Source organism: Sceloporus occidentalis, unplaced genomic scaffold (genome assembly GCF_023333645.1).
Source record: "Sceloporus occidentalis isolate IW3139 unplaced genomic scaffold, rSceOcc1.0.p SCAF_1, whole genome shotgun sequence".
In the NCBI taxonomy this organism is placed as follows: domain Eukaryota; kingdom Metazoa; phylum Chordata; class Lepidosauria; order Squamata; family Phrynosomatidae; genus Sceloporus; species Sceloporus occidentalis.
In genome coordinates this window covers 291,006,306-291,583,021 of record NW_028316981.1, presented here as the reverse complement: position 1 = coordinate 291,583,021, position 576,716 = coordinate 291,006,306, and the positions used below count along the sequence as shown (strand labels likewise).

Sequence of the window (576,716 nt, the reverse complement as noted above, 5' to 3'; positions counted from 1 at the left end):
TCAAAATGCTTAGTATCCATCTCTTGGCTATGCTCCCACCAGGGCAAAAAATTAGAAGGGAGCAAGAAAGAGTAAGCACTGAGAGAAGGAAGTTACTTGACTTAAATTTTTGCTTTTGTGCCAGAACAGCCACCCACTCCAGTTTTTAGATGCATGACTAGATTACAGTGCCATTGGAAAAGAGGATAAGAAACCAAGCAAGGGTAAGATTTCTTCTTCTTTTAGTTCACTTTTCTTTTTGAGAAATCAGCTATTTTTAGCTGCCCTGAAGTTTAAAATAACAGATGGCTTTCCCACCCCCACCCCTTGTAATAGAAAGAAAGGAGCTGGCAAGACATCAACATAGATTTCTCTGTCCTTACTCTTGGGGCTATCCTAGCAAGCAAGGTCTAACTCTATTGCAAACTGATGGGAAACTTCAGTAAACATGAATCTCCTATTTTGCTTTGCTGCAGTAATAGAATTAATCAGATCTTGAAGCCAACTAGTCTCATACCACAAGTTAACTTCTGATTATTTTATTTTTGCAACCACAAAGGCATGACCAATATATAATTCTAAGGCAACAAGAGATAACTTCACTTCTTTTGTAGCATCAATGTAAGATTTTTGTTGATGTCAGTTTTATGATTTTCACTTTAATATCCTCACCAGTTAAGTGTATTTTATATTACAGGTTGTCTGATTGTAGCATTCCAGTTTTTAAATAAATAAATAAATAAATAAATAAATTTTAAATAAATAAAATAAATATTAATCCATTGTGACTGAGTAGGTAAAGAGTTGTTGTTTTTTTAAATTGTAATTTATTATGTATCCTTTCAAATTGTAACTAATTGTTTTCAAATGTAATGTTCCAATCTCTGGCATTAATGGCTGAGTTCTTATTTGATGCTGGTGGATGCTGTATTTAATCGGGAGGTGGCTTCTCCTTTCCCCCTGGTTGTTCAGTGGCAGTTTGATCATGGCCAAGTGCACATTCACAGCCAATTAATGGTTGCTTGCACCTGGGGGCTGTTTGGCTGCCTTTATGCAGCTTAGAAAATGCACTGTGTACCTCACTGTACAATTCCCCTGTTGGTTGCTCTATCTGTTGCAATAGTTCTCAGTGTAAACAAGATAGGAAGAAAATTAATTCATTTGAGATGTGGTGGTGCTGGAGAAGAGTGCTGAGAATACCATGGACAGCCAAAATAAATGGGTCCTGGAGCAGATCATACCAGAAATCTCCCTGAAAGCCAAGATGATAAAGTTGAGGTTGTCATACTTTGGTCATGTAATGAGAAGGAATAACTCATTGGAAAAGACAATAATGCTAGGAAAGGTGGAGGGATGTAGAAAGAGAGGTAGACCTTGTGCTAGATTGACAGACTCTATTAAGGAGCTCACAGCCAGGAATTTACAGAAACTAAGCAGAGAAGTGGAATATAGGGAGTTTTGGAGCTGTAGGGTTGGAGAGTGGGCAGAGAAGGGCTCTGGTTTTCCTTTTCTGTTTCTGGAGACAGACTTTTATTTCCAGGGCCAAAGTAAGGAATGGCTTTGCAATGTTGGCTGGTAGCTGAATCCACTAGGCATTAGTCTATGAATTATCTAAGGAGGTGTCCCCTTTCCTGTCTGGAGGGTAGCATTTAGCCCTGTGGAAAGTTCCCTTACAGTTTGGAACCACTATGACTATGCCCTGCTTCTGAGTGGCCTGGAAAGGAAAACATAAGCCAGGAACCTCAGCTGCAGGGGAGGTGGGGGGGAATAAGTATGCCTCCTTCTGCCAGAACCTTTTCCTTTGGAAAATGTGTCATCTTTGTGTTGCTGTGGAGAAGTGGAAGCTGGATTTGGCAAGGTGACCTGGCAGGACAAGATGCAGCTCTGGTCTGAGTGAAATCTCATGGTGATGCTGACGCCTCTCATTAGCCTGCTTATTAATGTGGCTGCCATCTACTTGGTGTTATGTTTACTTGCTTACTGTTTCTAGACATGATAATGAAAAACAAATCGGGTGGGGGCAGAATAATAAGTCTGTGGTATAAATCACATGGAATTGTGAATTAGGGCTTTCTTTAGTGTGTTGAACAATTTTTAATTTTTAATCTAATTTAATGTGGTTTTTGAATTGAGATGTTTTGACTGGTTCTAATTCTGCAGACAATTTTAATGCCATTTAAAAACTTTTGGTATGTTTTTATCTACATCTGGATTTACCTCTATTTGTTTGTATCATGTAACCTACCGTCAGTCATAGTTTTAGGGGGAAAGGTAGGATATAAGTAAAGCAATATAACCCAGCACAACATGGAAGTTGCATGCTCTTGTTTTCTACTTAAGATATAGCCTGGCTTGCTGTTATCATGAGTCTGCTCTGCCTGCTATGGAGTTTCAGTGAGATCTCTTATGAAATCTAGGTGTCACAGGAGTACCTAATCTGCTCTAAGAAAAGAGGTAGTCATGATGCTGAACCCTAGTCTCAATTAAAGAGGAGGGATGGATAGAATATTTGAAAATATGTTGAAAATTGCTGAAAACATGTGTGTATGTGATGAGAGGCCCTGATGAGATGAATCCTTGACTGAAAAGAATCTTCACAGTTTGAGACTTAGGCTGTCATATTTCAGACACATCATGAAAAAACACGATTCATTGAAAAAAACAATAATGCTAGGAAAGGTGGAGCGAAGTAGAAAGAGAGGAAGGTCATATGCTAGATGGATGGATTCTATTAAGGAGGTCACAAGTATGAGTTTGCAGGAACTAAGCAGAGCAGTGGAGGATGGGGAGTCTTATCCATGTGGAGGATGGGGATGTCTCATCCATGGGTTCAAATTGACACAAGGGTGGTTAACAACAACAAAAACCCTTTAAAAAGAAGGCCATGACCATCCAGGTCTCCAGTGCCAAAAGTGAGCAAAAACATAGAAGATATCAATGATTAGCCAGTTACGTAATATTGTGAAATCTGAATGTTTAGTGGCCTAATTGCCTAACCAGCTTCCTTCATCTTCGCTTCCCTCCCTGCTGTCTGAAGAGGTGTATATTGATTCAAAAACAGTATGCAGGAAGTTAGATGCATCACAAGGGAGCACAGGGGTGCGGGTCACACTAGGTGACACTGTAAGAAGTGTGTGTGACACCACTATTCCCCAAGCATCTGCCTTTTGGTAGAAATGGGCTGTGGCATTTGCTTGTGTCCCTTTGTAGCACTGATGAGATTGTGTGAGTGGGATGAGTCTCAGTGAGAGGTGAAAGGAGAGGTCCTAGGTTTTTTTAATTAAAATTTAAAATTAAAAAACTCCCTAATCTTTAAAATCATTTAAACTTTTTCTTTAAAAACATCACATCTTACCAAATTTTCACTTTAACCAACTATGTACATGTAAATACACTTAGGCTATGTATATGATATTGTAATTTAAAGGTATAAGTACAATTTTGCTCGTTGTTTTATTGTTGTAAGCAGCCTTGATCTTATTGGAGAGGCGGGGTAGAAATAAATTGTTGTTGTTGTTGATTATGTCACAACAATTGCCATAACAGTCAGTGATATATGGAAATTACCATCTATGAGTAACATTAGCACAAAAAAAAAATCATTGCTAAGGTATGGTGTGGTATGGGAGATCAATGAGGATTTCTTTTTTACTACAGTTGATGCCACCAAACTAGTGACACTACTACAGACAGTTCCAAACAAGAGCACACAAGGTTTTCTGTTGTAAGAGCTCTTCTTTTATTTGGAGTAGTCAGGTTTCTCCCTAACATAATTCCATTTTTAAAAAGCCATAAATTTACAAGTTACTGGCTTCTGGTACAAAACACATTCTCTTTCCATTCATTTTCCTTTTGCTCCCAACATCTACAACAGTGTATAAAACAAAACAAAACAAAAACAGCACGAGACACAGGATGAACCAACAACTGCACCAGGTAGCAATGTTCCTCCTCTACTGTCTAATGAGGCCACACCCTACAACTATGAAAGTAGCTCACCAAGCTAAAGTTATACCACAAAGGAAGTGAAGTTGTCTCTGAATACCACAAAAAAGTAGCTGAATAAGTTAAAGTTATCCCACAAAGGGAATGGAGCTATCCTTCATGAAGTTATTGTTACAGTGGAATGTCATTATTCCAAAAGAAAAGAAAAGAAAAACAAAGGAGATAGAAAAAGAATGAGCTACAAGTAACTACCTCATTGTGAGTGATGAAAACAACAATAGTTAACACTACTTATTAATGAGCATTAGCTGAAATGAAACAGGCACAGAAGTACTTCAAATAATCTTTTATTGTTAACACAGCTGAGGGGCCACCAGATAATAAAACCAGACACAGAGTCTTGGTGAAAATGTACCAGTCAGTCTCTCAGAGAAAGGCAATAAATAAAGCAGTCCATGCTACATTCCCCTTGCATTTTGTAGAATCGTGGAATCCTAAAGTTGGAAGGGATTGCAAGGGTCATCTAGTTCAATCCTCTGCCAAGCAGGAATATTTAAGTAAAGTACTTCTATAAGTTGGACATCCAACCACTGTTTAAAGACCCTCAAATAAGGAGAGTCTATCACCCTCTAAGATAATATGTTCCACTATTGTTCTTACAGTAGCGATAGTAACAGCATTTACATTTCTATATCACTTCATAGTGACCTCAACACTCTCTAAGCAGTTTACAATCTGTAAGCCAATTGCCCTTAACAAGCTAGGTACTCATTTTACTGGCCTATGAAGGATGGAAGGCTGAGTTGATCTTGGAGCCTGTCAGGATCAAACTCAACATTGTGGCTTCAGTACAGACATTTAATCACTGTGCAACCAGTGCTCTGCAATATTTTGGTGGAATCTCTCTTCTACTAATTTGAATCCATTGTTTGGTGTGTTACAGTTGTTGCTTAAGGTGTTACTGTAATGTAGGGTGATTGGGAAAGAGTAAGAAAGAGGATGTGTCTCAACACAGGGCATAGGTTTTTGCCTTAACAGTGGCAAGAAAAAGCAACAGTGGCTTTCCAAACAGAGTCTTGGGGAAGCATCTACACTATAGAAAGAATGCAGTTTGGCACTACTTCAAGTGCTGTGCTCCAATCTATGGAAACCTGGAATCTGTAGTTTTACTAGGTCTTTAGCCTTCCAATAATATGGGCTTCCAGTATTGTTATTGTATTATTGTTTTTAGATTTTATTGTTTGTAATGTTAATTGTTAGAACTGTTTAATCCTTTTTTTGGGGGGGGGAGATTGCATATATTGCTGTATAATTTTAATGTTGTATGGCACTTTGATTGTTTTAACAAAAAGCAGGATATAAATAAAAGTTTTATTATTTATTATTTAAAGAGTTCTGGTGCCTTACAAAACAACAGATCTCAGGAATTTGTAGAATGGAGCCATGACAGCTAAAATAGTGTCAAACTGCATTACTTCTACAGTGTAGATGCACTTTTACTCTTTCCAAAACAGGAGACTGCAATGTCAAGCAAGCTACACAAGATTTATCATACTTTTTAATCATTTACAAATTGCTTCTCATCCATGTATATAATGTGCTGGTATAATTGGTTTGGGTTATTATATTCATGTGCTCATATGGTGGGATACAGTAATAAATGGAGGTTTTGGCACTGGGAAAGCATTTCTCTTTTTTTTCCAAGTTAATTAAGCAGTTTCTGGCTTCACTTCTAGCCTATTCCCTATAGATGCATTTGGAACACAATATTTATTGATGAGTCAATTAGTTAAAAAGCATCTCCAACTGTTAGCTAGCATAAAGGTTTTTCTCTTTTTGGATTTCAGAGCAATGTTAACAAGAACGTAGTCCTTTTTGGAAGTGGGGGAAAAAGATATATATTTAGTCTCAACCTTTTTTCTGACTCCAGCCACAGCTCTTCCTTGAAATTTAAAAACTGCCCTTTAATAGCCGTATCTAACCTGGTGTCATCCAAATGTTTTGGACTACATATCTGAAAATTCATATTATTGGCTGTGCTGATGGAAACTGAAACAAACAAACAAACAAAAACATCTGGAGGGGATCAGGTGAGAAAAGGCTTCCCTTGAAACTCATATTCTGATTTCTGGCTACATTGGATTCTTAGAAAAATAGAAGATTTGGTTTCTAGTGCAGGTAATTTCTTGTGATCTAAAAATACTACCCATCTAAAACAAAATACCTTTGTTGTTGAACTCAAACATTGAGTCCTAGGACTCATTCACACTACAAAATCATGGTGCTATGGTTCCAATTTAACTGCTATGATGCCATCCTATGGAACCCTAGAATAAGCAGTTTAGGGAGGGACATTTAGAACTGTCATCCAGAAAGCTCTTGTTTGGAGCAAAACAATTTGGGGGGGGGGGGAATTGACCTCAAGAGCCCTGAAGGCCACAAAAACAGACCTGGTGGGGTTAACATGAGGTTCATGGTTTGCCCTTTGCCCACTCCTGCTTTACATGAAGACTTTGAGGAGAAATGTATCCGTTTTTGGAGATTTCTCTGTATCCCTCTAAATCCAAATTTTGAACAAATTTTCATTGAGAGAAATTTTGCTTCAGATCAGAAATTTCCTGAGTCTATCCAAATCAGCCTGATTTGCTTCAGCATTTGGGATTTGTCTGAATCTGAACCATACCCCTAGTCGTACTCTGTCTTGAACTCAAACATCAGCCACCATTAATATTACCTCCTCTTAATAAGGGGAATGTATTCATAGACAAGGGTTGCAGAGTGGAGCTGTGGTGCCACAACAAACTACAATTCCCAGAATTCCATAGCATTGGGCGGTGGCAGTTAAAGGGAGGTCAAACTGGATTATTTCTGCAGTGCGGATGCAGCCTAGGACAGTGTTACTGATTATTTTTAACCAATGCACAATGTTTGTGTGAGCAACTGGATATGGTATTGGGGCCAAATTTCTTCCCCCACCAGAGGACAAACCAGTCTGTAAATCATCTATCACAAGGCTAAAATGAAACCAGCAGTAATTTCCAGTTTCTGTTTGTCGGTGTTTGCAAATTATGTTCAATGATCTGGAGAGTGTATAGTGGTGATTTGCCCTTTTTGGAGGGATAATTTTGGCTCCCCCTCCAGTTTTGGGCAAGGCAGTGCAGGTTTTGGAGGGATTTTGGTATACAAATTTAGGAACAACAAAAATGTCAATGGAAGACACATACAGTCCGGAAGCTGGATTTCCCCGTTGGGTGTGTATATATGCATGGGTATAATGAGATAAATTTCAGCAAAGACAAAAATTACAGACTCAGAAAAGTTTGGCCGCCAGTCACTATAAAAGAGGCTTCTGTGGTGGAAACATTTTCACAGACCACAAAAAAACCCCTCCCCATTAATGCTTTTTAAAGTTAGAAATCATGTTTTATAGCTTTCCCAAAAGAGCAAATAAATTCAAAATACAGTATTTTCTGATGCAAAATAGTTGTATAAATCAGATGAGGAGGGAGTAAATGCATACTGTGCAAGTCATTCTCCTATAATGATCTGAATTTCTCTGCAAATCTGCTGAAAAAAAACAGCCCACTTGAAATTCTGATGAAATAGCTTACTTTCAAAAGCCAAGATTACAAAATCTGCTTTTCTCTGATGAAGCACAGAATACCTGTACCGTGTCAGCACATGTGTCAAAGTTAAGAATGGATTTGCACACAAGCTGTAGATGCACCAAAGTTGAGTCCTGCAGCATTCAAAGTATATGTGCACAGAAAGGCTTTTAAAGAAGCTTGTGAAGTGCTTATGTTTGGGTTTTGCAGGATTCTACCATCTCTTTTTCTTTGGATTTTTATCTGCTCCACTGCAAACTAGAAGTCTGAGGACTGCGAAAGAGAAAAAAATCATTGGAAGGAATTCTTAACGGGGGGTGTGTGTGCCCTCATTTGTCCCCCCTTTTGTTACAACCTTGTAACAAATATGCTTTGTTTGTATTTTTCATTAGTTAATAATTCCAAATGCATTAATAGCAAATTACCAAAAAACGATGATAGAAAACCAGCTCATCTTTGCACCACTAAACTAATTTTTCACAATCCTTCCAAGGAAATGGTAAAAAGCAAGTGTGATTAGACATTGACTATCCGATTTGATAAAACCGAAATGTCTAAACAGGGTCACGCTCTGCCACCTTTGGTGTCTGCTCTTTCGACCTTGAAGCCATTGATCTGGTCTCTAAAGAAGATTAGCATTTTTTTAAAGCAGCAATTTGGCTCACTGTAAGGCAGCAAATGACGTTTGTAATTTTTATTAGGAATGTTTAAATAACCATCTTGTTGTGCTACCTTTCAAGTGAGGACAGCCTGAGAGTGCATAACAAAAGAGATGATGTAACCTTTTCTCCAATAACACCTAAATCAAGGGACTAGATTCAAGAAATTTGAGGAATTAAAAATGAAAAACACATTTTTTTTAACTTTACACAGTATCTCCCAATGCTTATTTTCAAACTGGCTATACAGATTCCCACCCTCCAATGTGATCCGCATATAGAAATGAGAGATAAAAACATTTGCTATCTTTATCAACCTTTTCTGTGTGAACTTACCTCAAGGCTAATGGTTAATATTCCTCCTAACTTTGCCTGCTTGCCATCATATTTATAGTACAAGGAAGCACTGTCACCAAGGTGGGCAATTGTCAATGGCTGAGTGGCACATTAAGCCCCCCCCCCATAGGACCCTGGAAGTCTGTACCATACATTCTTCCCTATACCCCTGAAAAAATAGTGAAGTAGGGCTGCATTTACACTGCAGAAATAAGGCAGTTTGACACAGTAGACTGAACAGTCTGGGCTAAGAAGAATGGGAAGGCTGAATGCACATAGAATAATAATAATAATAAAAACTTCAGTCTGCCCATTTCACATAATGTTCCACTGCACACCTTGCACAGGTGCAAGAACCCTATTGCCATTCCTATGTATGTGGTCTCTGTTCCTGCAGGGGATTGGATGCTATTCACCAAAGCAGAGCTTGAAAAAAATAGTTTTCCCAAAACCCCTCAGTCAATACTGCCATGCCATACCATGCCATGCTGCTTGGAATATTCTTAGTGCTCTGCCAGGCTGGATGGGAGACCACAGGGGATTCTTATGCAAGCTCTGGCATTATATTGTTGTTTCTTTAAAGTCTCAGGAAAATGTAGGTGCCTTTGGTGCCTAAGGCCAATATTCCCTTGAACAGATGAGCCACAGAAGTGAATGTGAAGATAAAATTTTATTCCAAGGCCCTGTTGATTCTATTCAGGATTGTACAGACTGTGACATGATGACAACAGTCCAGTATTAAAGGAATTAAGAGCCATGAAGACCTTAAACTGACCTCTTAAATCCAGATAAGAACAAAGGAACATCAAGGGCCTGCCCTTACAAAGCCACACAATGTGGGCAGATGAAGCGACAAATCATCTTGGAAACTGTATTGAAGCCTAAATATCTGAAATTTGTTTCAGCTGAGCTCCAGCAGATGCACCAATGCCTTAGGCTGGAGGGCTGTGTGTGCTTTTGTGCACTCATATGGCATTTAGGTCAAAACTACTGTTTTATTTGTTTGGTTTAAAAGCAGGCACCATGATTTTCCTACAGCTGTCTATGTTTTTCTAAACAATTACTTTGCATGAGAGCAGTCTGCATGATTATTTTTGTGTATGGCAGCCACAGGGGGAAAGGGCAACTTGGACTTCCTGCTCTTTTAGCCTGTGGTAAACTGATTTGTATTGAAATGGCATTCACTTGATTTTGCGTAAACTGCAGTTCATGTATGTGGCATGGGCTGAAAATAAATAATAAAAATAAAATTTTTATTTATATACCGCCCTTCCAACTGATCAGGGCGGTTTACATCAGGTTAAAAACAATACAAAAACAGTAAAACCATCCAACAATTCCATAAAACAAAGACAAAAAAAGCCCCGGGTTAGCCGATCCCTTTGCCAGTGCGGAGGAAGGAGGCCTAAGGACTTTAATCCATTCTTATGGCTGCCATGCTACAAGATAGTTGCCTCAAACATCCTACTGTATACACATGCTACCGATGGGAAATTCTTTTGCTGGACTTAACAATCCTGATGACAGTAGCATTTTTGCATCTACCCAAACTGGTTATGTTTTCAGTGCATTTCTGAGAAATAAAACACATTTTTAAATGTGTATGACTAAAATGTGCATACTTAGAAATACATACACATTGCAACATGCTTTACCAATGGGAAATCTGTGTAAATGAGACAAATAGCAGAAATAAACAGAAATTTAGGAAAAATGAATTTGTGCATTGATTACGTGAGAAAACAGCCCAGTGCAAAACAAGGATAGGAAGAAAATGCAGATTCAGAAAAAACTTCAATTAAATCTAGGCTGAAAGATTTTTGTATCTTTTCCAAGCACACATTAATCTTTGTGAATCTGAAGCTAGGGCACTGTTTGTATTCAGGATCAGCACTGGGAATAAACAATATTGGATCCAGTGATGACCAGCGATGATTTTTCTGGGTCTGTTGCATCCTACTGTCATTTGCTTCCATGTAGAGTTCCTTTGCTCAAAAGGAGAGTGTCAGTAAGCAAAAAAGGGTTTTTTTTATTTTCTTGATGTCTCCTTTTATCGATTTATTCCCCCTTCCCTTACAGCTTAGAATAGTTCCTTTTCAAGCATGGTCAAATTAGGAGTTTTTCTGATGCTGATTCCTAAATGTTTATAATGTTTTTTATATATTTGGTCTATACGTTTTACTTAAAAGTTGTTCCTTCAATGAAAACCTGACCTTCTGGCCTCTTGCAAAAGGAGCTGAAGACATTATTCCTATTTTCTAGTACTTCATTTTGGGATAGAAGTCATAGCTTCTATTACATTATTCTTAAAAGGAAGAAGTAGAATTTAGAATAACTAGACACAAGATTTCTGTACAGAACAGATGGTACAAGTGTTTGTCTTTTCATGCTCCTTTGAAAGGATAAATTGCAACCCAAGGAGATTTCAGTTCTAGGACACTGCAGAAAATAACTGACTCTGAATGTGAATATGTGTCTTTCCTGCTTTGGTCAGTTGTCCATAGTGCCTTTCCCCTGCTGTGACCATCTGGCAGTCTTAATGCCATCACAAATGCTGGCATCTCTTTCCTTTTCCTTTTAGTTTAAACTATATTTCACTGTTGACTTTGCAGTGGCCTTTCATTTTTTGTCCAGAATTACTTTTCCTTTAAAATAAAAAACCTAAAACCTAAAAAATCTAACTGAAATAAAAATGCCAGTAAAGAAATTTACAGATATTTCACCCTTATCTTGATAGGAGAATATTTGGTGTTCTGGAACAGACAATCGCGTTCCTATTGTTATTTCTACTGGATGCCATCTAATAGATTATTCTTTGCTTCTGCTTCACAGCATTCTGCCAATTTCCAGAACTTTTGAATGTTTCCTTGGAAGAGATGTGCAATGGAAGCATAGTTAACAATGACATCATTACATTCAACATAAAGGATGATCAGATATTATAGCACCAACATGCATTTATCATAGCAGCCTAAAAAAATATGAAAACCCATAAGCAGATTGAACTCATGGCCTTTCAGGTCCAGCATCCCAGTTTCATGGGGGCCAACCAGATGAATAACAACCAATATGGCCTAGGTCTAGGGTGATGGGTCCATGCCCAAGGATCAAACCGTGCAGACATGTTTTGCTAGGAGGGAAGCAGATTACTACCTCTCCCTGCTTACAGACAAGGATGAGTTTTATCTGGAGCCATTTTGGACAGTAATTTAAGACATGAAATCTTCATAGCATTCCATCATAATCATCCAGTATTTAGGAAAGTCTTGGACCACAACTCCCCAAATCCGTCAGCCAGCATGATCAGTGGCCATGAGTGTTGAGGGACTAACATAATTGTAGTCCAAAAGTAACTTCTCCAAGCTTTGTAATCAGCTTACACTTTTAATGGGAGCAGGCCTGCAAGTAGTATCTATGTGGTATTGGGTTTCTAAAATGGTAAAAGATCATTCCTTACAAGTCTGTCATTTACATAGGTAGTGAAGACATTATGTTCATGTATATATAATGTACACCAATTATTAGTTATGTTCCTCTGGTGTTTTCATTATCTGAAGTGAATTAACAGCCTTAGCTCATATTGCAGAGTTGATATATACAGACATGTAAATGATCTTGCAATTAATATGTATCACTACCTCCTGTACCCATTGGCCAGTTTGTAATTCATTTGAAATGGATATTTATTGGGCTGTCAATAAATGGGATAATTTTATTCCAGAGCTGGTGTCAGTCTAGTAATATAATTCATTCACTGGACTTGGGGAATGTAAGCAAAGATAAAATAGTGCCACATAAGGTCTCTTAAATCCCCTGGCTCTAATTAAGTATGATTCTGAAGCTTATTAGCTCCAGAAACTCTAAAAATAAGAGAAAGATATAATTTAGGATTTCAAATTACCTATTAGAATGATCATTATGCAGAAGGTTAACCCTGTGGGCCAATGCTTGGTGGTCAAGTCAGCTCTGGGTATTTGGTCCCTTAATTTGCTAGTAATATGGGGAATAGGTGAGAAATACATAATTTATATGTAATTATGAGTGAGATTTTCAGCCCAAACTTTTATCCTCAAGATATTTGGGGGGCAGACTGGTCTGTGTGTGTGTGAGGGCAAGCACTGGCTATGAATGATATTCTAGGGGTGCTTGAGAAATGTGATCTTTGCAAAATAACATGATTTCCTCATCCCAGACTTTGGAACACAGCAACCCACTCAGTGCCACCACTCTCTGGAAGCTGTGACACAGTTTGTACAGTGGTAAAATGTAACATCCACATTTAATATTTAATTAAATATTTATCAGACTAATGCTACTACTACTAGTAGTAGTAATAATATTTATTCCTTACCCACCTATCCCTACAGTTTGAGGCAGGGAACAAAAACATCAGTTACAAATATTTATCAATTTAAAAATATTAAAACAATCCATATTTAAAATTCAGCATTTAAAATTCACAATATAAAAATAATCTGGATAAGCCTGCTGGAAAAGACTAGTCTTTAATGCTTTTTTAAAATTCAGACAGCATAGTCAGCTGTCACATCTCTTCCAGCAGGTCATTCCACAGACTAGGGATGGCTGAAGAAAAAATACTCTGGCTGACAGTCCCACCCTAGACCTGGCTCAATGGAGTAAACATCCGCCAGAGGACCTGAGTGTACAGGGTGGATTATATGGGAGGGGGCGATCCTGTAGGTAACCTGGACCCAAACCATGCAGGTAACAGGTTAAAGGTAACAACAAACACTTTGTACCTTATCACTTTGTACTATATCATTAAAAATGTATTTTTAAGAGGTTTCCTTGAAATTGCAGAAACAGAATGGAATAGAATTATGGGCATCCTGAGAAAGTGAGTGAAAGTAGGAATGAAATGATCAGTTTGTGGCTCTTGTTGCCTATTGGATTGTACTGCTGTACTCCATTTTGCCTGTGAAAAAAGGTTCTAGGTGAACATATGCAAAACACATCAATCATTGGTGGTCTGGTGTATGGGCATTTGATTCTTTGTGTTCCCTACAGTAAACAATCAGTTCAGCATTTGGGGGGGAAACTGCCAATTGGTCAGTGGTCATGCTATATGGGGGATTCTGGGAGCTATATTTGCAAAAACAAATAAACAAATAAACAAAACAAAACAAAATTTACAAGTCCCATTCTTGCTGGCAATTCTTTGGGGCAGTGCAAGGCCATGGGATCATTCCATGCTACAGGCTACACACTCATAAGACTACACCCTTAGCAGATTTATATTGGACATAGTTATTTCACAAAGACACCCATACAGATTTTAATATGCAGTTCTGATACACAATACATACACTGAGGATTTCACAATTACTCTAGCAACCCACATTTTGGCTTTTTGAATAAATATCAGAAATGATGGGAAATGAAGTTTATTATGCTCTTCATTTTGGAGAGAATGTTAAAGATACAGTAAATTAAACCCAAATTTAACAAACACTTCATTGCAAACAGAGGATGACAAATTAATGAAAGAACAACAGCTGAACTCTTGTTAAAATGATTAATTGACATAGTTATTTCCCCATTCCTATCTTCAAATCACTATGTACTGGATGAACTGGACTCTTTTCAGCCAGCCCCCAAAAGGTGGTCATCATGGTGATGCACTCAGGACAGATTTGTTTTTCCACTGCTCACTTTGTAAATTATGTTTGTTTAACTTTTATTGTATTTCTTAATTTGATTGCATTCCACCCTGAGGGCTATGCCAGCCAAAATGCAGTGTCCCTGCCTTATATAAAATATTAAAATCAAGGTTGCTTTTTGGAAATTGTTTTTGTAATATTTCAAGCTGTGGATGATTGAAGCCATGGACACAGAGGGCCGATTGTACAGTCCTACTATCTCTGATCATTTATCATCAAATAGTGGAGAAGTAGGGGCCACCTTTCTTCCTCTTGCTTCCTCTTTGGAGTTTTGGCTCTCTCTCCTTGATTTCAGTGAGAAGCAAACTAACTATGGCAGCTCCTGGTCTGCCACAGTCACCCCTTCATTACAGGAATGATTTGTTGGAAGAAAAGGTCCTGGCATCCAGCAAGTGCAAAGTTTCCTTGGGGGCTCCTAGCACATTTCCATGACACCCCCCACCCCGTTTGTCCTTACTGTCACCAAAATACTGCAGGTAGGGCAGTACCAGCGGCAGAAACCTCCATTGCTTTCTGGGGAAGACCTCTACAAGCAGACCTCCCTCCCCTCCAGCACTAGATATGCTGCTCAGTAGTGTATGACCCCTGGAACAATCATAGGATTGCACCCAAATCTACTTGAGTGTGCAATGAAAAGGTAAAATAAATATTTATATATTTATTTTGAAACAAACTATGCATTGAAATATTATTAAAATTTTAAATGATTTTTCAAAACTATATGTAAACTTTAAAAAAACCTAGAATAGAATTATGGTTAGGTAGCATATTCATCTTCGATAAAACTTAGATTTTACAAAAGCTAGATTTGAGGATGTTGAATGCAAAATAATAAAAATGTTTAAATGGAAATGTAACCAAAATGGTGTTTTCCAGAAGGTGAAAAAACTTGTGATGGGTCTTGAAAAGGATAACTTCAAAGAGTCCTCAGAATCAATTAGGAGAAACTGTCATGTGAAATCAGCCTCTGTTCTCTTGTCCTCGACTTCAGGAACTCTGGAGAATACCATGTGTCACATTAGTGTCAACCAAGCTGACATCTGAAATAATATCAGTGATCTGTCCTCTGGAAAAGCACACCAAGAACACAAGAATAAGAGTTTTTAAAAAGTGACCTATAAAACGAATCATTAACTAATAAGAAGATAACAACACTTGGCATTTAAACATGCAACAAAGTATTCACAACACACTGTGACCTTACTTAACATAACATTCAGCTCTTGTATTTGGGAAGACTCTAGCAAGAAAGAAATATAGATTAAGTACAGAAATTGTTGTATCATGGGAAGGGACACTTTTGGCTTCTTGATGTTCAACTACAAATCCTATCACCTCTCACTCCTGGCTATGTTGATGGGAGCTATAGTCCAAGAACATATAGAGAGCCACAATTTGTCCATATTGCCCTGTTGTGGAAGTAGGAATCAAGCCAGATAGACTCTATCTGTATTCAGATGGCTAGAAGTGCTGAATACATGGAAGAATATTAGAAACTTCTTAACACCATGATGTGAACTCTCTCTAGCTCATTGTTGCCTACTTTGCCAAAAGGGTCGCAAGCAAAAGCTGTTTTCACATCATCTGCTAACTGATCCTTTTTTTTACTGGAGGTAGCAGGATCTGGGCCTTGAGACCTTCTCACATTTGTGAGGGAAACATGTGTTCTGCCCAAAAGTGATCTCTCCCAAGAAGAGATCCAAATGAGTGATTTTCTACCTGCTTTTGCTGCCACTGACATCTTCTATTCATAGACTGTGCACAGAGCCCATGAACATGTTGCAGCTGGAAGAAGGGATAGTGGATATAATTCCATTCCCACTTCATGACTTTTATTCACATAGTTTTTGATTAAATGAAATGAGCTTAAACTACAAGGATTTTGTAAAAATGTGTAAAAAATTGAGGGTTACAATAATAGCTGCACATTGGAGAGAAAACTTACATCAATTTCCTTCTCTTTCATTATTTTGGTATTTTGCAGAGGTAGGAATTAGCAAACACAATGTCATGACCCAGGAAATGTGCTAGTAGGTATGTAGGTTCATTAAGGGGCTGTACATTCTTGGAAAAAGAAGCTATATTAATATGACACCACCATCCCACAAAACACCATTATGCTAGTGTAAAGCTGCAAGTGCTTTACACTGGAATCATCTGAGCAGAGTCACAATACTAGATATGAAGGTCATAGAGATACTGCACTCCTCTTTTCATGTGTCAGTTCAACATGATTCACAGATGATTGAAAACAGCTTCTCATCTAAGATGAAGACTTATTAGGTAGTCTAAAAAGGTAGTCTATTCTCCCATATCCCCTGCATATTGCACCATGTTTTGCAACATAACAATAAACAATACTGGCCTGCCTCACTTGCCTTTTGTAAGTATAATATATGCTAAGACATCTGATGGCTCTGCTACTTATTTTCATTATTTCTTGATATAAATTGGAATATGTCCATGTCTGGATTATGCTTTGATTCCTTTCACAAATATCCTGTCACCAAGAACTAAATGTTAATACCTAAACATGATGCAAAAAGGATGTAGTAGGTTTAGTATTATCTCCAGCAACTCTGGTACAGAAAAGAAATGCACTCATGTTAAGAAGCATATGTGACTACTACTGGGAGCTACAGATTATTCTGTTCCTGGGAACAACATTAATTTGGAAGACTGCTGTGAAATAACCTATTAAACCTGCAAAGGTGCTCTGATTGAATAATATATTTAGTATATACTGAAAGAGAATTTTCCAAAGAAGCTTCTGTAAGGGCCTTTATGTTTCAGGTGTGAAATTAGATTAAAGCTAAAGAAACTATTTGGATAAGTATTCAGATCCATTATATTTATCTGACAGCAATGGCTTAATCCTTCCATTCTTAACTCTTACACTTTGTTGTTCTGTCTCAAATGGTGCTGAAAGCAACAAATAAGAAAAAATTGTTTTAAAATAAAATCATAATTGAAACATAACATAAAAAACAACAAATCAAAACCATTAAACCATGGCAATAAAAGAAACAGTACTCAACCAGCAGCAACAGGTAATCAAGTCTTTGACAATAGTGACTCAAAATGAATAAAAGAAGTTTAAAAAATTAAATGAATGAAATATGCACCACCTCTGAGAGGGCTTTCTACTGCTTCCCATTAAGGAAAGACAATCCCTAGGATATGCTTGTATGCTTAAATAGTCCACATGTTTGTAAAGATCCCAACCCTGAACCAAGGTTAAATGCAGCCTGCACAGCTGAAAAGGTTGTGCATGTTTGCTCTTTGATAAGCTTTAGCAGCATTGCTATTCTGTAACACCCCCCCCCCCCCGGAATTCTAAGTCTGCATAAGCATTGAAGAATTAATGAAGTCTGACACTGCTTTAACTGCTATGCTATGGAATTGTGGAATTTGTAGTTTTGTGAGGTATTTCACCTTTTCTGTCAGTGAGCTTTTGGGCTACAGCAAACTACAAATCCCAGAATGCCATAGGACAGAGCCATAATACTAAAAGTAGTGTCAAACTGTGTTAATTCTTCAGTGGGGCAGCAGCCTAGGTCTACTACTAATAGAAGTAAACAATGCTGATCCTAAGGATAGGGTGGGTGAATGGCATTTGTGATGGACAACAGACCTATCTAATCTGTGAAATCAATCAGCAGCAGTAAAAGGAACTGAGGGAGAAATAAAAAAAGAGATCTGACAGTTTAAATAACAGTTGAGATAGAGTGAGAACTGGAGTTGTGGCTGGTCATCTGAGAAGAGGAAGGAGCCAAGAATTCACCAAGTACTGAAGATTACTTGTTAGTCCAGACTAGATGATGATGATGATGTTGATGATGATATTTATTTCTATCCCACCTTTTCCCCAGTTTGGGACCCAAAGTGGTTTACAACAAATTAAAAAAAAACAAGATAGAAAAGTTAAAATGAAATTAAACAATCAAAAAATAAAAACTTAGACAGGTGGCCACTCGTTCACAACTACAATTAGTCGTGAATATTGGGCCACTATTCCATCACAGTGCAGCACATCCATTTAGAGTAATATGAACCTGTTACCCCCGTGTGATATAAAACACCTTCACTGTTTTCTCTTTAATATCAACTGTATCACCATATGGTTTAGCCAATTCCTGTAGATACAGTGAAAGTTCAAATTGGGCGGGGGGTGGGGGTGGGGGAGAGGAAGAACAACAACCAATTGTTTAAAACCTTGGAACACACATGACTGCCTGTTCCAACCATTTCCCCATTTGAATAAGCACATAATAGCAAAGTGCTAAAAAAAAAAAAAGGAAACAAAACAGCTGGTAAAAGTCAGCTATAAAGCAAATGAGGTTTGCAGAAACCCCCAGGACATGATCAGTTTGCAAAGGGTGATAAAGCCTGATGAAAACAGATTGAATCTCCCTGATAACTGAGGTTGCAGTGACAATAAAGTGGCAATGACTACAGTGAGAATTGAGCTAACAGTGAGAAATCAAAGTACAAGGGACAAATGTTCCATAAAAGTTTTATCTTTAAATGGCTACTTTGCTGGATTTGGGGATCCCCATTAAGATGGAAGAGCTATCCAAAATTAGCATCCTGGCTTAGGCAACAGGGACAATAGTTCCTGGAGAAGGAACAGAAATAGATATAAAAGTTAGGTATGGTTTGCATGTAGTGGAGGATTAATTGTGAGTTCCTGCATGACAGGAGGTTGGGCTGGATGGCCCTTGTGGTCTCTTCCAACTCTATGATCCTTATTCTATTATTTCTCCCCCCCCCCCCCCCCGGTTCTCTTCTTTTATTTATTTATATTTTACTGAATGGATTGTCATGATCATGCAATTGTACTAAAAATAAAAAGAAATCTAGACTGAAGGGCATGATGGGATGGGTATAGAGCAAGGAGGTGTGGCTATGGAGGCTTGTGTGTGGAAGAAAAAGGCTAGAATAGAAGAAGTAGAGTGGCAGTTTGGAAGAGCTGTTCAATAGTAACTGACCATGGTATGTTTGCATTTCCTACAGTAATGAGATGGCGGAACCTGACAGATTTGGTGTGATAAAATCCTAAATCTCCTCATATCTTACCCACCTATCATGCCCTCTCTTAGACTAATATTCTTAGGAATCACTCTGGCCCGTTACAAATGGGCCGTTTTGTGCATGTGGAGCGCGCACTAGGGTTAGAAAGGGGCGGTGCCTCCGCACCCCCTAACCCTAGTGCGCACTCCTCACGCACAAAATGGCGGCAGCCGTTCCACACGGCCGCCACCATGAGGACATCACGACCGCGCTGCCTCTATATGGGGCGGCGTGGAAGTGACGTCCTCCCTCCGCGCCAGGGAGCTTAGTGCGCCCTTAGCGCGGAGCAGGAAGGAGCTCCGTTTCAGAGCTCCTTCCTGGTTTGGTCCGCTGGGCGCAGCCTTCACACGGTTGCACCCAGCGGACCAAAGGAGAAAGGGGCCAAGCAGCCCCTTTCTCCTCCTCCCCACCGCCGCGGGGTGTCCTTGGGGCTTGAAGCCCCAGGGACACCCCTTTTCAGGCTGCGGGGAAGCAGCGCTTTGCCGCTTCCCCGCAGCCTGAAAAGCGGCGGATTGGGGTCTCAGCAGCTGCCGTTCTGGCCACTGAGGCCCCGATACACCGGGGAAAGGGGCGGGTACAGCCCGCCCCAAATGGGCGGTCTGTAACCCGCCATTGCCTCCTTTCTGCTCTTTTACTGCTCCAAAATTCAAAATAACACAGTCCTCTTCCTATTCTAACTTAGCTTATCTTTGGCGCGTTACACACCGCCATAAGGGACGTCCTTAGGACGTCCCATTTTGAAAAAGGGGTGTCTCTTCCAGGCGCCCCTTACCCTATTACGGACAGAGTTCGTAACAAATGGCGGCGGGCGGCCGTTCCACATGGCTGCTGCCATTTTGACATAGTGGACGCTCTGCGTCCACACGTCGCGGCCTGGAAGTGACGCTGCGAGTGCACATTTTGGCACTTGTGGCGTCTCTTCCAGGTTGCTGGAAGGAGCACGATTTTTGCGCTCCTTCTTTGCAGCGTGGAGGAGTCGTGCGGTTTGGCTGCTGCGACTCCTCCGCGCTGCAATCGGCAGCGGCCCGAGACCGCCCCTTTTGGGCGGTCTATAAGGGGCCTTAGTATAGCACCCTTAGAGACCTTTCCTGTCTGTAATGGAGTTCTTATAATAAAAGTTTATTTTATTTTCTAAAGCCACTGGTCAATGCTCTTTAATCACAGTAACTATCCATGGAACTCATGCACACTCTATCATCCTGTATTGTATGGAGGAGGAGGAGGAAGAGGTGGAGGAGGAGGAGGAGGAGGAGGAATGTTTTCTCTGAGTCTTTTTTGTCACTCTATGTGGAATGATGGGTTAATGTGGAGAGTGTCACAGATACAAACCATTGAAAGTGGTAGATTACAGTGGAGTTGGTGGAGATGCCCTGGAAAGATCTGTGCCACTGCGCTTTTGGTTTTGCTGCTGGGAAAGCTGCTGGATAGCTTTCAACAGAGATATTGTACAGGAGCTCAATATCTCTATTGAAAGCTCTCCAGTGTGACTCTTTGGTTTGGCTATTATAAAAGGGCTCAAGAAAGCCAGCATGGTGTAGTGATTTGAATGTTGACCTGGGACTCTAGGGATCAGGATTCCATGCTCAGCCATGGAAACTCACTAGGTGACCTTGGGCAAGTCGTATTCTCTCAGACTCAGGGAAAGGCAAAGGAGAAGGTTCAGTGTGGTGCTTTCTTTGAACCCTGTCTTCTCTGGTATGTACAGACCCTGTAGGATCCACAGACCCACAGAAACAGGCTTCTGTGACTGAAGCAGCATTTTTCTAGCTTATGTAAGAATCTTGTGTGTCAATTGTATCCAAAGACATTGTTCCCACGTGGAACACATTACAACATCAACGGCAAAAATCTACCATCTCTTTCCATACAAAGAAAAGAGACCATTCCTTTCCATCGATGCACACAAACTCCACTGTACCAAGGAAATCATAGTAAATATTAATTACAAATCTCTTGATGCTCCCACTTCAAAAGGACAAAGGATGAGCCAAATCCATGCTGAGCAGGCTGCATAAAAAGTAGAGGCCTGATGCAGACGTAGGAAAATGTCCACTTACTCATTGTTTAGTACTACTGTAGTAATATATGCCTTCCAGTCACCTATCAGCTTAGGGCAACCCCTGAAATTTCAGAAGGATTTTTTTAGGCAATGAATACTCAGATGTGATTTTCCATTGCTTTTGTATAAAATATAGCCTATAGCACCTGGTATTCTCTGGCAATCTCCATTCCAAGTACTGACCCTGCTTAGATTATGAGATCAGACAGAATTTGGTGCCTTCAGGGCATTTATTCAAGTAGAAATGTATTACCAGAAAAGAGAACAAAAGAGGGTGGAGATTTGGGAAATAGGAATTGCACACTGCACACATTGTAAAGAGGTACACTTAGGAATAGTTACTATAATTTAATTAGAAATGGTATATAATAAGCATAACAGGGGGAACTGACTACGTGAGCGGTGTGCCTGTTCAGTTAACTGCCCAGGTCAGTCTCAGCTGACCAACCCTCTCAGCAGGCAGAGTGAAACAACACTTCAGGCAGCAGACTTTGGGTGTCATGAGAGGGTAGCAAATTATTATTCACTGAATTTGCTACTATTGCATTTTTACAGGAACTAGAGAATGCTTCTCGAATTTTCTGTTTCAGGTGCTAAAATAACTTAGCATGATTTAGGTCAAGGATGGGGAAAGTGAAGCCCACAGCAAGCTTCTTGTCCTACTTGCCATTGTAGTTTGTCAGTTTGGCTAAGGCTTTACATGGACTTCAGTCTTGCTTCACTTATGTCTATTTTAACTAATTTTAATCTGTATTTTATAATAATAATAATAATAATAATAATAATAATAATTTGTTTTATTTATATACCGCTATTCCAAAGATCATAGCGGTGAACAGCAAGTAAGTTAATTAGCAAGTAAGCTAATTTGCCCCCAACAGTCTGAGTACTCATTTTAGCGACCTCAGAAGGATGCAAGCCTGAGTCAAGCTTGGGCCCTCTTGCTGGTCTTGAACTCGCAACCTTGTGGTTTTGAGTGAATGGCTGCAGTACAGGCATTTAACCACTGCGCCACCAGGGCTACTTTGTTGCTGTTTTTGTTTTAAGGTAGGGGGATAGGGGGTTATGTACGTAATGTTGGTTATGCATGTATTATGTATTTTATTGATGTATTTGTGCTATTGTAACCTGCCTCAATCCGTACAGAGAGGCAGGATATAAATTTATTTATTTATTTATTTATTAATCCAATGTGGAGATGAAAAATATATCCATGGCTGCATCTGCACTGCAGAAATGATGCAGATTGACACCACTTTACCTTGCCATTGCTCATATGCTATGGAATTTGGGGAATTGTAGTGTAGATGAAGCCCATGTTGCTTTTTCTGCAGACAATTATTCCTACTTTCAAATTTGGAAATTCATATATTTACCATCCCAAATATGAAGATATTTGTGAATTTTGGTAAAACAAACTGCAATTCATGGGCTGTTTTTCATGGGCCGAATTCAGTCAGTACCACTATTCCTTACATAAAGGTGATCACATTTTTGGATTGGTATTAAGAGGAGTAGGAATTATGGGATGGATGGATGGATGGATGGATGGATGGATGGATGGATGGATGGGGAGCCTCTTTGAAAGAAGAAAAAAGTAATGGGAAACCAAACCAAAACTAACATGGGTACATTGGTGCACAAAACCAAAGTTATGAGAGTTAAGCACGGAAATCCTGGATGGAAGAATCTTAGTCTTGCACTTTTTTTAGTTTTTGTTTTTAAAAAACTTTCAGCTTCTTTCCATTCTGATATGAAAACATTCGACAATTTGAGCAAATTATTTGGGATTTCAAAAAAGGTGAGAAAAAAGAGAACTGGCCTCTTTCTCTCTAGAATATTATCTCAAGTTGAAACACACACACACACACATATTTGGTGACAGATGGTTGCAAGAATATAGTGCAACCTTTCTTCTTTTTTTTCTTGTTCATTTTTGTGTCTCTTACTCATTTAAAATTCAAAATAAGCTAGCTCATTAACCGACAACACTGTTACCCTCTATAGGGCACCCAAAGTAGTAGCGTTGAAATCAAAAGACACTGTTTCAAAGATGATTTGCTTTTTCTTCCTCCTCCATATCTCCTGTAGGGGCACATGCTTTTTGAAGATCAGCTGTGGAAGTGGGCAGAATTCCACATATGTTACCGGCTGCACTCCATATCACAAGCAAACCTCCTCCTAGGTTTATGCAATGAACTTTTTCAAAATCTTTGTCCCCTGGATACTGATGCTTCCCAAAGTGACATTTGATATTTTCAAATTCCATATATCCTACTCTGTTATAGTTAGGACATATATTATTCAGAGTATATAAGGTCATTGAGCGACAAGCTCAAAGGCTGATTGATTTCTTTCGACCCCCTCCCCAATATTCTGTTCATTAATAGGATGTCAGGGGAATTGTTATTTTCATACATCCTAGGTTATTATTTACTTCAATAACATTTGCAGACAAGTACAGAAACAGGGAGCTACCAATTTAAACTTGGACACATGCACACCCCTATGCAACACACACACACACACATAATGGGAATTAAGGGAAATACTACTACTACTACTAATAATAATAATAATAATAAAATGGAAGCCAGTGTTCTGTAGTGGTTTGAGTGTTGTTCTATGACTCTGGAGAAGCGAGTTCAAATCATTGTCTGGCCATAAAATTCACTGGATGACCCTGGGTAAGTCATACTCTCTCAGCCTCATGGAAATGGCAAGAAACTTGCCAAGAAAACCCTGTGATAGTTTCACCTTAGGGTCTCTATAAGTCAGAAATTACTTTAAGGCACACAACAATATCTGCAGTAATGATGGCTATAATTCTGTATAATTGCACTGAGTTATATTTGCTTATCATAAGAGGTGCAGGATCCCTGTAAAAGTGGAAAAACCACAAATAAAAAACCACTTAAAAAAAACCTGAGAGAATATCTCTTTAGGGATTTCTAGGTCTTCCAGTGCACCTCTATGATCACAATCCACTGAAAGTTGATCACAGAATCATGCTGGAGGACCTACAAATGTCTGGAGAAGTGTTCTTTCTAGGAATTGCTATGTCCTCCATTTTTGCAGCAGAATCATGCTGGAACCTATAGATTCCTGAAGAGAACATATTATACAAATCTGTGAATAATCAAATCCTCAAAAGTCAAAGCTGGAAATATGGAGGGCTGACTGTACAATAAAACTGGGCTTGGGTTAATTCTTTGTGTTACTTCTTTGACCTCAGAGCAAAAGACATTTTCAAGGGAGCCCTTCACATGCACATACACACACTTCACATAGTTTAAACAGAGATGAACTGGAAACAAGTTGTACTGATGACAAGTTGAGTTTTCAGACTTGAGAATCCTTAGTCCAACTAACATAACAAATTCTTTGAGGGCATGTGGCTCAGAACCTTTGTTGTCTTGTGCTTCTAAAGTGATCTTTTGAATTGTGGTTGAATACATGTCAGGAAATAGAGGAAAAATAGGATTGAGCCACAATTCCACAAAATACATTTTTGATCAGAAAATTGCCTTGTGGATTTGTGCTCCCCCTCCTTCAGAGTCTCTGTTCTCTGCCTTAAACAATACAACAGATTCTACAGCAAATTTTGGTAGACTAGAGTTTACATGTTGAAGAAAATATTCAGTCCAACTTTGATTTTTAAACATTCTAGGTTTTACAGCCACTTTAAAACACACACCATTATTATATAACCATATACAAATGAGAATACATCTATAGACGGAAACATGGATATATAGATACATCCTTTTCATGTAATATATTTAAAACTATATTGTACAGTTTTCAGATAAAATATAATGAAAACAGCATTGCTTTTTATATAACTGAGCAATATAAAATCTTATCAAATATTTTTATCTGTTTCACAATTTATCTAAATAAATAAGTAAAGAGAATATATCTATATCTCCAGAAAGATAAAGCAAGATCCTTTTTATATAATATGCTGAAACATATATATTATATAGTTTCTAGGAATGAAATCCAGCATGCTTTTTGATATTATTGATCTAAAAATGTAATGTTTTTTCCCCTTTTCCTGTAAGAGTTAAAAATATGGTGGATATTTTAAAAATGATTGACATACTGGAAATCAAAGAATTGGGTTTTTTTTACATTTTATTTTCTTTCTGTGCCTTTTACTTTTAATCTTCTTCACACAATTCCATGCATCTCTGCCCCTTCTGCTAACCATAATTAAAGGATAAAAAATGTTTATGGAATACAGCTATTTTTAATCTCTACCTATATTTATGCAAGACTCTGGGGACACTGTTCTTCAGACTTGGATGTCCTTACCCTAGATTTTTTAAAAAAAAACACCTTTAGAATCAATCTACAAATTCCTGTTCATTTCTTTTCCAGTGCTAACTACTTTGCACATTCCAAACTGGCCTTTCAAAGACATGGCCATGTTTACCCATGCCAAAGGAATAGATTTTAGTAGGAACAGTCTATACATTTTAAAGTGAGATTAGAGGATGAGTGGAATTTATCTGAAGGAAATACAGATAACAAAATGGCAAAATCTTTTTGGAATGCATAAGGCACTAGGACTTTCCAGCCCAATGGTCTAGCTGTTCTATATGCACTTGACTAATCTCTTGGTATCACCGCAATCCTCTCCAATTAGTAACGCAGTTGCATAAGGTGTTTCCATAGTACATATCTCAGGTGCTACCTATGCCCAAGATTCTATTTTTAGTGCAGCATAAATATACATCCTTCCACAGTTGCTGAACCAAGTTTGGCTTATTCTTTCCACAATGCTCCATTAGCTCCTGTAGTGAGTTATCTTTTCAGCAGATTGATGAGAAGTATAGTTATCAGACTTTGAATCTATCATATGCTACAGTCAGCCCTCAATATCTATGGATCCTGCATTCATGGATTCAGCCATGGAAATATCCCCCCCCCCCCAAATTCCATAAAGCAAACCCTGAGTTTGCCATTTTTTTTATAAGGGACATTGGTTTACAGCACCATTGCACATAATGGAACTTGAGTGTCCACAGATTTCAGTATCCGTGGAGGAACGAAACCCCAGAAGACATCAAGGTCCCACTGTGGTGTTATGATGCATAAGTATGTGTGTGTATCTGCTTACTGTACACACACACATGCACACACACCCTTCAACTTGTTTTCAGGGAAAAGAATACCGGTATGTTGAAACTATTTGTTTGTTTCACCATGCTTAGAATATCTGTCTGGGTTCTCCTTCTGTCCCTCAAAATACACAGGTGAAGAATTAAACAACAACAACAACAGCCCCAAACAAACTCAAGATCTGATTGTATCTGAAATTCTAGCTGCCTCTTATGTCATGCAAGGCCAGAAACAAAAAAACCTTTCCTTGCAATGAATTGTTTATTTTCTGATGATAGTTACTGAATGGCACAAGCAAAGCCAGCAGCAATCCTAGACTGGTTTGGTATTTTATGACCTAATACCATATCTGAAAGATTCTATAATTAAAAGTACCCATGTGAGAGTCTCTTCTGTCTTCCCTTTATAGATTTAAAAGATGAATGAAAGAAAAGTTGATTGAATTCAAGAGAAATTCAATCTTTTCCCATTACAACTGCACTCCCATTTTACAAATAGGTTTTATCTGAGAGCAGTATGGCCTCTGAGAAATTCATGCTACTAATCTCTCTGTCATTGAAGACATTATCTCTCTCTCTCTCTCTCTCTCTCTCCTGCTAAAGGAGACACGAATTATACCATTATATTTATTTATTTCAGAAAAACTTATATTCCTCCCTTTTGAGATTTGACAGCAGTTAAAGCCAATCATAAAATACAGTACAATTACAACATGTAATGAAAACAGATAGATGATTCTCAGTATCCTACATCAGCTACTTATTTACATCAATATATATGCAAAAGACTGCAGCAACTGTAGGACCACACCATTAATTTCTCATACAAACAAAATCTTGCTCAAAATTCTGCAGCATAGACTCCAATCATATATATATAGAGAGAGAAATCCCAGAGATGCAAGCGGGGTTCAGAAAAGGAAGAGGCACTAGGGACCACATTGCAATCATACAATGTTTAATGGAACACACCAAGGAATTCCACAAGAAAATTTGCATTTATAGACAACAGCAAAGCATTTGAACGCATAGATCACAAAAAGCTATGAATTGTTTTCAAAGACATAGGAATGCCACTACATCTGATAGTCCTGATGAGAAATCTGCATTTAGGACAAGAAGCTACTATTAAAACAGAATATGGACAAACAGAATGATTCCTAATTGGCAAAGCGGTCAGGCAAGGGTACATAATATCACCCTATTTGTTCAGCTTCTATGAAGACAATGAAGATTTTCACATGACATCGTTATATTGTTCCTTTATCGTCCCAAAGTGTAGTGGAATCATCATAACAGATGGACGATTCCAAAAGATTTTCACATGAGGCTGTTAGTGTTCTTAAAACGTTGATATATCAGAATTTAGCAATAAATGATTACAAAACGATTTCAAAACAGTTGAATTGCTGAATTCTGATATATCAATGTTTTAAGAACACTAACAGCCTCATGTGAAAATCTTTGGAATCGTCTATCTGTTATGACGATTCCACTACACTTTGGGACGATAAAGGAATGATATAACGATGTCGTGTGAAAATCTTCAATATCATAAGACGAGCAAGTTTAGACTCAGAAGGAGGAGCGCAGATAAGAGATAGGAACATCAACAATCTAAGATATGCAGATATCACCATACTATCAGTAGAAAACACCACATATTGGGAACAAATCAGTCTCTACCCTTATCTCTACATTTCGGAAATGGAATGATAATCAATTTAAGGGCAGCCATCTAAACAAGTACAAAAAGGGATGGTAAGTTTTTAAAAAGGTGATAAAGTAATGGTTTGCTATATTGCCACTTTTCAAAGCTTGGGAAATTTATTCTTTTTAGATTCCAACGCTCAGAAAACCCAATCCAGATTAGCCAGTGATCATGCTGACTGTCTGCTCCAAGATTATTTTGTAGGTTTCATGTTCTACATACAGAAGTGCCTAGTTCAGTCTGTAAAATCTCCAGTGAAAGCAGCACTGAGCAATTTGTAGCTTTACAAATATTGTTGTTGTAAACTGCCTTCAATTTGACTTCAGTCTATGGCAGCCCTATGAATGAGAGGTCTCCAATTAACCCTCTCCTGAACTGTCCTGTTCAGGTCTTGCAGACTCAGATCTGTGGCTTCTTTGATTGAATCTATCCATCTGGTATGCAGTCTTCCTTTTTTCCTATTGCCCATAATTCATAATTGGCAATTGTGGTTAGGGTTTAGGTCAGTGGAAAATCAACATGTGCAACAGTAAGTTGGCTGCCCCTCTCAGAAAGAAACACTGTTTTACCAGTCACAATAGATCAGCTTTCCCAAACCTGCCACTCTCCACATGTGTTTGACTGCATTTCCTATCCCTTCCTTGCATTACTAGTTGGATTGAGAAAATTTGTAGTAGAAAACACTCAGCTAGACAGCTCATGATATCATTCAGCATTTTACTGTTTCTTTCTGATTTAAGATTTGGATTGCAATTAAGGGAAATGTAAACCCAATGAATAAAAATTATTTAAACACCAGTTATGAAAATGACTTCAATGACTACATCTGTGTAAGTGATCAATGGATCACATTGGTAGGACAGGTCTGCATGACAGAGGAATAAAACCATTAAGTTCCTCATCTGTAAAAATTCCCTGCCTTGTTCTCTTATATAACTAATAAGAGGATTATATACTTCAAAGCTGGATTTTATCATCTCACTACACTGACCTGGGCCTATTGGATAACTGCTAGAATTGATAAACAGGATTTAGATGTCAGAAATTGACCTCCTTCATAATAAAACTTAATTCAGGGGAAAATGTGTTATTTGGCAATGAAATCTCATAACATAATTGACTTCCCAATTCTATAAAAAGTGAGATATTATTCTGATATAATAAAAACAATCTGAATTCAGACTATAGAAATTTGCAAAGGCTCAATTTTCACTTTGTAAAAGAAATCTTACAAATGATACATGCAGTCTTTCCAGGCACTGTGTGAATTTACTGTGTGGCAGTTTACCAAACAATGATGAAACATCTAATTGGGTGTGGATGTGTGCTAAAATGATTCTCACAATATGAGAAAGCTCTACAGACCACTAGTTCCCACATGGTTGTGAATCTGATGTGACACAGTAAATTACTATTTGGCTTATAATTCCAATTGTCAGTTATTAATTCTTCTTAGTAATACAAATTGCCCCAACCTCCCCCCCTCCATTACCTAAGGCCCTCCATTTTGATGCCAGGCATGTCCTACTGTACCACATGCTGCAGTCCACACTGCAGTGGGTACTTGCTCTGAGGTCAGAATGAGATGTTCAGTGTTAATGGCAGGATCCCTTTTTCTGACTTCAGAGTGAGTGACTCTCACCAACAGTTGGCAACAGAGTGGGACAAATTTTAAATAGCCACCTGGTGTTGCAATGGCAAGCTCAGGATCTTCCAGGAAGATCTGGAGTAAATAGCTAGTTTTTAATTCTGTTTATTCTGTTTTAAGCAGTGGTGGGGAGGGGGACCCTTTTGGGGGTATTTGGGTTGGGTGCTAAATGGTCTAGATGTCATTTGGAATTTTACAGCAGAACCGGGGCTTGGGTCATACATCATCTGGACTCCCCACCAAGAGAATGGGTGGAGGACATTTTATTTGGGCCGTGCAGACAGAGCATATATAGGTTGCTTTGTGACATAGCATTCAGGAGTGAAAAATGCCAAGGCTCCTTGTGCATTCACATTTCTCCAAGGCATACAGTGCTAACAAGGGAAGGCAGGAAAACCCCAAAAGAAGTGCCCTGTTTTTCCATTGCATTACTTCCTCCATGGCTGCTGTGCTTTTTCCTTCCACTGCACCAGTGTGCATACACCATATTACAGCATAAGATGATGCCTAAGATGTATGAGGTAATATCTTGGGCTCATGCTTCATAAAAACAGATAATCTATAGAAAATAGAAATAGTCTTAAGAGTTATAAACTTGAGGAAAATGTAGGAGTCCGAATCCAGTTTGAAGGAGAAGCTCAGTACATTCTTCCCTGGCAACCACAGCCTCCTGGTTTTCTCTGGAAATGCCCCCCCCACACACACACACACTAGCAGGACCACAGCTTAGGATGTTGTTCAAAAAAGCAACATCTTACTAGTGGTTTTGGGGAGTGGGCAGGGACAAAGAGTAACATGTTACTCAATCATGTTATTCACAAGAAAAATTAAAACTGTACATTGTTAACACATTGCCTACAAATATATTTCTCTCTGTGTACATTAGTGTGTTTAACAAGAAAATCTAACAAATAATTTAGCAGAACTATTCAATTTCTTCCTTCTTTAGTTGCTAAAACACTATTGCCAACATTCTTAAGTGGATGATGATGTTATATATTATCCTCCCTGCTGAGACCATGCAGCATTAAGGTTTTAAGTTTGTGGACTCTTGGTCTTTAAGATAGATAGCATTTCAGACTGTGGTCTTCTCAGTTATATTATCTAGCCATTGGTTGCTCAAGCTTCATGCTTAGGATCACATTAATAGAAAATTAGGGTCATTATGGATAACTATCAACTTTGAAGCAACTTGATTAACATTAAAATTCTACTCTGTTTTGTCTGATAATACTTATGGCAATACAATGGGTTCCAAACTGAACCCAGATTTGGGTCAGTAACAGAATGGCTTGGGTCCAGGGGACTTGGAGGACCGCCTCTCCCCATATAGTCCGCCTCGCACACTCAGAACATCTGGGGCCAACCTATTGGAGGTCCCTAAGTCTCGTTTTGTAACGACCTCACAGAGGGCCTTTACTATCTTTGCCCCCACTTTGTGGAACAAGCTCCCTGTACAGCTTCGTTCCTCTGCATCGTTACTTTCTTTTAAAAAAGATTTAAAAACACACTTATTTCGGCTGGCATTCCCACTTCAGTAATCCTGTTATCTTTTGCCCCAACTACCTTAAAGTTGTTGTCTTATCTTTGCCCTGATATTTTGATTGTTTGCTTCCTGTCCCTACTCCTCTGATGATGTTTTAATTTTTATATGTAATATTTTAACTTGTATTTTATTGTCTTCTTACCTGTAAGCCGCCTTGATCACATTGTGGAAAGGCGGGGTAGAAATAAATATTATTATTATTATTATTATTATTAGAAGATGATTTATGGTTCTCATTATGTAAAGCCTCTGTACTAAAATCAATTTCAGATAAAATATGTGAACAATGTTTTAAAAAGATTTATCAGTGATATAGTACTACACTGAAACTCAGTTATTAAGCAAATATATGCCAACTATGTGTAATTCTATAGGTATTTTCTTTCCCATGTGGGTAGAATTCAGAGACATAGCTGTGTTGGTCTACTGTGTCTAGTCCCAAAGGCAGAAGTCCCTTCCTCCATTTTAAGTGCTACCATCCTGGTCTTTGAGGGAGAGAAGAAGAGGCAAGCACAGCTTCACCACAATGAGCCCCAAAAGCAGATGGGGGCCCTCTCCCCATTCCAACTGCCACTGCCCTTGGAGATTACCGCATATCGTTCTCAGAACGTTCTGCACGTAACGTGATGAGAACATTCCTGGAACGGATATTACCGCATTGAGTAAACTTGAACGTGATCAGAACGTGATTGGAATGCATTTTACCGCACAGCGCTTCCTTTTTCTTGAAACCATTCTCAGAACGGTTTGCTGTATTACGTTTTGTGGGCTGTGTACTGATGATGTCGCCACTCAGTGGTTGGATGGCTTGGGAGAGGCGCTGCTCCCAGGAAAGAGGAAAAAGGGAGGCTTGGGGCATGGAGCTCGCCTCTCCTGAGTCCCTCGGCTTACTGAAATCCCTCCCCTCCCTTTCCCATAGGAATCAATCCAAAAACGGAGTTTAAAAGGAGCAGAGAGCCCTATTGGTCTTCATCTGGGGAGGCAGAGGTTGCCTGGCTATGGGGATGTCCTGCCATCTCTCTCTCCCCTCTTTCCCCATAGGAATCAATCCAAAAACGGAGTTTAAAATCTCTCCCAGATGCAGACCCAAAGGGCTCTCTTCTGCTCCTTTTAAACTCAGTTTTTGGATTGATTTCTATGGGGAAGGGAGGTGGGGGATTTCAATAAGCCTAGGGACTCTGGCTGGGAGAGTGCTTCTCAGCCTCACTGAGAAGTCTTCCTTCCGAAGATTTCCTTGGGAGAGAAGGAAGGCAAGCGCCCCCCCCCCCCCAGCTTGTCTTCCCTCCGAAGGGAGTCCGAGGATTCTCTTGGGAGGGAAGGAAGGTAAGCCCCTATAAAATGTTGGGGCTTCATATGCTGGCATATGTTTGAAGAAAATAGGATAAAACCTATGTAATTTGATGGGCCAAGGGCAGAGTCCCCTCCTTGGCAGCCTGGGCTTTAAGGGAGCTCCATGGAGGTCCCTTCAAGCGGAGGGAAAGGGAGGGGACTGGACCAAGGGCAGAGCCCCGGCAGCCATTGCAGCTCTTTAAACCGGTTAGAAAAGAAGAGTCCTCTGCTGTCATCCCATTTCCTCCTGTGTGTGTGCATGTAATGTGTGCCTTCAGGTTGTGAGCTTCCCTCCCCGCTTTAACTCTTGTCTGGCTCTTTGCTATGGAATTCTGGGAGTTGTTTGCTTGCTTTTGTGTGGTGCTCCAAAAAGAGGAGCTTTTGTGGGTTCCCTCCTGGAGGGAAGGAGGAGAAGGTCCTGGGCATCCCTGCCTCCTGCATTGTGACAGCACAGGAGCCCCACTGGACATGACACTAGAGGCCCCCACAGAAGCAGCCAGACCCTCTCCCTCTTGCTCTCTGCTCTGGTCTCCTCTTTCTCTCTCTCTTTCTCTCTCTTTCCCTGCTTTCCTCTTCTCTTCCTTGTCCCACCTTTCCTCCCTTTTTCCTTCCTTCCCTCCCTCCTTCTTCCCCCCCCCCTCACACACACCCCCCTTCCCTCACTACAGTCGCTGGCCTGCCTGCTTCCCTGCCTGTCATTCTTTCAGCCAATCAGGAGATGGAGGAATGAGAGAACGGATTTGAGAACGGATAAGAATACCGCACAGACCTCTGTTGGAACGTTCTCATCACGTTACAGCTCTCTGGGAACACATTCAATCCGTACCCTCCTGGAACACATGTAAAACACATTTAGAACGTTCTCAGAACCCGATTGGAACACATACGTGCGGTATTCTTAAATGTGTTCCATTCTCATCACATTCTGAGAATGTTCTCAGAACGCAGTGCGGTAATCTCCCTTGTCTTGGAGAGAGAGAAGAATCGGCAGTATCTGATGGACTTGGTCTCTTTCCCCACTGCCATTCCTTTCTCTTCTTGTGTCATGTCTTTTTAGATTGTAAACATGAGGGCAGGTAACTGTCAAATTAGCAATTTGTAAACTGCTTTGAGAGCCTTTGATAGTAGGTATAATTACTCTAAATAAATAAACAAGTCTGGAATATCAGAATGCAAAGAGATCTTGTAGCACCTTTGAGACTAAATGAATGAAAGAAGTTGTAGCATAAGCTTTTGGATACTTGATCTACTTCCTCCGATACATGAAGTGAATTGGTGCCCACTTCATTTCACTCCATGCATCACTCTGTGCAAAGTAGGAAGTTGACCAAAGTCTTGTCTATACTGGGCAGGATACTCCACAAGCAATCCCAGCCTGCCCCCATTACCTGGCCCTTGGTTCCTGCACTACGGTGGCTGTTTGCATGGACATCCCACTGAGCCTCCCAGTGTGTCTGCCACTGCAAGTTGCTCATTTCTAAGGTCAAAAGGAGGCATCTAGCAAGGGTCACATGGCTGGGAACCTCATTTTGACCTCAGAGCAAGTGACTGACAGTGGCATACACAACAGTCAGCTCAGCAAGACCCCCATGCAGCTACCCCAGAGTGGAAACAGAGGGCTCCAGAACTTCCTAGAAGATGCTGATCATGAGGTATGTTTTAAAAATTCATTTTAAGTCTATTATACCTTGGTTTTGGTGCTGAACATGCCATATGTCCTCTGGACTGTTTGCACAAGAACCGAGTTTAGGCCATCCTTCATCTAAACAGGATGCCACCAGAATGGGGATGGATGGCGAGTAGAATGGGCCTTTTTGCTCATGTAGACAATGCCCTAGTCTGTAAAAGCTTATGCTACAAATTCTTTCACTCAGTCTCAAAGGTGCTACAAGATTCCATCACATTCTTTCACATGTGTTAGTGTTGTCCAAAAGTCCAAAGATTTTGGGTGGAAGTTTTCAATAAAATGGGAAAAATAATAAATAAAAAATTACACCTTCACCAGCACTGGCCTTATTATCCTTGTTTACAGAAGAAAACTAAAATCTTATTGGTAAAAATATTGTTTTTGTTTGTTTTTTTGTTTTCCAGTTTATTTGTTAATTGCTTAAAAACAGAAAGTCCAATTTAACTTTGGACTGTGAAGTTGAAGGCTTTCATGGCCGGCATCCATGGTTTTTTTGGGGGGGTTCAGGCTATGTGGCCATGTTAGAGAAAAAAAAATTCCTGACATTTCGCCAGCATCTGGGCTGGCATCTTCAGAGAATGCTTTGCCTGGAAAAAGCTGGGTGTATATATACTGTGTGAGCCTGGGAATGCAGGAGTGATTTGCATGTGTATTGTTCTGTGCTGATGGCAGGCCTCAGGCTGGGAGGCTAATGCAAAAGAGGATTAGTGTCTGCTAATTGGTGATAATTATCTGCTGGGAAAGCCCCTGACTCTGAATGGTTTCCCATTTGCATTAGCAATTATATATTTTGTTGTGGAATGATGTCAGTCTGTAAAAAAAAATTCTGTTGAATTTTGTTAAGTTATATTTTTATAACTTAACTTAATATAACTTAAAATATAATAATGTAAGTAAGTAATATAAGTAATTGTGGTGGTTTAGTGGTTAAGATGCCAATTCTGACAATTGTAAGATCGGAAGGTTGGCAGTTGGAGGCCTGAGTGTTGCATGATGGGGTGAGCTCCCATCACTAGTCCCAGCTTCTGCCAACAGTTTGAAAGCATGCAAATACAAGTAGATAAATAGGTACCACTTTGGTGGGAAGATAACAGTGTTCGGCGCAGTCATGCTGGCCACATGATCACTGGAGTCGTCTTCGGACAACACTGGCTCTTTGGCTTAATAACAGAGATGAGCACCGCTGCCTACAGTTAGTTATGACTAGACATTCATGTCAAGTGACTACATTTAACTTTAACCTTTACATTTTTTCCCACTAAATATACAACAACAACAAAATAACCAAAAACTGTCAAACCTCCATATCCTTCCAAATGGTTCTCTTTCACCTTCCTTGGAAAAGTTCACACAATTGCTGAAATAGTGGTTTTATAGGTGATTGGAGTATAAGATATGAAAACAACTGCGTTATAGTATCTCCATCTCAACAAAAGTAGAGGCTGAAATTCAGTGTTGGAGAGATGCTTGTGTGATAAAGGGGCTTTCCTCCTTCTTATAATCCACTTGCATCCCTCAGATCTTTGGCAGAGTGTCTTCCAACCCTCCAGTGTGTGTGTGTGTGTGGGGGGGGGTGCATATATGCAAATAAATGTCTTCTTTGTCAGTAATGTATAAATGACCACCACAATGATCTATCCTTTTTCTAGTTATGCCTTCTCTGTTCAAAGATAATTGAAGTTGCTAGTTTGGGAAAAGGAGTGTAACTCAAGTTGTGGGGATTCCCTCTAGTAAGCAGTCTGTCCCTGTAAATGGAATGTTCTTTAAATCCCCAAATTTATAGCACTATATTAAAGAGATTATTGCACGCCTTTTTTTACCCGATCCAGGCACAGGCTGGGCACTGGCTTAAATGGGTGAAAACAGATATTATTGCACACCTCCTTGCCCAACTCAGCCACATCATGTACCTGATCCAAAGTCCTGGCATACATTTCGAAGCATGTGATAAGATCCATTTTCACCTATTTAAGCCCGTGCCCAGATCGGGTGAAAAAAGGCATGCTATAATCTCCTGAGACACTGAAAATCGCTGCCACCTAGAAATCTGATATTTGCTGTGTTAACATTCCCTTGGTAATGTTGCCTGTTCCTTTTCTTTGGACATCTAAGCTGTATTTCTAATTGCTCCACTGATGTTTCATGTTCTTGAAATGCTAGATGTCTGAGAAATGAAGGAAAATTTCTCGTGGCAGTAGAATTCTTACCTGGATGCAATGCCCTTATCTGCCCCAAATCCAGCTAACTGAGACCAGTTTTACACTTTTCCCACTTTTGAGCTTGACTATGGGGGAAAGAAAGCCCTCAAGCTTTAAAGCATTTTCAAAGAGAGCTTGGAGAGAAACTCAAAACATTGCACCTGTCACCACGCACGCTAAAACCAACCACTAATTTTAAGTCTATTGTGTTCTCTTTAAATATCTATTTCCAACTGTCCTTGTTTATTAATATCAAAGTAAGAAGAAATACTTTCTCTCATTCAACTGTAATGCTATACATCCCTTCCTGAAAGTAAGAACCTTAGAAATCAGTGGGATTTACTTCTGAGTAGACCTGCAAAGTATTTCACTAGCACTCTTATGTCTTTCTCAGAGTTTTCAGTATACTGTGAGGACTCAGATCAGAATAGACAGATGTTCCCAGGAATCTGCAGTATCTATCTAGCTTTTCTCCCACCGGCATTACACAGATGACAAAACAGTTGATGAGCATGTAGTAATACAAGTTGGCATTGTAGTGGCCAAAAGCCATTAAGGTTGGTTGACACTTTCAGCTGTGTGTGCCTCTCTCTGTCCATGTCCATGTATTGCCCATACCAACATCTGGAATTCATGAATATCAGTGCCAGCTCAATCTGTTGTTCAGCTTCATTGTCCTCAGTTGGCTTAGAATGCCCTGTGTTGTGAATGTTGCACTGGTCTATATGTCTTCGAATTCAGTCTTCTCTGTTTGCCTTGTAGTGTGCAATTCATATGATTAGTGGTTATGCTGTGATTCTCTGCAGTGTTGCTGTTGTTGTTGTTGTTGCTGGAAAAGGAAAAGGAAAATTGAAGGTATGGTTTTGACATGCTTTGGAAAAAGAAATTAATCAGCAATTAAATCTACTTTGCTTATTTTTAAAAACTGATGACAAATGGCTGTCATTTTGACTTATTGCTGGCATGATTCAGTAGCCTCCATACCTGCATAAAAGCATGTCAAAGCTTTCCTGAACTCAGAGACCTTCAAATGGTGACTGTAGACTTATGGAAGCCCAACACATCTCGAGGTCACCAGGTTGGGGACAGTGGCCTTATCAAGTCACTCCCTGCTTAGCATGGGCTGCAGTAGGACCCTTGTGTGTATTCTTTTAATTAGTAAGAAGGATGAGCTATGGAAATCTAAATTCCTTTAACCCCCACTGGCTTCCACGTTTCCCCTATTTAATGACATGAATTAATCTTGAGTCTTGATCTTCAAGCTCTCAGAGGGGATGAAAGGGTGGGAGTTTGTTTTTTCTTTTGTTGAATATTAATTTGTGGGATTATTTCGCTATTAATTTGTGGTATTATTTGGGACATGGATGCTTCTCTAATGCCTCCCAATCCCTACTGGCCACTAAATAGCCATTGACAAGAGGCTGCAGCAGCTAAAAGCTGTGTCTTAGAGGAGGGAGGATTCTTACATGAGATCAGTAGAGAACTCCAACCTCCACAACAACCAGAAAAAGATTTAGGATGGCATAAGTGGGTCTATGCCATCATAAGTCACTAAAAGGATGCCAGCCAAGGTTGGTAAAGAGTTTGCTTCAGTTGACCATGTTGGCTGAGAGAGTTGACAAAGCTCTGCTCAGAATCATAGGACCTTTATAGGATGGGACACAATGGGGATACTATTGCTAGGGTCTATTGTTCTCTGGTTGAGATTTCTAAATATCCCTCCCTAAACTGTCAGTCCCAGGATTCCATAGACTGTTGTCCTGGCATTTAAAATAGAATCATAATGCTATAATTGTGTAATGTAAAAGGGCCCCTACTCTAAGGAGGCTATCACATGGAGAAAATCAAGGCATTTTCTTGGGAAAGTCATGCGATCACGGCAAAGATTTTCAGATGACCTCACAATCTAAAAGGACTTATTCCAGGAAGAACCAGAAATGCTCCAGCAACAAACCATTCAAAGAATTTCCCTGTGAATGATTTGTTGCTGGAGCATTTCTGGTTCTTCCCAGGATAAGTCATCTCAGATCGTGATGTATGTGAAAATCTATACCGCAATTGTGCAACTTTTCTGGGAAAATGCCTTTTTAATCCCCTGATTTTCCCCACATGATAGTCTCCTTAGAGCAGGGGCCCTTTCACATCATATCTTGTCACTGTATATATGAATTCAGAATTTCTTACTCCAATATGCATCATTTTACACTTCTTTTTACTGAATTGTCATTTACCATTTTATAACCACTTATCCAGTTTAGAGAGATTTTGGATTTCTCTTTTTATTCCCACCACTTTAAATGATGTTTTGTCAACAGTAAGCATGCACACCTCACTGTACAACTCCTAACTTCAGGTTTTGTATCAGGAGAGTCTCTATTCCTCAAGTTTTGAAAAGATGTATAGTTTACATTTTATTTTGACAGTATTATGTGTGTGATCTTGTATAATCTAACATAACTTCACACTTTTTACATTTAAAGCAAGGTGGATCCCCAGGATAAAAATAACTACCAGTCAGTATTTCTTCTTCCTTTTTTGTGCAAGATGATCAAGAGGGCAGTTGCAAACCAACTCCAAGAAGTCTTGGATGAAACTGATTATCTTGATCTATTTCAAACTGGCTTCAGGTCAGGATACGGAGTGGAGACTGCTCTGTCACCTTGGTCAATGATCTCCGTCTGTGCAGTGTGGCCCTGCTGGTGCTCTTGGACCTCTCAGTGGCCTTCGACACCATAGACCATGGTATCCTTCTGGAACGCTTGAGAGAGTAGGAATTGGAGGGTCTGCTTTGCGGTGGTTCCATTCCTACCTCTTGGGCAGATTCTAGATGGTGATGATAGGTGACAGCTGCTCTTCTAAAAGAGAGCTAACATCTGGCATCCCTCAGGGTGCCATTCTGTTCTCCATGCTGTTTAATATTTACATGAAGCCACAGGGTGAGATGAGACATGGGGCAGGGTGTTATCAGTATGTTGATGACATCCAAATTTTCTTCTCTGTGTCTTGGACTGCTTCAGTGATCAAGGAGGGCATCTCCCCTCTGAATGACTGCCTGAGGTCAGTAATGGATTGGACGATGGAAAATAGACTTAATATGAATCCAATCAAAATAGAGGTACTCATGATAAGAAACCCCAATCCAGGTATGAAGATAAGTTCACTTGTCCTGGATGGGGCCACACTTCCCCTAAAGACTGTGTTTGCAGCTTGAGGGTCCTCCTGGACTCATCACTTCATCTGTCAACTCAGATTGATGTGACAGCCAGGAGCATCAATTATCTGCTTTGGCTGATACGCCACCTGCGACCCTATCTGGACCTATCTGCCAATGATCTATGTGCCAACTTTCACCCCTCTCCACATGAGAAATAGTTTCACCACCTCTGGACATGACCAAGGACAAGGTCTTTTCATTTTGTCCATGCAGAAACTGGAATTCTGTTCATAGAAAGATTACTTCTGTCCCTGTCTGATGACTTTCTATTTGCATGCAAAGACTTCAGCCAAAATCCTGCATCAGCTACTTAGTTAAGTCTACTTAACTACGTTAACCAATTCTGTCCTGTCCCATTCAACAGAAATATCAGTCACTGGCAGAATAGATCTCCTTCTCCCCATGCAGATTTATGTCCAGTAAAGTAGCTTTAGGGAGTAACAATCATCACAATAGTACAGTGGCCCCTTCCCTTATGTGGGGATCTGTTCCATATTCCCTTGTGTAAGGGGAAATCTGCGTATGCTCACACCCCATTGCAAACAATGAGGGCATGTGCTCATAGCGTGAGGCAGCATGTGCACCATGGGTGTGCATTCCATTTCTTTAATTGTCACATGGTTTCAGCATAAGCTCAAAGCCATGTGTAGTGCACCCGCATATGGTTCAGGTATGCTGTATCACAATCATGAATAGGTAGCAGTTATAAATACAAAATATTTATCTAGATTTACTCATCCATAACTATTTTGTATTCACAATCTCTACTTAGGACTTTTTCACATGGAGAAAATGGGGGGGGGGGAATTGGGGGGTTAAACAGTGATTATCCCATGAAAATTGCACATTTGCGATTAAAATTTTCACACACATTGTGATTATCCCAGGAATAACCAGGGAAAAACAGATAATAAACAGCAACAAAGCATTCATGGGATTTCCCTGTGAATAATTTGTTGCTATTTATTGCCTAGTTATTCCTGGGATAATGGCTCTTTAATTGCAACATTGTGTCAAAATCTTAATTGTGATTACACAACTGTCACGGCATAATTACTGTTTAAACCCCTAATTTTCCCTGTGTGATAAAGTCCTTAGTCAAAATTTTGACATTATTGCTAAAATTGTAACTCCCCTCAGACCTACTTTACCAGTCATAAGCTCATGGGGAGAAAGAGATTCATTTTGCCAGTGATTTGATGGAAACATCAGCACAGTGTGTGTGTTTTAATGGAGAGTCAGGGTACAAATAAAAAGGGCTCTGCTTTTTCTATCTGGTGCAGATCAAGTGCAATTGAATGTGGTTTATTGTGTGGAAAAGACATTTATCTCACTAAACTTTTCATTGCCATTTCCCAACACTGCCAGGTCAGTTTAGAGGGCAGCTGTAGCTGTAACAAACTCCATGGCAGAAGTACAAAGAAGATTCTGCTTGGAAGCCTTGCATTTTGTAACAATCTATGTGGCCAGATAACACAGAATAAAGTAGCATTAATTGGAAAGTATTTATTTATCTGAGGTTATGTGCAAAAACCATACAGAATTAAAAACTAAACTGTAAATTGAAAGATTGTTTTCTTAAAAACAGTGCCTGGTGAATATATAACTGATCCTTATGCAGTAATACTTTACATACAAGACTACTATATAAAGCCTCTCCTGCTAACCCATTATAACGGTGAGTAGCCAGATCAGGTGAAGGAGATATGTTCAATTGCTGGTTGGGGTGCTTAAATAATGACCTTTCCACACACTCTTCCACCATTGAAAGAGGCTGTGATAATGAGAAGCAAGTCTTGTTGCAGCCTCTTTTGCTGGTGGAAGGGGGGTAGAAACATAATCCGCCTTGTGCACTGATCAGAAGCTGAAGGGACCTCCTTCCCCTGATCTGATGGCTGGCTGTTAAGATGAGCTGGGGGTAGCTGCATGAGGAGACATTACTTAGGGCCCGAACAAACAGGCCAAAATAAAGCTGCTTGGAGTAGGGTTGCCATGTCCCGCCCCCGGCAGGACAATCCCGCTTTTCAACCAGGTGGGTGCGCCTCGTCCCGGTTCATTCCTGGACCCAGGATTGCCCCGGGTCTGCTGCCGCCGCTGGCACCTACAGTGGCTGCACTGGCCGTTGCACCTTGCATGTGGCTGCTCCTTTGAGCTGTGCTGTGCTGCGCATAGCGCAGCACCGCCGCTGCCGAGGCCACCACCTCCACGGCCTTTGGTGCAGGTCGGCAGCTTCCTGTTGCCCTGCGCGCACCTTCAGGGCCACATGCAGGGCTAAATAGGAGGAGTTTCTCCTCCTGGGGCTGGCTGGCCAATGGTTGCTGGCAGGGGGTGGGCTGTTGGAGCTCCAGTCTGTCCCCATTGGCCAGCCAGCCTCAAGAGGAGGAGCTCTTCCTCTGGTCCCCAAGTGGGCCGGCCCAGGCCTGGCAAGGCAGCAGCGACCAGTGGAGGAGGAGGAGGAGGAGGTAGCAGGAGGAAGGAGGAGGAGGAGGAGGAGAAGGAGGAAGGAAGGAAGGAGGGAGGAGGAGGAAGGAGGAGGAGCAGGAGCAGGAGGAGGTAGCAGGAGGAGGAAGGAGGAAGAAGAAGAGTAGCAGGAGGGGGAAGAAGAAGAGTAGCAGGAGGATGAGGAGGAGGAGGAGGAGGAGGAGGAGGAGGAAGAAGAGTAGCAGTAGGAGGAAGATGAGGAAGAAGAAGAGTAGCAGGAGGAGGAAGAGGAGGAGGAGAAGGAAGAAGAAGAAGAAGAAGAAGAAGAAGAAGAAGAAGAAGAAGAAGAGTAGCAGGAGGAGGAAGAGGAAGAGGGAGGAAGAGTAGCAGGAGGAGGAAGAGGAGTAGGAAGAAGAAGAAGAGTAGCAGGAGGAGGAGGAAGAAGAAGAGTAGCAGGAGGTGGAGGAGGCGGAAGAAGAGTAGCAGGAGGAGGAGGAGGAAGAAGAAGAAGAGTAGCAGGAGGAGGAAGAGGAAGAGGGAGGAAGAGTAGCAGGAGGAGGAAGAGGGAGGAAGAGTAGCAGGAGGAGGAAGAGGAGGAGGAGGAGGAGGAAGAAGAAGAAGAGTAGCAGGAGGAGGAAGAGGAAGAGGGAGGAAGAATAGCAGGAGGAGGAATAGGAAGAGGGAGGAAGAGTAGCAGGAGGAGGAAGAGGAGGGGGAGGAGGAGGAAGATGATGAAGAAGAAGAGTAGCAGCAGCAGGAGGAGGAGGAGGAGGAGGAGGAGGAGGATCTCCATTCCATTTGTACAGGTCTGCTTTGTTTTAACAATGATAGTGGTGATGATGATGATGATGATATCAGTCAGTTTCTGAGGCATGCACTCACTTTTTCTGAAGGTGAGACAGTGTGACTTTCCAAAGAGCATTTCTGTGTATTTTCAGTGCTTTTAATGCTAAAAGGTCTGCTTTAACAATGATGATGATGATGGTGGTGGTGATATCAGCCAGCATCTGAGGCATGGCCAATGTAAGTTGCTCTGATTTTTACAAACTCATGCGCAGTGAAGAAAAACCAAAGTCCCTTGACCAAGTACACACTTCTGAGAAGTATAGTTGGTGCAAGATACCTGAAACCGAGGGCAAATCAACTTCTTGTTAAACCACCTTGACATGTTCAATATGCATAGCCATGTGAACCCATGTTCAGTGTGAAACCCAAAGAGTTTGGTTGTGCAATAAGCCTCTGAAATATGCAAGAGGCAATGTTAAAATAAAGCCATGTTCAATGCCCAAATGTGCTGTTTGCAATGGGGGGAGAGGTGGTTGGCCAGAAAGGGAAGTACTCTGTCATCTGTGTAGGAATAATGCCAAAATGTCCTCCATTTTGATCATACCTGAGAAACATGCATTTATATTAACATTTATTAAAAATCTTCATTTTTTCGGCGTGTCCTCCATTTTAAAAAACGTGTCCTACATTTGAAAATGTTGTCCTACATTTGTCCCGGTTTTGAGGTCCTGACTTATGGCAACCCTACTTTGGAGGTATGCTGTTTAAATGACACACATATCTTAAGATGCCAGAAGCTGATTCAAAGCTGTGTTCCACTCTTTAGGACTGGAGCATGGCTTTGGCGCAGCTTCCGGCCTCTCAGGACACATGCAGCATCTCCCCTGCAATCCTTTCACTGTTGATTGTGTTGTTCTGCTCATCTTGCAAAACAGCAGGACCTCTTCAGAAACAGTTAATTAATGCATCATAAAATTTTTTACTCCTCCTCCCCGCAAGTTAGGGAACATCCTTACTGTCTTACTTCTACAGCTATAAATAAAGGGAACGTCTGTCACTTGATAGGAAGCACAGTTCTGAAGCCAGATATAATTAGGTTCTTCTTTCTAGCTTTCATTGAAGAAAAATGTAAACGAAATACCCAGTAGTCAGTAGAAATGGCATGAAAGTACAGATTTCCATATCAAAGCTATTGCCATTTGCAGTGTTTTATCTGCTAGTTATTTTATCTGGCATATAGCACCACAAAGGGATGACATCTTCCAATACACAACTTGAAGCATGAGCTGGATTTTGTAACTTTTCCTCACATATCTCATTCTTCAAGAAACTCAGTGGAACTCTATCAAGATGATAGTTCAAGCAGTTATCATAATTCGGAACTCCTTTGCAATCCTAGGTGTGACCATATTTGACTCACTGTAAAACTCATGGATTCTGAACAAGATGCAAATAATAATATTAATATTATTAATAATAATAATATAGTGGGACACTGGTATCTGCTGGGATTTGGTTCTGGGATCCCCCGTGGATATCAATATCTGTGGATGCTTAAGTCCCATTAAATACAATGGCATAGTAAAATGGTGTCCTTTCTATAAAATAGTTAAATCAAGGTCTGCTTTTTGGAATTTATATTTTTGGCAATATTTTCCAAAAGAAAGCTCTGGATGCTTCAGTTCTAGGATAAAGAATCCATGGATAAGGAGGGCAGAGAGCACTTTTTAAAAAATTCTAATGAATATGAATTCCCTTTATTTGAAAACTGAATTAAAATTTTTTCAAAAGAGAGTAAAACGCATAATGTGTGTGTGGCTTTTTTTTTCAAAAGAGAGTATAACACATAATGTTCCATATTGCTCAGGTCCAGGCTATCTGAAGGACCATTTCTTCCCATATATTAGTCTATCTGAGCGCTAAGATCTTAAGGGGAAACATTTCTCTATCTTACCACACTCACAAGCAATTATTATGATTATGATTTTATTTATTTATTTTTTACCCGCTTCTCCCCATGGATCAAAGCGGGGAACAGCAACAACAAATAACAGACATGCCACATTAGTTAAAGCACATCAGGTAAAATATACGTCAGTTTAAGAAGACATATATATATACTTTAAAAAGGACAAGATATACACATATTAAAACAATCAATATTTAAAATTATCAGCTAAAATTCACAATTTAAAAATTGCCAGAAGCCTGCCAGAAGAAACCAGTCTTTATTACTCTTTTAAATTCTGACTCCATATTCAGCTGTCAAATCTCTTCCGGATGGTCATTCCACAGTCTAGGGGTGGTTGAAGAAAAGGTGGGAAAGCAGGAGAAAGTCTCTTTGACTGCTCCCAGATTCTGGAACTCACTCCTTGGGGAGGCTTGGATGGCTCCTTTTTTGCTGACTTTTGGTAGCAGGTGAAGACCTTTCTATTCTACCAAGCATTTTAATTCCGATTCTTAACAAAGGAAGGGCTTTTATGGTGCTATACTGTTCTGAATCTTTAGAATCCTGGGGTTTATGGTCTGGCAAGAGTAGAGCACTCTGGAGGAGAATTTTAAATATACTCAGCCTTCAATATCAGCAGGCTACCCATCCATGAAGCATTGAAGCATCCATGGATGGTCCCATCCCATTATTTTCAATGATAGTATGTACATATGGCTGGACCAATGCAATCATTGTGTGTCCATTGACAATAATGGGATTTGAGGTCATGCACTTTTTGCCTTTTGTAGGGGTTCCTGAACAGAACTCCCATGGATACAGAGAGGTGACTGTTGCTTGGGAAGCAATAACTTCTAAGATTCCAAAAGGTGGAACCATGGCACTTAAAGTGCTATGAAACTGGTATAAATGGGTAGTGTGAAAGAGACTTTACTTGCTTGATAAATTTGGGAGAAGGTGGATATTGACAGGAGAGAGGGTTGGATGATGGCTGAGGGGATCATCCACATTTAGTTTTCCTGCACTTTCCAGAACAGTGCATATTCTTTGTTGTACATGCTCATCTTTCAGTCCAGGAGATATATTACATTTGTTTTGTGGTGGCCCAGTTCTGTCAGGCTTAAAACGCTTGTGAGAAATGAACACTGATATCAAGAGAAAAAGCAAACTTGATGCAGGTGTCATAAATTATTCCCTGGGATTTTTCATCCTATGAGAGTTTTTTGGAAAGTGATTTTTAAAGAACGGATAACTCCAGTTTAAAGGCAGAGAAAAGTGGCAGTAAAGAAAGGCAGAGGAAAATGGGAGTTAGGGGAAAGTTGGCCTAATCATTGTATTTACTCAAAAAGTCTTAGGACTGGCCCAGGATATTTTGCTGGCCAACACAAAGAAGAATAAGATGGTGCTTTCAGTTTTATGTACAAAAGCCATTTGAACTAGTCTTTCTTCAGAAGTGGTAACGGGTACCTCCAATATCAGCAGAATAGTGACTACTCTAGGTTTGAGTCTGAACCTCAGTGTGCTGAAACCATGACCCAACCATGTTTTCAGCACATTAGATCACTCCTTTAAATTTCAGATTAGTATTAGAGCCATCAGGTGCCCATTAGTGAGCCACTATGGTGGGTCATAATGTCCTGGGATGCTCTGGGGGCAGCACAGACTGCCAACAATGCTAAAAAGTCCAAATGCCAACCTCTCTGGGAAATGGTCAGAATCTACTTTGGATTTTACATAATTTTTTTCTTTCAAAGATATTAAACAGAGCAATGTGGTAGAGGCTGCAACCTCTTTAAAAGTTGATCTGCAATGCTGGAGGCTTTGAGGAGAAGAAATTCACATTTTTGTGCCATCAAAAGGACAAGGAGGGCATACTTCACCTACTCTTCCCTAGATGAAAGAGGGTTCTGGTCATTTCTTCTTCAAATATTTATCCCCACATGATGAATATTCCACACCAATCCCTTGCATTTGGGACCTTCAATTTGTATAATATAACCTTGTCAGTTATCTTCAGGTATACTTGCAACATGACTGAGGATTATGGGAATAGTCATCTGACACCCTGAAGGACACCAGTTTGAGGAAGGCTGTCCTGCACCATGTTCACAAAGAAATTAAGGGAATAGTATTTTTGTGGTTGCTTATTTTTTTAAAAAAAGATTTATTACAGCAAAGTCATTTTCCGACAATGAAATTACACACCATGACCATGCTGTTTATCTCTGTTAATAAAATAAGGTTCCATTAGTACTGATTAAGCTGATGTTATTGACAAGTGTTGTCGTGACTGTAGGGCATTTTTTATTTTCATTTATGAGTTATTAGTTTCACTAGCAGGAGGGCATGCCAGAGTTAAGCAGAAAATGGGAACAGTTTCAGGACATCTTCAGTGAAAGAAGCAAGTGAGATATAGAGAGTGCTGGACAGAAGCCAAATGGATTCCCTCAGCTAAGCATCTGTCTTCATTAGGAGTTACTGCTTTCCCTCTAAATTTTTACTGGACTTGCTTAAATATATTAACTTGAAGCACTCCAGTAAAATTAAAGAGACACAGGGCATGAGATCATGAACTTCTAAATCATGCAAAAATCTGGAAGATGTCATTGAGGAAAAAAGGAGGTCAAGGATAAGCCATCCTAAAGCTCTTTATATGTATATAAAATATATATGAATGGGTCATTGAATGGGCTTGCTGGACTTTGCTGAATATTGCTATGTCTGTGCTTTATAAGGCCTCAGGCAACAACTCAAGAGAGTCCCTGCTGTATATTTTTCTGTTCTTCCTCTCCTTGAGGATATTTTGCAGAGCTTGGAAAAGTTATTTCTTGCCTTCATGGCAAGAGAATCCTGGGGAATGAGGATACAAAAAGTAACATTTCCAACCTCTGTTTCCTTTATATTTTAGGAGTGATTGTCATAGTCAAGGTTTTGAACCTTAATATTAACTGGATTTTCTTATGATAGTATTTATGACAGATGTGATTGAAGACTTTGGAATTGTCATTGCCTGGCCTTGCTTAATGTTGTTTCCCCAAACATTATTGATCTTCATACTAACCAAAACCACAGGGCACCTTTTCCAAGGAATTCTTCACTTGTCACTTTGTGCTAAGAAGAACTGACAAAGGAGGCTGCCACCTCAGCCCCTAGTTGGATATAAAATAACAGTCATGCTGACAAGAAATATTAGAAGTATTGATTTGTCCACTGCAATATTATTCCACTGCAGCATGAGACAGTTATTGTAGATGAGGATGTTGTTTTTGCTCAAGGGTGTTCCCCCCCTGGCTTTTGCTGAATTAAATGTTTGGGTCAATGCCGTGTGTGTGTGTGTGAGAGAGAGAGAGAGAGAGAAGGCAAGGTGTTGTGAGTAAGGGGCAGATTTCTGTAAGGCAGAGGTGGGCATGGCTGCTGATAGCAGCTTTGGGCCCTGTTCAAATTTATCTTCAGAGTTCCTGCCAAGCTGTTTGATGTGATGGTTGAGGCTGCCAGTGGGTGACTGTGGGCTTGCTGGATGGTTGTATAAGCACCTTAGCGGTGTGATGGTGGCTTTAGGCCAAATGGGAAAGAGGACTGAGTGAGTGAATTTCCTATGTTGCTTATGTTTATTTTGTTTTTGGCATCTTCTCTGAAGATGCCAGCCACAGATGCTGGTGAAATGTCAGGAAGAAACTCTTTCTAGAACATGGCCACATAGCCTGAAAAGCCCACAAAAAACCATCAATTTTGTTTGTTTCTGCATTATATAACTCTTAGAAACCCATCTTCCATTGGCCTCAGCTGGAGTGGTAGGGTACCCCAGCCCAGTGGTCAATATAGTCAGAGATGGAGAATTTGATGGCCAGCCATGGATAGTCTGGGTAGAATTAGCTTGGGGACCCAATCCTACCATTGGCTGTTAGACTAAATTGGGTGTCATTCTAGGCCTCCACAAGAGTTATTTTGATGGTGGACACCTGCTACTGCTGCAGCATAAGTTTTATTGGTGATAAATGATGCAGCAGATGGCACACAGCAAAGAAGCATTTGAGCCCTTTTGATGATGGATTCTGGCATGCCCACATAGGCCATATGTCCCCAAACAAATTGTACCCAGACTATCCCTCAGCCATTACTGTATATAAGGGGCACATGGGTTGGGGTGCACTTCTCTCCAGGCTGAGCCCAGTAGAAGATGGGCTCCCACAGCTTATATAGTGCAAAAACAAGCAAACGAAAAAGAAAGAAAAACCTAAACTATGCAACCATGACCCATCTTCCCCCAACAGCTTTTTTTTTTTTTTTTAAAAACAACTCACACACACATCCAGTTCATTCTCAGCCTTCATATCTTTTCACAGCTTCAAACTGCAAAGTGAATGCAAAACATATCCAACAAGGTCACTAATCCAAATGTATCTTTCTATGCCAGTGTACACCTGTTTGGCCATGATGTTATGAAGGACTCTAAAGCCCGTCTGACTAGTGGTAGAGGCCTAGCATAATACATAGGTGATGCTGGACTTCATCAACAAAAGGGCTAGAATGCTTTTCTGCTATAAACCAGTTGCTGTATCATTTACCACTAAGGGAGCATATCTTGTAGCAGAAATACATGTTAGCATTCAGCACTGAAAGAACTCTTGGGGAGACCAGGAACTATTCACAGATCCAGAACAAGATACTTCTACTTTTAGTGCAGTCCTGGGCATATGCATTCAGACCCCCCCCCCCCACACACACACACATGGTGTTCAAAGGAGAAAACATGTATAGATGCTCTTGTAGTCACAGGGATAAACAGTATGGACATACTTGACTATGTCAGCCCACTACCATTATTTCTGCTTGTTATTTTCCTTTCCCCATAATAACACCCTGTGAAAGCTAGGGAGAAAAGCAAGAACACTGGATTATCCAGAGGACCTCTGTCTGAAACCTTAAAACTGTTCTATCACTTGGATGTTCTGTTGTATTATGGAGATATCTCAAAGGAGCACCATTATTTTCCATAAATTCACAACTATGAGAAGAAACCATCACTCAGTTGGTCAAACACATGCTCTGCTTGCAGAAGGTCTCTTATGTCAAATAGGGACATGGACCAAATATCTGTCCTAACGTGCTGTATATCTCCATCTGTCAGCAAACATTCAGACATATGGAAATAAAAGCAGACCACATGGCTGAGCCCTGAGGCAATATGGATATGTTGCCAATGGGACTGATCATCTCTGTATGCTGTAGAAAGACTTTTATGTCATTGGAGGTTTCTTTTCTTTTAAAAGTTCAGCATCTGGTCTGATGATACAGGTATGTGGAGAGCTAGAAGTCTTGCTATTTAAAAAAGGCCATTCAGCCATTAGTAACACATAGAACTGTGATAGTAATCAGGACAAACTGCTGTGAAATAATCCTCCTTTGCACAATGTTCAAAACACTCCAGAGAATGGCTGTTCATGGCTATTGGCACAAATTTACAGAATCTCTACAAGAATGTAGAGACCTCAGTTGCCCTCCATTATCTTTCCCTGCTTCAAAATCCTTGATGAAGATGGAATTTAGAACTGCACATATGATAACATCTATCATCCTTGATGTGGTTCAAGTAGGGCTTTGTCTTAGAATTAAACAAAAATGATTGTTATCATTTATAAAACAACAGTTATTCTAATGTGCAGCTGGACATAGTTTGTGCAGGAGGAAAATAAGATGTGCAGTAGAAAATAAGATTCTGTGCAGTTGTCAATATGGGCTTTACAAGGTAATTTCTTAAAACAAATAGCTGAGCAAAAGAGAAAGATATAGAATGGTATAGAATACGGTAATATTCTATATCTATATCTCAGTAACATACTATAAATCTTTCTAGCAACTCCCTTCTTGGCTTTGGATTCTGGTTTGGACCACTTTTTGTCTTTGAACCATTGACTGTCTGGACCACACTTCTGCTTGTAACCCTGTGTAAGCTCTGGGACTGGCTTGGTTTCCCCCTTCCAGTTTCTTTCAACTGTAGCTGTATTTACCTGGATATCTGTCAGACTTATAGAGGGCATGACCTATCTAAAATATTCATGTTATTATTACTTGTAAAGAAAAAAAAGATAGAGAGAAAACCTAAAAAAATCATATTGAATTCTGCAAATAAATGCTTTCTGTTGGTAAACAACATTTACATAGCAGTACCAATGCAGAACAAAAAACTACATGATTGTACCATGTGTCATGCCAAAATTTACTTTATTTTAATTTGGTTGTGCATTGTGACAAAAAGTTTAGAATGAGCCCCATTATAAATTCCCTGTAATTGACAGAGTTCTATAGCCAACACCACAGAGATATAATCCAGAACAGTTAATCACAAATCTTTTATTATCATTTTAAATAATACAACAATTTGTCCTAGGGTCCACTTTCTATTTTGTCATACTCACAATGACATTTTGGAAGAAAAAAGAAAACCATCAGAGTATTAACGTAATGCCATTTCAATGGCAAGACGTACAATCTCAATCAACATCTGTTTTCCAATTTCCTGTTCCTGGCAGACCCGTATGACCTCAATAGAAATCACATTGTCGGGTGATAAAGAAACCAAAGATAAAGCCAGCAATCAAGCAAACAAGCAAGGAAGCAAACATTCTGCTATTGCTTCTTTTTGTCTGATTGTATTTCAGCTCCAGGAAATAATGCAGTGGTTTGCATGGTTTTTAAAAAATTGCACCTATGTTCAGTGGCAACTGGATATGCACATGTCAGAATTCATTCTGGGTTTTAGTCTCAGCTAAAGTTGAGGTTAAAGCCTACAGCAATTCATCAGCACACTGATATCAGAGCCACCAGCCACCAAAAGCTAAACAATGTCTGCAGATGCAATTATGTAATGAATGCCATGTATGACCTCAGACATCAACAGATACAGAGACTCCAGTAAGTGTAAAGCTTAGAGGTCACATCAGTCAGGAGGCCAGAGAAGACATCTACTGACTTTATCTGTGTAGGAAGGAACCACAGTGAGAAATTCAACTCCACTGATATACAGTTACTGTATATACTCATGCATAGTCTAGAAATTTTAGTCAAAAAATTGACCCCCAAAACCTGAGATGACTTATCCATGGGTCAATGTAAGTACTGTACTTTAACTCTCATTTAAAAAGGAACCATGCCCTGGTGAAAAGCAAGAGCATAATCTTTCCAGGAAGCATTGACTCCCTACTATTCTCTCATCCATTCAGCCTTTACAATGAGCACAAACAGTTGTACCTGCTGGCAAGTTGTTTGGCATTGTTTTTCTTGCCAAAGGATCCTTTAGATCCTTTCTTACATGTCCTTAAATCTAACCCTTGATTTATCCAGGGGTCATGTCAAAATTCATAATTTTGACCCCAAAACCTACCCTCAACCAATACATGGGGTCGACTTATAGTCGAGTATATACAGAAAGTTCAGAAACATCTAGTGACTATTATGCCATATAATGACACTATCCAATGTAATGATCACACAGCTGGGGAAAGTGATCTCAAATCACTGCAGTTGTATCCACACAAAATAGTTTTCTTGGTCTTGTCTATGTCAGAAATCAAGAGTAGTTATCAGTGTACAGTTATCAGAATGGAACAGTATAAACAAGGGCATTCTAGAGAGATATATTGGGTTACTAAAGAAAGCTCCAGAATTTTTTTTTCTCAGATGATTTGGAGATGGTAGTGAGGTGATCAACTGTCAGGACATTTTAAAAGACATTGGACTGGGTGTCCACTTTCCCATTCAAAAGGTATGTAAGTGAAAATTTCTGTACTACAAACCATATGGACATTCAGTTTGTATTCAAAGTGATTTCTTTCCTTTCTTTCTTTTTTAAACGATCAAGTCAATAAAAAGCTACAAATACCTTTCACCATTATCCTGCCCACTACCAGTAAATACATTACTTTAAAAAATCCCTTATCATAGCTTAGAAGAAATCATTAAAAACTTATCTAGGATTGAAAAAAATAGATTTGGGGATTATTTTTATTTTTGGCCACTGTGGGAGCAGAATGCTGGACTGGACAGATTCTGGTCTATTCAAAATGAAGAAAGATGAAAATACATTTGCAGAAGAAACTATCTGCTACTGCAGGGCAATAGAGAAAAGGCATGGTCTTAGGGAGTATCCCATCTTTTTATTGTCTCTTTTGTTGCTTCTTTACCTCTCAGTTTGATATTTTCAGACATGATTATAGTTCCCCTATGCCTCTTCTTTCCTCTAGCTTTCTTATTCTTGTAGCTAGATGTACGAGACATTATCCCTGTGTTTGTTTACTAAGTATGTCTTTCACTTTAATAAACTTTAAATTTGATAAAATACAGGCCTGTCACTAACACTGTCATATATATTTTTTCTCTTCAATGATTTTTAACACCTTTGCCTGATGAAGAAGAAGCCAGTGGAGCTTCAAAAGCTTACATCATGTATTTCATGCATTTTGGTTATCCCAATAAAGGTATCACTGTTTTATGGGTTTCAGGTGTTATTGTACTTTGCCATGTGGCCAACATGGCTACCCTTGAAAATGTTTCCTTAATTTTCACTGAATGTAGTCCTTACTAAATACTAAATACTAGTGTTTATCTTTGCTAGTATGACCTTTGTAGAATGATTTTTCTTTCATCCTCAAAATTACAGTATGAAACAGTTTTCTCATATCTAGTAATTTCATTTATGGCTGGTGTTTCACTGCTTGTCCCTTCCACTTTAAGTAACTTTGACAACTGCCTGCATGTAGCAATTAAGCCACTAAGGCTTTTCTCAGCATGAAGATAATGGCACGGTACAGACACACCAAATGCACTGTGCTAGCGGTGTGCTAAGGTTAAGGGACAGCACAGCAACCGCACAGTCCCTAACCCTAGTACAGCACACTGCCATTGTTACATGATGGATGCATAGCATCCACACATAGTGCTGAGCTTGTGACATCACAAGTGTGCCACTTGTGCACTTGGACGTCACAATGGCAGCGCAAAAAGAACCTGCTTTTTGTGGGTTCTTTTTCTGCTGGCAGGAAGCTGTGCAGTTTGGTGGTTGCGGCTTCCCTCTGGCAGAAAAAATGCCGCCACTGCTCTGCACATTAAGGAAGGTATGTACCAGGCCATAGTTAGGTTTGGGGACCACTGTGTTAAAGGATAAAATCTGGAACCTTATGCATGCAAAGCATGTGCTCTACTACACAGCTCTCTATAAGATTTTTTAAGACTATTGGAGTCCTTAACTTAAACTGGGCTGCAGCATCAAATATATAGTTTATTCCTGAGTTTCTCAGGCTGAAACTCATGGGGCTCACAGACATTTTGAGTTGAAATCTTGTCTGCCTACATAGGTTGGTCTTACATCAAAATGTTAAGATTCACAGTTCGAGATATGAGATGCCTATGGGAATGCCCTTGTGTTTTAATCTTGTAAAATGCAACTGGACTTAAGGTAATGGTCAAGACTTCTGGCACTTCAGTAATGCTCTTAAGTGACTTTACCCAGATTAACAAATAATCTTCCAGGAACTGAACAGAATTACATGTTGATCCTGTAGGGAAGTAGAATTAATGTAAAAGAACCCTAAACAAACAAAACAAAACAATACTCCATAGAATTCAATATTATTAATCTTTGAAGTATTATAAATGCATGAAGATCTAATGCAGTATATCTGTAACATGGTTCTATGCCATCTGTCCTTCAGTGTGAAGAAAAGTGGTTCATTTTCCAGAAAGCACCTTGGGAAAGGAATGACCTTGCATGGGAGAAAACAGCAAGCCTCATTCTTTTGCCCCTTTCCTTTGTCCTTCCTATATAGGTTTACCGCCTGAGCTTCTGAACTGAATAAGTGCACAAGGCATTTGGTTTTTCCTCTAAAAGTGTGCTAGAACCTGAATAATAAAAAATATGATGGACCACTGTAGATGTCCAGATGGAAAGACATTCTCTAAGAATGCAGAAGCAAACATTAGGCTCCCCTGGCTTTCTCCAATAATCATTTCAAAGGGTTAAAGTTTAGAAATATAGAAATCACAATAGTAAAAGAGCTCTCCAACATTTACAAAGAATTTTTTTATTAATGATGGAGCAAGGAGGGCAGTGTGATCAAACCCTTGCAGATCTGTCTGTTACAGATCTCCTGATGAAGGTCTGGCATGCCTTTCCTCTGATGCTTTACCCTAGAATTTGGAGCATCACTTTCTTTGCATGGCAAATGCAATGGATCGGTGGTTACTGCAACCCCTGGTGTCACCTTTCTGTAGGAACACCACCAAAGAAGAAAATAATACACTCTATACAAGCAGTATGGTCTGTTGAACTTTCTTTTGATTGTGGATTGTGGCAGTTTATCATTGAGCTGTCATACATCACCTTGTGCTGGGTTCTAAACTTGGCTTTATAAATGCAACCCCATACAGTGCCATCTTAAGCCACTTTTGTTGCTAGAGGTGAAAGATAGCATGCTTCCCACCCCACCCAAATCCATGGACAACAGCTGATCAGCTGTTAATGAAAATATATGTACATCTATGTTGGGGATAGTGCAGTGTTCTCTACTGTACTCTGGGTAACCACAAGATTGGAGGTATAATGTTTTTGAACCTCAACCATGCTGCCTGGAGGATTCTAGGAGCTGTAGTTTAAAAACTTTCTCAAGCTGTGAGATGAGACACCCAGACCTATCTTCTCCATGTCTAAAGCATCTGCTGCCTAGGGTGGTCATCCCCCTGAAAGAGGAAATGATTTTTAAGTCCATTCTCACACATGCCTATAGCCCTCAGTACTGCAGTGTAGACTTCTCTCATTCATATAAACAAGAAGAATTGTGAATTGACAAGATTAATTAAAAAAAAATCATAAACAGAGGTCGGTAGCAGCATGCAGCTCCAGGGCCTTTTGAAAACCTTTCAGCACTACTCAAATCCTCATGCCCCTCAATGTAGCCCTTGTGCTGAAAAAGTCCTGCCATGCCTTCTAGGAAGCATGAGGGGATGTTTCAGGCCAGTGAATATTCTGTTGCCGATTTCTCAGTCAGACTTTGGAACTTCCTCCCTAGAAAGGCCAAGATGGTCCCATCCTTACTCTCCTTCTGCTGCCAGGTGAAAACATTTTTGGACTCTCAGACTTTTACAAACTGAAAAGGGTTGGTTTTTAATTCTGTGCAATTTGTATATAGTCTTTTAACTATTTTAAAACTATTTTTAATTTTTAATGTTCTAACTTCATAAAATAATTTTAAAAAATCTTATATTTATACTTTCATTAATGGTTTTGTATTGGTTTTAAATTTGTATTGTTTTAAATTGATTTTGAGTCCCATCATTGGAAGAAAGGTGAGATATACATGAATAAATTAATAATTAATTGATTAATGACAACAACAACAAATTGATGATAATGATGATAAGGTTTATGATGAATAAATAAGCTATGTTAAATAGTTTAGCAGGATGATATGCTTAGCATTCTTGGGTCCCTTTCTAGGAGAAAGGAGGCATAAAAATAAATGAATGAATGAACCAACCAACCAACAAATAAAATGTATTACTTATTACCAAGCTTGTAAAAGGGCTGAATAGAGAAATAAAGGTTCAGTCCCTATGAAAGTCTTTATGAAAGTATAATATCTTGATGGGCATGCAGTATAAGAAAGCTATGTGCCCAGACATTGCCATGTTTGTGTTTCTTCCTAAGAAGAGAGAGAGAGAGAGAAAGAGAGAGAGAACATTTATAATAAGTAGCCTAGAAAGAGTGCCAAAGAACTTACTCATTTCCCATATAAATATTCTGGAATTCCAATACTTAGAAATTCTTAAATGAAGTGTTTATATAAATTTGGCCTGTCTGGTTTAACCACCATCATAAGCTGGGACCTCTGGTGACCAGAAGACGATCAAGGAGACCCCAGACAGAATCCAGAATTAACTGACATGTTGCAAGGACCCTCAGTCCCTCTGTCTGTTTGACACCTGTTTCAGGAGTCAGTTTCAAAAATGTGTTTTGCTCTCCCACCCCAAATTATGCAACTCCAACTTGCTGTCCACCTCTGGTTCTTAGCGACCACCACCTCAGGCCTTAGACAGCTCAGCAGCCCATAAAACATTGTAAATTTGCCCTCTAGATGATATAAGGGGCCTTCATTGAATAAAAGAAATTGGTTGTGCCAATTGGGTGAGTGCAGCACTCCAAAGTCTGGTGGTGTGTGTATGTGTCAAATGGATCTCTGGAGGCTGCCCACACCTGTTCTAGAAAAATGACAGTTACAGGAACCATTCCAGGTCATGTTGATTCATTTAAGTCAGGAATTTTTTGTTCATTCAGTTTCAGACATCACTTTGTGTCATATTTTAAAATAGAAAAGAAGAAAAGAAAATGACGAGTCTATTATCACACACAACAGGGAGCTGGATACATGATGAAACAAAACCCTCACTCACCCTCCTCAAACATTGCTCTTCCTGGGGTATTATAATGGATTTGTCATATGTCCCCTTTATGCTGTTGACACTTTTTTCATTCAAAAGTTTTGTTTTCCAACCAGGACTATATATTTATTAAGATACCTGTGACTAGGGGGAAAGTTGCATAATTTTCTCAGTCACTACAGATACTTGGAAACCAAGGAGGAGTTATAAGAAAAATAATATGATATTGTTGCTATAAATTAAGCTTTATTTGCAAATGTGAATGGATGCATGTACACACACACGCACACACACGCACACGCACACACACACAGATTATCCATTTGAAATATAAAATACCTGAAAAAGAGACCGCTATGTTGGAAACAGTAAAACCTAAGCAGGGACACCACATGAGGTATGTTTGTGATACACTTTCCCAGGGCCTGGAGGTCCTTATCCTCCAACTGTCATGATTTGGCAGGGACAGTCCCAACTAATAATCTGTCATGTCAGAATGTCCCAGTGTTTGCTTCAGTTTTTTTGCATGGACATGGACAGTTGCTTGGGAGTGGGGAGGCAATTTACTGCTAGCATTTGCAAATAGCAACAGATGGGGCAGAGCCAGTAAATCAAACTGAGTGTCTGCAAAGTAATCTTGCCTGGAAGAGTCTGGTTGCAAATGAGACATGCAAGAGAGAAGTCAAAACCAGTCTAAAATACTGAGAGCTGAACAGGGTTCTCAGCCAATCCAATAGACAGTGTTTCAGGTATCAGGAGCAAAATCACAGGAACATGGCACCAGGTCCAGAGACTGAATGGTTGTTCCTAACAGAGAACATGGATTGACCTGTCTTTTAAATTGGCTGCAGCAGTTGCCTTTAATAGAGGGGCTTATTGCATGAGAAAAGAGAGTAAATGTTCAGCTGGATGGTAGTGCCTTTCAGTGTGCCTTGCCACATGACAGTTCTCTTCCCATGAGAGAAAGTAATAAAAGTGAGTCTTTTGTAAAACAGATTTTTCCAACTAGAAAAAAAAGACTCACTTTTATGACCATCTCCAACAGGAAGAGAACTGAAGAAGTACAACATCATGTGATAAGGCTCATAGAAAGGTGCTACTATCTGGCTGAACTTCCACTTTCTTTCTATAGGAAGTTCCTGTGATAAGTTCCTGAGGCGGGTTACAAACCGCCATAAAGTACGCGCTCTGCGCATACTAGGATTAGGAAGGGCCGTATTAGGGTTAGGAAGGTTCTTACCTTCCTCACGGCCCTTCCTCCCAGTACGCGCGGAGCGAGTCGTAAATGGCGGCGCCCATCCACATGGGTGCTGACATTTTGACGTCTTGGACACTGTGCGTCCAGATGTGTCACAGCGGAAGTGACGCCGTGAGGGCACACTCTGCCCCTCGCGGCGCCACTTCCGCGTTTCGAAAAGGAGCACCATTTCGGTGCTCCTTTTTCGCTGCGCGGGGAAGCCTCGCGGTCTGGCCGCTGGGGCTTCCCTACGCAGGTGGTGGGAAAACGGCCCCTTGAGGGCCGTTTGTAACTCGCCTATGAGAGCTTTTTATTTTGCTTGGTGAGAAGCCTCATTGAACATCTTTGTTCTGCTGTCTTTTCTGTCCATTGAATCTGTTGTGTTGGGGCCCATGCCTCACCATTCAGTTGTTTCAGCCTTTCTGCTGGTGCCTGTGTTTGATCATTCTCAGGGGAGTTCCAGCTTGATGTGCCCTGAGGCTGCCATTCCATAGGTTGAGCTCATCCTCTGACTCTGAGTCCTGAGCCGTGACATCCAATTTCTGTCTCTTTGGTCCAAAACACCAAAACACACTGCAGAAATAATCCAGTTTGAGACTGCTTTAACTGCCCTGGCAATTGTAGTTTATTGCGGTACCAGAGAGGGCTAAATGTCTCACAAAACTACAATTTGCAGAATTCCCTAGCACTGAGCCAGGACCGTTAGAGCGGTCTCAGATTGGATTATTTCTGCATTGTGTTTTGGACCTTTTTCCTACTTTCCCTCTTTGCCTTCAGTTTACTTCAGTTGCTGTAAACTGAATTCAAAGTATGAAAATACTGTAGTTTGCATTTAATTAGCAGATGGGGGAAGGTGAGAAGAAGAGAGGAGAGGGCTGCATCTTGTCCTTACCAGTAGACCCAGGCAAAAGGAAACTGCCTCTCTGAGCATGTACTGTATGTTTTTTCTCATTAATAACTTTTGCCATCTTGACCATGTTGTTGGCTACACATGTCCCAGCTTTCACCTATGAAATATTGGAGGGTGTGGAGGTCCAGCATGGCACACCCAGGTAGCAAATCCCATGATTGTGAGGAGAAAAATGAGGATAAATTGTAGATATTTATAAAAACATATTTCCTTTACTTTTTAGGTCTATATATCTATTGCACAAATCTTGTGGATTTCCCGGAGAATTGTCTGAATGAATGGATCTGCTAGCATGGCACTGGGCTTCTCTCTGCAGATATGCTAACCAACATGTGTATAGTGGGGATGAACCTAGTGGGCACCACCCTGCTCCATCCTTCATGCAAATGTGAATTCATTAGGAATATCCACCTAACCCAAATAGACTACAGTGGTCCCTTACCTTACATGGGGAATCCATTCTGGACCCCGCCGCGTAAGACAAGTTCTGCCTATGCTCGAGTCCCATTGAGGATAATGGGGCTTGTGCAAGCAGCGGTGCGGTGGTGTGAGCGCTGTGGGCATGCGCGCCGTTCAGGAAATGGCATGGGGCTTCCAGCATAAGCTGTAAGCCGCGTAAAAGGCGCTTGCGTATGATGCAGGCACACTGTATTATAATAACTTATTTTCGGTGATATTTTTCTAAGGATAAAATTCTGGTAACTAGAAACAGAGACAGAAATCTTTACATTTTATGCAGCCTTATGTAGCAATATTATGATGCAGGATTTCTGATTAAAGTGTTCTTTGAGGAGCTTGGGACTCACAAGTGTTGAAATGGACAGATTTTACCTTTTATTGTTTCTTTTGCAAAAGAAGACTGATTCCTTTCAAAATACGTTTCTCCCTTTAGGATAAAAAGGAGTATGAAACATATTATTCAACAGATATATCAGTCTCTACCTTTGAGACACAGAATATGGGGAATTTTATTTTTGTTTCTGAATTAATGTAGAACTTTTTCTGTCAGTTTCCAAGAGTGACAGGAAACACATTTTTAAAAATGCATCAAACAAATCCCTGAGAAAAAAAGAGAGAAGCATCACAAAATAAATCTGTGAGCCATTAATGTGCATTCTTTTTCCTCTGTTTTAGATAACACATTTTTCAAGTTCTCGACTCAGTTAGGGAGGAAGGCACTTGTTGCCATGTGAGCTCAACAAAATAAGAGAAGGAAAACAAAAGAGATGCCATTGTTATATAATGCGTCCTTCAAATGTTTCTTGCTCCCTTTGGATGAGTTTCTTGTTGCTTCAGCAGACACACTGTTGAAGTTCTGAAATGGGGAAATGATCAGGGCAGTGAACAAACTGCTCTTCATGGAGCAGAGCCAAACAATTCCCCTGGCTTACTAGAGACTCGCTAGTGATAAACACATGGCATGATGTCTAGAGTACTGATGGATGAAAATTCAGAGCAAGTCTGATCAGACACAAAGAAGAACTCATAAGATGGCCTACACTTTGGTGGTGCTGAAAGCCATTTTTTCTGCCAGTACTGTGTTGGCTTAGAGTCTTCTGCAGAGCTAATTTGAGTGGTCAAGAGAGCTTGTAACACTCTGTCCCATGAAAGGTCATTTTGAACATTCTGCATAATACTTGCAGGAAAAAAAACTTGGAAATCTCTAACTTGAACAATGTAGTTGATGAAGTGCCTGTGGATGTTAGGAGAGGCAATTGTAAGAACATTGTTTTTTAAAAAAATCTTTGTGTCCTGCCATACTAGATAATTACTAGAAACTTATAATGATCCATTTTGATTTACAAGCATATGATAGCCCCTTGGCCTCTGGCTTCTGGAAGAGATGGATAATCTAGATTCATTTCTTTTTCATTTCAGGGGTGGTTATGGGATAGAGACAGCTTTGGTCACCTTGGTGGAACTGGATGGGCATGTACACCTGTTAGGGCTGCTGGACCTTTCAGCAGCTTTCATTACTATTAACCATGGTATCTACCTGGGTCACCTCTCTAGGAGAGGATTAGGGATGGGTCAACACTGGCTAGAATACTGCTGTTGCCCCAAAGCTACGTCAAATTCCTCCCCATCTGGAGTGACACTGGGCAGCTGTCTACATATGCATCCCATTGTGCTGCCTGGCTCCACCACTGCTATTATGACTCATTCCTTCTGTGGTCAAAATCAAGGTGCTAAGGCTAGGATGGCCCAGATTTGATGTGGAACTGGCCTCACATCATGAAGATAGTCTGTAGTTGACACAGAGCAATGAATTCGAACTACAAGAAAAGAGATTCCACTTAAAGGTTAGGAAGAACCTCCTGACAGTAAGAGTTGTTCAACAGTGGAATATGCTGCCTTGGAGTGTGGTGGAGTTTCCTTCTTTGGAAGTTTTTAAACAAAGGCTGGATGACTATATGTCAGGAGTGCTTTGATTGTGTCTTCCTGCATGACAAGGCCTCTTTCATCTCTATGATTCCATGATTTTGTCCAACGTTTCTTCACAGAATCAAACAAAATTCTCACTCATCCCTTGTTTTTCAGAGGACAATCACATTTTCTAATTTCCTTCTTCAAACAAACAAACAAACAAACAAACAAACAAAAAAAAAACCCTGGGCCATTTGTAATACAGAATTTGTTATATTGTTGTTTCCTTTTACATAGATTTCACCCCTAAAGCGTATAGTAGACATAGCTCTGGATACACCTAGGATTATGTATAATACATGTTTTTGGGAAAAAATTCCTCACATCCCAGTATGCATTGGCATGGGACACTGGACATGCCAGCTAAGATAATCCTTACAGCAAAAGAATTTCACATGCTGTCTCACATGTTCTTTCTACACAGATTATTACAGCAGATGGTCTTTGGACACAAGTAGAGTAGATCAAAAACTGTTAGTGGCACTTCAGCATTCAAACTGTGGAAACATTTTGGCTGAAGTTTTATTTCTGACATTCTGTTAACATGCATAATAAGTTGTCTTGGAATGCTTGTATCCCACTTCTATGTATTTATATTTATTTGAAAGTGAATTGCAATGCCAGTTGGAAAATCATACTGTATCCAATATTTCACAAGTGGAAACAGGGACAATTATATAATTATTATTATTATTAATAATAATAATAATAATAATAATAATAACTATTATTATTATTATTATTATTATTATTTATAGCCTGCCTCTCCCCAGAGGATCGGGGTGGGTTACAATTAAGAATAAAACATTTAAGGATACCTCAGGTCAGGCGAAGCCCCGTGGGCAGGAGGAGGAGGAAGCCAGCGGCCCCTGTTCCTCTCCTTGGGGCTTCGCCCGGCTGGAGGTGTCCTCCGAAGGACACCTCAGGTAGGGCGAAGCCCCGCGGGGAGGAGGAGCAGCAGGAGGCCGCCCGCCCTTTCTTCCTCGGCCCTATCCTCCGTGCAAAAGGGCTCCATGGAGCCCTTTCCCACAGAGGGAAGGGAAGCTGAGAAGGAGGAGGCTGGGCACACGTCCCAGCCCCCTTCTTTTCGGCCCTTCACTCTGAGTGAAAGGGCTCCATGGAGCCTTTCCCGCAGAGGGAAGGGAAGCCAAGGAGAAGGAGGCTGGACACGCATCCCAACCCCCTTCTCTTCGGCCTTTCGCTTTGAGCGAAAGGGCTCCATGGAGCCCTTTCACGCGGAGGGAAGGAAAGCCAGGAGGGAAGAGGGCTGGGCGGAGGAGCCAGATGCGCGCGCCTCTGTCTCCGCCCAGGCGCCATTTTCTGGCTTCCTGCTATCTCAGAGAGACAGCAGGAGGCCCGAAAATGGCAGGGAGGTGGCGGTACGGGCACGTTCGTACCCGTTCTGCCTTCTCCCTCGCCCTGTGCCTGGCGAAATGGTGTTGCATGCCACCCATGGCACACATGTCATAGGTTTGCCATAATGGGTATATAGTGACGATGTTTACCTGTTGTTTGTAGAATGTTATATATAATGGGTAAGTATGATTTATAACTGAGAGTTCCTTGGCCCATATAACCGTTCGGTTATGTGTGTCAATGAACCTATTAAAGGGGGGAGGTGTGTGACGAACTGACTTACAAACCAGCCAATCAGAAGCCAGAGACCCTAAGCCAATCAGGTGCTGACTGAGGAGTTTGAACATTCCACTTGGCAGTTGGGTTGAGTCAGTTAGTGTTTGCAATCCTGAGGGATGAAGCTGGAGTTCAGTGGGGGAGGTAGTTAGTATTAGAGACTGAGGGAACAGTATTTGGATAATAGACCAAGGAAGAGTCTGTTAGGTCCAGAGAGGGACAGTATTAGTTCTGGAGAGTCTAGAGTGGAGAGACCCGGTGTAGCCAGACTCTAAAAGAGGGGTTTGGGTTACATAATTTCTTGAGTGATAGTATAGCCTGTGTGGCAGAGTTATTATTAGAGAGATAAAACCTGACCTGTATATATGTAACCAAGGAAGACATAATAACAACTCAACGTCAAAGTTACCTTTGCCTATTCTGTGTTAAAATAAACTTTTATTCTTGCTTAACTATTCACTTGGCCTGTGATTTAAAATCCATCCACGTGACTGACCTTTAAAAACCCACAGAGGTGGTGGGTCACAAAGAAGGAAAGAATTGTGAGGTGGTGGTGAGACGTTACAATCCCATTCTGCATGAACAAGTTGTGGGGTGGGTTCAATGCCCCTCCTGCCCCATGTTCTGGGATCCATGGCTATGAATACCAAAGGATCAGACCTGGGACAGTGTTCTCCTTTTATTTTCATGTTCTTCATTTATCGGTCCAACTAGCTCAAAGTATTTCAACTTGACAGTTAAAAATGAATATAATCAGAGTGTGCAAGATACCTTTAGGTTCATAAGTTTGCAACTACACATGCACCACATGGGATACATCTGCCCCCCACTATCCCAATCTAGATATTTAGGAGGAGATTTATGCTGTGAAAATTTTAAAAAAGCAACTCACTGGCTACTCACTGTGACAACATTGTCATGCTCATATCCAAAGGCAAAATGAGGACAGTGGGCATAGACTGGGGAGCAGGGGGAGGGGAGATGGCTCTGAGAAATAGGGGCTATTGAGGAATATGACACATTTCATGACTGGCCTTTGTATGCTCAAACAACATAGACTATGTTCTACTAGAACAAGTGCTACCTCCAGCAGTGTCTTCCTAGGGAATCACTTAGGAAGAATGACAACAGTGACTTATCATTGACTGGAATGTGGAGCTTCCAATTTTCTACTCATGTTTTCCATGGTGCCATATCTCATTTGTCTTTCTCTAGAGTGAAGGAACAGACACAGCATTTCATTTCATGTAATTGACATGCCTTACATAAGGAGCACGCAAAGGCACTGCAGGAGTTTCATCAAGAGCAGAATTTCTCAATTCCCTCACAGTGTTTTCAGCAGTAGCAGCTGGAGAACTATGGACAGCATCATTGGGTGGGGAGAAGGGAGGAATCAAGCTTATTTTCACAAAAATATCTCTTCAACTCTGGCAGATGTAGCTTCCTTGTTTGTCTTTTCCACACAGTATTCATGGAAAGAATGGTGACTATTCTAAGTGCTGTTCAATACAATAAACCCCCAGTTGCCTCAATAGATTATCCACTTCAGGTGTGTGTGTGTGTGTGTGGGATGCTTAGTGTCCTATGTGTTAAAAATAGGAGCATGATGGATAGTTATATTGAGAATGAGATACTGTTGATTCTCAATGCAAAGAAGAATATAAAATGGTTTATCATATTTCAGTTGTTTTGAGGTCTTTCTGGACCACTGAGTAGTACAATAGGACAAGAATCCATATTTATCTACTTCTGAAATCCCCACTCTCACCTTCACAGTATACTGTAAAACAAAAGCGATCCTTATTCCCATAACCTACTATGGGATTATGGAATTTGTAGTTAAAAATATAACTTTTTCAAGCTATCTGTATTATTTCTAATAATGCAGGCTTGCAATGAAAGAACTATTTTCATATTTAGTTATTTTCAATATAATTTAGGATGCTGAATTTGAAAAATACAATTAAAATGTCATATCACATACAGTTCTTTCACAAAACTGATATTTTTATCACAGAATGATAGAATTGGAAGAGACCACAAGGGCCATCCAGTCCAACCCCTTGCCATGCTGAAACACTGAATCGAAGCAGCTCCAACAGAAGGCCATCCAGCCTCTGTTTAAAAACCTTCAAAGAAAGGGACTCTGCCACACTCTGAAGGAATGTGTTCTATTGTAAAACAGCTCAATTCACTTGTTATTTTATTCAACTTTGGTTAAGTGTGGATGCTGATATTCCAGTGCAATTTCTTTTAATGCTTTTGAACATATTTTGGTTGTATCAGTCAATTAAAGTATTTTGAAAGTCTATTAGAAGACTTTAACCCTTTTCTTACTCTTTGCAGGGGAATTTTTTGCAGGATTATTTCATTCAGTTACATACAACAACATCAAAACATCAAACATCAAAGCAACTTGTGAAAAAAATGTATGTGATGGAGCAACTCAGAGATCATTTTTTGATTTAGTATGCCAAATTCCTATAATACCAGCACAATTTTTTAAAAAAGTTTTTACATCCCTAAGTTTTACAGTCTTGTATAATAAGAACTAGCAGTCATAACTGAACTGAATATCCATAGTGGAACACAGCTGATTTTGTACAGCATAACCAAAGAAGACTCTGCCACTTATCCTATTCATGAACTTGGCAAGCCATATTCTCTCAGCTTTAGCACTCCATCTAAAATGTGTTGACAATGGTAATGATCTCCCTGTTTGGGACATGATAAGAACTGTGGAGATAAAGTTTACTGCACTGATTCCTACTGAACATTTATGAGGCCTTAAAGATTCCTACTGATCATGCACAAAGGGGCTCCTACATCACAGAATCAGCTTTAAAACACACACATATTTAAACAAAAAACAACCATCTTACAGTAGTTCTATTAGGATAAAGTTCCCATGAACTGAAACAGCAAACAGATTTGCAAAGGCTATGGAGAGAAAAACAAACAGGAACTGTCAAACTGCTGGAGATCACTCATCTGACTTTCAACTAGCTGTTTCTTATCCTTTTGACCTCACAGTCAGCATGAGCCATCTTCCAACCTACTTCCCTTATAGTGCAAACTTTCAAAATCAGTTAGCTGACACGTTTTCTGAATATCATACCTAAAATGCCTCCATCTTGATCTCTCATTATATTGGCAGAATATAGTTCAATCTAACTGGCCCTGAACAATCTCTACTGATATCTATATTTATATCTACAGTGGGTCCTTGGCGTCTACTGGGGTTTGGTTCCAGACCCCCAATGGATACCAAAATCTGTGGATGCTCAAGTGTCATTAAATACAGTGGCACAGTAAAATTGTGCCCTTTGTATAAAATGGCAAAATCAAGGTTTGCTTTTGGGAATTTATATTTTTTTTTAAAAAAAATAATATTTTCAAGCCATGAATGGTTGAATCCATGGATTAAAAAAATGGATAAGAAATCCATGGATATGAGGAGCCAACTGCATATCTATATCTGAATGATATAATATGTATGTGATGCATGTGTAAACTGGGAAGCCATTATTTGAACATGAATTCTTCTGACATAGCCATAATGGCTCCAGCCTGATACTAGCAGGCACATCAGAAACCAGTATTGGCATTCTTTTAAGAATCTATGTTCTGAAGAAATTTTCTTCCCCAAATGATAAAAAGAGAAATTGACTGGATACTAAGGGCTGGAATTGTTGCCCTATGGGGCTTGAATGAAGTTTTGGACTTTATCTCTTTGCTTTAGGATTCATTTATTTAATCCATAACCTACTACATTATTCTGCCACTTCTAAGCCAGTGTGGTCTTGATATATAAAAGAAAAAGAAAATCTGTAAGATCAAAAATGCTTTACCTTCTACTTTGAATGCTATCAGTTGTCATTTCAGTTTGGAAACATGTCTTTGTGAAATCCTTGGTGCTCTATTTATCAGTGGTTTAGTAAGTACATAGACCTTCCTGTGTTACAAGTATGTATTTGATTTGATTTGATGTATTAATTGATTCCATTTTATGTAGAAGTTAACAGAAGGCATATATGCAGATATATCTTTTGTACTTGTTCAGTTCATGTTTAAACTTTCTAAAGTATACTTTTTAAATATGCTCTCAAGAAAGCCATAAGAGATTAGGATAAAGCCTTCCTTCTTTTTTATGTCCTGCTTACTACTTTGGCCATGGATTTTCTGACTAATCCATGACGGCTGTTATTGATTTGTTTGTTCCATTAAGCACATGAATCTGCTTTTTATTAGTAGATCATTCTTGTCTATGTTTTCAGGAATGTTTAAGTGGTATGTCAGATTGGACATAATGTGAAAAGCTCTTTTGCCACCATGTTCCCTGTGTTTTTGGACAAATGAATATCTTTTACCTTAACCTACCTTGTGGGGTTGTTTTGAGGACAAAATAGGAGGGTTCTTTTTGCACTGCTGTGGCTCCCTTGAAGGAAGAAAAATAATGTCAAGTCAAATAAATAGATTTGTTTAAAGCAAAGGATGCACCTATCATAGGTGGGACCAAAAGCACATTTCACCCTGATAGTTCTGAAAAGAATTGTACTACATTACCACATTTCAGCCTGAAGGGAATTTTTCTGTAGTTCAAGTGTAATCTTCTGAAAAATAGGATAGATAATGAAACAGTACAATATAATAAATGGTATTGCCTTCTACATTTGTAGGTCTTCCCAAGGCGGCTTCTGTCTGAACAAATAAGCTTCTAATACTATGGAGAAAATTTGGACAGAGCGAGGAAAGAAAATATTATAGTGATGTGAAAACTTTCAATAGGATACCTCCAAATACCAACTAAGCTCATTCCAGGTATATTTTTAACAGTAAAATGTATGGCTACTCTCCATGTTTTAAGTATTATGTACATCGGATAAAATTCTCACACTTCCCTAAAATCTAAACTGGAATCTTCCATTAAGAAAAAGTAAACACCACATAATATTTCACTGCTTATATAAAAAAACCTTAAATGATACAAATGAATGAACTTATATGAATAGTACCTCAGTTACATATGTGAGGTATAAATTAATTAATTAATTAATTAATTAATTAATGGATTGCTTGTTTGGGTAAAATAGTTGATTTTAAAATTTAGAGGAATTCATCCCAAGATAAATTCTTCATGCAGAGAAGAGTGCTTTTGAAGGGATCACATCAGCTTTGCTGTGATATGACCACAAGACAAATAAACTATCCAGTTACCCAGAAATAAGCCTGATTCAGTTCAAAAATACTTACACTTAGGAATGTATGTAAAGGCTTACAACCTGGGAGATCACTTTTATGCAAAATGTGTTATGTAGAGGTTGAAAAAGCCTATTTTTAAAGACTTCAAGCCCTGTAACCCACCAGCCTTCATGATCAATGACCATGCTGGTTGAGGCATTGTGGGAGTTGTAACTGAAGAGTAATTCCTTCCAAGATCTGCTATTATTTTATTGAAAGGTTGTGTGCACATTAACTAAATGGTATGGGAGACTTTAGCCACTAATTCTCTCTGACCACATTCAGAAATGACAAAAAAGGAAAACATAATAGAGTAATAATGAGAAAGCTGATACCAATTTTTTTAAAAAAATACAGCATGAATTGGATGACAGCTTTAATAAAGTTCTTTGTTTCTTTTGACTCAATAGCAATTGAATTCAAAGTCACAATAATATTCTAGGATGCAGCTACACTGTAGAAATGCAGTTTGCCACCAGTTTAACTGCCACAGCTTCATCCTAGTGAATCCTGGGGTTTGTGGTTTTATGAGGCAACAGCACTCTTTGGCAGAGAAGGCTAAAGACATTGTAAAATGTACAAAACCTTACAATCTAAAAAAGACACTCAACACATGGAAAAGAGGATGGCAGTTAAGGCAGGACGGGGCGGGGGGGAGGTTGAGTTCAGCAAATTCTGACTGCAGTGCTCTTCTTGCCAAAGCAAATGCCAAAGCAATGGCAGTTGGTTATGGAGGGAGGCCCTTTCACAGCCAAAACCATTTACAGAACTTGGAAACTACTGTTTGGACTATAGCTCCTGGATTCCCTTAACCAGCAGGATCCTAGAAGTTGTAATTCAAAAATCAACCTTTTGAAGCTCTGAATTTTGGTTTGTCAGCCCATAAAACCTGTTTAAGGGAAATCCACAGGAACAAATTCATCTTTAGGGATCTTCTATGGGTATTCGTCAACAGGACATGATACACTTTAGCTGGTAATGAATTCAACAACAGTGGGGACAGAGCTGAAAAGACCTTTCCCCTTTTGTCCACTTGTTTAATTGCTCTCACTAGCAGACAGATAAATATATCTACAGCAAGTGATCATAGAATTTCAGCCAGTAGGAGTGAGTGAAGGCAGTTCTTCAAGTAAGTTGTTTAAAACTTTTAAAGTTAAAACTAACACTGATGCATTCATCAGCAAACAATAGAATTCTTGCAATATAGATATAACATGATCCAACCATATGCTGCACAAGCTGAACCATCTGAACCATAATCAGGACAGCCCTAAGATTGCATTAAAAGGAATCTATCGACTTTATCAGTACATCGATATCTCATGATAGGTTTGTCTTAGGATCACCATAAGTTAGAAAGGACTTGAAGGCACACAACTACAACAACAATGACAATGACAACTGAGGCACAAATTCTTGCAGAAAGCACCTTTCTTGATAGGGTTACAGTTGGCTTCACTGGTTAGTTACACAGTTGGATGCATTTCTGAGTACACACAGATAGATGGATTACATTTTGAGCAAGTTACAGATAAAATATGTAGCCAAAAATTAAAATGCTATTAATAGTAGCATTCGAACAATAACTAGACAAGTCAGGCATCAGGGAGTGCTAATCCTATTAACTCTAATCACCACTGCTTCCTTGTGTACAAAGGGTTCATAGAGTAATATGAATTAATATTCATATCTCCATGCATCTGAGGAAGTAGTCTACAAAAGCTTATGCTACAACTCATTTTGCACAGTTAGTCTCTAAGTTTCTATAAGATCCCTTTGCATAATGAATAAATAACATAACATTGTTACAGACATCTCGAGGATGTCTGTATAATTTGTGGGGCCAAATTATGTGTTAAGATATGCATCCATAAGCAAATCCATTCTGTTTGAAAAGATGTCATTGTGAACTAGAATGAAAGCAGGAATTGTCCTCCAAATCCATTTTTTCTGGAAATCGATTTACATCTTTTAGTTTATTACACTCAAGAAATTGATGTGGCCATGAAGAAATACAGTGACTGCTGTTTCCTTACTTTTGAGATAGGGGTGTAAATCTTAACAGATTTTCTCCTTGCTGCAAGAGAATCAATAAAAGCTCCCATGCAGATCTGGACTTATTCTGTCCTACCATGACACTGGTTTTCTGTGCTGCTGTGAGACTAGGCTGACAGTAACAGTGCTGATGGTAAGGTCTCCAATATCAGACAAGATTTTTCTGGGGCAGCGAACTAAACTGGGCATCAGCAATAATGTGTGGTGATACTTGTGGAGGATCTCTCAGAGACAACAGCAGTGGTGCCATAGTGAACACCTCTTGCTACTATGCTGAAGGAGGCAAGGTAAATCCCTTTTGAATGTCTTTTACCATCATCATCATCATCATCATCATCATCATCATCATCATCATCATCGTCGTTTATTTCTATAGCACTGTACATGTACACAGCGCTGTACATACAGATAATCAATCAATAAAAATATAAAACTTGCCAATGGCGTACAATCTACAAATAAAAACCCTATCAAACAATCCAGAATGCCAGAAGATGAAACTCCCATGTTGGATGGCACTCAATAAGCTACAAAAGAAGAAAACTACAAGAAGCACTCTGGCTACTGATGCAACAGGACTCAACCTGAAAGGATGTTCAGCAGTTTATATAAGAGATGAAAAGGAAGTCTAGAGTTGCATTGAAGTTTATGCTCCAACTTCAGAGACAGAAAAGGAAGAAATTAAAAGATTCTGTGTTGGAGTCCAAGAGGAAATTGGACAGACAATTGGAATGCAAAAGTAGGAAACAGAGCTGAACCAAAAATTGGAGGAGAATTTGGTCTAAGATCAAGAGAGGAAGCAGGAGGGTGACTGATTTTTTTTTTTAAATCAGGATCAAATCAGATCAGGACCAAATTTGTGTGAACCAAATTTAATTACTGATTCCTACTAAGGACTATATCACACCAGCCTGCTGTCCTGCCACAATCATGCTTGCTTAAGAATGGAAACATTCTGGTTTGACATCATTTCTTATCATACTTTTCCCCATGATAGCACTTTGGTGTTGCTTTTGAGATCCATGCTCTTGTGATCTTTTTTCTGCACTGCCAAACATCACATCCAGGAGGAAGGAGAGAAACCAATGCTCACCACTGAGCCAACTACTTCCTGAAGCCAACAGCTGTGTGAGTGTGCACACAACAGCTGGCTTTGGCAGGATGTTGGCAGCTGCAACTTCTACTTCTTTCTCCTCCTGAAGCTTGATTCTGCTGTGTACACAGCCACCCAATCTGAGGTGATGGCTCTCAATGGTTTTCTAGGCAGCCTGAGCTCGTGGGGAGAGGGGGAGCATGGGGGGGGGGGGCAATCCAGCAACCTTCTCCAGGCTGCAGGGGTGTGTGGCCTCTCCAGCTGGGTAAAAAAAGAAGGTGGGGGAAAAACAGGTTGCTGAAAAGAACGTTGAGCTCTCTCTGCTATAAAATACAATAAAAATAAAAAGGGAAACAGCCTGCTTAGAAATTGCAATGTGACTGCCTGTGAAGCAGAATTGCAGTAGAAGGGATCTGCCACACAAATACATTAATGGAATGGCAGCAGGACTGAGAGCCTATTGAAGTATTTTGCCTACCAATAAAAAGGTGCACAGCAGTAATGGATGGAATGCATGGCGGCAGCAGGATGGACACAATGTCATGTGATAAATACCAGCCAATGACACTTTTATCCTGTTAAATGTTCTGCTTTTCTAGCCTCTGTGAGAAACTCCTTAAATGTTTATAGGTGTTGACTGCTAAAATTTGGTGGCAACCAAAGAAAGCCCCACTTAACACAAGTGTTTGCTCCAGATGGCTTGGATTGGTTCATCTCTGAATTTTGCTGGCAACCCACCACAATATTTTTAAAGCAAGGGAAATGCATGCCTTAAATGACACTAAATTCTGGTGGCACGATTTCATGAAAATTTTGGTGGCAGTGGGAATTTTGTGGCCTGCAGTAGGTATGGGAGGGAACAAGATTGGCTTCTAGACTTTTTGGCATTGCCTATTCCTGTTATAGTTGTTATCTTCAAACAGAGGGCTACACTAGATCTTATACATGCAAAGGAAACCTCAGCACAGAGATATGCTTCTCTTTCCTATGCTGATTTAGGACCTGGTGTCACAAAACAGTTGAGAAGCCAATGTTCTGATCTGGAGGGACCAAAATGCCATGTTTCATTTCATTCATCTATTTTTAACATGCTGTTTTGTCTTCCCTCCATTGCAAGGCGAACCACAGATGAAATGCATTAAGGATGGAGACATTGCGGGAGTCACTTTTCAACCCCCTCTGCAAGGACAGTTAGGGATAGTGGCTGGGCCAAAAGGGGTGGAGGGAGGCATGCTTTTCACAGGATTAATCCTCCTTTTTTTTCTCCCCAGGAGAGCCTTTATGAATAAAATATATCTAAGCAGCTGAATCATCCACATTATTTTCTCCTTTCTGCATCAGACAGTTTAATAGCATCCACAGTCTATAAGGCCTTCTTTCAGAAATTTTAGTAAAACGTTCTACAACAGGTGACTTGAAGGCACGTTGACCCACATTTTTCTATAATTCAGGAGCCACATTCATTTGGGAAATAACTATTGGGGACTGCAAAAAGTTGCAAATGGGCCAATGTTACTGAAGGATAAGGCCAGTGAAAAATGGATAAGGGACACTATGATCTTTCCCCCCAAGTTTCTCCTACCTTCTTTCTATTTATCTTGACACCTCCCTCCCTCTGCCTTCTCTCATAGCAGAGTACTGGAAGAGGGACAAACTGTTCTTGCTGAATTTCTGAAGTGATCACTTGAAGAAAAAAGCATACAAAATCTGATCACATGCATGCTGCCCTATTAACACAGGTATGATCTACAAATCAAGACAGACAGGGAGCTAATGTTGAAATTAAAGGAGATTATGTTTTGAATGAAAATTAGAAGTAACTTCCTGACAATAAGAGTGGTTTAGCAATGGAACTAATTGCCTAGAGAGGTGGTGGAGTCTCCTTCTCTGGACATCTTCAGAAAGATGCTGGGCAGCTACCTGTTGGGGATACTTTAGCTGAAGATCATGTATTGAACAGAAGATTGGGGCAAGGCTGAGAGAGTGTGACTTGTCTTATGTCATCCAGGAGTTTTCATGGTTCAGAATATGGAGGAAAAATGATTTTTTTAAAAAGCAATATTTTGTGTATGTGTGTGTGCACGCGTGCTCACTATCTTTGGTGATCCCGTGAATTTCATAGGATTTTCTCAGACAAGGCATATTCAGTGGTAGTTTGCCATGTGGATCCTTTCTAACATAGCCTAAGCTGATCCTGCTTAGTTGCCAAAATCAGACCGGATTTGGTGTCTTCAGTGTAATTAGGCCTCTAGCAACATTATAGCTAAAGAAACTAAGGTGATAAAGATCCTGCTCAGGAGATACTGCAATGCAAATTAATATGACTGCACTCAGCCACAAAGACATAATAAAGGCCAATGGAGATCAGGGCTTAAGATCAGAATGTTCTCATTTCAGATGGTAAAGGAAGATAGATCCCGAAAAAAAAGCACTCATTATACAATTCAGTTTAGTCTTTCTGCTAAATGAAACAAGATAAATGTTTACCTTACATATGTTAATTTGATGGTATAATAAACTTTAAAGTTGCTATCCAAGGTGCTGAACTTACTTGAGGGTATGGTTTCATACTGGATTACTCGTTGATTTAAACCTATTCTGCCCTACTGACTTGAAGCCATCAACTATCACTGGAGGACATGCAGCTACATTGTACTGGATACATTTTATTTTTTTAGTTTTGCTTGTCGAAACACAGCCATTTGAATTATATTGTTATTCTCAATTACAGTAGATCCTCTGAATCAGTAGGATCTACCTATGTGTTGGTTTGCCCTTCAATAACTGAGCTAGTGGATCTATTCTAGCTGGGATTAAACTGAGTAAATCCACTGACTCAGTGGTTCAGACCAAAATTTGTAGGAAACAAGCTTTAACATCTCTGCAGTCTGGTCCTATGTTTCATTAAACATTTCTTTAAATGTAAATCCCATTGTGGCCAGAACTGTAGACATACTTGTAGAATCAGGATTTGATTTATACTTGTTAATTCATGTACATTACCTAAGTAGCAATCCCATAAGAGAATTACGTTTAAGCATGTTTCAGTCTTGGCTGGAAGGGTTTCCCTTCAAATATTTGTAGCAAAGATACATGAGTCAGCCATTCTCTGAAGGCACAGGAAATAGCAAACTTGCAGAAGAGAAGCAGATATGGTTTAGTCCTTGTTTCATATTGTATTGTGAGATGGGGTGGGGCAATGTTTTGCATGGGAGTTTGTATACAGTTTAATGGACTCTTCCTGATTTGCACATTTGTGTATGCATTTTACCATACTTATACATTCCTTCATTGACTTAAGTATGTTTCTGTGTATTTTGTTCAATTGTGCACATTTTAGTCAGACACAGTTTAAAATAGAGGTGTGGTTTTGTGTACACATTGTTTCCATGAGACATATTATAAGCATTACAAATCTGAGAAAGTTTGAGGTGAGATTTATTTCTTCTCAACCATGTATCTCCTACATATCTCTGTGAGAAAAAGCTACTTTCATCAAGACTGTTGGATCCAACGAAGGTATTTTTTGTCAGGGATGATGGGAGTTGTAGCTCTTCACCTCTGGCTCGAACTCACCACCTTGTTACGCACCGGCGCTGACCAGTTTTGGCCAGTGGTTAAAGCTTTGCTCTAAAGCAGCAGAGTTACAGAGAATAGGCTGAAGACCCTGACAAACTCTCCAAGCCTTCTCACTCTTGCTTCCACAGAAGTCTTCCCACTTCTTCAGGATCCAGCTGGCTCTTGTATCTTCACTCAAGACACCAGACAACTCAGTAGTCTTATATAAAAGATCTACTTTATTCTATTATATACAGCTCCAAAACTATCCAACACAACTCCAATACAACAATACTCCTCACTACTACTATCCACTGCTACTACCCACAAAATACATTAGGATTCATAGCCATTATTATAGTCCTTGGTTCATACCACCCACTCTTGTCAGTTTCCACCCAGTGGGCGTGTACATCCACTCTCATTGGTTCTCTTGTTTCTACCCAGAATTAATGATTTCATCATCTCAGCCTTGACCACTTAACAATTTTCAGGTGTGTCCAATTATCCACTTTACATTTCTGTCCTTGGCATTCAGGACTTGTTAATTACATTACCTTTTACACCTGTGTGGCTCTTAATTGCTTCTGCTGAGTCACCCTGACTCTCACATACATGTTTTATTTCATTCACTGTATATCCCATGTTGCTTTTTCCTTAACAATCCCCTCCGAAATAAAATATTGTATGTGGCTTACAATGTCATTCCAACCATTTGTGTCAACCTTTCATGTTTTTCTACTGTTAAAGCTTTTGTAAACAAATCTGCTATGTTATTTTGTGTTTCTATGTATCTCAACTCTATTTCTCCTTTTTGAACCATGTCTCTTACATTTTGGTATCTTACACCCACATATTTGGTTCTGTTCTTCAAACTTTCTGTTTCAGCCATTGTCTTCAAAACCTTGTGGCTGTTCCATAAAAATTTCTTCATCCAAATTTGCATTTAAATAAGCTGTTTCAAAATCAAAATGTTCTACAACTAGATTCCTCTTTGCTGCTACAGCTAATACCATTCTCAAACTTTCTGGCTTTGCTGTTGGAGAGTAAGTTTTATCAAAATTCTCATACTGCTGTTGTGCAAAACCCTTAGCTACTAATCTTGCTTTGTACTTAATGCTTCCATCAGGCATTTCCTTTCTCTTGTACACCCATTTACAACCAATCACTTTCTTATCTCTGGGTCTATCCACAATTTCAAAAACATTTTTGTTCACCAAGCAACTAAATTCACTATCCATTGCTTCACACCATCTTTCTTGTTCTTCCCTAGAAAAGGTTTCTAACTCTTCAAAACTCTCAGGCTCTTCTACAACTGTACAAGCTCTTGCCTGTGTCACAACAAATCTATCTGGTGACTTTCTAACTCTGTGACTTCGCCTGGGTATGAATTCTGTCGTTCTGCCTCTTTCCTCATCACTGTCTGCACTAGAAGATGTTGTCTTTCTGCTAAACCTTTTGTCTTCTGTCATTCTAGTGGTTACTGGTCTTGTTTGTGTCTCCCCATCAGAGGTACTACCACTACTGCTAGTAGAGGCTTCTGGCTTGACTGAAACCCCTCCGTTTCCTGAAGTTGGTTCAGTCTGGGCTTCTTGCTCACTTGAGCTTCCTAGCCTCAAGAACACTTCCTTGTTGGCATGCAGCTTGTCCCAGCCAGCATGTCTCTCAAAATTTGCAGACCTGGAGTACTGTACTTCTCTTCCTCCCAAATGAAATTTGTAGCTGTTCCCTGAATATCCCAAGAACATAAGCCTTTTGCTTTTTGGTTCTCCTTTTCTCCTAAAACAAGCAGGTATGTACACATGTGCATATTGTCCAAAAACTCTTAGATATTTAAAATTTGGCACTCTCCCATACAAGACCCTGTAGGGAATGTCTTCAATCTCTGAATGAAATAACCTGTTACTTATGTGTATGGCAGTCAGAGTTGCTTCACCCCAGAAGCTGTCTCCAACTCCGGCATCTGCCATCAAACAAGCAGAAATCCTTTTAATGTCTTGGATTTTCCTTTCTGCTAAACCATCCTCACTTGGACAAGCAGGATTGGTGGTTTCATGTCTTATCCCCACCTTCTGAAACCAATTGTACAGTTGGTTATTTAAAAATTTGCCACCTCTATCTGTAACAATAGTCCCAACTCTGCTATCAAATTGTCTTTCAACCATCCTTACCCATGCTTTCAAACTTTGCCCAGCATCAGACTTATTTTTCAATATTCTTACAAAAGCATACCTTGAATATCTGTCCACAATTACTAGGAAATATTTGCTTCCCCCTAATGACAAACAATTTGCTTGGGCTACATCTGCATGTACAAATTGAAATGGTCTTTGAGCAATTCTTTTGGATTTCTTAGCAACTGGAAAAGCTCTGACCTTCACTTGATTACAAACTGTACAGTCTAAATGATTTTTGCATTCTGCTACTTTTAGATCTGGACACATGCTTATTAAATTCTTTAAACACTTAAAACTTGCATGGCCAAATTTTCTATGGAGCTCATGTATGCAGTCTTTGTGCATTGGCACATTATCAATACTATTGGCATTCTCAACCTTGTAATTATCAACATTTTCTTCTAAGAAATAAAGCTTATCCCTTTTCAAGCCTATGCCACGCAGTTCCCCATTCAAGGTTATTTTACACAAGTTCTTTTCAAATGTGACTATGTAGTCTCTGTCTGTTAATCTGCTCACTGATAACAAGTTGTTTTCTAATTCTTTCACATGCAAAACATCATTAAAGTTTTCTTTTAGCCCTGGAATGTAAACTGTTCCCATTTGATTTACAGTACTAAGCTCATTCCCATCAGCCAAAACTACAGCATTTACATTGGCTGGCTTTCTTTCACTAATTAAGTTAATGTTGTTACACATGGAGGACGAAGCTCCTGAATCTACAAGCCATTTGGAGTTTGCATTTTGTTTTTCCTTGATCATGGTGGCAAACCCCTTATTATCATTTCTATTGTCCTTCAAAAATAGCAGCTTGGATTGCTTCTGCCTCTGATAGTGCCGTGGTTGCCATCTGCTCTCTTGCTTGCTTCTCTCAGCAGCCAAAAGATTATAGTGCTTCTGCAGATGTCCTATCTTTTTGCAGTAAAAACATCTCCGTTGCTCCCTCGAAGAAGCTGCCTGGTCCAGCCCACGCACATCAGGCTTGGCTTGCTCACTTGGCACAGTCTTAGAAGTTGCTGCGTCATTCCTCTCAGACTGTCTCCTCTGGTTTTCTTCCAGAATTCTGGCCACAATTAAGTCTCTAGTCAACTCTGCCTCCGGTAAGTTTTGCAAACTGTTGGTGATGTTCCCCCAAGAAGGGTCTAATGATTCAATTAATATGTAGCACTGCTGTTCTCTACTTATTTCAACTCCTCTTAGCTCAGCCTGCACAAACAAGTCTTGCATCGTTTTCAAATGCTCTACCACATACTGGCCTTTTGCCATTTTCTGCCTATAAATTCTCTTAGACCATAGCATTTTTGCAAAGGCAGTAGAAGGAGTGTGTAGTCTTTGCAGAGTGTCCCACACATCTTTGGCGGTTTCCTTATCTCTGACATCATTAATCAAGTCTTCTTCTAGCATTAGAAAAAGACAAGCCTTGGCTTTGTTATCTTTTTCTTTCGTGGCTGCATTTGCTGCGGCTGGCAGCCCGGCTTCAACAGTGGCCCACAAACTTTCTTTTACTAGTAGTGACTGGGCATAAATCTTCCAGGTGGAGTAGTTGCTTCTGTTCAATTTACTAAACTTCAAAATCTCCATCTTAATTTGTGCAGTGACTCAATTGACACAGTCCTTCTGAGTATGCACAGCTGACCCCTTTCGGGCTTAATCAAAACACAGGAGGAGTTACTCACGAAGCTTATCAGTGCAGCGCAAACAGCTTGCTCTGATCTGTCTTCCACTCTCTGGAACTTTCAGCTTCTGTGGATGCTGGGTGCTGCAGTAACTGGGCCCATAACCCTTGTCAGGGATGATGGGAGTTGTAGCTCTTCACCTCTGGCTCGAACTCACCACCTTGTTACGCACCGGCGCTGACCAGTTTTGGCCAGTGGTTAAAGCTTTGCTCTAAAGCAGCAGAGTTACAGAGAATAGGCTGAAGACCCTGACAAACTCTCCAAGCCTTCTCACTCTTGCTTCCACAGAAGTCTTCCCACTTCTTCAGGATCCAGCTGGCTCTTGTATCTTCACTCAAGACACCAGACAACTCAGTAGTCTTATATAAAAGATCTACTTTATTCTATTATATACAGCTCCAAAACTATCCAATACAACAATACTCCTCACTGCTACTACCCACAAAATACATTAGGATTCATAGCCATTATTATAGTCCTTGGTTCATACCACCCACTCTTGTCAGTATCCACCCAGTGGGCGTGTACATCCACTCTCATTGGTTCTCTTGTTTCTACCCAGAATTAATGATTTCATCATCTCAGCCTTGACCACTTAACAATTCTCAGGTGTTTTCAATTATCCACTTTACATTTCTGTCCTTGGCATTCAGGACTTGTTAATTACATTACCTTTTACACCTGTGTGGCTCTTAATTGCTTCTGCTGAGTCACCCTGACTCTCACATACATGTTTTATTTCATTCACTGTATATCCCATGTTGCTTTTTCCTTAACATTTTTCACTCCTAGTTTGTTGCAAGTGTGATCATGAAGGTCTGTCTGCTACAGACATTTTTTTGCTGAGTGTATGGATGGCAGCTGGAGGCTAGATAGCATACTCATGCTCCCTATGTGTATATTGACTGAACACATAAGCATTAATTCTGAACAGAGCTTTGATTGAACCAGGAACTTGATCTAAGAAAACAATTGATGTTTATGGAGCTTACTTCTGAGTAGACTAATTATAAATCAACGTACAGATTCAATTAAGGAAGTCATGGCTCTGAGTCTGCAAGACCTGAGCAAGGCTATTGAGGATAGGGTGACTTCAAGGTCTCTCATTCATAGGGTTGCCATAAGACAACGTCAACCTGATGGCAGTAACCAACAACAACAATGTCCAGAGTTTCTAGGAAATACTTCAGGATGACAAAAAATAAATAAATAAAATCATGTGGATCTCCAAAATAAAATCAGTTTGTACAGGAACAAAACCTGAAACTTCCAGACAGCTTTTTCCCATCTGGAGGGGCTCTTATATTCCGTTTTCTCCTGGCTCCGGACCTAAGGTGCTTACAACAAGATCACGACAAAGTACTGCTAAACATTAATTATGAAATAGTTTTATAAACCATGAAACAAGCAGTTATATTTTTAAAATGGATTAAACCATGTTTAAACCATTTTAAGCATCTTTTGCTAATCTGGAGGGGGTTTTCTCTCAGCATTGGACCCAAGGTGGTGACAACAAGATCACAACAAAGTAAAGTTAAAATTTAATTATAGAATAGTTTTATAAACCATGAAACATGCAGCTATACTTTAACAGCAGTTTAAATCCTATTTAAACTATATAAATGATAATAAAAGCACAGCATTAAAACACCACAGCCAAAGCCTCTCTAAATAAAAAAGGTGTTTATGGAGAAAAATAGGAGGGGGCCAACCCACCCTCCCGTAGGAGGGAATTCCATCTTCATATTCATTTCAGAGCAACAGATCAATTACCATGCAAAATGGCTTCCATGCTTTCTAGCTAGATATGCTTTTCCCAGGTGAATTACTCAGCTACAGTATCAGGAAACTATTTTTGATGTTATTCATGTGAAACTTTCACAACTTGCATCCTATTAGCATAAAGGAAAAAGATTGTGTGTGATTTTTTTTAAAAAAAATGCACACCACAAATCAGATTTAACTTCTAATATTTTAAAACAGTTCAACCTCCATGTTGAACAGTTTACATGGCAAGGGTCTTGCACAACTGGAAATTCTCCTTTTACAGGAACAAATGTTACCACTATGAATTTCAAAGATCATATTATGGTTCAACACAACACAATCAACAGGTTGGCATGGACAAAGTGGTATGAAACTGGGCGATTTTTTTAAAAAAATGCTGACTATATGTAGCATACAGTCTTGTATAAACAGTTGCCCAGGAAGAGTGAGACACACTGAATTCACTGGTCTTACTTCTGAGTAGATGCTTCTAACTATGGCCTCAGTTCAATATCTCCACGGTGCTGAACATAAAGATCAGTACGTGGATCTTATGCTATGCAGACCCATATGCCATTCTCTGTCTCTGCCCTAAGGGGCAGCACACCGCCACCCCTTTCCTAGTTGGATCAGGGCTGTGACAACCACATGCTGTGGCCCTGATATGGCCTTTCTAAGGTGCAAAAAGGAGCTTCAAAAAGCAGAAAGGGTGTCCTGGAAAGGGTGCCACAGCTTGGCGGTGCTCCTTTGGTGCTGCATCGTATGGATGCAGTGCTGGGGGAGTGCCATGACACTGCACACCATGAGTAGCAGAGTTGGGACATGTGTCATGTGGATGCAACATCTTGATTCTGCCCCCAGGCCAGTCTTAATGGCCTGTCTGAACAGGGCCTTACTTTACAGCCCTGAAGCCGCACCACCCAGACATTTTGTATTTCAATATGAGCAGGCAAGATCAGAGAAGGTCTGGCAGCTCCACCTCCACAGCCAGACACACTATAATGACATCAACACTGAGATCTTCAGAGGTCTTCCATATATATTCTCTCCAGTAGATCACCTCTTTGGTAATATGGTCCTCATGCTTGATGTATGCAGAAGCACCTCCAATCTGGGAAGGCATGTAAGGTGGTTGATACCCAGTGCTGTCCTACCATTAGTCAGGGTGAGGCACCAGATTTTTGGATGCTATGAAAAGGCAGTAAATTGATAGGCATTTATATATTATTATGTTATTTGTCCTCCCAGGGAAGTGCTTATGTGATTTTCTGAATTATGTGCCCAAATACATAACTAGGGTACTATTCACCTCGACATGGGTGAGCATGGCAGTATTTTCTGTTTTTCCCTAGGCAACAAATGTCTTGGGTCAGCCTTCTTCAGATAAGATTAACACTGCTGGAGAAAATGCTTGCTGTGAAATTGATAGCTTTTCTGTCTAAAGCAATGGATGATAAAACTTTGACTGAACCATGGCCAACAGTTTCCTAGAAGACACTTTCCCAATTTCACATACAGGTTTTGTGGAAAAGATTTAAAAACTGGTTGTGCATGTTATCTCACAAATATTTTGTTTTGCTGAGTAATGTGGTAGCATTTCAATTTTCCACTAAAACAGAACCAACAGCTGTTGTGTGGGATGTGATTAACTGATAACTGAACACACAGACAACTAGAAGAGTCAGATATGGTGTCTGTGTCAGAGCTTACTGTTTGGGGTGGAAGTACAAGAAGCAGGGAGAACAATCTACCCAACCACTACTAGTGCATAGCCACCTTGAACTTCAGTGGGTGTGTATTTCAGCAGAATGCCATGCATCTATGACCATTAAGTAATACAGTATTTGCAATGCTCATATCTTTTTAAGGTGTGGTCCTCAATCCAGGCAACCAGTTTCCTCAGATTTAACAGCAGAAGAAAAGATGTTTTCTTTGGAAAGCAAGCATTGTTGTTCCTTCTCGCAATAGCAACTTGCTCTTGAAAATGAAGATGTTTATTGTTTCCTTTGTAGAATGGATAGGATGTGATATTTAGAGGAATGATAAGATAATAGATATATTCAACTGCAATCTATATGATTTGGAAGCTCAATAATTTTATATTTATATAAACAGTATATAAACAGTAGAGCAGTAGCCATGCCAGACCCCAAATAACCCTCTGGGGGCCATGGCCATTTGATTCTCCTGCTGCACCCCTGCACTGGCTGGCCCATGTGCGCAATAACATGATGTTGAACCAAATTTGGTATAGTGTATGTGGTTGCCATCATGGACAGTCTATAGCCAGTCCAAAGCACACTACTCCAGACTAGTCCCAGATTAAGCAGTCAGTGCAGACATGCCCTTGAAGTCATATCTTACATTGACTATTACCTATTGTCTGTATCCTACCTGCTTGGGTGGGTACTGAGAATTTGGCATCTTCAGTGTTGTCAGCATGAGGAGCGATAAATATGGATCTTGGGCTATCATTCTATCAGATGCACTCCTGACAAAAGACAGGAAGAGTATCAGAAGTGGATATTCGCAGATTCATTTATTTTAACCTTGAACTGAAGCACTTCCAGCTTCAGTCCTGTGAAAAATGTCTTACTTGAGAAAGCCTGTCAGTGTAAACCATACTGGCCTATAGAGATTACCAGGGCAATTAGTCATATAGTAATTACTTTCATTGTTCCAACATGTAACTAGAATTGAATTGGAAACTTGTGCAATACGTAATGAAATGCAATAAATAAATCAAAATCAGTAGTCAATATTTATTTCTAAACAACTCTTCAGTCAATAAGAACTAGAATGGATAACAATAGCATACTACAATAGGCACAACCCTGGCAGGGGACCTAGGGACTAGAGCTGGTTTTTAAGTGCCAAAATTGCTGTGGACAAGTCCCATTGCACTAGTAGTGGACATCCACTAATGTAACAGTCAGTGTGGGCCAATATATTCAAAATAAATAGATATTATGTGTTTGTGTGCATATGTGCCTTCAAGTCACCTGTCAGCTTATAGTAATCCCATGAATTTCATAGGGACTTAATAGAAATATTCAGAGGTGATTTGCCATTGCCTTCCTGGAAGCCAACCACACCAGGTATTCCGTGGAGCTCTTCCATCCAAGTACTAGCCAGGGTTGCTCCTGCTTAGCTTCCATTATGAAATAGGATGTAGTACCTTCAAGTATAACACTATGGGTTAGATCCAGATTTAATAATTCCCAGACTGTACATATTTCAATGGGTCTGCTCTGAATATGGTTAAATCTGTAGCTAATACACCCAAGGACAGGATCAGAATTCACAATGACCTTAATAGATTAGAAAGCTGAGCCAGAACTAACAAAATGAATTTCAACAAGGAGAAATGTAAGAAATATGTACTTTATACTTAGGACTTTATCACACTAGCAAAATCCCATTCAGAAATATAATTTAAACTAGATTAAAATTTTAAAAAACCCTGCAAATACGGGAGGTTTTTCATATGACATGCCTGTCAAAGTGAAATAACGTGAAAATAGCTGAAGGTAAAATGGAGGGAAATGGAAGCTTTTTACTTTCGGGAAGTTCTGAAAGTAAAAAGCTGCCATTTTCCTCTGCTTTACCTTCGGTTTATTTTTGCGTTATTTCACTTTGACAGTAACGTTATGTGAAAAACTTCCCACATTTGTGGGTTTTTTTCTAATTTAATTCTAGTTTAAATCCCATTTCCATTCAGGATTCCCCTAGTGTGAAATAGTCATTAGGCAAAAATAAAATGAAATGAAATGAAATGAAATGAAATGAAATGCACAGATATAGGATGGGTGACACCTGGCTTGACAACAGTACATGTGAAAGGCATCTAGGAGACCTAGTAGGCCAAAAGTTGAAGATGAATCAGCAGTTTTGTGTTGCAGCTAAAAGACCCAATGTGATTTTTGGATGCATCAATAGATGTATAGTGTCTAAACTGATGAAAGTAATAGGACAATTCTGTTCTCCTTTGGTCAGCCACAGCTGGAATACTGTGCCCAGTTCTGAGCAGCATAATTCTAAAGGATTTGGACAAGTTGGAGCTTGTCCAGAGGAGGACAACCAAAATGGTGAAAGGCATGGAAACCAGGCCCTGTAAGGAGCAGCTTAGAAAGCTGGGTACATTTAACCTGGGGAAGAGAAGGTTAAGAGGTGATATGATAGTCTTGGTTAAATATTAGAAGGGATGTCATACTGAAGATGGAGCAAGTTTGGTTTCTACAGCTCCAGAGAATAGAACATGGAGCAATAGATCCAAACTTAAAAGTATGTATCTACTCAGACTACATACTGCACATCCTATTTCTCTGAAATGTCATGAAGTGTTAGGTATGTGAACCAGAATCCCTTCCTTACTTGGCAAGAAAAGGAACATAAGAATATCTTTAAGGGGGAAATGTAGTTATGTCCTACATTCAAAAGACACAGTGTCCTTTTTAAAGCACTGTGGCCAGCTTCTCTTGTATTTGGTTCAATAAAATCTATGCAAGTTTATAATGAAAACATCGCCAGCTTAAAATAGCCTAATGTTGTGTACATGATACCAGTAAGTTGCCTAGTAGCCATATCAATGTTTACAGTGGAGGGATGATACTACACAAGAGGAAATGGATGTCATGCAGCAGGCAGGGCAATCCTACCTGCCTATTTGGGACAGAATGACATCAGAGACTTTAAGATATCTTGATACTATTAATATGGGCCTGACACGGCACGAAAGGCTGAAGAAAAAGTGAGTGTGTGTGAGAGAGAGGGAGATTGTTCCCCACCCCATTTTGGGGGTCAATTTGGGAATGTAGGGTTTTGGATCTAATGGATCCAAAGCCTCTCCCATCACTCTTAGCTTCAGAGATGGAAGGGCTGCATAAGCTTCCACAGGGACTGGGAAGGGTTCTGTGATTAGATAGCTCCTCCTTTCACAAAGTGCAGTCTCTCTCTCTCTCTGTGTATTTCTCTCTCTCCATCTTTCCATCTTGGGGTGCAGTGGGAGAGTTACCATCCATGCTTTTGCCTCTATAAGAGTAATGAAGTGGAAATTTCCATTCTGACCACTGAGAAAGAAACTAAAATGGTGATGAAAATCCTGCTGCTGTTGTCCAAATCATCATCTTTCAGCCTTCTGAAGGTTGGGTGTATGGGAAATGGCTATTATAATGTCTAGCTAGGTGGCATGCTTTATCTCTATCTATGCCCAAGAAGTGACAGAGTTAAACTTCACATGTTTGGCAAGAATTGGTAGTTACTGGGACCAATGCACACACAAGCCTGAGAAATCGGGAGGAATTCTTGTCTTCTCAGGCTGCACCCAGGGAGCTGTCTAAGGACAGTTGATAAGAGTTGGGAATATCACCTTCAAAAACAAGTGTGATGGATGATGACCTGTCATAAGTTTTGGGCACACAGCTGCACTTATTAGGACAGAAGTGTAAAATCAAAATAGACCAAGGGGCTTTGCATGTATAAATCACTCAGCTATGCTCAGTGAGCTTCCACACAGTCCTTGGGCCACAGTGGTGCTGTATATTTGTGGGCCAGTGAGGGGATCTCTTGGCTGCTGTACAGGGGCTCTCAGCAGCTGAATGGAGAATGTGAGACTGTCCAACTTCCTTTTCTGTATCCTTGCCATATATCCTTTCCTGTTTAAGTTGTCAATAAAGCTTTAAACCTTTCCCACAGATGTAGTTATTGCTCTCAATCATAAAAGAATGTCTTGCCTTTGTCAAAACATTGGGTTTAACAGAAGGCCTACTTTCAATTTACTGATGCAATTGGATTTTTAAAAACTGAAACTCATTTCTCTTCCCAAAGGAACTTTGTTTTACAACTATTAAAATATATTTTGCATGTGAAAAAGTGGGACAAAAAGATAGTGTGCCCTATGCCAGTTTTACACACATGCTTAATAGGACAAGAACTCATTTGAACCTAAGGAAATTACCACACGGGGTTTATTCCATCCTTATCCCATTCCTGTCCTATCCTTCCCATGCGATCATGGGAAGGACTTCCAGATGACGTTGAGAATATCCCATCATTAACCTGTTCAAAAAGTGTGATTGACCACGATTGTGCAAAAGACTTTCAGATGACATCACACAGATCCCATCATTAACCCATCATTAACTAGTTATTAAAATGGCATTGGCCAGCATTTTGCATTAGCGGAAGTTTGTGTTATTGCAATGCAGCTTTAATAATCAGTTAATGGAAGGATCAGCACTACAGTTTTAAAGTCTTTTGAGCTATTGCTATCATGGACATATTAATAATGGGATATGGACAGGGGAGTGATCCCGTCCCTCTCCCGTCTGTGTGTGATAATCTCCTAAATCTCCTACAGAAATGATACTTCAAATTGTGTGGCTTTGGCTAATTTGTTCCACTCTGTAGACAAATAAAATATACTTATTTCATATACAGTAAATATCCATCAGTTCCCATACATGGAATCATAGTGCTTAAAACGTAGCAAGACATGAAATGAAAGCATACATTTCATTGTACAGGGACCCATTCTTATTTTTCTAACTGTAAAGTACACTGGTGTTTTGCTGTTGTTGTATGACATAAAGTAATTTCTGACTTTTCGTGACCCTAAAACAACCCTATCACAGAGTTTTCAAGATTTGTTCAGAGGGGGGTTGCCATTGCCTTCCTCTGAGGCTGACAGTCTGTGACATGCCCAAGGTCATCCAATACTCTATTAATAAAAACAGCAGCAGCAACAACAATTCTTCCTGAATGCTAGCAGAACAATGGCCCATTCACACTATACAACATAGCAGTTTGATAACATTTTGACATAGTTCCATTATATTGAATCTGGGATTTGCATTTTTTTCATGTACTTAATGTTCTCTGCCAGAGGGCTGTAGTTCAGTGGAACACACTAGAGTGTTCCATTTATCTCCCAAAACTTCAATCCCATATTCCATAGCATGTAGCCATTGACAGTTAATATGTTACAAATGTGGTATGCAGCATGAAAAGTGCCCTGAACACTGCTTTTCCTGGTCTATACCATTTCTAGCTGTACTTGAGAGGTTTCATGTGTGAATGGTCCACATAAGAATTCGCCCCTTTTCATTCGCTGCCCCTCACTCCTGGAACCTTCTTCCCCCGCGAACAAGAACCATCACTTCTTTAACCAGCTTCAAAACGGAGTTGAAGACCATCCTGTTCAGAGAAGCGTTCCCAGGCATTGCGTAACTGTCACTTGCTATTTGATGTTCTTTTGTTGCCTGTTTTATTGAATCATTTCTGGTATTGCTATGTATTTTATATGTATTATCCTACCAGAGAGGCAGGCTAACTCCAACAGGCCTCCCTGAAAGAAGATTAACCATCCATTAAGAAGCCAAGCCCTCCCTCCAGTCCATCTGCCTTGGTCCAGGCCTCGGAGGTAGAGAAGAACTGCTGGCCCTCATCCCCTTCCCCTCCACCACTCCCTTCTCCTTTTGTGTCGTGTCTTTTTAGATTGTAAGCCTGAGGGCCGGGAACTGCCTACTTAAATGATTGTATGTACAGCGCTGTGTAAATTTACAGCGCTTTATAAATAAAGGTTAATAATAATAATAATAATAATAATAATAAATTTTCATAGAAAAGAAAAAAAGAAAATAGTCAAATGTCCTCCTTGACCAGCTGTTACACTACATCGAGTACAGGATATTTATTTGATGGAAGATAGAGCCAGTGTGGCATAATAGTTTGAGTGTTGGACTATGCCTCTGGAGGCCAGGGTTAGATACCAGGCTTGGTCATGAAACCCACTGTGTGACCTTGGAAAATCACATGCTCTCAGCTTCAGGGACAGGCAATGGTAAACCTTCTCTGAACACATCTTGCCAAGAAAACACTATGATAGGATTTCCATAGGGTAGCTATGTGAGAAATGACTTGAAGGCATACAGCAACAACAAAAACAACAACAACAACAACACTTGAACATAAAAGCCCCAAAACTACATCCTAAAATGGCACATGTGATTCTGGTTTGTTGAATCAGAAACTGGTAATAAAAAGCTGCCCAGTGGTAGTTGGTGACTCTAATAGGGCAGTGAATTTACTCCAGGATTTAGCTTGAGGTAGCCCAGGTGCTGACACTGTTTAAGGGACAGTGTTCCAGACCCAGGATAGTTCCTTTTAAATTCATATTAAAACTCAAAATGGCTTCACAGCCCAAATGACATCAGAGCTACGAACCTTCATTGATTAGTCCTCTTGGATTCCATGCTATATTTCCACTTGTTTCAGACAAGAGTACATCATTCTTCTAGATGTTTGGAGTGTGGATAAAACAACTAGTATTTTCTGAAACTGTTCCATCCATCGATGTGTTGCTTCTAAGCTACTTCAAATGTGCATTATGCATGACTGTAAATTATATATGAGCAATTTTTTCAAGGTCTCCTGCATTTTTGCATTAGTAACGATTCCTCTAGGAATGTCCCTTGAATATTCCACTAGGGGAATTGCCATCACAATTGCTTAAAATGGCAACAAACTAGAATTGCATTGGAATGCTTTTTGTTTGTGGCTCTGGGTTATCCAAATGACCAACAACAAGAAGAAGGGAAAGTTGCATAAATCTTTTATTATCAGCTATTGGCCATGCCTTAAGTAGGATGTTTGGATTTCTCTGATAGGTCTCTTGACCTTTTAATAGTTATGATGTTGGTTGAAGAGAGGATTTTAGGAGACCAAGCTTGTCATTCCTTTTTCTGCAGAATTATGAAAGATGCATGAGTCTTGTTTTGGTTTGCTTTTGGCTACCCTAGCATTTAGTTACAGAGAGGTTGTTCCCATTGGCTTATACTCCGTGCTACAAATCGAATCCAAGGTACATTGTTCATATTGGAAACTGAATTAACTCTAGAACAGTTCTAGAGCAACCCACAATCGTTCCCACTAAAATTCGAATCGTCAATTGGATTTTAATTTAATCCATGTTAAAGGTGTATAACCCGTGTTAAAAAAATAGAAGAGTCGAAACTACATTTTTTCCTTGATTCGAGATAGGAATCAGGTTATTTAAATAGGAACGATCATCCTCAGAAATCGGGTTAGCTGGATGGGAGGAGCGGAGTGCAATGGGCTGGCTTGGGGGAGTCGCCCTTTCTGTCTTCATCCGTCGTGGCCGTTGCCATCTTTGCTTCCCTCACCCCTTTGTCTGCTGTGGTCTTTCAATAAGAGATAAGGTTTTTTTTTTTATTTTAATAGTTTACAGGCGCTTAATCTCTTCAGCGCTTTAAGCGCCTGAAGTCCCGGCCACTCAAGCACCTGCATCTGCCAAAGAACTCTTTAAAGGCTGCCCCGGTAGATTGCAACCTCCCCTCTGTGTGGGGAGAGCCCATCTGTAATGGAGGAGAGGGAGGATGCACAGCAATCTCTGGGGAAATAGAGCCTTTCCATCTCTCTTTCCCAATCTGGGGAGACACAGGAAACCCTGGATGTGTGTGTGTGTGTGTGTGTGTGTATCATTGAACACCATTTGTAACGGAAGAGAGGGAGGATGCACAGCAATCGGGGCTAGGGGGGGAATAGAGCCTTTCCATCTCTCTTTCCCAAACGGAATCTGCCTTCTCCTCCTTGATCCCATTTTCCAACCCAGGAAAGAGAATCTTTGGGGAAGAGTGCTCCCTCCCTGGACTGTCTGTAGAGCCATGAAGCGGGGATGATGTCCTGCAAAACCCATCCCATAGTTCCTCTGGAAACAGCTTGGGCTCCCCAAATTTGCTTTGCCTGCAGCCTCCCCCATTGATCTCTGGGCTCTCTGAAGGGATGCTCCCTGGCTGTCTTGGGAGCCATGAAGCGGGGATGATGTCCTGCAAAACCCATCCCATAGTTCCTCTGGAAACAGCTTGGGCTCCCCAAATTCGCTTTGCCTGCAGCCTCCCCCATTGATCTCTGGGCTCTCTGAAGGGATGCTCCCTGGCTGTCTTGGGAGCCATGAAGCGGGGATGATGTCCTGCAAAACCCTTCTCATAGTTCCTTTGGAAACAGTTTGGGCTCCCCAAATTCGCTTTGCCTGCAGCCTCCCCCATTGATCTCTGGGCTCTCTGAATTGATCCCTGGCTGTCTTGGGAGCCATGAAGCGGGGATGATGTCCTGCAAAACCCATCCCATAGTTCCTCTGGAAGCAGCTTTCCCTTGCTTTGCCTGCAGCCTCCCCCAGCCTGGGGTCTTTCTTACAAGGCAGCAGAAGTACTTTGGGGAGACAGTTTTCTCTCCCTCAACCATCCTTCCCCATGAAGAATTGCAGGACTCATAGGCACTTTAAGCGCCTCCTCATTGGCTCTTTTATAACAAACCGCAAAATTTAAAAGTGACATTATGATGACGTTGCTTTGATTGACAGCCCTAAAATGGTGAGTGGGAACGAAATAAGGCTAAAACTGGTTTATATATACACCGTTTTATTTGAATAGGAACGAAAGCAGATCACTTAAAGCGAATCAATTGGTAAATGAGAACGAAGAAAAAAAGTGATTCGGAACGCGGATAAGACCAGGGTTATTTTGAATCGATTTAACTGATACCGGTGTATTTTAAACCGTTGTAAATCGCAAGTGAGAACACCCCCTTAGTCGAGTCCATTGATGCTCCACTCACTGAGAAAACAAACATCACTGCCAGAATGGATTTCTCCTCCCTCTGAAAATATCCTCTGCAAGTTCTCAGCAGATATGGTAGGTATAGGGAAAGGATAAGAAGGCAAAGTAGAAATCCATTCATTTAGAAGTAGTGTTTAGAAGTAGAAGTCCATTCATGAAATATAATACTGTAGGAAAATACCAATTCTTCACATTTAGAAAATGGATTTATATTCAAATATGATATTTTGTCATCAACTGCTTTACACAGATATAACTACCAGGGGCACAGGACAAGATGCAATTAATTGTTACAGGAGAGAGTCAGCTATCTTTTCATAAGCTATCTATCATATTGTAAGTTAATACGATACATTGTTACCATTCTATGGACCATGTTTTTCTGTTGATCCCCTGTTTTAATTCTAATGTCAAATGGAATGTACTGTACTGAAAGTGATGACAGTAATAAGGAAGCTAAACATGTTCTTGCATGCAAACATGAACAATTTTGTATCTGCCCCAGGTTTTAATCCAAACTTTAAAGGAGCGATCTAAGAACCATATACCAAAAAGGTTGTTCCTTGACATTTCAGTCTGAAGTTCAGTTTTCCCAGCCTGATCTGAGTATGCCAGTTTCAGAGACTGAACCTGGGACCTTCTGATATGTAAAGTATGTGCTCTACTACACTGCTGTAACCTCCCCTGTGCAGTACCATCTCAGACTGTAGACCTTTCCAAGTGTTCACCTATATGTATGTAGGCTTACATTTAGGGCTGGGATATGGGCATATATGTACGCCCTATCTTCAAGTGTCACCACATGTTCAGTAACATCACAGACCTTCACACACTGAGGGATCTGTAGTCCTGTTTGATTGAACATAATTACAGACATTGCATGATCAGGAGTCAAACAAAATTGGGGCTTTCTAACTGTGTTCAACCAAGCATGGCTAGAGAGCTTTCTGCAGATCTTTTTGCTGCAAAATGTGAAAGTCAAGGATGATGCTGAGCGTACAGAGACATGGGGGGGGGGGGAATAGTATTTACATGTTATACATCTGTCCTGATCCCAGTTGGTGTCTCTGTCCAAGAAGGTGAACCTTTTCATAGAGTTTATTTGTCCATCTAATCTAGCATTATAATTGGAAGCAGTCTTCCATATCTCAAGTAGAGGTCATTTTCCTCACCTGCTACCTGAACCTTTTGAGTGAGGATTTTGGGGAATGAAACAGATACACTTCATGCAAACCATGTGGTCTACATTGAGCTGTTACACTAGATGAAATAGCAGAGTTTTGCCATCAGATTAGCAGCAGTAAAGGCAATGAGAATGTAGGAATGATCAAAGGATTCATATTATTATATGAACCAATGTGTTTTTCACCTCCTGAGGTACTTGAGATATATTTCAGATCCTGGAAGAGTGTTGTAATGATTTAAGTACTGGTTTAAATCAGTAGCGAGGGAGATTCTGTTCAATGATCATACCTTAGTAGTATTATTGTTTAATCATAGAATCATAGGGTTGGAAGAAACCACAAGGGCCATCCAGTCCAACCTCCTGCCATTCAAGAATTCATAATCAAAGCACCCCTGACGCATGGGCATCCAGCCTCTGTTTTAAAAGCCCCAAAGAAGGAGACTCCTCCACACTCTGAGGGAGCATGAAAATTAATATAATCTTAATTCATTTTCAGGAATGCAAGTTTCATTGGAAAGTAGGTAGAGGCTAAGCAATTCTTTGGAATAGTTTTCAGATTCATTTTCAATTCAGCTCATCAAAAATTGAGATTCCATTATATTTATACCAGACTTGTTCCTTAATCAGATCTACTGCATCTACCAAATTCTCTGTTTGTTGATCTGTTCTATCTTTGTACTTAGAGAGAATCAAGACTTGAGAGAGAAAAATGGAGGGAGCGACAAAGACAGAGAGAGGAGAGACAGCATGCCATTAACAAGCTCAATGTAGTTATAATTGTAGAAATAATTTTTTCACTTTTTTATCAGCAGAAGGAGAGCAAGGAGAGAGCCATCCTAGCCTCTTTCAGGAAGGAGTTGCAAAGCCTGGGAGCTACCACTGATAGGTTCCTCTCCCTTGGCCAGGCATGTATACGGAGATATGGTTTTTCAGATATTCTGGACCATAGCCATATAGGACTTTATGGATCATAACCAGAATTTTGAATTGTGCCTGGGAATAGACTTGCAACAAGAGAGTTTTATGCTCCCTATAGCCCGATCTTAGAGCTTGAGTAGGCATGTATAAGGATATATGATTAAAAATCATATTAAAGGCTAATACTGTATGTTAACATTTAAAGTTAAAATGTGGCTGAAATGGTATAGGCCAATGAAGTATCTGAAATTTTTTCAAAGGTAATCGGAATAGAAATAGCACTTACATTTCTATATTTCTTTATAGTGCTATGTACTCTCTTAGCAATTTACAATTTTGTGTTAACCAATTGCCCGCAACAAGCTGGGTACTGATTTTACCAACCTACAAAAGGATGAAAGACTGAGTCAACTTGGAGCCCTGCAGGAACGAACTTACAAAGTTTTGGCTGAGACCCAAGAGACTTCAGCAAGCAAAATCACACTCAAAATTCTGCAACATAAGCTTCAACCACACATAGAGAGAGAAATCCCCGAGGTCCAAACAGGGTTCAGGAAAGGAAGATGCAATAGGGACCATATTGCAAACATACGATGGCTAATGGAGCACACAAGGGAATCCCAAAAGAAAATCGGCATGTCCTTTATAGACTACAGCAAAGCCTTTGACTGAATAGATCTCAAAAGGCTGTGGAATGCCCTTAAAGACATAGGAGTGCCAAAACACCTTATAGTTCTGGTGAGGAATCTGTACTCAGGACAAGAGGACCCTGTCAGAACAAGGGGAAACAGAATGGTTCCCATTTGGCAAAGGGGTCTGATAATGTTAGGGATGATGGGAGTTGCAGCTCTTCTCCTGGCTTTCACTCTCACCCCCTTGGTCAGCGGAAGAACAACCAGTTTGACCAGTAGCTCTGAGAATTGGCTGAAGATGTCTTCCAATCTTCTCTGGAGTCTGCTGGCTCTTGTTCAGCTCTCAAGACACCAGTCAACACAGTAGTCTTCTTTAAAAAGATCTACTTTTATTCTACTATATACACTATGCACAAAACAATTCACTACTCACAAAACTCTCACTACTATACTCCTCAATACCCACACTACTATACTCCTCAATACCCACAAAAAGTATTGCCATACATTATTGTTTATATAGACATTTGTCTCTCTATTCATTATACAGTTGCCACCTCCTGGGCGTGTACATACATTATGATTGACATACCATACTTGGCTCAATCTAGACCTCACATTGCATCATACATTACTGTCCACTCAATGACTCTCAGGTGATATCAATTTGCACCTTTTCACTTTGTCATTGCCTCATATGTCCTTGGCTTTCAGGACCTTCTAATTACATTACTTGCAACACCTGTGTGACAATTCAATAACTTTTGCTGTGTCATGTTACTTTCAAATACATTCATATACATATTATATTTCTTGTGACTATATATCCCATGTGGCTTTTTTCCTGACAATCCCCTCCGAAATAGAATATTGTATGTGAATTATATTGTCATTCCAATCAACTGAGACAATCTCTCGTGTTTTTCAACTGTCAAAGCCTTTGTAAAAATGTCTGCTATGTTGTGTTGTGTCTCTATGTACTTTAACTCTATTTCTCCTTTCTGGACCATTTCTCTTACGTTCTGGTATCTTACACCTACGTACTTTGTTCTGTTTTTCAGACTTTCTGTTTCTGCCATTGCTATACAGGACTGCGAATCTTCATGAATTTCTACAGGAATTTTAAAGCTTTCATTCAAATCAATCAATAATTGTTCTATCCACTGTACCTCATTTGTGACTTCATTCAAAGCTGCGAACTCAGCCTCACTAGTGCTCAATGCTACGTTTGTCTGTTTTCTACTTCTCCACACAATGGGACTTTCGCTGTATCTTATAATCATTCCAGTCACTGACTTTTTGTCCCCTGATTCCGAAGCAAATGAACTATCTACATAACATTCCAAATCAGCATTGCTTTTTTTAATTATCAACCTCTTGTCTATGGTTCCTTTCAGATACCTAATCAAATGTTTCACTGCTGTCCAATCCTCAATTCTCGGGTCGTTTACTCTTCTGGCCAAAACATGAACCGCGTACGAGATGTCTGGTCTGGTATGGCTAGAAATAAACTGTAAAGATCCAACAACACTTCTAAACAATCTTTTATCCTCAAAAGCTCTTGTAACTTCCTCTGACACAAAACTTGTAGTCATCGGAGTTTTCACAACCTTTGCACTCTGTAAACCACATTTCTCAATTAACCTTTCAATTTTCTTGCTTTGACTCAGCAAACAATGCCCTTCTTCAGTCCATTCTACATTTATCCCTAAGTAAGACTTCAACATACCTAAATCTTTCAACACAAATTTCTTTGACAATTCATTTTTCACCAACTCAATTTCTTTCTTTGATTTGGCTGCAACGCACAAATCATCCACATAGATCAACAAAATTACATCTCCTTTTGTGTATACACAAGCATCTGCAACACTTCTCTTGTAACCTAACTTCTCCAATTCATCATTGATGCATATATTCCAAGCTCTTGCACTTTGCTTGAGACCGTACAATGCTTTCTTCAACCTGTATACATTCTGACTACCACCTACTTCAAAACCTTGAGGTTGCTCCATGAAAATTTCTTCTTCTAAATTGGCATTTAAATAAGCCGTCTCAAAATCAAAATGCTCTACAATCAGATCTCTCTTTCCTGCAACTGCTAATACCATTCTTAAACTCTCTGCTTTTGCGGTTGGAGAAAAAGTTTTGTCATAATTTTCAAACTGTTCCTGTGAAAAGCCTTTTGCTACCTACCTAGCCTTATATTTCACACTACCATCAGGCATGTCTTTCCTTTTATAAACCCACTTGCAACCAATGACTTTTTTATCCTTGGGTCTTCCTACTATTTCAAAAACATCTTTCCTTTCTAAGCAATCAAATTCACACTCCATTGCTTCACACCACTTCTCCTGTTCCTCTTTAGGAAAATTTTCTATTTCAGCAAAACTTTCTGGTTCTTCAAAAACCAAACAAGCTTTTGCATTGGTCACCACAAATCTGTCAGGAGATTTTCTAGTTCTTTGACTACGTCTAGGTACTAACTCTGTTGTTCTGCCTCTCTCTTCCTCATCTCTGTCTACACTGGAAGTTGTGGCTTTCTTACTGAATCTCTTGTCCTCTGTCATGCGTGTGGTTTTTGGTCTGGACATTTCACTATCTGAGGAGCTATCACTGCTACTCGTGGATGGTTCTTCTGGTTTTACTATAACCCCTCCATTTCCTGGAGATGCTTGGCTTTGGGTCTGAGTCTCTGCCTCACTTGAGTTGCCTAACTTCACAAACACTTCCTTATTTGCATGGAGTTTTTCCCAACCAGCATATCTTTCAAAATTGGCAGATCTCGAATGTCTCACTTCTTTTCCTCCTAAATAGAATTTGTAACTGTTTCCAGAATACCCCAAAAACATCATTCTTCTACTCTTGGGTTCACCTTTGTTTCTAAAGCATGCAGGTGTGTACACATATGCATATTGACCAAAGATTCTTAGGTATTTAAAATTAGGAATTCTACCATATAGAACTCTATAAGGAATATCATCTATTACTGAATGATAGAGTCTATTGGTTATGTGTACAGCTGTCAAAACAGCTTCACCCCAAAAATTATCACTTACACCTGCGTCAGCCATCATACAAGCAGTTAACTTTTTGATTTCTTGAATCTTTCTCTCTGCAAGCCCATCCTCACTAGGACATGCAGGATTTGTTGTGTGGTGTGTTATGCCAACCTTTTGAAACCAATAAAACAATTCATTAGATAAAAATTCCCCGCCTTTATCAGTTATAATTGTGTCTACTCTGAAATCAAATTTTCTTTCAACCATTCTTATCCAAGATTTTAAGCTTTGCCCAGCGTCTGACTTATTTTTCAGTATTCTGACAAATGTAAATCTAGTGTATCTGTCCACAATTACCAAATAATACTTGCAACCTCCTATAGATAAACAGTTTGCGTGGGCAACGTCAGCATGTACAAATTCAAAAGGTCTTCGTGCAATTCTTTTTGTCTTTTTTGCTACAGGATATGACTTAATTTTCACTTGACTACAAATGGTACAATCCAAATGATTTTTACAGTCTGCCACTCTCAGATCAGGGCACATACTGATTAGGTTCTTTAAGCATTTAAAGCTTGCATGACCAAATTTTCTATGTAACTCATGTATACAATCCTTGTGTAACGGAACATTATCAACATTGTTTACATTCTCTACTTTGTAATGATCAACATTTTCCTCTAGGAAATAAAGCTTATCTTTCTTTAGCCCTATTCCGCAAAGCTCACCATTTAACTTTATCTTGCAAAAATTCTTTTCAAAAATTACAGTGTAGTCCTGGTCTGTTAATCTACTGACTGATAATAAATTGTTTTCCAACTCTCTCACATGTAGCACATTATTAAATTCTTGTTTTAACCCCGGAATGTAAACAGATCCCATTTCTTTTACTGAACTTACTTCATTGCCATTAGCTAGAATTACTGCATTAATATTGGCAGATTTCCTATTTTCAATCAACTCAATGTCATTACACATATTACTAGTTGCACCAGAATCTATTAACCATTTAGAATCTTTTCTATGTTTCTCTTTTATCATTGTTGCACGTTCCTTCTTGTTGTAACTGCCCCTGAAAAATGTCGGCTTGTTCTGTCTCTGTTGCTGAAAGTTCCGCGTCTGCGGTCTGTTATCTCTCTGTCTGTACTGGTCAGCAGCCAATTGTTGACAGTTTCTTTGCAAATGTCCTGCCTTTCCACAGTGGTAACAACGTCGTTTTTCTCTCACGGGAGCTGCTGCTTGGTGTTCTCTTAACTCAGGAGCCTGGTGCAGTCTTGGTGCTGATTTATGTGAGTCTTCTTTTTCAGACAATCTTCTCTGATTTTCCTCCAAAATTCTTGCTACTATTAAGTCTCTGCTTAGTTCAGCCTCAGGCAGATTCTGAAGACTGTTAGTGATGGAGTCCCATGAACTGTCTAAAGACTCTATTAGGATGTAACATTGCTGTTCTTTGTTTATTTGGACACCTCTTAATTCTGCCTCCACAAACAGGTTTTGCATTTTCTTTAAATGTTCAATCACACACTGTCCCTTAGTCATCTTTTGTCTATAGATTCTTTTAGACCAAAGCATTTTGGCAAAAGCTGTAGTTGGAGTATGTAGCCTTTCAAGAGTCTCCCAAACTTCTTTTGCGGAGCCCTTATCTCTCACATCGTTTATCATGTCCTCCTCGAGCATCAAATACAAGCATGCTTTTGCCTTGCTATCTCTTTCTTTGGCGGCTGCACTTGCATCGGCTGTTAGCCCCGTCTCGACTGTGGCCCATAAACCTTCTTTAATCAGTAGTGACTGTGCATAAACTTTCCAGGTGGAGTAATTGTGGGAGTTCAACTTGCTAAACTTCAACACTTCCATCTTATCTTGTGCAGTGACTCAATTTGGCAAAGTCCTTCCTGAGTTTGCACAGCTGCCTCGTCTCGGGCTTTTCCAAAACACAAAACACTTCACTCACGAGCTTACCAGTGCAGCGTACACAGCTTGCTCTGATCGGTCGTCCACAAAACTTTCTTTCTCTTCCAGGAAAGTTCAGTTTCTGTGGATGCTGGGTGTTCCAGTAACTGGCTCTGGGCCCATAACCCTTGTTAGGGATGATGGGAGTTGCAGCTCTTCTCCTGGCTTTCACTCTCACCCCCTTGGTCAGCGGAAGAACAACCAGTTTGACCAGTAGCTCTGAGAATTGGCTGAAGATGTCTTCCAATCTTCTCTGGAGTCTGCTGGCTCTTGTTCAGCTCTCAAGACACCAGTCAACACAGTAGTCTTCTTTAAAAAGATCTACTTTTATTCTACTGTATACACTATGCACAAAACAATTCACTACTCACAAAACTCTCACTACTATACTCCTCAATACCCACACTACTATACTCCTCAATACCCACAAAAAGTATTGCCATACATTATTGTTTATATAGACATTTGTCTCTCTATTCATTATACAGTTGCCACCTCCTGGGCGTGTACATACATTATGATTGACATACCATACTTGGCTCAATCTAGACCTCACATTGCATCATACATTACTGTCCACTCAATGACTCTCAGGTGATATCAATTTGCACCTTTTCACTTTGTCATTGCCTCATATGTCCTTGGCTTTCAGGACCTTCTAATTACATTACTTGCAACACCTGTGTGACAATTCAATAACTTTTGCTGTGTCATGTTACTTTCAAATACATTCATATACATATTATATTTCTTGTGACTATATATCCCATGTGGCTTTTTTCCTGACAGATAAGGCTGCATTTTATCACCCTACCTGTTCAACCTATATGCAGAACATATTGTAGGAAAATCAGACTTGGATACAGAAGCAGAAGGAGTGAAAAATAGGAGGAAGGAATATCAACAATCTGAGATATGCAGTAAACTAACTTTCAGTTTTATAGCTCCTTTTGTTGTATAGGTGCTCCCCCGATGCTTAAACTCTGTTGGGAATAAGAGCATTTGAGCATTGGCAGAGGGAGGAGCTATTAATCAAGGCTGGACTTACCACCCGCATTGCATTGGGTCCACCAGCTGCCCCTGCTCTGTCATGAATGCTGAGGCAACAATAGGTGGATGAGACAAACACGACCACAGGCCAGTGGATTATAGCATTCACATGTCTTTTCTAAAAAGTAACCATAAAGTTACATTTCTAGTTACTTTTGAAGAATGGGGATGTAAAGAAATTTTTCAAAATAAGCATAATGGTAGCTCACTTCATTTGGGGGTTTTGTAGCTGAAACTATAACTAATTGCTTTTTTAAAAAAGCATTCAGGTGTGGCTTCTAACCATTGGCCATAAAGTTATACCAAGTTTGGCTTGATCATTTGACATGTAAAAGATATGTGGACTGATATAGGGAGAGATTATCCATCAAGTATATTAATCACAAGTTATGGAAGTAAAAGGATTAGATATGACGGCCAGAATCCTGTTGATATCTTAAGTACACATGTTTACCTGTGGAAGTGGTTAGATATTTTTGTCAGTTATTCAGTTCAAGAACACAGAGGTGTATTTGAAGATGCTATACTATTGTGCATGCATGTTCACAATGTGGACACACATTCAGCTGTTCATTCAGTTCATTCATTCAATGCTGCCATACAACACAAGGGCTGAATACTTCAATTACTGCATCTTCTACATCCTACATAATCCAAGTTTAGAATCTTGGCCAATGTAATTTTTAAATTATGTACAACTTGTAAAACATATATGCAGCAGAGAAAAGTCCAAATAGACAAATTAAGAGATGACTAAGGAATTGCCATTGAACTTAACCTCTATTCCCATGACCAGCTAATATGATTTCCTCTCAATTTATCTAAAACAAAATGGAATTAGGAGTCTGGTCCACATCAGGACTCCAGGTGCCAGTCAAGTAGGAGCTAATATATTATCTTGTTCCATTATTCCTGAGTACGAGAGCAAAAGTGTGATTAGTATGCTGTGTCTGGGCATACAGCCAACCTGCTCAAAGCACTTTCTGGGTCAAAATATGGGTTGACCTTAGTTCCTGAGCTTTGATGCAAAAGGTTTTTATCTTGTAATGGGAAAGTGAGACCAGGGGGTTGAGTTTCCTGCCTTCAGCTCCTGGGAAATGTTCCATGATCATTTAGTTCTCTGGGTTTCTATGACTTAGTTCTTAGTGATGCAAAGAAGAGTCACTTGTCCAACTAAATGATAAAGGTGTGCAAGTGTACCTTCTGAGGTTAACTACACATTGTTACTGGGCAAGAACCTTGACTGGCCTTTGATGTACAGCAGGGCTCCAGAAATTATATTTTTTGCAACTGTCCCCTAAACCATTTTAAAAATAACATGCCCTTAAATGGCTTAAAAATAAACAGATAAACACCCTAAACCAAAAGGTCAAATTGGTAAAACAAAAAAGTTTAGGGAAAAGTGGTGGTAGAACAAAGTATAGAAGACTTTATTTTGCCAATGTAATGGCAAAATAATAATGTAAGAGCTCAGTTTTGCCAATAGCCATAAAATGCTGGAAATTAGAAGTTCCAGGTGACATACAAATGTACAAATGCAAAAAGAGTCAGTAAGAGATCAGTTTTGCCAATAGGCATAAAATACTGGAAACTGGAGGTCCCAGGGTTTGTGCATTAGATTACAACTCTGAAGAGGAGAGTTTGAATCCCCATTTGTCCATGGAAAACCACTACGTAACCACGGGCAAATCATATTCTCTCAGTCTCAGGAGAAGGCAATGGCAAACCCTCACTAAACAAATCTTGCCAAGCAAACCCTGAGATAGGTTCACCTTAGGCTCACCATAAACTGGAAAATGATTTAAAGGCACACAACAACAAATAGATCCCCTTCATTCAGTTTCTTCAGGTTTCTTTTTCATGAATTACGATGATTGTCTTAAAGTAAACTGCAGATATATCATAGCAGTGGATAAGGATTAAGTCCAACTATACCAGAAAAGACTAAGGCTCTTTACCCTGTTCCACTCAAGGTCCAGCTGCCAGTTACTCATGCTCTCATATCTGCCAACATTTCACAGATGAAAACCAGGACATGTGTGGCCAAGGAACATCAAAATGGCAAAGGTTATTGATGAGAAAGAACATACAAATAGGAGAGGCTGCAGCAGTTTGTTTTTGGGTGAGCCTACTGAGAATGGCAAGATTCTGCCCTCTCCTCTCCCCCTTTCCCTAAGTAAATTGAATGCAAACTACTTTTGCATTTGAAATCAGTTTGCAGCAACTGATGAAGTTTCTTCTGTTTGGCAAATTTGCATATCATCTTGCTGTCCTTCTTGCTTCTACTGTTTGCAAGTATGGGGGGGGGCACCTCCATATTTAGTCAAGTACACCAAAGGAGGAGAGAGAAACAGGATTGTTTTAAAAACACCTGGAAAAGTGGGATGATCGAGGACTAGGTGGGACTGCCCATGCCAAATTGGGACAGTTGGAGAGTTTACAATCCTTCTAATGTTGTTGTTGTTGTTGTTTTAAAAACAAAACATTTACAACCAGTTGTTAATGGAGTGATTGGCATCTCATCTAGTTTGGTTCAGAGTAAAGTCTGATGTAGTCCATGGACTGATGAACTTATTTTGTGTGTGAATTAAGAATTTAAGATTTTTTTTAAAAAGACCCTGCTTAATTCAATTGCTTTTAGTAGATTCATTTCTCCTTTCGGGAGTAGAATCAGGGGTCAGTGCAGACCAGTTCATTATTACACAGGCTACATTAATGTTTAAATTTTGCACATATTTTAAATCTTTCTAATGAGAAGGCAAAAACATTCAGCTCCATTCAGTTTCATCACTATATTCCTCCAACATCTTTGTTTAGACTAATTATGGCCCTGAAGGCTTCTCTATAATTAATTCTCACACAAGAAATTTCCCTAATGTGATATTCTGTTCCTGCAGGAATGAGGTTTCTTCTGTCTGGAAAATCTGCATGTCATCCTGCTCTCCTTCTTGCTCCATGTAGTGGGGCGGGGGAACCCTATATATTTAGTCAGATGCACCAAAGTGTCCCTTGACCCCAATCCATCAGCAGTTAACAACTATAATTTAAATAAGTAATTTAGTTTACATACTGCACTAAAGGAGTCCACATCTATGATAGCCTTAATACCCTAAAGGCACCAGATCCCATCTCATCTTCGGAGCTAAGCAGGGTCAGCAAGGTTTTGTAGACTCCATTTCAGAGAAAGAAACTGGTGAAATCTTCTCTGAGTATTCCTTGACTAAGAAAACTGTATGAAAAGGTGGCCCAGTGATGCCCAACCAAAGCTTTATATTCACAAACCTACATTTCTGGGTCAGAACATTCTGGAAACTGGAAATTAAGAATGTGGAAACAGCATGGAAAATGGTTAAACATCCTTTCAGTGTACTCACAGCCTTCCTCTAAATGTCAACCACTGCCAAGGGGCCTACAAAGATTGCTTTTTGAGGCCACACATAGAAAAAACCTGAAGCATTTTGGGGGAGTAAACAGATGGAATCAGTCATTGACAGCAGAGCTGAAGCCAATGGTCTTGAAAGCATTGAATACAGTTTGTATAACACAAGTCATTTTAAAGCATTAGATACAGTATGTATAATGGAAGTCATTGCCAATAGCAATTGCAGCAGATCTTCATATAAAATCCATATGGTGTTGTAGTATGTGTGATTTTAATGCATTCAATTCATTTAGCATGACCTTGCAGTTTATTTATTTTTTAAATTAGAATTATTTTTAAAATCAGATTGTAGTAAATTGTGTTCAGTATCAGTACAGTACAGATTTCTCATGTTTCTAAGAACAATATAACCCTTAAAGTCTTCCTTTAATGGCGCTAAGGCAGTCTAAGTTTCCTTGGATTTTATGTTTGCAGTACAAAAATGCCAGTAATGGAGTGCAAGATGCATTCCACATACACTTATATTTGATCTTTTAGGACACAAATCTAAACCACAAATGCTAATAGACTTTTGTCATGGTAGTAGCTTGTGTTTTAGATACCATTGCAACAAGAGGTAGTTCCTTCTGTGATTTTTGTATGTTGTGTGTATGAATGTGGATGTTGCTGATCATGACTAATTACATCTTTGGCCTCATTCTAATTACTAGTTCTAAACAGTATATTGTCAAGGGCTGCTTTTGTAACTTACCTGCCATGATGTTGGAGTAAGCTAAGGTATGATAATGAAATATGCAGAGTAACAATTAAAGTAAGTGGATGGTTATCACACAGGTGATATGATAATAAAGTAGAGGAGGCAGGCATGGACTGAAACACCCAAGATCATTTGACTGGGAAGAAACTGGAAAGAACAAAGAGGGGGTAGTATGGAAAAAACAGAACCAGATTTGTATGTAACAAATGAAATGCCAGCCTGCCAGTATTTTGAAATATGTTTCATAGAATGATAGAGTTGGAAGAAACCTGAAGGGCCATGAGGTCCAACCCTCCGCCATCCAGGCATCAAGGCATCCCTGACAAATGGCTATCCAGCCTTTGTTTAAAAACCTTGAAAGAAAGACACTTCACCAAGTTCTGAGGCAGCGTGTTCCACTATTGAAGAGCTCCTACTGTCAGGAAGTAAGGAAACATTCTTCCTAATGTTTAGGTGGAATATCTTTTTCTGTAGTTTAAATCCATTGCTCAGTGTCCTAGTCTCTGGAGAAGCAGAAAAGAAGCTTGCTCCATCCTCAGTATCACATCCTTTCAAATATTCCAATATGGCTATCTTGTCACCTCTTAACCTTCTCCTCTCTGGGCTAAACATATCCAACTCCCAAAGCTGTTCCTCATGGGGCATGATTTCCAGGCCTTTCACTATTTTGGACATACTCCAGCTTGTCAATATCCCTCTTGAATTGTCATTCCCAAAACTGAATACAGTATTCCAGGTGAAGTCTGACTGAAGCAGAATAGAGTGGTACTATTACTTCTCTTGATCTAGACACTGCACTCCCATTGATGCAACCTAGCTATTGGACCTCAAAGTAACCACTATACTGGACAGGTGGATGTCTTTACTGTCAGGTTCAGTTTGACAGTATGTAACTGATTCACAGAATCAGAGACTCATAAAGATGGAATAAATTAAAAGGGCCATCCAGAATAGAGTGGCACTATTACTTCCCTTGATCTACACTGCATACTGATGTAGCGTAGAATTGCACTGACTTCTTAATCTACTGCAACAAAGTAGTCTCATGTTCAGCGTGTAGCCTACTAAGACTCCCAGATATGTGTTTTAATTAGACAATGTTAATGTTTATTGTTTAGTTCTGACACTGAACATCTCTAGTGTGGACATTTAGTTACTGAATAGAGGTTTATTGAGTTTTAACTACTGAAGACTGATTTTCTGAACTTGATTAACTGCTGGATTTGACATGTATTCATATCAAACCAATGGAATTTACATAAATGTTGACTAACCAAGATCCCACTAATTCAGTGGGTTTACTCTATTTGAGACTAACAATTGCATTCGGGCCTTTGAAAGCATGGCTGTTTGAAGGGTTATCAACATGTGCAGATACATCATCTGTGAATCATTGTTTGGTCCAGTGGGTGGACAAACTATAAAAGTCTGTATATAGTTCACCCTCCATATCCATAGACTTGCCACCCACAGATTCAACTATCTGTGGACGGCAAGCCCACATTGTCCCTAATGGCAGCACGTGCATGTGGCCGCACTGCCATTAGGGACAGCCCTCGTTGTCCCCAATGGTGGCATGTGCATGTGGCCATGCCACCATTAGAGACAACAAATCCTGTTGTCCCTAACAGTGGAATAGCTGCATGCATGCACCACTACTGGGTACAACAAGAGCTGTCCCTAATGGCAGTGCGGCCATGTGCATGTGCTGCCATTGAAGTTCTGTTGTCCTCAATGGAGGCATGGCCTCACTGTCATTGAGACAATGTGGACTCAAACAGCCAAGGATTTTGGTATCCAGGTGTGTGTGTGTGTGTGTCCAGAACAGATCCCCTGGTGGATACCAAGGGCTGACAGCTCTCACTAAGATCTCGAATGACCTTTTACAGGCCAAGGCTAATGGCCTTTACTCTGTTCTCATCCTTCTCGATTTGTCTGCAGCCTTCGACACTCTTGATCACTGTCTCCTAATTGACATACTCTCTGACCTTGGGTTCTCAGACTCTGTTCTCGACTGGTTTAGATCTTACTTGTCTGGCAGATCTTTTGCAGTAGTCACAGGTGGCCAGACTTCTTCTCCTGTTACCTTATCTGTTGGAGTTCCCCAAGGCTTTGTTCTGGGTCCCCTTCTGTTTTCTCTCTACACACTGTCCTTAGGAAAACTCATCAGCTCTTTTGGTTTTTCCTACAATCTGTATGCTGATGACACCCAGCTGTATCTTTCTGCCCCTGACCTTTCTCCAAGGCTTGAACAGCAAGTCTCGTCTTGCCTTACAGCTGTCTCACAGTGGATGTGCCATCGGCGTTTGAAGCTCAACATGTCCAAGACAGAGCTTCTTGTCTTTCCTCCTAAGCCCACCCTTCAACACTCCTTTTCTGTCTCTGTGGACAACATTTCTATTCAACCAGTCCAGCAAGCCCGCAGTCTTGGTTTTATCTTTGATTCTTCTCTGTCGTGTATCCCTCAGATCCAGACCTCAGCCAAGGCTTGTAGATTCTTTTTGTACAATTGTAGTGAAGCAGAGAGAGAGAGAGAGCTAGAGGGGCTAATGGGGACCAGGTGGAGCAGAGGGTGGAGGAGGAACCAGGGGAGGAGTCACAGGGTGAACGGGGAGGAGCCTCGGGGGGCTTAAGAGGAGAGGGGCAGAGCGGCACGGGAGGAGGAAGGAGACGCGGAAGAAGGGGTCGAGAAGCGGCGGTCGGGACAGGGATAGTGGCAGTGACCAGGAGCCCACGCCGGGACGGTGGTCCGGCGGCTCTCCAAAAGAGGTCGGGAGGACGAGGACCCCACGAAGAGGTACAGCTAAGAGACCCTCAGGTGGAAGGAAACTTAGCGTACCCTGACGCAGAGTTGTGGAGACAGCCAGAAAGAGGAAACTTGGAGGAGCAGTGGTGGGACCTTAAGGGAGATAGGTGGGAAGCCGGACCCATCCCCGGGAGAAGGGAAAAAGCCGAGGTAGAGCCCCTGGAGAAGCACTCGGGCGGCCGGTGGGGAAGCCAGGAAGACCAGGAAGAGCTGCAGCTTACGGACTCGAGCCCTGAAGAAGCTGGCCGGCGCAACCAGTAAAGGGTCAGGAGGTTGAAGTTTGTTTGGCGTTGGTTTATTGTTAATGTGAGGGAAGTTCCCATTAAAGTTTCGGTTTCTATTGCAGCCGGCTGTGTAAGTTTGTTGCTCACGTGGAACTGCTTAGTGTTTGGCACATGTGACTGGTCCATCATGCAGCCAGCCCCGCCCACAACAATATTGCCAAAATCTGACCTTATCTCTCCGCTTCTACTGCCAAGATCCTGGTCCATGCCCTAGTGATCTCACAACTGATTACTGTAACGTCCTCCTGGCTGGGCTTCCTCTTTCTCACCTCCGTCCTTTAATCTCTGTCCAGCATTCAGCTGCACGCATTATCACTTCCACCCACCGCTCTGACCACATCTCTCCTGTGTTGGCATCCCTTCACTGGCTCCCCCTCCCTTTCTGCATTCAGTATAAGCTCCTGCTGTCGACATTCAAAGCCCTCCATGGACTGGCCCCCTCCTTACTTATCAGACCTTCTTTCTCCTCACCTTCTCACTCGGGCCCTCCGTTCTGGTAGTCAAGGGTTCCTGTCTCAGCCCAGGATTTCCTCTGCCCCATCCCGGATTCGACCCTTTTCACTTGCTGCCCTTCACTCCTGGAACCTTCTTCCCCTACAAGCAAGAGCCATCACTTCTTTAACTAGCTTCAAAACAGAGTTGAAAACCATCCTGTTCAGAGAAGCCTTCCCAGGCATTGCATAATTGTCACTTACTATCTGATGTTCTTTTGTTGCCTGTTTATCGAACCATTTCCTGTATTGCTATGTATTGTATATGTATTATCCTACTTGAGAGTATGTATTTTCCCTGGATGAAGACTAACCTTCCATTTTGAAGCCAAACCCTCCCTCCAGTCCATCTGCCTTGGTCCAGGCCTTGGAGGTAGAGAGGAACTGCTGGACCTCTTACCCTTTCCCTCCACCACTCCCTTCTCCTTCTGTGTCATGTCTTTTTAGATTGTAAGCCCGAGGGCAGGGAACCGTCTAACTAAAAAGATTGCATGTACAGCGTTGTGTAAATTTACAGCGCTTCATAAATAAAGGTTAATAATAATAATAATAATAATTTGTATTATGCATTTCCATCTATTTTATATCTTATATTGTATATGATGTCCCACAGTTAAAGTGGTCTCAAACTAGATTATTTCTGCACTGTGTTTTAGACCTCAGTTCCTAGGGAGCATTCAGGCCTGATTTGCTCCAGGACCCATTTATTTATCTTTTTAGCAGTTCATGTACCACAGCACCACATCTCAAAAGAGTTGATCTTCTTCCTATCAGCTTTCTTCACTGTCTAGCTTTCACAGATATACATAGAAATGGGAAATACTAACTTTAGTATTTGGTAATTTTTTTTCACTTGAGGATCTTGTCTACTTCCTTCACAGCTGCCCTTCCAAGTCCTAGTTTTCTGATTTCTTGACTGAATTCTCTGCTCTGATTAATGACTGACCCAAGGCTTGGAAAATACTGAACTATTTAAATGTTTGTCAACTTTAAAGGAGAACTTACACATGCATAAAGCATGGACAATTTTATAGCCATAGTGATATTCATATATCTGGCTTGCTCCAGGTCTCAGGTACTGTATTGTTGCCTTTCCCTTGTTCGTGTATATATTACACAATCTTAATGTTAGTTGGAATCAGTTATTTTACTGATTCTGAATAGGATGCTTCTAATAAAGATGCTAATGAGAATCAAACAGTCTAATTTTTTCAAACTATTATTGTTGGTGAATGCATAATACTGAGCTGATTTTAATTATGATAATGGACTGAAAACTGGCATTCATTATTCCACGTGGTACTTTTGAATCATGTTAATTAACAGAAATGTTTTTAAGATGCTTAGTGGTATCATTCTCATTTCAGAGCCTTGATTTGGTTTAACAGTGTATAGAATGTTTGTAAATGTATAGAAAATGAGTTTTCAAATGCAGCAGAAGAAAACAGCTTGCTTTTTTTTAGAGTGGCAGTAGTACTGAATCTCATCTGACTTCTCATGAAAAATGTAATCAACATAACACTGTGTGTCTTACTGTAAGAGAATACTCCATTATATGAAAGCAACCTGTGTTTCAGAGGTGGAAAACATGTGGCTCTCTTTATTCAGTGGATTTACTTTACAAGAAAAAATAATCCATCTAAACATTAGGAAGAACTTGATGATAACAACTGTTCAACAGTCAAACAGACTGACTTGGAAGGCGATGGACTCTTTTGAGGTCTATAAATAGAAGCTGAATGTAAAGTTGAAGGCTTTCATGGCCGGTATTCATAGATTTTTGTGGGTTTTTCGGGCTATGTGGCCATGTTCTAGAAGTGTTTCTTTCTGACGTTTTGCCAGCATCTGTGGCTGGCATCTAGAAGAATCTAGATGTCAGCCACAGATGCTGGTGAAAAGTCAGGAAGAAACACTTCTAGGACATGGCTACATAGCTCGAAAAATCCACAAAAATCTATAGAATCTGAATGGCCATATTTTGTCAGTGCTTCACTTGTGTACTCCTGTATGTCAGGGGGTTGGAGTAGGTGGAGCTTGTGGTCTCTTCCAACTCTATGATTCTATATTGTTGGACTGTAAATGCCAGCATCCCTGCTCCACATAGCCAATGTTGAGGAGGACTGGGAATTACAGATCAGCAATATCTGGAAGGCTTCATGATTCCTCATGACTCTGCACCAAACCTACTAGGCAGCAGAAGTATCTTTGTGGTTAGATCCTAGTTTCAGAGGCCTCTAGACAAATTGATCCTAGTGGGCCCCTTGTCTTTCAGTTGGCTCAGGTGAGTTTGCCCGGCTGTGGTGGCACCATTCCAAGGAGCTCTGAGTCTCTAACCATCCCTTTAATTTCACACAAAGAACCAGAATAATACAAGGTCAGGGCAGAGCTTTGAAATGTTACTTTTTGGACTGTAACTCCTTAATTCATATGAAGTCATTTAAGAACTTTGGTAAGTTCTGGTCAAAAATGATCTGAAATGACAAGTTTTATCCATACCTATCTATCATTTTGAACATACTGTTTTTTGTACTTCATATATTTTAATTCACTACTGTGTTTCCAGTGGAAGTGGGCAAAGTATGGTCCATGCATTATAGATGGTACCCAGGGCTCCTACCCCTTCACCCCTGACACTACACTGACACCCTCCTCTTTTTTCTTCAAGGGCAAATCATGATATCTAGAGGGCATGAGTAATAACTATGCTCCATTTCCCCAAACTGTTTTTAGCATGGGTAGATCATTTTTCAAAACCAAAAAATTATCAGCCTAAATCAAGCTGTGATAATGGGGACAAAATGGCCCATATCATCTTACAGGGCAGGAATGTCTCAAGGACACAGAAAAAGGGAGATTAATGGATCCTCTCTCAACCTCTGGAAATATCCAATCTATGACTTATAGAAACCTATGTAGAGTAAACTTGTAGCACTTTTGGGACTAACTGAAAGGACAAAATGGCAGCATGAGTTTTCATAGTGGTGGAGTGGAAGCCAGACACAGACATATATATGCCATTGATATGTGAGGATGTCAATTCAAATTACAAATCCTTTGTATATGGGAATGAAGAATATGTGGGCAGAGTTGGCATCTTGGTTTGTGTCAAGGCTTAGTACCTGTGTTGTCATCTGTGTCGTGTGTTGTCCTGCAGGTGATTACCTGTTTGAGGTTTGGAGGCTGTTTGTAGTTGAGTAAAGGTCTGCCACCACATTTATCCAGGAAATTCATCACAAGACCTAAAGGTATCACCCATAATATCAGAGGGGCCTTCACGTGCTCCTCCTCCAATGTGATCTATGCTATACTGTGTCAGCAATGCCCTTCAGCACTCTACATTGGGCAAACAAGCCAGTCCCTGCACCAGAGGATAAATGGATACAGATCAGATATTAGGAATGGGAATACACAAAAACCAGTGGCAGAACATTTCAATTTCCCTGGCCATTCCATCTCAGACCTCAGAACAGCAGTCATTGAACAAAAGAACTACAAAGGTAGATTGGAAAGAGAAACAGGAATTCATCCACAAACTACATTCCCTCAGCAATGGATTGAACAAAGACAATGGTTTCCTGACACACTACACACACTTCAAAACTATCTGACCCCATCCTCATGGGGGTGCCCTACATTCATCTATTCTCCTCACCTCATGCTAATCCCATTGCAAAACAAGATCCGCCAATTCATCTCCATGCACAAAGACCAGTTTCCTATGTCTTTGTGCATTAATGACCATAGTTAAAACTAGACCAAAAACTTCATTTCCATACACAAAGGATTTGTCATTTGATTTGACAAACTCCCATACCAATGGCATATATATGTCTGGGCCTAGCTTCCATTCCACCAAATGCATCTGAGGAAGTAGACTGAAGTCTACAAAAGCGTATTCTGCCAACTTCTTTCTTTCAGTTAATCTCAAAGGTGCTACAAGATCTCTCTACGTACTGATTCTACAGACTAACATGGCTATATGGAAGCCCTGTACATTAGAGGAACATTTGGCATCCTATTAGTATCTTATTCATGTATAAGTTTGCCTATGGAAATACTTGGACATTTTTGTCCAGTGTGGAATGGCTAAATTGTGTTCAAGTTTGCAGAAGTGGAGTTGTGCATGTGATTCCATATTGCATGTAAATGTGCATGCATGTTTTGCATGGCAGTTCACCAAGGAAGTATCATTGCATAACTCCATGAGCATAATGTTATACTCCATCACCTTGAAACAGGATCTTGGCTAAATGTTTATTATCTACATAATCCTGAAAGAGCAAATTCATGGTACAGTAGATGACAATTCCTGGTTTGTAGGTCAGGTTCATTATAATAGTTTTTCTAGCTTAAGGCAATCTTAAAATTTGTAGAGGCATCAACCTGTGACACTATTACCCCTTTTTAATAAATGCCCAGATTCTGAAACTCCTTAACAATATGATCTCTGATTAAAAGAGATGATTCTTGCTCCCAATTAGTTCATTATGGCTTCCTGCCAACATTTTAATGTGTAAATTCATCTTTATCTTTCTGCTCCTGAGACCTGGCTAGGTAATGGTGGGACAATAATTATAATAAATGTGTTGAGCCAAAGTGGATGATGATCTCTTAAAATTACCCTTTAAATCTTTTATCTCCATTGTGCAATAATATAGTTCCATAGAGAAATTTGGCCCCAAAAAGAGGTGACTGTTTTTTATTCATTCCTGGCCTGTGTACAAGGATGTCATTCAGAAAAGAGGAAAAAGAAAAAGAAAAAAAAAGACAAAACGTTTGCCTTGCCAGTTGATGCTACAAATTTAAAAGCAGTGATTATCAAGTAATTATATCAATAAAAATAATAGCATTTATGCTTGGAAATTTGTGTTATATGGGAACTCAGAGTGTGAGCATGGTGGATGATGAATTAATTTAATTTCACTCAGCATTAGGAAACATTTAAGGGTAGAATATCTTACAATTGAGGAGACAGATAGCCAAAAGGGAACCAGACTGGAAACTCAAAGGAAAAGAGAAACCTGATTTGTCACTGAGGTTAGGACTATCTGCCAGGGGTGTCAGCAATGTTAATGGAATAGTAAGATGAAATAAAGTGGGAGTAAGAGCACTAGTGAAGCAACTGGTGGTAGGGAGACTCACTAAGGTTAAGACCGGGTTGGGGGGGGGGTCACATTATCATCAACTGCAGCCATCTGGACCAAATTTTCTATTTAGACCTCTTTTCTATTCAGACATTCTGGGAGTAACTCTCATTCACTTAAGTAAGATTTAATGCAGATGAGACAGGAGCAGGGTTGCTCTGCTGTTAAGGATGAATAGATTTCCCACATTCAGTTACTTCATAGAATCATAGAGTTGTTAGAGATCACAAGGGCCATCCAGTCCAACCTCCTGTGATGCAGAAACCCATAATCAAAGCACCCTTGACAGATGGCCATCCAGCTTCTGTTTTAAAACCTCCAAAGGAGGAGACTCCACAACATTCTGACAGAGTGTGTTCCACTGTCAAATAGCTCTTACTGTCAGGAAGTTCCTCCTGATGTTTAGGTGGAATTTTTTCCCCTGAAGTTTGCATTCATTGTTCCATGTCCTATTCTCTGGAGCAGCAGAAAAGAAACTTGCTCCATCCTCAATGAGACACCCCGTCAAATATTTAAACAAGTCTATTGTATCTTCTCTTAACCTCTCTTCTCCAGGCTAAACATACCCAACTCCCTAAGTCTCCCAGACCCTTTGTCTCAAGTTCGTTCCTTCAATTTATAAAAATATTTTTGAATTTTGGGAAGTCCTTATCTTATATGAAATTCTCAACCATATGCACTGACCAAATTCAATAGGTACAGTTCAGGAATGTTTTACCCACGTTAAGTGCCTCTGTGTGATAGGGTCCTAAGTTGAGGGAGCCAGTGTGGGCAAGGATGACTTCCATGGTCAGGTGGCCAGCATTTCTGAACGGAACGCTATTATCACCTAAGTGGTACCTATTTATCTACTTGCAATTTTACATACTTTTGAATTGCTAGGTTGGCATGGTGCTTGAGTCTCGAACTGCTGATCTGCTGGCCTTGAAGAGTATTCTTAACCACTGATCCGCAAGTGTTATGAAACATAAGTTCTACTACATAGCCTCCAACACATTACAAATGAAGACAGGGACACATGGGGCCAAGCAACATCAAAATGTACTCAGGATGGCAAAATTTATTAAAGTTATTAAAGAGAAAAAACACACAAGCAAGGAGAGAGTGCAACAGTTTGCTTTTGCCTGAGTCTACTAGGAAGGGTAAGATTCTTCCCCCTCTTCTTCTCCAGCTGAGAGAAAATTACTTTTGCACTTTGAGGTCCATTTGCAGCAACTGAAATAAGCTGAGGATAAAAGGGGGAAATTGGGAGTAAGGGAGAGATACTGGGACATTTTAAAAGCAGCTATAAAAATGGCTTCACAAGATTAATCAGGGCCATCCCTGAAAGAGTAGGATAGTTGAAGGGTATGTTACTATCATATTTTAGTTTCTTCTCTTGTGTCCCACAGTTTAAGTATAAAAGACAAATAGATTAGAGCTTGGGAAAACTCCCTCCCTCAACGTACAAATCCCTGAATCTCTTTGACTGATTGGCTTAAGGTTTTCAGGGGTTGTCAAAAAGGAAGTCATGTTTTTACATTAACAGTTAACAGGCTTTCCTAGAGTAGTCAACATGATATGTTTTATTCTTGGAATATTTCATTCAGCTTGAGAACATAACTTACTTGCCGGGCACATGGAAGTCTGGCTATGGTTAACTCAAAGCTATTTTCAGTAAGTATTATATTCCATCTGCAAACAAATGTTAGAAATATATTTAGAGGGTTATGCATATTGTCCTTTTTCTGTAATTGATGTGAAGATATGTTCAATCTGCCTTTCTCCCTATGGACATAAATGCTAATGTTAACAGGATATTAATTTTTCCTTCATAATGATTCTGACTAATTTGAAGAGTTTTCTAGGAGGCATAAGAAATTTTCTTTTAGCTAAATATTCAGTAGCTGACTGAGCATTTTTTTTAAAAAAAAGAGAGATAACTTAAGCAACAAAAATATGCATGATATGTTAACTTAAGATGTGGCCCAGTATCCTAACAATTAATCTACTCCTTATTCATTATTTTCTAGACTTAGGGTGCATTTACACTGTAGAAATAATGCAATTTGACACCACTTTAACTGTCATAACTCCATCTCACAGAATTATGGGATTTGTAGTTTTGAGGGGCACTAGCACTAGCCTTTGGCAAAGAAAGCTAAAGACCTTGTAAAACTACATAACCTAGGATTCCACAGGACCAAGCTACATCTTTTAAAGTGGTGTCAAACTGCATTAATTCTACAGTGTAGATGCACCAGTGTAGCAAGGCGGTAGTGAGTGAGAGGGATGAGGAGGCTAAGGAGGACCAGGTGGGAAAGGAAGACAGGGGGCAGGAGGAGAGTCAAGGGGTGGAGCCGGGAGGAGGGGCGGAGACAGCCCCTGGGAGAATAAAGGAGACTGGGACGCGGAAGAGCTGGACGCAAAGTGGCGGCCGAGGAAGGGAAAGGACAGGTGCGAAGGAGCCCAGGGCGAAGGGGAATCCCAGTCTCCTTGAGTTGTCGAGGAGCCCGACGCAGACAGGGGCCTCACGAGGAAGTACAGCTGCGAGACCCACGTGAGGAAGGAGATTTTCCTTTTCCGGACTCAGAAGTTTGGGCGGCCCGCAAGCTGCCGGACTTGGAGGACGAGTGGTGGGACCCAAGGGGAGAACGCTGGGAGGTGGGGCCTTTACCCCAAGTGAAAGAGAAGGCCGAAACGGAACCCCTCGAGAAGTATCGTAGAGGTCCGGCTTCCGTGGAGGAGGGCTCTTCTCCATAAGCCTGTTGATATTAAGGGGCGGGGACAAGAAGGAAAGGTCCTTAACTGTCCGTAGTGGTGTTTGTGTTGGACTGTTATCCGGAAGGGAAGAAAGTTGGAAAAAGTTGAGTTCTATTAAAGTTTTGGACGCATTGCAAACTAGTGTTTTCCTTTTCTGGTACACGTGTCTGAAGTTAGCGGAAAGACACGCCTCCACATGCAGCCGGGAGCCGCAGCCCCGCCCACAACCAGAAGAGCACATCATGTAAAAATAGACATTCTATCTATGATGGAAGCAGTTTAGTAAATTTATTTATGCTGGGAAAATACCATAAAATAAACTAAATTTGAATCCAAAACAAAACAATTGTTCTAAAATACTTTAGGAAAGATGGGGGCTTTTCCCACTTCAACTCCCACAATCCCTTACTATCAGCTATGGTTCTGATGGGAGTTACAGGCTAAAACATCTGAAGAGACAAAAGTTCATACTCTTTGCTTTAAGATTTTTCTCTTCACCCAAATTAACACTCTTAGGCGCGTTACAGACCACCCGTTTGGGGCGGCCTGTAACCAGCCCTTTCCCCACCGGACTGGGGCCTCAGCTGCCACAACGGCAGCCTCCGAGGCCCCAATCCGCCGCTTTCCAGGCCGCAGGGAAGCGGCAAAAGGGGTGTCCTCGGGGCTTCAAGCCCCGAGGACACCCAGTGGTGGTGGGGAGGAGGGGGAAGGGGCCACTCGGCCCCTTTCTCCCTTGCGTCGCGTCCGTTTTGGAGCTCCTTCTTGCGCCCTGGAAAGAGTGCTCTATGCACCCTCGTGCGGCACGACGACATCATGTCCACGCTGCCCCGTTTGGAGGCAGCGCGTTCATGACATCGTAATGGTGGCGCTGTGCACATAGGGCACCGCCGTTTTGTACGTCCTGGGGACGTACTAGGGTTAGGTGCGTGCGCAAGGCACACACTTTGCCTAACCCTAGTACGTCCCCAGGATGTACTTTACACCCGTGCGGAACGGGCCTTAGTATTTGAAACAAGGTTATGATCCTCTCAGAACTCCCCATTCCAGGATCTTCTGGTTTGTTGAGAAATAAGTTCCAATTTGGTAACATTGCCTCTGACTCCAGAAGTGATCGCCTTTGACTCTAGACCAAGGGATAAGGCGTATGGCAAATTATATGATTATGAAGAATGATAACCACTCCATTATTAGTAATGTGTCACATACCGGCTGATTGGCCAGCTTTAATATTGCCAAAAGGTAAGGTCGGGGGAAGGGGGGCTGTGACGACCACACTCCTTCTCTTTAATAGCAGTCCTATGAGGCTTTCTACTCTCACCCCACTGCCATCTAGTTCATGTAACGAATCCCCTTTCTTATGTGGCAGATTCACAGTAGTATGTAATATACTAGCATGGATAAAATATATATGCCAGACCAGCCTTTGGATAAAACAAAATAAGAACTTTATTTAACAAAAGGTTTGAACAGATATTTCTTGAATTAAATGATATTATACACTTGTTAGTTCAGGCTCATGTTACTTCTTACTGGTTACTATATTGCCACAGTTCAACTTGCTACAGAGTATTTCTATTACCAGCTGTTAAGGACACTGACACTGTCCCTATTGCCTACTTTCTTAAGCTTAAACCCCACAGTATCGCCTCTCATGCTTACTATAATCCTTCCTTCAATTAGAGTCTCTAACTGGTTAAAAGTCCCTCTCTCTAGACCATGCATCGGCAACCTACGGCCCATGGGCCAGATCCGGCCCGGGGAGGAGCCAGTTCCGTCCCCCGCCCGGTCTTGCCGCAGGCGCCGCCGCCGCCAAGGCCTTTGGGCCAGTTGGCAGCCTCCTCCGCCTCCTCCTCCTCTTCCTGCGCCTCTGTGCTTCTCCGGGCAGAGGCACCTCTTGCAAGCCCTTGTCGCGCGCGCTTAGGAGGCTTGCAAAGAGCAGCTCCTTCTCTTCAGGGAGCCTGGCAGGGGCTGGCCAATAGCAAAATGGCGGGGGCGGGGCTGTTTCTAGCCCCACTCTGCCATTGGCCAGCCTCAGTGAGGAAGAGAAACTTGGGAAGAGCAGGAGGATGCGGAGGAGGAGGACCTCTGGCCCAGAGGGAAGGGAAAGGAAGGGCCGTTGTTTCCTAAACCCCTTTGGCTCCGAAAATGAGCAACAAGAGGAGGAGGAGGAGGAAGGTACCATTTCCAATATGTATTTCCCCCTGGATTTAATAATATCCCCTGTCTCTTTCCCCCTGGATTTAATAATATTCCCCTGTCTCTTTCCCCCTGGATTTAATAATATCCCCATGTATATTTTCCCCCTGGATTTAATAATATTCAGATGTATATTTCCCCCCTGGATTTAATAATATTCCCCTGTCTCTTTCCCCCTGGATTTAATAATATTCCCATGTATATTTTCCCCCTGAATTTAATAATATTCCCATGTATATTTTCCCCCTGGATTTAATAATATTCCCATGTATATTTTCCCCCTGGATTTAATAATATTCCCATGTATATTTTCCCCCTGGATTTAATAATATTCCCCTGTCTCTTTCCCCCTGGATTTAATAATATTCCCATGTATATTTTCCCCCTGGATTTAATTATATTCCCATGTATATTTTCCCCCTGGATTTAATAATATTCAGATGTATATTTCCCCCCTGGATTTAATAATATTCCCCTGTCTCTTTCCCCCTGGATTTAATAATATTCCCATGTATATTTTCCCCCTGGATTTAATTATATTCCCATGTATATTTTCCCCCTGGATTTAATAATATTCAGATGTATATTTCCCCCCTGGATTTAATAATATTCCCCTGTCTCTTTCCCCCTGGATTTAATAATATTCCCATGTATATTTTCCCCCTGGATTTAATAATATTCCCATGTATATTTTCCCCCTGGATTTAATAATATTCCCCTGTCTCTTTCCCCCTGGATTTAATAATATTCCCATGTATATTTTCCCCCTGGATTTAATTATATTCCCATGTATATTTTCCCCCTGGATTTAATAATATTCAGATGTATATTTCCCCCCTGGATTTAATAATATTCCCCTGTCTCTTTCCCCCTGGATTTAATAATATTCCCATGTATATTTTCCCCCTGGATTTAATAATATTCCCATGTATATTTTCCCCCTGGATTTAATAATATTCCCATGTATATTTTCCCCCTGGATTTAATAATATTCCCATGTATATTTTCCCCCTGGATTTAATAATATTCCCATGTATATTTTCCCCCTGGATTTAATAATATCCCCACGTATATTTTCCCCCTGGATTTAATAATATTCCCCTGTCTCTTTCCCCCTGGATTTAATAATATTCCCATGTATATTTTCCCCCTGGATTTAATTATATTCCCATGTATATTTTCCTCCTGGATTTAATAATATTCCCCTGTCTCTTTCCCCCTGGATTTAATAATATTCCCCTGTCTCTTTCCCACTGGATTTAATAATATCCCCATGTATATTTCCCCCCTGGATTTAATAATATCCCCATGTATATTTTCCCCCTGGATTTAATAATATCCCCATGTATATTTTCCACCTGGATTTAATAATATTCCCATGTATATTTTCCCCCTGGATTTAATAATATTCCCCTGTCTCTTTCCCCCTGGATTTAACAATATTCCCCTGTCTCTTTCCCCCTGGATTTAATAATATTCCCCTGTCTCTTTCCCCCTGGATTTAATAATATTCCCATGTCTCTTTCCCCCTGGATTTAATAATATTCCCATGTATATTTTCCCCCTGGATTTAATAATATTCCCATGTAAATTTTGCCCCTGGATTTAATAATATTCCCCTGTCTCTTTCCCCCTGGATTTAATAATATTCCCATGTATATTTTCCCCCTGGATTTAATAATATTCCCATGTATATTTTCCCCCTGGATTTAATAATATTCCCATGTATATTTTCCCCCTGGATTTAATAATATTCCCCTGTCTCTTTCCCCCTGGATTTAATAATATCCCCATGTATATTTCCCCCTGGATTTAATTATATTCCCATGTCTCTTTCCCCCTGGATTTACTAATATTTCCATGTCTATTTCCTCCTGGATTTAATTATATTCCCATGTACATTTTCCCCTTATTTATATGTTTCCCCCTTATTTATTGATATCAGTCAGCTTTTGAGATATGGGCCCACTCTTTCTGAAGCCGAGAGAGTGTGACTTTCCAAATTGTCTTTCTGTGCATTTTTTGTCCTTATAATGCTGCCTTGTTGTGACAATGATGGTGGTGGTGATGATGGTGATATTGATATCAGCCAGCTTCTGAGGCACGGCCAATGCAAGTTGCTGTGATTTTTACAAACTCATGCGCAGTGAAGAAAAACTAAAGTCCCTTGACCAAGTACACACTTCTGAGAAGTATAGTTGGTGGAAGAAACATGAAACCGAGGGCAAATCACTTCTTGTTAAACCAGCTTTACATGTCAAATACGCATAGCCATGTGAACTCATGTTCAGTGTGAAACCCAAAGAGTTTGGTTATGCAGTAAGCCTCTGAAATATGCAAGAGGCCATGTTAAGTAAAGCCATGTTCAATGCCCAAATGTGCTGTTTGGAATGGGGGAGGGGGGTTGGCCAAAAGGAAAGTACATTTCTGTCATCTGTCTAGGAATAATGCCCAAATGTCCTCTATTTTGATCATGGCTAAGAAACATGCCTTTATATTAACATTTTTTAAAAAAGCATCATATTTTTTGCACGTCCTCCATTTAAAAAAAATGTGTCCTACATTTAAAAATGTTGTCCTATATTATTTATTTATTTATTTATTTATTTATTTATTGGCTTCAGCCCCCCAGTTGTCTGAGGAACAGCAAGCCGGGCCCCGGGTCAAAAAGGTTGCCTACCCCTGCTCTAGACTATAACCAAGTTCCCCTTTGGAACCGACTCTTCCCCTCACTGTCTCCTCAACTCAACTCCCCATTCAACCTTCAGGATTCTAAAAATCCAACTTCATCTCTCAACATTCTAAAACCCAACTGACTCAACCCAACTGCCCAATGGAACCTTCAAATTCCCAAGCCAGCACCTGATTGGCTTAGGGCCTCTGGCCTCTGATTGGCTGGTTTGTAGTCAACTCGTTACAGGGGCATATGATGAATTATAGCAATGGGAATTGATGAAATTGTCCCTTTTTAGGAGGGCTTCTGTATGGAGTCATTTACACAGTATTTTCTTTGTCCCAGATTGTTGAAATATGGTGATACTCAATATCTTAGAACACTGAATTCTCCCAATTAAAATATTCTTTCTAAATTTCACATTGTCTGTCTGGGCTTTTAGTCTCTAAACTTGTACAATGGGAGAGGGATGGTGAGAGTATTTCTTCATTCATCAGCTCAGGAAGGCTTTCTTTTATTCTTATCCCCCAAATTGTGATTTTGTTGCTTTATATCGTTCTTTTTATTGGTTGGCTGGTTGGTTGATTGCTCTGAATTATTTTATTCTATCTTCTTTTTTTGTTCAAATGTGACATTGGTTTAGATATGCTTCCTCTCCCCACTCCTATTCCTCTCATGTCAATGTTGCTAGCCTCTGGAGCAGTGTAATGCCAGTGTAAGAAGTAACCACGTCACTTGCCTTTCCATACACTTCTTCACATGCAACTAAAGAATTAACCCCACATCTGCTTTACACACACACACACGGTCTCTTAAGAAAAAAATCACTCACATACACAAACACAAGGGAGGGATTTAAATTGTAATTGTTCAGTGGCAAATCTGACTTTCTGTCCCCCTACCAAAAGAAGAAGGAGGAGGAGGAGGCCAATTGATTCATGGAAAAAGGATTTTGCACAATAGCGTTTTAAAAGTAACCCATATCTGATTTCATCCTAACCGCAGAAAACTAGCCAGTGAAAGAAAGTCTTGCAGTGTTTTGGAGGAATGATTAATTTGTGGCATAAACCAAACAGCTTATATCTAGAAACACTTGTTGTCTATGTCAGTACTTCACTGCCAAAGAGCTACTTGGAATCAGCTATGACAATCTGAATACTTTTTACAGGTCAGGAGCAGAATTAGCCTTCAGACATGTGATCCATGAGTGTTAGACTTGGCTGCATTAATCCTCGGTCTGTAAAATACTTATGGACTTGATCTAGCAGGAAACCTGTATGGACTGCCAAATTGGGCAGTTCTTGGTAGCTGGAAAGACAATACAGAAAATTTCCTATGACTTCTAAACTCTTCCCCTATGATGCTGGGGAAATTGAAATACTGACACAAATGCTGGTTTATTTTACATTTTAGCAAAGGAGTAGAGAAACAATCAATCTGCCTGATTTTGGCATCCCCTCCAGATCATTCTGTTGAGTTCCTACTATCAATATATATAGAAGGACCTAATATAATTGGCCAAATCACACAGAAAGTTGCCTTCTTTTTATAGTTTAAATGTAGTTTTGAAAATGATGACCAAAATGCTAGTAAATAGCTAACTGTATGAAATAGTGGGACAAACCCATATTAGTCTGGAATATCAGTATGCAAATGGATATTTGGAACTAACTGTGCAAACAAAGTTGTAGCATAGGCTTTTTTAGACTTTGTCCACTAGCCCAGATGTAGGCTTCCTCTCATGCATCTGAGGAAGTAGATCTAGTCAATGAAAGCTTATGCTACAACTTCTTTTGCACAATTAGTCTCAAAGGTGGTATAAAATCCCTTTGCATACTATATAAAATTGTCTTTCATTAACGTTAAGACTAGATATTTCTGTGTAGTTGTATAGTTTTCACATTGGGATATGATTTTGTAGCTCCTTTGTCTAGTTTCCTTTTTTTCCTCTGTAAATTGGTCTGTGGTTCAAACAACCTCAGTACTGCTGAACCGGGAAAGTGTAGTGCACACAACATTTATTTAGATATTGCATTCAAAGGAGTGATTCTCATGAACAAACCAGACTTTGTACACAGAGAGGATTGGATCAATTTTTTACATTTCTATGACAAAGTACAAAAGTTTATTAAAAATATTATTGTGAACTTCTTACAGAAGTAACATGAGCTGCTGGGTGTGATTCAGATATGAAAAGGGACTTTCATGAATGATTTGGCTTAGTTTTCTATTTGAGGAAGCATGATATTTGAGATGATCTGCCTTGTATCCCATCCTTTAGGTATAGAGACTTTGATTTGATGGGAGTTGAGAGTATCGAATCCCTGCTCAGACATGGAAACCCACTGGATGATCTTGGGCAAGTCACACTTTTTCAGTCTCGAAGGAAGGCAAATGGATTGGGGCAAAGCTCAGATGTGGCTAATGTAATGGAGTCTGGCTTATAATGCCAGGAGATAGACCAGTGGGGCTTTTGCTGGGCCTCCTACAGTCCTGCTCACCAGCCCATCTGGATGTGCTCAATTGGTCCATTTTCCCCATGCTTCCTGGAACCTGTGCAAACTGCATGGACTTCTGGGAATGGGGAAGCTCAACTGTAAGATGCCTCCTCTCACATTCTGTCTTTCCACAAATTGCAAATGATGCTTCCTATGAAGTTAGGGAACAGTATTCTTCACTGGGCTGACTGTGAACATAAGTTTGTTTGGCCACAACACTTATCTATCTGGGGCACTGGGAAACATCTATTTTTTATTTTTATTTAATCACCTTTAGTACATAATTACATTAAAAACATACATTAAACACATACATCTATTTACAAATTACATCCATCAATTGTATTCTTATTTTTATAACATTCATTCTATCAATTTATTTAAATTTAACAAAGACCCAAACTAAAAGAGAACTTCCTAATGTTTATATTTTCCCAGTTGCCTAGGAGGGGTGCCGTCACAAGAATCACATAAGCATGGATGGAGGTAAGGCCACAACTTTATTAACGGCAAAACTGCAAGCAGCAAACAGTGTAGAGTTGGCCCAAAGCATGAGGTCAGGATCTGGATAATCGAACCACACCCTGGTAGTTCAATGACCGCAACGGCTTGCTCTCAGCCGGACGTTGGGATGACCTAGAGGCTATGGTATGCCATCTAGCAACCATCCGATATACCCAAAGCCCCTAGTCACCGGGCAAAGCAAATAAACATTATGGCCCCCGCAATGGCCACAACGTATCTCCTCAGCGCACCCGGGTCCCCAAGGACTCCCGCTCCAGTGCTCCGCAGCCCTGGAGACCACTCCCCCCAGATCATGACCTATGCTGCCGCCCCTGGTTGTGACTATCAAAACACCAACCCTAGGGAGGGAGGGTGGGGAGCCGAGCTAAAATGGCCCCGAGCTCTGGGCCATGTGGCCTTAAATAGGCCAGTGATGGGAAGGGCCGGGAGAAGGTTGCTCCTCCCCCTCCAGGCAGCACCAATCAGCTGCCTTGAAGGACCGGAAGGAGCAACCATAGAGAGGTCCTCCCAGGCAAGAGAGGCCTCTCTGGGTGGAAGCTCTATTCCGGCCCCTCGGCCCAGCCACCACCATGCCTCAGCGGCCCCCGCAAAGCATGCTGGGGCACGCTGAGGCCCAAGCCTCGCACGCAGCAATGGTGTGGCCCTCCCGGCGGCAACGTGGCGCGTCAGGTAAGTCCGACTGCCGTTCTTTATCTTTGGAAATATTCAACTTATTCTGTACTTCACTTGCTTTATAGTTTAATAATGATATAAACAAAACATCTATTTTTTTCTGATTTATATTGTGACCACTCTCAATTACATGTCATCTTCTCCATTTTTATGTGCATATCAATAATTGGTAATATTTATTTTCATTAAGTTTATAAGTTTCCCCCTATAGTTCCTATTATTTTGATTTATGTATCTGCTTCAGATATTGGAAACTGCAAAACCACGATGTTATATGTGATATGATTAATTTAATTTCTTTTGTTCTCCTGCAATGTCCTGCTTTCTTAATATGTATTTGTCTTGGGAGGTTTGTGTGTAATATTAGCTGTAAGTTTCAACCATTTCAGTACCTTTTGCTCCTGCTCCAAATATTTCCCAGCTGCTTTGGACATCTACTGCCTCTCATGTCCATTTCTAATCTTGGCCCCTCTAGCAATTTGCCAAATAATAGGAAATTTAGAAATCAACTTTAGTGATAAACTGTCATTAGTAATGGGATGGAGTAACAGGAACAGGAAATTAGATGAATCATTCAGTAAGTGCAGGGAAACAACTTCTTGCTTATTTTCTCCTACAAGATAAAAGTGTAGCTCAGGATCAGATATGTCTCAAGTTTCTTTACCAGAATGAATGTAACAGTGTTTGCGTGCTAAAACTGAGCTTGTATGGCTGATGGGAAATTTCTGTAACACAGGTTACAGGAGAATGAAACTAATAAAGGTATGGGAAATACAATGTTGGAGTTTTCCATTTGTTTTTAACAGGTCTGAAATCAAGCATGATAACCTGTTATAGAGAGGTCACAAGCTGAAACTTTTTTATCCAACTGTGACAGGAAAACTATATAGCCAAGCCTTCATTAAATTGGGTATCACACATAAGACATCCTTTCAACTTGAATAAAGTTATGACCAGCAAACCTAACTTCATATACATGGGACAGAAAAGTTTCCTGTTTTTTCCAAAGCAATGCACCTGGTCCATTTGGCACTGTTGACCCAAGACATATTACTCCTAATATGAAGGAGAAAGTTATTCTGTCTTCACATCCCATGAATATAGGTAAACTAGTTCTTACTTCAACCAAGATGATGAGAATCGGTATGTAGAGAGATCTTGTAGTACCTTTGAGATGAACTGAAATAAAGGCCTGTTACAGACAGCCAAAATAAAGCTGCTTCGAGTCACTTTGATGGTATGGTATTTCAATGATGCATGAGTCCTAAGAGTCTGGAAGCTTCACCAAAGCTGCACTCCAGTCCTTAGGACTGGAGCGTGGCTTTGGTGCGGCCTTTGGCCTCTTAGGACGCATGTATCATTGAAATACCATACCTCCAAAGTGACTCGAAGCAGCTTTATTTTGGCTGTCTGTAACAGGCCAAAGAACTTGGCAGCATGAGCTTTCATAGACTTAAGTCTACTTCCTCAGATGCATTTGGTGGAGTGGAAAGCCAGGGACAGTCCTACATATGCCAAACGTGTGTAAGAATGTCAATTCAAATTCAAAATCCTTTGTGTATGGAAATAAAATGGCAAGTCCAGTTTTAATTATGGTCATTTGTGAACAAAGACAGAGGTAACTAGTCTTACGTGAAGAGAATAGATGAGTGTGGGAAATGGAAAGTGATGTGATGTACAGGTTAATGGCTTCCCCATGAGGATGGCAGTTAGATAGTGATGAAATGTGTATAGTGTGCCAGGAAACCATTATCTTCATTCAACCCATTGCTGATGGACTGTAGTCTGTGGATCCAATGGGGGTGTTTAAAATCATGGAAATAGTGTCACAATTGTGAATGCCTAGCATAACTGAATATGACATAGTTATATAACTCTAGGTTATGAATCTGTACCTGCAATATAGGATGCCAGCCACCACCAACATTTTGATGGAATGGAATTATGGTTGTTAAATGGAAACCACATGATCCTCATGGAGCTTCAAAATCTTTTTCAAGGCAATAAGGTCTGTGTCCATTCAGCAATGAGCCCATAGACTTAAATGGGATTTATGCTCAGGCACCAGATCCTATCTGATCTTCAAAGCAAAATGGAGATCAGCCCTGGTTAGTACTTGGATGCAAGACTGCCTATCAATACCAGGCAATGTAGGCTATATTTCAGAGGAAGGAACTGGCCAAACTACCTCTAAATATTCTTTGCTGAAGAAAACCCTATGAAATTCACAGAGTTACCTTAAGTTGATTGGCAATTTGAAGGGACATGTCTGGCTATGGAGACACAGCTAGATGCTTCCCCTGTCTGGTCTGATCCCCATGAAGCACTGAATGGCTGAGTGGGGTGGCATCAGCAGCTTTTCAGTAAGTTAGGGGGCTTTGGGTGCTATAGCAGGAAGATGGTCCCCAAAAGAACATCCACATATATAAGAGAAACCTGGACATGCAGATGTCTGTAACAAGATATTAACTGGATTATGTACAATTTTCAAATACCTTTGAGCAGGGTGAAAAGTAGTTAAATTATTTGTTCTGCCTTGTAGGTACAAAGAATATCCAGATGTATCAGTTCCTGAGCTTGATGGGGTTACCATGAATTTGATGGAAGCTTCTTTTGCTGCTGATGGTGACCAAAACCCTGCTTCAGCTCTGCCCAAATGGATTCTTTTGTGGATTACTTTTTGTGTGTGACTACATTTGGATTTGTGGTGTCAATCCATTCCTTTGTGCTATTTCCAAATACTTCCTCTGTGTCTTCTATGTTATGGCAACCTGCCAGTTACTTTCTGAGTGCCTGATAGAACATGCCAGCATCAAAACATCCCTGTCAGGAGGGCACTGCCTTTTCTTAATACTTTAAATAATTAAAATGTTCTTTGGTCTGTGCAATTTCCTTAGTGACGCATTTTTAAGCAAGGGGTATTTTGTCTTTTATCTGTCCATTTAGTTTAAGTTAATTAAACTTGGTGCTAATACTCTTCAGATTATTAATTGAAATCTTTCATTTTTTGACAGACACATGGAAAACACTTTACATCCTCCAGAAATTTTTTTATTGTTATTTTCAGCACCAGACTGCATAATACTATATATTCTTTTTTCAATGACTGATATATCACCTCTGTTCATCACCAGGTCATTCCCCAACTTCCCTCTCTCACAATGAAGACTCCGATAAGATTTACAGGGAGAAAGCTAATTTATTGCAAAAGAAAGTACATTTTGGTGGATTGTTATCCTCTGAGTCCTACCTTCAGTATAGTGACAAAGACCAATTGCTTTTCGGAAATGTAGACAACAGCTTAGTGAGCTCCCCTAACTAGCATGATAAGCTCATATGAATAAGTGCCCAGTGAGCAGAAAACCTGCCAATTTTGGGAGTACTTTGATCCCCAGAGATCATAAGCTATTTCTGTTTCTAGCTTTGCAAGTGTAGCTGTTTGAATGGCTCACAGCATATACGATACATAGATCATCTGGGTTGCAGAAACCCGAATATGTCTCATTTTATGTACTAAAATATATTTGCAGTATTGCAGTTTATACTGCTGAGTGGCCTTATAATGTTAAAAGCAGGCACATGAAAAATGGTGGTGAAAGTTATTGAACTATTGTACAATACAGCCCTAGCTTTAAGCAAGTATGGCTTAAATCCTTCTAATTCAAGCCAGAGTAGACCCATTAGATCATATTTATATGTATAATTACAGCGCTCTAGAAATAAAGTTTAATAATAATAATAATAATAATAATAATATACTTAAAAGAGAATCAAATGTAGGTAAATCTCAAATATTCAGTTGGTATATTCTAGTTAGGGCTTTAGGACAGTAGAGCCCCAGTAAGCAGGCCATTAATAAAAACCAATTGGGAGGGTCAAAGGGGAGCAGATTTGTGTTACTTGGGTGGTTTGGGAATTTGGAACTGTTCTGTAAATGTTATGCAGATCAAATCTACCCATCCTTGCAAGCATGTGTTGGAGCTAGAGGGTTTCTTCAAAGGAGAGGACATGACTGAGGCAAAAGTAAATACAGTCAGTCTTTCTTATCCATGGATTCTACACCCACAGATTCCACCACCCACGGCTTGAAAATATTTTTAAAAAACAAACCTCTCAAAAAGCAAAACTTGATTTTTAAAATAAGGGACATCATTTCACTATGTCATTTTATTATGCCATTGTATATAACGGGACTTGAGCACCCACAGATTTTGGTATTCATGGTGTGTGTGTGTGTGTGTGTGTGTGTGTGTGTCTTGGAACAAAACTCCAGTGAATACCAGGGGTCCATTGCACTTTAAAATGTTTGGATGGGATTCAGTATGGGACTTGGTCTACATACGTGGACTTAAGTCTGTAGGAAATAGGAATGTGCAGTTCCACAATGTCTGTATTCAGCAAGGGGCTGCCGTGAAATTATTACATGAGGAGTCAGTGAAGTGACTATTGTGTTCCCAATGCTCAGTGGCCACTGAAGCACTTTGGTAACTCCTGATGAGCATCCAAACAACAGCTAGGGGCTGCTGATGTGCATCGGTGGAGCCTGATGCATATTGAGACATCAGACAGGGAGTGCTAGTGCTCATTGGTAGATCCTGATTCACATCAGGATGCTCCGTCTGTGCCCTGATACATGTCTTTGCAATTCACTGGGAGGTTTTCATGTCATCTCTGCTATTTAGCTAGGTATACAATATATTGGCTGCAATATGGACTGCATAGACTGCAATATGGCATGGCAACCTTTTTTTCATTGTAATAGAAGAGAATTAACCACATTCCCCTGCTGAAATCAGAGGCATGGCATATAAGTTTAGGTAGATTCGTGGCTGTGCCTTTTAGAGAATCCATTTGGTAACTGGATGCATAAAATACTACATGGCAGATTTGTTTCCAGACACATGTTGAAGACGCACACAAAAACAGAAGCAGACTTCTTTCCACTGGATAAGAAGGGGCTCAGGAGTGTAAGACTGCTAGGAAAGATTAGCAATAAAAATATACAATCTTTATTATTCACCTACTACATTTGACTTTGTTACCCATTTTAGAAATAACCTACAGTTGAAAAGATTGAGTTCCCAAGTTTTTGTTCTTTTATCAATTTTTTTATCAGCTCAGAGCCTTTACTGTGCTTAATGTTTCTTCAATTTCTTACAAAGTATAAGTGTGAAATCAGAATATCCTTTTCTCATAAACTATGCAGTAGAAGCAAATTTATATTGAAGCCTTAACTTATTTTTCAGTTCCAATTCATAACTAAATTCCTACTCAGCCACTATTGCTCTCTATATTCTTCTGGATCTGAAATATTTTCTGTGTCCCTTGAACAACACTGGTCTCAATGCAACATTCCATCAGCATAGCGTAACCATCTGCATGCGGACGTATGCTCCCTTGAGCCATATACCCAGTCTCACAACTGTATAAATATGTTGTATGTCTGAGGCCTTAATGCCATTGAGTATTGCATGTAAAGCAGTGGGTTTATATCCATGAATACTAATATGAAAATAAAAACCAGTTTGTTTTAAAGTTGTTTCTCTTCCTTCCTCCTTTTTATGCTGCAAGAGACAAACATGGCTTTTTCTTTGGAAACGTTCAACATAGGAATTTACAACCAGAGGATGTTTCACCAAGGCCATTTTGGCTCTCTCAACTAGAAGACAGTGTGTGCCAGACGTCTGCAGTAATGTGACTTTCTCCAGTCACCATACTTCGCATGGTCCTTTACAATGGGCACCACATACTGTGTTTCTTTCTGTTCCTACCAATTTAAAAACACATCTCTCCCATCAGTTGCATTCAAATACAGTGCAGACCACTGTACTGTAGCAAATTTATTGGTCCCTAGCATACTCTGAGCAGTGGATTTTTTAAAAAAAAGATGCAGTTCATCAAGGATATTGAATATTCACATAAGGGAATTATTGGATATACAATCCATTAGCTTGTTTTGTTTGGAGAAGTTACTCCTATTGACAGCAAGGGCAAATTCTGGTATCAACATACAGTCATCCCTTCCTGGGGGATCTGTTCCGGACCCCACCCCCCCGCCCCCGCGTATGGGAAAAAAACATGGATGCTCAAGCCCCAGTCAAATGAATGGGGCTCGTGCCCAAGGTGGCATGGCGGCGGTGCATGGGACACACGCCACAGGAGCACGCACCATTGTTTTCTTCCAGCGTGTGGCTCCCTTCCTTCTGGTGCAGCTTCCAGCATATGCTGGAAGCTGCATAAAATGTGCCCGTGGGCACACTATCCTACAGTCAGCCGTCTATATCAGTGGACTAGCCATTTGTGGATTGGAGTATCCCCTGATAGCCCTGTATTGATGACTGTGCATGCTGGTGGATCACCACATGTTGGCATCCATTGATGATAATGGGACTTGAGGTCCCACGATTTTTGGTATCTGTGGGGGGATCTGGAACCAAATCCACGCTGATACAGATGGCAGACTTTATTTAGCAAGCCATTTAATATTTAAGATCCAATATGAGACTCAACTGGGTTAGCTTCAGAAAGAGAGCTTCCTAGTGAACAGCAATTTGGTATAACAGGATTTTTTAAAAGGCAGAATGATTGATGCATGAAATAACTATTCCAGCTGCTCAGAAAATCTTATTCTATTCTGCATTTCAGCTGTCAGTCACTGAATCATACACCAGAAAAGGCCATTTTTGTTATTGCTGATTACAGAATCATAGAATCATAGAATTGTAGAATTGGAAGAGACCGCAAGGGCCATCCAGTCCAACCCCTGCCATGCAGGAAATCACAATCAAAGCATCCCCGACAGATGGTCATCTAGCCTCTATTTAAAGACCTCTAAGGAAAGAGACTCCACTACACTCTGAGGGAGTGTGTTCCACTGTCGAACATCCCTTACTGTCAGGATGTTCCTCCTAATGCTGAGGTGGAATCTCTTTTCCTGGAGTTTGCATCCATTGCTCTGGGTCCTAGTCTCTGGAGCAGCAGAAAACAAGCTTACTCCCTCCTCAATATGACATCCCTTCACATATTTAAACAGGGCTATCATATCACTTCTTAACCTTATCTTCTCCAGGCTAAACATCCCCAGCTCTCTAAGTCGTCCCTCATAGGACATGGTTTGCAGACCCTTCACCATTTTAGTCGCCCTCCTTTGGACACACTTCTCAACATCCTTTTTGAATTGTGGTGCTCAGAACTGGACACAATATTCCAGGTGGGGCCTGACCAGAGCAGAATAGAGCGGGACTATTACTTCCCTTGATCTAGACACTATACTTTTATTGATGCATCCTAAAATTACATTAGCCTTGTTAGCTGCCGCATTACATTGTTGACTCATGTTCAACTTGTGGTCTACTTGGACTCCCAGATCCCTTTCACATGTAGTTTCATACATCCAGGTGTCCCCCATCCTATAACTGTGCATTTCATTTTTCCGCCCTAAGTGCAGTACCTTACATTTCTCTGTGTTGAATTCCTTTTTGTTAGCTTTGGTCCAGCTTTCTAGTCTCTTCAGGTCATTTTGAATTTTGAACCTGTCCTCTGGGGTGTTAGCTACTCCTCCTAATTTGGTGTCATCTGCAAATTTGATAAGTATGACCCCAATTCTGTCGTCCAAGTCATTGATAAAGATGTTGAATAGCACTGGGCCCAGGACAGAACCTTGTGGGACCCCACTGGTCACTTCCCTCCAGGGTGAGATTGCTTGACGTTCATTTCAAACATCTTAGGATGTGATCTTACTCATTAAAGATATATTACATGAAATCTCCCCCCCCCCCTTTAAAGAAAATTATTCTCCTTAACTATCATGTATAATATTCTATGGTTGCTGTATATATTAATAGCATGTACATTTCTATACTGCTTATGACTGAACTCAGCACTCTCTAAGCAGTTTACAGTCTTTAAGCCAATGGCCCCCAACAAGCTGGGTACTCATTTTACCAACCTATGAAAGGATGGAAGGCTGAGTTAACCTTGGAGCCCCATAGGCTCGGACTCACAATATTGTGGCTGCAGTACAGTCATTTAATCACTGTGCCATCAGGGCTCCGTCTCTGTAGCCTCTCCCCCCTAACCTCGTGCCATCCAAGATATGTTGAATTACTAAATGATTGGCTACACTGTTTGGGAACGATGTAGTTTGTACTATAACATGGCTACAAGGCAGAGGAAGACTGATGCAGATTGTAACTTTTAATGAAGCATTGGGGTCACTTTCATTATGTTCTGTACAGGTTCATTCAAAGTATATCTTTTTACTTAGGGATTTCATATTAGTGATGGATTGTGCTGTCCAATCTGTTAAAGTATGCTTTTAATTTTTTTAAAAAAAGTTTTAAATGAAAACAAAGTCAGTATTATATTATTGAGTTTTGGTATTTTAATCTATGCTTTAGATTTTGATCTGCATTTTAAACCCTGTCAGAATATTTTTGGATTTGGTACTGTAGACTATATTTCAGAGGAAGGAACTGGAAAAATTGCTCTGAGGGTGGTGATGGAGAAACAGATGCATCAATATTAAATTAAAACTAAATGCCTAAAAATAATTTTATGCCCCTCCCCAAAAATGGTGTGCTCATACTGAGTTTTTTAAATAGTACTAAATGAAAATACTCCCAACTTTGCCATTACTTCAGGTGACCACTTTGTAAAATGACAACATTGTACACCTAGTTCTGTTTCAGGAAAGCGGCAGCTCAGTGGTTAATATGACTGAAGGATTGGCAGGTCAGCAGTTCAAGACCAAGTACCATGTGACAGAGCAAGCTCCCATCACTAGTACCTAGCAGTTTGAAAGCATGTAAAAGTGCAAGTAGATAAATAGGTGCTACTTCACTGGGAAGGTAACATAATTTCATGCAGTCATGCTGGCCACATGATCAGACAATCTTGTCAAGAAAAAACCTTTACTTTTTCGTCATGTTTCGATTCTGCAACAAAACAGGAGACTGGGGAAACTATGCTCCTTTCTGATGCATGGGGTTACACTGTTACATGCCCAGAACAGTAAGAAGGATTGGAAAACGTATACATGTGTAAAATCACAGTGCAAGGCACAAGGAATGAGTTTTGTATTACAGTTGAGGAAGTAACATTTCACATTGAAATTCATTAATTTGAAATTATAAAGAATAGAATTTAGAGGGAAAGCTGAAAGAAAACTATGGTGTTTATCTATCATCATCATCCTTGAAAGGGGAGCAGAAAATTTTATTGCACTTCTTGCAATTCTGTGGAGAGTGAAATATTTCAACTTGGTCACCCCTCACAGACAAGTGAACCATTCTTGACAAAGTCCCAAAGAATGAGAGCTGTAATACACTCAGCTTTTTCCTCCTAACTCTTCTTGCAGTCAGTTGTGTGAAGCATAAAATACCAGTGTCTAACTAGGAAAGATGGTTTATGTTTATCTTTACAATGGAATTCCCTCTCCCTCTCCCCTCCTGTAGCCCAATGGAGTAATTCAAATTGTTTTGACTGAGGCTGCAGTGCAGAAATAATGCAGTTTGACACCACTTCAACTGCCATGGCTCAATGCTATAGAATTCTGGAATTTGTAGTTTTGTGAGATATTTAACCTTGTCTGTCAGAGACCTCTGGTGCTATAACAAACTACAGATCCCAGGATTCCATAGCATTGAGCCATGGCTCTTAAATTACTGTTAAACTGCATTATTTCAGCAGTGCATATGCAGCCAGAGACTAACACAATTAAAATTGGGACTATCATGTTATCTAGGTGATGGTTATGTAAAATGCCAAGTTCATGTGAAACACACATGTATAAATATACTTTTATGATTTTAAGGTATAATTGATCTTTTGGTGGTGGTTGAAGAGTGCCCTAAAATGCTCAGCTGTTTTTCCTTTCCACAGTGTCTAAGAAGGAAAGATGTGCTTATTTTTAGAATTGAATTCTTCCCTCTCCCTCTCTTCCTCCCCTGAATGGCTGAGGCATTGTTATTTTTATTACTTAAGCAATGAAATAAAAATAAAAATAAAATAACAATGGCCTGAACATCATATTTCTCTCTGAAGTGCCCGTTCTGTTGCTTCTTTTGGAATGAAGTATTTCACACCTCGATCAAACAGGTACCAATTTTCAGAGCTTGTAAATACTTGAGCTGAGCATCAAATAAAACAAAAAATAATCCCATATGTTTAATGAACAACAATGAGCTTGCGTCACACCCCTAAGCTTCATTTCTGGTTGTATCAAACGGAAGCCTGGTTTGCCTCAGGAAGAACCAGAATGTCTCCAAAGAGACCTAAGTCAAATTGGGATTCTGAATTCATCCAAATCCAATAAACATCCCAATCAAGAAATTATCTAGATTATGCAAATGCTGATCGAAGCTTTCTTGTTATGCAATTGAAGCCCACTGTTTTCAATCAGGACTGTTTAATGTTCCAACTGATAGCATTGTAATTTGCAGCAATAGATTCTTGTCTATGAAAGGTTTTGCTAGAGTAGAATTGTTAGACTTCAAGGTGAAAAACTCAGCTGTTTTTATTTTTTCAACTTTATGGACACACCATACATATTTTGTTGAATGCTAAATTACCACTGCATTACTAACATGACTTACAAGAACTGAAGGGATCTTGTAGAACTAACTGGAAGAAAGAAGCTGGTATTGAGCTTTCATAGACATGAGTCTACTTCCTCAAATGCATGAGGAAGTAGACCCAAGTATATGAAAGCTCATGCTACCATCTTCCTCCAAGTGTATCAGAGGATGTAGACTTAAATCTATGAAAGCTCATACTGCCAACTTCTTCCTTTTGTTAGTCTCAATGGTGCTACAAGATCTCTCTACATACTTAGGAGATTATCAGACAGGTGATGGGACGTCCTTGTACCATCCTTGTCCCATCCTGCCTGTACGACTGTGGCAAGGACTTTCAGATGATATTGTGCTGATCCAAACATTGTCCCATCTGGGAAGTGCAAATGAAAGTGATCACCTGGGAATTGCAAATGAAAGTGATCACGCAAAAGAATTTTATATGACATTGTGTTGATCCTGTCATTGTCCTGTCAGTGAGGTGGAACTGTTCCATCCTTGTCCTTCATTTTGCATTAATGGAAGAACCCGTTGATGCAATTCCACTCCACTGACAGATTTAAGACAGGATCAGAGTGTTAAGTGTGAATGTTTTTTGTGTGATCGCTGACACAGACGGAATAAGGACAGGCTTCGCTCCCGCCCCTGTCTGATAATCTCCATAGTTTCAAAGGTGCTAAAAGAACACTTCACATTCTGAATCAGTTATATTTGCCATTTTGGAACATCAAGCAATATGTTTTTCCATTCTTTGGGTGTCTGTGGGTCAGAGAAGCTCCCTTCCCCTCCATTTTTAGCATTCTATGATCCACAATGAATTTTATAAAATCTTGCTATACATTAGTCTAGCGCACCCATTCATAATGAGATAAAATACCATTCTTTGGTGGAAACAACACAGATCAATTAAAATATTCATTTTTATTGTTTTATAATTTTGTTCAATTTATTAATAATCTTTATATTTATATTTATTTATATATATATATATTTATGGCTTTGAGCAAAGACAAAAGAAAAAAAAGTCTAACTCATCCCTGATCACACAGTCATTGTAAGAATCAATTTGATGTCTTTCCCTTTCAGCAGCAACATCTTAAATACATATCATCCTATACAGATGTTAGTTTCCATATTTAAGGGCTTACTTATATTGAGAGAAAAATAGGTTGGTTTTCAAAATAGCAATGAATATTCTTTATATTACAGAAATGAAAGTCAATTTGTAACCTAAATATATATATATATATATATATATATATATATACACACACACATACACACATTCATACATACATATATGTATATAGTATTATACCCTGTACCTTTTTAAATTAACTTACAAACCATAGATTCTGTCCACTCTAGTACAAAGTCATTAAAAAGTTTCTTTTTTTAATGGTTTCACTGAAAGACCATGTATGTCAATGTTTCTTTATAGTACTTAAAATAAAATAAACATATGTATAAAAATAGTTCACTACCAACTCCATTATACTCCTATTAAATGTAAACCTTGAATAGTTTTAAGGACCAGAATATGATCATCATAAATTGGAAAAAAATTTATCATCAGTATTAAAATAAACTCAGGGTTCTATTGTACCAAAAATAAATGGTCTTGCAGCTTACCCATAATACATCAAACATTACATTCCGTATATGCGATTCATAACCACTCCCATTTAACCACTGGCATCATATTCATGGAATAAATGACTTCATTAAGTGAATTCAGTTGGGAAATGGGATTCACTAGTTTTTAAGTGTGGTTATTTTATGTAGGCATTCAAAATATCATTAGAGGACAAGGCATAACAGGCAGCATGACATCTGGGCAAAAATTCTCAAGCTACCTATTCTACAGTTGTCTCATTAGTGACAATGAGGCTCATGTTAAGAAAAGGCTTTACACACTTTGCAAATTTTGGACACACTCCATTGAGGGTAACTCCAAAATGAATCCCATTGAAATGGACCCAGTTTGGATCAGAAACATTCCTGGTGAAGTGTGTTTTTGGTTATAATTTGAAAAACAAACAAACAAACAAACAAACAAACAAACAAACCCTTAACTTTCAAGTGTTACTAGCAGAATAACAGCATGTAATTCTGCTTGTTTTCCCAGTGCTTCATAATGCCAGTTTAATGGGCAAAATTCTTTCAGCAAAGGTTATCTACTTTTGATTGAAAGGGTGGATGACATTGTTTACATCGCCATTCAGCATGCAGTTCTGTGATAACATGGACAGTGTAACTGTGACCCTTCCCAGGCACTGACATTTGCTAAGGGCTTTTTTTGGGATGAGGATAACACTGGTCTTACAAAAGTTCCTCCATGTCTGGTTTTGCACTGCAAGAGTAATTCAGAAGAAGGGAATGAGTGTTTCAAAGAAAGTGTAACAAACTATTTTGGGAGTCACATGCACTAGTTGCTGTGTTGGATTCCTCTACAGACACCGAATCTTGTAAATCTGTCTGCTTTGGCTTGTGGACAACTAACACACTGCAGCCTGTTTTGTTGTTGCTACCTACAGTTACTTGGTTGTTATGGTCTTCATACTGATAGCAAAGAGACAAGACCAGTTTGAAGCTACGCTAGAAAGGCCCAGGAATCTTTTGAAAAGCATGGAAAGAGAGATTGCCAGCCTTGTGCTGAAACATGAGTTTAAAAGGGGGGGGGGGGATTCTCATGGCAGCAAGTGAGGTGGTGACAAGCATGGAAAGAGAAAGAGAGAGAGAATTCAGAGCTAAGTAAGTGTGGTGATGGCAGCAGGTGGCTGGTAACTAATTCAAGGAAACAACAGTCAGGGCCAATAGCTTTACATTCACCTTTCCTCCCTCACCCCCTGACTCTCTTCACATCCACAAAGAAACCCCTTCCCTAGATATAACAACATAACAAGGCCAGAGTAGACACAGCACAACAACGGTGACTGTTGGGTCCCTGCCTAGTCCAGAAGCAATACTTGGGCAGCCCTAGAGTAACAGGGTTGATGCGGCTAAACATCAAAGAAACGTCAAAGGAATGATGGAGCTGCGGTGGAAGAAGATTTCAAAGAATATGGGAAAAGTGAGAAGCCATGTGACTAGAGAAAGGAGGAAAAAAGAGAAATAACAACATGGTACAAGGCAGAAGGATCCATAGAGAGGAGCAAGGAGAGCCTTGGACACAAAATGGTGGCACAAGACAAAACCTCCCAAAAAGTACTGGAAAAAAAGTATTGTCAGTGCAGGCTGTGGCTGATGTCAGAGGAGAGCAACATGAGAGTAATGGCAGTGGGAAGGCAGTAGAGGTGGCCTAGGGGCAGCTGCAGATGAACTGTCAGTGGCAAAAGAGAAGGTGGCAGAGGAAAGAGCAGCCTCCATCCCAGCCCCACCCCCACAACCTTCTCTGCCAGTACAGTCCCTGCTACCAGTGTGGCAAAGGAGACCATCATAGAGCACAGTTCCCTGCCTAGCCTGGAGGTGATTTTGGGGCAGCCTGGGAACAATTGGGTCAATACTTCTAAACTTTATGGGAATTGCAGAGCAGCCTTGGAAGAAAGTTTCAAGGAATATGGGAAAAACTGAGAAGTAATGAGACTCAGTAGAGAAGGGAGCAAGGGGAGGAAAAAAAAACAAACTACAGAGATGGAAGCAAAAGGATTCATAGTTTTTTGCTGCAACGTTATGTGCAAAGCTTGTCTCCTTGCCAGAATATATCACCAACTACACCTGCATCAAGTGCAAATTGTTGGCTCTTTTGGAAGGTCAGTGCATTACAGCTATGTGTTGAATCCTTTCAGTGTATCCGAGAACAGGAGGACTTCCTGGAAAGAACACAGAAGTAACAGGAACAATCTGCCAAGGAAAATGAAGAGGCTTGTAACAGTGAGGAAACAACCTGGAGGAAAGTCCCTGTGAGGAGCAGAATGTATAAAAGGGATTCAGAACCTCTCCTACTAAACACTTGCTTCCTACATCTTCAGGAAGTTAGCAGCAGTGAAGATATTCAAACAGAAAACCAGTAACAAGGGATATTGCATGTGAAGAAAGGAGTCAAGGCAGTCACCTATGACATAAAGAAAGGTGTTGATGACTATGGACTTATTGCTGAGGGACTGCCATCTATCAGCATGACAACATGAATTGGGAAGTCTGCTCTCTCCCTGGCACCTGCATTTGGGATGTCATGGACAACTTGCTGAAGCTCATCAAGAACATAGATAAATATCACTTTCTTCTCATTCATGTGGACACCAGGGACACTGTGAAGAACACCTCTGACTAGATCACCTTAGACTATGAAAACCCTGGAAAGAAGGGGAAGGGTTTAGGAGTGCAGTTGGTACTCTTTCCAGTTCTAACAGTTAATGATAGCGGGCCACAGATGGACTCTCTTAACCGCTTGCCAAGATTTTTTGAGAAATCAATACCTCTCTCTCTCTGTGTGTGTGTGTGTGTGTGTGTGTGTATGTGTGTGTGTGTGTGTGTGTGTTCTGGAACCAGATCCCAGTGGAAACCAAGGTCTCATTGTACTTTAATTAGCAAAGTGATTAAATGTGGAATAGGCAGGAACAGAGTTGGATCTATAACTGATTGGAAAATTGCTCAACTAGTCACTGAGAGATGCACTTCAAACTTGAAGGAGTTCTCAAGTGGAGTGTCTCAGAGTTCTATTCTGCAGCCATTTCTCTTCATCATAGATGATGGGATGGAGGGAAACTTTATCAAGTTTGCAAATGACACAAAACTGGGTATGGTGTGTGTAGCAGATTGGACGATTGGGTCAGTATTCAAAAAGACCTAGATAAACTAAAAAATTGGGCAGAAATTAAGAAAATGAAATTAAATGGAGACAAATGAAACATTCTATGTTTAGGCCACAAAAATCAAATGCACAGGTGTAGGATGGGGAATACATGGTTTGGCAATATTACATATGAAAAGGAAGGGCCTTGGGAATGTTGATCATATGTTGAATTTGAGCCAGCACTGTGATTCTACAGCAAAGAAGGTGATTACTAGAAACATAGTTTCCAAGTCAAGAGAAGTAATGCAGCCAACTGTCACTATTTGCGGACTTGCTATCCACGGATTCAAGCATCTGCGGATGGCAAGCCAGTGTTGTCCCCAATGGGAGCAAGTGCACGTGGCTACACTGACATTAGGGACAGCCTGTGTTGTCCCCTGTGGCGGCAAATGCACATGGCCATGCAACCATTAGGGACAGCTCCTGTTGCCCTAATGGCGGTGCAGCCATGTGTATGCATTGTCACTGGGAACAATAAGGGCTGACCCTAATGGCAGGATAGCTACGTGCACACACCACCATTGAAGTCCCATTGTTCCTAATGGTGGCACAGCCCCATGCATGCACCACCATAGGAGATAACGGAACCGTGGATTTTGGTACACATGGGGGGAAGGGTCCAGAACAGCTCCCCTGTGGATACTGAGGAACTAATGTGGTAGCACAATATTCTGGGATGGTCAGGCCTTATGTGGAGTATGGCATTCAGTTTTGGGCACCTCATTTTAAGGATACAGACATACTGGAGCAGGTTCAGAGAAGGGCAATGAGAAAGGTAAGAGGTATGGAGAATAAAACGTCTGTGGAAAGATTGAAGGATCTGCACATGTTCAGTGTGATGAAGAGCTGAAGACTTAAGAGGTGAAATAATTACACTTTTTAAATACTTCATAGGCTGTCACAGAGAAGAGAGGAAGGCCTAATCTCTGCTACCTCAGGGGGTAGGACCAGGTCTAATAGTTTGAAGTTAAAGAAGAGTAGATTTTGATTGAACATTAGACGAAACTTCCCGGCAGTAAGAGCAGTTTGGCAATGGAATCAATTGCCTAGAAAAGTGGTGGGGTCTCTTTCCCTGGATATCTTCAGAAAGAGGCTGGACAGCTACCCTCTGGGGATGGTTTAGCTGGAGATCCTATACTTAGCAGGGCATTGGAACTGATGGCCCATGAGGCCCCATCTAACTCTATGATACTATCACTCTATGGCTATCCTGAAACCACTAATGCTATGCTGTTTCCAACCACATGATGTGGGATCTGTGTGTGTAAAGTTATGTACCATGATGACAAAGTGCTCATTAATGTGTCAATGACTCGACATTAGGAGGAACATCCTGACAATAAGGGCTGTTCGACAGTAGAACACACTCCTCGAAGAGTGGTGGAATCTCCTTCCTTAGAGGTCTTTAATAGAGGCTGGATGGCCATCTGTCAGGGATGCTTTGATTGAGGGTTCCTGCATGGCAGGAGGTTGTACTGGATGGCCCTTTTGGTCTCATCCAACTCTACGATTCTATGATTCTATGACTGGCACCATAGTAGCCAATGTGTAAATGGGGCCTAAATCGGCACACTTAACTTGGAAAATTCTTCATCTGGAAGTATTGAAAGTCATACTTTAAGGTGAAAACTGGAGCAAATGAAACAATTTCTTTACCAGACTGTACACTTTAACCCTGTCTTCTCTTGTGATCTCCCTCTCCTTCATGCAGACATTAGAAGAAGAAGAAATAACATCATTTCTAGGTTTGACACTACATGCTGTAGTAGAATAAGTTGTCCAAATTATTATAGTATACACTGAGCAAGTTGTGCATTGCCAAACAAACAGGATGCTATAGTATACTTATTTCTTTTAAAAATATCACCACAGTCAACTAGAAAACTACAGAGAAGACAGAGTACACACCTGAAAGCTTAAAGAAAGCAATGATCAACAAAACAATCAGTTCAGTCAATTAAAATGAGATCATGTCTAGTCTTCAACTTCAGATTCAGTGCCAGCATTATAGGAAATGAAATGCAGAAAACATCAATTCACATTTAACAATTTCAAACTTAAGTAGATATATTTGGGATTACTTATAAAAATGCTGACGAACTCTATTAGTTTTACTGGATTGTGGGGTGCTCTTGTTCATCTTTTGATCTGTTTTATGCAAATATATTTTTTTAAAAAATTAAAACTAAAATACCCAAGCATGCATGGAACATTTTGAGATACTGTCCAGGGCAAAGAAGAAAAATCAGTGGTACTGGTGAAATACACACAGCAGGATCAAGCATACAAATTTGCATAAAAACACTGCATGTAAAAGTAGCATTGTAGGTCTCAAGCCATTGCATTATAGTTGTGTTGCATGTTATAGTTTGTAAAAATTTTAAATGTTACATTTTGGCATGAATAGCTGAAACTAAATTTCTAAACAAATACTTTGCAATGGTACACCACACAGGAGCAATTTTTGTTATTATTATTTGGGTCTAAAAAATTATTTACAGCAGTATTAATGAGTCTTCACTAATTCTCCCTCCCACAGGTGAAGATAAAAGTCCACCCAGCTTTCTGAAACAGAAGAGCAATTCTGTGGCAAATTTCACCAACAACAAGCAGAATAGCTAAACCACCTTCTGTTGACAGTGCAAATGTCATTGATCCTTCAAGCTAAATCTGAATATAAAAGCACAAAAAAAAAAAAAAAAAAGGAAAAAGAAAAGGGAGCCAGGAGCTTTAAAATGGGAAGTGTCTCAATTATTTTTAATTAAGACAATTTAAATCTAATTGTTCAACAGGTGCCAAATTCAAGATTACATATATTCTATGAAACTTGTTGTCAATATTTTATTATTGTTTTGTGGCTCCTGGAATTTATAATACGGTCATTATTTTGCCATAAAACTGGAACAAGAAATCTCTTCAAATTTTGAATCAGGTTGAAAAATAAATAACATTACAACCAATGTTTATAGACTCGTTTAACGATTTATGAACAAGGAAGACATGAGAGGCCATTTTGATTGCTTCCCCCCCCCCCCCCTTCTTCTTCTGACTGTCTTTCTGTATATTGTACATTCAATTTCAAGGGATAAGTTTGTCTAAAGTTTTTCTTTTCATAGTAGACAGCTCTGGTCTAATCAGTAATTAGTTAAAACAGTTTTCCAGGAGCAAGCTCAGTTTATGTCAATACCTCTGATTTTATTATATGGTCTGCATGAATCATAAGTTTGACGCAAACCGTGGTTTATCCCCCTCTAGTTCAGTATTTAAGACTGTGGAAGAATCCCTTTGCAGTGTGGCCGCTGACGGTGTGGTTCCTCGCGGAGGTGGAATTGCTCCTGAAGACATCTGGCGGAAGAGGGCAACTCTTTGGGGGACTGTGCCTTTGCTCGCAGCCTGGAGGCCTGTGCTTTGGAAACTGGATACTGGCTGAGGAATAGAGGCTAAGGATTCTCCCACTGTTGGATGAGGTCTCGCAATCATCGTGGAAACCTCGTGGGGCAAAGAAGGCTGTGAGGCCGAGAGAGGCCTCACCTCCCTTGTCAGACTAGCATTGTGAAGAGCTTGTGTACTCTTGTGGACATCACTTTTCTGTGATGCACTAGGCATCTGCTGCAGTGGTTGTTGTGACTGTTGCTGCTGCTGAAGCTGCTGCTGCGACTGTTGCTGCTGCAGCAGTGACAACTGTGAAGCAGTAGGGGTTGCATACTGAAAGGTTCGTCCAGCCGCTAGAGGGCTTTGTACTGGGGGGCTACAGACTGCAGAAGAGTAAGAGCAAGGCGAGAAAATGGCAGCTTGCTGAGGAGTCTGGGTGCTCGGTGTTGGAGAATTCAGGCTCCCATGAGAGAGGCTTGTCATGGAATACACAGGTGGAGACTGTGTCCTGACATGCATTACTGAGGCTGCCGTTGCAGGGCTTGAATTCAGAGCTGGCATTTGCTGCAAAGTTATTGGTCCAACAGTCTGCACCATCTCACGATCGTGTTTCACAATCTGTTTCAAAATTTCACTCTCCTGGTTATTGAAAACCCCAGTGTTGAGATCTTTTTGGAATTTCTGGAGCAGGAGAGAATTCTTCTTTCCTTTGGGGTGAAATGAATATAACATGTCATGTAAATTAGCAATTCTTTGCCATGCTAGCAGATTTTTTTTAAAAAAATATACTTTTTTTTCATCAAGGTTATCTAATCAAAGACAAATATTCACATCCAGTCTATACTTGACTTTCAGTGTTTGAAACTGCTGTTTTAACTGTTTCCAAACTGGGTCCTAGGATTGTTTTTCAACAGCTTATAGGAGTTTTTGATTAGTGTTTTAAGGTGCAGCTACACTGTAGAAATGATACAGTTTGACATACTTTAAATGCTGTAGCTCCATCCTATGGAATCCTGGAATTTGTAGTTTTTCAAGCTCTTTAGCCTTCTCTGCCAAAGAGAGCTGGTGCCTGACAAAACTACAAATACCAGGATCCTGTAAGATGGAGCCATGACAGTTAAAGTGGTGTCAAACTGCATTATTTCTACAGTGTAGATGCACACTTAATGTGTTTTTAAAATGTTTTTATCTTTGCATTACTGTAATTGTTTTTTGTTTGTTCATCGCTTTGGGAGCCCTTCTGAGCTGGGAGGCAATATAGAAATACTTTAAATGAATAAATGAATATACCCCCATTACTGCCCTCCCAGGAATACAAATGAGGATTGTTTTCACTGAAGACTGAGATTGGAAATGTTACTCTTTTTTGATTACAACGACTCTTTCACACTACACATTGTGATTCTACTTTAACTGACATGGCAACATTGTATGGAATCCTGAGGTTTGTAGTTTAGAGAGGCACTGGAGTGGTCTCCTGAAAATTCTGTCTGATAATTTATCCCCCTGTAAACTGCAAATACCAGGATTCCATGTTATGTTGTCATGGCAGTAAAAGTGGAATTGTAGCACTAAAACTGTTTAATGTAGCAAGGCCTCAAATATCAGGAATCCCACAGTCAGCCAATGCAGCCATGCTGGTGGGAGGATTCTGGACATTTGCAGTCCAAAAAAGTAACTTTTCCAAACCCTGACTGAGGTGAGAGATTAGAAATTGTTATCAAAAGCTATTGCAATAGCAATAGCAAGTACATTTCTATACCGCTTATCAGTGCACTTAAGCACTCCCTAAGCTGTTTACAATGTGTAAACCAATTGCCCCCAACAAGCTTGGTACTCATTTTAGTGACCTTGGACGGATGCAAGCCTGAGTCAAGCTTAAGCCCTTGGCTGGTATTGAATTCTCAATCTTGCAGTTTGTGAGTGAGTGGCTGCAGTACAGGCATTTAACCACTGTGCCACCAGGATAGGTGTTATGGAATAGATTGTGTCATTCTAGCAGTGTCCTTCAAAACATCTGTTTACTTTCATTCTGATAAAAACAAATATTTCCTATTAATTTTGATGAAGAAATTCCTGTAAACACACACAAAGAAAAACTTTGCTGGATCATATGAAATGCCCATCTGGTGCAGGGCTTTACTTCTCAAAATAGCTAATCAGATGTCTCCAGGAAACCCCAATTATGGCATTAAGTAAAAAACCCTCTCTTCCCTTTCCTTCTCACAAATTAGTACTCCATTGCAACTTAATGATTCCCATTACACATATGACTAACACCCTCTGACTAGCATCCTGCTAGTTGCAGCTACAGTAGACCCATTCAATCAATTGTTGAGTGATCAACATGTCATATTAACATGTAGGGTAGTCTCCACTGAGTCAATGAGCCTACTCTTGTCAGGGAGAACAACACAATTTAGGCTCTTGGCAGAATGTTTACCTCCCCTGAAGGAACAATGGGCATCATTATGGTTGTCAGGACATCAAAGCCACTTTATCTCAGATGACAAAGGTGTGTGTGTGTGTGTGTGTGTGTGTGTGTGTGTGTGTGTGTGCATGGACATTCATGCAGATATGCTTGTGAAATTGTCCAGCTGAATTAGCTGAAGAGGTCTTCTTTACCCCATACTTACCCGAGCAGCATACTTTCCCACAGCTCTCTACAAATAGGGTTAAGAAACCCAATTGAGTGGGACAATCAGGCAGCAATACTTTCCAGGAACAAAGAACTTCCATTCATGGAATGTACAGGGATCAATGCTTAGAGAAGCCAGTTTTGGACTACAGTTTCCAGAATCTCTTATCAAGTGTGTCCAATGGCCATAGCTGGCTGGCCATTCATGGAACTGCAGCCCAAAAAGTAACCTTTTCAAACTTTAGCATAGATACAGCTCTAGGGTACTTCATATTGCATCGGAGAACTAGAAGAAGAGCCAATATCCCACAATGCCAAATATACCATTCCCTATGTGCATTTTGCTAGTTATTCACAGAAAAGAATAATCTACTAATGCTTCATCATTTTGCTTTTATTATTGTATGCATTGCTCGATTCTTTATGAGCAAATATATTCTACAGTTTAAGAACAGGTTTCTGTGGCTTCTCTAAACCTTAGAAAGGAAAGGAAATGGAATAACTCAATTTTAAGTGTTAAAAGAGCCCATCTCTCTCCTTGCCAAGCTGTCCTAATTTCCCAAATGCTAAATATGTTATGTAAGTTATAAATACATGTGCCCATTTAACACATTTCCTGGAACTAATTATTAAACACTGGTAAGCAGTGACCACCAGATTGAGAGGAGTAATCTTTCAACATGTCTGTGAACTAATATGAACTCAGAGCATATTATGTAGTACCTAGTTGTGTAACAAGAGTCACTGCATATAAATCTTGCATGCTGTTACAGAACAGAGGATGCATGTAATCCACTGCTCCCAAACACACTTTTTTTAAAGCTACAGCTACAATCATAACAGTGGAGCATAATTTCACATATTCTAATAAATCTGTTGCAATACCATTGAGAGAATCATCTGAAGTTTGAATTAAAGTTCAAACTGAGTAGAATATGTCTACACCTTTCCTTTTTGGCAATGAGAGCTAACACAAAAGCTCTACTCAGACATTCAAAAAGGGACTGAATTAACATGGGAAGAAGGAAGCTTGCTAGGCTTGCATCCATTCTACTTTGTCCATGCTAAGACCAATAGTCCTGAAGACGAGAGCCATTTCTATGCAAGGAGGGTCTCTATGTGAGCCAGAACCTCAGATTCTCTAGGATTCTGCTCATGCAGAGACCCTCCATGTACAGAAGAGGCTCTTGTTTGGAATTTAGTACTTTTCTCCAGAGCAATGTAATGTGTTGCATGCTGCTTTAATTGCTTTTTGAACACTTGAATATGGCTAAAGGGTCTCATATAGAGACTTCTTAAGTGTGTGGGATGGTCTATGGTTCTTTTACCTGGGTGGAAATACTGCATCCATGCAAGGAGAACTTATCAATCTGGGCTGCACTATGTGGAGATCTATGAAAGCAGTATCTCTTTTCATCATCAGCTGCAAAACTGCAGCTGCCCATTACTTGGGCATCCTTCAACCCATGCCATGGGTTTGAGGGCATGTTCCCCACTGGGGTACTGCCTACCTTGTGATGGAGATGGGGAATAGTGAAGGAGATGATGAGTACATCCTTAAACCCTGCCTGTAAAGTGACATGTGCTGGTGTAACCATCTGTCACCATCAGGATTCTGATCCTAATTTTTAGTTTTCCAAAGCACTGGACATGCTTCAGGAGTATGGGGCCCCTCATGGATAAATGTTTAGCCTGGTTCCCAGAATACCTATGTGACGGAATAACACTGCATGTTCACATGGACATCCCCAGGAAGTACTGCCCTTGAAGAGGCTGCATGTGAAACAGGACTTTTCTGCAGTCCTTAAAACTTCAGAAATTTGTTGTTTAAACTTCATGTCCTCCTTCATTTCACAGATGAAAACTGGGACGGACATGTGTGGTCATGCAAAAGTAGAGTATGGTCAAGATGGGAAATGTTATTAATAAGGAAGAGCACACAAGCTGAGAGAGGCTGTAACAGTTTGCATTTGCCTGACCCTATTGGGACAGGAAAGATTCTGCTCCTATCCAGTTCTCTCCCCACTTCTGAGTTAACTGAGTGCAAACTACTTCTTCACTTCAAACTTGGTATGCAGCAACTGAAGTATGCTGAAGACAAAGGGTGAAAAGTGGGAGAAGGAGAGGGAAACTGGGTAATTTTAAAAACAGCTGAAAAAGTGACAGGAGATCAATCACGACCGTCCTTGCCAAATCAAGGTGTTGGGAGTGTATGCTATTTGCAGCAGCATTATGTGACTATTCATAGACAGGCTCGCACCCTGCCAGCACTTGCTGGTATTCCAAAGTGACAATGCAGGAAAAACAACAACAACACTTTTGTAGTGAAAGAAAGATCGACAAAAGAAGGAGGTAAAATTTAGCACAGCTATACTCTGCATCAGAGGTGAGAAAAGTTACTTCTTTGGACAATAATTCCCAGATTCCCTCAACTATCTCTGAGAGTTGTTGTCCCAAAAATAAGCTTTTCTGAAGGCTGGATTTGAATACACAATTTTCTATGCAATTGTACAGTCACAGAGTTATAGGTGCAGAGCTGGGAATATGGCTGTGAACCAAAACAATCACCTAAACAATTGAAGGGCCCTAAAATGAAGAAACTGACACTTCCAAAGGCTGAATTGGCTCACCATGCAGATTAGCAATGGTTTCTGCTGCTAGTTCTAGAAAAACTACAAAAGGAGCTGTGGTGGATTCAGAAAAATGCAATATATTTATGTGAGAGGTTTCTAGAAGTAAATATTGAGAGCGTCTCATATTAATTTTGAAGAAAAACTGAGCTTAGACAATATTCCTCTTGAAAATATTAAAAGCAGTATTACCTGAAGTAAAAGAAGGGTTGCTGTATTATCTGACTGCAAGAGCCAGAATATTAAACGCTAAATACTGGAGAAGTCTTCAATGGCCTAGATTAAGAGAATGATATGTCTGATTATGGGATACAGCTCCCCTAAGTAAACTGAAATGGGCTTTATGGTTAAAAAATGGGAAATGTAATGAAAATTGAGCTGAAAAGGAGTGGCATTACCTTATTTGGTACTAGAATACAAGGCAAGAAATAGTCATAGCAAATCTTTACCCACTTATGTTGATACTGTATATATATTATTGTGCATGAATAGCTTGGCTAGTAAGGTTCTATAAATATGTAACTTTTTAGGATAGATTTGAAAAACATAGTACAAACACACAATTATGAAGAAAGAAAACTGCAGAAACTTGATCAATTTGTGCAGGCAGTCTTGATGCAGTATAATGCACTCATTACCACCAAGATATAGGCAATGATGAACCTATTACATGCAATTTTAATTAGAATAATCTTCTCAGAATCCTCTTCCCCATATGCACACTGGCTGACATCCTGTTAGTGGCATACACACATGTAGGTTTGACTTCAGTATGACCTTTCAGGAGTGTTGCTGAGATTGGTATTCCTTCCTCTGCAGTGTCCAAAGCCCCTCTCCCTACAAGACTAACTGTACACCCTCTGAAAATCCTACCCCAAGACCAACACATGGGAAGCTGGTAGGATTGGAGAAGTGGTTGGCTATGCCTCTGTAGTCAGATGTAAAATGATTATAGCAGCAATGAGATCCACCAAGATCTTTCGGAGGTCTCAGCATAACTATAAATGCTTTGCATACAGGGACATAGATGCTTCTCCAATCCTGCATGCTTCTTACGAGGCACAGAGTAGCTATGCTGGAAGGGAGGCTACAGAGGTTGTATGATAAATCAAGGGGAGGGGATGGAATAAGACTTAGTTTAGCATTGGTCTGTATGTACAATTACTATGCTTTGCTGTCTTAGAATGAGTGCAACTACAGTCTATATAGCACTGGGCATTTTGGAAAACACTTCTGACAAACTCCATATGCGATTTATAAACAATAATATTCGTGCCATACAGTCTTAGATGTTCTCTTGGCATAAGAAAGTGTTCTTAAACTGGATTATTTAAACTTCACTTGCACTTTTCTTTTATAATAATACATGTCTTATTTATAAAGTGATAGTGCCACTTCATGAAATAGAATAGGGCTGTGGGTTTTATTTTTTATATTTTTTAAGTTTTACTATTTAATTTTGGGCCACTTGTCTATAGTATTTTAATGTTTGTTGAAAACATTTATAAGCTGTTTTTCTAATCAAGTATGCAAAACAGCTTATAAAAGAAACAAAAAGAAGCAAGGCATAAGGTTTAGGGGTAGGCAAAATTTAGCCTATGGGCCACATGTGGTCCCCAGGACCATGTTTATAGACCTCAATATATATATATATATATATATATATATATATATATATATTGCAATTTCCTCCCAATTTCAGTTTTGCTTCAAAATGCTGTCAAATGAGCTCTAGAGATGTAGAGGTAATTTCCAACACGTTTGGAATCCCCCTGTTCCCTCCCAGGGATCAAAACACATTTCTGCAAAAATTAAAAATAACAATAAAAACACCCTCTAGGGGTGTGAGGAGGCTTTCCCACCATGTTTCAATCCCCTGAACCAATTTAAGTCTAGGAGAGGCCTTTTTTGAAATAGAAATAATGCCAGAACCAAAACCTAGTTGAAACACTATAATTAAATTCAAGACAAGGATCCACAAAATGAAAAAGTTATGCTTTTGTTTTTTAAAGTTTAAAACATAAAAATTATTAGTGAACATTTGGGTTTCACCTTATTTCCCAAATGATAAAGGAATCCATGACTCTGTTACTCAGTAGAAAAGGACATTCCATTAATGGTGGTCCACCCCTAAAAGGGCCCTGAAAATGTGCACTCGAATGCTATGCACATGGTGGTGTTCATGTGGAAGAAGATGGTTCTTCAGTCACCATAGCTCAAGTTGTTCAAGGTTCTGAAGCACTTGAACTCAGAACAGAAATGCATGATAAATCAGCGCAAATACTTTGAGACAGGTGATACGGGACTGATATGACTCTCTGCCAGAGATCTGGCCATGCTGTTCTAAACCACAGAATGCTTGACATTCTGAATTTCTTTTCTTTTTCAACCTACTAGTCCTCATATGTTGCATTATTTGCGGGGGGAGAGGGGGAGGAAGGTGGTGCTGCAAAAGGCTCCAAGTTATGTCTTTCTGTTCATGAATGTCTTTTTTGTGCCAGAAGATACTCCTGTAAGTACCAGGGTGTGGAAGCCAAAGGACCAGGATTTGGACTGATCTGATACTGTAAATAGTCTTGCATAAAAGTCCTTCTCTTACCGAGTTTTTAAAGAAATGATTGTGTAATACAGTTAAACATTTAGTCATCATTTTAAATTAAAATATTTGTTATTACTTATTTTCCACCAATTTTAAGGGAGGAAAAGGCTTGGGGAACACCCCCCCACACTTGAAGAAATGGCTTTTCCCACAATTCCTTTCACTCAACCCCCTCCTCAAGCCTTCACATCTCTAACCCCACCTTTAAAAGCATCAGCATGGGATAAGGCAAAGTGTTACTTTTCTTGACCCAAAAGAAATAAATATTAATGTGTGGTTGAACAGAAAAGAAATGAGCATGAACATGGAAAGAGAAGCATACCTATCCTATCAAGCCTGTCAATGGCCACAGTTTCAAATGCTCTTCTCATCATGGGGTACTCCTCCAGAACCTCATTGAAGTTGTCCACAGACAGAGAATACAGCCGGCAGTATGTGTCAGCCCTTACGCTGGCAGTGCGTCGGCCTTTGGTCAAAAGGCAGATCTCTGGGGTGAAAGAAAGAAAGGGAACCAAGGGAAATGGTTAAAGAAGTAGCTGAAAAATGAACTGATTAAAAAAAAAGAATGATTCAAACCATTTTTTGTAGATTTGAAGGAGTCTTGTATCTTTCTAAGCAAGAGAAACATTGGATTCTTCATTTTAATACATATGTACACATAAACACTTCAAAAACTTGACCTTACAATTAGCAAACAAGAAATCATACAACTTTGATAAAGTAAAACATTTGGATTAAGTTATTCAGCAAGGCACTACTGTTGCTGGTGGTCCTCATTTTCCTCCTCCCCCTCCCTCCCATCCCCTCCTCCTCCTCTTGATGTCTATATTTTATTCCAGTACCTTCTTTGCCAGCTCTGATGACTACAGCGGCTTCCACACTGCTTTAATTGACATGGCTCCATCCTATGGAATCTTTGAATTTGTAGCTTTTTGTACCACCAGAGCTCTCTGACAGAGAAGGCTGAATATCTCACAAAACTAGAAGCCCCCAAATTCCATAGCATTGAGTCATGACAGTTAAAGCAGTGTCAAACTGCATTAATCCTGCAATGTAGATGCAGCCTATGATTTTAGCATACAAGCATTAAACAAATAAGCTAGAGTGAGTTGTATGATATTTTCTGACCACAATCAGAATTCCAGTACTTTGAGAATTAAGAACAAAATATACTGCACACTTCTTGTACAGTGGGCCCTTGTTGTCCACTGGGGTTTGGTTCCAAGATCTTCCGTGGATAACAAAACCCGTGGATGCTCAAGTCCCATTAAACATAATGGCATAGCAAAATGGTGTCCTTTATATCAAATGGCAAAATCAAGGTTTGCTTTTTTGGAATTTATACTTTTTTGGAATATTTTCAAGCCGTGGATGCTTGAATCTGTGGATAAAAAATCTGAATCTGTGGATAAAAAATCTGTGGATAAGGAGGGTCAACTGTAGTATGGATTATTTCCTGCCACCACCACCTTTACATCCATCCAAAGGAATAAATTTCAATTTCCCCCAAATGGAATTTTCATAAATCTACAGTGCAATAATAATAATAATAATAATAATAATGATGATGATGATGATGATGATGTATGAAGACCCTATGAATGAAAGATGTCAAAGTGACCCTGTCATTAGCTGCTTTGCTCAGGTCTTGCAAATTCAGGGTTGTGGCTTCCTCAGTTGAGTCTATCCACCTGGAGTGTGGTCTTCCTCATTTCCTACAGCCTTCCACCTTACCGAGCATTATTGTCTTTTCTAGTGAGGCATGTACAAAGTACACCAGTATTAGTTTGACCATTTTGGCTTCTAGTGAGATTTCAGGCTTGATGTGCTCTTTGACTTCAGTTATTTTTGGCAGTTCATGGTATCCCTTCCCTGAAAAGGCCCCAAACCACATCCAAACTCCTATCACAATTGTCCATTCACTTACCCTCTCTCCCCATGGACCAAAGCTACATAGCCATGTAGTAGAAGAGAGGAGAGTGATAATAGGCTGCTGTATTTTCTCGTTGCTGTTGTCTTATCACTTGCTTAGAGGGAGAAAATGATAGGTGGTGAAGGCAATGTAAAGAAAAGCAGGTCTTTGGGATGAGTCAAACTAGTATATCAAACAGGAGAAATTTCTCTTAAATTTGAATGAAAAGAAAGTGGGGCCAGAACGCATTCACTTAAAGTCGCAAGTTTCGCACAATTACGTGAATATGCATTGCATTCGAACTGGCTTCCCATTGCCCGAAAATAGCATGCCATTGCCCGAATTTGCATGTGGCAGTCTATCATGCAATAACATGAAACCATATGACTGCGTTCAGACTGACTTCCCATTGCCCGAATTTGTGTGTAGTGGGTTATCACGCAATAGCGTTAAACCCCATGATTGTGTTCAGATTGCCATCGGATTATACTTGCAATTCTCCTTGTCTGATAAACTCCAAAGTGACCCCTTTGCTGGGATTTGGCCTTGGCATGTGTTGAAGTATGCTGACTTCTAATACTGGTACTGGGTGGAATTGCTACATCACCATTTGTGAAGTGATCATAATGCTGTTGATTCTGCTGTTGGTTAAGCACAGGTTATGCCTGCATTAGCCTTAGTGTAATGACTGCCCAGTATATCAGGACTACAGGACTGGCTTATAAACTATGCAGAAACAAAGTCTGATATGCTTCATTTATAAATCCTAGTAGAAAATTCAGAAGTCATGCAGACGAGATTTAAATGAGGTGGAGTTATCATCAATCCTATTTGACATCTAAGTAAAAAGCAGCACATGGTTTATAAAACCAATTAGGTATGAATATGTATCTAACTCACACTATGGAACTCATCAGTGGAAATTGTTCCTTAGGAGAAAAGGAGGGAGGGGAGAGAAAGAGCTTCAATCCTTTTACAAAGAGCTGGATACTGCCCATGGCTGCTTCATTATATACAATGAATGTGAACTCTGGAGACATCAGGATTAAAATATGAAGCATAAAATTGCATTACATTTTAGAGGATTTATTTGCATGGAAGTCTGATGCTCATTTCTGCCAATTTTTTGGTCATACCAGTGTTTTAATGCTATTTGTGATCATGACATTGACAGTTTATTTAAAGCAATTCATCTTTTTTTTAAAGTTCTATATGAATAAATACTGTTTCTGTTCCATAATACAAACAACCTTTCAGCCACCTTCATTACAATTTGCCTTTATCATTATTGTGTTAGGATAGTTATACAATGCTTTTTTTTAAATGGCATATTAGGAGAACCCTCTGAACCAAATAAAGAATGGCTCTAGCGTTATATAAATATCCTCAGCCACATTTCATCCCTGCATTCAGCAAATGCCATCCATTCACAGATTACTTCTTTCTTTTCAGGAGAGGTATTTTGAGGACAGATATTTTAAAATTACCAACATTCTATAGAAACACATCTGACTTTTATTTGAGGATTAGAGTTAGGATTTAAGAATGACTAGATCAGTCATAGCGACAACTGCAACAGCTATGCCAGTAATAGGTTATTTTGGGGTCCTCTACCAATGCTTGGTTATATTATGCTACTATATTTAATACCATCCTTCCACTTTCTTTTTTTTTCAACCAGTTACTAAAGGATTAGCTGTGTAGCTGTCAGTGAAATTATAGCTGAACCATAATAGTCATCTTAGCTTATTTCCACTTCTGCTTCTGTAGGAAAGCACCTCCTATTTGGGCCAGCGCAAATTAATCTAAATATCATCCTAAAATCCTGTACGTTAGAAAGAAACAACACTGATCATACTAGCTGGAGGATTCTGTGAGCTGTAGTGCAAAACAGTAATGTTTCCAAGCTCTGGGCTGTCCTAAACTTTTTGGTATAGTGAAAGCTTTAGAACATGGGAACTGACCAATTACTGAAGGACGTTTCTCGACTAGACTGAGCTGAAAGTAAGCCAGAATATTCTATAGGTCCATGCCCAATATACACAACTAGTAAAGCCAATCTTATATTGCCACTCTTATATACAGCAAACAGAAACTAGAGTGGAATGAGGAGAAAGATCTGGAGAATTGTACATGTTCATGCAAGAATTTTGCATGAACAAGATTTGGAACTGTAATATAAAGAATATATTTTTGTTCATTTAGCTTAAGTTTTAGCTTACCTGCGGAGAAAAAAGAAGTTCATAAAGATTAGTTATACAAAATTCTGAGGTTGCACAGCCAAGAAACTTATGCACTCCTGTGAGTTGTGTTCTATGACCCATGCCACAAATGCACGTTCCTGAAATTTTAAGCAAGCAAGCAAGCAAACCAATAGCATTGACATAAGTTTAATATGCAATGATTTTGGTGTCCAGGACAAAGGCCAAATCATCCCCACTCCCAGCAAACAATTATGTAGTTTCAGAATTAGTTTGAATTGTTTGACTGGTCCTCCTGCATTGAACATGCAAAATTTGACAGCAGAATAGAAAGCCACATAAACAAAACCAATCAACCAACTAAGCAAATCCCCAGCTTACTTCCAATTACACTTAGCACCAATATCACTCATGTCTATCATTTCTTTTAATTACTCAAATTCTTTTCCCCCAAACAATTGCTCCCATGAACATTTAAAGGATGAAGGCTAATCATTTTTTCTAATGAAAGAGAGCAATCTGAAGGCACAAAGGCAATACTAAACCCCTCAGTTTATTTCTGCAAGCCAAATTTTGTACAATGCCGATTAGTGGTTCAGCAAAATGGGAATGTCTTGATTTTGGTTCTCCATAAAAGAGATGGAATCATATTTCTTCTAGACAAAATGAATGATAATGCAGATGCCTTCTTTGGAAAGTAGAACTAACATGTGCATTCATGACACTAAGTGAGCTGGCCAGGCTGGATCTGTAATCCAGAAAAGTAACTTTTCCAAACTTTGGGCAGGTGGACTACATTTCTATCCCATCTTCAACAATGTGAGTAGAAATTCTCTTAGTTGATGAAACTTTAAGAACACCAGGGTTGCTGAGAATGCTTTTGGGCCCTATTGATTCTGTTTTTAAAGCACCATCCCTAGTTGTTTGCCAGCAGCAGATCTGTAGAACAAGTGGAGGATGCCAGTGGGTGAATGAAGGCTGGCTGGCTGGGTAAGTACCTCTGGCATGCCATTGCTGGCTTTGTGCAAAGTGGGAAAGGGGCCCTGGCTGTGTATAAAGAAGAAGGATCCGAAGAGGGAACTTTCTTCCCATTCCCCTTCAGATGGTGAGGGAAGCAAGCTAACTTTTTGGTGTGGTGGGCAGGAGAAAATGGGAAAGAGTGTCTGCCACCTGGAGCAGCTTGGAGCTTGGCTCAGCTGGAGGCAGGAGGACTTCCCTCCTTTGTTCTCTCTCACATTTGGTCAGCTTTGCAGGAGTGACTCCAGAGGAAGCCAGCCTCCTTTTCTGGCCCACTTGGTAGTAGTTTTGAATCCTTGCCATCAGGCTGTAAATCTTTACACGCGTTTTCAAAGAATATTAAAAAAGAAAAGAAAAGAAAAATAATGATACTGCTGAGAAAGACAACAGCATCTATAACGTAGACACCTTGAGGCCTTGCCATTCAACATCAGAACAATACACAGATTAACAAGCAAATCACTTCCTCTCAACGAACAGTATATATGCCCCATAGTCTTTCATACCCGCATTCTCTGGAGAATTTCTGTTATGAAGAAATGGCTGCTCTGTGAGCCCTTTGCTGACAAGAGAAGCAAAAAGACACTTCCGTGATGCTTCAGAAGCATGACTGGCTATCACATCTTTGCATTTCTGAAGCATTTTGCCGATGTTTTAACCACAGTAAGCCTCCATGTGATAATTCCCCTAGTTTGGACCTGAGCTGTGACTCCCCCCCCCCCCCCCTTCACTGCTGGGCGCAAGTAAATTGTACCAACTGCTCTGAACTGTTGGCCGTAAAAAATCCATTCCAAATCCCAATACAGGTTAATTTTAATGAGATTCACTGGTGTCACTAGGGGCTCAGACCACACTGGGTGCCTACCCCCTTGCACTGGGTGACATCAACCCTAGCGTTGCCACTGATCACACATTTCCCCGGACTGCAAGCTAAAATCCTAGCAAGATGATGAAGTCCATCTATCTGTTTTTTTACCTCTCACCCCAGCTAGATATGCACACCAGCCTCCCTCCCCTGTACCAAAGAGCTTACAGTTTTCAAAGAAATAGTCTATACTATTTCTATGGTATAGTCAAGACCACTGAAGCTATGCATACTTTGTCTATGTTGTGCTGTGCTGAATTCTGAACTTGGAATTTCCAAGTTCTCAAACTGTGGCTGCCTAACGCACGGCACTTGCAGGAATGGAAACGGAATGGAACAGAACAGGGGGGAAATGGGTGTTATCACACAGGAGAACACCGCTGATGCCACCAGGAGTCCCCAAGTCATTCCCCAGCCATTCCATGGCAGCTGGCTTTGAAGATCGGTTCAAAATCATTCTTCCAAATTGGCTGCCAAGAACTGCTGGGGAATGGCTTGGGGACTCCCAGCAGCATGGCGCCATTCTCCCATGTAGTAACATCTGCTTTCCCCCCATTCTGTTCCCATGCCTGCAAGTGCCGTGCGATATCCTCTTTGGACTCCAGCCCCCAAAAGCCCCAGCCAGCTTGGCCAACAATCAGGAATTCTGGGAGCTGAAGTCCAAAATGTCTGGAAGACTAAGGACTGAGAAGGATGGGAAAAATAGAAGAAAACAATTGTTGCAGCACCTCTAAGAATAACTGGTTTTTATTTCTGTGTGAGCCTTCATTGGTATAAACCTACTTCTTCAGAGGCAGTACTGAGTAGTATTAAGGTCTCAGGCATAAAGCATATTTATACAATTTTGGAAGTGGTATAGAATGTAACAGGATCCAGAAAAATGCAAAGCATGACTTTTTCAAAGGTCTGCATAACACGATAGGTCTTTCAGACATTTACAGAGATAGTGGGGGAGTAACAAGTTATAAGTAAGGAAGTAATGTATAAGGTGGATAGAACAAAACTTTTTTTCTGACAGAACAGATGGGAAAAACATATATATATATATATATATATATTTTGCTCACCATAAGAAATATTTTACACTAGTTATAACAATCCTCATGGGAGATGTTGTTAACATAAGGTGTTGGGAGAGGGTCATTAAGTCTATCTTGAAAGAAGGATCCTCCGTTGCTCACAGCATTGTGAGACCCTGTCTCCAGCTGTGACATTGTTCAAAATATTCCCCCCCCCCCCCCCCCCCCAATTTATCAGTTCTCCCTTCTCTGCAGAGGGCAATGTCAGCCACCACTTGACAGGAAGTCCTTCTCCTGAAGTAAGTCTCAAGTTCCTTGCCAAGACAGAAGGACACTTTCCTCTCTGCGGGAACTTATTTGAAAGTGTTGAAGGAGGAGGCAGAGTCCTTTGTAGGAACGTAAAGAAGATTCTCTATTTTTTTCACCCTTTTTGAAACAGCTAGACATTTTGTTTAAAAACTGTCAGCAAAATGAGCACTCCCCAATCAATTTCTCTTAAATTTGTGCAAGAAACATTTGTGCAAAATTAGCCTATTTTCCTCTTCTGAAGCACAGCAAATCTATGCACAGATCAAGCACAGTTTAGGATTAGAAATCAAAAGGACACAAACAATCCATCAAATGCTTACACTTTTTTTTAAAAAAATATCTATACAACAAGGTAGCAGAATTCATATAATGTGTAAAAGATGTTTGCACAAAACATGTTTTGCAAATGAAAGCATTTCTCTGAAAATGCACAAAAAATTCTTTATGCTCTTAGCTTCAGGCTTGTGGTCTTCAATGTGTCAAGAGCTAGGGTGTCCTTGGAAACCTGATTTTCCACTTGGGACACATTTCTCAGAACCCAAGCACTTGGAGAGCTGGATTCAAAAAGTGAAAAGGTGGAGACCATGTGCTATGTGTAGGGCCTATAGAAAAAGTGAGGTTAATGTGAATTGTTATTCTGTTGCTTGTAAGTCCTCTGCCACTGTGAAATACAGCCATAGGTGACAGTAATTAGTCCAATAGCTATAACTGTTATAATTCAGACACACTTAATTCAGAATTAAGTGTGCACTTGGTGTATGACAATGTTGAGCTATGTGTACATGAATATTGAGAACGTTCTGAATCTGCAAATGAACCTATGGTAGATCCTAGATGTCGATCTGTCAAGTGATGCCACATTTCTGCCCTAGAGGAAACTATTTTAATACTGGTGCCACCCTGCCCAAATATGTTTAATGAAATGATGAGGAAGAAAGCTGCAAAGGTTTTTCTAGATCACTTCTGAGGAACATCTGAGCCCCTTCCTGCCTTTCCTGAGAGACTGCTGCTGCTCTTTAAAACTAAAACAGAAGAATGAAGTGGGCCAATGGAACACTCTTGTCTTCAGTGTTCCATTGGCCCACTTATTCCCAAATAATTCTCCAATAAAATTATCCCTCTGTGGGCGGGTCTTGTGCTCCAGCCTGCATACTGCTGGTCCTCCCCTGAGCATGTTTGGGCCCTTCACGACACATGAGACGCAGCTCAGATGCTAAAGAACTCTTTAATGTGATGAAACAACCAGCTCACTCCAAAGTAACCTAACAAACAACTGTTGTCCCCTTTCCCTTAGACCCCGCTGTAGTGGGCCCTTTTACTCCCCATCTTCCTTCAAAGCCTCCTCCTTTTGTTCATGTTGGCGGCTCTTCTCCGACAGCTCTCGGTCCGCTTTCTCCCATGCCGTGGGGGTGGGTGGATGCCTGCTCCCAACACTCCTCCTTTGGGTCCCACCACTCTCGTTCTAGTGACCCCTTCTCTTTCCGCCTCCACTCCCCCTCGCCGGGGTAGCCAAAGTTGCCCTCCACCCGTGGGTCAGGCAGACAGACTTCCACCCGGGGTCCTATCCGTAGCAGGCCATGTCGTCCTTGTAAAGCTACTGGTCACCCTGCCCTTCTAGGACTATGGGTTCCCTTGTCTTTCCCTCTTGCGTCCGCCTCGCCGTGTCCCAGTCTTCCGCGTCTCCCTCTACTCACGCACCACTCTCCCTCTCCTTTTATCACCCCTTGAGGCTCCCTTTCCTCCTCCCCTTGCTCCTCCCCCGGGTCCATTAGTTTCATTTCTTCCACCTGGCCCCTTTCTCTCCGATCAATCCTCACTTCCTCCTCCACTCCCTTACTACACCCTCCTTGTATAATTTCTTAGCTTTCAATGTTGTACCAATATTTCACTGAAAAGGGAAAACAAATGATCAACAAAGCCAACATGCAGTAAACTCATGGAAATCACCTGCCAAGAGTTCTGAGTCCATGGGATAATGACAGGTCCCAGGTATACTTCTGTCTGGCATCATTCTTCCAAAGTATTGAACACACTATAACTTTTCAAATAACTATCCAAGGGAGCTTCTTGCCAGCTAATTAGCAAGCTGGGGAGCCAACTAGATACAAATTTTTCACTACCTATTTTTTTTTTACAAAGGACATTTCCCCAAAGTCAGAGACAAACCCCATTTCAATTTCCACCCTAGAAAATTCATGTGACACCCCTAGTAGGCCTTAATTTCACATTGACTAGTACAATGTTACTTGTGGACATGTTACAGAAAATCTGAAAACGGACTAACAATAGCACAGCAAGTCCCACAAGGAATGTTAATGGGCAAAGGGATCTTGTGGTACTTTTGAGGCAAACTGTGTGAAAGAAGTTGCAGCATGTAGCATGCAAAAGGAAGGAGGAAATGGTAGGGCCACTGTGTAGCGATGATGGCAAAATGCTAATAGGGGACAGAGAAAAGGCAGAATTACTCAACACCTTCTTTGCTTCAGTCTTCTCAGAAAAGACAAAGGGTGCTCAACCTCAGGAAAATGGAGCAGAGGGAACAGGGGAAATTCAGCACAGAATAAGCAAGGAGATAGTACAGGAATACCTGGGTAATTTAAATGAATATAAGTCTCCAGGACCTGATGAACTACATCCAAGAGTATTAAAAGAACTGGCAGATATAATATCGGCATGATTGGCAATAATCTTTGAGAACTCCTGGAGAATAGGAGAAATCCCAGCAGACTGGAGGAGGGCAAACGTCCCCATGTTAAAAAGGGGAAAAAAGAGGATCCCAACAATTATTGTCCACTTATTCTGACATCAATACCAGGAAAGATTCTGGAGCAGATTATTAAACAGAGTGTCTGTGAACATCTAGAAGGCAATTCCATAATCATAAAAAGTCAACACGGGTTTCAGAGAAAGAAGTCATTCCAGAAAAAACTGATCTCTTTTTTTGATAAAATTACCAGCTTGATAGATGAAGGATATAGAAGGCTGTGGATATAGTATATCTTGATTTCAGTAAGGTCTTTGATAAGGTTCCCCATGACATTCTTGCAAACAAGCTTGTAAAATGTGGGCCAAACAACGTAACTGTTACATGTATTTGTAACTGGTTGACTGGCCGAACCCAAAGGGTGCTGAACAATGGCTCCTTTTCATCCTGGAGAGAAGTGACCAATGGGGTCCCACAGGCCTCTGTCCTGGGCCCAATACTATTCAACTTCTTTATTAATGACTTGGATGACAGAATTAGGGGCATAGTTATCAAATTTGCATTTGATACCAAATTAGGAGGAATAGCAAATACCCCAGAGGACAGGATCAAAATTCAAAATGACCTGAATAGACTAGAAAGCTGGGCCAAAGCTAACAAAATGTAATTCAACACAGAGAAATGTAAGGTAATGCACTTAGGGTGGAAAAATGAAAGACACAGATATAGGATGGGGGACACCTGGATGAATGAGACTACGAGTGAACGGGATCTAGGAGACCACAAGTTGAACATGAGTCAACAGTGTGATGCGGCCGCTAAAAAGGCCAATGCAATTTTAGGCTGCATCAATAAAAGTATAGTGTCTAGATCAAGAGAAGTAATAGTGCCACTATATTCTGTTTTGGTCAGGCCCTACCTGGAATATTGTGTCCAGTTCTGGGCACCACAATTCAAAAAGGATGTTGAGAAGCGTGTCCAAAGGAGGGCAACTAAAATGGTAAAGGGTCTGGAAACCATGCCCTATGAGAAACGACTTAGGGAGGTGGGAGAGAAGGCTAAAAGGTGATATGACAGCCCTGTTTAAATATTTGAAGGGATGTCATATTGAGGAGGGAAATAGCTTGTTTTCTGCTGCTCCAAAGAACAGGACCCAGAACAATGGATGCAAGCTACAGAAAAAGAGATTCCACCTCAACATTAGGAGGAACTTCCTGACAGTAAGGGCTGTTTGACAGTGGAACAAACTCCCTTGGAGTGTAGTTGAGTCTCCTTCCTTAGAGATCGCTAAACAGAGGCTGGATGGCCATCTGTTGGGGATGCTTTGATTGAGATTTCCTGCATGGCAGGGGGTTGGACTGGATGGCCCTTGTAGTCTCTTCCAACTCTATGATTCTATGAGATTTGTAAACTTGGTCTAATTGCTCAGATACATGGAGTGAACTGAAGGACCTTTACAGAATGTAGGAATGGCCATGGAAATATAAAATTTGTGGGTATGGTGATTAGGTGACAAGTTCAATTTTAACTATGGTTGTTGAACTAGAAAGATAGGAGTAAAGATGTTGGCTAAGGCCTGCATGGGTGGATGACCATATGAATGGTGAAGTGAATTTTGGAATGTGGTGTGTGCAGGTTGGAAACCAGAAGAGATATGTTAACTGACTAAGAGTATCCAACATTATAATATTTGTATTGTGCCAGGAAGCCATTGTCTTTGATTAACCCTCTGTTGATCGACTGGAGTTTGTGAATACAGTATGCCCTTGGTATCCAATAGGGTTTGGATGCTTAAGTCCCATTATATACAATGACCATTTTATTAGTGCCCCTTATATAAATGGCAAAACAAGGTTGACTTGTACACAAGAAAAGGCCTTCCTAGGCACCAGTTCATCCATACATCTTAGGAAGTAGATCAAATCTACAAAAGCGTATGCTACGACTTACTTCACATGGTTAATCACAAAGATGCTGCAAGATCCCTTTGCATACTGATATTCACAGTTTACTTAAGGTTATTTAATAAATGCTTCCACCCTCAAATCTGTCATCACAAACCATATGTTCTAGAAGACTCAAAGAGCTGGTACTGTTTCACGCTGGTCACTAACAGAGAGTATTTTTATGTGCCCCTTGTAATACAGGTGGGTTCAAACCTGTCTTAAGATTCATGAACAAATGTAAGAACTGAAGAACCAGTGTGGTTAGTGGTTTGAATGTTGGACTAGGACTCTGGAGACCAGAGTTCAAATCCCTGTTCAGCAAAGGAAACCTACTGGGTGACCTTGGGCAAGTCACACTCTCTCACCCTCTGAGGAAGGCAAAGGCAAACCCGTTCTGAATACATCTTGCCAAGAAATCCCCATGACAGCTTTGCCTTAGGGTCACAATAAGTCAGAAATAACCTGAAGGCTACAACAACAAGAGATATTTAAAGATGAAATTTTATTCCATTTCAAACAAACTGATGGACTCTTTGAATCCTTCAACATTTATATTTGGAGGAGAGAAAACATTTGGAATTGGAGAATCTGTCCAGTTGGGGTTCTTAAGAAGTCAGTATTTTTTTCCCCAATAATAAAATGGTTGGAAAAATGCTATTCATGAAGTTTAATATAACATCCCTAGGAGGTTTGTTTTTGTTTTGTTCAGACATGAACCTAACAGAGGGAAGGGAAGGCTTGACTATGAAAAATAGAGACCTGACTGAGTCCTTTTCTTCCCTTCCCTTGTGAAACCGACCATATGGCCTAGATAAACGGCTTGCCCATTGAGAAAGCAACATAATATGCCTAGAGCATGATGAAACACCCGCTCCCTGCTGAGAAATTAAATCTGAAGTCAGTTTTCCTCAACTGGAAGGATATAATTCATTACAGTCTATAATTTGAGCTTCTGTACCACGTGACGGAAAGGGCTTGGCACTGCTCATATAAAGCAGGATTATTAAAACGTACTTCCCCACACAAATGTGTAACACCCTGGCCAATTCATGTAGATTTCTTTTGGAAAATAAAGCACTTTTGGAAAAGAAAAGGCGTTTCTTCGTGTGTTTGTATAGGTGCAGCCTACAGCACAAGGTTCCACTATTGTATAGTGACAACAGAACAATAACAAACAAAATATGGACATAGGGAAGTCAGTTCTCTACCTTAAAGTCACACAATATGCCTTGATACTGAATTTCAGATGTCTAAAAGAAAATAATGTAAGGACCACAGACACTTAAAATTGTTTTCTGAAGTCCAAATATGCATTCTGAACATGATGCACATAAAGTTAAAACTGTAGGCCAATGCTTCCATTTGTAGTATTATGCCATGGTAGAGAAATATGTAATACTAGAACTACTGGTTTATCCTGTTAGTCCCTTACATCCAATGTTCTTGCTCTTTCCCTCTGCCTTGGGGACCTTGAACTCAGTTTGCAGGAAATGAAGTAGACTCAGAACAAAGCGGGGAAAATTGGGATATTATAAAAGCAGATGAACACATGGTATGACAGAAGATTAATCAAGACTGCCCTTGATAAATCTAGGCAGTCGATAGGTGTGTTCCATTTTTGGCAGCCTCTTGAACCATCACAGGCCCTGGAGAGATATCTTTTCAACATGAAGGGATTAGGATATAACAGTAACTTTAGCTGAGTTGGGAGACTGTGGTCTTCCCAGTATTACTGATGTTCAAATCCATTCTTCTGTAGCCATTGGTTCTTATGGCTGTAGCTGATGGGAGTTAGATTCCAAAAATATCTAGAGAGTTACAAATTTCACACTTCTGGATGGCAAACTTTGAGCCCTATTTTTCTTAAATAATATGTACACCACACTTATTGATTTAAGAACACTCATTCCAAAGTAACTGTCTTTGGAAAATGAACAAGCAGCAGGAGTTAAATAAATTACAAAACTATTAAGTGCAGATTAAAGTTTAATGAGCCAAAGTATCCATTCAGCCACCCACCCACAGCATGAATGCATGGGGAAGAAGCTCTACTCAAAAAGTAATGTTAAATCAGCTGTATGTAGAATAGTCAAAAGGAAGTATAGCATCAAATGCAAGGGAATGAGGGATTAAACAGCTTGTTCCTCAAAATAGCTGTAAGGACATGCTATGTTGTCTTAAATTCATACAGCAACCTTTTCAGTGACCCATCTATGTCTGAAGATATAATGTAAAAGGGGTTGTTTTAACAAAAATCCTCCATTATGGGGATGCTGACAAGCAAAGTATACATCATGCAGCCTTCTCAATGTTGTTGGACTGCAATTCCCAGCATTCCTTATTTGGGATGGAAATAATATTAATAAAAATTTGTCTCCTAGATTTCATATACATGCTGACCAACTCCCCACATTTTGGCTTTCTCTCTTTGATCACAGAACCTTAGAATCTTATAGTCAGAAGGAATAACAGGGCCATTTTATCCAGCTTCCTACCATGCGACTAAAGCACTCCTGAAAGATGCCCATTCAATCTTGATTTAAAGATCTCCAAAGAAATAACCCAACACTCCTCAAGCAGTTTCTTCTACCCCATAACAGCTTTTACAGTAAAATATTTCTCCCTAATGCTTAGGTGGAATCTTTAGTCTTGTAATATGAATGAAATGGATTATGTTCTAGTCTCTAAAGCAGCAAAAATCAAGTTTTTTTTTCCTTCTTCTACATAACATTCCTTCAGATATCTAAAGATAGCTCTCATGTTACCTCACAGTATTCTCTACTTCAAGCTAAAGATATCCAGCTCCCTGTGTCATCTTCATAATAGAGTGGACCCTTGCTATCCATGGAGGATCTGTTCTGGATCCCCCCACAGATAGTAAAAAACATGGGATCTCAAGTCCCATTCTTTTCAATGGGCATGTGCTTCCACATGCCCCAGTGTGCTCATGCACCCATTGCAAAAGTGGGGGCTTGCTGTCCGCAAAAGCTCAAATTCACAGATGGAAAGCCTGCGCTTGATGTGGGCACACTATACTGTATATGGTTTCCAATATGTGTAGTGTATACCTTGCACCTATGCCTGTAAAACAACTGCCAGAAGCACTGGAAAATGTAATTTTCCTGGGATTACTGAAATTGTTTTGAAGGGAGGGAATGGTGTTATCCAGGAAGCTGTGGTCCTGAATATCTTCCAGGCTGGTTATTCCCCCCCCCCCCCCGCAAAAAAATAATAATTTATTTTTCATTTCCCACATCAGTGTGGCTTGTTGCTTTAAACCTAACCATTTGCAAGGTAAAAATCTTCAGTGGAATTCTGCAGTGTTTCACGGGATTCAAGAAAACAAACTGATACTAAGCTAATTGTCAGACATGTCTGAAATTACAGCTAACAGAATTGCCAGGATATTGCATCCTGTAATAGGCTGTAACACAGTAACCACTGTGATAGATTAATACCCATTTTAAGCTAACCAGAAATTAGTCACTCTTGTCAGGATACTCAATACTGTACATGCAATCCTGTCTAGTGTGGTCAGCTGCAATTAGGCAATGCTTGTGCAGATGTACATTGTACTTTAGAGACTAGGTGATAATCCATTAGGAAATCAGGATAAGAGGAGGGTTATTTTTAACTAGGAAATGTTATACAGAAAATTTGTTTCCTCTCCTACAAACTTCCTTGAAGATGATTTGAAATTTGTTCCTATCACAGGATGGCCCAAGTTTAGCAAAAATATTATTGATTTATGTAAAGTTCATACAAGCCTAGTACTATAGCCAATATGACTATTGTTGCTAACTATTGTTAAGTCAGCTTTGATTTATGAATGGGAGATCCAGGTCTGGCAAATTAAAGGCTGTGGTTTCCTTGATTGTGTCTATCCAGATGCAGTGTGGCATTCTTCTTTTCTTATTGCCTTCAACTTTACCAAGCATTATCATCTTTCCTAATGAGTCATGTCCAAAATAAAAAAGCCTCAGTTTAGTAATTTTTGGGTTTCTTCTTTTCCTACTGACTTCAACTTAATCAAGTATTGCCTTTTCCAGTAAATTATATAATCTAATTATATGTCTTCAATGTCCTTAATAGCCTCAGTGTACACATCATGGCTTCTGGTCGAGTCCAGGTTTAATTTGCTCTTGGACCTATTTATTTCTCTTTTTGGTTGTTCATGGTGTCTGTAGAACTCTTCTCCCACAGGATATTTCAAATGAGTCAGTTAATTAATTAATTAATTAATTAATTAATTTATATGCTGCCTTTCTCCCCAGAGGGACCCAAGGTGGCTCACAGACAAAACATTTAAAATCTCAATAAAATTCAAAACAATTAAAAAGAGTAGTCACTTCAGATCTGTTTCTTCCTAATAATTGTGGCTGGCATCATGTTCAGTTTTTACCATGTTATGTGATATACTGTAAATATTGCAGTTCACTTTTACACTGGCATCACTGCAGTAATGGCAAATGCTGCATCTCCCCCCCCCCCAAAAAAAAAAAAAGCCACCTTAGAAGACATCAAATGAAGGAGTTATGAGGCACTGGAGAGTGGGGTGTTAAACAATTATTCATCTAGCCACATCCTACCAGTGAGGTAGGGTGCCAAAATCAGCTGTGACAGGACCCCCCTATGGTCCCTCTGCTACTTTCTCCAGCATCTAAGAACTCCTTTGGTCAGTGTGGCTGCCTGGCCTCTAAGGTGGGTTTAAGGTGTCTTATCATTAAAGTGTAGCAAAAACAATGTTTTGGCACTTTAGCTAAATCCCATGATACGGCATCTTAGCAATGGTGTTATTTGCATATCTTAAATTGATATTCTTTCCCTAAATTTTCATGTCTCCTAACACCAAGTCTAATCTTGCTTTCCATATGATATGTTCGGTGCATAAATTAGATAATCAGGTTGCTAAAATTCAACCCTGTCTGACTTTCTTGCCAACTGGAAACCATTCTGTTTCTCCATATTTTGTCTTGACAAGTAGCCTCTTGTTCTGAGTATAGTTTATGCATCAAGACAATCAAATGTTGTGGCACACTCATTTCTTTTAGGGCAATCCTTAATTTTTCATGATCTACATAATCAAATGCTCTGCTATAATCTGCAAAGCATGCACTCAGTTTCTTCTGAAATGAGCTCCATTAATCAACACATCCTTCGCAATGATTTGACTATTTACACATTCTGGACCCAGATTGGATATCTGACATTTCTCGCTTCATATATGTTAAAAGCCTTTCTTATAAAAAAGACCCAAGCAGTCTCTATGCAGTTTACACCTGTAAGGTAATTGCCCCAACAAGCTGGGTACTCATTTAGTGACCTTGGAAGGACGCAAGCCTGAATCAAGCTTTTGGCTGGTATTGAACTCGCAACCTTATGGTTTGTGAGTGGGTGGCTGCAGTACAGTAACCACTGTGCCACCAGGTTCTTAGTTCTTCAGTGTATTGTTTCAAGCATCTATTTATTTTATCTTGATTATATAGTGTGCTCCTCCATGGGTAACATAATATTCCAAGTGTTGATTTAACATTCATTTTTGTTGGATCTTGTGGAAGAAGTTGCTTGTTTTATGTTTTTTTTAATATCTTCTCATTCTTTCTATTGGTTATTATAATGGTTATAATGATTCTTTTTGTTCCTATGCAAAAGTTGTAGAATTTGACCATGTTTCTGTCACCATTTTGTTTTTGCTTTGTGCATTTCCTTAACCATTTGAACAATTTCAGCTGACATTCAGTGAAGTTTTGTTTTTTTGTTCTTGTTGGCTTCAGTTAGTGTCTTTTTGCATTTTTCCCTGACAATGTCCCTGGTTTCGGTCCAAGGTTGCTTTGGCTTTTAGTCACTTGGGCTTACTAGTACAAATCTGTCATTTTGGGCCTGTACAGTCCAGCACTTTGTGCCAGCCTGTTGGCTGAGTGAGTGCTCAACGTCCTGCTGACATTTGCCCTAATGACGCAATGCCAAAGGGCTGCCATAGAGCCATGCTGATGTGATTATGACACCCCTTGGAGGGTGCAAAAGGAGCCACTTTTTGCAGCTCCTTTTTGCCCTGCAGAGGCCGGATCAGGACTGTGGTATGAGGTTGCCGTGGCCCCAATCCGGCCAAGAAAGAGGCAGCCTCCCGCCGCCCCTTAGGAACAATCTAAGCCCCATAGTCTTTAAATTTGTCTCAGATTTCTTTAGATTGTATTTTGGTGCTGTCCTGCCTATAAACAAGTGCCTGGAGGGGGAGACTATAGTAGAGAAAAGCAGTTACAACTGAGTCAAGCCAGAGCATGTACTGTAATCAGGGCAGTTTACCAAGTTTGAAGGGAGGCACAGTAGTGAGGCCTCAGATGCTTCCAAGATCTGTCATGAAAACTCAGTAGTCACAATAACCAGAAACACAAAGGAAAGACAAAGAGCTATAAAACCTAAGTCAGTCCAGAGGTCAAGAATCCAATTATATTTATGAGCAGGCAGTGCACAAAAGCCAAGGAGAGTGAACAGTTGTGAATAACCAAAACTCCCTGAAGATGTTCTGGGATTTATAGCTGGCTGATCTTGAGATGCCAGTGTTTAATTTATCGTTGTTTCTTATTTAAAAGGCATTGGCTTCTTCACTACTGCTCCTTCTCCTCTTGACACACTTCAATCTTAGGCTATGCATTCACAGGTAAAAGTGACTGTATAGACTGTAGTTAGCAAATGCTGCAGTTATTTTACAATGTGCTTGAATTATTTTTAATTTTCTATAGCATTACTATTGTACACTACAGTTGTTGTTGTTGTTGAGTACCTTCAAGTCACTTCCAATTTATGGCAACCCTAAGGCAAATCTATCATGGGGTTTTCTTAGAATGGAGGAATTCAAAGATATAGCCATGTTAGTCTGTAGAATCAGTATGTAGAGAGATCCTGTAGTGCCTTTGAGACTAACTGAAAGAAAGAAGTTGACAGCATGAGCTATCATAGACTTAAGTCTACTTCCTCAGATGCATCTGGCTCATGCTGCCAATTTTCTTTCAGTTAGTCTCAAAGGTGTTTAGAGAAGGTTTGCCACTGCCTTCCCTTGAAGCCGAGAGCATGTGACTTGCCCAAGGCCACTCAGTGGGTTTTCACAGGCAAACTGGGATTTGAACCCTGGTCTCCAGAGTCATAGTGCAAACTCAAACCACTATGCTGTGCTAACTCAAACTATTACTTTAGCAAATACATTTTTATTTCAACTTCAAAACTACCAACTTCTCTGTACCCATAAAAAGTGCAGGCTTGGTTTAGATGTTACATGAAACTATGCGTAGGTTCTTTCTGCATGAATGGGCTCTTACATCAGGCTTGTATGCACCTTTCTCTTCATCCTCATATTCCCACTGCACACTGTGATTTAATGACTTATTACTAGGTTCTCGGAAAACCACAGTTGTCATTTTGTTAAAGGTACTGCTGGAACCAAATGCAATTTACATTTTGTGTGAAGTTGCTTACTGTATATATTTATGTATACGTCTAGAAATTTTAGTGAAAAAATTGATCCAAAAAAATCTGAGTTGACTTATCCACAAGTCAGTGTAAGTACTGTACCTTAACTCTCATAACAATAGAAAACATCCCCTGGTGAAAGGCAAGAGTGTAATCTGTCCTGGAAGGACTAACCTTCCTCTATTCTTTCATCCATCCATCCTTTCGTGTGAACAATAACAGTTATGCCTCCTGCAATTTTGTAAGTTCTTTGGCATTGTGAGTTTGAAGGCTTTCACAGCTGGCAGCCATAGGTTTTTTCTTTGCCTTTGTTTTCCTTTGCTTCATTCTTTAGATCCTTTGTTACATGCCCTTAGATTTTATCAACATATCCATGGGCCACAACAAAATCCATAAGTTTGGCCCCAAAATCTGCCTTCGACTTATACATGAGGTCGACTAATAGTCGAGCATATGCGGTATATCCATTCTGATTTGGACTCTGTACTGATTAATTCCAATTGAAGACAGGCACAATCTAGTCTTGTTTTATTGACTGCATTTCACTTTATTCAACTTGAGGACACAGAGAGGATCTTTAGAGTGTCAGGACTTAATCACATGTATTTTTGAATGCTGTCTATCTTATCTGATCAAAGCAGTAAGAAGTCTGACACGCTGGGTGTCAGACGTATTTAATCCATTACTGTGAGAATATGCTGTTTCTTTTGTTCTAAAACCAGCTGTAGTTGAAGTAGCTGTCCTGGGAACCTACTGATATAATCAATTGTTTACCACTCTCCCTTCCCATTCTTAGATACTAGATTGGTAGCTCGACAACTCCAGCACCTCTTGGCTGAAAATAATTATCTGATATCTTTTCAATCTAGTTTTAGTCTAGTTTTAGATTGAAGATGGCTTCAGATTCCCTGATGGACAATCTATGCCAGAAACCAGATAGAGAAACACACGCTTGTTCATGTTGCATTGCTTCTCAGTGATTTTTGACAATGTCAACCATGCTATCCTTCTTAGCCAGCTGGAAAAGGGAAAGATATGATGAATAGTGGTTCCCATAATGTCTGAAGGAAAGCTTTCAGAAAGTGTTAGTAAATCTGGTTGGCTCGGTGGCCTTTGAGATCCCAAATGGTTCCATCTTCTCTCCATTGTTATTTAATATCTATCAGAAGAGGTCACCTAAGTTTTTGTGTAACAGTGTCACTGGTATGTTGGTGATAGCCAATTCTATTCTTTTTTCCCATATGGATCCAAGGAAGTTGTAGAAATTTGAAATCAGTGCATGAAGTCAATGATATTCTGAATATGGGCAAATCACCTGAAGATTTAATATGGATGGTGTTGGAAGCTATTTTGGAGTGCTTCTGGACCTAGCTTTGTGCCCTGGAGTATGCCAGTAGCAGGTCTGGCCAGGAATGCCTTTGCCACCCAGAAATTGTTTGGCCAATGGTTTATTTGGTTTTTTATTGTTTTCTTTTGTTTGTTTGTTTGTTTTGGAGAAGGATGATTTTGAACATAAGCATACACTGATCACTTCAGAATTGGTTTGCATGGGGTGCACCTGAAAGGGTCTGGAAACATCATTTGGAGTACAATAAAGTGCATACATTGCTGATATAAACCCAACCTTTTGATCATGCAAAACAAATATTAAATCATCTGTGCTGCCTCACAGTCTACTAATAAGCCTAACATTTAAGCAGTTTGGGGGGCAGTAATGCCTATGTTCTCCCACATACTGCCTGCACAAAAGTGTTATGAAAACTGCATAACATGACAGCAGAGCTACTGCTGAATATTTAAGTGAAGGAATACGGGGGGGGGGGGGGGGTATTCTGCTTTTTCTATTTTTGCCCCTTCCTCCCACAAATTACATTCCACGAGGGGGAAAATATGTGTTTGTGTGTCTACATGTGCACACACAAGTGTGTGTGATTCTGAGCAGAGATGTATCTCACAGGAAACATTTAACTGTTCTCATACACTAAGTAGACATCATAAAACAAAAATAATGTGAATGATACACATAACTATGCCATGCTTTAGAAGAAATGAGGGGATATACCAAAAGTAGCAAATGACATGGAACAATTGCAATATTTATCTGAAAGCTCTCTGTGCTTGTAAAAATAGGGCTTATTACTGATTCTGCTAAATGATTACTGTTCTGCTAAATTCTAATTCAGCACTGTTGCAGTAACATGTCCTTCATTTATTAAATGTGACAGGATATACCCATGTATATACCCTTGGGCCTCTCAATCAACAGGAAGATAAAATGACTTAAAGACTAATAAATATGTAACTACCTAATTTTTGGTGGACTCAGGGCAAAACCAAGATGTTTTTCTCTTATGCAAAGGATAAAGTTCTCCCCCTCCAAGTGCCATAAAAGCTACCTAGAGCTGAATCTCATGTCAGATCCAACATAGGTCACAGGACCTCATCCTCCAGTTAACCTGAGGGCAGCAAAAAAGTTAATGGGCAAGAGGTAGGTTGCATGGAAGGAAGAGTTCAATTCTCCAACATATTGGCACCGATCTCTGTTCCCTTTGAGTTGGCTGCCCTGCACTAAATACAGTACCCTTAATCAAATGGATGTCAAACCCAGCAAATATAGGTTCATGTGTACACATATGGAGACACGCAATATACTACTGTGACTAAGAAGAAATATGTGTAATTCAAATGACTGCATGCACTTCCCAGGCTTACCACCAGCTTTTGTTTTTCTCTACTTTGTTGTTTCCTTTGTCCTTGTTTCAGATAGTTCAATTGGGTTTCTGTCCTCTTATACCTCTTCTTTGTAAAATGCAATGTGCATAGAGGATGGTGTAAAAACAATTAAAATATTTATATTCTGGATTTTTATATTCTATGAGCTGCTTTCCATATTCAGCCATGCTCTGTGCATGTCTGTTATGATTTCACCATATTGCACTAACTCTGACAAAAGCCTTATTTGTCATTTCCAAGACAAAAGTGTAAGTCTGTAATAAACTATAGCTGCTATCCAACTCTTGAATTTTTCTATTTAACTAATAAATTATTGATAGGCAAAGAAAGAGGTTAAAGTTAGAGTGAAAAGTGGAGATGGCTCCTATATCTTAAACTGTTGTGTAGAAGAGGAAATTCCAGCAGGTGTTGTTTTTTACCTGGTTGCATAGCATGCAACATTTGCTGCAATTCCTTCTTCTGCACAGCCATTACAGGGACAAGGGCTGTCTCCAGTTTTTGCTGTGGCAATCTTACTTGAGCAGGTATAGTATATATCATATCACTACTATTGATCAAAATGTGTCTGAAGTCGATTTTTCATGGGAAAAAATACAACCCCTTTATATTGCTGTGAGAACAAAGCATGTACAAGATGGCCCTTTTGACCTCATACAAAAATAAACTCCCAAAGGATATGGTACAAATAGAGAAAGGGCTGGCTAAGCCTAACCTCAGTAAAGTCTATGAGGAACCTCCCCCCTACCACCAGCAACAGGCTGCTGGAACTCACTCATTAAATGTTAAATCCTATACATAAGCCAATTCCTATCATTTCCTTTTCAAATTAGTATGAGCCATCCTCAAACCAACTTTGTCTATCCTGAAAAGTTTCACATCAGTCTACTGAGGTATCTTCTGAGTTTCCATTAATAAACACAGCCATGGGTCATAGTCCCGGCACATTGCTGTGTAAATTTTACAGCGCTATATAAATAAACTTTATTAATAATAATAGTAACTACAACAACAACAACATTGTCTACAGTCCAAAACACACTGATAAAATATCCCTCCTAATGCTATGTGAAAGGGTACTACAAAATCCATGCTGGGAGAAAGGTGGTATATAAATTAAAGGAACAAATAAATAATGATAAATAAATCACAGCTACACAACTAGTCATAGAAGTACGGTACAGGTTAATTTAGGGAGGGAATTTATACACCTCTCTAGAACTCCCAGCAGCCCTAATGATAATAGCCAGTGGTAAGGAATACTGGGAACTGTACCTCCACAATATCTGGAGGGCAACATGATTTGCACCCCTGGAGTTAACCCAATGTTCACTCACAGAGCATTGATATTTCAGGAGGAACCCTTATATCTGTGAGGAAATGTTGGCACTTAAGTAAATGCTTTGAAAGACTACAGCCTCATCTTTCTGCAGAGGTATACAAAGCACAGCCCTGGGATGGTTTTCATAGCCCCTGACCACTCCAGACCATTTTTTCTTGACCAAAAAAAAAAAAAAAAGTGAAGTCCAAAAATGGGCTCCAAAATCCTAGGTAGATGTATATATGGGTCAATGTGGTAATACTTCTCTCTGAGCCTTGGGAAAGCTGGGAAGAAGAGAGGGAGGGAAGAGAGGAGGGAAATCGGAGGTCCGTGTTCCCCTTTTTGCAAGCCATCAGCCTTGGGGAATGTTGTGGGGAAAGGAAGAAAATCGGAAGTCTGTGACTCCTTTTTTTTGCAAGCCAGCAGACTTGGGGAAGGTTGTGAGGAAGGAAGGGAAATTGGAGGTTTGTGTCTACATTTTGCATGCCCAGACTGTGACCCTTGGGAGAGGTTTTTCCCCCCATGTTACCCATCTCCATTTAGATCCTTTCTTACATGCCCCTGAGTTTTACTCTCGACTTATACACGGGTCATTGTAGTGAGGTGGATATAGGTGAAGAGAGAGCTAGAAGGGCTAATGAGGACCAGGTGGAAAAGGGAGAGGAAGGGAGAGGAGGGGCAAGAGGCGGAGCAAGGAGGAGGCCAGGAGGAGGAGCAAGGGGCAGCCTCAGGGGAGATAAGAGGAGAGGGGCAGAGAAGCGCGGGCAGAGGGCTGCGACGCGGAAGAGGAGACAGGGAAGTGGCGGCCGCGAGAGGGACAGAATTAGTAAGAAGGAGCCCCCAGCGGTGCGGGTCTGTAGCCACTCTGCAAAGGCGTTCGGGTGGTTGAGGACGGGGACCACATGAGGAGGTAGTATTAAGAAACCCCCAGGAAGAGGGAGACTTGACCGACCTGGATTCAGAAGGGCGGAAGCGAAACCCCAAGGGAAGCTTGGAAGGAGAATGGTGGGATTATAAGGGAGAAAAGTGGGAAGCAGGACCTGTCCCGAGGGAGCGTGAGAAAGCTGAGGTGGAACCCTTGGAGAAACACGCCGGGGGAAGGCGAGCCCGTTGTGGAGAAAGCCAACCCAAACCCCAAGAGGGACTCCAGCCCTGAAGAAGTCTATCTTACGATAGTCAAGGGTTTGGGGACTGTGACTGTTGTGGTTACAAATCTGTTTTGGTGAGGGGAAGTTTACATTAAAGTTGCTGTTATATTTGCAAGAGTGGTGTAAGTTTGTTGCACCTGAAGACCTCCGCGTGTTCAGGACACGTGTTTCTTCCAAACATGCAGCCAGCCCCGCCCACAGTGGTGGAGAATGTGGGCACCGGTCTAACCAAGAGCAACTATTCCTTTGGTTCGCGGACCAACAACAACTTCTGTTGCAGCATGTCTCCAACCAACAGGCTAGAGTATTGGAGCAAGTTTGCCAAGCACAGCAGCAGGCCCAAGAACACTTAGTTACAAGGCTAGCTGACCTATGGAAGAACCCTCAAGCAACGGGGGCGGGGGAACGGGACCGCGGCTTAACTTGGACAGTGGGATTAAATCCTCTCAAGTTAATGAAAATGGGGCCTCAAGATGACGTAGAGGCCTTTTTAAACACATTTGAGAGGGTTGTCGCCGTGGCCCAGTGGCCTCAAGAACAATGGGCCTTAATTTTGACCCCCTGCCTCACGGGCCCGGCTCAAGAAGCCGTGGACACTATGGCCGTGGAGGACGCCAGGGACTATGGAAAAGTCAAAGCTACCATCCTTCAAACGCTGAATATTTCGGAGGAGACTTACCGGATCCGCTTGAGGGAGTTGCGTTGGAAACTGGGCCACCATCCCCGAACTTTGGGGCAGAAAATAAGGGCTAGCGGGCTAAGGTGGCTAAAACCGGCAGAGCGGATGGCAGGGGAAGTAGCCGAGGTTGTTTTGGTAGAGCAGTTTATCAGCGCCTTGCCCCTACAGGCACGGAACTGGGTTAGATGCCACCGTCCCAAAGATCTCGAAGCCGCAGTAGGGCTGATGGAAGCCTTTACGTCCGCAGAGGAAAGTGAGATGGGACGGTTCCGGCGAGGGACAGAAGGCATCCCTCTACGAGGAGGGAAGGTCCCTATGGGAGTGGGGAGAGGTGTCAGTCGACCCAGCGGACCCGGGCCCAGAGTGCGGGAAGGAACGGGAGCCCCGAAGGCAGAGAGCGGTGTTACAAGGGGCCCTACGGAAGAAGGGGCCCGAGAAAACCCTCGCCGACCAATAGTTTGCTTCACCTGTGGAGTAGAAGGGCACATGAGGCGGGATTGCCCCGTAATGGAATGCTCCTGGGCTGATACCTGGGAAGCAGCTCAGGTAAGAGGGAGTCCAAATTCAGCAAGGGTGGTGCGAGTGAAGGTGGAAGGCCGGGAGGTGGAGGCGCTAGTGGATTCAGGGTGTAGCCAGACTTTAGTAAGGGAGGTCCCGGGGGCGGAGGGACCCCATTGGATAAATGTTCGCTGTATACATGGGGATCTGAAACCCTATAAGGCGGTGTGGGCTCAGATAGAGGTGCAGGGTAAAAACTGGAGGCTGCAAGTGGGGGTAGTCCCCTCATTAAAGAGGGAGGCCCTATTGGGGCACGATTGGCCCGAATGGCGACAATTGATAGCGGAAGCAGAGGGATTGGAGGGTGAAGCTGGGGGTCCTGTAGAATTGGATGTGACTGGAGTCCGGAGAGCTCAGATAGTGGCGTGGCAACAGGATGATCCCACTCTCATTGAAGCTTTGAGGCAAGCTCAAGTGCCAGGAGGGAATATGGCGCCCCGGTTTGAACTAAGAGGGGATCTGTTGTATTGAATTCCCCCCAGGAAAGGCCCAGAGGATTTGGAGGCGCAGTTGGTGGTACCAAGAGCTTTGCGAGGAGAGGTAATGAGGCTGGCACATGAGATTCCTATGGCAGGGCATTTAGGGGTGGAAAAAATGACTCAGAGGATAATCCAAAGGTTTTTCTGGCCAGGGGTGTTTGCAGAGGTGAAAGCCTTTTGCAATTCATGTCCACAGTGCCAGTTTTTTCAAGACAAGGGACCTCCTGGAGGGAAGTTGGTGCCTTTGCCTATCATAGAAGAGCCCTTTTCCAGAATTGCTATGGACATTGTGGGGCCTTTGGAACAAGCTGTAGGGGGATATCGCTACTTGTTAGTGATTGTGGATTGTGCCACTCGGTATCCTGAAGCCATCCCCTTGCAGTCCATACAAGCTCCACGGATAGCGCAGGAATTAGTAAAGCTTTTTTCCAGGGTGGGGTTCCCCAAAGAGATCCTGACGGATCAAGGCACTAATTTTATGAGTCAAACCCTAAAAAAATGTCGGAAATTTTAAGGGTGAAACCCTTTAAGACCTCAGTTTACCACCCTCAGGCCAATGGGATGGTGGAGAGATTTAATAGAACCTTGAAAGGCATGTTAAAAAAGTTTATAGAGAACCATCCCAAAAAGTGGCCACAGCTAGTAGAACCCCTCTTATTTGCTTTTAGGGAGGTGCCTCAATCATCATTAGGCTTCTCCCCTTTTGAGTTGGTTTATGGCCGTAGACCCCGGGGGGTGCTGGATATAATGAAGGAAGGTTGGGAAGAGGAAGCCCCAACCTCCCAGTCAGAATTGCAATTTGTTCTACAAATGCGCCAACAATTGAAAGAGATTGGGCAAATAGCCCGGGAGAATTTAGCCAAGGCCCAGGAAGAGCAAAAAAGCTACTTTGACCGTAAGGTCAAAGAGAGGGAACTTCAAGTGAGACAGAGAGTGCTAGTGTTGCTTCCAGCCCAAAAAGCTAAGTTATTTGCAAAGTGGCAGGGGCCCTACGAGGTGACCAGGAGGGTTGGACCAGTAGATTATGAGGTGCGCCTAGAAGGGGATCCTCCTAAAAAGAAAATATTTCATATTAATCTTCTAAAGGCTTGGAGGGTCCGAGAGGCTCTCTTCGGAGAGGTAGAGGAAGATCCCGAAGAAGAGGAGTGGATGATAGGGCCACAAGCCGAGGACTTTTTAGGGGAAGGAGAGGTGCCAGTGTTGTCACCCTTGAGTGAGGCTCAACTAAATCAGGTAAGAGGATTGCAAACAGAATTTCAGGATGTTTTCCAGGGCAAACCAGGGTGCACAGAGTTATGGCAACATGCTATCCATACGGAACCAAGGGCCATAGTAAGGATGCCCATTAGGCCGTGGCCTTGGAGAGTCCAGGAACTCATTAACAAAGAAGTGGACTCCATGTTAGAGCTAGGAGTAATTGAGCCGTCAACCAGCCCCTGGCGTAGCTTACCAGTTATGGTCCCCAAACCAGACGGGACAGTGAGGTTTTGCGTAGATTTCTGGCAAGTGAATAAAATCTCGAAATTTGATGCATACCCCATGCCAGGAGCCTTGAACTTGATTGAACGATTAGGACAGGCTCAATACTTGTCATCCATTGATTTAACGAAGGGTTACTGGCAAATCAAGCTGCGACCCCAGGATAAAGAAAAAACAGCATTTGCAACCCCACGAGGTTTGTTTCAGTTCACCCGGATGCCTTTTGGGTTGCACGGTGCCGCAGCCACCTTCCAACGCCTAATGGATATTGTATTGAGGGACCTGTCACATTGTGCTGCTGCCTATGTAGACGATATTATTGTTTTTAGTGACTCATGGGCCGAACATTTAGAACACCTTACATTAGTACTAAAGGCGTTAAGAACGGCAGGCCTTACAGCCAATCCCAAAAAGTGTGCGATTGCCTGCCAAGAAGTAAAATACTTGGGACATATGGTAGGAAGGGGTGGTATTAAACCCTTAAATGATAAAATAGTGAAGGTGCAAGATTGCGGAATTCCACAGACAAAGAAGCAGGTCCGACAATTTTTAGGCCTGGCAGGATATTATAGGCGGTTCATTCCCCACTTCGCACACCTAGCAGGGCCATTGACTGAGTTGACAAAGAAAGGGCAACCCCAACGGGTAAAATGGGGTAGAAGGGAACAAGAATCTTTTGAAAAATTGAAAGCACAGTTGTACAGTTTTCCGATTTTGAGAGCCCTGGACTTCGGAAAATCCTTTATCCTACAAACCGACGCCTCAGAATGGGGTCTAGGGGCCGTTCTGTCACAAATTTGGGAAGATGGTGAACATCCCATACTATACTTAAGTAGAAAACTGAAACCAGCAGAACAACGTTATGCGGCCATTGAGCGGGAAGCTTTAGCCATCAAATGGGCCATTACAACCTTAAAATATTATTTATGGGGAGCACCTTTTCAATTAATCACAGACCATGCCCCCTTGACCTGGTTGGCATCAATGAAGGATACTAATCCAAGGATCACTAGGTGGTACATGGCTTTGCAACCTTATGCTTTTACAGTCTGTCATAGACAAGGGTTATTACATGCTAATGCTGATTTTTTTTCTCGGCAGGCCACCTGGACCTCATCACGCCCATCGTCGCTCTTGGGGGGGGGGGTTGTGTAGTGAGGTGGATATAGGTGAAGAGAGAGCTAGAAGGGCTAATGAGGACCAGGTGGAAAAGGGAGAGGAAGGAAGAGGAGAGGAGGGGCAAGAGGCGGAGCAAGGAGGAGGCCAGGAGGAGGAGCAAGGGGCAGCCTCAGGGGAGATAAGAGGAGAGGGGCAGAGAAGCACGGGCAGAGGTCTGCGATGCGGAAGAGGAGACAGGGAAGTGGCGGCCGCGAGAGGGACAGAATTAGTAAGAAGGAGCCCCCAGCGGTGCGGGTCTGTAGCCACTCTGCAAAGGCGTTTGGGTGGTCGAGGACGGGGACCACATGAGGAGGTAGTATTAAGAAACCCCCAGGAAGAGGGAGACTTGACCGACCTGGATTCAGAAGGGCGGAAGCGAAACCCCAAGGGAAGCTTGGAAGGAGAATGGTGGGATTATAAGGGAGAAAAGTGGGAAGCAGGACCAGTCCCGAGGGAGCGTGAGAATGCTGAGGTGGAACCCTTGGAGAAACACGCCGGGGGAAGGCGAGCCCGTTGTGGAGAAAGCCAACCCAAACCCCAAGAGGGACTCCAGCCCTGAAGAAGTCTATCTTACGATAGTCAAGGGTTTGGGGACTGTGACTGTTGTGGTTACAAATCTGTTTTGGTGAGGGGAAGTTTACATTAAAATTGCTGTTATATTTGCAAGAGTGGTGTAAGTTTGTTGCACCTGAAGACCTCCGCGTGTTCAGGACACGTGTTTCTTCCAAACATGCAGCCAGCCCCGCCCACAGTCATATAAAAAAATCCATGATTTCGGCCCCAAAACCTACCCTCGACTTATACAAGAGGTCAACTTATACACAAGTCTATATGGTAACCAAGATGGCCATGGCTCCTAGGAATAACCTGCAAAAGGAATGTTTCCAAGCTCTGGATTTATCACCTTTTTTTAAAAAAGGTTATGCAATATAGCTAGTATATTCAAATTTTGTAAGAAGGCAAAGAGAAATTTATTTGACTTCTGTAATTATTCCAACATCAATGCTGGAAACTATCAGTTATTGCAATTACAGTTGGCCCTTCTTACACGTGGATTAGCCATCTGCGGATTTGAGCATCTGTGGATGGCAAACCTGGAAGTTGTTCCCAATGGTGGTGTGCATACATGCGCGCCGCCATTGGGAACAAAAGTCTCTGGCCTCCCTTCCTCTTCTCCCTTCCCTCCCTCTTACTTACCTTTCGGGCCGAGTGCCGGTGCTGGAAGCCTTGGAGGCCTCCGGTGGGGCTGCTTGGCCTCCTTGCCACCGCCGCGGGAAAAGCCGGGTGGTGGTGGCGGCGGCGGAGGCCAAGCCTCAGCCTCCTCTCCCCCGTGGAAGGGTCCGATGGTGGTGTTGGAGGCCAAGAGGCCCCCAGCACTAACACCCGGCACTTTCGCGGCAGCAGCGATGAGGCCAAGTGGCAGTGCGGGAGGCCTTGAAGGCCTCTGGCGCTGCTGCGCTCTGCCTCCTTGCCGCCGCCACAGGAAAGGCTCGGTGTTGGTGCTGTTGGGGGCCAAGAGGCTTCCAACACCACCATTGAGCCCTTCCATGGCGGTGGCGAGGAGGCCAAGGCTTGGCCTCTGCCACCGCCACCCAGCTTTTCCTACGGTGGCGAGGAGGTCAAGCAGCCATGCCAGAGGCCTCCAAAGCCTCCAGCACCAGCACTCGGCCCGAAAGGTAAGTAAGAAGGAGGGAATGGAGGAGGGAAGGGAGGAGAGGAAGGGACAAATGCGACTTGAGCATACACGGATTTTGGTATACGTGGGGCGGTCCGGAATGGAACCCCTGCGTATACCAAGGGCTCACTGTACTTATCAACTATTTGAAATCTAAAATGGAATTAATCTACATTGGGTAAAATCTATCCTTTACAGAGACCCCAGAGAATATATTTCTGTCCTAAACAGAACAGGTTGAATCACTAATGAAAACAGTGCCCTAAAAACAAAGAAATGAAGAAACTGGGAAGAGAAATGAATACAAATGAGCACATATGTCTTGTGCAGGAAATTGTATTCACATTATTATATTTGTCAACTAAGTCTAGTCAAGTACAAGTAAAAATTAAACACAAAGTTATCAGATTTATTATCAAAACTGTAATAAGGAAAGGGGAGAATATCACTTATATCATTTCATTCCTTTTGTTAGAAATTATTAAAATGCCTTCATACAAATAGCTAAGCAACTTGATAGGAAGTTCATTTTAAATAAAGATCAAAAAGCTATTTCTATACAAAATGATATTATGCTAATAGGTTCTTTGTGCACCCTGTATTTTCTAAGGTGTATAAAACATTTATTTATCCTTAGTCTTAGCTATGATCAAGCTAGAAGAGAATTTATTTCAAGACTTTGCTCCAAGAAAGAAAAGATAAGTAAGAAATATGGAGAAAGGAGACTCCCAGGTGGTGACTTTTGCTATGACTGCCATATCCAATGTCTTGGCTGCTGTGCTTCCTTAGGAGGCTTCATATGTGCTTGCATGTTCAATATTAAATAAGGACATGAAATATATACATGTTCAGATGTTCTAATGTAGGTTTCTTCACATTTCTTTACATAGGGTAGAAATTCCTACACTTTGGAGACCTATCATCAGTGTAGAAGATAATGCAGTATAGAGGCTGGGTCTGGAAATTAGTTCACACGTTCATGCTCCTTCATCAGTGACTGTAGCATCAAGTCATCAACAAATTAATGAGTCAACACAGACGGAACACCACAAACAATACTTTCATAGTAACTGATTTCACCTTAAAACAGAGTGGCTGGGTCCAGACATAAGTTTGTTTAGAGTGGACACATTGAAACCAGTGGGACTTGAATGACTCATTTGCATTTTTTTTCATGTATTTCAAGCCTGCTGAAGTTTGGATCTAACCCAGCACTTTTTAAAAAAGAATCATTTCATACATTTGGCTGTGAGTTGTTCTTTTCTTGAGAAATCAAGCATGATATAGGTTTGTATAAAGTGGATGTAGGGCAGTAACATAGACCAAAACCTACCACACCATGGGACAAGTGTAAGACTAGATAGCATAGACAGACATAGGTGTCACACATTATTAATGACTGATGTAGAAAAATCTGTGGTTAAGAAGTATTTAAGTTCCTGTAATGTATTTCCATAGACATCTGGAAAGAAAAAGAAAACACATCCAACAGATCCTTGTCCATCATGGCTGACCGCCCAGGGAGAGGATGCAATAAAAACATCATTACCACTTATAATAAATGCATCCTTCTGAGAGGGAATTTCCATCTAAATTAAAACAAGCGATAGTAAAACCGCTTTTGAAGAAACCCTTCCTAGATCCCCTGATGAGAAATAACTATAGACTGGTCTCCTTTTTACCATTCTTGGGCAAAGTGATCAAGAGGGCAGCCCTCCAGCTCTCTCTGTCTTGGATGAAGCAGATTATCTGGACCCATTTCAAACTGGCTTTAGAGAGGGATACGGAGTTGAGACGGCCATGGTCGCCTTGGTCAATGATCTCCATCTGGGCTTTGACAGGGGAAGTGTGACCTTGTTGGTGCTTTTGGACATCTCAGCGGCCTTCAATACCATAGACCATGGTATCCTTCTGGAACGCCTGAGGGAGTTAGGTATCGGGGGCACTTCCTCTTGGGCAGATTCCAGATGGTGTGGCTGGGGGATAGAGAGCTAACATCTGGCATCCCTCAGGGAGCCATTCTATCTCCCCCATGCTATTTAACATTTACATGAAGCTGCTGGGAGAGATCATCCGGAGACATGGGCCGCGGTGTTATCAGAACGCTGATGACACCCAGATTTATTTCTCTATTTCTCTGACTGCTGCTGTGACTAGGGATGGCATCTCTCCTCTGAATGCCTGCCTAAGGTCAGTAATGGGCTGGATGAGGGAAAACAAACTCAGGTTGAATCCAGAGAAAACAGAGGTACTAGCGATAGGTTCCCTAGGTTCTGGGAAGGAAATTAGCCAACCTGTCCTGGACAGGGTCACACTTTCCCTAAAGGACGAAGTTCACAGTTTGGGAGTACTCCTGGACTCATCACTACAATTGTCATCTCAAGTAGATGTGACAGCCAGGAGTGCTTGGTACCAACTTTGGTTGATACGCTAACTGCGTCCCTACCTGGACTGAAAGGACCTTGAAGCAGTGGTACTTGCACTGGTTTTCTCTCACCTTGATTTCTGTAATGCGCTCTACATGGGGCTACGCTTGTACCAAGTTCGGAAGCTTCAATTAGTACAAAATGCGGCAGCTAGATTGGTCACTGGTTCTTTGAAATTTGACCATATAACACCTACAGTATTTGAAAGATCTTCATTGGCTACCTATTAGCTTCCAGGCGCAATACAAGGTTGTTGGTTATCACCTATAAACCCTACATGGCTCGGGTCCGAGTTACTTAAAGGAACGCCTCTCCCTGTATAATCTGCCCCACACTCTCAGAACCTCTGGGAAAAATCTGTTGTAAGTACATCCAAACAGATTGGTCTTAACTTCCCAAAGAACCTTTATCTCAGTGGCTCCTAAACTATGGAACAACCTCCCAGAAGAGATCTGTCTAATTACCTCCTTGGAGGCTTTCAAGAGCGCAGTTAAGATGGATCTCTTCTGGCAAGCCTACCCACCCAGTCTCTTGTAAGAACTTTACCCCACTCTTCTATCCAGGATTAGAACATTTTATTTATAAATGTTGACTGCACTTTTTAAAAACTGTTTTAATGTTTGAAATTATATGTTTTATTCTTGCATTTTATTGTTACTATTGGGTTGTAATCCCGCCTCGATCAACCTGGGAGAGCGGGAAAATGCAAATTATTATTATTATCATTATTATTATTATTATTATTATTATTATTTACTGCACTTTCTTCATACCGTTCCCAGTTCCAGGCATGTGTATCTAATCTACAATAACTTTCTCGCATCATTATGCATTTCTTTTTTGTACTCACCTCCAAAATAGGAGCCATCTGTTAACTTCATTTCTTTACTGGATTTAGTGATAACTCCAGCAACACCATGCTGAATGAAGTACATCTTTTTCCCCACAGCTCCTTCTCGAATAATGTAATCTCCAGGCTGGAACACCTCAAATCGCAGTTTGCTGAGCATGGCAGTTACAAAATTTGGATCAGCATTTGCAAAAAGAGGCATGGTGGCAACTAGCTTCCGGCAGTTAAAGTTGACGATCTCCTATAATAATAAGAAGATAACCGTCACATGAAAGAAAACTAAATACAAAACTCAGGAGAAACTGAATGATAGAATGTATCTGAAAGACACTCTAGTTAAGCCACATAACAAAACAAAGGTACAACTCCATACTCCTATCTAGCTGAGCCACTCTCTCAATAAAACTTACTGTACATTTTAGTGCAGGGGTGGGCCTCCAGCCCTTCCCAATACCCCTAAAAATGGATGAAAATATTTTTGAATAAAATTTTCATTAAAAACACCCTTCCTAATCTAGGGGGTCTGTGGCTAACTTATCTTTTTCTTTTGAGCTGTTTTAAGTCTAGGAGTGGCTTTTTTTTTCAACCAAGAAGTAAGCCAGAAGGCCCCTTGGGGAAACATTTTTCAAGTAAAAATGTGGGGGAGTGGCTCAGCAGAGGGGTGTTAATATTTAGTTATTTAGATGGGATATGTTAATAAAATAAATTAATAAAATGGCTCCGATATTAGTTAATCAGTTAATAAAATAATTCTTAACCTTTACGGCTGAGGGCGGAGAATTTTCATATCAATGATTTGTAAGCCATGTAGGAACTTTTTCAGGTTAATGGGGGTATAAATACTTTAAAGAAATAATGATACATATAAATAAATGTAACATTAAACTGATACCATGTAACAGTTTCTCGAAGATGACTAACTAACCCACTGTCAAGACTAATCCTGGAGATCATGGTTTTTTCTCTCCTTTTAATTTCAAAAATACCATTCATACAAATGAGTGACATACCCTCTGACATTTCACAGATGAAAACTGGGATATGTTGCCAAGCAATATCAGAGTGTGGTCAAGATGGTAAACATTATTAATGAGGAGGGACACGCAAGCTAAAAGACATTGCAGCAGTTTGCTTTCACTTAAGCCTACTTGGAAGGGCAAGTTTTCACCCTTTCCTGATCTCTGTCCCCTGCTAAGTTAATTGAGTGCCAACTACTTTTGTGCTTTGATCGCACTTTGTTGCAGCTGAAATAACTGGAGGAAAAAGGGAGGAAGTGGGAGGAAGAGAGAGAAAATGATACATTTTAAAAGCAGCTGAGAAAATGGGACAACAGAGGATTAATTGGGACTGTCCCTGTTGAATTGGGATAGCTGGAGGATATGAATGATACACACAGTTTACCTAGTGGGAAACAGTGCTATTCATCTAAAGAAATTTAAAAATAGATACAGTACAGGGCCTACATACTGCACTCCTAAACTTGCTTACTGTAATGGTAACCCCACAGAGTTCAACACAGCCAAAATATCTGTGGATGAAAAAATTATGTATGTGAATATGTATATAACAAATAGTAAATCAAACTGTAGCAGGTACAAATGATTTTTTCAACAAGACAGTAACCATTAAGAGTTGCTCTACCTTCTTGTGACATATTTTGAAAATTGCTCCACCAAACCTTTGATGAAAAAAGATCACTCATGAAACCTCTTGCCCACAAACATCTATTTTGATTTCATTTCTATTTTGACTTTGATTCTAGCTACCAAATAGCTCTATACAACATCTACAATCTTAGTGGACAGAGTACTTCTAAAAAATGAGAAGGGAGAAGCAAACAAATTAAGCATCTCTACTAGAAGAAAGTCAACAAACCAGTGACTTTCAAATTTGTTACTGTTAAGAATCTTTCCTAGCACTGATTTTGTTCCTGCTCCCGTGCACTTGTCCTAGAAAAGAAGCCCGTAGCAAGCTGTAAAGTATTCTGAGGTATGTTCGGCACATAGTCAGCTCATGCTGAGTACTGATGTTGCCTTGGATGAACTGAGAATGAAACCTAGGATAGACTGCAGGAAGGTGATGTCTACACATTGTTGGGAATGATTGCTAATAGTGGCCATGGCTTACAAGAAATCTCTACATACTTCCAAACACATACTGAAAATGACTGATACATGGGGAAGGCACAGAAATGGAAACAATGGCAGGTTACAGACTGCCATTAAAGTACGAGCGGAGGGTGTACTAGGGTTAGGAAGGGGCGGTGCTTCCGCCCCCCCCCCAATGCTAGTATGCGCTCTGCGTGCACAAAATGGCAGCGGCCGTTCCACACGGCTGCCGCCATGATGGCGTCACGAACGCGCCGCCTCCAAATGAGGCAGCGCGGACATGACGTCATCGCTCCGCATGAGGGCGCTTAATGTACCCTTTCGGCGGAGCAGGAAGGAGCTCCGAAACGGAGCTCCTTCCTGGTTTGCGTCGCTGGTGCAGCCGTGTGAAGGGTGCACCAGTGACGCAAATCAGAAAGGGGCCGAGCGGCCCCTTCCTGGGAGTCCCCGCTGCCGTTGGGGTGTCCTTGGGGCTTGAAGCCCCAAGGACACCCCTTTCCAGGCTGCGGGGAAGTGGGCTTTTGCCGCTTCCCCGCAGCCTGCAAAGCGGCGGATCGGGGCCTCAGAGGCTGCCGGTCTGGCAGCTGAGGCCCTGATACAGCGGGGAAAGGGGCAGGTGCAGGCTGCCGCTTTTCGGCGGTCTGTAACCCGCCAATGAGAACAATTTATCACAAGGTTCTGATGTTCAGCTGAATGGAATGAAGGTGAGATATGCAAGAGTCAGGACCAGCTCTGCCATCAGGCAGAGTGAAAAAGCCACTTTAGGTATCAGATGCTGAGAAGTGGGGAACACAAATGAAGTTCTGGAAGACAACCCATTGTGGGTTGCCCTGCTTTTATACCCCCTTAACGTGCTGCCCTCATGTTTACTGAAGGACATAGTCTTGTAGGCAGTGTTGAAGTAAGACAAATGCCAACCCTGTTGGCTTCTATTTATGTTTGTATATGTCTGAATTTGTTCTTCTCTTCAGGCAGCAAAATGTTCTGAACCAACCCTGACAAGACCACAGATAAGACTTTTGTGTGCACCACCACTGCAAACAGCACTGCCTGATAGATCAAGTGTGTGTCTGTGTGTGCATACATATATATGCATTTGGAGCAAATACCTTCCCAGTTATAATCTTCTCATCCTTTTGCAAATAAACAAACACTTTCTTCCATTGCAAACTGATCTAAGCAATTACCATATCCAGAAACAGGCAGTAACATCGATGGGATTTCATATCTGCACCCAACCTGTCTTTTTAAAGCCATGAACAAACAGCAAATGTTATTTCAGTTATTTCTACACTTTGGATAGGCTGAGTCTGGGGAGTGATTAATTTATGATGATGGTTGCAGCCCACATGCTAGTTAAGTGAAAGCACTGGGACTTTAGTCAATTTAGTCCTTTTTACAGACAGATGGGAGTTACAGAGCTACAGAGGCACAGTGCTGTGAAAAGAGGTATGATGGTAATACATGGAGTTGAGGCGGTAACTACATGAGATTTGTTTAGCTGCTCATTCTGAGAAAATACAGCAAAGAAATTATGGAGCAAGTGAGTCACACCATCTTTATGTCATTTGGAGGACATGTTGAGCAGAATGTAATAAACAGATAAAGCAGAGGAATTCAAACAAATAGCGAGCACATGTAGGGGTAAAGTCAGAAAAGCTAAAGCACAGAATGAACACAGGCTTGCTAGAGAGTTTAAGAACAACATTAAGGGCTTTTTTGGATATGTCCGCAGCAAAAGGAACAAGAAGGAAATGGTAGGGCCGCTGCATGCAGAAGATGGCAAAATGCTAACAGGGGGCAGAGAGAAGGCAGAATTACTCAACACCTTCAGTCTTTTCAGAAAAGGAAAGGGTGCTCAACCTGAGGATAATGGAGCAGAAGACAGAATAGGGGAATTTCAGCACAGAATAAGTAAAGAGATAGTACAGGAATATCTGGTTAATCTAAATGAATATAAATCTCCAGGACCAGATGAACTACATCCAAGGGTACTAAAAGAATTGGCAAATGTAATATCGGAGCCATTGGAAATAATCTCTGCGAACTCCTGGAGAACAGGAGAAGTGCTAGCAGACTGGAGGAGGGCAAACATTGTCCCCATCTTCAAAAAGGGGAAAAAAGAGGATCCCAACAATTATTGTCCAGTTAGTCTGACATCAATACCAGGAAGGATTCTAGAGCAGATCATTATGACCAGGCAGGCCCAGCTCCATCAGGGCTAGGCTGGAAGAAGAGACTCCTCCCTCCATAACTGTCATCTTCCGGCCTATGAGGGAGTTGACCGGGCAGGACCAGCTCCACCAGGGCCAGCCTGAAGAAGAAGAGCCCTCCCTCCAGTCCATCTGCCTTGGTCCAGGCCTCAGAGGGAGAGAAGAATGCTGGACCTGATACCCCCCCCCCCACCATTCCCTTCTCCTTTTATGTCATGTCTTTTTAGATTGTAAGCCTGAGGGCAGGGAACCATCTATTATCCCCTCTGTTGTAAGCCACCTGGATTCCCAGTGATTGGGCGGCATATAAATAAATCCTATTATTATTATTATTATTATTATTATTATTATTATTCAGTGTTTGTGAACATCTAGAAAGCAATGCCATAATCACAAAAAGTTTCAGAAAAACGGGTTTCAGAGGAAAAAGTCATGCCAGACAAATCTAATCTCTTTTTTTTGGATAAAATTACCAGCTTGGTAGATGAAGGGAATGCTGTGGATATAGTGTATCTTGATTTCAGTAAGGCCTTTGACAGGGTTCCCCATGGCATTCTTGCAACCAAGCTAGTGAAATGTGGGCTAGACAAGGTAATTGTTACATGGATTTGTAACTAGTTGACCGGCTGAACCCAAAGGGTGCTCAACAATGGCTCCTTTTCATCCTGGAGAGAAGTGACCAGTGGGGTCCCCCAGGACTCTGTCCTGGGCCCAGTGCTATTCAACATCTTTATCAATTACCTGGATGACAGAATTGGGGGCACACTTATCAAATTTGCAGATGACACCAAATTAGGAGGAGTAGCTAACACCCCAGAGGACATGATCAAAATTCAAAATGGCTTGAATAGATTAGAAAGCTGGGCCAAAGCTAACAAAATGAATTTCAACACAGAGAAATGTAAGATACTGCACTTAGGGTGGGAAAATGAAATGAACAGATATAGCATGGGGGATATCTGGCTGAATGAGACTACATGTGAAAGGGATCTGGGAGTCCAAGTAGACCACAAGTTGAACATGAGTCAACAGCGCGATGCGGCAGCTAAAAAGGCCAATGCAATTTTAGGCTACATCAATAGAAGTATACTGTCTAGATCAAGGGAAGTAATAGTCCCACATTATTCTGCTTTGGTCAGGCCCCACCTGGAATATTGTGTCCAGTTCTGAGCACCACAATTCAAAAAGGACATTGAAAAACTGGAGCGTGTCCAAAGGAGGGCGACTAAAATGGTGAAAGGTCTGGAAACCATGCCCTACGAGGAACGCCTTAGGGAGCTGGGGATGTTTAGCCTGGAGAAGAAAAGATTAAGAGGTGATATGATAGCCCTGTTTAAATACTTGAAGGGAGGTCATATTGCGGAGGGAGCTAGCTTTTTTTCTGCTGCTCCAGAGACTAGGACCCGGAGCAATGGATGCAAGCTCCAGGAAAAGAGATCCCACCTCAACATTAGGAGGAATTTCCTGACAGTAAGGGCTGTTTGACAGTGGAACAAACTCCCCCGGAGTGTAGTGGAATCTTCTTCCTTAGAAGTTTTTAAACAGAGGCTGGATGGCCATCTGTCGGGGTTGCTTTGATTTAGATTTCCTGCATGGCAGGGGGGTTGGACTGGATGGCCCTTGTGGTCTCTTCCAACTCTATGATTCTATGATTCTTTAGAGTGGAGCTTTAATAACCACTTGCCCTTTTACCATGCCCTCCACCTGTGCTGATTTTGATGGGCCAGCCCCAATTAATCTTCTGTTATAACACTTTTTCATATCCTTTTAAAATGTCCCAGTTTCCCTCTCCTCCTCTTTTCCCCCTTTGTCTTCAGCTTACTTCCGTTGCTGCATATTGAATTTGATGTGCAAAAGCACTTGGCAGACAATTAACTCAAGCAGTGAGGAGAGAGCTGGATAGGGGCAGAATCCTTTCTTTCCCAGTAGGTTCAGTCAAAAGTAAACTACTGCAACCTCTCTTAGTTGACACACTCTGATATTGCTTGGTAACATGTTCCACTTTCCATCTGTGAAATGTTGAAAGCTATTCCTTTGATAGCAAAATAATGTTGGAGGATATGCCATTAGTAGCCACTAAACAAATCAATTGTATTTTTCCTATTTGCAATACAGAATTTTTGGTTATGATCTACAAAGTCCTATACAACTTGTATTTCAGCTATCTGAAGAGCCACCCATATTCTCTCAAGATCTTCAAAAGATGCCCTTCCTTCAGGGGTTCTGAAAAAAAGCTTTCTCAGTGGCCATTCCCAGACTGTGAGACTCTCTGTCAAGGCAGTCCAGTTATCCTCTTCTTTTTTCCCCTTCTGCTGGCAGTTCAAATATTATTTTCTTCAGATAGTACATTGGCATCTAAACTGGATTATAGTTGAAAGGAAGCAAAGGTTGTTTTTCCTCATTACTTTGCTTTTAATTTTGTTTTGAACCTTATTTTATGTTTTAGTAATTTCTATTTGAATTTTACTGTTCTTAACAACTATAAGTATCTTTTTTTCTGGGGAGGGAGTTAGGCTTTAAATAAAATAAAAATAATGAGTTATATTATAGAAGCACAGAAGAGGATGCAGGGATTTAAGGGAATTCCAAGGAATGAGTAGGCTGAAGCAAAAATCTAGAGAGGAAAAATGCTGCATCAAACACAATGACAGAAAGAGTAGAAGAGAAAAGTGTGTAACCCTGGACTCTTTGCATCAGATGTCAGGGTACAGGTGTTCTTGCCAAATGCTACTTGCTCAGTATGAAGAAGAGCCTTCCTTCTATCCACCATCCTGAGGGAGAGAAAGGCAAGGCAGCTCCAACAGGCCTCCGAGGGAGAGCAGATCTGCTGGACTTTTCCCCTTCCATATTGCCATTCCCTTCTCCTTTTGTGTCTTGTCTTTTTTAGATTGTAAGCCTGAGGGCAGGGAAATGTCTAATGTCTAATTAACAAATTGTAAGCCACTTTGATAGCCTTGGCTGAAAAGCAGGGTATAAATAAATAAGCATTATTGTTATTGTTATTATTATGGAATATTTTTCTTTCATTTTCAGCTTCATCCCCATTTTAAGAAAAGGGGGAGGAAGACTTCCTGAAGTAATTTATTTACATCTTCTTTCCTAGGACTAGAAGATGTTAGAGGATATGCCAGATACTCTCTTCATATGCAGGAAAGATCTATCAGGAAGAAAGCAGTTTTTAAAAAAGATACTAATGAGAAGGAATCCATCTTGACATGTAGGAAGATGCTACTCCCCGAAAAGTACAGAACATAACGTCCAGGAACTCTCAGCTAGACTGACAAGGGTTTTTTTTCCGGGGGAGGGAGGTGAGCTCTTGAACCTCACAGTTCATCACTTATGCTCCATTGTACATCTTTTATACTATTATGCTGTTCTGATAGAGTTTCTGTAAATCACTATTCAGCTAGTGGCCTATTATAAAATGAAATAACATGTAACCTTATATATAAACCTCATATTCAATTTAGACTCATCTAGTTGTCATTTTAGGGTCTTCCAATACATCAAGAATTCCTCCTAAAGGCTATCTTTTGGAATGACATCATTTTCCTCATCTAATCTGTAGAACACTTCATTTACAGAGATGATGTTTCGATGTATTCATATAAGAATTATAAATATTATTTTTCTAAAGTTTTGGTTTTTAAAAAATCATTATTATACTACTCTGATATGATGACAGGGCAAATAAACTAATCACGTGTCACTTGAAAATGCTCTAATAATTTAACTTTTATAAACTTTGTGTGTATCTGTGCTTGGAGGACCTGCACCTTGCATGCCAGGAAATAACTCAGAAATATTTTATTGTCTATTGTATTTTGATTCCCAAACTGGACAAGGCAGAAGTATATTTTATGATCAGACAGAGGAGTTGATGAGTCTGCCTCAAGACCTATTGAGTATCAGAGTGCTGATGAGCAAGGTATGAACAGTTACGCAGAGTGTCCAGCACATTCTAAGCTTCCCTAAATGAAGGTGAAACATCTTTGTGGACCCAGTAGCAATCAAGCTCCATATTAATAAGACAGGAAGTTAGTTGGAACAGACTTTCAGTCACAAATTTACAGCTGCTACTAGATTTAATGACTTTTATGGGTTTGAATCTGCCGATCAGTGAGCCAGATGACAGGGACCACCTGCCAAACAACCATCTGGGATGGCAGATATGCCATCTGGAGCTGGGCAAGGTGAACTGCCCCCCCGCCCTCGGATGTGATCCTTTTTGCCCATACTTCCAAGGTCCTATAACCCAAGCCTCAATTCTAGATGACAGGCATACAATCCATGTTTGTTTCTCCCTGGATCTTGATTCCATACCAAAACCACTCACCAAGGTTCTGACAAATTGCTACATCCTTCAGAAGACAAGGACCAAAAACTAATATAGCGAGGAAGCATAGGACAACAGTTTGAAGTCAACTGAGGCTGGAGCATCCAGGAGCCTGCTTTTATAACTCCCATCTGATGAGTTAAGGCTTCACCCTGGCCAATCTTTGTCCCACCCACCAGCCAATGGCCTAGAAATTCATTGCCTGTTTCTTTCCACTTCTCTTGAGTCTGTGAAAACCACACAGGTTTCTGGAAGGGTAAACCTAAGCCTGATGCTGGGGTCAGAAAATGGTGCCTCCCAGCCTGAGGCCTGCCATCAGCACAGAACAATACACATGCAAATCACTCCTGGATTCCCAGTCTCACACAGTATATATAGGCCCACTTTTTCCAGGCAAGCATTCTCTGAAGATGCCAGCCACAGATGCTGGCAAAACGTCAGGAAGAAAATCTTCTAGAACATGACCACATAGGCTGAAAAACCCACAAAAAAACCCGATTGTTTAATGTATTTAACTTTTGTATTATATATTATTTTGGCTATCTTTTGACTTAACTTATAACGTAGGGGACCAATATTTAGGGAAAAGTAGAATATAAATAGAATAGACTAAAAATAAAATGAAGAGAAATTGTACCATACAGTTGCAGGCTGTAGCCAACAGAATAATTTATTTAGCAGCTATACGTAACAATATGCAATGAAAACTAGAATGCCCCCTTCCTCAAGAAAGCAAAAGATCAAGTTAGGCACTGAACTAACTAGTAATGTGCTAATTTTTGTGTGAGGTTTGATTTTTATGGGAAAAGTTAAGGACCGTGACAATATTCACAAAACCCTCTGTTTACACATCTCCCATCAGTACTTCTTCACAGGCATTGCTCCCATGACGTACCATTGTTTTGGAGATAGGGGGAATCTCTTCCCCTTGTCCTACTGCACTGGTCATATTTTTACTCCAGAGTCCTGCTACTCTATTTCTTTAAGCATCTCATGTGGCCTGGAATCTTTAAAAAAGTATCTTCCAATTATGCAAAACTAAGATGCTAATTTAGAGGCCTACAGACTGACATGGTATTTAATGGTGAAGAGCATTTCAACTCTGATTATCTCACCTCACCTTATAAATTAATTATGAACTGAAGATGATTTCCATAAGAAATATAGGCCACCATCATAGCCAAAAAGTTTGAATTATTTCAACATGTCCCTTAATCACCACTTCCATGAATACATTCATGTCCTGTTGACTCTAATATACTTTAACAGTGAGAGCAGTACCCAAGGTATTATTTTATTTATTTATTTATTTATTTTTATTTAGGCATTTATATCCTGCCCTTCAGCCCTAATGGCTCTCAGGGCGGCTTACAATATTATTTTTAATCAGACAGTTCTCTGCCCTCAGGCTTACAATCTAAAAGACACGAAACAAAAGGAGAAGGGAATGATGGAGGGAAAGGGGACGAGGTCCAGTGGTTCTTCTCTCCCTCTAAGGCCTGGACCAAGGCAGATGGATTGGAGGGAGGGCTCTTCCTTCTTCCAGGCTAGTCCTGATGGAGCTGGACCTGCCTGGTGAACTCCCTCTCAGGCCAGCAGATGGCAGTTGTGGAGGGCGGAGTCTCCTTCCTTCAGGCTTAGTCCTGATGGAGCCGGACTTGCCTGGCGAATTCCCTCTCAGGCCGGCAGATGGCAGTTGTGGAGGGCGGAGTCTCCTTCCTTCAGGCTTAGTCCTGATGGAGCCGGACTCGCCTGGCGAACTCCCTCTCAGACCGGCAGATGGCAGTTAATTAATTAATTAATTAATGCAATTCTTAAGACCTTTATTAAGAGATGCTTGCAGTTTGACTTGAAAAAATCAGGTGTATATTTCATACAAATTAAAAATGAGGTTCTTAAAAATCCCAACTTGACCAGATATGCCTTTGTCTCTTTGCCATCTTGTGGTTTAGGGTTCTCTGGGCGTCTGCGTCGGTAATTGAAGTTGCGACGGTACCGACGTTGAGGTGGCTGCTGACCCTGGGCCTCATCCCCCTGGTTCTCTTTGTCTTCTTCGTTGCCCTCCTCCCTGGGCTGTCGTTGGCGAGGAGGACCCCTGTGATAGCGTGGTCTGTAACCCCGGTACATGTTCTGCCTGACAGGTCTGCCTTGTTCTCCTGCACCCTGGTTGTCAGCACCCTCCACTATCTCTCCTTGGACAGGAGCATTGGAATACTGTGGCCGCCGGCCATAGGGCCGACGCATGTAGTAGGGTGGGTACCGCCTCCTGCGGTAGGGGCGGTGCTGTTGGGACTGGCCTTCCGGCAAGCTCTCCAACCCCTCGTTCTTCTCCTCACTCTCACTGTTTTGGTAATTCTGCTGGTAGTTGCGTGGAGGACCTCTACGCCGTGGATATCGTCTGTACTGGTTACGGTCTGCTGCATATTTGCTGCCTTGCACTGGAACACCACCAGGACCTGTAACGTTGGCTGCCTCTGCTCCCTTTTCTCCTTCAACCACGTCAAACTCCACAGTCTCTCCATCTCCTACACTGCGGAGGTATTTCCTGGGGTTATTCTTCTTTATAGCAGTCTGGTGGACAAACACATCTTCCTTGGTGTCATTCCTGTTGATGAAGCCATAGCCATTCCTTACGTTGAACCATTTCACTGTCCCCAAAACCTTCGTTGCGATGACCTTCTTGTCCCCGCCGGTGGGGGGCGCTGCCGCCGAGCCGTTGTTGTTGGTTCCGTTGCCGTTCCCTCCGCCGCCGCCTCCTCCTCCGTTGTTGCTGCCGCCGTTGCTGGGCTTGGCGTCCGGGACGACGACGGTGGAGGCGGCGGGGGCTTGGGCCGCTGCTGATGTTATATTATCCCTTCAAAGCTAGTGCCTCAGATGAAGTATATCCATCAGGCTGATAAAATGCTATCATTCTATTGTGGAAGTTGAAAACTAATCCTAGTTTCTGTCAAAATCCATGTCAAAACTTGTGAACATACTGCTAAAAGAGTTGACGTAAGGATGTTGAAACTGTAAGAATGGAGTGAGCTTCAAATTATACTTCTGCGTAGAAAGCACACTGCATTTGAACAAAAGTTTTACAGAATTATTATGTTTAGAATTCTACACTCAGTTATGGACATACTTTGTTTTCCCAAGAGTTCAAATTTCTTCACAATTGAGGTGGAAGAAATACAATATACATACATACATACATACATACATACATACATAGTTTTAACATGTTTGACAAAGGAATCACAAAGGCTATAAAGTCAAACTGACTTTATAGTCAGTATAGTCTGACTTTGCATCATTTTGATTGCAAGATTGTCAAATTGGCAGTTTGAGGCCTGGGTGCCGCATGATGGGGTGAGCTCCCATCACTAGTCCCAGCTTCTGCCAACCTAGCAGTTTGAAAGCATGCAAATGCAAGTAGATAAATAGGTACCACTTCAGCAGGAAGGTAAACAGCGTTCTGTCCAATCATGCTGGCCACATGATCACAGAGCAGTCTCTCACAACGCTGGCTGTTCAGTTTAATAACAGAGATGAGCACTGCCCTCTATGGTTGGACACGACTTGACAACCTTGGCCCGTTCCGCACAGGCAAAAAGTATGTGCTCGGCACGTACTAGGTTTACGAAAGGGCGTCCCTTCCGGACACCCTAACCCTACTACGTGCCGAGCATGTACAAAATGGCAGCGCCCTATACACATGAGCGCCGCCATCTTGACGTGCCAGATGCTTAGCGTCCACACATCGCGGCTCACTTATGACGCCACAAGTGCGCCATTTGGCACCTTGCAGAGTCATAAGCGCGACGGAAAAAGAAGCCACTTTTTGTGGCTTTTTTTTCTGCTGCCAGGAACCCTCACCTTTTGGAGGCTGAGGCTTCCCAGCAGCGGAAACGGAGGCGCTGGCAGACCGCCCATTTTGGGAGGTCTGTAAAGTGCCCTTGTCAATGGGGAATACCTTTACCTTTTAACTAACCATATATACTCAACTATAAGGTGACCTCATGTGTTAGTGATGGGCAGGTTTTAGGGCCAAAATTATGGGTTATGATCTGACTTGTAGATAAGTTGAGAGTAAAACTTAGGAGCATATAACAAAAAATGTAAAGGACACAGCAAAGAAAAATGATGTTAAGGAACATACGCAATAGGCATAAATATTTGTTCTAATCATAAAATCTAGATGGATGAGGAGAGAACTTTGGTAAATTGTGGTTGTATGATGTGTGAGGAAGGCGACCAGACACAGGGAGGGCTTATAAAATTCACACATGTCAAAAAGGATGTAAAGGCAAAAAAATGGTACTATGTTAGCAGTGATTATAGCCTCTAGTCTTAATATGATCACTGATTTTAATGCAGAAAAGCTGACAAACATAAACAAATGTCTTATTCAAATAGTTCAAAGCCAATTCCTCTCAAGCGCTTCTTTTAGGGGAAGCACCCAAGAGCTGCCACCACCACCATTTTCCCATGCAGGTATTCAAAAAGGTCAGAAGCACCACTGTGCTGGTTAGAGTAGAGAAGGTTCGTGCTTCTTTTAGGTTCTCCTAAAGCTCTTGCCTGTCACCACTCTTGCTGAGCTACAGTACTTATAATGATGTGTGGATAAACCCAGATTTTTGGGTTTAGTCATTTTTTGACTAAAATTTCTAGACTTATATTTGAGTATATACAGTATTTTTTTACCTGAGATGTTTCTTACTTTTAATAGCCACATGAGCAGGTAGGTATCACATGGTGCTCTCCTTACTTGCCGCAATTGCACTGACTAGTGCAGGAAGGGGATAATTTGTTTTAATAATAATAATAATAATAATAATGTTTTATTTATGTTTTCCCACCTCTCCTGAAGTGGGTTTTCCATTTGTTTTTGAAGATTCACCCAATTTCACAAATGTTTTCATAATCAGGATAGAGAGAGCTTGAGGTTTAAAAGCATTCAATGTGGGAAAATGTAAAACTGAGAGATTTCTCTATCTCTGCTAGAAATCTATTCTAATAACCTTGGCATGCCTGTTTAAGGATCCTGTTGTGTTGTCATGATCTGCTGTTAGGTTGGCAATCCTATGCATGGGAGACCTCTATGAGTCCCTGTTATAAATAGTCTTCTATTAATAATCTTCTGATTTCTTGACTGTGGCCACCATTTTGACTAATCACTGAGTCAAGGTACAGAAAATCTTGGACACATTTGATGTCATCATTATGCACTTTAAAGTTATGTAAACTTCTGTTTACATTCTGTCAAGAAAGCCATAGCGCTGCATTTGCAAAACCTGAGTTGGGTTGGTGATAACAGGGTGCCTTGTAGGGTTTTTATACACAGGATCACCATAAGTCAAAGTCGGTTTGATGGCAATTGGCAACAAATGTCTCTAGTCATTATTCTTCTGTTCTTAATATACAGCTGCATATTAAGTTTTTGCACTTTCCTCTGTAACTTTCTTCAGTTAAAAAATATTTAGGGGTAGCTGTGTTGGTGAAATGCAGAGAAATGCAAAGAAATCCAAATTATGCAAGCAGCAATATTTTTATTGGGCCAGCTTGAAAACATACATTATGCAACCTAATGAAGCTCCACTGGCTACTTCATCAGGCAATGATGTTAAGAATCATACAAGAGAAAAATAATGACAATATTAGAGACACAGGCCAACATTCTGTCTGAACTGTTGTCACTTATGATGTTATTGTGGGATTTCAGTGCAGGCAGAGGCCCCTCACCTTACTGGCCATGTAAAGACTACATACAAAGAACAAAGGTTGATCCACATCTTTGATGTTTTCTGTGTCATCCGCATATCTTAAATTATTGCTTCTGCTTCTGTTAATTTTCACACCTCTTTCCTCTGAGTCTAATGTGCTTGTGTGCTATCGGACAATTCTGGCTAAAGAAGGAAGGTGCAGGGAGGCCAACAAGCTAGTATGAGTCAAATAAAAAAAAACTTAGGAAAGTAAGTTTTTTTAGGAACTACAACTCCCAAATCTTATCTGCTGTCCGTGGGATTCTGTGAGCTCTAGTTCTATAAAAGTAGTATTTCCATGCACTGCCCCGGTGATATATCATGTTTGCTGCAATAATGTTTGGATTAGTCTTTCTCACCTGTAAGCACAAGCAAGGTGATCTATACTTGCCAGTCACAAATGACACCCAACCCACAAATACGTGAAATCACAATTAATACAGAACACTTCTGTACCAGAAGTAGTATCATGAAGTTAAAGGCTATATTGTTACGGACTATGGTTTTCATTTGTCTACTGGATTTAATATATTCTACTGCTACAGAGGATGGTGAATATAAAGTTCATTTGCCAAAGGAATACCATAAGGAATGGAAACTGGGGATAGCTTGATTTCAGTTGTTTGCAAAATGGGCCAATGGAAGTGCATTGGTGTGCTCTGTGTTCTTAAGAATGGTCACATAACATGTCTGGTTTCGATAACAAATCTCTTTGCACAATGCACAAAAGGTTGAGAGCATGAGGTTATATCCCAAATACCAATTATGCTCTCTGAAAATGAAGTATCCCAATGTTCTATATTCTACAAGGAGACATGATCTGTATCTATTTTCAGCCAAGATCTTCTCACACTACTATCTAAAAATAGGCCAGCTCTGAACTTTAAATAACGGCTCATAAAGGGTATTAACCTCTTTCACAAAGCAAGGTTTGTTGTGCTACTGTAGCTCTCAGCTTTACAACCTGCATTGTAAAGCTGTTGCTGTATGCTGCCTCTGCACAGCAATTATTTTATAATTTTCATCTGGAATTGATCTGACTTGTGCAGCAACATTGAGCATGAATTAACATTCAATTGAAATAGAATGATGTCCTGTGCATTCGAATAGGGATATTTTGCTATATTCAGGTGGTGTCAAACTAAAGTGGGTTAAACTAGGACTGGGCAGATCTGGGTTCAAATCCCAACTGAGTGAAATGTCACTAGGTATCTTGGGTCAGCCACTATCTCTCAGTTTAAACCTCCTCATGATACAGAATCAACATGTTTAAATGTTTTAGCATTCCAATTTAAATGCAATTTTATTGGTGCATGGCTTGATGGAAAATCCAGTTAAATGAAAGCACCACATTTCTTTAATATTTAGCCTTCCTACAAGCATATAGTCAAAATATATCCCTCTGAACTCATTTGGCTGAATCCAAAGCTTTTAGTTCTTTAAAAGGTGTTGCTTCCATTCCCAGAAGATGTCTATTGTGCATAAAATCAATCTTTCTGTGAATGGAACCTTTTGTTCCATTGTGTCCAGTTCTGGGCACCACAATTCTAAAAGGATGTTGAAAAACTGGAACGTGTCCAAAGGAGGGCAAGTAAAATGGTGAAAGGTCTAGAAACCATGTCCTATGAGGAACAACTTAAGGAGCTGGGGATGTTTAGCATGGAGAAGAGAAGGTTAAGAGGTGATATGATAGCCCTGTTTAAATACTTGAAGGGATGCCATACTGAGGAGGGAGCTGATTTGTTTTCACTTGCTCCAGAGACTAGGACCCGGAGCAATGGATGAAAGCTACAAGAAAAGAGATTCCACCTCAACATTAGGAAGAACTTCCTGACAGTAAGAGCTGTCCAACAGTGGAACAAACTCCCTCGGAGTGTTGTGGAGTCTCCTTACTTGGAGGTCTTTAAACAGAGGCTAGATGGCCATCTGTCGGAGATGATTTGATTTGGATTCCAGCATGACAGGGGGTTGGACTGGATGGCCCTTGTGGTCTCTTCCAACTCTATTATTCTATGATTCTATGATTCCAACCCATTACATTTACTGGGATTTTATTCTTGTTGTGCGCCTTCAAGTCATTTCCAGGTTATGGTGATCCCAAGGTAAAAGACCTTATGAGGTTTTCTTGGCAAGATTTGTTCAGAGAGGGTTTGCCACTGACATTGACTTGCCTGAGGTCACCCAGTGGGTTCCATGGTTGAGCCAGGAATCAAACACTGGGCTCCACTATACCACAGTAACTCTAGACTATACATGTGTAAAAATAGTCCATCATAATTAGGCCTAAAATCCTGTAATTTAAGTATGTTGTGTAGTGGCTCAAGATATTTTTGACAAAACACATTTAGATAAAGTTTAATTCTAAACACATTTACCATATTCTATTAAGAACTTTCATTTGTAAAGCAAGCTGTGTAGCACTTTGTTGTATTTTTTCAACTGAAATTGTTTGGTACTGTTCAAAGGGGGGGGGGGTCCCATTAAAGAAGGTTGAAATACAAGATCAAAGGTTTACCCTCCATCCATTATTCTGGCTGATAGGGTGAGAAATTACTGAGAATGGAAAAAATCCCTCTTTGGCATTATAAAAACAATTTAGGAATGATGGAACCTAACCACCTTTATGGCCTCCACTTCACCTCCATGAAACAAACTAATGGAATCAATTACAACCTGGGTAACAGCCAGATAAAAACATTTTTCATTATATCCAGAGTACCAAGATACGTTTTGCAGGAACTCTTGGACATGAATTAATGAAAAGCAATAAAATAATAATAATAATAATAATAATAATAATAATGCCCCTCAGTTAAATGCCATTCAGCTGCCTTACTTGTTATTATCTGTAATAAATAGGGAATGGGATCCAAGAAGTCTTTGTAAACCAAGGTCAGTTAATGAAACTCTATTCTCTAGATGATTTAAGAATAAAGTACATATCTGGAGACAATTCTTAATGTGTGTTGGTGGTTTTTATTTTGCTAGTAATAAGCCTGGATACTTTATCATGCAGTAATTTGACTGAGCCATGTCTCAGTGTTGTTCCTCTAATATCTGTTTGTCATACCATGATCCTTCCTTCATCTCCAAATATAGCATTTAGTGTGCTTTGTTTTGGACTGGTCATTAGAAAATAAACACAAGATTACTTTGTAACCTTGCTCCAGCATACATCTCTGAAGAAACCACATGGCTGAGAAAAAATATTTTAATGGTTAGAAATACAGTTTCCCCATTGAATAAGGTTTGGGGAAACTAATTGTTGAAAGGAATCCAAGACACAGTGTACTCTGTAACAATCATCTCTAGCATGATCTACCACATGTATGAGGGGATTTGAACTTTAGTGTCATTACTGTGCAGATGAAACTCAACTCTGCTTCTCCATTCTGAGATAGCTACAAGGATCTGCACCCAGGGCAGGGTGAGTGGGTAATGGATTGGATGCGGCAAACAATTTTATAATTAATCCAGACACATGCTTCTGCTTATTAGCAGTGTCAGTGAAAGAATTCCCCTTGATAAGATAGCATTCTTCCCCTCCCCAAACAAGGAAGAAGACCTGAGGCATAGGCGGGTTAGATGCGCAACAGTATTATTAATTTAGCAGAATGAGCAAGGAGAAAAACAGTTTTAACTGCTAGTTAACCTCCTTTCACTGTGGTTCTCAGTACCACAAGTGGAAGCAAGGAGAGGAATCTTTTTATCCATCAGTTTGATATTAATCAGTCTGCCATTATTATTATTATTATTATTATTATTATTATTATTATTATTGCTCTTCTGTGGAGAGTGAGATCAAATTGCTTTGACTGAGACTCAGTCACTGTTATTTTTTTTTATTTCTTATGCTGACAAACAGACAAACAAAACTGCCTTGAACATCAAATTTCTCACTGAAGTGCCTGTCCCAATTCTTGTTTTGCAAATTAAGTGTTTGCAAATTCTCACAACTCAGTTTCAGAGCTCATAAATACGTGAGCCAAGCATGGAGAAAACCAAAAATCCCATATGTTTAATGAACAGCAATGAACTTCCCCACATCCCTGCTCCCAATGCACCTTCTCTTCACTAGCAGCTGTGAAAATGAATTGGGCATAGGGTTTGACAAATGGCTACTGACACTGGGAATACCAAAGTATTTCCAGTTTTGTACTGTCCTGGCCTGTACAGATGTCATATACAATTAGCCACATTAGCCTGAATAACCTCACTCATTTGGGGCAACAAGGTACACGTATGAGGCTAGACTTTCTGCCTGATCTCCAAAGTTTAACCTGCCATGATGATTTTAGAAGGGCTGGAATATGATTCTTCGGAAGCATAAATTGATTTCTGGTAATTACAGGCATATTAATTCAGAGACTGAGCATAAGCATCACCTCTTGCATATTTTAAGCCCTGTGGTTCATGGGGTTCATAATGTCCCTAATGCTGTGCAAGTAGAATATATATATAATATAGTACACACCGCAATAAAGCGGCATGTTCCCAGGGATACTAGGGTTAGGGAGCGTGCACCAACCGCTAGTACGTGTGAGGGGTGCCATCGTTATGCAGCGCTGTCCACACAGCGCACGTAACAATGATGTCACACACTCGCTATGTCCAAACGGCATGGCACACATGTGACGTGTCCACGCCGCCTCACAGTCTGGTGGCAGTGTGGAAAGCAGCTTCAAAACAGAGCTTCTTTTGGGCCACACCAATGATGCAGAGGAGAAAGGGGCAGCGGCGGCCACCCCTTTCTCCTTTTTAGTGCCAGGGTGTCGTTGACGCCTAAAGTACCTAAAGTGCAAGGGCACCCCTTTTCCCGGCCAAAGAGAAGCAGCATTTTGCCGCTTCTCTTTGGCCTGGAAAAACGGTGGATTAGGGCTTCAGGGCTGCCAGTGAGGCTGCCCTGGCCCCAATCCAGCACTAAAAGGGCCGGGTGCAGGCCGCCCCTTTGGGGCAGACTATACCACGCCACACACACACAATTACTGGCATGCCTGAGCTATTGGCTGCTACCACACTGCAAAATTAATGCAGCTTGACACTGATTTAATTCTGTAGTATAGATGCAGCTATAGCAGGGGTTCCCAACCTGGGGGTCGCGCAACCCTTTCATGGGGGTTGCCAGGTTGGGAATCCACCTGCCTCCCCCTCCCCTTTTCTCCACGGGTGCTGGTGCTAGAGCAGGCACCGCATGGGGAAAAGGGGAGGAGGCGGGGCTCCCTCCTCTTTCCCGTCTCCTTGTGAGTGCTGGCCCCGGCACAGACACTCACAAGGAGAAGGGGATGGGGTCGGGGCTGCCTCCACCTCCTTCCCTTCCTTCCCACGGCTGCCAAACAGCCACGGGGAGGAAGGAAAGGGGGCGGGGGTCCTCCTCCTCGCCTCCCTTCTCGCGGCTGCCAAACAGCCATGGGGAGGAAGGAAAGGGGAGTCCTCCTCCTCTTCGCCTCCCTTTCCGCGGCTGCCAGACAGCTGCGGGGAGGAAGGAAAGGGGGCAGGGGTCGTCCTTCCCTTCCTTCCTGCAGCTGTCAGACAGCCGTGGGGAGGAAGGAAAGGGGGCGGGGGTCTTTTACAAGACAATACAGTAAGCAAAAGTGGTTAAAGTCTAATCATTAGGGTGCCCAAAATTCATATTCAGTGGATTGAATGTATAATTATACACTCTGGAAACATCTGAGAGCAAAACTAGGATAATCCCTTCATTGATGGAAGATTCGGAGGCCACATTGTGGGGCTCAGGAGGCCAAAGTGGTTCCATAAGCCTAAGTCTTATCACCCCTGTTTTATTTCTCCATTCTTTTGATTTTTGCTAGTACAGAATAGGCTGCTTGAGTCCTCAGTGAATTATATAGGCAGTTCATACTACCTCCATCCTGTAGCAGCTGTATTTGTTGGCTATGTATTTCCAAACCTATTACAGAAGTGCTATTTTTGAAGTTCAAAGCCCTAAATATTTTGGGTCCAGGTTGTCTTCAAGGTCTGCCTACATCTACATGTACCAACCTATCTTAAAATCAACTTCAGGCAATATTTGGCTTCACACATTTGCCGATACTGTTCATCCACAGTCCTTGCAACTGCCTCCAATTTGTCAGCATTATCAAGCCAATTTGTTAGCATGATCAAAACAGTCTGGATGTTTGGAACATCCTTCTGTTTTGCTCCAACAAATTATGCCAAAATGTCCTCATTTTGGAGAAGAACCACCATTTTAGTCCCCCTCACCTGTTAAAATGGGTATTGAATTTTTAAAAAATAGAAATTATTTCATTAATTCTGGCTTGAATTTGTTGCTTATAGTAGATCATATTTTATGTTTGGTTTACCTTCTTTACCTTGTCCTCTTGGCTGGCAGTCTGATATTTTTCTTTATATCATAGAAATCATAGAGTTGGAAGAGACCACAAGGGCCATCCAGTCTAATCAATTATGAATTATTTACGCCAGTTCTAGTGGTTCATTTACAATAGAGGGTAGAATTTAAATGTTTTTAAAAGCATACAGATAAAAGTTCCTTGCTGGAAACATTTTGTGTTCAAATACCTGTAATTTCATAAATACTCAAGTCATTGAACTTGTCTATGCCTCAGCTCTCTTAAACCAAATGTAGTGGTTACTAGGATACTGGGTAGTATATTTTCCTATGCTTTTTGTCAAATGAACAGGTAAGATTGGGTGCCAGTTTAGATTTCATAAAGGTGACTGCAATAGGGAGCCAAGATTCAGTCAATGCTCACACGTGGGTGCATTCAAGGTTACATTGGAAAACAAGCATTTGTTGCATTTTTAAAAACTGTTCCTAAAAAACATGGCTGTGTTATCAGCATAGGACAGATTCTTTTCTTGAAACAAAGGATCTTTTGCTTTTGGCATACATACCTAACACCTACATAGCCTTCAACATTTCGCAGCTGAAAACTGGGACACGTATGGCCAAGCAACATTGTTAATAAGTTATTAATGATCTCCGTTTTTCGCCTCCTTGCTGCAGACCTCATGCTGCACCAGTTGAGATAATCAATAATCACTATAAAGCACACAAGCAAAAATATGAATCAGGTGCTTAAGCCAGACAAAGAGCTGGTGTGTTCCCAAACATCTGCAATCTAGAAATCTATTTCAGATGTACACATGCATTATGAACTGATGCACTAAATAAATCGGAAGGGAAAAGTGATTGGTTAAGGGTCATTTGAATGACCCCGTAGATCAATTTAAAATGCAGAAGGAGCAGCTGCCAGCAGTTTCTTGGCTTGCTAAATTTCACTGATAGCAGATTAGAGGAAATGTTGAACTAAGAGAAGCTGCTCACCCCACCTCAAAGTTGTGTGATTCAGAAAGTGAAACAACTGGGTCCCAGACCAAGTATTTTTAATCCCCATTCTTCCATGTGTGCCACATGCAGCCCACCAAGACTCTTCTGAAGCCTGTGACCTCTTGAAAGCCCTATCACCAATAAATGCCACTTGATGGACAATTAGGTCTTCAGATGGTGGAATTCTCCTGTTCCTCACATCTTTTAAATCTCAAACAGATTTTTTTAAAAAAACAGTCATACCTTCCACTCACTCACTGGTAAAAAGAGACAGGTGCATCCCATGGAGATCAGGGCTATGAACTTAGAATCTGGGCAAGCCTGGTTAGAATTCTGTGAAATGGGGCTTATGTGGCAAAGCATACAAAATTGAGATTGATAAAGAATCAGATAGGAACACAATGAAATAGTTAGTCCAGTAAAGACAGAATGAAGGCCAGTTAAGAAAAGAGGAACTGATGAGATCTGAATAGGGTTTAGGGAGCTGGAAATATGAAAAGACCTCAGGGAGTTCATGTTTAACCCTTTATGTAAAACATCTTTACTGGTTTGATTTTCTACAACTGTGCATGATAGTTTTCATTTAAAAAGTGAAAAGGAGAACTGTCCACCCTTTACCACATTGAACCTGCTTCTTCCATCAACTCAGCCACAGTCCAGAATAACAGTAACCTTGAGCAGTAACCAGATACAAGGAGGCATCCTGAGGGGAAAAGGGCAAGGTGAGTGACAAGAGTCCTAGTGTTAGAAATGTGGGGAAAACCCGGAAAGGGATTCCCTCACAAGGGGCAGTGGAAAATGGAGAAGATGCACCCTCTAGATCTTTCATGGTTGTTCACCCTGTTCTATTAGAGCAAGTGTGGGGAAACCTTTGATTCTCCAGATCCTTTGGACTACAATTCCCACATGCTTGTATCACTTCCATATCAGGTGAGATTGATGGGAATCCTAGGCCAAACCATCAAGAGGGCTAAAGGTTCTCCATCTCTAGAGTGTGATCCAGTTTTCAAGTAACTGTATTTATCCATCTGTTATCTATTTAATTAATTTATATCCCACTTTCTCCTTTCACAGAACATAAAGTGGCAATGTCCCCATTTACAACTGGTTCATCTAGCTGGCATTTCCATTTTTCTGCAGTAAAATAACATATGATCTCCCTAACAGTAAAAACCATACATGTCATGAGAGCTTGCTGCATCTCAGAATCAACGAGTTGTCTGATAAGATCCTCCACTTTAACAGGTATCACCAAATAAATTTTTTTGCTCAATTGAAAAGAACACCAATAACCTCCAATAAAAAAAAAAGTTGTATAGCAGTTTGCACTTTCTGCTTTTTGTGTAAAACACTTTATATTCATAGATTTTATTTTAAAATATCCACTACATTGAAACCTGAGTTTGAAAAGGTTAAATAATGTGACATTAAAATACTACCAGAAAATTCATCATTTGTCATTCTATCTTAGGACTTAAAATTAATGAGTATGACATTTCAATAATGCTAACAGAAAATGTATGCTTGTAAACAATGAAGGGATTTACTTTCCACCACTATTTTTTTAGAAGATACAGAAAAACTGAGTTTGTTCAAATTCCTGAACTTATGGGTGAATTCAGATGACTTAGGTCCAAAACACGGATTATTTCTGCAGTGTGTTTTGGACCTAAGTCATTCAGGAATTTGAACTCAGTTCAATTTGAGACTGCTTTAACTGCCCTGGCTCAATACTAGGGAATTCTGCGAACTGTAGTTTTGTAAGTCATTTAGCCTCTGTCAGAGATCTCTGGTGCCACAACAAAGTACTATTCCCAGAATTCCCTAGCACTGAACAGGGCAGTTAAAGTTATGTCATACTGGATTATTTCTGCAGTGTGTTTTGGATCTTAAATTTCCTATATTTAGTGCTTTCAGAATCTACTGGTGAGATGACTCTAAAACCTATTGGTAAGGAGAGACATTCCTCTGTAGAGGGTATGCTGTTTCTTCTTCAGCAACAATTGGCATTCTATATTAATAAGTCTATCTTTAATAATTCTTTCCATCAGGTTAACATAGATGAACAACTGAGCTGACAGGACTATAATTTCCCGAATCACTCTGATACTCCTTCTGAAAACAATCAGTTTACCAACTGCCTTCCAAGTCACTGCAAAGCAGTGTGGTTTCAATGATAATGGACCTTTAAAAAAACTTGTTTGAACTATAACATCCAGAATCCATCGACCATGGTATCCTTCTGGATCGCCTGGGAGAGTTGGGTATCGGGGGCACTGCTTTGCAGTGGTTCCGTTCCTACCTCTCGGGTAGATTCCAGATGGTGGAGCTGGGGGACTGTCGCTCCGATAAGAGGGCCCTCACATCTGGGGTCCCTCAGGGAGCGATTTTGTCCCCTACGCTATTTAACATCTACATGAAGCCGCTGGGAGAGATCATCCGGAGACACGGGGCGCGGTGTTATCAGTACGCTGATGACACCCAAATAGTCTTCTCTGTGTCTCCGACTGATGCAGTAACTAGGGATGGCATCTCTCCGCTCAATGCCTGTCTGGAGTCGGTAATGGGCTGGATGAGGGAAAACAGACTCAGCCTGAATCCAGAGAAAACAGAAGTGCTTGTGACAGGTTCTCCTGGTCTTGGGAAGGAGGTCTGTCCACCTGTCCTGAACGGGGTCACGCTCCCCGTAAAGGACTCAGTTCGCAGTTTGGGGGTGCTCCTTGACTCGTCGCTTCACCTGACTCCTCAGGTGGATGCGACAGTTAGGAGCACCTGTTATCAGCTTCGGCTGATACGCCAGCTGCGTCCCTTCCTCGACCGGGGGGACCTTGAAACAGTGGTGCATGCACTGGTAACCTCTCGACTTGATTTCTGCAATGCGCTCTACATGGGGCAACCCTTGTACCAATCTCGGAAGCTGCAGTTGGTTCAAAATATGGCTGCTAGGCTGGTCACTGGTAGCTCCAGGGCCAGCCACATAACACCGATACTGAAAGATCTTCACTGGCTGCCAATTCGCTTCCGGGCCCAATACAAGGTGTTGGTTGTGACCTATAAAGCCCTAAATGGCTTGGGCCCAGAGTACTTGGAGGACTGCGTCTCCCCATACAATCCACCCCGCACACTCAGGTCAGGGGGGAAAAATCTCTTGAGGGTCCCTAAGACTAAATATGTATCAACAGCGCAAAGGGCATTCTCTGTGGCAGCCCCGCAATCTTGGAACGCTCTCCCTGAGGAGCTCTGCTTAGCCCCCTCCCTGGAGTCGTTTAAGAAGAACCTGAAGACTCATTTATTCCGTCAAGCTTTCCCTCACATGTCCTGACTGTATTTCCCCTATGTACTGTGTGTTGTATTGTATGGATTTTTAGACTGATTAGAAATTTTGATTGATTCTATGTGGATTTTAATGATGTATAGTTATGCTGGTTTTAATTTTGGTGTTTTTATTGTGAAGTTTGTTTTTTAACTTGTATTGTACTGCATTTGTATTGCTTGTAAACCGCCGTGATCGTGGGAACGGCAGTATAGAAATAAAATTTCAATCAATCAATCAATCAATTCCAACATTTGTAATCCAAAAAAGTAACATTTCTACATATCGGTTGGCATCTTGTTGGCTAGTCCCAACTCAAGCAGATCCATTGAGTCAATACTTGAATGGTGAGTGAACACTTAAGTTATCCCAAATTATTCAAAGGGTCTACACTATTAAATACTAACAATATGATTTAGACCACAAAGTGATATCTTGGGCCTTGGCTGCATTGTCTTTAAGTACAGGGCCAGTCCAGAACATTATGCTCTGGTACTGGCCCCAGATTGGCCATGATCAACCCAGTGTGGCAATGCAGCATTATCTTCACCGGCAAGGCAAGCCAACACTGCAGTGGCATGGCTGGCCCATACCCCCTTTGAGCCACTTAGTCCATTACCTGCAGGAACTCCATGGACAGGCCTCCTGGTGTGCCACTGCTTCTCCAGAGGGAGGGCTTGCCCATGTGCCCAATGATAAGAGAGGGTAGAGAGACCGTCCGATCACATGGTAAGGGTCTCCAGAGGATGCCACCATGTGATTGGAGTGTCCCTGTGCCCTTTCTACCCACTGATTGCACTGTTGAGCTCATGCTCCGGAGAAGTGGCCACATACTTGGAAGTCTGTCCACAGAGTTGCTGCAGGTTAGGGATGTGACAACAGCAGCTCTGTGGAACATGCTATCCCTTTTCTCCGTGCTTCTTAGTGCAGGGAAGGGAGATGGCATGAGAACTGGTCTGTGATCATCTGACTAGCCCAAACTGGGCTTGATCCAGTTGTTCCCACACTATAAAATGTCACACTACTGCTTCTCATGACTTTGCTAACTCCAGGGCAAAATTGTGTTGATCAAGGAATCCTGAAATATTTCACTGGAAGTCATCATGCATCATGGAAACAAACAGCACTGATGAGGTGAGTTTGGCTTCTTCACCTGTGCAGACAAGTCCCTAGATACTTGCCCATCAATCATAAACGGGACTAAGAAGAAGTGGCGGGACAGATCTCTAACATCCCAGGTTTCCCAGCCTGCAACAACTTGGAAAAAAATGTAGGGAATAGTTTTCTTGGATCTCAGCCTGATCGAAATTTGTTTTTATCCATTTGCACTTCTGCTTATAACAACACAGATGTGGTGTGTGGGCAATTAGCTCTGACTTGATCTATCTAGCTCTGTATCCTATTAATCGAAACTCATTTCCACCTTGGAAATGGGGGTGTGGGGGTTGATTTAGATTATTTTTAACCTTTGTATGTTTTAAATTTTGTATTTTTTTTAAAAAATAACTTTTTATTGTTTTAATTAGGCTACTTTAAGTGTTTTAAAAAACATTGTTTTAATGTGTTTTTATATTGTGAGCCGCTTTGGGTCCCTTTTGGGAGAAAGGTGAGGTAAAAATAAAATAAATAAATTATAAATAAATTATAACACCCAGTTTGGAAGCCTGACACTTTCTGTGTCTATCATACAAGAACCTGGCCAGGTTATTCCAAAAAATAAAATAAAATTATTTGCCTCCAAATGCCCTCTGAGGGTGTGACATGCTTTTCCACCACATTATGTGCCTCCTTGAACCAATTTAGGCTCAGGGGAGGCATTTTCTTTTCACTGCCCTCAACCAACATGCCATCCTCATCCTAACCTTCTTTATATAGCAACACTGGGCCCAGAGTGGGTTATAGCCTTAGTAAATAATTCAAACAATTCCAAAACTGATCAAAAACTTGAATCAGAAAAGCACATCTGGGTGGTAAATGACAGCTGTCATGTCTGGTTACTTTTTTTGTATTTTGTCCATTCAATTTCAATAGATATACAGAGGAAATTCTCTTTAGCCAAGACTAGAAAATAACTTTGGAGACTCACTGAAGCCCATCTGAAGAGAGACAGACTTTATATGCTCCTGAATTTTTCTCCAGTATAGATTTAGGTGATTACCAAAAACCCTTATTAAAGCTAGAGAACAGCACATTTGGCAATACTTACTGAACAACACCATGTATGTTTTTTCACTTGTTTGCTATGAGAGGTTTTTAGAGCATCCCTTTACACTGATGGGGAAAAGCCATCAATAAGCTTGCAACTGTGCTGTTGCCCTGATAGTTTTCAGGTGCAAAGTGTTATTGCCATGGCAGTTCCAATATTGGTAGTCATCTGGTGTCAGTGTCTCTTCTTCTCCCCATACCCCTTTCCCCCTCATTATTTCCAAGCAGGCCATGTTCATTTATTTATTTATTCATTCTGTTTTTGTTTTCCTCCATCTTTTTAATTTGAATCATATTAGCATAACTCCAGTATTGTGCTAAAAATAAAAATAAAATAATAATAAAAAAACTGTCAAGCACTGTGGGTAGGGCATGGGGCAGGAAAGAAGGGTTAAGAGGGAATGTGGAAGAGACCATGAGGGATCATCGAAGATAGAATCAGCCCCAGTCATGCTGTTGAAGAGTTGTGTGATAATGAATGCTCCCAACCCCATATGTTTCTGTTTTCTTTCATTAATGCAACTGCAGTGAGAATGGGGCTCATATGATGATGTCTAAAGAAAGAAAGAAATGTATTTCCCAGACAGACCATCATTCCACAGGATTGACTTTCTTACCTCCCTAAGTGGGTCATTGAGCTCATTGAGAATACTATCCTCATCGAAGATCTTGCCTTGGTAGCGATGCTCATAATAATCATGGATCTTCTGTCGCATATCAGCAGGTAGTTTATGAAATGACATGTACTGTTCCACTTGTTTGTACTAGAAAAAGAGAAATATAAATATATCAGTTCAAGTATCTTAAAGAAATATGTTGATGAGCCAGACAGAATGAATTAGTAACACTGTAAAAGACGTAGAAGCTAATTTATTTTGAAAGACAGTGAAAGGATAATAGCATATTCCTCTGCATTGCTCAAGGTTCTAGGAGATAAGGTGAGAAGTACTGTTGTTACTACACTATTTTTAAACATTTTGTTGCTATATGCCCTGGTTTTCCTAGCAGTTTGGTTGGTTCTCATAATGGTATAGCCAGCTTAGCATCAGCTTTGACTGGTCTACAAGCTACATCATTTCCTGGCTGGAGATATCTTAGCTTTAGTTGTCTGTACATTGGTAATTTCCTGACTGGACTCCTGCAATACACACTATATTGGGTTGCCTTAGAAAACAGCATGATATCTTCAGCTAATGCTAAATTCAGAAGCTAGGCTGCTGCCCAGGACACTATACCAAAATCATATAACATCTATTTTAACAAAATTGCAAAAACTTTCCCCCAAATTTTCCAAAAAATAAAAATAAAATTATTTGCCTCCAAATGCCCTCTATGGGTGTGACATGCTTTTCCACCACATTATGTGCCTCTTTGAACCAATTTAGGCTCCGGGGAGGCCTTTTTAAAGAACAGAAAGTGAACAGGGAGTGAATTATGCTCACTTCCTTTTGCTGAAACAGACCTCTTTTGGACCTAAAATGGGCCAAGAAAGCCCAACATGCTAAAAATACCCCCATGCCCACCCTAGAGAGTTTTGGGGGCATTTGGTTAAAAAACTGTGTAACCTTTCCAAACTACGTGACAAATATCAAGTTCAGTTTGACCCTAACAGACCTATTCTCCTTGGATTTGGCTAATCCTTCTTTAAAACCACCTAAGCTAGTAGCCATATCAACATGCAGTCTGTGGCAGCAAATTCTGCAAATTAATTATGTGTTGTGTGAAGTGTTCTCTTTTGTTTGTCCTTAACATCCATCATGTTATTTCACAGAAGGAGATCCAGACTTTACTGTTATGGGAAAGGCTGAAAAAGGGGATTATTTTATCCACAACATCTTGATACATTTTTTTACCAACCTCTGCCTTATCCTCCTAATATAATTTTGTCACATTAGAAATGTTAGCTGCATTTCTACAAAAGGTGGGCTTGTTACATCATTATAACATCTGGGTCTTTTTAAAAGCCCCATAATACATTTAGGCAGGAGGGATGCATCATCATCATCATCATCATCATCATCATCATCATCATCATCATTTGTATCCCGCTCTTTTCCCAGAACTGGGACTCAGAGCAGCTACGTCCTTGCATTACCTCCTTGTCCTCTGCTCCAATTTATTGGACACCTTTATATATAAAAAAGGGGAGTTGATGATATTATTGTTTTTATTTTGGAAAAATCCAATTTCTCCATAACCCAGATTTTACTTTTCATTACATGCTGCAAATCAGCAAGTCTAAATTATCCCCTACTACCCTATGATAGGTTCGCCTTAGGGACGCCATATGTCAGAAACAATTTTAAGGCACACAACAATAATAATACTGGTTGAATCATCAGATGACAGAATTTCCAAGTAGCCATCTCCCTTTCCTTTCTATTAACAGCATGTTATGGTAGAAATTTATATCCTATTGACCAATTTTGGCACAATACTTCAGATTTCCTTTGTACGTAGATATATTTCCAAGAAACTCAAAACCTTGACTTAGGCCTGGTACATACGGGTGGGAAGCGCTGTCCAGGCGGGGATTCTAGGGTTTGGGAAACGCAGTGACCACATGCTCCCTAACCCTAGTCCGTACGGACGCCGCCATCATGGTGGCCTCCCACCATGATGATGCAAGCATGGTGAAGCATTTGCATGTTGCGGCACCATGCTTGTGTCATCGACATACGCTAGGGTGCCAATGGCACCTTCGCAGCACTGCCGAAAGGAGCCACATTTCACAGCTCCTTTTTGGGATGGATCGTTGTCGTGGCCATGCAGTTGCCACAGAAATGATCCAGGGCAGAAAGGGGCGGCATCTCACCGTCCTTTCCTACCTGTCTCTACCAGGCCTTAGTGTCTTATTGAAACAGTTGAACTGAAAGCAGTCCCATTTATTTAGAATAACTTTTTTGTCATTCATTGAAAGTCTCCCTTCTCCACTAAAAACAGAACTTCCCACAACTGTGAGGAGTTTGATGCTTAGGTTATTCAGAAGGAGACACCACGGCCAAGTGATAATGCAACATGTGAGCTGGTAGGAACAGTAAATACCATAATTAATGGTGCTGAAAAATGTAATGGGAAACTGCCAAACAGTGACATTCTCTTCTCATCCCTACATCCTCTGAACATTTGTGGTTTCTAATCTGGACACCAAAAACAATCTTGTGAAACTTCAGAGACCAACCTTCTCCCAGTGTGTTTTCTTAGAAAGCAACAACAACAACAAAAAAATCCTAGGCTTTCTTGATTATATTCTTCATAGATCATACTGCTGCTAACAGGATTAATAAAATAACCTGATATATTGAAAGAGCTAAAAACCAAATGTTTGCTTACTTCCTGGAGAATGCACACTGTAACACAGCACAGTACAGCCATTTGCTGACTCACCCATAATAAGATTTATTTTCATAAGGGATTAAACCCAAAGGTTGTTATGAAGAAGGTCACCGTTTTGTCCTCAACACCAGATGTTAATAAAAGCGGTGTATTTACTAATTACTGGTGATGCGTAGCTGGCTGCTTTTGTGCTCTCTCTCTCTCTCTCTCTCTGTGTGTGTGTGTGTGTGTGAGAGAGAGAGAGAGAGAGAGAGAGAGAGGGAGGGAGGGACGGACGGACGGAGAGTTATGTTTTGCACTGACATTCTGTTCTGGAGGGAGGTGTAATTAATTCACTAGATGCACTCAACCTTTCTGCAAGAATCATTATACATACTACCAATGTTATGTCAAGTGAAATAAAAGAAGGTATAAGACATCCAATCACCAGTCCTTAAGTCAAATTCCTTTTACTGAATGTTTTTATGTTATTTTTACACTGGAAATTATAATGCTAGGAGACGGTTCTCAAATCCACCCAAAACTATATGAGTTTTAGGGGCAGAGAAGAGCAGTTGCCTGCCATTTCCATTGAGACAAAAGGCCATACACCATATTATGTTTTGAAAGTTGGACCACAACATTAATGCTAATACCACAATCATAAATCATATACCTTCATGACAAACATTTCCCAGTATACAATGAATATGTGAAATAAGGTTGAGGGCCCAACAGTTCAGGTCCACCATATGCTGTAAGAGAGGATGTAAACTCTATAGATTAAACCTCTGGATTAGTCAATTGGTATGTCCTGTCCAAAATCTAGGCTGGTGAGAAAACCTGCATCTGCTCCATTTGAAGCGCCCCACTTTTTGTCCCTCTATCTATCCTTGAGGTCTTCACCCCTTCCCATTTAACTCATTCCCAAGGTTCCCTCTTCCCTCCCATAACCAATAGTTGTGACAAAGCAACAAGGTAATCAGAACATTAGATGCAGGAGTCACAAGGGCACCATCGGCATAGCAAACAATCAGAATGCTAAATGCATGGAAACGTAGTAATAATTACAAAGACAGAGGATGACAGCAAATACTAAATGCTGACCACAATGAACACAAAGTGTAGTATAAAAGCAAATACAGCCATGTAGCCCATAAGAAGTGTGGGAAAACACCACCAGGGAAGGCAAAAATTGTTTTTAAACCAAACTTTTTTTCTAAAACGTTTGGAATTTCAGATTAATGCTATGTATTTTTACTATAACTGATTATCTGTTTTATTCTGTATTTTTGTTTGTCCATGTAGCATTTTTGCATTGTAGCTTACTATTGTATTTTACTATTGCATTTTTGTGTTATATTTTAGTACTGTATTATATAGTATTGTGTTTTAGTATTTTTTAGTGAAATAGTAATGATTATTCTGTTGTAAAGTGGCATGTACATCAACTTTCTAAATAAAAAAAACAACAATAATAAGTCTATGCTCCAATAACATGGGAAAATTCTTGTCTGCCCCCACCCCCAGAAGTTGACTAACTAAGGACTGGAGGAGCCAAAAAGCAGGATGCATGGAGTGTGGATCATACTGAGGTCTGGTAAAAAATGCTTGGCTTGTGGGACAGCCCTTATATGCTAGTGAAATCTTGCTGAAAGACTTGTGAGACCTCGCAATGCTAATGTCATCACAAGACTTAGGACTTTATTGCACCTGCTTTTTTCAATGTTACAGGTACGAGAAGACGACGCTCTTCTGTCAGGCAAAAATGACGCCGTCAGCAGTGAACGGGGACGGATTGGCGCAATGGAATGGAATGGGGCCTTTTGGGGGACGCTTTGGTGTGCGGTAAAATCTGTTTTGGAGTGGTCACGCGCACACACACGAGCGTCCTCTTCCTATACCCGTAATGTTGAAAAAAGCAGGTGCAATAAAGTCCTTAATCTGGGTATAACAATAACCACTGCTGGCTGGCCTACGGGAGGTGCCACCAAAATGGAGCTTCTCTAAAGGTTTCAGGGCAAGACCTGTCTGAACAGAAGTAGGTTGCTAGCTATGAACTTGGACTTCCATGTGGTCCAAGGTTTTTTTTTATATAAAGAGACATTCCACTCAATGTTACATAAAGATCCATTTCCTCCTCCCTACCCATCCTATGAAACATCCATCCATCAAGCAATGTTTAAATGAAAGGTACTTATACAGTCCATTGTCAGCACTTAAACGGCCCCTGTCCATGCAAATATTCCACAAGCATTTTATTAACAACATGGACTTCATTATAACATAATTATGATCTCAGAGACATAGCTATGTTAGTCTGGAATATCAATATACAAAGGGATCTTATGATGCCTTTGAGACTATATAAGTTAAAGGAACACAAGAACAAACTTGACTGTGGGAGAGTCTGTCTACACACTAGGAATTGTGCCTATCTTTCAGTATACAGAAGGGAAGGAAATTTCCCAGACCAACCCAGTCAACTAGTTTTCTTCTTACAAGCCACATCTCTCTATTAATTGTTTTAATTAATCAAAAGTTGATGCAATAAAAGGTGGCACTCTGAAATATTCAGAAGTGTTTCATACACATTATACTACTGTATTAATCTTTACAAGATCATATTACAGTATATCCATATTATATTCATTGGTAGAAGGCTGAAATTATTATACCCGTTGGAAAAAGGTTGAAAATGAGGAACTTTGATTTCCATAAGAGCATCAAATGAGTCTGTTAAATGAAGTAACATTTGATCCAGGAAATTCTTAGTTCACAAATCATTTTCTTCCTTCTCTAGGCTACCATTTCTATTCTTCTGAGAAGGGAGGTTGTGGTATGTATTGCTATACTTTTGGTTGGTTGTTTTTTTAAAATATCCAAACAATCTTTCTTATGTCCTGGACAATTTGCTGGCAATACCCAACAATTGCTGCAGCATTTTTCCCCACTTTCAATTGGGTTATAGTGGTCCAATGCACCAGAGAAATGGCATTTTTAAAGAAACTTAAAAAAACAAAACAGGCAGGGGGGAAATTGCCCTTCAAACCACAGGACAACATCCTGAAAGCATGCATGAGCCAGTTTTTTTTTTTTTTTTAAAAGAAAACCATGAATAGCTCTAGGACAGATCCAAGAAATAGCTACCAAAACCCACAAAATGGAAGACATGGAAGTGACAACCAGTGAAACCCAATTTTAGACTAAACTGCAAAAGCTATTGGTGTTTATGATTGGGAAAAGTATTGCTCATGGCTTCATGTGCTCTGTCCCCTGATTTGATTTTTCAGTTAAAAGGAAATGCCCTCCAAATCATTCAAACCATCGCAGAAAAACACTGCAACCTAGCAGTTGGCTTTATTTGCCTCCTCTGTGTGTGTGTATGGGCTTTCAAGTCACCTGCCAATTTATGGAGCCTCCATGAATTTCATACAGTTTAGTTTTGCCAGTTCCTTCCTCTGAAATACCACAGCAGCTTGTATTCATTGGTGGTCTCCCATCTAAGTCATAACCAGGCCGACACTGCTTAGCTTTCAAGGTCAGATGGGATCTGGTGTCCATCCCTGAATTAGCATAGTTGTCTATACCTGCATTAGCACAAGGTTTGGATTTTCAGAATGAAGCTACTCAATTCATGATGGTAGAAATATTTCCACACATTAGATTGTCTCTACGTATGTTTGTGTGTGCTTTCCTATCGGTGTTGACACCTTCAGCATCATTGTTTCCTCTGGTTACTGTTGCTTTGGCCTTCCTGGCATAATCATATGGTGGTTCCCATCCAATGAGGGAAATGCACTGAATAATATCCCAATATTAGCCTGAAAATATTGGATATCTGAATGTTGAAAAATATCTGACAAAGGAAGAACTTTTGGGCAGTGTCAAAAATGATCCTGAAAAAGTAGTTTTGGTTCAACTTTGGAACACACTTCTACTTTTGTCAAATAAAAAGCCTTAACAATTTTTTGACTGGACTGCTTCACAGCTTCCCTGATCTAGCAGTGGTGACCCTCTCTCTCATTTTAAAGAAAAATCTCATGGAACAGGCCCAGGCCTTTTCCCATTCATCTCTAGCTTTGTAGCCATGCATATCTTCATCCTTGCTCCTACCCTCTGGTAAGGTTCTTTTTCATCCTGACCTTTTACAACCCCATCAGCTTGTCTCCTTATCTGTTGCCAGACTTGAAAAAAAAAATTGGGTACATAGCAATCTTATTCAAGATAGTGTTTCTCACAATAAAATGTGTGTGTGTGTGTTGAGGAGGTGGTGTTTTCATTTTTTTAAAAAAAAACACCAACAACCATGTTACATTCTCAAAATCTGTTGAAGATTGGCCTTACAAATTATTATAGAATGGTAGTTTCTTAGGGAGAGGGACACAATCCAACTTGTGGAAGGTCTACACTTTCCAAGTCATGCTGCCTTTCCAAAACATCTCACCATATAGGTTACAAAGGCATAGTGTGGCAATGGCAAATCCTTTCTTAGCTTATTTTGTAGAATCCAAGGAATTCCATGCATAGAAGTCAGGTATAGAAAGGCCTCTGGCTCCAGATAATGCCAACCTCTTTCCCTGAATCTGTGGAGCTGGTGGCAGAGGCAGATGATGATGAACTTTATCACGGTGGGTCACACCACCTGGAACTGATAGATACTGAGGAGATACCTCCAACATTTGTGGGATGTCAAGGGGCATTGGTGAAGGAGTCAACCCCTCTTAAATATTTTTTTTCAGGGGAAACAGGCCTTGTATAATGTGTTTCATTTTTGTTGCTTTTTAAGTGATGTCAAATGCTATGATGGTTTAATTGCTCTTTAACATTTGTGTGCTGTTATTTTTTAACTGTGCTTGTTTTAACTGTTGTAAACCACCTTGAGTCCCAAGGTGGGAAAAAGGCAGGATATTAATAAATGAAAGAGGAGGAGGAAGAAGAAGAAGAGGAGGAAGAGGAACAGGTGGAAGTGAAGGAGGAGAAGTTGTTATACTATATGTATATATGAAAATGTTACACTGAATCCATGAATTCTGCATCTCTGGATTCAATTATCCACAGCTTGGAAATATTTTTAAAAGTCCAAAAAGCAAACCTTGATTTTACCATTTCATATAAAAATATGATAGACTTGTTTAAATATTTGAAGGGATGTTATGTTGAGGATGGAGCAAGCTTGTTTTCTGCTGCTCCGGAGACTAGGACATGGAGCGATTGATGCAAACTACAGAAAAAGAGATTCCATTTCAACATTAGGAAGGACTTCCTGCCAGTAAGAGCCACTACTTTCAGAGTGTGGTAGAGTGTGATAGAGGAGATTATCGCACTGCGTTCTGAGAACGTTCCTATCATCACGTGATGAGAACGTTCCTGGAACAGATATTACTGCATTAGTAAACTAGAACGTGATCAGACCGTGATCAGAACTGCATTTTACCACACAGCGATTCCTGAAACCGTTCCGAGAACATATTCCACCAAGGCCGCCTCCGTCTCCTGATTGGCTGAAAGAATGACAGGCAGGGAGGCATTGAAGCAGGCAGGCGAGCGACTGCAGTGAGGGAAGGGGTGTGTGTGTGAGAGAGAGGGGGAAAAGGAGGAGGGAGGGAAGGGAGGGAAGAAGGAGGGATCGGGAGGAAGGCAGGGAGAAAGAGAAATGAGGAGAGATGAGCCTTGCAAGTTACATCCCAAACCTCCTTTGCAAGGCTGGGAAGAAGGAGGAGCTCCATGCAGGTCTCTTCAAGCCGAAGAACAGCAAGTTGCCAGGGAGGGGACTGGGCCAAGGGCAGAGCCCCGGCAGCCATAGCAGCTCTTTAAACCGGTTAGAAAAGAAGAGTCCTCTGCTGTCATCCCAATTCCCCATTTTGGCTGCTTGTCAGCCTTTTGCCTCCTGTGTGTGTGCGCATGTAATGTGTGCCTTCATAGAATCATAGAATCATAGAGTTGGAAGAGACCACAAGGGCCATCCAGTCCAACCCCATTCTGCCATGCAGGAAATCACAATCAAAGCATCCCCAACAGATGGCCATCCAGCCTCTGCTTAAAGACCTCCAAGGAAGGAGACTCCACTACACTCTGAGGAAAGAGTGTGTTCCACTGTCGAACAGCCCTTACTCTCAGGAAGTTCCTCCTAATATTGAAGTGGGATCTCTTTTCCTGGAGCTTGCATCCATTGCTCCGGGTCCTAGTCTCTGGAGCAGCAGAAACCAAGCTTGCTCCCTCATCAATGTGACATCCCTTCAAATATTTAAACAGGGCTATCATATCACCTCTTAATCTTCTCTTCTCCAGGCTAAACATCCCCAGCTCCCTAAGTCGTTCCTTGTAGGGCATGGTTTCCAGACCTTTCACCATTTTAGTCGCCCTCCTTTGGACACGCTCCTTTTTGAATTGTGGTGCCCAGAACTGGACACAATATTCCAGGTGGGGCCTGTGAGCTTCCCTCCCCGCTTTAATTCTTGTCTGGCTCTTTGCTATGGAATTCTGGGAGTTGTTTGCTTGCTTTTGTGTGTTGCTCCAAACAGAGGAGCTTTTGTGGGTTCCTTCCTGGAGGGAAGGAGGAGAAGGTCCTGGGCATCCCTGCCATCCTTGCCTCCTGCAGGCTGCCAGCACAGGAGCCCCGCTGGACATGACACTAGAGGCCCCCGCAGAAGCAGCCAGACCCTCTCCCTCTTGCTCTCTGCTCTGGCCCCCCTGTTTCCCTCTCTCTTTCTCTCTCTTTCCCTTCTTTCCTCTTCTCTCACTTGTCCCAACTTTCCTCCCTTCCCTCCCTCACACACACACACCTTCCCTCACTGCAGTCGCTCGCCTGCCTGCCTCCCTCCCTGCCTGTCATTCTTTCAGCCAATCAGGAGACGGAGGAATGCGAGAACGGATTTGAGAACACATAAGAATATCGCACACACTTCTGTTGGAACGTTCTCATCACGTTTCAGCTCTCTGGGAACACATTCATATCTGTACCCTCCTGGAACACATTTGGAACACATTTAAGCGTTCTGAGAACCCGATTGGAACACATACGTGCGGTATACTCAAATGCGTTCCGTTCTCATCACGTGATGAGAACGGTCTCAGAACGCAGTGCGATAATCTCCAGAGTCTCCTTCTGTGGAGGTTTTTAAACAGGCTGGATGGTCATCTGTTGGGGGTGATTTGATTGTGTATTCCTGCATGGCAGAGAATTGGACTTGATAGCCTTGAGTTCTCTTCCAACTCTATGATTCTATTATTCTAATGGGGACTTGAGCATCCATTGATTCTGGTAACCACAGAGAGTCCTGGAACCAAACCCCAGCTGATACCAAGGGCCCATAATATCTACTGTAAATATGCCAGAATATGAGGGTTGATGCCTTACAAGAAGATGTAAGAGGGCTGATGCCAAACAAGAGATGTTAATAAAGGGCTTGCTTAGATTATAAGAATTCCATGTTCCTTCCAAGAAATAAAATTTCATTAAAATATTTGCCCATTTTAAAACAGAAGCCTAAAAGGTTATTAAGCAACCTGCTCATTCCCCATGTTAAAGTATGTTGAAAATCCAATCCTAAAGAGTGTTTAAGTGAAGTCTTGATGCTAAATTTGTCTGTTTGGACTAAACTGTTGTTCACCAGTTGGAAAATCAGGTAACCAGAAACTGGCAGGATGGACCTCCAAGCAGATACAAATTAGCTGTCAAACACCAAACAACCCTCAACCCCTCAGTCTAAAGAGGTGGAGTATGGAACTATACTTGCTTCATATCACCTGCATCGGTGCAGAACACACTTCTACAACTTCCTCTGTTGGGCAGCAGATGGAGACTAAACTAGTCTCCAAACAAGTTTATCATCAGTTTCAGTTCACTCCAGTATTATTTACATAATAGGAAATTAAGTTATAACCATTGTGTTCTCTGGAAGTATTAATTCTTTGTTGCAATTTTTAAGTAAATAAAAGATTATTACTTGGAAAAAAGATGAAGCATGTGAATCTTCAGAAAATTCAATGAGAATTAATTTCTCAATTATCATAAATGAAAGGAACATTGTATGAAGATATGTGCGCCAGTTATTGAAATGTGACGTTTAATTACTGAGTGTTAAGTTAAATGATATTATAAAGCTTCCCAGAAAGTAATTAGCGTGGGTTGGGGGGAATGAGCAAACAGACGTGGAAAGTAGAAGATAGTTTACAAGCTTAAAAATAATTGTGTTTTTTGTTGTAACAGAGGTCAGGCCATCCAACCATTTGATGAACAACTACATATATTATTGACAATTTGAACTAAGTAGTTTTTCTGACAGAAAATATTTTAAGAAAGGTGAAACAAAATGGTGACAAGATGTTTAATGCAATTAGCTTATATAGCCAACAGATTAGCTTTTTTTTTTATCGGCATGCGGCACAAAACTCTCTACTGAAATTAGCAAATTCAAGCTGATTCTGCCTGAATTCAGCTCAAACATTTCACACAACAGCCTGCATCTTATTTGTGACATACACAATCATGGCCCACCTTATTCCTCTGCATGGTTGATATTCTTTCCCACCCATTTACAACGATCAAAGCCTCCCCCTCTCTAGCTAATAGTTGTGGTGCAATATGGATGGGCATGGCTGGTGGAGAGTGTAGGAGAACAGAGAAAACTGATGACATCAAATTGATGACATCATATGCCAAGACTGTAGCAAACCTCAGCTGGAGAGTTTGCTCACTTCACGCAAGTCACAAAATTATAGTTCAGGGCAACTACTAGAGCAAAACCATTAATCCTGGTGGTGATTAGCAGGAAGTCCTAATAGAATTGGAATGAGTCTGGAAAACATCCCAAGACAATCTGAGGCCTCATTCCCACTTACCTGGGAGTTGGTTTTTGAACCAAATCCATAATTCAATTCAGCAGCAGAACATGGTTTCCACTGCAGTATGCGCTGATTGGAGAGGCAAAGCTGGGACAGGAGAGGCAAGGCCGAGGCAGAAGGAGGCATGGCTGGGGCAGAGAGGTCGGGGAAGCCAGGCTACTGGGATGGATTCGAATTCACCTGGTTCCCACTTGGGCTGAATTGATTTATTTCATAATAAATCGATTCAGCCCAAAAAACCCTGAAAAAAAACAGCATCTTTTTGACAGGGGTTAAATGGGTCAAAACCATGCCCCCCCCCCTTTCTGAATCGCTTCAGCAATTCAGATTAAGTGGGAACCATGGTTGTTTAAACTGAATTAGTACCGAATCATCATCCAGTTTAAACCATAGTGGGAATGAGGCCTGAGGATCTTGGAAGATTTCCAGCCCTGCTCTCCTCACTCAAAACAATCTTTATCTAAAGCAATCCCCTTTGACCCAGGCCAAGAAAACACTTGTCTCACTAGGAAGGCAAGACTGGAAGTGACTATCATAGTAATCACAACCCTCCACTGGGGGGGAAAACTCCTTATACAATAGAATGTAATATACCAGTTGCTTCTTTTCTTGTCCCAACGATACAAAGTGTTAATGTGACTGCAATACCCTGTAGCCCAATATATAGTTAACCTACTTGCCTCACCTTTGGGGCAGGTATGGAAGTAAACAATTGGATTATGCTAGCACAGTGATGCTGAGATGTGGGTGTATATGATATGGTATGTTCTCATTAACTCAACCTACTTCTTGATATTCTAGAAAGTTTTCATGAGCTGGCTGTTAAATCATACCAGGCACAGCAGTTTTGGATCAGCTTCACTAATGTCTGATTTAAAGAAACCCCTCCCCCTCAAGCATCTGACAACAACAAATATTCAACAGCTTTATTATTTTCTTTTACTGTTTAACATGTAGCACAAACTAGAGAGCCGGCCAACTCTGACACAAGCCAAATAGCCATTTATAAGTCACGCTCAAGGAGAACATCCATTAAGGAGAGAATGAATTTTTTTTTAAAAAAAACAAAACATATTGCTATTTCTTGTTAAAGATCTGGCTTCATACAATGGAATAATTTAAATTACTTGCATTCTTTCCCTGACAGTGGCATGAAATGTAATTTCAGCCACTTCTTACATTTTATCACTACAAAGATTTTTGAGAAGAACTTACTGAAGTAGTACCAAATCAGCTAAAACACTGTCAATTATAAACTGAACCACATATACTTAAATGGGAGACAGGATATTCTTATGTAAAATTAAAACTTGTATTTTTTTTTAAATTAAAACTCTCCAAATCCACAAATCCACATTTCTTACTGGTCATCCTGGCTGGGGATTCTGCGAGCTGTAATCTAAAAAAGTTATTTTTCCAAGCTCTGTGAAAAATAATGATTGGGTATAAATTAATTTCATTGTTAATTTCTGTTGTGTTGCTTAACCGATTGAAAAGCTTATCTAGTGTGCATACATATGCATGAGTGTGCCACAACAGGCTCACAGATAAATATATTTTTTAACCAGTTGCTAGATAGGAGACCAAATCAGCAAAGTGTATAATCTGAAGTGGTAGGGAATTCACACAGAACTGACTGAAAGGTAAAGAAGAATGTAAAAAGAGCCATGGTAGATCAGACAAAATCCCCAATAATACAGCTTTCTGTTTACCACCCATTTGCTTAGGAGAAGCCCGCAAGCAGAATATAAAAACAACAGTACCTTCTTGCACATGTTTCTGTAATACAGGAAGTCAATACAAAGTCAATGCGACTCATAGTCATTGATAGTCTTATGCTCTCTAATTCTCTTTCAAACTTGTTCTAGTTGGTAGCGTTCACAACATCTTCTGGCAATAAATTTCTTATTTTAACCATGTAGCATAAAAAGGAGGAAAGGAGAGGGAGGAACCCACACAGTGTCTGAATTACTTTCTCCTTTTTTTCCTTCTCAATATCCACCCTCTCCCCCCGCACTCTGCTTCACAAAATGACTCTGGAGTTTAATCTTAAAAGAAAAGATGGAAAGCATCTGCCTATCCACTTCCTAAACAATAGACAGAAATTAATATATTTCTATCATACACCCCACTTACTGCTTTCTAAGTTAAAAATGTTTGAAACACAGAATAATATGCCTTCAGTTCATTTTCAAATTGGTCCTGAAACAGGATTCCATTGAAAAAACAGAAAAAGAGGAAGATGCTCAATAAGGCTTGTAAGTCCTGAACATCAACTCTAGCCAGCACTTACAAGCCTTATTGACTGCAGTGTTTCAGACTGAGGGAAATAATAGCATTCCTCGATTCTGCTTTGGTCAAACCTCACTTGGAATAGTGTGTCCAGTTCTGAGCATCACAATTCAAGAAGGATATTGACAAGATGGAATGTGTCCAGAGAAAGGCAACCAAGCTTATCGAACCTCTGGAAACCAAGCATTTGAGGAACAATTGAGGGAACTGAGTATGTTTAGCTTGAAGAAAAAAAGAAGATAGCCTTTAAACATTTGAAGGGATGCCATGTATAAGATACAGTAAGCATGTTTTCAGCTGCTTCAGATACCAGAATGCAAACCAATGGATTCAAATGACAACAAAAGAGATCCCACCTAAACATTAGGAATAACTGCTTTATTGTAACAGTTGTTTGACAGTGGAAGGGACTGCCTCAGAGGGTGGCAGACTCTCCATCTTTGGAAGTCTTTAAACAGAGGTTATATGGGTATCTTTAACGAGTGCTTTAGTCGTAAATTCCTGTATGGCAACAGGTTGGACTAGGTGACCCTGTGGTTCCTTCCAACTCTAAGATTCTATGATTCCATAGAATCTATGATCTGACAACATCTAGGCGGCCAACACATTTGCCATCCCTGCTTTAAACATCAATTCAAGGTTGCACATGTCTTTTAAGAAACTCTTTTCCCTCCAGGAATTATATGATAGCAGTCTATAATCACACATATATACCATTTTAGGTATGAACTGTTCCACCATAACTCATTTTGTCATTTTCTCCTACTTATTCATGAGGCACATTCCTTAAAGTAGGGCTTTTTGCATAAGGGAAACTGCTTGCAGTAATTTATCATACCCAGCTGACACAACAAAGTCATTTTTTTCACTTCCTCACTTTCATTTTTCTTGCTTTCTATGTAATTAGAAAGTATTCTGCAGTAGTTACTTCCCACTGACATTGTCACTCTGGTGCTACAGTCCATGGAAAGTGCCTTGGGACCAATGAAAGTAGGATTTAAATCTGTGGAAAAGTCTTATGCTTTATTCCAACTCTATGATTCTATGAGATAATGTTCACAATTTCTGTAGCACTGCTTAAAGTACTGTACCAAAGCATTTCGATCTAGCGGCCGCTGAGCAGCCTTTGGTGCTAGGGAAACACTGTACTGGCATGGTTATGGGATTTTTCTACATGATTACGTGCAAGTATTAGATTTGGTCAGTTCTCTGCCACTGTGTTTTCTATACAAATGTATAGTGGACAAAAAGACATTTGCATCCATTAACCTTTGGTTTTAATTTAATATTTGCATGCTCTGTTTGTTTTTCCTCTCTAAGCCTTCAGCAGATTTCTTTTGCTATTAAGGAATGTTGGTACAATAAAGCATTTTTCTTACAGTGTCAACGACACAGGGAAAAATGGGTTTTGTTTTGTAGGATAGAAGACCAATGAGAAGGAAATTTTTGTCAAGGAATGCTTCTCCCAGAAATATTAACACAGTGCTTTCAGCAACTGGCAAGAGTTGGCAAAGCACACTGAACATCAGCCTAATGTTCTGGAATAAGCAAGTACAAAAACTAATTAACACATCAGTGAACCCAGTGATGTGGATCATAGGGCTGCTTTACACATTCATCTACCACTAAAGAAAAAGTCAAAGGAAACAGGAATTTTGCCACCACTTTTTCAGAATACCAAACAACAACAAAATATTGTTTGGAAGAAAGAATCCACAAAGGACTGACTAACATGCTCATGTTTATCCCTTGGAACCTGCATTTTGTGATGATCTGCATGTCTAAATGAGACATCACAGATCTCACCACAAATGTTTTTCAGTTCTTTGTGGGTTTTTGGGCCATGTAGCCATGTTCTAGAAGAGTTTCTTCCTGACATTTCACCAGCATCTGTGGCTGGCATCTTCAGAGAATGTTTGCCTGGAAAGGACTTGGGTATATATATTGTGTGACCTGGAAAGGCAGGAGTGATTTGCATGTATATTGTTTTATTGCTAATGACAGGCCTCAGTGTGGGAGGGTCTGCAAAAGAGGAAGAAACTCTTCTAGAACATGGCCACATAGCCTGAAAAACCCACAAAAAACTATGGATGCCGGCCATGAAAGCCTTCGACTTCACACGTTTCAGTTCTGTTGTTTCACACATGCAATTGTGAAATTATGCAGTCATTAGGGAGACACAATTCACATGATATAAATGGGAATCAGATCAGTGCAAGGGTCAGGACAGGTTACAAGGCAAGCAAGTTATTATTCTACATCTCATTATTATTTTTTCTCAACATTTATATACTGCTTATTACAAAAAACAAAAAACAAAAAACACCTCACTTGGCAGCACATAAGAGTAAATGACAACACACAGCTTTTCCCAAATGTGTTTCAGACTTATGGCAATCCTAAGGCAACCCTACCACAGGGTTTCCTTTCCAGGATTTCTTTAGAGGAGTTTTTGTATTTGCCTTCCTCTGAGGCTGACGGAGTGTGACTTATCCAAGGTCACATTGTGCATTTCCATGGCCAAGCAGTTATCTGAACCCTTGCCTTCCAGAATACTAGTCCATCACTCAAATCACTACACTAGGCTGGCTCTCTCAATGTAATATATAAATTATAGACTTTCTAGGATTTATAATAACCCCAACAATGTGCATTGGAAATGTGGTAAAGAGACAGGAACCTTCTGCCACATGTGTTGGAGATGTAGGAAAGCATTTTTGTTTTTGTTTTTTGTTTTTTGCCTATTATAAGCTCAAGACTGCAGGGTATTCTGCAAATAAAAATTAATAGGATTCTAGATTTTTTCTGCTTGACCTGTTCAATTTTGAAAGGGGTGTTCAGAAGGAAATTGGTAGACTACGTTGGCATATGGCAATGGCACCAAGAATATTTGGGCTAAACACAGGAAAACATCTATATTTTCTACAGAAGAGGAATGGATAGAAAAACAGCTAATGTAGCAGAAACAGATAAAGCAGAAACTGACGAATTAACTTATTTACTAATAGCAAATTTATTACAGAGACTGCAATAAATGTCAGACTTAAAGCAAAAATATGATAACTTAATTAGTTCTGGATTTTCAGATTAACAACCTGGGCATTAGCTGTTCATGGGCAAAAACGTATATGGTAAATATATATTTCAAAAGTGATTGGAAAGGAAAAAATGATATAGTTTAATTAAAAATTCTCTCTTTATATTTTTGTTCAAGAAAGGTTTACTTAAAAGGAGAGAACTAAAACTGCCTCCCTGACATTTGGGGTATGTAACCTGTAGTAATGTGTTGGTATATTTTTGTAATCTGTTTACTTTTGTCTATTTGTATCATTTGTGTACAACATTTGTATTTTGTTTTGTGTTTTGTTTTGTGCTGTACACTAGAAGTGAAACATCACCAACAAAAATATTTGGGAAAATATAATATATAAATAATCCTCACAAACATCCCACAAGGTACGTGACTCTTATAATGTCCATATTGCGGATGGGAGGACTGAGCCAGAGCGGATGACTTCCAAAGGGCCATCTAATGAATACAGGAAAGGCAAAATTACAACTGGATATTCCTGGCTTGCAGTTTCCTCTCAGCTACATGTTCCATGAAATTCTATGCTAGAACATCCTCTGCAGTACTGTTAAATCCACGATTACAAAATTGGAATGAATATGGCTCAACCATGCCTTTGCCTAGTGAAGGCCATCGACCCCAACTCATTGAATGGCCAAGGAGAGAAATAACTAAAGACAACTCTGAAATTGCTGAAGACTTGTACAACTGAGATGGGATGACTATTACCCAGCTGGACTTTATGGAAGTGGTTTAAAAACAAATTCCCCATCCAATCTGGATGCAATGTGCCAAGAAGCATGGACCAAAAAATGCAGGGGATAGAAGCACAATCTTGACAGAGGGTGCATATATACTGTATGAATAATGCAATTTTCCACCACTTTAACTGTCATGGCTCCATTTTATAGAATCCTGGGATTTGTAGTTTTGTGAGACACCAGTATTCTTTTAGCAAAGAAGGTCAAAGACTTTGTAAAACCACAAAATCCAGGATTCCACAGGATGGTTCTACATCACTCAAAGTGGTGTCAAACTGTGGGATAATCACAGTTGTAATTGTTGCCAAAAGGAGGGAGGGTTCAATACTTTATTTATCCAATCAGTAAATTTGTATTAGTTTATTTAGCTTTTGTGCCACAAGAACAAAAAAATGCGGAAAGGTGAGAGGGAGTTTGAATGATACTGAATCATAAATTCTTATTAGTACCAATTGTAGCTCCTATCCAGAAGCAAATAATACTTTGATGGAACTGAAGGAGACACTTTCGTCATGATCGTGGCCCATGCAAAGAGTTATTTTTCCCCACATTTCTGAACTCCAAGCCTCCTGCCCAGTGAAGGTTTGAAAAAATGTGTCTCTTGAGTGTTGGGCAACCTTGGTGAGAAGCATCCTGGATTGAAGAGAATCTTTGCAGTTAATCCTGTACAGTAATTGCACACATTTGGTTCAAAACATGCTGGTTTTTCTGTGAATTTTTTGCAGAATAAACGTGAATTACAAACACACTTCAAAAACTATGCAGCTTCTCAGCCTCTTTTGAAGTGGGAAGATGGTTGCTAAATCTACTTATTGCTTCCTCGAAGAATAAAATTAGTGACAAATTACATCTCTAAACAAAGTTTGATACTTAAAAGCAATTATGAACTTAATGTAATTTGCAGTGTGGCCTATAGTCACTTACAGAGTTTCTTCCTAAGGTAGCAATGTAAGAAGAGCACTTGACTACAGGTGTATCCACACTGCAGAAATAAAGCAGTTTGATACTTTATCCATTATGACACAATGTTATTGAATTCTGGGATTTGTAGTTTATTGATATATTTAGCCTGTCCTGTCAGATCTCTCATGCCCCACCAAAATACAAATCCCAGAAATCTACAGCATTGATCCATGGAAGTTTAAGTGGTGTTAAACTACTTTATTTCTGCAGTGTGGCAGCAGCCTACATAGCAGATCAAGGTTTCATATCTGCTATTGGTATTAATCAGGGGAAAGAAATAAAAATACAATCATTTTGATAGCATTATGAATAAGAACACAAATTCTACCATAGAAAGTCTAACCAAATCCATAATAGCAAATCTAAAGATAATCCACGGATAGACAAATTATCATCTTTGAAGTAGAAAAAAGCAACCATTAATATATCCACATTCTTTCCTCAGCAGTGTTTTTTAAACTGAATTTCATCTAGCTAATGTGTTTAGTTCACACTTGCTGATCTATAACTTCTTAAAATGAAAACAAAGTCTGTAGTTCACTGTTTCAGAGACTGGAACTGTATCAGCCACAATAGTCAACAACAACAACAACAAACCAACCCCTGATCTGTTTAGTCCAAATACCAGAAACACTGTTCCTTGACATTTTGAAATCAAGTCGATTTCTAGAGAAGAAAAATGTGTCAAAGCATAAATTATGAGGCAAATGATTAGCATTTGTAGGATAAAAGCAAGCTTGCTTTTATTTTACAAATGCTAATCATTTGCCTCATGATTTTGCATCCTTCTTTGGTCCAATCACAGTTAACAAGGAAATAAACCTATTTTTAACATGCATAAAATGTGCTGACAGAATGGGCAGCAAAAGCTTGTCTTTGAAGCAACCATACATCCAATTTGCCTGCAAAAGAAAGCAATGCTTTTCAAAGGATTGCATGATACTCATTCAGAGGCTGCATTCCATTTTCAGGCCAATGAAGGACACAGGATGAAAGAAAAAGGGTAGCAAAAGAAAGAGATGATGGCATTAGTCTGTCACTTCACTTTTAATAGTCTTAGCCACAACACAAAACCAAAGAGTCCAGCTACAGATAAAACCAAATATAACTTTGTCAAACCATGAAGGTTTTTTTTTTTTAAAAAAAGTATATTGCATGAGTAGGCAATGCTTTATGTAATTCTGGATTTACCACAGTGATTTCAGTAAGCAAAAAATAATGTGATGGATAGTTTGGTTCCTAGCATCTTTGCATTTAAAAATCATAGGCTGACTATAATGGAATCATGCATATGTTGTTTCAAATGTTCAATCTGTATTTTAAAATAATAATAATAATAATCTTGGATCATATTACTCTTGCATTTCTTTTTTATGTTTATATAACAGCAACAACAATCATAATAATTTGTTTTTATAATTTTATAAATTATTTATTTCCTACCTGCCTCTCAACAGGACTTGAGGTGGGGTACAACAGAGATTTAAAGATAGTATATAACTGACTATTAAATACATACATAAATATAGGATTAAAACAACAATTACATATTATACCAATTTAAAATTCATAGTTTAAAGTAATTTGGGTAGGATTACCAGAAGAGATGTTTTTAACACTGTTTTACATTCAGAGAATATATATGGAATCTTTCCAGCAAATCCTCTATGTGATTTGGTGGCAGTCATATAACACAACATTTCAAGTCAAAATATAATTCTAAAAAAAGTTTAAGTATAGGGGTGGGCTAAAAATGTCACTTTTACTTTTATGTTTGCATTTTGCAAATGTTGGTGAATTCTGGTATTAAAAATGTGTTAATATAAAGTTGTCGCCCAAACCTAGAAGTTCTCGGTTTCACTTTCTGCTATCTCTGGATTTTGCTGAAACTGAAATGAGATTGTCACTAACCTCTGTCTAAGCAAAAAAAATAATAATAATTGCTGTTTAAAAAAAATATGAAACATTAAACAGTTTTTCAAACAAAATCCCTTCAAAAGTTGGTAGAGCTCAAAAAACTGGGGTGAGTCTAAAAACACTGAGTGGTTGAAAATAACAATTTCAGACAGAGATGGCACTGAGAATAGTAATTTGGTCAAAAACTGGATGCAGCAAACCCTAAGCACTGTTCCTCCATGCCAAAATAAATTCCAGCTTCTTAATTCTTTTGCCTAAATTTTAAAGGCAACTCTGCAAGGTGATTACAGCTGTAATCCCTTGAAAGCAGTGGTTAATATGTGAGGTGGTGATGGAATGGGGAAAAGGTTAAGCACACCTCCATTTTATGAATCCAGATTTTATTTTCCTTAAAATATTGAAATCAAGATTTTATTATATGAGGTCTATGTGTAATGTGTAGTTAGGGCCAAAAGTATCTCATGATTCTGTTCATCAAAAAACAACTGAAGCTGATGAGGGAGGGAACATAAATCAGATGGGTTTCACCTGCTTTCCTAAACTCCTGTTAGTATCTTTCAGGTAGCAACACTGGAAAGGGCTTCTGCTTAAAGTATGATCATCAATCTGAACAAAGCATAATATATTCTAAATGGTGTGGCTTTGAAGATTGATTTGTACATGAATATATATTATCTATCTATCTATCTATCTATCTATCTATCTATCTATCTATCTATCTATGGTACTAATTGCTGATATCATAGCATGCATAACTCATTTAAAAAGCATCATTTGAACAAAGCCCAAGATTAACTTTTCTTTAAAAAAAACTCGAATTACTGAATTTTTCAATTGTGCTACAGTATGGATTCAGAAGACAGACTTGCTATTCAGAAGAAATAAAAAGAGGAGATATCACATAGTTAAGTGTTTCCTTTTTTAATGGAAAGCATGCTCTGTGAATATAAAAATAATAGTTATGTAATGTAAGGTGAGGTTGAAGGCAGGGACATAAATTTACACACACACACACACACTCACCCACCATTAAAGGCTGTACTTAGCACAACCTATTCTAAGTGTATTATAAACATATCCATAAATGTATATTTTCTCTCATATTTTACTCTTGGAACTCTCAGATGAGCTGTCATTCAACATGTGCATATGTTATTTTAAACAACAGTGGATGACAATACATTTTAAGAATTACACTCCTAATAATACTATTCTAACAGCCAATGATTCATATGATTTTCTCAAAACATCTGGAATGTAATGATGTGTTTTGACAGAAATAGTTTGCATAACATCACAGGCACACAGTAGCACAGTGTACAGAGAACTAACTTTTACATGCTTAATTTTAAATGCTGATGCCTGCCATAATTATAATATGTGTGAGCCACAGCTGTTTAATACTTTAGGGTACACTTACATAATGTTAAGCAGATTTAAGACTGTAGTAAAGTTCTATAGTATAGCTGTACAGTCAGACACTGAAGCAAAAAACAACAACAACAACAACAAATGCAAATAAGAATATTTCTCATAAGTAGGCACAAAATGGCACCAAGTCCTGCAACAGTAAACACCAGCTTTTAACTAATTTCATGTCATCCTTTGACCAATTAAAAAAAATCTTTGTAGGTAGTACATTAAGACCTTTGGAAAGAGAAATATTATCTTCCCCCAACAAAGCAGTGGGTAGGAACAACTTGGCAAAGGGCAAGTAGACTGCAGAAAAAGAGACAGGGGAGAGAGAAGTGGCAAGAAAAGGTAAAGATATTGAAAAACAAGTGTTGAGCCTGTCTACTTTGACTTTGGTCTGGCCTCATCCACCACCTTCATGCAGTCTCAGTCCCTGAGCAGACAGGCCAGGAAAGTACAGGCTTGATGCTAACACAGATCAGTCCCAGGGCTGGTGCAGGGACCGGCATACCTGTGTCATGGATTTGGTACCACTGCATGCCCCTTACCTTACTCGCCTATTGCAGCTACTGAAAAGATCCCCATTACCACATCTAATGTGGAAATGGGTTCCTGGCTGCATTCATGTGGCCAGGTGCCCAGTTTCCATGTTGGATGTGGTGGCAGGGGTCTTTTAAGTAGTGGCAATGGGAGAGTACAGTAAGGGATGTATGGTGCTATGTAATATTCCAGGGTTTGCCACTGAGTTTCCAAGAAACTATGTGGCAAACCAGGGATCTATTTGACTCATGTTAAGCCCCATTTACCCCAGGGATCAGGCTGGAGCCACTGGATCTGCATCCAGTCTGTAGGATCTGGCCTGATCCTGGCCCCGGGACTTCGGCCTGTGTCATCCAAACAGGGCAACACAAGGCTGGGGATAACACGGGCCTTTTGGCCCATGAGGACAACTCCCCAGACAGATTAAACCCAAGGGAAGGTTTTAACACATTCCTCCTGCCAAGTATAAAGGTAGGATTGTGCTATAAGTGATTCTTTGCTAAGGATATACATCTTCACTTCTTTTGTTCCCTCATGCAAAACAAGTACACACCCCTGGGCACATGATGGGATAGTTTTCGCCTTCCCTGAGCCATTGGCCAAAGGCCATGCCAGGGTGTGCTGTGGCACTATCATTAGGTAGGGCTGTACTGCAGCTGCCTTGCTGGTAATTTTTGCCACCCTGCACCTGAGCAAATTCCTTACTACTTCCAGACAGGATGACTGAGGCAGAGAGATTTCCTTGCAGAATGTCCATTTTGCAGCAGCTGCAATGTCTATCATTTTGCTTAAGGTCTATTAAGTTCATGGGGTTGTCATAGACTGACAGATGACATGAAGTCTCTCTCTCTCACACACAAACACACACACACGACTGACCAGCATGATGAGGGACAGCTGATTAAATTCAGTAAAGATACCACCCCAGGTTCCAGTCGAGTTTATGCACTGCAGGAGTATTTGTGCACTAGATACAATGGTCACCTTTCTGCATAGGTGCTGACTCTTCCACTGCTGGGGATGGCCTGCCCATTCCTGACATTAAGCATATTGGAAGATGGTGTTCTGCCACATTTAAGCCCTATATAAAAGAATTACTATTGTTGCTTTCTTTCCCCCTTTTTCCTCTAGTTGAGGATGGATTTCCTGCCCATGCCCAGGTTGCTTTCCTGGAACAGTCCTTCATCTTCTGGCTACAGAAGCACACTTCAGCTTCTGGCTTTGGGTCTCACACAGTTTGGGTCCCTACAGTTCTGTTTCTTGGTTTTGGAATACAGGATGAGATAGATGGTCCGTGTTCTTCAGCATTTATCAGCTGAATCAGCCCCTACCACTTGTTGTTTCTGCATCTTGGTGAACATTATTTGGTCTGCATTTTAGATTTGATCTTTGTTCATACTGTTCAGTATGATCTACCATGCATGAAAGCTGCATTTCCAAAACCTGTGCCAGTTTCCTTAGAGATGCTGGAGTGATGGATATGGAAGGGGGCTGTCAAGCCCAGTTAGACAGTCAAAGCTTAGAAGTAGGTCAACAGGGACATTCATAAATGGATTATTCAGGCTGGCATGCCTCACAGGGCATTATACATACTCAAGAGAAAACATCCACTTCTTCTCCATATACTATGATCTCTATCCTGGGAAGCTGCAGTGTAGTCTCTGGCAGCTGCTGGTTCTGTGAGGTGGGGTATGTGAGGTTCTTCTGACTCACTTTGGTGATGGAGTATGGGCACCTGGTTTCAAATAGTTCTCTCTGAAGGCTTTTGGTGGCACTGCAAGGTGAAAGGATTCAACCATTTCCCTATCACCGCTGACTGCCTTGAGCAGAGACATGAGGTGGGTTTTTGTCTCAAGAATACTAACCAGTGTCATATGGAAGAATCCCTTGGAACCCTCTGATCCCTTAATGGGATTAGGCTAGGACAAATGACAAGGTCTATAGCCTCAGTTTCAAGCCCACAAATCTCTGGTTGGGAGACCCAACTTAACTAAATACAAATTTGTGTCCACATATGTCATTGGCTGAGGCATTGCAGACTCCTGAAATTAATACAGTTGTGGCCTTCATCAGCTCTTGCGTCTGGTATTGTTATTTGGGTGGGAGGGCAAATCATTTCCATGATTTTCTTCCTACTCTTTGTGAATAGGAAGGCTCCTGTTCAGTTTTTGAGTACTACTCATAATGAAGGACTTCATTTGGGAAAATTTGTTTAAGCAAAAGTACAGGTGTGTGGGTTTTTTTGTACAGAAAATGAGTTTTGGTGTAGAAAATCATTTTTATTTGTGTGGGAGAAAAGGAATACTTTTCTGCAGGAGACTGTGCATTTTCAGAAAAAAAATAGATTTGATTCTTTCACTAACCTTTTATGACTGATTTGATTTTCTTCCTATACTTCTCTAATTCTGGAGCCAGTTCTGCCTTTCCAATAACATGACTTTTACAATAGCTTGCTTGCACAGACTGAGTATACCTTATCCAAAATGCTTGGAACCAGAAGTATTCCATATTTTGGATTTTGAATACCTGCATTTGTATGTGCACAATTAAACATAACAGGAATGGAGAGAGACTGAGCATTTGTGAAATGGCAGGAATTCAAGCCTGCTTGGCACAAATCCATACCTCCCCCCATTTCACAGATCCTCGTGTCTCTCTCCAGCCACATCATTCTCTGGCCTTGTAAATACAGTACAGGTACATAGCTTAAAAAATAGATTTTGGAATCTTTGAGATTTTGACATTTCAGATAATAAATCCTCAACTTGTATTGGCTTGCATTTTAGCAAATATTTTTATTTGTGACTTTAGAAGTTTGTAATAATGTAAGTATAAATTGTTGCTTTTAGATATTTGCAACTTGCAGTTTTAACTGTGTTTTTCTGTGTTAGCTGTTTTGCAGTCTTCAGAAGAAGGGTAGTGTATAAACTGATAATCATGATAAAAGTAACAGGAAGAAGAGAAGGAAATATGAGAAGGAAATAAATAAGAGTATTAAGGAGTTTCCATATAATTAATCATGTATAATCCTGGTTTATCATTACTTTTATTAGCATTCATTTCATTAATGGCTGCTTGTTCAGAGAAGTATCAAAAGCCATGACAGGTAGCTGACAGGTAGCTCAACCCATGAGGCTGAGTTACATTAATAATTGAACTAGGAACAGCTGCTGGACACATTGTGGTGAAGGCATATGTATGTTCATATGTGGTGGCATTGCCTACCGATTATGGAAAATCTAGTCAGATATCTTTTATAAATGGAAGGGAAATTATAAATCATGTGTCTCTGGAACTAGGTTTATTCTCATTTTTTTTAAGGGAAACAAGCACCTAATGAATAAAAAATGATAGGTTTCTTCTGTCTGACAGCACAATTTGAGACAATTTGGGAACACATCAAGAAACTTCCTTCAGTCCAATGGTAAACTAGGCTCTGGATATTAGCCCTGATGGAGAAATTAATTTATTAGACAACACAACATGCAATGTCCAAGACTGGGTTTTATTAAAAAGTATCTGCCAGTCATTTATTAACTCTTCAAATCAAAACAACTCTAAATGTTTTCCACCATGATCTTATGGTCCGCTTTAGAATGATTTAGCAAGATAATTGGTGTATTTACTCCTAAAACATAAATTCTGGGATCAGACTTATGAAAGCTCTACTTGAATCCATACATTCTATCTTATGCAAAGTTTAGGCATGCTAGTTCCCATTCTTCATAACCTAAGAATCTGATTATTCAAATTTTTGCATAGTGAACATATGGAGATTATCCAGTAAAAACATATGGTGGGAGATTCAGAAGAGCAAACAGGAACAAGTTCTCTTACACAGCTCATAGTTAAACTAAGCTTTGAAAGAGGTTTAGGGAAATCCATGGGGAATAAGTCTGTTAACGGGTATTAGTTATGATGGCAATATATTTACTTCCAGAATCAGTGGCAGAATGTCTCTGAATAGCTAGAGCAACAACTGTAGATACCTAGTGATGAATTTTCTTTAATAATAAAGCACACCTACAAAAGAACTGCATTTATAATATAGAAAGTTTTCCCTTCATATACGTCTACAGCCAGCTATCACACATTTGGGATTAGAGGAAGAGTTTCTGGGTTTTTAATATAGAAAAGTGAAGGACCAGAAAAGAACTGGAAAACACTACCTGATAATTTTTCATTTTTTACAGTGGAAAAAATTGAAAACTTGGCAGAACATCCGGGGGGGGGGGGGGATTTCCAATGAAATAAGTTCTCTTTTTGAATTAGTGAAATATATTTAAAGGCAAGGGTTTACAAAATCAAAATGCCAGGAAATGGGTAACATAAAAATTTGTATGTAAATCAGTCTACACAATTAGAGAATGATAGTTCCCAGCCACAATGTAGGGATATCCAATACTCAGATCCAAGGTGCATTACTGCAGCTTCAGAGTGCTGGCATCCCCATCGGAGGAGCATGCTGTGAGGGGTGGCTTTCATTGCTCGTGAAGGTAATATACTGCTGAAATTTTCCATTATTTCAACACTGAGTTAAAGTTTATATCCAAATATACTGCTAGTTTGTGACAGTCTTACAATTGTGACAGTCTGCCTAAATGATTTTCTTTATTCTGTTTATTGCAAAACCTGTGGTTTCAATTTTAATTTCCCCCTGCTTCTCTGATGGCACAAACAAAGATTAGTTTAAATATTCTCTACTTAGATATCACAGGGTACAACAGTTTGCAGTTCTCTCTTTGGTTAAGGATATATTTATAGTTTTGTTTGAATAAAATTATAGATTCCATATTTTTAAAATTCCTAAATATACCAAATAGCATAATTCTACATGCTAAGTATGATATAACTAAAACACTAAGTATGATATAAGTAAAACACTAAGCAATAAACCAAATTTGGGTATGATATGAAAGTAAGTATTGTATATATTTCAGTTTTTCCAAGCAATTTCTCCCACCATCTGCCCTATCAAAACCCCTATTTTGCCCCCCATGACATCATGATTTCTAGAAATTTTACATTTCTAGTTTGGCTTTCAACATTGAAATGAGTTCCAGGACCTTCTCCCTTTTCTCAGAAATTCATCATAGATTGTTTTTCTCCTACCACCTTCTGATTGACAACTGCACATCAAGATCCCGACAAATACAAATAAAATGTATTAACTATTATTATTATTATTATTAACCTTTATTTATGAAGCGCTGTAAATTTACACAGCGCTATACATGCAATCTTTTTAGTTAGACGGTTCCCTGCCCTCAGGCTTACAATCTAAAAGGACATGACACAGAAGGAGAAGGGAGTGGTGACGGGAAAGGGTAAGAGGTCCAGCAGTTCCTCTCAACCTCCGAGGCCTGGACCAAGGCAGATGGACAGGAGGGAGGGCTTGGCTTCAAAATGGAAGGTTAATCATTATCCAGGGAAAATACATACTCACAAGTAGGATAATACATATACAGTACATAGCAATACAGGAAATGGATCGATAAACAGTCAACAACAGAACATCAGATAGTAAGCGACAATTATGCGATGCCTGGGAAGGCTTCTCTGAACAGGATGGTTTTCAACTCCGTTTTGAAGCTGGTTAAAGAAGTGATGACTAATGCACTTCAGGGCAGGCACTAAGGTCATATTTCATCCTTACTGATCTGCTCTAAATCAAAATGCCTACCGCTGTAGGCTCTTTTGTTACCTCCCCGTTTACTATTAGATCAAACAATCCTTTTGTCAACATAAAGTTTTATATTACCTTCCTGTTTTCAGCTCATTCCCTCATCAAATTTCATGTTACCTTGTTGATCTGACAGTATCTGTTGCCTCTTTTTATTTTTGCTTTAGCTTCTCCTTAGTCTCACTGTAATGGATGGTGCACTTTATCCTTTAAAGCTTCTGTTGAGACCACACTCATTCCCTATTTTAAAAAAAATAATTTCTACAGGATAACCAGAACTGCAGTGACAATAGACTGGACATATAATCTTTGGCCACTGTTCTAATCTCTACTTATTGCTCTGTTTTCATATGACCTTCTTAAAGAAGGAAATGACCTTTTCTTGATTATTTATCTATTATCCCCTAATCACAGACCAGCATATGACAGGACGTAGAATTAGTCAGTGAGTGAGTTTGAGGAAATATTTGCCTGTATAATTCAATAACTTCTTCTTTAAACACTGCAGGGTGGTTAGAAAAATACTAGGTTTTTAGACTCTATAATACCAAATAGTTGTTGCAAAGAGAATCTCACATGTTATTTCTTTCCCTGTCCCAGTTATTTACTATTATCTATTACTTTCCTTTCATTCTCTTCTCCACATTTTCATCACTCCATGTTTTTCCATTCCTTTTTAAAAATTAGTTTAAGTACTGTAAAATTAAATATAATTCTAAATAAATGACAACACAATATAAATAAAGGCAAACAGCAAAGGACTTAACAATATTATTCAAGTGTCCAATAACGAGCTAACACTTTGCCATTATCATTACAAATAATTACATTTTATTAATAATTGAATGGCCTACACTGAACTGGATCCTGATTTAGGCCTAAATTCAATGTACTAGTAGTAGAGGAAAAAAGTGTGCAAAGTGACGTCTCATTGGAGTTCTCAAGTGTGGTATAAGTAGGACATATATATGCCAATGCAATATAGTTGGCTACTGGACAAGACAGTATTACCAGTATTATTATTTATTTATAATAAAATGTAATTATACAACTGTCATTGTTCTTACCTGCAAGAGAATTCCAACCTGTTTATGAGTGCATATAGTCTCATTAGAAAGACAAAGGTTAGCATCTTGTTAATGTCTTATGCAGTCAGCATTAGTCATTTTGTTGTCATTGTGAAAGCTGGAATTCTATACTGACCTCACACTTCCCCTTTCTCATCTTTTTAGTGGCTGCAGCCCCTGAACATGGGAATTTGCTAACTGGAGGAGAGCAAGGGTGGTGGTAGAGAGCCTTCTAGCTATGTTCCTATAGCTGGACACATAGCAATGAGGCATCCTCTGGGACTTTCCAAGGGTCTTCCAGGGATTCCAGAGGACAAGATCATTGTTGTGGAGGTAAAAGGTGGCATTTGGTGGTGGACAAGAAGGGAGAGGTGGCATATTTCGATCTGGTGGAACTTTATGTTACCTTTCCATGATCTGGAATCTTGGACAAACACAAAGATATGACCTTAAGGTTGCAGAAGAGGAAACTAATTTGGATTCCACCCTTCAGCATTAATTAGAATTAGTCTACTGCTACTGCTGTTTTGATGCTGACAGTAGTCATTCTTGGAGCAGACCAAGCAAAATCATTCTGACTAATCTAAGGCAGATGGGCCCGATGCGGTGTGCTGGCGCCATGCTAGGGTTACAGGACTGCGCGGCAACTTCACAGTCCCTAACCCTAGCACGTACGGAGTGTGCGATAATGATAAAACTAACTCCATATAAGACAGTTCAAGAGGTCATGTTGGTGAAGTATCTAACTGTCTGCCTAAAACTACCACTTCAGTGTACCTAATTCAGGAAAACCTTCTTTCACTTTAAGCACAGCTTAGTAATAAGAAACGTTATTAAAAATGGAGTTATATTTCAAGCAAAGTAAATTACCTTTTCTTGATACTGACGCCGTGATGAATCCAAAGACTGGATTAGGGCAGTGGCATGACCGACAAACATGGCATAACAGGTGGCCCCCACAATCATACTCAGCATAGTTATCCAGAGATCTGACATGCTGACAGGGGCTCTGGCTCCATAACCAATACAAAGCATATGGCTCATGGCTTTGAAGAGTGCATATGAGTATTGCTTTCCCCAGGAATCATTCTGCAAGAAAGAGAAGGGGAAGGAGGGAAAAATTTTGAGTGAGCTTGAGTACAGGGGACATAAAGAGTCTCGACGTATGTAAAAGGAAGATAGCAGCTTACTTATCTTGAAGGCAACACATCCGTGTAATATATTCTTCATAAATGGAAAAGTGATATTCTCTATCAGTAAATTATCCCAATAAGCTCTTAGAGAGGCTGTCAGATGTCCTTATGATCAAATACAAAATTGGTTTGCATAATGGATTCCTCTCTTTTAAAATTTTAACAGAAGGAAGGAAGGAAGGAAGGAAGGAAGGAAGGAAGGAAGGAAGGAGAGAGAAGGAGAGAGAAAGAAAGAAAGAAAACAGGCAAGCAAGCAAGCAGGAAGACAGGCAGGCAAAAGTAGCCCTTTCCAACCCAGCAGCCTTAAGGTGTTATATTAAAACCCTCACCATCCCCAGACAGCCTGGGCATAGCCTTACTGTCTGGGGTTGATAGTGGTCGTAGTCACCATATTTGGCAATTGACCACTTAGGAAAGGCTTCTGTAAAGCACACTGTTATATCTATATCTAAAAAAATAACTGTACTATAACTGTTGTCCCTGAAAATTTATCCTGTAATAGCTTGTACCATTCATGGCACAACAAAATTCTATGTTTATAAACGAATATATTTCAAAGGTACATTTTTCCAATACACCTTTGACAGCGCTAATAACAGAATTGCGGAATGTGGATTAACTCCACCATCTACTGAGCCTTTCCCTCTCTAATCAGACAATCAGTCATCAAAGAGGAGAACACAGTATCCCTTTGGCAAAGCATACAGAGGCTTAATGATACAACTGGATATTGGCACAGAGGTTCCAGTTATTTGGTCAGGACAACAGTCCACACATTCCTGCCATGCATTAGGACAGGGATGGGAAACTTCTGATCTTCTCTAGTAATGAGATGTGATAACACCTGGAGGGTAAAACCTTGGATGTTCATATAGCATTCATTTGAAATAAAAAGAATCAAAGGGGGAGGGGGTTTGAGTAAGTTTGGAAAAAATTAGAAGGACCAAATTCCTTTTAAAAGAAATACATTTCAATTATGAGAACATTTGTGCTATGTTCACAAAGAGTCAGGGACCAAACAGGCTGTTATTAGGATGAATTGTGTGGGGAGGGAGTATGAGCAAGTTTCATCAATTGTCTCATCAGTTGTATCATCAAAACACAATAAGGCCTTGTACAAACGGACCCTTTAGCTGTGACGTCCTGGCGACGTTCTAGGATTGCCTCAGAGCGCCGTTTCCAGACACCCCACAACCCTAGGACATCACCGGGACGTACACGGTACAGTCACTGCTGCGTGCCGTCCAGATGGGCGCGTGCGGCAGCGACGTGCTCACGCCGCTGCAGGCAGTTTGTGGCAGCCCTAAAAGGAGCTGCTTTTCAGCGCTCCTTTTCTTTCCGCGTAGCCACGCTGCGCAATTTGGTTGCTGTGGCACAGTTAGGCGGAAAAAAGAGGTGGCTCCCGACCACCTCTTTCTGGCGGTCTGTATCCCGCCTAAGATTGGAAGTTCTGCCAACAATGGAGTTTGGTGCTTGGAGCATTTAATATAAATTTCTTTTAATACAAGAAGTAGCAGCCACCTTCCAACCAATCTGGATCATGATCATCGTTCGAAGAGAGAACATTACTCCATGTGGATAGCAACAGCCCTAAGTAAGAGCACAGAAGAAAAGAAGTAGTTTCCTGTTCCACCACTGTTGTCCCAGTCAAAATGTGTCAGAATTCAGCCTGATTCAGGTATTCAACCTGAGCTGGGTGTATGCCACATGTGGAAGTTAGCTAATGTGAAAGGGAAATAATAACAATTGAAAGAGGAGAGACAAACAGGTGAAGGCAATTCTTGGTTCAAGTTGTTTTTCTTTTTATCTTCTTCTTCTTTCTATTTTTTCCTGCTGCCATTTTGGGTCAATCTGTGTATCACTAAATTAATTCTGCGCAAGTAGCACTTAAAATACTGTAGCTTACAGCATAATTGATTTTTATTCTTGTAATATCTCTGTAATTATTTATAAAGATTTTTTCTATTTTTATAAATAATGAAGAGCTAAAATAAAGTAAACATAGATACATGTACACAGAAGTGGTTTATTCAGTCTCCAAATTGGGAGCTCTGCCCATAAAGTTTTGAAAGAAAGGAATAATGAATCAGGATAAGATAAGGACTGCCACACTAAAATAGTGCTAATGCTCAGCAAGGTGATACAAAAGCATTGATATAAAATAGGTTTTATTGGTAATCATCATATATACTCGTCTACAAATGGAGAAATGTATGTCCCAAAATTGAACCCCAAATCCCAGGTCAAATTATTTACAGGTCAGTATGGTAATGTGCTAGCAGCTCTTTCAGATTTCCCCATGTGAGAGCAGTTTATTTCTCTCCTGAGCCAAGCAGAAAGATCCTTGGTGATTGATTGCTTTTAAACAGAATCCCTCTCCCACCCGTGTGGCTGCTGTCTAGACAGTGAAGGATGAAACGAAAACTGAAATTCTGAAGCAAAAAGACTCAATTAGAGTCCCTCTTGCTGCATGTACACATACACACGCTGAAGGAGCCTCAAGTTTTACCCTCGACTTATCCAGGGGTCATGGCAAAATCCATAATTTTGGCCCCCAAACCTGCCCTCAACTTATAGATGAGGTCGACTTATAGTTGAGTATACATGGTAATGGATCCCACATCCATTAAAACTTGTAAGTACATCAGCTGATAGGGAAATGGAACCCCTTCAAAGGTAGTGGTGGTCTATATCACCAAGTACATCCTTTGGTACCCCTCTGACTGGCAAAGCTTCCCTAGGCTGGCAAACATCATCATACTGAAGAAAGGCGAAAGGTATTGTCACAAGAAAAAGCTTATATAGCAAATTGTCTATAAACAAAGAAATCACTACTGCACAGGAGCAAGCTTTTCCTCCTTCTAGAAGCTTTGAGAACAGGCAAGCCAAATGGCTATTTCCTCCATATCTAGGATGAAAGGTAGGGGCTTGTTTTCCCACAGACATGGTGGTGAATTGCTTATCTCATGAAATGCTCTGATAGTTTACATAGCAAGACCTAACTATCCTAAGTACAAAATATTAACCAAATTCATATCTAGCTGGACTGTATGATAACAGTTCTGTGCATTGCTGATAAGTTCTCTTGATAGCCTGGAGTCACTCTTGCCACAACAGGTTAATCAGGTAACTGTTACATCATTATTTAGAATTAGCATCAATCCATGATAAAGTCTCTCTGGAGGAAAATGCAAGGGAAACAGGACCTCTCTGCAAACTTCACCACAGCCATTCACCTAGGGATGTCATTTTCTTCTTGAAGGAACAACAAGTAATTTTAGCAATTTTCCTCTCAATATGAGAAAGTATTTGCAAACTGCACAGAAAATGCTGTTTCTTTTGAAGAAAATGCTGTTTTCTGAACAAAACAACCACATAGGATTTTGCATGTACTGTATATACTCATGTATAAGTCTAGAAATTTTAGTCCAAAAATTGACCCAAAAAACCCGAATCAACTTATCCATGGGTCAATGTAAATACTGTACTTTAACACTCATAAAAATAGAAACCATCTCCTGGTGAAATTCAAGAGTGTTATCTGTCCTGGAAGCACTGGACCCCACTCTGCTCTTTCATCCAACCATCATTCAGCGTGAACACAAACAGTTATACATCCTGCAATTCTGTAAGTTTTTTGGCATTGCTTTCCTTTGCTTCATCCTTCAGGTCCTGTTACATGACCCTAAATCTTACTCTCGACTTATCCATGGGTCATATCAAAAACCATTATTTTGGCCCAAAAACCTGCCCTCAACTTATACATGAGATCGACTTATAGTCAAGTATATACAGCAAGTCCTAAACAGAAATTATTAATGTCAGTCCAGGATTCTTCTCATCAGAGTTTAGAATCATAGAATCATAGAATTGGAAGATACCACAAGGGCCAACCTGTCCAACCCCCTGCCATGCTGGAAATCTCAATCAAAGCATACCCGACAGATGGCCATCTGGCCTCTGTTTAAAGACCTCCAAGGAGGGAGACTCAACCACACTCCAAGGGAGTTTGTTCCACTGTCAAACAGCCATTACTGTCAGGAAGTTCCTCCGAATCTTGAGGTGGAATCTCTTTTCCTGTAGCTTGCATCGATTGTTCCAGGTCCTAGTCTCTGCAACAGCAGAAAACAAGCTTGCTCCCTCCTCAATATGGCATCTCTTTAAATATTTAAACAGGGCTATCATATCACCTCTTAACCTTCTCTTCTCCAGGCTAAACATCTCCAGCTCCCTAAGTTGTTCCTCACAGGACATGGTTTCCAGACCCTTCACCATTTTAGTTGCCCTCCTTTGGACATGCTCCAGCTTCTCAACATCCTTTTTGAAATGTGGGGCCCGGAACTGGACACAGTATTCCAGGTGGGGCTTGACGAAAGCAGAATAGAGTGGCACTATTACTTCCCTTGATCTAGGCCAGGGGTCGGCAACCTTGGTACCGGCCCCAGCCCGGTCCTGCCGCCGATTGCCGCCCCCACAGCAGCTTCCGCGCCGCTCCGGGTGCCATTTTGAGTTTGGCCCTCCAGTTGTCTGAGGGACAGCAACCTGGCCCCCGGCTCAAAAAGGTTGCCTACCCCTGATCTAGACACTAAACTTGAGAAACAATTTCTTTAAATCATTTTTTAAATATAGTTTCATCCTAAGATCTGCCATTCTTGTCCAAAACATTCAGCTGACTGAGGCAAAGTAGAAGAGAGCACATCCTACTTTTCCACATACAAAACCTAACTGGAGTAGCAGTTGAATTTTTCTTCAACTGGCTCTGGGATCATGTCTGCTGCAGCTGAAGGGTATAGGCTTACAGACCATATGATATCCAGTTCTCTCCTCCCACAGCATACTGCCACCTTCCACCATCTGTTCTCTAGAATGATTGTGATGGTAGGAGCAGCTCTACCCACAGAGAACTAACAGATTTGCATTTTAACACCCATTCTCCAGGGATAACAAGATAATTGAGAAATCTTTTGTTAAAAGTAATCCCAAGGAGTGAAGACAGGAGAAAGGAATATCTGGCCCATTACAGACGGGCCTAAAAGTGCACGCTCCGCGCGTGCTAGGGTTAGAAAGGGGCGTCCTTTCCAGATGTCCCCAACCCTAGCGCGTGCAGAGCACGCACAAAATGGCGGCAGCCATTCCACACGGCTGCCGCCATTACGACGTCACGACTGCACTGCCTCTAAAAGGGGCAGCGCACTTGTAACGTAGTGGGGCTGCGCAAGGGCGCATAGAGCGCCCTTTCTGTGGCCCCGGAAGGAGCTCCGTTTCGGAGCTCCTTCCAGGTTTGCGTTGCTGAGCACAGCTTTTACATAGCTGCGCCCAGCGACGCAGAGGACCAAGCGGCCCCTTTCTCCTCCTCCCCGCCGCCATCAGGTGTCCTCGGGGCTTGAAGCCCCGAGGACACCCCTTTCCAGGCCGCGGGGAAGCGGCCTTTTGTTGCTTCCTCGCGGCCCAGAAAGCAGCGGATCGGGGCCTCGGAGGCTGCCGTTGTGGCAGCTGAGGCCCCAATACACCGGGGAAAGGAGTGCCTACAGGCCTCCCCAAAGGGGCAGTCTGTAATGCGTCTCAATAATCTGAAATATGCAGATGACATTACACTAGCAGAAAATATCACAGACCTGGGACAACTACTAAGAAACATCAAAGAAGACAGTGAAAAGCAGACTTACTGCTCAACATAAAGAAAACAGAAATAATGACTCCAGAAGATCTTCACAGATTCAACCTAGATAATGAGGAAATTGAAATAGTAAGAGTTCTGATACGTTGGGTAAACATATGGGGACTGCAACCAAGAAATAAGAAGTTAACATTGTTAACAAGAACCAAATTCCAATCTACAACATGATCTTCTTATAGAAGTGGAAGCAAGGAGAGCAAGGCCCATCCACAGAACCCATCTCCACCAAGCAGCCTTGAATAATGTTTTCTTGCAGTCAGAATGGATTCAAAATATTTTGCTGCCTCAGGGAAAGAACCAGAAAGAACCCAGTCCATGTGCAAAACTGTCATGATTGGCAATGTACTCCTTCTTCAACACAGCATTGTGTATGGAACCTCAAAACAGGAGGTGTTTTCGGTGACCAGACAGGCTGAATAGTAGATGATTCTCTCCTCCAACATCTTACTGAAACTGCTCCACATCTGCTGTCTCAGAGAACTGCCTCACCGCACTTAATGGTTTATCTGGCTAGAATCATAGGGTTGGAAGAGATCACAAGGGCCATCCAGTCCAACCCCCTGCCATGCAGGAACTCTCACTTAAGGCTACACCTACAGAGAACCAATAAGGGCTTCACTGTGCCATCCATTCTCCTATACACATCATCTACCAGGGCAACCAATCTTTTTTCCATCCAGTAACCAGGCCAGAAAACCAATTAGAATAGATTAAATAGTCAGTGCCACCCAGCATTGCCTAGAATGCTGGGAGCTTCAAAAACAGGTTCAAGAACACATGTAGCTTGGCCTTAATGTTGGAAGAAACTTGTTCCAGATCAGATTGAAAATCTTTTATTTCTCTGTTTATATTTTTTTAATCATGTAATGACATGGTTTTTGCTAATACTGTTACTCCCTAAGGACCCTTTAAAAAGCTGCAGTGGAGCAAGGAGAAAATCCTATTCTGCTTCTAGGAGAAGGGGGGGGATTTACCTTTTAAAAGAGGCATGTAATTTCCTTACCCACAAGTAATTTAGCACTGGTTTCAGATTAGTGGTAATCTGTTTTAACTGGTTTAAATAGACATTAACGTGAGGGAGGACATAAACTATTAAAGACAGTAATTGTGACAAATATCAAAGCTGTTTATCCAAGGACTGATTATATCATCAAGCTGGAGAACACTAGGAAATCTTCACATTTGTAGAATGCAGTGATCACTGATTATTTGCAATTACTCTACCGAGTCTAAACCCTAATTTAAAAGCCTTCCTCAGCAAACTGTATTTAAGTATAGTATATTTTCTCTTTGAAAGTCTGTTGTACTCTCCTTGGCCAAAGGAATGCTGTCATTTCCACAACAGCCATTCAAATAAACTTAATTGTACATAAGGGGATGGGCCTGTCTTTGCTAGTAGACCAAATGAAGAGCCATGACACCTGTGGAAATGAAGGCTGACAGAAGGTCACTGGTGGTAACCAGAGATCCCTCACTGTGTCTGTGGAATGTCCTGCTGGAACAGAAGTCCCAGTAATATTTTTCTTGTGTTGGAGAGGAGAAATGACTTTTCTCTAGGAATATTTTGAAGAGGGGCAGTAATATATCTGCATAATCCAAAATCCCCGCTTCCACTTGACACTCCCACAAAACTGGCTACAAACAATGACAGTCCTAGATCTCAGTGTTTTGACTAATAGTTGTTTAATTAGATTCAACTGACTGATAGGTGTTTACTTGGATTCAGATCAATGGATATGGAATACAGATCAATGCATAAGAGTCAGCAAGTAACAAATTTTCTAATTAGTTACTTTGGTGACTAGTTATATTTTACAGCAAGGCTGGAACTGAGCTCTCTCTCTCTTGTCCACAATAGCCACAACTATAATCCACTTCTTTTCAATAGAATGAGAATGAATTATCTGCATTTTATTATTAGGCACGTGATTGACTTAGTCAAGGCATGTGATTGACTTTGAGCAATGTGAGACAGAGGAAGAAGGATCAAATAGGTGACTGTCTCAGGCTACAACTAGAAGGAATTGTTTTGTAATATTTTTTTCCCCAGAATTTACAAGGTGCAGTATCTGAACTAACCACTTGGAGGAACCAAAGAGTCTTTCCTTACATTTCCCAGAGGCACAATTGTAAGACTAATGTTAATTTAGTAGTATAGTGTAACTCAATGAGTTAGCTTTCTGGATTGCAGTAACAAATAATAATCTATGGAGGTGATTAGACTAATGTGGCAAGTAACTAGATCTTTCCAGAAAGTAACATTCACAGATCTTGTCATTACTAACCTTAGGGAAATCATGCCCAGTAGCACTTTCATATCTTTTTGCAAGCATTACCAAATGTCTTGTAGAGTCAGGCCTTCATATCCGTGGATCCTTCATCCACTGATTCTGCCATCCATGGCTTGAAAATATTTTTTTTACAAAAAATATGAAAAGCAAAACTTGATTTTGCTATTTTATATAGAAAACACAATTTTACTACACCATTATACATAGCAGGACTTGTACATCCACAGATTTTGATATTTATGGGTGGTTCTGAAACCAAACCCCAACACATACCAAGGGACCATTTTTATACAGTAAATAGAATTCCAATCCCTAGAACACAACCCACCAATAAGGCCTTTTGTGGACTATAGCATAGAAATCTTATATGGGAAAAGTTGGCATGTCACTAGGACAAACTGAAACCATATCAATTGGCAGGATCATTTTCTAATTTCAAGGAAAAGTACACCTCTTTCTGACTCTGGTGCCAATGGAAGGTTTTGTGTTTTCTTTGGTGGAGAAAATTTTAAAATTATAAAGATAGAGGAGAAGTTTTAAAGCTCCCACTCCTGCAAATACCTTTCTAAATTGGGGCTGTGCATATTTACTCTTGACTAGGACGAAAAAACCGACTAAGCTGCACGCTACACATTTGACAAAGCATATACTGTAGTTTAACTCTCAGTGGGGAAATAGCCAAATGCAGCTACAATTACAGCAAAAAAGAAGCCCTGTTGACATAGTGTTTAAATGCCTCTACTGCTAGCCACAAGGTTGTGAGTTCGATCCGAGCCAGGGCTCCAAACTCCATTCAGCATTGCATCCATCGTTATGAAGCCAAGCCCTCCCTCCAGTCCATCTGCCTTGGTCCAGGCCTTGGAGGTAGAGAGGAACTGCTGGACCTCTTACCCTTTCCCTCCACCACTCCCTTCTCCTTCTGTGTCATGTCTTTTTAGATTGTAAGCCCGAGGGCAGGGATCCATCTAACTAAAAAGATTGCATGTACAGTGCTGTGTAAATTTACAGCGCTTCATAAATAAAGGTTAATAATAATAATAATCTGTAGGTTGGTAAAATGAGTGCCCATCTTGTTGGAGGCAATTAACTAACACATTGTAAACAGCTTAGGAAGTGCTTAGTTCACTCATAAGTGGTATAGAAATGTACTTGCTATTGCTATAAAATCTGTTCTTCTGACCATTTCCAGCTGCCCACAAAACCCGGGAAATGACAAAATTAAAAAGATAATTTTAAACTCCTGAATTATTCTTGTAAATCTACTGAGATAGATACAAATACTGTACTTTAATTCTACCATATTTTAAAACTTAAATCAGGGGTAGGCAACCTTTTTGAGCCGGGGGCCGGGTTGCTGTCCCTCAGACAACTGGGGGGCCGAAGTGGGGGGGAGCTTCCACCCTCCGGGGGCGGGGCCGCATGCCAGGGGTGGAGCTTCCATCCTCTGGGGGTGGGGCCACATGCCGGGGGAGGAGCTTCCACCCTCTGGGGCGGGGCCACATGCCAGGTGGAGCTTCCATCCTCTGGGGCGGGGCTTTCTCTGCTCCCTTTCCCGACCTCCAGCTGTCTGAGAGACAGCTAGAAGTAGGGGGGGGGATTGGGAGAGGGGGTGACAGGTGCGCGCCTGCTCCTTCTGCCCTTCCTTGGCCCCCAGCTGCCTCCCAGAGAACCAGTAAGGGCCTGTGAGGGGCAAGAACAACAGGCGCGCGGCCCCTGCTCCTGTCCTCGGGACTCTGCCAGGCCTCAGGTGTCCTCTGAAGGACACCTCAGGGCTGCCAAAGCCCCGCGGGGAGGAGGAGGCGTGTGCCTGCCCTCTCCTCCTCGGCCCCTTCCTTCGGCTGAACGGGCTCCAAGGGGCCCGTTGTAAAAGCAGACCTTTTAGCACTGAAAGCACAGAAAATACACAGAAATGCACTTTGGAAAGTCACACTGTCTCAGCTTCAGAAAGACTGCATGTCTCCGAAACTGACATATCATCATCATCATCACTACCACTCTCATTGTAAAAGCAGATCTTTTAGTACTGAAAGCACAGAAAATACACAGAAATGCACTTTGGAAAGTCACACTGTCTCAGCTTCCGAAAGACTGCATGTCTCCAAAACTGACATATCATCATCATCATCATCACTACCACTCTCATTGTAAAAGCAGATCTTTTAGTACTGAAAGCACAGAAAATACACAGAAATGCACTTTGGAAAGTCACACTGTCTCATCTTCAGAAAGACTGTATGTCTCCGAAACTGACATATCATCATCATCATCACTACCACTCTCATTGTAAAAGCAGATCTTTTAGCACTGAAAGCACAGAAAATACACAGAAATGCACTTTGGAAAGTCACACTGTCTCAGCTTCAGAAAGACTGCATGTCTTCTTCCAACTCCTCCTCCTGCTCCTTCCTTCCTCCTCCCTCCCTCCCTCCTCCTGCTCTTTCCTTCCTGCTTCTTCCTCTTCTTCTTCCTCCTTCCTCCCTCCCTCCTCCTCCTGCTTCTTCCTCCTTCCTTCCCTCTTCCTCGTGCTCCTTCCTTCCTCCCTCCTCCTCTTCCCCTGCGGACCACCGCCTCCCTCTCCCCAGGCCTGCGGCCCCACGGCCTCTCCCTGCCCTCTGGGAGGGCCAAGGCTTCCCCACAGGGCGGGGGAAAGGCGAGCACCGGCGTCCCCAGCACTTTCCCCACCCCTCAGGGAAGGCAGAGGCCGGCTCTGAGGGGCGGGGGGAAGGCGAGCGCCGGCGGCCCCAGCGCTTTCCCCGCCCCTCAGGGAAGGCAGAGGCCGGCTCTGAGGGGCGGGGAAAGGTGAGCACCGGCGTCCCCAGTGCTTTCCCCGCCCCTCAGGGAAGGCAGAGGCCGGCTCTGAGGGGCGGGGAAAGGCGAGCGCCGGAGTCCCCAGCGCTTTCCCCACCCCTCAGGGAAGGCAGAGGCCGGCTCTGAGGGGTGGGGAAAGGCGAGCGCCGGCGTCCCCAGCGCTTTCCCCGCCCCTCAGGGAAGGCAGAGGCCGGCCCAGAGGGCCGGGGAAGGAGCGTGCCGGCGGCGGCAATCGGCGGCAGGGTCGGCCTGGGGCCGCTCCTACAGTGCCCGTGGGCCGGATCCGGCCCGCAGGCCGTAGGTTGCCAACCCCTGACTTAAATGTTAGAGACAAAAAGAGAAAAGAAAGGGAGACAAGCAAGACAAGAGAAAGAACAAGGAGCAAATGACAGAATATTTTTTTCTTTCAGGATTTATCATACATGGGCATTGCTCAGTCTCTTCCTAATTAGCCATTCCACACTAAACTGGTGAACTGAAGCAAATACCCCCTCTCATTCTACAGGATAAAACACAGTAAAAGACAACAGAGGAGAAAATATGGGTTGGCAAGTGCTAAGAACTGCTACACCAAGTCTCTTCAGTCACATCTACTTTCACATATACCATTTTACATGTACATGTAGGCCATTTAACATGTACCCTACTTATCCTCACCCTCTAGTGCATTTGACCAGGACAGATGGCACCACTTGTACTCTTGAGGACAGATGATTAATGCATCATCACAGGTGGAAATATTCATTCGCCATCCTCCAGCTTAATTCTCAAAACTCAAAGGCAGCCACCAAATCAGGTAACCATCTGTTCTTTAATGGTGTTTTCAGCTTACTTGAGTTTGATGAGGTTATTCCTAGGAGATGCTTGCCTTGTCAAGCAAATCGGCTCTATTGCCACATAGCAGTTTTGTCCCTTAGGCAAGGCAGATCATCACTCATCCATACCCCCACATTCAGATACAAATTGATTTCGAAAATGTGAAGCTTGAAGGTTAATGCCTAGATAGGGCTTTCCTTTTCCTCCTTCAGTTCTCTTATTATGGCAGGCTGGTTCCAGCTGTCTGGTGGTGCGGGTGTGTAGAATTATGACTGCCCCAAAGCAGATGCCTCTCTACTTCCAGGGAAAAGGAAATAAATTAAAAGCTGCTTCCAGCAGTGTTTTGAGCACAAATACGTTGAATGCTGTTATTATTATATATTGGAGGCTTTCACTTTCCTCACTGATCAATCTGCAGGATTTGTGAACAAAGCACCCTTTTAAAAGGGTCATCTGAAGAAAATTGGAAAATGAATACAGCAGGATGGAAAAGACTATTTTGTGGCTGCACTGTTGTAGAATGCCTCATTTTTACTGAAGAACAAGCTAGAAAATAGCTGTCTTACCACTTGTTCAAATGCATTTCTCAAAGGAAGGAGTTAAACAGCTATGGGGAAAAGTGGTAATTATGGCTTTTTCTATCGCAATTTAATTACATTAAATAAGATAAATAAAAAGAAGATGCCATCTCAATTCAAGATTTTCACAAGTAAATCTAACAGACATATAGCAAAAATAAAAGTGGCCTAAACCTGGAAGTACCAAAGAGACAGATGGGAATAAAATGAAGGTCAAGTCAGTCAAACTATGATGAGCATCCTTCAGTTTTCTCATATAATTGCATCACCAAAATAAATAAATAAATAAATAAATAAATATATATCACAGTAGGGATCACAGGTTTTCCAAATCTCTTTGTACATCTACTCACATTGTCTACTTACATTTCAAACTAAGAAAGACTATCAAGAGAAAACCTTAGCATAACCCAAAGGACTCCTCCAAAGAACAAAATGTAATTTAGTTCTACTACAATAGAATGAGAGGAGCAAATAATTTGCCATGCTTAGAAGTCAACAGAACTTATGTTTGGCGGGTTACATACTGGCGAGAAGCGGCACTCTCCCGCCACCGCTGCTTGCAGCATCCGGGAGCTGCAGCTGCCACACCGTGCGTCTCCCAGACGCTCCGAGGAAGGAGCGCGGAAATCGCGCTCCTTCCGGGACCGGAGAAAAGGTGCACTATGCGTCGTGGCGTGGCCTCAATATGTCACAACCGCGCCGCCTTGTGTGGAGGCGGCGCGGTCGTGACGTAATCATGGCGGCAGCCATGTGGAATGGCCACCGCCATTTTGTGTGCGTGGAGCGCGTACTAGGGTTAGGGGGTGCGGAAGCACCGCCCCTTCCTAACCCTAGTACACGCTCGTCGCATACTTTCTGGCGGTCTGTAACCTGCCTTAATTTCTGTTCTCTTTGTCCTCTGACCCTTTGAAGTCAACAGTTCTTATGTTTGTCTGTCCTCTTTGCAGTTTCACTTGCCTTGGGCAAAAGCGAAGGGTTCAATTGTCACTGTGTTTTTGCTCTGCCTATATGGTGTCAGTGAAGGCTCTTCTGAATCTTTGCATGTGAACATTTTGGCAAGAAAGCAGTGCTTTGATAGGAATGACTGTAACACTAATAAAAATTTAACATTTTTAGTAACCAAGCCACTGTGGCACAGACATTGCTGAAGGCTCAGGGTTAAAGCAAAATTTGAATTGCTAATTGTGGTGACCTGATAACAAAATAAATTTTGATATCCAAGTTTTATATAGTAACAGGTTTTGGAGGTCAACAATTGAACAAGTTCAGTGATATAAAACTGACTGGTCACTCCACCACATGGTCTCTCTTTCTCTTTTGTAACATGTACAAATGAAACCTCCAAGACAATAAACTTTTTTAAAATAACCAGTATCTCCTAAGGGCCTAAATACCCTAAAGGTAACATCTGATCTAGGAAGCAAAGCAGGGTCAAACCTGGTTAGCATTTCAATGGGAGACCACCGATGAATAGCTGGTGCTATAGGCCATATTTCAGAGGAAAGAACTAGTAAAAGCACCTCTGAGTACTCTTTGCCTATGCAAAGAATGAAGTTCATGGGGTCGCCATAAGTGCACAGGAAACCTGAGGGCAGAAACACACACACACACACACACACACACAATCACCTAGCTGATTGATGCTTTTTAGAGTCAACAGTACATTTTGCAGACAGTCAAGCATATGTTATAGAAATTTTTAGATGATCATGTATCCTCCTGTGTAGACATAATCTTAACAGAAATGTATTTCTATTCTCGGAATTCACAGTAATAAGCTGCTGAATATAGATGCCTAAGCTTGTATCAATGGATTCAATAAGTATATTGATATTTTTAAACTCCTGAATTATTCTTGTAAATCTGAGATTGATACAAGTTAAGCGTGTACTTAACCACGTAACAAATACTTTAATTCTACCATATTTTAAAACTTAAATGTTAGAGACAGAAAGAGAAAAGAAAGGGAGACACGCAAGACAAGAGAAAGAACAGAGACCCTTTATGGATGTCAAGTAAAGGCTGTCTAGGCCAACATCTTGCCAAACATATTTCTATGGGAAGCCCATGGATAGGACTGCAGTCCTCTTCCACTGTTGTCACAACTGGGATCTAGAGGCGAGTGACCTCTCCTCCTAGAGGTTGTGTGTACCCATCATGGCTAGTAGCCATTGATAGCTTTCCCCTCGGCTAATCTGTATAATCTTCTTTTAAAGCCATTTAAGCTTGTGACTTTCATCACACCTTGTGGGAAGCAGATCCCACAGTTGAGCTGTGCACTGTGTGAAGAACTACCTTCTCCTAACTTGTCTTGAATCTCTGCCGATTTGGGTTGACTGGGTGACCCTGGCTTCTAATATCGTTAGAGGCAAAGAAAAACTTTTCTTTGCTCATCTTCTGCCTTCTTTACATAGCAGTATTAGTGCCCTTGACCTGCAGGGAAGCCAGGAACTGACAGTATTGTCCCTTTGTGACTGTATCACACTGAAATCACAGTGTGGGGAAATTCTAGCATTGTTGTGCATGCTGTGATCAGAACTGAGAAATATTACTGAATCAGCCCCAGATCCAGCCTGCTGACTTGGGCTCTGAAATAAACTAGGGCCTCACTGTACAGCCACAATTTATATTAATATTTCTATATGAGAGGCATAAACCTTATATACATAAAAATTGTCTTAATTGCTTCACTGACTTAGCAGAATCTAATCTTAGTCACATCATTTTTTTGGCACACACAATTTTTGCATAAATCATCACAACTGCCTTTACTATATTGCTTTCAGGAACCACATTTTCTTTATATTTAAAATGGCACTGTTGCAGGCCTTGCCAGAATTGCTAAGTCTGCATTTTATGTGCATCCCTCTGGCTCACAGTTTAAAGACCAATTCATCATGGTGCAGCTTCTGTAGAGTCTACATTCATTTCAAGGAGACTTGCACAAGAACAGTTTTGTAGACTCTCAGTTCCTATATTTCAGTCTCAAATGATGTATAACAAGCCACAGCTGTTTCAAAAGGAACATATTTAAATTTTGATGCTTAATGCATTTCTTCACAGGCAGTTATTTAGTAAATACTAAAATAAAAAAGTGTGTATAAAAAAACAAAGAAGTAACACACAATGCTAACTTTTTCTCTGACTTATAACCATTCCATTTCTTTCTCCCCAATATATATGAGGGGACTGTATGTCACTCATTGACTTACTTCAGAGTAGATATATGAAGATTTGTTTTCTCAAAGCAGGGAGGAATCATGTGGTCCTGCACATGTCATATTCTCCAACTGTCCTGGCTTGGGACAGACCATTCTGATTAATCCTCTGTTATTCCACTTTTCCAGCTGCTTTTACAATGTCCCAGTTTCCTTTTCCTCCTCTTACTTTCCCCCTTTGTCCTCGGTTTACTCAATTAACTCAGCAGGGGGAAGGGGAGAGGAGGAGGGGTTGGAAACTTGTCCTTCCCAGTAGATTCAGGCAACAGCAAACTGTTGCAGCTTCTCCTAGCTTGCCAGTTCTTCTTCATTAACAACTTTTGCCATCTTGACCACACTTTGATGTTGGTTGTCCATGTTTCTGAGTTTTCATCTGTGAAATGTAGAAGAGTATGAGATATTACTAAAACTTACAGCAGCCCTAACTATCATAGGGCCCAAAAAGACAGGCCAAAATAAAGCTGCTTCGGGTCAATTTGGAGGTATGCTGCTTAAGTGATGCATGCGCCCTAAGAGGCCAGAAGCCATGCCAAAGCCATGCCTCAGTCCTAAGGACTACAGCACAGCTTTGGTGCAGCTTCCAGCCTCTTAGGGCACATGCATCACTTAAGCAGCACCCCTCCAAAGTGACCCGAAGCAGCTTTATTTTAGCCTGTCTGTTCAGGCCCATAGTTAATCATGAGGGATAGTGGGCATCACAGGCCAACAATTGAAATTCCACAGAGTCCACACTCTTGTTTAAAAGGGATTTTACTGTAGCTGTCAAAATGTTTGCAAAAGAAATCCTGAATGTGGTTGATATTGTGCCAACCTCTTACCAAGGCAGATATACCTTGAGCATCTTTTGGCATGGCAAAATTAGACCAGCCCATTCCTCTCATCACTTTTTGTTCGGCTGTACAGGCAACAGACATGTTATTGGGGTTTGGGTCATTGGATCCTGTCATACTTCTGCCATGGAGGTGAAGCCATACCTCAGGTAAAAGTAGCTAGTGCACTCAGTTGGGTAGCATCCCCAAATGAAGATTAACATCTGTGGAAGAGGACATGGTCATTTCAGTATCTGGCCTCTGGATACAGTGAGATGGCTCTGAAGCATGCTGCTCTGGCTAGTACACTGTTCCAGGATCCAGCCTCCAGAACCAGTAAATTGGTGCAGGATCGTTCCCCTACTGCTGGTAAGATTACCCTGGCTTCAGACCCTGATTTAAGTAAACCATCTCCAACTAAGTCCCCTCTGACTGGTAAGGAATTTCAGAATGTGGGGCCAGCCCCTTCAGGTATGTAAAGGAACTGGTATTGTTCTTGCAGCTGGACCAGATAGAACTGGGTTGAGCCTTGTGGGTTGCCTCTGAGACTAGGCTTTTAAACTAGGTACAGGTATGGTACTGGGTTCAGACCTGACACTTGCCCTAGTATAGCTGACCTGCTATCGAGGGTAGCCAGCAATGTTTCTCTTTGGGGGCACTGACTAGTCTGCATTTCCTCTGTTAAGTTCCTCCTCAAGCTTCTGGCCAACTGCCTCTTTGGTCTCACCTCTGGTATAGGTAGAGGATCTGGGGAGCTGGGGATTTGGCCTGGCTGGTGGTTTCCCTGGAATTCCAATCCTTTCCAATCACTGCCTGCAGTTTTAGCTGCAGAGAAAGATGCCTCTAGGCCTGGAAAAGAGTCTTCTACAACTCCTTCACTGAGCTTCCTCCTTTGTCCTGATTTTTTTTAAATCCTGTGTCCTGTTGATTTTTTTAATTCTTATTTTTTTAATCTGTCCCTGCCCTCCTCCCCTTTGCAGCCTCACCTGAGGTACTGCTGTGCTGATAGGCAAGTTACCTAATAGCCCCATTGTACAACTCTCTGCAGCTCAAAGTGGCTTGAGCAGCTGGAGTGATGTGCAGCACCTTGCTACACACAAAGGCCAAAGGCCAATGTGAGACTACCTCAGATCAAAGAACTTCCTTCCCTTCTGAACACCCTGAAAACAGGCTCAATAGGATTTCTTGAGCCTTTGGGTGGTCTACAGGGGGCGCAGGTCAATCATACTAGAGGTTTAGAATTGGATACAGTTTTGAATTTTAAAAATGAGGCACTGTTCTGTTTCTAACTCAAAATCTGAAGTTTTGAGTTTGGTTCATAACCATATTCACCAAAGCACTGTAAATAATAATAATAATAATAATTATTATTATTATTATTTATATCCCGCCTTTCCCTTTTGAGGATCTATGACGGTAACGGGGAGAGAGTCCCCAACCACACACACACACACACACACACACACACACTACACAACACAAATGAGCCACTCCTATTCCTGACCTTGCCACTCAAGGCATTGAGACATAAATCAGTGATCACTTTCTCCAGTGATTGACAGTACTTCTGTAAACTCAACTGCTGAATTTTTTTACTATAGCTCTCATAATGCCATCCTGGCTAGAACTTCTGGGACTTGAAATCCAAAATATTTGGTGGACCAAGTGTTACTGACCCTGGTTGTGGTTGTTGTTGTTTTTAATGTTCTTGTTGTTAAAAAATGTTACCACCTACAATGAGCAGTCCTAAAGTTGCAGCAGAAGATATAGCTGTTAACAAGAATTTGAAATTAAAAGCTGGCCCCCAAGACATGGTCTGCAATTAGGCATACTTTTATAATTTAATTTGAACTAAAACTCAGAAATGTATTAGAAACAGTGCTTCTAAAATTCTCCTGTTCTCATTTGCATCTGCATTTTGGAGAGCCAAATTAGCCGGTCTTTATTTTTTAAATGGAAATTATGCATTTGGAATGCAATATCGTTTTTATTTTAATGTAAAATTTTAGAGGAATGCATGTGTGAGTTTGCCACAAGCTTTCCTTTAATTCATGTTTTTCTTTCCCTTTCATGATGTGGACAAGATCCTTAGAAGCGTTCGGAAGACAACCTGCTCCCTCGATCCCTGTCCCTCATGGCTAGCGGCTCAGGGGGGACTGGTGGTAACTTCATTGTTACACCGGATTATAAATACATCTCTGAGGGATGGGCAATTTCCATCCAGCTTAAAATTGGCCATTGTAAAACCGCTGTTAAAAAAGCCCTCCCTCGACCCCCTGATGCATAATAATTATCGGCCAGTTTCGCTATTGCCATTTTTGGGGAAGGTGATCGAGAGGGCGGTTGCAATCCAGCTTCAATCGATCTTGGAAGAAATGGATTATCTGGACCCATTTCAAACCGGCTTTCAAGCGGGTTACGGGGTTGAGACGGCCATGGTTGCCTTGGTCGATGATCTCCGTCTGGGTATCGACAGGGGAAGCGTGTCCCTGTTGGTGCTCTTGGACATCTCAGCGGCTTTCGATACCATAGACCATGGTATCCTTCTGGAGCGCCTGGCAGAGGTGGGAATCGGGGGCACTGCGCTCCAGTGGTTCCGGTCCTGTCCGGGATTGCTGCCAGCAATCTCTGACTTGTGCTGATAACCAAGCCTTCAACCAACATGTGCAAGCAAAACAAACCTTGTGGAGAAACAGTCTAAGAGCAGGCCGAGGAAGCAAGCCGATGTCAGGGTTCCAGAAAGTCAAGCGTACCGAAAGACGAGCCGAAGTCAGGAAGCCAGAAAGCAGCGTGGTCAAAACAGTCCAAGGTCACAATAGCCAAGAGATAACAGAGGTCCGGTCCGAGGTCAAGATAACAAGGTAGCAAGGTAACAAGATGTCAGGAGCTAGAGCGACAGCAATCACACCAAGGGCTCATGCAATAAACTCTAGCAACAAACTCAAGCCTCTCTCCCACTTAAATCAGGGAAGCTCTCCCTCGAGCCACCTGAGGCTGGTTTGCCGATTGTCTTTCTGCAATCCTCCTGGATCTGCGCCTGCAAGCACTCAGCCCTTCTCTCTTGATAAGAAGGCACTTGCAGGCACGCCTTGTCTCCCGAATCACTACTAGGCTGTGGCACCATAGAAGGCCTTTCCTCAGCACTAGGACCTGGTTGGACCTCCTGCTCTGGGGAAGCACAGCTGGGACCTGGCAGAACAGAACTAACACCTGGCGTAGCCTCAATCAGCCCTTGCTCTGGAGGAGGCTCATCCTCCTCCTCCTCCTCCGAGAGCTCATCTTGGCTGGCCATGACAGGTCCTACCTCTCTGGGAGGTTCCAGATGGTGCAGCTGGGAGACGTGTGCTCCGATAAGAGGGCCCTTATATCTGGGGTCCCTCAAGGAGCCATTTTGTCTCCCATGCTTTTCAACATTTACATGAAACCGCTGGGAGAGATCATCCGGAGACATGGGGCGTGGGGTTATCAGTACGCTGATGACACCCAAATAGTCTTCTCTATGTCTCCGACTGAAGCAGTGACTGAGGATGGCGTCTCTCCTCTCGTGGCCTGTCTGGAGTCGGTAATGGGCTGGATGAGGGAAAACCAACTCAGTCTGAATCCAGAGAAAACGGAGGTACTTGTGATAGGTTCTCCTGGCCCGGGGATGGCGGTGGTTCCACCTGTCCTGAACGGGATCACGCTTCCTGTGAAGGACTCGGTACGCAGTCTGGGGGTGCTCCTTGACTCGTCGCTCCACCTTACATCTCAGGTGGATGCGACGGTCAGGAGCACCTGTTATCAGCTTCGGCTGATTCGCCAGCTGCGTCCCTACCTGGGCCAGAGGGACCTTGAAACGGTAGTACATGCTCTGGTAACCTCTCGATTGGACTTCTGCAACGCGCTCTACATGGGGCAACCCTTGTACCAAACCCGGAAGCTACAACTGGTGCAGAATATGGCAGCCAGACTGGTCACTGGCATACCCAGGGCTAGTCATATAACACCAGTGCTTAAAGATCTGCACTGGCTGCCTATTCATTTCCGGGCACAATACAAGGTGTTGGTTATAACCTATAAAGCCCTAAATGGCTTGGGCCCAGGATACCTAGAGGACCGCCTCTCCCCATATAATCCGCCCCGCACACTCAGAACATCCGGGCAGCAGCTATTGAGGGTCCCAGGGGCAAGACTGGCCTCCACATCTAGGAGGACCTTCACCACCTCGGCCCCGACCCTCTGGAATTGGCTGCCCGGAGAGCTCCGTTCAGCCACCTCCCTGGCCCAGTTCAAGAAGGAATTAAAGACCTTGTTCAAAATAGCATTCCCGGACACAGGCTCCAGTTAGTCTTCCCCCCTCTGACAGCAGTGGCAAGCTGGCCAGAATTGGTTTTTAATGTGATTTTAATTGTAAATGTTTATATGGTGTGTGCTTTGTATTATGTTTTTTATGGTGTTGTACACCGCCCTGATTGTAAGAAGGGCGGTATAAAAATAAAACTATTATTATTATTATTATTACCAATGTGCATGTGTGCATTAATAAAATACTTCAAAAAATCAAGCTGAATGTGAGCATGATTGCATAAAAATTCTATTCTGTTATCATGGAATAATTTAATGATGCTGATGCACATGTACCTTGATAAACATGCCACTGTGAAGCAAAAGTTCAACTTCAATGTCTCTTCTCTCAACAGAACTTTAGTGTCTCTTTATTAATAAGAACTCATCTCAACTAAAAATAATGATTGTGAAGGAGGTGGGCAACATGGCTCCTTTCAAGTAATTGTGATAATGCTTGGTAGACACAAGGTAATAAGAGGCAATCAGCAACATGTAACAGAGGCATGCAGTTGACATAAAACAACTGCTTTGTGAAAGAATATACACACCATCAGAAGAGATGTTATTAAGATTTCCAGTGTACACACACACAGTTACTTGTTGTGACCATCAGCTGTACAAATATATAATAAAATATATATTAAAAACAAGAAAGAGCAAAGGGTGTGTGGAAGGATGGCGTCAGACTTAGCTATGTATCAGTGCAGTGTCAATTTGCATACTTTCTGCAACAGAGAAGTACAAAATGCAGAAAAATACAGGTTATTCCCATGCAAGTTTGTACAGAGTTGCAAAGTATGGTTAGAATGCTGGTTTTTCCCATTGAGTTTCAAATGTCACTATACTGTGACAGCTTTTGCTTTCTCTTCTGCAGCTCCTGACAGAACACAATACAAAATGTGCTCCTTTCATGCTGGCTAGCTGATTTGGCAGTGCTTTTGTTCCTTTGGTTTAACATTTGGTTCCCTCAGCAGTTGAATGGGAAATATGCACTTTTAAAAGTTTCTCGTTATATGTAGGGAAGAAGCCATAAAGCAGACTTCCAACTGCACAGAGATTGCCAAGACATGCCAGTCAGCAATTGGGTGACCTACTTTTTATTCGAGTAATTACACTTTTGAGAATATGTCACTATTTTGTCAGGCAAGCTGCACTTGTGAGGTGTCAGCAAACATGTCACTTATCATTAAAGTGGTTTTTGGAAGTCTCGTTACTAGGATGTTGCAAGATTGGCAGCATCATTCAATTCATTTTTGGGGGGCTTTGGTAACTATAATAAAGGTTAACATAAATCCCAAATTCATGCAAGGCTGTTTTTGTTTAAAGCAGAACACTTCTTTCAAATAAAAATTATTCAGACTAGATAAGAACAGTTATCAGAGTTGTTATGTGGCAATTTAAGCAAAACAGTAACATACTACCAGCACTTAGAGCCTTATCACACAATTGTTTGTTTGTTTGTTTATTGGATTTATATGCCACCTTTCTCCCCAGGGATTCATGGCAGCCTCTTGTTGGGCTACATCTCCCATGTGTGTTTAAAAGCATTGCTTACAGAGATGTTAAAACTAGAGCTGGTAAAAGATCCCTCCCACTCCATTCTATATAGAGATTGGAAAATTTAATGATCAAGCACTGGGGGAAAATATCTTGTTACACTTGGTATTTTTATTTGAATTACACACTCTCACCAACTATGGTTGATGCTAAATGACATCTCTAGGCCCCTATGCCATCATCAGGGGCTACCCCTTCTTACATCACTAGGACATGGTCCCTGTGATATCACCAGGAGGTTGATCCTAGTTTTGCCTAGTTTTAACATCAGGGCCTGGGAAATTAGTGAGGTGCCAACCTTTCTGGCAGCTGAGTCTGACAACATTGCTCATGGAACAAAATCTTTCATATGAACTGTGAGAAGGCCTTTGTAGTGGCTACTCCAAGACTTCGGAATACTCCCAGAGGTGGCTTTGTTTGTCCTCTCACTGTTCTCCTTCTGCCAATGGTCAGATACAGGTTTTTCACTTTTAACTGGCTGATGCAAAACATTTTTTTTTGTAACAAGTGCTATACTTTTATTCTCATAGTTATGTCTTAAATGCTTTTAAATGATTTGTAGTAGTACTGTTTTTCAAAATCATTATCATTGTGTGCCTTCAGGTCATTTATGACTTATGGCAACCCTGAGGCCAACCTCTCATGGGACTGAGAATATGCAACTCACCTAAGGTCACCAAATGGATTCTCCATTTTCAGGGTTTTGAACCCTTGTCTCCAGAGACATAGTCCAATGCTCAAATCAATACACCATATTGGCTGTCTTCTTTTTAAGAGGAGAGTTTATTTAATTGTTTTAGATTATAATAATATTGCTTTTTATTTTTATTTTGTTTTTGCATGTTTTGTGAGCCAGACAGCATATAAATAAAACAGATAAATCAATATATTATTGCTACTGTTACAGGCTTATATGGCTAATGCCTGAAAATATAGTTATCAGGTGAGACATGTTTCTATTTCCTGCTCTCACATTTAGAATAAATAGAAACTTACAAATATGCTATTCTATAGTACATAAGTAATAATATATACTCCAGCTAACTAACAGGATCATGATGATAATGATCCACAAAATCAAAATAGTTAGTTTTGATCACACTTTATTATTATCATTACTGTGGCATGTGCCAAGATGGAAAAAAAAGCTATCATGGTTAGTACATTTTTGTAAGCAAACATTTTACAGGTCTACATTTTTTAAGGAATCCTGCAACACTTTTGAGACTGAGAAAAAGACATAAGCTTTTATTGAGTCCAGTCTACCTCACCAATGAATGGAGTGGAGTCCACAAAACCTTGCAATAGTCATCTCTTTTTCCTCAGTTAGTCTTAAAGATGCTACAAAATTCCTTTATATCTTTTTATGATGAAACAGACTAATATGGCTATATCTTTACATTTTGCAGAACTATAAAATAATAATAGTTTTGCATACAAATTGCATTGACAGCATCCAGTCAGATGCATTTTTAAAGACTGCAGGTTCATGGTTTCTATGGTTTAGTGTAGGATAGTAAGCTGTTCACCGCTATAAAATATGGATAACCAGGTGAGTTTCAGAGATTTCTCTTTTCTGAAACCACTTATGCATCAGTGACCATTATTAAAGAGGCAAAAGAAATAATACATTGAAGACGTTCTATCTACCTCGAAAAACTTTTATCTGTACTGGCTGTCATTTAACAGTGCTCAACCTCTTCCAAAGCCAATTTAAAACAGAATTGACTGTGTTATAATGTGAATTAACCTGTATTAAGTTTGGACACTGAAGCATAACTGATGATTAAAAATTCAACTTGGAGAGCAGCCAAGGTTTTTTTTTTTTACAGGATTTTTTCACTGGAAACATGTATTTTATTATTTAGTGAAAATAAAATAAGTTGTCAGAAGCACATAAGGAAAATATTTGAGATACATTTTGGAAACTTGTGTTATGATTAGTTCCCTCCCACTCCCTGCTCTCCCCTTTAGCAGCCAAATTTTACACTAATGCTATGTAACAACCCCATGATAGTATCACATAGACTGCTTTCTACACTGCAAAATTAATGCAGTTTGACACCACTTTAGCTGCCATATCCTAGTGCTATGGAATTCTGGGATTTGTTCTTTTGTTACACATTTTGCTTTTCCTGCTAGAGAGTTCTGGTGTCACAAGAAAGAACAAATCCCAGAATTCTACAGCAGTTAAAGTGTTGTCAAACTGCATTATTTCTACAGTGCAGATGCAGCCAGATTGTGTGCAAGACAGACAAACAGACAGAGAGACAGAGAAACATGGTTGTGTCTTTGAAAACTGCTTCTATAGGAAGCATTAGATTTAGCCAGATAAAGTAGAAATCTCAAGAAGACTCTTGTTCCGGTATAGACTGACATCATTTTCTTGAACAAATGCAAACAGCTATAAGGATGCTTTTTGAAGAAGTTGGTTGTAGTCCATAAAAGCCTATGCTAAAATAAACTGATTAGTCTTACAGATGCCATTAACCCCTTTTTTGCTTTTTAGATTGAACTATGTAACATTTGCAAGTTCATATACTTTATTCATGTAATTAAAAATTCTCCTTACTCTGTCTAGTAACATCCCTCACCCCAAGATGAAATCTAAACATTACCCAATATTGGGACTTGGAGAGATGGCAGAGGGACAAATCTGAGGCCAGTCGTGAATGAAATATATTTAATTCTTTGTATAAGGAGGGAATCCACACTGTTTTTGTTACATGTTGGCCTTTGGCCTTTGTTAATTTACTTTGAACTTTCCAATCAGCAGCGAAACCAAATCTCAAGGTACTTATAAGTATCAACTTGTTCTAATCTTTATCTATCCAATCGAGGAATACTTAACCTTCCTTTCTGAAAATGCCATGATCTTTGCTTTTGTGCTGTTAAAATTTAAAAGTTCATTCCTGCAATATAGTCATCCAAAATTCAGAAAGTTACCATCTATGTCCAAACCAGCTTTACGAAATTAGGACAGTGTCATCTGTGCATAAAAAGATGGAAAGACTTGGTAGCATTTATTTTAGCAAGGTGACAAGAAGATTTGTATAACCATCTATAAAGGAATAATAGCCAGGTATGCATTAAATAATTTTTAGCATCTTATTTTTTTTACTGATTGCAACATAAACATGTACAAAGAGTACAGTTTCCACTAGTAATAGCTAAGCACAAACACTGCATAACAATTTAAAAAATAAAATAAAAATCGTGGCGCATTGACACATGCTTGCCTCACTTCTCATCCTTCCATGTACCATTTCCTCTTCCTCTCTCTCTTAATTATGTAGCCAGTGATATCAGATCTGAGAACTTGGATGAAACCTTAGAGTAGCAGAAGGTAGTGGAATATAGGTATATATAGGTATACATATAGGTAGTGGGGTGGCTATGTCCTTTGGAGTACAAGCCCTTCTGGTCAAGCCCAGATATGGACTTCAGAAAAGCTGTCCTTTCCCCCCCAAAATACAAATAGAGCACTCCACTGCAAACAATGTATTTGAAGATCATTGTGCACATGAACATAAGAACATATGGGCAGCCCTTCTGAAGCTGATTTCTGTGTGATCCCTATCCCAAAGGACACACCTTCCCCACCTCTATTTAATTCTGGAGGTCTGGGAAAGACACCCTGGAAAATGTCACTCAGTATACAATAGGGGTGTGCATCTGCAGAATGTCTGGGTCCATTTTTGTGCCCCTGAACTCCCTCTTGGGAGGTGGAGGGCTGCATGGACTACCCAAAAAATGAAACAAAAAGCCGTAGTTGTGGGTTGAGCCCAGTTGCGGCCCAGCATGGGCCCAAGTGGCCTCAACTGACAAAATATGGCTTTTTATGTTACATAGTACAGGGAGATATTGAAACTTATTTAAAAGGTAAATGGTTGCACCAATATGATTCCTGGAACAGCCAATGGGGACCAAAATGCTCTTGGGGGCCATATGCAGCCCCACTTTGCCTACTTCTGGTATACAACTTCTTGAAGCAGAGTTAACAAAAGACACTTTGTTTCCACAGACAGAGTACCTTCTCTTCCTAGTGTTCAGAAAACTCAGGCGGGTTATAAACTGCCGCTTTGAGGTGGTCTGCCGCCGCCGCCGTTTGCTCCGTGCGGGAGCTGCAGCAGCCACACCGCGCGGCTCCCGCACGGACCGAAAAAGAAGCTCCAAAATGGAGCTTCTTTAAGCGGCGCCTCTATGACGTCGCGAGGCGCCAGGGGTGGACTCACAACGTCATAGACGCCGCGACACGTGCAGACGCACAGCATCCGATACGTAAACATGGCGGCCCCCATGTGGAAGGGGCGCCGCCATGTTGTATGTATGGAATACGTACTAGGGTTAGGGGGGTGCGGAAGCACCGCCCCTTCCTAACCCTAATACATATTCCATACGTATTTTTTGGCGGTTTGTAACCCGCCTCAGTTGGCCCAAAGAGCTGCTGCCAGATTATTAATTTGGCCTGGTTATAGGAGACATAACACTCCCATGTTGTAACAGCTCCAGTGCCTGCTGGTCCATTTCTGGGCACTGTTCAAATTGCTGGCTATGGCCTAGAAAGATCTAAGCAGCTTGATTCCAGACTATATGAAAATCCGTATCTCCCTATATAAGCTTGCTCAGCATCTAAAATCGATGTCAGAAACCCTTTTTTTCATTCACCTTCCCATATACATTTGGTGAGAACACAAGAGAGGGCTTTCTTGGTGGCTGCTCCCATGCTTTAGAATTCCTGAAGAGGCTAGGATGGCTCCCTCTCCTTGCTTTCCTTCTAGCAGCAATTTCCCCCCCCCTGCTCCAAAATTACGGCACAGTACAGACCGCCGAGAAAAGGAAAAACCAGGTTCTTTTTGCGCCACTGGAGTGATGTCGTGAGTGTGCCAATGGTGCACTCGTGACGAAACTGGTGCGGCGTGATGTGTGGATGCTATGTGTCCATGATGTCATAATGGTGCCGCCTGTGTACATGGGACGCCGCCATTATTGTGCCACCGGCACGTTTTAGGGTTAGGAACCGTGCGGCTCTCACGTGGTCCCTAACCCTAAAATCTTTTGCACGGTCTGTACTGCACCTATATTAAAAAGTGACTGCCAGGACTTTTACTGGTGTGCTGTCTTAATGGCTGGGTTGCTGATTTTCATCTTTTGTCTTTTAGTGGAAAATTTTAAAGTGCTTTAATTCTATGGACTGTTTAACTGTATTTTAATAACATTTTAAATATACTTTAACTTATTTTCTGTATTTAAGTCCTACTATGGGTGACCTTGGGCAAATCACATGCTCTCAGCCTCAGGGAAAGACAATGGCAAACCTCCTCTGAACAAAATCTTGCAAGAAAACCCATGATAGGATTGCCTTAGGATTGCCATAAATCAGAAATGACTTGAAGGCAAACAACACATGCATGTACACATGGGTGAAAGGGCAGATATAAATGAACAACAACAACAACTGAATGAGTGTGCAAAAGGAACTTGTATCACCTTTGAGATTAATGGAAAGAAAGAAGATGGTAGGAAGAACTTCCATAGACTTCAGTCAACTTCATCAGACGTGTGCCACCAGATTTTTTCTTTGTTAGTTTCAAAAGTGCTATAAGATCCCTTTATACACTGATTTTCCAGACTAACGCTGCTATGTCTTTGAACAACTGAAAGAAAATGCCATAGACAGGATCACACTAGCACAAAGTGACACTACTTAGAACATGTTACTTCATCTTATGATATCTGATTATGTTTTTTGGCTGTTGTTTTTGTTTTAAAAAATAGATCACTGATGGTCAAAAAATCCAGTCACTAACACCTGATAGACTGTAAAACCCAGGTAATTATTCTATGCACAGAAACCAATTGGACTGGCAATTGAATCATGCTTCAACTCATAGTGTGCTGATAACATAAGAGGCAGTACAGCTCAAGTGGCATACACAGTTCTGTCCGAGAGGAAGAGCTGGGAAGCTGCCACCGCACTCCCAGAATCTACTATCTCATTCTCTGTCTGAATAATAATGAGGTTAATGGGACTCCCCAAAGACACTGCTGAAATCTCTGAGTCTCTTCTTCTCTCTCCTTCCCACAGTCTCCTTTGTATAATCACTCACACACACACCCAAACAATCTTCATGGACACCACATAGACAGAGAACGCCAGTCAACTGTGCCTTGGATTCCCTCTTATCTCTTCTTGTATGGCTCATAGGTTTGTTTCACTATATGTCTATAAACACAAAGGATTTCCACAATGGTAGTTAGGCACGTTTAGACTCTGTTTTTATTGGTGGCAGGGAGCTTCTTTACACAGTATTCAGTATTATTGTACCTAGTTGAAAAATGTGCTAAGCCAGCCCTCCTGTAATTGTTTTTCCTGCTCATTTTGATTATCCTTAGCTATCTGCTCCAGTGTCCTCCTATACTGATGGCATGACTGGAATTGAAGTGTTGGTTACTGTGCAGGTTGTTTTTCTTCCACCCAGAAAGCTTGTTCAAGCCATTAAAAATAAGGTCTTCCCTTTTCCCATCTCCTACAGAAGGAAACTGGCAGGGCAGAGCTGGAGGTGACTTTTGCCCGTGCTTTACATTGTTTGGTCTTCACACATTCCCACCTCCCACGAAAAGTATAACCTTGTTTTAGCCATAACAGTAGTGTGAAGAGGCAGGTTATCCACTGAATTAAGACATTAAACACACAGAGGATCCCTAATAGCCTCAGCTGTTTCAAGGAAAAGCAAAAAATGAGTTTGAGCTAGGCAAAGGAGGAATGAGGAAGAGGAGAACGAAATGTTCCTATAATGATCATACAGTAACGTGTATGTTGCTGCATCTGACTTGGTACGAAACCTCCATCGTACTGACACATGTCTTTGTACCATGCAGGTTATGAATTTTCTTACATTTGTTTTCAAATTTGCCTTTCTGAAATTTAATTACTCTGGGGAACTCAGTGCTAGTTTGTTATTATTAAAACCAGATACAATCCTCTTTGATTTAATAAAGATATACAGAAAGGAATGAAATGAAATATTGTAAAAATATTGATCTAAAATGAAGTACAGTAAATAAATATTTTGTAAAAAAAAAAAAAAGAAGAAGAAGAATACTGTTGGCTCAAGCTAATTCAGTATACTGTTTCCTAAAGTAACCAACCAGATACCTCTCAGAAGAGCAAGATATGAACAAAACAGTATCCTCCTACTTGCATTCCCTGGAAATTGATGTATAGAAGAATACTGCCTCAGACACTGGAAGCAATATATAGCCATGACTAGTGGTAGCATTTCATAGCCTTATTGTCCATGAATCCATCTGAGCCCTTACGAGAGATATCAACACTGGTGGACATTTTCAAATCTTGCAGAAAGAAATTCATCTCTATGGACTACAATGGGGAAGGTAACTGTGGTAGATCCTAGAGATCAATTTTCTACTGCATAGATGCCCAAATCATTTCCCCTTTCTAGAAAGAAATAGCTAGAAATATTTTCTTTCTTTTTCTTGGAAAATAGGCATTTTGATATTAAGCAGTGCAACGCAGGCTAGAGCCTACCTGAATGGTGAACTGCCACTCTTAAGAAGCTTTTAAGAAAGGCAAATAATATTCTGGGGAGCATGAAAAGGGTAGTCCTGGGAGTCTGGAGAGGCCAAGGGCCATGAAAAGAGCCTTGGAGCCACACATATTGAAAGAATGGAAGGCACCATAAGGTCCATCAAGTGCAGTCATGCAGGAATATACAACTCAGGTCCAAACACACTTCAGAAATAATTCAATTTGAGACTGCTCTAACTACGCTGGCTCAATGCTAGGAAATTCTGTGAACTGTAGTTTTATGAGACATTTAGTTTTCTCTGTCAGAGAGCTCTAGTGCCACAATAAAGTACAATTCCCAGGATCCCCTAACACTGAGCCAGGACAATTAAAGTAGCTCAAATTGGATTATTTCTTCTGTGTGTTTTGGGCCTCAGGCACTCCTGAATGATGGCCATTCAACTTCTGTTTAAGGATCTCCAAAGAAAGAAAGTCTGCCACCATCTCATAGAGTCTGTTCCACCGCTGGACAGCGCTTACCATCCTAATGTTTTAGTGGAATTTCTCCCCCCCCCCCCCACACACACACATACATTTGAATCTATTGGTTCATTGGAAGCGGCCAAAAATGAACTTGCTTCATCTTCTACATGACATCCCATCAGATATTTTAATATGGCTATCACTTTGTGCACTTTTCACTATGTGAAGAACATCCAAATATATACTTTTTTTGTTCTGAACTGCCCCCTGTTCATCTTAATTAGATGACTCATTCTAGTATTACGGGATTAGAAGAAAAACCTCTTCCAGTTCACTTACATCTTGCCTAAACGCATAAAACCCCACTCCCATCTCTACAAAGTATACATGCACCACACTGCTCCAAAACATTTAATATACATCCAGAACTGAGCTCATGTGATGGAACACAAATGCTTCCATACTGAGAGAGTCTCAAAAGCCAAAAAGGTTTATCTTTGCAGTTTGAAGGAAGTATGAAACAGAAAAAGAAGGAAGCAGAAAAAGAAGGAAGCAGAAAAGAATGTGAGAGATTCAGGATGAAGTGGGAAACTACAAAAGCAGAAAAGGAGAGGCAAAAGTAATGAAACTGGCTCAAAGGGAGAAGGGGAAATGCAACAGCAGAGTAATCCAGAAGAGAAGTAAGGGAACCAGGTTGATGGAAGAAGGAGTCAAGGGCCCAGTACAGACAGGCAGGGAGCGGCATGCCCATGCTGATTCTAGGGTTCCAGAGCACACACCAACCGCATGCTGCGCAACCCTAGTCCATACGGACTCCATCATCATGGTGGCCTCCTGTCTACACAGCGGCCACCATTATGATGTTGCCACCGCACAGCATCCAGACATCACTTCCAGGAAGTGGCGTCATGGCAGTGCCCTTTCCCCTTTATGGCACCATAAAAAATAAGCCGCTTAGAGCGGCTTATTTTTGGCAGCGAGTCTGTGCCATGCAGTGCGGTTGCTGCAGCACTGACAAGGGGGAAAGACGGGTGGCATGGAGCCACCTGTCTGTACCGGGCCAAGACACAGCAAAATAGTTTCAGGTCTAGCAGATTCCTCAGTAACCCTCCTGGTTCAGAGGAAGCAGAGGGGAATCTTCAATATTGGTGGTCATAGGCTACTTAGAATCTTTGTTGCAGATCTCACTGGATGTTGTGGTCTTTCCAATGTTTGGCCTCTCAGCTCCCAGACATCTTTCAAAATTAGTTTAGTGACTAAGCTTTTACTGTTAGAATATTCCCTTAAGATATCATTTTCTTTATATTTTTGAACTAACAGAAATCAAGACATTTTTTTAAAAAAAAGAACTTTTGAAAGAAACACAATGAAAAATGAACAATACTTACAACCATACCATTTAGGGACACCCAGCAATCTTGTGGGAAATCCTGTAGCAATGGTACCAAGAACTGAAGGCAGCCATCCCAGTGGCAAAGGAGCAGCATCATTCCAATCAGGTTGAAGATTCTTACCACGGCACTTGCTAAGTCATATGTCATGTGGAAAATCTATAGAAGAAAGGACAAATAATAGACACTAATCAAAATCAGAAACATGCAATTGAGTTCTCTTTTGTTGAGGTGAATTGGAGAGTTCATTCAGAATCTTGAAGGGCTGCATTGTTCTAGCTGAAAAATCAAGAGGCTCCTCTTGAAAAACTAATCAGGACAAACTAATCAATGATAATGTCAGTAAAGGGCAAGTTTCTGAAAAGACTGGGAAGTAATGAGCAAATTCTGTGCTCTGTGTTTTAGCTGTAGGACCCAACAGGTCTGAAAAATAGTCATTCTTCAGAACATTCTGGAATACTCTTGTATAGGTTTAGTCTCCATTATCCAAAATGCTTGGGACCAGAAGTGTTTTGGATTTGGGGGAATTTTGGAATACCTGTTTTTACATTTACATAGATAATCTCGGAGATGGGAGCCATGTTTAAACAAAAAAAATTTATGTAATAGTTTAAATAATTCTGTACATGAAATAAAGTTTGTGTACACTGAACCATCAGAAAGCAAAGGTGTCATGTCAGCCACCTATGAAAAAAGTTTGTTTTTTTTGGAATTTGGGATAAGGAAGACTCAACAATAACAGAGGAACCACTGAGGAAAGCATTCCCTGTATGCTCTGAAGTATGGTTGAAGGGAAGCTTTTGCATGTTCCAGTTTCATGGAAAAGTGCAAAGACAAGTTGATTCAGTCAAATAAGAATAATAAAACTTTGTTAATGCTTTGATTACTTGATGTGAACTGCACCTTTCACCCTCCTTCTATAATAAGAGGTTAAGAATGTATATGGAAACAACATGGAGGTTCAATGTTTGCTGAATCAATGAATCAAAGCTCCATCCCCTCAAAAGGGCAGGAACATGTCCCAAGCAAAATTGTTTCCACTGGTGTTGAATCCTATAAATCAGCAGTAAAGCTCCTAAGATATCAGGTTAATAATTATATCATGCTGCAATATATTTACTGTAGCAACCTATCATTGGCAATCTCAAAATATTTCACAAGTTCTATTCTGTGATGTCAATGGGCTATCAATGTTAACAGATTTCCTATCAGATTTCTGTGAATACTGCTACCAGAACACAGATTGCCCCAAAGCAATATCTGTCCAAAGCTTTGTACTTGACAGAACAGTACTGACTGCTCATGGCATTCCAATGATACATTTACATGGGAGCTAAGATGGCCTAAGAACACAGAGAGACTGTAGAAGATGATGGTTTATTTTTATTGTCCTTGTTAGGAGACAAAGTAGCAAGGCAGCAAATAACAGAGATTATTTATTTACATGCTTATTGGTGTATCCACACACCAGAAATAAAGCAGTTTGATACCATTTTAACTGCCATGACTCTATCCTCCAGAATCGTAGTCCTGGGATTTGTAGTTTGGTGAGGCATCAGAGTTCTCTGACAGACCAGGTTGAATATCCCATCATACTACAAATCCCAGGATTCCACAGGATGGAGACTATGGCAATTAAAGTGCTGTCTATCTGCTATATATCTGCAGTGTGGAAGAGCTGTATGAAAAGTTTGGTGTTACAGACTAACACAGAGGAAGTGCTTTGAGTTTGGCTTGTGTAAACTAACAACTGTGGACGACGCCACCTGTGACTTTCTTGAGATCTGATATGGCAGCAGTGGATTTTGACTATTCCTTGAAGGGCTTAAGCTGTGTTGAAATTGCACAGTTATGCTTAACCAGTATGTTTGTATATAAAGTACAATAACACTAATGTGACTATGTGACAAATGTTGCTGTCCTTGAGCAAGCAGGGATCACCAGCATTGAGGCCATGCTATTGAGAACGCAGCTGCGTTGGGCAGGACACGTTTCTAGGATGGAGGACCATCACCTCCCAAAAATAGTATTCAACGGTGAACTTGCCACAGGTCAGCATAAGAGGGGCGCCCCAAAAAAGAGATACAAGGACTCCCTGAAACAACACCTCAGGCTTGGCCAAATTGATCACCAACAATGGTCCGCCCTGGCCTCGCATCGGGAGGCATGGAGATGCACTATCTACGATGCTGCAGTCCTTTTCGAAAACTCATGCTGAACAAGTCTTGAAGAGAAACGACAATGCAGAAAGAACCACAACTTGGAAACATCAACCAAGGAGACATTCTGCTGTGCTTTCTGCAACCGGACTTGTTTATCTTGGATCGGCCTTTTTAGTCATCAACGCGCTTGTAGAAAGCGTGGGATGAGTCCTTCCTGAATCTTCGTTTGCGAAGAAAAGCCAGAGAGAGACAATAACACCCAAAACCCACAAAACAGTGATACCTTTTTTTGGGACAAGTAAAATGCACAAAATACAAGTTGCAAGCTTTCAAATCTCCACTGGCTTCTTCATCAGGCAAAAGCTGCCATATCAGATCTCAAGAAAGTTTGAAAGCTTGCAACATGTATACAGTGGGCTCTTGATATCCATGGACTTGCCATCTGCAAATTTAAACATCCACACATTGCAAGCCCTGTTGAATTCAATGGGTGTGCATGCACATGGTTGTGCCTGCCATTAAGCACAATGGGACACAAGCTCCCATGGGTTTTTTATTGCTGTGTGTGTGGTGTCCGTAACAGATCTCCTGTGGAAATCAAGGGTGGACTGTATCATGCATTTTTGTTGGCCCGATAAAGGTATCGCTGATTTGTGGACTTTGGATATCAATGTACTTTAATAAATGGCCAACATGGATACCCCTTGATATGTTTTCTGTTTGCAAATAAACTCAGTTATGAAATGACACTCTCAGTGACATCATTTCAAGGGGAGGAGGAACTAACCACATGACCTTAGGAATGTCTCACCCTTCCTCAAAGTATAGAAGTTCTTACTAATTTAAAAGTAGGATGCTATCTCTAATTAAGACAAAAAATACAATTTATTGCTTGTAATTTTGGTGGGAAATATACACTGTTTAATGTTCAAGAGAAAGTGCTTTCTGAAAATTTCTCCTGCCCATGAAAATTAAAGGCATGGGCACACTCCTCTTGATTTTATCTTGTTCTGTTCAATAGTAACTTACTAAAAGAGGTTATAAACATCCACATTCTGCAGATAAGAAAAAAAATACATGTTGTAAGTAAAAATACTGATTAAGGTTGTTGTATAAATGTGGAGTATATAAGAAGCCTTAAACCTACATTCACATTGTGCTATGGATTCAGCTATGGATTCAGCAATGCCCTCTTATTCAGGAAGGTGAGATTGTTTTATTTTAAAGCTGCAAGAGTGAGTCAGATTTATCTGACACAATTTTCTACTTGATAGGCTTCAATGCTGTTTTGAAAATAAAAAATGGTTTGCATTGTCTGTTCTCAACAATGCATCTGATACACAGTGCACACATATGTCACACATTGATTTAGAAAAGCTTTTCAGATTATATGTAGACAGAGAAAGATGTTACACATTACTTAAAATAAGATGGTACCTTCTGTATGATGGTGCATACAACTCTGTATGATGACAAAGACCTTCAGGAAAGGCCTTGATGATTGTATTTCAGTTTGCAGATTGTCATTTGGTGGTAACCAGATCTTCTCTGTGAGCCAGAATGGTGTACTTAGGGAGCTGGGGATGTTTAGCCCGGAGAAGAGAAGGTTAAGAGGTGTTATGATAGCCCTGTTTAAATATTTGAAGGGATGTCATATTGAGGAGGGAGCAAGCTTGTTTTTTGCTGCTCCAGAGACTAGAACATGGAACAATGGATGCAAGCTACAGCAAAAGAGATTCCACCTCAACATTAGGAAGAACTTTCTGACAGTAAGGGCTGTTCGACAGTGGAACACACTCCCTCGGAGTGTAGTGGAATCTCTTTCCTTGGAGGTCTTTAAACAGAGGCTGAATGGCCATCTGTCGGGGATGCTTTGATTGAGATTTTCTGCATGGCAGGGGGTTGGACTGGATGGCCCTTGCGGTCTCTTCCAACTGTATGATTCTACTCATTTGAGCATTGGACTACAACTCTGGAGGCCACAGCTTAAATCCTTGCTTGGCCAAACAAACCCACTGGGTGAGTTTGGGCAAGTCACATTCTCTGAGCCTCAGAGAAATGCAAAAGCAACCCCCCTCCGCGCACACACACTTCAGGATCATCATAAGTCAGAAACAACTTCAAGGTATACACCAATAACAACAACTGCTTTCTGATGGTACCCATCATGTCTAGAATAGCCTCCTTCTGGTGCTTATTACTTTAAATGCCTGTCCATGTTCACTTTCTTAATTGCTGTGTCTGGAATATTTTGCTTTTTGATGTTCTAACTGAAGTTTTAAGTGACGAAAGAATTTGTATTTCAATATTTCTTTGTTTCTTACTAGATTCCATAATATAAACCACTTGAAGGATTTTTTCTCTCTCACATTTTCCAAATGGCACAAGTTACCAAAATATATCTCCCAGCCTTGCTCCATTTGTGACTACAAATCATCTTGCCCATTTTTTGTCCTGTGCATCTGCAGTTTAACTGGTTTTATAAATCCTCCTTGCCTGGTAACTTGGAGTGAAGAGTGATGGAGAGTGATAATTTAAGACTAGGCAGCTTGATCTACACTACATTGCTTTGACTGCCATGGCATTCTTTTCATATAGTTGGACAACCATTTTCCTGTGGAAAGCCCATAAGCAAATATGAGTAAAATAGCAACTGCCACTCAGGCTTCCCAGGAAATCCCCGCACATTGCCTCTGATACTGGATGAAATACATAGCTATCAGGAGTAGTAGCAATGGTTATTATCATTTTCAAAATCATTTTTCAAAGCAACCTGATTTGCTAATAGGAATGTCAATCTTCACAAACTGTATTTCATTTTTGTTGGCTAAAATGAATAATTCCCTCTTTTTTCTCTCTCTACCTTGAGAAAGTACACGAAAATTGTAGTTTTTAAGCAACATCTGCAGTTTAGGACTGCTTCTGCAACAAAACAAGACAGATATGTGTGTGTGTGGGGGGGGGGGTTCAAAGAAAATGTCATTTTCTGTTGTGAAAAAATATTTATGCAGAAATAATCAAAAGATTTGTTTTCTGAGAAAAAAAATGCTGTTTTCTATCCAGGATTCTGCTCATCAGGTTTGCCAACGTTTGAATAGATGAAAAATGTGTTTCCCAAACTTTCAAAATGTTGATAGTTCTTACCATCCTTTGTTGTTCATCCACACAACTATTTCTTGTGACAGCAAATTCCATAGTTTTTCTATGCACTTCATTTTATCTGTTTTGTGAAGCACTGGGGATTTTTAGATTTGTGATTACTAGTGAGAGAAAAGATTTTGCTGGATTTTGAATAATGTTCAGTGCCACCACTTCTGCCCTGACCTAGGTGTGTCTACTAGTGTACTAGCTGTACATAAAAGCTTCAGATAACTAAGGGCCCAGATGCATGTGAAGTTACTCACCTAACTTCATCCTTTTTCAGATTTGTTTTTTTACTTACAGTCATTGCCCTAGATTCTATTGTTAGTTCTGACTAGAGTAGGCCCACTGAATCAGTAGAATTTAACTGCATGATAACAATTGATTGAAAGAGTTTCTCTACTTGGCAATAAACAACAAGATGCCAACTATTGTCATGGTAAGTGGGAATCAGGAATCAGTATTGTAACATGAGAGCGGGGATGCTAGGATGCTTTAATATTTTATACTTTGCTTGGGGCTGATCAGGTTTGTGCGCTATGCCTTCGTTTTCCCTTCTGGAAAAAAATCTATCCATTTCCATATATAGATTGGAGTTCTAGCATTTTACCATGACCCTAATGTATGCCCACGTTGCACACTAGGCTCCTGAACTGTATTGGCAAGCACCACACTGGCTATTGTTCACATAATAATAACAACACCTGGACTTAAAAGCTGAACTACGTGACGAACTCTGCATGCTACATCAACCTGTTTTGACATGTAAAGCAGCTGCCAGCAATAAGCCAACAGGTAGAACTAAAGTGAAGAAATAACTTCAGGGCTAAGAGTCTGTGACAGCAGTCCTAGCAGTGGAACCAAGGACAGATGCCAGATCTTTTTCTTATTAAAGAGAACTGTCAAGATGACATTCATGGCCAAAACTGTTAAACCAAGAAGTCTAAATGTCTACAGCACAGTCCATTTTTAGGCAGTTAAATATAACTGCTTGGCATTTCAGAGACACTCACCAACCACAAATCCTATTTAACTCTAAGTCATACCCTGCAGGTGATGAGTACCTTTAAAAATCAGGCCACTTATATATAGATTGTGCAGAGTGCTCAACAACCAATCTTGGTGAAGGGCAGTATAGCAATATTTTGAATTCAGAGATTCCAGAATATGGATTTAGGGGGACTATTATGAATTAAAGAAACTTCAGCTCTAAACTAGCAAGTCTCGCATTTCTAAAGAAAATCAACAAAGTAGACTCTGTAGCTATAAATTAGTTGTTGATGACCGAAAATATCAAAAATTAAAATCATACTTGCAATAAAGTAATTTCAATTAATTATTTCATTACTGAAAGATTGGTGTCTGTCTGTCTGTTTAAAAAGCATACATATGCATACAGGCTTGAACAAAACTGTTCCTTATCAAAAGATGCCAGTGATAATGTTGAGCTAAATGCAAACGGTATTTCTAGTTTAAAGAGACATATTAAATTACAGAATTTAATAAATCAACATTTATAAATGTTTGATTGATTGCTTCAACAGATGTGGACCATTGTTAAAAGCAAATTATATATTGCGTAATTCAGAAAGTTGCTTATGTTTTTTGCAGGGGTGGGGAGAACCTAGCCTACTGGTTACTTAACTTGCAGAGCTAATATAAATGCTATTAAATATCCCTACAGTACTAGCTACTCTGAGATCTGTAATATTTCATTTATCTGCTTAATAAGAGGTTCTCTGTTAAATTAATTAAAGTTTGTAAGACCTAAGGCTTGTTAAAAGCAAATCAGGGTGTGTGTTTTTTCCACACTACAGCTGGGATCTGTATAACGTTCATTTTTCTCCCTTCCTATTTTTTTCTTTACTTATCTATTAAGTCATGCAAATAGTAAAATGTTTCTCGTTTCTGCATGATGCATGCATTTTGCTGGGGGGAGGGGAGAAATATGATTTCTAACTAGAATCCCTTTATTTGTTTCCTCATACAATTAAAACCCTTCTTTAAAATTAATGACATTCTATCTCCTTTATATCTTCTGGCTGCATATGACCTTAGTGAGAGCTAAGAATGGTTCTGTACTTCTGCAGAGGGTTATGAAAAAGGATTGGCCTCTAAAGTCAAAAGAGGGTCATTACATGATTATCAGAGTTTCATTTGCACTTGGTTAATTATCCCTTTTTATTCCCAGGTATATATTAGGAAGCATATTGGTGTCTTTTCATGCCTAAAAAACTTTGAACATTGTAAAGCCCATACTAATCTTGTAGCTTAATTTGGACAATTTACTTAGTCCAGCTGTTAGTCATATTCTTTAATGACACTGGATTAGAGATGCCAAAGTGAAAACTGGAGATGGCTCCTGTACCTTTAATGGCGGTGTAGAAGAGGAAACATCAGCAAGTTGCTTGTCACACAGTCAGATAAAACACAACATCTGCTGAAATTCCATCTACTTCACAACCATTAAGGGTTGTGTAAAGGTTTTATTATTATTATTATTGTAAGCTGCCTTAGATCCCATTTTGGGAGAAAGGTGAGATACAATAAATAAATAAACAAATACATAAATAAAATCAACCCCCACATTGGGTGATTGGTTAATATATAACATACTTGTTAAATGAACATACGAAGCTATCTTAGCCCTTTTCAGATATGTTTTGAGTGCATGGAGAGAGGAGGCAAATGCCAAGCATACTATTCCTGTTCCACACGTACAATTAGGTTGGACTAGATGGTCCTTGAGGTCTCTTACAACTCTATAATTCTATGATTTTATAATATGTGTCTGGAACAAAGCCTAAAAGTGTTAGAGGGAAATCCACTCATTTATGGACTCTATTTATTCTATTGGTGGAGGTCCACCAGACCATGAGTTGTATTCAGAATTTGGAAAAATGTTGCTGAAAGGTAAAAATGTATTTTCAGTGTTAATGTATTAAAATATTATAAAGCCAGCAATGCAGTGGAACTGATATAAAAAATAACAAACTAAGGATGAAATGCCTGCTGAAGACCAACTTAAAGTGGATGCTGGACAGATCATCTTAGGGAAGACATTCTACAGATGGGGGCCAACTATGGAGAGAGCTTTTTCACTGATGTTTTCCTGCTGCCTCATTATAGGAAGCAGTACTCAGAAAACAGCCTCCAAACATGAAGTTAAGAACTGGGCCAAAACATTCCCAAGCCCTGTCTGCCGGCCATTTTACCCTCCACTAGGTATGTAGTTAGAGGTGGGAGTGGTGTGGGGAACTCTGCCTATCTAAAATGAATTTTCCTTCACTTCCAAATTTCTAACATTTTAGAGAGGGATACATTGATAAATATTCAAACCTAAGACCCTTCTATTTGCTTTGTTTGCATTCCTTTGGTAACTGTGCATGCTCCTTTTCTTTGGATAACTAAACTGTATTTTTAATTGCTCAACTGAGGTTTTAAACTACTGCAATTCTAGAAATTTGGGAACTAATTTAATTCGGGGTCAAAATTCTTATTGGAGGGGCAATGCGCTCAGTTTGCCCCCTACTCATACAACTCTGCATGCCACATTTCTAGTTTCAGCTTCTAGAGGTAATGCCACATGTTTTGGTTTGTTTTTAGGTGTTTCCAGGAATGGTAGGCAGAGATTCCCATGGTACATTCGGGGTGCAGGTTGGTATGCCTCAGCTAAGATGCTACACTTTCATATCACCTCCAGAACATGACTAGAAGAGCAGAATGAAAGATTGTGCCTCTGTTGTGTTCTCACAATGCATGCAAACTCCAGACTTTTCCCCATTCCTCCCTCCCTTGCCATACACACCTGCCCCATCTTTTCATTTCCTGGAATTTGCTAGTGAAATACATTTGGCACACCGTGCTTCTTACTATACAAACTGTGTATCACATTTGCAGTCAAGAATACTGAATTGTCCTTCACTAAAGCAGTAGTGTCTGCCCTTTCAGGCAGTTTCATAAGTCAATTTCAAAGTGTGTTACCATGTTGGTCTAGTATGCACTGCATCACAAAAGTACCTTCCGTTGGTGTTTTTGTCTGCTTTTGCTTTTATAGACCAAGAAGTAGGTAACATAACAGTGTGAGAGAGGAAGAAAGGAGTCCAGGCTGGACTCTTGGAGATGATGGAAGATTCAGAACAGAGAAAAGAAAGTACTTTTTCACACAAGTCTGATTTAAACTGTGGAATTCACTGCCACAAGATATACCTATGGCTGCCAACTTGAATAGTTCTAAATGGGAACCAACTAAATTCATGGAGACAGCAGGGACTTCCCCACCCTGATATCATCTAGTGTGAAGGTCTGCTGGGTTGATGGCAGTGCCCTGGTGGTGCAGTGATTAAATGCCTGTACTGCAGCCACTCACTCACAAACCATAAGGCTGTGAGTTCAACCCCAGCAAAAGGGCTCAAGCTCGGCTCAGGCTTGCATCCTTCCGAGGAGGTCGCTAAAATGAGTACCCAGATTATTGGGGGCAATTAGATTACACTTTGTAAACCACTTAGGGAGTGCTTAAGTGCACTGCTAAGCAGTATAGAAATGTACTTGCTATTGCTATTGCTAAAAGGGAATGCTCTGCCCTTGTGAGGAGAACTCCACCGCCATGTCAAAGCTGGGAGAGGGACACTCAGCCCTCTCCTCTGTCATGCCAGTAGAGGTCTTCTTGTGAGGAGGCCTCTATTGCTGTGGCAAGCCAGGAGGGCCTGGCCAGGTGTCACCCCTCTTCCAGGAGTGCAGGCTGCACTCCCTGGGCCATTAATTATTACTAATTAGGATTATATATCACTTGGTCAGGATGACTAAGTATACCATCCAGTTTGTCTCAGTACATTAGTTAGCTGGATGGCACAAGATGCAAGTGAACTCATGCCCTGCTGATGGACTTCTTACAGGCAAATGCTTGACAACAATGAGATTTTTTTTTGATAGAGCAGCCTCTAATCTAGTCCAACAGGATTCTTCTTTCATTCTTATTCTCTTTCTGTTCGTACAGCTGTGCTATCCTCCATTACAGTGGCATCCATCATTTATTGCATGACACCTGCCTTTAAGTTACAAACCAGATGTTCGAGATGTTGTGCTACTTGAGGCAAAAGATATTATGGTGTCCCTTCTTTTCCAATCCATGTATAGCAAAGAAATGCACTGCAGAGAAATTTCATTTCACTGTTGGTGATGGGATAGTATTCTTTAGTGCACCAGGGGAGCAAGCTAGGTTAGGAGGTGCAGGACATTTTGTCTAAAACATGCACCACTCTGTTCTTTAGTGGATGGGGTATGGCAAAGAGAAGACATGACTCAGTAGAAAAGATAACAATGCTTGGTAAGGTAAAAGAGAGTAGGAAAGGAGAAATATCCCATTACAGATAGATAGACCCAAGCAAGCAACTCAGGACCCTGAACAAGGCTGTTGATATCAGGGTGATTTGGAAGTCTCTCATTCATAGGGCTGTTGCCATACATTAAAGTCAACTTGACAGTAGTAACAACAACAATGTCAAAAAAGCTCAAGAAGAATGGTCAGGGAAACTTCTACAATCACGTCACACACACAGCATCAATTTGTAAAGTACAGAAAGGTAACATGAAGTCATATATCTTCATGTATAAAGTTGTTTTAGGCTACATTTCAGAGGAAGGAACTGATAAAAACATCTCTGAGTATTCCATGCTTAAGAAAGCCCTATGAAATTTATGGGGTCACCATTAAATTCACATGCACGTTGAAGGTGCATACACATAGAGAGAGGGAAGGAGTCTAGAAGACAAACAGGAGACAGTTTACTTTGACAGGGGGAAATCACTATTTGTCTCAGATTAGCAAGTATATTGACCCTTCATGTTCTGTTAATCAGGTAACTGAAACATCTCTGCTTATGAGTGGTTCCAATTTACAACAAGGTCTCTTTTCTGCAGAAGCAGTAAGGGAAGCAGGACTACTCAATAAACTGTAGCAATACCATGATTGAATACTTTGTCACAAATATTTTACTGCTGAGGGGGAGTGTGCACATGCAATTCCATATAGAAAAGTGGTTGGAGGGAATTTAATCTTTGTTCAACACTAGCTATAAGAAGGTATGCTCCACAGTACAGTCAGGAGAGTGATTATGGCGCGTTACAGATGGCCCAGAAGGGGCCGTCTCGCGCCGCCGCCGGTTGCAGCGTCCGGGAACCGCAGCAGCCAAATGGCGCGGTTCCTGCACGCTGCCAAGAAGGAGTGCGAAAATCGCGCTCCTTCTTGCTCCCCGGAAGAGACACCATGAGGTGCTAGTCGCACACTCGCGGTGTCATTTCTGGGGTGTGATGTGCGGACGCAGAGCGTCCGTTACGTCAAGATGGCGGCGGCCGTGTGGAACAGCCACCGCCGTTTGTTACAGACTCAGTCCGTGCTAGGGTTAGGGGCGTCTGGAAGAGACTCCCCTTTCTAACCCTAGCACGGACTGAGTCCGTCCTAGGGTGCCCGTTTATAACGGGCCCATGTGAACACAGGCCAGGCCATATAACACATACCATATATACTCTACTATAAATTGACCTTATGTATAAATTGAGGGCAGGTTTTGGGGGCATAATTATGGATTTTGATATGACCCTTGGATAAGTCAAAGGTAAAACTTAGGGACATGCAACAAAGGATTTAAATAATGAAGCAAAGGAAAACAATGCCAAAGAACCTACAAAATTATGGCAGGCATAACTGTTTTGGGTCACACTAAAGGCTGGATGGAGGAGAGAATAGAGGGAGGTCAGTGCTTCCAGGGCAAATTGCTCTCTTGCCTTTCACCAGGGGATGGCTCCCTTTTTAATATGAGTTAAAGTACAGTATTTACATTGACCTGTGGATAAGTTGACCTAAGTCTTTGGGGTCAATTTTTTGACAAAAATTTCTAGACTTATACATGAGTATATACAATACTTCTTTCTTCCAACAGCTAGCTGTTGCCTCCTAGTTTCTGCGGTCTGTGGCAACTGCTGCACTCATACTAATAGGAGGGTCAGCCCTGTTGCTACACAGGCATTAGAATCTATACAGCAGGGGCAGATGGACTGGCCAACTGCCACTCTCATGAGCCCTTGCTAGCTTAGGTAAGAAATCCCAAAATATCTAGGGGTCTGCAGCTCCCTATACTGCTGTAAGATCTAACAAGGAAATCTCTCAGGCATTTTCAGACAAATCAGCTTGTATCCTAGACAGGCAGGATGTCAGCTTGGTAACTATTGTTGATACTGATGCTCTTAGTACAAGATCGATAGCAAACTGTTGGCCTAATTCAATGCCTTTTGAAGACAAATGGAGCTTTCTAATTGACGTCAGCAGAGTCACGTCTGGTTCTATTGTCCTACATAGTTTGTAACACCCTGTATGTGTGAAATGGGAGCTGCATCTGAGAGCAAGAGCATGTAAAGAAACTATTGAGTACAATTTTTTATTATGCCTGGATGACAACATTGCATTTCAACTTGGACCTATATGGATTATTTTCAGTACATTCTGGGGTAAGCTAATCATTCTGTCAAAAAAGTAGATAAATATACAGAACATTTAAAATCTGGTGCCATTTTTATGCAAAGCTGCTAATGAATGTAGAAGCTTAAATTCAGTTAACTGACCCTAGAGAGGGGAAATGAAGAGATTTAATAAAGTGCATGCTCTTTTTAATCAAATCTGTTTCTGGAAAATAAGATATTGTATTGTGACCTTCTAAATATGTTTTTTCTTCTTCTTAGTTCAATCAATATGACATTCTGTTTTCCTATGCTAGCCTCATTTATTCTGCTCCACACCCACTCCATCAAAAGAAATGCAAACTATGTGCACAACTGTGGAAACAGAGCATAAGAAGCATATTTAGCATTGCTTAGTGCATATGCCAAAATGCATGCAATGTTCATTAATCTGTGCTACACAAACATTCAATTTGTGCGAACCATTCACTGACTCCTGTAACAACCACCTTTATAAAACAAATGCACATGAACTGTGCCACTTGTAAGAAGAAAATGTTATTGTTGTATATTTTGAAACACTATGTATTTATCCAAATGCCACAGTTAGATACTATGCATTACCTCAATAAACATAATGCACATTACTCAGTGATGGTGGTAGTAGTCCCCTGGTTCTGTAACTCAGTAATACAACACATAGGCCTGTTACAGACGGGCAAAAAGTACGTGCCGCGCACGTACTAGGGTTAGAAAGGGGGATCCTTTCCAGACGCCCCTAACCCTAGTACGCTCTTGGCGTGTACAAAATGGTGGTGCCCATTCTACATGGGTGCCACCATTCTGATGTTGCGGATGCCTAGCGTCCGCACGTTGCGCAGCAGAAATGATACCACAAGTGAGCCATTGGTGCTTTGCGATGCCATTTCTGTGCCGCAAAAAGAAGCTGCTTTTTGCGGCTTCTTCTTGCTGCACGAAGGAGCCGTGTGGTTTGGCCGCTGGGGCTCCTCCACGCAGGAAATGATGGCACCGGCAGGCCGCCCTTTTTGGGCGGTCTGTAAAGTGCCCCAGTTTGCATGTGAAAAACCCTGTATTTAGTCCTCAGCAGCTTCATATGGGGCTATCAACATCTTCTGTTTATATAAAACCCCAAACAGCTGTTGTCAGTCAGCATATATTGGGCATGGGTAATATGCAGACCTCCAGATGTTGCTGGACTGCAGTTCCCAATATTCCTAATCATTGGTTAGACTGGATAGAAATGATGGAGGCCACAGTCTAACAACTGGTGGGCTACGTATCCCTCATCCTGGTGTAGATAGTGCTGATTTATATGAACCAATTGCTTGTCTTGGTACAGAGCAAGAGCCATTCCCAAACTGATGGTTTGGTCTGAACAGTAGTGCTTAGTGGAGTAGCCCACCTATGTAACTTGAACTCACAAGGTTTTCCAAAGGAAAAAAATGCACTTCCCTCTGGTGCCATTACTAACTCATTTGTTTGCTTGTTTTTCAGCCAAACTCCTACTGAACTCCCCAGGGCTCTGCTGCCCTCATTTTCAAGTTGGATGCACATGAGAGTTATGTTTTCCATGTGCTGCTTTGAATATTACCTTGTCACACATATATCTGATCATCACCTGTAACTCAGGTTTAGGGATAATTTGTTTTAGAGTTGTGTTGCATAGTTCTATATTTGTATTACTCCTTCCTCCTCCCCCCCTCCTTTGTACATGTATTTATTTTAATTGTATGTCTTTAGCAGGCCTGACTAATTTTTGTTGTTTTACTTTTAAAACACCCTGCATATTGATAAATGATGATGGTGGTGGTGGTGGTGACAATATAAAGTAGTATTTAACTAGCTTCAAAATGGAGTTGAAAACCATCCTGTTCAGAGAAGCCTTCCCAGGTATTGCATAATTGTCGCTTACTATCTGATGTTCTTTTGTTGCCTGTTTATCGAACCATTTCCTGTATTGCTATGTATTGTATATGTATTATCCTACTTGAGAGTATGTATTTTCCCTGGATGAAGATTAACCTTCAATTTTGAAGCCAAGTCCTCCCTCCAGTCCATCTGCCTTGGTCCAGGCCTCGGAGGTAGAGAGGAACTGCTGGACCTCTTACCCTTTCCCTCCACCATTCCCTTCTCCTTCTGTGTCATGTCTTTTTAGATTGTAAGCCCGAGGGCAGGGAACCGTCTAACTAAAAAGATTGCATGTACAGCGCTGTGTAAATTTACAGCGCTTCATAAATAAAGGTTAATAATAATAATAATAAATAATAGTGCCTAAAAGAGCAAATGTCCTTGCTTGAATTAAACTAGCCCCAGTGCATTCCCCTTCCAACTCTTTATTAATCTGGATCTTGCCCCCCATCTCTGGTACCCCTTGGGAGCAGGTAGTTTACTTTTGTAGCAAATATAGGCAAAATGAATTTTCCAGGGAACATAGAATGAACTCTTGGAACACTGGAAAACAATGCTTCACATAACAGGTGTAAAATTTAGAGCAACACAGGGGAAATTTTGGCCCCACAGATGACTTGGATTTCAACTCCCATGGTGTCTTACCATTAGCCATGACAGATAAGGTTGACAGGAATTGGAAGCAAAGAAATTGAAGAACTGAGAGTTTCCTATCCTTGACTTGAAAGCTCTATAACAGCCTTTCAGATATGATGGTTTCGGCACAGAATGCCAATGCAAATAAGTGGTTTGTTGTTGGTTGGTTGACTGGTGATGCTGACATAGTACTTATCACATTTACATTGGTACATGTCAAAGGACAAAAGTGAATCAAATCTGAGTTGGCTAACTTCCATATCAGGGAAATTTATGGAACATGCAAGTTAACTCTATTATTCAAATTCTAAAACTATTAAATTACCCACATTTATTATTACATTTCCTCCAGTACTGTGTTTAAGCCTACTATCTGTATAGTAGGCACTGATCTGGGAGAAACAGTGCAATGGTTAGAGTGCCTGACAAAGAATAGGGTGACCTACATTAAAATCTCTGCCTGGTCCCAAAACTCAGATGGGACTTGAACCAGTCACTGTCTCTCAATCCAACCTACTTTACAGGGATTTTGTGGGAATAAATGTGGGAAGAAGAATTGTGTAAAATGGCTACATCTGTTCCTGGCACAGTAGGATTCACAAGAACATCAGCATCTTGTCGTGCAAAGTGGCTCTCATTGTCACTGTCTTAGGCAGGATTCAGACGGGCAAAAAGGGGTGTATTCATGACATCATGAAGGTAGAGCCTTCAGACGGGCCTTACCTGAATGCCGCCATGAACACGCCCCCCGCACGCCCCAAGCGGGAAGAAGCGGCATTAAAAAGGTGCTGCTTTTCTCCGCTTCTTTTCCGTTTGATGCGCAGCTCCGTCTGTAAGCTGCTGCACCGGTACGCCAGAATTGCTACGCCGCTAATTTAAGTTGCCCATTTAAAGGCTCCGTGTCTGCTGCATCGCATAATGAGTCGGGGTCCTGGAACATGCGCAGTTTGCAGTCAGGCTTTAATTGCAGCGTCAGCTGCCATGCAGGTGTGGAAGCTGCAGCACAGCTGCAGCGCATTTTAAGACTCGTAACCCTAACCCTAACTCTAACCCTAGAGCAACATGTACGCATGCGCTGCTTGGAAAGTTTGGACTTTAAAGTGAGCCCCTACACACATTCCTGTGCCATTTTCACCTAACAATAAAAAACGCTAAAACTGTAAATATTTACATATATACAAGGGAGGTGATGGGGGATGGCAGGGGGACAGCGGTGGCAGCGGAGACAGCTGTAGCTGTGCATTGCAGATTCAGCAGGAGCGCGGACCAAAGGAGAGGAGGCATCTATGATGCTGGTGACACTGGCAAAGTGCAAGCGGACAAGGATGCCAACACCAGCTGATCACCAGCTGGCAGGAGACCACCATTGTTCTTGGGCAGAGCGGGGGGAAAAGTTTTAAAGGGGCTTGGGCACTTTAAATGTGCCCATAGGCTTTCTGCCGCAGCTGCTTAGCGCTGCAGCTGCACAGCTGCGCATCCGCCAGCCGGCAAAAGAAAAAAAAAGCCCCGTTTTTGGCCGCCCGTGAGGAAGCTGCCTCTCTCTTTGCAGCGTCCTCCGAGGCGGTGGTTTGGAAACTCCGGGTCTGAAACGGCCCCAGGTGAGGCGTCTTCACTGCCCCCCATGTGGAAGCCCCATCTCCTGAGCCACGCCCCCGGGGTGGGTGGTCTGCAGGCTCCATATTCAGCAGAATACACCTCCAAGACGTCTTCCCCTGCCCGTCTGTATCCCGCCACAGTTTTGTACCATCAAGTTTTTTTAAATTATGGCAAAACTGTATATATCTGAGAACACTACAGGAAACCATAAAAGTAACACACTGTGAGCTCATGAACATGGAAAAAGTGCAGAGTACAGACAGAAAGAATAATTTTTAAAAAATGCTTTCTAGAGTCAGAAACCCTGCTGAGAGGAATCCTGAACTGACAAGAATCTCCACAATTTGGGACTTACTCTGTGCAAAATTCATACAGGGTCGTTTTCTACAGAAAACAGTATTTTTTTCCAGATTGTTTATTTGCTTGTGGATGATTTGGATAGAAAATAACAGAGGTAAGTTAATGATCAATGTTTGTACTTTGCAATGCATTTCAGTTACCTCTCATCCCACAGATTATACCCTCCCACTCAAGCATATGTATAATAATCTACTAACTGAGCCAACAGTCCATGCACACAATGAAGTGTGCTGCAGTCCAGAACAGGGCTGACTTCATCATTGGCCAGTTTGAGGCAGATGCTTGGAGAGCAGGATGGCAGGACTGGTGAAATGTGCTGCTCCATCCAATGAGAGGGTCCTGTTAACTGCTGCCAGAACTGATTCCCTTCCCAACTCATTGTGCCCCACTTTGATGCTATGAAAGTTTCTCTAATTAGAATGTCAGCATTAAAACATGTGCAACTCAGTAGTTCACACTACCTCAAACTAGTGCCCTCCAGCGCTGGAGTACAACAGTCTTCTATTTCAAGACATCTACATTCAAGGGTTGCCCTGTCCAAGCCAGTTTAAAGGGAACATACCCTAAGAAGGGACAGGAAGGGCTCAATAATAGTTTGCACAGCTATTATAAGGTGCACAGCTAGATAGCAATTTTCCCTTGAGAGTGACACATTATATTGATGTGCACCATATACAAATAAAGTATATGCAAATGTTATGTAAATCTGTGTCCATTTTTTCCCCTTTCTTAATAACACCCAAGTAGCTACCAATTAATACATAGCCTAAACATGCATGTAAGTTTTCTTAGAGGTAGGTCTTACTGGGAGGGAGCCAGTATGGTGAAGTGGTTTTAGTGGGACTACGATTCTGGAGATCAGGGTTCAGGGCTCAGCCTTGAAACCCATTGGATGACCTTGGGCAAGTCACATGCTAATAACAGTTATTTGCATCTTACTCCTTTCCCAGAACTGCGACTCAGAGCGGCTTCACAATTTTTTAAAAAACCTACAATACAATAAGGTTCACCTTATTAGGGTCATTATAAGTTAGAAACAACTTGAAGGCACACAAGAACAAAGTCTTACTGTGTTCAGCAGAGTTTGCTCTCAGGTAAGTGTGTCTGTCTGCAGAAAGGCATCATTATTTGAGAATAGTTCCCATTTAATACAGGATTACTTTGGGGGGAAAACAAATATTCACAGGTTACAATGGTTAATTTACAATAACATATGCCAAATTTTTGCAAATAATTAGTCTGTGCATCATTTTACAGTACAAAAATTACTAGAGTAGCATACATTTGTGTTTTACTTAATAATTTAGACAGGAATCTTCTTTTAAAAGGTTTTTGTTTTGGTCCAATTTGAATGTGAGAGAAAAAACATTTTAACTCTTCCATCTCGCTCTGTTTTCCCCAATTAGTAGGTAATGATGCACTAAATGGACCAAAGATCTGGATCTAAATAAGCTGATTTTTAGCACTGGAGTGGTAAACCAGGCAGTTCCAGTGAAAAGAGTGCTAGATGCAAATACGCTATAGACAGCCACCAGGTTAACACCACCAGAACTACCACTTTCAATCATTCTGCCAGGGGAGGGAAAACAGTTCATCCTTAGTGCGGTATGCAAACCAGACCACTGTCTATAACAGTAGTTCCCAACCTTGAAACCCCAGGTTTCAATGGACTACAACTACTAGAATCCCTGACCACTGGTGATGCTGGCTAAGGTGTCTGGAATGTGAAGTTTTGAATAAAAGAAAAACAACTACACAGAGGTATTCAACTAACATTTCCTGATACTCAAAGCAACATCTGACTTCAAACAAACATGACTGAGTAGACCTAGTGTTGGCCTGACATCTGTGGAACTAATGGGGTCCCTGCTACCTAACCATTCCTACTATCTTATGCCCCAAACTAAAAGCATGCCTTCTGTTCTTTCCAGACATTTTGCCAATGCTAAACACTTCTGGGACTTCTTCTTATACAGGTGACATACACAACAAAGGTCAAATGTTCTCTGCATACTACTGGTCTACAAGGACTAATCCTTCAATAGGGCAGCCACGTGGAAATGTAGACAGGTCTTTTGAACCTTTAATAATTGTGTAAAAGTAGGAACTTTAGCAGGTGAAATTTGAATTACAAGCTTCACCTGTTAACAGGTGTCCTCTGTTAAATAGCCATCCTACCACTCAAATTATTGTGATAGCTTGAAACCAATATTATTATTCTATTTAGGGGACAATTTCCATTAGTGAAAGGATATGGAGATTTAATGCCTCTCTTCCCCAAAGACCCCTATTTTTTCTCAAAGTCTTTCCCAGATCTTGTGGTAAAAAGGGAAAGGGGGAAAGCACCACTGCATTAGTGCATTTCTGCAAGAGTAACATTAGATTTAATACAAGGACTGTGAAGATATTGGGGGGGGGGGGGGGGAACAGGGCTAGTGATAAGTATCTTAAACATTACTCACTATTGCAGCAATTGATATGCTGAGTACTCGTTCATCTAGAGATTGACCCTTGCAGAAAAAGTGCATGATACATGAGTAGTCATCAGTAGCATAAGGAAAATTCTTTGTAAATCTTCTACCTTCACATGTTTACTCATTAACTGATTTTATTGATCACATAAAAATGACTGGCAAATCTCCAAAATGGTATATTTACCATGGTACAAAAAATATTGTACAGCTGTTTGCCTATGCACTAAAGAAAAAGCAAGCACCCATAACTTTTCAGACCTAGTCACCTTCTCATTTCCACTACTGAGGGGATGGAAGAAATCAGCTTGTTTAATAGAACTCAAAAATGCTATAGGCAAACAATAACTAAAAAAGAAGCAAAACACTCTTATTTACTTTCTCTAAAGCCATTCATCATTTTGATATACTTTGATCATGTCAGCTCTTTTCCCTCCTCTCTGACAAGCTGTAATCCTTTAAATCTTTCCTCATATAGAAGTCCTTACATATTTTTAATCATTTCTGTGTCCTCTACTAGCCTTATTTATATGTGCTTTTCTTTAAGAAACAAGGTGACCTGGGGCTCTATCCAAACAGGAGATTCAACAGGTTCTATTAGATTGGAGAATGGGGTGAGAATGATCCCCCTGAGGGCCGTCAAAACATGTTCCAAAAGGTCATGGAAGAAAACTAGGGAGGCACTTCCAAATGGAGGGTTAGGCCCTCCAACTGTTGGACTGCAACTCCCAGAAGCTCTAAATAACAGTGTAAATGTTGAAAAATAGTAGAAGTTAAAAGTCCAAAGACAACTGGAGAGCTCCATGAGTCCCATTATTATGTTAAAACAAATTGTTATTCAAGATTAACAGGTTATATTAGGAAGCAATGCACTTGTTAGTGCTATAAGATTATATCACATAATAAATATATGGGTGTGTAAAAAAATAAGAGTCTATAAGTTCAGGTCAACACAAATCACATCATAAAGCATAAAACATAAAGGTAGAGCACATATCAGCAACAAAGGGAGAACAAGGAAATTCCATCTGCTTTGCTCAAAAAGTAACTTCATTAATAAACAATTGCCAGAGAGCAACCATTCCATCCAGAGAGAGGAGGAGAAGGTGAGGCACAAGACCATTCTATTAGTCCTGTGTAATGGCTTCACCTTTCAGAATCACAGAATCATAGAGTTGGAAGAGACCCCAAGGGTCAGACTGTACTTTATCCTCTTCTCTTCCCACCCCACCTGTGTCTTTTTGGCCAGTGCTTCTAAGCTATCTGATATGGAGAAGCAACAATTATTATTATTTTCCTAATGTGTGAAAGATCAAAACTATATTAGTGCCCATTGGCAACAGGGACCAGTGCCAATCCAGGGACCACCACTTTGAGTAGCACTTTTTTAGACTGCAAACCATTGGGCACAGGCTCCTTGCAAGTAAACCAGTACTTCTCAAATAGTGGGGCGGGCCCCCCAGGGGGGGTGCGAGGCTCCGTAAAGGGGGGCGCGAGGCTCAGGATACAGTGTCATGCAGAGGTGTACTTATAACAATTTTATAGACAAATGATACTATTTACAGTCGCGCGGGGGGCGCGAAATGTTTTCTTCTTCCTAGGGGGGGCATTACAGAAAATAATTGAGAAGCACTGAAGTAAACCAACCTCAGAACTTCTCTGGCTGGGTAGTAGGGTAAATGTGCTTTAAATGAATACACATTGTTTATTTAGAGACATTCATTAAGCCCGATCAAATGTTCTGGGTGCACTTCATAGGGATCCACATTTAATGGAACAGATACAGATTCTCCTTCCAATATCAAATAAAATTAATCCAACTGTTTTGGGGAGTTCTGTTGTATACAATGGCACTGCACAGCACAAAAGAGATCACAGGATTAGGGTCACCAACTACATCTCATACAACATGTCTTAATTTGATATATATCTCATCATGTTGCAAAAACCATAGACCATGCACAGAGGCACGCACACAGAAATATATGCACGCAAGCATGGACATGTCCCTCACAAATATTTGAATTTCACCTTTGAAATATACATAACCTTTACAAATATTAAAACTGATATGTTTTTGGCAAGGTCATAGCTCAGTGGTAAACAACACTGAAGAGCTGCTGCCAATCACTCTTAGCTCAAATGGACAAATACCTAGCAATAAGGTAGAAAAATGGGGAGGGAATTAAAATGTATTCCTGTAGCCCCAGAAAGATTAGCAAATATATTTCAGCACAAGCTTTTATGGACTATAATCCTTTTTTCCAGTGCAAAAAGTTCTTCCTCTTCTTTCTTTTGGATCTGAAGAAGTGGGATTTGGACCATAACAGCTTATGCTACAACTTCTAAGCTGACACAAGACTCCTTTTTTTACTTCATCCTTTCTTTTTCTTATGCTAAAACAGGTTAACACAGCTGTCTCCTTGCAAACTGAATAATACAGCTTCCTCTGTTCTAACAAGAATTTAGAGAAGATACTTTTTTGGACCATAACTCTAAGAATTCATCAAGCAGCAGGGCTAATTTAACTTAAGACTACTAGAACCTGTTCCAATTTATGCACTGTCTGGTACCCTAGTCATCTCATTTTGCAGTTTTCACAAAAGCCAGCACATTTAATTTGATTGTCTAACAGATTATATTAATGGCAACATAGAGATAAAAAACAAAAATAACAGCATCATCAACAACAACACCACAGTGGAAGTGGCTGATCTGGACTCAGCCAGTTCTAAACTGAGACCTCTTTTTCCCTTATAGCCTCATATACACTTTGGAGTCATATGGGGAAGGCTCCTGGTGGTGTCACACACTTCTATATTCCACTCTGCAGTCATCGGGAGATGGGCATTTAGTGGGTGGAATCTTGCTGGAATTTGTGTCAGTCACATATACAATTGGCCCTCCACCTTTGTGGCTTTCACTTTTGCAGATTTGATTATTCATGGATTATTTGCTGCCACCTCAGCTATTTTTAATAGGGATTGCAATTCTCATGGGACTGAGGGAGTGTGAACAAGACATGTAAATTTCTACTAAAAATGACATAGAGCAACAGTGGAGGCAGGAACAAGCCTCATCTGCTTCTGCCTTGCAAAGGACCCCCATCATAGAACCACAGAATCATAGAATCGTAGAGTTGGAAGAGACCGGAAGGGTAATCCCGTCCAACCCCCTGCAATGCAGGAACTCTCAATCAAAACATCCCCGACAGATGACCATCCAGCCTCTGCTTAAAGACCTCCAAGGAAGGAGACTCCACTACACTCCGAGGGAGTGTGTTCCACTGTCAAACAGCCCTTACTGTCAGGAAGTTCTTCCTAATGTTGAGGTGGAATCTCTTTTCCTGCAGTTTGCATCCATTGTTCCACTTCTAGTCTCTGGAGCAGCAGAAAACAAGCTTGCTCCCTCCTCAATATGACAATATCACATCTCAGGCATCCACAATTGTTACCCATGCTGCTCCATATATATTTTGGTATAAATGATAACCCTTGGATGACCCCTGGCCAGACCCCTAGCCTGTCCGCCATTACTGGCAAAGCGAGAGGACACGTGCACCTCCCCTGAGGGGAGCAGCCACATTAACATCTTAGAAGGTCTGGGAAGTCGCATGAAGGGATTATCTTAAGTCAGGAAGAGTAAAATGTTTGCCTTCCCTGAAGCTATCACCCCCTCCTCAAGTCTGTTGTCCGAACAACTTAAGTCCTAGATATTATCAGATCCAGACATCCAGGTGAAAGAAAGCAATTAAACGCCTTTGTTCCAATCACCAAAACTCTTTGCCCTCAGGCGAGATTTCGCCCTTAAAAGGTCCCAACTTTGGCTGCTCAGCGCGCCATTTTACAAGGTCTACTTGCTCCACGTCAGTCAGACCTCTGTTCTGGTAGCCGGCATTTCTGCTCACTCCCAGGTTGCGGAGCAGACTTGTCTCACTGTCCACCACTCCATTCGCTTCCCGGAGGGAGTCTACATTCTGGTACGTATCACCCCAGTGATGCCTAAAATCCTATTCCATGCTAACCTATGCTTTTCCTGAGCCTTGTATATGTGTGTGTATGCTAGTGAATAGTATGTGTTTTTCCCCTTATAAATAAATTGGTTATTAATTCTAGAAGTCTGTCTCAGCTCCATTTAGTGGGATCCCCTGGTCTACTCCGTATACATATCGGGAGACGATTCTGCAAGGGCTCTTGTAGCCAGCCCCCTCTTGCAATATTTGAGCTAATAACAATAATAATAAAATTCCCCTAAACAGACCCTTGGCTACACAATGAATTAAATCCATGGATTGTACTTTTTGTGTGTGCTAAATATGGTTTAGGGTGTCTAGATTAATTATGGTTTTTCCACTTTTGCTCGGATCCTGTGCCCCTAAATCCAGCAAATATGGAGGACCATGCCTAACTGCAGTCTATACGTGCATATGATCCAGTTTTGGATGGGGGACAGGGAATTATTCTGCAACCCTCTACACACCATCCAAAGAATCTCTGCCTGGACAGCTTTCAAGCTCTGGTAGGCACTGATGCTACTTCTCATATCTGTGGAGGGAAAGGAGCTCAGGAGAGGCCATTTATGCCAAGAAAATGTCGCTGTTGTGGTTTCCAGGGAAAAGGAAAAGGGGGGTGCACTCTATTTATGAGCAACCTATCATTACAACCCCCCCCCAACCCCTCTCCCCCACACGCAGGAGACCAAACCAGCTGCATCTTCATTGCTGGACTTGCCTTCCCTCTTCATCTCCTCCCCACCAATAAGAAGCAGCAGAAACAGTCCTTTTTGGGTCTTGAAAACTGCCAGAGTAGGGAGATGAAAAAGAACTGTGTGAGCAGAGCATTGTTCTCTGCCTGGCTGTTGTAGAATCTTGGCCACTGCACAGAATACATTTCACTCAGATGTAAGACAGGCTTTGACAATTCTTATTTGTAGACACATTTTGAAGACATGCCCATTTTTGCAATGGTCTAGGTTAGCCTACTATAAATTTTATAAGTACTGCAGATACTGTATATTGATTTTAGGTACTTTTTCTCTTTCACGTTTTATGGTTGCTGTATACCACTTTGACATCTTTAGGTGTCAAACAGCTATTTTAGCAAGCCTTCCTGATATATGTTAGCATACCATTTGTGAATAATAAAGATTGCATGTAATATTTTATGTTGTATGTTTTATGATTACCGTATGCCACTTTAATACCGTTATATTAATATTTTGTTTCATTGTTAACTACCTTCAAGTCAACCTCAGCTCATGACAAACCTATGGATAAGATGCTCAGCCTATGCTCAGTTCCTGCAGGTTCAGCCCTGTGACCTCCCTAATTGAGTATAACCATCTAGTATGTGGTCTTCCTCTCATTCTACAGCCTTTCCTAGCATTATTGTCTTTTCTAATGTCTTCTCATAATGTGGCCAAGGTATGACAGCCTCAATTTGGTCATCTTGGCTTCAGGAGAGAGTTCAGGCTTGATCTGTTCATTTGTCTTTTTGGTTGTCTATATTATCTTCAGTCTGGTTTGCTCTGCGAAGAAGCCGCAGCGGACAAACCGTGCGGCTTCCTCACAGAGCAAAAAGCTATTCTTTTTGCAGCACCATAATGACGCCGCACTGTGCCAATGGTGTACTCTCAATATCATTATGGTGCTGCAACATGTGGACGCTAGGCATCCGTCGCATCAAAATGGTGGCACCCACCTGTACAGGGTGCCACCATTTTGACATATGGAAGACATACTAGGGTTGCGGGGCGTCTGTCAGCGATGCCCCGAGGCAACCCTAGCATGCCATCAAGATGTGCCACGAGACCCACCTGTATCGGACCATCAGCACTCTTCTCCCATACCACATCTCAAGTCCACTTTCTTCACTGTCCAGCTCCCATATCTGTGCATGGTGATTGCGAATACCATGGCTTGGATGATTCTAACTTGGTAGAATCATATCATATTCAGTATGATATCTTTGCACTTTCGGATCTTGACTAGTTCTTTCATAGCTGCCCTATTCATTCCTAGTCTTCTGATTTCTTGACTGCAGCCTCTGTTCTGATCAATGTTTGACCCAAGGAATGAGTATTTAACATATTTGCAATCACTTTACCTAAAATGCTCCAGTTATCTATCCCAACATAGAATATCTGTTTGGCAACTGCTGCTTTCACTGAGGTCTCAGGGACAGAAGAAGAACTCTTGAGTCCCTTCTTACCATTACGTATGTCATGTATTATTCCAAGTGCTATGCCATTTTCTTGCCCTCAAATTCATGAATAACAAAATGTTTTTGTGGAAGAGCTCCAAACCAGAAATGGCTAACCAATGAAGTGGTTCACCAAAACTAAAATATTATCAGTAGAGGGCTTTGAAAGAATTTTGCCATTATTCAGGTATCCTTATATAAAGCTAAGCTGCAGCCACATTTTAAATACCAGTGGGTTATTGTGGTATTTTCATTCCATCCACCAAAAGAAAACTCCATTCCTCAAATTTGACTTTTTTCCACCATATTTTATTTTTAGCTGTCAATTGAAAACCTGTGAGCACTCTTGACATTGTCTGGTTTTAGCTATCACATTAATCAAGGGAATGGGAGAACTAACCATGCTCCAAATATCTTACAGTAATTCAGTTGAATACAGTGATAACCAAAACAGCAACCTCAAGAAGGGTCTCTATGGAACCATCTGTGAAAAAAACAAGAGAAAGAAGGGGATGGCTGAAGAACATAAGGAACATTCTTTATTCAGAATGTTGTTGAGTAGCTGAAGATCTCCAGTGGGAACAGTGTTTTGCTGTGCTACTAGAAAATATTCAGAAAGAAGGTACTTGATAATGTTTTGCTAGAAGTCAGACATTATTGAGTGCTTTTCCAGAAATTCCCAGAGAAGATAGGCTGAAGAGAGAAACCACACACTGAAGATTTGAATGATTACCTGTGATCATGATTGTCAGAACAAAACAACAGTTACATTAACTAACTATAGTTTTAAGTTACAATGGGCCCTCTGTATCAGTGGGATTTGGTTCCAGAGGCCCCTATGGAGGCCAAAGAACATGGACAATTGTGCCCCATAATATTCAATGGCAGCAACATGAACATGTTCATGCTAAATGTGCATGTTCACATCACTGCCATTGACTAATATGGGCCTCTGCAACGCACAGATAGTCAAATCAGCAGATCAGAAGCCCATTGATATGGAGGGCCCACTGTAATTCTAAATTAAGTTAGTTCAACTAGCTATAGTTTCATATCACATTGCACTGTCACCTCATAAGGCTAAATATGCTTCTCAAGAGCTGCACTGATTCATGTGGGAATGAACACGTTGGCTCCAGTGTCAGTGTCAACACTGTCTCACCAGTGCCACACACAAATGAAACAAGCTACAGACCAGAACTAAAAGAATTAGACACAGAATACAAACCTTAAAGGGGATGAAAGGGAGCATGATATTCTTGGGAAGTTTTTAGAATAATGGATTTATGAATAACTACAGTATATGCTTATCACCAAATGCAAAACTGAACAAGAAGAACTGTGCCATGTGTCCCTAGAAATGGTTCAGAGCTAATTTGGGCCTTTCTTTCTTGCCTCTTGCCTGCACGACTGTAATACTCTCTCAGCAGATCTACCAGCAAAGCTGATTAACAGATTCCAAGTTATTCAAAACCTGCCTGCTTGACACATAACTAATACCAAAAACCATATGCCCATAATTCTGTCCTCAATATGCTGCCTTTCATACTGATTTTTTGTTCATTTTATTACTCTGTAATATTACAAAGAACTAGGATTTAAGAACATTGCATTCATTTCCCCTCTTCAGGTATTTATTTAATCCATTGTTATTGCACTTTTGGGAACCAATAACATATATTTCATTGGTTCTACATTAATACAGTCATCTTAGGTCACAGTTTAAAAAAAATAGTGTACAGAGGCAAATTTGGATTTTCAATAGATATTTGAAGGACAAAAATGGAATTCTTGATAAAAACAGGAACTAAGTATATATCTGCTTATGCCATCATCTGATACTATTTTTTCTGGAAAAGAAGCATGTAGATCCCTTCAGCCATCATACAGAAACTCTAAGGTGAGTCCTTACTAAATATATTTACCATGTATATATTTATACAGTATTTGTCTCATAGTTTCTTTGAAATGGAAAAACAGCAATTAATTTTCACATCCATTGATATTCATTGAATCATAGAATTGTAGAATTGGAAGAGACCGCAAGGGCCATCCAGTCCAACCCCCTGCCGTGCAGGAAATCTAAATCAAAGCATCTCCGACAGATGACCATCCAGCCTCTGTTTAAGAACCTATAAGGAAGGAGACTCCACTACACTCCGAGGGAGTGTGTTCCACTGTTGAACAGCCCTTACTGTCAGGAAGTTCTTCCTAATGTTAAGGTGGAATCTCTTTTCCTGCAGTTTGCATCCATTGTTCCACTTCTAGTCTCTGAAGCAGCAGAAAACAAGCTTGCTCCCTCCTCAACATGGCATCCCTTCAAATATTTAAACAGGGCTATCATATCACCTCTTAACCTTCTTTTCTCCAGGCTAAACATCCCAAGCTCTCTAAGTCGTTCCTCATAGGACATGGTTTCCAGACCCTTCACCATTTTAGTCGCCCTCCTTTTGACACGCTCCAGTTTCTCAATGTCCTTTTTGAACTGTGGTGCCCAGAACTGGACACAACATTCGAGGTGAGGCCTGACCAAAGCAAAATAGGGTGGCACTATTACTTCCCTTTATCTAGACACTATACTTCTATTGATGCAGCCTAAAAGCACATTGGCCTTGTTAGTTGCTGCATTGCACTGTCGACTCATGTTCAACTTATGGTCTACTTGGACTACCAGATCCCTTTCACATGTAGTTTCATTCAGCCAGGTGTCCCCCATCCTATATTTCTGCATTTCATTTTTCCGCCCTATGTGCAGTACCTTACATTTCTCTGTGTTGAATTTCATTTTGTTAGCTTTGGCCCAGCTTTCTAGTCTATTCAGATCATTTTGAATCTTGATCTTGTCCTCTGGGGTATTAGCTATTTCTCCTAATTTGCTATCATCTGCAAATTTGATACGTATGCCCCCAATTTTGTCTTCCAAGTCATTGATAAAGATGTTGAATAGCACTGGGCCCAGGACAGAGCCCTGGGGGACCCCACTGGTCACTTCTCTCCAGGATGAAAAGGAGCCATTGTTGAGCACCCTTTGGGTTCGGTCAGTCAACCAATTACAAATCCATGTAACAGTTTCCTTGTCTAGCCCATATTCTACAAGCTTGTTTGCAAGAATGTCATGGGAAACCTTGTCAAAGGCCTTACTGAAATCAAGAAATACTATATCCACAGCTTTCCCTTCTTCTAACAAGCTGGTAATTTTATCAAAAAAAGAGATCAGGTTTGTCTGGCATGACTTGTTTCTCTGAAACCCATGTTCACTTTTTGTGATTGCTTTCTAGATATTCACAGACTCTCTGTTTAATTATCTGCTCCAGAATCTTTCCTGGTGTTGATGTCAGACTAACTGGACGATAATTGTTTGGATCCTCTTTTCCCCCCTTTTTGAAGATGGGGACAACGTTGGACCTCCTCCAGTCTGCTGGGATCTCTCCTGTTCTCCAGGAGTTCTCAAAGATTATTGCCAATGGTTCCAATATTACATTTGCCAGTTCTTTTAATACCCTTGGATGTAGTTCATCTGGTCCTGGAGACTTAAATTCATTTAGATTAACAAGATATTCCTGTACTATCTCTTTGTTTATTCTGTGCTGAAATTCCCCTATTCTGTCCTCTGCTCCATTATCCCCAGGTTGAGCACCCTTTTTCTTTTCTGAGAAGACTGAGGCAAAGAAGGTGTTGAGTAATTCTGCCTTTTCTCTGCCTTCTGTTAGCATTTTGCCATCTTCTCCATGCAGTGACCCTACCATTTCCTTCTTCCTTTTGCTGCGTTCATATCCAAAAAAGCCCTTTTTGTTGTTTTTAACCTCTCTAGCAAGCCTGAGTTCATTCTGTGCTTTAGCTTTTCTGACTTTACCCCAACACGTGCTTGCTATTTGTTTGAATTTCTCTTTGGTCATTTCCCCATTTTTTCCATTTCTTATGCATGTTCCATTTAACACTTAGCTCAGTTGAAAGTTCTTTAGTCATCCATCCTGGCTTCTTGAGACATCTCCCATTTTTCTTCCTCATTGGAACTGTTTGAAATTGTGCCTTCAGTATCTCCCTTTTAAGAAACTCCCATCTGTCTTGAACACCCTTCTCTTTTAGTATTGCTGACTATTCAGTGAGTAGCTTTTATAAAGCACAAGAACACAAGAAGCTACTTTGTACTAAAGTCCATTCATTCATCCAGCTAGCATGGGGGACCCAATTACTTATTTACTTCTCATTTTTCTTTTAATATAGGGACTCAAGGTGACTAAGGCGGTGTACAGACTGCCCCTTTGGGGCGGCCTGCACCCGCCCCTTTCCTCGACAGATCGGGGCCTCAGCTGCCACAGCGTCAGCCCTGAAGCCCCAATCTGCTGCTTTTCCAGGCCGCAGGGAAGTGGCAAAAGGCCGCTTCCCCGCGGCCTGGAAAGGGGTGTCCTCGGGGCTTCATGCCCTGAGGACACCCTGACAGCAGTGGGGAAAGGGAGAAAGGGGCCACTCAGCCTCTTTCTCTTTTGTGTCGCTGGCACAGCTGTGTAAAGGCTGTGCCAATGACACAAAACAAAGGAAGGAGCTCCGTTTCAGAGCTCCTTCTGGCGCCGCTGAAAGGGCGCCAAGATGTCTTGTCCACGCCGCCCAATTTGGATGCGGTGCAGCTGTGACGTCGTAATGGCAGCACCCATGTAGAATGGGCACCGCCATTACCACGTACTAGGGTTGTGGGTGTCTGGAAAGGATGCCCCGAGGCAACCCTAGTACGCGTGCAGGCCGGCGCAAAGCACCGGTCTGTACAGCGCCTCATAAATTTAAAACTGTACTGATTTTAAAAACCCGCAAAAGCATTAAGGGTATAACATTTTAAAATGAATTAAACAATTTATAAAGTTAAAAACATTACACATTAAAAATATTAAAATGTATTAAAAACTGTGTGCAAACCTTGACATATGAATTGTACAGCATTTAAAACCCCAAGCCTCGTTGGTTTAAAATAGCCTGAAGGCACAAGCTGGCTGTGAATCTTCAGAGTTCTTTTGACTTTTGAGTTTCTTATACATGGGGGCAAGTGTAGCCTGTGAGGAATCCCAAAGGCTGAGGAGTTCTAGGGGTTGTCTGCCATTGAACTATAACAGGGACAATGGTTAGGAAATGCCTGGCAATTTACCAGCAACAACAAGAACAACTACCCACCTATTCTGTGGATAGAATCCTGAATTGGCACCTGTATTTCATTTCAGTATGGGTGAAGAGATAGGATCCTTTGCCTCACTCTGGGAGCCCAGGCATGCAGACGGGATACAGTAGAGGTGCTGCCCTGCTGCCCAGTATCTGTGGCCTAATGTTTCTACCTTCATTGTTGTTATTGTTGTTCATGTGTGGGCGGGGCCGGCGTAGCAGGTTGCATGGTGGGAGAAAAATGGATGGAACTCCTTTCCACGTGGGAAACAAACTTTCCTCCAGTACCAAATTGCAGCAACAATAACGCCTTTATTGGCAACAAACAAGGTAACAACCAAACAGGCAAAGGAAAGAAGTGTCCATAAGTTCCCTCTTTAGCAAGTCTCCTGAGGCAAGTCTCCAGTGGTCTCCTCATCCTGGTCCAGGGCGTACTCTCCGCCTCACCTTCCACCCGCGTGTTTCTCTAAGGCTTCTCTATCAGCCTTTTCCCAATCCTGGGGTCTTGGGCCTTGTTCCCAGGCTCCTCCCTTCGGGTCCCACCATTCACCCTCGAGACTCCCTTGGTCCCGTCGACGCCAGTCACCTTCTCTGGGGTAGGTAAAGTCCCCTTCTACTCGAGGGTCGACCAGCCTAACAGTCTCATGTGGGCCTGGCCTCCGAGGGCTGGCTTTACCTAGCAGAGAAACGGGCCTTCCCACTCTCTGGGGACTTTGAATTACCTTTCCTCCTCTTAACTCGACCGCCTCACCGCGTCCCCCTCTTCCGCGCCTTCTCCCTCTCCCCGCGCAAGCTGGCTCCTCCTTCCTTATATTCTCTGCACAGCCCGCCCTCTGCTCCCTTGGCTCCTCCTCCTGGGGTTCTTTCCTCATTTCCTCCACCTGGTCCTCCTTAGCCCTCCCAACTCTCCCAGTCTCTACTTCCACCTTACTACATCATGTCATTGTTGTTTGCATCCAAATCATTTTTGACTTATGGCAACCTAAGGTGAAACTATCAGAGAGTTTTCTTGGCAAGTTTCTTCAGAGGGAGTTTACCATTGTCATCCTTCTAAGGCTGAGAGACAGTGACTTGTCCAAGGTCAGCCAGTGGGTTTTTATGCTTCAGCAAGGAATTGAACCCTGATCTCCAGAGTTGTAGTCCAATACTCATACCACTATGCCACACTGACTCCTAATTCCACCTAATTATAGGGCTGGCCATGATAATGAACCATTATCTCTTCTCTGCACATGTCACACATAGAGGAGGGAGAAATCAACATGCATCAAGAAACCTGAACCTCAGACACTCCTCTGCTCAATCATGCTGTCTAGCCTAGAATCTTCCCTGAGCATGCCTACATTTAAAAATAATACAGCAAGTTTAATGATTTATACATGTGGATGTACCTAACCCTAAAATGCAGTAAAGAATTCGGTTAGGAAAAAAGGACTGCACAGTCAAGCAGATGCTTGGTGATATAAGTAGGTCTGTTCCTACCTCTCTGAAGCAGCTTCTAGTTAATGGCTTTAAACTAACTCAAAAGCAATCTAATTTGAACAAAGACTCAGGCTAACAGTCTGCTAGTTGCTTGCCAATGAGCTTCCCCTTTATAACATTAAAAGGAACTTATCTTTATTGTCTCTAAAGTTCTATATAATAATGTTTTGTTATTATTTTATGGCATAATTACTAGTGTATTATATCATATTAGTACTATTTTATCATTAAAATACTTGGGGTTAGCTTGGTTCTCTATGTACAGACAGCCTTCCGTATCCACAGATTCTGCATCCATGGAGTCCACCATCCATGGCTTGAAAATCCACACACCCCCATCCAAAAACCAAGCCTTGTTTTTGCCATTTTACATAAAAGGATACCATTTTACTATGCCATTGTACGCAATGGGACATGAGCACCCACAGATTTTGTTATTGGGGGAGGGAGGGATCCTGGAACCAAACCATAGTGGATACTAAGGGATCACTGTATAATTTTTATTGTCATCATTTGTTTATATAGCACCAGTGTACATGAGCAATTTACAATTGTTAATTTGACAGTTTCCTGCTCTCAGGCTTACAGTCTAAAAGACAGGACACACAAGGAAAGGGAGACGGCAGTGGGGTAGGAGATTAAGCCCAGGTGGTGTTGGCTGGCACATGCTGGTCTCTCTCTTCGAAGCCACAGTAGTGGCAGCTGAGGTGAGGACTTTTCATCAGCTTCTGGGACTAGGCATGATGAAGGTGTACTTGCCTGTTCTCTCCCTTTAGAGACCACAGCAGCAGCAGTTGGGATGACCATTTCCCCTGCTCCCAATATAGCTTCCTTTCTCAACTTAAATATCTGATCTTGGGGGTTAGAGCACCCTTGGGAATGCTGCAGGGATGCAGATTGTGGGGGGGTTGGCTGAAATCCCCTCTCATGTAAATACACAGGCAACTTGGGATCTTCACTGGTTTAGCCCACACTTGACTCCTATCCTATAAGAGGCCAATACATCTGTGATCCACACTGATTTCTGTAGCCCATATATATGAGAAGAACCATTGGGCCATTTAATGTAGGGATCCCTCACCACCACCACGATAAGTTTCACCACTGTTTTGAGAGTTGGTGATACTAGTATAGAAAGGAACCATGTAGTTCAGCCTAAGCATATGATCCCATTACATAGATATGATTGTAGCAGCTTGTGATTGAAAGGGAAGAGTCCCTTGTATTCAATTTACTATGCAGTCCCCACCCCTGTTATTTAACCACAGCCTTTCTACCTAGTGTGAAGCTTTTACACCATCTCAAATGTTATAATAGTTTCATTGTGTCTGGCTCCCAAGGTGGTGAGAACCCCCTTTTTCTAGATTCCAACTGCTATAGCTCTTGCCTCTGAGGGATAAAAAGAAGAGGCAGTACTTCATGTACCTAATTCACTCCCTCACGGTGGTGCTGTCAATCTGAGGGCAGGAAACTGTCAAATGAATGACTTGTAAGCCACTGTGGTAGCTTTTTTTTTGGATGAAGACTGTGATATAAATGCAACAAATAAATATTCACTCCTACATGATTTAAAGGACAAAGAAGAATTAGCAGAACTAACAATAGTAGTTCTATGTTTAGTGATATGACCCTGAGTAACCATTTGAGTGGTTCTATCTCTGTCTGTGGCATTGCAGTCATTTTGTTGCAATAAATGAAAAATAGGCATGTAAGAATTCCTGAATATTTCACACCCTCCAGTGTCAAAGACTCCTAAAGACTTCTTGAGCTTTACGCTGGTCTCATTTTTCCCTTCCCAGCACAGGCACCCAAGACCTATTTTTAGACACAAAAGAGTTCAAACTGAAATTATCCTCCCATGTCATGGATATTTCAGGAAACATAATTGGTGCCACGGCCACTTCATTTCTACCTAATTTGTATTTAAAGGGCCATGACTACATATGTCAATCTTTTCCTTCACCATTAAGGAAGAGAGTTAAATGCCACTGCTGTTCTTGGGCAGAATGCAGGTCATACTTGAAATGAGTAGGGAGATGCTTTCAGACTAGCTCATCTGTGCAATGGGACAATCAACAGTACAGTCTTGACTTTACTCAATATTCTTTTTTTAATTAATATTTATATTATTCATACATTCAAAACATCACGTTATACAGGGTATCTCACAGTGCTTACAAAAGCATAAACCCATAAAATATTCCCCCCCCCAGACATAGGCAGGTTATACACCGCCCATTTGGGGCGGGCTGCACCCGCCCCTTTCCCCGGTGTATTGGGGCCTCAGCTGTTAGAACGGCAGCCGCTGAGGCCCCAATCCGCCGCTTTTCAGGCTGCGGGGAAGCAGCAAAATGCTGCTTCCCCGCAGCCTGAAAAGGGGTGTCCCTGGGGCTTCAAGCCCCAAGGACACCCCGCGGCGGCGGGGAGGAGAAAGGGGCCGCTTGGCCCCTTTCTCCATTGTTTCACTGGGCGCAGCCGTCTGAAGGCTGCACCCAGCGAAGCAAAGCGCCGCCGCAAACCAGGAAGGAGCTCCGAAATGGAGCTCCTTCCTGGTCCGCGGAAAGGGCGCCCTAGGCGCCCTGGCGCGGACCAACGACGTCACGTCCGCGCCGCCCCGTGTAGAGGCGGCGCGGTCGTGACATCATCATGGCGGCCCCCTTGTGGAAGGGGAGCCGCCATTTTGTACGGACTCAGTCCGTACTAGGGTTAGGGGGGTGCGGAAGCACCGCACCTTCCTAACCCTAGTACGCACTGAGTCCGTACTTTAATGGTGGTTTGTAACCCGCCATAGACACACAAATTCACATGGTTCTGCCTTTTTACAAAAATAATCCATAACTTGTAATTCTTCCTGTTTAAACATACAACATTGTCCCTCTTGACACCTTTTGAATAAAACACATTTAACATATAATGCACTTCCTACTACTTGTTTTATCTTTAAAGTATTTGTTTAAGACTCAGTTATATCTTAACCTTTATATAATCGTTCCCTTCCGCTAATTTGTTTACTCTTTCTTTTACATTTACTTCTTCTAATATTTACTCATATTAAATGTTTTGAGTTAACTTGCTTAGCCAATGTCCTTTCATTGTCCGATAAACCCCACGACAGACCTTAATATCTTGCAGGTAACCAAATTAGACATCATTAATCAACCTTAACCAACTTAATGCTTAGTGGATAAACTTATAATTTGTTTGTGATACATTATCCATTATCCCAATATAATATTTTTCCATTCTTTCTTCAGAAAAACATAAAAGATGTCCCATTCTTTCTTTATTTGTTCTTCACTTTTTTCTTTCATTCAGCACGTCATTCTGTCCATCTCAGCAATCTCTAGAGCCTTGACAAGCCACTGTTCTGTTGTTGGAGTCTGTTTACATTTCCAGAATTTGGCAAAGGTTACCCTTGCACAAGTTAGCACATTAAACAACAATTTTCCATGTTTTTTATTCAATTCTTCATTTATCATTCCCAGTAAAAAGATCTCAGGTAAGAAAGAGATTTGTATCTTAAGCTCTACTGTAATTACACTGTACACTCTCACCCAGTATTCCTTAGCCATTTTGCATGTCCACCACATGTGAAAGTATGATCCGGTCTTATTTTCACACTTCCAACAGTATGGACTATTATTTTTGAACATAAAAGAAATTTTCTGAGGGGATAAATGCCACCTGTATGTCATCTTATAAATGTTTTCTTTTAGTTCTTGGTTTACTGTGTATTTAGTTCTTTTCCATGTGTTTACCCATTTCTCATTTTCCAATTTCCCCCCAGATTTTGCCCATCGAATCATACTTTCCCTTATAACCTCTTCTTCCGTTTCCCATGCCAATAGCAATTTATAAAGCCTAGTAGTCATCTTCTTTCTTCCTTTGTCAATTATTACCTCCCACTCAGTTAATTGTTTATTAATTCCAGTTGTTTTTTTTATCCATTTTCCATCTCTCCCTGATCTGTCTATACAGATACCAGTGGCATTCAATCCCTACTGATTTAAGTTCTTCCTGAGATTTTATTTCTCCTTGCTCATAGTTTGTTTTCATCAGATCCTTATATCTTAACCACTTACACTTAGGTATACTCTCCTTGCCAAAAAACGCTTCATGTGGTGAACATATCTGAGGGATGCCATAGCACATTCAGGATTTAAGCCTTTCCCAGACTTTTAACAAGGCTCTACAGATTATATGACTGGTACAATTTTTATGAACTTTACTTTTTTCATAGAATAAATACCCATGAAAGCCAAATCTCATGTTGCCAACAATTTCTCATCATCTAGCAAAAACCACTCTGTTAACCAGACCATAACAACTGCGAAATAATATATTTTAAGATTTTGAAGACCTAATCCTCCTCGACTCTTGTCATCCCACATTATTTTTGCTTTTATTCTGGCATTTTTCTTACACCAAACAGACTTCAAGATTTCTCTTTTCCAAGTATCTAAAGGTTTGAACATATGCAGTATCGGGATAGTTTGGAATAGAAAAAGAAACCTGGGGAGGATATTCATTTGAATAACTGAAATTCTACCTGATAACGAAAGTTGCAGTGCCCCCCACCTATCCAGATCTCTCTTGGCTTCTGCCCCCATTTTTTCATAATTATTATGAAAAATATCAATGTTTTTATTCGTGATTATAATGCCTAAGTATTTTGTTTTCTCTTCAATCTTGTAACCACTTTTTTCCTGTAGTATCTCTAGCTCTTCTCTTCTCATATTTTTCGTCAACATAACTGTCTTATCTTTGTTTACCTTTAGCCCTGATGCTTCCTCAAATTCCTCCAAGATTTGAATTAACCTTTTGATACTGACATTTGGGTCTTCCAAAATATACACTACGTCATCTGCATACAGATGCATTTTGTATTCATGATTCTTAATTTTTAGACCTTGTATGCATTTTTCCTCTCTTATTCTATTATTTAGAGACTCTAAAACAAATATAAACAAAAGGGGGGATAGGGGACACCCTTGTCTCGTACCCTTAGAAATTTGGAATTTTTCAGATTTAGATTGGTTTATAATTAGTTTGGCATTTTGCTCTTTATAGATTTCCTTAATCCAGCTGCCAAATACTGCTCCTGCTCCTTGCTTTTCCAACATCAATAGCAACATCTCCCAACTAAGATTATCGAAAGCTTTTTCCAGATCCATGAAAACAAGTGCTAAGTTTTTTTCATTATGAAAGTCATAATATTCTATTACATTTAGTATGTGCCTTATGTTTTCTTTCAGTTGACGATCTGGCAAAAAGCCACCCTGTTCTTCTGATATCCAGTCCTTCAAAACTCTTTTTAGCCTATCTGCCAAAACCATTGCGAATAGTTTATAGTCTACATTCAACAAGGAGATAGGCCTGTAGCTTTTTACGTCCTTTGGGTCCCTATTTTCTTTTGCAAGTAAAATGATGTTGGCCTGCTTCCATGTGTCTGGATATTTCTGTTTTCCAATAGAGTTAATAGTCAGCTTAACTGGGGTAATAATTTGTTCTTCAAATTTTTTATAATATTCAGCCGGAAATCCATCCGGGCCAAGTGTTTTCCCCTTTTTAGATTTTCTAATTGCCTCAGATATCTCAGCTATTGTTATGTTGCCATTTAGTATGTCTTTTTGCTGTTTGTTGAAAGGTTTTAGTTGAGCTTTCTCTAAAAAGTCTATCATTTTTCGTTTTGAGATCTCTTTCCCCTTATAAAGTTCGCTATAAAAGTCTTTGAATTCTTTTTAATGGTATCTTGATCTGATGTCATCGTTAAATCTTTAGTTCTTATTTCTGATATGAGGTTTCATTCTCTTTGTTTTTTCAATTTATAAGCCAGCCATTGTCTTTACTCAATATTCAACAAAATCTTGCACATCATTTCTGCAAATCTGGAAGCCTCTCTTTGGAACTGTGGGAATAGCAAGAGGTAATGGGCCAGCTCCCAGTGAAAATCTCTTTTAAGAAAGCCACAGTTCCTTCTTCCACTCAGTACCATTCAGAATATTGAAGCTACTTTAATTACTCAAGACCAACATCAACACTGCATTAAAGTTTAGAAAAACCTAACAATTTTTTCTGGCAACAACAAAAAAAAAATTAGGAAGCTGACTTATACTGAGTCAGACCATTGGTCTTTCTAGGTCAGTATTACTGATGTTGATTGATATGGGCTTTCCACAGTTTCAGGGAGGGTTCCTTCCTAGTCAGGAAGTACCTGGAGCTGCCCCAAACTGTCCCAGAAACTATCTAAATGTAAAGCATGAACTCTACCATGGACCTACAGCAATGTTCCTATACATACAGAGACAAGAAAAAGCCTATCCTAAACAAGAGCCAGGGAGTTGAGGATGGCTATAATGGGAATATCCACTGTTCCCTGTCTGACATGTTGATAGGCACAAAGAAATGAGGAGTTTTGCTCTACCTCTCTTGCCTACATGATTAAACTCAACATATTTTGCTAAGTGATGCCTCTATCCATGCAGAGCCTTTTATGTAATGTTGAATGCACTCCAGCAGACAGTCTCACAGCAACTCAATTGGAGAAAACTTTCAACTTCCCATATGACTAACTCTTTCTCAGTCTTTGGAATTCATAGTTGGCCTACAACCCTCAACCCTTGCCCTTTTGGAACTTGCTTTTAGGTAGGCGTCAAAGAATTTTTCAAAACTCCTTTGATTTCTATGCCAGCAGAAAAGTTTTGTAAGTAATTTCTGGACCTTTCTTCTAAGGTCATCACTTGCACATTATACATTGTTTTCACTTGTTTTTAATGTCATTTTGAGAGGAGTTCGCTCTAAAATGTGCCTTCAAAATACATTAAATAAATAAAGTATGGATGAGGCCATTCCAGTGATAAGCCAATTATAGTGATTAAGGCGATTCACAGATACTAAGTATTAAGCTGATACTTGCTTAAATCCAATGGAGAGATGTAATTTGTGCTTCAAAAAAAGGTGTAGGCCCTATGAATCACAAAATTCCTCCCCAACTAGATTTACTAGATAATTCTTGGGTTTGCACTAAGTCCACCTACTGCTTTAATTGTACAGTGGGACCTCAGTATCCAGGGGATCCATTCTGAACACCCCCACCCCACCCTACCACGGATACCAAAATCTGGAAATGTTCAAGTCTTCATATCCCCATTGGTGGTTTGTGCATGTATTCACAGCATCATTAGGGACATCCCTGATCCCCAGTGGTGATGCATGCAGGTTCAGGTAAGTCTCTACTGTGCCCAGTGGCAGTGCAGGCACATGGCTGCACAGCCATTGGGGATAATGGGAGTTCACGTAAGCCTCAATCCCATTGTCCCTAATGGCGGCATGACCATGTGCACGCACTAATACTGGTGACAACGAGGGCTGTCCCTAATGGTGGTGTGACCATGTGCACATGCTGCTATTGGGGACAACTCGGGCTTGCTGTCCACAGATGCTCAGACCCATGGATGAAAAGTCTGCAGATACCAAGGTCTCACTGTATGACTGCTGGCAGCAGCAGAGAAAAGGAAAAGAAAAATATGCTGCACTGCTAAAAACCACTGAGGGCTGGCTAAACACCTGTCATTCCAGAAATTTTTCCACAAATTTTCTTGGTGGTCATTTCTGCCCATTTTGAATTATTTTCACCAGTGCTGCTGTAAAACAATTATGTTCTCATTGGTTGTCATGGGAAAAGAGGACCGCGCACACACACACGCACACACACACACAAAATGCCAGTGAGAGGTAATTGTCCACCACCTACCCATCCTGTTGTCCCAAAGTCCTGGCAGGTTTCCCTGGAGAATATTGGCATTTGCCATCCACCTTTTGTAACTCAAGTTTCTGAAGGCATTATAGAAGGTTGTAGGGCTCTTCAACCCACAAGTGCTTATTATGAACACTTTCATGGCAAGCAGAAACCTAAGCAATGACTGTGAATCTAATAAAGTCAACCAACAATTATAAGGATTTGCATACCTCAAGATATAGGGTTGTATATGATAGCATCATGGAGAGAGAAAAGTCCTGAAAGAAGAGTCATTGTGAGCAATGATGGCAGTGGTGAGGGCAAATTCAGATGACAGGTGGTGTGCTCCAATGCAAGCCATCCTGAGTATTCTATCCTGAGTCAAGTTGTATTAAACACTATCAAATGACGACTGCTTCTACCTCCAGATACTGGTCCTGAGAGATCAATGCACATAAATGCTGAAATTTCCACACCAGAATAATCCATACGATAACACTGCCAGTTTCTATGTATGGCTGTGAAACTTTGTCAGTGAAGAAAAGTGACAGGAAGAATATCAACTCATCTGAAATGTATTGCTGGAGTAGAGTCCTACAGATATCATGGACTGCTAAAACGACAAATGAAGTCAAGAAGATTACCAAACTAAGGCTGTTGTACTCTGAACATATAATGAAACGATGTAACTTACTGGAGGTGGAGGGCCATAGAAAAAGAGAAAGAGTGCATTATAGGTGGATTAATTGAATCAGTGGCCCTTTTTAAGACTGAAAAGTAATTATGGGGATAAATTAGTTGAAATTCTTCCTTTCGTGTTGTTTTTTTCTGGAGAAAGGTTTATATAAACTGTTGGTGGTTTTGTTTTGTTTTTTTACATAGCTACCATCGTGAGACTTGGGAAGTATTTTAGTCAACGTCTAGGTTATGGGGTTAGGTATGTGTGTTTAAGATGATTTGAAACTGAGTGTCTTATTTTGTAATGTTGGTAATTATGCAGTGTATGTAATATAAGGTTAATAATGTATGTAATGCAATGTTTGTATAGTATGAGATTGGATGGATATACAGTCACCCCTCCATTTGCACAGCTTTGGAATTCGTGCCCTCGATTATGTGTGAATGGCAAACAGAGGGGGGGGGATAATGGGGTGCGTGTCTGCAGTGTGTGCACCCATGGGCACGTGCTACCATTCAAACCTATGGAAATGGAATTTTGGCAAATTTCTGGAGGGGTGGGCAGAATGGATCCCCAATGAAAACGGAGGGCCGACTGTATTTGATAGTGGAGGTTATGTGCTTTGTGCAGAATAGAAAGCAAGCTGTTTTTTTTTTCTTTTTGTATTTATAAATGGGATAGAGTTTGTATGCCACTTATTTACCTGTCTGATAAACTAGAAAGATCTCTGATACTTTATGACACAGGATTTAAGGCTTGTCAGATGAAGAGTATACACATTCCTATTTTGGAATGTCATTAATTTTACACCATGACATCATATAATAAATCTTATTTCATTTAAATGTCCACTTGAAATGACAACTGCAAGCTTGTCATCTCATAAAAATGTCACCATGTACTTAAATGCCATAGTTTATATGCTGCTTCATTAAGCAACACACAAACTGTGCACTCCAAATTATGCAGATACCCCTTAGGTAACCAGGAAAGAAATGTTCAGAAATGCCTTGTCAAAAAGAATAACTAGAAAATATATCATCTTTAGTATTAAAATGCATGTAGGAAGATAAAAAACAACTGGAAACTAAAACTACTGCATCCTATCATCGTGTCATAGGTTATTAGCTTGTTTCAAGTCAATACTTTAAAAAGTAAATAGATTTGTTGACACAGCATTCATATATACTATTATCCTGTTACAGCATTTACTCTGGCTAGGTTCCAGACAGCTACTTCAGGGTCACATAAGCATTCTCAAATAACCATTATAAAACACACACACTTCATCATGAATTGAAAAATCCCCAATTTCAAAGGCTTCCAACCACGCGGCACTGGATGGGAAGTCAAGAAAGAAGTCCCAAACTCTCCTGAGTGTAGAGTTAATGATGTAATCACTCCTATGTAGTGGCAGTGCAAGATATCCTGAGAGAAGTGTCATTCTATATTACAATTCCAGATTCTCTGATTGCCCACCTGACTGTCAAATGAGAGGAAGGCTTCAGTGTCAGAGGCACAGCATATTATTTGCACAGAAAAGGTCTCAGGTGCTATCCCTGACATGCCAAGGTAGGACTCAAAAGGAAGCAGAACTCCAGTCTTAATTACTTAAGAACCACTGCTATTCAATGTAGACCATACATACTTAGCAATCAAACAATCTAACCCATTTTAAACTATGGTCCAGTCCAGACCGGCGCTTTGCGCTGGCCTAGACACATAGTAGGGTTGCCCAGGGGAAGAGCGTCCGCACACCCCGCAACTCTAATGAGTGGCGGTGTCAGCGTCATCATGGCAGCCTCCCATCTACACAGGGGCCGCCATGATGCCAGCATTGCCGCTGAGCACCTAAACGTGACGCACAGGAAGTAGTATCATGATAGCAACCAGACAGCTGCGGGAACAAAGCCATGGGAGAAAGGGGCCAAGTGGCCTTTCTCCCATGGCTGCACCCGTCAGGGTGTCCTGGAGCATGAAGCCCCAAGGACACCCCTTTTCGGGACCACAGAGAAGCGGCATTTTGCCGCTTCTCCATGGTCCCGAAAAGTGCCGGGTTGGGGTCTCTGGGCTGCTGGTAAGGCTGCCCTGCCCACAACCAGGAAAGAAAAGGGGCGGTCTGTACTGCCCCTAACTTCCTTTTTTTTCTAGTACTCTTTTTTCTTATTTTAATTCATGAAACTGATAATTCCATATGATCTCTTAGGAATTAGAAGAATCTAAACGGATGGCATCCATCATCATCATCATCATCTAAGCATCTTTGCTCACTTAGGGCATTTGGAGTAGAACAAATTACGAATAAAAACAAAATGTTCCATAGCAATTTTTGGAGTGGGACACTACTCCAAAATCTCACACAGCTTTATTGGGTTGAAAGTTTTCCCCAACTTTAGTAGCACACATCCTTGTCTCCCAAAGTCAAAAGATAGAGACAAAGACTCTGATCAATTAATGCTATGTATTTCCAATCATGAAGTCATCACCTTCACCTGGGATGAAAATATCATAAAAAAAACACTGAATTCTGGACATTGCTGCTTTCATGACTCACTTACCTAGTAGCAGAAATGGTCTACAGACCAGTTCCCTGAGATACAGTATCCTGAGGACATTCTCTTTTTGAGAATTGCTGCCCCTTCATATCAATCTCTAAAACACTCAAGTGTCTGCTGTACCAACAACTAGTGGCACATCAACAAACAGAGGAAATATGTACCAAAAAAGAGGGCACAGATATGCATAAAATCAATGTACATTAAGTGATAAGTATAGATGCAAGTTTAGAATAACATTTTTGATTTAAACAGAAATAAAGCACATTGTGACAATGCTAAAAGGTGTGTCTCTTTGGTCTGTTTTCCAAGTGCTAACTGCCGATAGGTCCTAGCTCTATCTTTCTATGGTTATCTTTAAATGAGACATAGGCCCAAGACAGACTGTAGTCTACAGGTGCCCGTTTTAACTCTGGAGGGATGCCACAGCTGCCAAACTGCATGACATCCCTCTTGAATAAAAAGAACCTGCTTCTTCCAGGTTCATTTTGAGGTGCCCAGATTACATCATGAGTGCCCCACTGGCACACTCGTGACGTAAGCAACACACAGTGACATGTGGACACTGCGTATGTGGACAGGACACCGCCATTAGGCCACTGCCATTACACCTTAGGGTTCTGGACTGTGTGGTTGCTGCATGGTTTGGAACCCTAGTATTGCCACCGCCACGCCGCTTTTGGCCCATCTGTCTCGAACCATAGATAGACTAGTCCTTCAAAAAGATAATGCTTCAAATAGAGGACTGTCTTCTGTAAAGTAGGAAACACAGGCACTTTATGAATGATCAAATAAACATCAATATAATCGGACATATAGTACAAAACAATTGTGATACAAGAACAAAATGAAAAATCCATCTTTGACAAAAGCATCCTAGCTCTAAACATCTTTAAATGATGTGATAAATGATATTTTTAAAAGTGTATAGATTATTTAGGGCAAGCAGTGACACTTCTGAATGACCATGCTCCCTCTTCAGTCATAATTGTAGAAACAAAAGTATGACTCACTTCTGCTTCCATATAATGTGTGAATTGCCAATTGGTTAATGGTAACCTGGTTAAGTGCATATTTCATTAGATGCACCCGTGAATCATAGCTAGGCTCTATGATGATAGAGGGCTTTCTCTGTTTATCTCCCACCCACACATGTTATGTTATTGACAACCCTAATTTAAAAGTATATGCTCTATGTCTCAGGAAGACATTGTTGCTAAAGCATAAGAAACCTATGCATCCAAGAAAAGGTTACATACTTGGTGCCAAGTTCTTCACTTGTTATAAAGCATAAAAAAAGATATGTTCAATTTGCTCTAATTTAATGATTATTTATCTTCAGTTTTGTGTATGCTACAAAAATGTATCCAAATGTATCACATTATTAATACATCATCATCCTCCAATTTTTTGTATGTTACATTTTTTAAAAAAAGCTTTTGGGTTTGAAAGATGCATTGTGCTTTTCAAACCAGTAACAGTGGTGTGGTGAGGTGTAGCAGCAACTCCTGGCTCTCAGTCCCATGCAGCTACCAGACATAATTTGCATGTGACAATCTAGCAGTTCAGTTTTACATAAGGGCATAATTTATATTAAATCAGGATTTGCATGAAATATTTATCTGGCAAAGACAATTTTTTTTGGAAAAGACTGTTTAAATGCCAAGATAAACAAGAGCATTGAAGCAATCTGTCCACACATTAGCAGAAGTGACAAATACTATTGTGGTTTGAAGCACATTGTTGAAACATATCTGTTTCACAGATTTTTTTAAATTGTGGGGTGTTTTTTTTTTTTTTTTTTTTTTTTGTAACCAATGTGTTACTTTTACAAAGAAAAATAAGGATACCAATAGCTGCATGGTTTTTGCATAGCAGCATTTATATGATACATCATTTGTCATTTATATGTGGGTTTTTAAAAAATTGCCTTCAAGCTGACATTGATTCATGGTGATCACATGAATGAAAAAACCTCCAAGACCTGCTGTTCTGCTCTAGTCCTGCAGGTTCAGGGCAGTGACCTCATTGATTGAATCTATCCATCTGGTATGTAGCTTTCCTTCCTTTCCATTGCCTTCTATCATTCCTAGCATTATTGTCTTTTCTAGTATGTCATGTCTTCTTATGATGTGGCTAAAGTATGATAGCCTCAGTTTAGTCATCAAGACTTCAAGGGAGAGCTCAAGCCTGAGCTGTTCTAGGACCCCCCCCCCCGTTGTTGTTGTTGTTGTTGTCTTTTTGGCTGTCCACAGTACCCTCAGAACATTCCTGCAGCACCACATTTCAAATGAGTTTATTTTCTATCAGCTTTCTTCACTTTCCAGCTCTTCCATCTGTACATGGTGATGGGAAATACTGTGGCTTAGATGATCCTAACTATGGTGTTCAGTCTTATAACTTTGCACTTAAGGATCCTGTCTAGTTCTTTCATAGCCCCAATCCCAGTCTTCTTCTAATTTATATTTGGTACAAAAATACTGTATAAATCAGTGATAATTGGCCTCTACAAAGTATTATGAGAGTCCACTGGCTTTCCTTTCTTTCCTTGTCTGTTAGGCTTTGGCCAAATCCAAATGTATGCTCATCCTGACCCTACATTTATTTTCTCTCTCCCTATACCTCAATCTTGGAGCTAGAAAGGTGAGTTGACTATGATTTGTTTACATATTGTACTTGTAAAGTACTCAGTAAACTTCAGAAACATGGTACAACAGTGAGGATGATGCACAGGAACTTCCGAAGTACTAATTTTGAGTGCAGAGCTTGTAAATTTTACCTTTTTCTTACCAGAGCAGTGGATATAGCAGTGGATATGATAGCCATCAGAGGATTCTGAGAGCTGTAGACTCCCAGGAGAAAAGCATAATTTTTTCCCCTACCGTTTTTCCAAGCTTTGGCTGGGAGGAAGTCTTGGTGAACTCACACTAATGATAGGGAAGTGAATATGATAGGGAGGTGTATATGAGCTGTGGATTTTTGCTTTGGGATTATCATCTCACTTGTCCAACTAAACCATGCTAGAGGCTGGCCTTTGTAGCATTATGTTTTTATTCTTAAACTCCCTTGTACTTTTTAACCTGCATGAAGTGACTTTAGTTGTCACTATGCTATGCTATGCTACTTATGTATAAGGCTTATCTCTCGCTAAGGACTGAAACATCACAGGTTATACATAATTCCAATATTGCAGTTTCATAAAGTACAGTGTGTGTGTGTGTGTGTGTGTGTGTGTGTGTGTGTGTGTGTGATTAATAGGGAACCAGTGTGGCACAGTGGTTTGATTGTTGGACTGCAACTCTAGTCACTAGGGTTTGATTCTTGGCTCAGCCATGGAACCAAGTGGATAACGTTGGGCATGTCACATGCTCTCAGCTTCAGGGCAATGCAATGACAAATCTCCTTTGAACAAATCTTGCCAAGAAAACTCCATGATAGGGTGTTGCCATAAATCTGAAACTACTTGAAGGCACACAACAGCAACACAGCAATAGTACAGCAACAAAAAATACCACAAAATCTGCCTAATGACCAATAAATAAATGAACGAATAACTAATTCTTTCTTACCCACCTCCTCCCATAAATTAAGGCAGGGAACAACAACAATTAACAAATGCACAACATCAGTTAAAAACACATGAATTAAAACACATCAGTTTAAAAGGGAAAATAAGATGTACATATATTAAAACAATCCATACTTAAAATTCATCATTTAAAAATCATATGGATATGCCTGCCAGAAGAGACTGGTCTTTAATGCTTTTTTAAAAAATCCAGATAGCATATTCAGTTGTCGAATCTCCTCTGGTAGGTCATTCCACATTCTAGGAGTAGCTGGAGAAAAAAATCCTCTGGCTGACAGTTGCCAGTCTAGTTTTGGCGTAAATTTTGACCAGAGGACTTGAGTGTATGTGGGGCAGATTATACAGCAGGAGGCAATCCTGTAGGTAACTTGGACCCAAATCATGTAGGGCTTTAAAGGCTTTAAAGGTAATAGCCAACACTTTGTATCTTTGAAACTAATTGGCTGCCAATGGAATGATTTTAATATTAGTGCAATATAATCACTCCAGGATGTCCCCAGTAACCAATCTGGCTGCTGTGTTTTGAACTAACTGAACTTTATGAACTTGGTATAGAGGTAGCACAATGTACGGAATAAAATCTATTTGTGTTAAATGTTCAACTATGCAAGCCCCTATGATGAATTTGATCTTTCCATCCCCACATCTACACACAGTTTAGGAATGTCCCAGAGCAAAGAAAAAACCCAAGTGTAGCTAAACCAGCTACAGACACCAGACATCTCCAACTCTGTACTTCAGGTTGATTCTCATTTATTCAATTCCCCCTTTGACCCTGGTGCAGATTAACATTTTCATCATCTGGAGGACACATCATCATGTCCACCTAGGATACTGATAGTTCAGTTTAGGTTACGCTGTCTAGAAGCTACTCAGACTCTACAGGAACTGCCTTGCTTTTTCTTTCTTACCTTTTAATCTGTATGTGACGAACAAATGAGCAAACAAAGTCTAAACTATGTTACAGAATCCCAAATGTGTTGCACATCTGTAACTGCATTTAAGAATTATTCTTAAAAGTTCTGACAAAGATTTCAGGCTCCTGGTAGTAAAGTTTAGCTTAGCTAATTATATGCTTCATTTTATTTTCCAAAAGCATCTGACTATTTCTATTCTCCTCTCTATTTGATTCTTTAATAAATTAACTGACTGGAATCTGGAGTTGATTTTCATCCTCCTGCCTAGTCTACTTCATGCAGTGGACTGCTGGAAATCTTATAGTTTCACTCATTTGAACATCCTGGCATATATAAATCAAAGATAATTGGATGTGAATATTGGCCATGATGCTCTGATGAGAAAGAGAAAGGAGCAGCAGCAGTGGTTTGCAGCCGAATGGAAGTCTATTAAAAGTCTGAGGGAAAATGATGACAGTGGAGAAAATGAATAGTTCTCTTGGAGTAGATACAGAACTAGCGGAATTAGCAAAAACTCACGGATACTAGGGCAAACAGCAACTCCATGCCTAGTTCCCCTTTATACATTACATACCCTTTAACTCAGAAATAAATTGCTGCTGCATTTCCTAGCTTATGTGTTCTTCCTTATTAGTAACCTTTTCTGTCTTGAGCACCCTTTAATGTTGCACACACATCCTAGTTTTCATTTATGAAAAATTGCAAGGTATGTGCATCATTGTGTCCCTTTCTGTCCTAGAATGCATGTTATTAAACAACATGGATCACTATTTTTGGTGAGCCCCAAATCAGATGTGTGTTTCATAGCAACTAGATAATCCTTTACAAGACCTTAAATCCTGTACCTTGTTATCAAGTCAGATAAATTCAACAAAATCTAACAATTTCTAGTCTTCAAAACAATCTTTTTGTAAGCTTTTATGGACTTCAGTTTACTTCATCCAATGCATGAAGTATTTCATCAGCTGCATGAAGTATTTCCTCAGTAGGCACATATTTATACATATACTGAGGGGGGAAATGTGGGGGAATAAAAATGTAAAGGGGATCAGCACAGTAAGTCTTATCAGAAGACATTAATTGAGATGTTATATGGACTTTGAGGCACAGATATGCAGATTAGCTCATGCATGATGATGAAAAGCCTTTTGTCCAAGCCACTTTAGATGCAGCTAAACTCTAAATGATCAGGGGTGGGTAAGCTGCAAAGGTCCAGGAATCAGTTCCCAAATCCCAGAATTGCAACAACACTCTCAATGTAAAAATAAAACAAAACAAAAATCTGGAAGTGGATGGATACCCACTAACAATGTTGTTTGCTTTGTTTTCAAAAATGTATTTTGATCATAAAAAGCCATAGAGGTAAAATCTTGCTTAGAACTGCGTTGGCATGGTTTTCTCACCCCTTTCTCTTAGACTGTGGGATTGAGGGTACTTGCAACTTATCAGCTAATTCTGGATTCTGTATAGAGTCCCATTATCAACTTTTGTTCACCTTAGTGTCCAACTCAGGATGGTGGTTAAACCAGGCAGTCAGGTTAACATCAACATTTGAGTCAAGCTTTCTTAAAGATTGGAAATTCAGGATGTTTATATGGAATTGATCAGGGTCTTTTGGTACTCCTTTGGCCTGGGCTATTATAAATATTCATAGATATATAAATTTATACATCCCCTTAAAGGAAACACAGATATAGCAATGTCTGAGCACTTACCTTTATTACTACATTACATTGTGTGTAAGTCATTATTACATCATATTATATGGCCATCAAGATGTCATACTTTCACCAGAACATTTCATAGATACTTCATCTCTCTATTCATGGGTGAATAATGGTTTTTTCGGGTGTGGGGGGAGATCAGACCAGAAGAAGTTAATTATACTGAAGACTAAATAGCTAATGCAGGATTCTGGCCATTATGTTAAAAAGATTTTCTTAAAAATTAGTTGAAACCCACAGACAGTTTAAACAGCCATAGCAGCCATCCTTGGTTTTAGGGATATAAGGCCATTTGCCTGCTGCCCACTGGAAGCTCAAGAAGGATGGAGTCAGCCTAAATTCCCTTGGGAGAGAGTTCCAAAGGCAGTGTACCACTACAGAAAAAGCCCTGCCATGAGTACACGCCAACTTAGCCTCTCAGGGTTGTGGTTCTGTTTTTTGTCCCAATGGAATCTGAATTTGAATTCCTTTTGTTCAAGAAAGGCCACGATAAAAAAAATGATTCCACTGTTTTGGACCAATATTTCTGTTACTGGTTGTTCAAACCAGAGTCTGAACTGTGCATTTCCAAACCTGATTCAGATATTATCCATTAAGATTATGGATGAGAAAACTTTCACACACTGGAAAATGTGTATCCTCACTTTCTCCCACTGCCACCATTTGTTGTTAACTTTGACTTATGACAACTCTATAAATGAGAGAATTCCAAGTGACCTTGTTATCAACTGCCCTGTTCAGGTCTTGCAAACTCAAGGTCGTGGCTTCCTTGAATGTCTATCCATCTGTAATATGATCTTTCTCTTTTCCTACTGCTTTCTATCTTACCATTGTCTTTTCTAATGAGTCAAGTCTTCTCATGGTTTGTCCAAAGTATAACAATCTCAATTAAGTCATCTTGACTTCTAGGGAGAGTTCAGGCTTGATTTGTTTTAGGACCCATTTATTTGTCTTTTGGGATGTCCAACATATCCATAGAGTATATCCTCCAGCACTACATTTCAAATGAGTTAATTCTCCTCCTATCAGCTTTCTTCACTGACAAGCTTTCACAGTAATACATAGAAATTATACTTCAGGATCTTGTCTTGTTCCTTCACAACTGCTCCTCTGATTTCTTGACCACCATCCTATTTTCAATACTTACTGAGCCAAGATATAGGAAATCTTTCATTATCTCAATTTCTTCATTGTCTACTTTAAAATTATGTGAATCACCTGTGGTCATAATTTTTATTTCTTAATGTTCAACTATAAACTTGCTTTTGTACTATCTTTCTTGATTTTCTACAGTAGTCGTTCTAAGTCTTTGCTATTTTCTACTAGTAGCAGGTTGTCATCTGAGTATCATAAACTGTTGATGTTCCTTCCTGTGATTTTCACACATTCTTGCTTCAAGGCTAATCCAGCTTTGTGTATGACATGTTCGGTATGCAAATGAAACAGATAGGGTGATAAAACGCAGTCTTTCCTGACCCCCTTACCAACTGGAAATTATTCTGCTTCTCCATTTTCTGTCCTAACAGTGGTCTCTTGTCCTGAATATAGGTTATGCATTAAGATAAACAAATGTTGTAGTACATCAGTTTCTTTAAGCGCAAGCATAGTTAATTATGATCTAAACAATAAAGGCTAATCTATAAAGAAAAGGCTAATTTTCATCTGAATTTGTTTGCGTCACTCCATTATCCAAGACATGTTTGTAATATGATCTTTAGTGCCTTTTCCTTTCCTGGACCCAGTTTGGACACCTGACATTTCTGTCTATATGGTAGAAAGTCTTTCTTGTAGAATTTTGAAAATTACTTTGCTTGCGTGGAAAATTAATTCAATGGTCCAGTGGTTAGTGCAATCCCTGGGCTCCCCTTTCTTGAGGAATGGAATGTATATTGAGGATTTCCAATATCTGGGTGATTCTTTTGCTTTCTTTATTTGGTGGCAGATTTTAGTTACAGTTTAAGTGGGTTCTGTCTCTGTAGTTTGAAACAGCTCTATTAGTTCAGACTTCCCTTTTCACCATTTATTTTATACATACATTCATCTTCTTTTTTCCAAATGAGCAATCTGGATAAAATTCAATGTAGAGTTAGTTAATTCCCATTGATTTTAATTTGTACTTAAGTAATCTGAACCAAAAAAAAAAATCTTGGCAGATTTATATACTGCTTGATATAAGAAATGAAAAATGAATGACACATGGAATAAAGCATCATACAAAGATGAACAACAAATTCAAGAAAACGAGTTGGAAGCTTCATTAAGAGAAACTGGGAAAAATAAATCACCAGGATATTCCAATTGAACTGGTACAATTCACACATACAGAATCAACTCTAGTGTTAACTAAAATATGCCAACAAATATGGAAAACAAAAATGCTGGCAAGCAGACTGGAAATGCTCAATATATATCACTTTACACAAAAAAGGAGACACAACTATGTCTGCAGCAACTATAGGACCACACCATTAATCTCCCATGCAAGCAAAATCATGCCCAAAATTCTGCAGCATAGACTCCAATCATATATGGAGAGAGAAATCTCAGAGGAGTGAGTGGGGTTCAGGAAAGGAAGAAGCACTAGAGATCACGTTGCAAATGTACAGTGGAACACACCAAAAAAATGGAGATTAATGGAGCACACCAATAAATTCCAGAAGAAAATCAACATGTGCTTTATAAATGAAAGCAAAGCCTTTGACTGCATTGTTCACAAAAATCTATGGAACATTCTCAAAGACATGGGAGTCCAACCACATCTGATAGTTCTGATGAGAAATCTGTACTCAGAACAAGAGGCCACTGTCAGAACAGAATATGGAGAAACAGAATGGTTCCCAATTGGCAAGGGAGTCAGGCAAGGTGAATTTTATCACCCCATTTGTTCAACTTGTACACAGAAAATATCATACAAAGAGCAAGTTTAGACTTAGGAGAAGAAAGAGGAGTAAAGGCTGGAGGAAGGAACATCAACCACATAAGACATGCAGGTGGACACCATACTACTAGTGGAAAACATCATAGACTTGGAACAATTACCGAGGAAGGTCAAGTGCAAAGACAGGTTTGCTGCTGAACATAAAGAAAACAAAAATAATGACCACAGAGGACCTACGTAAATTCAACCTAGACAATGAGGAAATCAAAATAGTTAAAGATTTCTCATACCTTAGATCAAACATTGATCAGAATGGAGATTGCATTATGCAGAATGGAGTTTGATAAAAAGAAGACTAGGAATGGGACGGGCAGCAATGAAAGAACTAGACAAAATCTTAAATATCAACAATATACAAATTAGCACTATATCCAAGCCATGATATTCCACATCACTATGTATGGATGTGAGAGCAGGACAGTGAGGAAAGCACATAAAAAGAAAATCAACCCATGTGAGATATGGTGCTGGGGAAGAGTACTGAAAATACTGTAGACAGTAAAAAATAAAATAAAATAAAATAAAATAAAATAAACAAATGGGTCCTAGAACATATCAAGCCTGAAATACCCCAGAAGCCTGTTGTTGTTGTTGTTGTTGTTGTTGTTGTTGTTGTTGTTGTTAAATTTATATCCCACCTTTCTCCTAGTATTAGGACCCAAGGCAGCTAACAAAATTTAAAACAGCACAAGTTAAAAACAACGCAAAGCATTTAAATGTAAATCCAAAGTTTAAAAAACAATTTAACATTTTTTAAAAGTTATAAAAATCACACATTAAAATTAAAATATATTCAAAACTCTATACAAAAATCTATACAAACTTTGTACAGAATTCAAAATCCAACCCTTTTCAGTTTGAGAAAGTCCAGTGGCATAAGAATGTTTTTATCTGCTGCCAAAAGGAGAGCAGGACTGGAGCCAAACTGGTATCTCTAGGGAGGGAGTTCCAGAGCCTGAGAGCAGCCATTGAGAAGTCAGGATGATCAAATTAAGGCTGTTGTACTTTAGCTATACTTTGAAAAGGCACAGCACATCAGAAAAGACAATAGTCCTAGGAAAAGTAGTAGAAATAGAGGATGACTACACACCAAATGGCTAGACTCAATCAAGGAGGTCATGGACATGAATCTACAAGACTTAAGCAGAGCAGTAGAAGACAGGGGAGATGTGTAATCCACAGGGTCACCATGAGTCGAGGCCAGTTTGAGGGCAGTTCACAATAACAACATAACTGTATTTCTAAGGAGATTCAACTGGACTTTTTGGCAGGTTGTTTTTTTCTTCCGATTAAATGAATGTGCACACTCCAATAAACATTTCCTTCTTTTATGGGAATAGAATATCCCCTTTGAAGAATAAAGACACTAGACCTTTCAGAATGGCAGAAGAAGTAATCTAACATGATACAGGGTTTATTGTGACTTTGGCCAGAAAAATTTACTTTTCTGTCTGGACTAAAGTGTAAAAACTGAAGTTTAAAAATAATTGATATTAAATCCACAGCAATTTGTATCTCTTTAGTGAAATGAAAATTAGCATTTTCCACTAATCCTGCAAAAAATCTACAGGGACATATTAATTACAGCTATATTTTTAGAGCAAATATTTAGAGTTACAGTTATCTAAAAACCAAATAGTACACAATTTAGTCATATGTACAGTAATATGGGTTCAGTCTGTCTTTTTATTAGTAAAGAGCTCTGATAAGAGGCACTTAGGGAACCTTTCACTATCGCTTAGTTTTCACCCCAAACACCTCAATATGCCAAGATGCTTTCCCCCATTATAATCATGAACTCCATTTTAAAGCAACAGCCCTTAAACTCATTAAAGGTAATATATACTTTTGTTTGTCTAGAAGACTTTTCATATGATACAGCTCATAAGCAAATGAGTTCAATAGGAAATATGCAAACCCAACTGTCTTTTGCCAACCCAACCCAAGGTTCTGGCAAGATTGAGTTCATCTAGGTTAAGCCTTAACTGTTTCCTCTCCAAGGCCTAAGATAGTAGCTTTGACCACTGGTCATCCTGGATGGAGTTCAAGTCCAGCACATTCAGAAGGTACTAGGCTGAGGAGGGAAATACATATTTCTGCCCATCCAGTTCTTTTTTCCCCATTTTAACCAGGCACTGTTGAAAGTCAAATATTTTGATGTGTTTTTCAAGCAAAAGAGTTTGCTTATCGGGTAAATTTTATACCAGATTTTCTCAGCTCTACAGCAGTGGAGCAAAATTCTATAAATACCTCTTCTCTGTTAAATGTATCACAAAGTGAAATTATTAAAACTGACATTCCATTGTCCAGTGAGGGCACAGTTCCTGTTTAATATTTGAGTTCTCTTCCCCAAGCTAAAATCTGTGAGAACAAAATAGCTTTCATCTGTAAACCATGTGCACAAGGGCATGCCTCTATATTGAAATTGCCCACATAAAAATAGCACTCCCATTCACACTGAAAATGGGGAAAACCCACAGTGATCTCAGTAGGGTACATGTGCAAATAAATTGTAAATCACATTTATTTATTTCAGTATATCTTATTAAGAACAGAACTGTCCCTTCAACCTCCAATTACACTGGTAACTCCCAAGGACTCTAATATTCAAGTTTACTGCCAGAAACCTACATTGGTTTTTAAAATTCCCAGCGTTCCCCCCAAATAGAATGTCCTCCTATAAAAATGTGTATATTATTACTTAAACACACAATGGCAAGGGCAAATTTCTGCAGAGATCAGATTGGATTATAAGTGTTCATTAGCATCTGCGGAATGCTGACCATATCGCAAGATGTAGCATAGCTATCGGAAGGAGATAAACGTTGCTGCCACACTACAGAGTTAATGCAGTTTAACACTGCTTTAACTATTATGGCTCCATCCTATGGAATCCTTGGATTTGTAGTTTGTTGTGGCTTGAGAGCATTCTGATTTTTTAATGAAGTACTTTTGCCTTTTGAACACTAGGTGGCAACACCACAAACATGCTTGACAATCTTTGCAAAAGGGGAACTAATAGCAGCTCTTACCCATATTTTGAGGAACCAGCACTCGGGCTACTTACCACTACAAAACCATAAACAGGAATGGGCAATTGCTGTGAGGCTGGGGGCCTCTTTTCAGGTTGTAAAGGATCTGACTATCACACTTTTCAGATTTGTAGGTTTTTAAAGTTTGTTTCAGTCAAATAAGATTAAAAACTTTGCTACATAAATGTAAATTAGATTTTAAAAAATCGGTGCATCTGAGGACATTTAGGGTTCATCTCCATAGTTAGGACTTAAGAGGGCAGCAATGAAAGAACTAGACAAGATCCTTAAGTGTAAAGATATATGACTGTACTGAACAGGGCTGTTGATGATATAGTAGCTTGGAAGTTTCTCATTCATGGGATCATCATAAGTCATGGTTGACCTGAAGGCAGCTAACAACAACTACTACTACATGGCAGTTTTAAAGATTGGGGAATGATGTGTATTCAGGGCACGTCTTACCATCATGCAATTTCATCTTGCACTGAATTCCTAACATTACTACTGCACTCCTGAGCTTCAAGGTACTCTGAAAAGAACTTGGAAATTACTTTTGGGGGGCTACAGTTCCCAGAATTCCACCTCCCTATGCTGGCTCAGGAAGTCTGAGAGCTGTTATCCCAAAAGGAACTTTCTCAAGCTCCAACTGCAATTAGGGCACCTCAGATGGCTAAGTCAGAAATGACTGTATGGCATAGCAGCAACTAGGTCAGAAATGTACCATGTACTAAAATAACTTTTTACTGCTTCTTCCTTTTCCATGAAAATAGTGTATGAATGATAAATGCTATAATAATCTTCCTGTAATGCTGCATTCTATTTACTGATCCATTTAATTTATACCCCACCTTTCTCTTTGCCTAAGACTCAAAGGTAGTAGATTAAGCTAAAACAAAGTAGAAGTACTATCAATATCTGGAAGGTATACTCTGGCAAGGAATTATCAAGTTTTGTCACAATTTTTATTATAATAAATAAGACAGGAAAGACTCTTCAAATCAACTGCATTTTGTAATAAGATCATTTTCCATGCAATATTGTAACAAAATGCAATTGCCCTTTTGTCACACATTCCCCCCATCACTTGCTCATGACAATGCCCTCACCTGCAGGGTGTATTCTGTATTTCTAAAATTACACAGTTTGGTCCAGTTTGGGAATAGAGGGGGAAAATGCTTTTTCTGACTTGGTTGACATTTTAACTTTAGCTCACAGCATTAAATTTTAATAGAGTTTCAATGTTTGTATATAGCAAGGTGCCTTTTTTTAAAGGCCTTACCTTCTTTCTTTAAAAAACATATGTTTCTGACCTAAATTAAAGTTCTGAAGTTCCAACTTATTTTTAATCTTCCACAATTTCATTGTGTCTGCAGCCTGAATTGATACTTATCTTCACTTGAATGACCTAGAAATCCTGAATATTACAGCGTTACCAGTATATATTTTCACTAACAATGTATAGAGAAACAGGATCAGTTTGACATCAGAGGCCAACTGTTTTAAAAGCACTGTGAGATCTCACACTTTATCCTACATTGCTTGGCAGACATCTTGGGATTGCTTGGAGCATTGTCAGAACCTTTTCTTTTTCCTAAATTGCATTGCTCTTTTTAGTTCACATTGTCCCCAGTGAACTCAACGGAAATGTGTCATACATGGCAAGGGAAAATGCTTTAGCCATTTATCATGCAGCTTGGGAGGGACAATCAATACACTGCCAATTTTTTCATTTTTTTCCAAATATTTTTCACATGGTAAATAATGTGATGAAAAAGGAGGGGAGGGGAACTATCTTTCTCAGTTTCCCAAAGGAGACCCTGTGTTTTCCAAACTGCAAGTGCCACAACTGTGTTACTAAATGATTGTGAACAGAGGCTACATCTGGATAATGTGATCTGAATGTGAAATATGCCTTCAGGTAACTTCTTTTTATATCACCCCTTGCTTGTTAGATCGCTGTTGAAGAGTGGGAGTGGGAAAATGTAGTGGGTCCTGTGGCTGATTTTCTACTCCTTGGTGGAGGGCACAATGACTGCCATTTTAAAAAAATAAAAAACATCAACCAAACAGAAGCTACCTTTTGCAACCTAGTGAAAAGATATTAACTGTGCCCCCAAAGAAATCACCCTCATAGAACCTCCAGGACTCTTGAAGGATAGAAAGCCACAGAAACAGTTGTGATGGGGCCTCATTATGCCTGCACATTACCACACCAGTCTGAAGTTCTCTCCAGTTGAAGCACAAGATAAGGAAACTCAGGAAAGCAAATATGAAGTCTTGAATCTACCCATCAGCAGTTAAGCACTTGGATAGGTAACCCTTCTATTTGACTAGATGTACAGCTTTCCTGAGAAACCCTATTCATGCATTATTACTCACTTGAATAAGATACCGCTGTGATAAAAAGGGGAACCAAGGCAACATGTTTAGCCCCATTTTCCTCTGAACAAATCCTGCCAAGAAACCCCAATGATAAGTTTCCCTTAGTGTTGCCATAAGATAGAAATTACTTGAAGGCAAACAACAGGAACCATCACCCTTTGTTCCCATGGGTATTGTGTTCAGAATACCTTCAATGGCAGGAAGCCTCCAACAACTATGGAAGCCCCTTACACAGCTGAGAACACTAATTATGTATGGACTGCATCTACAAAAGTATCTTCAAGGATGGCCAGAGCTGAAGCTGTAAAACACTTCTGTCCTTTTGGGCAATTTGCAATTGACAATTTGTATTTGACTTGGTAATGGTGGTGGTGATTCTCATCTTGAAGGACAGTTCTCTAATTCTGATGGGGTTCCTCTGCATGGTAAAACTGAGGATGAAAAAAGTGTGTATGCTTCTGTAAGTGTCGGCAGAAGAAGCATCTTCCCCTGTTCCTTTGGTTTATGCATAGTTAAAACTGGACAACCTCAGAGTGGCCACAGGTTTTCAGTCAGAAAGCTTAAATAAAATATAGATGGGAAAATACATTTGGTGCATGACATTTTCATCTGGTGAATGGGTTGGTGATAAAAATCACAAAGCTAGAGCAAGTCCTGCATTGCATATAAACTTGCTTCTCTTTATTCCTCACTAATTTTAAAGTCCTTCTAAGGATATTGAATTGAACTTCTCAGTAGAATAAAAGTGACTTTTAGTCAGTTAGCAGACACAGGAATTCACTTTTTTTCTTTCTGAGATTGAGGGGAAAAAACCTTCACATCTTTACATTGTTTCCCCCTATATACTTGGAAAAGTACACAAAAGACAAAACTAAATCACACATTACAACCCTAACAAATAATGTAGTGGAAAGGGCCACATTATGGCTGAAGCCTTTGCCAATTTGAAGGTTGTGTAACTCAAACATTATGCAATAGGAAATGAAATTCAGTTGACTGAAACTACAGCTACATGTTGTTTTGTTGTGCAATATTTCTAGATTTTGCACATTTTTATACTAGAATCATAGAATCGTAGAGTTGGAAGAGACCAGAAGGGCCATCCAGTCCAACCCTCTGCCATGCAAGTCATTGTTGTGCAACATTGTTATTTTTGTAGAAAACAGCAGTTGCCTAATAAAAATGTTGCACAAAATCAGCAATGTTGCACAAAAATTTGTCACAGGATTTCGCTATACAATAGTGGTGATTTTTACAAGTTTTGTTGTGCTAGATTGTTTATTTATTTAGAAAAACATCAATCTTGCTTGAAGCACACATATGTCTGCCTTAAAACAGTACTTTCCACACTGAAAGCTGCACAAGTTATCAGGGAAGGCTATGCAATTCTCAGGAGAAGCTGTGTAGCTTCCATAAAACTATGCAGTTTTCTTAGCAGGTTGCACAGATTTTGTGGAAAAGCTGCTAAGCTGAAGGAGGAAAAAATCCTTTGTGCCTGAAAACTATAGCACAAAAACTTTCATTGTTCTCAGCATCCATTGAGACCTGGAAAGCCTGAGCTTAGCCATCCCTAATTCATATACTCTACTGAATGTCTTCCACAGAATTTTTTCTGTTCTATCAACAAGACTAAGAGCTGCACTTGAACACATCAAACTTTGGCTCAATATATATATATATTCTGCCTTTTCCCAAAATTGGGACTCAAGGCAGTTTATAGTCTAAAAGCACAATACAATTAAAAGCTTACAAAAGTGACAGTTCACATAAAATGATCATTCACAAAAAGCCAATATGCTTCCAGAAGAGTGTTTGTGAACTCTGACCCATGTGATCTGCCCTGTCCATAAAGCTGCATTATTTACACACTACCTAAAGCAATATGGCTAAAACTGAAGGGTATTTTTCTTTAAAGTATCTCCTAGTGTGGAAAAACTGGACCCCAAAAAGAAACTGTATTGTCACATTATGTTTGCTTTAAAAAGCACTCAAGCAAACAAAATTGAAGTGCACTCATATTGTGCAAATGCCATGTGCATGCATGTTCACACTGTGCCACATTAATTGAAAAATGACAGCATGAATTAATGTGGGCTTCCTCCCCTTGCTACTGTTTAGCATATTTGTCAGAGCTTCCCTCATCTTTTCCTGGAATAAATCACATATATTTATTAGAAAACCAGCCCTCCTGAAATTTAGTCCTTCTGAACTGAGCTTATATGTATATCTTTTTCCTTGCTTAGATTGCATATCATTCTCCCGTATTTCCCCCCTATATTTTGTTTGTTTGCTTTTTTATGCTGCAGGGGGATTGTAGAGTGAAAAGCAAGAAAGAACACAGCACTGGATACCAGAGATCTATTTTCTGATTTAAGTCATGATACCACATTTAAGTCATGAGACCCCAACATTAGGAGGAACTTTCTGACAGTAAGAGCTGTTCAACAGTGGAACACACTCCCTCAGGGAGTGGTGGAGTCTCCTTCTTTGGAGGTCTTTAAGCAGAGGCTGGATGGCCATCATTTGGGGATGCTTTGATTGTGATTTCCTGCATGGCAAGGGATTGGACTGGATGGCCCTTGCGGTCTCTTCCAACTCTACGATTTTATGATTCTATGATTCTGTATACTCCCAGGCAAGTACCCTCCTCTCCTCCTTCAAGCAAAGGTGGAAGACCTGGGTCTTCACTGCACAGCCAAACCAACTAGCTTGACAATAAAATTCACTGCTAGAAGATCTGATGACCAATGTCATCATAGATGACTTTAAAAGATGATTAGATATATTTGTGGAAAATAATATTACCAAATATTTATCATACATAGAGTAGAAAAGAACCATGGGACTATCTAACCTAAACCCTAGTCCACATTCTACAAGTTGAAAGGTTATCAAAGCTGTTTGGACATCCATAAAACAAAGGTAAGAGTGGCTTGCAATTTAAAAAGGTATAACACAAAAAGGAAAAGTGAATGGGAGGGGTATACATTGAGGAGTCCTGATAATCCTATGACATTTTGGTCAAGTTATGGAGAAAGTATTGTTCACTGCTTTACTCATGAGCAAAAGGTGCTTTCAAAATCTAAAAAGGCACCACGACACAATCCTGGAGAAAGAAAACTCAGATATGCTGTGAACTTCACATCTCATCAAATCAAAGTTTACTGGGATAAGAACGAACCACAATAACTCCAGGGCTTACACTTTTTCTCCTTTCTTCTCCCTTGGTGTGTATGTGAGAAGGAATTTGAAAACCTAGCTACCATTTAGTATGTCATCCAATTCCCTAATCTGTATCTAATGTGAAATAATGTGAGCAAGTGAAGTGCATATAATATGAAGGTGACTGTGACAAACAAACCATAGCTTAGATTAAGGGTATGAATTGTGTAGGCTTCTAGATGTTGGACTGCAAGTCTAAGTAGTTCTTGCCAGCAGAGTCAGTAAGAGTTGTCTGTCAGTTGCAGCTACAAGTCTGGAAGTTGTGGTACAGGGATAGCCATTGTGCAAATATCAGAACAAGCACAAAATCATAAAATAGTAGTCCAATGGACTTAGTAGTAATTCCACTTTTGTGTGTGTGTGTGTGTGTGTGTGTGTGTAGAGAGAGAGAAAGGAAAGAGTTTAATCTGCCCAGGAACCACTGACCCCCTTATATTCTCTCATCCATCCAGCCTTTAATATGAGCACAAATAGTTATATCTGCTGGAATTTTGTAAATTCTTCAGGATTGTTTTTCTTTGTTTTGTCCTTTCCATCCTTCATTAAATGTCCCTAGGTTTTACCCTCAATTTATCTACAGGTCATGTCACAATCCATAATTTTGGCCCCAAAACCTGCCCTCAACTATAATAATAATAATAATAATAATAATAATAATAATAATAATAATAATAATTTTTATTTATAGACCGCTATTCCGCAATGATCATAGCGGTGTACAGTAAAATTGCAATACAATAAAAAAAATTGCAAGGCCTCTCTCCCCCTCAAAATGGTGGTTGGAGGAGGGCTCTTTGTCTTCCAGGCCAGGCCTCTCTCCCCCTCAAGATGGTGGTTGGAGGAGGGCTCTTTGTCTTCCAGGCCAGGCCTCTCTCCCCCTCAAGATGGTGGTTGGAGGAGGGCTCTTTGTCTTCCAGGCCAGGCCTCTCTCCCCCTCAAGATGGTGGTTGGAGGAGGGCTCTTTGTCTTCCAGGCCAGGCCTCTCTCCCCCTCGAGATGGTGGTTGGAGGAGGGCTCTGTCTTCCAGGCCAGGCCTCTCTACCCCTCGAGATGGTGGTTGGAGGAGGGCTCTTTGTCTTCCAGGCCAGGCCTCTCTCCCTCTCGAGATGGTGGTTGGAGGAGGGCTCTTTGTCTTCCAGGCCAGGCCTCTCTCCCTCTCGAGATGGTGGTTGGAGGAGGGCTCTTTGTCTTCCAGGCCAGGCCTCTCTCCCCCTCAAGATGGTGGTTGGAGGAGGGCTCTTTGTCTTCCAGGCCAGGCCTCTCTCCCCCTCGAGATGGTGGTTGGAGGAGGGCTCTTTGTCTTCCAGGCCAGGCCTCTCTCCCCCTCGAGATGGTGGTTGGAGGAGGGCTCTTTGTCTTCCAGGCCAGGCTTCTCTCCCCCTCGAGATGGTGGTTGGAGGAGGGCTCTTTGTCTTCCAGGCCAGGCCTCTCTACCCCTCGAGATGGTGGTTGGAGGAGGGCTCTTTGTCTTCCAGGCCAGGCCTCTCTCCCCCTCGAGATGGTGGTTGGAGGAGGGTTCTTTGTCTTCCAGGCCAGGCCTCTCTCCCTCTCGAGATGGTGGTTGGAGGAGGGCTCTTTGTCTTCCAGGCCAGGCCTCTCTCCCCCTCAAGATGGTGGTTGGAGGAGGGCTCTGTCTTCCAGGCCAGGCCTCTCTCCCCCTCGAGATGGTGGTTGGAGGAGGGCTCTTTGTCTTCCAGGCCAGGCCTCTCTCCCTCTCGAGATGGTGGTTGGAGGAGGGCTCTGTCTTCCAGGCCAGGCCTCTCTCCCCCTCGAGATGGTGGTTGGAGGAGGGTTCTTTGTCTTCCAGGCCAGGCCTCTCTCCCTCTCGAGATGGTGGTTGGAGGAGGGCTCTGTCTTCCAGGCCAGGCCTCTCTCCCCCTCGAGATGGTGGTTGGAGGAGGGCTCTTTGTCTTCCAGGCCAGGCCTCTCTCCCCCTCGAGATGGTGGTTGGAGGAGGGCTCTTTGTCTTCCAGGCCAGGCCTCTCTCCCCCTCGATGAGGTTGACTTATAATCAAGTATATATGGTAAGTTTTCAGAATGATAAAAGGCAACACAAGATTCAAGTCAAATAGCATTCAGAGTTTCGTTTGCAATAAGTGCAAATTAAATACTCAACAAATGTCAGCCTTGCTGTCAGGATAGCTCAGGTTCATTTTTCATCCAGACCTTACTTAGTGCTGACCAATTTTCAAAGTAAGGGTACTGTTTACTCAATTTTGCTCAATGAGCCTAAATCCATAATGAAAATCTCACAGACCTAGATAATTGCAGGCAGGCTTGGGGATTTTGAATGATGTGTTTTTGTCAGGCATCTCTGTTTTATACAGATATTTGATCTGCTAATTACAACAGACCTTGTGCAGATATCAGAACCACCATAAAAACAGTAGCCTGATGGATGTAGTAGACATTCATCTTTTACAAAATTGTTTCTTAGGCCAGAAACAGACAGCCCTTTTGAACCATCATCTGGGCAACTTTGGAGCATGGCATTTATATGTTGCACATTATGAAGCTGCCCTGGCTGTTTACATGTGCTGGCTTCAAGGTGCTCTAGTAGGGTGGCATTTATACGCTGCTTGCCACCAGAGTTTCTTAAAGCTGGCTTCCAGCTACAGCAGGGTGGAAAAAGACACTTTTTGCCAGCCAAAAAAGAGCAGCTCTTTGCTGCTCCTTTTTCAGCTGGGGAAAAGGCAGATTGGGGCCATTGTGTGTGTCTGTGTGACCTCAATCTGTCTTTGGAAGGGATGGCTTCAAGCCACCCTTTTCACTGGTCTGTTTTCCCCTAAGTCATTTGACCTATTTTAGGGTGGCTTCATCCCATCCCATGACTGGCTGTCCAGAGCATGAAAATAACTAGCCACACACAACTGGTTACTTGTAATTAATACCTTATCCAATAAGAAAGGTGTAACTACATTACATTTTATTGTAACCTATGGTTGTAACTTACTTCATCATTTTGTAACATGACACAGAGGATTGGACTGGATGGCCCTTGTGGTCTCTTCCAACTCTATTATTCTATGATTCTATGACACTGAAGTTGATTTTGCTGTTAAGAATATATAGCTTCATGAAATAGTGGTGGCAGAATATCCTGTGGCTGAAATTGTGCATCATGCAATGTCTTGTACTGCTACCTCATGATTTATAGTGAACTATTGATGCAACAAGGAACTGGATGGGAGGATGATATATTTTGTACTGCAAGCCAGCAGCCCACAGTAGTTATAAGGTTTTTGAGCAACTAAAGAGTAACTTATTTTAGTTTTGTATGATACATAAGATCAAAGAGTTAATGGGTATTTTTTTTAAAAAAAAAAAAACTTGGCCTATTTGGGGCACGGAGCCATTAATGTAATTCATTTATTTTTTCACAGTAACTTTGCAGTCATTGCACCTACCTTAGCCAGTACTGTTTTCTCTTACTGGCTTGAAACAAAATACATCAGATGTCTAGATTCCTCTTTCAATAATTAAATTACTGTTTTATAAACATCCACCTGCTACATGACAGGGCAAATTTGTCTGGCCTATCAAGGATTGTATGGCAGTATCATGTTATGGATACACTTGTGATACTACTGTTAGCCCACAGGTGCAATTCTTTCATTACATGATGTTAAGGAGCAGCAAATCACAAGATTTCTGATCTTCCAAACCAGAGATAGAGAAACCCATAGCCTGGTGTACAAATATTTTTGTGCATAGTAGTTTAGAGAATTATACATGTAACTCATACTGGAAAGAATTCTGGGGAGGGTAATGGTTTTTAAGAGGTTAGGATAGAAGAGGATGGAGTCAGTCTTTAAGATTATGGACACTATCCAAAGACAGTCATTAGAGCTTGGAATATTTAATTTTGTGGGACAATATATGGGCCATATTATCTTGATGATTCTGTGTTGTACTCCAATAAAGTGACTTTTCCATAATAATTAGAGAACAAATTAAATTAAAGAATATAAAATAATTTAGAATAAATTATAGAATAATTTTTACATTTTAAATCCATACAGGAAACATGTACTTTAAATTTACTTACTATGGTAGAGTAGCACAGATATTAACACTATGAGCAGGCGCAGCAGGACCAACAATATTAGCAGCAACTGGGTACTAACCTTTGAAATATTTGCAAAATTAAGTTGTCATTTAAAAATGAAAGGCTTTCCACATAAATCAGGGCAACTGATTATGACAGCTAACTGCACTATGTTGTAAAACAACAACCTATCATTGGTTTCCTTGTAGCTGTAATTTTATGTATGTCCTTTTATTTGTTAAATAAATAAGGGGCTCAGCTGGCAATTTTTAGCCTTCTTACTTTCCCAACAAAGACTGCATTTCAAATCTGTGACAAAAGTTATCCCCATCTCCTGCATGCCACTGCCTCTAACACAGTTTTGTTATTGAATATTTAAGTCATGCAAACAACTAAAAAGCATAGTTGAGTCTATAGTGGCTGTGTATAGAAAGAATAGAAAGAAGTTTTGTTTTAAAAAGGTGAGAATATTGTTTAGGATCCAATGGGTTCTTGCACTGATGGAACTCCTTTGGTCAATAGAATGGGAAGTCCCAGTATGTCTTCAAAACCTGCATTCGGTGGAGATTTTGAGATACTGTAGAAGGCTCCAGGTTGTATGTGTGTGAGTGGGAATGAGCAGACAAATCTGATGTGCTGGTGGACAGATGCAGGTATGACACCAGACTTAGATCATTCAACATTGATGTTCTGTCAACATTTTTTTAAAATAAAATCAAATGCTGATAATATAAAGCAGATAACAGTACAGTCCTCCCTCTGTTCTTTCAGACTTGGGATCTGCGCCCCTCGATTATCCACAGGGCACAAATAGAAAGAGTTAAAATGGGGTGTGTGCCCATGGTGCAAGCCCACATGTCACTGTGAGAGCATGCCTCCATTCAAGCTGATAAGGCTTGAATATGTGCATTGTTTCATTTTTACAGGGAGGGGAGGTCTGGAATGGATCCCCTGTGAAAAAGGAGGGGCGACTGTATACTTATTTAGAAAACCGTGTGTGTGTGTGTGTGTGTGTGTGTGTGTGTTATACAGTACAGTTGGCCCTCCTTATCCACAGATTTTTTTATACACGGATTCAAGCATCCACGGCTTGAAAATATTCAAGTATCAAACCTGGATTTTCCCATTTTATATAAGGGACACCATTTTGCTATGCCATTGTATTCAATGAGACTTGAGCATACACGGATTTTGTTATTCACAGGGGTTCCTGGAACCAAACCCCAGCTTATAACAAGAGTCCACTGCATATATGATATTCCTTTCTCCCACATAAAGAAATACCAAAGTTGTATTTAAGAGTAGGAATATCATTCTTCACTGCTTTTTGTCTTGAACAAAGCAAGCAGTAATTTTAGCAATTTTCATTCTGCTGTTAGAAAATCTTCAAAAACTGTATAGTTCTTGAAGATTATTAACCATTCATTATTAACCATTCTGTCCCCAAATTGCACATGGTTGTTTTGTGCAGAAATGTGTGTTTCTATGCATAAAACAGCACTTTCTGTATAGCAAATAATATTATAGTTTCAAATTCATTAGTGTATATACTGTATATTACTACATTGTCTCATACTGCTTTATTGTAGGTGGGTGCTTTCAGGTCATTTCTGACTTACAGTAACCCTAAAACAAACCTGTCACAAGGTTTTCTTGGCAAGATTTGTTCAGAGGAAGCTTGTCACTGCCTTCCTCTGAGGATGAGAGTGTATGACTTCCCCAAAGCCACCTAGTTGGTTCCATGGCCAAGCAAGGATTTGAATGCTGGTCTCCCAAAGTTCAATCTAGGTGAACACGCAAACCACTACACCATGGTGGTTCCCATCCTCTTACTAATATTTGGGGCATTCTGGAAATTGAGATACACACACGTCCATGAATTTTGATCCATGGAGTGGGGGTGGCAGTGGTCCTGAAACCAAGCCCCTGCTGATTCCAAAGGCCCACTGTATATATACATACACAGCACTGTCATCTGCTCTTTCCTTGACTTTCTCAAAAATTCCAGAAACACTTTTTCCACTTACATTCCAGTTGCTCCAGACAACTAAGAATTCAGAATAGTATCTACAGGTACTGGTAAGTAAAATTAGTAGACATGAGGAAAGTAAAGCTTCCTCCTTGATGAGTTAACTGATGGAGCTGCTTAAGTGGAAGGATATTAAAAAAGTTAGAGCTTGCTTTTTTGGCAGAGAGGGTAACTACGTGGTTTGCTTGAACCTTACATCCCAGGATTCCCCCAAATTCTGAGGCCACAGAAGAGATATAAATCAGCATGCCGTACTGCTTTCATTGGATATGGTCTCAAATGCAAAAAGCAACTGAGAATGGGTGTTACAGCTAAGATTTTCTGACTGGCACAGTGGACTTGCAACCTACATTTTAATGAAAAGTACAAAACACAATTTCTGTTGGAATGAGTTTTCCTGTTTGATGAAATTGTTATTTTATGAAGTATTATATCTATGAACATTTCAATATGGTTAACATTAACATAAAATATGCAGTAGGCACAGCAGACTAACCAACTGCCTTGTATACAAATACAATAAAGCCCAATCAACAGACCAATAACTAAAGGTGTCAACATATTTTGTATTTATGCAAGCAGAATGCAGCTGATCAGTGCTGTGAGCCTACTGCTATAAAACAGGATCAACTACTCCAGCTCTTTATAGAAAAGTAAAAAGAAATCCAACAAAGATAGTCCAGAATTACTAATTTTAAAATTGAAGCCCCTTACACTGTACTCCACATATTAAATTCTGCTTACGCAGGGACTGTATAGACTGCCTCTAAGAGGTGGCCTGCAGCTGCCCCTTTTAGCACCAGATGGGGGCCATGGCAACTGCATGCCACAGCCCCGATCTCTCCTTTCCATGGTGTAAAAAGGAGCCACAAAAAGCAGCTCCTTTCTGTGCCACAGAAAGGGTGCCATAGCTGCTGGTGCCGTGGCTTTTCAATGCTCCTTTGGTGCTACGTCATCTAGACACAGCACCAGCGGAGGACCATGATGCTGTCCGCCGTGCGCTGTGGTGCACGGCATCACACCAGCCTAGAAGTGGAGTCACGGCAGGTGTTGTGTGGATGCCACACCCCGACTCTGCCCCCAGGCTGGCCTTAATGGCCTGTCTGTACAGCCTGTATGCCTCCATGAAGACTCTTATGTGCTGCATGACTCTTTCTAGGTAGTGAAGAAGGAAGAAGTGACAGAGAAAGGAGGAAAGAAATAAAATCCAAGTATAGCAATCTGGAGAACCAGTGTGACATGATGATTTGAGTGCTGGATTACAAATCTAAAGACCAGGGTTGGATTCCCAGCTTGGCCATGAAACCCACTGGATGACCTTGGGCAGGTCACATACTCACAGCCTCAGAGGAAGGCAATGGCAAACCTCCTTTGAACAAATCTTGCCAATAAAACCCCATGATAGATTTGCCTTAGGGTCACCATAAATCACTAATTACTAACAACAACACAGCAATCTCTACATAGATCTGGAAAAAGAGGAAAAAATCTCATCTGCCTATTTAAGATCCCCCTCCTCCAGTACTGGTACTTTAATTTCCAACAAAAAGCATGATCAAACATCATGATTCTGCTCCTAAAATTATTTCCATTAGTAGATCTCTTGCTGGAAAGCCCCCTGGAACAGGTTTTACTAAGGGTGCATTTATACTGTAGAAACAATACAGTTTGACATCACTTTAACTGCCATGGCACCATCCTATATAATCTCAGGATTTGTAGTTTTGTGAGGCATCAACACTCTGGCAGAGAAGGATAAGGACCTTGAAAAACTATGGAATCCCAGGATTCCATAGGATAGAGCTACAGCACTTAAAGTGGTGTCAAAATGCATTATTTCTACAGGGTAGATGCACCCCAAGTGTGGACAGCAGGGCTGCAGGAGGGTGGACATCCCACTGAACTAGAAGAACCTGGATTCAAGACCCTTTGCCGTCTCTGGGGCCCTCCAGGAGGGCTCCGAGGACGGCAGGGGGCCTCTGGGGGGCCTTTTGCCGTCTCTGGGGCCCTCCAGGAGGGCTCCGAGGGCGGCAAGGGGCCTCTGGGGGGCCCTTTGCCGTTGCTGGGGCCCTCCAGGAGGGCTCCGAGGGCGGCAGGGGGCCTCTGGGGGGCCCTTTGCCCTCTCTGGGGCCCTCCAGGAGGGCTCCGAGGGTGGCAGGGGGCCTCTGGGGGGCCCTTTGCCGTCTCTGGGGCCCTCCAGGAGGGCTACGACGATGGCAGGAGGCCTCTGGGGGGCCCTTTGCTGTCGCTGGGGCCCTCCAGGGGGCCCTCCAGCGCTGGCGGCCCCCACCAGCTTTTTTGCCGGTCTCTGACGGGGCCTCGGGCCCGTCAGGGGCCAGCAAAGATGGGGAGGCCTGGCCCCCGGAGGGTGGAAGCTCCGCCCCCGGCATGCGGCCCCACCCCTGGAGGGTGGAAGCTCCACCCCCGGCACGTGGCCCCGCCCCGGAGGGTTGAAGCTCCACCCCTGGCTTCGGCCCCCCAGTCGCCTGAGGGACAGCAACCCGGCCCCCGGCTCAAAAAGGTTGTTTACCCCTGCTCTATGTCTCCGACTGCTTCAGTGACTAAGGACAGCATCTCGCCTCTGAATGCCTGCCTTGAGTCGGTAATGGGCTGGATGAGGGAAAACAAACTTCTGGATCCATCTCTACAGTTGTCATCTCAAGTGGATGCGACAGCCAGAAGTGCTTGGTACCAACTTCGGTCGATACGCCAACTGCGTCCCTACCTTGACCAAAAGGACCTTGAAGCTGTGGTACATACTATAGTAATCTCTCATCTTGATTTCTGTAATGCACTCTACATGCGGCTACACTTGTATCAAGTTCGGAAGCTGCAATTAGTGCAGAACATGGGAGCCAGATTGGTCACTGTATCCTCGAGGTTTGACAATATAACACCAATTTTATTTTTTTTTTAATTTTTTTTAAATTTTTATTGATTACAAACAAATAAACATACCATAACAAACATACCAATACAAGCAGGTCATTATTAAAGTTCCTAATACAATTCCACTTCCCCCCCCCAAAAAGAAAAAAAAAGAAAAAAAAAAAAAAAAAGGGAATTTCCCTAAACCTCCCCAGTCATACTCACCATGCTACCTTACCATTCTCCCTGCATACATTCCATGACTTCCTTCCCTTTTTATATATTTTATATCTTCATGTATCTCTTATCTGTAACAGTTTCCTATCTATATCTACTCACTATTTATTGTACTTATAACCTTTTTCTTCATTACGAATGCTACATTTTCCTCAATCTATCACCAATCGATATATTTGTCCCACAAATCAGATATACCATAATAGTGAACACTTCATTAATTCTATTAGTATAGTTTTCATTCAATAATCTCTCCATACTGCTTCCTCATATATTCAAACACTGAAGCCCATTCATCTTCGATTTTCCGTGATATATTCCCTAACCTTTCATCTCTTACTACTTGCGTCAGTTTGTCCATTGCAACTATTTCTATTAATTTTAGCGACCATTGCTCTACTTTAGGGATCTCTTTTGTTTTCCATAGTTGTGCAATTAATATTCTTGCCACTGTTGTCATGTAAAAAAGTTGCTTTCCATATTTCCTTTCATTCTTGATATCAAATATACCCAATAGGAAGCTTTCTGGTTTTAGTTCTAATTTAATTTTCAACATTTCTTCAATTATATCTCTGATTTGTGTCCAAAATTTCTTAATACCTTTGCAATTCCACCAGCAGTGTATAAATGTACCTGCCGTTTCCCCACATTTCCAACACTTATCATTTCTATTTTTATAAATTGTGGCTAGCTTTTCTGGAGTTAAATACCACCGGTAAAACATTTTAAACCAGTTTTCTTTTATGTTTTGAGAAGCGCTATATTTCAGACTTTTTGTCCACACATGCACCCACTGGTCAAATTGAATATTATGTCCAATATATCTTGCCCATTTAATCATTGTGTCCTTCACCACTTCTCCCTCCAATTCCCATTCCAGCAATTTCTTATATATCTTTCCCATTAACTTATCTTGTTCCTTCGTTAGTAATTTCTCCAATTCTGTTACACTTTCTTCATCACCAAATTCCTTTAAGTCTTTCATTGTTCTCTCATAAATTCTCCTATAGGCATACCACCCCAAATCAAATCCCAGTTGTTCTAATTCTAATTGCGTTTTTATTACAATTTTACCTTGTTCCTTCTTTGTAAGTTCTTTATATTTAAACCACTTTTTTCGTCTAATCATTTCCTTTCTATAAATAGCTTCATGTGGTGAAAGCCACATTGGGAATTTATGAAACATCCTGTTCTTATATTTATTCCAAACCTTTAATAAATTTTTTCTTATACAATGATTATTTATTATCTGATTAACTTTTTCTTTATCATATGCTAGATAGGCGTGGAATCCATAGCTTAAACCTTCCCCTTCTAACTCTATTAGTCTTTTTTCTTCTAAATTTGTCCAATCTTTTATCCAAATGAGACTACAAGCTTCCGCATAAAGTTGTAATTTTGGTAATGCCAGACCTCCCCTCGCCTGAACATCTTGTAGTGCTTTTAATTTTATTCTGGGTCTCTTACCTTGCCAAATGAAATCGGTTATGTCTTTTTCCCAACTTTTGAATGGTTTGTTTGAATTTATAATAGGGATCATTTGAAACAGAAAAAGCATCTTTGGGAGTATAGACATTTTTATTACCGCTATCCTGCCTAACAAGGATAGATGTAAATTCTTCCATTTTATTAAATCTTTCTTAATTTCCGACCATAGTCTTACATAGTTGTTTTCAAATAATTCATTTGTTTTTTTTGTTAACCAAATACCCAAATATTTAACCTTTTTGTTTATCTTTATTCCTGTTTTTTCTTGTAATCCTATCTCTTCTTCTGATTTCATATTTTTTGTTAAAATTGTAGATTTATTTTTATTAATTTTACATCCCGTATACTCTCCAAATTCCTCAATTATCTCCATCAAATTACCTATACTGTTTTGTGGGTCTTCCAAATTTATCACTATGTCATCTGCAAAGGCACGTATCTTATATTGGTATTGTTTTACTTTCACGCCTTGTAATTTTTCTGAATTCTTAACTCTGTTTATTAGGGTCTCCATTATTAATAGGAAAAGTAAAGGTGATAAGGGACAACCCTGCCTCGTACCTCTTTCAATACTGATTGGTTTTGTTACCTCTCCATTAATATTTATTTTCGCCCTTTGGTTTGTGTAAATTTGTAATATCCATTTTTTATACTTTGGTCCTATATTAATACTTTCTAAAATTTCCATCAATGCCATCCAGTCAACCGAATCAAAAGCCTTCTCCATATCAACAAAGATCAGTCCTAGTTTCTTATCATTATGTCTCTCGTAATATTCCAAAATGTTTAATAAGTATCTAATATTGTTTTTCATATACCTTTTTGGCAAGAATCCACACTGGTCTTCATCTATCAATTGATCCAGGCAATTTTTAAGTCTTTGAGCCATTATTGATGCAAATATTTTGTAATCGAGATTTAACAAGGAGATTGGTCTGTAGTTTGCTGCCTCTAGTGGGTCTTTTCCTTCTTTTGGTAATAAGATTATTTCTGATTCCCTCCATGTTTCCGGTATTACCCCCTTTATACTCTCGTTCATAACAAGTCTCAACGGTTCCTTTAACTCTTCTTTAAAAATTTTGTAAAATTCTATTGGGTACCCATCAGGTCCTGGTGCTTTCCCATTTTTATTTCTTTCTATCGCCTTTTCTATTTCTTCTTGTGATATTTCCCTCTCCAATTCTGCCTTTTGTATCTCATTAAGTTTAAAAATTTCTCTTCCTTTCAAAAATTCTCTCAGTGTTACTTTATGTTCTTGTTTCTTTAAATATAAATCCCTATAGAATTCTCTAAAGTGTTCTGCAATTTCTTCCTGCCTCGTTATCAGTTCATTATTTCTCCTAATTTTTGTTATCACTTTAGATTGGTTTTTTTTTTTTAGTCTTAAGGCCAACCACTTCCCTGGTTTATTAGCGCTCTCAAAATACTGTTGATTTGTCCTTTTCATTTCCTGTCCTATTTCTTCTGACATTTCTATTAACATTTGATCTTTCAATAATTTATATTCACTAGTTAATTTTGGGTCCATTGGCTTGCCATTCAAAAGTAATTCTTTCTCTTTAAGTTTTTTATTTAACTGATCTAATCTTTTTGTTCTTTCCTTCTTTATAATCGCATTTTGCTGGATTAGACACCCTCTCACTACCGCTTTAGCTGCATCCCATACTATATCTATCCTTGTACCTTTATCTAAATTCTCTTTAAAGTAATTAATTATTGCTTTTTTTATAACTTTCTTTGTTTCTTCATTTCGCAGGATGTTTACATTTAGTCTCCATTTGAGTGGTGTTCCCTCCTTTCTCATATCCTTCAATATCATCATTTGTGGATTGTGATCCGATATCAATCTTGGCATAACTTCTATTTCCTTTACAAATTTTGCTAATGTTTGAGTCACTAATATTAGGTCAATCCTTGCTAACGAATTGTGCCTTGCTGAAAAATATGTGTATTCTCTGGCATTATTGTATAAATATCTCCATGCGTCCAGGAGCCCTAAATTTTCCATTAAGTTAAAAAAGGATTTTGGCAATTTTCCCTGTTTTTCTTTTACATTCTTACTTGATTTCCTATCTAGTTCTGGTTTAATCACTCCATTACAGTCCCCTAAAATAATTACATTATCATAGTTGTTTTCTATCAATATATTTTGAAGTTCCTCAAAAAACTTTGCTTTTTTTTCTTGTGGTGTGTATATCCCAAGAAGTAGAATTCGTTTCCCATGTACATTAATTTCCACCCCCAAAATATAACCTTTGTTATCATTATAAATTTCTTTTGCTTCCCATTTTTCATTTACATAAATAGCTACTCCCTTTTTCCTTTTCTTACCTGCTGAAATGAAGCTTTTTCCTAATTTCCTGTTTTCAATATATTTAGTTTCTTCCTGTTTGATATGTGTTTCCTGTAAACAAATTATATCGCATTTTTGTTTCGTTAAATAGTGATATACCGATTTTCTTTTGTGTGGCGAGTTTAGGCCATTTACGTTCCAGCTCAACACTTTCATTCTTTCTATCTTACACAATAAATCTTTATTTATTTGCACACTCTATTATATGAGGAAGCAGTATAGAAGCTAAAACTTAAAAAAAGCAAAAAAAAGGAAAAAAAATGTCCAACCAATTTTGCCCTCCCCTTTTATCCCTCTTCTGTATTATCTCTTTCTCCAGCTTTAGTTTCTTCTTCCTTTTTCTTCTGTTCCCTTTCAGATTCCTTTGCGTTCATCCCTCTTGTTCTCACTCCGTATCTTTCTGATTGTCCTTGTTCTCTTAACTTCTCTATTTCTTTTCTGTTTCTTTTCCAGAAATCTGCTGCTTTTTCTACTGAGTCAATTTTGAATCTCTTCTGTTTCCAGGTTAGGGTCAATCCCTCTGCCTCATCCCACCTAAATGGTATTCCGTATGTTTTTAATTGATCCGAAAGAAAATTATAGTCCTTCCTCGATTTTAATACACTCGTAGGGATGTCTTTAAAAACTTGAATTATTCTTCCTTCTATAATTAATTCTTTCTTAAAGCTTTGTTGTATAATCAAATCCCTCGTTTGTTTCCGCACACAATAAATTACAATGTCCCTCGGCAAGCTCCTTTGTTTGGCTATTTTAGAGTTGATGCGATACAAAGTATCAATTTCCCAGGGGAATTGCTCTGCTGGTTCCTCCACAAAATCTGCCAATATTGGGATCAAAGATTTATACAGATTTTCGTTCTCTTGCTCAGGTACTCCCCGCAATTTGATACAATTCTGTCTTAATTTAGTCTCTAATTTTATTATTGTTTGTTTGTCGATTTTTCTTTCTTCTTCTAGCTTGTTAATCCTCGTTTCAGTTTGGATAGCGTTGTTTTCCAAAACATTTAAGTTACTTTCCAAATCTTGAACTTTATTGTTAATCTTTTCCAAATCTTTGTCTATTTTTTCCAGAGAACCTTTTAATTCTCCCATTTCTCTTTGGATCTCAGTTCTTATTTCCAATCTTAAGTCCTCCCTTAATTTTGCGTTGTCCTCTCTAAGTTCCTGTTTCATTTTTCTTATCTCCTCCAGCATTGCCATGTCGTTATATTCGTTAGGTTTAAGACTTGTATCCACAGATAATTTCCTTTGTGCTAATGGTGGGATTGAGGGATGGGATGACACCTTCTTATTTGTAGACATATCCTTCAGTGGGTTTTGCCAGATTAGTAACAACTCCAAAGGTAAACAATCAAACATACAATACTACCTCTCTGTAATCTTCTTTGTCTATGACCACTTAATCCACAATTTATAACCCTTCTGCTTTTGCACCGTCCCCCTTCTTATCACTTTAAATTGTCACTTTAAGTTCCTGGCTTGCAATACCTTTCTCTCTCCTCTGTACCCCTTAAACAAAGGATCCCTATGTTTATTCACTGTTCTTCTTACTTGGTTAAATTCACTTATTCAAATATTGCAAGTCAGATATTCTTCACTCCTCCCCACACATGTACCTTCTCACGTCACCTACCTATAAGGATTAATATGTGAGTGTACAAAATTTCTTTTTAATTTAAGCTCTTAACTTATTCTATATAAAGTACTCTTTCAATAATCCTCTGGCTGTAGATGGCGCTGTTCCCTAATTTTTCCTTAGAGTGAGCAGGTTGCTAGCATTTGTCCAAGGCTCTTCCTTATCCTATCTAATACAGTACTTTCCCTCCTCCTGTTATTATCTCTAAGCCCAGGTGTCTTCAAGGACAGCTGCCTTCAAGGTCTGCTGCCACTCCACATTAATTTTGGTCTTTTGCCAAACCTTTCAGTACACTCAAAACAAATACTAACACTAAGTTACCAACTTCTTGTACTAAGTTACCAAAATGTACTTGCTTGCTACAAATGTTACAGTTTATGCAATCCCCACTTAGGAGTACAGAAGGTAAATATTTTACAAATTATACAATGCACATTTAATGACTCAGAAGTGAGCTGTTTCGCTGACTCATAAATGTTCCCATAAGAAAGACAGTTTTTCAGTCCCTTTGTTTCCCCTGTCCTTCCTCCACTGCCAGGTTAACCTTCTTGTTCCGCTCAAACACTATAGCGATAATAGATATAGAGAAGTATAATTTATGATTTATATTTCAAATATTTTCCGCTGGTGCCACATAGGACAATCATGCTTTGGGGACCAGTTGTGCTTCTCAAACTCTGTTCAGGTTGTAAATACTTTTATGCACAGTCCCTCCAGTTGGGTCTTCTTAGGGTTTAGTTCCTTAAAACTCGAGCTGTGGCCCCAAATAAAAGGGAATAAGAAGCTTCAAAAAGTAGTAACTCCGCTTAAGTGTCTCTTTTTAAACCCCCTCCAACATCGGTCTCAGTGCCTTCTTTTCTCCGCCAAAGTGAAAAGGAGACGGGGCTTCTCTCTCTCTCCTCTTTGCATGCACACTCGCTGTTGGAAAGCAAATATTCAGCCGCAATGAAGACTGGTGTAGAGATTACATCAAAAGGGAAACTCGTTACTCTTCAGGTGGTTATAATTGCAGCTTGAGGTTTATAAGTGGTAGGTTCGCTCATACCAAAACAGTAGCCGCCGGCCGCAAGCACACCCGCGCCGTCGCCCGCGCCTCTCAGCTCCGTTCCACTCTCCTCCGCTTGCTCTTTCTTTCTTTTTTCCGCGTCTCCGGAACAGGGTCTGAGGGTCTCGGGGGGCTGCGATGTGGGCGCCTCTGAATCCCCTTATCAAGAGGGATATTTCGACTCCTCTCTGGTGTCTCTCTGCGGAGTCTGGCTACCGGCAGCTGTCGCCCCAAGAGAGAGCCTCTCTTAACAGCGGCCACCGCGATCGGCCATACCACCGGAAGTCCAACACCAATTTTAAAAGATCTTCACTGGCTCCCAATTTGCTTCCGGGTACAATACAAGGTGTTGGTTATTACCTTTAAAGCCCCATATGGCCTGGGCTCGAGTTACTTACGGGAACACATCTCCCTATATAATCCTCCCCGCACTCTTAGAACAATGGGGAAGAATAGAGCTAACAACAACTAAATTTACTTCAACTTCCCAAAGAACGTTCAGTATAGTTGCTCCAAGATTGTGGAATGGTCCCCCGGAAGAGATCCGTCTTACCACTTCCCCGGAAACCTTCAGGAGGGCAGTTAAGACGGAGCTCTTCCAGCGAGCATACCCACCTGATCTCCTATGAAATATAGATCTACTTCCCTGTACAGGATGAGAGCATTCTGCCCCGCCATTGCTTGTGAAACTCTGTTTTTTATTGTTATGTTAATTGCTATTTTTGCATTTTATGAACTTGTTTGTATTATTGTATTTTAACTGTATTATATTTGATATTATGCTGTAATCCCACCTCAATACACTGGGGAGAGGCAGGAAAATATCATTCTTCTTCTTATTATTATTATTATTATTATTATTATTATTATTATATGGGTGGAGGTGAGGGTGACAGTGCTGGAGTCACAGACCTACATTTTGAATCAAATGCTATCTCTGCTGTAGGTACTTTACTGCTGCTAATAATTTAAAGTTCACTGTCCTTTTTCTCAGTCCCCACATGACCAAAAGAAGAATGGCCTCTACTTGCGCTGAAATCTCTCCAAACCAACTGAATAAGAGACAATATTTGATACAAAATTTAGGCCTGTGATACCAACACTCAATTTTCCCTGTCCCATGTAATTTTTGAACATCTTTTTTCTGATGAAGAAGCCAGTGGAGTTTTCAAAGCTTGTATGATGTGTTTTGTGCATTTTGGCTGTCCAATAAAGATATCACTCTCTTGAGCATTTTGGATTTTCTTTCATTGTGTGTAGATTTGTTCACATGCACACACACACCTGCTTTGACATACTTCATATCAAAGCATCAAGTGTCAAAATCTCCAAGGTTGTTGTATAGAGGGAGGCTGAAAAATATGCAGACTTGTACATTCGCTTGGCTGAAAGGAGAACACAAAAAGAGGGATTTGACAGATGTATGTCTGAAGGGCATTTTTTCTACCAACAATTCTACCAGCTGGAAAAGAAAAGTGCCTCAGTGCTTTGTGGCAGGCTTTTTATTTTCCCCACAATTTTAAACAGGACAATATTTCTTTTGCTTTTTAAAAAGTTACCTAATGTCATGCTCCTGTTTAGCAAATCATAATACAAAGTCATGATAGGGATGTTGTTATGTACACAGAAGGATGCTCTGAATGACTACTCTGAGAACACCATTGTTACATTATTGCTGCAAGGCTTTTGTCTTTTTAGATATCATCTCAATTATACATATCAAATTGCTAATGCTCTCTTTTGTTAAGGGGTAAAATGAAACATGGAAGCTATCCAAATCTTAGCAAGCATGAAAAGGTGACCACCATGAATATAAGCAGCACAATAAACGCACCTTTTTAAAATTGTTCTGTTGGGCAAATCATCAGGCAGTGCAAAGAAAGAACCCTATATCCACTCACCAGTGCTAAGCTAGACAGACCAATGATCTATTTCACTGTAATGCAGTTTGGTATGTATTGTTGAAAGGAGTTTTGCAAAAGTGGGGAGGGAGAAAGAAGTACTGTATTGTTCCCAGTCTTTGTGTACTCCTTTGAACAGAAGAAGAAAGTCTATGAACTTTCCTGAAAAACTAGTGAACACATCTTAGTTGGAAATGGATTAAACCATTATTTGTCTCTAGTTTCTTCTCTCCTAGAAATACATAGGACATTAATGGTGCAACAGGACATTAATGGCACAGATACAGGGTCTCAAATGACAAGCACCTGCAGATAGCCAAATTCCTATCTAAGCCATAAAAACTTCAGTCAGGAAGTGCAAGGCTATTATGAAGCCTACAGAATCTGAAGATGCCAGCCACAGATGCTGGTGAAACGTCAGGAATAAACTCTTCTAGAACATGGCCACATAGCCCGAAAACTCCCAAAAAACTAAAATCAAAAATAGCTTGATTTGCACCTTGCTTTTTGTTTTTGTTTTTGTTTTTTAAAAAAATGAGTACAGGAAATCTGAAATATTCCAGAATTATTCCATGGGTAGCTGCTATAGTGACACCTTTGCTTTCTATGGTTCAGTGTACACAAACATTATTTCATGCTGAAATTTATTTAAAATATTGTGTATAAAATTACCTTCAGGCTATGCACATAAGGTATACATGGCTTGGGTCCAGTTTACTTGAAGGAAGGCCTCCTCCCATATAATCCTTCCCGCACAGTCAGGTCCTCTGGGAGGAACTTACCGCAGTCAGGAAAAACTAGATTGATGGTGACTTCCCGGAGGGCCTTTTCAGCTGCCGCTCCAAAAATCTGGAATGACCTGCTGGAGGAGGTTCATCAGATCACATCTCTTGACGCTTTGAAAAAGGTGATAAAAATGACCCTCTTCCAGCAGGCCTTTCCAGATTAACCTCCCCTAAAACAGAATCAACTGTCCATATTAATCTGCCACCCCCGCATTACTGCCCATTATTGTCATACTGCTGTCACTTCTTGCCGAGCTGTTTTAACTGATGTTATTCTAGTTAAATGTTTTATTGTTATTTTTATTGTTATTGTTTTGTATTGATGGGAAGGAAGGTGGAAGGGTGGAAGTTTTCAGGAACTGTTATTATATATATATTTTTCTGTGACTTTGTATTTAAAATTTTCCTTGCTGTTACCCGCCTCTATCCTCAAATGGGAGAGGCAGGATACAAATAAATAAATAAATAAATAAATAAATAAATATTATTATTATTAGAAAAAATAAATGAATTTTGTGTTTAGACTTGGGTTCCCGCACCAAGATATCTCATTATGTATAGGCAAATATTCATAAATCCAAACAAATCCGAAATCCAAAACAATTCTCATCCCAAGCATTTTGGATAAAGGTGACTCAACATGTACATGCAAGGAGGCACTGTACCTTTATTTGGAAGGTAAATTGTCCCTCATAGGGGGCCAACTTGAGGGTGTGACCTAGTGCAATATGGAACCATCAATAGGCACTCCACTTCTGGGATCCACACACAACAGGAAGAAATATTAAAGTAAAAAAGAAAGGAGTAGAGCAACTAAATCCTGTTTTGGTTTGTGCGGGGGGGGGGGGGGGACCCACACATTGATTTGAGAACTTATCTAACAAAGGATAAAAAATGTTTAGTAAAGCACACTGCAAAGAAATTAGTTGTCTTGCTGAATTATAACAAGGGAACCCAATACATTATCTGCTCTATCTTTGTTCTTGAACCTGTAGGCAGAAATCATTTTGATTGGAATGACATTACAGAACGTGGAAAAGTAAAAATTTTAGACCAAAGTTCCTAGAATCCACTACTCATGGCCATGGCTCTACTGGGTGGGGGATTTTGAGAGCTATAATCCAAAAGCAACTTTCCCATGCTGTGCATATTGAGACAATTGCAGTGCTCACATAACACTCAAAGAGCATTCAAACAATGTGTAGGCTTATCAGCAGAAGCCTAAATACAGCATCACAGGCTTAAATGTAGCACTGCTGCTGAAGCCTCAGCTCTAAAAAGGCCCACAGAGCAATGCTAGCTTGTAAAACTAGTGCTGAAATAGGTCCAATATACTTACAAGAAATGATAATGAGATAATTCGCCTTTATCCAGCAGCTGCTGATAATTCAACACTGTCTACCTTTTAATACAGTATGTTTAAGTTTCAAAAGCTCCCCCTTCCCAGGAAGGTTAATTACTCTAATGTGTTTATCTAGTTCTCTTAACCATAATACCCTGGTGTCACATGGTTAATATTGCTTTAAAAATAGAGCAGATTAAATAAATCCCTTTACTCACCCTATAAAAATAGTGATCGTGCACTTTCATAAATGTGTGTTTAATGGGTTGTCTACTGTCATCTAGAAGTCTGCATGGGCATACTGCTCCATAATGCCTGAGGCAATTTTGAAAGAAAAGTGTAAAGCAATGCCTTCATTTGGAAAAGGAAAAGACACATTTTTAAAAGCCAGTAATTCATCAAAGCTGGTGATCTATGAATCAAACTAAATTTGCTGAATGTATCCTTTGGGATGCTTCTAAACAAGCTTTTCAGTTAATCAATGGGCTTCTTTTATAGCATTTTACAAGGGCAGGGGGATAATGTCATCTCCCACTTGCCTCTTTCTTGTATTTTCCCATCACCTTTTACAATTTTTTTTTTCTTTCCACAAGATGCTCCTTACACAGGGAAGGAGCTAATAACTACATAATATTGCCTGATTGTGCATTAAGAACCTTCTCCCTGGATCCATGTCTTGTCAGGTATTCCACTTGTGAATTTCCAAAGCCAGAACACATATATAGGTTCATTTTAAAGACACAGGATTCTATGTTTGATTTGAGAAAATACCAATGATGATGCAGTTCCAGAGAAATAAGGAGGGGAAAAAGAAAAATCTATGGAAGAGATATGCTAGAATGTATAGAAACAGAAATGTCAATCTCACAAATCTTAATGTTATTGGCTCTGATGGGGTCTTTTTTCATGCACTGCAGTAAAACAGCATCTGTAGTTCAACAAAGGAAACTTCACTTCTTCATGGAAAAATGTAGTCCAAGTTTGTAAGAGTGAAGACAAGTGATTACTAAAGCGGTTGTAACAAGAAATGACTGCCTTCTTGAGAGATTTAGTGGAATTAACTGGTACTAGCTCAGTGATGGTGAACCTTTAAGGTTTTTGGTCTATCTGTACTCCTCATGGTGTCTGCAAAGCAATTAGATTTAGTTTAGTAGCTTTTTCACTCTTTTTCTCTCATCCTGCTTTTTTCCTTTTTACAGCATCCTTGTTATATTTTAACTGAGTTGGTATTCTACTTTCACTTCTTTATTTGTCCGGTATAGTCTCTTCTGGTAGCTATTATTGGTACAAAAATGTCTCTACTTTTGTCCCTATTTGAATATGTAAAGTAATGTAACTTTGATGTATATGTGTTTGCAGTCTGTACACAAAATAATTCCAGGTTTCACCACTACCTATGTTTCTGCAATAGCTCACTGTAACCTGGTACCTTTCAAATGTTGTCTGGAAATACAGATTATTCATTTCTGGTAGTATCGGCCACTCATCTCCAATGTGGCACTGACATTACTCAGTCGCCATGGCTGTGATGAATAGAGGATGCTGGGAGTAGTAGTCCCACATATCTGGAGAGCACCAGATTGGGGTCACATGATTCTAATTCACAAAAGGTTCATGTACAAAACACTAAGGCACAGGTTCCTGACCATTCCCACCCCTCCCTCTTTTATTTATTTGAGTAGAAATCTTGTTTCAAAAATTAGTGCAAAAAAGGTTATTTCAGAGTCAATGAAACTGTATCATAGTAAAGATGAGCCATAATCAGGGTTGGAAAGACAGCATGAATCTCAAGTCACAGTCCTTGTTGTGAAGGCAAGGCTATTTAAAAAGATGAATCCCAATACATGATGAACAAATAGACATCCACATGTCCATCTGTGGATGATTCTGAAATTCTCATCACATGAATTTTTCCCCACATCTTATCCAATTTTATTTCCAAAACACGAAGAGTCTTCTATTGTACTACATATTACACAGTGTGCTGCACAAGTACAGTTAGTTGCAAATTTTATGTCTTCTCCTTCCCCTTCTGCACATCACCAATTCTTGTGCCTTGCATACAACTACATCTTGTATTTCACTGTTTCTGAACTCCAGATTAAAAATGAGAATTTCTTATACTAATTCTGGATATGAAATTAGGATTTTAATACCCTGAGGTAAAAGAGTTTGAGACAATGAACTGGAGCAAGACACACTATATCACATGGCAACATCACTCTTACATAACACACACATCCTCTCATTCTCTCTCTCTCTCACACACACACACGCACATGCACACAATGCATCCAGCCTAAAAACAGTAAGGCTACCAAGTGAGGTGAGATTCAAATGTGGGATCTCCTAATTTACAACTCGGGTCCCAACACACTGCAGAAATAATCCAGTCTGAGACTGCTTTAACTGCCCTGGCTCAATGCTAGGGAATTCTGGGAACTGAGATATTTAACCTTCTCTATCAGAAAGCTCTAGTGCCACAATAAACAATAATTTCAAGGATTTATATCTCTAAATAGATCCTAAATAACTGCAAACTGGGTGTAGTAAATGTCTTAGAGAAATATTATAATTTCACCACCACCACCAACCCCCACTAGACTGCAGTTACATCTGATCCATATTCTATTTTGTATTCATTTAGGTGTACTTTCTCATTTAGCTGGACCTCTATTATTTTCACACTGATAAGGAAGAGGGAAATGTCAAGTAATTTGAACAGCATGTACATTGTAGAACTCAAAGAGTCAATAATACAGAAAAACAATTGATCCTTGCCTATTTAATATTGGCAGTACTTTCTGTCCAAATGTCAGGGTCTGCTTTGTGTCTTTGTTCGTCTCTTGATCATTGTCCTTTGCAATGTATCACATATAATTTCATAGTAATGGAACTTTGGTTATGTGTGTTACAAAGAGATTTGTTAGGAAAGTGGCAATAAAAGAGAACATCTTGTCCTTTGCATTATTTCAACCATTCATTTATGTTTACAGGGCTATATATTCCTGTACCTAGAATGCTACTATCTCTATGACTTGAAACAACATATGCATTGTTGCTTTTATTTTTATCTTCTCATAGATTCGTAGCTTTCCTTGTCCTAATACAATATTTCAGAAAGGGAATTATTTTATCAATTCATAAGATGCCACTCAACTGGCCACCTGTATTCAAAAGATACTTCCAAAGGGGACCAAATAGGAATATATATATAAATTGATAGAAATCTGCTTGATCCTTTTTGTTGATTTTGTTGGTTTCATGAAGTGATATTGATGTGCCACACATGATAAAATGCAGGCATGTGTGGGCAAACAAGACTTATTGGCCATTTTAACTGTTATAATTTTTTAAAGATTTTGTCATAACATCCTGTAAAGGTCTTTGCATTATGCTTTGGATGCAGACACAGATAACCTAAGCACACTAGTTCATGCACTGATGACCTACCTCCCTGTTAGACTACTGCAGTGCATATGTGATTATTACCATCTAGGAAAGCCCTTATAATAAACAATTTGGTCAGTTAAAACTCAGTGTGAGCAAACAAATTCAAACAGGTCACCACAAATTTATTTGAAATCATCTGTTGTTGTTGTTTTCTCAACATTTTGATAAAATATTGGTAAAGGACCCAAAAGTATAATGGAAAATTAACAAAATAGGGAATTTGGGGTATTACACATTTATCCTTGATCTGCCTTTCTAATCCATCTTTCTTAATAGTCTGCCCTTGGTGTCAATGTAAATCAAGAACTTTACTTCCAACTGCATTGTTTTCCATCCAACCCACAATCTTTAGTATCATTACTCTGCCTGCCACTCATGTTACTATTTCCTATAGATAAAGGGTATGTTCAAAATTGTTCTATTTCTTTTGCTTTATCCTTTTTGTTAATTCTGGGCCAACAGCCAATGTATTTCAGTCTTCTGCTGCTTCAGCTTTTATTGCTTCTCAGTTGAGAAGGAAGCTGGGCTGTATCCTGTGTGGTGTCCTTATAGCAAAAAAGGTCACTCTGTTCATCACTGTACAACACAGGCACTCCAAACTAGGAAGAGTCATAGTTCGGTGGGTGACATGTTTGCCTGTAAAAGCTTCAGTCATTTGTGTTATCAGATACAGCTAGAAAGAACTCTTGTCTGAAATCCTAAAGAGCCACCAGAGCTGTCCCATAATGTCTTGATGCCTGAGGCATGGACCAGATGGTATCCTCTGTCAGTTTTATGTAAAAAACAAACAAACAAACAAACAAAAACCAACAACCCTCAGCCAAATTGGTATAGTTGGCCCTCCATGCCCACAGATTCTGCATCCATAGATTCAGCCATCCATGGCTTGAAAATATCTATATCTATATCTATCTATATATTTAAAAAAAATTCCAAAAAGCAAACCTTGATTTTGCCATTTTATATAAGAGGCATCATTTTATATAATGTATAATGGGACTTCGGTATCCATGGATTTTGTTATCCACAGGGGATCCTGGAACCCCAGCAGATGCCAAGGACCTACTATAGTTGATTTTCATTTAAAACTGACAAATGGGGCACCATTTCCCATCACACCTAAGGAAAGTAAGCTAGCCTAGGGAGCACAATAATGAGTTAGATGGTTTAATGGTCTGATTCAGTATAAGGCAGCAGCTTCTTCTGAAACATGTCAAAGAAAAGGCCATTGGTAAAAGATTCCAGGAAATGTAGGACTCCAAACTGAGAAAGGTCATACCAGCAGCAGCATTTCTTTTATATTGGACTGCAGCAACATGATTTGTTTTATACAGGTACATCTCAGTTAACAAAGACTTTGACCCAAAAAACCTTCCTTTTTACAACATTTTTATGGGGGACCAAGCAATCTCTACCTCCCCATTTCTTTTTTTAAGTCAAGCTGAAAGGTTTTTTGTTTTATTTAGCATTGCCACTGGGGGCATAGTGAAGGAGGGCTGGAGAAAAACTGACTTTTAGTGTTGGGTTTCAGTAGCATGTATGCAGTAAAAAAAAATTTTGTCTGTGTAAGAATGAGATTGTGCTCTAGGTGATCCAGGTGGTCCTACTGTGTGTTTGCATACAACAAGCAAGATAAATAGCTTCCTCCAGAATAACTCACTGGGCGTTTGTGAAAAGCAAAGCAGAAAAAAGGGTAAAGAAGATTAGCCTGCCTCACCAGTTACACTGGCATACATTTTTTAAAGCATAGATCTATCAGGTTCACCACCAAAATGGAAATCATAAGAAAAGTAAAGGAAGTTGAAAGAAAAAAATCATCTCAAGATTGCCAGAGAGGTTAAGAACAATAAAAAGGGCTTTTTTGGATATGTCCGCAGCAAAAGGAAGAAGAAGGAGACGGTAGGGCCACTGCGTGGAGAAGATGGCAAAATGCTAACAGAAGACAGAGAAAAGGCAGAATTATTCAACACCTTCTTTGCTTCAGTCTTCTCAGAAAAGGAAAAGGGTGTTCAACCTGAGGATAATGGAGCAGAGGACAGAATAGGGGAATTTCAGTAAAGAACAAGTAAGGAGATAGTACAGGAATACCTTGTTAATCTAAACGAATATAAATCTCCAGGACCAGATGAACTACATCCAAGGGTATTAAAAGAACTGGCAAAAGTAATATCAGAGCCATTGGCAATAATCTTTGAGAACTCCTGGAGAACAGGAGAAGTACCGGCAGACTGGAGGAGGGCAAACGTTGTTCCCATCTTCAAAAAGGGGGAAAGAGAGGATCCAAACAATTGTCGTCCAGTTAGTCTGGCATCAATACCAGGAAAGATTCTAGAGCAGATCATTAAAAAAGAGAGTCTGTGAACATCTAGAAGGTAATTATAATCACAAAAAGTCAACACAGGTTTCAGAGAAAGAAGTCATGCCAGACAAATCTAATCTCTTTCTTTGATAAAATTACTAGCTTGATAGATGAAGGGAATGCTGTGGATATTGTATATCTTGATTTCAGTAAGGCTTTTGACAAGGTTCCCCATGACATTCTTGTAAAAAGCTTGTAAAAAGTGGGATAGACAAGGCAACTGTTACATGGATTTGTAATTGGTTGACTGACCGAACCCAAAGGGTGCTCAACAATAGCTTCTTCTCATCCTGGAGAGAGTTGGCCAGTGGGGTACCACAGGGCTCTGTCGTGGGCCCAGTGCTATTCAACATCTTTATCAATGACTTGGATGACAGAATTGGGAGCATTCTTATCAAATTTGCAGATGACACCAAACTAGGAGGAGTAGCTAATACTCCAGAGGACAGGATCAACATTCAAGATGACCTGAATAAAGTAGAAAGTTGGGCCACAGCTAACAAAATGAACTTCAACAGGGAGAAATGCAAGGTACAGCACTTAGGGCGGAAAAATAAAATGCACAGATATAGGATGGGAGACACATGGCTGAACGAGACTACATGTGAAAGGGATCTGGGAGTCCAAGTAGACCACAAGCTGAACATGAGTGAACAGTGTGATGCGGCAGCTAAAAAGGCCAATGCAATTTTAGGCTGTATCAGTAAAAGTATCGTATCTAGATCAAAGGAAGTAATAGTGCCACTCTATTCTGCTTTGGTCAGGCCCCACCTGGAATATTGTGTCCAGTTCTGGGTGCCACAATTCAAAAAGGATGTTGAAAAACTGGAACGTGTCCAAAGGAGGGCAAGTAAAATGGTGAAAGGTCTAGAAACCATGTCCTATGAGGAACGACTTAAGGAGCTGGGGATGTTTAGCCTGGAGAAGAGAAGGTTAAGAGGTGATATGATAGCCCTGTTTAAATACTTGAAGGGATGTCATACAGAGGAGGGAGCTGACTTGTTTTCACTTGCTCCAGAGACTAGGACCCGGAACAGTGCGGTCACGCTCCCCCTGAAGGACTCAGTTCGCAGCTTGGGAGTGCTTCTGGACTCGTCGCTCCAACTGACATCTCAGGTGGATGCAACGGTCAGAAGCGCTTGTTATCAGTTTCGGCTGATACACCAGCTGCGACCCTGCCTGGACCGGGGGGATCTTGAAACTGTAGTACACACTCGGGTAACCTCTCGATTGGATTTCTGTAATGCGCTCTACATGGGGCAACCCTTGTACCAAACCCGGAAGCTTCAATTAGTGCAGAACATGGCTGCGAGATTGGTCGCTGGATGTTCCAGGGCAGACCATATAACACCTATCCTAAAAGATCTCCATTGGCTGCCTATTCGCTTCTGGGCCCAATACAAGCTGTTGGTAATTACCTATAAAGACAAATGGTTTGGGCCCAGGGTACTTGGAGGACCGCCTCCCCCCATATAATCCGCCCCGCACACTCAGGTCCGCCGGGAAGAATCTGCTGAAGGTCCCAACTGCACAATATGCGGTGACCTCGCAAAGGGCCTTTCCCATCTCGGCCCCAAAAATGTGAAACAACCTTCCCGACAAGCTCCGTTCCACCACCTCCCTGGATCTTTTCAGAAAGAACCTTAAGACCTTTTTCTTTCACCAAGCTTTCCCCCCATGAGATGTGATATTATGCCCTCTCCCCCTATTGTGTAACGATTTTCGCAATGTTTTTGTATCAATTCAACCAAGCTGGCTGTGTAATAGTTTTTAATATGATATTTTTTACATTGTTTTTATTGATATGTATGTATTTTTATGTTGAATTTTAATCTGTGAGCCGCTTTGATCATTACGGAAAAGCGGGATAAAAATAAAATCTATTATTATTATTATATTATTAATGGATGCAAGTTACAAGAAAAGAGATTCCACCTCAACATTAGGACGAACTTCCTGACAGTAAGGGCAGTCCGACAGTGGAACACACTCCCTCAGAGTGTAGTGGAATCTCCTTCCTTGGAGGTCTTTAAACAGAGGCTAGGTGGCCATCTGTCGGGGATGATTTGATTTGGATTTCCTGCATGGCAGGGGGTTGGACTAGATGGCCCTTGCGGTCTCTTCCAATTCTATGATTCTATGAGAATCTTTCAAGTTATCTCCAGAAGATTCCAAATGTTTTTGTTCACTTACACAAGGCTTACTTGACTTAGGTTGTTTCATTTCACATGTGTAGAATGTTTGTTTTCAATGACACATTTGCTAAAATATGTTGAACTATTCTTCTTTTTTGTGGTCTCCCTATCCCTTCCATGTTATTTTCTACATCTGGAAACAAAGTTTCATTAAAATGCTAAAGCCTGGGAATATATTTACTTTGGAGATGATTGCACCACCCTTTCCTCCCACACTAGATGTGGGAAGTAAACTTCAGATAGGCAGATTTTATTGCATACCCCCATGCTCAGGCAGTAGGCATCCCATACCTGGTCCGGACTTCTCCATCACTTTGCAAAGGATTTTCACATTCTTTGAAAGGTACAGGAGAAGTCCGGATTGGGTATGGGATGCCCAGATCATGCATGGGATGCCTACTGCCTGGGCATGGAGATGTGCGATAAAATCTACCTATTGAAGTTTACATCCCATATCCAGCATGGGAGGAAAGGGCAGTGCAATAATCTCCTTTGCTAACTGAGGTACACCACAAAATCATAGATCTGAAAGAGGCCTCATAGGCCATTGAATACAAACCCTTACTCAATGAAAGATCTCCAGCTAAGGAGTCCACAATTGGTAGCTGTCTAGCCTCTTTTTGAAGATGTTCAAAAAAGGAGACCTCACCACCTCTCTAGGTCATTGGTTCCATTGCCAAACCACTTACACTGCCATAAAGTTCTTTCAGGTGTTCAATCAAGATCTACTGTAATGTCAAACCATTAGACCTGCTGCTCCTGTGACAGCCCTTGAGGTGTTTAAAGAGTGCAATAGTGTCACCCCCAGTCTTCTTTGCTTCTTTTCACCAAACTGAACAAGCCCAGATCTTTCAACTTTTCCTCATATGTTTTGTTCTCAGATTGCTTATTCAGCCTGTGTGATACCTGTATCAGCAACTACAGAATGGGGTGACAACATTTGCTTTCCTAAAAGGAGAGAAGAATTGCAAAAAAAAAGTTCTTCTGACTTGCCCTTTGGGTACTAGGACTTTGGGTTGAAATGGGAATATCCTTTAAGACTGGGATCAACAGGTTTTCTCATTTAGGGCTCAGTTCTTGAACGAGAGGTTAGCATATTGAGATTTCCTGAAATGGACTGGCTGCAGGCAAGCTACATTACTGACTTTTTTTGAGCCTGTGTTTGCTCACCCTTAAAATACAAATGAGGGAGTAAATATACACATGCTTCAGCATATGCTGCACTATGTACAGCATGTACTGTACTATTCAGCCCTGCTGCAGATCAGTTCAAATAGTTATAATGCTCCAAGCAACCTTTGAAACCAGATTAAGTTTGATACAACATTAAAGTATCAGTATGAGCAGATTGAAGGATGTGGTGGCTTAGTGGTTAAGATGCCAATTCTGATTATCATAAGGTCAGAAGGTTGGCAGTTCCAGGCCCAAGTGCCACATGATGGGGGTGAGATTCCATCACTAGTCTCAGCTTCTGCCAATCTAGCAGTTTGAAAGCATGTAAAAATGCAAGCAGATGAATAGGTACCACTTCAGTGGAAAGGTAAAAGCATTCTGTGTAGTCATGCTGGCCACATAACTGCTGGAGTTGTCCTCAGACAACACTGGCTCTTTGGCTTAGTAACAGAGATGAACACTCTCCAGTTGGTTAAGACTAGGCATTCATGTCTAGGGGAAACCTTTTCCTTTTTATGAGTGGATGTGGTATGCAATGACACATATAGCACCAGACATAGGGGTTGTGAATGGCATATAGCCGCAACCATATGGAAAGGTGTGGGGAGAAGAAAGCTTGCAGGAAAGATCACCGACGCCCTCCCTCCATTTTGCATTTCTGATGAAAAATTACAGCCAAAATATGAGTTCTGCCAGATCAAACAAGACCAAAATACCTTTTTATCATTTATGTATTCCTAAGCACACCCTGCCTATCTTCACATTTTGGGAAATCCAGATCTTGTCTAGGTGTTGTAAAGTCTATGAAATATCATCAATAACACTCGAACATTCATTTCCCAAACACTTAAACAAAGGGAAGTCGAAGGCTTTCATGGTCGGCATCCATAGTTTTTTGTGGGTTTTTCGGGCTATGTGGCCATGTTCTAGCAGAGTTTCTTCCTGACGTTTCGCCAGCATCTGTGGCTGGCATCTTCAGAGAATGTTGGCCTGGAAAGGACTTGGCTGTATATATTGTGTGATTTGGAAAGGCAGGAGTGATTTGCAACACACATGCAAATCACTCCTGCCTTTCCAGATCACACAATATATATAGCCAAGTCCTTTCCAGGCCAACATTCTCTGAAGATGCCAGCCACAGATGCTGGCGAAACGTCAGGAAGAAACTCTGCTAGAACATGACCACATAGCCCGAAAAACCCACAAAAAACTTAAACAAAGTCTTCACTTTAGAAAACCTTCCAAGGTTCCAGCAGAGGTAATCAAACTTGATTTCGCATGCAACCCTCATGGAATAAAGATATCAATAGTACCCCTAAAACAAAACCTTTTTGTGACTGTTGTTGCAGTTAACTTGCACTATGACTGTTGTCTTCAGACTTCCATCTGAGTTCTGAGTCTGCTCCACTGGCCTCCCAAAGCTGCTCACTCAAGCCTTACAGCTTGGGTCTTTCAACTTCCCACTTTTCTGTGGATTCTGCCTTCAGGATTGGTGATTGCACCCCGTCTCCCAAGCCTCTAAGTTTTCTGTCTCATTTTGCTTTCCCCATTTGATTAATTCTCTGTGTTAGTTGTTTGCATGAGTTATCTGTGTAGCTGTGCTCTTTATATTCCGTTAATAAAAGTTAATATAGTTTCATATGTCCAGGGTCTCTATCAGTTATTACCAGTATAGCTGGTGGTGGATCCTGCATATTCTGATGCCCCCTCTCGCATAGCTAAGTTGAGTATTCCCCAACTAATTAAAGATAGAGTGTTGCTGGCATTGGAGGCTCTACTGGCTGCACACGTCTAGGGAAACAGAGTTAATAAAGTGGCCCTTAGTTTACCCATACATTTATGTGTCTGTCTCTTTCTTCCAACTGAATGAGCAATGCTATGCTGAATAGCAATAACTGAACTTTGGCTGATTAATGCTGTGAATTGATGTGTACATTCACACAAATCTACATTATATATCAGTTAACTAAACTTTATTAGAAGAATGAGTCAATAATGTAATACTAATGTCTTTTTTCACTTATTTAATATTCAGCAATATTTAGTTATCTGTTAAGTTGCTACATTAATCCTGAAATGTGGTAGAGTGAACTGAAGATTCATATTTTTAATTAGTAAATGCCAGCTGTTCATGGCGATACCAAGACTACAGAGGAGGAAATACAATGTGTTGAGATTATACAATAAGCAAACAGAGAACATTAGACAACACCATACAAAATCATAATGCTAAGCCTATTAATGCTCAGACTATGCTCCCCATACTTGTTCTCTGATCAATGGAATAAAATCTATGACCTTCTGAACAAGAATGTTAAATGTGTATGAATGAGCTGAGCAAGCTCATTGACACATTTCACAGAAAGGTCACTTAGAGCAATAAATGGTGGGGATGGGGTGGGATGAGGTATGGGAGCATAAGATTATATCAGTAGAGTTAATAATGGCTTTGAGAAATCATGTGGTATAAAGCAGCTGCACTACTCACTGGACTATGAATGCCATTAACTCAAATGATGACTGCTAATCAGAAATGGTATCATCTAGTAAGGACAATTAAACATTTCCAGGAACCTGTACTCAAGTGAATGATTATCAGATATAAAACCAGCATCAAAATGAAATCCAGAGTGGTATAAAGGGCAGAATGCCAAAGAGGTATTAAGGACAGAGTGCCAGTTTGAAGTAGGCAGTTCTTGACATCATGGTGCCCTCCAGATGTGTTGGACAAGCATTACAGCTTCCAGCTTCACTTGCCCAAATGGACTTCTTGAGGCAAGGAAACAGATAGCTTTATCTACTCCGCCCTAAATTTTCTGCATTAAAAGCAAGATGAATATGTGATAAAAAGCGTTTGTTTAGATTCTGTACACTCATCCAAGAAGGTTGAGAAGTCAATAAAGCCTCATCACCACTGGTGCCTCTTTGCTAGTAAAGATTACAGCCAAGTCACACTATTACCTGGTTTCATTGAAGACCTGATACATCTTATTCTTGCCCATTATGTCCTAGTACAAATTAGACAGATTAAAGAGCAAATATAAAGCAATTTGGTTTTGCTTTGACACAACCTCATTTGTACTTGCCAATGAAAGGACTTTCAGTACCTTCACAGTTCTTGTTAGATTATTTGCATTCAAAATTTTGGCATGTTCCTTGCTCTACCTCTTACCTTTGTAACTGATGTTTTTATTAGTATTGTTGATTCAAGTTTTAACTGATTATTGTTTATAATGGCGGGTTATAGACCGCCGCTTTGAGGCGGTCTGCCGCCGCCGCCATTTGCTCCGTAAAAGGGAGCCGTTGCAGCCACACCGCGCGGCTCCCTTGCGGAGCAAAAAAGAAGCTCCAAAATGGAGCTTCTTTCTGCGGCGCCCTAATGACATCGCGAGGCACCTGGGGCGGACTCGCGACGTCATAGACGCCACGCGACGTCCGGACACACAGCGTCCGATACGTAAAGATGGCGGCGCCCGTATGAACAGGGTGCCGCCATCTTGTACGTATTCTATAGGTACTAGGGTTAGGGGGGTGCGGAAGCACTGCCCCTTCCTAACCCTAGTACGTATAGAATATGTACTAAATGGCGGTGTGTAACCCGCCAATATGTATTTTAGATACCATTGTACTGTATGTGGTTTTATGGTTGTAATCCCACCTTAATCCAGTGGAAGAGGAAGAAAGTATAAATAAAATTATTATTATTATTATTATTATTATTATTACCTGTAATCTACAGTCAAACCATATCAGCCAAGCGTCTAATAACCATTTCCTGAACAATATGTTTCAGGGATATTTTAATGATAACTGAATCACTGATGCTTTAAAAAGTATCTCATTCTCTCTAAAATAAATCAGCTGACAGTCATTCTTCCATTTGCCAAGTCTCCTTAAGACATCTTGAGGAAATGGCTACAAGACAATTAAATAATATGACTGCAGTAAAACAGAGTTTTCATAGGAATAATTTTTTTACACTAGGTAACATTGACTTGGAAGATGATAGTGGCATTTTTTCTTAACATTTACACTTCATTGGTTTTCCCCAATTTTGTCTCAGTACTTTCCCACAATGTTCTAAACAGCACTCCACAAAGAATTCCATCCAACTTCATACAAGCGGACTTCTGATCATCAACAGGTTTTTCCCTGTCTCTCCTGACCTGGATCCCCTGCATAGCAAAATACCCCATGGATCAATTAAATACCCCATGTATCCATTAATCCTGTGAAGCATATTTGGTGGGCTTCAGACTCCAGAAGTGTCTGTTTTAATTATCACTATTAGACACAAAACATATGCATACACTGAATGAACTGGAGTGTGCTGTATACAAATACAGACAGTAAATAATAGTAGGGGGCAAAAGAAATAACTATGACAGGGGGAAAAAATAAAATAAAAACATTTCTATGCAGGCAGGTTTTTAAAATCATGCAAGCCTGGTTTTATTTCAAGGGGGGGGGGGTTGTATTAAATTTTTAACTTGGTAGTGTTTTCATTTGGTTATTTTAATTGTATTTTTTTTTTAATTGTTTAATGTGTTTTTATACTGTGAGCCGCCTTGGGTCCCTTCTTGGGAGAAAGGTGGCATATAAATAATAAATAAATAAATAAAATATAAATAACAAACACACACACACACACACATATATATAGAGTGGGTTTTTTTTTTTAAATCATAACATTCAGGATACTGAAAGACCTTTTGTCAAGGAGTCACATCTAAAGGCTTGTTCTCTAACCACTACCTGAAACATCAATACCAAGTGGCTCTCAATTGTTAGACTGAAAAGCTCCCTGCACCATTAACAGCAAGTTCTCTTTTAATGCAATATTTTGAAGAGTCTCCTTCTATTCTACTTTCTGAGCAATGACCAATAATATCTAGCTATCAAAATGAGAACACCATTAGGCAGTATATGTAGAGACTAAAATGTGGAAAGCACTAACAGCATCATAATTATTCCAGGCACTGCAATGCTTTTAGCTCTTCCTGAAATGGTCCATTATAGAGAATCCATGCTCACCAAATTTAGTATGTGCAGAAAAGCAGTTATTACCTAGACCATTTGGAGTATTTTCTCCAAAGACAGACAGAAATCTGATATGACTATGTGAACTGCTATAAGTGTTGCAGGCATCTTTTGCAGGGATATGGTGGCTTAGTGGTTAAGACGCCAATTTTGATGATCGGAAGATTGGAAGGTTGGTAGTTCAAGGCCTGAGTGCTGCATGATGGGTGACCTCCTATCACTAGTCCCAACTTTTGCCAACCTAGCAGTTCGAAAGCATACAAATGCAAGTAAATATGCTTGGTGGGAAGGTAACAGTATTCGGTGACATCATGCTGGCCACATGACCACCGGAGTAGTCCTCTGACAACATTGGCTCTTTGGCTTAGTAACAGAGATCAGCACAATCCACTACAGTCAGTTACAACCGGACATCCATGTCAAGGAACTACCTTTACCATTACTTATCTTTATAAAAATCTGTTATTAAATTGATCTCTTTCTATTCCAATTGTTTTAAAAGAAATTCCATTTTTTTTCTAAAAGGAATCAAAACCCTCATAGATATATCTCATGAAAGGTATTTTGTTCAAAGATGGGGCTGCATATGATTATGGTGTGTCAGGATCATAGACCTACATTGCTAACAAAAGCTATAGTTCATCCTTTACCATTATTATAAGGAGCAACTATCTACGTGTGTGTATTCTACACTGCTTAGAGATATATACAAGTTTAGCAAGCCTCTTTTTGTATGAGTTTCCTCTAGATTCTTATAGTCTCCTGAAATAAGCCACAGAAGGTGGGGATAGCATAATCTAAACATCCTTGTAGCTGTTGCTTGGTTGTTCCAGCCTCCCTACTAATAAGAACACTTTCCCACCTAAGAATAGGTAATAATCCATTCTTCCAATCCCAGTGATCACAGGGAGCATTGAAGCCCCCCCCACTCCCATTCCCATCTTGGGAATTCCACTGTAGCTTTTAAAACTAGCCTTAGTGGAGTATATAATTTCCACACTTTTTAAGATATTTGTGTGTGTGAGCCCTAAAGAGAGGAGTTTGAGCTGACTGACCATTTAGGAAATTTAGGCGCGTTGCAGACCGCCCAAAATGGGCGGTCTCGTGCCGCTGCTGGTTGCTGCGTCCGCGACGTCAAAATGGCAGCGCCCATCTGTATGCAGCGGCGCCATTTTGACATAGTTGTTATGTGCGAGGGGGAAGCGCCGCCCCTCGCGCGTAATGACAGCGCCCCATAGGGCCCGTCCAGAACGCGCCATTGTGGCCTAGGAGTACAAGGAATCTTGTCTATCCCAAGAGAACAAACATGTATGTGCCAGCTGTGTCCATTTTGAGCTGAAGGGACATGAGAGAACATTCTTTCCTTTCATTTCTATAACTGCCTCCATTTATCATCTATTTGTCTTCAGTCAAGCTGTATTCTGAATCAGCAGCTGCTTCCTTTTACTTCAGTAGATCCTTGAAGCTGGTATAGCTAGGACCTGAGTGGATCAGGCCCTCCAGAAAAATGCAGGGTCTTTGGACCAATTAGTCCAACCTTCTGCTTGATGCAGGAAATCCAGGGCTGCAGCAGCACCAACAGATGGCTGCCTAATCTCTACCTAAAGACTTCCAGCAAGGGACACCACCAATCAAACAACAATTGGTTCCCTTATCATAGACCAGTGAGGCATTTATCCTAATGTTCATCTGAAACCTACTTGCCTCTAACTAGGATGGCCACTTGCAGGTGACCATCCTTCCAAAAAGGGAATGTGTCATAAAAAAAAGAGAACAACAGATGTCACAGGTTTGCATAAAATGTGCACATGTTAAAGACTATGTATAATGTTACATTAGAAATAATTGCTATAATTTAAATAGAAATAAATCTCGTCACAATGAGGGTCATTCCCCTCTATTGCCCTCAAGATGAGACAAAGCATGAACAATCTCTATGGAAAACAATATTAGCAATGCAAACCAGCTAGTGATCTTCACAGATCCCTGACTCTAATGCCAGTCCCTAAGGATCCATAAAGGATTAACTGACTCATGAGTACTATTAAGCAGCTTTCAATTTCTGACCAAGCATTTCTATCTCCATGTCTATATACAAATATCCACCTTTCAACCCAACCACATATACTATATAAAGAAATATTATTTACACAACAGACAAGTAAGTTTGGGAATATGCTACAATCTTTCTAAATATAAATACTGTGGTCTGTTTTCTTTCTTTTCCCCCCCATAATCTTTATTAAATTTTAAAAGGAAAAGAAAAAAATCTTTTCATTACATATCCATTCTAAAGCTTCAATAAACATTATTATACATCTACAACCAATTTGTTCTTCTTTCACTTCCTGTCTTTACAATACTCCTCTGTGTTGCCAGTTATTTCTCTTCTTGCTTCTTGCAAATAAAATATACAACTTCATTCCTGAAAAGCAAAAATTACAAACCATTCCTTTATATAACTAGTTGTATAGCCATATGTATTCTCCAAATTCTATTTTGTAGAGGGTATATAACCTTGTTTTTCCTGCATATATTTCTATTCCTGGCTCCACATTTTCTTTTTATTTCATACTTATACAATCTCCTGAACCAGGTTCTTATTTAAACACCATCTTTTTTCCCAATACCTCACAATTTGCCTCCATTCCTCTTACATTTTGTCTTTCTTTTTGTCCTGTAATGTACATGAGAGAATATCTAATTGCCTAATTTCATTACATTTTAAAAACCATTCGTCTATTTGCAGTTCTTCCTTTGACTTCCAATATTTTGCTATAACCATCCTGGCAAGTGTTATCATGTACAATATAATTCTCCATAATTTTCTCTCATCCTCTGCCTTCATAAAGTACGTCATGTTCAATAGATACAATTCCGGTTTCTTTTTATATTTTATGCCAAATATTTGTTGTATTATTTTATGTACCTCCTCCCAAAAACCCTTTACTTTTTCACATTTCCACCACATGTGGATCATTGTTCCTTTTTCCTTTTGACAGTTCCAGCATCTGTCTGTTTCTGTTTTTAACATTTTCTTCAATCTGGCTGGTGTGTAGTACCATCTGTTACTAACTTTTATAAAGTTTTCTTTTAGATCTTGACATTTAGTAAATGCATTTGTCTTTTTCCAAGATTTTTCCCAAGCTTCTAATGGGATCTCATGCCCTAAATCTTTTGCCCAGTCTATCATGTATTGTTTTATTGGCTCCTTTTCACTGTGGCCTGTTTTCTAAAAGAATCAAAGATGAACCCTGGCAAAGTTCCCTGAAGGGTAGGGAACTCTCATCCCTTATTCTTTACCCATACACTAGGTACTTCTTACTTCTGGGAAGGAGTATCTTTATTCCCCATAGGCAAAGTCAAGAGGGGGGATTATGTAAAGTCGGACAAGGACTGGCAAGTCAAGGGCGTCACAGGCCACAGATCTAAGAATGGCTTCTGTAGATGTTACAGGGGGTGGGTCTCAGTGATGGTACAGATCTCAAACCCTCATGACTTCACAAGAGGATCCACACCCTGACAGTGTCAATAAACATGATACCATAAGCAACAGCCACATTTGCTTAGAGTTGATCATTCAGTTTTGAAAAAAAGACAGAAAGAAAATACTTCTTTGGTTGGAAATTAAATTATCTAAACTCTGTATTGAAAGAAAATGAATTCTGGAGATTATCGCACAGGACTTGGATGTGACTATCCCCAACAGGACAGAAGTGCATTTAACCCTCAGTAACGAATCTTACTGCACTCTCTGTGGTTGGGCCATAGGCAGCCCATATGCAACCCGGGCTTACCCTGTAGCTTTTCAAGAACGGGAAATCCCATTCTTAAAAGGCTATGGGATGAGCACGGGTTGCAAACAGCCTGCCTACAGCCCGACCACAGGACATTGCTGTAAGATCCATCACTGAGGGTTAAACACATGTCTATCCCATTGGGGATAGTCGCATCAAAGTCCCGTGTGATAATCTCATCTATTTTTAATAATTTTTTCAACCACTACTTTTAATAATACATGAGAGCTGCAGTTCAGCCAAAGAAAGTTTTGAAAGCTATGTTTTGAACAAACAGACCCACGTTTTCTTTAGCTGTTTGCAAGTATTAAGCAAGGACTTTCAATGCTTGGGCACTGTAATCTAAGCAAAGGCACTTTTCAAAGCAAAATTCAAGGTTGCAAAACTCTATTTTTAATGTGTTGCTTCCAATAACTAGTGCCCCTTATGAAACCACACTTTTTTCCCTTAACAGTTAGATGGTGGAATCTTCATTCATCCCCAACCTGTTTTTAAGGAACTATGGCAGGATACAGACCACCCAAAAAGGGGCGGTCTCCGACTGCCCTGGTTTGCTCCGCGAGGGAGCTGCAGCGGACAAACTGCGCGGCTCCATCGCAGAACAAAGAGAACCCGCAAAAAGCGGGTTCTTCTTGTGGCACCTTTGTGAAGCCACAAGATGCCAATGGTGCACTTGCGGAGTCACAAAGGCGCCGGAACGTGCGGATGCTATGCGTCCATCACATCAAAATGGCAGCACCTGTGTGTACAAGGTGCCGCCATTTTAACACCCCTGTCATGTGCTAGGGGTGAGGCCAGTATGGACGCTATGTCCTCAGCCAACCCATAGCTCGTGACGGGGGCGGCGCAAAGGCCCATTTAAATTGGGCCTATATTACTATCACATCAAGATAGCCATTTGCCAAGTGACCTCATTTTTGATAGAAGAGACTTTTGATAGAAGAGCCTGGGCAGATATCATTTTTTAATTTTTATTGTTTTCAATGGGGCAAGAGCATATGTGCTTTCCCCCTTATGTGGGGGTGGGGGGGGTGGGTCTGGAATGGATCCCCTGTGTAAGGGAAGGGCTGATTGCATTTGTCTTTCAGGCTATCTAATGATAATGCCCTTTACAGAAGCCTGCTATTATGAGTAAGCCTACAGCAGCCAGTATTCCCAGGTGGTCTCCCATCCAAGTACTAAACAGGCCTGACCCTGCTTAGGTTCTGGGATCAGATGAGATCAGGCATGTTCAGCGTGGGATGGCCATAGGATTACTGAGTACTGATTACTCATACTGAATATGATTACTGAGTAGCCTTCTGCCATACCACCTTGGTAACACAACCAGTCTCATCTGATCTTGGAAACTAAGAGCCTGTGTAGACCAGCCATTAAGGCCGGCCTGGGGCGGAGTGGGGGTGTGGTATCCACACGTCACTCACCCTGACTCTGCCCTCATGGCAGCATGACACTGCGCACCACACCAGATGGCACTCCTCTCACACTGCATCTACATGATGCAACACCAAAGGAGCATGGAAAAGCCACACACCAGCAGCTATGGTGCCCTTTCTGGGGCTCAAAAAGGAGCCGCTTTTTGCAGCTCCTTTTTGTGCTGCAGAAAGGCAGGATCGGGGCTGTGGTGTGTGGTTGCCATGACCCCAATATGGATATAAAAGGGGCAGCTGCATGCTGCATCCTTAAGTCGGGTTGGGCCTAGTTAGTACTTGAATGGGAGATGATCTGGGAATACTGGGTGCTGTAGGCTCAAACAAGATAACTGAATACATTTTCCATATTTAAATGCGCTCCTATTTCTGTTTTTCCTATCTCTGTCTACAACCTGTCATAGAGGATAGCGACAAAGGTGGGATTTTTTTTCTTTTAAAGTGTTGCTTATACTGGAAAAGAACCATATTTATTCTGTGAACAGAGCAGCAATAAGATAGTGAAGATTGCTTGAAAAAAAAAAGTGGTTTCTAAGGATTACAAGAAATTGCCAGGGATCAGAATGGAGGTCTATCAGAAATCTAGAGAGAGACTTAGTGGCAGATCTCACAAAAACTGCTTGACCTTTCCATGTCTCAACCACAGCCTGAATATGCCATTATATAAACACAGATTTCTCCTCTGTTATCTTCTGTCTCTTATTCACTCACAAATGCACACATACATGCACACTAGGCAAGTAAAAAATACCCATACAATATTTGAATCCTAGGGAAACAGAGTAAGTTCTGAACTATGAATAAGTTCTAAACTGTGAACATTCTTGTCATCCAGGATTCTCGTTCTCTGTAGAATCCTGAATGGACAAGAATCTTCACAGTTCAGAACTTATTCTGTGTAAAATAAAATCCATGTGGGTTTTTGAAATGTTATTTTGAGGACATGATTTCTCCACTGAAAGTATTATTTGTTTGCAGATTGGAACAGGAAAAAGTCCCATGCAGATTTTTCACAAAATATAGTCTTAATTGTGAATAGCCCTCAAAAACTGCAGTTTTCAAATTCTTTCTCACAACTAGGGGGGAAATAGTTCAATTAGTTGTTATTGCTTCAAATAATCAAATTTATGAAGATTTACTTTCCTTAGCGCCCCCCCCCCCCACACATACATACAATAGAGATAAAGATGAAGGGGGAGAGAGAGAGGGCACAGTATCCTATGGGAAGGAAGCCAGACACAACATTTCTGTGAATGTTTTTCAGATGGAACACATTTCAACTGATGATAACATACTGTAATTTGGGATTGGGAAATGTTTAATGAAAAGGGTAGTCCAAGACTCCACTTTTCAAGGAGCAAAGAATTTTCCTAGCTTTTAGCACAGCTTTTGGCTCCAGTAGTAATTAAAAATAATAATTCACATGTGGCAAAGTGCAACAGACAGGCCAAAATAAAGCTGCTTCAGGTCACTTTGGAGGAATGCTGTTAAAATGACACACGCATCTTAAGAGGTCAGAAGCTGCACCAAAGCTGCAGTCTAGTCCTTAGGACTGGAGTGTGGCTTTGCTGCAGCTTCCAGCCTCTTAGGAGGAATGCAGCATTTAACCAGCATACATTCAAAGTGACACGAAGCAGCTTTATTTTGGCCTCTCTGTTCAGGCCCTAAATGGCATTTGACAAGTTGGTGGAAATCTATCTTTGATATAAATGAATTTATGAACCAGTGCAAATTTCTTGCAAACTGTGTAGTGTAGTGGTTTGTAGAATGTAGGATCATAACTCTAAAGACCAGAGTTTGAATCCCTGCTCAGCCATGGAAATGCACTGGGTGACTCTGGGCAATTCTCTCAGCCTCAGAGAAAGGAAAGGCAAATGCTTTCTGAACATATCGTTCCAGGAAAACCCAGTAACAGGTTCGCCTTAGGGTCCCTATAACTCAAAAATGATTGGAAAAAACACAACAAGTAGTTCCACTTCAGTCTCTCTGCCCCTCAGGGTAAATTTCCTTTCAACATTTCAGGGCAGATGCAGTTATTCTCAGAAGCTGTTATTATTTCTCTGCTCTCTCTCTCTCTGATTATGTTGATGATATATAAAATAGTAGCCACGGTAATTGTTTTTAAATGACAAAACAACATTGCACTTTAACAGGAAATGTATCAAGAACATTCTACTTTGATGTGTATCTTGACCTGTCATTTTATTGAAATGTCTCTTCTCCGTCCTGTTCAACCCCAAAATGGCACATTCTATCCTTCACAACCCTGCGCCTTAAAAAAAGAGGTAAAATGGAGACATTTGTATAAAGGTTATATATCCTAATTCATATATGTGCAGTTGTACATTTAAAAATGATTCCTATAATTTAAAGTATAGTGGGACTATGACTGAGTGAGCTTGCAAATTCTGTTCTCCTGGAGTTAACTGTTTAAAGCTCCTGCTGCTTTCTGCTCTTATGTTTTTTTAGAGTTGAAACTAAGCTTGGACCAGACAGCCCTTCAAATCACACACTATTCTCTGGGAGCCCTTCAAACATACGACTATCAGCTGTAAAAGAGGACCTTGCTGACAATGTGAATAAACCTCAAGATAGGGTTCACCACCAAAAACTGCAGTTAGTGAACTGAAAATTTCTATAGTTTCAGATGCACACAAATAACTCCCCTTTATTATTTGCAAACCATCGGTGTTCCATAACACTGTAGAGATAATGAAGTTTGATGTCATTTTAAATGTCATGGCCCCATCCTACAGAATCCTGGGATTTATAGTTTTGTAAGGCACCAGCATGCTTTGGCAGAGAAAGGTAAAGACCTTGTAAAAACTACAAATGCCAGAATTCCATCGGATGGAGCAACAGCACCATAAAATGGTATCAAACTGCATTATTTCTATAGTGTAGATGCACCCCTAGTAAGAAACCTCCCCTCCCCTACGCTGCTTGTTAGATACAAACTCCTCAGCATGACTAACAAAATATAAACGCTAAGAAGGACATGAAACGTAAGGCAGGAAGACAGTTGAGAGAAAGGCAAGTGTCAAATTAAAGCATTTAAAAAATAATGTTTTTTTTTTTAAAAAAGAAATACTGAACTGGCCTTCCCCTGGCATCAAAAAGACATTAGACTTGGTGCCGGGTAAGCTGCCCTGAGAAGAGCACTGCAGAATTAGGACACCATGTCTGACATGTTTCATCATGAGTCAGTCTGTGCATTATCTCTGCAACTCTGGGATGGGGGAAATGTACTCTGCAGATGCCGTGGTTTTACATCACTGGCAATACTGACTAGTTCTGATGGGAGTTAGAAATCCAGTAACATCTGGAGGGCCACACTCTGCCCAGCCCTACAATAATGAAAATAGTTTATATGAGAGATGGCGGTGCTGCAGGCAACCTAGTCTCAAGCTGTTAAAATAACTTTACAGATGAAAAACAATATCTTTAATGGAGGTCAGAAAGGGACCCATTCTCTTGTTTCAAGATGGATGAGTCAGCCTTGGAAATGTTAGCTTCTTTGACTTCAACATCCAGAATCCCAAAGCAACCATTCACCCATTCCAATCTCTGCTGAACAGTGCTTAAATTCAATTGTTAGTCCAAACTAGAGTATGTCCACTGAATCTATGGAACTTAGCCTAACTAATATCTTACTACTGATTTCATAGGCCTAGTCTAGTTGGGTTGAATTACTGGATTTAGAGCCTTTGTTTGTTTGTTTGTTTTTTTGTTTGTTTGTTTATTTATTTGGCTATCTTTCTCCCAGCATGGACCCACAGAGATTTGCAAAAAGGCTAAAGCATAAAAAAACTGAAATCCTGATCACACAAAAATGTTAAAACACAATTAAACAAAGCATCTCATTAAAATACCATTAAATCATTTGAAAGGACAACAATGGACTTAAAATATAGCAGACATCCCCCAGGAAAAGGCTCCCTATAACCAATTAATTATTAAACACCTCATTGAAGAAAAAGGTCTTTGCCTGCCAGTGAAAGGAGAGAAGAGATGGGCCAGCCTAGCCTTGCTTCCTGTGGAAGGGAATTCCACAAGATGGGAGTAGCCACTGAGAAAGTCCTCTCATATGTCCTCACTAGCTGGGCCTGGGATGGTGGTGGGACCAAAAAAAAGGTCTTTCTTTAAGGACCTTAAGACTAGCATATAGGAAGATACAATCTTTCAGGTAATAGTCTGAATGTGTTCCTTATTCTTTGTCCCAGTTAGTATATCTGTAGTATATACAATATACTGCAATATAGTTATTTAAGTGGATGGTATCACGGTATCTAACATGGTAGTGATGAAAAATTGTAACTTGGCCCTAGCACTTACAAACTATGAGGAATAACCCCTTCAAAACAGGACCAGTACTATCACCCAGTGCAGAACAATCTTCCAAAGGTATTTTAATCAAAGTACACTTTATAATTCCTTTCTCAGTTTGCTATCAATCCTAGGCACTGTATTCTGGGGCTACTAGGAGTTATAGGAAACTGAAAGAAGTGTGTGTTGTAGCTGCATCTCAGCCAATGGAGTGAGCATTTTCATTCTTCTTAATCCTTCATTAAATCTTATCTCTTCTGCTTTGTGTTGTTTGTCAAAAATTAGTTTTTTCAAAAGAATAAAACATTTAATGGGACTACATGACCTATTCAATGCTTGTTCTTTCCTCCCTCCATTAACAGCCATATACTCCTCTTGAACAGTTTTCAAGAGAACAGTGTGGCCAATGTGAACTACGTTTCATGGCTACTTCTCCTGCTTGCTAATGTTAATAGAATAATGCACACCCCAAAACATGATGCTTAGCTTCTTTCTTGTTGAAGAAAACAAGGAAACTGGGAAGATAAAACTTAAAAAGCTGAATTAGGGGCTGAGCAGATGGGCCAGGAAAGCACAGGCCGAAAGCATGGGCCCAGTGCTCACTCACTTTCATCCCTGGGGGGACCAACACTGACCTGGGACCAGCATGCACTTCTTACCATCACTGTGTCTGATGTGGAAAGATGGCACCTGGCCATGGGGGTGTAGCCTGGAGCCCCAATGCTGTGTCAGACACAGTGAAGAGGGCTTCTGAGTAAAGCAATGGCCAGTAAGGTAAAAAGCACTGTAGGGCAGTGTAAACAGTCAGATTTCCCAGTGAAGTTTCTAGGAAACTTTGCACAAAACCAGTAGCATTTTACCCTGGAGTAAAGGCGGTTTATCCCAGGATTGGAGGAGATCCTCTAGATTCGCATCCAGTATGGCAGGATCTGACCCATTCCTGCCCCTGGGGTTTTGGCCTCATTGTCTGAAGTAGACAACATAAGGCTGGTGAGGGGGGGAAGCCCTGAGAGTGGTTTTCTTTTCTGAGTTAGAGTTGCAACTTTCATAGATAGATTTAATATAAAGATGAGTCTATACTGATCACCAAAAATATACTTAGCAGGCAAGAGCAGAAAATTTTTAAATTACTGTTTTACAAATAAGCTACTACATATAGTAGAAGCTTTGAAAGAGACAACCAAGTTAGTCTGTTTTAACATAAAATGGAAAGGTGGGGAGGATGAAGAAATGAAACAGCATCTTTGAGATTAAGAGATTTATTTAAACCAGAATTTTTGCAGATATCAGTCCACTGAAGAAGTGGATTGATATTAATCAAAGCTCATGCTAAAATAAATCAAAAATGTTGTTTCATTCCTTCTCTAGCTCTCTCTCCCTTATAATGCTATTACAATTAGGAGATTATAGAGAAGGCTCCTGTAGCTTAATGGATATGTAGAAGAGGGAATTTCACCAGGTGCTGTTTGTCACACAACGAGGCAACTAGCAACATCTACTGTATTCCCTCTTATACACAGCCATTACAGGGACACAAGCCCTCTCTAGTTTCCATTCTGGCATTCCGTTTGATGTGCTACTCAACCCAAATTACTGTTGTAATGGGGAATATTAATATGTTCATGTTAGGCTTTATGAAAAATACATTGTGTCCCTTAGCTTGAATATCTTTACTGTGATGAAATGAGTCCACAAAGCCAAAAAAACAAAGAAACTTGGAGGCTTTAAGACACTCAAGGCTCTTTGTTGTTTTTGCTACCACACAGTAACGTGATCTTCACATTGGATTCCTTTATGATGTTCTATTTAGTTTCCAACAGTTGCTGAGATACCATCATAAGTAATATAAAATAAACAATGGCTTAAATTCTTTTTTAGTCCTGACTGCAGTAGATCCACTGAATCTTTTAGATTTATCTTCATGTTGACTCATCATTTAACAATTGACTAAATGTGTCTACTATAGTTGAGACTAAACAATAGGATGCCAACCAATATGATAAAACAGTGCTTACACACAACTGGTATTGTTTTCTAAGCGTAATCAGAATTAAGAAGTTTGCTGCAATGTCCTAATGCACTCTCTTTTAAAAAAAAATCAGATGGATGAACAGATAAACAAAATCTTCCCACTTACCTCTTCCCATTGGTGAATATATCTTATTAGTCTTGAAAGACGTAATAAACGCAATAGACTGAGGATTTTTGTGAACCTCACAATGCGAAGTGCTCTAGCTGTCTTGTAGACTTCTGAATCCATTCCTTTCTCTACAATGAGAAATATATAATCCACTGGTATTGATGAGATGAAGTCAACCACAAACCAGCTCTTTAAGTAATTCATCTTGATGACTTTGGGGTCCAGTATTATCTCAGAGCTGTCCTCATTGACAGTGCCAGTTCTAAAGTTCATGATCAAGTCCAACAGAAACACAGTATCTGATGCCACATTGAAAATAATCCATGGTGTTGTTGTCTGCTCTGTGAAGAATGTGATCCCAACAGGTATAATGACAAGATTTCCAACCATCATTATAAGCATTATTAAGTCCCAGTAAAACCTAAGGTAAAGAGAAAAGGCAATTGTTGAATAGAATAAAATGTAAAGCTATCTTCTGTTAGACATTTAATTATGTTTTGCAACATAAAACCAAATGGGAAGATATTCAATTGTAATACTGATATTTATATCAAAATGCTGTCCTAGAGAACTGAGTTCACATATTAGAAAAAAATAATAATTCCAGTGGACTTCATTTATACTGCATTCACTGATTTTTAGAAAACAAAACCCCAAAACCACTCAATTGGATGATGCTTTCATCAATCATGTTTTAATCTCATGGAGCTCAAGATACCAAATACTTTATTTTATTGACACATAATTAACATAACCTCAATTCCAGCCACTTACATAAAATAAATGGTAATGGTAACTTTGCAATATTGGGACTATAATTGGGATTTAAAATCCAAAAAATTATCATGTAAAAATAAATTGTAACATTGCAACACTACTGAATTAAAAATAAATGTAATTATTATTTTTAAAGATCAACATTATTGTTTTCAAAGAATCATAGAATCTTATATAAAAGCTAAGTCCATCAAACACTGAGGCCGTTTGTTCTACTGTCGAATAGTCCGTACAGTAAAAAGGTTCTTCCTAATGTTTAGGTGGAATCTCATTATAATTTGAATCCATTAGTTTGTATTCTAGTGTCTGAAGCAGCAGAAAACAAGCTGGCTCCATTGTCTGTAGAATATACTTTCCGATATTGAAAGACACCTATCTTGTCACCACTCAGTCTTAACAATAGCAATAGCAAGTACATTTTTATACTGCTTATCTGTGCACTTAAACACTCCCTAAGCGGTTTACAAGGTGTAAGCTAATTGCCTCCAACAATCTGGGTATTCATTTTAGCAACCTCTGAAGGATGCAAGCCTGAGTCAAGCTTGAGCCCTTTTGCTGGTACTGAACTTGCAACCTTATATTTTGTGAGTGAGTGGCTACAGTACAGGCATTTAACCACTGTGCCACCAGCACTCCTTCTCTTCTCTTCTCTTCTCTTCTCTTCTCTTCTCTTCTCTTCTCTTCTCTTCTTCACGTAGCCAGATCCCAAAGTCATTCCTCATAAGGTTTGATTTCTAGACTTTTGCTCATCTCAGTTGCTCTTCTCTGGATACTTTCCTGCTTGTTGATATCCTTCTTGAACTGTGCTGCCCAGAACTTGACACAGTATTCCAGATGCGGTTTAATAGTGGGATTACTACTTTCCTTGTTGTGGACATAAAACCCCTGTTAATGCAGTTCAGAATTGCACTGGCTTTTTTGGCATCCATATCAAACTGTTGATTCATATTTAACTTATGGTCTAAGATAATAGTCTACTCAGATTTCAGATAAAAAAATTTCATACGCAAACCTTCAAGCCAAGGCATCACCCATCCTATATTTGTGCATTTCACTTTTCCTGCCTAGATGTACAGTGCGCCCGTGCCATGTGCAGACACACTTTATATGGCTTCCAGCTTAGGCAGAAGCTGCGCGGGGAGGTAAACAATGGTGTGCGCGCCTATAATGCATGCGTGCTGCGCCACCACATGCACACGCCCCATTATCTCCTGTGAGGCTCGAGCATAGGCGGATTTTCCCTTATGCGGAAGGATCCAAAACAGATCCCCTGCATAAGGAGAGGGCCCACCCTACTACCTCATATTTATCACTGTTGAAATTCATTTTGTTAGTTTTGGGCCAGTTCTCCAATCTGTCAAAGTCATTTTGAATTCTGATTCTATACTCTGATATATTATTGTGGTTTATGTTTGCCTTTGTACTCTAAAAGGTGGCTTACAAATCTTTTATAAGAATAAATAAATACCAGCCAAGTCAGTGCTGGCTTTTTAATGTGGCCTACTTTTGAAAAGCCACTGACAGAACTGATATGTTGGTGAGTTTCAAAGGTGTAGCTACATTGCCTCAGGCTGATTGCACTGCCCACACTCCCTGACCAGACACCAATCCACTGGCAATATCTGACCTGCACGTTCCCAGAGCCTCCATCAACATAGATCCTGTCTCCAATGCTCTTAATGTGGATCCTGTCTCCAGAACCACACCCCTCCCCTGTCCTCCCCTTAGAGGTCTCCCTTCTCCTGCCTTCTCTATTCCAGCAGTGAGTAAGTTTCTCCTCTTCCTCTAGGTCAGTGATGGTGAACTTTTTAGGGTCCAAGTGCCCAAACTAAAAGGCCTTCCAGCATTGGGTGTTACCCAATGGACTAGTTACAGTCAACATATAACTTCTCTGATACAACTTCACTGGCTTCTGATCCACTTCGGGATAGGGGTGTAATTACACTAAGTTCCTTCTTGAGCATAGTGATGAGTAATTTCAGCTATTTTTTCCACTGCAAGAAAGTTTTTAAAAGCCATGCTGTTCATAATTTGGGAATTATTCTGGACAAAAAAAAATGTACAGAGTAGTTTTGTGCAAAAATACAGCATTTTCTGCAAAGAAAAACCATTGTCTCTGTGGAATATATAAATGAAGAAATATTAATTCCTGCACAAAAAAACTGTTTTCTGTGCAAATCAACCATGTGCAAATATTATGGCAAATCAATCCCAATTACAGCATTTTCTGTACTGCTAAAAAAAATCATGTATGAATTTTACATAGAATAAGTCTTGAATAGTGAAGATTATTGTCATTTCAGGGTAGTTCTCATCAGGGTTTCTCAACACCCGAAAAACACACACTTCAACCATTTTCTGAATATTTTCAAATAGTCTTTTCATTCCTACTTCCCGACAGAGATCAAGGTCCTGGTTATGAACAATAATACTCTACATGGCTTGGGTCCAGATGATCTCAAATAATGTATTTCCCTTTATAAGCCTTTGCAACTTTTAAGATCCTCACAGGTGGGCTTTTTCTTCATCCCACCAACATCACAGGCACATTTGTTGAGAATACTGGGAAGAACCTTCTCAATGGCTGCTCCCAAGTGGTGGTACTTTCATCCATGGAAGGTTTGGTTGGCCTTCTCCATAGTCTCTTTCCTTCAGCAGGAAAAGACTTTTCTATTTAAGGTGGATTTGGTTTTTAATTCATGCAGCAGAAAGCCATTTTCTGTGTAGTATGTGATGCTTTTTCCTCTTCTCTTTTTAATTCTAATATCCCATGTATACTTGACAATAAGTCTACCTCATGTATAAGCTGAGGGCAGGTTTGGGGGGCCAAAATTATAGATTTTGCCATGACCCGTAGATAAGTCGAGGGTAAAACTTGGAGGCTCCTTCAATGTCTGAACTGTGTACAGCAAGAGAGACTCTAATTGAGGCTTTTTGCTTCAGTGTTTCAGCTTTCGTTTCATCCTTCACTCCCAAGACAGCAGCAGCCAAGGGGGAAAAGGACTCGGTTTGTTTATTTAAAAGCAATTAGTCACCCAGGACTCTTTCTGCTTGGTGCAAAAGAGAAATAAACTGCTTTCCCATCTACATTGGGAAATGTTAAAGAGCTGCTATCATATTACCATACTGATCTATAACTAAGTCAACCTGGGATTTCTCAACTTATAGAAGAGTATATATGGCACTTTATATTGTTTTAACTATGTGCTTTTAAAAATGAATTGTTTGTTTAATTGTTCTTTTACATTTTTAAAAAAAACCAATAACGTATTTCAACTTTCTTTGAAATTGCTGTAAGCAGCTTTGGGTCCCATGCTTGGAGAATGGCAGGATATAAATTAAACAAATTAAATTAAATTACTGTTCTAAATGATGGCTTTTTATTTTTTTAATAATGATGTGTAAGAGTTTTTGGATCGAGGCGGGATTACATCATTAAAATGAGACATAGTACAAAATACAATCAATAAAACACTGTGAATTCACCAACACTCCTATTAGTTCTCTAAAATAGCAATTCAACAATTAGCCAATAATCATAGTCAAGAGTGCGGTGATCGTCATAACCTTTTATATGGAGTCCAGTGGATAAGCCGGCCAGAAGAGATCCATCTTGAGTGCCTTCTTAAAAGCCTCTAAGGTAGTGATAAGATGGATCTCTTCTGGTCGGCCATTCCATAATTTTGGGACCGTGGCAGTAAACGTCCTCTGGGAAGTTGTCATTAACCTGGTATTATGATGTTCTAACAAAAACTTACCAGATGTTCTAAGGGTGTAGGGCGGATTATGTAGGGAGAGGCGTTCCTTCAAGTAACTCAGGCCCAAGCCATGTAGGTCTTCAAAGGTAATAACCAACACATTGTACTGTGCCCAGAAGCTTTTAGCTAGCATTTTGTGTTGAAAGGCACTTTGAAGGCAATGTACAGACTCAGAAGCAGGATATATAAACAAGAAAACTAAATATATTTTAAGGGGAAAAAACTTAACATAACTTTGGATGAATGGATGGATGGATGAGGAGCTTTGGTGTGTGTGGCCTAGAATCTTGCTTTGCTTGACTCAGTTTTCATTACAACAATATTATGACATTTTCCTTTTTTAAAAAAATTAAAATGTTGTATTCTATGTCCATCATACAACTCTTTGACAGTGTAACATCACTCTCCTTGGTTATAGTACGAAGAGTACTTCTTTTGAGACTGGATCATGCTGACAAAGCCTGAGTATTCCTGCTGTAGAGTACCACAAGATTTATATAAACATGTTCAAGTTCTGCCATTCCTGCCTACCAGTGATTGGCATGCATAATAAATTCAGCATTGTGCTGAAGAATGTGCTTATCATTCCATGGCATATTTGAAAGGATGTGTGGCATTTGGTAGGTTTTTTTTCAGTCTTCCTGTCAAAACCTATAAACGTATTTTATTAAAATGAACCAGTGCCTGCCCATTAATAATGTGTGCACTGCAAACCAATGAAACGTACGCTTGGATTCCTTTCAAAATACCATCTCAAAATGTAGCAAAGTATACCTGATAAGAAATAGACAATATATACCTTATATCCCTTTCTGACACATCTTCAGTAGTGCAGGCAATTCATAACACATAAATAAGACCTCACCCACTGAGGAATAAAGCACTTATGCTAGTGAAATATTCTTTTTCATAATAGGATGTACTCAGCATGGGTTTTGCACATAGAAATTGAAAACCTCGGTGTAGCTGCTACACTTCCTACAGCATACAACAATATCACAGAGTGGTTATAAATTAGCAACGTAATTTGTCACTAATTTTCTTCTCAAAGGAAACAACAAGCAATTTTAGCAATTTTCTTCCTGCTGGAAGAAAGACTTCAAAAACCACATACTTTTCAAAGTCTGTTCACAATTTGGGACATATTCTGTGCAAAATTCATGCAAAAACCAACATTTTCTGTGCAAGGAACAGCTTTTATGCAGAAATATTTTCTGTACAGGAACAGCCATTTCTTGCATAGAAAATGAGGATTTCAGTGTAAATCAACTACGTGCAAATTTTGCACTGACTGCCACATTTGCAGCATTTTCTGCACAGGAAACACCCTTTTCTGTACAAAAAATATAATTTCATGCACAACTATTATTTTCTTCACAAAGAAAGCCTTTCTGTATTTTCAATGTAGAAAATTCTGTTTTCTGTACAAATCAATCATATGCGAATTTTGTGCAGAATAAGTCCTGAACTGCAATACTTAAATACTTATGTCCATCCAGGATTCCTCTCAAAGATGTTTCTCAATACTTGAAAACATGTTTTTAAATAATTTTGAATGTTTTTATTAATGTTTCCATTCCTATTATAAAAACACTTTGACTGGTTAGTGCAGTAGAGTCACTGGTCTTATTTCCACAGTAGATCAAGTTTATTCAGTCCTGGAAAGTATCCCAATAGACAAACTCAGTTGCCCATCCTGGCATCAAGTATTGGCCACATTATTTTATTTTAATTTCTATAATGTTTCTGCTCCTTTTTTATGTACTTAAGTTTATTCAAGGTTGCTCACAACAAAACAACTACAAATCACAAAGTTCAGAATTATAAATATAAACCAACAATAAAAATGTGGATAAACAAGACCAGAGGTGTTTTCTTAATAGAGCATTTGTTGGCATAAATCAATGTAGCCTATGGCCATAAACAACAACACAATTCCAACTGCTAGTCCCAACTAGAGTGGAACCACTGAATGAGTTACTGGATTAAAATAAGTAAATACTTATGTAAATCCCACTGGTTCCATAGCTCTCCACTGGGTGAGACAATCAATTGAATTTATAGAGCAATTCAATAAAAGAAATATAATCTATTGCAATAATAAGTAATAATAAATTCTACTGAAATGTTGTGGAGAGTATACAATCATTCACTCTTCAAGCAGATGAAAAATATTTTTGAACTACTGAAAATGTTGCACATAGGAGTTAACATATACCTGTAGTTGGATGAGAACAGGAATTTCTAGATGAACCTAGGGAATGTTATTCTTATTAAAGTTGTGATCAACTTTCTATCATAATCATGTTTCTGATTATGATCACCATCATGATCACTGTCATGATCATCCATTTATTGATAATGTGCCACTAATATACATGTTGCTGTACAAAAATGAAACAATACAACAAACAATCATGCCCAATAATTAATTTTTAAAAATGGAATCCAGTGGAATGAGGACTCTTTATACAAATGGAAAAACCAATACTATGCAATAGTTGCAAGCTATCCAAATACAACTATAAAACCCACTGCAGTTAGGAAATCAACCTATCTAAATGCATATAATCTCAATATAAAAATTATAACAGTAAAATTAAACTGAAATTAAAATTCAACTAAAATTAAACTGAATTTTCAAAAGCTTTAGAAAACCAAACAATAAGAATACTTTAGGTATAAAAGCAGTAATGAAGGAAGTAGTAAACAAGACCTCAGAATGGGATATATTAGTCTCTGTGCCAACTCACCATCGTAAGTTATTTTATCATGACAAACATGTCACATTTTTCTAATAAAATAAATATTAAAACAAAATAAAAATAAAATAAAATAAAATAATATGAACATCAGTTTTAACATCAATTCTTAGCATGACAAGTCATTCAAGCACTTTCCAGCTATTGTTTTAGTATACATATATGAAACTATTTAGTGGTCCCAAACATTTTCAGTCCAAGATTTCTGCTCTTCATGACTCTAAATCCTCTTTTTACTTAAATGGTGATCTCACATTAAACAAAAAATGCCTAAGTTGCCATTTCAGATGCTGCTGTGGACTCATCTGTGTTGAATGCAAATCATTAGAAACCAAGAACTGTTGTAAGTGTGAAATTAGTGTCTATCCATGTATTATTCAAGGACTTAACATTAATCAAACAACAAATGTTGCTAAATGCACTGCTATGTGAAGTGTTGCATAATCCCAAATGACACTAAAAGAATATAGAACACCTCACAGTCATGAAGATCTGTGTGTGTGTGTGTGTGTGTATGGGTGTGTGTGCATGAAATGTATGCAAAAAACTACATGTGAAAGGGGTCTAGGAGTTCAAGTAGACCATAACTTGAACATGAGTCAACAGTGTGATGCGGCAGCTAACAGGGCCAATGCAATTTTAGGCGGCATCAGTAGAAGTATAGTGTCTAGATCAAGTGAAGTAATAGTGCCACTCTATTCTGCTTTGGTCAGGCCCCACCTGGAATACTGTGTCCAGTTCTGGGCACCACAATTAAAAAAGGACATTGAGAAACTGGAGTGTGTCCAAAGGAGGGTGACTAAAATGGTGAAGGGTCTGGAAACCATGCCCTATGAGGAACGATTTAGGGAGCTGGGGATGTTTAGCCTGGAGAAAAGAAGGTTAAGAGGTGATATGATAACCCTGTTTAAATATTGGAAGGGATGTCATGTTGAGGAAGGAGGAAGCTTGTTTTCTGCTGCTCCAGAGACTAGAACGCAGAACAATGGATGCAAACTACAGGAAAAGATTCCACCTCAACATTAAGAGGAACCTCCTGACAATAAGGGCTGTTTGACAGTGGAACACACTCCCTTGGAGTGTAGTGGAGGCTCCTTCCTTGGAGGTCTTCAAACAGAGGCTGGATGGCCATCTGTCAGGGATGCTTTGATTGTGATTTTCCTGAACGGCAGGGGGTTGGACTGGGTCTCTTCCAACTCTACAATTCTATGGCGGGATACAAACCACCATATAGTACGTCTTCTATACGTACTAGGGTTAGGAAGGGGCGGTGCTTCCGCACCCCCCCCTAACCCTAGTACGTATAGAATACGTACAACATGGCGGCGCCCCTTCCACATGGGGGCCGCCATGTTTACGTACTGGACGCATAGCGTCCAGACGTGTCGCAGCGCCTATGACGTCGCGAATGCGCCAGCGGCGCCTCACGACGTCATAAAGGCGCCGCAAAAAGAAGCTCCGAAATGGAGCTTCTTTTTTGCTCCGCGCGGGAGCCGCGCGGTTTGGCTGCTGCGGCTCCCTCGCGGAGCAAATGGCGCCGGCGGGAGACCGCCGCAAAGCGGCGGTCTGTATCCCGCCTATGATTCTATCAAAATGTTTTGCATAGATCTGCAGCTTTTTTTGGCCCTACTATTCAGAGAGGCCTCCTTATTGTGTACTTGAGGAATTCTTGCTTACTTGAGGAAAACACACTGCCTGCCTGCTGTTTTGAAGTTAACAGAATCCTCCCCCTCCGACATAACCAAACTACTGTGGAAATATTGCCAAACGAGATATCTTGTTTTGATAATGCATTCACCTCCTGAAGAGGATTCATCAAGCTCTGAACCAAATCTTGCTACTTTACAGTTACTGCTAGTGGGGAACATAATGGGAAATACATTATTTCATGTCATCTTCTAGAAATTGTCTGCTTTTTAAAATGTGCATGTTAGAGGAATATAGGCCTATTATCACAACAGCATCCATAAGGAAAAATAACGGGTACAATGTCAAATTTGTTCATCTGCAGTGACATTTCAAATTATTTCTGAGGGGTTGTGGGTATTATACTGTCCTTTCCTATTGATCAAATTGTTTTCATTTCAATGCAGTTGCACAGCATTGTGAAAGCAAATACATTTCATTCCAAAATCATGTGTGTGGCATTTTTCTTACATTCTGACTTCCTCAGACTACCTGTGGACCTGTAGCAATTCCCAGGCTATGAACATGCAACCCTATTATTTGTAATGTGTTGTTGCTTTTTTTAAAAAAATCCCTCTGAAGGAAGTTTTTTAAAAAAAACTGTGAGGATCACCTTAGGGTTGACATAAGTCAGAAATGCCTTGAGGGCAAACAACAGAAGGGAGGGAGTGTGTGGCAAAAATATGTCATTGTATAAGTTGTATACTTTCAAGTCATTTCTGACTTATGGCGATCCTAAGGCAAACCTATCTTAGGGTTTTCTTGGCAAGATTTGATCAGAGGAGGTTTGTAATTGCCTTCCCCTGACTGTATTTTTATTTCTATTTTTCATTTAAAAAAAAAAGCCCAGCAACAATACTCAAGGCAGCTAACAGAAATCATGTAAAAACCTCTCAGGTCATTTTGCCTTAAGATTACACAAACACAAATCATTTCCACTCTCTGGCACAGAGAGTAGAACTATTATGAAGATTCTGGTAAGATCAATACTCATGAGGGCACTAGCAATACGAAGAGGTTATTGGCAAAATCATTTCTCTTGAACTTACTGTATATCAGTGGTTCCCAACCTTCCTAATGCCGTGACCCTTTAATACAATTCCTCATGTTGTGGTGACCCAAACCCATGAAATTATTTTCATTGCTACTTCACAACTGTAATTAAATAGGTGTTTTCCAATGGTCTTAGGCGACCCCCATGAAATGGTCATTCGACCCCCAAAGGGGTCCCAACCCACAGGTTGGGAACCACTGCTGTATATACTCATGTATACGTTTAAAATTTTTAGACAAAAAATCAACCCAAAAAACCTGGGTCAACTTATCCATAGGTCAAGGTAAGTATTTTACCATAACTCTTATCATAAAAAAAGGAACCATTCTCATCTCCAAGTAGAGTGGCAAAAGGGAAGAGTTTCATTTATCCTGGAGAACCTAAAAGAAGGACTAACCCCCTCTATTTGTTCCTTCTGGCCTTTTTGAATGCCTGAGTAGGAAAATAGCAGTGTACTTTAGCATCATTTTACTTTTCTTTATTTTATCCATTTGTCATGCCTCTAAGTTTTACCCTCAACTTATACATGGGCTATATGAAGATCCATAATTCTGGCCCCAAAACCTGCCCTTGACTGATACATGAGGTCAACTTATAGTTGAATATATAAGGTAACTTTCTTGTGACAGTACCAAAATAAGGCAGATAGATATTTTATACTCCAAATATTTCAATGCTAGCTGCAAGACATATTTTGGTTGTATGTATGATTTTTTTAAAAACGTTATTTTTTAATTTATTTTGGTTATGATGTATGAAAGCCTACATTTAATTTAGGGAAAATTTACTATCCCTGTTAACATCAAACTGCTGAATGGCTTTGGCGTATAGTCTAATCCAGCTGACGTCTTCTTTTTTCTTTCTTTTTCTTTTTCTTTTCTTTTCTTTTCTTTTTTTTTGGTCCAAGCCCTTTGTTCTGTTTATATCCCACTCTTCATTAAAACAAACAAACAAACAAATAAAGCTCAGCATGGTTAGCAGCAGTGTTAAAAGAGCAACAATATAATACAGGAATTAACCATCAGTAAACAATCAATAGAGAGAAACTCGCTACAGTGACTAATAACGCATAGTCAAGTAAACAGATGGTCTGTTCCAAAATGCCAAAAGAAATAATTTCAATCATGTATCTTTTGGGACAGCATTCCAACTTCAGGATGCCATCGTGGAGAAGGACCAGAGTCATAGCACCATTTTGGGGATTGTCCTAACAATGGGAAAGGATGATAGGCCTACCCCACAGCAATAAGAGCACAGAGGAAGGCTGATAAACTACAGGTAAGTAAAGATATGTTCTTCCAGATATCCACTCACAAGATTACCCAGTCAGCACATCTCTGTTTTGTACTCTGGTATCTGCATCACTACTCAGATAACAACTCTAATTTGACAAGATGCTTTCTCAAAGGCGGGTTACAGACTGCCGCTTTGCGCGGTCTGCCGCCGCTTGCTCCATGCGGGAGCTGTAGCAGTCACACCGCGCGGCTCCCGCGCGGAGCAAAAACCGGCGCCTCTGTAACATCACGAGGCGCCGCTGGCGCATTCGCGACGTCATAGGCGCCGCTGGCGCATTCGCGACGTCATAGGCGCCGCTGGCGCATTCGCGACGTCATAGGCGCCGCGACACGTCTGGACGCTATGCATCCGATACGTAAAGATGGCGGCGCCCGTATGAACAGGGCGCCGCCATCTTGTACGTATTCTATACGTACTAGGGTTAGGGGTGTGTGGAAGCACCGCCCCTTCCTAACCCTAGTATGTATAGAATACGTACTAAATGGCGGTGTGTAACCCGCCAAAGGTTTTCTTTTTTTATTCAGGCAGGGTTTGAGCAATTGACAGGCTGATGAGAAATCACTTATCATGGGGGGGGGTCTGTTTTGCATTATTTTAACATTGTTTTTAATTCTATTGTTTTAAAGTGATACTATGTTGTATTCTGTTTGGATATTGTAACTTGCTATGTTCACTTGTTTTATTGCTAAGGTTGTCCTCGAGTCAACCCTTACTCATGCAACTCTATGTATGAGAGCACCTCTCCAAGATCCCTTTTCCTGCTTAGGTTCTGTAAATTCAGGCCTGTGACTTCCTTAATTGAGCCTATCCTTTGGAAATGTGGTTTCCCTCTCCTTCTACTGCCTTATTCCTTTCCTAGCATTATTGTCTTTTCTCTTGATTCCTGCCTCCTCATAATGTGGCCAAAGTACACCTCAATTTGGTCATCCTGGCCTCCAGAGAGTGTTTATAGACTTGATTTGTTCATTTGTCTGTCTATTTGGCTGTCCATAGTATTCTCAGAACTCTTCTCCGGCACCATGTCTTAAATGAGTTGATCCTCTTCTTATATGCTTTCTTACCTCTCCAGCTGTCTCATCTGTACATGATGATGGGGAATACAATGACTTGGACAATTCTAACTTTAGTGTCCAGCAATTCACAGATGAAAACCAGGACTCATGTGGCCAAACAGTATCAGAGTGTGGTTAAGATGGCAAATAATAAAGTTAAAGTACCGTACTACATTCACCCATAGATAAATCAACCCAGTTTTTTTCTCTTTTTTCCAGGTTTTTTTAGTCAATTTTTTGACTAAAATTTCTAGACTTATAAATGAGTATATATAGTAAATAGGATATCTGAGGCGGGATACAAACCGCCGCTTTGCGGCGTTCCCCCGCCGGTGCAATTTGCTCTGCGCGGGAGCTGCAGCAGCCAAACCACGCGGCTCCCGCGTGGAGCAAAAAATAAGCTCCATTTCGGAGCTTCTTTTTGCGGCGCCTCTATGACGTCGCAAGGTGCCGCTGGCGCATTCGCAACGTCATAGGCGCCGTGACACGTCTGGACGCTATGCGTCCAGTACGTAAAGATGGTGGCGCCCATGTGGAAGGGGCGCCGCCATCTTGTACGTATTGTATACGTACTAGGGTTAGGGGGGTGCGGAAGCACCGCCCCTTCCTAACCCTAGTACATATACAATACGTACTATATGGCGGTTTGTATCCTGCCATAGATTGGTATCGTACTTTGAATGGGGCTTTCTAGCCACAGTTTCTCACTCTGAACATTACAGAAAAATATAGTTTGAGAAAATGTTTCTAGAAGCCAAGCAATAGAGGAAGGGAAGGGGCAGAAAGCACATTATTAAATTCCCAGGTCACTAAACCATGTTTTATCAGAGCAGGATTATGATGTCTAACCAAATCTGTATCTCTATGAAAAGTTTTTGTATTTATCAATATTCTAAAAGCCAAGACATATGAAAAACATCTGGACTTCTGTTCATGATTTCCTTTTAATGCAGTAAACAAAATAGAATATGGCACTCATTTGCAAGCTTTAACTTTAAAAATACCATGACTGCCAAGGCATTTAGCTTCCATTTAAGAATATTTATCCCTAAAGCTAAGTAGTAATCTCAGATATGTAAATGCTTCAGTTAATTTTCTTCTTTTCCAAAATAGCAATGATCAAGTGCAATCAGGAGTGAGGAACTAACTCATGATGAATCATCTATACAATCACTTTGGGAGTAGAATTGGCCATCACTGGCTGTGTGCCACACTTGTTTGATCAAACCATTATTTGTTAGAAATTATTTGCACATTTCTGAATCTTTTTTCTTTCATGAATTTACTGTTCAGTAGTGTTGATGCAGTATTTTAGCTATCGTTTAATGTCTGAGAATTCTAAAATTATGTAACTTGTTTATTATGGTTGTGATTGGCTGCTTGATTCCTTGCTTGGAGGCAGAGCACAATGGTATTTGTTTCAGTTTTGACAGAAGATGATGATACAGATTCAGCAAAGTTAAAGATGACTAAGTGCAAACATTTCTCAGTAAGTATGTGTGTGCAAATATGAGTATTTGCAAAAGGAAAGTGCTACTAGGAGTTGATTTGCTAACTCATAAAATGCAATGAAGATGTGAAATGAAATGTCTCCTCCATTTTCACATATTATTTGATTCACATTTCTGTAACTTGATTTTTTCCCCTACACAGTTAAGAGCCATATATTTAAGTACCAAATTACCATGCATTTAGGAGAAAGGCTTGGAAACAGATAAGAATGCTCAGGCTATCATGCAGTAAGATGAAGATGTGAATTGGTTTTATCTAGCTCAATCTCCTTCAGGTTTACAGGGAAGAACTGACCCTACTATATTTTAAATGATTTAACTTTTGATTTGAATGCTTTTTTAAAAAATCAACTGATGAACAAATATTGATAAAACATTTCTGAAACATCAACTGTGTGAGAAATTGCTATGGGTTCTCCGATTTGCTAGAAGGAGAGCTATTTGTGTTTGTTGTCTGCTGGGAAATCCAAGGTGGAAATGTTTGTTTGAATAGTGGGGAATCCAAAGGACTCTTTTTGATGTACAGACAATTTGCATCCCAGTTCAAAACTGGCTGTAGTGGGTAGTCTGCTATTGGGACAAACTGGTTTCATTGACTGTCAATTAAAGGCAGCCAGCCATCCTAAATTTTATTGCTCAGTATCTTGCTGTGTATTATATAGACACATGAGAAGGAAATTTATTCACATTCACTGTTCAGCAATGCAGGGTTTTTGCTCTTAGCTCCAGTGATGTAATTCTGCACTACACTATAAGTAATTTTAGCAATTTTCTTCCTCTGCAAAAAAGCTTTTGAAAACCAGTTTTCAAAGGCTATTCACAATTTAGGACTTACTGTGCACATAATTTAATTTGCATGTGGTTGCTTTGTACAGTAAGCAACATTTTTCCATGCAGGAAACGGCTATTCAGAAAATACTGCTGTCTATGCAAATCAGCCACATTTGAATTTTGCACAGAATAAATCTCTAGTTACAACATTTTCTGCACAGGAAATAAGACTTCTGAAAACAAACAATATTTTGTGCATAGAAAATGCTATTTTCTGTGCAAAACATCCACATGCAAATTTTGCATTGAACAAGTCCTGCACAAGAAAGTTTCTCGTCAGTCCAGGATCTTTTATTTTTCATAAGGGCTTCTCAACACTTCAAAAACATGTTGTTGTATGAAAAATATTTTTGTATATTCTTTCTATCCCTTTTAACTCACAGAAGTTGTTCATGTTAATGCAGTAGCTCTCAATTTTTGGCTATTCAAATATTTTGGAATTCAACTCTCAGAAGTTAGAATGGCTGATGATAATGGACTCTGGGGACATCTTGATTGGTGATGGATGAGAAACACTATATGAATGCATTAGTATATGTCTGTCAGAACTTTGCATCATGAGTACTAGCCACTGATGTGGATCAAAAACAAGGGCGGGATACAGATGGGCAAAAAGGGGTGTGTTCATGACGTCATGAAGGTAGAGCCTTCAGACAGCCCTTACCTGAATGCCGCCATGAACACGCCGCCCGCACGCCCCAAGCGGTGCTGCTTTTCCCCGCTTCTTTTCTGTATTATGCACAGCTGCACAGCTCCGTCTGTAAGCTGCTGCACCGGTACGCCAGAATTGCTACGCTGCTAATTTAAGTTGCCCATTTAAAAGCTCCGTGTCTGCTGCGTCACATAATGAGTCGGGGTCCTGGAACATGCACAGTTTGCAGTCAGGCTTTAATTGCAGCGTCAGCTGCCATGCAGGTGTGGAAGCCGCAGCACAGCTGCAGCGCATTTTAAGACTCGTAACCCTAACCCTAACCCTAACCCTAACCCTAACCCTAACCCTAACCCTAGAGCAACATGTACGCATGCGCTGCTAGAATTGGGGAAAGTTTGGAATTTAAAGTGAACCCCTACACACATTCCTGTGCCATTTTCACCTAACAATAAAAACCCCTAAAACTTTAAATATTTACATATGTACAAGGGAGGTGATGGGGGGTGGCAGGGGGACAGCGGTGGCAGCTGCGACAGCTGTGGCTGTGCATTGCAGATTCAGCAAGAGCGTGGGGACCAAAGGAGAGGAGGCATCCATGATGCTGGTGACACTACCAACGTGCAAGCGGACAAGGATGCCAGCGCCGCAGCTGTGCAGCTGCGCATCCGCCAGCCGGCAAAAGAAAAAAAAAGCCCCGTTTTTGGCCGCCCATGCAGAAGCTGCCTCTCTCTTTGCAGCGTCCTCCGAGGCGGCGGTTTGGAAACTGCGGGTCAGAAACGGCCCCAGGTGAGGCGTCTTCACTGCCCCCCATGTGGAAGCCCCATCACCTGAGCCACGCCCCCGGGGTGGGCGGTCTGGAGGCTCCGTATTCAGCAGAATACACCTCCAAGACGTCTTCCCCTGCCCGTCTGTATCCCGCCAAGGTTAGCTGAGACTGGACACTGTACTCCGCACTCATGATAACTTTAAGGCATATTTTAGTGTCATTACAAATTCCTAGCCCAGCTTGGGGACAGAAACATCTGCCACACTGTGAAGTCAGTACATGGATCCCAATTAACAGTAAATAGGTGGTGAGCCCCAAACCCTCATTCATCTACAACATTATATCAAAATATCATCTGGGAGGGTTATACAGTCAGCCCTCTGCATTCACAGATCCTATACACACACACATCCACACACACCCACACACACACCATATATACAAGACTATAAACCTCATGTGTAAGTCGAGGGCAGGTTTTGGAGGGAAAATTATGAATTTTGCCATGACCCATGGATAAGTCGAGGGTAAAACATGGAGGCTCCTTCAGTGTGTGTATGTGTGTGTACAGCAAGAGAGTTTCTAATTGAGGCTCACTGGCCCATTCCGCACGGGCCAAAAGTATGCACCAAGCGCATACTAGAGTTAGAAAGGGGCCACCTTTCCTGATGCCCCTAACCCTAGTACGCGCTTGGCGCGTACAAAATGGCACCGCCCGTTCTACACGGGCGCCATCTTGACATCACAGACGCCTAGCATCCTCACGTCGCGCAGCAGAAGTGACGTCGCGAGTGCACCATTGACCACTTACTGCGCCATTTCCGCAGTGCAAAAAGAAGCTGCATTTTACAGCTTCTTTTTCGTTGCGTCCGGGAATCGCGCAGTTTGTCCGCTGCTGTTCCCGGACGCAGCAACCAGCAGTACTGACAGAGTGCCGTTTTTGGGCGCTTTGTAAAGTGCCTTTGTTTCAACTTTGGTTTCAGCCTTCACACAGACAGCACCAGCCAGTGCCTGCGGGAGAGGGTCTCTGTTTGTTTAAAAGCAATTAATCACTCAGGACTCTTTCTGCTTGGCATAAGAGGAAAAAAACTATCTTCCCATCACATGGGGAAATCTGAAAGAGCTACTATCACAATACCATACTGACGAGTATGTACAGTATGTATGTGTGTTTGTGTGTGTGTGTGTACACACACACACACACACACACACACACTAAAAATCTAAAAAGCAAACCTTGATTTTGTCTTTTTATATAAGGCATACCATTTTATTACACCATTGTATATAATGGGATCTAAGCATCCATCGATTTTGGTATCCATGGAGAATCCTTGAACCATAGCTTAGTGGATACCAAAGGCCTACTGTAATCAGCAATCCATCAGGCTACCAGAAAAAAAGGATCTTTGGCTTGCGACAGGGCAAATTCTGTAATAATTGCATGACTATTGCTTTGACATTGTGTGCCCCTCTATTCCATCCTGTTGGTGAAAATGCATAACAACAACAACAACAACAACAACATTTATTTCTTACCCGCCTCCCCACATGAATCAAAGAAAGGAACATCAACAATTAACAAACTTGTGTTAAAAAGGCATCAGTTAAAGCACAAATCAATTTAACAGGGCAATTAAGATATACACATATAAAAGCAATCCACATTTAAAATTCATCATTTAACATTCACAGTTTAAAAATCATCTGATTGATTTAAAAACATTTAAAAATAATTTTAAAATCATTTATTTTAGAAGCCTCCTGGAAGAGATTGTTCTTTAATGCTCTTTCAAATTCAGACAGTGTATTCAGCTGTTGAATCTCTTCTGGCAGGTTGTTACATAGTCTAGGGGTAGCTAAAGAAAAAGTCCTCTGGATGGTAGTTGCTTCAATACTTCAATCATCAATCATACTTCAAAGATACTTCAATCATCAGTAGGTTTGATATGTGGAAATTACCTTCAAATTACCCTTATCATGTGACATTGTGAAAGAAGCTTTCAAAATGAGTTATTACCATATATTTTAGTAATGCTAGGTACCCTGTCTATAAAGGTGAATGATTCACTGAGTTTTTCTTCTTATCTGACTTTATTTTAGAACACCCAAACCAATATACAGGTTGCTGTTGTTTTATTTATTAGATTTACATTCCATCTTTCCCCCAAAGTCATGGTAAACCATATGACTGTCCTTTCAAACATACACCAATTGATATTCACAATCCCTGTAAAGTAGGCTTGATTAAGACAAAAACAGGCCCTCCAGGTGCTTTGGACATGAACTCCAAAAACCGCAACCAGCACCTACCAGTAGGTAGGAAAAGTCTAAGAACCTTATCGCACACATTATTTTCCCTGTTATGGGAACTGTAATGGACCACTCGGGGCTCCGGGAAAAAACAGATTTTACCACACAGCAAATTGTCCACAAAATGGCCCTGTTCCATTCCCTGGTGCCAAGCCATCCCCATTCAGTGCTGAGGGGCGCCATTTTGCTCGGTCGAAAGACTTCTGACCCAAACATTTAACACTCTCAGCACTGAAAGGGGGTGGCTTGGTGCCAGTAGCCATTCAGTGGATGATTTACTGTGTGGTAAAATCCGTTTTTCCCAGTCGTGTGCGGCCCCGAGCACCCCTTCCAGTTCCCATAATGGGGAAAATAATGTGTGTGATAAGGTCCCACATGTCACACTGTATAGTTCAGCTTTTTAAGAAACCAAATGAAATAGAAAACAGAAATAAAAACAATGTTGCAGCAAATAGTAAAAACAAAAATACAGTTTTGAAAGCGCAGTCAGCCATCCCTATCTGCAGATTCTGTATCCATAGGTTCAACCATCCATGGCTTGAAAATACCCCTCCCCCCAAAAAATCCTAAAAACAATCTTTGATTTTGCCATTTTATATAAGGTATACCATATGATGAGACATAAGGATCCATGGATTTTGGCATCTACCTCCTCTCCTGTTTCTACATCAGAAACTCTGATGGCACCTTTATCATCTAAGCTCATAAACAGGAATCTTTTGAGAAGTTCCACTGTAACATTAATAACTTTCATCCCTGACAACCTGAGGCTAGACAAGTCCACAAAAGAGGTAACCTTTGTGATACCACTGTGAATCCATATGACAGGAATATAAGCAGCACACTTTATATAAAAACCTGCATTATACAGACTTGCATGTTTTCAGCTTCTACCCAGAACATACTACAGAAGACACTGTCTACAGCCAAGCTCTACAATACAAGTGTACCTGTTCAGACTTATTGGACAGAGATCCATAATTTCATGATTTAAAGCAGGACTTTCTCACACTACAATAACCATCTAAAAAGTGGGGATAACACTCAGCTAATACTACCCAGAAATAATTTACTATAGGACAGCTCAGGGGGGGGGGGGGGGTAGGGTGAGAGAACACCACTTGCTACCTACTGCTGACAGCTGAAACCACTCAAATGTATTAAGCTACAGCCTAATAATAATAATAATAATACTGGGATTTATTTATATGCTGCCCAATCACTGGGAATCCGGGCGGCTTACAACAGAGGGGATAATAGGCGGTTCCCTGCCCTCAGGCTTACAATCTAAAAAGGCACGACACAAAAGGAGAAGGGAATGGTGGTGGGAAAGGGGATCAGGTCCAGCATTCTTCTCTCCCTCTGAGGCCTGGACCAAGGCAGATGGACTGGAGGGAGGGCTCTTTTTCTTAATCGAGGCCGGGCCCAATGGCGTTGGGCCTGTCCTTTCACTCCCTCTAAGGCCAGAAGATGACAGTTGGAAGGAGGGAGGGGAGGGCTCTTCCTCTTCAGGCCCGATGGCATTGGGCCTGTCCTTTCACCCCTTCCCAGGCCTAGGTTTGCCTATACTTGTTTAAACACAACTTTCCACCCATCTGAACCAATTACTTCCTAGCACCACATTGGAAGAGGAGGGGGAGGGGGAGGGGGAGGGGGAGAAAGATTCAATATGCAGGGACCAAACCCTGCCTACTCTGTTTCCATACCCGCTGTGGCAGCTTCATCACAAAAATCTAAACATGTCATTCACATCAAGGATTCTTTCACTTGCTCAGCTTACAAAGTGATATATGCCATCTTTTGTCAATGACACTATTCTATATTCTATACTTGGCAAATAGACAAATCTCTGCACAGAAGAATAGTAAAAAATCTGACACCAGAAACAGAAATATTCAAAAACTAGTGGAAGAACAATCTCAAAGAACATTCTGACACTAGCCTTGGAGTAGTTGTTATGCAGCAAAGAAACTTCAACGATATAAGAAAAAGAGACTCCTAAGGTATAATTTTTTAGGAATTTCTAGTGTCTCACTAGAGATTTGAATTGGGATAACAGATCTGTAGCATGCTAGATGTGCTACTTGGTTTACCTAATTCCAGGATGTTTGCACTACCACAGGTTTTGTGAATGACTAGTGTTAATGGGGCAATTTTCACTGTTAGTAGTTTCTTAATTCATTTCCCCTTGACCTCACTGTCAACAATCTCACCCCCAATTATGTATACTGCATTTGTACTTGAGCACTGAGATGGTACTTCATGCACCAAAGGAAGGGGGATATAGGCCATGAAAACTTGTGGTTTAAGTTGCTATTCTTGAAAAAGCCACAGAACTCTTTTATACAGTATTTTTCTTCACTTCTTAGAATGTTTGATGACAGTTCAATAATATATGGACAATATTTGACTCGTCATTTGATTGCCATAACTGCCTTATTTACATGTAGTCATTTACTGGATTGCAAACTCGGAGCCAAATGTTTTTTCCTTTCAATTCTGCATAGTAGCCAATGGCGTTGTGTTCCCTTTCTACACCAGGAGTAAAGAATGTGGGCTCCCTTCTGGCATTGCTCAACTGTAGTCCCAGCATCCATCCCCACTAGCTATACTTGCAAAGGCTGATAAGAGCTGCATCATGAATGCCACACACACTCCACTGGCCATTTTGTGCAATAGTTTTCCACCTGGGCTCTGTTGTTCTTCAGGTGGGAAAGCTTTTTCTTAAAAGATCACATGCAAAGGAAAATGCATATTCCTGATATTCTAGGGAAACACATACTTCTTTATGCACTTTAAGCATGACCTTTTAAGTGTTCATTTCAGGACAGAAAAATGCTTCTGGCAGGTTCACAGCATGTTCATTCAACCCCTAATATTTTATTACATGTCTTCCCTTTAAAAAGTATGCATGTTTTCCAGCATATTTATGTCACTGAAAGAAAATATCAGTAGGATCTTAACCACAACAGAGAGAAGGTTGTAACCCAAACTTTACAAACATACTTTGAGATACTTGAGGAAAGCCAAACCAACTAATGTCAACAAAGAATCAGTAGATGCAGACAAACAACCCCCCCCTCAAAAATCTCTGAAATCCAGGATGTTAAACTATTTCACACACCTGACAGCACATGCACACCTAAATCGTTCCAATGAGAAATAATCCAGAGTTAATTATAGCATGTATTATGTATCTCGCCTATAAGAGGCAAATCATCCTGGTTGTCATTTATTGAACTCACCAGCCACAATTCAGGTCTATCTGAATTCAGTAGGAGTTGCACAATTAACTCCACAACAAATCAGTAGCAGCTGGTAATTTATATGCCAATGGATAGTGCATCTATTCTGGTATGCATCTGAACTTTGAAGAAGATATAATAGGTGCTGAACCTTGTTTTCAAAATACCTCCGGGGAGGGGGGGGGGAGATACAGAGTGAACTCACTGTCCTGCTGACATAGAACTGTCTAGCCACTACTGATATGGATTTAATCAAAGTCAAACAGTATGTTAAAATATGCAGCTTTGTGTCACATGTATTAGAGGTAGCAATGTTAGCACACTTTTAACCAGTAGTTGCTTCTTTGCATGTCTCTCAGAGTTTACATATAGAATGTATTCAATTCATTCTCTGTTTGTTGGTCTCAAATGCTCTCTCTCTTTCTCTCAGCTAGTTTGCAGTTTGTCAGGATTTCTTCATCCTCCATTTTGTAGCCTGATGTTCTCCCCCTTTCGTCCATGAAGAGCATACATTATCGGAACTCTCACCATGTAGCGTTATGAAACCTTTAGTATTTGTAAGTAAGCCAACTTCATGAAAAGACTACGTCTACTGTATTTCTCTGATAGACCTTGTGTAACAAGACTGGTTCTTGCTCACCTTCCTCTTCAGAATACTAATTACTCTGCTTGTGAGATACATTACTATCATTTCCCAACATCATGCTGACCCAGGGTTATGCTTTGTCCATGCTATATTAGACTAATTCGCCCATCTTTAGTTGATTGAGTCATGAAATGCCACAAATAGGACGAACATAAATAAAATGGGTATTTTCTAGGTATAATGGAGGCACAGTCATGCAAATTATAGGCAGCTAAAATCTGTCCATTAAATTGCTCAAGGTAAATATACCCATGGCACAACTGAACTGTCATTTTTGCTTTATATGCTTTACCCTTGAGCTGATTCTTACCCATGGCAACCCTGTGGATGAAACACCTCCAAGACTCACTGTCTTCCACAGCTATGCTCAGGCCCTGCAAACCCATTACTGTGCCCCCCCCCCCCCCCAGAATGTGTCCATCCATCTGGCATGAGGTTTTTTTCTCCCTCTACCCTCTACTTTTCTAGCATTAAATTTCCCCCATTGATCTGTGTTTTTCCATTATATGGCCATTATATGGCTTCCAAGGAGATTTCTGGTTTGATCTGTTCAACAACGCATTTGTTTATCTTTTTGCCTGTCCACGATATCTTCAGCACTCTTCTCCAGCACCACATCTCAAATGTGTTGATTTTCTTTCGGTCTGCTTCCTTTACTGTCCAGCTCCCACATCTATACATGGCATTGGATTTAGACTCAGGACTTTTGTGCACTCACACTGTACATCAATTTTATTTATTGAAGGATTTATACCCAACACTTAGGAGAAAAAAAATCCTCCCAGACCAGTTAACAAAGAAACATACCACCACAGTTCCTGCCTTTAGGGTTACAATTTAACTATAATTTTCTTTCTATTTGTAATTTGTGAATATAGTGGCTGCCATATCCAACTAATACCATGTTTGATTACCTCTCTGTATTTCACAGTATTTTGTTACACCAGTACAATTTATATTTTAAGCAATATATTTTGTTCTGTAGCCTGACCTTTTTGAAACATATATATATATATATATATATATATATATATATATATATATATTTATTCTCTCATCCCTGGGCATTCAAAGTATCCCTGTTTCTTTAATGACTTTACACAGCACTGCCACAGCTGTTTCTTTGCTTCAGACACATAAAGTACAGGTTAAAGGTGACCATTGAAAGTGTTTGCCTTCAAGCAAGTTGTCCATAGCTGCAACTGCTGATAAGATGCTCTTAAAATAAGCACTCAAGGAAGCTTAGGTCATTGTCACTTGTGACCCAGTGCTGCTCTTTCTGTTTATTTTGGTGACAAACAATTCTGTTCCTAAGAATTAAAACTTAATTTTATGTTTCAAAGTTACAAGTTATAGCCCATTTCTGCAAATGGACCTAGTTTTCATAACTATTGATCTTCATGTTTGAAACTTTTCCCTTACTTACAAATGCCAGAAATTAGGACTTGACAATTACAGTGGCTTATAGTATGTTTGGCGGCCATTCAATTTCTTCAAGATCCTCCTTGTAATGTGTACCATTTTCTTCAAACATTCATTCTCCAAGAACTCTTCAAACTCAAAGCTAGGCAAAGTATTTGTCAACACCAGCATGTATTTCAAGTATTTTGGGGCTCTAACCTGAGCTTAAGTTCTTATATTTAGATATATTGCCAGTGTACAGGTTCATATATTCTTGTTCGCGGAGTAACTGAAGTCATTTGAAATCATTAATTCTTTTATTCCCAAAACTGATAAAACAAAATTATCAACATTTCCAAGATGTAAAACAGTTCCTCTTTTACATCCAACAGAAATAGAAGAAATGGATGCTAAAAAGAAGACTGAAAGTACATTTTTAACACAAATCTCATTATCAGAAAATATGAATATAAATGCATTTCAGTAAAAGTACCATGTTAGGTTCTCAAAATGATCTAACAGATATCAATTATTTATATTTTGCTGCTGCACTCTCTTTCTTCTCTATCAAAATGAGGAGAGCTTTTTAAAGGTTTAATGAAAAAGATGGACAACAGGTGCATCACCACTGCTTGATGTGGCCTTGATAGACTTTGAACCAGAAAATCAAATGCAGTCAAATTTCAGGTTCGTGGAAGCCCAGAATAAAATAGAAAGGTGGACTGTAAGTTAGTAATAATGGAAGATCTGGACTCCTGCACAATTTCTCAGTTAAACAAATTTATGCCTGAAATTCTTGATTCTTTTCAGTCTGGTTTCCGCCCAAGGCATTCTACAGAGACAGCTCTCATTAAGATCTCCAATGACCTTTTACAGGCCAAGGCTAATGGCCTTTACTCTGTTCTCATCCTTCTTGATTTGTCTGCAGCCTTTGACAACGTTGATCACTGTTTTCTAGTTGATATACTTTCTGACCTTGGGTTCTCAGACTCTGTTCTCGACTGGTTTAGATCTTATTTGTCTGGCAGATCTTTTGCAGTAGTTGCAGGCAGTCAGACTTCTTCTCCTGTTCCCTTATCTGTTGGAGTTCCCCAGGACTCTGTTCTGGGTCCCCTTCTGTTTTCTCTCTACACACTGTCCTTAGGTAACCTCATTAGCTCTTTTGGTTTTTCCTACCAACTGTATGCCAATGACACCCAGTTGTATCTTTCCACCCCTGACCTTTCTCCAAGAATTGAACAGCAAGTTTCGTCTTGTCTCATGGCTGTCTCGCAGTGGATGCGCCATCGGCATTTGAAGCTCAACTGTAGTCCCAACATTTCTATTCAACCAGTCCAGCAAGCCCGCAGTCTTGGTTTTATCTTTGATTCTTCTCTATCGTGAATCCCTCAGATCCAGACCACAGCCAAGGCTTGTAGATTCTTTTTGTACAATATTGCCAAAATCCGACCATATCTCTCCACCTCTACTGCCAAGATCCTGGTCCATGCCCTAGTGGTCTCACAACTTGATTACTGTAACGTCCTCCTGGCTGAGCTTCCTCTTTCTCACCTCCGTCCTTTAATTTCTGTCCAGCATTCAGCTGCATGCATTATCACTTCCGCCCACCGCTCTGACGACATCTCTCCTGTGTTGGCATCCCTTCACTGGCTCCCTCTCCCTTTCCACATTCAGTACAAGCTCCTGCTGTTGACGTTTAAAGCCCTCCATGGGCTGGCCCCTCCTTACTTATCAGACCTTATTTCTCCTCACCTTCCCACTAGGGCCCTCCGTTCTGGTAGTCAAGGTCTGCTGTCCCAGCCCAGGATTTCCTCTGCCCCATCCCGCATTCGCCCCTTTTCACTCGCTGCTCCTCACTCCTGGAACCTTCTTCCCCCGCGAGCAAGAGCCATCACTTCTTTAACCAGCTTCAAAACAGAGTTGAAGACCATCCTGTTCAGAGAAACATTCCCAGGCATTGCATAATTGTCACTTGCTATTTGATGTTTTTTGTTGTCTGTTTTATTGAATCATTTCCTGTATTGCTGTGTATTTTATATGTATTATCCTACTAGAGAGTCCCCTTCCCCACCACCACTCCCTTCTCCTTCTGTGTCGTGTCTTTTTAGATTGTAAGCCTGAGGGCAGGGAACCGTCCAGTTAAAAAGATTGTATGTACAGTGCTGTGTAAATTTACAGTGCTTAATAAATAAAGGTTAATAATAATAATAATAATAATAATAATAATAATAATAATAAATTCAGTGGTCTTTGGGAAATCACTAGTACGTTAAATGAGCCTAAAACATTTTTAAACATTGCAGGAACTCTCTATAGTCTATTGGACACCTGCATCCCCTTTTTATGCTGATTTCCTGCTTTGTGTAACTCCAACACATTTGTACTTTAAATTATGTATTTTGTGCATTTTGGGTGGCTGATTAACAGTATCACTGTTTTGTGGATTTTGATGGTATTGTACTTTGCTATATAGCCATTTGTTTCACCAGTTTTGTCATAACTACCTGCTTGAAGTCTTGCAATGTATGATGTAGTAACATTACTCAAGTTACTGTGGTTACCTCTAACAATTGTGGTAGCATTACCCAAGTTAATACCATACTTGCCCAATTGCACCAGTCTTCCTCTCTCCCCCAACAATAATCTTAGATGATCACAGCGTGCTAATCAAATCACTGTGTGTTATGTAAGAGATATGCAAAATTGTATTTTTCAAGCCTAATTATTAGGTTAGAAGAACATCTAGGATCCTTACGAAACTGATTTAAATTCATTAACTGAAATCTAACAAATCTGTCCAGGGCTGAGCTTGCAGGGCTCATTGATAACCACAAAGAAATATTTTTCATCAACAAAAAATTAAGAATTTGGGCCTTACTCAGAAGCTCACTATTCTTATGATGCATTTCAATACAGGTACTTAAAACTGTATCTGTACAATGACTGGGTCATAACAGCATTTTAATGGGAAAAGTTTCTCTCCCCAAATTATATGCATCCCATGTAGTGCTGTTTTGCCACCAGAAATGTCAACACTGGAATACAGGGAGGCTACCTGTATCCCATGAGATAAAGAAATGGTCGGACTATCACATTAAGGATTTATCTTGAAAACAAGACAAATTAATAGAGGCTAATGAATAAAAGCCATATATTATCTCTAGTATCAGAGGAGGTATAAACCAGTGTGGTGCAGTGGTTTGAGCACTGGGCTAGAACTCTGGAGATCGGGGTCTGAAACTCCACTCAGCCATGGAAATCATTGGGCAAGTCACACTCTCAGCTTCGGAGGAAGGCAAAAACAAACCTACTTCTGACCAAATTTTCCCAAGTCACTCCCATGACAGGGTTGCCATAAGTGGGAAATGACTTGAAGGTACACAACTACAACAACAATGCCTGTCAATACCAGTTGAATGAGAGGGTTTTATTGTGCTTATCATCTACTTGCAGGTTTTACATATACATCTGACTGGCCAGTTTGGGAGCAAAATACTGGGTCCTTGGCTCCACCTAATCTTCTTTTCTTATGCTAAGGCAGCCTATGCAACATCAAAAACATCAAGGAGAAATCGAAGGCTTTCATGGATGGCATCCATAGTTTTTTGTGGGTTTTTCGAGCTATGTGGCCATGTTCAAGAAGATTTTCTTCCTGGCGTTTGGCCAGCATCTGTGGCTGGCATCTTCAGAGAATGCTTGAAGATGCCAGCCACAGATGCTGGCGTAACGTCAGGAAGAAAATCTTCTAGAACATGGCCACATAGTCGAAAAACCCACAAAAACCTATCAAGGAGAAAGTTACATTGAAGGAATCCTTCAAGATACGATGGTGGCTTGTTAGAATGGTATTGAGGTGTATAGTTGGCATGTAAAAATAAATTTGTCCTTCATTCTCTGAAGGTGCCAGCCACAGATGCTTGTGAAACGTCAGGAATAAACTCTTCTAGAACATGGCCACATAGCCAAAAAAAACCCCACAAAAAACTATGGATGTCGGCCATTAAAGCCTTTGACTTCAAATTTGTCCTAGTTTGCAAGCAGGGGACTCCACCTTAAACTCCAGCAGCACAGCCTATTTAATTTGCTGCTTCAGCCTACACATCTATATAGTATTTGGATTAACTTTAAACAGTCTAATGCTTTCTACTCATTATCCTATTCTTACAAGATTATTACTTGTTAATGCATGATCATAAGTTACATTTTATTGGCAAAATAGAGAAAAAATTATTAAATGATTATTTTTCATTTTTGTGTTTTATAATTCCTATGTTATTAAGTCTTCCCCTCCATTAAAGCAGTATTTTTAATATAATAGGATGAGAACTGCTGGACAGTGACTCATCCCTATATTGTTCAGTAATGTCAGGAGACCAAGATGGAATAGTATTAGGTCTTGTAGGGGTTATTTGAAAGACCATCTTTGTTGCCACCCTGCAACACTTCTTAACTCTGCTAAAGATAATACTGAAAAGAGCCTTAAAACTAATTGCCATTTGCCAATCTATAAAAATAAAAAAAGATAAAGAATATATATATCTTATTCATAGCTCTAAAACTGGAAATCCTACAAATCTGAAACTTGGCTTGGATACTAACAGGACTTTGAAAATATCATTTCAGGTGATTTTTTTTACAACTGATTAAATTATCTTAATTAATGTAAAATTGTCTAGCTTGTTGTATTACATTTCTTCTGTCCCTAGGTGGCAGATGCCTGGCTCCTCAGAATTAAGAGCTCCTTAAAAGTAAAGATCTCCTGAAGATCAGGATGCTTTGGGGTTTGATACAAATACTGTAGCTGTTTTAAGTGATTCTAGAACTGGACTATTGACCTCTCATGTTCTGGCCTTTCTGCTCAAAGACCAACATAGCTCCTATTGCTGTACAACCCAGCTGTCTGATGAGAGTACAAGGATGTCAATGGCTACTACATATTTTGTCCACTAGCAGAGGCAGTAAGCTGCTGTACATCCATTTTGGAGGAAAGAGTATTACGGGTGGTATGATTGCACTCATCTCCTAATTCTGGGCTTTCCATAGGTATCTGGTTAGCCACTGAAAAAAGAATAATCTATACTAGATAGGATTTTGATGTGATCAAGGGGGATGGTGTCTGTATGTAACATCACATACAAATATGTGTGATGTTACCACATTGTACACCCCCTACACTAGATATGAGGTTTAATATTTAATATCGAGAATTTGGCATGTTTTTGAGAGGTCACAATGACCTTTGGAAACTAGATAAGGGGTCACACTGACCCAAGGAAATTTGGAAGACCTAAATAATACTAAAATAAATGCTGGATGAGTTTGCTGATCCATTCCAACCCCCAATCCTCTTCTCCACACATCCTCTCACTATGGAGATTAAGTGAGTCCCATTGCCAAAAAAAAAAAAAAGAAAAAAAGATAAAGACCACACCTACACTTCAACCCAGGCTCTGCCCCTAATAACATATCCTGTAATACTATCCTAGGCTATCCTATTTTGTCACTCAAGAATTAAAGCTATGAATCATTTTTCAGTTCCATGGGAAAACCATCAAAGCTTTGTTACACCATGGGTGTACTACCCCTCAAAGCTATGAAATCAGATATAAATATCAGCCTCAGACATAGCCATCACACTCACACTTTGCCCATGTACCCTTTGTCCACATGAAGTCCTTCTCACTTACTGAGTTGCCCTCAGACACTGTCTCAGTCACTCTCTATCTTCGGTAGACCTCTCTCTTCAGGACTGGTAATTATCAGCCCCTCTAATTCCCGAGTTCTTGCTATCCAATTTTTCACATCTGTTAGCTTTGTATGATTCTTAAAGTTGCATTGGTTTTGTGTGTTTGTCTACACTTTTGTACATTTCTAAATAAAACCTTTATATTAAGTGAAACTAGTCTCTCTCTCTGCAGTTAGTGCTGGTATACACAGGTAAAAGGATACCTCAGGTTACCCACCTCTCACAGGCTTTCTTTTCAGCAAATACCAAGGAGATGCTGACACTGTTGGTGGAGACCCCAGGCTTCCCCTTTTAGGGAAACAGTGTGCATGCACATGTGTGTTCATGCATGTGTGCTGGACAATTCACCTTCTAGCATCCTGCAAGCATTTCTGACAAGCTTCTGTTAGCTTTTAGTTCATATTCAGGTCAACCAAAGCAGGTGATCACAGAAAACTGATATTCACTATAATATGGAAATATGTCAAAGGGACAAATCTTAGCTCAACATCCTTATCAGCACAGTGACTTGAGAAATATCTGTACATGCACAAGTGGCACTGGGGGGAGGGGATTATCCCAAAGGCCCTGTAAAGGTGGTCCTTTTGGGATGCCTTCATCACATGCTAGGATTGCCTGGGGGCAGACTGCCCACACGCCCTGCAACCCTCACATGTGACGAGGGCATCACAATGACGGCACCCTGTATACATGGGTGCCGCATTGTTAAGTAAGCGCCATGCAGTGCTTACGTACCAAGTGCACCAGTGGCGTACTCGTTACACCACCACTGCAGGGTAAAAAGAACCTGCTTTTCGTGGGTTCTTTTTCCTCCACAGGGAAGCAGCGCAGTTTGGTGGCTGTGGCTTCCCTGCGGAGGAAAAAAGGCGCCAGAAGCCCTCCTTTTTTGGGAGGTCTGTATCGCGCCAAAGTTGTGATTCATTAAGCTTCACTTGAAATACAGAGACATGTTTTGTGTCACATCTTTGGTCCTAGGAGTTGCAACAAGAATATGTAAAACAACTGATCTGAATCCTATTGGATAGTTCGAATTGTAGTGGACACGCAGAAGTAATTGTTGAACTGTGAGTGAAAAGACCTCTAATTTAATTGGTTTACACCCATTGGGACTAACAATGCAATTCATGGATCTTAGGATGCTATGTACTATAGATATCTAAAAACAACATCACAAAATGTATGCCAAGTTTTAAAGTCACACATATTTAGAGTCAAGATCGGATTTGCTGTAGATCAGAGTGGCTCCATTACTTGAGCAATGAATCCACGCTGGGTTTTACAGCAAATACTCCCAGTTTTATAGGAATGTCTAAGGGGAACTATCCAAAGTACTGAATCCTGTTTGCAAAATGGGTTCAGCACTGTGACTACCTCCTGTAAATCCAGGAGCAGCTTCTCTTAAACCCAGAATAGATTCATATACATACTGTACACTTACTATCCACAAAGTAATCATTGTCATTATTTCTATATAATCCATCCTGAGTTAGCATATATATTAATGCCATGTATGAATCACCTTGAAGTAGCACCAATGACACCCAACAGTTTTTTGTCATTAACTTACTTTGCCATGTCTAGAATGAGCCCTCTAGGAATTAGCACTGAACACACTAAGAAATTCAAAATTGAAATCCAGCCTCAGGAGAAAACAGAACCAGAGGAATAGATGGCTGAACAGCTTTAGACAATTAGTAAGTCATCTCCTGTACTTTTCTACATTTATTTATTTATTTAATTATTTTCAACCAAAAGTAGGTGAGGCATTTCACTTAAAAGTTTTTGATGGTTAGAGAGATAGAGAAGGCTTATTATGAGTGAGAAAAAGGATGCAAATTATGTGAATAAGTCGTATAGTGATAATTTTAATGTTTTTATTTGTATTTTAGATGATCTGCATATGTTGTATGAGTTTGGTCTTGAAAGACAGCTTTTGCATCTCTAAATATACAGTATTTATTTATGGAAAGTAATTTTGTATTTTTTGTTTATTTAAAACATCTATACCTTGATCGTTGATTAGAAAAGGTTTTTAAAGCTGCCTACACAATAAAACTAAGACAGTCCTTGCCTTAACCCCTACAATCTAAAAAGGCATAACACATAAAGGAAGAAAAGATAACAAGGAAACTCAGGCAGTAAGTGTGTGGTATCTTCTTATAATAATCACTTTCCAAGTATGATGGAGACTGGCTCCTAAGATAGCAAAAACAGGCTTTGGATGACCTCCAAACAAATAGCATGGTTGCCAGACCACGCTAGCTGTAACAGTTGTAATACATCCTGGGGTTGTTGTCCTTACTGTTTGGTGTCTCATTCTTCGTGGTCTTAGTTGAAACATGTTGGCTTCAGATGTATTATTCCTCATTATCTTAAAGGACCTTTATCTAAAAAGATAGCCTATAATTTTAGCAATTTGAAATAGAGGCTGAAATTTTAAAATTAACCCGTTTTTAATAATTGAACATATGAAGCTACCTTATATCGAAGCATATAAAAGGTATCTGTGGAAGTTTAGTCCCCCAGCCATTGGTCATTCCAAGAATTTTCAGGCGTTTGACAACATTCAAAACCTTGCTGGGATGGTCTTTGCTTTGCACAGAACATCATAACATGACTCAATTCGGCAAAAATCCTCTACCACAAATAAAGCCATGCCTTTCAAGACTAGGTGCCATTGTTGCCACTAAGGGGAAGTGCTGTAAGCCAGTAAAAGAGTACCAGCTGTCTAGGTTCAATTCATGGCATCCCAAAATCAAAGAGGCCAGCATCAACCTCTGTAGCACAATGTTCCTAAGAATATACAAATAGAAAGTGAGGAAGATCAGAGTGTGGATTTGCTTAGGAACATACACAATCTATTTACAAATCCAAGAACATAAGAAAATACCTTTTATTAAGGTAGATTACTGACCCATCAAGCCCAACATTGTTCATTCTGATTATGGAAATTGTCCAGGGTTTCAGGACAGATTCCTTCCTTGCCTTGTCTGGAAATCCCTGGTGGTTTCTCATTGGTCTGACCATGTTTAGCTTCTGAAATCAAACAGGACTGGGTGTATTATGGATAATTCAGGGTGGTATTAACTGTTGGTGTTAGAACAGTGGGCTTCCTCATTATGATGAAATATTTGTGTTAGGTGACACACTGCTGCAACATTATGTGGGATGGGGACTTTTTTCCTATCCGTGTTGACAGTTGCCAGAAACCTCAGGTGATCTACTAGGAATATCAACAAACACTTTAGCAGCTTGTCTGTATGTTCAAGGAAAGGTCATTTATAATGCATAGATTATATTTTCAGTCTAGGAAACCTCAAGGAAAATGGAATCTCAATAGTTTAAAAGAAGAATCAGTAAGAATTTTGGAGAATGTGGTAACAAGCAATAACGAAATAGTACAATAACAAAAATAACAAAACAATAACAAAAATAAGTCTAACTTAACACTACACATATATATTCAGAAATACAACTATTCCCAATCCTCTTTTACACTTATTTCATTCTCATTCCCAGAGTAATGCTCCATTCCAGCAAATAATTTACATGCAAAAACAAGCTTTTATACAAGGAGACATGTAAAACATGCATGCAACGACCTTCTGCTGCCCCTGTAGGCAGATATTAAAACATATGAAAATAACATTCATAAAATACAAATATATTTAAAATTCATTCAATATAAAATATTTAAATATTAAATGTGCAATATGGTTCAGATTTAACTCTCAGATTTCACACACCAAGGAAAACATGAAGAACTGCAATACAGATGGTATTTATCCTTGACTGATCTATACAGTTATCTTTATTAGTAACTGATAGGTAATTTATTTAGAACAGTCTTTCAGACAATTATCCATGCTACATTCCTCTGAAATTAATGGGGGGGAGTGTTTGCAGGTGTAAATTATCTGAAGGCCTGAGACTAATTTATAGTGTCATGGCCATTTTTAGTAGTGCAATATCAATCAATACATTCTAGAAATGCTAATTGAAGACAGGTTTTGCTGCTCTCTGTCCTTGAAAAAATAAGTCAGAAAGACATGAACATGACAGCTTTTGTAAGCGAAAGGCTGTAGTACCAGCCATTAGTGTAAAGCATAAGGTTTGTCCAGGGAAAGCATTTCTATACTTTCAGTTTATTGCTTTGAGTGCATACATTGTTATATGAGGCCATAGCATCAGAAGTGACAACAAACCATAGTTTATCATGCTGGAAATAAACCTAACCTTTTCCCAGGTGTGCCTGTTTCCCCTTTCTCCTTCCTCCTTCAACCTGACTGTGAGACGCTCAGAAGTATTCACTTTTGTTTTAAATTAATGACAGTTTAGCAAAGCATCCAAATCCAGTTCCCTATGTTTACTTTTAACTATGTTTTCTTCATTTCTTTCCCAGGTTTAGGGATTCTAATTTCCAGAAACCCTTCCAAACAGGCCAAGGGCTCTGCTGGTTTGGGATACTGGTAATTATGGTGTAGAAAAGAACTCTTTCAAACTCCCCTTTGTGAAAAGCATTGTTAAGATTAAGTATACTTTTTGAGGTTCAGTTGGCACTCAGAAATGAAGTTAATCTAAAATGGAAGAAGTTGCTTCTGAAGAAATGGGCTGGGCAGAGTTGCTAGAGTGAAAACTGGAGATGACTCTCGTATCTTGAATGGTTGTGTAGAAGACAGAATTCCAGCAGGTGTTCCTTGCCACCCAGTTTTATGATGAGCAACACTTGCTGAAATTCCCTTTTCTACATTCAAATGCAGCTGAAAATGTACATGTAAAACTATTTAAAGAAGTAACATTAAATAGTGACCACTGTCATATGTTAAAATTTCTGAAAAAGTTAAACATGAGGCCTCTAAAAAAATTCATGTTGACAGAAGTAATTTGCTGCCAGGGATGAAATGGTCTTATTTAAACTCATGTAGAATTTTTAAATCTTCATTTAATTTCTCAATTTTTAGTATTTTCTGACCTCAATTAAAAATTCCAATGTATTGTGTGTATAAAAATGTTCCATGTCCATAAGATTGTTAGTAGATTCAAAACCCCAGAATCAAAAGAGCACATTCACACATGACAAAACATTTGTTCTGAGTAGCCTCCAGCCCTCCTACCAGCCTATTTAGTTTAAGTATCTTTCATCAAAAAATATAACCAGCAAGAAGGGACAATTTATTGGACCAAATTGCATCCCAGCTCCCCCCCCCCCCATCATCTTTATAATTATATTTGGCAGGTCGCTACAATTTTGGGACATTGTTTACAACTGCTCAGGGGACAATACCATAAAATTTCTTCCTTGTAAGTCATTTTCTACGAACTATGCCAACAAAACCTAACTCCAGAAGAAAAAAATGTTTTGTCTCCCCAGATGATGGTTAAAGATCAAAATCCAACTATCAGGTGTTGACCTGAACAAGCACAGGTCTATGTCCAGTGAATTGGGGGGGGGGGGGGGGTCTTTGACCAGCTGACTCTAATGCAGTTTCACAAAGCACACCTTTAGATGCTATATGATTCTTTCAATCTTTATTAAATAAAAGTTAATGGAGCTACCTTTAACTAGTATAATAGCTCACCCTTATCCACAGATTCATTTCCCAGTTACTTGTACTCAGGCACAATCTGAAAATATTACTCAGTCCTGCCTTTCTGCAGTTTTGCTTTCTGTGGTTTCAGTTATTTTATTTTTTGATTTGATTTGATTTCTATCACACCTTTCCCATGGTCACTTGCAGTTACCCATGGTCAACTACAGTCAAAAATATTATTGGTATAAGGTTCATTACTACCCATGGTTTCAGGAATCTACTGGGCATCTTGCAATGTATCCTTCATGAATAAGAGGTGACTACTGTATACAGAAGTAATACAAGAGGTAGCAGTAACTAATGAAGAATTCAGTGAAGGGAACAAATATATAATCACCATCACCACCACCAACATCCCACCTTTCTCTCAAAACTGTAAACCAAAGTGTTCCCACAAAAAATTAATTGAATATGGACAAGGCACTTATCAGTAAATCCACACAAAAAGTTAAAATGTCATTAAACTATCATCAGAACTGTGAAAAGTACCTTGAAAAATTAAGGTGAGAAGCACAGACATATAAAATATGTATTAATATGCATGGCTGCAAGAAGAAAGCTACCCTTATTAAGACATACTGAATTGAGGTGTTAAAGCTCAAAAGAAGACCATGTGTTTTCCATATATAAAAGTATCTAGACTGCAGACCCTGCCATTTCCAGCTTTAGAAGAGAAAAAAGGATCTTTGGAAACAGGTTAAGAAACGCTTCTAAGACTTCAGACTGTGATTATTAGTCAGAACCTAAAAGACCAACAAATGGACAGACATAGGAGAAGGTATATAATCATATATGTTAAGTGTTCTTCTTTCAAAAGTTAAAAATATAAAAGTATACTGGTTGAAATGAGTATTATTTAAAAATACACAAGTGCACTCAAGAATGCTTAGTTACTAAGCTCATTTCTGCATTGTTTCAGAGATAAGTAAATACAATTAAACTACTCACACAGCCTGTTTTGTCTGAAACCAAAATACCTGCACACGTGACAAGGGCAAGTCTGCTTTTGTGAGAAGGAAATCTCAGACACACAGCATCACTGTCACAATTGGATTGTGAAGAAGTAAGTGGAGGTGTTCAAACAAAGATCCGTCATGCTACTTACATAATAGTTTGCTAATTAGACTTTAATTCCTAGCAGAGTGACACGTTCTCTTCAGCCTTTTGGCCTCTCTTCATTAGAGGAAAGTGTCCCATTTATTTTATTTGCCTCACAGTGTATATGGGTAAAAAAAAGTATATCTGTGCTCACACAACCCACACACTCTCTTATTCAGTCCATGTATCTGAACGCCCCTCTCCTCCTCTATGTTACAGGTCTATCTTTCATCTCTAAGGTGTCACACAACACTCTGATACTCTCTTTCAAAGGAACATCCAAGGGATTAAAAAACTGGTATTTGATGGAAATGCTTATGTAAGAGCTGCAGAACTTTGTTCCAACAGAAAACTAACTAATATGTGACCTAAGCAACATAAACCAAAGGGGGAAAAAGGCTCCCACAAATGAAACATAGGGAAAACCAACAACACCTGACAATAAAAGGCCCACCAGGGTGTCAAAAAACATTAATCAAGTAAATGAACATTAGCCCATTATCTTCTCACATCACTATTGGGGGCCATTAGTGGGGACTGCTTTATAACTCAAAAGGAATGTTATCCTGGAGCCCTTTCACTTGACAGAATTATCCTAAAATCACAAAATCTTAAGGGTTGGAAGGTGCCACAAGTACTATCTAGTCCAACAATTTGGCATGCAGGAATACACAATGCACAGATGGTGGAAAGATGGCCATCCAACTTCTATTTAAAGACCTCCAAATATGGGGAGTCCACACCCTTTGAGGCAATCTATTCCACTGCCAAACAGCTCTTGAAAATAATTTTCTCCCTAGGTAGAATATCTTTTCTTATAATCTGAATCCATTGGTTCAAGTTCTAGTTTCTGAAGCAACAGAAAACAAGCTTGCTTCAGTTATAGTGCTATGATGCTACTTTAAATGCCACAGCAACATCCTATGGAATTGTGGAGTTTGCAGTTTGGTAAGTCATTAGAGTTTGCTGACTCTAAACTACAAATCCCAGGATTCTATATAGGAAGTCACCATAGCGGTTAACATGGAATCATAGCACTATAATTCTGTAGTGTGAAAGAGGACCTTGTAAATTGGATTGGGCAATATTTGATGGCCCATATGTTTAGAAAAGAAACTCTCCAGCTATAGACAAAAAATGCTGCTCTAGGGAATACCCCTGCTGTTTTCCAAAAGTACACCCTTAAATATATGGTTAAATGGACTATGTGATTCTCTTCTATTTCTCTTGATACTTAGTACTGTGTTCTACACTGAGTAGTAATCACTGAACATGGGGTGGGGAAACCTTTCTATCCCAGCAATAGAGAATGTGTGGCCTTCTATAGATTCCAGCTCTCATTAAATCCAACAAGGTGGTTGATGGAGTATGGGAACAGTACTTCACTATGATATGAAGCATCTCATATTTGCCATCATTGCTCTATCCTCTTATATGCACACTCCACGTCTCACTTGATCACAGGCATATCACATCCCACGACACACTGTGCTGTCTCTCACATAAATGCAAGTACTGGTTTCCTACTTCTCTTTGTCTTCAGCAATTCAGTTGGCTCTGGAAAAAAGAACCATCAGTAGTGGGTGAATCAAAAATTCAGGCTTCTTGGACTAGTGGTCAAGAATCCTAAAATAATTAGTAGGTGACCAAGTAAGGCTTGCAGAAGTTTCATCACTGCTCCCCATATTTGAAGAACAAGATCACAGACATGTACACCTGTCACAGGTTATAACAGGGGTACTGTAAAAAGATAACAGAAAAATCTTCTAACAGAAAATGTAATATTAAAAAAACCATAAATGAATCTAGTAGCACCTTTGAGACTAACTGGGAGGAAGCAATTTCTAGTATAAATTTTAGTCCACAACTGTATCTACAGAAGCTTATGCTAGAAATTACTTCTTCCCAGATTAGTCTCAAAGGTAATACTGGATTCCTTTATGTCTTTTTATCTTAAAACAGATATTTAATTTGACTTCTGAGAGCACTTAACGTTTACTGCTAATCAACTCCTACTGATTAACTACTGTAAGACTAAAATCATGGCCTTTACTTAAAAGAGGTCCAAGCATGGATTGGAACCCAGTTGAGCAGTTAACATGATATAAGAGAGTCAGTGTGATATACTGGTTTTAGTGTTGGACCAGGGTTTGAATCCTGTTGCAGCCACTTAAAACCCACTGGGTGACCTTGTGTGAGTCACACTCTCTCAGCCTCAGAGGATGGCATTGTCAAACTCCCTCTCAATAAAACTGCCAAGAAAACGCCATGATAGGGTCACCCCAAATTAGAAACTACTTGAAGGCACACAACAACAACAACATCTGCCTTCAACCTGGCCGTCAGTTTTTGATGACCCCATGAATTTCTTAAAGTTTTCTTAGGCAATAAATACTCAGAAGTGGTTTCCTAGTTCCTTGCTCTGAAATATATTCAAGAGCACCTGCTATTCATTGGCAATCTCCCATCCAAGTACTAACCAGAGCAGACCATGTTTAGCTTCCACAATCAGATGGGATATGATGCCTTTAGGATATTTAGGCAAATATATATGTATTGGGGGAATTATCTTAACTCCTCTGGACCTTGGAGTACTCATGTAAAGGGTATTACAGAAAAAGCTTGAAGGAGTGTTTCAGGTTTGCACTGGGTTTTGCTTACACACACACTCAAATGGAGGATTTTTCTTAAGTTATTCAAGTAGCTGTAGCTAAAATTATATGCCAGATGCTATACAGTCCCAGTTGTGCACATATGGTAGCGGTGGTTCACTTGGGGGTGTACAAATCAAGTTTTTGGAAACGGTATTTTCAGTTGTAAACTGTGTTCACAATGTGGCCAGTACCATGAAATAAGTTTGATTTCTGTTGAAGCTGATGCCTTTATATATATATATGGATAAAAGGCTAGTTTTTGGCACCATAGGACAGGCTGTAATAGACTATGTTGAATAAAAGTGGAAATAGAGGCTGCATGGGAAATGCCAAACCATTAGGTTTATTCCTAGTATTTGTATTAACTCCAAATGTTGTTGTGATGTTTTATTAAATAGTATCAAACAGTTTTCAAAAGCGAAGGAGACAACAATTTTGAAAAATTATATGTACTCCAAAAATGATACAGAACACCACAAAATCTTCAGATCTGTGATAAATTAAATTCTTTGAAGTTCTTATATTTGCAATACATTCACTTCTGATTCTTCCAGGTCATTCGTTAGGTGGCAATCCATGCATTTTCCCCATAAAGATATTTGGTGTCGGAAATGCACACCTAATTTTAGGATGATGTACAAATTACCATTTTAGATCTTACTTGGAAAAAAATGGGTAAGTGATTGTACATCCTCCTTTCATCACTCCCAAGAAACGTCCAAAAACATCCTAATGTCATTTCCTACTCTTGGGTGGGGGAGAATATCTTACCCTGAGTACTAATAATAGCATTCTACAAGGTAGTATTTTGTTGTTGTTGTTGTTAGCAAAGCCAAACTGTTCACCGTAAATACACTTGAACACTATGATGAACATGTGCTAATTGCTCTTTTTGTATTTCATTTCTACAAAACATGACATCAACATTCAGACTTGCTGTTTTGTCAGCCATCACTTAGACAAGAAGCCCTATGAAACTCATATCAAGACCCCTTAATTTCCTGATCCTTATCCATTACCTCCTGAAATATGGATTTGAAATGGACTGAAACTAGACTGGGGGGAAGTTGTAACATTCCAACAGGCAAATGTAAATGGATCAGGTATTGATTTTATTCAATTCTGTATACATCATCAATAATTAACTCAGTTCATTTCTATGAAATCTACTCAGTTCCTAAGCATTTTACTATCCTTCATTACAATTTGTAGTGAGTATGAAATTTTTTACTGCAATTACACATGGAGGTATATTTATTGAAAAGAACAGTTAGACAGTCTTTAAAAATACATGTTTTACATATACACAGGGACCACATATACTTAGGAATTGCAAAGTGGAAAGTTATGTTTCCCTTCCATTCTCTGTTCACAAAATTAGATTTAATTTTTAAAGGATGCTGATAGTGTTATTTTTATGAAATGGAACCAGTTTCCTAGCACTGACATATTCTGATACTTATTACTGGTAGCATGTTGGCAAACCTATAGCTTCACTGTGGCTGTAATCTTATACACACCCATTAGGAAATAAGTCATACTGAAATCAGTGGAACTTAATTCTGACTATGCGTGAAATTAACCATGTATGCTATTAAGAAAAATAGGCCAAGACATTAATTGGCTTAATAAAACTTGGATCATAACAAAACAGCATCTTTACTTTCATAATTTATTTCTTTACATGCCAAATTACATTTGTGTTCTTTTTTGAACCAGATGTGCATGTGTGTCCATGTATACACACATGCGTGTATGTGCATGCATACACAGAGTTATATAAATGCCTGCAACAAACAAAATGGCTCTGGATACTGATTTCATGCTTGTTGCAAAGAAACTTGGCCAGTTTAAAAAGCACGCAGGTGACATTGATAAATAATAGCACAGGAGCACACCAGTGACATTTAAAATTACGTACAGCCAAGTTTAAAAACTAAATTCTCAGTTAACCCCGGGCATCGACCTCTCAATTCATTTAAAAATAACAAAGTCTTGTACCATCTTGAAGACTTAATAAACTTTATCTGGCATAGGTTTTTGAGGACAGCAACTAAGCTTATGCCAGATAAAACATGTTAGCCTTTGGGGTGCACAAAACCCTGTGTTGTTTTTGCTGCAACAGACCAACATGGACACTCCACTGGGAATCTCTTCATTCAGTAGTTCATTTCTATTACTGTATTTTCAGTAGGCTGCCCAGTGGTAAAGGAGCTCAATGGAATAATTACACTCTGCAAGCATTTGTCTCCTGCCCCACCATTGCCAAAATCCTTCAACATGTGAATTCACAATTTATCTGACATTTCTGTGCAACACTGCCCTTCAAAAGGGTTTCCTCCCAAATTTACTCAAGATTAAATAAAACTAACAGTCAATTACTTTATGCTATGATAGATTACTGAAAAGATAGCTGGTAAATGTTAGAGACAGCCAAAACTCTAATATTTTCCTATTTTAGAACCCCTATCCACATCACCTGCACAAATACATATATATCTTTACCACAGGTTATTTTCTCCTACTGAGAAATCATATCCATATTTTTATGACATCCCTAAACAACCCATGATTTTAAAGTCATTCAAAGGAAAACATTTCAGATCAGACCATCCTTCAGAGTACATAATGCTATGGGGCTCAATTCTTATTTCAGACTATTTTCAAAAATATATGTATCCATCCTAAACATATACAAGAAGTGTTTAGCAGTTAAATATATTTGCATCATTCAGGCATCTATACTCATTTGAATAAAGAGAACCATTCTTACATGATACTCTTTTTATTTTCACATTAAATATTACGTTTGCTTTAAATGAACATAGAAGACTATTTTGATCCAAATATTTATGATATGTCTCAGAAGCCCATCAATACTGAATGCACCTTCTCTCTTTTGGCATATCTTACTCTCTTTCACACTGATGAGGGGAGAAACTACATTAGCTACAGTACATATGGGAACAGATGTTATATATACTCTGAATATGACAAGGGCATGGATCTCAAGGTTAAAGCAGGGATTTCCAGAAGCACTATTATTCAACACCCTGGATAGCTCCCAGTTAGGGATGGTGTAGAAATTCTACCAGTTATGCTATTTCTGCCCACTCCCAATCCCTTTAGTACGTAGCAGTATAGCTCAAGGAGATACTGTTCTTTGGATGACTTTCAAGCACCAGGTAAATAAGGACAAAACCCATTCTGTCCAAAAATCATTAAGCAAAATCCCAGCTGTCCTCAATCCATGTAATCCCCCCAACTGGTCTCTGGTTTTTCTTTTATTATTATTAAGCTAATAGCATCATAGCCTATTCCAAAAAGTATCCAGGGAGACTGCTTTAAAAATGTGGTCACATGAAAAAAGGTTTACGCTAATACATTCAGGGGCCCAATCTTGCAAGTACATGTTTCCAAATTTCCACACAGAGTCCTGTCTCATTGTCCCATTCAAAATGTTTTTTTTTTAAATTATCATAGTTTCATCATCTTTTTTTCCCCTGGCATAGAACAGCAGGACAAGGCAAGAATAAAACTAATATTTTCATCCAGAGACCTAAATTCTCTATGCAGGGGGAGGATAGCAAAAAATCGCAGCTGTAAGATGGACCCACCCCTTAACATGGCCACATTTGACATATTGGACAGCATGTTCACATGTGCAGGCCCCTCATAAGACCACTGGTAGGACAGATACACAGCGGTGGTATGGTGTGTGTTTGTGTGCTTGCTGCATTTTATTGTCATTTTTCTACAGTTCATTCTAGGTTTTGTAAGGTGCCCAGGCAACATCTACTGAAGGCTACAGCCACATAAGTATAATGAGTGGATTTTCTTTTCTTCTTCTTCTTCTTTTTTTAGAAAGATCAAATTGTGCAAGGCTCTCTCTACATGCACATGCCTTTGCTAAGGATGGCTCCGACAGGTGAGTATCCGGTGTGCTGAAGGGTCAAAGCCGGATGAAAAAAATTACAATCTCTCCCCTCCTCCAGCACACCGAGGAACATCTGCACAGGACTCTAGTCAAGGTCAGATGGTCTGTTTCTATATCAAGCACTATTTGAGGCGATATGGAAATAACTACTTCTTCATCATCATTTCATAACTAATAATAGTGCTTTGTTTGCCTTTCTTGGAGAGCTGGTTGTGACATCATTGCTTGTTGCAACTTTAAATTAGCAGAAACTTGCATATTTCAAGTTGTTATTGAATTTGGGTTGCTGGGGAGGGGAGTACCCCTCATTTGTACCCTCTTACATCTCAGCTTCCATGCAGACAACCTTCATTAGCTTCCCCTTTCACAGAATAAATACAACGCAGGGATGATAAAGCAAGAAAGGCTCCCTCCGATCAAGTCACATTTTACACTTTATGCTTTGCCTGCCAGAAATGTTTTTGTGCAATGTCTCACGTTACTAGGATGCAATGAGCAGACCAGAAAACTTTTCTAACAGCTTTGGAGGGCAAGGACTCCCCTCTATCTTTTGTCTAGAAAGGGAATGCAGGGGTTCTTTTTTAAAATACCAAACTGTCTGCCTTCCACCTCTGAAGGTCAGTGACACATCACCTTGGCAAGAAAAGACAGGGGGAGGAAGAGTTGGGATGTTATTTCATTGTGCTCTGTGATGCTCACCGGGTGGAAAGTCTAACCCTGGGGAGGGCATAAGCTTCTGGTGTGTCTCAAGAGAAGTCTGTGCTACAAAGCTGAACAGTTCCACGGGGATCAAGGGTGAGGAGAGTGAACCCGGATGTATATCATCCAGAAGGACCTGAAAGAGGACATCCGAGAGGGCTTCTGCCTTCCAGGGTCCCGGGAATCAGGGAGTAAGTCCTGCCAAACATGATCTTGAATTAAAAAACGCAGGACCTGTGCAAAAAGAATGCATTTCTGTTTGTTCTGTTGTTGATAATGACAACATCCACCATCAAATCAACCACAGAGAGAAAAATAGAGAATTAGAAAGTAGCAGCAAAAAGTTAAGGATTTTGGAAGCTCTCTGGGTTGGAATAAAAAAAAAGGTCCTTTCTAACCTCCTCACCTTTAGCACCTCTTGGGAATGCTATAACCAAGTTCTGATGAGGACTTTTATGGGGATGAGAGGAAACGGAAGAAATACGTATGTGGTGAATCTTTCTTATCAAACTCATATATATATATATATATATATATATATATGGTCAAGCTCCAAACACAAGTGTTGCACCCCTCATGGATGGAATAGACTGGGCAACCAGACAGAGGCAAGAGCACAACTGAATTAACCCCTTGATGTCAACTTTGTCTACACACTTTCTAGGTTGGACATTGCCATCTTTGTGGTGATGTACAGCACCTGGCACCCTTGGGGCATTTTAATTAATTAACGGTAAAAAGCAGAGGTGGGTTTTTGTTTGGTCAGAGTGGCCATCTGCTTTTGGAGACCCCATCAGCTTCCAGCCAGTCTCCTTTGAGATTGTGTGTGTCTCCCCCCCTCCCTTTTGTTGTCATTGTTGCGTGCCTTTCTGACTTCTGGCACCATAAAGCAAACCTATCTCGGGGGTTTCTTGGCATGTTCCTTCATGCCCTGGCTGAGAGAGTGTGACTCGCCCAAGGTCATCCAGTGGCTGAGCAGGGATTCATACTCTACTCTCCTAAACCTATCAAAGGGTTTTCCTGGCAAATTTCTTCAGAGGGTGGCAGTTACCATTTGCCATCCTCTGCGGCTGAGAGAGTGGGACTTGCCCAAGGTCACTCAATGGGTTTCCATGGCTTGCCATGGAAGAGAGTTGGATTTATGGTAACCCTAGGGTCATATCATGGGGTTTTCTTGGTAGGTTTCTTCAGAGAGCAGGTTGCTCCTTGCCCTCTTCTGAGGCTGAGAGAGTGTGACTCACTCAAGGTCACTCAGTGGGTTTTCATGGCTGAGCAGGGATTCAAACCCTGGTCTTCAGAGTAGAACTTATGGCAACCCTAGGGCAACGCTATCATGGGGTTTTCTTGGTAAGTCCCTTCAGAGAGGAGTCTTGCCCCTTGCCCTCCTCTGAGGCTGAGAGAGTGTGACTCTCCCAAGGTCACTCAATGGGTTTCCATGGCTGGGCAGGGAGTCACAGCTTGGTCTCCAGAGAGGGACTTAGGGCGACTCTAGCAGGAGAAGCCCCTTCAGAGAGGGGTCTTGCCTCTTGCCCTCCTCTGACCGAGGCTGAGAGAGTGTGACCTTCCCTTTCCCCTGCCTCTCCCTCACCTGAAGTCACTGTAGGGATGGATGATCCAGAAGCCCGCAGTCTTAACCCTTTCCTGCTCCTTCTCCACCGCCTTCTGGCTCCCGAACATGCGGAGGGAGAATTTGTTGACCCCGGGCTGGAGCATGGAGGTGAACTGGCGCTGCATGAAGCCATACTGCTGCTGCTGCTGCTGGCGCCCGGCTCCCTGGGGCTCCTCCATGCCCACCATGGGCTGCTGCTCCTCCTCGCCTCCTCCTCCGCCGCCGCCGCCGTCCACTTTGAAGCAGACCGAGTTGCCATGCTCCTCCGGCCCCTTCTCCTTCCCGGGGAAGCAGGCGTTGGCGCTGGGGCTGCCCTCCTCCCGGCTGCCGGGCGAGGAGCTGGGCTTGCTGCCCTCCATGCCCGCCTGGCCTCTGGGAAGGAGGAGCGGGACTGAGGCAGGCGGACGACGGCCGGCTCCTGCCTGGGCTCCTCCTCCTCCTGCTCCTGCTCCCTGGCTGCTTGGCTGCTGGCCTCTGCTGCTCTCTGCCCAGGAGGAGCCCAGCCCCAGCCTCCCCCGCGCGCCCCCTGGCGGCACTCCCGGCAACTGCGCGCCCCGCGTCCTGCCTCCTCGCCAGTGACATTGAACGACCCCAGAGGAGCCAGCGCCAGGGAGAGGAAGGGGGCACCCCTGCTCCTCAGACATGTCTGCCTTGGGGCAGAAAGGGGCTGAGTCCTTCGCCTGCGTCCCTCTCGAGGCTGGGAAGAGGGGCGGGAGGCCCAGTGGAAGAGAAAGGAGAGCTGCCAGGCTCTTCGCTTTTGGAAATCAATCGAAAACTGTTCCCGTGGGGCCCCAGTCTCTGGGGACTTGCCATCAGGGCTCGCGTCCTTCGGCGTGGCATTGAACTACCTGGGGCAGCCCTTGAGGGAAACTGGCACCATGGATGGCAGAGGAGGACCAGGGGCATCACCGAGAGTCTGGGGGTGCAGACCAGCCCCTGCGACGCCCTTCGGGGGCAGGGACACCACTGCTCCTCCTCAAACATCGGCCTTTGGGCAGAAATGAAGGGTGGCCTTCACCTAGGTCTCTTTCAAATGCTGAAGAGAGACGATGAGTGGGGGAGAAGGAAGAGGTCCCAGGCTGTTGTTGCTGCTGCTGCTGTTCCTTGTTTAAAGAATACATTTTAAAATTTTAGAACAATTGACAGTGGGACCTCAGTATCTGCAGACTTGCCATCTGGGCTCCCTTCCCTTGCTGTGATGCTGAATGACCCACCAGAGCCCTTGAAGGAAACTGGCACCACTGGCATCACCAAGAGAGTTGGGGTGTGTGTGCAGACCACACCAGGTGACACCCTAAAAGGGAAGGGGTGACACCACTGCTCCTCGGATCTCTGCTTTTGGGCAGAAAGGGGGCATATCTTTCACCTGTGTCCCTTTCAAAGGCTAGAGAGATGGTGGGAAGAGAAAAGAGAGGTCCCAGGGTGTTTTATTAAAAGAAGTTTGTTTTTTTTTACAGTGGGACCTCAATATCTGCGGACTTGCCATCCGTGCCCACTTCCCTTGGCGTGACATTGAACAACCCTCCAAAGCTCTTGAAGGGAACTGGCACCAGTGGCATTACAGAGGGAACTTGAGGGTTGCAGAATGCACTGGGTGACACCCTAAGGGCTCAAACTGGACTCAGGCTTGCATCCTTTGACACCATTGCTCCTCAGACATCTGCTTTTGGGCATAAATGGGTTGTATCCTTCACCTGTGTCCCTTTCAAATGCTGGAGATGGGGAGAGGCTCAGTGGGAAGAGAAAGGAGAGGTGCCAGGATCAGGGTTTTTTAAAAATCAATTTTGTTCAGTGGGACCTCAGTATCAGGAGAGGGCCATCTTCCCTTGGTGACACAGAACAACCCAATTGACACCTTGAGGGAAACTGGCACCACGGTTGGAGGGGGAGGAGGAGAAGGAGCAAGTGGCATCACAAGAAGGTGTGGGGTGTGTGGAGCACACCAGGTGACACCCTAAACAGGATGACAGCACTGCTTGTCAAGCATTGGCTTTTTGGCAGAAATGGGCTGTATCCATCACCTGTGTCCATTTCAAATGTTGAAGAGATGGGGTGAGTGAAGTGCGGGAAGTGAGTGAAGTGGGAAGGAGTGTTGTTGTTGTATGTTTTAAAGTTGTTTCTGACTTATGGCTACCCTAAGGCAAACCTATCATGAGGTTTATCTTGGCATGTTTCTTCAGAGGGGGGAGGTTCCATTGCCCTCCTCTGAGGCTGAGAATGTGTGACCTGCCTAGCTTTTCATCCACTGGGTTTACATGGCCAAGCTGAGGTTTGAAAACTTTGAACCCTGCTCTACAGAGTCACAATTGAATCACAACAGCATGCTGACTCTCTTATTCAAAGAGTTCCTGATTATTGGTTTTGTTAGACCCTGACTTATGGAAGCCTCATGGATGAGACACCTCCAAGACCCACTGTCCTACATTGCTCTGCTTAGATCTTATAAAGTCAGACCTGTGACCTCCCTAACTGAGTCTATCCATCTGGTGTGTCATCTGCCTCTCTTTCTACCACCCTCTACCTTTTCTAACATTATTGTCTTTTCCAATGGCAAAACTCTGTGCATTTCTTTTCTTCAAAAAATCAACAGTAATCCATCTGAATTGGAACTAGTAGAGAATGGCAATGGGGAAAAGGAAGAAAGCCATAGAAATGGATAACAGGTTCCTCATCTCTTATTTAAACCAACAGCTTCATTTATATACCACTTTGTACCTAACAGTGTCTAAGCGGTTTACAACTGTAAGCTAATTGCCCCCAACAATCTGGGTACTCAGTTTAACAACCTCGGAAGGATGCAAGCCTGAGTCAAGCTTGAGCCGTTTCACTGGAATTAAACTAACAACCTTATGGTTTTGAGTGAGTGGTTGCAGTATAGGCATTTAACCACTGTGCCACCAGTATTTATACTTTAAGATTTTTGAGTGCCTCCTCAAGCACAAGAGCCAGGATCCATTGCCACATGACAATGGAGGTAAGCTGGTGCTCTTGGTGGCTATAGTCTTTGTGGGAATGTACATGTGTGGAGTAAGTTGCCACACAGATAATACACTTTGTGAAACTGCCTAAGCTGTTCATTTTGTGAGACCTCCTAAATTGAACCTAGCCCACCAATATTTTAATTTAAATCTCTTAAATGCATGATGACACAGTTTTTGTGGCCTATGAACTGAATGTTTACAAAATGATGTAGATGGTGAGTTACACTATGTTGACATTGAGGATGCATCTACACTGTAGAAATAATGCAGTTTGACACCACTTCAACTATCATAGCACCATCCTACAGAATCCTGGGATTTGTAGTTTTGTGAGGCACCAGCACTCTTTGGCAGAGAGGGTTGAAGACCCTGTAAAACTAGGATTCCATATAATGCAACTTTATCATTTAAATTGGTGTCAACATGCATTATTTCTATTGTGTAGGTGCATCACTACAGATGATGATCCATTACGGGGTCCTCTGCAGCAACATTTTAGATTGGATGTGAAGACAATGGGACAAGAACAGGATTTAAGTGAAGGCAGCAAGATTCTGCTCAAATCAGCAAGCTGGAAGAGAATGGCAAGGCAAGGGACTAGAAGGAGCTAACAAGCAGGAGCTGATTTACCTGCTCACTATAGCAGATGTCAAAAAGGCCTTAGAGCTGGTAGCCCAAGTATCTCTGAAACTGTCCGGGATTGCTGCCAGCAATCTCTGACTTATGCTGATAACCAGGCCTGCAACCAACACATGTAGGCAAAACAAACCTTGTGGAGAAGCAGTCAAGGAGCAAGCCGAGAAAACAAGCCGGTGTCGGGGTTGCAGAAAGTCAAGCATGCCGAAAGACGAGCCGAAGTCAGGAAGCCAGAAAGCAGCGTGGTCAAAACAGTCCGAGGTCACAATAGCCAAGAGATAACAAAGGTCCGGTCCGAGGTCAAGGTAGCAAGGTAACAAGATGTCAGGAGCTAGAGCGACAGCAATCACACCAAGGGCTCATGCAATAAACTCTAGCAACAAACTCAAGCCTCTCTCCCACTTAAATCAGGGAAGCTCTCCCTCGAGCCACCTGAGGCTGGTTTGCCGATTGTCTTTCTGCAATCCTCCTGGATCTGCGCCTGCAAGCACTCTCGGCCCTTCTCTCTTGATAAGAAGGCACTTGCAGGCACGCCTCGTCTCCTGAATCACCACTAGGCTGTGGCACCCTAGAAAGCCTTTCTTCGGCACTAGGACCTGGTTGAATCTCCTGCTCTGGGGCTGGAGGATCACAGCTGGGACCTGGCAGAGCAGAACTAACACCTGGCGTTGCCTCAATCAGCCCTTGCTCTGGAGGAGGCTCATCCTCCTCCTCATCCTCCGAGAGCTGATCTTGGCTGGCCATGACATCATTCCCCCTCCCATAATGCTCTCCCTCCAACTGTGGAGGACGAGGTCTGTCGGAGCAGCGGCGGTGGAAAGCCCGAACGAGCCGTGGAGCATGAACGTCCGAGGCGTTCTCCCAAGAACGCTCTTCTGGCCCGTAGCCGACCCAGTCGACCAGGTACTGGAGGCGCCCCCGATGGCGACGAGAGTCCAGGATCTGGGCCACCTCAAACTCTTGCTCCCCATCCACCAAGACTGGATCAGGCGGTGGCGTCCTACCAGCGTCAGGCCGAACATCGGAGGCTGGGAGCAGCAGGGAGCGATGGAACACCGGATGAATCCGCCAAGTCCGGGGAAGTTGGAGCCGAAATGCCACCGGATTCACCCGGGCCACGATCTTGTATGGCCCCACAAACCGGGCGTCCAACTTCCGGCAGGGCCGCTGTAGGGGCAGGTGCCGCGTGGAGAGCCAGACCGAGTCCCCCACCTGCAAAGGAGAACCCTCCTGGCGGTGCCGATCCGCTCCTCTCTTATAAGCCTCCTTCGCCACCTCGAGCTGCTCTTGCAGCAAGGACTGCGCCGCCTTGAGCTCCTGGAGCCACTGATCCGCCGCAGGGACCTCGGAGACTGGAACCACCGCCGGAAACCCTCGTGGATGGAAGCCCCCTGTGGCGAAGAAAGGCGTCTGCTGAGTCGAAGCATGGACCGAGTTGTTATATGCGAACTCAGCCAGCGGGAGCAACTCGACCCAATTGTCCTGGCGGTAACTGGCATAACAACGGAGGTACTGCTCCAGGGTCCCGTTGGTCCTCTCTGTCTGACCATCAGACTCTGGATGATGTGCTGAGGACAGATGAGGCGTGACGTCTAGGAGCCGGAGCAAGCTGGTCCAGAACCGGGCGGTGAACTGGCTGCCGCGGTCCGAAATTACCCCTTCAGGCAGTCCATGGAGCCTGAACACATGCTGCACAAACAGCCGGGCCGTCTCTTTCGCAGTGGGCAGACCAGCACACGGCACAAAGTGCGCCATCTTTGAAAAGAGGTCCACCACCACCCAAATGGTGGTGCAGCCAGCAGAGAGGGGCAGATCTGTGATAAAGTCCATGGACACCATCTTCCAGGGCCCCGACGGCGTCGGCAGCGGCATCAACAATCCCGCCGGCCGACCCGGATGGTCCTTCGCCCGATGGCACACTGAGCATGTGTCCACATATTTGGCCACCTCCGCCCGAACTCGAGGCCACCAAAACTCTCGGGTGAGGAGGTGCAGAGTCTTACAGAAACCGAAGTGCCCCGCCGGCTTGGAGTCATGGCACAGACGCAAGACCGCTTCCCAACATGGCCCTGCTGGCACATACAGGCGGCCCCGGTGGTAAAGCAGACCGTCCCGCATGGCAAAGGGTGAGGCGTCCCCTTCCTCTGAGTGCTGTGCCACCAACGGATCCTGGCCCTGGAGTTCCCGAATCTGGTCCACCAATGCGGCCTCCCTCGGTGCCGCAGCAAAATTCTCCAGTCGAAGAATGGTGGACTGCAACTCCCTCTCTGGGTTTGTGGCGTACTCCGGCTTGCGGGAAAGCGCGTCTGCCTGCCGGTTCCGGGACTGGGGAATGTACTGGAGCTGAAAGCGGAAGCGGGCGAAAAAAGATGACCAGCGCTGTTGCCGCTGAGATAGCTTCCTGGCCGTCTGCAGGTGCTCCAAATTCCTGTGGTCAGTGTGGACCACCACTGGGTGCGCTGCCCCCTCCAGCAGATGCCGCCAGGTCTCGAAGGCCGCCTTGATTGCCAACAACTCCTTCTCCCAGATAGTGTAGTTCAACTCTGGAGGAGAGAGCTGCCGGGAGTAGAAGGCGCAAGGCAGCAGATGCCCCTGGGGACCCATGGGCTGGAGCAGCACTGCCCCGATGGCCACGTCCGAGGCGTCTGCCTCAACGACAAAGGGCGTGCGAGGGTCCGGGTGCTGCAGGATTGGGGCCGACGTGAACTGCGCCTTCAGGGCCTCAAAAGATGTCTGTGCCGCCGCTGTCCACTGGAACTGGCCCTTCCCCCGCAACAGTTGGGATATGGGATTCGTGAGGCCCGCGTAATCGTCGATGAACTTCCGGTAAAAGTTCGCGAACCCCAAGAACCGCTGAACGTCCTTCCTGTTGCGAGGGGGCTGCCAGGACAGCACCGACTCGACCTTGGATCGGTCCATGGCCACACCCTGAGCCGAGACCCTGTATCCCAAAAAGTCCACCTCCTGGAGGTCAAAGGCGCACTTCTCCAGCTTGGCATACAGACGGTGTTCCCTCAGGCGCTGGAGAACAGCCCGCACATGGGCGTCATGGGCTGCCTGGCTCGGCGAATAAATCAAAAAATCGTCCAGGTAAATGATGACAAAACGGTCCAAATAGTCCCTGAACACATCATTTACAAAGTGCTGGAAGACGGCGGGGGCATTGCAGAGTCCAAAGGGCATGACCGTATACTCGTAATGCCCATACCGAGTCTGGAAGGCCGTCTTCCACTCATCCCCTGCTCGAATCCTCACCAAGTTGTAGGCCCCACGAAGATCCAGCTTGGTGAAGACCTTGGCGTGGCGAAGCCTCTCCAACAACTCCGGGATCAAGGGCAAGGGGTAACGGTTACGGACGGTGATCTTATTCAAGGCCCGATAGTCATTGCAGAGGCGCAACTCCCCACACTTCTTGCGGACAAATAGGACCGGGGCACCCGCGGGAGACTTGGAGGGACGGATGAAGCCCCGCTGCAGGTTTTTCTCTAAAAAATCCCTCAGAGCCGCCAGCTCAGGCTCCGAGAGAGAATAGAGACGTCCCGCCGGAATAGGGGCCCCCGGCACCAGATCGATGGCACAGTCATAGGGCCGGTGTGGGGGAAGCCGGTCCGCCTCCTTCTTATCGAAGACGTCCGCGAAGTCCCGGTACTTCTCTGGCAATGACACCTTGCCTTCCTGAGCCTCCGCCACCACCGCAGCTGGGATCCGCTCCGGCCAGCAGTGCTCCTGGCAGTACTCTGACCCGAAGAGCACCTCCCGCCGGGACCAGGAAATATGTGGGTCATGCCGCGAAAGCCACGACATGCCCAACACCAGAGGGAAGTGAGGGACCGCTGCCAACAAAAAGCGAAGCTCCTCAACATGGCCCTGGATCTCCAAGTGAAGCACTGGCGTCTGATGAGTCACAGGGCCCGATCGGAGGAGGCGTCCGTCGATGGTCTCCACCGGCCGGGGCTCAAGCAGTGCTTCCATGGGGATCCCATGCTGACGAGCAAACGCCAAGTCCATGAAGCAGCTGGAGGCTCCTGAATCCAGCATAGCCCCTACTGGCAAAAGTTCCATGGATGGGAGCCGCAGGGTGGCAGCCACTAGCAGGGGGTCCCTCCGAGAGACCAAAGTAGCAGGGGCGGGTTTTGAACAGGCCCCCAGGTGGCAAACCCTCTCTACACCTGGGGTGCGCCGTTTCCCGGCGGCTTGGCACGATGTCCTTTGGCCGGGCAGACCCTGGCAAAATGTCCAGCAAGGCCACAATACAGGCAAAGGCCCTCCCGCCTCCTCCGCTCCTTTTCTGTCCCCGAGAGCCGGGGCCGAGCTCCCCCCAGTTGCATTGGTTCCTCGGTGGTTCCAGGAGCAACAGCCTCGGGGGCAACTGCAAGAGATGATGATACAGGGAGCGAAGGCAGTGAGAGGCCAGATTGCCGAGCCTCTTTCCGAGCCGTAAGGCGGCAGTCCAGTCGGATGGCCTGAGTAATTAAGGCCGACAGGGTTGCTGGGGGTTCAGAGCGGGCCAGTTCGTCCAGGATCCCAGCCGACAGTCCCTGCCGAAACACAGCCTGCAAAGCACTATCACCCCAGGTAACATCCTGGGCAAGAAGGCGGAAAGCCACAGAGTAATCTGCTACTGAGCTCTGGCCCTGCTTCAAAGTCAATAGCCGGTGCTCAGCAGTCTCTGTCTTAATTGGGTCTCCCCAAGTGTCTTTAAACTCCTTGAGAAAGGATTCCCAGTTGTCAAGCACTGGGCTGTTGGCATTCAAGTAAGGCGTTGCCCATTTACTAGCTGGGCCAGACAGCAGGCTGATAACAAAGGCCACCTTATAAGAGTCATTGGGGAAATCTGTCTTCCTGACCCGAAAATGCAGGTTGCAGTTGGCCAGGAAACTCTCCAGCATAGCCCGGTCTCCACAGAATTTCTCAGGCAGAGCAGTGAGGCACTTAGTCCTGGGCTTGGGCTGGGGACGCTCAGGAGCTGGGGCTTGGTTCTGCAGCTCTGCCATAGCCTGAGTGAGCACAGCAACCTGAGCTGTCAGCTTTTGGTTCTGCTCCAACAGTTCCTTAACGAGCACTGCTTCTGCCATTCTGTTATCAGCAATGATTAAGGCTAGAGTTTATTATGTCCGGGATTGCTGCCAGCAATCTCTGACTTATGCTGATAACCAGGCCTGCAACCAACACGTGTAGGCAAAACAAACCTTGTGGAGAAGCAGTCAAGGAGCAAGCCGAGAAAACAAGCCGGTGTCGGGGTTGCAGAAAGTCAAGCGTGCCGAAAGACGAGCCGAAGTCAGGAAGCCAGAAAGCAGCGTGGTCAAAACAGTCCGAGGTCACAATAGCCAAGAGATAACAAAGGTCCGGTCCGAGGTCAAGGTAGCAAGGTAACAAGATGTCAGGAGCTAGAGCGACAGCAATCACACCAAGGGCTCATGCAATAAACTCTAGCAACAAACTCAAGCCTCTCTCCCACTTAAATCAGGGAAGCTCTCCCTCGAGCCACCTGAGGCTGGTTTGCCGATTGTCTTTCTGCAATCCTCCTGGATCTGCGCCTGCAAGCACTCTCGGCCCTTCTCTCTTGATAAGAAGGCACTTGCAGGCACGCCTCGTCTCCTGAATCACCACTAGGCTGTGGCACCCTAGAAAGCCTTTCTTCGGCACTAGGACCTGGTTGAATCTCCTGCTCTGGGGCTGGAGGATCACAGCTGGGACCTGGCAGAGCAGAACTAACACCTGGCGTTGCCTCAATCAGCCCTTGCTCTGGAGGAGGCTAATCCTCCTCCTCATCCTCCGAGAGCTGATCTTGGCTGGCCATGACAGAAACCATATCAGCTGGGCCAGAAGGAATGCCCATGGGAGGAATGAAGGTACCTCCTCCTTTCTTCTCCTCCTCATCTCTTTAAAAGAACACAGTGTCAACTAACAAACACTGATCAATGGAAAGATGAGCCGAGCATATTGTCCTCAATAAGGAGGAAGGAACGTACAAGTGAACTTCAACAGAGACTTGTTGCTGGGAGCCATCTCAGGTTGTACCATCTGATTGCAAGATATGGTCCCTGGTCCTCCATACAACTGAGTGGACTGGCTCAGGCTATAGAAGAAGCAACATTTGCTACCTAGAGACTGTGTGTCTTCTTTAAAGTTGCACTGGAGCAAAATTAAATTTTGGCTGATCTCAACCCCCCCCCCCACCAAAAAAATATTTCTCTATTGTTAGGCCTGGGTGAGTAGTTTACTGGTTGGAAATATTTTAAATTGTGAAATGTTTATCCAATTTGTATGACAGTTTAATCTTTGATTGCTAATTGTTATTGAATTATTCAGAAATATATTTGATGCTTCTGTAAATTTCACTGAGTGACACAGTGAATGGAAGAGGCACGTGGAGGGGTGGGCAGGCATTTTATTACCTCTAACTCCATACACACACACCACATGCACAGAATCTCAGGCATATTGCATCCAATGCAAAGACCTTGGAAAGAGCCCTGGTGGTGCAATGGTTAAATGCCTGTACTGCAGCCACTCACTCACAAACCATAAGGTTGTGAGTTTAATACCAGCCAGGGGCTCAGGGTTGACTCAGCCTAGCATCCTTATGAAGTTGCTAAATTGGCTTACACATTGTAAACCACTTAGAGAGTGCTTAATTGCACTGATAAGTCCTATAGAAATGTACTTGCTGTAGCTGTTGCTCCAGTATCCCTCCATGGAGGCCATCAACCCCATTTCACGTATTGCTGGTGGCTTCCATGGCCAGCAATGAATTGTAAATTAATGTTATAATCTCATAGATTAATTTTATAAACTTTAAAAGAGCTATCAAAGGTGCTGCATTTATTTTTACAATAGGATTAAGCACTTTGGATAGCTAACTGTGCATATACTATGTTTTGTGCCTTCCAGTCATTTCCAATTTATGATGAACCTAAAGGGACCCTATCATGGGGTTTTCTTGGCAAGATTTGTTCAAAGGTGATTTGCTATTGCCTTCCCCTGAGGCTGAAAGCATGTGACCTGCCAAAGGTCACAAGTGGGTTTCATGGCTGAGCTGGAAATCGAACCCTGGTCTCTAAAATCGTAGTCCAACACTCAAACCACTATGTCGCACACTATGATTCACTGGAACTCAGCATGGAACCCAACAACTCTATGAGGGTTTCATATGGAAAATCAACTTATAAATCAGATTAATGATGGTACTGGTGGTAATGGTGATGTCCAAAATCAAGAGCACTGCCTTGCTGCAAACCTACCACACAGCTATTTGTTGTCATAGCGAAAATTGCTGGATCCACTGCCAGCTTCTGAGAACATGCAGTGAGTTAAACATTATGGTAGCCGTAGAAATGCCTCCTGACATTTTGACTTTCACCTCTCACAAGCTCATACCATTGCTCATACCAGGTAGGACTGAACAGAGATGGAGTCCAAAACATCTGGAAAGTCAAAGCTTTTGCATCCTTAAATTATTTGGTGTCAACAGCTTAAGGCAATGGTTTTAGTATATAAGACAAACAGTACAACAAGCTGTCCTTCTGACAGGATCTACTGGCTTATTCTCATCCTGAGGGCACACAGAGAGCACTGGGCAAACAGGAGCATTGTCAAAATGTGTGGCCTATCAAGACAAATATAGCTCACCAGCCATTTCTTGTTTTCATCTGCCAGACACTTGAAAACCGTCTTGTTTTGCAATACTAACCAGGCAGCAAAACCAAGTTATCAAATTCTACTAGACTGCAATAGCTACTAGATTACACAACCATTTGCATGTATGGGATATCTTATTTAAATCTTACTTGCTTAAAACATCAAGTTGCACTGCAAATCCAGACCAAGATGTTTTGCTGCCTGGAGGAAAGGACATGATATTTCTAGTATACCAAACATAGAATCATAGAATCATAGAGTTGGAAGAGACGGCAAGGGCCATCCAGTCCAACCCCATTCTGCCATGCAGGAAATCTAAATCAAAGCATCCCCGACAGATGGCCATCCAGCCTCTGTTTAAAAACCTCTAAAGAAGGAGACTCCACTACACTCCGAGGAAGTGTGTTCCACTGTCGAACAGCCCTTACTGTCAGGAAGTTCCTCCTAATGTTGAGGTGGAATCTCTTTTCCTGCAGCTTGCATCCATTGTTCTGGTTCCTGTTTTCTGGAGCAGCAGAAAACAAGCTTGTTCCCTCCTCGATGTGACATCCCTTCAAATATTTAAACAGGGCTATCATATCACCTCTTAACCTTCTCTTGTCCAGGCTAAACATCCCCAGCTCCCTAAGTCATTCCTCATAGGACAAGGTTTCCCAAACCTTCACCATTTTAGTCACCTTCCTTTGGACATGTTCCAGTTTCTTAACATCCTTTTTAAATTGTGGTGCCCAGAACTGGACACAGTATTCCATGTGGGGCCTGACCAGAGCAGAATATAATGGTACTATTACTTCCCTTGATCTAGACACTATACTTCTAATGAAGTGGCCTAAAATCACATTGGCCTTGTTAGCTGCCACATCGCACTGTTGACTCATGTTCAATTTGTGGTTTACTTGTGGTCACCATCCTATATCTGTTTATTTCATTTTTCCGCCCTAAGTACAGTACCTTACATTTCTCTGTGTTGAAATTCATTTTGTTAGCTTTGGCCCAGCTTTCTAATCTATTAAGGTCATTTTGAATTTTGATCCTATCCTCAGGGGTATTAACTACTCCTCCTAAATTGGTGTCATCTGCAAATTTGATAAATATACCCCCAATTCTGTCATCCGTTAGAATGATAAAGCTGTTGAATAGCACTGAGCCCAGGACAGAGCCCTGTGGGACCCACTGGTCACTTCTCTCCAAGATGAAAAGAGCCATTGTGGAGCACCCTTTGGAGTCAGCCAGTCAACCAGTTACAAATCCATGTTACAGTTACCTTGTCTAGCCCAGATTTCACTAGCTTGTTTGCAAGAATGTCATGGGGAACCCTGTCAAAAGCCTTACTGAAATCAAGATATACTATATCCACAGCATTCCCTTCATCTACCAAGCTGGTAATTTTATCCAAAAAAAAAAAAAAGAGAGAGAGATTAGATTTGTCTGGCATGACTTCTTTCTCTGAAACCCATGTTGACTTTTTGTGATTATGGCATTGCTTTCTAGATGTTCACAGACTCTCTGTTTAATGATCTACTCTAGAATCTTTCCTGGTATAGATGTCAGACTAACTGGACGATAATTGTTGGGATCCTCTTTTTTCCTCATTTTGAAGATGGGGACGACGTTTGCCCTCCTCCAGTCTGCTGAGACTTCTCCTGTTCTTCAGGAGTTCTCAAAGATTATTGCCAATGGCTCCGATATTACATTTGCCAGTTCCTTTACATGGAAAAGTTGTGTTCTGTACTATAGTTCCCAGACTTCCCCTTGTTGGTTTAACTGAAGAAGTAACTTTTCAAGCCCTCGTATTGCATTCCGCATACAGTTTTACTTCAACACTGGTGATGGGGGCATTCTTCTCCACTGATGCATCTGAAAGCATGAAGTTAATTTCAAAAGTTCAGGACAGGCCATGGGGCATGTTGTTATTGTTGTTTTTGTTGTTGGTGGTGTGTGCCTTCAAGTCATTTCTGACTCATGGTGATCCTAAGGTGATCCTATCAGAAGGTTTTCTTGGGAGAGTTTGTTCAGAGGGAGTTTGTCATTGCCTTCCCCTGAGGCTGAGACAGTGTGACTTGCTCAGGGTCACCCCAGTGGGTTTTATCATGGCCAAGCGTCCTAGTCCAAAACTCAAAACACTACACCATGCTAGCTCTCTGCCCTGGGGCATACCAGGCTGTATTTTACAGTCAAAAGGAACTGTTAGGTGTTGCTGTTCCCTAGCATCTGCCAACTGTGGTTACTGTTTCACTCTGTCTACTGGTAGGGCTGGCCCTGGTGTTACCACCTACTTTATGAACCACATTCCTTATCTTGTAGGTGCCTCTGGTATACAAATATCAGGAAAGGGGATGGTTCATCTAGGACTGTTCACATCTGTGTGCTTTGAAGAGTTTCAAGATAACAAGTTAAGACAAGGGGTTTTAACTATGTAATAATAATAATAATAATAATAATAATAATAATAATAATACCCCTACTCCTGGCTTGCTTTGAGGATGTGCTTTTGGCAAACAACCACTGAAGTATGTCTTTTAGATGTCTGGATATAAGAAATCCTGTCTCACCACAGGGGTTTAGAGTGGTTGACCTTCTATTTCTTTTTTATGTGTTTGTCGAGGAGGAACAATGCACAGTCAGTACGACTGTGGGTGGCTCTTTAGATGTCTTTGCTTACTAGCACTTGATTTTTTTCATATTATCTGGCAGTATTTGAGACCCACATAAAGCTTCCTGGCAAGATTGCCCATTGGGCACTAGTCTAAACTTGTGCCACTGAATGCTATTCTGATCTCTTCTTTCGCAGCATGAGCAAGGATGGCTGGAAGAAGGCAGGTGTTCATTCTGCCAGTGTGAAAGCAGAGGCAGAGAACATATACTTTAATTCAAAGTTTAGAAAAGTCACTTGAACGAACTGTACTTCCCAACTGAAGCTCTGTTTTAATTCAATGGAAAGGTCAACTTGGCGAGATCAGTACAACAATCCCTCAAACCAATGCAGGGACTTTCTGAGGTCAAGTGGCAACAGAGTAATTTGATTTGACAGGAATTAAGCTGCAAGATGAAGAATTCCCTTAACTTTGACATTAGATATCTTGTGAATATGCATCTGTTTTGGTTATGTATAAAACACATTGCTTCTCCTCTTTAATACTGGCACAGCTTCTTGATGTAATTGAGAAATCATGTGTCTTATCTTAGCAATAATACAGATGTTTTATATTACATTTATCCACTGTTTTATATTGTTTGAGTTACAGTTCTTGTGTACAGTTTTAAAATATTCAGATCTAAGCAGTTTATAAATACTCTTAAATAAAGAAATAATTAGAATGGTTAACTGAAGGTTTGAATTTGCCTTTGGTTGGTTCAAAAGGGATGTTTGGGGTAATGAGTACTTTAATCAGTTAATTAGATAAAATCTCCTCTCTCCATTGATAGTTTTACTTTTTATTATTATCTTATAATATAGGTGCGGTACAAACCGCCCGAAAAGGGTGGCCTGCCGGTGGCCTAATTTCCTTCAAGGGAAGCCACAGCCACCAAACCACACGGCTTCTCTCCGGAAGGGAAAAAACAGAAAAAACAGGTTCTTTTTCTGCCGCATTGTTACATTGCGCAATCATGACATAAATGCCATGGTGCGACATGCGGACATAACTGGCATGACGCCTGGTTGCCGCGTGGACCCTAACCCTAGTTGCGCCGCCGTCATGCCACAAAGGGCCTGGTTGTCCCGGGCCATAGCCTCAGCCTTCATATCTACATAAAACCCCTTAAGTTACTTAGATCAGAGCTTGGAAGTGTTACAAATTAGACTACAGCTCACAGAATCCCTCAGCCAGCTTGAAGATTCTGGAAGTTGACGTCCTAAACTACATTTCCAGGATGTGATATTGAAATGTATGCATTAAAATACTTATAGCTCACCCTGTATCCAAAGATCACAAGATATGATAGCATGTCTTCCAACATTTCACAGATGAAAACTGGGCCCAGCAATATCAAATTGTGGTCAGGATGGCAAAAGAGCTTTTTAGGGCTGAAGGGCGGGGTATAAATACCGTAAATAAATAAATTAAATAAATAAATAAATAAAAAAGTTAATAAATACAGAAGCTAGGAGAGGCTGTAGAAGTTTGGTTTTGTTGAGTCTACTGTAAAGGACAATATTTTACTCCCCCCATCACTTTCTCTCTATCTGTTGAATTGAGTACAAGCTACTTTTGCAATCTGAGCTCAATTTTCTGCAATCCAACTAAGCTGATGACAAAGGTGGAAAGTTTCCCCCATCCTTTATGAATTTCCATGGCAGACGAAGCAGCAAAAAAGTGTAACTTCTTTCTAAACAAGGCACACAGAAAATACACATATCTTGTTTTTATACCAAACAAGACTCCCAGAATACTTCTGGTTGCATCATTTAGTTCAAAAACAATGTGTGTAATCTGCATGGAACTAGTTTTTAAGGGAAATGTCCAAGGGATGTTGCTGTTGCGATGCAAGAAATACAACAGCAAAGAAGTATTGTAGTCAACTAAAGTCATAGCATCCATGTGTCCCTTTTGCTGTCTGCTCAGCCTTGTTCTAAAATTCTGATAGCACAGTTGTTTCCCATCTAGCTGGAGTATTCATGCTTTGCACTTTTCACATCAGGTCAAGGAGTGGCTTCATAGACATTAGCCCAGTATAGGTATATTTAATATTTTAGCCTAATTGCCCTGTCCTAAGCACATTTATCTGGATATACATCTTTTTGAGCTCAGTGAAGCTTAGTTCCAGTTAAGACTATGTGTAACAAACACTGTGTATTTCATCTTGCAGAATCTGACTCCAGCTCTCCCTCTCTGTTTCTGTCTCTCTGTCGAAGACATATTTGCACAACGCTGTTTGTTACTAGGTTCTATGTGACATGGAGTTGGGCAGTGGAAACATGAGATTGCAGAATCCCTTAATGTGCCATGACAGGCATCCAAACAAATCCAATCAGCCCCTTGACCATTGGACTATGGAAAATCTCTTCTTAATAATGAACAATTTTCCTCTCTTGGAGACCAGAATGGTTCATTGAGCTCTGAAATGACCTTGCGGGTGAAGAATGTGTACAAAATGCAGCCACATGGGTCACCTGGCATGCAATGGCAACTCCAAGTAAGTAGAGTTTTCTACAGAGAATGATGACATGCATAAGATTATCCATCTCTCTTATAAACTAGCCATCTATGAAACACTAGCTGGCTGTGTTCAAAATACTGTTGGAAAGATCATCAAATTTTTATAATATCTGTCTCAGAAGGTAGAATAGACATTTACCTTGCAGTATGCAAATATTTGTGCAAGGGAAATGTGTTCTATAAAAATGATCTCTGTCTACAATTTAATTTGTTCATCTTTATTTCAATGAATAAACAGAGCTAGCAATCTCCATTGAGAGTACTATGAGCAGAAGAGCTTAATGCACCAAAGGCATATTATCATGTAGTGAGGGTTGGGGAAATATAATTTAAATTAAGAAAAATTACTCTGTTTTTTTTAATACTAAAGTGCACAAATCCAGGAATTGGCATGACCAGCAGTAGTCCAAAATTATTTCCTTTGCAAAGTTCTTTCCTTTGCAAAGTTTAATAATCATAATCATAATGGGTTGTGGTTTTTTATTTTATTTTTGGTAACTATATGTTGAGTCACTGGTGTGTCCCTTCAGAAAAATGCTGGAGGGTGCACAGAGCAATTATCAGTAGATCCATCTTCACATCCAAAGCCCTGCAAGCTCACTGCTGCTACAATGGAGAAAGGAATTTACCAGTTCCATTCTAGCATTTTTAAAAAAAAAAAAAAAAACTTCTTTGCTTCAATAAAAACCACTAGGAGGGAAACTGCTCCAAACTTATGCGACCTTAGTTTTGAGAGCTGTTTGACACCATATCATCCAAGCTATAATTTGCAAATCCACAGTCTCCCTTGCTATGTCCCCAGAAAAGAACAGCCAGTGCAACCCTGTGGATAGTACTGCTTTTCAGTTTGGAGGTCTCAACACATAACTACTCTGTCCAATTGCAAAAAAGGAGCTCCAAAGTATCCTACCATCCCTGACCCTGCCTCCCAGGAAGCAAAGGACTGGTTCATTCATTCATTCATTCATTCATTCATTCATAAATAAATAAATAAATAAATAAATAAATAAATCCTTCAAAAAAACCCAAACAAATGCTAGGAAAAGCAAATGGGGAAATGGTCATGCTAATTGTCTTCATTTTATTTTAAATTTAATTTTGCTGAATATTTTATTTCTGTAGAAGCAGCACACTAGAATAGAATTGAAAACTCTGTAGAATATAGAATTTTAGGGGGCAAATAGATGATTATTTGGAAATAAATGTTATATTTTAATAGGAAAAAAGTACATCACTCCATAGTGAGAAAAACTGATGTGTGTGCCTACAGTTGTGAGGTGTCAAACTGTATTTGTTGGGGCATCCGGAAGGAATATCCTCCCCTTAGAGGGCTAACTGGCATTAAAACTGGTGTTATTTCAGTGAAAAGTAAAAACATGGTTTCTTACTAATCTTTTAGACCTAATTAATTTCATACAAATTTGCACATACAAGTGGTTTTAAATAATTGTAAACTATTTCACCTATTTTTAAACTGTGTCATTTTAATATTAAATGGTTTAATATGTTTTCCATCTGCGTCAATTTCTTTTTGTTTTAAGATGTTTGAAACTATTTAAATTTATTTTATTTTACACCACCCTGATGTCTTTGAACATAAAACAAGGGATTATAATCATAGGCCTGTTACATACGGGCATAAAGTACGGACTGGGTCCGTATTAGGGTTGGAAAGGGGCGTCCCTTCCGGATGCCCCAACACTAATACGGACCAAGTCTGTACAAAATGGCGGTGCCCGTTCCACACGGGGGCCGCCATCTTTACGTAGCGGACGCAGTGCGTCCGCACATCACATGGCATGTATGACGCTGCGAGTGCACCATTGGCGCCTCGCAGCATCATATCCGCACCACAAAGAGAAGCACCATTTTGGCGCTTCTTATTTGCAGCGTGGAGGAGCCCTGCAGTTTGGCTGCTGCGGCTCCTCAGCACTGCAACCGGCAGCGGCGCAAGACCGCCCGTTCTGGGTGGTCTGTAACACGCCATAGAATCATAGAATCATAGAGTTGGAAGAGACCACAAGGGCCATCCAGTCCAAACCCCTGCCATGCAGGAACTCTCAATCAAAGCATCCCCAACAGATGGCCATCCAGCCTCTGTTTAAAGACCTCCAAGGAGGGAGATTCCACTACACTCCGAGGGAGTGTGTTCCACTGTCGAATAGCCCTTACTGTCAGAAAGTTCTTCCTAATGTTGAGTGGAATCTCTTTCCCTGTAGCTTGCATCCATTATTCCGGGTCCTGTTCTCTGAAGAAGCAGAAAACAAGCTTGTTCCCTCCTCAATGTGACATCCCTTCAAGTATTTAAACAGGGCTATCATATCACCTCTTAACCTTCTCTTCTCCAGGCTAAACATTCCCAGCTCCCTAAGTCGTTTCTCACAGGGCATGGTTTCCAGACCCTTCACCATTTTAGTCGCCCTTCTTTGGACACACTCCAGTTTTTCAATGTCCTTTTTGAATTGTGGTGCCCAGAACTGGACACAATATTCCAAGTGGGGCCTGACCATAGCAGAATAGAGTGGCACTATTACTTCTCTTGATTTAGACATTTTACTTTTATCGATGCAGCCTAAAATTGCATTGGTCTTTTTAGCTGCCGCATCGCACTGTTGACTCATGTTCAACCTGTGGTCTACTTGGACTTCCAGATCCCTTTCACATGTAGTCTTGTTCAGCCAGGTGTCCCCCATCCTATATCTGTTCATTTCATTTTTCGCCCTAAGTGCAGTACCTTACATTTCTCAGTGTTGAAATTCATTTTGTTAGCTTTGGCCCAGCTTTCGAATCTATTCAGGTCATTTTGAATTTTGATCCTGTCCTCTGGAGTATTAGCTACTCCTCCTAATTTGGTGTCATCTGAAAATTTGATAAGTATACCCCCAATTCTGTCATCCAAGTCATTGATAAAGATGTTGAATAGCACTGGGCCCAGGACAGAACCCTGTGGGACCCCATTGGTCACTTCTCTCCCAGATGAAAAGGAGCCATTGTTGAGCACCCTTTTGGTTCGGCCAATCAACCAATTACAAACCCATGTAACAGTTACTTTGTCTAGCCCACATTTTACAAGTTTGTTTGCAAGAATGTCATGGGAAACCTTGTCCATAATATAAGACAAGATAATATATGTAGATATATAGCAACATGTGTCACTCTATTCTGCTTTGGTCAGGCCTCACATTGAATACTGTGTCCAGTTCTGGGCACCACAATTCAAAAAGGATGTTAAGAAACTGGAGCGTCTCCAAAGGAAGGTGACTAAAATGGTGAAGGTTTGGGAAACCTTGTCCTATGAGGAACAATTTAGGGAACCGGGGATGTTTAGCCTGGAGAAGAGAAGGTTAAGAGTGATATGACAGCCCTGTTTAAATATTTGAAGGGATGTCATATTGAGGAGGGAGCAAGCTTATTTTCTGCTGCTCCAGAGAATAGGACCTGGAACAATGGATGCAAGCTACAGGAAAAGAGATTCCACCTAAACTTTCCTGACAATAAAAACTGTTTGACAGTGGAACATACTCCCTCAGATTGTGGTGGAGTCTCTTTCTTTGGAGGTCTTTAAACAGAGGCTGGATGGCCATCTGTTGGTAATGCTTTAATTGTGAGTTCCTGCATTGCAGGCGGTTGGATTGGATGGAACTTGTGGACTCTTCCAATTCTATGATCCTCTGTGCCTCTAGATTTCACAATGGAGAGCAATAGCACCCAGAAAGGCAAGAAGAGGAAGCTAGGGCTGATCTTTTATTTAGCAAGAAAAAAGTGAATGATGGTGAAATATATAGTGTATGTGTATGTTTTGGTGTGTGCCTGTAAGTGAAGCAAAGAGCTGAGATACAAAACTGAATCCAACACAAAGGGATTATCTGAGGTCTGAAATGTTGTGAGGAACATGAACAGAATCTATTTCATATTTTATATGGTCTTAAGTAATTCAATAAAGTTTCCATTCCTTGCAATTGTGAACATCATGTTCTTCTCAGAATATGAGAAAGTTACTGTTGTATACTATAGTTGTATACTATAGTACCCATAAAAACCTCTAGAGCCCTAAGATCTTCTGGGGAAGGCTTTCCTCATCTGGTGAGGACACGGAAGAGAGTCTTCTAGGAAGCTGATCTACCCTCTGGAATGCCCTTCCACGAGAAGCAAAGCTGTGCTTGCCTTTCATCAGGAAGCAAAATGGCTTTATTCAGACAGACTTTTGATGTATAATCACATGGTGGCTAGGGTGGTTGTTATATAGGGTTTGTGTCATGGTTTTAGTGTGGATTTAATGTCTGTAATTTTATATTGTTTTTAGATGATAATTTTAATTATTTTATTGTAGCTTTTGGGTCCCTTTTGGGAGAAAGGCAGGATAGAAATCAAATCAATAAATAGTTCCCAGAATTCATGGCCATGCTGCCTGATGGGTAGTGCAAAATAGTAACTTCCTCCAGCTATGATCCTTCTGCAATTTCTAAATATCGGAAGTTTTGTTTTTGCTTTGGCATATTTGATGCTGCAATTGTTCATTTTCCATTTCCACATATGATGTAGCTTTTAAGGTCAATCATAGAGGCAGAACAAGAAAGCAACCATAGAAATAATCAAATAAACATTTGTCAGGATAGCAAAACATTAATGTAGTCAATAACTTTAAACTGACATGCATTTCTCACTGCTGGCTGTGTGAACTGGGGAATAATTTTCCCAAGTTAAATCCATTGAAACATAATGCAGTCTTCCTTACCTCTTCAGAAAATGACAGCATTTACATGTACTATCAGTAGTAAATGTTCTAGCACTATGATGTAGATGCTAAGCATTATTAGTACACAATAAGCAGTGATTTAACTAGGCAGCTTGTTCAACATTTAATACCCCTGTATTTCCTTTATATGGCTTTTACTGTACTATTTTATATTTTGGTTTATGGACTTTTAATAAAAACAGTGTAATACATTGAACCAATATTTTCAACAAATTCAAAATGTCTTCTAATTACTGAAAGTCTAGCATGGCCCCACTTCCAGGTGAGAGACAGTGGAGGATTGCAAGGGCAATAAATCATCTAGGAGCCTCACCTCATTGCTTTCAGTTTCTGTAAAACTTTCCAGCTGTTCAAGACTCCCAGCCGAATCATATTTGATTCTGCAGAATCATATTTCTTACCAAGCTTGCACAAGAACCAAATATATATTTATGCAGTTCCTTTGGAAAAATATCTGACTTAGAGTTAAACAAGGGAATCTATAAACAGCAATATAGCAGAGTTCTAAAAATGAAATATCCGTCTTTTCATTACAGACCCATTCCATGGTGCCCGCTTTTAGTGCTGTGGCTTAAGCAGTGACTTCTGCCACCACAGCTGAACCAGCAACATTAAATACTAGGGAAAATGGAGCCTGATCTATGTAATGATGCCTCTTTTGCTACCAGAACACCTGCTTTTTTTCTGCTATTGGCCTCAGCACAGACACTGCTTTAGATGGAAAGCAAGGGGAGGTAGTGGAGAAATTAGTGGATTTACTCCCCCCCCCCTTCTACAAATTCTTACTCTCTACATCCTGCCTTGCCCACAAAGTGTAGTTATTTAAAATCTTAAAACGTAATAAATGTAGCATAATTTTAAAAGGGGGGAAATCCCACCAAGAATTATTGATGTGTCTGGATAATATTTTTACAAATCTCAGCAGCGTAGAAAAGAAACTTTGCAACAATGTTTGTTGCACATCTATTAGCAATTATTATTATTATTATTATTATTATTAACCTTTATTTATAAAGCACTGTAAATTTACACAGCGCTGTACATACAATCTTTTTAATTAGACAATTCCCTGCCCTCAGGCTTACAATCTAAAAAGACATGACACAAAAGGAGAAGGGAGTGGTGGCGGGGAAGGGGATGAGGTCCAGCAGTTCTTCTCTACCCCCAAGGCCTGGACCAAGGGAGATGGACTGGAGGGAGGGCTTGGCTTCTTAATGGATGGTTAATCTTCTACCAGGGAGGCCTGTTGGAGCTAGCCTGCCACTCTAGTAGGATAATACATATAAAATATATGGCAGTACAGGAAATGGTTCAATAAAACAGGCAACAAAAGATCATCAAATAGCAAGTGACAATTATGCAATGCCTGGGAACGCTTCTCTGAACAGGATGGTTTTCAACTCCGTTTTGAAGCTGGTTAAAGAAGTGATGGCTCTTGCTCGCGGGGGAAGAAGGTTCCAGGAGTGAGGGGCAGCGAGTGAAAAGGGACGAATCTGAGATGGGGCAGAGGAAATCCTGGGCTGGGACAGCAGACCTTGGCTACCAAAACAGACGGCCCTGGTGGGAAGGTGAAGAGAAATAAGGTCTGATAAGTAAGGAGGGGCCAGCCCATGGAGGGCTTTAAACGTTGACAGCAGGAGCTTGTACTGAATGCGGAAAGGGAGGGGGAGCTAGTGAAGGGATGCCAACACAGGAGAGATGTGGTCAGAGCGGTGGGCAGATGTGATAATGTGTGCAGCTGAATGCTGGACAGAGATTAAAGGATGGAAGTGAGAAAGAGGAAGCCCAGCCAGGAGGATGTTACAGTAATCAAGTCATGAGACCACTAGGGCATGGACCAGAATCTTGGCAGTAGAGGCAGAGAGATATGGTCAGATTTTGGCAATGTTGTATAAAAAGAATCTACAAGCCTTGGCTGTGGTCTGGATCTGAAGGATACACGACAGAGAAGAATCAAAGATAAAACCAAGACTGCGGGCTTGCTGGACTGGTTGAATGGAAATGTTGTCCACAGAGACAGAAAAGGGGAGTTGAACGGTGGACTTAGGAGGAAAGACAAGAAGCTCCGTCTTGGACATGTTGAGCTTCAAATGCCGATGGCGCATCCACTGAGAGACAGCTGTGAGACAAGATGAAACTTGCTGTTCAAGCCTTGGAGAAAGGTCGGGGTGGAAAAATATAATTGGGTGTCATCGGCGTACAGATGATAGGAAAAACCAAAAGAGCTAATGAGTTTACCTAAGGACAGTGTGTAGAGAGAAAACAGAAGAGGACCCAGAACAGAGCCCTGGGGAACTCCAACAGATAAGGGAACAGAGGGCAAAGTCTGACCACCTGTGACCACTGCAAAAGATCTGTCTGACAGATAAGATCTAAACCGGTCGAGAACAGAGTCAGAGAACCCAAGGTCAGAAAGTATATCCACTTGAAGACAGTGATCAACAGTGTCAAAGGCTGCAGACAAATCAAGAAGGATGAGAACAGAGTAAAGGCCATTAGCCTTGGCCTGTAAAAGGTCATTCCAGATCTTAGTGAGAGCTGTCTCTGTAGAATGCCATGGGCGGACACCAGACTGAAAGGGATCGAGAATAGAGTTGGCTTCAAGAAACTCGAGACAGCGAGAATAAACAACCCATTCCAAAACCTTAGAAAGAAAGGGAAGAAGAGAAATCAGACGATAGCTAGCATCCACTAATCAATCAATCAATCAATCAATCAATCAATCAATCAAATACCAATCAGAAGATCTTCCAGGGAATATATATGAGAAGTGGAATATGTTATTCATGCATTTCTATAAAAATTACAGAAGAAAAATACATTAGATAGGGACTATTAATACACCTTTGCATGAACAAATATGACTTTTGTAAGGAATTTCCTGAAAATGACCATGCAACACAGCGGAAAGGATAACATTAAATCAAGCTGACGTAAAGATTATATGATACTCTGAGATTATCAGATTTTCCAGATAGTTTGCACCCTCCATTAATATTTAACGACAGACTTAGATAAATTGGGGAACAGGTGGTACAAGCAGCAGATAAAGAGTATTGAGTATGAATATCTTTGATCTGACTCATAAGAATAAATGATACCTTAGAAAATCTTAGGTAGAGAGAAAGTTATCAGAAAGCCCAATTCTCTGTAATTTATCTCTGATAACCTTAGAGCACTATCTGTTGTAATTCTCTTCTCAAAGGAGAGTCACATAACATGATTCAGAAGTTGCATTAGAAAAGCTTTAGCCAGTATCCTAAGATGTATGTGTTTTTTCCATTGAGTTGGGCAGATTCAATCTGTCTAAATGGTTGCATCATGGGGCCCCTCAGAGACACAAGCAATCTAAGTGATTTTGCTCATCCACTGCCTTCCATCACCTACCATCCAGGCTCATCTCCTGACTTCTGTCTGATTACCTCATATATAAACTTCTACCTGTCAACTTCCACTTGTTTCCATCCATGACTATCTACCAGAACATCCCAATCATTCACTTTGACCTCATCTTCCACCTCAAATTGTTTAGGTAAAACATGCCAAATGTAGTCCTAATTCAGTTACACTTTGCATTCAAAAATATGGCACTATTGCTGCAATTATAAATGCCTCCTGAAACCCACCGGTGGAGGTCTGTTCTGCTGGCAACCTGGGTGCAGTAGGATGATATTTTCAACCTACTCCTACCAGTGATCTACTATGTGACAATCAAAACAAGATCTTTGCCGCAACTCCTCACTGCACCAGATATCTCTGGCAAGAGTGACTGGAAATGTCATCCTGATGTGCTCTCAGCACCAATAAAACAAACCTTCATCACTTGGAGTGGCTGTTGGCTGTTAAGGTAGGTATAGGGGATCAAGCTAGGAGATGTTACTTAGTAACATATTCATAACTAACTTGGAAATGTAGGATATGAATCAATATGAATAAAATCAAAAGTAATTAGCACGTTCAATTTAATTTCAAAATGAATGCAATACCACCTAGGTTCTAAGGCTGTGCTTGCCTCTTCCTCTATGACAGTGGAGGCTAGTGGCTTCTATGCGAGTGGGCTATGCATCTGCTAAATCCTATTGTCACAAGTAGAATAGACTGACTGAAACAGTGGTAAGTTGCTAATTCAACACTTTGGCTAGATTGATGGTTTCAAGATATCTATTTCAATTGGGATCAGCAACTCGTTTTAGACCCAGGACAGCTTTATATCTCTCCACTTGATAACTATGTGTCATATCATTACTAGTATGTGTAAAGGAGTCATCACAGACTACTGCCAGTACAATGTTTATGAGTGGAGTCAGTTGACCTATTGAGCTGAAATCCATCTATAGTTGAGTAACCAACTAATGAGAAAGCAGGTGATATTCAAGTATTTATAAACTAGCTCTTAAGTGTGAAGGGATGAAGACTTAGAAGCAACTTCTAGATGGACTTTTTTTTAAGCACAGCATTGCTAATGTTGCTCTTCCCTAATGCAGAAGATCCATGCTTTGACTGTGCATTCCTGGTGGCAGGGGCTTGGACTGAATGGCCCTTGTGGCCTTTTCCAACTCTTCATGTGCAAATTTTGTAGAATGAATCTTTCGTAAAATGTGAGTATAGGATTAGATTTGAACATATTCTTTCCTTTCCTAGTCAGAATGAAACAAGTATCATTTCAGTTCATAATAATTAACTTAGATCCCCTTGATTTTAATAGGTTTGCTCTATATAGGATTAAACCTTGATCAAATCCACAGTCTCCAGCATAATTTGCTAAGAGGTCATCCAGGTCTATAGTTTCTGCTGACTCACTATTGTGTATCTGTAAAACTCCCAGAAGTCTGGCAGTATCCAGATCAGTGCAAAGCACCGGCCTGGATACGTGCTAGGTTTGCCTCGGCGTGTCCTTTACAGATGCCCTGCAACCATAGCACGTAACTGTGGCATTGTAATGGCAGTGCCCTGTCTACATGGGTGCCGCCATTATGACATCATGGCCACACCGCAGCCAAACGGTGCAGTTCAGACATGACATCCTGGCACCGCTGCAGGACGCTTGTGGCACCCTTTCAGTGGCACCAGAAGGAGCTCCGTTTTGGAGCTCCTTCTGCTGTGCGTATCGCTGGCACAGCCTTTAAATGCCGCACCAGTGATACAGAGAGAAAGGGGCTGAGCAGCCCCTTTCTCCCTTTCCCCGCCACTGTCGGGGTGTCCTTGGGGCATGAAGTCTCAAGGACACTCCTTTCCAGACCAGGCCAGGAAAAGCGGTGGGTCGGGGTCTCTGTGGCTGCTGCTGTGGCAGCTGAGGCCCCGATCTGTCAGGGAAAGGAGTGGTCTGTATCCTGCCTCTGTCACCTTTAAATATTTTCTCCATCACACCTTTAGGCTTCCTTAGCCATCTGTGCATGTCTATTTAACATTCAAGAGCAGCCTGTGAGTGGCTCAAGTGAGAGACTCTTGATTACCCATATTCCCTTTCCTGTTCCAATTTATTAAGAAATGTGATGGCTGATAATCATTTTTGGCAGATTGTTCCATTGGTGACAAGAGGTGGTGCGAAGAGGATGGTTTGTTATTTCTAAAGACCCATTAATGTTTTGGTCTTCCAAATACTTTCAGGCAGTCCCATGAAAACATGCCCTATGAGGAACGACTTAGGGAGCTGGAGATCAGAAGGTTAAGAGGTGATATGATGGCCCTGTTTAAATACTTGAAGGGATGCCATATTGAGGAGGGAGATAGCTTTTTTTCTGCTGCTCCCTGGATGCAAGCTACAGGAAAAGAGATTCCACCTCAACATTAGGAGGAACTTCCTGACAGTAAGGGCTGTGGAAACAAACTCCCTCAGAGTGTAGTGGAGTCTCCCTCCATAGAGGTCTTTAAACAGAGGCTGAATGGCCATCTGTCAGGGATGCTTTGATTGAGATTTCCTGCATGGCAGGGGGTTGGACTGGATGACCCTTTAGGTCTCTTCCAATTCTATGATTCTATGATTCAGTCATATAAAAAAGAGGACAAGGTTCCAGTTCCTTTAATAGGTGTACGAAAGAGGGCATTTCAAGAGATATTGTTTTTCATGCAAGCAATAATCTCCTGAAATTTCCTCTTTCACAAAACTACCAAAAGTACAGGAGCTCTGTTCAGTAATATGGCCACTAATTCATACTGTTCACAACTCTTTGTAATTAGCAGCACTATGAATGAACCGATGCATCTTGCCCGCACATTTCTCCTTTGTTGCTTCTTTGGAAGGATGCACAATCAACCCAGGAAGTTAGAAACTGACCATGCACTGCCATTTCCTCTGCATGGAAAAACTATAGTTAGAACAAGCCAGGATATTTTTAAAAAATTTAACTTGACACCTCTACAACTTTCCTCCATTCGGCTGAGGTCTGTGATTAAAGGAATTAATCCCGAACACATTTCAGTCACCACCCCTTCTTAGGTAGGCAGGAAAATCATAGCTTTTTGGGGGAGGGGATGAAAACGCCCTTTTTTTAAAAAAGGAACACAACAACAACAGCACAGACACTTTTTTTTTTTTTTTGTCAGTGATCCAGGTTTGGAAAACAAATGGTCCATGGGTTTACTAAAATGTTTGCAGCTCATAGTGCCCCTGCTACCATTGAATTGGACAGGGAATATGTGTCTTCTTTTACTGAGGAAATGAAATCTATGGAAACCAGCACCACATGTATGGTTTCCATGTGCAAACTCCATATTTTTCTTCCAGCATTCAAGTCTGAATGCTTGACGAGACTGCAAAAAATAATATAGATTCCAAGGACACATGCATATAAATGATGTCTCGGTCACTTAACACACTAATACATTGTGCAAGGACTGTAACGCTTGATGGTTGTGCTTGTTTTTCTCATCCTGATGAGCTCAGCGAATAAAGGGTGTGATTGCAGTTCCTTGGAGTATACATGGCACAATGATGCTTTTAATCTGTGCCATGAGTAGAGATTTCAGCTCATTGAAAAGTGAGATTGCTGTTTGATTCCTGACAGCTTGGCAGTGAACAGCCACCCTTGTAGAGGAGATAGAATGGACTCATTTGTTCCTGGGCTGGCCCATGACATTCTGCCACCTGAGGTGGAGTGGAAACTGTCTTCAGCCCCCGACACTTCAAGTGCCAAGGCAAGATACACGAGCTGGAGTTATTTTGGCATGTGAGGCAGGGAAGCCCATAACTGTTTCCCCTCCAACTCCCAATACAGCAAAACTACAATATCAATACATCAGATCACTATAACTATCCATTTGATGCATTTTTTATGACAACTTAAATCTTCTACAAACACATCATTGTTTAGTTCCACAGCAAGGTCCCATCTTTTAAGTCAGAGAAAGGTAAGCTCCAGAGAGCCAGGGCCAATATTCAGCCAACATGAATTGCCGCAAATTACACCAGCCCCACAAAACTGGGAAAGAAAAACAAAAATGCAAACTGTCTGTATTTTGACTTCTGATTTTGTAAAACTTCTTTTTGAACCATGAATATTTTTATTTTATTGCAAAACAAGGTAGTGTGGTGGTGGGGCTGCAGCCATTCTTGGAGGCTTCCAGGAGCAGAAACTAAATTTTCACTGAAAAATGTTGGGGGGGGGGGGGGCAGGTGAGGTGGCCTGAGCTGAGGACCACTTCCAGAACAGAGTCCACAGGATTATCACTCATATTTTAAAGTAAGTAATATCATACCCTCCAAAATTTCACAGGTGAAAACCAGGATACATGAGGTGAAGCAACAGAGTGTGGTCCACATGGCAAAGGTTTTTTAGTAAGGGGTAACACACAAGCTAGGAGATGCTACAGCAGTTTGTTTTTGCCTGAGTTAAATAGGAAGGACAGAATTCCACTCCCTCTTCTATTCTCTGCTGAATTAATTGAATGTAAACTTTTTTTTTTTTACTTTGAACTCATTTTGCAGGAATTGAAATAAACTGAAGATAAAGGAAGGAAGTGAAAGGAGTAGAGAGAAAATGGGAGATTTTAAAAGCAGGTGAAAAGTGGGGTGGAAGAGGATTAACTGAGAGTCTCCCTGCCAAACTGGAGCAGTTGGAGGATATGGAACATGTCTATAGAAAATTCCATGCATCTCACTAATTTGCAGGTCCCAGGATCTCACATGATAGAGCCAGAACTGTTAGAGAGGTATGAAAATGATATAACTTTATAGGACTGAATCACCCAGAGACATTTTAAACTTTATAAAAACTTAAGACATACCATGCTGGATTAGAACAAAAGCCTATTCAATCCACCAAACTGTTCCGATAGTAGTCAGCCAGATGCTTACGAGAAGATTGCAAACAGGAACAAACTACTCATGTACCCAGCAAGTCATATTCAGAGGCATGTTGACTCTGTACTGGAGGTAATATATATACGACCAGTGAAGTCAGAGTGGCATAATAGTTTGAGTATTAGACTATGACTCTAGAGACCCTGGGTTCAATTCCCCACTCAGCCACTGGATTACTTTGGGCACCATCTTGAGGGAGGCAGGCTAGCTCCACCAGGCCTGCCTGGAAGAAGCAGAGCCCTCCCTCCGGTCCATCTGCCTTGGTCCAGGCCTCAGAGGGAGAGAAGAACTGCTGGACCTGATCCCCTCCCCCCTCACCATTCCCTTCTCCTTTTGTGTCGTGTCTTTTAGATTGTAAGCCTGAGGGCAGGGAACCGTCTATTATCCCCTCTGTTGTAAACCGCTCGGATTACTAGTGATTGGGCAGTATATAAATAAATCCTATTATTAGTATTATTATTATTAAGTCAGATTCAGAGGAAGATAATAGCAAACCTCCTTTGAACAAAGCTTTCCAAGAAAACTTCATGATAGGTTCACTTTAGGGTCACCATATGTCAGAAATGACTTGAAGGCACACAACACACACACAGTAGTTAGAGATAGACATATCTTCCATGAACTTGTGTAATACCCCTTTAAAGAAGGAGTTAGCAAATGTGCCCCTTCCAGATGTTTTTGGATTCATTGCAATTCCCATAGTTCCTCACTAGTTAGGTCTGATGGGAGCTGAAGTTCCATAACATCTAGAATCTAGAAGGTGCCCACCCATAAACATTGCCCACCAGTAATTTAAAGTATCTGTATTAGTGATGTGTGTGTGCAAACAGAATAGCCCAGCTATTGCTACTAGTGGAACCATTTCAGTCTGATTTTCTCATTGTCTTTGACACTTGTTTAAAATTATGTTTAAACAACAGAAATGAAACTCCAATAGAACACACCTGATCAGTGATGTTATCAGTTTCATCAAGATGTACTTTTTCAAGGGCAGCACATTTCAGGGGGGGAAATTGCTTCCAGCACAATAAAAATATGTAAGGATAAATCATTCAAGGGTTATTTTTCACAGACTTGTTTAAAAATAAGCAGATGGTGCATATTCTACATTCACTACTTTTGTTACAAAGATTAAGGGCAGAGGGCCAACCTGCACTACGTGGTGACCAGCATATAATGAGAGTTTATTCAAAGACAGAGGTAAGAAACAATGTATCTATTTTATATATCTTTAATCTATTTTTTCAGATAAAAACATTCCAGATTATGACCAGTTAGTCAGACCAGACAAAAGTTCCCCCTCCCTCTCCAACTGGGAAACCCAGTGTTCTTGTTCTCCATATGTGACAACAGAGAACCATACTTTATAAAGAATGTATTTACACTAAAGGGTTATAGTAATTTAAAGCCATGTTAACTGTTGTGGTTCTAATATCCAGAATCCTGGAATTTGCTGTTTGCTGTGAACCCTATAGTTCTCAAGTGTTCTAGTCCTGATGTTTAGGTGAAGACACTACAACTCTTGAGCAAAGAATTATGAGTATCTGATCACACTAGACCTCCATGATGTCAGAGGATGGAGCCATGACAGTTAAAGTGGTACCAAGCTGTTAATAATTATATAATGTAGATGTATATAATGGGGATAGGGGCTGTGTCAGCCATTGTTTCCTTACTGAAGAAATCCTAGGTATTTCCTGCACAATGAAACAGAGATTAATTTGGTCAGTTTGAAATCTGTCTTGAGACTCGGACCCATTCACATTACACAGTGATAGCACCTTATTACAGTTTAATTACCACAGAAACATCAGATGGAATGCTGGGGATAGAGTCTATTGTGGTACTAGAGCTCTCTGGTTGGGAATCTTAAATGCCTCTCTCTAAACTGTGAATCCCAGGATTCCATAGGATGTTGCCATGGAAGTTGAAGTGGAAAGCAGCACTGTAACTATGCAGTGTGACTGGACCATCTGTCTAAACACAGATCTCACACAAATATTGTGGCCCATGGGTGGGAATGTGGGAGCATTACAAAGCCAAAGGAGTTTGCCCCTAATTTTTCATTGGGGGCATGCATTACTTGACCAGGTTGCTCTTTTATTGTTCAATCCACAATAACTATAATGATATTACAGTTTATGGAGAGGAAGAAACACAACCTGGGATTTAGTTTGTACTGATGAAATTTAGTTCCCATTATTATCATTAAAACACACACACAGCAACACACACAGTTCAGCAATTTCATCTGGAGAGAATTTTGTTATCAAGCTAGCTAAGGAAATGAATAATTCATCTCTTCCAAACAGATAGTCATTTTACATAAAGATTTTACTCCCTGATGAATGAGTGCTTTTAGACACTGGTGTGTTGATAATACACAAATCAGGAAAAATTGTCTCCAGTGTTTGTCCCCCCCCCCCCCCCCTTTACTGGTCTCATTCCAAGCATTCATATATCTTAGCCTCTTGAGGATTCTCAACTCAGACCTGCTGGAATTTCTACTGTACAAATGGAAATGAAAAGAAAGGAATGAGAACAAGGTTCCTTTTCAAACAGATGGGCAACCTAAATGGCCCCAAGCACAAGTATCCCTTGGCCAACTTACATGCAGCCTGTGCCCAGCTGATGTTTCCTCCTCCATCTCTGCTACCCAGATGATTACTGCTCCCCAGGGTGCCAATGTGCTGTGCAGCAAGGAGAGGTACAAAATGGAATCAGTGGGATGCCACTGAAATCATAAGCAAAGTCATGCTACATCAGACCAAAGGCCTATCTTGTACACTGCTCTCTTTTCACAATGGCTAACTCTTGATCAGTTGGAAGGCCACAAGCAGACCATGAATAACAGCACGCTCTTATTCATATTCCTCACTGACTGAGGTACAGAGGGATGCCACCTCTGGAACTGGACAGAATGGTTATCAAAAATTACTGACAGCATTGACAGGAAGAGAATTTACAGGAGCAGAATTAGCTCATTTTTGAGTATACTATGGACAGCCAGAAAGAAAAATAAATGATCCTGTGAGCAAATCAAGCCTGAATTTCCCCTAGAAACTAAATTGACCAAACTGAAGCTATTGAACTTTGGACATATCATGAGATAACAAGACTCTTTAGAAAATTTGATAGTGAGGTTCCCTAAAGTGAAAGGCAGTAGGAAAAGAGAAAGACCATACTATAGGTGAATTGAGTCAATCAAGGAATCTATAGCCCTGAATTTGTAAGACCTAAGCCAGGGCTGTTGATGACTGTGACTTTGGGAGGTCTTCCATTCGTGGTGTTGTTGTTGTTGTGTGCCTTCAAGTCATTTCTGACTTATGGTGACCCTAAGGCAACCCAATCATGGGATTTTCTTGGCAAGAGCTGTTCAGAGGAAGCTTGCCAATGCCTTTCCCTGAGGCTGAAAGTATCTGACTTGCCCAAAGGCCACCCAGTGAATTTCATGGCTCAGCGGGGAATCAGATCCTGGTCCAGAGTTGTACTCCAACACTAAAACCACTACACCACACTGGATCTCAAAGGCTGCCATATGTTGAAGCTGACATAAAGGCAATTAACAACATAAATAAGAAGTAGCTGTTAATAGACTGGTCCTCCATAAATTTTTATAGCCCTCCTTTTAAGTTCCTCCTCGCTTCTGCTTTATGTGCAATCATAACTTGGCTGGCTTTGGGTACTATACATCTTGATTTGAGTAGGTTTGGGGGGCCCATTTGATCCTACTGGCTTTTAGTGAACTTTAAAGGAGGTAGTCAAGGAGTTGAACCAAATCACCAAAATAGGCTAAGCATCTTGAATAGCTCCTTTAATAATAATATTTTATTATTTAATAATAATAAATCCAGAGTTGATTTACCACCCCACAGACATGGAAGCCACCAGGAGGTATACATCATGCAGCAAAATTATAGTACTTGATCAACCTTGACAATTATGACGGAGGAGGCAATTTCAGTTCCTGATTGTAGGAGTACATTGGGCATTGATCAAGATGCCTTTGTTTTTTCTCTTATAGGAGGACAATGCATCCTAATTTATCAAGGAAAGTCCTCTGTTTGAAAAGCTATCAGAGAATAGTGGTCTGTTTGAAGGTATCTTGTGTCTGAAGGGCTGTTGAACTCACAACAATAAGACGCAGTCATGGCTATCAACATAGATGGATTCAGAAAGGGGATTAGACAAATTCACAAAGAGTAGGGCCTTCTGTAGTTACTAGTCATGATGGCTATACATTATCTCTCATATTGGGATGACATGGTTCTATTACTTGATACAGCTGGGCAAAGCCGAAGGGTATCATGGTACTCATGCCCTGCAGATAGGTTTCTCATATGCTTCTGTATGGCCATCATGAGAACAGAATCTGGTACCAAATAACCTTTTTTATTCAGTGAGGTCTTTGGTAATTATCACTTAAGTTATCAATGGGGGATTGCCACTGATTAGGTGTTGTTTCTCTTAATTTCAGTATGCGTTTATTTTGCCCTCCACATGGTGCTGAACTACATCTCCCTTTAGTCCATGCCAGCATAGCCAGTAGTGAAGAACAATGGGAGTTATGTTCAACAATATGTGGAGAGTTCCAGAGTTTCTCAGCCCTGGTATAACTCACCATATTGGTCTGTCTCGGCAGGGTTTTTCTTATGATGAGAAACAGCTAGAGGAATAAGACTCTAATTTACAGTGCATATGAGGGATATTTTCCCTGATTTAACAATATTAAGTGTTGGGGTGTGTGGTGTGTGTGTGTGTGTGTGTGTGTGTGTGTGTGTGTGCGTTTGCATTCAAGTCGCCTGTTGACCTATACTGAACCCATAAATTTCATAGAGTTCTCTTAGGCAAGGAATAATCAGAGATGATTTTACTAGTTCCTTCCTCTGAAATACAGCCTACAGCACCTAGTATTTGTTGGCCTTTTCCCATCCAAGTACTAACCAGGGTTGACCCTGTTTAGATCAGATGGGATCTAATGCGTTTAGGGCTGGGCAGCAAATACATAATCTTTTTTAAATTCATAGTTTGGGAAAGTTATGTTTTTGGATAACAAAAGTCTGGCCATGCTAATAGAGGGACTGCAGAGCTATATTCCAAAAATGTAACTTTTTCCAGTCCTGTTCAAGAGCAGCAGGCTTAGAAACCTAAGGAATCATTTCTGAGATCAAAGTGTAGTACATTGACTATACTATTATTTCATTCAAAAACAGAAGTCTGGATAATCAGGAGAGTGGAGGATGGGGGGAATAGCAAAGTGTTGAATGAACAAAAATACAAGCAAAGTCTTTAACACTCTCATCAGATCAGAGGAGCACATGAATGCCAATTGCTACCTAATTGGCAGACATCTGAATGGGATATGTCTTGGAGAAAATGGATGTGAACTGTTCTGTCTGAGACAAATGAATAATCCTCCAGTCTTTGTCACTGGCAGATCACTAATGTGTGAAAGATTTGAAGAGAACAGTCTGTCAGAAACTCCACCCACACAAATCCTATTGAAAGGAATCCTATTCTCAAAAACATATGTGCCAGTTTGTTCCTGTTCAACCTACCATGTAAAGATTCTCTCTTCTGGTACCTGCAAGTCATTCTCCAATTTGAAAAGAAATGTTTGGGTGATGTCATTGGTATATTGCTAGTAGGGACATATCTATTCATAAGTGCGTGTTTATTTAGTTACTTGCACATTTGTATGACAACTTGCCAACCTTTCCAACGTATAATAATCCAATAACAATTTACAATAAGTGGCCAGAAAAATCATGCTAACATGTAAACATGGGGGAGCTGAAAAGCAATATAGAACACTGCATTTGTTAATTTATAGAATTTTTATATAGTTGATTAAAATAAAATAAAAATGTACGAACAATTAAAAGCCAGGGTTGCCATAAGGTATAGTGATGCTTGATAGTTTATCTATAGTGCACAATTATGGCAGTTTGATACCATTTTAATTGTCATGGCATTATCTGATGGTATCCTGGGTTATGTGGTTTGGTGAAGCTACTAAGTAGTCTAGAACTGGAATTCTAAGTAAGATGCAGTCATGAAAGCTAAAGTTAGGGTTGCCAGACTGAAAACTGGAGTGGGCTCATGTACCTTTAATGGTCATGTAGAAAAAGGAATTTCAGAAAATTTTGGTTGCCATGCAAATAGTAACAAAGAACATCTGAAATTCCCTTTTCTGTGTGACCATTAAAGATACAGAAGCGCTCCTCACTTTCTACTTTTACAACCTTAGTTAAAATGCATACTTGCACATTATTGTAAAGAAGCATTCTAAAATGGAATTTCCAGTGAAGCCCTTTGCATGAGAAACAATGCCAAGGAAATTATTTTCTCAGTGCCTTCTGGGATGGGGAGAGGGAGTGTGTAGCATAATGACTTCCAGCTTTCTTTATGTTCAAGTTCTTTTTTCTCCCCTTCTTAATTTGTATTTCATGCACTTTTTAGTTTTATTGATTTCTGAAACAACTTCTGACGATTTCTTCCAAAGGATCCTTCATCTAACTCCTAGAACCAAATTCCATTGTATGTTGGTAAAATGAGATGTGATCCTGTCTTATCCTGGAACAAAGTCCATTTTGTTCCCTTTGAGGAAATCAAACCATAAAGGTTCTCTGTATGGATTAACCAAAAATCTGATCTTGGTCTCACTATGCTCATTCCACAACTATTGTGTCAGTCGGCTAGGTGTCTGGATTCAGGGAATAAGGGTGATAGCTCAGGAGCAGAACACAAACTTTGCATGCAAAAAATGAAACATGCAATCCCTAGTATTTCCAGGTAGAGCTGAGAAAAGACCTTGCCTGAACTCTCAAAAGCTACTGACAGGCAGTGTATCACCTGGAATGCTGTATCCAGTTCTGGGCACCACAATTCAGAAAGAATGTTGACAAGCTGGGGCATGTCCAGAGGAGACTGAAGGGTCTGTAAACCATGCCTTATGAGGAGGACTTAGGGAGCTAGGGATGTTATCGCACAGGGCAAAAATGGAACTTTGAAGTGGGGCCAATGCAGGCTCATCCAGGGCTTAGGGACTAATTCACAGCTGCTTATCACATGACACTGCATACAATCAGAAGAGATTGCAGGGTGAATGTGAAGTCAATCAGGAAATAGTACCAGATTTAATCAAAATGACCAGATTTACATGTCCATTTTGCCTGCAAATTGACACTTCTTTTGCAATCCAGTATGTCTCCACTCTTGCCATTTCCTGGTTGTTGTTGTTTTTGACATCCTATAACTGCACACTGAGTGAAATATTTTTGCTTTTACTAAGGATAAAATGAGTTTGACCTATATCAGAATACACAATCAAATAGCATTTTCATTGTGTGAGAAATCTGAAAACATCTTTGTGCTTCTAGCGAAACTATCAGGATGGGGCTTTCATTATTGTGTATTTTTCATTTTTGACATATTCTAAACAAAGTAGGGTGAACAGTATGGTTGGTCTCACATAACTGACAACAAAATATGGCTAGAACAACATATTTTCATTTGACCAGCTAGCTGCTTCAAAGTGTTTTATACTTTTTCAGAATGATCCCCTTCCCCCCTTACCATTCCCTTCTCCTTTTGTGTCATGTCTTTTAGATTGTAAGCCTGAGGGCAGGGAACTGTCTATTATCCCCTCTGTTGTAAACCGCTCGGATTCCCTGTGATTGGGCGGTATATAAATAAAACCTATTATTATTATTATTATTATTATTATTATTATTATTTAAATATCTTTTCTAGTCTGAGTCTGCAAAATGGCAACAGATGTTTTGGATTATCTCCTAGAAATCAGACACAACAACAAGGCAACCTGATAATAATATTAATAGCAACACAACATCCAGCATAACCATGTTCTACACAAATAACATTACTATAGCAACAGCTATATATAGTGTAACTGAATAATAATAATAATAATAGGCTACAAATGCATGCAATGAAATTTCTTATAATTAACACATAATAATACATATTGCATATAATATACAAAATACATATAGAAAAGATGAATACAATGGCCAGTACACTCTTGGGCTTTAATGAAGAAAAGGAAACCTTCCAACAATAGAATAAAATGAAACGTGCTCCTTGTGAATAAAATCTGTATGTTATAATTAGCCAAAAGGCAATAAAACAATAAAAATTGTATCTTTCCAGGCAGTATATTTCCAGGCAGTATATTGGATTTCCTGCATGGCAGGGGGTTGGACTGGTTGGACCCTTGTGGTCTCTTCCAACTCTATGATTCTATAAATGACAGACAATACAAGGGGGAAAACATATATATCCAAAAAGTGTTTGGTCAATAGTCAATGATTTCTGTGAGTCTGAAAGAATAATAATCCAAGAAAACATCAACGTGTTCCTAATGAATACCTAAAGCAATGTTGTTTTGTTTTGTTTTGTTTTTTGCATACACTTGTGTCAGATTTCTAGGAATGCACTGACACATTTCTCACCAATTTCATAATCGGCAGATTTACAGGTCTAGCCACAATTCAGTATGATGCATGACCAGTTGAAATGCTGAATTTATATTGTTTGGTGATATGGTAAAAATCTCAATTTTCCTCCCCCTAAAATGTCAAATATCATTAAGAATTCATACTTCAGATATTTATATTAAAAACAGATAAAATAAAATAAAAATAAAATATTGGTTTTAACAAAAAAAAAAATCCCCCTAAGCTACTATTTCTATTTCAATGCATTCCCATTATTAAACATGAAAAAATCTTCAAGGATTGGCAGAAACAACTGGCACAATTCGTGTGGGCGGGAAAAAAACCCAGAATTAGAATTAAAATATTATATGATGCTAAGGAAAGAGGTGGTTTTGCCCTTCCTAACCTAAAATTATATTTTGAAGCTTGTGCCATAACCTTTCTGAAAGAATGGTTCACCTTAGAAAATAGTAAATTACTGAAATTAGAGAGCACAAATATTAGATTTGGCTGGCACGGCTTTTTGTTTTACGGGAAAACAAAAGCTAATAGAAGTTTTAATGATCACTATATTCGTGCCTCAATACTTAGGGTCTGGAATAAGTATAAAAAACGTATATGTCCTAAACTTCCTTTGTGGCTGTCACCACACAAGGCATTATATTGTTACGATCCAAAGAAAAACCAGACCTGGATTAGATATAAAGACTTATTAAACAAGGATGGATCTATTAAAACTCAAGAAACCTTAAAACAGGAAGGTTGGGAAATAGGATGGTTTCTGTATAGGCAACTGACCTGTAGATATAAAGAGGATAAGAAACAGGTGGGCTTCTCTAATTTCAAGAATGGGATGGAAGAAATTATTTGGAAATCTGAGTCTAAAACAATTTCCAAGATTTACAAAAAACTGTTGGAATGGTTTACGGAAGGGGACATTGTTAAAGACTCAATGATTAAATGGGCACAAAATTGTGGGAGATCAATAGAACTGTCGCAATGGGAGAAGGCATGGACTAAAAGAATGAGCTACACAATGTCGCAATATGTAAAAGAAAATTATTATAAAATCCTGTACAGATGGCACTTAACACCAGTCAAAATAGCCAATATGTATAAAACGGGAAAAAAGATGTGTTGGAACTGCCAAAAAGAGATCGGGACTTATTATCACTTATGGTGGACTTGTAACAAGGCAAGGAAATTTTGGAAAGAAATACAGGTTGAAATTGATAAAATATTGGGAGTTAAATTAACATTAAGAGCTGAAACAATGTTGTTATGTATGTTAGAAGAAAAAGATGAAACTAGATATGGAAAAATTTTGTTTTATATGTTGGCAGCTGCCAGAGTGATATTTGCTAAACATTGGAAATCTGAGAAAAAGTTAGAAATAGAAGAGTGGCAGGAGAAACTATATGAGATGATGGAAATGGATTTGCTGTCACATAAAGTACAAGATGAAAATAATGATAAATGGAGAGGATGTTGGGAAAAGGTAATGGAATATCTGCAAAAGACTTGGGGTAATGATGTAAACTGGGCTTCAAATATTGAGGAAATTATCTGACATAAAAATAATGTTAAAATTGGCCTTGTTTATCTATTTGTAAGGAGATACGGTAAAGCTGGTAAGAGAATCATAAACAAGACCAGATGACAGGAAAGTTAAGAAGGAAATTGGAGAAGTAAAGAAACAAGAAAAAGGTTCTAAGTTAAAGGGTATACCTTTAATGCTTTTGAGTTGATAATGTTACAATAAATATAGAAGGAAAAACAACAACAATTAGTTCACTGTAACATAAAATAAAGGTGGGAGGAAGGTAATGATATTGTACTGCATTTACAGAAGTGTCACAAGAATTGTTTTGTGTAATAATGATTAAGTTGAATTCTAGAAGTTTGGGGAAGGGAAGTGGAGTAACAATAATAGTAAAGCATGTTGGTATAAAGTACTGTTAGAATTGTAAAAAAAAAAAAGAGAATTGGTGGATATGTTGAAATATGTTATGTTGGTAATAGATGGAAAACTCAGTAAAAAGTTATGGGGAAAAAAATCCCCCTAAAATGTCAAATATCATTAAGAATTCATACTTCAGATATTTATATTAAAAACAGATAAAATAAAATAAAAATAAAATATTGGTTTTAACAAAAAAAAATCCAGTGTGTGTCCATCTATCTATTGTTTGTCTGTCTGTCTATCTATCTGTCATCTATCTATGTATCTATCTAAATTAGCATATGCACATTTTAGCTATTTAGGTAAATGCTAAATCTAATATATATATATATATATATATATATATATATATATAGAGAGAGAGAGAGAGAGAGAGAGCAACATCTTTAATGAACAACCAAGTTAAACTTGTGAAAAAAGCTGCCAGGTTTCCTAGTCATTTTTCTCTCTGAATTATTTTTCTCTGTTCTTTTTTGGGGTGCTGTTGTTGTGTTCATTCAAGTCATTTCTGACTTACGGCAAACCCCTTTCATGGGGGATTCTTGGCAAGATTTCTTTGGGAGGGGTGCCTTTGCCTGAGCCTTCCTCTGAAGTTGAATAAAAGATGACTTGTCCAAGATTATCTATGATCAAGCAGAGATTTCAACTCTGACCTCCAGAGTTGCAGTCCAACACTCAGACTACTATACTATACTATACTGGCTGCTTTGGGAGGATAACACTAAAGAACTCTGACCTCCCCAACATCACTTCCTTTTTCATTAAAAGGCCCAGAAAGAAAGAAAGAAAGAAAGAAAGAAAGAAAGAAAGAAAGAAAGAAAGAAATTTGCCTTTTGGGGACAAGGTGGGATAGTTAAGAGAAGGATCTCTAGGGAGAGAGATTTCCTGCACTTTGCCCACTCACACTGATGTGGAGGTACAACTTGTATCAATCATTTTTGTGTATGGCAAGTCTATGATTTATATGAGTGGTATGGTAGCTGTGTTTATTTTATGTCTCATGGGTGTAGGGGATGCACTTGGTTGTAATTTTTCAAACAGTTTTAAATTTTTATTTTAATCCACTCAGATACCATTACAGCAATGGTTCTAAACACTGAGGGGGCATGTGTGTCATGGTTCCCTTCAAGAATTTGACAAAAGCTATGGACCTCCTCTCCAGAAAAATACATATAAACGTACACACTGAATTTATACAGGTTATTTTAGTGAACTGGAAATGGATTTCCTTCCAAAATATTAGTCTGGAATGAAAAAATGACAAAGAATACCTATAAAGTGTACATTTAAAACAAACAAACAAAAGAAGGCATTAAGATTTACCCTGGCATGAAAAATTCAAAGTTACAGGAAATCATTTTTGCACCAAAGTGAAGAAGTCTATGGAATCCTCCATTAGAATGCCTCCACTAGATGAATATTTTAAACAAAGAAATATAAGTGCCAGAACACCACTCCATCACATATTTTAGCACATGTTGAAAAATTAAAAAAAATCTGGCCACCGTGACTCTAAGGCTTTATGCTCTATTTATGCATCCACCAGTGTCTCTAAACACAATTCAACAAATGTTTTTAATCAACCTGGAACAAAGTAGATGGGAGAATTTGAAAAGAGAGAATGAGAGAAGCCAGGTAATGAAAGGAATGCACATATTGTATTCCTTATGACTTGTTGCAAACATGACAGGCTGTAAATAATCACAAACTGTGCAGCAGAAGCCCTGCATGTCACTTTCAATCTCATCAAATTCCCAGCAATATCTCAGTTTGCAGACATAATCTTTCACCACCTGTTTTGCTCAAGAGTATTTGCATGCAGCCAATTTGACTTTGGCTCCCAACCTCTGAGAACATACACACACACACAGAGAGAGAGAGAGAGAGAGAGAGAGAGAGAGAGAGACTTACTTTACATTATAGTTATTTGTATATGACAATTGTTCTTTCTTCAGATGAGGTTTGAGAAAAGACAGTTCTTAATATTAAATCAATTTTCTCAGGCAGCTTTCTAAACTAAAGGAAGAAAGCTGAGACAATACTTCACTTGTGCAAACACTATGATCTTTTCCAAATATATCCCTTTTGTTAGGCACAGGAGCTACACACCTATTTTATGTATCTCTTGGTGATATCTTTTATTTATTTAACTAGTACTATTGGTATTAGTGACTATGGCACACATCATGAACTACTTATATCAAAAATCAGAGTAAAGCTGAAGAATAACACAGAAATAGTCATCATGCCAAAACATGAGCAGTTGGTCATCAGAAGGATACCACTGAATGAAACAAAATGATTTAAAAATATCTATACTACACAGATATATCAGTTTCATGCTAATTTCATGGCTCCATCCAGGAAGTTTGGTGAGACTAAAAGTATCTGCTAGAGAGCCATAGTCCATTCTCCCACCTACAGCACTAGAGTTGTCTGATAAAGAAATTTAACCAAGGTTCAGATCCCAAGATTCAAGAGGATGGAGCACAGACAATTAACATGATTTCAAACTGCTGTATCTGAGAGTACAGATACTCTTTTGTTACTAAGCACTATATGTTAGCCTACAGTCCAAATCGTTTGTCACTGTCTACAGCAGGGGTGGGGAACCTACGGTCCTCCAGGTTCTGACAACTACCATTCCCATCATCCCTCACCATCAGCCAAGCTGAAGGACATTTTAGCCAGGCTCGTTAGGGCTGTATACAGCCTCAGAACTGAAAAGAAATCAGATGACAAATCAGTGTCAAAAACATGTGTTTTCCAAAAACAAACAAACAAAAAACAAAACAGAGCAAAATGCAGCAATGAAAAGTGTTGATGGTGGCTGCTGGTCCCTCTGTGTTCCTGCTGAGTTGCTCTGCAGACGTGAGTCACTTTTGGGTCAGAACAAGGCTGGGTGCCTCACTATCCCTGCAGAGTGATTCATGCCTGCAGCGGTGATGCTGGCTAGTTTGTGTGAACCACAGCTGTCTGTCATCTCAGCAAGTAAGAGGGGTGATTTGGGGAGGGGAGGGATGCAGGGACCAGAATACTTCAAGGGTAGCCCAGAAAATTTTGGCACATGACTACACTAACTAAGAAACTCTGTTAGTGAATTGCAATGATGTGTAACAAAACACTGGCAAGAGTGTCCAGATGTGTACTGAGTTCAAACAATGCACATCAGCTTTCACTAGCTGATGTCCTGATGCCCACTGGTCATTCTGATGGCTCCCCTCTGTAGTAACATTAACAGCAGCCCCTTACTAGATATTATGGATATTATGGAACTGCCCAATTCTAATTCCCAAAGCTTTTTGTCTTATAATTTAGAAAATCTTTAATTCTTTTCATAATGCCAAAAAGGTTTTGTTGATAGATATATTGATTTTGTTGTTTTTAACTGCCCTTGAGTTAACCCTGGCTCATAACAAGCTTGTGGATGAGACATCTCCAAGCCTTTCTGTCCTCCACTGCTCTGCTTATATCCTGCAGATTCATGCCCATGATGTCCCTTAATAGAGTGCATCCATCCGCTGTGCAGCCTTCCTCTATTTCTGCTACCCTCTACCTTTCCTGGCACTATTGTCTTTTCTAATGAGTTCTGCCTTCTCATGATGTGATCCAAGTATGACAGTCTCAGTTTCATCATCTTGGGTTTCAAGGAGATTTCATGTTTGATCTGTTCACGGACCCATATGAAAACATAGCACAAAGATAGGGAGCATGTGGCCTTCTTTATGTGGTTGAACTGCAACTCCCATCAGCCCTAGACAATAAGGGATAAAATGAGTTTCCATCTAACAACATCTGGAGTGCAACATGTTCCCCATGTTGAATGGAACCAAAGATAATGACTTTGCAATATCCCATTATTCAATCCCATTTATATAAGCTTTTCCAACAAAAATGTGTTCTCTGTGATAGGTCTGAGTGATTATAATTTTGTTTCCTTTTGTTCTTGGAGTGGGAAAAATAATTTAACACTGACAGAAATGTGTGGAAACAAATCAACTTGAAAACTGTGCTTCTATTTGGGACAGCAAAAATAATCCTTAGTCTCTTAAAGGATTGCTGCTGCTTCTTTTTTTTAACCATGCCCAATGTAGTTTCCAATTTCTATCCCAAAGCCTCTGAGCAATTTTAGATCGCCTCATCCTAAACAATAGAATGCTAGAAATGAAAAGATGACACATTTTACTTGGCTGATTAGTGGATGAGAAACCAGTAAACTGAGCTGAGACGTTTGTTCTGGAAACAAGACATAATATTTTTCACAGCAGTTGTGCTCAAATATTGGAACTGATCACAAGGGAGCTGGTGGACTTTCATTCAAGTATAGTGTTTCTTTCAAACCCAGATGCCACTGATACAGTACCAAAGTTTAACAAGAGTTTGGAAACTTTACTTTTTGGAACTACAGCTCTCAGAATCCTCCAGGCAGCAGAGCCAGGGCATGTCTACACATAGAATCATAGAGCTGAAAGAGACCACAAGGGCCATACAGTCCAACCCCCTGCCATGCAGGAACTCTCAATCTAAGCATCCCCGGCAGATGACCATCCAGCCTCTGTTTAAGACTCCACCACTCTCCAAGGGAGTGTGTTCCACTGTCAGACAGACTTAACTGTCAGGAAGTTCCTCCTAACGTTGAGGTAGAATCCTTTTTTCCTGTAGCTTGCATCCATTGTTCCAGGTCCTGTTCTCTGGAGCAGCAGAAAACAAGCTTGCTCCCTCCTCAATATGACATCCCTTCAAATATTTAAACAGGGCTATCATAGCACCTCTTAACCTTCTCTTCTCCAGATTGTTTCCAGATCCTTCACCATTTTAGGCACCTTCCTTAGGACCCGCTCCAGTTTCTCCACATGCTTTTTAAATTGTGGTGCCCAGAACTGGACACAGTATTCCAGGTGAGGCCTGACCAAAGCAGAATAGAGTGGCATTATTACTTCCCTTGATCTAGACACTATACTTCTATTGATGCAGCCTAAAATTGCATTGGCCTTTTTAGCTGCTGCATCACACTGTTGACTCAAGTTCAACTTGTGGTCTACTTTGACTCCTAGATCCCTTTCACATGGAGTCTCTTTAGACCAGGTGTCCCCCATCCTATAGCTAGGCATTTCTTTTTCCGCCCTAAGTGCAGTACCTTACATTTCTCCATACTGAAATTCATTTTCTTAGTTTTGGCCCAGCTTTCTAGTCTATTCAGGTCATTTTGAATTTTGATCTTGTCCTCTGGAGTATTAGCTACTCCTCCTAATTTGGTGTCATCTGCAAATTTGATAAGGCAATATGAGAGGGTTGGCTTAGACAACTGTCTGCCCTGGAACACAGGTGAATGCAAAATCCCTTCCTCCCATTTTGCCTTGCTCTGTAGATCCCAGCATAGCCAGTTGTATCAGGGGTAACTGTCCTAAAAGCACCTGGAGAGCAACAGGCTTCCCAATTAGATCTGATCTACTCTGATGTAGATCTGGTGATAAATAAAAAAATAAATAAATAAAGGCTAGTAACCATTACAATGCTGCTGTGAATTTGCCCAAAGCATTTAGTCCATAAGCCTTAATACCAAATGTGTAGAATTAAACATGCGGTGGAAACAAAATCATCACTAAACTAAACTAACCTTATTCACTGTGGATGCAATCTTTATGAACAATTTTGCCTCTATAAATTTATCTATTTTTCAGAGGAACTGAGAACTTACCTGGAAGTGGTCACAAGAAAGCTCCTTGGCCAACCTGGACTAAAGCTGACAATAATGCAATATACCTGTGTTGGCTTTGTGACAGAGTAAAATACCTAAAACAAAATGAAACGCTCCAACATCCATCTGAATTTGATCCCTGCTTTATCTGCAACCCCATTTATGTTCTGTGATTGTTGGATTTCATTACTAGCGATGCAGTTCCTTCACTCCTACAATTCACATTTTCTATTTCTTTATTCACTCTATTTACAGCCCTGATTGGCAACTGCTTCAGTGTCAATTTGATTTTGAAATGACTTATTTTCTTTGTGATCCCAGCCAAACCAGGTTCACACAATTACTGTGATAAATATAACAAAACCTATTAAGAATGGGGGCAATATGTCCTGCTGCCAGCATGTTGTACAATACATTAAGAACATGTTCTTATTATATCGTTCATAAAATTTCCAGTATAAATGAGAATATTTTCTGCATTTGATGAAACATTTTTTTAAAAAATCAGCACATTGACTGTGATGTTATTACAGTTGAACAAAACTATCCTTGATGTAGCAGAACAGGGGGGAAAGGAGAATTTTTTTTTACCAGAGATTATTTTCCTTACATAATTTATTTTTTGTCATTGTGATATTTTTTACTGATATTTATTTAAAAATCTAAGGACATTTATAAATAATTAACAACCTGTACCAGCTCTTGTAACAAAGGAGAGGATCAAATTGGCAATAATTTTGTTTTACAGCTCAGGTTACACAATCATCATCATTACATGAAAATGGTGAACTTTTAGCACCATATTCAGCTCTCCATTCTATTTTCTCTTGCATCAGACATCACACTAGTGATCTGTGAGGCAAGGAGAAGAAATCAGCACGGAATAGCTTAGGTCAGTAGCTGATGATTAGAGGGGCAAAGAATCTGCTCTGGGTTTTAGTCCAACTTTAAAAGAACTGTCCAAGGTACTACACCCAATCCTCAAATAGGTCCAGCATCCTGGATAGCTCTTTTAGAGTTAGGACCAAAACCCTAAAGCAGAGACACCACTTCACTGATATAGGAAACACGACCTGGCACTGAGTGGACCATATTTAGCATGCAGTTGGTCCCAGATTCAAGTCTTGTTCTTTCTTATCCTGTTCTTCAAGACTAGATTTAAGTCTTACTCTTTCTAGTTCCTCAAAGTTTGATCATAGGATTAAGAAGGGAGGCAAGGAGAGCAGACTTTGCTTGAAAAGTTGAAAAATAACCTGGGAGCAACCAGGGCAACACAGATGCAGAATGTAAGAGATATATATTTTTGGTAGTGGATTTTCTTATAGATTGCCTGTCCTGTCATAACTCATTACATGGAATCTGATGAATCTGATACATATGACCAGTGGCATCATTAGGGTTGGCATCATATGCTGCAGTAACTCATGGTGTCATAAAGCCATGCTGAATTAAAAAAAAAATAGCTTGAATCAAGGCATTGGGGCCAACAGCATTGGCATCACCCAGTCTAGTAACTCATGGTGTCACCCCCACATTGACCTCCTCCCATACTACACCATACAGAATTCTTGTTTTTGTACCAATGTTACCCATAAATCATAATTTCCATATAACACTGAATGTAATGGCAATAGTTCTGACATTAACAACTAGCAAAATTAAAATTATACCTTCAAATTACCATATCATATGCACAGCCTAAGGTATTTACATGTACAAAGTTTCATGTGGTTAGAGTGAAAATTTGGTAAGATGTGATGTTTTAAAATAAATGTTTAAAAAGAATTTAATTTTTAAATAAATTTTATTTCAACAAACAAACAAACCTGAGGCCTCTCCTTTTTCCTCCCACTGAGCCCTGCCCCACTCACACAATCTTTTCTGCTGAGCTCCAGGATTTTAAAGGGATGCAAGTGAATGCCACAGCCCATTTCTGTCAAAAGGCTGGTTTTTGCAGAGCGGTGGTGTCACTCTTCCTTAGGGTGTCACCTGATGCAGCCTGTATCCCCCACATCCCAAATGATGCCCCTACATGAGACATGGTGACTTCAGATGATGGTTCCCTTTCTGAATCAGACCAACTAGCAGATAATGAAGAACTGCAGCAAAGGGGTCTGTATCTCATTTGGAATTGATGGATACCAAGGAGATGTTTCCATTATTTGTAGCCTGTTGGGAGAAAGCACATCAAAAAGGAGGACATCTCTTTCAGGAACGTAAATAGAAAATGCTGAACAATTAACCCATCTTGTGCCTCAATTTGAGGATGTAAATCTCTCAACAGCTGCCATGCTTTCAGTGCTCTTGGTGTTTATGATTCATTTGGGGTTTTGACCACTGGATAAACAAATTTTTATATCTCTCTATCTTTCCCTTTTCCCTTTTTTCTGTTTTTTCCCTGTTTTTTGTTGTTGTTTTGTTATCACAACTTCTTGATATCACAATTCAACTGGGTTGGGTTTTTTTTTGTTTTTGTTTTTACAATGGATCCTGGAATGACTGGGACCCTGCTTCTGCACTCACCTTCATTGTCAGTGAAATGATTCAGCTCATACTATCTGACCAAGACTGGCTTTACCCACTGGCAGCTGCTACCCCCCTACTGTGGGTGCATCTACACTGTAAAATTAACCAGGTTTAACACCACTTTAACTACCATGGTTCCATCCTGCAGAATCCTGGGATTTGTAGTTTGGTGAGGCACCAACACTCTTTGGCAGAGAAGGCTAAAGACTTTGTAAAACTACAAACCTTAGGATTCCATAAGATGGAGCTATGCCTAGGGTTGCCATAAGTCAGGACCTCCAAGCCAGGACAAATGTAGGACAAATGTAGGACAACATTTTCAATTTCTTAAATTATTTTTTAAATGTAGGACAGTTTTTAAAATGGAGGACACATGAAAAAAATGATGCTTTTTTTAAAAAAATGTTAATATAAATGCATGTTTCTTAGGCATGATCAAAATGGAAGACATTTGGCATTATTCCTAGACAGATGGCAGAAATGTACTTCCCTTTCTGGTCAAACCCCCCCACCCCATTCCAAAACACACACGACACATATTTGGGCATTTGACATGGCTTTTTGCATATTTCAGAGGCTTATTGCATAACCAAACCCTTTGGGTTTAACATTTAACATGGTTATCTATTTAACATAGCTTATTACATATTTCAGTTGCTTATTCCATAACCAAGGTCACCATAAGTTGGAAAGGAGTTGAAGGCACACAGAACAGCAGCAACAACAACAGAGGAGAAAGAAGGGGGGGGGAGAAGAAAAATGAAGGAGAAGGAGAAAGAACAATAGGAAAAATAAAATAAAAATAAGAGGAGGAGGAAGAGGAGAAGAAGAGGAGGAGGAGGAAGAGGGGGAAAAGAGGAGGAGGAAGAAGAAGAGGAGGTAAAGAGGAAGAAGAAGGGGAGGAAGAGGGGATGGAGAAGAGGAGGAGAAGAAGAAGAGGAGGAGGAGGAAGATGAAGAAGAAGAGGAAGAAAGGTAGGAAGAAGAGGAGGAGGAGGAGGAGGAGAGGAGGAAGAAGAAGAGGAAGAATAAGAGAAGGAAGAGTGGAAGAAGCAGAGGAGGAGGAAGAGGAGAAGAAGAAGAGGAGGAAGAAGAGGAGGAGGAAGAGGGGAAAAAGATGAAGAGGAAGAAGAGGAAGTAGAGAGGAAGAAGAAGGGGAGGAAGAGGAGGAGGAGAAGGAGAGGAGGAGAAAGAAGAGGAAAGGCTTTTTTCCCTAATTGGGCTCTGTTCCTGGTGGTGGGGCCCAGGCAGGGAAAGAGTCCTCGCCTCAGCAAGGCTTTTTTCCCTGCCTGGGCTCTGTTCCCGGCGGCGGAGCCCAGGCAGGGATGAGTCCTCACCTCGGCAAGGCTTTTTCCCCTGCCTAGGCTCCGTTCCTGGTGGTGGGGCCCAGAAAAGGAAAGAAGTCTTTCCCTCCCTCAGCTCCGTTCTTAGCGGCCAGCGGAGCCAAAGAGGGGAGGGAAGCCCCCCACCAAAGGAGAGAGACCTACACAGGCCTCTCTCTTTCTCCCACCACCACTGTTGCAGACTTTGCAACAAAGCCCGGGGGCGTGGGCAAACCCGGGACAAAGGGCAAACCGGGGTGGGACCATGCAGACCCGCCCAAAACCGTGAAAGTCCCGCCCCCAGGTGGGATATGGCAACTTAAAGCCTTCTCTGCCAAAGAGTGCTAGTGCCTCACAAAACTACAAATCCCATGATTCTGTAGGATGGAGCAATGGTAGTTAAAATGATGTCAAAATATATTATTTCTACAATGTAGAAATTGTTCTGCATTGCCATGCCAGCCCTCACCAGGGTTGTATGCTTGCCTCAATTCTGCTCTCAACTATTTGAGTTCAGCTTGGCAAAATGATGAAATTACTGTCCTGCTAAACTTTCCTGCCCTTTCCTGCCTATGTCTACTTTATTTAAATTTTAATTGTGTTTTCCTGCATTTTGCCTCCATGATAAAGTGCTCACACTGTCAGTTTAAGCAAACAAAGGAGTCTTCTAGAATATTCCTTTTGATTTTGATTTCAGATCAAAGGGTCTTCCCAACTGCTTCAAGACACATATGCAAAGTGAAGAGAAATATGTTGGGGCTATTTTTATAGGGAATAACTTTACATTATGTAGATAAATGATGTTCGTATTATTATTTTAGAAGGGAGAGAGAGAGAGAGAGATTGTCTTAATGGCAAAATTGTGTCATATTTTGAAATGAATTTATACCACTTAAACTATAATAATAATAATAATAATAATTATTATTATTATTATTATTATTATTATTTATATTTCCCACCTTTATGACTTACGATGGATAATTCATGATCATGCATTATATCACAGGTCATGTGGCATTTTCTTATAGTGAAATGATTAATAGATAATATCTTATAGGAAGATATTGATATAATATCAATATCTTGACCAGTGGGTCAAGCCAGGCAATATTTTATAGTGAAATGATTAATAGCTGGGCTTGAAAAAGTTACTTTTTGGACCAGAATTCCCAGAAGCCACTAACAAACCTGGGCAGTGGCCAAGATTGCTAGGGGATTCTGGGAACTGAAGTAAAAAAGGGGGGGAGCTAGTTCTGTTAATAAGGTTGCCTCCTGATTTTTTTTTTATTTTCCTTATTGAAGTGTGTTAAAGGAGACATGACAAGGCCCGCTTTATTGTAAGATAAAATGAAGTGCTGCTCTAAGCAGTGGGTGTCAGGACATGAAAAAAAGTAGACAGCTTCTCTGGCCATCATTCCTGAATCCTTGGTCATTACCAGTGTCACTTGGATTGGCTTCACTTGGTGCAGTAACTCATGGTATCATGAATCTTTAGTAATGATTTTTATACTAATGTTATTCATAAATCATAATCCCCATATATCATTGAATGTAATGGCAACAACAGTTATAAGAAAAAAACCACTAGCAAAAAATTGAAATTATACCTTTAAATTGCAATATCATACACACAGCCTCAACACACTTTCATATGGTTAAAGTGAAAATTGGGTAAGATGTGGTACTTTTAAAGAAAATTTTACAAGAATTATTTTTAAAAATTCAACCAAACAAACCCGTGGCCTCTCCTTCCTCCTGTGACTAAGCCTTGCCACGCTCACACCATCTCTTCAGCATTTTAAAGGAATGCAAACAAAATCCAAATTCCATAAAGGAGTGATACCTCTATTGTCCAGCCAAAATGCACAAAAGCCATAATGCAAGCTTTTGAAGATCCACTGGCTTCAAGAGTGACAATTTTGGAAGCAGCAGTACAGATACTTCATGCAAAATTAATTGCTCTCTACTCAAGAAAGGGTCCTGTGGCTTCACAAGCGACAGAGACACTCTGCATCCCAAGAGCAGTTACTTTATTCTGCTAATGGAGTTTAAATCTTACTGTCCTTTGTTACAGTGTCAACATGGCCAAGAGATGTGTGACCTTGACATGCACTGAGATCCTTCCAAATCAACTGAACTACAGCAGAGACAACATCTATACAAAATGTAGGCTTGTGACTCCAGTACCATCACTCTTCCTTCATTCTAAACCTTTTAAAACATATTTTGCCTGATGTAGCAGCCAGTGGAGCTTCAAAAGCTTGTGTTATGTGTTTTGTGCATTTTGGCTGACCAGTAAAGGTATCACTTCTTTGTGGATTTGGGTTTTGTTTTAAGTGGAAGATAGTTGTTGGAGAACAGAGCTGGTCCTGTGCTTTCTGGTTGAATATGCATTGTTCTGATATTTGGTGGAAGGAACAGAGCTGATGTAAAATTGAACTGTAGTCTTCTCAATTACTGGACATGGGATAGGGATTGTATGTTGATCATCTTTTTGTACTTCATGTTTTGCAGCAAATGTTTTCAGTGAGCTCAGGGTGGTGGAGAAAAGCCATGGCATATTGATGCCCCTTCCAGCCAGCCCTGTTTGGGCACTGCACCCGGTGTACATCATCATGGTGTGCGCCATGTGGACAAGTGCAAGCCATGATGGCAGCCAGGAGCGTCAGGACACTCAGCCCTAGTTCACATACAGGCCAGCAGAAAGTGCTGGTCTGTACAGCCTGTTAAAACACCTTTACTAAATACATGATTGTTTCTTAAAATTATTGTTGTAACTGAAAAGAGCTTAAACACATATCAAATGATCAGGGGAAGCTGAGGCAAAGGATAGATAGATATGTCTAAAATCCTTTATTTATTTATTTATTTATTTATTTATTTATTTATTTATTTATTTTCCCACCTTTTTCCTGCTATGGGATCCAAGGTGGGATCATTGTCTTTTACTCAGATCTATGTATTTGGGTGTTCTGTACTTCTTTCCTACTTGCTGAGATCCCTTCAATCTTCTTCAGGGAAGAAGTACAGAACACCTGAATACATAGATCTGAGTATCATTGTTTCTTTTGCCTGAGAAGGAGATAGCCATGTGGTGTTCCATCTCCAGTAGCCACCACTAATTTGAATTGCATTCATAGGAGCCACTTTTAGGGACTATTGTAGCTGAATATAGAATTGTACTTTTTCTTCTTCTTCTTTACCTTGCTAGGGCATTCAGAATAATTACTCCTGTTTCTATCATAAGTTCACATTGCACTAATTCAATGCACTGTCCTAGAGTAAAAACCCAGTACTGCTACAGTTATTACAATTGAGACAAGCAGGTCAATCCTTCTTCATCTCAGAGGCCAAATTTCATTCCTTGCCATCTTTTTTGAGTTACAAATCTATTTATTAGTAACATTTATATCATAGCTTTCTGTGAAGGCTTGGCAACTACTTCACCAGCTGCCACCTCTTCTGTGACAGGGTCATAATGTGTCACTGCCAAAGCTCTTAAACCCCTTTACACTGCCTGCCACTGTGGACCTATTATGTAGAGACCACTACTATTATCTCACTAGCTGACACAAAGCACATGTGGAAACCCTCAAACTTGGATCTCTCACAAATGATTCCCACACTAAAACTCTCTTCAACTGCCAGCACTCTGGGATTTAAAATCCCAACAGCTTGACACTATCTGAAGTGTCCTAAGTGGGGTACAGACTGCCTCTTTGAGGTGGCCTGCAAGTGCCCCTTTACTGCACATGCCCAGAGGCCCCAATCTGGTGCTTTTCGGGACCAGGGAGAAGCAGCAAAATGCCACTTCTCCCTGGTCCTGAAAAGGGGTGTCTTTGGGGCTTCATGCCCCAGGACACCCCAGGAGCCGCAGCCAGGGGAGAAAGGGGCCTCTCAGCCTCTTTCCCCCCGGCATCATTCCCACAGCCGTTTCGTGTCTGTGGGAATGAGGTGTGCCCTCAGAAGGTGCTCTGTTTCGGAGCTCCTTCGCACGCTGTGCCCAGACCGCCCTAAGTGGCCTGGGATGGCGTAACGACATCACACATGCTCTGCACTGTTTGAATGCAGCACATGTGTGATGTAATCATGGCAGCCCCCTTGTGGAAGGGAGGCTGCCTTGATTACGCCCCCATCACGTGCTAGGGTTAGGCCGCATGTGAGTGGAGCGCCCCAAGGCAGCCCTAGCATGTGACGAGGACGTCACGTAAGGCCCGTCTGTACCTGGCCCCAGTTAATAAAAGGTCTTTTTCCTTTTGGTAGTGTTTTAATTATGTTTGGCAGTGTGGATGATGCTATCTGTAAGCACACCTCAGGCAAGTACTTGTTGAAACAAAGGAACAAGTTTTGTACAAGCAAGGTTGAATACAGTATCTTTCTTGTAGGATGTTATTCAAGCTTGATACAGTGTACAAATTGTTTCAACAGTTACAAAGTTTAACAGTTTCAATGTGAAGTTGAAGGCTTTCATGGCCAGCATCCATAGTTTTTTGTGGGGTTTTTTGGGCTATGTGGCCGTGTTCTAGAAGAGTTTCTTCCTGACGTTTCACCAGCATCTGTGGCTGGCATCTGTGGCTGGCATTTCCAGGCAAGCATTCTCTGAAGATGCCAGCCACAGATGCTGGCAAAATGTCATGAAGAAACTCTTCTAGAACATGGCCACATAGCCCAAAAAACCCACAAAATAACTTTAACAGTTTCTTTCACTTGACTTTATAAATGTTCCCTTTATAGTCTTAGTTCCCACAGAACCTTTATCTAGCCTCTGTATCTCTTAACCCTTCTGGTTATCTGTTATACTAACAGTCACTCTGAACTTTCTCAATTTCATAATATTTATTTCATCTGTTCAGTTCAGTTCAGTTCATCTTTATTATGCTCATAGTCTAGCACAGGTAAAAAGGGGATATAGAATAAAAGAAGGTAATGTTAAAAAACAATGGTAAAATCAAGGTAAAAACAGGGTAAAAACCAGGTAAAAACACAGATTAATAATAGTATAGCCTCAACAGGATTCCAGCCATTTGCTGTTGGGGATACAGAATATAAGAAGGTAATGGTAAAAGCAAGGAAAAAACAAGACAAAAGAGAAATAAAAACAATATTTCCTTTTAGAATCTGGTGTAGCAGGGCAAGATTAATACTAGTCTGCTATGGAGATCATTGCCTGATGGATTTTAATCGCAGCTGCACAGAATCTGGCAACATTATATGTTATATCCAGATTGGTATCCAAAAGCAGTAAAGAAGTGTAGAATTGACTGGTGGGTCCTTGGTGTTTATACAACAGAGGTGAGATAAGGCTGAGGCGGATGTCCCTGTAGTATGAGCCCTTGATATTTATCCCGCAGGATATTAACACATACATTTCAACTCCGGACTCTTCTAGTCCCTAACTTGGGTAACTAAACCCCTTCTAACTGCACATCACAGCAGTCTCCCTCAGCCTCCTTGGCTGCTAGCCCCTCAGGGTGCAATGACACACTCCCCTAACACACGGCTCTGCCTCTCTATTTATATCCACTCCTGGAAACAGTTCCCACCTTTTCTAGCTTCACTCCCATTGACTGTTCTCAGCATTCTAAACTGCCTGTGTTCTCCAGGAATTTCAACATGGCATACATGGCTCTCCTCCTTCCCAATTATCTTTTGTAAGGTTGTTGTGTAAGGCAAAGAGAAAGTGATTGGCTCAAGGTCTAGCCTCTACTAAGGCCCCATACAGACAAGCCAAAATAAAGCTGCTTTGGGTCACTTTGGAGGTATGCTGGTTAAATGACATACGCATCTTAAGGGGCCAGAAGCTGCGCAAAAGCCATGCTCCAGTCCTAAGGACTGGAGTGTGGTTTTGGTGCGGCTTCTGGACTCTTAGGATGCATGCATCATTTAAACAGCATACCTTCAAAGTGACCCGAAGCAGCTTTATTTTGGCATGTCTGTATGGGGCCTAAGCAACTTTCTTGGCTCAGTGGAAGCTGGAACCTGGATCAGGCAAGTTTAATTCAACATTTCAACCATTCCTTCAGACTGGCTCATAGGCATGTTGCTGTGCATAACCTAAATTGGATTGCTAGTTCCAACTATGAATAGACCCATTCAATTAATGGGATTAAAATAAGCATTGTTTTTATCATTCAAGGATTTATTCAATTGGTCTACTGTAGTTAGGACTAGCAATTGGATTTAAGTCTCTATATTATAGGCTCAAACCAGGTGACCTTCACTGTCTTCAGCTTTACAGTTCTTATGAGATAAGTCAGAAGAAATTTTCTCTGCCTGTCAGAAAATCACAATTCAAAATCTGAGATCCTACCAAAGCTGGTGAGTCTCTTCAAAAACACACAATACTCCATTGATATGAAACTCATAAGAAAATGATAAGAAATTGATAAAAGAGAATCATGTTTGCAGCTTCAACAGACAAACACATTACATGGAGTTTGTTTGTTTGTTTGTTTTGTGTGTGTGTATTTCTCACATGGTTTAAACATCCTAAAGGCATCAGGTCCCTTCTGATCTAGGGAGATAAGCAGTGTTAGCCTTGGTTAGTACTTGGAAGGAAGACTTCAGATGAAGTTTGGGTGCTGTAGGCTATATTTCAGAGAAAGGAAGAGGCCAAACCATATTTGAGCATCCCTTGCCTAAGAAAACTCTATGAAATTCATGGGGTAGCCATAAGTCAACAGGCAACTTGAAGGCACATACTCAGACACATTCCCACTTCATGTCTTAAACTCCATCAACCACAGTCTTTGAGGAGAAGGCTGAATTTCTGTTTTCCTGATTCTTTTAAAAAAATATTCTTATCATATCCATTATGATATTATGTAGTATAATTTAGCTTCCTTCTACACCACTGACAAGCACATTAACTCTGCTTTAATTCTGAGGGATTGTACCTTTTTAATACATGACCTGCCCGATCTCAGTTGGTAGCCTTAGAATAAATTATGATGGATTATGTAGTGAAAGCATTAGATAAAACCAGTGCAAAACAATGTGGCTTCACATACAATGCATGGTATGTTGAATTGCCCTATAAAAGACACATCAATATGGATTGCACACAAAGAAGATTTGAATTAGGTGACAGCAGCTTTGCTAAAAGGATCACAGGGAATCAGTCAGAATAAAAGACCACTTCAGTTTAATTCACCAGAATATTCCTGTTTATTAACAAATAAAGAACACAGAAATGCAGTCAAAGAAATAAGTATAGTGAGTGGCTGACAATGTGGCATGGAATCCAAGGAGCATAACTAATTTCTGCTCATTCCAAATGGATGACAAAGCAAGGTTTGATTGTACAGTTAAGGAAAATCTCCTGCAAAACTTAAGCAATGGCATTAAAGCTTTATGCTCAGGGCTTGGAAAAGTTACTGATGGGATGACTGCAACTCCTGACTTCAGGCTGTTATAATCCAAAACAAATAACATTTGTAAACTCTTTACATTATAGCATCAGATGGAAGCAAAGGTCAACCAACATTTTTTGCTTTATGAAGGAGGGCAGGTTAGCTCTTTGGAATACAACTGCCACCAGCTTTAAGCAGCATCGCAAGTGAAAAGAGACTGCGGGAGTGACAGTCACTCCCAAACTTCTGGGGGAGGAGCAAGGATTACCCATCCTGATCTAGGCTACTATTGTTTCCTCTAACATGTATCAATTTTTCAAGGTTTCAAGCAAAGATAAAATGCTACAGAACCACATGCTCTGTTACTGAGATGAGATCTGCACTGAGGTTAAGTTTAAATGGACTCTCTGCATTTAAAATGAGGCCAAGGAAGCTGTACTTACTTGTCGTACACATTTTGTTCTTCTTTAAGTGAATGTCTTTCTGAAAAATATGAAACATGTACTGTATAATTTCTTCTAGGCAGCTAGATTCTAGCTCCTATTTCAGTCCATCACAAATGTGTTTTCCAGAGCTTCTTGGAACTATACCTGGTAGAAGTAATTTAGCTGTCCACATTTTATCCCGATGAGTTAATTAATCAGTTTTAATTACCAAATAACCTTTGCCAAATGGATAATTATCAGCATCTGCAGCTGGCTTAATGTCATCTTAGCACACAGATGAACCCATTCACTGCATCATATAGTCTAGTCTGACCTGGGGATGTTTGCACTGAAGCATACTTATCTGCTGCCACATTCAATTTTGGGAAAATGATGTTCCTGCTTACATTCATGTCTAAAAGTGAATGAAGGCCACCCACTTTCGAAGTTAAGAACACAACACTCAGAATTTGGAAAAATTACACAGTTCCCATTCTGGAAATTATGGTCTAAAAATGTAACTCTTCCAAGCTTTTCTAACATTTAGAGGCACATAGTGCAGACTTCACTAGCAATCTATTTTCAGTTTGAGGTGTTCATGGACTTGTTTTGGTCTGCAACCATCTTGGGCCATCTATGGGGCAGATGTAGTTTACATTCCAGAGTTTTTGCAATGTGGAGGTGTCTCAAAACATCTGTACACATCTGAAAAGTGAGCATAGAAAAATGTGAACATTTCATATGCATGCAAAATACTGTTTTAGTAATGGGATGGGGTGATTCATTCAAGTATGCAACTTCAAGGATGTGCAAAAAAGGTATGTGTTGGGAGGGATTTAGCCAATAAAGGAACAATTTTCCCCTGAAAATAAAAGAGAAAACCTGATGGGCCACACCTGGCAGGGACAAAGAAAAAAGATCCATGCACAAAAACGTTATAAATAGGCACACCCCTAGCCATCTTAAAGACATGGGAGTGGTACTGCCTTTGATAGTCCTCATGAGAAATCTGTGCCGAGGACAAGAGGATACTTTTAGAACAGAATATAGAGAAACAGAATGGCACCCAATTGGCAAGGAAACAATTCTATAATTCAGGCAAGGCAACATTCTATAATTCTACTTGTTGAACTTGCATACAGAAAATATATGAAAAGCAGGCTTAGACTCAGAAGAAAGAGGAGTGAAGATAGGAGGAACATCAACAATCTAAGATATGCAGATGATACTATACTACTAGCAGAAAACATCAATGACATAGAAGGATGACTAAGGAAGGTCAAAGAAGAAGGTGCAAGGGCAAGTTTACTGCTGAATATTTTTTTAAAAAATAATGACCACAGAGGAATGAAATAAATTGAATCTAGACAATAAAGAAATGGAAATAATTAAAGAGTTCCCATACCTTGGATCAAACATTAATCAGAATGCAGATTACAGTCAAGAAATCAGTAGATGACTACAACTGGGAAGGGCACGACCTTAAAGCAGGGGTCGGCAACCTCCGGCCCCTGGGCCGGATCCGGCCCACGGGCACCTTTCCGCCGACCCCCGGTCCCTCCTGCTGCCGAAATCGCCGCTGATTTCGGTGGCTTCGGCCGCCATTTTGTCCTTCAAAATGGCAGCGAAATCTTGCGTGACCAAAAAGGTCGCGTGAGACTTCGCCGCCATTTTGAAGGGCAAAATGGAGGGGCCCATTAAGACGCCTGCTGCGGCCTCTGGAGCCCTGAAACGGGGCTCCAGCAGCCGCACCGGGCCTCTGGGAGGCCCGTTGCCATCACTGGGGCCCTCCAGGAGGGCTCCGACTGTGGCAGCGGGCCCCTGGGAGACCTGTTGCCATCGCTGGGGCCCTCCAGGAGGGCTCCGACGGCAGCAGCGGGCCCCTGGGAGGCCAGTTGCCGTCGCTGGGGCCCTCCAGGAGGGCTCCTGTGATGGCAGCGGGCCTCCCAGAGGCCCGTTGCCTTCGCTGGGGCCCTCCAGGAGGGCTCTGGCGGTGGCAGCGGGCCCCTGGGAGGCCAGTTTCCGTCGCTGGGGCCCTCCAGGAGGGCTCTGGCGGCAGCAGCGGGCCCCTGGGAGGCCAGTTGCTGTCCCTTGGGCCCCCCAGGAGGCCTCCTGCGATGGCAGCGGGCCTCCCAGAGGCCCGTTGCATTCGCTGGGGCCCTCCAGGAGGGCTCTGGCGGCGGCAGCGGGCCCCTGGGAGGCCAGTTGCCATCGCAGGGGCCCTCCAAGAGGGCTCTGGCGGCGGCGGCAGTGGGCCCCTGGCGTCAGGGGCCAGCAAAGACGGGGAGGCCTCCAGCGCTGGCGGTCCTCGCCGGCTCTTTCCCGGCCTCTGACAGGGCCTGGGGCCCCGTCAGGGGCTGGCAAAGAGGAGGTGGCCTGGCCCCTGGGGGTGGAAGCTCCGCCCCCAGAGGGTGGAGGATCCACCCCCGGCACGCGGCCCCGCCCCCGGGGTTGGAAGCTCCACCCCCCCCCCCGGCTTCGGCCCCCCAGTTGTCTGAGGGACAGCAACCCGGCCTCCGGCTCAAAAAGGTTGCCTACCCCTGCCTTAAAGAGTAAAATTATATAATTGAGAACTAAAGTTAGAATCATGCAAGCCATCGTATTCCTCATCACTATATGTGGATGTGAGAGCTGGACAGTTAAGAAAGCCAACAGAAAGAAAATAAACTCATTTAAAATTTGATGCTGGAGAAGAGTGCTGAGGATACCATGGACATTCAAAAGATAAACAAATGGGTTCTGGAAAAGATCAAGCCTGGACTCTCTCTGGAAGCCAAGATGATGAAACTGAGGCTTTTGTACTTTGGTCACATGATCATTAGAAGGTCTGACTCATTAGAAAAGACAATAATATAGAAAAGGTAGAGGGCAGCAGAAAGAGAGGTTAGATAGACTGGTATGCACAGAGCATAAAAATACATTACTCCAGACTCTGAAGATAAGGTTGTCCTTCCTTCCACATAGCACCCATTACAATGACAGACAGTTTGCTACTTAACTTTAATCATCAAGATCTCCTAGTTGCAGAAGCAGGTAAAGTATCTAGCTGAGAAGTCACTCATAAGAAGTTGTTTCTGGCTCTGGGGGAAAAAGTGAGAATTGACTGGAGAGAAAAATCCAACTTATTACCCAGCATCTTGAATGTATTCATAAAGCTATTCCAGGACTCTGTCTATGCCACAGTGGATGCTCTACTTAAATCAATCCAATAAATAAATAACTCTTCACATAAAGGCTTCTGCATTTCCTCTCCACAAGAGATTGTGTTTGGCACTGGCCTAGTCATGTCTCACACTTAATGTACTGCTTTGCAGAGCAAGTTACAAAACTAAATTATTTTGTCTGTACTGGGCACGCAAAGGGAGAGAACTGCAGCAGCCTGTAATCAAAGCTGAAGTGTTATGGGGAAATAATTCCAGGAAATAAAACAAATGCAGATAAGAAGGGAAACAATTGAAAAGAGGGGAAGTGGGGAAGAACTCCACCTGAGAATGCATGTTTTTGGATTGAAAGATCTGTGTGGAAGGCAGATTATTTCATTCAAAGCACATCTAGTCAACCAAGAATTGCACATTACAGAAAGCTGTCATTTATTTATGAGTATCGCATGCGTAAGAGAAAGGAATTGTTGATTTGGAGTGCAGTGACATTCTAGATAGATAGATAGATAGATAGATAGATAGATAGATAGATAGATTTGAACCATCCCTCCCTCTCCACCTGTATTTAGCTGTATTCCTACTACATTATGCTTTAAAATAGTATAGATCAATTGGTTTTATATTTTCGTTATATTGCATTAAGAACAGGCAATCTTTTTTCTGTTGATGCCTGCAGCTGGGTCCACATGGACCAAAGTATTTTGGAAACAGCCTGGAATAATCTGACCCTGACATCCCCCCATTGCCTTGTTGTGATGCTAGGTGGCTGTTTGCACAATGTGTCATACTGTGTCATGCACTGTGGCTGCCTCTGCGATCACCTGCCCTGAGGTCAGAAAGATGTGCCCAGTGTCAAGCACATGGGTGGGCACTTTGTTCTGACCTCAGAGTAGTGGCCTGTGCTCCAGGCAGCACAGTGGGACATGTTGTAAACAGCCACCCAACATTAAAAAAGAAGGACCTGGATCTTCTGAGATGATCCAGAGCAAAAGGTGAGTTTTTAAAAACTATTTGAGGGGGGGGGGGTATACTTTGGATTCAGTGTTGAACTGGCCAGACATTTTCTGGGTCCTGAATTGCCTGAACTACTTGCCAGGAGGATGCAGGGAGGTTGTTTTATTTGGCCCGTGTGGACAGAACCTACATTCCCATGGGAATAATTTGTCTAGAACCACATATAGGCTATGGATAGATTTTAAACTGTTTAGGATTTGGGGCTTTTCCTGATTAGGCAAAAGGAACACAAGTTACTATACATTTGTAGGTTTTGCCACTTACTGTAGCTTCTGTATCTACGTTCCATTCTGTTTGGGAGCCATTTCTACTAGTTTATTGGATCTACACTTAGAAGATTATCACACACACCTTATCCCATCTTTTTCCCAATGGGATACAAGTGTGTTTAACTGTCAATAATGAATCTTATCGCATTCTCCTAAGGCTGGGCATATGCAGTCGGTATGCAGCTCATGTGCAACCTGTTCTTATCCTGTAGCTTTTCAAGAACAGAAAAACAAAACATCCCAGAAAAGGCTGCCTGCCACTAATTAATCTTTAAAGGCCTGTTTGAATAAAAAGGGCTTTCTTTGCCAGCAAAAGGGGAGCAAAGAGGGGGATAGGATAGCCTCCCTGGAAGGGAATTTCACAGGCTGAGAACAACTACTAAGATCGCTTTATCTTCTGTCCTCACCAGATAGGCCTGCAATGATGGTAGGACTGAGAGAAAGTTTTCCCTAAAGGATAATACTATTTTAACACATTCATATAGGGAGGTTGTTGCTGCATGACTTCAAGTCATTTCCAGCTTATGGCAACCCTAAGGCGAACTGATCATGGGTTGTTGTTGTTGTTGTTTGCAAGATATGTTCAGAGGGGGTTTGCCTTTGTCTTCCTTTGAGGCTGAGAGTGTGACTTGCCCAAAGTCAACCAGTGGGTTTCTATAGCTGAGTGGGGATTCGAACCCTGGTCTCCATAAACATTGTCTAATACAAACCATTACACCATGCTGGCTCTCCATATAGAAAGTTACAATCTTTCAAATAGCCTGGACCTAAACTTTAATTCTTCTTATTCTTTTCCTTAGCATTATAGTGCAAATGTCTCACTTCAATGATGTATTGATATATAATAACACTATAATTTTAAGATTTGCTTTAAAAAAAAGATGGAGAAGGTAGGAGAAAGAGACATTTTTATTCTAATATGCCTTGGGTTGCATCTACACTGCAGAGTTAATGTTGTTAGACCCTGCTTTAACTGCCATGGCTCAATGATACAGAATTCTGGGATCTGTTTTTTGGTGAAATATTTAGCCTTCTCTCTCAGAGACCTCTGGGACCACAATAAATGAAAAATCTTAGGATTCCATAGCATGGAGTCATGACAGTTAAGGTGATGTCAAACTGCATTAATTCTCGATTACAGCAGCAATCTTTGAAATGAAACCTTCTAGAAGGTGGGGAAAATGTTGCAGCTGATGCTTTGAATTGTCAAAACAATCCAGGACATCAAAAATGTTGCTTTGATATTTAAAAAAAATCCTGAGAACTACAGGAACAAATATCACACCTCCCAACACATTTGTCCCACCTGGAGGAGTCCCCTCTTTTTGCCACCTTCTCCTCTCTCCATCCTACTGCCTCCTTTCTCTCCTCCTTTCCCTCCCTCTCTCTTTCTTCCCATGTAGGGAAGGGATAGCATGAATACTTAACTTGTAGAAGGCTTTTGAAATTAAACCAAGGGCTCCATGTGGCCCTGTGACTAACTGTGGCTCACCCCTCTATAAAACTAATTGGTTTCACATTTCTAGCCAGTATTGCCTCTGACAACATGCTGGAGAACTGAAATCAGCAAGAAAAAAAAATTACATAAAACCATCCAGTGAGCTCATAGCTGACCCGAGGCCTGAACTGGCATTACTGAAGGGTCAAATCAAGAGAGCTTTTAAAAATATCACAGCCGTCTCCCATGGATGTATAACTTAACTGGGAAATGACATATGATCTGTTCTATTAAGGTCATGTGTGGATCAACTGGAAGCAACATGCTGTTATGGTGTTGTTGTTTTTTAAATGCATCATGTGGCATAATACATCCATTAAATAACAGGGATATAACAATAGCAGGTTTTCCAGAGCTGTCCTCCTAGCTGCTGCATTCAGCAACCATTTGCACCCTGTTGACATAAAACTCCCAGAGGGCACTGTCTGTGATTTACTCTGTGCCTTGGAAGCGACAGTTTTCATTGATTAACCATTAAGCACTGGAGTAAAAATGTTCACTCGGTCATGCAATGGGGCAACAGATGTAGCAGATCAAGTATACTGCAGTACATGCAAGTTATGCACCTTGGAAGTGCTCAAAGATGGTGGGAGATTCAAGATGGACCAAAGGAAACACAATTGCCACACATTGTTAAACTATCAAATTTCTTAGCTGAGGATACAGTGATGACCACTAATTTGGAGTGAATTCAAAGGCCTAGCTATGTTAGTCTATAAAATCAGTATGTAAAGCAATCTTGTAGTGCCTTTGAGATTAGCTGAAAGAAAGAAAAGCTTTCATAGACATCAGTCTACTTCCTCAGATACATTTTGTGGGGTGGAAAGATCCACCTATTCCTGACTTTCCACTCCACCAAATGGGAAAGTGGGAAGCTTGCTGATGGTAGAACCCTTGATGGTCAGATCTGTTCCACTTTTGTCTGGAGTTTGGTGGAGTCTGCTTCTTTGGAGGTTTTTAAATAGAGTCTGAATGACCATCTGTTGGGAATGTATTGACTGTGGATTCCTGCATGGTAGAGGATTGGACTAAATGGCCCTTGTGGACTCTTCCAATTCTGTGATTCTATGATTCTATGAAGCCAGAGAAGGGATGGTGACAGAAATCTACAGGCAGGCTGTGAAGACTATGACTCAATTTATGCTGCAGCCATTCTCTATCTATATAAGTGTCAAATTGTCAGGTGCTGTGTGTGAAAGGAAATTTGTTTCAAAGTAATTTGTCTAACAAAAAAAAAAGCTGCATAACTTTTCCCCTTTCAGAAGGGTGCTGCTTCAGCAGTGAGGAAAACTTGTATGGTTCTCTAGAGAAGCCGCACAGGCCCCCCGCCCCCCTAAAATGTTGTGGAGTATTTCTACAGGACTGGGGGGGGGGGGGAGGGAGATTCTTGTGTTTCTAGATTACTGCAGGAATTAAAAGTGAATTATGTTCCCTTACATCTGTCTGGAACTAGAAAACGGAGGTTTACCATCATTACCTTACACCCTCCCCCACTTCACAGTAATGAGTTTTTCTTACACCTAAGCAACAGCAAGGCAGTGATACACTTTGTAGCACAGACAATGGTTATATGTTGTGACTTAGAAGTGCTTGGTCTTGAACAGGCATTTGAAATTCCTTAGCCATAGAAGCTATAGAAGACTTGCTCCTGGTTGGGGAGAAAACTGCTAGAATCGATTTGTTGATACGGATCAACACAGCTGCCTGCATTTTTGAACTTTCTTTGGAGAACAGTTATTGGGCTGGCATAATCAACAGCTGAAACTATAATTTTATCACTGCACTGCTGATCATGAGATGTTAGGCAGAAGGTGAGAAGAGCTATGGCCTTTCAAATGGTGTTGGTATGGAATACCCAGCAGTCCCAGTCAGCATAGCCCATGGCAAGGAATGCTGAGAGTTACAGTCCAACAACAGCTGGAGGGCATCATGATTCCCATGATTTTTCAACTCTACTTATATTCCTGAGAAAATATGACTGGTTGCCTTTTAGGTTGCTTTTGAACTTGCCATTTCACAGCATACCTGTCTATTGGACAACACTACCTATCCACTTGGGCTTGAACCATTACTGTTGGAACCATTACTGTTTGTAGATTACTGCTGCCAGAATCTGGGCTTGATATGATCATAAAGCTTAAGTTATGGAAAGGGTCTGCAGCCACATTGTTAACTGGTTAAAAGGAGCATATAGAGTAGTCCCCTTGTTGTAACAGTTCTGCTGGCTGCAGGTCTGTTTCTGGGCACAATTCAAAGTGCTGGCTGTGATATATAAAGACCATATGGCTCCAGTCCAAGTTAACCCATAAACCATATTCTCCCATATGCGCCTGTCCATGTTTTGAGATCTCCTGAGGAAGCTCTACTCTTTATCCAGCCATCCCCATAGGTATACATAATTGTGCAACTGGGTTGCTACTACCATTGCCGTCCAATTAAGGGAACTGTCCAATTAAAAAGATTGTATGTACAGCGCTGTGTAAATTTACAGCGCTTTATAAATAAAAGTTAATAATAATAATAATAATTGCACTCTCTTCCTGATTCCCTTTAACCCCACCTCCCTGCCTTCTGCCTTTTGGTATTTTTAGTTTTTTTCTTTTTCTTTTAACACATACAGTTCAGGAGCTCTGCTACAGTGAGGTAAATAAAAAAGTAAAGAAAGAGGAAAAGAAATAGGGGGAAAAATAAAGGCAATTTGGCTGCTTGGGAAAGGGAAGGAGAGGGAGCATGGGGGAGAGAACACCCCTGCTGATAACATGACACTGCCCCAACAGTGAAATTTCACACCTGGGGACTTGCACTACTGAGAGCTCATTGAAGGGTTTTCCCCATCAATAAAAAGGGGCACCCTAATAGTGATGGGGGACACAGAAGCTATGGGTTGGAGGTGGTGTCATGGGATAGGTATGACCAAAGCTACTTTTCCCCCCAGCTGTAATCACAGTTTAAAAGGCACATGTAGTAATTGCCATAGAGCTCATCTAGGTTGGTCAAATATATTGAGAGATCATGGTTTTTATTCCTGCAGTTACTGCTTTTGCTTCTAAGATCCAGACAATACATTGGTAATTCTATGATGTTTCAGGTTTTACCCCTCCTTTCTGAGTCTTTTTGTTCCTACCAGCAGGGTGTTTTCTTTAAATGATCCTTTCTAGTCTGCCAGCCCTCTCCTTTTCATTCCCTTTACACCTCTCCTGAATGTTTTAAGTTGGATTTGCAGTGCTCTCTGTATATGTGTGTGTGTGTGCACGCACATACACATAACCCACACTGTGCTGAAGAGAGGAAGGCAAGGAAAAAAGGATGGCAAAAGAGAGGAAAAAGAAATAGGAGAAAGAGATTGTTCAGATTCTTTGTCCAATTTAAGAGGACAGAACACTCTCTCGTGTGTGTGTTTGTGTGTGAGAGAGAGAGCAAGCAGAATAATAGGGAGGAGTAGGTCACACATTTTATTGATTTTTATTCAAAAGGATGTGTGGATGTGGAAATGCAGAAAAACAGTCCAAAGTGACATTAAATGAGCCTGTTTTAATCAGCACTAGCTGCCAGTTTGGATGAGCCTGTAGATAAATCATCCTTCTAAAAAATGTGGTATATGTGAAGTAAACACTATAACTTTAGTTTGGTGATATAGTAACTCATTTTCTGGAGGCATTTTTCCCTCTAGAGAATCTGTCCTGTAACTGTTGTAAATACATCACATTTATTCACAAAGCTTTCTAAAGGAAACCACTCTTTTCTCAATGCAAAGAGTCACAGTGTTCTTTCCCTTTTCATTTTGGTTTAGCCTCCTGAGTCCATAGAACAATTAGAATGATCTAAAAGGATGCAAATGTATGTCTAAAAATATTCTCCTAGCTGTCAACAAAATTCAGCATTTGAATGTTAATTTCATTTTGATCAAACATTACAGTCAAAGTTGGCAATTCAGTCCCTCTAAAGCAGTTATATCCACCTGATTACCATCTGCAGCAGACACAATTTCAAATCAATCCCATTCTTTTATATTATCTTTGCTGGGGGGGGAAAACCTTTGTTAATCTTGGATTGCATTGTCAGGAGAATAATCACAAAGTGTGAAAATTTGTATAGGCACAAGGCAATATGAAATTTTCCATTTGGCACTCAGAAGCAAAATATCACATGTGGCAAAAATGGTTCTAGAATGTTAGCAATTTTATAGATGTTGACATGATTCAGGTCAATGTGTAGTTCTAGCTTAATTCAAAAACTAGAGATCTTCATTGGATGCACCTGAGGTAATGTCAGTTCCATACAGCCCTGTGTATGCTTCAAAAATACCCATAGCATAGAAAACTTATCTTTTTGTTCTACAACTCCCAGGGAGATTTTTGAAGTCATCTAAGAAGTAACTTTTCTAAGATCGCCTAATCCTTGAAATATAGGGGGAAAGGTAGGGGCACTGATGAACTCCAAGATGCCTCCAACACCAGCCTTTATACTTTTGAGGAGAGTTGGTGCAAACATTTGCCTCTTAGTATAGAGAGAGATCTTATACCGCTTTTGAGACTAACTGAAAGAAAGATGTTGGCAGCATGAGCTTTCATAGACTTAAGTCTACAAAACCTCATGCTGCCTCATTTCTTTCAGTTAATCTCAAAGGTGCTACAAGATCTCTCTACATACTGATTCTACAGGAACGTGGCTATATCTTTGAATTTTACCTCTTAGATGAGAGGAGATGCTTATTCTGCTGACCTACATTTTCAAATGTGCTGGCATCAAGGATGGCAGCTGGATTAGTCTTACATGGTCCTGCTTTTAGTGCATTTGAGCAAGGACGGGGACATACATACTTTTAAACTCTGAATGCTTGTATCCACGAGGAAGATTAGTATACCTTTACACTCTGGACATTGATCTTAGAGAAGGACCATGCATACTTTCACACTCAGGATGACAGGTTCTGAATTTGTGATCCTCATCACCATTGTCATCGTCGTTGTCATCATCATCATCATCATCTTACCTGCCTCTCCTCATGGATCAAGACAGGGAACAGCAACAGGTTAATATATATCAGTTAAAAACACACGACATCAGTTAAAACATACAGTATCAATTTAAAAGAGCAAATAAGACATATTAAAACAATCAATCTGTATTTAAAATACATCATTTAAAAATCACAATTTTAAAATAATCTGGATTGGCCTTCTGGAAGAGACTGGCATTGGTACTACACTGCAGATGATAATGTGCATTACTTCATTTAAAAATATGCTAATCCACTCTTACTTCTCTTGATGGTGGCAGGGAATTTCTTCATTTATCTGATTAGAGCCTTGGATATTTGCCCCCCATTCATGCTCTGATAACACGCCTATCAAGAATTATATGACTATAGTGTCCATAAGAAGGGTAATGTGTGACTTTATCAAGCAGAGAGAGAGAGGGAGAGAGAATTGTTATGTTTTTCTGTTCTGGCCAGAATCATATATTGGGGGTCATTCCTCTTATTTATTTTTTTCCTCTGCAGAACATCTCTGAAGAACAAACCTGTCCTGTCTCCCCTGGGGAATGTACCAGTTCACTGTGTGTAGAGAGAATGAACACAAGCATTCTGATATTTATACCCCATACCTTCCATGAGCTTTAGCGCTGCTTAAGAAAGGGAATTCTACCACTAAGTCAGCTCAACAGTTCCTTCCTTGTTATGACAACTCATGGATACATTGTTAAATGCATTAGTGAAGCTTGCTGATTCTCTGTAAAAATAAGTCAGCTGAGGGAGATTTTCAGAGCTGCTTACATACCAAAGCAATACAGTGTCAGAATTTTCAATTAACAATGCACTAAAAAAGAAGTTTTAATCAGATGTTCTGTAAGATTTCTGAATAGATATGAAAAACCATAGCTTGGGCCATACAATTATTGAGTTGGAAGGACCCCAAGAGCCAGCTAAGTCCAACCCCCGCCATGCTGGAATACACAACTAAAGCATTTCCCAAAGATGCCCACACAGTCTCTGTCTGAAGAATCCCAATGAGCTTTTAATGGCACCACTCCAAAACTATGGAATAGCCTAACAGAAGAGATCTGTCTAATCACCACTCCCAATGCCTTCAAGAAGGCACTTAAGACAGATCTCTTCCACCTTACCAATCCAACCCAGTATAGTTCATTTGTTATATTAGTGCTCCACTCCTTGATTATAATTTCTGTATAAGCTTACTGCTGTTGCTATTATGGTATGATGATACAGCGCGCCTGCGCCATATGTGGGTGTGCTTTACGCAGCTTGAGCATACGCGCTCAAACCACGGGGCACGCGCGGAGCGGAAGGGGCGGCGCATCCCATTCAATTGCGCCCCACGCACCGCAGTGCCGCCGCACCGCCGTGCACGAGCCCCATTGTTTACAATGGGGCTTGAGCATAGGCGGAATTCGCCTTACGTGGAGGGATCCGGAACAGATCCCCGCGTAAGGCGAGGGCCCACTGTATAATTAATCCTTATTTCAAACTACTATTGTTGGTAGTATTTTATTGATTGTATTCTTGTATTTTTATATTCTGGTATGCATTTTACTGGATGTAATCCCGTCTCAATCTTCAGGTAGAGGCAGGAAATTTTATTTATTTATTTATTTATTTATTTGTTTGTTTGTTTGTTTGTTTGTTAAAGAAAGAGAGTTTAATACCATCTGAGGCAGTCTATTCCACCCTTCTTCCTAATGTTTATAAGGAATATCTTTTCTTGTAATTTGAATCAATTGGTACATATTCTAGTCTGTGGCAAAGCAAAAAATAGCCTTGCTCCTTTTTTTACATGACAATCCTTCACATATTTCAAAATGACTATCATTATCACATCTCAATTTCCCTGTTCCAGGCTAAACATATCCAGCTCCAGCAATTCTTAACTCCAGATAAAATTAGAGAGCCATAGTTAATTTTTGAACCACATACTCTTTGCACCCAGTTTTGGTGTTGCTATCATTCATGTCTCTAACCTATTCTTTCAATGCCACTTAATGACTGATTTTCATTATCTGACAGTTAGACTCAATGTAGAATGCAAGTTTGGAAGAGACCTCTAGATCAAATCCCCTGGGGTTATCTACCTCTTACATGAATGGGTTTTTATATCCTGGACAGCTCAACTGCTCATGGCACTGTTCTGATCCATACTAGGTAGACAAGATTTTAATTTCCCACTGGGCCTCTCACATAGCACCTCTGCCTTGTCCAATTTAAACAGGAGGCACCTGGAAGACTAATGCTAAGAGCTAGGCCCTAGCACTTCCCCTAGCAGGAGGACAAATTATTTGAAAAGGAGTTGAATGGTGGATGGTGACAATAAACTTGCATAACTGTCTAAACCTGTATGTTGATAAGAAGTATATTTATGATTAAAGGATATTGGATACAAGTCCATCAGATTTATCTAACACTATCAGGCTCTCTGTTTATTAACTCACTTGGTACATATATATTACTAACCACTGCTGGAGCAGAATACTGGACTTTACAATGAGCTTGATTTGATCCAGCAAGTTATCAATTTGGTAACTACAAACATTGGTAAGGATTAGCACACAAGGAAAGTTGGTGGAGAAAATTCATGCAACAAAAGGAGACAAACAAAGCAGCTTGTTAGCACTCCTCCTGTTTAATCATTATATTAATAATATTGTGACCGAGGCCCTGTCTGAACAGGTCAAAAGGCCAATTTCCCCATGTTCTGGAGTTGTCCTGTTTAAACAACACATATCCCAAGCCCCAACAGTCCGGATGACATTCAGCATGTTTCAAACCAGAACTGGGGTATAGGAGCCGTAAAACAGTTTTTAAAATATACCTGTTGCTCTGGATCTTCTTGGAAGATCTGGAGCTGTCCATTCCTGTGTCTCCATGGTTGTCTGCATGGGCATGCAATCATTACAGGATGCCTTATTCTGACCTCAAGAGTGAGTGACCTGTGGTGACAGCGGATGCACCAGGCAGCTCAGCAAGATGCCCATACAGACAGCTGCTTCAGCATGAGAATGGAGGGCCAGGTAACAGGGCTGCTCCCAGAATATCCTGACTCATGCAGATGAGACCTAAATTAAATTGTCATTATCATTTCCCATCCTCAATAGGGAATCATAAAGGGGCAATCCTGTTGACAGCATATATTTGTTGACAGCATATTTCAAGCTATCTAGCAATAAAATCAGGCTGAAGAGAAGTCTGAATAAACTTTATGAGCTCTTTCAAATACAGCAACTTAGAATAAACAATGCTAAATCCAAAGTGATCATCTTTGGCAAGCCATTATTAATTTAATGGGAATTTAGTGGAAATAAGGTTGAACAGGTTTCTTATTTTAAGTATCTGAAGAGCTGTTTTGATGAGAAAGATTCTTGGGAGACTCAGCTACAAAACAACAAAACAAAAGCACAGAAGTCAGTCTATGCTGTACTAAAATATTTCTACTTTTAGGTGACAGGCTGGTAAAAGTGTTTTAGGGAATGTTGTTGTTCAAATGTAATATAGTATTCAGATATGAAGGATAAATCACAATAACTTGAATGAGCTGGAGGTTTGTCAGAACAAGTTGTTGAGGTACTTGGTGCCACCTCTGCTGCATTCCTCGGGATGAACACAGGTATGGTATCTATAAAAGCTGCAGCCTTTCACATTATGAGAGGATCTTGGACATGACAGAGCACTGGCTTCTTGAGCTTTGTTTAGATGAACAATGGAAGAAAATTGACTGGGCTATGTTAGTTCAAGACTTATTAACCTCTAAAAAAATTTCAGCAGATTTTTAAAAAAATCTTTCCTGGAGTTAAAAACAAGCTGAGGCACTGGATCAATAAACTGGATATGATCAGAACGTAATTTCAATTTAATCTTCAGATTTTCCCCTCTATTTGTATTATCTGCTGAAATCAAATCATGTAAGATCTCAACACTAACAAGCCCTTCGTTTTGCCCTTCTGAGAACTGCAGTTCCTTGAACTATGTTTTCAAACTATATATAAAGGATCCCAAAATGTGTGGTCCCTAGTTAACAAAACTCTTACATTCTGTGGTTCAACAATTTCAGAATCCAGAGCTTGGTGGTAACAAGATAAAAGTAACAACATGACTCAGAACATGTCACTTTTTTTAATGGGGAATAACAGCAGTTACTTTTTAACATTTTGACAAGACTGATGTATCTGTTACAATTTTTGCATTGTGAGTAATATACTTGTTACTGCAAATACTTTACTTTGGGAATTCAGGTGTTTTGGGCCATTTTCTTGGACTTTTGGAGAGTGTTGTTTTTAAAAATAAAATTTACAGTAACATAGGATGAGCATATTTTGAAAAGCAAAAAGGAGGATGTATTTACTCACTGACTACTGCAAGCCACCAATTGTTTTGATAACTCTCACTTTAAATACCCCGATATATAAGCTGTGATAATTGCTACTAGAAATATGCCTAACTCTCATGGTATTTGAATAATAGCAACTTTAATTGATTATTTAGGGGTATTTAATAATAATACCAACAACTGATCTGGTTACCTCAGCAATATTACAACACAATCTGGGATTAGAGACCCATATCTTATGCCTATTTATCCATTACACCAGCACTGCAGGTTCTCATAACAATCCTGCAAGGTAGGGCAGCATCAGGGAAATCTGTCAAGGGCACCAAAAAAAAAAAAAAAGAGCTGTGGATGATGAAAAGAATATAGAAATAACAATAGCGAGTATATTTCTATACCACTTATCAGTGAACTAGCACTTCCTAAGTAGTTTACAACACATAAGCCAATTGCCTCCAACAAGCTGGGTAATCATTTTACTGACCTACCAAAGGATGGAAGGCTGAGTGGACCTTGGAGTCCTGCAGGGTTGAACTCACAACCTTTGAGCCCTGTGCTACCAGGGCTTGAAGGGCTTTGAGAAGGGGGAAATCAGGAGAAATACATATCCAGGTATTCTGGAAGGGAGAGCCAACATGGTATAATGATTCGAACATTGGGCTCTGATTCTGGGGTTCAAATCTCCGCTCAGCCAAAGAAAGTCACTGAGTGATCTTGGGCACATCACACTCTCTCAGCATTGGAAGAAAGGAGCAGTAAACTACATTTGAACAAATCTTGCCATGAAATTCCCAAAATAGGCTCCCATTAGTGTTGCCTTAAGTGGGAAATGACATGGAGACACATGGCAACAAAGTCTGGCCACCCTATTTTACATTAGTGATTACTTCTTAGAAGCTTTCAAAGGCAACTCTTTGTACAGCACATCACAGTAGAATCATAGAATCATAGAGTTGGAAGAGACCGCACGGGCCATCCAGTCCAACCCCCTGCCATGCAGGAAATCCAAATCAAAGCATCCCCAGCAGATGGCAATCTAGCCTCTGCTTAAAGACCTCCAAGGAAGGAGACTCCACTACACTCCGAGGGAGTGTGTTCCACTGTCGAACAGCCCTTACTGTCAGGAAGTTCTTCCTAATGTTGAGGTGGAATCTCTTTTCCTGTAGCTTGCATCCATTGTTCCGGGTCCTGTTCTCTGGAGCAGCAGAAAACAAGCTTGCTCCCTCCTCAATATGACATCCTTTCAAATATTTAAACAGGGCTATCATATCACCTCTTAACCTTCTCTTCTCCAGGCTAAACATCCCCAGCTCCCTGACTCGTTCCTCATAGGGCAAGGTTTCCAGACCTTTCACCATTTTAGTCACCCTCCTCTGGACACGCTCCAGTTTCTCAATGTCCTTTTTGAATTGTGGTGCCCAGAACTGGACACAATATTCCAGGTGGGGCCTGACCAGAGCAGAATACAGTGGCACTATTACTTCTCTTGATTTAGACATTATACTTTTATCGATGCAGCCTAAAATTGCATTGGCCTTTTTAGCTGCCGCATCGCACTGTTCACTCATGTTCAACTTGTGGTCTACTTGGACTCCCAGATCCGTTTAACATGTAGTTTCATTCAGCCAGGTGTCCCCCATCCTATATCTGTGCATTTCAGTTTTTCTGCCCTAAGTGCAGTACCTTACATTTCTCTGTGTTGAATTTCATTTTGTTAGCTTTGGCCCAGCTTTCTAGTCTATTCAGGTCATTTTGAATGTTCATCCTGTCCTCTGGAGTATTAGCTATTCCTCCTAATTTGGTGTCATCTGCAAATTTGATAAGTATGCTCCCAATTCTGTCATCCAGGTCATTGATAAAGATGTTGAATAACACTGGGCCCAGGACAGAGCCCTGTGGGACCCCACTGGTCACTTCTCTCCAGGATGAAAAAGAGCCATTGTTGAGCACCCTTTGGGTTCTGCCGGTCAACCAATTACAGATCCATTTAACAGTTACTTTGTCTAGCCCACATTTTACAAGCTTGTTTGCAAGAATGTCATGGGAAACCTTGTCAAAGGTCTTACTGAAATCAAGATATACTATATCCACAGCATTCCCTTCATCTACCAAGCTGGTAATTTTATCAAAGAAAGAGATCAGATCTGTCTGGCATGACTTGTTTCTCTGAAACCCATGTTGACTTTTTGTGATTATGGCATTGCCTTCTAGATGTACACAGACTCTCTGTTTAATGATCTGCTCCAGAATCTTTCCTGGTATTGATGTCAGACTAACTGGACGATAATTGTTGGGATCCTCTTTTTCCCCCTTTTTGAAGATGGGGACGTTTGCCCTCCTCCAGTCTGCTAGGATTTCTCTTGTTTTCCATGAGTTTTCAAATATGATTGCCAATGGCTCCGATATTACATTTGCCAGTTCTTTTAGTACCCTTGGATGTAGTTCATCTGGTCCTGGAGACTTAAATTCATTTAGATTAACAAGGTATTCCTCTACTATCTCTTTACTTATTCTGTGCTGAAATTCCCCTGTTCTGTCTTCTGCTCCATTATCCTCAGGTTGAGCACCCTTTGCCTTTTCTGAGAAGACTGAGGCAAAGAAGGTGTTGAGTAATTCTGCCTTTTCTCTATCTCCTGTTAGCATTTTGTCATCTTTTCCATGCAGTGGCCCTACCGTTTCCTTCTTCTTCCTTTTGCTGCGGACATATCCCAAAAATCCCTTTTTATTCTTTTTAACCTCTCTAGCAAGCCTGAGTTCATTCTGCGCTTTAGCTTTTCTGACTTTACCCCTACACATGCCTGCTATTTCTTTGAATTCCTTTTTTGTGATTTCCCCCTTTTTCCATTTCTTATACATGTTTCATTTCAAACTTAGCTCGGTTGAAAGTTCCTTAGTCATCCATCCTGGTTTCTTGAGACACCTCCCATTTTTCTTACTCACTGGAACTGTTTGAAATTGTGCCTTCAGTATCTCTCTTTTGAGAAACTCCCATCCGTCCCGAACTCCCTTCCCTTTTAGTATTTCTGACCACGGGATCACCCTCAATACTCAAATAGTCAAATTAGGAAGTAATTAAGGCTTGAACCACTGTGTTCAGTTCTGCCTTCCCCAGGAACGGGTACAACTGGTACACCAACTGAAACTAAGGCACTCCTGGCCACAGAAGCTATCTTGCCTTTTAGGAGTAGCACTGGATCTAAAAGCACCTCCAAATTTCAAAGTACAACTCTATCCTGAAGAGGCTGTAATCATAACCCATTCTGACCAACAGAACTTCCATTTTGTCTGGATTAAGTCTCAGTTTATTCATTGACAGCCAGAAATTCACTGCATCCAGAGAGACTGAAATAAAGAAGTTGGCAGCATGAGCTTTTGTAGACTTCAGTCTACTTCCTCAGATGCATGTAGTCTGCAGAAGTAGACTGAAGCCTATGAAAACTCATGCTGTCAACTTTTTTATTTCAACTTTTTTATTTTAGGAGATTATCGCATTGCTGAAAAAAGCATTTTACCACTGCCAAATTCAAGCTTCATTCGGGCTGCACTCTGGTGTTATCGCATGGCTTTTCTCCCCAAAACTGCCATCCGGGTACAGCTTGGCTCCAATACAGGTCCCTAAACTCATTTCAGCACCCATTTTTCAAAGTTGGGAGTTTATACAATCTCCATAATCTCAAAGGTACTACAAGGTCTCTCTACATACTGATTCTACAGACTAACACAGCTATATCCTTGAATGCAGTCAGACAATTTTTCAGGATTTCCACAGCGTTCTAGTACTAAAATTAGGAATTGTTCATTGTGACCCCACCTCCCCAATTTATTGTCAGGCTGTTAGATTACAATAATGTTAGGACTTTTCTAAGACTATGGATGGCATCTTATTCCATATGGCTGAGACTGTGTGGTAAACTGTGTCTCTTCTTGATTATCTCAGTTTGGACACAATGACAAAAACATTCTTTGTAGAAATTGAATTCTATATGTTGGACTTCTGGATGGGTCCACAAATCTACTCAAAGTTCCTGGACCAGTGCACGACCCCAGTCCTTTGGGTGCCAGTCCCTGATGAATTGCCAGAAAAGAAAGAAACAATTGTAGCTAATGGGCACAGATATGGTGCTAGTCCCTGGCAAATAATTGCTCCTCCTTGCATCAGATAGCCTGAGAAACACTGATCTAGAACTTAATTGCAGTGTTGCTAGTAAGTTATATCAGGCACTGTGTCCATCCTGAAGCAATTACTTACATTCTTGTTCTAGATGGTTCCATAGTTAAATAAAGCTGTTCTTCAGTAGAGACACATGTTCTTGCTTATTGCTGATATAATATGACATAGTATCAGAAGCCTAAGCTCACACTTCAAAGAATTGCTTGCCATAGCACAGTTATAATGGCTGAGACTGTGTGGTAAATTGTGTCTCTTCTTGATTATCTCAGTTTGGACACAATGACAAAAACATTCTTTGTAGAAATTGAATTCTATATGAAGGCTTCACCTTCAACAGACCCTCGGAATGGCCTGAGTAGAAGGAAGAAAATGCTCATTTCTACATAGTTGCAAAAATCCATAAAGAGCCTAGAGAAGTTCAGAGTAGTTCTCTCATTTTTGCTATGGGGAAGGAATTTAAGCAGATCCTTTACCTTTACTGTGGAGATTCATCCAAATGATTATAGAAGAGTTCTATCAAAGTTTGGTGAGCAGTTTGTAACTTATGAAATGGCCTGTTTTCTCCAGAGAATTTAAAGAGCTGGGGACTCAATGGAATCTGTTGTGAGAGGCCTCTGTGAAAAGGTAGAAAACTGGTTTGGGAGACAAAAAGAAGAATATAAGAGATGTACAATCAGTTTGTCATGAAACTAGTTTGTTTTGAAGACTGTTGTTAATTGGACATATTGTGTTGTTATGTTATGCAGAGATTAATTGTATTTTTACTATTAAGGTGTACGTGGTGCTGTGTACAGCTTGAAGCAGTTAGCTTTTGTTCTACATTGTTCCTTAGTAAGATAGGGCTTGTCTCTGAAATAATCTGACAAGTCTCCCATTAATTTGCATTCAGAAGACTATATAACTACAACTTTTTTTCCTTCAAAACAAGGACATGAAAAATGGTAGCCATTTTCAAGCAGGTTGTTGTTGTTGTTGTTGTTGTTGTTGTGTGCCTTCAATTTTTTCCAATTTATGCAGAACATAAGATGAATGTATCATGGTGTTTCTGGGGCTGAGAATGTATGACATGCCCAAGGTCACCCAGTGGCTTTCCATGGCTGATTAGGGAATCAAACCCTGAGCGTAATCCAATGCTCAAACCATTATATCATGTGGGCTGTCCAAGCAGATAGATCCTGCCACACTGTAGACAGGTAGATTTAGGGAACTGGAGGCATTATGCTGGAGTTTCAAACAACATACAACAGGTTTAAGGTTCTACTACTGCTGCCAGTGCCCACCTAAAAGCCAGAAGTAATGGCCAGAAATAAAGTGAGAGACAGCATGTTGGCAGTGGGTGAGCATGTAGCAGCAGGAACAATTGGCAGAGGTTAACAGGTGGATAGTCAGGCCAAGATTTGCTGCTACCAACACAAACCAGCACAAGAGATTTTAATATATACAATGCCATCACCTCACACCATCTCTCCACACAAGTGATATGACTGGATAGTGCTACTGATATACCTGCCCTGGATAGGATGGGCAGCAAAATCTAGCTCCCTGTTTCCTCTCCCCGACACCCCTTCACGGTGTTTTCCTTATATGTTACTGTAAGAGACACAATGTTTGCCCTTCTAACATGCCCTGGATTGGTACACATTATTCTGAATTTCTTCAGGCTCTGCAGATTAGCTTCAGATGCATTTTGGGCTGATCCACCTTGATTTGGATTATATCAGTATCAGTCATCAGCCCAATTTGCTTTAGAATTCAGCATTTGTCTGAAGTCATTACCTGGCCTTACTAAATGTGTCCGACAAAATGACACTATTTTATATACCTCTCTACTGAAATTGCTGATTATTGCCAACTATCTTAGCTATAACATGATTCTCCTATGTTTCATTAAACTTTCTATAACTTAATGCTAGGAATTGCCATTACTAGATTAGCTACAATTTAATACAAAAACCTCTGTACAATTAGTATGCCAATTTTCTTTCAACAGCATTTACTCTATACAAACATTCAGTCCATCTCTTGAAATCAAGACTAACCAAAAAGAATTCTGCATTCTCTAAGAGGATGTAAGTCCAGAAGCTGTCTGCTTTATAGGTAGGTCAGTTATACAAGTGGTACATCTGAGTTCTGCAAAGAAAAGAAACATCTCAGCATGGCTATTTCTCTTCTCCCATCACTTTGAGCTTCTAAGCTTCTATGCCCAAAGATTCTACTATTTTCTTCTCTTTGTTTGATGGTCATATCTGTGGTTTGCAGAGACAGGTGGAACACCTCCCAGGCCAAATAAATGAACCAGGAAAATGGTGTTGGCAGATTTGCACTTCTCTGGGCAAACTGGAATGTTGTGTTTTTTCACAGCCTACAGCCTGTGCCACTGCCTTGTAGGTCATCGATGTCTCACTGTAGGGCAGAGCTAGAAATGAGTTCATGGTGCATTTATTCCTCATGTGGTCTTTTGAGATCTTCTTCCATGTCAGTGACCCCAGTCACCTCACTTGCCCTTCTGTCCTACAGTCATGTTCACTAATGGGGGGGGGGGGGGGAATCCCTAAGAATCTACTCCTCTTCATGAGATGATGTAGATGATTATGGTGGTGGTGATGATGATAATGATCTCTTTTCCCAGTCTGGAGCTCAAAAGCAGCTTACGACATTTAAAAGAAGCACAGCTGAAAAATATACCAAATTCAAAAACTAAAAATATCATTAAACTAGCTATACATTAAAGCCAGTTTTAAAATATAGCTGTTAAAAGCAACAAATAAACAAACACAGACAGGCAGTACAGAACAATTCAATCTTCTTGAGCAGTCAGTCTTTCAAGGCCTGGTGATTTATTCATTTTTTAAAGAAGGTCTTAAATTATTTCAGAAACATAGAAAGAAGGATGCCAGTTGCACCTCTCTCAGAAGTGGGTTCCAGAGCTTGGGAGAATTTATTTATTATTTATTTCCAAAATTTATATCCCTCCTTTCTCCCACAGTGGGACTCAAGGTGGATCACAACATATCAAAAATACAAGGTTAAAATATTGAATATAAAAGTTAAAAATAAACAACTAAAACATAGATAAAAACAGCCTAATTCAAAACAATAATCATAAAACATTAAAACAGCACTCAAATAGAATCTAGCCACAAAATGCCTGCCTGAATAAAAATGTCTTCAGCTGATGGAGGAAGGAGAACAGGAAAGGGGCCAACCTGACCTCATATGGCAGGGAGTTCCACATTCTGGGAGCAGCCACAGAGAAGGCTCTCTTCCGAGTCCTCACCAACTGCACTTGTGAAGGTGGTGGGACTGAGAGAAAGCCTTCTCCTGCCGATCTCAGTGCTTGGGCTGGTTTGTGCAGGGAGATATGGTCCTTTGGATAGTCTGGACCCAAGCTGTTCAGGATTTTAAAGATCAAAACCAGCACCTTGAATTTTGTCTGGAAACGGACTAGGTAGCCAGTGTAGCTGTTTAAGCAAGGGGTGGGTGGGTGGGTGGGTGGGGGTGACATGATCCCTGTAACCAGACCCAGTCAATACTCTGGGTTTCCAAGGGCAGCTCCATGTAGAACGTGCTACAGTAATCCAAATGGGATGTAACCAAGGCTTGTGTTATTGTAGCCAGATCTGGCATCTCGAGGAATGGGTGCAGCTGGTGCACATGTTTTAACTATGGAAATGCACTCCTGGTCACTGCTGAAACCTGGGCATCCAGGCTCAGAGTGGAGTCCAGGAGCACACCCAAGCTGTGAGCCTGAGATTTCAGGGGGACTGTAACCCCACACAGCACAGGCAACATCCCTATTCCCTGATCTGCCTTACGTCTGACCTGGAGCACCTCTGTCTTGTCTGGATTAAGCTTCAATTTGTTTACCCTCATCCAGTCTATTACTGACAGCAGACACTGGTTCAATACAGAGGCAGCTTCCTTGGAATCAGATGGAAAGGAGAGATAGAGTTGGGTGTCATCCGCATACTGGTGACATCGCACCCCAAAACTCTAGATGACCTCTCCTAGCAGTTTCATGAAGATGTTGAATAACATGGGGGACAGAAGAGAAACCTGAGGAACCCCACAAGCCAACAGCCAAAGAGTCAAACAGGTGTCCCCCACACCACCTTCTGAGTCTGTTCTCCAAGAAAGACTGGAACCACTGCATAACAGTGCCTCCAATCCCCATCCCAGAATGGTGTCCCAGAAGGATACTATGGTCAATGGTACTGAAAGCCACTGAGAGATCCAGCAGGATGGACAGGGACACACTCCCCCTGTCCAGTTCCACCAAGGCGACCAAAGCTGTCTCTGTTCCTGGTCTGAAGCCAGACTGAAATGGATTTATATGATCTGTTTCATCTACGAATCCCTAGAGCTGGAAGGCCACCACACGTTCCAACATTTTGCCCAAAAAGGGGATATTTGAGACTGGCCGATAGTTCTCCAGCCTGGTGAGAAGCCACCAAGAAGCCTGTCTCCTGTGTTCTCACCAGATATAACAGGGAGATAGTAGAATTCAGAGGAGGTCTGTATGTGGTGTAGTGATGAGACAGTTGTATTTGGATGGAAAAATAAGTCCCCACACCAGTGAAATATGAATAGAAATAAATACTGTATAGTATTTTAAGAGCCTAAATACCCTAAAGGTACCAATTCCCATCTGATCTTAGAAGCTATGCAGGATCAGCCCTGTTTCATACTTGGATGGGAGAACACCACTGAATACCAGGTGCTGTAGGCTATATTTCAGAGGAAGAAACTGGGGGCAAAAACACCTCTGGGCCATGAGCTACAGCATTACTTCATTACCACCAACTTTCCTAAACTTGATGGCAAACTAGTGAAATAATTTTATAACCAGCAAGACATGCTCATTTTAAAATAATAATAATAATAATAATAATAATATAATAATAATAATAATAATAATTATAATAATAAAATTGTATCCCGCCCCTCTGAGAACAATCGGGGCAGCTAACAAGTTAAAAATATACAACATATCAAATCCCTGGTACCCTCCCCCCCTTAAAAAGGTATTAAATCTAACAAAGAATTAAAACCATACAGGTTAAAACTGACTGAAGGGTCAGACAACAAAACAATACAACAGAACAACAGAACAATAATCAATACAACAGTGATCAATGGGAGCAGCAGTATCTCTTTATGGGAGTTTCCTGAGGCCGGGTTGGCTATTCTGGAAAGGCCTGCCAGAAGAGATCCGTCTTAACAGCCATTTTAAAGCTGTCTAAGGATGTAAGCAGACGGATCTCATCCGACAGGCCATTCCACAGTCTGGGGACGACGATGGAAAATGCCCTCTGGGAAGTAGCCGAGAGCCTAGATTTTTGTGGCTGAAGTAGGCCTCTCCCAGAGGAGCGGAGTGCGCGGGGAGGATTGTAGGGGAGAAGGCGGTCCCGAAGATAGTTTGGACCCAAGCCATTTAGGGCTTTAAAGGTGATAACCAACACCTTGTACTGGGCCCGGAAACTAATAGGCAGCCAGTGGAGGGACTTTAGAACCGGAGTAATATGGTCTCTCCTAGATGTTCCGGAAATTACTCTGGCTGCCATATTCTGTACTAGTTGCAGTTTTCATGTGTTTCTGCCTGATTTTTGACAACTGTGAGAGTTTGTGGGTTGAGGGCTACCTGAAACCCATCTGCCACATGTTGTTCATCCCTGCTCTGGAACCTACTTGGGTGCTTGTAGATGTCAAATGAAGATATATGGAGATTTCAAAGGCTTGTGCATATTTTTATGTCCCACTGTTAGATCTAATGAAGGGATTTGAAATGATAATATGTGTTTTGCAAGGACATAAAAAATTGCCACAGTATGTGCCTTAATAAACCTCTCCACTGTTCAGACCACTTCTGTCACTTCCACTTCCTGACTTGAACTAGTCTTTTCCTGATCTAAACTACATACTTTTACTTTAGTAGATCCTCCTCTTTCAATAGACCTTTTAGTTCATCTCTTTTTTCTACTTTACTAGTTGTATCTGCTTCTTTGAGCCAAACTAGACATGATAATTGACATATAGTTCCATGTTACATTGCTCATCTTTCTTTCAAAATTAGCTGGGAAGAGGGGACACACCCAGGTCACAACGAACTCCAATAGCCTGTCATTTTTCTTGCTAGATCACTGTTTCTCACTAGAACACTGTTGCTCCAGTGGCATGGCATTTATATGCCGCATGCTACAGAAGCACCAAAAAGCTGCCACCATGATGGAAAAGTCGGCTTTTTGCCACTTCTTTTTGAGCCGGTAAATATCTGGACCAGGGCCATGGTGTGCAGTTTCAATGGCCTCGATCAGGCAATGAAAGGGGCAGCATCAAGCTGCCCCTTCAGGGACATCTATTTTGGCCCAAAGTTACCCATCAGTCATTAACAGCTGGACAGCAGGATGAACAGGTATATAGATCATCTGGTCACAGCCCCCTCCAATACAGTGTATTTCATTTCTATTTAACGTTTGTCTCACACTACACAATTATACCGTTAACATATTTTATGGAGATAGTCTTTTTCCATTGGTAATACAGCCAACCCTCCATATCCACTGATATTTTAATCTACAGATTCAAGGTTCCACAATTTGAAAACATGTTTAAAATACATAAATTTCAAAAAGCAAACCTAGAATAGAATCATAGAATCATAGAGTTCGAAGAGACTGCAAGGGCCATCCAGTCCAACCCCCTGCCATGCAGGAACTCCCAATCAAAGCATCCCTGACAGATGGCCATCCAGCCTCTGTTTAAAAACCTCTAAGGAAGGAGATTCCACTATACTCTGAGGGAGTGTGTTCCACTGTCGAACTGTCAGGAAGTTCCTCCTAATGTTGAGGTGGAATCTCTTTTCCTGGAGCTTGCATCCATTGTTCTGGATCCTAGTCTCTGGAGCAGCAGAAAACAAGCTTTCTCCCTCCTCAATATGACATCCTTTCACATATTTAAACAGGGCCATCATATCATCTCTTAACCTTCTCTTCTCCAGGCTAAACATCCCCAGCTCCCTAAACCGTTCTTCATAGGGCATGGTTTCCAGACCCTTCACCATATTAGTTGCCCTCCTTTGGACACGTTCCAGTTTCTCCACATCCTTTTTAAACTGTGGTGCCCAGAACTGGACACAGTATTCCAGGTGAGGCCTGACCAGAGCAGAATATAGTGGCACTATTACTTCCCTTGATCTAGACACTATGCTTCTATTGATGAAGCTTAAAATTACATTGGCCTTTTTAGCTGCCGCATCGCACTGTTGACTCATGTTCAACTTGTGGTCTACTTGGACTCCTAGATCCCTTTCACACGTAGTTTCATTCAGCCAGGTGTCCCCCATCCTATATCTGTGTATTTTGCCATTTTATATGAAGGACACCATCTTACTGTGCCATTGTATTTAACGGGACTTGAGAATTCATGGATTTTGGTATCCAACGGGGTGTGTGTGTGTGTGTGTGTGTGTGTGTGTGTGTCCTGGAACTGAACCCCAGTGGCTATCAAGGGCCCAATGTATGTTTTTTTTAATTATTATTTTTTTTAAATGATGCATTCTGGCCACCCTAACTTTGCTCCATTTCCTTTGCATTTAAATTTGGTTTCTGCTATTATTTCCTTTAGAAAAAGGCATTTCATTTTCTAATGTAATTTTTACTGTAATTTTTACTGTAATTATGCTCACTGTGTCATAGACCACCTGAAATCACATCAGTGTCCTCTCACTGTGCATTTCAGTGTGTGCATGCATGAGTGAGTGTGACTGTGTTTGCATGCACACAGGTGCATTTTATGGTATCTGCAGATTTCAAAGGCTATCCTTCCTGGAATAAATCCTAGCTAAACTACAAATAAACCAAATTTCTGGAAATGCTTAGATACCAGTTCTAGCAGCATGTCCCATTGTTCTTTTCCATGCATCATGGGTAATCAGTTTGTTTAAGCTTCCAAGCTGAGAAGAAATAGAAAAGCTCTTGCCAACAACAGATGGCCATGAATGAAAATTCAGATTGCACAGCATCAGCTTATGTGTTTATTTATTAGTTGCAGTTTGTATACCAAAAATATTTTTGAGTGAAGCATTTCCTTTGGGAATATTTTTTTTTTAACAAAGAAGAGTTTTGTTCCATGACCATTTTCCTGCATCTTAGTGAGATGCAAGAAGAGAGGGGAGTAGGAGAGGAATTTTTGAACCCTTTAAAGTTTGTGTGAATTATAGATTTGAGGTGGAATGGGAAAATCATCAGTTTTCAATTTTTCATACATAGACATTGATTGTTCCTTAATTTCAGGCTTGGGATATCTGGCATGTTCCACTAGTTCTCTTTAAACACATCATTATCTCTGAGGCTATTCCATAATTTATTCTGGAAGACCAACATTGAGGAGGGCAAAGTGGACTATCCAGAATGTCTTGGACTGTAACTCCTAGCATTTCCCACCAGCTGGGGCTGTTGTTGCAGTCCAACAACATCTGGATGGACACACTTGGCCTAACAACACAATCCTAAATGTGTCTACTCACAACCCATTTGTAAAAGGGTGCCTGTGTGCAGCAAAACAAAGAGGCATTTGACACCTTTAAGACTAAAAGACAGTGGAGTTCAACTGGTCTTATTCCCAGACTAGTCAGTGGGTATAGGTTTGCAGTCTAAGTGTATAGGATTTTTACATCTCAAGAAAGCAACCCTAATCCCTCTTACATGGCTTTAAGACCCATTGATTTGAATGAGATTTAGAAATAAAGAGATATGTGTATGGTTGTGTGCAGGAGCATCCCCGGACACCGACTAAACTGATTGACCATGTGATACATCCCAGCATCTCAAGCACACAGAGGAAGGAGTGGAAACCTTGCAGAAGTATGCCTGGTGGAACATAGTGTTCTGCTACCCTTGAAAAGACTTTCAGCTTAAGGCAGACATCTCAAGGAGGATCAGTGAAGACATGAAATAAGGGAACGGAGGATGAAAATTTGCATGCCACATTGTACCCCTTAACATAACCTACTGCCCTCAGGTACAGTGGGAGATGCTGTATTATCGCCATAGTTGATGTAAGATTCATCTGCTAATCCAGTTGGCTTCTGTATGTGGAACAAATGTGGTCACCATTGTCATACCTTCAACTGTCCCAGTTTAGTGAGGAGAGGAGAAGGTGGAATCTTGTTTTACCCAGCAGGGGCAGAAAATAGCAAACTGCCACCACCTTTCTTATCTCCTTTCTTTTATAACTTTGGCCATCTTGGACACTCTGATGTTCCTTGGTCACATGTGTCCTGGTTTTTATTTGTGAAATATATCATATCTTTTACCAAAATGATTTCTGCTGGCCCTGTTCAGCATTCTCTGTGGATTGTTTGTATGGCAAAATGATCTTTTCATGCAACAATATGTAGTATTATCTCCCTAGTATCTTCCTCTTCCTCCTCCTCTTCTTTGCAAACACTGAAGCTGTGGTTTGAATTATCTATTACAGTGTGTTTTGGATTCATTCTCCCCCTCCCTTTAGTTCCAAAAGCAAATTATTTGTAGAACATTTTGAAGTCTAAATAGGCATGTACTGTCAATCAGACCACTGATTATAAATTCATAACAAAAAGGAGCCCGTTTGTGTTAGTAAAGATGCTTAGGCTGATTTTGAGAACTAAAAATATATCCTCATCTTATTATTCACTCATTGCTAGAACGTCACCAATTACAGTCCTTCAACACATGTTTCTCTTTCAGACTGCCTATATTTTGTGTGTTGAATGAAAGGTGAATGCTCACTAATCTTTGCTTAATTGAATGGCACAAAGATAGTTTATCTAGTTACCTTATCTTACCCACCGGAAAACTTGCGTAATGTACAAGATAAGATTTAGCCTCTTAGCATTCACTTTGACCTTTTGTGACACCAGCTCTTCCTTAGTCCACCCAATGTTATGTACAAAAAAGAGATCAAGCTCTTTCTTTCAGTACAGGACACTGTGTGGATTTTAATGATTTTTCTTTTTAGAAGTGCTTATATTGGATGAAAAACCACCTTCCTCCATATGGTAGACTCAACATGATCAGACTTAAAAGAAAAGCAAAACTAGCTCAACTTGATTGACTTTTCACCTTTTCTGTAAATGTCAAATGTCAAATCTGAAGATTTGTTACAGTGTAGAAGGAATTATTTCAAACTATCAGTAAAGAAAAGGTGGAAAAACACCAAGTGGGCTGTTGGAGGGAGGAAGTTGCCATCTTACTTTTCCCCTGTTTCTTGTTTCTTAGTTGTCTCTCTCTCAACTTTTTGATACATGGCTGTCATAATGTAGCACTTGCATTCTCTCTTTTAATGTACTACCCAATGTAGCCAGTTTTGCAAGGATTAAAATAAATATAATATTATATTATTAACAACTCCGGAGTCCCTACTTCTCTAGTGCTCTTTTAAAAATCTTTTCCTTTAGTTTTTCTTCTTCATTTCCTCCCTCCATTTTTTTTCTCTCACTGGTATTTTTTGCTCTCTACCCCAGAGTTTTTTCATCCTTTCTTTCTGCTCATTCTCTTCTGGAACAGAAAGAAGGATATTCTCACTCTCTCCCTCTCCCTCTCAACTGTTGCAAATCCTGGGGGCCCTGCAAAGTGAAGTATCAAGTAGAGCTGCCCAGAGGTCTTCTGAGAAAAAGACTGAGATTTGTCTTGAGATTACTCTTTCCTTGGTTAGAAAAAGTTAAAGAAGGCTGCTGTCTAGTGGCTGATGATAATACTGCAGGCTATAGTAAGATTTCAATTAACTAAAATCAAGTTTGTTGTTGTTGGGTGCTTTCAAGTCATTTCCACCTTATAATGACCCTATCATGGAGTTTTCTTGGCAAGAAATAGGATGTTTGCCATTGCCAGCCTCTGAGGCTGAGAGAGTGTGACTTGCCCACGATCACCCAGTTAGTTTAATGGCCAAGACAGCATTCAAACCTTGGTCTCTCGGTGTCCTGGTCCAACGATCATCACACTGGCCCTACGTAATCTATTAAAAACAAAATAACTTGAAGACACGCATCCCTAGAGTCCCCTTGGAATTCATGTCAAATCTCAAATGCCTAGATTTCATTGGAGTGGAGTGATGGTGAACTCACACACACTTTTGATATTGTTATGAAAAGCAGCATTATATTTATGCAGTGTTTATATTCAGTACTTCCTTTATCTCAGCCCATCTTTCTCCCCACTTTCTTCCTTCTGACATTTTTTCTTTATAGAACTATATGTAATTATCTAATGCATTATTTATAAATCTTATTTTTGCCTAAATGGCATCTGTCTGTTTCCTCTTTCAAATAAAACTCCCTCTTCTTATGACATTAAAAAAACAAATAAAAATTAAGATCAGGACAAGTACACAAAAACAAAGATATTTGCATGACTCAGGTCTATTAGTTTATGTAATAGGCTCTCTGTCTGACCCTTCATTTGTAGACATACAAATAAGCAGATGATCAATATCTGCCGAAAACCAATGTTATTCCTGCAACTAGTACATACAACTATACTGAATGAACCAGACATATGGTTTAAAAGGTAAATGCAATCCTGCATTTAGTTATGCATATATAAATTCTAATAAATTTTCAATAGGTCTTATATTTTCTTTCTGGTGGGACAAACAATCGCACTACCCCTAGCATATCTAGAAACAAAACTGGCATCTGCACTACAGAAATAATGCAGATTGACACCACTGTAACTGTTATGGCTCCATCCTATAGAATCCTGGGATCTGTAGTTTGGTGGGGCACTAGAGTTGACAGACAGAGAAGCCATCAAACAACAAATCCCAGAATTCCATAGCATTGAGCTATGGCAGTTAATGTGGTGTCAAACTACATTATTTCTGCAGTGCAGGCAAGGCCAAACCCAAACACTGTCCATCTTCTCAGGATTTCGTTTAGTCAGTACCTCCTGGTCAAATCACTGATCACTGTAGCTACTGGTTTTCTGATCCATCATCATCATCATCATCATCACCATCATCATCATCAATTTTATTTCTTTCCTGTCTATCCTCAAGGCTTGAGGTAGGTTACAACACATTTAAACACAAAACACAATTAAAAACACATAAACTCACAGTGAAAATACCATGTATTAAAACCATTAAAATACACTCATAGGAATACATGTATAAATTAAAAAGAAATGTTTTAAAATTGTCTGGGTAGGCCTGCTGGAGAGAGCCAGTATGACATAGTAGTTTGGGTGTTGGACTGTGACTCTGGAGACTTCTACTACAGTAGAGAAGAATCTGGAACAGAAGGTATCAGCACACAGTGAAATTAATCAGGAGAGTTCAGTTTCCTGCTCAGCCATAAAACCCACTGGGTGACCTTGGGCAAGTCACGTGCTCTCAGCTTCATGGGAAGGCAATGGAAAACCACCTCTGAACAAATCTTGTCACAAAAAAGCCACAATGGCCTTAGGGTCTCCATATGTCAGAAATGACTTGACAGCACACAACACATACACATACACGCACATGCACATGCACACGCACACACACACACACACACACACACACACACACAAAGAGGCCTGCTGGAAGAGATATGTCTTTAATGCTGTTATAAATTCAATCAGCATTTTCAGCTGGCTTATCCCTTTCGGCAGGTCACTCCACAGTCTGGGAGTAGTAGACAGAAAGGTTCTCTGGAAAATTGTTGCCCGTCTAGTCCGGGCCAGATGGAGCAAAAATTTTCCAGAGAACCTGAGTGTACAGGGTGGATTGTACGGGAGAAAGCGATCCTATAGGTAACCTGAACCCAAGCCATGTAGGGTTTTACAGGTAATAACCAACACTTTGGATTTGCTTGGAAACTAATAGGCATCCTGTGGAGTGATTTTAAGATTGATGTAACGTGATCACTCCTGGATCTAACCACAGACTGGCTGTCATTTTCTGAACCAGTTGGGATTTCCAGTCATGGTATAAAGATAGTCCAATGTAGAGTGCATTGAAGAAGTCTAACCTTGAGATTATCAGTGCATACACTACCATCTTTAGATCCTTCAAATTTAGGAAGGGATGCATTTGGCGTATCAGCTAAAGCTGATAACAGGCACTTTTGACCATTTCATTTAACTGAGCTGACATTTGGAGAGACGGATCCAGGAGCATTCTCCAGTTTTAACTCTACAAACCTAGTAGCTGGAAGCTTTGCTAGATCTGACACATTCATTTTAAAAGTTAGCAGTAGCCTTCTGGGTTGCTTCAAGACATTTTGCTGACTGGGCAAAGACTGAAAACTACCCTTCCACCAGTCACCTAAGTTCACAGTACCCCAATTCTAACAAACTCTTTATACACATATGACATATAATATAATGAGCATATCTACTAATTCCAGGAAGTAAAAAAATTAAAATAAAATAATTAAACAGAAAATTAAAAAATGATTTGCACTTTTATAGCACTCAAACTCAGCTGCCTCAGGGAACTGCCTTGCTTTGTCTTATAGTAGGGCTAGCCCTGCTGATAATTTCTGCTGTATAAATAAGCATTTGGGGCCCTAAAAACACCAACCTTCTCCCAAACTGTCTGACTGGTATAATGGTTTATGTTAGAATAAATATAATAATTCATTGTCAAAAGTAATTTGATTAAAATAACTGAGGCTTCCAGTGTGCAGGAATTATATAAGAAAGATAGCATAACTTAGAAGTGAAAGAGCCAATAGCACTTTGTGTTTACAAAGCCATCAATTATAGATTTGCTAGATCATGATAGTGCTTGTTTTCCTACTCATTTTTGCCTCAGTTGTCAAAACTGGGAACAAAGAGTCTGTCTCCAGTTCATTTCACATATATTTAAAAAAGCTGGCAGCTCCAGAACTTGCTGTCTGGTGAAAACCTTTAATGTGTATATGCAGATTTTTATGAAAATGCTGCTTTGCTGCCTCCTGAAATCTCCCCTTCTACATGCCTATTAAAGTTATGGGACCCCTTATTTCACCTGGCAATCCTAATATAGCAATTGGATCCCTCAGGTAAATGTAGGATTCCTTCAATTAATCATGACTTTGTGCAGGATACAAACAGCTTATTCCCATCTGAGTTATATATCTTTATGAATCAGATGTTTTCAAGACACATGAAGATCCTCAGAAACTTACCAAAGACTCCTCAAAAAATCAGTAATGTCAACCAGCTTTATCCTAGGTCCACATCTGAGATCAGAGAGATGAGTGGGCATTTCTCAGTATTATGGTACTGACTTTACATAGCACTTGATGTCATCCTAAAGTAATATATGCTGAACTATACCATCTCAGGCTGGAGCTAAATCCAATGGTTTGAACCCAGATACAAGGTTTTTCTATTTGCCCCAGTGGGCAAGAATGTGTAGCCAGAAATGATCTGAGATTATTCATGTGTACAAAGAATTTAGAGAGCTGTTTAAATCACATCAGATAAAGAAGCATCACAAGGAGCTACATGGAATGTGAACTACACGGGGTGGGTATATGCACAATGTGGTACACTCGGTGGGACTGGTGCAACTGCTGGGCGAGTGAGAAAGGACATTGCCTCCCTTTTGCTTTCACCCAGCAGGTGTGCCAGACTTGGAATGGGACCATCAAGAGGCCACAGCACCACTTGTATGTGTGGTTGGGTAGTTAAAGTAGTATCAAAGTGCTGTAATTTTATAATGTGGAATGGCTATGTCTCATTGATTTAACATTTCTACTACAGTTGCAACTAACAATTGAGTTTAGTCCTGTAGGGTTATTATTGTGCCACAAAACATTTTGCGGTAATGAATGTTATACATAACTCTGTGTGTGTGTGTGTGTGTGTGTGTGTGTGTGTGCATCTTCAAGTTGATTTATATGCTACCCCAAGATCCATCCTCCTTTCACCCCCATCCTTCCTGATGCCTGTCTGTTTGAGGCACGTAGTCATGAATGCATCCTCAGTTTGTAGAAGCAGGACCATTTTGGGGGATCCAGAAGGCTCAGCATGGGGAAGCACAATAGCATGTAGCTGCAGAGAGATTGATCAAGATCGGAATCTGCACAATCTCTTAGCCAGTGGGAGTGATTCTGGGAGCTATATCTTGTGTTTACAAGTAACAGTAACCCAAAAGTACCTCCCTCTGGGAGAGATAGTCCATGGACATTTACATTGTCTAACCATTCCCAACTTCCTTTCCCATTCTTTGTTTCCTGGAAAATCCACTCTAATCCCAGATTCTGCCCCTGGATAGGTTTTGCCCTATTCCTTGGGCACTACCAATTTGGCCTTGCTTGAGGTTAGACTTCCTTTTTGTCTCCATCTCACTTGATCCCTCAGCTTTCTGAGCCATTTCACTTCATAGTTTTCCCCTGATTGGAACTCCACTTCTGGAATCAGTATAGTATTGCCCTCTGGACCCCCTTAATTGGCTGTTTACTACCACCTTCTATATCATTAGTCCTTGAATATGTGGGTGACAGAGTATTTTTTGCATGGATGGTAACTTCCTTCTGATTAAAAAATAAAACTAATCTGAACGGTGTGCACTCGAGTTCTATTTTTCAGAACTGGTATACGCAAACTAGATATCCACTTTAAGTTGCCAGAGCCTTTCACTGCTTTCAATTCAACTGATAACATTCCCCTACTGAATATTAATTGTGGGTGCCCTCCCAAGACGCAGTGGCTCAGTGGTTAAGATGCTGATATTTGCAAGACTGGCAGGCCAGCAGTTTGAGACCTAAGCGCTACATGATTGAGTGATCTTCCATCACTAGTCCCAGCCTCTGCCAAGCTAGCAATTCAAAAGCATGTAAAAGTGCAAGTAGATAAATAGGTACTGCTTCGGTGGGAAGGTAACATTGTTCCATGCAGTCATGTTGGCCACATGATAACAGAGTTGTCTTTGACAACACTGGTTCTTCGGCTTTGCAATGAAGGTGAGCACTGCCCCCTACAGTTGGACATGACTTGACAATTTTGTCAAGTAAAAACTTTTACCTTTGCCTCCCACTTCACTTGCTTTGAGTAACATATGGTGACTATTAAATTCATAGGGTTTTCCTAGGTAAGGAATACTCACAGGTGATTTTGCCAGTTCTTTCCTTTGAAATATTGCCTATAGCATGTCACTGGCTGTCTTCCATCCAAGTATTATCAAGGACTAACTCTGCTTAGTTTCCAAAATCAGACAGGATCTGGTACCTTTAGGGTGGATATGAAAAATGCTGCTTTTTCATTTATATTTCTTCTAGAATTGAGACTCAAGATAACTCACAACAGGATTAAAAGTAAGTAAAGATAAAAACAGACAAATAGTTCCAGCGCTAAAATGCAATTAAATAAATTACAGTGTTGAAACATTAAAAAGCAAATTAATCACTGTGAGAGTGGCTTGTCTATAGAAAGCAATCTTTAGATAGGGAGTTAATATTGAAAACTAACAGTACTTGGCAAGGCCATATAATGAGTACATTTTCATGTAAGTGGGGCTCATGAATAATTTCAGTTGGCTTCTGAGTGATTCATCAGTGACTCTTATTCAGTTCATAGGGGAAGAAAGGATCTTTTAGAAAACAAAAAGCTTTCTATCCCCAAATTCTAGCTTCCAAAGGAAGGACAGCTAAAAATAAACATTGAAGAAACCAGAATGATTTTTTGCCATTGTATCTACATCGTGCAGTCTGTCTTGGTGCAGTTTGGTGTGCATTGTGTATTTTGCAAGCGGGGTTGACATGACATTTGGAGCAAATGTAAGATTCATCAGGAATTGGCTAACAGCCACATCTGCTTTCTATTTGAAGTGACGTCAGTCTGCAGTTATTAGTGGTATAGTCAGGGCACTAGTGGAGACGTAACAGGGATACTGTGCAAAAAAAAAAAAAAAAAAAAAAGTAGACAATTTCCTCTCATGAACAGTTAGTTCTTATCCATAGAAAAGACAAGACAATGAAGTGGTAGAATTCTGGACTATGGAAAGAAAAAATTATGGCACCAGTACAAAGACAAAAACAGACTTTACAGGATCAACTAGGACTATTCTGCAAGTGGTTTCACATTCTAACATACTTGTTTGTATGTACAGTGCTGTATAAATCTATAGTGCTTTATAAATGAATAATAATAATAATAATAATAATAATAATAATAATAATAATAATACCTCATTGCATGAGTAGTAATGGTGGTGGCAGCAGTAGCAAGGAACAGAGCTGGATAGGCAACCTCAGATAGCCACTGGACTGTCTATGAGAGGAAAAAATTGCTTTATCAAGAGACATCTGGTCCTTTCGTGACTCTGATTGATCCTTAAGACAAGGCATTATGGAATAGGATATCATCTGTTGCAATGGTCTAGGCAATTTCCCAAGGCATTTCACCATAGTGTCTTGGTTCCAAGGACCAATGGGAGCCTTACTTTAAAGAGCCGAGAGACTCTTGATAGAGTGGCTTCTGCTGGACAATGTGATCCAGCATAATGACATTAGCTGAGTGTTCCATTGCACCAAAATCTAGATTGGTATCTTGAGATTTCAGTGGTACACCAAATATTCAGCCAACATGTTTCAAACTCCAGGACAGTTCAGATAAAATGAAACAGCTGCCTCTGTGGCAACAAATTTAGGATGCTATGAAAGGGGAGCAAATTGCCAGCTGTTAATTTTGTTAGTATTGCAGAATAATACAGTGTACAATGTATAAAACTATACATATGGTTTTATACATTTAATTTGCTATTGTGTTTTACTATCAAGGAGTAATTATACATTTAATTTGCTATTGTGTTTTACTACCAAGGAGATAGATATGTATGTGGCAGAGAAGATCTTATGAGATTTTTGGCCTCAAGTTCTAAAACAAAGTGGCTAGTTTTTGGTGCTATATTGTTTGACCTGGGATGGGGGGGATACTGTTTGCATCTCTGCCTCAGGCAATGCAATATCTCAAGTTGGCTCTGACTCTGTGGCAACAGATTGAAGCCATTCAAAAGATAAATAAAGCTGCTGTCTGCCTAATTTGAAACCATATAACATACCCTTCAACATCTAGGATACATGTGCAATCCTACAATGTGGACAGTATTCTTGGAGAGATCAGAGCCACTACATGTAGGTTAGATCCATGCCCTTCCTGGTTTATTAAAAAAATAGAGGGGGACTGCCTCAGTGAGTAGAGGAGGTTGTTAATGCTTTGCTAAAACAAGGCAGAGTTCCAGCTTTCCTGAAGAATAATGTTACAAAATCATGATTCAAAGAGCCCTCCCTAGATCCAGTCATTCTGGATAATTATCTGCAAATCTTTTAACATTCCATTTTTGGATAAGGTTGGTGGTGGTCTCCCATATCCAGGGACCTCTGGGTGAGATGGATCCATTTCAACCTGCTTTCAGCTTGATTATGGGACAGAGACAGCCTTTGTCACTTTAGTGGCTGACCTATGCTGGGAGCTAGACCTATGCCTGTTGGACCCCTTAGTGGTTTTTGATACCATAGACCATGGTATATACCTTTGGGTCACTGAGGACAGGGCCATGTGTGTGGGCTGTGGCGGTGGGGCTTGACGGTCCATCTCCTCTCACAACAATCATATGTGTTCTGAAAGATGCTTCAAACAATTTAATAACAAAACCAGGATAACATCCCTACATAAACAAAAGCCCCTAGACCGGGCTCTGGCATCTTTCTTCAGACTAGTAAGCCTCCCACCCCAGTCCTAATCCTTGGAGGGGGGCAAGAGCTCACAGCAGGTTCATTTCTCCAGCCGTTCCATCTTTAACTTCTCTGGGCCGCTGGGGGGGTGGACCGTGCTCCCAGCACTGTCCTCAGGGATCCCACCAAGTACCTTCCAAGTGTGGCAGGCTGGGGTGCAACCAGGTCAGGTCCTCCTTGCGGGGTGCAATCCCCAGCTGCCTTTGCAGTGTGGGTCAGGCAGTACTACAAGGAAAAACTAGGAGGTGATACCCTAAACTGAAACACACAAGTGAGTGGACAAAAAGTTTAGGGGGGATAAAAATGGTAAGTACACAGCAATTTTATTAAAACAATATGTTGCAATAGAATGCTAAAAAGATGATGAAAAAATTACAAAGCTATCCTAAGCAGAAAAAGGCTTGTTCTGGCCCGTGAGCCATGCCCTAACAGACACAAGGCTAATATTGCCAATCAGTACTAGGCTTGGGAACTGCAAATCCCATAAAAAGGTCAAGCACACTAAGTACCAGTGCACTGGCAGATAAATTCCTCTGTGCCTCTCAATATGAAATAAAAAGAGATAGCACAGTATGCCCATATAGTTGGGAAGTGCACAGCAGAGAACAAATTAAAAGGGATAACACAGTGCATCTATTACAGTTGGGAAATAATGGGCTTGCAATTACATGTGGGACATCCAAGTCAGAGGCATTATACTAGGTCCAAGAGGACCAACAACTTGCCTACAGCAACTGGATGTCCCTTCATATTACATGATATACCTTACAAGGCTGCTATATTAGTTCTTTATGACCACTGACGAAGACGTTCAGTCGAAACACGTTTGGTCTCTATTTTGTATTTCCCAACCTGTGTTAGATGGGGTTACTGCCCTCTGAAGACACAAGTCTGCAGCCTGGGTGTGTTCCAGAATTCTTCTTTGAGCCTAGAAGCTTAGTTTTCAGCAGTGGCTAGGAGTGCATTTGCACAGTTAAAGCTTGTGCACCAGCTGTGCCTCTTGCTTGAGATGTCAGATCTGTCTACAGCAGGGGTCGGCAACCCCCGGCCCGCAGGCCGGATGTGGCCCGCGGAGGCGGCAGGACCAGCCCAAGCCTGGTCCTACCGCCGCCGCCTCCTCCTCCTCCACCTCCTCCTCCTCCTGGGCCGCTTGACCGCACTGCCCTCCTCCTCCTCCACCGTGCGGAGGAGGAAGAGGAGGGCTGCGCAGCCTAAGGGCAGAGGAGGCAAAGGGGGAAGCCCTGCGCCGCCCTCTCCTCCTCCCTGCGCAGGCCCGCTCCACCCTCCCTGTCTTCCCGTGCAGGCCCGCACCGCCCACCTCCTTCTCCTCTGCGTCCTCCGCCCCGCCCCCAGGCCACGCAGCGCATGGAGGAGGGGGAGGAGGAAGAGGAGGAGGGGGAGGAGGAGAAGAAAGAAGAGGAGGAAGAGGAGGAAGGGGGAGCAGAAGGAGGAGGAGGAAGAGGAGGAGGGGGAGCAGAAGGAGGAGGAGGAAGAGGAGGAGGAGGGGGAGCAGAAGGAGGAGGAGGAAGAGGAGGAAAGAAGAGGTGGTGAGTGGCCAGAGGCCTCAAGGTTTTTCAGATTTTTATTTTGGGTGCTTTTAATGCTAACAAGTCTCCCTTGGTTTGACAGTGATAGTGTGATGATGATGATGATGATGATGATGATGATGATGATGAGAGTCAGCTTGAGAGGCATGCAGGCACTGTTTCTTAAGCTGAGAGAGTGTCACCTTCCAAAGTGTGTTTTGGGTGCTTTTAATGCTAACAAGTCTCCCTTGTTTTGACAGTGATAGTGTGGTGGTGGTGGTGGTGGTGGTGGTGATGATGATGATATGAGTCAGCTTGAGAGGCATGCAGGCACTGTTTCTTAAGCCGAGAGAGTGTCACCTTCCAAAGTGTGTTTTGGGTGCTTTTAATGCTAACAAGTCTCCCTTGTTTTGACAGTGATAGTGTGATGATGATGATGATGATGATGATGATGATGATGATGATGATGATATGAGTCAGCTTGAGAGGCATGCATGCACTGTTTCTGAAGCCAAGAGAGTGTGACTTTCCAAAGCGCCTTTTCTGTGTGTTTTTGGTTCTTTAATGGTGATATAGATATCAGCAAGCCTCTGAGGCAAGGCCAATGTAAATTGCTGTGATTTTTACAAACTCATGCGCAGTGAAGAAAAACCAAAGTCCTTTGACCAAGTACACACTTCTGAGAAGTGCACTTGGTGCAAGAACTGTGAAACCACCTTGACATGTTCAATATGCATAGCCATGTGAACCCATGTTCAGTGTGAAACCCAAAGAGTTTGGTTATGCAGTAAGCCTCTGAAATATGCAAGAGGCCATCTTAAGTAAAGCCATGTTCAATGCCCAAATGTGCTGTTTGTAATGGGGGGAGGGGGGTTGGCCAGAAAGGGAAGTACATTTCTGCCATCTGTCTAGGAATAATGTCCAAATGTCCTCCATTTTGATCATGCCTAAGAAACATGCATTTATATTAACATTTTTTAAAAATCATGAATTTTTTTGGCATGTCCTCCATTTTTAAAAAACGTGTCCTACATTTGAAAATGTTGTCCTATATTATTTAATTATTTACTCTGCTCGTGATGATTTTTATTTAGCTTAGTCGGTTTTAATATGTAGTTTTTAATCTTACATTGTTTAATCTTGTTTTAAGGGGGGTAGTGTGTGTATATGGATGTATTTTAACCTGTTGTATGCCGCTTTGATTGCCTGGCAAAAAGCGGGATAGAAATAAAAAAATATTATTATTTTTTGCTTCACCCCCACCCCGTTGTCTGGAGGACACCAACTCGGCCCCCAGCTCAAAAAGGTTGCCTACTCCTGGTCTACAGTGACACATGTACCTTAGTGACATCCCAGTTGGAATACTGCAATGTGTTCTACATGGGGCTGCTTTTGAAAGGTGTTTGGAAACTTCAAATAGTCCAAAGAGCAGCAGCCAGATTGTTACCTGGGGCTGACTAGAGAGAACACAAAACTCCTTTGTTGCAACATCATCACTGGTTGCAGTCTGTTTCCTGGCACAATTCAAAGTGCTGGTTTTGACATACAAACCCCTATATGGTTCATGTCAACTTTATTTGAAAGACTGCATTCTCTTTTATGAACCAGCCCATGCTTTGAGATCTCTGGGGAGGACCTTCTCTCTGTCCCACCACCTTGACAAGTACATCTGCTGGGAACATGTGGGAGGCCTTTTCAGTAGATGCCCAGAAGATCTTCCCTTCCCAAAGATGTTAGATTGGCATCCTCTTAACTTTGTTTTCCCAGGCAAATATAGGTGGGTTACAGACTGCCATTAAAGTATGCGTGGAGCGCGTACTAGGGTTAGGAAGGGGCGGTGCTTCCACACCCCCAAAACCCTAGTACACGCTCTGCGCGCACAAAATGGCAGCGGCCATTCCACATGGCCGCCGCCATGATGGTGTCATGAACGCGCCACCATCGCTTCGCGCGAGGGTGCTTAATGTGCCCTTTCGGCGGAGCAGGAAGGAGCTCTGAAACGGAACTCCTTCCTGGTTTGTGTCGCTGGTGCAGCCGTGTGAAGGCTGCACCAGCGACGCAAATCAGAAAGGGGCCGAGTGGCCCCTTTCTGGGAGTCCCCGCTGCCGTTGGGGTGTTCTTGGGGCTTGAAGCCCCAAGGACACTCCTTTCCAGGCTGCGGGGAAGTGGCCTTTTGCTGCTTCCCCGCAGCCTGCAAAGCAGCGGATCGGGGCCTCAGAGGCTGCCGGTCTGGCAGCTGAGGCCCCGATACAGCGGGGAAAGGGACGGGTGCAGGCCACCGCTTTTCGGCGGTCTGTAACCCGCCATACTTTTTTTTTATGGAAACATTTTATGACCGACTATGTAAGGCCTGTCCCACCTAAATAATTTTCTGGATCTTGCTAATTATTGTGCTTGTGTGTGTGCATGTGCATATGTGTGTTTAATGATGTATGTTTTAATCTTTTTTTTCCTTTTTTTTAATTTTTATTTTTATTTGGTTTTTCTTTTCTTTACATCCTTATTTTCAGTAATCATCAATAAAAGATCATACATATCGTCTATACCTTCCTTTATCCCATTCCCTTCCCTCCCTTTCACCCTTAAACTCCCCCACTCTCTTACCCTTCCCCTCCTTCCCCTCCCCTTCCCCCTGTACACATCCTAGTACTTCCAACCTATATAGTCCTTTATAGATTACATATTATGTTTTAATCTTTTTTAAAAATTGTTTGATCTCATTTTAACTTCAATATCTTGTGGGTTTTTAACAATATATTTTTAATTGGTTGTAAACTGCTTTGAGTCCTGAGCTAGGAAAAAGCCAGAATAGAAGTAGATATATATTTAACAACAACAACAACAACAGAGTGGGATCACGATGGCAAAAGGTATTGTCAGTCAGTCAGTCAACCATTATTAGGCATACAACAACAACAAACATTTACAATAAAACTTCAGGATCGTTATTAAAATTTAAGCCATAATCTTGAAGCCTCTACCAGAAAATTGGCCATTAGCCTGGTAATATGTGGGTTCTGATCTTCCAATAAGTATTCCGCTGATAACCCATCCAAACAGATATTCATTTCCAATAACCTTCTTTACAATTTTACCCTCAGAATTATATACAATGGAGAAAGCAATACAATATGATGGAGAACATCTGGAGCTTTATCATAATATTAATGATTCAAAAATGGGGTCTGCAAATACCTGCCCCTGATCACATTTGAGGGATGCATGTTCAATCTTGCAAACAAAAAGGCCTTCCTCGACACCAGCAGTGAAAGGGTTTGAAAATAGTCCAGTATCCTACCCTGCAAGTGGGGGGGGGGGGCGGGGATACCAAGCATCGCTGGAGAACACACTCTGGGAGGAGTTGGATATGTCAGTTGATGTTCTTTCTCTGCAAGGCAGACCCTAATAGATTCAAGACACTTGTTTTCGGTTAGTAAAAGTAGAGAATCAAAATTTAAACCCACAGAAATTACTTTACTTTCATAAAATTTAGCCCAACTAGCATAATAAATGTCAGATAGTAGGAACCATAAAAGACTGGATCTATTAGGCCTGAAATGTATCTTAAACCAAAACCTAAAAGACATCAACCTGGCTTCAGTTTAAAGAGCATTCAATAGTGAATGAGGCAAGATGGGGGAAATACATCTCTGGGATTTATTTCAGATCAGGAGCAGTAACATCACCCATGCCAGGGTTACAGATAAATCCTCTTTGCTCTCCTAAGTGAATGAGCTGATAGTAAGTTTTCCAAGTTTGAGGCGGGTTACAGACCAGCGAAATGCGACGGTCTCCCGCCGCTGCTACTTGCAGCGTCCAGCAGCCGCAGCAGCCAAACCACGTGGGTCCCGGACGGAAATCGCGTTCCTTCCTGGGCCCCGGAAAAGACGTCGCAAGGCGCTAGTCGCACGCTCGCGGTGTCACTTTCGGGGCGTGACGTGCGGACGCACAGCGTCCGCTACGTCAATATGGCGGCGGCCGTGTGGAAAGGCCGCCGCCATTTGTTATGGACTCTGTCTGTAATAGGAGTAGGGGCATCTGGAAGAGACGCCCCTTTTTCAAACTGGGACGTCCTGAGGACATCCGAAATGGCGGTTTGTAACACGCCATAGTATTGTTTGAGATTGATTAGTGTCCATGTAGCCTGGTGATGAAGGGAAAATTCAAGTAGGTGACAGATATTTCTTTCATTTATTTGGCAGAAACATTTTTAAAGTGGCAACACTTACTTACAAGCTTATTTTCATTTCTAATTAAAAATTCAAGACTGCATTTTACCAGATCCATTGGGTTACAGCTCAATGGGTTTTTCAAGCTGAATGTATGAAGTCAAGTACCACCATTTTTCAATTAGCTCATTTTATAGTATGTGATTGTTTATAAGATTGTAATTATAATTGTAAGATGTTACTGTAATTGCAAGATATTATTAATAAGATATTATTCATGGTATGTGTGTTTTGTTTTCTTTTGTTTTGTTTTGTTCCGTTCTGTGTAAAATGTCAATGTTTTACAATGGAGTTTTTAACTAAAGCATTTGCTTTCTTCAGCTGCTTTAAAGTACACTTCATGATAAGGCAGGATGCATGATCATCCTAATGATAGTTAGGCTTTTCATGTCTACTCTATTGAGTTGCTTACATTTATTTCTATTACTCAAGCCTTAAAACATGAGGCAGGTAAATTGGAATGGCATCAAAATAATAGTGCCATTGGTTGACACTTATACTTATTCTGTTATTATTGCATGTTTTAGATGCATTTCTTTTTACAGTATTAATACACAAAAATTGATAATGTGCTGCTTTTTCTCTTTTGTTGTGATATGATGTGTTGTGTGAAAGTTTAATTGTGTTTTATATCAATTTTGAGTGGTTTGGGGGCAGTGTGTAGTGGTTCAAATTTTGGACTATGGCCCTATCAGCACTGGCCAAAAGGCCCCCTTTTCTCCCCATTCTGACAGTGCCAGTTCAGATGATGCATGGCCCAAACTCCAGATCTTGTGTGAACATTTGAGATGATATCCAGTACATTCAGCACCAGAAAGACACATAAATGAAGGCACATAGCAACAATGGGGACAATCCAGTGGAAGTGCTTTGGTTGGGAAAACATAATAATGTTCTGGAAAGAAGTACTGTATATACTCATGTATATACTCAGAGGGCCTTTTCTACTACTGCTCCAAAAGTATGCAACGACCTGCTGGAGGAGATCCGTCACATTCCCACTCTGAGCTTTTAAGAAAGCACTCAAGACGGATCTCTTCCGGCAGGCCTTTCCAACTTAGTTACCCTCCCCAGATATAGAGATATTTGTCCCCTCACCTGTCTATTCTTGCCCGCCTATGTTTCTGCCTATTTTTGGTTGTTTAATGTTTTTAATGTTTTTAATGTTTTTATACTATTACTGTTTAATTCTGTTTTAGTACTGGGAATGGGGGGGGGGTAGGTCTCGGGTTTGATTTTTTAACTCTCTTGTAATCTGATGTGTTTTATTGTTGTAACCCGCCCGGATTCTTCGTGATTGGGTGGGCCAGAAATAAATCTTTATTGTATTATTATTATTATTATTATTACTATGTATAAGTCTAGAAATTTAGGTCAAGAGATTGACCCAAAACACCTGAGTCAGCTTATCTATGGGTCAAGTTAAGTACTGTATCTTAATTATTATTATAAGAAGGAACCATCCCCTGGTGAAATACAAGAGTATAATCAGTCCTGGAAGCACTGACCCCTCTCTGCTCTCATCCATCCAGCCTTAAGAGTGAGCACAAAGAGTTATGTCTGCTGGAATTCTGTAAGTTCTTAAACATTGTTTTGCTTTGCTTCATCCTTTAGATTCTTTGTTGTATCCCCTAAGTTTTACCCTCAACTTATCCACGGGTCATATCAAAATCTGTAATTATGGCTCCAAAACTTGCCCTCTACTTTTATGTGAGGTCGACTTATAGTCAAGTATATATGATAATCTCTTTATTCAGCTTTCAACTCACTTTGTTGTTTCTATGAAGGGTGGTGGCTTCAAAGCTCTCAGATGGTGGTACTCAGCCCTGAAGGCCAATCCTTTCCTTCCTAGGCTGAGTTCACATGTGCCCACCATTGTCCACCCACAACAAGCCAATGAGCGAAATGAGAGGATGCTGAAGAGGCAGGGCTACAGCCTAGGAAGTTCTTCAGTGGTTTGGAGGAAGCTCTGGTGACTGGGGTGTGGGGCCGATGAGCAAGGCAGCTATCACTTATTCGCTGTGATTGGATTATTAAAGATTAAAGATTGGGGGGACTTCAGTGTTAGACAGTGTGCATTCAGACTAGGAAAGCAACAGACATTGTGCGTGCACGTGTGTGCCAATCAATGAAAAGGGGTGGGAATAAAGTTTTGGAGGAGGTAGTGTTTAGGGAGTCCCAAATGCTATGTGTGATGGATAAGTTTATTGCACAGCACTTGGAGGAATGGGAATGGAAGGGAAGGGAACAGGAAAATGTGTGTTAGTGCATTTAGCAGTTAGCGATGTTGCCAGGAGTCCCCAAATCATTCCCCAGCCATTCCACGACAGCCAGTTTTGAAGGATTTTGAACCATCCTTCAAAACTGGCTGCCGTGGAATGGCTGGGGAAAGGTTTGGGGACTCCTGGAAGCATTGGCGGTGTTCTCCAGTGCACTAACAAACGTTTTCCCCCATTCCATTCTGTTCCCTTCCATTCTGTTCTGTTCCAGTTCCTCTGAGTGCCATGTGATAAGCTTAACAGTTTTAGTGCAAACAGGCTCTGAAAACCTGAATGGTTGCAAAGGTATGCAAGGAAAAGGAGATCAAAATAGCATTTTTACAGACATTGTGATTGCAGTGGGAGAGGAGACTTGTGTGATAAGCCTCTTAGTTTTTGTTCATTCTCCTATGAGTTCTTAAAGACTTTTTCTATTTCAGTACGATTGCGAAGTCAACTTCCCCATCTCTACAGTCTTGTTAACTCAGTTCAGTTCAGATCATTTCACTTTAGGCATGTTAAAAATCTCTCTTTCTTGCTCTAATGATGTGGGAATATGCTTTGCTCCCTTTCCCGCTGTGATAACTGCTGATTCAGTTCAGCAGCTGCTTTTCCTGGGTTATACAGACAGAAGGTTTGCTCATATGAGCAATTTACCAAATGCAGCTGTATGAATATGGTCAGCTGACTTCCTTTTAAAAAGCTATTTCCTGCCTGATCCAGAAAGAAAAGTGTATTTGTATTGTCGGGCCAAAAAATGGATGTGAATTCTTAGCATGTAGACCTCCCACTTGCCAGATAGTTTAGCTACACTGCCTTATTGTTGTATGTGTGGGTCTGAAACACTTAAACTGCAGAAGCTGTTGTTATGAAACTTCACTTCCTGAATTATTTTTTCATTCGTTTTTTTATGGGTTTGGGGGCTATGAGGCCATGTTCTGGAATAGTTTATTCCTGACGTTCCACCAGCATCTGATAAATTTCATTGATCAATTTCTCTGAAGATGCCAGCCACAGATGCTGGTAAAATGTCAGGAATAAACTCTTCTAGAACATGGCCCAGAAAAACCCACAAAAAACTATGGATGCTGGCCATGAAAGCCTTTGACTTCACATATTTCTTCATTGTTTCATTTTTTTAAAAAAAGAACTCAAAGTGTGAAGTATGGAGAAAGTCATAAGAATGAATTCTTATGTATTAGACACCTTGTTATGTATTAGACATCTTATGTGCCTTCAAGTTGACTCTGGCTTAGGGTGTTAGGGCTTTATTCACAAGATTTATTTTGATAAGGTTTGCCATTTTGCCATTGCCGCCTTGTAAGGCTGAGAGTATATGATTTGTCCAAGTTCACCCAGTAGGTTTCCATGGCTGGGTGGGGATTTGAACCATGGTCTCCCAGTGCCCTAATCCAACACTCAAACCACTATACAATGCTGACTCTTGCACATGCAAAACAAAGACTCTTATAGAAATGTCCAAGTTGGCAAAGATCTCAAAACCACTTTTTCCCATTGATAAGCTTATTAGTGTTTGAATGTATGATGTACACCATGAGACTACTGAATGATGTTTTAAAATAAGTGATGTGAGATAATATTCCCTTTCTGATTTGAGAAACAGGTGCTAAGAAATAAAGGGATATACTCAAGTGTTTAAAAGCCATCACACTGATTCAGCTACAGCACTTTCAGTCCTCCAGATTTTGATGTATCTCCATCATCCATCAACATAGTCCAGGGTGGCAAGAGCTCACAGGAAGTGGAGTTCAATGACATCTGGCATGACCATATGTTCCCTACCCATGAGCTGCTCTAGCTGGGGTGGGGATTATGTGGCACTCTAGATGTTGTTGAGCTCCAGGTCCCACAGCCATCATAGCCGATGGTATTAAATGGTGGTTGCTGCAAACCAACATCTGAAGTGCTGCATGGTTTCCATCCTTGTGCTACATCTCAAGGAGGACATAGGTGTAAAAGGAAAAGAGAAGGACAGTAAAGTGATCAAGTGATGAAGCTAAATCATTAATTGTTTGTATATCTGCTTTTAAAGGGAATTATTCAGGGGGTAATGATAATATGTTCTCTATTTTAATGCATCATAGGAAGATGAGATGAGATGAGATGATAAGCCAGTGCACCAATCTTGCTAGAGAGGAAGGATGAAACTTCTCCCTCCACTGTCATAAGTAGCTGCCATTCTAGCAGATTGGATCTAGTATAGAGGTTAACTAAATGAGCTAGAAGATGAGCTGGGAGGCAGAGCTATCACACTGGCCCTGTTGAAGGACTCCTTATACCCCGCCTCATACTCTGGCACTCAAGACAATGCATATGAGTTCCTAAGTGGTTTACCAACCAAGCAGTCACCCAGCCCAGATCTGCCTAGCTACATCAAGGCATCCTGTGATGCATCCTCAGACCATAATTCTAAGAGGTTTGTCTGCGTATTGTGGAGAAAGTACAGAGAGAGATGCTTGTCTCTCTTTCACAGCTCTAGATAAGCTGTGGATGTAAGTCAAAGTAAAGTATTCATTTATCCAATGCATAATTCATTGATAGATTTCACAAATGCAAGATGTAGTGGTGCTCACTAATATATTGGGGTTTAAGGGGATGAATCAAGTCCATGCAGGAGGAATTTATCAGTGGCTGTCAGTTATATATGGAATGTCCATATTTAAATACACTGTAAACAACATTTGCTGGGAAGCAGCAAAAAGGAACTGTTACTGTGTTTGTGGCTGGTTTTGAACTTAACACATGCATCTAACTATCCACCATGGAACCAGGACATTTGGTTAGACAGATCTTTGGGACTTTTCTTCTGTTTGCAGAAACTGGCTTATCTGCATATTACCTTGAAAAGACCATTTACATGAACGGATGCTAAATATGGTGAGTTTCTCCAACCCCCCCACCCCCATTCCTTTGCCAAGGATTCATATGTCTAGCCCAGGAGTGGGGGAAATGGGCATCACCTGAGGCTGCTTTTGTCAGCCACAACCACTATAATATCATGCTTTTTTCTAGCCATAAAAGAGGTTGACCTGCCTCTTTGGGAAGTAAATCACCTTTTAAACAGGTTGCAGTGCTGCCCCGCACTAAACAATGAAAGCAGAATTAACTGGAAATAGGCAGTAAAATTGAGCTGAATGAGGGAGGTGTTGGAAATGAACAGGAAACAGCTGAAGCATGTTTCTCTAGTAATTAATCCTTTCTACAGAGATCACTTCCACTGACTTTCCTCTCCAAAACATAGTGGTTTTACAACCATTTGTCCACGAGGCTTCTCAGCCTCAGGATTGGTCATACACACACACACACACACACACACACACACACACACACACACACACACACACGAGAGTCAGCATTAGACTTAGGGGCTGTGTAGACCACCCCTAAGGGGCAGCCTGCAGCCCCATTCAGGTGCACCAGATCAGGACCATGGCAATCACATGCCACGGCCCCGATCCAGCCTTTCTAGGGCACAGAAAGGAGCCACAAAAAAAACAGCTCCTTTTTGTGTCCTAGAAAGGATGTGATAGAAATGGCACTGTGGCTTGAAGGTGCTCCTTTGGTGCTGTATTGTGCGTATGCAGTGCCAGAGGAGCTCTGTGATGCGACATGCCATATGGTGTGGTGCACAGTACCACGGTGCCCTGGGGGTGGAGCCAGGGCGTGAGTCATGTAGATGCTGCACCCCAACTCTATGCCCAGGCTGGGCCAAACTGCCAGTTTGCATAGTGCCTTAGTACAATATTTAGTGGATTTAAGAAGAAAAAAGTTTTTTTTAAAAAATTGGTCACAGGTAATTACCATGGTCTCTGAAAGCATACTGGACTGGTTTGCTTCTGTAGTTCGGCTCTCAGGCATTTCAGAAGATTGCATGTTTTTACTATGGGTTTATCAAACTAATGTTGCATCCCACTTTAACTACAGTTGGCTCTTCTTATAAACGGATTTTTTATACATGGATTCAAGCATACACAGTTTGAAAATGTTCAAAAAAAGTATAAATTTCAAATATCAAACCTTGATTTTCCATTGTTTATATGGGACACCATTTTTCTATGTCATTATATTTAATGGGACTTGAGCATACACGGATTTTGTTATATACGGGGTATCTTGGAACCAAACCCCAGCGTATAACAAGGGTCTACTGTACCATGGAATCCTGGAACAGATAGTTTACCGAGAGCCTTAGAATTCTGCAGTGCACTATGAGAGCTGCTTGGCAGAGAATTCTCATATCTCTCCAAACTACATATCTCAGGATACTAGATGATAGGGCCATGGTGGTTAGAGCAAGATTACAGGACCCTTCTTTGATGTCTGGATACAGTCCAGCATAATGGATAGATCTGTATTGATTACAGCAGGAACATAGTTACTACTGGAATTGGAGGGGCATTGACCCTGGGCCTCCTGCCAATGGAGGCTTCCAGCTAATGCTGATGCTGCTTGCCTTCTCCCCACAGGTCCCTCGGAAAGATGGCAGTGGCAAGGTGGCCACCACCTCTGAGCACCAAGGTATGGCCCTGTAGACTTTAGGTGCATCTACACTGTAGAAATAATGTAGTTTGAGTGTTGTAGCACCATCCTGTGGAGTTCTGGGATTTGTAGTTTTACAAGGTCTTTTGCCTTCTCTGCCAAATTGTGCTGGTGTTTCAAACTACAAATTCCAGGATTCTGTAGGATGTTGCTGTGGCAGTTAAAGTGGTGTCAAACTGTATTATTTCTCCACTGTAGACACACCCCTAGTCTACAGAGAGGAAACTTTAAAATGATACCTTAAAATCTCAAAATCTTTATTCTCTCAGTCAGCATTTTTAATTTTTGCCAGTCCACCTACCTATGAAGACATTCATCAATATATATGGTTATTTTTTAAAAAATTCTCCTTCCCCACTTCTCCAAGTGAAGAAAACGTATAGTAATGTTAAAATCCCATCATGTTTGTGCCATTTTAGTAATCAAATGCAGGTACAGTATACCTCAGTTAATAAAGATGTGTTCTTGAGCATTACTTCTTTGACAGAAAAACCTGAGGCAGAAACAACATGGAAAGAATAAGAATCGATTATTATACTCCCTAAAAGAAAAGCAGTTCAGCATATTTCAGCACACTTTTTATTCAAAACTAATAATATACACATATGAAATGACACATCCAGGTCAGGTAAGCTACAAATCACATAAGTTAGTGAACATATTTTGAACCTTTGAAACACTACAGTCAGACCTTGGTATCTATGGTGGATCTGTTCCGACTCCCCTTCCCCTCCCCCAGATACCAACAATTGCAGGACCTCAAATTTTATTTTCCTTAATGGTGGTGCAATGTCCATGTGCCTTCTAGTGCAGCTGCATCCATGAGCCACCATTAGGAAGAACATAGGCTTTTTGGCCGCAGATGTTGAAATCCATGGATGGCAAGTCCACAGACACAGAGGCTCCACTGTACTTGAAATCTTCTGCCATAATAATTAAAAGATTATTTTTCTTACAACAGCCTCCAATGTTTTATAATTTCTATTCTGATGGACAAACATACAGATCTGTGCTTTTTTTTTAACATGCTGGTTAGACATGGTGAGGTAGGCTTAACTGCACTTCTCTTTTCTTTCTGACTCACTGTTTATATATACTCAGTAAGGAATTGTGAAGACAGCCTGTAATTTGCCTTGCTTGTTCTAGGCAGACATGCATGGCTATGCTAGGACCACCTACAGCAGAATCCTGCTCTTTCCTAGCTCAAACTTTGTTTACTACAGCCATACAGCCATTGCAACGGTACATTAAGTGGCATCATTAAGTTTGATGTCACCAGTTGCAGTAACTCATGGAGGCCCCTCATTGACATCCTCCCTTACCACACCATGCAGAATCTTTAGTAATGATTTTTGTACTACTTTTACTTGGTAATCATAATTCCTGCATATCACTGGATGTCAACAGTTGTGACATAAAACAACTAGCAAAATTAAAAATTATACCTTTAAATTACAATATCATATGCACAGCCTCAGTGAATTTACATTTGCATTGTTCCATGTGGTTGAAGTAAAAAATTGATAAAAGGTGATTTTTTAAAAGAAAAATTTAAAAGAATAAAAAAGGTTAATTAAATTCAATATTTAAAAAAAATTAAATTTTATTTTTTTAAAATAAACCCTGGGCCTAGGGTTGCCATAACCCCCCTGCAGGCAGGACTTTCCCAGTTTTGGCAGAACCGGCCCTTTCCCGTTCTGGTTCCGCCAGTTCAGAGGTTGCGTCCCAGATTTGGCTTTTGCTGCGGGGTGGGCAGAGCTCCTACTCCTCCGCCTCCACGTGCTCCCGCAGTGGCCACCCACCTCCTCCTCCCCCACCTCCTCTTTTTTGCATGGCTGCGCGAGTGCGCAGCCCGCCCTCTTCCTCCTCCTTCTTTTTGGGGTGAGCACGCGCAGCGCACAGCCCACCTACCTCCTCCTCCTCCTCCTCACCTCCTCCTCCTCCTCCTTCGTGCGGCCACGCCGCCCACACCACTTCCCCGGTGCTGTGGCCGGCGCCAGCTCGCGCTTGCCCCGCTTGCGCGAGCGTGCACAGGGCCATATAGGGAGCACTCGTCCCCTTCAGGCTCGCTGGCCAATGGCAGAAGGGTGAGGGCGGGGCTATTTCCAGCCCCAGCCCACCAATGGCCAGCCTCAAGAGGGAGGTGGAGCCTTGGAGGAGGAGGAGGAGTGAGACTCTGGGCCAGCCGGGGGGAGAGAAAAGCATCCTTTCTTGGCGCATATCGCCAAGGGAGGAGGAAGAAGAGACGGAGGAGGAGGAGGAGGAGGAGGAGAAGGAAGAAGTAAGAGGAAGAAGAGGAGGATGAGGAAGAGGAGGGGGAGAGGAGGGGGAGGAGAAGAAGTAAGAGGAGGAGGAGGAAGAGGAGGGGAAGAAGAGGAGGAAGAAGAGATAAGAGGAGGAAGAGGAGGATGAGGAAGAGGAGGGGAAGAGGAGGAGGAAGAAGAAGTAAGAGGAGGAAGAGGAGAGGGAAGAGTAGTAGGAGGAGGATAAGGAGGAGGAGGAGGAAGCATTTATATTAACATTTTTTAAAAATCATCAATCTTTTTTGCGTGTCCTCTGTTTTTTAAAAAAATGTGTCCTACATTTGAAAATGTTGTCCTACATTTGTCCCGGTTTGGAGGTCCTGACTTATGGCAACCCTACCCGGGCCTCTCCTTTGTCCTCCTGATGAACATTGCTCCACTCACACCATATCTTAAGCATTTTAAAAGGACACAGGCAAATGCCACAGGCCATTTCTACCCAAAGGAGAGGAGGAATGGTGTCACCCCACTCTTAGAGTGTCACCTGGTGTGGTCTGCCCCCCCCCCCCAGTGACGGCACTGCCTACGCTGAAAGTCTGTGTTTTTCCAGCCCTCCTTCAACATCCTCTCAATGCTGATGCTTCAAAAAAACACAACTGGACAAATTGCAAGGAGAAAAAGGTATGCTGGGTCAGTATTAAAAGCCTCTGTAAAAAGGAGCTACACTTTCAGAGGTTTATGACCAAAACAGATGGGCCAAAAGGAGTGGCTTCCATCTGCTTTGGGGGCATGGCGTTCAGATGACACATGCCCCTGAAGCAGCCAGAAACTGCTTCGAAGCTGCAGGAGCTGATCTTTCCATGAGCAGATTAAATCTGCTCTTGTTGGTGGCCCATTAGTGATCACAGTGGTGGCCCACTTTGGGATTAGGCTGTCCAGTCACCACAGTCGTGGCCTGATGGGGGCTGGAGCAGCTTCTGGCTACTCCTTCATGTTGGTCTGCTTCACCCCATCATTAACTGAGATAAGTCTGTATAGGTACTGTTCAACTTTTAAATTGTTTTCTACTCACATACCTCACAAATATTTGGGAGGGGGGGGGGGTTATCAGAAAAAAATGGTGCCAGCCTTAAATTAATCCCCAGGTTACACACCTTAGCATGGTGGGACAAATCATATACACACGGCATAAATAAGTCCCCACTTTAACTGCCATGGCTCAATGCTACAGAGTTCTGGGATTTGCAGTTTTGAGAAATATGTAGCCTTCTATGTCAGATTGCTCTGGAGCCACAACAAACTGCCAGTCCAGAATTCCACGGCATTGAACCATGGCAATTAAAGTGGTCTCAAGCTGCTTTCTTTCTGCAGTGCAGGTGTAGCCTGAGATGATAATAATAATTAATAATAATAATTTGGTTTTTTTATATACCGCTATTCCAAAGATCATAGCAGTGAACAGCAAGTAAGCTAATTAGCAAGTAAGCTAATTTGCCCCCAACAGTCTGGGTACTCATTTTAGCGACCTCGGAAGGATGCAAGCCTGAGTCGAGCTTGGGCCCTTTTGCTGGTCTTGAACTCGCAACCTTGTGGTTTTGAGTGAATGGCTGCAGTACAGGCATTTAACCACTGCGCCACCAGGTGCATTTGTATAGATGCTATTCAATACTGAAACCACTTCCTACTCACAGAGCTCACAAAGATATTTCTTCTTTTTTTATCAGAAAAATAATATTGTTGGCAAAGAGCACAGATGTGTGGTTTTATGCAGAAACATGTGTCATGCTGTTGGGTCCATATAGGTTGGTAGTGAAGCTTCTACAACGAGAGACAATGTACCACTGAATATGAGATGCAAAGGACAAACAAACAAACACTGAGGGATGACTGTATCTTTCATGCTGTGCTTAGCTTTCCAAAGCATTTGGCTAGGCACTGTTGGAAGCTAAGTGACAAAATAAATGGAGGTTTTTTTTAACTGAAGTAGGCTTTGGTCCTGTAAAGCACATTTTTTAAAATACCCCAACTCCATAGTTTTTTGTGGGGTTTTTGGGCTATGTGGCCATGTTCTAGAAGAGTTTCTTCCTGATGTTTCGCCAGCATCTGTGGGTGGCATCTTCAGAGAATGCTTGCCTGGAAAGGAGTTGGGTATATATATTGTGTGACCTGGAAAGGCAGGAATGATTTGCATGTGTATTGTTCTGTTGCTAATGGAAGGTAGGAGAGTCTGCAAAAGAGGATTAGTGTCTGCTTGATAGTGCTCATTGTCTGCTGGGAGATCTCTCATTTGCATTTGTTGAGTCTTTATCTTGCTATTTTTCAGGACTGGTAGCCAAACCTTGTTTACTTTAAAGGTTTCCTCTTTCCTGTTTCCAATTTAAAATTAATATAGAGCTGTTGGGATTAATTGTATTATGTAATTTGGCTTTGTTGCTCTGAGGCACATTTTCTTTGTCTGTGCTGGTGTGAAGAATGGATGGGGTAGGAACCTTTCAATTATGGTTCCCTCTCTGACCAAGAGACATCCAAAAACTTCCTCACCCCCAATGTCCATCCTCAATAATTTATACGGTTAGTTCTTTCTTGGGTCCAGACTATTTGAGAGACCATATCCCCCCCCCCCCCCATATGAAAGTGCAAGAGCCCTAAGATCTGCAGGAGAAAGCTTTCTCTTGGTCCCGTCAAGATCACAGGCTCGCCTGGTGAGAACACAAGAGAGACTTTGAACCCGCTGAAGTTTCTGGACAGTTTTGAGCCTGCTGAAGTTTCCGGACAGTTTCCAATTGAAACTGCATTGAGTATGTAGAGTGTATTGCAGTAGTCCAAACAGGATGTAATCAAGGCATATGTCACTGTAGCCAGATCCGATGTCTCAAGGAATGGGCACAGCTGGCACACAAGTTTAAGATGTCCAGATGCACTCCTGGCCACTGCTGAGACCTGGGCATGCAAGCTCAGAGAGGAGTCCAGGAGCACACCCAAGCTGTGAACCTGAGATTTCAGGAGTGTAACCTCATCCAGCACGGGCAAAGCCCCAATTCCCTTATCTGCCATATGACTGACCAGGAGTGCCTCTGTCTTGTCTGGATTAAGCTTCAATTTGTTTACCCTCATCCACTCCATTACTGACAGCAGACACTGGTTCAGTACAGAGACGACTTCCTTGGAAAGGAGAGAAAGAATTGAGTGTCATCAGCCTACTGATGGCACCTCACTCCAAAACTCCAGATGACCTCTCCCAGCAGTTTCATGAAGATGTTGAATAACATGGAGGACAGAACAGAACCCTGAGGGACCCCACAAGCCTGTGGCCAAGGAGTTGAACAGGAGTCCCCCAACACCACCTTTTGAGTCCATCCCTCCAACATAAAAAGGACATAATGAATGAAAACTCAATAATAACACCAATAATAATGGAAAAGAAATTCCCAAAGAACTTGAGAGGATTGTTAGATAAGGAGTTAAAGGAAAGGAAAATAGACAGAATAGAAGATTGGATAGATGTAAGAATAGAAAAAGGAAATATAAAAGAAAAATTTATGGGAATAAAAATTTCATGGTTTCACTATATTCAAATAGAACAATGGATTAAAAACTGGAGGAAAAGGAATGTAGAAAAGAAAAAGTATACACAATTTGAACAAATAATTCAGAAAGGAAGATAAATGGAAGAAAATGAGAATATAAAAGGAATTAGGAGTAAAATTTACAAAATGTTGATGGAGAATAAAGGAGGAAAAATAAAAGGAAATACTTTAAAGGGATTATGGGAAGAAGAATCAGGATGTAAAATAAATGACAAGGAATGGGATAGAATTTGGGATCAAAGACATTTGAAAAATTTATCGGTTCAGATAAAAGAAAAGTATTATAAGTTGATTTGGAAATGGTACCTGACTCCAGTGAGATTACATAATATTAATAAGAATAACTCAAAAAATTGTTGGAGAGGCTGTCAAGAAGTAGGGTCATATATGCATATGTGGTGGCAATGTAAATATGTACAATATTTGGGGGGAAAAGTGCTATTAGAAATAGAAAATGTTATGAATATAAAAATAGATAGAAGACCGAGTATTCTTTTGTTATCATTATATAACTCGGAGAAATGGAAAAAAGAAGAAAAATATTTGGTAACAAATTTGCTTACAGCAGCAAGATTAATAATAGCAAGGTGTTGGAAAACGAAAATAGATGTAGAAGTGGAGGACTGGTACAAAGAGGTATGGAGGTTAGCTATTAATGATAAATTGACATGTAAACTGAAAGTAAAAAAAAGGACTATGGGAAATAAATGACTTTGAGGGGATTTGGAAAGAATTTATTGAGAAAGTACTGAGAAAAGAAGATGGAAGATTACCTCCAGAAGATGAGCTGAAATTTTGGATGGAATATAAGGATGGAAATGGCTCTGGGGAAGGGCAGCACTGAGGGGTATATAAAATAATCTGTCAAAATGTAATATAATCTAATAGAATGTAGGAGATATTTGTTTATGGAAATATTATAAAAAAAATTTTTTAAAAAAGGAGTCCCCCAACACCACCTTCTGAGTCCGTCCCTCCAAGAAAGATTGGAAGCATTGCATAACAGTGCCTCCAAGTCCCATCCCAGAAAGGCATCCCAGAAGGATACCATGGTTGATGGTATTGAAGGCTGATGAGAGATCCAGCAGGATCAACAGGGACACATTCCCCCTGTCCATTTCTCTGCGTAGGTCATCCACCAAGGTAACCAAAGCTGTCTTCATCCCATAGCCAGTTCTGAAGCCAGATTGAAATGGATCTAGATAATCCATTCCATCCAGAAACCCCTGAAGCTGGGAGGACACTCACTCCAGAACCTTGCCCAAGAATGTAATACTAGAGAGTGGCCTATAGTTATCCAAATTAGTGGGATCCAGGGTGGTCTTTTTCAGTAACAGCCTCACCACAGTCTTCTTTAGACAAGATGGAAATCTGCTTTGCTGCAGTGAGGCATTTGTCATTCCCCTTTCAGAAGCCAGGGAAGGCAAGGATCCAGTATGCATGTGGTGGTGCTCACTTCTCCAAGGATCCTGTCCACGTCCTCAGGCTGCACAAACTGAGACTTATCCAACAATGCAGAACAAGCTGGCGCTGCAAATACATCCACTGGACCTGAGTCAACTACAGCATCCAAGTCAGAGCACATCCAACTGATTTTGTCTGCAAAGTTTCTTGTAAATTCTCCACAGTGAGCTGTTGAATGGTCTTTGTTTTGTTCTTGGGGGCCAGAATATAGATGGCCCCTGACCACTTGGAATAGCTCCGCTGTACCACACCGTGCAGACTCCATGGTAGCAGAGAAGCATAATTTCTTCACTTCCTCTATTGGCTTGGCATAGGCCTTCCAATGGACCCTAGCCCATTTTCGGTCGCATTCACTTATTGGCTCCCTGTAACTGGCACAGTCTTCTGCCATCTTCACTCTATTCTCTGTCTTACTCATTTCATCACCACCAGCTCCCTAGTGAGCCAGGAGGTATGTTTGGCTCCACTTGGTGGAGGGGACACTTAGGAGCAATCCTGTCCACTGCCTTGGCCATTTCCCTATTCCAGAGATCTGCCAGGGCTTTGACAGAATCACCTGCAAAGGCAACAGGAAACTTCCCAAGAGCTGTCAGGAATCCATCTGGATCCATAAGCCTTCTGAGGCGGACAATCTTAATTGGTCCCCGACCCCTAGTTTGCTTAAGTGGGGGAGTTTTTTTTATTAAAGCATTTTGTTAGGCTTTTTAATATATATATATATATATATATATATATATATATATATATATATATAATCACTCCACACTCATTCTCTTTATAAGGCCTAGATTCGTGCAGTTTACATTTTTAGAACAGATGGTTGGTTTATAATACTGCCTTTTGATCGGCTCTTATTTTACCTGTTGACCCATCAATTCCCTGCAGCAGATGGCTGGATGAATTAATTTGTTTCACTGTTTTTTGTAATGGTCTCCTTGGGGGCTTCTAGACTTAAAAAGAATGCTGAGCTTCATGTTGGTCTGAGCACCTGCTCAACACCAGACACAGAGGCCTGTTACAGACTGCCAAAATAAAGCTGCTTCGGGTCTCTTTGGAGGTATGCTATTTAAATGATGCATGGGTCCTAAGAGTCTGGAGGTTGCACCAAAGCCGCACTCCAGTCCTAAGCACTGGAGTGCAGCTTTGGTGCAGCTTCTGGATTCTTAGGGTGCATGCATAATTTAAACAGCATACCTCCAAAGAGACCCGAAGCAGCTTTATTTTGGCAGTCTGTAACAGACCAATGTAATACAGATTACAGAATCTGTACATTATAATTGTGGTGTTATAGCAGAGCCATGAGAAAAAAAAATCCATATCTGTGCAGCACCCTCTGTACACTCCTGCATTGGCAGAATATTAGAATAGGACCAGAGGAGGTACTGTGGAGACATAGACAAAAGCCTCTTTCACATTATACAGAGATACTATTTTAAATGTCATGGCTCATCCTAAGGAATCCTGCAAGCTATAGTTTAGTGAAGCACTCAAGCTCCCTGGCACAGAATTCTAAATATTATGAATCTACAAACCCCAGGATTCCATAGGATAGAGTTAGGGAAATTAAAGGGGCATCAAATTGCTATTATTGCATAGTGTGGATGAAACCAAGGAGAAGACAAGATAGTGGATGCTGGTGCCTCGTAAGTCAGCAAGGTGATACCTCCACTCCAGCTTTTAATCCAAATTTTTAAGGAACTTTCAAGGGTGCCAAGCTTATTCTGTGGATAGGTTCATCAGTTTGGATAGTTCCTTTAAAGTTGAGAATAAACCTGAGAGTAAATGCAACACTCCATTACCATCAGAGCCACCAGCCTCCTGTGGGGCAAAATTGAACAGGACCTCTGCTGGTCCATTCACCTATGTAGATCCCAACTACAGTATTTCACATAGATATGGAGCAGCAGTGGCAGTCATGGTGAGGATTCCTCTCCTGGATCCTCCGTGAACTGCACTGTCCACTGATAGTGAGAGATCAATTTCAGTTTCTCCAAAGGTGCTTTCAGGGCTCAAACAAGGTGTATAGGAGACTGCATCTTGTTTCAGACTGCATCTTGTTTCATGCCACTTAGGGGGCTTCCAGGAACATATTTATTTCAGAGGCGTGTGTGTGTGTGTGTTTGTGTATTTACTGATGTTTTTGTATGTTTTTAATTTGTACTGGTTTTAATAATTTATAAACTACCTCAAGTCCCAATACTGGGAGAAAAGCAAGTTATAAATAAGATGATGATGATGATGATGATGATGATGATGATGATGAGAAAGCTTTTTTTTCAAGAGCATTGGAGTGGTCCCAGGGCCTAAATCCTATTGGTTAGTCATTTACAATATATTGATGGAATCAATATTGTAGCTTCAAGAACCAAGTTTCTGTAATTTTGGAAAACAAGAAAACATCCTTACTTATTAGCGAACCTGTGTTGTTATGTGCCTTCAAGTTGTTTTTGACTTATGATGACCCTAATGCCACCCTATCCCAGGGGTTTCTGGGGCTAAGAGAGCATGACTCGCCTAAGGTAATCCAGTGAGCTTCCATAGGACTTGAACCCTGGTCTCTAGAGCTGTAATTCAATGCTCAAATCACTAAACTATTCTGGCTCAGAGAAGAATTGTAGATAATTTTTATTGCCTTGGCTGAAAGTTGGAGCAAATTCCAGACTACATTCTAAACGGTTAAATCAATGTCTTATTTTTAAAAATTTTTATTTTATTACAAAATCCTCTTCTGCAGCAAAACCATAGTTTCTAGCAGAAACCTTTAAGAAGCAAAGAAGACAGGGTTTCCATTTTTAAGTCCATGCCAAAAGGTTCAAAGTTGCGTGTCTGCAATTAAGCTCCTCTCTCCTAAAAAGCATGTAAATGAAAAGGAACACCCCCCCTCCTTTTTTTTAGTTGGCAACTGCTGAGCGTATGCAGATCCAGCCTACTTTGTTGGGATTTGTGAGAGCCAGCCTGGCTACTTTTATGTAATACCTCAGGATGGAATTAAGAACATCAAGTTAGGCACCCAGATTAGAAAACGCACAGGCTCAAAGCTTTCACAGTTCATAACTGTCACATACTCTCAGGACAGACTCAAGAATAGCCAACTGCCTACAGTGCTGGGAAAATTATTTCTGAGAAGGGGATAATGGTATCAAAGGTTGACTGTGGTGTATGAATTATTAAGAGAAAAGTTTGCTCCCCAATCCCCTTGTTGTTTGTCTTAAACCCAAGGAACAGGCCTAGCTCTAGAATTTTATTAGCTGCTTCCTGTTATGAAGCCCACTAAAGGTTCCATGTGGATAACAATATGTTAAAAATAGAAATCCCATTATAGTTATTAAAAAGAAGGCCGAGGGGAAAGAGGTGGGTGGGCAAATTGCTTTGTGCATTTTTGGTAGCATTCAAAAGCACTCCTTCCTTTCAGTGGTGTTTTGATGATTGCTTGGAAAAGGAGTGAATGTGGAATTGACTTTTTGTGAATCCTTTTAAGGCTGGAGAAATAAAATTGGGGAGGAGGGAGTCGGTGTGGCCCTCCAGGTTTGCATTTCCTAGCATTTTTTTTTTTCACCATTGCTTATGCTGTGTCAGAGCGATTGGAGTTGCAATCAAAGAACATCTATTATATATGATTTATTTATCCCACTTTTCTCCTGGGACTCAATGTGGTTCACAAGGCTAAAACAAGAAAGAAAGCTAAAAACCTGATAACAGAAATGCCAAAATACAATTAAACAAGTTATCATGTTAAAATTCCTTCAGCTTTTAAAAAAATCATTTGAAAAACATAACAGTAAAGTTTAAAATACAGCACAGCCCATAAAAAAAACCTCCCTAAAACAAAGTGCCAAAATGTCACATCCTGCTACAAAATTTATTTATTTATTTATTGCATTTGTACCCTGCCTTTCTCTCAAGATGAGATTCTTATTCAAATAAGAGAATAATAATAATGCATACTGGAAACTGAGAAACTTGAAAGGGGTGAGGGGGGAATCACATCTCATATTAATCTTGAAAAAAGCCATCTATTTTAACCAGATTTTTCTGCCTGTACACCATAGAACTCTTGCTTCTGAGATGCATGTGTTGGTGTTTGTATCACATCTTCCATATGTCTTTTGTTTCCTGCATCAGTTTCATAACATGGGCTCCCTCTCCGTCTCCACCCATATCTGATTCCCCTTTTCCCCCTTCCACAATTTTTTTTACACATTTCATCTCTCTGGGAGCCTCAACACTGACAGACAAAATCAGCCTCCCTTTAGGTTACTCTGATCTGCAGCAACCATGGGCTTGTCAACACACATAGAGGCAAGTTTTGGGGAATTGTCCACACACAGTTTCCCCTTTCAAGCTTATAGTGATCTGACAGATTGCAGTATGTGTGGCTACACAGCCATGGCTACTCTGGGCTTTCTCCCCATGTGAATGTATGTAATTCTAAACTACTCCCCCTGGTCTCACACCAACATTGCCATGGAATGCAGTCCACACATATGTAGGACAACATACAAATATCAGGGTTTTCTGCATAAAATCAGGGTAGATTCCCACTTTTTCCTCTGGATTAAAGCCCCAAGGTGATAAGAAAGCCCAGATTCTTCTCCAGTCATCCCATACATTGTTTGAACAGCTTACTGTGAAAACTAGATGAGACCATTTTATTTGGCCCATGAAGATGCACTCTCAATTTCTCTGGGATGACCCATGACATGCCACAAGACACATTATCTTTGCCATCTCTAGAAGATTCATTGTAGATTGGCAAGAAAATCTGACTTTAATAAAAACAGTAGCAAACTGTTCTTCCTTGCTCTCTAGGAATAATACTGTTGAAATGAACAGATCTTCCCTCCAGGCATCACGATCGGGGAATGTTTAAACAGTGTCAGCATCAGAGAGAGGACCACATTGACCTGCAGGAATTATGATGTATACAGATTGTTATGCCCTATATCAGGGGTTGACAACTACTAATGCCCCCCTCATGAGGCATGCATGCACACCAACACAGACACACACATACACAAACAGCAAGCCTAAATATCTCTACATGCTGTCACCATTTTGAGAGGGTCTGTAGAGGGAAATGAAGGTATTTGAAAGTAGTCCAGGCTTCTAAATGCTAATGGGAATAGGGTGGGAGAATTTTGCATGTTTTTACATGGTGGGGATTTCTGTGTAATTTGGGGGGTAAATAGCATGGATTTTTAAAATTGTGCTGCTTTGGGGACCCGGTAAAGGGCTTTAGGGGCAACATATATGGGGTCCAGACCACAGGCTGCACTTTCATAGAAGCAAAGAATTGGAAGAGATCACAAGGGCCATCCAGTCCAACTGTATGCCATGCAGGAAGACACAGTAAAAGCACTCCTGACAGATGTCCACCCTCTGTTTAAAAACCTCCAAAGAAGGTGAATCCACAAATGTCCGGGGCAGGATATTCCACTGACACACAGCTCTTACTGTTAAGATGTACTTCCTAACATTTAGGTGGAATCTCTTTTCTTGTCATTTGAATCCAATGTTGCATGTCCTAGTCTCTGGAGCAGCAGAAAACAAACTTGCTCCATCTTCAGTATAACATATCTTCAAATATTTAAACATACATATCATATCACCTATTAACAGTCTCTTCCCCAAAATAAACATAAACAGCTCCCTAAATCTCTCCTGATAGGGCATGGTTTCCAGACCCTTTACCATTTTGGTCACCTGCATCTGGACACGCTGCGACTTGTACACATCCTTCTCGAATTATGGTGCCCCCCTCTGCCCTATATTTATATACTTATTGCACTTGTATCCTGCCTTTCTCTCAGAATGGGATCCAAGGCAGCTTCCCATAGTTTAAAAAACCATAACAACTAAAACACTGATTACAAAAGTTACAAAAAAAATTAAAAATGGTATTATTAAAACATGGTTAAAACCAATTGAAAACACTTAGAACATATTTGCAATATAATTTCATGTAAAGATTATTTTAAAAATACAGCATCCACATTGCACACACACGCACACACACACACACAGAGTAACTCCATATTTAAAATTCGGAAGGTCTGTTGAAATAAAAACATCTGTACCTTTCAGTGGAAAGATTGTGCTATATTGTGCTGATGTGCAAAATAACTTCAGTGCCATAGAAACTGTGGTTATTTTAGCCTATTAATATTGCTCAGACCCCACCCAACTGTTTCTGGGCAAGGGATTCTCAGCCCATACATAAATATGAAAAATGATTTTAAAATATGAAACATTTATGTAGAGCCCCCAAATAATAATAGGGCTGTTGGGTCTAATTTAGTAATGTCTTGAAGCCCTGCAGTGTCTTTTATCCTAAGAAGAACTTTTCTTTATCATGTTCCTTGTGCTGTTCCAAATATCATTTCTGCCTTGAGAGACAGAGAAGGGGGGGGGGGGAGAGAGAGACTGCAGCAAGAATTAGACTTGCAGAGACTGAAGATTTACTGCCCCCAGGTGTTCACATAGGAATTTATTAGATTAGAAGAGATAATTTCCCTTTTGTTTGCCCAAGGCTAAACAAACAAACAAACAAAAAATCCACCCTTACAAAACCTTTTATAAAAACAATTCACCCTGTCATACAAGCCATCATTTGCTTCGATTCAAAGTAGCATAAAGCTTTTCAACTTGGTTTTAAAACTGATGGCACAAGAGGATATAATTAAGCATGAACATTATTTGTGCAATGTAACAGTGCTGCTAGTCTTTTACTGATTTCTTGACTTCAGTCTACTTTCTGATTAATGACTGAACCAAGGTATAATAATAATAATAAATAATAAGAAATTCTTTATATACCGCTTTTCCATGGTGATCAAAGCGGTTCACAGGTCCATCAAATATACAATAAATCTATACAATTAGTCATAATATCAATACAGATAAAACCGCGAGTACATGTGTAATTAACAGAAATTCTAAAATCACATCTAAAAACATAGAAACATAAAAAAACATCTGTCAGTCATAATGAGCATCTTTCAGCAAAACATAAATTCTATGTGGAGTCAGGAGGATATGCTGACCGGAAAAGATAAGTCTTTAAGGCTTTCTTAAAGGCATCTAAAGAGGGACTATGCCGTATCTCTTTCGGAAGCTTGTTCCAGTGCATGGGAGCTACAGACGAAAAAGCTTTTTGGTGAGTTGATGCCAATCTCGTCTTAGGATGTTCAAGTAAGCATTTCCCTGTGGTTCTGAGAGTGCGGGGTGGATTATATGGGGAGAGGCGCTCCCTCAAGTAACACGGGCCCAAGCCATGTAGGGCTTTATAGGTAATAACCAACACTTTGTATTGAGCCCGGAAGCTAATAGGCAGCCAGTGGAGAGATCTTAATGAGTGATGAGTGCCTTCTGACCTGGGAGTGGCATCTTCTAGCATTATCTTTGTTTCATTTTGGATTGTCTCATCATAGGGCTTTCATAGTAAAAGATACTCAAAAGGAGATTACCATGCCTCCTTCTGTGTAGTGCTGACAACATTCACTAAAATGTGGCTAAATTGTCCAAAAACCACAATGGTGTGACCACCAGTCACACTTGTTTCCCATGATTAAATTGTAGGGAGGTGTCCCACTCCTCTCCCATCATCAATGGAAATTCCAGTTATTGAAGAAATGGCTGCTGCATGAATGCATTGATGACAGGAGCAGAGTGGGACACCTCCCTGACGATTTAATCACAGAAAGCAAACACAACTGGCGATCACGGTTTTCTGACAATTTAGCCACGTTTTAGCGACAGCAAGCCTCCATGTGACAATCTCCTATGGTACCACTGCTATTGTCCCTGAGAGAGCCTCTCCCAGTGTCTCCCTCTCACACACACACCTGAAGCAATGTACATGGAATTGTGAGAAAGTACCATGTTATCATTTGTCCCAGCAGAATATCTTGGACCAGGGTGCAGCCTAATTCTCCATGCTTCTTGGTGGTCATTTCTGTTGTGGGGTGAGATTGTTACACCTGCAATTTAATCGCTGAGCACAGTTCTATTAGTAATGGGAAATACTAACAGTAATGTCTTGTTGAATACATAATACGATACCTAGCAGAGATTATTGAAATAAGATATGAGGCACTGTAATCAATTAGAGTGTTCCCTTCAATAATAGGACTGCAAATGGGCCATTTGCATTGTCCAATTTTTTATTTTTAGAAACCCAAACAATGGTACAGAGTTAATAAAGATGACCCAGGAACTCAGGTAACTCCAGCTTCTTTTCAATAAATTATGATCAGTTTGATACCTCCCTCTCCCCTCCTGTAATTGCCAGTGAGGGAGATCAAATATTCATAAGTCTAACTTGAATGGTCAGAGAGGGGAAAAGACCCATCCAAACATGTGTTTACAAGATCCCAGGTCATTTTTGGAAAGCAATTTTTAGGGATGCCACACACATTCTATAGGGCTTTTGGACAAATGGGATAAGAAAGCAGAATTCATTGGTTAAATCAGATGAGAGAGGAGGATTACAGCATATATACATAGTCTTACTGCTGTCTTGAGGTCTGACACATAAAATTAATGACTTCAAAATGACAAAGGATTGTTGTGGGTTGCTGTTAGACAAAAGAGAATCCTCCAAGGTCACCAATAGTCTGCACAACATATACTTCATTAACCTCTGGCTTGGACTAATCACAGGGGCTGAGTAAATGTCACTGACAGACATTTGGCAAAGCTTCCACAGTATTAAATTATTTTTTACAGGGCAGAACAGGCTTAGGGCTGATTTCTTGAAATTATAATAACAACAGTAACTAAAGTTTTCAGTTATGTAATCAAATGTTTGCCCTCCAAAAATGTGGAGTCAAAGGAATTAGGATCTCTCCCCCTTCCCAACAGGGGGTGAAATTATTTAGCCCTGTGCTCTTAGCAATGTGATGTCTTTGGGACAGAAATCTTAATTAGATTTCATATAGAAAAACTCCAATTAAAAAAACCAGCAAAGCAAAAAACCAAAAAACATCCAAACCCAAATCTGCTTTTTAAAATTAGCAATAATGTGTATGCCTGGCTGCAAAATAATATGAAGATAGTGATGTTTTTAATTAATTAATGCTGCAATGCTTCATATGCTTGTCTGGGAGCAGATAACATATTGCATAAATAGCCAAGATTTGTGGATACTTCCAAAAGATATTTCCCACCACCTAATATTCTTCCCTGGATATATAAAGTGTAGTAGTGTCGTAGTAGTGATGGCACTGGTGATAGTTATCAGCATTTCAATCCTGTTCCTGAAACAAAAAGACTCCTAGAGAGGTTTAGAAGACAGTCCCTGCTTGTAGGCTTGCACTATCAACACAAATGCACACCTACTACACCATAAAAGGAAAAAAAGAAAGGGGGAGGAAAGAGGAAAGAACAAACCATCTTTCAACTGGACTTGTGAAATGAGTCTGCTTCAATATATAAACTCATGTTTTAAAGCTATTTGATGTGGTGGACTGCAGGGTTCTCACTCCTGACCCTGGGTGCCAGGGATCAGCACCATATTTTTGCCCATTGGCAATAACTGTTTCTTTCCTTCCTAGTCATAGAGTTGAAAGGGACATCATAGGCCATAGTCTCCAACCCCCTACTCAGTGCAGGAACTCCAGATAGAGCATCCCCAGCAGGTACCATGGGTAACCACTTGGAGAAGCACCGATATATACTATGAATTAATTTCTTGCTTCTCTAATATTCTTTGCAAGATTTATGCACCAGCTCAGTAAGGTACATTGTAGGGCTTCGGATAATGGAGAATGTTCCTCTAAATACAAAAAGGAGTGGGGGGGAAGCCCCCTAAAATAAATCTGTTAAACTCGGACTTCTGGTTTGGCATGGCGTCCGAATAGGTCTTTTCTAGGATAGCTGCTGGAAGGGACCTGCCAGTTGCGGTGTTAGGACTGCTCTTTGGAGGTTTCCAAAGGCAGTCAAGAATTCCCCCTGTTATTGGGGAATCTGAGGTGCTCTCAGGAGTCCAATTCCCGACACAGGGATTGAAGAAAAGAAGATCTATTTCTCTCCCAAGGTGTATTGGAGGGGACCATGGAGCAATACACAGCCACAGCGTGTGCCGCCATTTTATGGCCCACAGGACGCATCCAACTATTTTAAAGTGTTTGAATTCGACAGCAATCTTGAAAACCTTTACAGTGGATGCTTTAACCTTTTGCAGTAAATTCTACCAAAGACGGTAAACCAATATTATCTGGATCTTTATTGTTTGAATAAGAATGCAAAAGGAGCAATAAAGTGGAAAGAGGAGGGGAAAAGACTGACGTACAGGGGCAACTTTTAAAAAGACCCAAAATCAGAAATTAGAGGAAATTTAAAACAAAAGAACAAAACTGGGGAAGTTAGAGAAGAAGTAAATTTTTCAAAGAGAGGAGAACCAGGAAAAGAAATAGTGGCTGGACGGTCCGGAGGTCGAGGTTCGGAGGAGAGCCAGGGAAGGAGACGGAGGACAGGGAATATAGGAGGTTGGAGTGTGGAGGAGAGCCAGAGAAGGAAACGGAGGACGGGGAATATAGGAGGTTGGAGTGTGGAGGAGAGCCGGAGAAGGAGACGGAGGACGGGAGACCAGGGAGTCTGAAGAAAAGAGATGGAAACCGGAGAGCTGAAGAGGTTAGAGAAGAAAGGAGGGCGAGAGAAGACGATGGAGGACAAAGTTTTGGAGGGCCGAATGTGGAACTGAGTCTTAAAAGGGAGAATCTGTCCGGAAAATACAAAAGGTTGGAGAATAGAAAGTTGGAGAAGGAGATCAGTTCAGAAAAGTGGGGAGGTTGGGGTCTAAAGAAAATCAAGGGGAAGAAAGGGGGGCTTTGGCAGGAAAGAAAGACTTGTAGGTTGCAGAAGGTGAAAACATTTAGGAAAGGGGAGAAATTTGGGGTAACCAGAGATTAAACAACGTAAAAAGGACAAATATTTATGCTTGGCGTTTTCAAGGTCACTACACACAAGGCTTTGGAGAAGAAGCCGGATGTGGAGACATTTTTTCCTTTACTCTTAATAGACAAAAGCTCAAACACCAGTTTAAAGACTGAACACCAGAGACATAGAAATTGAGTCATAGTGCCATCTACTGGTGGGAGGTGGGAAAGAAAGGAATCTTAAATACATTGTGACAAAGTGTAAGTGAATACTATTATATGTTAAGAAGGAAATTGATGCTTGAAAGAATCTTCATACAAAATATATTATATTTGTATTAAGGTTGAAATAACTGTTTTAATTAATTCAGTAGTTATATAATAACAACATTTGATATTAATATTAGTTCCATCCAATAGTTAAACGTAATAATATATTTGAAGATTGACTACCCCCCCCCTTAAGAACAAAATGTCGACTAGATCACAAACTGCGAAGCAGCAACAACTGTCCGGGATTGCTGCCAGCAATCTCTGACTTATGCTGATAACCAAGCCTGCAACCAACACGTGTAGGCAAAACAAACCTTGTGGAGAAGCAGTCAAGGAGCAAGCCGAGAAAACAAGTCAGTGTCGGGGTTGCAGAAAGTCAAGCGTGCCGAAAGACGAGCCGAAGTCAGGAAGCCAGAAAGCAGCGTGGTCAAAACAGTCCGAGGTCACAATAGCCAAGAGATAACAAAGGTCCGGTCTGAGGTCAAGGTAGCAAGGTAGCAAGGTAACAAGATGTCAGGAGCTAGAGCGACAGCAATCACACCAAGGGCTCATGCAATAAACTCTAGCAACAAACTGAAGCCTCTCTCCCACTTAAATCAGGGAAGCTCTCCCTCGAGCCACCTGAGGCTGGTTTGCCGATTGTCTTTCTGCAATCCTCCTGGATCTGCGCCTGCAAGCACTCTCGACCCTTCTCTCTTGATAAGAAGGCACTTGCAGGCACGCCTCGTCTCCTGAATCACCACTAGGCTGTGGCACCATAGAAGGCCTTTCCTCAGCACTAGGACCTGGTTGGACCTCCTGCTCTGCGGCTGGGGAAACACAGCTGGGACCTGGCAGAGCAGAACTAACACCTGGCGTAGCCTCAATCAGCCCTTGCTCTGGAGGAGGCTCATCCTCCTCCTCATCCTCCGAGAGCTCATCTTGGCTGGCCATGACATCATTCCCTCTCCAATAATGCTCCCCCTCCAACTGTGGAGGATGAGGTCTGTCAGAGCAGCGGCGGTGAAAAGCACGAACGAGCCGAGGAGCATGAACGTCCGAGGCGTTCTCCCAAGAATGCTCCTCCGGCCCATAGCCAACCCAGTCGACCAGGTACTGGAGGCACCCCCGACGGCGACGAGAGTCCAGGATCTGGGCCACTTCGAACTCCTGCTCCCCATCCACCAAGACCGGAGCAGGCGGAGGCGTCGGGCCGGCGTCCGACCGAACCCCAGAGGCTGGAAGCAACAAGGAGCGGTGAAAGACGGGATGGATCCGCCAAGTCCGAGGGAGCTGGAGCCGAAACGCCACTGGATTCACCTGGGCCACGATCTTGTATGGCCCCACAAACCGGGCGTCCAGCTTTTGGCAGGGCCTCTGTAGTGGCAGATGACGTGTGGACAGCCAAACCGAATCCCCCACCTTCAAAGGAGGACCCTCCTGGCGATGCCGATCCGCACCTCTCTTATAGGCTTCCTTAGCCACCTCGAGCTGCTCTTGCAACATGGACTGTGCTGCCTGAAGCTCCTGGAGCCACTCGTCCGCCGCAGGCACCTCGGAGACTGGAGCCACTGCTGGGAACCCTCGTGAATGGAAACCTCCCGTGGCGAAGAATGGCGTCTGCTGAGTGGACACATGCACAGAGTTGTTATACGCGAACTCCGCCAGCGGAAGCAACTCCCCCCAATTGTCCTGCCTGTAGCTGGCGTAGCAGCGGAGGTACTGCTCCAAGGTCCCATTGGTCCTCTCTGTCTGACCGTCCGACTCTGGATGATGCGCGGAAGACAGGTGGGGCGCGACATCCAGGAGTCGGAGCAAACTGGTCCAGAATCGAGCGGTGAACTGGCTGCCGCGATCCGAAATTACCCCTTCGGGCAGTCCATGGAGCCTGAACACATGCTGCACAAATAGTCGGGCCGTCTCCTTTGCAGTGGGCAGACCAGCGCACGGGATGAAGTGCGCCATCTTTGAAAAAAGATCCACCACCACACAAATGGTGGTGCAGCCAGCAGAGAGGGGCAGGTCAGTAATGAAGTCCATGGACACCATCTTCCAGGGCCCCGACGGTGTCGGCAGCGGCATTAACAACCCCGCCGGCCGACCCGGATGGTCCTTTGCCCGATGGCATACTGGGCATGTGTCCACATACTTGGCCACCTCCGCCCGAACTCGAGGCCACCAAAACTCTCAGGTGAGGAGGTGTAAAGTCTTACAAAAGCCAAAGTGACCTGCTGGCTTGGAGTCGTGGCACAGCCGCAACACCGCCTCCCGACACGGTCCTGCTGGTACATACAGGCGGCCCCGGTGGTAGAGCAGGCCGTCCCGCATGGTGAAGGGTGAAGCATCCCCTTCCCCTGAATGCTGTGCCACCAATGGGTCCTGGCCCTGGAGTTCCCGGATCTGGTCCACCAGTGCGGCCTCCCTCGGCGCCGCAGCAGAATTCTCTTGACGCAGGATGGTGGACTGTAACTCCCTCTCTGAGTTCGTGGCATACTCCGGCTTGCGGGAAAGCTCATCCGCCTGCCGGTTCCGGGACTGGGGAATGTACTTCAGTCGGAAGCGGAAGCGCGTAAAAAAGGATGACCAGCGCTGTTGCCTCTGAGACAGCTTCCTGGCCGTCTGCAGGTGCTCCAAATTCCTGTGGTCAGTGTGGACCACCACCGGGTGTGCCGCCCCCTCCAGCAGGTGCCGCCAGGTCTCGAAGGCCGCCTTGATTGCCAACAGCTCCTTCTCCCAGATAGTATAGTTCAACTCCGGAGGAGAGAGTTGCCGGGAGTAAAAGGCGCAAGGCAGCAGATGCCCCTGAGGACCCACGGGTTGGAGCAGCACCGCCCCGATGGCCACGTCTGAGGCGTCCGCCTCCACAACAAAGGGCGTGCGAGGGTCTGGGTGCTGCAGAATCGGGGCTGACGTGAAGCGCACCTTCAAGGCCTCAAACGACGCCTGTGCTGCCGCCGTCCACAAGAACTGTCCCTTCCCCCGCAACAGTTGGGAGATGGGGCTGGCGAGGGCCGCATAGTCCTCAATAAACTTCCTATAGAAGTTTGCGAACCCCAGGAACCGCTGCACATCCTTCCTGTTGCGAGGGGGCTGCCAAGACAACACCGCCTTGACCTTGGCTGGGTCCATAGCCACGCCCTGTGCTGAGACAGTGTACCCCAGAAAGTCCACCTACCGGAGGTCAAAAGCACACTTCTCCAGCTTGGCATACAAGCGGTATTCCCTCAGGCGCTGGAGCACAGCACGCACATGGGAATCATGGGCTTCTTGATTGGGGGAATAAATCAAAAAATCATCCAGGTAGATAATCACGAACCGGTCCAAATAGTCCCTGAACACATCGTTCACAAAATGCTGGAATACGGCAGGGGCATTGCAGAGACCAAAGGGCATGACCGTATACTCATAATGCCCATACCAAGTCTGGAAGGCCGTCTTCCACTCATCCCCTGCCCGAATCCTCACCAAGTTGTAGGCCCCACGAAGATCCAGCTTGGTGAAGACCTTGGCATGGCGAAGCCTCTCCAACAGCTCTGGAATCAAGGGCAAGGGGTAGCGGTTGCAGACAGTGATCTTATTCAAGGCCCGATAGTCATTGCAAAGGCGCAACTCCCCACACTTTTTGCGGACAAAGAGCACTGGGGCACCCACAGGAGACTTGGAGGGACGGATGAAGCCCCGCTGCAGGTTTTTCTCCAAAAAATCCCTCAGAGCCGCCAGCTCAGGCTCCGAGAGAGAATAGAGACACCCCGCCGGAATAGGGGCCCCCGGCACCAGATCAATGGCACAGTCATAGGGCCGGTGCGGGGGAAGCCGGTCCGCCTCCTTTTTGTCGAAGACATCCGCAAAGTCCCGGTACTTCTCTGGCAGCGTCACCTTGCCATCCTGAGCCTCTGCCACCACTGCTGCTGGGATCCGCTCTGGCCAGCAGTGCTCCTGACAGTACTCAGAGCCGAAAAGCACCTCCCGCCGGGACCAGGAAATATGCGGGTCATGCCGCGAGAGCCACGACATGCCCAACACCAATGGGAAGTGCGGGACCGCTGCCAACAAAAAACGAAGCTCCTCAACATGGCCCTGGATCTCCAGATGAAGCAACGGTGTCTGATGAGTCACCGAGCCTGAGCGAAGGAGCCGTCCATCAATGGTCTCTACCGGCCGGGGCTCGAGCAGTGCTTCCATGGGGATCCCATGCTGACGAGCAAACGCCAAATCCATGAAGCAGCTGGAGGCTCCTGAATCCATCATGGCTCCTACTGGCAACAGTTCCATGGATGGGAGCCACAGGGTGGCAGCCACCAGTAGGGGGTCCCTCCGGGAGACCAAAGCAACAGGGTCGGGTTTTGAACAGGCCCCCAGGTGGCAAACCCTCTCTACACCTGGGGTGCGCCGTTTCCCGGCGGCTTAGCACGACGTCCTTTGGCTGGGCAGACCCTGGCAAAATGCCCAGAGAGGCCACAGTACAAGCAAAGGCCCTCCCGCCTCCTCCGCTCCTTCTCTGTCCCTGAGAGCCGGGGCCGAGCTCCTCCCAGTTGCATTGGTTCCTCGGTGGTTCCGTGAACAACAGTCTCGGAAGCAACTGCAGGAGATGATGACACAGGGGGCAAAGGCAGTGAGAGGCCAGCTTGTCGAGCCTCTTTCCGAGCCGTAAGGCGGCAGTCCAATCTAATGGCCTGGGTAATTAAGGCTGCCAGGGTTGCTGGGGGTTCGGAGCGAGCCAGTTCATCCAGAATCCCAGCCGACAGTCCCTGCCGAAACACAGACAAGTCAACAGGAGAGGAACCGATGGAATTAGAAATAGAATAACCCCCCACCTTATATAAATATATGTAATTATAAAAAGAACCAAGATGAATCGAAATATAAAATGTTTGACTTGGAACGTAAATGGACTTAATAGTCCACAAAAGAGAAGGATAATCTACCACTACCTCAACAAAATGAAAATGGACATTTTATGCTTGCAAGAACTAAAATACCTGCATCAGCCAAAATTAGGGAAAGAATATATTTCGGCATGCAATAAGAGAAAAAAAGGTGTGGTGATCTATGTTAAAGAAGAAGTTAAAACAAAAGAACTTTTTAATGACCCACAAGGACGTTATATCAGCTTAGAAATTGAACATCAAATTGGTAAAACTTTAATTGTGGGAATATACGCACCAAATGAGAAGAATTTTTTTGTTAATCTGACAAAAATTTTGACCCAATATGATTACGAATTCTGAAGTACAAAAGTCATGGTCGAGAATTGATCTTTTTATGACTTCGACATCGTTAATTCCAAAGATCCAAAAAAATAGAAATTCTACCAAAAATCACCACAGACCACCATCCAATTATATTAGAAATTCAAAATCTACCTAAAGAACGCAATTGGAGATTAGAAGAATCACTCTTAAGAGATGAAAACATACTAAAAGAAGCACAAGAACACTTGAAATTTTATTTTAAAGAAAATATGGGCAACGAAGTTAGTACACAAATAGTATGGATGCCTCAAAGGTGGTAATGCAAGGGTTCTTCACACAAAAAAGCATTGAGAAGAGAAAAAAACAAGGAAACAAATTAAAGGCTTTACTACAAGAAATTAAAAAGAAAGAAATCCAACTGAAAAAGAATCCCAAGAAAAAAGATGTGTTGGAAGATATAAAAAGGATGCAGAAACAGATCTCTATAATTCTAATGGAAGAAACAGAAAAGAAGCTCAGATATGCTAAACAAAATTTTTTTGAAACAGCTAATAAACAAGGAAAGTGGTTGGCTTGGAAACTCGGGAAGAATGTTGAAAAGAAAACAATCTTGAAAATCAAGGATGGGAACGATATTCAAACTGACCAACAAAAAATTAAAATAGCTTTTTTGAAATATTTTTCAAAAATTATTCGCACAACCTACAGTAAAGAAGGAAGAAATCAGAGATTTTCTCAAAGACCAGGAAATAACACCAATTACTGAAACACAAAGAACTGAATTAAATAAAGATATCACTATCAGTGAAATCTCAGAAGCAATAAAGAAAATGAAATTAGGCAAATCTCCGGGACCGGGTGGTCTTTCTGCAATATACTATAAAAAATTAGAATCAGAAATTATCAACCCATTATACTGTGTGATGAATACAATTTTAAAAGAAGGAATACCAGAGTCTTGGCAAACATCATATATCACACTAATTCCCGAAGTTGATGCAGAAATTCAAGAAATCAAAAATTTCAGACCAATTGCACTTTTAAATAACTATAAAAATTTTTCCATGATACTGGCCGACAGACTCAAAAAGATCTTAAACCAATGGATAAAAGACCATCAAGTTGGCTTTTTACCAGGAAGACATCTGAAGCAAAATGTAAGAAATATAATTGATTTGGTAGAACATCTTGATAAAAAACCAAACTGTCAAGCAGCCTTTGTCTTTTTAGATTGCGAAAAAACATTTGACAACATTAATTGGGACTTCTTGATTGATACCTTAGAAAGATTAAAATTAGGTAAAAGGTTCATTGGATGGATCTCAGAAATATATAAAATACAGAAAGCAAGAATTTTAGTGAATGGAAGTAAATCAGACAACTGTCCAATACAAAAAGGAACCAGACAAGGTTGCCCACTTTCCCCTCTTTTGTACATTATAGTAGCTGAAATACTGAATAATATGATTAGACTCGAAAATGAAATCACCGGAATAAATGTCAAGAAGTTTGAACATAAAATCAAATCATATGCCGATGACATGGTTATAACTCTATCTAACCCCCTGGAAAGTGTTACAAAACTGTTGACAACTATAAAGCAATTCGGAAGCTATGTAGGTCTGAAAATTAATGAAAAGAAAACCAATGTTTTAGTAATGAATATGAACAAAAAACAACAAGAAGAGTTCATAGACAAATCAGGTCTGAATATTTAAAAAAATGGTGAAATATTTAGGATTAAATATAACCACAAAAAATTCTGAATTATTTAAAAACAACTATGAAAAAGTGTGGAAAGAAATCAAAATAGAATTAAGAAAATGGTCGAAACTGAATCTATCCTGGCTGGGAAGAATCTCCACCATAAAAATGAGCATTCTGCCTAAAATAATGTACTTATTTCAATCACTTCCAATAATTCAAAATGACATTCCCTTTAAAACATGGGGAAAAGACCTAACAAATTTTATATGGAACCAGAAAAAGCCCAATTGCTAAGGGTTCCAGAGGCCAGATTAGTTGCTACTACTAGGAGGGCCTTTTCCATCTCGGCCCCCAGCCTCTGGAACGTGCTGCCCTTTGAGCTCCGCTCGGCCGCCTCCCTTACTCGGTTTAGGAAGGGGTTAAAAACATTCCTATTTGAGCAGGCTTACCCCTGACTCTCTGACCCCTGAAGTATTCTCTCCTCGCCCCCTTTGTCAGCATGTCAGCTGGCATGAGTGGTGGTTTTTATTGTTTTTATTGTATAAGGTTTTTAATGTTATGCTCTGTGATTTTATACTGTTTATATTGACATATTGTTATATTGTTATTGTTATGTGGAATGTTGGAAACCGCCTTGGTCTTAGAAAGGCGGTATACAAATAAAATTTTACTTACTTACTTACTTACAGAATCAGGATGAGAATTATGCAAGAAACAAGAGATAAAGGAGGACTGGGTATACCAAATTTAAGAATTTACTATTATGCATGCTGTCTCGATTGGGTCAAACAAAGGATAAAACTGGATGATGAAAAAATACTGCAATTGGAAGGATTCGATTTAATTTACAGTTGGCATGCATATATGTTGTATGATAAAGTCAAAGTAAACAAGCAATTCAACTATCACTTTATTCACAAAAATCTATTAAGGGTATGGCTAAAATATAAAAATAAAATGATAAGAGGAATACCAAGATGGACATCTACGAACGAAGCTTTCTTTGTCAGAGAAAGAATCAAGCAAGGTAATTGGCCTACATACAAAGACCTATTAAAAAAAGAAAAAGGAGAAGAGAAAATTAAATCAATTGAGGAATTTATACAGGAAGGATATGAAAACAATTGGTTCCTATATAGACAATTGCATTAGAGGTTCAGAACAGATCAAAAGCTGTTTAGAATCGAGAAGGAGGACACAGAGCTCAAGAAAGTGTTAATTCTAGAAAACCAACATATTATCTATTTACACCAGCCAACAATAACACAACCTCTGAGGCAGCCACATTAACACGCAACCATCTCACTGCCTCTCAGTAACAGACACAGCCCACTCTCAGGCACCAACTGTCTCACAGTAACAGACTCAGTGACAGTTGAGAACTGACAGTTGACCGTTGCATCAACATTCCGGTGATGCCCTGTTTGAATGCTGACACATTAGCTGCCACTGGAGCTGTAAATTATCTGCACAACCGCTCCGCCTAGTGGCCACACCAATGTCATTTCCTGACAGTACTGTAATAGCATTTGAGAAATGAAATCTGTGCATTAGTCAAGAATAAATAAGAGTCAATTAAAAATAAAAGGATAAAAGAAGATACCAGGAAATATATCATGGTAAGAGAACAAATTAGAAATACAAAAAAGAATCTATACCTTCATGAAGGATATAGCCAAAGAGGTTACAAGAAAAAGGGGAAATATGAAGGTCGTATTAGCCAGTGTAACTGGAGTTCAGAAATAATGGCTGTAAAGGAAAGGAAGTTTTTTGTACTTGTTTTTATGTAAAGGTGATTTGTGTAAGATGTATGTACGCTATGTTGTATGTTTGTTTATAGAATTTTAATAATAAATAAATAAATAAATAAATAAATAAATCTGTTAAACTCATACACTGGTGGGGAGTTAATGTTATGTATGTCAAGACCATGTGGCACACTTGGCCTGGAAATAATAATAATAATAATAATAATAATAATAATAATAATAATATATTTATATACCGCTATTCCGCAGATCAAAGCGGTGTACAAACAATTAAAAAACCATTAAATACATTGCATAAAATAGATAAAATCCCATAATAAAACCGTGCAATCACAAACATTTTAAACACAATCGTTCACATTCAGGGGTAAGCATAGGGAATCGATGACAACAGAGTAGGCAGCTTCATTCTTCAGGGGGGAAAGGCTTGACAAAAAAGAAAAGTTTTAAGCCTCTTTTTGAATGTTTCTAGGGGGGGTTGTCAGACGGAGCTCCTCGGGTAGATCATTCCACATCCTTGGGGCCACCACTGAAAAGGCCATCTGGGATGTGGCAATATATTTGGAAGGTGGAATTACCAATAAGTTCTTCCCAGATGTTCTGAGTGTGTGGGGCGGATCATATGGGGAGATGCGGTCCCTCATGTAACTCAGGCCTAAGCCATGTAGGGCTTTATAGGTAGTAACCAACACCTTGTATTGCGCTCAGAAGCGAATGGGCAGCCAGTGAAGATCTTTCAAGATAGGTGTTATATGGTCAAATCTGGATGCACCAGTGACCAATCTGGCTGCCATGTTTTGTACTAATTGAAGCTTCCGGACTTGGTACAAGGGTAGCCCCATGTAGAGCGCATTACAGAAATCTAGATGAGAGGTTACCAGAGCATGTACCACAGTTTCAAGGTCCCTTTGGCCCAGATAGGGTCGCAGTTAGCGTATCAACCGGAGTTGATAGCAAGCACTTCTGACCATCACATCTATTTGAGATGTCAACTGCAGGGACGAGTCCAGAAGTACTCCTAAACTGCGAACTTCGTCCTTCAGAGGAAGTGTGACCCCATTCAGGACAGGTGGATGAATTTCCTTTCTAAGGACTGGGGGACCTATCACCAGTACTTCCGTTTTCTCTGGATTCAGGCTGAGTTTGTTTTCCCTCATCCAGCCCATTACTGGATAACATGGATGTGGCCACTATGACATGGATGTGGCCACTAGGTGGAACTGGAGCAGAGGTTACTACAGTTCAAGTGGCAGGTGTGCATGAGTCAACATTTGGAAGCTGTGCATCATGGGACATCTGATGCAACATGCAAGTAGATGAAGTCAGTTAGAGGTGCATCATGGGATACAGTATGATGCAACCTGCAATGGGGATGAAACCAGCAAGGCTTCCTTGGTGGCAAGACACCACATGACTTCACAGAAGACCACCTATATAAGGGAGAAGGTGACTATCTCTGTTGTTGGTTTGTTGTGTTCGGTGACTGTCGAAGCACTTTGTATATAGAGCTGTGAGTATCCAAGACGGCTGTCTGGTACTCTGTGCGATATTGTATATAGTTTGCAACAAATGAATTAAAGCCCTCTTGTTTTGAGTGAGAGCCTTGCTGTCCAGCAGTGTTTATTTTCTGCAAGGCGGGAGCTCAAGGCTGAATCCTGCATGGGAGGAATTTTTTCCTTCTCTGCCTGAAGCCTTTGCAGATGTCTCTCCAAGAACCTTCTCGTGGCGTCCTGCCTGCATGGATCAACTCAGAACGTGGTCACAATGGACACAGCACATCTCAACCCCCCAACAATGTATGCTCTTTATCTTTATGTAGTTTAGGTCCTGAGCATTTCCTTATCTGCTATAGAGTGTCTTCATTTGGTCAATGGTGTTTCTCATTTCACATTGCAGTCAACATGTGAACTTGTCTACCCTGAAGCTAAGTAAACCTATTTGGCCTGAGTGCTGTTGATCTAACATTCTTGCCTTTCAACAGCAGGCAGGGTGAGAAGTATCCCTCACATGCAGCCAGACAACTTGTGAAGTCAGCCAGCCATTCAGCTGGAACCATTGGCAGTACTACCTAAACACCTGTGAGCATGTATGTCTGGCAAAATCACAGCCTGAATGCTGGAAGGAAAGCAAACTTTGTCTACTACTCACTTATGCAATTTTACTGAAGAATGGTACAATTCCATTGACAAACCCACACATCAAAGGGTATGAGAACTACAGGTGCACTCTTACTCTTTGGGGACATTCATACTACGGAAATAAATGGGTTTGAAACCAGTTTATTTCTGTGGCATTCACACTTGCTCCAACTGCAATTGATGAAGTTTACACGGCCAGTGACCAAAAAGCCGATGCATTTGGCATTGGACTCCTTAGCAGTTCTTTTTAAAGAGCCACATCAGTTCGTATCTACGGTAATGCTACTGAATCAATTCAGATGGCACTGCATCATTCCTGGAAATGGAGGTGCCTGCATTTTATATTGATATGGTGGCAAATGTGATTGGCAACAGGGTTAAAACATCAGGGAGAGATTTGATTGTGCTAAACATAGTAAACCGATTTTGAATCAGGCTGGATTGCTGCAGAGATGTGACTCTCTTCATTCAAAAAAGTAAGTATGAATGACTCCCTGGTTCTCACACCTTTAACAACACTGTCTGTGCAGTCTCTGTTGCAAAAACCTTCTTGAGGTGCATGCTTTGCCCATATTGGTGATAAACCATTTCCTTTTGCTTGCTCTCCCTTCCTCTTCTGCTGTCACCAGGCCACTATTCAATAGTTATGTATCATGCTGTTTTCTGTCTTGGTACAAATAATGATAACTGCAGAGTTCATTTCTCTCATTGCTGAGTAGCACACAGCCACTTTTTACTAAGTAAGCTGCTAACTATCTCACAAAAGCCAGGCTTCTACGTTCTGACCAGCTATATAATGGACAAGTAATGAGTGCAGTCAGCCAGCCAGCCAGCCATGGACAACATCCAGTATGCAAAGGAACCCTATATTTAAGTTTATCTGTTCCATTTTAGCACAAATGTATACTGTGTACAGATGATGTGGAAGCAAGTCACATTTGTGGTTTTTAAAAATGCTTTTTCCTAATGTAATATAGAATGTGCATTGCTCATTTACAAATCTGTAAATTTTGTACATAATGTACATAAATGAGCATCTATCAGCGTGTATATATCACCATGTGAGATGCTGTAGCTGATGGTATTTCCATTTTTTAAAAATATTTTAAAAAAACATTTAATTGATTTTCAAACAATAACAAAACTGATGCTTTACAAACAATAACAATGATAAATAATAAAATGAAACCAACACAACATTCATATAACAAAATGGATGCTCATAAGGAGAGTGAAATTAAAAAAATAAATAGTCTCAAAAAAGTTAATCTTGTAGCTAAGTATAAACATCTTTCCAATGTTTGAAATTTTGAAGTGGTGGACTCAAATGCTGTATATTGTTGTTAACATAATTAATTTCAATGGTTCCCAAACTTTGGTCGTCCAATTGCATTGGACGTCAGCTACCAGAAACCCCAAACATCAGCCAAGCTGGATGTTACCTCTGGGAGCTGAAGTCCAAAACACCTGATGGACCAAGTTGTGGGAATAACTGAGTTAGAAGGAAGCATTTCTCATGGAACTGCCAGGAGCACAGGAGGCTATAACTGGACACAGTAAACATCTGACTACTGGAATATCTCAGTTAATGAAGTAGATGTATTCCTGGAATTTCCTCCTTAAAAAAAACTTTGGTACAAGTGGTAGAAGGAATAGGGATCAGTACAAACACCCCCCAAAACAGGTACAGCATGCTTCAGCAAGCTTTTTATTCAATCTTTTATTCAAATGCATATGTGAAATAAAACAACCAGGTTAGATAAGCATTTCATAAATAACACAAACATTTTTAATATTCTAGTGCCAGCATATTGTAGTGGTTTGAGTGTTTGATGACTCTGGAAACCAATGTTCAATTCCCAGCTTGGGCATGAAATCCACTGGGTGACCTTGGACAAATCACATGTTCCCAGCTTCAGGGGAAAGCAATTCCAAACCTCTTCTGAACAAATCTTGCCAAGAAAACACCAGGATATGTTTGTCTTTGGGTCACCATATATTAGAAACTACTTGAAGACACACAACCAAAACAACAGTAACAACAAGAGATCACATGAAAGCATATTTCAAAATGCATCCTGAGATGTTTTCTTTTTCTTTTTTCAGCAACCTCAATTTGTTTTATGATTTCCAGTGTATAGCAAAACTTATAGGTCTCCCCCCACCCCAATATACCAGGATAGCTAGTGAGGCAGGCTAATCTGTTCTCCCCTTTCTTTGTGTTTTGATGTTCATGCATGTTCAGTAAGAGATTGTGCAGGCAGCTGCTCTTTACTTTGCCTGTTTTAGGCAGGCACACAGAGCTACAAGAGCATCACCTAGAGTAGAATCAAATTTTTTCTCAGGTCAATCTTTATTGCATTGTGTGCCACAGACATGCTGCTGCACCCCAATATTGAAAGTCTTTTTCCAGCCCTCCTTTTCCATCCTCCAATGCCATTGCAGCAAAAACAAACAACCCTAAGTGGACAGTGTAAGAAAATTATGGAATAGAAGCTTTAATAGTAGTTAAAAGATAAAGATCACATTATGAGATAATGAAGGAATGAAACGTCTTTAGTCCAGTAACAGGAAGTAATGTTTGGTTTCGAATGTCTGTTTATGTTTGTTTCACTATCTGTCAATAGTTTTTTGTTGTTGTTGTTTATGTTATGTATGGTATTTGAATGCAAATTTTATACTATGTATTTTAAATGCATTATACACATTAAATAAATAAATAAATAAATAACAACTTCCAGGCAGACAGAAGACAAAAATATAAGGAGAAGGGGGATGGACTGGGAGTGGGCTCCTCCCCAAAAACTTTGTAAAATGTTGTTTCTTTGTCAAAGGCTTTGTAAACTGAGGTATTCCTATGTATCTGGCAGGATCCACCCAATTCTGGATATATTTTACTAAATAATTGTTACATACACATTCCTTCTGTTTTCATAAGGGGTTGATGAACAGGTATGATACACTCTTTTTCAACAGATGTTCTCTCCTGGTCAAGAGAGGTAAGTTCCATATCACCATCCTGATGATTGCACTCTGCTGACTTCTGGTACCCAACCTATATGGTAGCTTGTTGCTGTTTCCCTAAATAGACCAATTTTGGGCTCTCAGGAAGATTACATCATCAGGATGTACATGTACATGTTTGGATACTACCTTTCCAGTCACACTGAAGGTGCACAGTGGCTGGACATTCTAGTCACACTTTTACATCATTCTGGACAAGTTAATTCTCTACAAAGTAACTGGGTGGACAGTAGAGGAGACAGAAGAATCTGGAAGCATGTTTCTGGTGTCCTCTTTAAGAAGTGACTGGATCATCACCATTTATTGGCTACTTCCATCTCCATCATGGAGAGTGTCCAGATCATTGCAACTTTATTAGCTGGCTCTTTCTTGGTTCCATCCCTAACTAGTAGCTGCATTGATGTGTTGAGCTAAGTTGGGTGGTCATATTCTTCATAGTGTTATCATTGAGGTATTTTCCAAAAAAGCATTTCTACCTTCCTATGCTAAGCTGAGCTGGGATGTGATGATGCCCATGTTTCTGATGGTGTATCTGTGACAAAGCACAAATGAGCATAGGATCACTCTGTTCATCATGTGTAGACATTCATAGAATATGTTGCACTTCATGTTAAGACTGTGGGTCCCTACAGGTATCTGCACAGTTTGTTTTCCTGTGACCATATTACAGTCACACTAGGTAGAGCGATCTTGTAACACCTTAGACACTCAGTGAAAGACAGAAATTGGCAGCATGAGCTTCCATAGACTTCAGTACTTAATCTCCATACACAAAGGATTTGTAATTTGAATTGACATCCTTACATACCAATGGTATATATATGTCTGTGCCTGGCTTCCACTCCACCAAATGCATCTGAGGAAGTAGACTGAAGTCTACAAAATCTCATGCTGTCAACTTCTTTCTTTCAGTTAGTCTCAAAGGTGCTACAAGATTGCTCTACATACTGATTCTACAGACTAACATGGCTATATCTTTGATTTCGAGTCACGCTAGGTATTCAGCTGTAATGCCCCTCTTTCTTTTGCAGTTGTTGTCTCATTTTTTTAAAATGATGTATTTAATACTCTGTGTGAGAATGATAGTCAGCATTACTGTCCTAGATCATAGTAAAAAGGTGACATCTTGTGTTCAAGGAGGAAACTACACTGCACTTTTTAAGACTAGAGGTAGAGGTAGTACACAGATGGGCACAGTGTTGGCTTATGAACTCCCAGAGGTGTTTTCCTGATCTCTGGACCACTCATATTGCCCACTTTACAAAACATTAGTTGAAATTCTACATCAAGGAGTGGAGGTGTAACTATGTTCAGGACTTTGCATGTGCAGGACTGCCTTATTAGTGCATTGCACAACACATACAGTTCATAAGGAGAATATCTTTTAAATGTATCGCAGGTAAGAGAGATACAGTATCTCTCCTCTGAATGCCTGCCTGGAGTCGGTAATGGGCTGGATGAGGGAAAACAAATTCAGACTGAATCCAGAGAAAACGGAAGTACTTGTGATAGGTTCCTCGGACCTAAGGAAGGAAATTTGCCAACCTGTCCTGGACGGGGTCACACTTCCTCTGAAGGATGAAGTTCACAGTTTAGGAGTACTTCTGGACTCGTCCCTGCAATTGACATCTCAGGTAAATGTGACATCCAGAAGTGCTTGCTATCAGCTTCAGTTGATACACCAACTGCAGCCCTACCTAGGCCAAAGGGACCTTGAAACGGTGGTACACACTCTGGTAACCTCTCATCTAGATTTCTGTAATGCGCTTTACATGGGGCTCCCCTTGTACTAAGCTCGTAAGCTTCAGTTAGTGCAAAATATGGCAGCCAGATTGGTCACTGGCTTATCAAGGTTCGACCATATTACACCTATCTTAAAAGATCTTCACTGGCTCCCTATTTGCTTCCAGGCACAGTACAAGGTGTTGGTTATTACCTATAAAGCCCTACATGGCTTGGGCCCGAGTTATTTATGGGACTGCATCTCCCTATATAATCTGCCCCGCACTCTTAGAACATCAGGTAAGAACCTATTGGAGATAGCAACCTCTAAGTATGTTGCTACTTCGCAAAGAGCATTTTCAACAACAGCTCCGAGACTCTGGAACAGTCTTCCTGAGGAGATCCGCTTGGCGACCTCGCTAGAGACATTTAGAAAAGTGGTTAAAACTGAGCTTTTTAGCCGAGCATACCCCACCTGATATGAATATCCCCCTGATATGAATGACATGCCCTGTCTGTGTATGATCCTTGCCTTGTTTGTTGATGCTATTGTTATTGTATGATGTTGGATATTTTATTGTTTTTAGTTGTTTTTAACTGAATTTTTATGTAAACACTGTGCTTTTATTTAGTCTGTAACCCTGCTTCGATCCACCGGGAGAGGCGGGGAAACATAAATAAATTTATTATTATTATTATTATTATTATTATTATTATTATTATTATTATTATTATTATCTGACCACCTAGATATTAAACTGCAACTCCTACCAGCTCAAGCCAGCATACCAATACTGAGGGTGTGCTGTCCAAAAATATTTGAAGGGTCACCTATTTTCCATCCCTAATATAAGTAGACAGATTCTGCCATGTTCCCATGTGAATTTGTGAAGGATTTTTATTTTGTAATGCCCCTTTATTTTCAGTATGATCATTGGTTCATTAGTGGTGATGTTCTGTGTATGGCAGGATAGCTATGTAAGCAGGCCACTCCACCTCCTCTTTTTTAATTGGGACTGTAATTGGCCTGTTTTACCTAACAGTACATAAAATCTTCTTAATGCAAAGGCGTATAGGCTTTTTGAGAGATTCAGTATTATCCATGGATTTAACTATCCACAGTTTGAAAAAATTCCAAAAAATATATAAATTCAAAATAGCAAACCTTGATTTTCTCATTTTATGTAAGGGACATCATTTTACTACACCACTGTATTTAATGGGATTTGAGTATCAATGGATTTTGGTATCCATGGGTAGTTCTGGAACCAAGCCCCAACGGATACCTAGGGACCAGTATATTAAATATCTACAGAAATAAAGCCAATTTTAAACCTTCCTTTAAAACAGTTTAAATACAGTAAGCAGTGTATGTTATTTATTTATTTATTTATTTATTTATTTATTTATTTATTTATTGGTTAGAAATCAGTTTGAAAAAGTTTGTTGGGGGAAAAAGATTAGCTAAAGGAAAACAAAGAAGGAGCCATTCTTATGCTCTCCATGTGATCAGGAAACAACAAAAATTAGGGCCCTGATTGTGTGGTGAAGGAAAACATATAAGATAAGCTCTCTTGTTCAGGCTCATCACTCTCTATGTAAAGGGAGCAGTGGTATAGTAATGGAGCAGACAGAACTAGCCTCTTCTCTTTGTGTGTATTCTTCACCAATGAGTGACTAGGGGTCTAAAGCCTAAGGCAACAAAAGACAGTTTCTATTTTGAATATATCAGTTTCACAGTTGGAGTAAGGATTAGAAACAAGGGGCTGTGCTTGAAGCAGTCTGCAACTAGCACAGGTGTTTGGCAATAGCTTTACAGGGGATTTGACAATGTTGTTTATTTAATTTTGTCATTAACTACTGATGAAAGTTACAAAAGCAGGGCTACAGGTGAAGATTAAGAAGACAAAAATATTAACCACCAATGTTAAAATGGGTAACAAAGACACTGAAATAAATATTTCCTACAAATGGGTCAATCATGGATGAAAATGCACACTGTTCAGTAGCAGTGGTAAAAGTGACATTAGTTCTCCCTGTTATTTAGCCTTGCACATTCTGATAGCCAATTAGAGAAAATATATGTATTAATGGAAAATAGCTCCTTTTTCTGCTCATTCCATTTCTAATCATACTTTGAGTGAATCTAATAACAAATGTCACAAAATAGATTGGAATCAGGAATACGTGGAAGAAAGCAGATCTTTCAGCACAGGCAATTAGCTAGCAAGAGAGATGGGAATTCATCTGATAAATTATTTGTGGCAACCCATCCAAAGAGCTCTATTATCCTGGTAAAATGTCTGTCTTTCCTTTAGTAGTGTGATACATGATAACATGCACATCAGAGGCCTTGTCTGCATGCCCAAACCCCCACCCTCATCCTCCCACCAACTTGTTTTGGTGATGTCCTGTTTGGACAATGCATCCCAGTTTGGTGTGAGAAGACTGGATGATGTCCAGCATATTCAACACTAGCACTGGGCTAAAACAGCCTTAAACTCCATTTTTAAAGTTACCTGTTGCTCTGGATCTTGTAGGAAGACACAGAGCCACAGAAGCTGTCTGCACAGGTGTGCCACTGAGCCCTCTGGTGTGCGCATTATCACGGGTCACTTGTTTTGGGGCCAGAATGAAGTGCTCATCTTGTGATAATCACTAGGCACCTAATTCTGACCTCAGAAGTGAGTGACCCATGGTAGGAGATTTATGCATACAGCTGCCACAACATGGGGATGGAGGGTGCGGTAAAGGTGGCAGGCCAGAGCAGCTGCAGGGCCAGGATATCCTGGCTCCCCTGGAATATCCTGGCAAGTGCAGACAAGGCCAGCAATATCCTTTAAGATGTTCTTCTGGCCGAATGGAAACAATTCTCTTCTGAGCAGCTAGATGATAGCTTAAACCAGGGATGGGCCACTATGTCTCTCCAAAGGTTGTTGGACTGCAATCCCCATCTGCCCTAGCTAGCAGGACATGTTTCAGAGATCATGTGAGTTGCAGTCAACATCTAGAGGGCCATACTTGCCTGTCCTGGTTAAAAAGACCCAAGTTAATGTTCAGAGATCAATTGGTATAGGTCTTTCCCAAAAAAGCAGTGACATGCCATGGAGAGAGTGCCAAAACCCAGAGAAAGACTCTTGTGATTAGGCCTTGCCATGAGGCTATATCCTATGCATGTTTTAACAGAGGTAAGTCCCTCTTTGCATTTACTCCCTGATAATTATGTAAAAACTGTGCAGTCTTAGTACATTATCACACTATCTCCATTCTTGCTACAAACATGCTAATGAAAAGAAGTGCATACATACTGGGTTGGGAGCACTTCCTATTGCCTCTTCTACAGCACAACCAGGCTGTTAATGGTTCTGCATTCTCTCTTCCACCCTCATTCTTAACCCCACCTCCCTCCCCTATGCAGTACCCAGTGTGTCTTTCATGTGTGGGTGCGCACACATTTTTAACACAATTCTGGATACGTGCTAATGCGGTTTAACAAACATAAATAAATAAAATGTATACACAAATAGGCTGTTCTGGAATAGTGAAGGACTGCAAGGTCAGGGGAGAGGAGAAGAAACTGACACTGTAAGTTTGATAAAGCAGAATTGCTGAAATTCAGCAGATCTGTGGAATAGGAGCCCTGGTGGCACAGTACATAAATGCTGCTACTGCAGCCACTATGTTGTATATTTCATCCTAGAGGAGGAGTCCAAAGGTCACTCAGCCTTCCATCCTTTCGTAAGTCACTAAGATGAATACCCAGCTTGTTGGGGATAATTAGCATACACATTGTAAACCACTTAGGAAGTGCCAGTTAACTGATAAGCAGTATAGAAATGTACTTGCTATTGGTATTGCTATTGTGTCCAGTAAATACCCAGAAGTGAGCTCCTCAAGAATTATGTTACTTTCAGTTATACAGTATAAAAATTAAATGAAGATATTTAAATAGCACCCCTCTCCACTTCACAGTTATGTTCATTTCATATCACTTTAACTACCATAGCTCAATCCTATGGATTCCTGAATTTTTAATTTCATGAAAGACAAATTCTCTGCTACAGAGCTTTAGTACAGAAGAGAATTCTACATACTTTGGCAAACTACAAGTGCTAGAATTCCATAACTGGAGCCACAACAGTTGAAGTGATATAAAACTGATATAATTCTGTAGTACAGGCTTCCCAAGGCAGAAAGATGGGCTATAAATAGATAAAACCTTGTATATATCCTTGTCAACATAAGCCATAATATGATTCTTATGTTCTCATACATAGAAGAAATAGCACTTTTGATGGTGCCTCAATTGGTACCAGAGCTTGGGTAGTAACTTTAAAATAGGTAATTAGTTACACTTCTAGTTCCAAGGCTTTGAAAGTTGTTAATTCTCATTATAGTGACACTGTTTTTAAAAGTAATGCTTTGCTTTAATGTTTCTGAAAAGCAGCTAAAACAGAAACTTCACACACACACACACACACACACACACACACACACACACAGACACTCTGTTGGCTTGTGGTAGAAAACACAGGTGGGTTACAGACCGCCAAAAAGTGACACTCTGCCGCCGCCACCCGTTGCTGCGTCCGGGAACCGTAGCAGCCAAACCACACAGTTCCCGGATGCAGCGAAGAAGAAGCACCAAAATGGTGCTTCTTCTTGCGCCCCGGATGGGATGCCGCGAGGCGCTACTCGCGCACTTGCGGCGTCACATCCGGTGCGCAACGTGCAGACGCTATGTGTCCAATACGTCAAAATGGCGGCGCCCGTGTGTATAGGGTGCTGCCATTATTATGCCCCCATCATGTGCTAGGGGTGAGGCCAGTATGGACGCTAGGTCCTCGGCCAACCCCTAGCATGTGACAGGGGTGCCGCAAAGGTCTGTTTGTTAAGGGCCACAGTCTTCTTTCAAGCAGCTTAATGGTGTCTCAGTATCCACAGCAAAACACTGAAGAGACAGCAACACATGATTCAGCATTTGAACCTTGTGCACTTTGTCCTCCATTCGGTGGGGCTAGACCCATGTGACCGTAATAAACTAAAAACTTACAGTTACATTGCAGAAGGAGTCATAATCATAATATAACTTAAAGGTAAAGGTTTTCCCTTTGACAAGGCTGTCAAGTTGTGTCCGATTGTAGGGAGCGGTGCTCATCTCTGTTACAAAGCCGAAGAGCCAGTGTTGTCAAAGATGACTCTGTGATCATGTGGCCAACATGACTGTACAGAACACTGTTACTTTCCCACCAAAGTGATAACTGTTTATCTCCTTACACTTTTATATGCTTTCAAATTGCTAGGTTGGTAGAAGCTGGGACTAGTGATGGGAGTTCACTCTGTCATGTGGCATTTGGGACTCAAACTGCCAACCTGCCGATAATATAACTTAGGGCTGAAACAGACCGGGGTGTGGGGGGGGGCATGGAGTTTAGATGACACACACCTCAACACTGCCCCCAAGCCAGAATCACGCTGCCCACTTGCCCCCTGTGGGCAGTGTTGTGGTGCTCCAGCAGCATGGTGTTTATACGTTGCACACCACAGGGGCCCAAAAAAGAGCAACATTTTACCTTTCTTTAGATTGGGGCCATGGCATGTGATTGCCATGGTCCCGATCCAGCGTTCAAAGGGGCAGCATCGAGCTGTCCCTTTAGGGCCATTTGTGCCAGCCCTTAGTTACACCTTTATTATTGTAATTTTTAAGTAGTTACTTCCATGTTTTGGCTTGTAGTCAGGTATAGGCTGGATGCTGTAGCAAATATCCGAGAAAGGACATATGCATTAATCAAATCAGAATCTGGGATGTTATCCAAATATTTGGCTCCTTTCTTCTTTATTGCTGTTTCACTTCAGTCGTTAATGTGTGTTAATTAATTAGCAATCGTTAAACCCATTTACTTGTTCTTCACTTAAAACTGGTCAGACGGGGATATTGATTTTCTCCTGCATACAACATAATCAGTTTACTTTGCTTACCTTGTTCTGCATAGAATGGATTGTAAATGAAGTTGTTCTGTTTTCCCTTACCTTTTGGACATCCACTTGCCTCTTGAAGGCCATAATAGCTATTTCTGTTTTAATTTATTTTTCTCTGTGGTCCGCTCAAATTGATTATTCCCCCTTTTCTTCTGTTTCTTGCAGTTGGGAGTTCTAAATCAAGTTGTGTTGCTCCATATAGAGCTAGGTTATGTGCTTGACTCAAAATGGCATCACCAATAACATTAAATTTATGATATCTGTCACTAGCACTAATTTGGTGAAAGAAGGGGTCTAAATTTAATGTGACACTAGGATACATTGTGAGACTTCTTGTTCTCTCCTGCTGCTGCCTGTAGAATTGCCTGAAAGCCAACACCAGAGGGTTTTCCAACCAGACAGTATGGGGTATTAGGGGGAGCAGCATCATGCATCTACACTGGCATCCACTACTGCATGAGTAGATGTCCACGGCTGGATACAGTCTAAGCAGGGCCTTATAAGAGAGGCCCAAGGAGGAATGTTCAGTTGAGAACCTTTCATTAGGATCACTATGGTATTGTGATTCTGAGTGTTGGACTGAGACTCAGGAAATCCATGTTCTCATCCCTGCACATCCATGAAGGTCCCTACATGACTTTGGGCCAGTCACTGACTCTCAACAGTTTTGCACTTTGAAATCGGTTCGCAGGATCTAGCAAGCAAGTCAGTGGCTGAGAGGGAGAAATTGGGACACTTTAACACTAGATGAGAATCTGGGAATGCAAAAAGTTAGCTATGACAGTCCTGGCTTATCTGTGGCAGTTAATAATAATTTGTTTGTTTTATTTATATACCGCTATTCCAAAGATCATAGCAGTGAACAGCAAGTAAGCTAATTAGCAAGTAGCAAGTAAGTTAGTCGATATGCTGCTGTAATGAGCCCTTTCCACCCACAAAAGGAGCAACCTGGATGCCCTTCTGTCTGCTGGACATGTGAGTGTACCTCCCCATTCCAGAGCAAACATTTTATACACACAAATAAATCGTTCTATGTTGAAATATTATTTTCCATGCAGAAAATGTTGTTTCCTGTGCAGACAATGCTGTTTTCTTCAATTATATGAGAAATTTGCACAGAATGAGTCCTGAATCGCAAATAGCCTTTTGAAAATAGCATGGTTTTTGAATACTTTCTTACATTAGGGGAAAAAATGCTGAAATTATTCATTGTTACCTTTGAAAAGAAATTTACTGAAGAATTACACCCCCTCTACCACAAGCACACACACATCATGCACATATGTACATGTGCACACAGACACCCTCCCACATTCACACATCTCAAGGTTTTCCCATTTGCCAATCACCTGTACTGGCTAGGGGATAAACTTCATTATCAGAAACTATGGCCCGTTCTGCACGGGCGTAAAGTATGTCCCCAGGACGTACTAGGGTTAGGAACCCCTAGTACGTCCTGGAGATGTACAAAATGGCAGCGCCCGTTCGCCATCTTGACGTCACAGACGTTGTGCGGCGCTAATGACGTCGCAAGTGCGCCATTGGCACTTCATTGGCACATGATTAGCGTGCCGCAACAAGAAGCGCCATTTGGGGGCTTCTTTTTTGCGGCACAGAGGAGCCTTGCGGTTTGGCCGCTGAGGCTCCTCCGCACAGCAAATGAAGGCGCAGGCGGACCGCCTGTTTTGGGCGGTCTGTAACGCACCTAAGGAACCCTTTTTCC

At 40.8% G+C, this 576,716-nt stretch overlaps 1 protein-coding gene and 2 pseudogenes across 1 annotated transcript; all 3 read right to left on the bottom strand.

Annotated features, from left to right (window-relative positions):
* Window positions 1-139,712: 139,712 nt before the first annotated feature.
* HCN1 (hyperpolarization activated cyclic nucleotide gated potassium channel 1) lies at window positions 139,713-427,467 on the bottom strand. The gene is made up of 8 exons (XM_089495810.1): window positions 427,088-427,467; window positions 382,022-382,445; window positions 275,025-275,186; window positions 243,217-243,435; window positions 213,096-213,242; window positions 185,248-185,488; window positions 151,630-151,794; window positions 139,713-144,147 (listed from the first exon to the last, which is right to left on the bottom strand). The coding sequence occupies exons 1-8, from the start codon at window positions 427,465-427,467 to the stop codon at window positions 143,285-143,287; spliced, it is 2,601 nt and encodes an 866-aa protein (XP_089351936.1). The 3' UTR covers window positions 139,713-143,284.
* Window positions 187,023-206,643, bottom strand: LOC149324061 (Y-box-binding protein 1 pseudogene; annotated as a pseudogene).
* LOC149324060 (5S ribosomal RNA) lies at window positions 375,263-375,381 on the bottom strand (annotated as a pseudogene).
* Window positions 427,468-576,716: the final 149,249 nt, after the last annotated feature.

Bases quoted from the DNA above. Each gene is read 5' to 3' on its own strand.
- HCN1 (XM_089495810.1), bottom strand. From the start codon at position 427,467: ATGGAGGGCAGCAAGCCCAGCTCCTCGCCCGGCAGCCGGGAGGAGGGC. The intron at 382,446-427,087 runs GTGAGGGAGAGG...TCTTTACCTTAG, and splicing joins CATCCCTACAGTGACTTCAG to GTTTTACTGGGACTTAATAA. The intron at 275,187-382,021 runs GTAAGTGGGAAG...TTTCTTCTATAG, and splicing joins ATATTCACCAATGGGAAGAG to ATTTTCCACATGACATATGA.